The sequence below is a fragment of the Sciurus carolinensis genome, chromosome 6 (genome assembly GCF_902686445.1).
Source record: "Sciurus carolinensis chromosome 6, mSciCar1.2, whole genome shotgun sequence".
Classification (NCBI taxonomy): Eukaryota; Metazoa; Chordata; class Mammalia; order Rodentia; family Sciuridae; genus Sciurus; species Sciurus carolinensis.
In genome coordinates this window covers 148953668-149530383 of record NC_062218.1, presented here as the reverse complement: position 1 = coordinate 149530383, position 576716 = coordinate 148953668, and the positions used below count along the sequence as shown (strand labels likewise).

Here is a 576716-nt window from a genome sequence, read left to right as displayed (position 1 = left end):
TGTATCCCATTTGTATACAATAATAAGAAAAATAAATAAATAAATAAAATTTTAAAAATCAATAGCTAAATAAAAATAATTTTAAAATAATACATTTTTAAGTACATTTATGTAGAGGATCTGTGAGGTAGTTCAGGATACTCCCAATCATTTTATAAGTTGTTATTTATGATTTTTATGGTTGTTATTTAGAACTTGAACTCAGGATTTAAAGGCCCCTGTGTTCAGATTCCCAGGTCTGCTACTTTGTAGTCATGAACCTCACTACCGTCCACAATGAGGAAGACAAAGGCACCATCAAAGAGCTCTGCTGTATAAATCCCTGAAAACACACTTGAAGAAACACTTAATATGGATCCTGACCTGGATCAAAACTGCATGCAGGTGTATGTGTCCCCCCGCGATGTTCTGCTACACCCTCCTGCTTCTGTTGGTTTGTCTTTCTCTGCCTTCTGTGTGAACCCCGTTTTGTTACTGCCACATTCATCGATCGTCCTCTTATCAACTCACAAATGTCCTTTGAATGCCCAACACATGTACAAATTTTTGCACATGTGGAATTTTCTGGGAGCTGAGTCTTTCTTTTTTTTTTTTTTTTTTTTTTTTTTTGGTATCAGGCTTTGAATTCAGGGGTACTCGACCACAGAGCCACATCCCCAGTCCAGTATTTTATTTAGAGACGGGATCTCACTGAGTTGCTTAGCGCTTCGCTTTTACCGAGGCTGATTTTGAACTCACGATCCTCCTGCCTTATCCTCCTGAGCCACAGGGATTGCAGGCATGCACCACTGCACCCAGCCTGGAAGCTGAGTCTTGAAGTCTAAAATATTTGTTCTTAAGAGACAGACCTGAAATGGGAATCGGCTAAGCTTTGGGGGAAGATGACTTCACAAATGGATCGAAATTGAGATGAAAATTTCACTTCACCATCAGACAAACATTAGACTAAATGTAACTCAAATTGAGTTAATGTTCTTTGAGACCAACTTGGCACAAATTGTGTACCAGATAACAATACTTATATGCTTCTGAAGCTGGAATTGTGTAATTCTAGTTTATATATACTCAGAATTAAAGAAAGGAAGTAACAGTGAACCTGTAAAAGAACAGAGTAACTCAAAATTATGGCATTTGCAGGCAAATGGATGAAATTGGAGAATATCATGCTAAGTGAGATAAGCCAATCTCAAAAAACTAAAGGACGAATGATCTCGCTGATAAGCGGATGATGACACATAAGGGGGAGTGGGAGGGGGCAAGAATGGAGGAAGGAGGGACTGTATAGAGGGAAAAGAGTGGTGGGAGGGGTGGGGGGAAGAAAAAAATAACAGAATGAATCAAAAACTATTACCCTAGGTAAATGTATGATTACAAAAACGATATGCCTCTACTTCATGTACAGAGAAACAAGATGTATCCCATTTGTTTACAATAAAAATGAATTAAAAAAAAGCAACAGAGTAACTCTACCTCTCTCCAAGTAAATTCCAGACTTTTATATCATCAAAGTAATTTGAGTAATTTTGATATAATAAAAGTAAACAAGGGTCTTCCCATTGAACCTTATAATGTGCTTTGTAAATCTCCAACATTAGTGTAGAGTATGTGAGTGCTTTTCATATCCTGAGGAACTCTTTTAATTTCTTTGGAGCATATTTCAATGCTGGGGATGGTCTGCAGAGCCCTCTTTGGAAATTGTTGCAGTCACTCTTTCTTTCTTCCTAGCTGTAATATTTTGGAACAGAAATAATAGCAAGACTCTTAGCTTGCTACCCATGCCAGCAAAGGAGAAGGTACAGCAGTATGCTAATATCCATTAGCTTCTTTGCCTCATTATGCAGTGACTTCCAGGTTTTGATTAATGGAAGCATTATTAGAAGCAGCGGCACTTGGTTCTTTCTCACACCGACAGCACATTACTCCTAAAGGTGGATGCATTAATCTTTCTTACTTTGTTTACTTTTGTTCTCCTTCTTCTTTATAAATAGCTATCAATACCATTTCTGGAATGCTTTTCATTTGGACAAATTTGGCCACCAGAAAATATCCTCCAGTAGAAAGGGATCTAGGATAAGAAGTACATATGGCTCCTCCATCTCTGGTTTTCATGAACTTCTGCAATTGTAAGACCATATTTCAATATCACTATTCCAAGTCTGTTTTTTAAAGAGATAAACTTACTCAACTTGGAAAGCAAGGAAATAAGTATACATAACTGTTACTGGGAAGTTTCCTGGACAAAACAGGAAAAGGCAAAATAATTAAGTTAAAGGCGGGGAGGGCAACAGCAAACTCTGACTTTGGGAAAAAGGAACTTTCTTCTCATGAGCAAACAGAAACTTGTGACTGTTGGGCTGAGGAGAAGCAGGTGTTGCTGGAGATCAGGGAAGGTAAGATCTGAGGGAAACCTTAAAACAACCCAAACCAAGCTACTCAAAGAATGAACAATCTAAGATTCTTTGGCATGATAAGGAAGAATGCCTGGGATCACTCAAATGGTCAATGAAAGACCCAGGGGTAGAGTTTGTTCTCCTAATGCACAATGAGTTGCTCATTGTGACTGCTTTCCTTGCAGTCATTCAAAAGGATTTGCTGATCCTACTGCTCACCTTGAATTGTTTCCACCACATTCTTTCTCCGCATGTCGTCATCGCAGTCCATCCAACAATGCTTATCTCCAACCGAAGACTCACCCTCGACATACCAGTACTTTCCTTCAAGCCATCCTCAAGTCCTGTTGGCTCAGCCTGCAAGTAAGCCCATCAAAATACAGTTATCTGTGCTGGTGACACCAAGTCACATCTTCCTTGGACTGGTTTTCACTTATTTCCCTGATCCCATGCTCCATCCTGGGAATCTCTAATTCATATAAAATTGGAGTGATAGTTTTAAGATGGTCAACATTTTTAAAAACTCTCCCAGAAAAAAAAGCGGGGGAGGGGGAGTTTTACTGTTTTATTCTTTGCTGATTTCCCTGGCATAAATTCTCCCATTAGCCTGGTTTTAGACTACCACCACTGGAAGTATAGTTGGGAAGAAAGGAGCCAACGCCACTGTCATACGCTGGTATGAGCCAGCAATAGCACGCTGTCTGTGGACAGAGCTCTTCAGTTGTAAATTGCAAGAAATTGGATTCAGATATAAGTTAAAATGAGAAAGAGAGAGTTTGTTTTCTGGTTCATATAAGTGAAAAACTGGGGAGAGGGCTACTTCCTGGCATTTGCAAATTTAGGTGTGCAAATGTCATGTTAGAAATCTTGTTTCGTTCCTCCATTTATTCACAAATAATTGCTAAATACTCACTTGTGTTGGGTCCTATTCTGAGTGCTAAGTGCACAGAGGTAAGATGGGCACTTTATGAAGTTCCAATCCAGTGTTAATCAGTAAATGTAAAGGATGAGAAGTAGTGGTAAGGACTGGGAGGAAAATAAGACTAAGGAAAAAGGAGTTTGGGGGTAATTTTAGAGCAGACTCTAACAGCTAGGGAGGTCATGGAGGTGACAAAAAAAATAGGAGGTTCCCCATATAAATACCCTGGAAAGCATAGCCCTGTAGAGGGAGCAGCAAGGGTATAGGAGCTGAGACTGGAGCAAACTTGCATGTTGAGAAGTGTCAAGACATTCTCTGTGGTTGGGGCCACGTGGGTGAAAAGGAAAGTGGAAAGGAGAGGGAGAGGAGAGAAGGAACTTACGTATAGACCCTATAGCCAAGGTAAGTCATTCAGATTTTATTACAAAACTACTGAAGGATTTGAGCTGTAAAGTACCATGACTTCATTTTTATTTTCAAATCACTCGCCCATTAGATGAAGAGTGTTGTCTGCAGGAAGCAGGACACTCTGAGAAACAGGGACCTAGTTAGTGGGTGATGTCAATAATCTGAGTGAGAGATATGTGCAACGGTGGAGAGAGGTAGATGATCTGTGACCCACATAACTTAATGACAGGTGATGAAAGAGAAAAAGGAGAGTCACTATTGACTCTGATGTTCTGAGATCCAGACAGAAGAAAATATCCATGCATGTATGTTTTGAGATTCACAGACTTCTCAGGAGAGAAGTCTGGGCTGAAGATAAAAACATGGCAATTATTTGTGAGTGGAAAGATAGTTGTAAAGCCTTGGGTAATAAAGGGGATCCAGAAGAGAATATGGCCAGGAAAATAAGAAAGAAACGAGTGACCACCACTGAAAATCAGCTGTCCTCAGAGTCCACTGAAGTCTGTCTGTCAAGCACACGGGAGTAGTGAACAGTGCCCAATGCTCCTGAGGCACTGGGTCAGAGGAGACCCTGGCAGGAGCAATTTCAGTGGGAAGATGAAGTCAGAGTCCTGATGGGTGAGGGTTAAACAGGAAAGGAAGAGGGACAGGGAGCATAGAAAACACTTCTGAAGGGTCAGGCCCAGTAGTGCACACCTGTAATCCCAGCTACTCAGGAGATTGAGATAGGAGGATCACAAGTTCAAGGTCAGCCTGGGCAACCTAGTGAGACCCTTTCTCAAAATACATTAAAAAGGACAGGTGATCTCACACAGAGGGAGAGTGGTTGCCTAACATGCATGAGGCCCTGGGCAGGAATGTCTTTAAATCGAAAGAAATCAGAGAAAGTTTATAAAATAGTAGTAATAACACAGCGGACAGGAGAATACTGGTAGTGCAGGAGAACAAAGAGTATATGAAGGTGCAATCTCTCAATAGCAGGTGCCATGATTTGGAATCCGGTGTGCTCAGGCAGGGGTTGATATTACAAAGGAGCAGAGCAGATCACTCTTGTGATGCAGGGAAGAACACTATATGGCTACAGAAGCTAGGCTTTTGATAGGTTGGCTGGTAGAAACATGAGGAGTGCTCATCTGATTCCCTCTCTTTTCACAGTGAAATAAAAATCCCAGTCATCAGATGTGAATGAATGGGAAGGAAAATGTACTGGAAGCTTGAACAGAAAGGAGAGAGTTTTAAGCGGACTTAAAACTCAGAAATTAAGAGAGTAGGCTGAAAGGGAAAATATGCTAGAATTGCTAGGCACTGCCAAGCGCTCACTCAAGACCATAAGTCACGTTTCTGGAGCCTGGCTTCATTCTCTGGCACATGCAATCTTGCTTGTGCCAAGATGACTACCTGCTTCTCTTGGCTTCTATCCTACCACCTGAGCAAGACCAGTGGGAAAAAAGGCCTATCACCCAACAGGTCCAAAAGCAGTCTGAGTGAGCTTCACGTATTGGACTTCAGCCCTTGCTGAGGCTTGATCTCATTGCTGTGGTCAGGGGTTTACTGTGCTGTCATGCTTCCTTCCAAGGAGCCTGGAGTTGGGCTGAATTCAGCCCATTCATATGAGGGTAAAATGAGGAACAGGGGTTTACCCAAGAAACCCATAGTGTATGTTACCATATGAAGGAGAAATAGAAGGTGTTCAGGTAAAACAACTCATATCCACCACGGTGCAGTACCAGCATATTCACTTGCTAAAAAAAATTTGCAGGGGAGAGTTAGGCATCACAAATGTCTTCTGCACATCATTTCAATTCTAATAGTCTTTAATTTCCTAGCCTTGAAACTCCCAGACTGGAGTTTCACATATGGCTGAGGAAGGGAATGATCCCACAATGGTGGATAAATTCACTGATCCTGATTTTCAACAATCCTCACCAGCAATACCTACTCAGTGCATTTTCTGCCTGCTGCTGATATGCATGCTTTCTGTAGCACTGTCTTATGTTGCTTCAAAAGCATTCTTTTCTTGAAGATTTTTCTTTTTTTTAATTAATTATTTTTTTAAATTTTTGTAGACTGCATTTTGATTTGTTGTACACAAATGGGGTACATCATTTCATTTCGATGGCTGTACACATTGTAGATTCATACCATTCATGTAATCATACATGTATATAGGGTAGTGATGTCTGTCTCATTCCACCATTTTTCATACCCCACTCCCTCTCATTTCCTTCTACATAATCTAAAGTTCCTCAATTCTGCTCTCACGCCCCACTCCCCCACCCCCATTATATATCATCATCCACTTATCAGGGAAAACATTCGGTCTTTGGTTTTTCAGGATTGGCTTATTTCACTTAGCATGATATTCTCCAATTCCATCCATTTATTTGCAAATGCCATAATATTATTCTTTATTTTGGTTGAATAATATTCCATTGTGTATATATACCACAGTTTCTTTATCTATTCATCTGCTGAAGGGCATCTAGGTTGGTTCCACAATCTAGCTATTGTGACTTGAGCTGCTGTAGACATTGATAAAAGGGCCAAGGAACTGGCCAGACACATTATAGAAGAAGATATACAGGCAATTAATAAATATATGAAAAAGTGTTCAACATCTCTAGTAATCAGAGAAATGCAAATTAAAACAACTCTAAGATTACATCTTACTCCAAATTGAATGGCTATTATCAAGAACACAAAAAATAATAGATGTTGGTGTGGATGTGGGGAAAAAGGCACACTTTTACATTGCTGGTGGAGTTGCAAATTGGTCAACCATTCTGGAAAGTAGTGAGGAGATTTCTCAGAAAACTTGGAATGGACCCACCTTTTGACTCTGTTATCCCACTCCTCCGTTTATACCCAAAGGACTTAAAATTAGCATACTACAGTAACAGAGCCACATAAATGTTTGTAGCAGCTCTTGAAGATTTTTCTACACCTGTTATTTTTCACTGAAAAGAGTTTCTAGTATTTAAAAAAAAAAATCAGTTTTGTTGTTAGCACATTCTGTATCATCACCCCTCTAAAACTCTTTGGTTTTTATTTAATTGTAACTGTATATGTGTTATAAAATGTTTCCTTCTAACAGTTTTGTCGTGAATGGATAGCCTCAGTAGCCATGCATTCACGGAAGTTGCTATGGTAATAATACAAAATTATTTCAAATCACAAGGCTTCCCTGAAACTATGTGTACTGGGTTTGGAAATAACATGGCTAAAAATCCTGTATTTCAGTTAAGAAAGTCCCAGATAAGCGGAGACTTAATATGGTAAAACCAAACAAAAAAGCAAAAATACCGTCTACTGCCTTACAAAAATTTGAGATACCATCAGAAGTTCAAAGCAGTGCCTGTAAGGGTTTAATAAGTAAGTGATTATCATATGAGACTCAAATATATATATCCACTAACCTTCTCACACTTCTTGAGTTTGCACAGTGGTATTGTGCTTGCTTCTTACTCCTGCTCCCTAGATCAGCTCAGGATATATTTATTCAGTGAAACGAGAGCTCCCGGTTGCCCAGCTTCACTGCAGGACACAGGGGAGAGGAGCCTCCTTGACTCAAGCTCCTCTGTCAGCAAGCAGTTTTGAACTTGACCTCAATAGCCAGAGTAGACAGAGGCATTTTTGATCCCAAAGAGGCTTTGCTCCAGTGCTGCCTCAAACGCCCCCCATCTCTCTTTTCCTCTTAAACAATACAAGAGACCTCATCGGTCTCCTTGGAGAGTCCATGTGAGGAGGTCATTCTCCCTCCAAGGCACCTCACTTCAATCCCATCTCTGGTCTTTCACAGAAGAAGGAAAGTACTTTCAACTTGAGGATTTAAAAGAAAACTTGAACCTAAAAGTTTTCCCCACTGAGGCAACTAAGATGATTCCCTCCATCCCCATCTTAACTAAAATTTCAAGCCTTTCCTCCCATCCTAGACAGAAATTATAACAAAAAGGCTTTATGTGTGCATTGGGAGGTACCATTTGGATATTCAGTTGGACAAAATTTGAAAAATGAGTTTTGATTAGGGTGCTCTATGATGAAGAAATAAGGAAACATTTTCCTGACAAATAAAAATTAAGGATTGACATTATGAGTCTCTGTTAATCTGTGTCTTAATAAGTGACTCCCAGTCAACTGGTCCTTCTTTGTTTTTGGGACTAGTAGTAGGAAAATGTCCTCTGAATCATTATTCCTCCTCTACCTGTTGGTGATGAATTTTTAATGACTCTCATATACCAGGAGACTTTCTTAAGTTCTTGCTTTCCACTCTCCATGGGTGTGATGGTTGATTTCAGTATATCTGCTAGATGGATCACAGATATTTGATTGAACATTATCCAGTGTGTTTATGAGGATGATTTTGGACAACCTTAACATCTGAATCAGCAGACTGAGTACAGCTGATTTTCCTCTCCAACTTGGTGGGCCTCATTGATCCCTTGAAGGACTGAGTAAAACAAAAAGCAGAGAAAAGAGAATTGCCTCTCTCTGCCTGATGGGCTTTTAGCTGTGACTTTGTTCTTCTGTTTCCTTTGGACTCAGACTTGGACTGAAATTTACATCATCAGATCTGGTTCTCAAACCTTCATACTCAGCTGGGAGTTATCCCATTGGTGACCCTGGACTGCTCAATCTCTAAAACTGCATAACCCAATTATATACAAATAAGTAGGTAGATATCCCAATAGTTCTGTCTCTCTGGAGAACCCAATTACTACAATGATCGCTGCTCTAGTATTGAGCTTGCCTATGGAAACCTCATCGGAAGTAGAGCACTTACAGATTTATTGAGCACCTACTCTTTGTCAAGCTGTAAGGGAATATGGCCATAGAAAACGTAGCTTCATCCATAAGGAGCAGAGAGTCAATTTCAATACCATATTAAATAACAGAAAGAAGACACTTTGTGGGCACTGAGAAAGAGACTCTGAGCATCTTACCTAGGCTGGGTAGAGAGCAGGGATATGGGAAAAGTCTTTGTAATAGAAAGGAACTTGAGGTAGACCGTGAAGTTAGCTACAATTTCAATAAGTCAGGAGGGCTTTGGAGAGATTAAGAATCTAAGGAAGAGCCTTGGAGATGATAAAGAAAATATTGAAAACTGCAGAGAGAAACTCCTGATTTCATGATATAATATTGGGTACGAATTATTAAACACTTGGTAAGTACCAGGTGTTGGTATAGCTCTATGCACACATTATCTCACTTACTCGGTAGGCAAACTACAACATTTAGGAAGAACTAGGTGGCAAGTAGCAGAAAATTCAACTCTAGCAGATTTTATAATAAAATATTTATGGGTTTCTATAATTCCACTGTTCAGAGGTGTATCTTGGGGTTTGAGAAGATTGATTGACTTTGAAAGAGCATGGGGAAGGGAACCAGAAGTTCCCTTCCTCTATAATGATAACACATCCTATTCTGGTCAATTTTAAACACCCTGCCTGGTTTTATACCCTGACTCTTCCACTGATTAGTTTAAAAAAAAAAAAAAAAAAAAAAAAAAAAGAGCTAACTTTTTAACTTTTCACTCAAAATAAAAAGAAGAAAGATAAAACCTACCTGACAGGGTGGCTATGAGAAGTCAATTCACAAAAAGTACTTTTAAAGTTTTCTAGAACAAAATAAGCTAAAAAATAAATATTAGGAGCTACTTAGTCTACTTACTCAGAAGCCCTGGTTATATCTCAAACCAGAAGTATTTTTTTCCTGACCCAGAAAAATAAGTGAAATTTCCTATCATCTGAAATTCTAAAAAGCTAGAAACTTCTATGGACTGCCACATCTCTTCATGAGAATTATCATGCCTAAGAAGAACCCAGAAAAACATCAGAAAATTGCAGGATTGGTGAATTACTCTTGAGAAAAGATCCTATTATTTTCACCATGATTATGTTGTTAAATACAATCTCTTTAAGTTTTGGTGTAAATACATTCTTATAAAGTTCTGGTGCCTATGAACAGAAAACTAGCATTGTAGTCACTTTCTAGATGTGTGAGGCTTGTTCAAGATGGTTTATGGTACCTCAGTTTCCTCCTGTTCATAGGGAGCTCATCTAGAAAACCTGAGATATCCCCTCCAATGGTTATATACTATGGCCTTACTAATTGATTATGTGTACTATGTATAAGAATTAGAGACTTTGTGTAATTATATCTTTTCATAATTCAGCAAACATTCAGAACTACATATAGATGTAGAGACAACTGTTATAAGAGTCAGGTATGCATCATTGAATAAGAAAGTCTGAAGCAGGGTTTTGTAGGACTCACAGACTCTATGAAGAGTGGGGCCAACAAGTACTCCAGACTGTGAGCTGAGTGGAAAGTTCATAGAAAATTAGTAGAGTCAGAGAATGTCTAGTTCTACCACCAGAGTTTAGGAATAGGTAAAATTCAAGGAAAAGACTTTAGTGAGTTTAAATAATGAAAAGATAATAGTCTATTGAAAATGGGAGCCTGCAATGGGCTCCCTTTCTTAGTGGTGAAAAATCTATTCTGATAAAAATTCTCTTTTCTTTGTTCATTAGGACAAAGACATTTGTAAAGGGCTGCTTCAGTCACCTGCTTTTTTCTTCCCTATTAGACCTGTCTGGGCCACTTGGCAATAATTTGCACTCCATTAGTATTTAAGAATATTTTAATCCTACCCCTGGTTGATATGTAGATTCTATATAATTTTGATTTAGATGATATATTAAAACTGAAAATGAAGGATCCAAGTCATGATTTAGTTATCAAGCCCAATCCTTCAGTACTTACCAACCAGTGCTGAAGATCAGAAGATACCAAGGGTGAAATGGAAAACTAGGAAAAAGCACATAAAAATGAACATCTCTGAACTGATGGAAAAGATTTCTACCAGAATGCCATGGCAATCTTACTAAACTCAGGGTTTATAGGATATGGGTGGTTAGGGTGGTTATGGAGGTGTCTTAAAAGTGAACCAGACTATGTATGTCAGAAACATGTTACGACTTCATTCATTCATATATCCACAAGTAGCAACAGAGCACGCCAGCCGTGGGTCAAAGGATGAACTGTCAGGGGTCACAACACAGCACATGACAGACAAGGTTCCTACTCTCAGGGAATTTAAATTCAGTGAGAAAACAGAAAAAAGAAAGAAACAAGAAAGAAAATAGTTACATATTGTGATTCAAGATTTGGCAGAATATTTACAGGTCTTTGTCACAGAGAACAACAAAGATCTGCTTAGACTGTGTGGTACCCTGCCAAAGGGACATCCTATTGTCACTAATAGAGTTACTGTCCAGGACAGTTAATGGCAAAGGAAAGATGAGATTTCAGATCACTTTCCTCACAACTACTGGTGTAACAGTCAGGTGTCAGCCTTTGTGTTTGTACCCAAAACTTCACTAACTTTTGCTCCCTTGACAGAAGGGAATTTCTTTTAGAAGGGAATTTCACAGTTGTCCACTTTCTAAATAGGACCCTGCATCTCATGTATCATCATTCTGATGTTTTAAAGGATTAGTCTTGTTATGGTTTGGTTCTGGAATGTCCCTCAGAAGCTCATGTGTTGAAGGCTTGGTCTCCAATATAGCTGGTGTTTTGGGGAAGTTATTGGATCAAGAAGGCTCTGATCTTATCAGTGTATGAATCCATTGATGGGTTCATACTGGAATGGACTATTGGGAGGTAGTGGAAACTGCAGGAGGTAGAAACTAGTTAGAGAAACTAGTTAAAGGAACTAGGTCCCTAGGGTGTACCCTGCAAGGAACTATCTTGCCCCTACCCTCTTCTCACCCTTCCTCTTTCCTGGGTGCCATGAGATGAGCAAATTTGCTCCACTGCAGTACCCACCCCACCATAATGTCCTGCTTAGCTTCAGAATCAGAGCAATGGAGCCAGTCAACCACAGACTGAAGTCTGTGAAACTGTGAGCCCAAATAAATATTTTAAATTATTGATCTTGGGTATTTTGTCACAGCAAAGAAAAGTCAACTAACACAATCCCAATGAGCAAAAATCACCCTACATGCTTGACATTCTAAGAGACTTGGGTTTTGGTCCCTCAGTCTGAACGATCTTGCAATTGTTTTGTCACATTGACTTATCATAAGGGTGACAGAATAAAACGACTTTCCCAGGGGCGTCCAGCCTAACTCTAAGCTTATAAAAATTCAGAGAAAAGATTGTTCTCTGAGTACTAAGCAAAGAGCTTTCTGAGATTAGTCAGTGGGGAGGAAAAGAAGAATGATGAGGTCCAATATGAGGAAAAAGAGAAAGAAAAGCAGAAGAGGAGGGAGTTCAAAAAATAAGGAGTAAATGAGGAAGTCTTTGAAGAAAGGGTAAAAATCCTAATTTTTATCCTGGTTAGTCATTTCTCTAGACTTTCACCACCACCTGTTTCTAGCAGCCAGCTCCAGCTCCTATTGTTGGCCCTCCTCCTCACCCACCCAGGTGGTCTCACCATTGGACCAAGATACACTAATGAGGACCCAACAACTCTTGCAGCCACCACAGGCCCATTGCCCACGTTTTGTCACTGAGGATCAGTGTTCATTGTAGTGGAATCCAACTGAGCAATCAAACCTCCACATCCCTCAGACCCAGAGCTACTGCATGCCCCCAGAGCGTCATTAGATCTGGGACCACAGAATGCCCTCACATGTGGCCCTAGTTGGCACCCCTGTCTGACTCTCAAATGAAGATCTTTCCTTACCAAAGCCACTCTACAAAGTCTAAAGGAGGTAATTGCCTCTTCAAATGCACACACGCCAATGCAAAGAAAAAAAAATCAGGGAGCATAAGAATACCACAGGAATATACTAAATTTCCAGTTAACAATCTCAAAGAGATGGGCAAAGAATTCAACGACTGTTTCAAAGAAGCTCAGTGAGCTAGAAGAGACACAGATAAATAAGTTAACAAAGAATAAAGAAAGCAATACAAAAACAAAAACAAAAGATTGACAAAGAAGTCAAAAAAGGCAATATTAATTCCTTGTCTATCATGACTCACTTTAAATGTGAGTAGATTAAACTCTCCAAGCATAAGACTTATGAGTGAATGGTTAAAATATTCAAATTCAGAATGATGCTGTCTATGAGAAACTCACATTAACTAACAGAACACATTGAATGAAAGTAAAGGAATAGAAAAGATCTGTCTTGCAAATGGCAATCAGAAAACAGCAAGGGTGGTTATGCTTAATATCAGACTAAGCAGACTTTCAAATATTGTTACTAGAGACAACAAAGATCATTATATCATGACAAAAGAGTCAATTCAACAGGAAGATATAGGAGTTGTGAATACACAAGCCCCTGAGTTTGATCATCAGCACTGCTAAAATAAATACATAAATAAATAAACACTCCTAAACTCATGAAACTCATGTTGGTTTTTGTTCACTTCCTCAAACAAGGCATTTCTCTTCATACCTCCTTAAGTGTGTACACACTTACACACACCACCTAACTTCCTCCAGTTTAACTTCTCCTTAACCTTTACACCTTCACTCACCAGTTCTTCTTTGGGGAAACCTTCCTGGATTCCTAAATCAAGACCATTTCCTATCTAATCTGTCACAAAACTGCCTCTGATTTCTGTAATGTTTACCTCACTCATTAGACTTTATGTTCTGTGAGGGAAGAAACTTGTTTCCTTCACCCATCGTGTTTACTATATCTATCCCAGTTCCTGTTATTGAGTAGTTACTCCAAAATATCTGTTAGATACTAAAGGAACACAGCAGCACAGTGTTATGGTGCACGCCAATAATTCCAGTGACTTGGGGAGACTGAGGCAGGAGATGGCAGCCTGGGCAATTTAGCAAGGCCCCGTCTTAAAATTAAAAAAAAAAAAAAAAAAATAGAAGAAGAAAGGACTGGGTATGCAGTTCAGTGATAAGCACCCCTGACTTCAATTCCTTATACCATAGAATAAATAAATAGAGAGATAGGAGGAAGAAAAGGAGAGAGGAAGGAAGGGAGGAAGGAAGAAAGGGAGAAAGGAAGGAAGGAAGGAAGGAAGGATGGAGGGAGGGAGGGAAGGAGGAATGAAGGGAGGGAGGGAGAGAGGAAGAAAGGAAGGAAGGAAGAACAGGAGGGAGGGAGGAAGGAAGAACAGGAGGGAGGGAGGAAGGAAGAACAGGAGGGAGGGAGGAAGGAAGAGAGGGAGGGAGGGAGGGAGGAAGGGAGGGAGGAAGGAAGGAGGGAGAGAGGAAGGAAGGAAGGAAGGAGGGAGGGAGGGAAGGAGGAAGGAAGGGAGGGAGGGAGGGAAGGAGGAAGGAAGGAAGGAAGGAAGAACAGGAGGGAGGGAGGAAGGAAGAACAGGAGGGAGGGAGGAAGGAAGAGAGGGAGGGAGGGAGGGAGGGAGGGAGGAAGGAAGAACAGAAGGGAGGGAGGAAGGAAGAACAGGAGGGAGGGAGGAAGGAAGAGAGGGAGGGAGGGAGGGAGGAAGGGAGGGAGGAAGGAAGGAAGGAAGGAAGAACAGGAGGGAGGGAGGAAGGAAGAACAGGAGGGAGGGAGGAAGGAAGAGAGGGAGGGAGGGAGGGAGGAAGGGAGGGAGGAAGGAAGGAAGGAAGGAAGGAAGGAAGGAAGAACAGGAGGGAGGGAGGAAGGAAGGGAGGAAGCTTTCACAATAAGGGATTATTCCTGCTCTATACCATGCTAGTGAGTGCAACAGAACACACTCCTGATGTCAGGCCTTCCCCGAATTTCAGGCCCTGAAGAAGTATGTTCTGGGTGCAGTCAGATGCAACTTCACCTCGACTGTTTTTACGGAACTTGCTGGATTTAGAGCTGCTCTTCTAAATGCAAGTTCTGTCATGTGACCACATGAGAGAAAAGGAGATTTGTTTTTGCCTTCAGAGCATGGGTTATTAAGCTGAAACTGAAAAACAACTAGGCGCCTGTAGCTTAACTTCAGGGAATTTCTCAGAGACATTTGAAATTATGTGCAAAATTTTGTGAGCATATAGTTTTCTTGGCAGGGCTTTTATCAGATTCTCCATGGAATATATACACACACACACCCCACTACCAAGAAAAAAGAAAATCCCAAATTTACTCTTTCGCCAGCATTTAGGATTCTCAGGGCTGTTGAAGCCAGAATTAAGGACAGGTAGTTAGTGTAGAAATAGGGAATCAGGTCAATTCGAGGAAATGAAGCCATGAAGCCATTTGCCTTTGGAAGTTGGAGACTGCCCCTGGAAGAATGAAATGTCAAGGATCTCCGGAGCCCATTGATTACCAAATTTACCTGACTTTATCAAGGACTGCAAGCAAGGAGCTGCTAATTAATGCCCCCTGGGCCCTTACCTGCCTGAATCACCTTGGCCCTCCCCCTGCCCATGGTTTCTCAGTAATGCAAAACCAGGCCTAGTCAAGTAGGCAGGAAGGAGAGAGATAAGGGGGGAGAGAACTGGAAAACAAAAGAGACTTTAACCTATAAAAGATGTAGGGTGCACTCATTTCTGGGGACTTTTAGAACATCAGCCATGGCCCCCTTCTCCCTGCCAGGAGAAGTCTGTATTATTCCCTTTAAATAAACCTGCTTAATATGCTTGCCTTGGCGTGCTTCTCTAGTGCTTAATCTTCAACATTAGAAGAAGCAGAACTCGTCACCGGTAAACGGCGGTATCACTGTCATTCATCTATCTGAGAGTTGGGGAGGAAACACAGGCTTCTTTGGAAATCTTCACTGGTGATAAATAATAAACCAAAGATGTGTACAAAGAATGAGATTATTTCTTGACTTTTCACACATTTTTTCAGAATGTTCTTGATTCAGCCTAGGTGGCTATGTCCATGACATAATTTGAGCAAGAAAATACTGCTCAAACTCAAGATATAGACTCCTACCTCTCTTAATTTCCTACTACTGCTGTGACAAATGCCCACGTTCTTAGTGGTATTACATGACACTCATTATCTCAAGCCTCTAAAGAGGTCAAAAGTCCAAAGTCAGTCTTGCAGAAGTTTATCGGTATCGTTGGTTTCTTCTGGACCTCCCAGAAAGAAGCCGTTTCTTTGCCTTTCACAGCTTCTTGAGACACCTGGATTCCTTGCCTCAGGGCACATTTCTCTACCTAGAGTCAGCAGGTCGGGATCTCCAAGTTTCTCCCTGCTTCCAATATCACATCATCTTCTCTTTGACTCTAAAATTACTGTTTCTGGTGTACTTACTTTGGGCCTATTGAAAAAAAAAATCCAGGATTAATTTTCATTTAAAAATACTTAATGATTTCTGTAAAATCCCTTTTGCCATGTAAATTTACATAATCACTGGTTCCACACATGAGGACATGAACATTTTAAGGGGTTCATTATTCAAGCTACAACATACCCAGACTGCATTTGAAGTTCTCCAGTTTAAAATACCGAAGTATTATATTCACCTGGAGGACCTTGCTTAAATAGCATATCATGCCACTCTTTTTCTTAGGATTCAATTAACTTTCATAATATTACCCTGAGGAAATGGGCATTGAACACTTAAGATTTTATTTTTTTATTTTAATTTATTTATTTTATTTATTTATCTATATTATTTTTTAATTTTATTTATTTATTTATTTTTGCCATTCTGAGACCAAATCTGAGGCTTCCTGTGTGCTAGTGAAGTGCTCTACCCCGAACCTACACTTCCTGCCAGGTTATATTTTTCTTTTAAAGCTTTTATTTTTGTCTAATGATGAAGGTAGTTCTTTCGTATTTTTAAAAACACCAAATTAGAATACAAGATTTGAATAACTCTCCTACCCAGAGATGGCCGTCACTAACATTTTAGCATATTTTCCTTTTAGTTTCTCCTCTGTGGCTGAGTATACAAATACACACACACACATTTATATGTATACTTAAATAAACATGTTTATTTTCTCATTTGTTTGACATAAAATGATAAACAATTGTTAATATTCCTCTTTTCCCAGCTAACGTTGTGTCATAAGCATTTCCTAGATAATCAAGTTTTGGAACTTGAGTGTCATAATCTAATTTTAATTTTATTTTGGATTCATAAAGAATGATTGGTATTTAGACATATTTTTAAAAGACCATTACCAAGAATTTTTAACCATCCCCCCTATTTAAAAAAATTTTTTTTTAATGCTAGCAGAACTTTATGTAAGTATATTTAACTAGAGTAATTCAAACATCTTAGCTTATTTACCCAGGTGAACACTGAAGCCAACATATAGAACATGTCCATCATGCTAAAAGTTTCCTTTTGCCTTCTTTCTGACATTCTCTCTTCCCTACACAAGAATATTCTTACATCTATCACCATCGATTAGCTTTTCATGTTCTTTTTCTTTAAATGTTTTTTAAATGTTTTCTTTAGTTGTAGATGGATACAATACCTTTATTTTGTTTATTTTTATGTGGTGTGAAGGATGGAACCCAGTGCCTCACACATGCCAGGCAAGCGCTCTATCAATAAGCCACAATCCCAGTCCGAGTTTTTCATGTTCTTGATGTTCTTCATTTACACAAAAATTATTTTACAGTGAATACAAAATTCACTCATTTTTTGCCTATGTCTTTTATAGAATACAATAATTTTGACATTTATCCATATCGCTCCAAGAAATTTTTTTTTGTATTCCATTTTATAAATGTATCACAATTTCCATGATAGACATTGTTGATGGATATCAGGACATTTGGATTGCTTCTCATTTAGGGCTATGATAAATAATGCATTTGTGAACATTCTGATGAAAGTCATCTGTGGCTGCACGCTTATTTCTCTTGGATACACACTAAAAATGGAATTGCTAGGCCATTCAGTTGGTTTCACTGTATTAGAAACTTCCAACTGATTTCTAAGTAGTTATATTGTTTTTTACTCCCAACAATAACATATAAGATACCCCTTGCTTCCCATCTTCACCAGCACTTGGTGTGTCAGTTTTAGTTCTTTAAGCAGTAGTAGTGGTATGTAATTGTGCTTTTAAAGTGTGTTTCCCTAGTAGTAATGATTTTCATGTAGCTACAGATCATTCAAATATTTCCTTTTGTGCCATAATTTATGTTTATTATTGATTTGTAGAAGTTTCTTACATATTCTAGATGCCAATTCTTTGTGATATATATACATTTCAAACATTTCTTCTTTGTCTGTCATTTGCTTCTTCCCTTTATTCGTGTTGTATTTTGATGAGGAGATTTAAATGTTGGTGAAGTCTAACTTACCATTTTTGTTCTTTTATGGTTAGTTTCATTTCTATTCTCTTTAGGAAAACCTTTGCTTTTCTCAAGCACATAAATATATTATGTTTTCTTCTCAAAAACCATACAGTGTTAGTGTTCACTTTTAGTCTATGATCCATCTCATAATAAAGTTCATTTTATTTTGCAAGAATATCTAATTGTTCCAACACCTTCTATTAAGAAAACATTTCCTTTGCTATTTGCCTGTATGAGGGTCTGTGTCAAAAATCAATTACCCTTATTCAAAAAGCACAATTACTTCTAGTTTTTTGTTTTATAAATTATTTTGTAATCATTTATTCACAAGCATCTTATTGTGTCATTCAATTTTATTCCTAACACAGATGACCAAAATGGGATTGCTGAGTTGAAGAATGTGAATGTTTTAATGTTTTTAGTACATGTAGTCAAATTTGTTATAAGTTACTTGCTCTAGTTTATACTCAGGACAAAAGTAGATAAAATCATTCACATAATTACCCTATCAGTAACAATAATACTAACTGTAAAATATAACTAATATAAGCAAAAGAAAATATCACTGTTTTAGTTAAGCTTGTTAAGAGCAAAACTCAGTATTAGAATATTTTAATTTATACTGCTACTTACTAAACTTGTGAGATTGGTAAATTGACTAATATAATCCGTGCTTAGTATCTACCTTTATTTTATTTATTTATGTGGTGCTGAGGGTTGAACCCAGTGCCTCACACCTGTGAGGCAAGCACTCTACCACTGAGCTGCAATCTCAGCCCTGTACCTGACAAATTCTATAAAGAATTAGAAGTGTAAGAATTAAATAATTCAAATACGAATAAAGAAATTGTAATAGCAGGCATTTAGTAAGTGTTCAACAAGTACTGGCCATTTGTAATATTACATAACTATGTAACTACTAAGCCTTTGAATTTTTTTTTGAAAGTTTTTTCCATCTCCTGAAAAAGCAGTATTTCTTGGCAATTTAGAAATATTTGAGAAAGTTTCACCAAAATGGAGAGCAATTTCAAGCATCCACGAGAGACTAACTAAAGAAACAAATAGAAAGATGAAATGAATAAAAATTACACTTTAACTGCTTGGATAATGTGCCTAGAGATGGCCTTAGAAACATCTATAAATTTTATTTCAGATAAGGTTCCTTATCCTAAAAGTCTAGCAAAATCATCAAATGCCATACACACCCATTTGCACTTTTCTGAGAAGGAAGTGTAACACCCACCTTTAGACTTTCTAAAAGATTGGCATAGAGAAATCTTTATTTTAAAAAACCCTTGTGGCATGCAGTCTTCATTAATTGGAGAGTCATTCCTTTGGATTCTCTTAGGAAGTCCTTGGACAGAGAAGGGCTTTGGGTGTTTGTTGAAAGTTTCTCTACTCTCTACTCTCTACTCTCGTTTACACAAAGTAAAAGAAGATTTGAATAAGGATGTGCCACACCACAGATAAAGGTGATGGCTGAAGCTTATGCAGTCACTTAGTGGCACAGCTTGGCATTAAAACTAAACCATCACTTCCTGTCGAGTACCTTTGTTGCTACACCTTATAAATATGTCCCTCAGGCAAACCCTTTAGTTTCCTACATCAGCACAATTCTTAGGACACCACAGATAAAGGTGATGATTGGAAACGTTTTGATGAAAGTAGGAGAGTCATGGGATGAAGCAAAATGTGTTCTCTGAAAGAAGAACTTAGACATTGCACATAATGAGAACATCCACTTTATTGCATTGATAAATCATAATTAAGCAGTTAAAACCTACTGGGCACCATGCTAGGCATTGATGTGGCTATGATTCCCTGCTTATCAACTTAAGATACCCAGCATTCTTCCAGTTCACAAAACCTACAAACACTCCTTAGATCTCACGCATATTAAAAGATGATAACATCAAAGGAGAATGTCATTCATTCACTCATCCAACCAGATTATTTTTTAATCACTGCCATGATCCAAGCCTTATGCTGGTCCAGAGACATAGGCAATCACACAGTTGAAGCATTCAGATTTTAATCTGTCTGTAGTTCTTGGAACTATTTCAATATATCTAGGTTGCAGGAATTTTGAAGGAAAAAACAATGGTTTGTATATACATTAGCCGACTAATCATAAAGGCTGGTTTGCCTAGAAGGTCTTTATATCTCTGTTTTTCTCTTTTTGAGGTGTGCAGATGTTAAACTCAATAAAAAAAAATCTATTCGCAGAATGGAAAACAAGTATTCAAAGACCTAGTTCCAATTAAAACCAAGTTCAGGACAAAGAGGCTTGTATCTCTAGATGGATTCCCTACTGGCTAATTTACTGTGTGCCCTGTAAATCAAAGCACAATTTTTCTTGTCTAAGAAAAGCCATCCATCAAACTTATTCAAAGGTTATGTCGTTTTCCTTTTAGACATGGACGAGTTGAATAACTTGAAAATGTGAATAATGAATGTCTATCACATAAAAGTTGAATTATATCAAAAACCTACCTCAATAACTACTCACTGAGTATCTTCTCTATGCATATCAATGTGAATGTGAAGATATGGAATTTGGTATGTTTCTCTATATTGCAAAATCTTCTTACCTCTTCAGTAAAGGTAGGAACTATCTACAATAAGACACTGAGTGGTGAGAGCTTCCTTTCATAAATAGAAGGTGGTAGCTGCTTGATTCTCTGGGATAAAATGACATGGGAATGAACAATTCAAGTCCATCTCTGCATCTTAGTACTCATTTCTCACTGGAGAAGGAAGAATCATCCAGTGGGTAATCACTGATAAGCACATGGCCTAGGCACATAGGAAGGAAAAGACCACTGCCTTTAATAGGCAATGGCAGACCACAATGGGTTTACTGGATTCTTTTATCACAATATAGTTATTTAAGATATCAACAAAGGTGAAGATCAAATAAAGAGTTGCCAGGATCTTACTTTCCTTTCCTTTGAAACTTCTTGTGAATCTGTAGTTCCTTCAGAATAAACTTCTTTAAAAAGTCAAAGAGTACCCTCTATATTTCTCTAGGTTTATGCTAATAACATAGCTGCTGGACACTTGTATGAGATATAAACCAGATTGAGTATGACAAAAGAAGAATGCAATATTTCTTTAATTGTTTTAATATTGATTGCTGAATTTATAATGTCTTGAGTATTTGTATTAAATATATTTACAATTAATTTGTTCTTTTAAGTTTTTTTTTATATAGACAGTAGAAATTTTTAAATTATACAAGTGGCTCCCATTGCATTTCCATTAGATAGAGTGCTTTAAGTAATCTTCCTGAAGAGATTGTGAGGGAAGTTCTAATTTTGCAATTATCTGGTTATATAAACATCTTCCTAGTAGAATGAAGTTTTCCCGCATGCAATATAAACATGGGTAAGGATAGAGAAACAAGGGAGCCCTTAGGTCTAGTTATGCTTAACAATCCGGGAAAATATGTCATTTATGGGTTTTTAAGCTTCATTTATTAATTATTCCTTTTGGCTTCTTGTGTCTGTTTTGTGTCTAGAACTGGGACAAGAGATTTGGCTTCCTTATAACTCCAGCATAAAAGACAGATGAACTACCAAGAGAACATAGGGAGGAAGAGATACCTGTTAATCCAGGATACATAAAATACTGAATAATAAAATGGCATTAATGTTGAACTATACATGTAGAAACATTCCAGGAAAAGTGCACTAGAGACAAAGTCATGAACTCTCAAAACGTGGAGTAGGTTTGGGAGACAGCTAGTCACCTTATTAGGCTGTGTAGTGTACAGAGTCCCCAAGACTATTTGGGGCAGATTATGGAAGAACTTGAATGCAGGCTGTGAGTTTTAGGATTATTCCATAGACAATGAGAAAGGATGAAATAATTTTGAATAGAGGAATAAGATAATTGGGACTCGGGTTTGAAAGAACTTGTAGTAATGTTAAAAAAATGTTTGACATAAAGAGAAAATGAAGGCAGGTAGATCAAAGTACTCAAGATCTGCCCCATGCTCTATGAGACCTGAACATTGATGGGTTAGAACATTCAAATTGGTAACCATAATTTTTCCATATATGTATATACAAATCCCAGCACCATAAATCTCAATTTTGTGTTTAATATAAAGGGTGTTCCTCTTCATGCCAAAGAGCAGCTTTTACTCTTGGAAAAGAGAGGTTAAAAAAAATCTCAGCCATTTTTCCTGTGACAGAAGATGTAATTGAATATATCTGTGAGCTCAAAATGCAATCAATCTGCTCTATATAACAGCTTAAATTGATCTTAAGGATATAGATAACCAGTTGATCGCTTAGATGTTCCTGGCTTTGTAACTTATCCTTGACACCAATATAATTAATTCTAGACAGACATCTTATTCTCAATTATTTCTTAAAGGAAATAACATGTTCTCTACTCTCCAAGGCTGCTGTGGACACTCCCCAAATCCTTTGTTCTGCACAACAAGCCTTCAGGGTATCTAAGTGTTTTTCATAGAAACTAGATTGATTTGCATCAGATCCAACTTTGCAGACTTTCAGATGATTTTTTTGGTTCATTGTTAACCCTTTGGATGAAAGTAAGAAACTTTTACTATCTGTTTGTACAACCTAACACCCTGGTCAAATATATCTTACTTTTCTCTCCTCTTGTAAGTTTTGATTGGAAAACACTAACCCAGTCATTTTCTTCTAGTGCTTCCATCTTTTGCCTGATATTTGGCAGGACTTCTACCAGTTGTCAATCTGAGACCTTAGTTCCATGGCAAAGGAAGTTTTCCGAAGGCACAGCAAAGCCTTGTTTTTTCCCCAGAACACTGGACTCTGACTCTGCAAAGACTCTTGAAAAGAAAATGGGGGTAGGTGGGAGAAAACAAAAACAAAATGGGCTTACACAATAAGGACATTTTATTAACATGAAACTTAAAAGTTCAGGATGTGTTCTAACTAGGAGTAGGCTTGGTTCAGTGGTTTAAACCCACCATGGTCAGGTGTCTGTTCTCAGCAGCTAGTTTTCATGGCTCCTGTCTCCACATCTTCACCTTACCCCATCAGGAAGAGAAACAATCTCTTCTAGTTGTTTCCATGGCAGAGAGAAAAATCTAGTTTGCAGGAAATCCAATAACATCTTCATATGTTCAGTTGGCTGTGGTACACTCACCATTGAATCAGTCTTTGTGTCCAGGAAGTAGAATATGTTGACTGCCTTTATGCTAAGTCAGGACAGCCTTGGAGTCTGTGGATGGAGCCCAAAAGTCACCTCCTTATATGTACCCAAGAGGATATATGTACTAAAGAGGGTATATGTAGGAAAGAACACCTTGAAGTTTTGCCAAGAAGGGCAACAAACTAAAGATGTCCATTCGTTGAAAAAGTGAATGAGCAATTGAATTCACATTGACTTAAGAGAGCTTAAAACAGAACCAACATTTATTGTTGCTTGTATTCTTGATAATTGCTATTCTGACTGGAGTGAGATGAAATCTTAGTTTTGATTTGCATTTGTCTAATTGCTAGAGATGTTGAATATTTTTTCATGTATTTGTTGATCAATTACATATCTTCTGTGGAGTGTCTGTTCACAGTCCCTTAGCCCATTTATTGATTATTTATTATCTTCTAATTAGCTGCTGCTTCAGTGACAATTGCAACTACTGCAAATGTATTTTTGTATGGATATAAATTATTGAAATATCCATACATGAAGTTTCATATCTTCTTCTGTGAAGTATCTGTTCAGTTCCTTAGCCCATTTATTGATTGGGTTATTTATTTTTTTGATGTTAAGGTTTTTGAATTCTTTATGTATCCTAGAGATTAATGCTTTATCTGAGGTGCATGTAGTAAAGATTTTCTCCCACTCTGTAGGCTCTCTCTTCACATTATTGATTGTTTCTTTTGCTGAGAAGAAACTTTTTAGTTGAATCCATCCCATTTATTGATTCCTGATTTAACTTCTTGCATTTTTAACCAAAGGCCAAATGTCTTCTCTAATATGCGGATGCTAATTCACAATAAGGGCGGGTGTTAAGGAAGAATAGAGTTACTTTATATTAGGTAGAGGGGAGTGAAAGGAGGGGAGGGGATACGGGGTAGGAAGGATAGCAGAGTGAAACAGACATTATTACCTCATGTACATGTACGATCCTGCAATATGTGCAATCAGAAAAATTGGAAATTACACTCCATTTATGTATGATCTATCAAAATGTATAAATGCATTTTACTGTATAAGTAATTAGAACAAATTTAAAAAATTAAAAATAAAAAACAGAACCAAGACTTAAAACAGTTTAGGTAAGGTAATGATTACTCCTTAGATTCTTTCTAATGGGAAAGAGGAGCCAAAAGCTCCTGGTCATTCAAAAGAAAGCTACTATATTTTCTCAGATGGATTTACCTCCTCCTAGTCTCTATTCCTTTAGATGAATTTTTTTCATATCAATATTTAACTCCTTTTCTTCTGTTTTGAATACAATGTGACTGAATTCTGATCCTCACTCATTTTGCTGTTATGCTGAGATTTGGAGTATATTCAAACTCTCAGTTCCAAACTCATCTCGAAGGCCAGTAAGTATTAGTTTATCCCTTCTGCCAACTCAAAGATCGAAGGCTGAATGTCCCAAGGCACTGTACTTTGTTTACCATTTGCCTTCAACTCTATGTCCCATGGCTGAACCAGTGTCCATCTGTAGTTAACCTTGGACTTCCATTTCAGCTGTGTACCCCTTTGGTCTGGCGGTGCATCAATTCAACGTGGACTGAAGGAACCATCTATTAGAATCCTAGTATTAGTGTAAAAGGTTCCAGTCAATGAGTATAGATAGGAGAAGTGAGTTCTGGTATTCTGTTGCACAGCTTGATGACAATAGCTAACAATAATACATTGTATATTTCAGAATAGCTGCAACAGAGGATTTGAAATGTTCCTACCACACAGAAATGATAGCTATTTGAGGTGCTAGATATGCCAATTAGCCTGATTTGATCATTGTGCAAGGTATACATGTATCAAAGTATCACATTGAACCCCATGAATATACACAATTATTTTTTGTCATTTTAAAATATCAAATAAAGAAAAAAATATTGGTATGTCATCTTAGTTTTGAGGTCCTTCCTCTTTATTGCCATGTTTCTTTTAGTCAAATATGCTTAAAATACATTGTCATTGACAGTGTTCAAAAATAGTTCCTTATTGTCTAGTGGAAAATTATATCTTGTACATAATTCTAAGGAACTTTTGTATATGAAGTTGAGTCCTCTTAAATTATAAAGTAGAACTCTAGTTTGTTTTTGTTTTTATTATTTGTTTCTCTTCTAATTAGTTGCTGTCTCAGTGACAATTGTCAACTACTGTAAATATATTTTTAGTATGGATATAAATGATTTAAATATCCATATATGACGTTTCATGCTCGGTTTCATTCTTGGACTAATCCCAATGAGCTAACTATGAAAATCTAATTTTGAAAATTGCAATGGCATAATTAAGACTGTGTTCACCATGACAGAACCAACACATTTTAGATATTTTTAAAGTTGTAGAATTGGTCATTTACTAGAAAAACGTATTTCAATATTTTGACAGAGAATGGTAGGAAAATTTCCTTAAGACAACAAAGTAACTTTTTTTTCCCTCAACTGCTGGTGTAGCCGCCATATTTGAAATATAATTTGCTATTCTAGAAATGTGTCAGCTTTACATATATACTCCTGACCACCATGTGGTCCCAAGAGGGTATACTTGGGAGATGGACTTAGGTACAAACCTCACTTATGCCACTTATTTGCCTGAAGATGTAGGTAAGTTGCCTACCGCCTCTAACCTCAGTTTCCTTCAGAATTATATGAACTAATGCAGAAAAATACCTGTTCATATGAACCTGGGAGAGTGTCAATCTTCAGTGAATACCATCTCAACCCGTATGTTTTCAGACGTTCTTCTCCAGCCTGTCCTAGAGTCAGCATGGTTCCTCTGCATGGTGGGTGGAGAAAGGGTAGAGATATATAGGGACATATTCGGTTTTTGTAGAGTAAAGGTTTTGAGAAAAGCATTTCAGGGCAGAAAATTAGAATGTATAGCTTTAAATAGATTTTCCTGGAAATGTCTTAGTTTACAGCCAATTCCACACTGCAGACCAAAGCTAGCCATGTGACTTTACAAGTAGACGTAGTAACACCCATCCTTTTCATTTGTGTTCTTATCTTTGACTGCTTCCATGCTACAAATGGAGAGTTGAGCAGGTGCAACTGAGACCATCAGATCTACAAAGCCTAAAATATTTATCATCTGTCCCTTTAAGAAGTTTTGCCAACCCTTGGGTTAGAGTGTCAAGATCATTAAAGGGGGAATCTGGAGGCATTCAATGGATTGGTGTAAATTACCTTCCAGATTCATTTCAATGAATTTCTTTTACCCTAAAAATACCTCAAAAAATCATTCATAGGGGAATCAACCCTAAAGGAAAGAGATGATTTATTTCACTTAACCTTACATCCATCCAGATCTCAGCATTCCAAGATCTCTGAGAGCATCTTGAGGTAAGCACTTGAGTGCCAGTAGTTCATTTTGGGGAAATGATAACAGGAAACTGCCCTGGAAGATTGGAAAAATGGAAGAAGCATGAAGTGCAGGATATACCTCGAGCTGATCACGGCCGTGGGCATCGGAAGTCCAATCCTATATAAACTCCCTGAAGAGTAAAACGCAACTAGTGTCCCCTGGAGGGATGGAAGAAGGGAACATCCTCCCGCCAGTTTTGATCTCTCCTTGGGCAAACCTGCATGGAATGTTAGCTCTCATGTTCTCAGATCTGCACATGCACCAGTGCCAACAGGATTTCCACACAAATTCCTTAACCCCATCATGTAGAAGGTCCAGGTTTCGTGGGAGAAGAGGTATCTCCTAAGAATAGTCCCACGAGTGGCTGGAGAGAAAGGGGAGCTGGACTCAGCAGCAGCAGGGCTCTTGGCATATGTGATGGAAAAGAACTTCAGCACACACCAGTCAAGACATTAGACAGAGGCTTCTTCAGGAAAGCAGATGCATAATCTGGGAGAATGATGGCAATCTCAGGAGAGAGACACATTTGTTGTAAAGAAAGGGATACACATTCGAGGGAGAACTAAGGCCATCTCAAGAGTGAGAGAGATGTTTTGGGGGGGTTCCTGGCTCTTCTTTTCAAGGAAACTTAGTAAGGGCTGGGTACTCGGAGTATGTAGGAATATCAATCCAATGATCTGAAGACAGGTTCTGGTGATCTAATCAATCTTAGGACCCTCAGACTCATGTGGTCTTTGTTATCTGATCAGCAGATAGTACTGTAAAGTTCCCTAAATTTATAGGCTCCTCAGGATATTGTATCTCTTTTTGCTTAATCTAGTTATTAGGGACGGGGTAACAGTACAGAGGTGGACTTGCAGATTTCTCAGGAATTGGGGAGCAACAGGCCTGGAAGGGAGATTGACTTAGGGGGTGAAAAGCCTGAAAAACTATGCAGAGCTTCTGAGTTAAAATCCCATTTTCTTGTCATTCTTTTATGGGTTTTTTTTCTAACCTATATTTTACTTCTTTATCCAACATTATTCCACAACTTCCTGAGACTTCGATCCCTCAATCTTAAGGATTGGCAGGGGGTGAAGATCCATGTTCTGTGGCTGCTTCAGGCTGACAAAGGACCCTGCCTAGCTTGGGATCAAAAGTCTCCTCCTGACTGATCTGAACAACATAGACACTGATCTCAGTTGTGTGGATGGGTTGGATTCTTCTTTTGGCATCTTACCACATAATTGTTGTAATCTGAAAGATATAAATTTAACACAAGATTAAGAAGGCAAGGGTCAAATAAGAGGAGTTGGAGCATAATAGGTCCTGATAGCTGTGACAGGTGAAGATGGACTAGTAAGCTTTCATGTTGTTACTTTTGGCATATGCATGACTTTATAGTGGCTCTAAGGAACATATATAAGATGAGGAGTAAGAAGATCAGGGTTGCCAAGAGAAAGCAGATCCCGAGCCAAGGAACTGGTTCCTAATGCAGTCAGTTGATTCCCATAGCCAAAGGCCTATAAGATTGGAAAGGAAAAAGATTCCTGGCCTACAGTCCATGGGGGAACCTAGCTTGAACGGGTATTTATTTATTAATTTATTTATCTATTTATTTTTGAACAGGACTTGTAGATCCTCTGATGACTCATATATATAGAAATCTTTTTCTTCTTTTGATTCTGAATGGTCCTAGGCCTGTAAAACCTCAATAGGGACAGTTTTAATTTTATAATATCTTGTACAGACTCCATTGGAAAGAAGTTTTGGAAGTCAGTGCCATATCCTATCTCCTGTAAGCCCAAGGGTAGAAGTACCTCTATAAACTATAAAGTAGAATACATAAGAGGGAGTCCACATAAGAAGATATCTAATTTAAGACATTATGTGGGGTGGGGTTTAATGTCCCCATGAGTAAGTTTCCTTCTTTTTACCCACATAATTGTGAATTTGTCTCTGGTTATACTTCCCTTATGTGCATCCAAGACAAAATACGTGGTCCTCAGTTGGGAAACCCTCTTTTTTTACAACTTTTGCTAAGGTCAGTCAAGGATCCCCAGGGGTTGCTCTATGGGACTTGGTGAGGAGCCCCTTGGCTTCTTTAGTTTTCTGTTCTACTAGTTGTGCCATCTGTCAGGATGGGTCAGGGTACGGCTGACCACGTGGCTGCCCTCAGAAGCACTGGGGATATTTCCCTCTCCAATGACTCTTTGTCAGGCTATGCACTGGTAGTTCCTGGACTCTGGGAACTTTGCAATCCCCTGGGTCAGGAAGTTGGGTGGCTCACCAAAGTTGCAGGTCCCTTATAGAAGTTCTGCCTGTTCCTGACCTTGGAGGGCAAGGGCCAGAATATTGACTGCATTTTCCTTAGCTCTTTTATTTGCAGGTTTTTCTCCTAGTGTCAGTTGTTGAGCACCCTGAAGGTCAGTTTCACCAATCTTTTCTAATGAATAGGCGTCAGTATTAGAGTTTGTCTTTCAGTTGATGGCTATCTTTTCGAAAAACTGTTTAGGCTGATCTGTTAAAAGTAATACTTCTGTAAAATACTAATAGGCAACAGTTACATAGTTTTACAAGGAAAATACAAAATAAAATTATTAGGAGCAAAATAAATCCAGTTTATGTAATAGTTATGAAACCTTAGATGATAAATACATCTCCCTTTTCAATTTGAATATAATTATATTATTTATTATTATTATTATTATTATTATTATTACAGATTGTCAATGCCCAATCTTTTAACCAAAGAGCAACATGGTTTGGAATGCCAAGTGCTTAGGCATATGCAATTATTTTTACTTAAATTTGGTGATCATAACACAATTAGGAATACACTAACATAAACCTGAGAAAAGCTATCCTTATATATAATTTAAGTTTGGAGGACACCAGCTTGGAAAAAATGTTTTCTTAACCTTTTTCATTTTAGAAAGATTGTACATTTGGGAAACAACAACAAAGTTAACATACAAAAACTATTAATAATTAGTATCACAATTCCATGGCTATGTAAGTTGACTTTTGGAGTGAAATTTAGAATCCATGGTTCAGTAAGATAACTATAATTACAGGCCAATAAGGGTTAACACAATTGACAAAAATCAAAGAATAGCTTTAAACCTCTTAAAGGTATAAGAAATGATGTTAGTAATTGAAAAAGGACTTATTGCCTGATATAAAAGTAAAGTACATTTCATTTATGCAATAATAAGACACTTATTTAGTCAACACAGACAGATGTAAACCAGGTTTCCTTTGTCAGTATTTTTAAAATGTGTTCTTTTTTGATACACATGAGAGTAGAGTGTATTTGGACATATTATACATATATGGAGTATAACTTATTCTAATTATGATCCCATTCTTATGTTTGCACATGTTGTGAAGTTTCACTGGTTGTGCATTCATATAGGAGCATAGGAACGTTATCTCAGATTCATTCTACTGTCTTTCCTAATTTCATCTCCCCTTCCTTCCCTTCATTCCCCTTTGTCTAATCCACGGAATTTCTATTCTTCCTTATATTATAATAATTATTATATATATTATATTATAATAAAATAATATATTAATATACACTATATTACATTATATAATATATAATTATAATATATAATAAAAAAAATATATTATATCCTTAGTTTTTGTTGTCACTTTTTGATTGTGTGTGTTTTTGTCCTAGCCCTCTTTTCCCATCTTGGAACAATCCAATCATTCTACTTTAAAACAACAATCCTGCCAGATAAAATTGTTTCTCATCTGAAAGCTTTTCCTTTTTCTTTTTAACTTTCTTTGACAAAATATCTCCCTATGCCTATAACTTTTGAAAAATATCTCCTTTTATTCATAGCATTTTCTTTCTTTTTTTTTTCTAATATACTTTATTTTTTTTTTAATTTTTTTATTTTTTTACATTTACATAGGGTAATGAAGTTTATTTTATTTTTCCCCTCCCCCCACCCCTCCCACCCCTCTTTTCCCTCTGCACAGTCCTTCTTTCCTTCATTCTTACCGCTCTCCTTAGCCTAACTCTAAACCTAACCCTAAACCTAATGCTAGCCCCTCCCACCCCCCATTATATGTCCTCATCCGCTTATCAGCGAGATCATTCATCCTTTAGTTTTTTGAGATTGGCTTATCTCACTTAGCATGATATTCTCCAATTTCGACCATTTGCCTACAAATGCCATAATTTTATCATTCTTCATTGCGGAGTAATATTCCATTGTATAAATATGCCACAGTTTCTTTATCCATTCATCAACTGAAGGGCATCTAGGTTGATTCCACAATCTGGCTATGGTGAATTGAGCAGCAATGAACATTGATGTGGCTGTATCTCTGTAGTATGCTGATTTTAAGTCCTTTGGGTATAGGCCAAGGAGTGGGATAGCTGGGTCAAATGGTGTTTCCATTCCAAGCTTTCTGAGGAATCTCCACACTGCTTTCCAGAGTGGCTGCACTAATTTGCAACCCCACCAGCAATGTATGAGTGTTCCTTTTTCACCACATCCTCGCCAACACCTATTGTTGCTTGTATTCTTGATAATCGCCATTCTAATTGGGGTGAGATGAAATCTTAGGGTAGTTTTGATTTGCATTTCCCTTATTACTAGGGATGTTGAACATTTTTTCATATATCTGTTGATTACTTGTACATCTTCTTCTGTGAAGTGTCTGTTCATTTCCTTAGCCCATTTGTTGATTGGATTATTTGTATTCTTCGTGTAGAGTTTTTTGAGTTCTTTATAGATTCTGGAAATTAGCATTTTTCATTGTTTTAGTACTTTTAAGTGTTCTTTAATATTTTCTTAATCTGCCTTTTAAAATTCTTATAATTATTTCATGACCAAACACAAATCTGTCCTTTAAACACATTCTCTGATAGACTATTTTTGAGCATTTTAATAATTCCTATATAATGACTGGGTTATACACTCAATCTAGGCTAGTCAATAAAAAGATTTAAAACTCAAACATGTTTATCATTTCATCGGTTATTTTAATCACTTGCTATTGATTAGATGACTAGAGAATAGCGTATATCCAAAGTATATTGTAATCAATAAAGGTGTTGGAGTCCTCTCCAAGTCCTTGCAGGCTTTTAGACTTTCATTATTTAGCTTCTAGGTGGTAGAAAAATGGTTCGAGTTAGTAAATAGTATTGAAAATACATTAATACATTGTAACATGATTTTCATGGCACAGTGTACGGTGTGGCTTCACATGATTAAAAACAAAAGGCAGTTTGCCAGGATGAAAAGGTGAACAAAGTCTCACATTAGCCTGGAGACATGATAATAGTCCTGAAACTACAATCTGAAGTCATGAGTTGAAGATCCAGCCTTGCCACACCTGTGGCCCAAAGCAAGTCCTTCCAAACCTCATGTGAGACCACGTACTTGAGAACATTCACTACAATATAAATGTAAGGGTTGCTCTTCTGTACCCTTGAATACATCAATAGATTATTTCTCTCAAAAGTGATGCACCTACAATAATCAATCCCAAAGTCAGAAGGCACTGAAGTGTAAAAATTTCAGATAATCCATCAAGAGGGAATGATTGTAGTTACTAATTACATTTCAGTAGGACACCAGTCGATGAACTTGGTGCTTGAAAACATTAGCATATATTTCTTTTTATGGAGGCAAAAAACACCTAATATAAAACCTGCCATCTGAACCGTTTTAGTTTTTCGGCAATGTTAAGGACGAAAACTGGGGTCTTGAAATGCTAGGTTAGTGTTGTACTAATGATCTCTATCCTCAGCATCTATCTTATCTGTTTCCAAGAATACGATTCAGTGGTTTTATGTATATGCGTATTGTTGTCAAATCAATCTCCACAGCTTTATAGTCTTGGAAATCTGAAACTCTATACCCAATAACCATGTTTCTTCCCATCTCCCCAACCCCTGGTAACTAACCACTATTCTACCTTCTATTTTTATGAATTGCTCATCTTCATTGTAAATATCTTCTGGTTTAATGCTTACCAAGTACCAGACATTTATCTAGGCACTTTTTTGACCTTCCTCTATTATTGGAGAATCTATAAAAAGTTGAACATTCTACCAAAGGCCACAAAAGAAATGAACTGTTTTAGTGTTTCTCTGCACTTCCCTCATTCCGTCACGTGGCCTATGTCTTTCCTTCTCTTCTTGGGTAAAGCATTCTGCTACATGATTCTGGAACTTTAATCTTTTGCATTTGGATTTGGATTAATTAACGGCCAGTGTGAGTGGGAAAGTGAGTCCAAACGTGCTTACAGAACAGGAATGCCCAGGTGCTGCGGGAGGACCCACTGACAGGTGGGGTGGAGCTTGGGAGGAAGCTCTGCTGGGAAGCTGGGGCTTGCTTTATCCCTGCCTTGGTAGTTTCAAAGGAAAAGCTTCTTCCTGCTAAAGCTCCAGGACAAAGAAGAAACGACCTGCTCATTCTCCATCTCAGAGCAAGAGAGCCTGAAGGGAAATGGCAGTGGTTGAAATAAAATTTTTTGTGTGATGTTTCTGCAGAAAAGTACATGCTGACCCCGACATCGCTCCTGATTCCTTTGTCCAACTCTCCATGTATTTTCTCAGTGGGTGATTTAATTCTCCTTCCCTTTACAGGAACTTTTGCAATGCTTCTTTCCACCTTTATTCTTCATTCTACTAGATTTAAAATAGAGGCCTCAGGAGATATACTCCTCCAGTTCAATCACAAGGTCAAATGCTGGAATATTTCTGATTTCTCCATCTACACACACACACACACACACACACACACACACAGAGCAAGACACTTGTGACCATGGGGATAGACTCTGACAAATTTGGTTTTTATTATTATCATCATCATGGTAAGAGCAATTAATATGAGATCTATACAGTCAATAAAGTTTTAAATGTCCAATGTAATATTGGTAAGTATCAGTACATGTTACACAGCACATCTCTAGAAACGATTCATCTTGTATGATTGAGACTTTATGCCCACGGATTACCAACTCCCCATTTCCCTTCTCCACAGTCCCTGGAAACCAACCTTCTCCTCTCCAATTCTGCGAGTTTGGCCAGTTTAGATATTTATATAAGTGTGGTCACGCAGGAGTTGTCCTTCTGTGACTGGACATATTTACCCCACTTCGTATAATGTCCTCCAAGTTCAGCCATGTCATCACATAACGCACAACGTCACAGCATTTCCCTGTTCTAGAACTATCATATTTTCCAGAAATTCCACTTCTGGGTGTTCTTCCAAATGATTTGACATCAAGATCTCAAATAAATGTTAGCACTCTAGTATCCATTTTTGCCCTATTAGCAACAACTATGATGTGGTGACAACCTTAGTGTCCAACAACAAAGGAGTAAAGAAAAGATGGTATTAACCAATGGGATATTTATTATTCAGTCCTAAAATTGATGTGTGTGGCTTTTTAAAATTGGCACAGAGTTTTAAGTTTTATTTTTTTGTTTGTAGTTTGAGGTAATCTTTCATTAAAAAATTGAATATGTCACATACATGCAATAGGAGATTTCTGCCTTATCTTAAAATATTGGTAGCTTTACAACTCTGGGGCACATTCCAGTCTGGTGATGACACCTGGAAGCTTAGATGGATCTACCTTTGTGAACTCGATAAGTACTCTTAATACTCCACTGTCTCCTCTGGTATTCTATTATGTGTCCTGGCTAGACCCTGTACTATGTAAATATTTTCTGATTTAAAAACTTCATTTTTACTTCCAGCAACTACATATACCTTTGTCTGAGTCATCAGTCCCCAAGAAGAAAGCACAGTTACAAAGTGACACCTTTCCAGTAACAAAACCTTTTTTGTTTGTTTGGTTGGTTGGTTTTTACATCACTTTGGCTGATGTAGGTCCCTTTGATAAAATACAAGGAACTAGAATGCAGTAGAATCTAAGGTTCAAGAATATGAGGATTTTTGTGTATTATTCATGACAGTGTCCGCAGTCTCTAAAAAAGTACCTACTCATTGCATGCTCGATAATCTTTGTTGAGTGACTAAATGAACTGAATCTATGTGAGATCTGTTAGTCTCCCCCTTTCTTGAGGTAGAAGGGTACTCTACTAAGTTTTTGTTTGAAAATCATCCTCAATCCTTACATTCACTTGTAACTGAGATCCTATATGCAGACCCAAGAATAAAACCAAAGATCTAGACTGTGTGATTTCTATATAGAAGAGAGTTAGTAGTTAAAGCTGTGGAGAGTTAAACTTGGAATGCAGATTCCAGTTCACCACTGACAGCTATATGACCTTGGACAGCTTCCATATGCTCTGCCTATAAAACGGCATTAGCCTCATATAACCTGAGGTTCCTTTAGCAGACTATTTAGCACATAGTACAAACTTGATAAATGCTAGATGTTAATGCTGTACCTCGAAGCTCATTTTAGCGGAAAGGCTAGTAAATTATTTTATCTGGAACAGAGAACTCACAGAGAACAGATAGGGCTAGAATTAAATAGTCTAGGCAGAGAGAGTTACACAATGTTAAGCAGGGAAATGACCTAAACCCCTCCCCTTACACACAAGCTGTGCACACAGGGCACTAGAAAAATGAATCCAGCAAAGAATGAACTGACTTTAAGACAGGCACTGCCCGTGGTCCCTGTATGTATGGACACATGTAGATTCCGGGTCTTCTTTTGTTTGTTTTCTTGTAATGTTGGTAGAAGTCATTGTTTTCTTCCATTTGAGAGGCTTGATTTGGTTCTAAAAGGTGAATTGGTCCCCAGCTCTGGCCCTTTTCCTCTCTGTCAGCACAATCTTCATGAGCACTTCTCAACAATGCACCAATCAAGGAAGGAAACTTCCCTCTGTCTGTGGTACTTAAGCTTTTAGAAATAACAGTCCCTTGTGACCAAGAGGTCTCCTGGAAAGCTATCTTGGGAGCCCTTCAAAGTCACTACTCTCAGCACATTTCCTTGTAACTCCGCAAGGAAAGGAAGCAAAGAACACACTGTTTTGAGGCTTTTTTTCAAGCACTATTCCACTTGGACTATCTCCATCCATGGATGGAAAATTTAGTTAGATTCCAGGGGTTTTTTTTGGCTATTTCTTTAGAACTAATAAAAAGGATTTCCAGGAATGAAAAATGTTTAAACTGGAGGTTCCTTATAATTCTCCTATCAAATACCCCAAAGAAGGACACCACTTAAGAGTATCCTGAGAAGAGATATGGTTTTATGATTGAAAAAGAGTTAATTAAATTTTATATTCAGATCATTAACCTTTGATTCATGCAGGCATTCATCATTCATTCACTCATTCACTCATCAAATCCACATCAAGTACCTGGTCAATTCCTGGTCCTACTTATTTAGTGTTGAACAGCACAATCTCCCTAACAACAGGGGATCGTAAATACACACCCATATTCTGCACATAATATAATTAATACCTTTTAGAGGTTATATGGACTAACACTTAACAACTTGAATACTGGAGTCACACAGAACTGGATAAGAGTACCATATTATATGTATGGTTTGGGGCAACTTATTTAACTTTTCTGAGTAGTAGCTACCCTGACAGTAAGCTGGGAAAAGGAATAGCTACTTTGTAGACTGTAGAAAGAATCAAATGAGGGAATGCATGTTGAGTGAATATCATCAGGCCAGAGACATGTTCTGTAAATGTTAGCGAGGCCTAGCGAGGCCTATTATAAAGATATATTCCTCATTGATTTTCTCTCTCTTTTCTTTCCTTTTTTTTTTTTTTTTTTTTTTTTTTTTTCTGTACTGGGGATTGAACCACAAAGTTCTCTGCCACTGAGCAACATCCCCAGCTCTTTTTTATTTTTTATTTTGAGATGAAGTCTTGCTAAGTGGCCCAGGCTGGCCTTAATCTTGGGATCCTCCTGACTCAGCCTCCCAAGTTGCTGGGATCACACCAGTTGATTCTCACATTTGTTAAATACATCGTTCCAGTGGTAGAGTCCATCCTCACTCCACTTATCTGTTTCTGCACAACCATTGGTAGAGCTTTATTTGTTTGTTTTAACCTAATCTGGCCCTGAAAAAAGAAAAAAGGAAGAAAAAGGGAATAATGCTTATGGTTTTGGAATTGATAGACAAATAGCACATTGAATCTATAAACTTGGCTTCATCAATATTATCAAAGAGTCACCACAGTGTGAGATAAAATACTTAAGGGATTGATTACCTTAAGCATTTTCCATTTTACATTTGTGATGGGTAGTGATAATAAAATGATCAAATAAGATACATAATATCTAATTAATTAGGTACACTAATCATTAGAAAGATAGAAATTAATTTTTGGTGACAAATAATCTGCATTTCTCAAAATCTTGAGTCAATGAAAATGATTTTATTCTAAATCAAAAGCTGAACAGTCAAGAAGTGGTAAACTAAAAGAATAACCCTTAACTTACAGATTTCTAAGTTGTCTCTGTGGATCAAATCAGAATTAATGGCATATAAGATATTTACTTATGTACATAAATGCCTCTATTTTTCCTAAAGATTCAGCCTTTTAACACCAGTCCATTCCTAGGACAAAGACTAGCTTTAGAAATAGCAAATGAAGTGGCAATTTATACTATTTGTTTTTTGAGGAGGTGGGGATTTATTAGGGATTGAACTCAGGGACACTCCACTGAGTCACAACCCCAACCCTATTTTGTATTTTATTTAGTGACAGGGTCTCACTGAGTTGCTTAGGGCCTCACTTTTGTTAAGGCTGGCTTTGAACTCACCATCCTCCTCCCTAAGTCTCCAGAGACTCTGGGATTATAGACTTGTGCCACCACTCCCAGCTACTATTTGATTTTAAAGGTCAAAGAGATTTTACATATTTCTTCCCTACTTAACTGGAATTCCAGTCAATTCCTTTAATTACTATTAGTCATGGAAAAGGTAAACATTAAAGCTTTTATCAAGTCTTTGTATTTCTACATCAATAAATTTAATAACATATTTATTTGTGAATCTATGCTCATTGACCAAAATTTAAAAGGTTCTGAGATTTGCTAATAAGAACTGAAAAATAACTCACTGCTCTTTCCTATGAAGCATAACCAATTCTCAAAGTCTCATATAAGAACTTATATGTACACATATTTATTTTTTCTTTACATAAATGAGACCATATTATACATATTGCTCTTTGATGCATTTTTGTTTGCATACAATGGACTTGATGGTCTTCCTAGGTTTGCTTGTGTAGAGTCCCTCTGTTTTATGACTGCATAGTAATAATATTTTATTTAACCATTTTCCTTAATGGTGAACATCAAGTTATTTCCAAATATTTGCTATTTCAGAGAAAGTTAAAATGAATGTTTTTGTCTAAATGTCTTTCTGCATATGGGTGAATATTTCTTTAGGATAAATTCCTACATTCCAAACATAAAATTGCAACAATAATACTTAGTGCCTTTAAAATTTGATTGATTGTGTCAAATTGTCCCCCAAAAACATTTCATCAATTTAGAATTCCATTCTGTTTGTTAGGAATTTTGCAAGTAATAAAAAATTCTATTTAAAAGTAATCTAAATAGATGGAAATTTCTTTTTCTCAGGAAAGAATGGGTCTGGGGTAGACAGCTGCTGGTATTTGCTCGAAGACCTAAAGATGCCATAGATGTCTACTGTGAGTTGCTTAGCCTTTCTAACAATGTGACAAGATGATGGCGGTTCCTCCAGACATCTTGTTTGCATTCCAATCAAATGAATAGAGAAGGGAGGCACCCCCTGCAACACCTTCTTATCAAGAAACACTTTATCATATACCTTCACAGCATGTTTATTAAATTTTAAGCTTCCACAATGTATTTTATGATTAAAACTGTGTCGTGGGACCACCATAGCTGCTGCAAAGAAGGCTTGGAAAAATGAGTATTTATATTTCTAGTTTCTAAAGTTGAGGCGAACAAGAGAGGAAATAATAGTAAATGGGTGTGGGATAGTAAAACAACAGTGTTTTCTAAACCCACACAAGTGTCTGAAAATACCCACTTTATTGCATCCTTACCAACATTAAAAAACTGAAGCTATGTTACCAGTATTATGGGTTACAAAAAGTCACATCTAATTGCTAATATTTCATTTAGCTGATAATTTATGAGGTTGAGTGTAGTTTGAATTTTTAAATTTGTCACTTGTAATCGCCTTTTATGAATTTTCAACTCTGAGTCATTGATTTGTGAAGCAGATTTTCACAGAGGTACAGAATTCAAGTATTAAGTCTCTGCATTACGGGAAGAGGGTAGTCAACCAGAAAGACTGAATTGGAAGGCAGGCCACTGAATATAAACCTCAAAAGAATTTTATTTAAACTTTTGTTTTCTAGATCTGTCATTACTTGGAAGAAAATGTAACTTTCCCTAGCTCCCACACAATTTCAGAAGAAGTGCCTAGATAAAGCTGTATCCCAACATCCTTTGATAAAATGGAGATCAGATTTTCCAAACATGACTGGCCTTCAGAATCGCCTAAGGAACATGCTCAGCATTCCCGATTCCCAATTCTGAACTTTACGATTCAGCAGATCTCTATTGGGCCTTGGGATCTGTATTTTTTCCCCTAGCAAGAACCACAGTGGATCTAAAACCAGCATACTACAGTGATACAGCCACTTCCATGTTTATATCAGCTCAACTCACAATAGCTGAACTATGGGACTAACCTAGATGTCCTTCAACAGATGAATGGATAAAGAAAATGTGGTACATATACATAATGGAATATTACTCAGCCTTAAATAAGAATGAAATGATGGTATGTGCCAGTAAATGAGTGGAGCTGGAGAATATCGTGCTAAGTGAAACTAGCCAATTCCAAAAAACCAAAAACCTAAAGTTTTCTGTTATGCAAATGTTAATTCACAATAAGGGTGGGACCTAGGGAAGAATAGAGTTACTTTGGATTAAGTAAAGGGGAGTGGAGGGAGGGGTAGGGTTATGGGAGTAGGAAGGATAGTAGAATGAATCAGACATTATTACCTTATGTACATGTATTACTATATGACCAGTGTGATTCTATATCATGTACAACCAGAAGAATGAGAAATTATACTCCATTTGTGTCTGATGGGTCAAAGTGCATACTACTGTCATGTATAACTAATTAGAACAAAATTTTTAAGGGCCAAAGAAAAAAGAAAAAACACATGTCTAGGTAGAATGGGTTCTCTCCATGGTGCTGAAAGTAAATGTCTAAACAAATGTAGAAATGCTAATTCCAGCAAAACTACACTTAGACATGGGAATGACCATTTGTGTTCAAAAGACCCAACAAATTACAGTGTGGACAAATTAGTATATATTTCATACGTTGTGAAAGAATTCATGCTCAAAATAAATGCATTAGATAGTACTTTATACTTAGAACAAGTATCTATTTAATCCCTGGTATAACTGAATGTCCAGTGTAATTAACCTATTTTAAATAAATACAGATTCCACTGTATGTATGACCTTGAGAGAAAGTCTCAGTGCTGTTAAAAAAAAAAAAAAAAAAAAAAAAAAAAACCTTACAAATCTACATATACATTGTTGGGAAAATTCATTAGGGATATTAAAAAATTTACTGATCTAATTTACCCCAAATCTTATTTCATACTTCATAACAAAAACCCAACCTTCTCCAAATTGCCTTAGATATATTAGGTATATTAGTGGAAGAATTTCTATATGATTTCTTTATTCCTTCCTTTTTTTCTTTCTCTCTCTCTATCCTTTTTTTTTTTTTTTTTAACTCTGGATTAAATTGAGGGCCTCACACAGGCTAAGCACATGCTCTGCCACTTAGCTAAACCCCCATCCTCTATTCAACATCAATCGTTGTCTTAGTCCAAGAGTGGTCAGAAGTTAAGGGTATATAGTCAAGAGTCAAGAATACAAGCAACAACAGGTGTTGGCGAGGATGTGGGGAGAAAGGTACACTCATACATTGCTGGTGGGGCTGCAAATTAATGTAGCCACTCTGGAAAGCAGTGTGGAGATTCCTTAGAAAACTTGGAATGGAACCACCATTTGACCCAGCTATCCCACTCCTTGGCCTATACCCAAAAGACTTAAAATCAGCATCTTACAGTGATACAGTCACATCAATGTTCATAGCTGCTCAGTTCACAATAGCCAGATTGTGGAACCAGCCTAGATGCCCTTCAATTGATGAATGGATAATGAAACTGTGGTATATATATATATACAATGGAATATTACTCAGCCATAAAGAATGATAAAATTATGGCATTTGCAGGCAAATGGATGAAATTGGAGAATATGCTAAGTGAGATAAGCCAATCTCAGAAAACCAAAGGACGAATGATCTCGCTGATAAGCGGATGATGACACATAATGGGGCGTAGGAGGAGTTAGAGTTAGGGTTAGAGTTAGGGTTAGGGAGGGGGGCAAGAATGGAGGAAGGACTGTATAGAGGGAAAAGAGGGGTGGGAGGGGTGGGGGGAAGGGAAAAAATAACAGAATGAATCAAACAGCATTACCCTATGTAAATTTATGATTACACAAATGGTATGCCTTTACTCCATGTACAGAGAAACAACATGTATCCCATTTGTTTACAATAAAAAAAAAACTGAAAAATAAAAAAAAAAAGAGTCAGACTATTTGAGTTGGAATTCTAGCCCTACTGTGTGACTTAGATAGTTATTTTCCTATGTGTCAAGTTCCTTTTATGCAAAGAAAGCATAGTAATAGTAAATGCAACATAGAATTCTTGTGCATATTAAATGAGTTCATACGTGTACTGTATTAATGCCCTCATGTGTAGTAAATGTCCAAAAATTTCAGTCATTAACTATAACAAGTTTTCTACAAAATATCACAGATAACCACTGGCAAGTTATTAAGCTCATACTTTCACATAACATTCCTCCATGTAACATAAAGAAGAAAAAAATGTGTAAGGCATGAAGGCACGACTCAAATGTAGTACAATTTTATAATCTTTGAAACTAGAATATGGATTCATGAAAGAGATACATTTTCTATGGTTCACTGCTAATGCTTACCATGATAATTCTATCAGTTATCTATTGCTGCAGAATAAACTATCCTAAAGCTTTTAGGTTTAAAACAATACAAACTATTATTTCTTGAAATTCTGGATGTTGATCAGGCAGTTTTCTACTGTTCTCACTTGACTTCTCTCATGAAGCCAGTCTTCTGGAAAGTCAGCAGAGGGCTTGACTCAGCTGGGATAGCAGGGACAAGTGGTCCTTCTTCTCTACATGGACTTCTTCTCATGATGCTCTCGGGAAAGCAATCCTACAGGGGAGAACAGAAGCTGCAAGGCTTCCTAAAACCCGGTGCTGGAAGTCATCTGCACATTCTATTGATCAGAGCAAAGTCACAAGGTCAGCAATGCATAAAAGTCAGGAAAACGTGGCTCTGCCTCTTTCTGGGATTAGCATTAAGTCACATTGTAAAATGTGGGAGGAATTAATGCAGCTGAATTTGAAAACACTTTGCCTCAGGCTCCACTGCTATTTACAGCTGTCAATAGTTTCATCAAAAAAGAGTGAAACGGAGATGAGCATGTTTTGATTGAACTGCTTATTTTTGGATGGTGAGGTCTTATTTATTTTGATCCTATGGCTTTTCTGTGAAGAGATCTATTAGGTGTGAATTTATACACAAGGACACTGGAGCTACAGAGAAGTTAACCTATTACAGCTCCCTCCCACCTAGTAACTCCCTCTTATGGGTTCTATCCCAAATGTATGTACATCACAGTGAGAGATCCTGAGTTATTTAAAAGTGAGTGAACAGAAAATGTATTAGAGGTATCAGACAGGAGGAAAAGATGGCTAACTGAGAAAACAGTCTCCCCATTTCAAGATTTGCCAGAAATCTGCCCTATTTTTTTAAGCGTAAATATTATTGATTTGGAAGAAACTAGACATCGACTGTAACACAGAGAATAGGTCGTAAAGACCAAAATAAAAGCATGGATGCCGCACAGTCAAATTTACTAAGTAACTTTTTAACACAAGTGATCCAAAAACACTGATCTGCCAGTGTCCTGACTTTGAGAGTACATGCAAACAACAGATGGTATACATATGTGTGTATATTTAGGTATTATATGTGTACTATACATGTATATACACGTACTATATGTATGTGTGTGTGTGTGTGTGTGTGTGTGTGTGTGTGTGTGTATGAAATTTCTAGTCCTCAGGTGGGCAGGTTTTAAATTATAGGCCTCAGTATGGGGCAGTGTACATATTGGTTTGGTGTGTGCAGTTCTTCTACTTGTCCCGCACACCATCTCCATCAACCCAACACCCCTCCTGGATAGGTTAACTTTCTTACTTGTATATTCCCTTCCTAACCCAACACCTTTCCATGTTTCAGACTAAAACAAAAAATCTATATAACCAAAGAGTCTTCCCTCAGAGCCTAAAAACAAAACAAACACACAAACGAATGGAACTTTGAGTTATAGAACTACTCATATCGGTTTCTTTAATATTGGTCTGAGGATTATAAGGGAAGAAATACTATGTTTTTGTTAATAAAAATTTTATGTTCTGAATGAGGATTAGCTTCCCTCAGAACCGGCTGCTTCTGTCGGAATGAAATGTCAAAACAAGTCAATCTGGGAAGAGGGTCACAGAGATCTTAGCTGCATACAAAGGCTAGTGACATATTTTTACCAGAGGGTCTTTGTTCTGGAGACAACTGAATATGCTTCTGAGGGGGAAAAAAAAAAAAGTACGGTTTGGTTTCAATAATTGAAATGACTTGTTGGCCATAACTAAAGCCGTGACTGGGACATATCACACAGGCACGGTAAAACTGAGATGTTTCATGTGATAAGACCAAGAGGGGAATTAGTGATGGAAATCTGGGCTCTGTCAGAGGCCAGAGGGATGCTGCTGAAGGGGACTGTTCACTCTGCTGCTGTTGGGGACAATCGTGTGAAACACGCGGACACCTCAATACCACAGGGGCTGAGCTGTTCTAATTATTACGCAGTGGAAGCAAATTAATGGAAACCACATTGGAAAAAGAAAGATAATTTATTTTCAGTCATGGGAAATTTCTAGTGTCTCTTGGGAATGGGATTACTTAAGAAAATAAATGGAATGAATATGGTAGCTTTATAAGTTTAATTTATGCCTATAATTTAATTGAGCTGACGGTAGCCACACTTCTTTAGTCACTTAGGCACACAACGGCTGGCGTGGCCACTGGTAGATTTCCTTACATCACCCTTGTTCAAAACCAGATCCTATCTGGGTGGGGTCCCTGAGTCACCCTTTTCCAACTTGCCAAACTCATTTCATGCTATGTATTGTGGAAGTAATTAACTAGTATTAGAAAACTCTGATTAAAGCGTTATGATTAATTCAAGCATATTCATTTCCACTTCATCAGTTCTGTTCATGTGAATCTGTTCTCAGTGCCTCTGCTTCTTTATTTAAATTTTTTTTAAAAAAATCAAAATCTTCTCTATGGGGGAAATCTGGGGTACTGTAGGGTTATGTTTTGATCTATTTGCAGGTTCTTCCAGAGCTGAGAGCCTATAAATTTATTTATGCTAAGAACATTTTTAGACTGAGTTTTATATGCAATGTGGATTTCAAAGGAACTTTAAGCAGCACATTTCTCCCTCATTGAAGTATCAAGTACCAAAATGGTATTTGATGTCCAAGGAACTTATAAAGCCCTCGTTTTCCTTTGAGCAAAGAAGGTCATAATTTTCCACTATCAAAAAGAATTTAAAGTCCCAATATCTGTGTTTTCCTCACAAGGGTTCTCTTCTCTATTCTGACTGCTTCCCCCTCTAGCTTCTCCTCTTTCTTAGTGGATTTTTCTATTCCCAGACTCCTTAGATGGGTTCATTAAAGTCACCCGGTAGCTGCACATTGCCATCTAACCCCAGTGAAGAGGAAGAGTTTGTCTACTGGATCAAGCTCTGTGACTTTAACTGAAAATGGATTTGATGAACTGACCTGGAGGGAGAGACAGCATTCAAAGGAAGAGCTCTCCATCAACAGGTGCACAGGACAGGGACATTCCACCTACACTTTCTCAAGTGTATTATTCCCTCTAAGGTTTGCCTGCTCCAGTGTGCAAAGATCAGCCACGTGTAAGTTACCACTTGTTTACCCCATCCTTGGAACCTGTGCATTTTGAGAATTTGGTGATTGGTAAAGTCATAGAGATTATGCCTGAGGCATTTTCAACATTGAAAATTATTCATTCAGAATTTATTCCTCCTGATATTACCCCTAACTCCACTTCTACCAGAATGACCTAAAAGAATTAAAGGAGACAATTACACCAGAAAAGTGTTGCATGTGAAAACTGTTCCCTTCATGACCACACACCCCGATATGTGTCACTCACCATCTAGAAAAATCATATGGGTAAATAACACAACTATAGTATCATGCTGGCATGTGTAATTCCTGCTAGTCCCAGAAATTGAAAAAAACCATTAAAGGAAAGCAGGTTGACACTACCAAAAATCATAAAACTCAATAGAAGCAACTACATGAAAGTTATGTCATAGGAGGGAATTCATAGTTATGCTTCAATAAAAATCATAAGCTATCAATGTTTATGTGGTTGGGCATGGACATGGGGTCCTCAAAAGAGCCTAAGGTCAATGTGTATGGCTGAATAAAACTTATTGTCCATAATTTATGTGCCAATATTTTTTATACCACTGAATGCTCTCAGTTGGACATAATCCACATGTTGCTATTTAAAAGTGTTTAGATAGGCCTAATGGATTTCTCAGTATAAGGTTCTGCTGTCCCAAATCACCAGTTTAGGTCCATGAAGGAAAGAAAAAAATATTTATATATGAGTATGTGTGTATGTATGTATGTATATATGTATATATGTGTATATATATGTGTGTATGTGTGTATGTATGTATATATGTGTATATATATATGTATATATATGTGTGTGTGTGTATGTATGGATGTATATACACATATATATGTATGTATGTATGTATTTGTTTTAGTTAAGGAACCATTATCAAACAGGGAATGTTTTGATTGTTATGATATCATCGTATCTTGCTGTCTGTGATATATTTTTTTTCTCTTGCTCTCTGTGAACTAGCTTGAATATAATAATAAAATTAATCAATTATAATCAATTGTCACCCACTCTTTTTTATTTTCACGTGCAATTGAACCCAGGAACATTTTACCACTGACCCACATCCGCAGTCCTTTTTTGTCCCGACCCGCGGGACATCAACGCGGACGGCAAACCTAAGAGAGAAGGAATGAAGGGACAAGAGACGCAGGGAGAGACAGCAAGACAGGAATTCTGATCAAGCTGCAAATTTTTATTGTTCTCACGGGTATTTATGCTGAGGGAATGAGGGGTATGACGAGGTGCAGCCTGGTTGGTTGTATTCTTCTGCTGGGTTCCTGATAGGGTGCAAATTTGCGCTGGCGGGAAGGTGAAGTTCGCGCCGGGGGGAAAGTGTAGTCCCGGAAGAGAAGCCGTGGGCGCCATAGGCGCCATACTGTCAGAATTATCAGCCGGGGGGGGGGGAGGGGCGCTGCTGCTTATTGTAAAGGTCAGAATGTTCTCAGAATGAGAACTTCTTGGTCCCTGACATTTCCCCCTTTCTTATATAAAATTATTGACCATTTTTCGATAGCCATATTTTAAGGGGGTGATAGAGGTTATGTGGCGAGACGGGGGCACAGCTTGCCTGAACAGGTATAGGGCTGGAGTGACAATCCCTCGGGAACTGCGCCTGTCTTAGGTTGTCCGTGGCAGAGCAACATCCTTACCCGTCATTGGATAATGAGGCTCTGGCCCTCATTTCCGGTCTTAGGTTGGTATGAGCTCTCACGAATCTTACCCATCATTGGCTGTCCAGTTCAGCTCACAGGGGTGATGGTCTTTTAAGATCACCATCACGATCCATCATCTCCAGTCGATGGTAATGAACCTGAATAGGTTTCGCCTGTATAGCCTCAATTTGAGCTTTAAGAAAAGCCATGATCTTGTTGAATATCAAAGGACCTATAGATACAATAAGCAGCAAGCAAAGGAGGGGACCTTAGCAGGGTCCTCAAGTCCTGCATGGCTGTGGGAGAGCAGTGAACAGGCAGCCATTATCCAGAGAAGCAATGGTGTGCAGTCACAGGGTCTGTCATTCAGGGGATTTTTCGCATAGATTGTCGGCTGCATCTATAAGAGAGGAAGATTCATCCTCAGGGGGAAGGTTTCCGTCCCTGGGTTGTGGTAAATCATTGACCTGTTTGACCAGGCGTTCTGGTAACCATCTTGGGGCTGCTTGTTCTTGATCTAAAATACAAGCTGAGCCTCATCCCCAAATGAGGACGGGATCTGGGCCTTTCCATTTATTTGTTAAAGGATCGCGCCACATAACAGATGGGCGAGCAGAATTAGAAGAGGGATGCCAATGTCTGTCTGCGGTCGAATGTCCTTCATTGTCTAGGGTAAGAAAGTTAAGAGCAAATAATGCATGATTAAGGCGATCCCTGGGAGTGGTAAATGCAAGGGAAGAGGCCTTAAGGCGGGTAAGCCAGGTTTTTAAGGTGAGGTGTGCACGTTCCACAATGCCTTGACCTTGAGGGTTATATGGAATTCCAGTAGTATGAGAGATTTGAAGAGTGGCACAAAACTGTTTGAACTTGGTACTGGTATATGCAGGGCCATTATCTGTCTTAATATGTGCTGGCTTTCCCATTATGGAAAAGGCTGAGACAAGATGAGAAATGACATCCTTGGTAGCTTCTCTGCAATGCGGTGATGCAAAAATAAAGCCACTAAAGGTATCTATGGAAACATGTATGTACTTTGTTTTCCCAAATTCAGGAAAGTGAGTAACATCCATCTGCCAAATCTGATTGGGCAGTAATCCTCGAGGGTTAACACCCAGATGTTGAATAGGAAGGGAGACAACGCAAGCAGGACACGCTTTTACAATTTCCCTTGCTTGTTGCCTGGTAATTTTACAGAGTAACCGAAGGCTCTGAGAATTTAAGTGGTGAAGTTTGTGTAAATCTGTGGCCTCTTGGATGGATCCAATAAGAACTGGGAAAAGGGACCGAGTGGCTGCATCAGCCTGAGCATTACCCCGTGATAGGGGACCGGGAAGATCAGAATGTGCTCTAATGTGTCCTAAGAAAAATGGATGTTTTCTAGCCTGAATTAGTTGTTGAAGCTGGTTAAACAAAAAGGCTGCGTTGGAGGAAGCCTTAATGGCGGGTGAAATCTCCAATAGGGGCACAGAATGGGCAATGTAAGCACTGTCTGTATAAATATTAATAGGTTTATCAAAAAATGTCATAAAGACTTGTGTTATAGCAAACAATTCTACAAGCTGTGCTGATGGATAAGCAGTGTCAAAGGTGGTAGGCTGATTATCAACAACAAAGGCTGCACGGCCATTGCTGGAGCCATCTGTAAAAACAGTAAGGGCTTGTAGAATAGGAGCCTTCCGAGTAACCCGAGGAAAAATAAATGGATGTAACTGAGCAAAATGCAAAAGGGGGTCATTGGGAAGGTGGTTATCGATTATTCCCAAAAAGCCTGATAGAGCAATACCCCATTCATCCCTCGTCTGTAGCAAAAATTGGGTTTGATCCTTAGTGTATGGAATCAGAATGTTATCAGGGTCTTTGCCAAAATGTTGTTGAGAAAGCAAGCGACCTTTAATAATGATAGAAGCTACCTGAGCAGGATAGACAGCAATAACTTTAGAGGATGTGGCGGGCAAATGAACCCAGAGCAAGGGGCAACCCTTATTTTTAAAATGTGGATCCCGCTGCCAGAATAGTCCCGTGGGTGTATGAGGGGTGTGTAATATAACCAAAACCAAAGGAAGGTTATAAGATATTTGTGTAACAAATTGTTGAGCGATGGCTTCTGTGACTTGAATTAATGCTTGCCGTGCCTCGGGAGTAAGCTCTCGAGGAGAAGAAGGGTCAGAATCTCCCCTTAAAATATCATTAAGAGGCAAAAGCACATAGGTGGGTAGTTTTAAATATGGTCTTAGCCATTGGATATCCCCTAGTAGTTTTTGGAAATCGTTAAGAGTGTGGAGATGGTCCACACGCAATTGTATATTAGGGATTTGAATTTGATTAGTTTGAAGTTTGAGGCCCAAGTAGGTGTAGGGGTCCTGTGTTTGAACCTTATCAGGGGCTATCTGAAGTCCCAAGGCAGTAAGGGCTTTATAGAGATCCAAATAACAATTGTTAAGATCATAGGTATTAGGTGCAGCAATTAACAAATCATCCATATAATGTAATATATAAACTTGTGGCCACCGCTCTCTCACAGGGTCTACTGCTTGAGCAACATATTTTTGGCAAAGACTAGGGCTGTTAGCCATACCCTGGGGAAGGACCTTCCATTGAAATCTTTGCATAGGGCCCTGAAAATTGATGCGGGGGAGGCTGAAAGCAAAATAGGGTCTGTCCTCAGGATGTAAAGGAATAGTAAAAAAGCAATCTTTTAAGTCGATGACCATTTTATAATAGTCCCTAGGAATAGCTACCGGTGTAGGGATGCCTGGCTGTAATGCCCCCATCGGGCGCATAACCTTATTGATAGCGCGCAAATCCTGTAAAAGGCGCCATTTGCCTGATTTCTTCTTAATAACAAAAATAGGAGTATTCCAGGGTGAGGTTGAGGGTTCCACATGGCCGGCTGTCAACTGTTCCTGTACTAACATGGAGGCAGCCTCTAATTTTTCTTGGGTAAGGGGCCACTGATCCACCCACACAGGAGTTTGAGTTTCCCAAATAATTTTGTCTGCATGGGGTACAGGAGAGTCAGGGACCAATACTAAAAATTCAAATACCCAAGTCCAAATTTGTCTGTTTTTTGTATGGGCTGTACAGGCTCACCCTGTCCTTGTCCTAGCCTCCCAAGGCCTGTACCAGGGATAAAGCCCATACGAAGCATTTGATGAGTGACTAAAGAGTCGGGACTAGCAAGAATAATTTTCATTTGGCTTAGAATGTCTCGTCCCCAAAGGTTGACAGGGAGATCAGGAACAACGAAGGGGGTAACGGTTCCTTTATTCCCTGTGTTATCTTTTGTGTCAGTCCAATTAAGCACCCTGGAGCTAACTAAGGGGTTTCTTGACTGCCCTATTCCTTTAAGGTCAGTTAGTGATGAGGTGAGGGGCCATTCTGATGGCCAATATTTTTGAGAAATAACTGTGGCGTCCGCACCAGTATCTAGGATCCCTTGGAATTTCTTTCCTTCAATAAATAAGGTAAGAGTGGGTCTTTTGTGGGAGATAGGTTGGACCCAATACACATCAGAGGAACCTAAAGAGGCTGTGTTTCCTGGTGAATTTCCTGAATTGAGGGGAAGGAGTATTAATTGTGCAATTTTTGTTCCTGCAGGGATGGCAGCTACTCCGATAACAGCTGTGGCCAGTATTTTAATTTCTCCAGTGTAATCATCATCAATGATGCCAGGGAAGACCTGAACACCTTGTAAGGTGGTAGGAGCTCTCCCAAGAATAAGAGCACACATATGAGGTGGAGGGGGGCCTACAACCCCAGTGGGTATTATTTGAGGTCCTTGCATAGAGTCTAATATTGTATCGGTGGAGGCACAGAGGTCCAATCCTGCGCTGCCTGGGGTAGCACGTTGGAGGGAGGTGATTGTGGAGAAGGACAGGGAGCCTGGATTGGGTTGGGAGTCTGAGAGGGAACAAACCTTATTGCCCCTGGGTTTGCTCTGGGGGTGGTCGGGGCCAGGGGCTGGCCCCGAGAGGAGTTTCCCGAGAAGTTAGAGGGAATAGGCTGTCCAAGGGCATTGGTCTTGGATCTACACTCCTTGGCCCAGTGGCCACCTTTACCACATTTAGGGCAAAGGGTGAGCGGAGGTGATTTAGTCCTTGTTTGAGGAGATATGGGTCCTTGACCCAGTTTCCCTGTTGGGCAGTCTCGCGCAAAATGGCCAGGTTGTTTGCAAGTAAAGCAAGTACGTGGGCCAGGGTGGTGAAGGGCCTTGGTGAAGGCGGCACCAATGGCGAGACCCATGGCATGGGCTGTTCCTACCCCGGCACACAGCCTAATGAAGTCAGAAAGGTCCCCTTTATCTTTGTGGGGCCGAAGAACATCTTGACATATTGGGTTGGCATTTTCAAAGGCAAGATATTTTACAAAGGAGCTCTCGTTTTCACTTGGTCCAAGTAAGCGCTCCGCAGTTAGATTAAGCCGGGCAACAAAGTCACTGTAAGGCTCGTCAGGACCCTGACGAATTTTTGCTAGGGAGGTGGTGGCCGAGCCCTTTTGAGGGAGCCGTCTCCAAGCATGCAAACCAGCAGTTTGAACCTGTGCTAGGAGCCCAGTAGGAAAGCGTGCCTGTTTAGGGTTAGTATCAAATGGCGCATTACCCACTAGTTTAACATAGGTCCAGGATTTAGAGGAAGCCTTGGTTGAATTTTTTTGGGCAGTTTCCCGACAGTATTGCCTAAAGTCTGCGTTCCACAACAGGAAGTCACCCGCACTGAGGGTGGCTCCGGCCAAAAATTTCCAATCATTAGGGGTGAGCCACTGTGTACTATGGTTCTCTAGCAAGGCCAGTGTATAAGGTGCAGTGGGGCCATACTGTGTACAAGCCTTTTTAAGTCTTTCAAGAAAGCGGAGGCTCAGCCTTTTATAAGAACCAAGGGCTCCACTCTGTCCAGAGGTGGGCTCCTCCTCATCCCCTGATTCCTGGTCCTCCTCTTGTTCCCTCTCTGGTTCTACCTCTTGTTCCTCCCCTGATTCCTCTTCCTGACTTCCTTTTAAATTCTCTGCTTCAGTTTTTGCGGGCTGATCTGCTTGACTGCGAGTGACTGGAAAAGCAAGAACAGGCTGACCACGTGGCTTCACCTTACGAGTATTGAGGGGTCTTGGGCCAGTTTGTGTTAACTCCGTGCCCAAGGCCAGTGAGCGAAGCTCGGCATCAAGGGCTTTTAGTTCTTTTAAAAGTTGGATTTGTTCCCGCCTATGTTGGAGAGACTCGCGTAAAGGGGTTAGATTAGGCAAGGGAAGTGGGGAAAAAATGTCTGGGGGGGCAGTAGGTCCCTGAGGGGCCGGAGCACAAAAGGCAGGGGGTGTATAAGTGGGAAGTGGATTTTTAAGAGGTGGCAGGTCTGGAGAATGGTGTTGAGCCGCTGCCTACTCCAGGGTAGCCTCCTCCTCTGGGGTCACGTCATCATAGGGATTTAAAACCGGATAAATCTTAGGGGGACTTTTAGGGGACTTTTTTGGTAAGGTGGGGTCTGGGAGGTTCCCGGGGTCTGGGAGGGTCCCAGGGTCCTGAGAAGGCTGAGTAGGGGGCATTTGAATACTAACCGAAGGGCATGCCGATGGGGGGCGAGAGGTGGATTGCATTGCCTGCTCTCCAATCTTTACAAGTTTTAAAGTACCACTGTCAAAGGGTGAGCTTTTAAGAATCTCATTAATTAAATTCCAATAAGAAAAGGCAGTGACAGGCACCTTTTGAGGACCAAAAGTCTCATAATAATCTTTGAGGCAGTCTCCTACTCTGAGCCACCTTTTACCATCAATTGACCCCTCGAGGGGAAAGCAAGGACACAAATCCTCTATGTATGAAAAGAATGATCTTAAATCCTTTTTCTTAACACGCGCTCCCCGAGTCTTGAGGGCCTCCTCGAGACCCGTCAGAAACAAATCATGTGACGAAACTGCTTGTCCCATGGTGCGTCACTCACCTTGCGCTGGCCTCACTCTCCTCCTGGATCTGACTCCCGGTCGCGTCTACCGAGGCGATCCCGAATCCCGCTTGGCCAAGTCTTCCCCAGAGGGCAGCGTTCACTTCTCAAACAAAGGCTCGAGCCAACCACGTTGGGCGCCAACTGTCCCGACCCGCGGGACATCAACACGGACGGCAAACCTAAGAGAGAAGGAATGAAGGGACAAGAGACGCAGGGAGAGACAGCAAGACAGGAATTCTGATCAAGCTGCAATTTTTTATTGTTCTCACGGGTATTTATGCTGAGGGAATGAGGGGTATGACGAGGTGCAGCCTGGTTGGTTGTATTCTTCTGCTGGGTTCCTGATAGGGTGCAAATTCGCGCTGGCGGGAAGGTGAAGTTCGCGCCGGGGGGAAAGTGTAGTCCCGGAAGAGAAGCCGTGGGCGCCATAGGCGCCATACTGTCAGAATTATCAGCCAGGAGGGGGGGGGAGGGGCGCTGCTGCTTATTGTAAAGGTCAGAATGTTCTCAGAATGAGAACTTCTTGGTCCCTGACACTTTTTACTTTTTTTTATTTTGAGAAAAGTTCTCACTGAGATGCCCAGGCTGGCCTCAAATTTGTGAACCTCTTGCCTTAGCCTCCCAAGTTGCTTGGATTATAGGCATGCACCATTACACTCAGCTCACACATTCTACTGTAATATTAGAAGGGAGAACATTGGGCTAGCAGATAAGTGTTCAAATTCTGTCTTGAGACTCTTCAAATACCCTTGAATTAACATAAATATCTTTTCCCAATGTCAACACTGGCATTTGGAAAATGTAGGTGCATAAGATACTTTTTAATTTGTTCTAATTAGCTATACATGCAATAGAAGCATTTTGACAAATCATACATCAATGGAGTATAACTTGTCATTCTTTGGGTTGTGCATGAAGTAGAATTACACTGGTCATGTAATCATATATGCACATAGAGTAATAATGTCCAATTCATTCTACTATCCTACCTACCCCCACACTCCCTCCCCTTCTTCACTACCCTCTGTCTAATCCAAAGTACTTCTATTCTTCCCTAGTCCTCTTATTGTGAATTATCTTATGCATATCAGAGAAAATATTTGGCCTTTGGTTCCTTAGGATTGACTTATTTCACTTAGCATAATATTCTCCAGCTCCATCCATTTACCAGCAAATGCCATCATTTCATTCTTTAAGGCTGAGTAATAGTCCATTGTGTATATATACCACATACTACAGTAACTCAGTCACATCAATGATTATAGCAGCTCAATTCATAAAATACTTTGAGTCTTCATTAAGATTGATGTGTAGATGTAGTGAGGTAATGGCTGTGAGTGAATTTCATCAAAATTCAGAATGGTTGCTTTACACAAGAGGATTACAGTCTAAAATCTGCACACAAAATAAAAATCATTAAAGTCAAATTACCTGTGGGGTTAGAATCCTTTAGACACAGGATTTGTGGTCATGTTGCCAAATTTTGCAAACAAAAATATACTAAGAAAATATTCATCATTTATCTGCAATTCAAATTTAATGGTGTCTTAGTCCATTTGAGCTACTATAACAAAATGTCATATATTGGGTGACTTATAAAGTAGAAAAATCTGTTTCTCATTATTCTGGAGGTTGGAAAGTCCAAGATCAAGGTACAGAGTAGATGGGTTGTCTGGCAAGAGCTACCTTTGCAGTGTAACATCAGGTTCAAGGAAAGTGGCAAGACAGCTCTGTGGACCTCTTTCATGATGATGTGAATCTATTCATGAGTCTCCACCCTAATCACCTCTCAAAGGCCTCACCTAATGTCACACTGGTGGTGTCATCTGTGGGGAGGGGAGGACTCAAACCTCAGCACTGTACATTCTGCGTCTTATCGATTATGGCCACTTCACATGCCAAGAGGGTTGATGTGAGGGTCTCTCAATGAACTCATTTCAGCCTGCTATTTCTCCAGTTTAGGAACAAATCTGTGTTTCTTCCCTGAGAACCAGGTGCAAAAGATTGGCTTACAAGTCAAATTGTCTGAAAAATTTGCCCCTTTGGACCACAGACACACACCAAGGGAGGAGAGAGGGGGTTTGTACCCACAGGCCTACAGGTCCTGGGTGGAAGGAGAGCAGACGCACTTCTCTCATCTCTTGCTCATTCCAGGCCAAACTCTTAGTGAATGGAAACAAGGAAAGAACTGCAGATGGCTTGTGCTTTTGTTTTATCAAGTTATTATAAAATAATATATGTTAATATAGAACATGAAAATTTTCTGAAGTGTCATAAGATATGGTAAATTTTACTATGTGACAATTAATCAAAACACTTCCTTTAACCTCTGAATAGAAAGAGAAACTTTGCTTTCAAACCTAAGGCATAGCTTTGTGGTTTACGGTCTATCTTGAAAACCAAAACCACATCAATAGTAGTCACTCCAACAAAGTCACAATTATCAGTGGGAGACTTGTTGACTTTGCACTTCCTGGGGGAGTTTTAAAATGCAGAGAACAAGCCATGAAGATCTTCGTGTACCATCAGTACCATAAATCAGAAATTCGGAATATAAACATTGAGCACATACATCCATCACCCCAACAGCTGAAATAGAATTTTAATATGTTTACCCCAAGGCATCACAGAATCACTCCCCTTTACTACCCAAATGATAAGTTATTAGATTATCTATTATAAGCTACAAGCAAGACAGAATAAAATAACCTCATTTATTTTAATTAACACATAAAAATTACATAAATTTATGGATCACAAGATATATTTATGGATACATATGGATATGCATATAGGTGTGTACACAGATACACACACCCACACACATAGTTGAATGGCTAGACCTTGCTAAAAAATACCTTCTTAAGGATGTTCATTTCTATTATTAAATGTTTTTTTAAAATTTTTTCTATTTTTTTAAACCAAATCTTATGATTTAGATCTGGATGGCCCCCAAAAGCACATGGGTTGAAAGCATGATCTCAGCACAGGAAGGTTCAGTGGTAGAGTGTTAGGCAGGGATTAGGGCTCTGACCTGAGCAAATGGATGAATCCATGGACAGCTGAATGGACTACTGGGTGTTAGCAATAGGCAGGTGTAGCATGACTGGAAAAAGTATGTCACTGGCCCCTTTTTATTTCTCTCTGTCTCTGCTTCCGAGCTGCCATGAACTGAGCAACTTTCCACTGCCATGCCATTCTGCCATGATGTCCTGCCTCACTCTGACCCACAGCAGCGGAGACCACCAACAATGGACTGAACCACTGAAATGGTGAGCCCACAGGAAAACTCCCTTCCTCTGAATTGTTCTTGTGAGGTGTTCTGGTCACAGTGTCCAAAAGCTAACTTGCCAAATTAGGTCAATGAAGAACTCATCCATGACTGGATAGAATGCTATTAAAATTAAAAATGGCATAACTATATAAGAATATGAGATCCTTAATTTGTTAGATTTTTTTTAAAATCAGATCTATGCTAGGCATGGTGGTGCACGCCTATAATCCCAGCTCCTTGGAATGCTAAGGTCGGAGGATCAAGTTGGAGGCCAGTCTAGGAAATTTAGTAAACCCTGTGTCTAAACAAACAATGAAAAGCTTAGCAGTAGAACATCCCTGGGTTCAGTCTTTAGTAGTACAAAAAAATCAGTTATGTTTTATTTAAAATTCAGAATATGTTTTTTAAAACCTCATTCAGCAATTTTCTAAAATAGTTAATGAGTATCTATCTTAGATTTCTTTTTGACTTGATTCTATTTACTTTAACACCTCAGTCTATTGTTAAAATATCCACAATAGCTTGTAGTGGTTTTCTTGGGGGGTAATTCCCAACTGAGAAGCTGCCATGACCTGAAAAATGCCTTTTTATCATTTTCATTCTAAAGATAGGTTCCTGAGACTCCCCTGACCTGCGAGTAGGACAGTGAGGACTTGGAGCTATGCCCTGCATATTGTGAGTGAGGGGGTCACATCCAGGAGCTGTCAGGACCAGGCAGGTGGGGGCATATGTTTCTTGAACCTAGTGATTAGAATATTTTCAGGAAGTAAATATACCCAGCGAATTCCAAAATGCCCTTCAGAAGGATATTTTCTACAGCCAACTCAGAAGGGACACATGTAAGAAAAAGGTAATTAAAATGTGCACATCTTTTTTTCTTTCAAGAATATATGTAAACTATGGGACAGCATAGAAATGATTAATAATTTGGTAGATTTAGACAGAGCCACACCAGAGTGTCCGGTATAGACAAACTTCCTGTAGGCTGACATCAAGGTTGGAAGGGGAAGTGGGAGAGATGGAGAAGTAGTCTGCCGTCCGTCTGGTGCTCTCTCTTTACTTTCCCCCATTATTGTGTAATCAAGTACTGAGCTCTCAGAAAGCGCTCAAGTTTTGAGTTCTTTTGCTGTACTTTTGTCTATTTTAATGAAATCTTCCTCTCTGTGTGTCCCTCCTGTGTGTGTGTGTGTGTGTGTGTGTGTGTGTGCGAGTGAGAAACAGAGAGAGAGGATTAAGAGTTAGTTACAATGGAATATTATTCAGCCATAAAGAAGAAGAATATTATGGCATTTGCAGGTAAATGGATGGAATTGGAGAATATCACGCTAAGTGAAATAAGCCAATCCCCAAAAAACCAAATGCCAAATGTTTTCTCTGAAAAGCGGATGATGATACATAATGGGGGGGTCAGGAAAGAGAAGAATGGAGGAAGTTTAGATTTCGTAGTGGGAAATGAGAGGGTGGAGGGGGCAGGAGTATGAAAGATGGTGGAATGAGACAGACATCATGACCCTATGTACGTGTTTAATTACACGAATGGTGTGAATCTACATCAGGCACAACCATAGAAACAAAATGATGTACCCCATTATTGTACAATGAATCAAAATGCAGTCTGTAAAAATAAAAATAAAAAGTAAAAAAAAAAAAATTAAAAAAAAGAGTTAGTTACTAAAGATGTTTTTTGGCTAATTCATTTGCACCACATCTCCTTAAGTTTGCTTCTTCCACAGACTAAACCCTTTTACACTGCAGCAATCTTTTCAAGCCCAGGGTGTGGGGAGAGTATGACCTTTCACCTTGAAATAGTTTATTTAAAGTATAAAGCCTTGGAACTGGGACTGTAGCTCAGTGGTAGAGCGCTTGTCTCATACATGTAAGGATTTGGGTTCGATCCTCAGCACCACATAAAAGTAAATAAATAAAGAGACTGTGTTAATCTACAACTAAAAATTATTTTTAAAACAAATATAAAGTCTTGAAAAACTACATGAACCAGTTCTGTGTGGCTCTTGTGAACGATTATTTTACCCAATCCAGTTCCTTTCCCTTGGTATGATGATTCAATTCATTTCTCTCTTTATGAAGAAAAGTGAATTCAGTCTCTGAATTTGTTTACATTGACCAGCATCTTATGCTGGCTAAGGCAGCAAATGATAGAGGAGAAGGTGAGGTCTTTGATAAGGTTCTTTATTTTTAATTTTTAAAATTTGTTCTAATTAGTTATACATGAGAGTAGAATGCATTTATGCATTTTGATAAATCATATATAAAGGGAATGTAATTTCTCATTTTCTGATTGTACATATTGTAGGATCGTATCAGCCGTACAATCATACATGTACATGAGGTAGTGAGGTCTGTTTCACTATTATCCTTCCTTCCCTGATAACATGTTATCCTTCCTACCCTGATAACATGTTATTTCCTTGTAATTGTTTCCAAAGAGACTTGCATTCAAAATGCATTTTAAAACTATTGTTAATTTAGTTCACTGTACATACCAAAATAATCAAAAGAGAAACTCAAAGTCTACTGTTGACCTGAGGAAGTAGAGAAGCGATAAATTGCTTCCTATTTTTACTGTGAACCCTGTTTACATATGTATATGCAGCTTGCCCAGTCAATTAAGTGTGCACTAAAATGCTTATTGGTCTATAAAGCTATAGTAACAAAAACTGCATGGTATTGCCATTAATAAAAACACACATAGACCAATAAAACAGTATAGAAGACAAAGCAACAAACCCACTCAAATACAGTCATCTGATTCTTGACAAAGGTACCTAAATATTTTTTCTCATGTGGAAACTAGAGACAAAAGGGAAAAAACATTAGTGGTGTGGGGGAATCTCATGAAAATAGAGGGGACAATAGTAAAGTAGAGGAAGGAGAGCAGAGCAAGGGAAGAAGAGAGAAAAGGGGAATAATACTGACCAAAATGTATCACTATATTATGTGCATGTGCAAATATGTAACAACATAATCAGCTAGATTTAGAATTATAATGTACTAATAAAAGATATGGAAAATAATAAAATGCTTATTTGCCAAAAGTATGTTTAATAATTATTTCATCATAAATCACTTTGCAAATTAATATAATTTCAGATTCCTTAGTTTCTTCTAAGTTCTTTTGGACTGCTGTTAAAAAAAAAAAATGTCCTGGATCATGTGGCTTATGAAAAACAGAAATTTTTTTCATATAGTTCTGGAGACTAATGTCCAAAGTCAAACTGCTGGGAAATTTAATGTTTGGCAGGTGGTCACTTCCTTCATAGATGTTAAATTCTCACCCAGAACTTTACATGGCCAAACCTTATATTGGTATATGCTAAAACAACTCTCTGAATATTCCTCTGCCTACTGTATCAATTAGTTCTAATTTGCAGTTGGAATTTCTGACAACTTTTCCACTGTGAAGTGCATGTGGTATCAACACCAATATTTTTTAGCAAAAGCACTAGTGATTTGAAATTATTCCACATTTCCTTCATTTGGCATAGTTCCACTGGTTTCAAGCATATGCTTCAAATATTCTATCTTGTTTTACAATTTCTATTTCTTGGTGCAAATTAAATTATCATAATTTGAGATCAAAGAAAAAAAAAAAAGGAAAACCTCAATACCCAGAGATTTGAGATTCTTTTGTTAACATGGAAACTGAAATAGAATATAATCCCTTGTTTGTGAATAAAACATTTGAATGCATCTCGAGGAAGTCGAATTTCTTGGTGGAAGCCTAAAATTTTTTGTATTTGTAATTAGTGCTGGGGAGCACCCTAGTTTCTGAGGTGACAAATGAACTTTAAGAAAACAATAGTCTTTGTTCATCAACTACATCTGGCAAGTCATTAGTTCGCTGTTTTATGATTGGAATTATGAGTCCCCTCTCTTCGACTTCATGTGGCATGAACACCACAATGTTGGTGAACACTACGCAAGTATAAAATCCTCTTCTTGCTCATGCTTATTGGAGTGTTCTGTTTCTTGGACTCACACAGAATTTAAGGGTGAAACCATGAAATTGGTTTGTTCAGGAAAGAGAAATTTTACTGATTTGCTGGCCCATGTGTATGGCCAATCTCTTTAAGAGAGAGAATATTTCTTCCAAAAATCTTGCAGTAAAGCTTACATTGTAGGGTTTTCTTCTGCTTCCCCCATTACACAGTCTACCACCGAGTGCCATGCGTGAGATGATCCATTCAGTAGAGAGAAAGGAAGCTGCTAAACCTCATTAGGCACAGAACTTTTCTGGGTGACATAATTTATACCTCCACTTAAGTAGTAACTAAAATTCCTAATAAAATGCCAGAACAATTATCCAACTGCCCTTTCCTAAGGGAAGGGCAAAAACTCACTTTCTCTGTTTCCACTGCCTCAAAACCTCAGGGCAAATGGGCAGAGACAGGACAATGCCCTGCAATGTCAAGGACTCCCTCTTAATAATCTTTAATTGGACATTCATTTCTTCACATTATTTTCTCTGTGTCTCTATTAAGAGAGAAGTTTTTTAATTGGTTTTTCTCTTGGGTCTCTTCCTTTGAGTCTAACTAGATATAAGGATTTTTTACCTGTTTGTAATCAGTTTATCTGAGACAGGGAGACATCACATATAACTGGACAATTATAAGGCTTTCAAGGAAGGCCATCAATAGGCACAACACTAAAGATTTGGAAGTGCAAAATTGAAAAATGGCAGGTCATACAGAAGGAAAAGTGTAGATTTGTTTTATAATTTTTTGCATCATTTTTTCAACCCTTTCCATATTTAAATTGAAATGGAACACTCTAAAAGAGGGCTTAAATTTGTGAGAGCAAACATCAATTTTAAATCATTTAAATTATTCTGATAAGCTAAATAAATATTTAGTTTTTTAAAGCATATAATTTACCTGTTTAAATGCACATATTAATACACTAATTTGCTTATAGATTATAATTACTAACTAGCTCAATCAATATTTGGCAATATACACTTATTACAAAGAGAAGTTCCCCAATAAAATCCTGCATTAAATGTTTACTTATATTGAAGCTCCAGGTCTCACTTTTTAAATAATATATTGAAGTAGTATTTGATTTTTTACATTAGTATTTATTAGAAAATGTCATTTAGAGATTAAACTTTAGAAACAGAGTAAGTGCTTTTGTATGTACAAAAATCCAAATACCAAAGAATTAATGGAACTTCCTTTTTCAACACACTTCGCATAGAAAGAACCGTAGACCTTTAAAGTCACTAAATACAATTGGTATGTTTCCTTTCAAAAAAAAAAAATATGAACTCAGGTATTATTTGAAGCATAGGGAAAAGCCGATATACTGCTATGGTCTGAATATATTATCCAAATTCACAGGTTGGAAACTTGATGCCTAGAGCAGCAGTTTGGGGAGGTAGGTACTTTTGGAAGGTGCTGGGGTCATGAGGGATTAATGTCATTATACAGGGGGTTTAGAGAAGTGGGATCTCTCCTGATCTTCTGCCCTGTGAGGGCAGAACCTTCTTCTTCCCTGGAAAAGCCACCATCTTGGAAACGGAGACAGAACCTACTGGTACCTTGATCGTGAACTTCTCAGCCTCCAGAGCTAGGAGAAATAACGAAATAAATTCCTGGTTACAGCAAAACGGAACCGAGTAAGACATACGCAAAATGCCAAAGAACAGAAAAATAATTGACTATTCCTAGGTATCCTGCTTCAACAAAATATTTAAAGCTTTGGGATGAATCAGTATAAAAGTCTATGTAGATTGGAATATTAACAGAAAATATAGATGCTAAGGTATATTGTACCATCTTTCCTTTTCCCTTTCTTGCAAAAGGAAATAGAACAGTCCCATATGTTGGAAAGCTGTTGTTGCCGCTGCTGCTGTTGTTGCTCAGGTGACAGGAGAAAGGAGTTCCAGTGACCAACAGCAGGAGCCAATTAAACTGTGAATCACAGAGCTGTTTTCCTAGAGCAGACTTTTTTTTTTTCAGGGAAAGTTGGCATATTTGGGTTTAAATGTTATTCCTGGCACTAAATGCACATCTGAACATTTAAACCCAAATATGCTAACAGATGTTTCTAAAACAAGAGCATTATAAAACCAGATCTCACTTGAGTTAGGAATGCATTTCCATCATTTAAAAAATAATCTCTATATCTTACAACAGTTTTATGTGCACAAAAAAATTGGGAAGGTAGTAGAGAGTGTGTCCATTTATCCTACACACAGTTTCCACCGTTATTTAATATGTCAATTAGTTCAGTACATTTGTCACTGACAATGACACATGATTATTAACTAAAGTCCACACTTTGCTTCACTTTTTTCCATATTTTTTCCATTATTTATTCTAATATTTCATCAGACATACCACACAAGGTTGGTCACTGTGTCTTCTTAGGTCTTCTTCGCTGTGACAGTTTCCTTGTCTTCGATGACCTTGACAGCCTGGAGGAAGGCTGCTCTGGTGTTTTGTAGAATGTTTCCTGATTGAAACTTGTCTGATGTTTGTCTCATGATTAGAGAGGGATGGAGTGCTTTGAGCAGGAAGCCCGTGGGGGTGAAGTGCCGTTCTCAGCATGCCATATTGGGGACATATTCTGGTACTTTGGCTTATCACCGAGGATGCTGACCTTCACCATCTGACTGAGGTTGGGCTGTCAGATTTCTACATTGTAAAGACCGTCTTCTTTCTCCTGTCCACACTGCATTTTTTGGTGAAAGTGACTCTACAGCCCACGCCTGTGGAGTGGAAAGTCATGTCCACCCCCGGAGGATAGAACACCTACATGAATTATTTGGAGTTCTCTGCCTAGGAGTTTGGTCTCTTCTCCCTCATTTATTTATTCAAGCATGTATTCATGTCACTGTGGACTTGTGGATATTTATTTTACACTTTGAACTATAAACTAATGCCAATTTACTTATTTGTTGTTTAAACTATCTACAAGAGTGTGTATAGTGGGGTATCACGTCCTCAGCTTCTGCCACTGCAAAACGGTCTCGGCCTGTCTTGTTTATTTCTTGCCCCAATTCTGACATGGGTGATTTTCTAAGGAACGCTAGTTACTTTTAATGAAAAATATGAGAAACCACTTTCAGGATAGAAGGTATGCCAGTTTCTACTGGAAGGTCCTTGTAAACCTTCTCAGCTGACAGAACAAGAAAATAAACTAAATATACCAACTCATATTTAGACACATATCTATAAATATTTTCTATGTGTACCATCTGAACCTATATTGTGCGAAATATGAGTAAATACTGATGTCTCCAACTCTAATCCATTACCATGGGCTCCTTCTCAGCTTCTCATCTCAAGCCTCCCAAATGACAGTGAGAGCTGTCAATATCCACCACCAAGCCATTGTTCAATGCCAATGTGCATATATGGTGGCTTCCAAATTTTATGTGGGATAGGTATTTCTCCATGTAATTAGAAGCACAGCCTGACATCACAGGTCTCTCTCTTTCTCCCTGAAGAGTCAGAGCCTAGGTAGGATAAAGCCGAGGATGTTGGACAACTGGGACAGAAGGGAGAGCAAAAGCAATACATATCACTCATTTCATAATTTTTCTTGAGCAAGCTGCACAGTCTAATTGCTCCAATTTGTGAAAAGTCAAATTCCCTAATTCATTCAAAGAGTGTTATTTGAGCTCCAGCAAGGAGCCCAGAAACATAATAGGCATATGGAATATCACCATGTCCAATATATACCATTCATATCTTATGTGGACTCGTGGTTTCTCCATCTATAACATGAGATGAGAATATCCACCAGGTAGAATTGCTGGCAGGACTAGATGAGCTTGCAGAATGAAGAGTTCTTGGAACCTCTCGGCTCTTTGGTGTATGATATTATAATCCCCACTATTTTATGGTGGAATATGATTCATTCATGCTTCTTCCAAAAGAGGGAAGAATCCCCACTTCTTTTGTTTTCCTTTTTCTCCCTCTATCAGATGTGATCATAGAGTTGCCAAAAGAATGATAAGACTGGAAGCAAGCCTCTCTCTGAGCGATCATTTAGGTCACTTGTTAGAAATAGGCTCCTTGTCCCCACTTCAGATCTACTGGATCAGAATGTCCAGTGTGAATGGAGGCTGGACAGCCTGGTGGTCTCTATGAATAAAGAGAAGAAGGGAATCTCTCTTGTGTGTGCGTGTGTATGTGTATGTGGGTGTGTGAGAGAGAAAGAGAGAGAGAGAGAAAGACAATGACATTAAGACACTGAGGGTGGTGGCAGCTACTACCCACTGCCTCATGCCTGGCTCTGAACTGAGCATTTTAACAAGCACTGACTGGGTCCACACATCTCTATGAGGTAGATGCAGTTAGCTTCCCCTTTCTTAGAGGAGAGTTGACGAGCGTTTTGTGAAATTCATCCAAAGTCATCTGGTAAACAGTGAACTTCACCCCTGACTTCAGAAGCATGTCTCTCAACCATGGCCCAAGCATAACAATGGGTAATATTGGAGATTTGGGTGCCAGGCCAAGCTGTACTCTGGTTCAGATGCTCCACTACACTGTGGAATTCAATATTTGATTAAAGAGCAATTTTAGATCCATCACAGCCCACACCTACTTTCCCCGTGTGTAAAATGAGCGAGAGGACTGCATGTTCCCCGCTTCTGCCATTCTGTGTGCCCCTCTCTCTTCCTTTTTGTTCCAGTCTTCATTGGTATATTGGCTTTCTTCGTGAGGAAAAAATTCTGTAATCCTCACTTTGACTTGCATAGTACTTTTCTGATTATATCACTTAGATATTTCTTCAGTGGGAAAAAAATAATCCTATTTCTAAATGAACATGTTCTGAAATATACCAAGTTAGACTAAATAAGATCTAATGATTATTAACTATTTCATAATTTTTTTATTTGAATGTTTTGACAAGAAAAAAAAGTCAAGAGGGAATTGCCTTGTTTTGGGGTACTGAAAATGGAATCGATGGACCATTGCTAATCACATCTCAGGCAGGTCTACAGATGAACCTTTGAAGGGGCTGTGGACACGCCTCTGGATGGATCTGATCTCTGAAATGCTGATCTTTCCCCACGCTACCCAGAGACTGAGACTACATCCCATCTCGTTTCACAAAATAGCTTAACTTGTGCCAGAACCACTCACATTTCCTAACAAGTGACATAATTACAAACACCCCTGAGACTTAAAACTATAAATACAGACACCATTTTCTAAGAGCTTCAAGCACCCGATTTTAAGATTGCGTCAATCTGTTTTCCCTGGTTGCCATCCTCATTAGCCCCAGATAAAAGCAATGTTCTTTGTTCTCAATTACATTGATTTTAAGCCTAAGTGGATGTTTTCCGCCTAGTCAGCAGGATCCAGAGCAGCTATTCTGGGCACCCTGGGCTTCTTTAGACTGTGCTTGGTACCAGCAGCACCCAATGCCTCCCTGGGTCTCCTTGGGCCTGCTGTGATGCAGCTGGATTCAGCCTCCAGGTCTCACTTCAGTCAAGGTCTGCAACCTCTATTCAGGTGTATTGTGGTCAACATTCCTACTCTTGGCAAGGAAGTTCTATCTCTGCTCCTAGGCAAAGATTTGGGTTTTAGTTTACATTCTCTCTCTGCCACTAGAGAGTAGATTCAAGTCTCAGTTTAAGCTATGGTCTCCATCACTAGGCAAATATTTGGGTTCCAGTTTCTGGCTAAAATGTAACTGAGCTCTCAGTGAGATCTTGTGGCCATTTCAGATTTTATAATTGGATATTGTTTCAATGAAACAAGAAAATTCTATGAGAGTGCCCTCACTCTGAAGAAAAACAATCATTGCTCTTTCCAACACTTCGGGGGGCTTTAGGCAATTGAAAGTGTTATAGGGCATGAACCATTCTGCCCAGTGAGGCTGCCATGCAGCTCTTTCTCACCCCAACTCCTGCAATCACACCAGAAGAATTTTGTGAAACGAGATGGGATGTGGTCGCTTAAAGTAGCAGGCAAGAGTTTATTGAAGGGATGGGAAAAAGGAAAAGGGGCATACACAAGAGATAGGGGTCCTCTCAGAGGAGAACGATGGCAAAACCCCTTAGTGCCCTCCAGTTTTAGTGGAGGTCCCAGGGAAATTTCCAGTTTTTCCCAGGTCCACCTTTTGGCTTTTGACTGACAGCATAGGGGCTGCGGGAACTGCCTGGGGAGAGAATGATGTGGCGCTCAGAGGCCAAGATTTTAAGGAAATGGAGTCTCCTAGTTTTTGCATCAATTTCCTGTCCCCTTGATGGGTTTATTCCCCTTTGAAGGCAAGCTTTCTTAATGAGGGTTTTGATGATTGGGTTGCCAGGGTGATTGAGGGTTGTGACTAGCTTGGGCCATAAGGAAGGCTCTCGGCCACCTGGTAGGGTGGGACCTGACCTTGAAACAATGACTTTTCTTAAGCAGATGTAATTAATGATGGCTGGGAAGGTTTTCACTCACCAGCCCCCCTCTTCCAGGTGCTTGCCTGTCAGATGAGGCTCCCTGTGCTTTGCAATTGCCCCTAATTGTCCTTTTCCTACTTAACCAGTCATGAATGACTAGCTGCCTAAGAAAACCTTGAAGTGTCCAGACTCACGGTGTCATGCAGCAGCCTATAGGGATTTCCAAATAAACGTACCCAACCCTGGGTCAGAGGGAACCATGTTGGCTCATCTGGGAAGTTGCATATAAAAGACTGTCCATCTCCACACTCTGAACCTCTGTTGTTCTGGGGTGAGGTTCCATCCCAAGACACAGGAGATAGCAGCTGCCAACCCAGTCATTGGCGCCTTCGGGAGCAGCCCTAGGAACTGCCCACATCACAGACCAGAACACAATTTCTCTCTTCTTGGTCAACATACAGTCTTTCTAAAGTATAATGGGGATGTCATTAGAGATGGTCCTCGGAGTTCAGGGAAAAGGGAACCACAACTTGAGACCATGGGATCCTTGATAAGCACCATAGAAAATAATTCCTAGGAGCAGAGATTTATTTAAAAAGCATGGAATACATATTCAGGGATTTATGAGTGAGAGATACTTTGGGGGTTCTCAAACCCTTGGTTTTAAAGAGACTTGGTGAGTGGCATGCATATAAAGGTAAGTGAGATGACATGGGTCTGGTGATCACAAGGTGGATTAAGGGCATCTGGCTGTTCTCAGGATCCTTAGATACACATCTTCTCCATTATTTGATTAATAATGTTGGGGAAAATACCCTGTGTTATAGGTTTCATATCTGTCTTTGTTCAATCTATTCTAAAAAATACATGCATTAGTGGGCTAATTAACATTGGAATTATTATCAGTATGTGAATATCTGGTAACTTTAATATTGTGAGTGAAGATTTGTAAATTTTCAAGAAAATTGGGAATAACAGGCCTGGGAAAGAGATCTGGCTTGGGAAGGAAAGGTATGAGGAATTTGGGCACAAGGTTTTTAGGTTAAAGTTATAGTCTCCTTTTCCTTTCTTTTGTCTCCTTTCTAACTTAACGCTTATTTCTTTTTGGTCTTAACTCAGGTAGACCACTCTAAAACTAATGTTGGTTGACAACCCCTTTCAAAACTCTAGTTGAAATTTATGTATGACCATATGAGATAGTTCTCATGTAAATTCATTGGTAAATGGGCCCAAATAACCTGGGAAGATTTAAAAATTTCATTGGCCAAAAATGAGGCACTTTTGAAATCCCCCAATTAGTTTATCTGTGTGCACAATTATAAAAATCTCATTGGGGAGTGAAAGTGAATGGGAAACTTTTCAAAGTTACTTAGAAGTTTATAAATGCAGCTCAGAATATATCTACTCCCCCCCCAGCAAACAATAAAGCTGAAATAAACAAAGACTGTTTCTGAACTAAAATTCTTCAAAAGCTGTTTCCTGTTTTCTGTCTCTTCCTGACGTTGCAGACAAAGCAGCTTCCTGGTGGGTTAGGGCTTAGGATTTGGTCACCACCTCTCCTGGGTGTGATTTCCCGTCAGAGAACCAATGATAATTTTTGGTGTCCCTGAAGGGAAGCAGCAGCTTCCCCTTATAGATACCCTCACTCATTAAAAAAAAAAAAAAAAAGAAAGAAATCTCAGATCTTTCCTTTTCTCCTTACAAGCACCTGAGAAGAGACTGAAAGGTCTAACATTGGAAGACAAATCTGGGTCCCAACAGACACTGCCAACAGACACTCAGACACTCTTTTTCTTCCCAATTCCACCTCTTACCCCTTTCCTCAGAGGACTAAGCTACTCAGATGGAGGGGGTGTCTACTGACGTTCCTAAGTCCTAGTTCAGTGTTCCAAGCGGAGCCTTTTCTAGGTTCTCACTCCTTTCTGCTGATTCCATCTACAGCGACACATCTTCTTACAGGGATCTCTTAGAAACTCAGTGCAAATATCTCCTCCTCTCAGAAGTCTAGAGCAATTATGATAACTAAAACAACCAGCGCACCCAGACTCAGATTATGATGATCTACAGACTCTAAAACCCCTTCCCTGCATGATTCTCTTTCTAAAATTATTGAAATGTAATATTAAACAGGAAGGGAAAGCTTTAGAGAGTTCTAAGGAGACTTTCCCAGGCACTCTCTCAGAAAATGCTTGTTGTCCTATTCAGTGAAGGTCTGTGCCCTAAAGCCAGTGACCTGATTAGAAAGTGAGCTAGATTAGAAAAATTTACCAACGAGATAGGTCTCCAAAGTGTGATGTTCTGACAGTTGACTATTTTCAAACTCTTTACGGAAGACATTTAGACCTATAAAGGGTATTTTCATTTATAAGGGCATCTCCTTCTGCAGTCTCTTACAACAGGGAGAGATAATAAGTTAAATCTGCATAGCTTTGAGCTTTGAGCCTCTTGTTATCACTGGGTCTTTAGATACACCTTTCCTTGCCTCAGCTAATACTGGTGTTTAGATTAAGTTCTAGGTCCTCGAGATATACATTTTCTACCTTGTTTCACTTGAGAGTCATTTCCATGGAAGTGCAAATTTAGGGTCAATGTTTTTTTTGGAGTGATGGAGAATATCATCAGAAGATTGATAGTGTTAAGGGGGTGAAGAGCTTTTAGAAGGTAGTAAATAAAGAATATAAATCAAAGGCATAAGTCTTTGTTTTCTGTGTGTATTTTATGTATATTTGTATACATGTTTATTGTATGTTATGTCTACATATGTGCTTCTGTCTACATATATATTTGCACAGTATCTACGTAGTACCAAAGTGAGTCACAAATAAATCAGTGCTCAAAAATTAAATAGCATGAATCTAAATGTTTTGCAAAGTTCAGATTACCTGGGAATCTGAAAATAAGATTGTCACCAGAGGGGTTTTCAGGAGGTCCTGGAGAGAGGATGATCAACTCTGGACAATGGAATCCTTGAAAAACATCACAGAAAGGAATTTCAAGAACTTTCAGTGGGAGGCACCAACGGATTTATTAGAAAAACAAGGAGACCATGGAGGCTGTCTGGAGAGCGAGGTATGCTTTGGACTCTGGGGCTCTGCTCTCTAGAGGAAATCTTGTGAGTGTGGGTTTGGGAAGGTGTGAGCGGATGGCATTAGCCCGGAGGTCACAAGATGGTATCTGGGGCTCTGGCTGTTCTCAGGATCTGTAGGTTGGGTCTTCTCCATTATCTGACCAATAGATGCCATTGGGGAGGTCCCTACAATATAGGTTTCATATCTCCCTTTCTTAAATCTATTCTAAAAATACATGTGCACAGTGCAATTTTTATAAGTTGGTGAATTTCCTGTAACCTCAACATTGTGAGTGAAGATGTGTCGATTTCCTAGAAATTTGGGAGCAGACAGGCCTGGGTGTAAAAGGGTCCTGAGGAGTGAAGGTGTGAGGAGCATTACCACCACAGGCTTTCAGACTAAGTTACAGTCTCCATTTTCTTCCTTTTGTCTCCTTTCTATATATTGTTAATTTTCTTCTATCCTGCCTCCAGACAAGTTTGATATTGTTGGCCTGGTAACGTGCAGCTGTGTCTTCTGATGAATTAAATACCCATGTATCTAACTGACAGAGTTCTCGGTTGAAGGCTGCCTAACACTGCATGCTGGGAAGAGGGTTATCCAGGTTGCTTTCTAGATGACGACCAGCTACCTTTCTTTAGGACCTCATAAAATTTCCACAAGCAATTCAGGTCATTATTAAGAAAGAGTAAATTAGGTAAATGCAAATGGGATGCCCATTTATAAAGCAATTCTTCATAGTTTCGAGAATCTTTTTAAGGAACTTAAAGTCTTAAGATTTTGTTACACTAAAGTAATGTTTATTAGATGTCTAGGCCATGTCTAGGTTAAAATTTTATAACACTAAGCATAAGGTTAAAGTTGATATACTTGGTATTTTGCTTTTATATGAAGAAAAAGAAAAAAAAAGGCAAAACACATTTGGATCTATTTCCATACTTTAAAATTTTGCTATCAGAAAGCACATATTTATAAAAATCATAGTCTACATAATTGCTAAGAATTGGTAACCAAAACTAAAAAATAAGAAGGGAAACAACTCTCTATGTGAGGGAAATGAGACATGTTTATTTATAAAGCCAATTATGGAATAGAAGAATGTGTTGAAAAAGAAAAGTAAATTTTGTCTTAAAAATGACTGAGTGTTCCAAAATAGGAATGATAGATATTGTATAAAATTAACAGTTTAGACAAGCTAGAAAAGGTTTGAGAAAGTTATATTAAGGTTTTGGAAAGAAATGTACTTGATTTTATGTGTGTGATCAAGTTGGTGGGAAATTATATTTTTCTGGAGGTTGAGCATCAATATCAAAGGTACATTGGTACAAAATGAAGTTTAATCCCCTGTGTTTAAATAGCTGTGTTTTCTTGGAGCATTAATCTGCTCTTAACAGGAAATGGTGACAGATTTTTCTTCACTTTTAGGTAATTGGCCTGAAAAATAAAGATTCTATCATTGCTTGAACTTTGTGCCTTAAATAAAAAGTTGTCACCTGTTTTATTCTGTAATGCGCCTGTTAAACTAAATGTGTTAAACCTTTGTTATGCTTGATTAACTTCCCAAAATAAATTCTAAATTGTTTTACTTGATCTAACTTTGGAGTTTCCAGAGAACCCCAGGAAGTCAAAAAGACACTTGTAACATGTTTTTTTTTTTTTTTTCTAAATAGATTATTAATAATGTATTCTACTGTTATATGAGATTTATAGAAATCTGATCTATTTTGGTGTAAGTTGTCAATCACAATCCTAAAGCTAAATTATTGTGTTACAGAGAGAATCAAATTTCTCTTGTCAGTTGCAAATAGTCACCAGATCTTTAACCATGATTATTTAAATCTTGACCACAAAGTACTGTATTGTGATGCCTTCCTGGAAGCTTTTTTTTTTTACCAGCAACTGTCATCCAAAAGTGTTGTATCTTCTGGGAAGTTCCTAGGATGAAAAGAACTCTAATACAGATTTCCAAGGACTTTGGACTGGGTAAAAATTTCCCCAAACTAATGGAGAAACTGGTGGATATGATACCACTAACCAAAAATCAGAATTAATGTGAAATGGAATGAACAGATTAGAGGTTTCTTTGATCTTTTGTTTCAATCTGTATCCATTGACTCAAATTCGCAAAACCTTGGTGCTTTCAGCTCTGAGGAAACAAGAGACTGCTTCCTCACTCTGTAAAGCCTTAGGAGGCTCCTGATTGAACCTGACTTTTACCAGATCTTAACTGGGTCCTAACAGTTAATGGTGTTTCCCTTTCTGCCTTAAGCTCTTTATAGAGTACAGCTAGAACCCCTAGACTCATATAATATTTAGGTGTTTACCTTAACTAGGAGAAATACTCCTAGGAGCATAATTTCAAATTGTTCTTTGCTGGTTGTCATGGCAGGTTTTGCTTTTGCCTTGTTTAAATCGCTTGCCTTTGGTATATCTCAATATCTCAGTACTACTAAAGTGGCCTAGCACCTAGAAAATCAGAAATTCAAGCCTGAGTCCACTAGACTCTGCTGACTTCAGACTTTGATTCATTTTTGACCTGCCTGAGACTCTGGTTTGCCAATTGCCTCCTTGTTGTTCAAATGTGAACCAAAGCCCCAAACTAACTGCATTTCCATAAGTGCCAAGTACACCCAACCTATGAGGATTTGTCACAGGTGACAAATCCATCCCAGCAACCAGTAACATGACTCCTGGGACTGATCTATCGAGTGACATGGAATCTCTATTCTTAAGTACTTTCCTGTGCAAAGATTTTGATCAAATATCGAAAATCATAATGCAATCACATTGTTTCAGAGCACTTAAAATGAAGTCAGGAGACCACTATTAATCATATCTCAGGTCTGCGGCTGAAACTTTGAACAGGGTTACAAACACACCATTCCCAGTTGTGAATTGATCTTTGAAACATTTCTTCTGCTGACCTTCTGTACAACAGAGCCCTTCACTAAAACTACCCAGAGACTGAGACCACCCTCAATCCTTTCTTACAAGACAGTTTAACTTCTAGTAGCAGTAATCATGATGGCTGACTAACAAATGAGGTAATCACCAATCCCTTTGCAGTTTAAGCCGTAGAAATAGCTCTTTGCAGTTTAAAGCTACAAATTCAACCACCATTTTGTAAGACCTTGGAGCATATTTTAAAGACTACTTGAATCTGTTTTCCCAGATTGCAATCCTAATGAGCCCCCAAATAAATGTAGTTTGATTTCTCTACTAGGTTCATTCTGTTTTAGGTCAACAACCCTTAGAAATTGCTGGAGCCCCAGTCAGGAATTCTGTCTTTGAATTGAATTAACAAAAGAAACGGAGCTATTTCTCCCAGCAGTTACAGACATATTTTCCTGATTTCATGTGCTACAATTGGGGCCTATAAACAAACCCACCTCCTAGGATGAAATGCGTCTTCACTTGCTCCCTTTATGGTTCAGATCTTTAGCTACTGAAAAATCTTAGACAAGTCCCACTGCCTCTCTGAACAAGAAGTGCACAGCTAGAAAATGATAAAAAATAGTTATTGATTTTTTTTTCAAGATGAAGCTCAGCATAAAGGTTTAAGAATTTGAGAAACATAACATGAGGCATTTGGAAAGTTCTCTCTTGAGGCTTTTTAGCTAAAATTGGGATATTTTCATGATGAACTCTCCATTTCTGAAACTTGACTACACCCACAGCAATCTTAGTAGAGTATGAAGGACAATATAGTTCTTCTACATTAAAATGAAAATGAAAAAGAAACTTAATGAGTTTCAGGGACTTCCACAAGACCAAGAATCTGGTGGGTGAGCAAGCATTGGAACCCCCACAGTTTTGTACCTATTCTAGAACATAAGTTATTACTTTGTTTCCCTTCCTTCCCAAATTCTGTTGTAACTACATTTAGTAAATAGTTGATCGTGAAGGATGTGTGTCATAGAGCTCTTAAGTCAACCACTACCCTTGCTGAAGAGAGACAATTTGTCAGCAGAGGTCATAGAGACTTGTCGCCACCTTCAAATGGCTTCTGGGGAATCAAAAAAGTGGTCACATCACATGTGACAACAGAGACCGAAAATGCGCTGGGAGAAGTGGGGCTCAAGGTGTCTGGAAATTGTTCATGGAGCAGTTGGTGTTTTTGTTGACCTCGAAGAGTCAGAATTTTGATATGTGGCATATGTCGTATGGGCATACAGTCCAGAGATTAGCATGAACAAGAGAAGGGAGGGGGGATTAGAGTAGATCATTTACAGGACAGAGAACTCAGTGTGGCTGGACACCAATAACTGTGGGAATAATAGAGTGGAAGAGAAGCAGGAAAAAAAACTTGGAGTTAACTGGAATGTTCTGAACATGATGGGGAAATTATTTTGTTGGTGCTATTGTCTTAGCAAAGAAGTGACTCATTCCAAGCCTTGCCTCTGAAAATCTGGGTATATCAGAAGTTTACACAGAGGGTAAATCTAACTGGGGACTGACTTGCAACATGGGCATCAGTTAGGAGGTGGTTATTAAAGTCCCATGAGAGGAACTAAAGTTTTAGTAGTGAGAATGTCACAGGGATGGCAAGGGAGGATGAGGGAATGGGAAGCTCATAGGTGGACTAGTCCCCTACCCTCCCCAGCACCAGGGAGGACAAAGTGACCTTGCTGAGTACTCCTAAAGGAGACAGGCCAAGAGTCTCGCAGTCTGTCCACGTCCCTGCCCATCCCTCGATTTCTCTTCTGAGTAAAGACATGACCCGTTTCTTCTCTTTTTGTGAAAACTACTGAATAAACAAACCCTTCTTTAACAGAAAGAGGATAGAATTTCAATTCAGCAAGCTTGGATTTGTGTCTGGGTTCACCCATTTATAGCCACATGAACGCATATTCTCTCTGAGACTTGGTTTGTTATTTTAGAGGGTGGTTGAGAAGGAAAGATTGGTAGAGTGCAGCCTGTAGTAGTTACTTGATAAAGGGCAGTTGCTGTTTATATCACCTGCGCTCCCATGCAATGGGAAGGGGATAGAAGCTTCAGAGGGCATGATCAAGAAGCTTGCCTGAGGTGCGGCTCCTTCCTGTTCCCCCTTTACTTGCTACGAAAGCAGAACTTAAAACCAAATTTTCTCTTCTTGCTTATATATGTTTATACCACGTTTGCCAAATGTCCTGTTAGTGAGAAATCAATTTTTCATAGCTTACTGGTGTTCTTTTCCAAATGAGAGAAGACTCTCATAGACATTTGGATAAGAGTTAAAATGAAACATGTTCTGCTTACTCCAGGGCTTTATTTGCCATGACAACCAATACTTTCTGTTACACATTTAGCAGACCTCTTCTAACCTGCATTTGCCATTGTACATCTTGAAACCAACTTGACGGAGCAGCACTATGCATTTTTAACTGCTCCATTTTAAACAAAAATGCAGCTCCTAAACCATGGTAATTCTTCCTTCCAGAGCAATAACACAAACTCAGAAATAATAGCATTATATAGCTTTTATTGAATGCTCATTGTATGCTCTGGATTCTTTAAAGTCTTCCATGATGATCTCATTTAATTATCAAGAAAATCTTGATAAAATAAACCTGCAGTAAGCGTTAGTGGCTTCTGATATTGCTGCTACTCTCTGTGGTCTTCTACCTATTGTTAGTAGCCCATTTGTTAGGGTTCTTTGTTTCCCAGAGGTTTTTCCAAGAAGTGTACCTTCATTCTTCATCTTCACCTCCTATTTGTCCCCCATTCTAAATGATGTGGAGAAACCAGCCAAAAATCTTTCTCTCTTATGGACTGAATCATATCTCTCTATCATCCCTGTGTTGAGCTCCTGACCCCCAATACCTCAGAATGTGATCATGTTTGGAGACAAGACCTTCATAGAAATGATTCACATTAAATGTCATAGGGGAGGAACCTCAGCGTGACCAGTGTCCTTACAAGGAAACAAAGATACACCAAAGAAGCCCTAGCACAGGAAGGACCATTTGTGAACCTAGGAGGGACCTTGGAGGGAAGAAAACCTGCAGAGGCTTTGATCTGGGTTTCTAGCCTTCAGAACTGAGAGGAAACAAGCTTCTGTTGTTGGAACCAACCAGTACATGTTCCTTGTTAGACTCTCCCCACTGGATCTTGCCTTTTTAAAGATCATCCTCTATAACCTGGAGTCAGCAGACACAGTTATGGTGGGTTTGGTTGTTGGGCTGTTTTCTCAACCTAAGGATCTTTGTGTTTTGCTTGGAATGCCAAGTCCATCCACACACAGTGTAATTACTGCTTTCATTTGCTTTACTCACCAGGAGTTGTGGTGCATGCCTAGAATCCCAGGGACTTCGGAGGTTAATATGCAGGAGGATCATGAGTTCAAAGTCAGCCTCAGGAATTTATCGAGGTCCTAAGTAACTTAGTGAGACTGTGTCTCTAAATTAAAATATTAAAGGGCAGGGGATTTGGTTCTGTGGGTAAAGTGCCCCTGGGTTCAATCCCTTGTACCAAGAAAAGAAAAAAAAAAATTTGTTCTACCATGTTAGTATCCACTTTCTTTTTTGTTTCATTTATTCATATCTTTCTTCCTCCTATCCTGCATTCATTTTTATTAAACAAGTGTATTTTACTATTTCATTGTTAATGCTTCCATTAACTGTTTGGTTATACCTTTTGCCTTACTAGTTTAGTTATTATTCTAGAGATTAAAATATGTACCCTGAATTTTTATGGATTACCTTTAATTAGAAATACTTCCCAAATATTGCAAAAATTTGTAACCCATAACTATTTTACTCATTTTCACCCTCCAAGCTATTGCTTCTATGTGTGTAAACACCACAACAATTATGATTGCTTAAAGTCATCAATATTTATAGAAATTTATATTTTCTGACTCTTTTAATTCTTCCATAGAGTTTTATGCTTCCTTGAGATAATTTTCTTTCATCCTGAAGAATTTCTTCAATATTTCTTTTAATATCAGTGTGCTGGTCGCAGATTCTCTCTGCTCTTATTTTTTGGAAACATCTTTAATTTTCATTCATTTTCCCCATATTTTCATTGCATTATAATTATACATAAAGGGTGGGATTTGTTGTTATGTATTCTTGCATGCACATGGTACGATAATATAATTTGGTAAATATCATTCCCAGCATCTCCCCTTCCTCTCCTCCCTGGCCCAGATTCCTTCCTCTATTCTACTGGTCTCCCTTCTATTTTCCTGAAACCTGAACCCCATCCCTCCACCTGTCAACTTGCTTCCTATTTGCTCTCTAGACTCCACATATGAGAGACAACATATAATCCTTGACTTGCTGAGTTTGGTTTATTTTGCTTAACATAATGCTCTCAGTTTCCATCCATTTTCCTGAAAATGACCTAATTTCATTCTTTATGGTCAAATAAAACTCCATTGTGCATATATACCACTTTTCTTTATCCATTCATCTGCTGACCTACATCTAGATCATAATTTGGCTATTGTGAATTGTGCTGACTGACTTCCACAGTTCTTATTGGGAAGTCTTACTGTTGTTTTGTTTTTGTCTCTGGTTGCTTAAATACTTTCTTTTGTCCTTGGTTTTGTGTAGCTAGACTCTTTCTACCATGGTGCATCTTATTTTTATCTTGCTTGGGATTTGCTGCTGAAATGTGTTTGTTGACATTATTAATTCATTGTAGAAATATTTCAGTCATAATCTCTTCTATACCTTTGCTCCTTTCCCTGGGTCTCTGCATGAATATGACTTTATATCTGCTCCACATGTCCCTTTGCCTGTGTTCTTGAGGCTTTTATCCTTTTCTCTCTGCACTTCATACGTTTTCTACTGACCTGTTTTGAGTTACTAATCCTGTCTTCCGCTGCCTAATGTCTGCTGTTGAATCCATCTGTTGAGTTCTCAGCTTCAAATGTTGTTTTTTCATCCTAAGCTGTCCATTTCTTTATAGACTGACAATCTCTTGGGAGCTTCTCTTTTTCATCTGTATTGCCCATCTTCTAGTTTTAAAACCTGCATATAGTAGTTATTTTAAGTTATTATTCCACATCCTCCAACATGTGACTTTATCTGTGTCTCTGCTTCTTCTCTTGATTATCTGGCACATTTTTCTGACACTTCCTGAATTGAGTATTGCATACCAGCTATTGCATATAAAAGAATTGTAGGGACTGAGGTTTGTGTTATTTTCTCCAGTGTTTTCCCTTTCCTCTTTCAGGCACAGCCAAAAGATCAATCACCCCAATCCACTCAAGAGTTGGGCAGGGTCAGGACCGGTTGCAATTTTAGTTAGAGCAACCAGAGACATAGTGAATCTGTCTCAAGGGTGAGGGATGTTGTTGCTCATTCTAAACAGAGTCATGCATCACTTCATGATGGGGGTATGTTTTGAGAAACATGTCATTAGGTAATTTCATCATCATGCAAACAGAGTATACTTTACACAAACTGTGTACAATGACGCCAGGCAATATAATTTTATGGGACCACCATCATTCATTGAGTCTGTTGCTGACTGAAATGTCATCATGAAGCACAAGCCTACACCTCCTGTGAGTGGAAATTCTTCTCCTAAGTCCTCCAAGATTGAACATGATTGTGCTTTTCCTCTCCTGCTCAGTGTCCTCGCCTCTCGTGTCACATCAACCTGCCACAAATGTCCTGGTTGAAAAACCAACCATTCAATAAGAGAGATTCTACACTTCAGATTGCCATAGAAGCAGCCATGAAATGTTCCACTGGTTTCCATTCCTCCTTTCAGCGTCCCTCTGGCAATAGCAAGCCAGATTGACACACTCATTCCAGACTTGGCAAATGCCTCCAGGAAAAAATAAAGGGACATTAATCTTTGCTCACCTGGAAAGGGCTCTTTCCTCCCAGGAATTTTAGTTCATCTCTCGCTTTTTGCATCCATGCTTCTCCAATGTCTTTTTAAAAATATGTAAATATTAGTTTAGTTCCGTCTTTTGCATAGAGGCCATGGTTTCTTACTGCATATTTTATTTAATTTGGAAACAGAATTTCTGCCTTAAATTTGAGTTGTAAAATTTCTCCATAGCATCCCTGTTCAGTACCTCGCTGTCCTGAAAAATCAAAAATTCATTTGTGCATCTCTTCAACAAATGCTTATTATTGAGTGTTTATGAAATCCCAGGCACCACGTCAGGTTAGAATACAATCACGTACAGTACATATGTGGCTGTTGTCATCATAGAGGTCTCTACTGAGTGGGACAGTGAAAAGTTGAATGCTACGAAAGAAAAGTGTCAAGTACAAGAGTTCAAGTGACTGATGGCTTAGGGTGTAGGGTCAGGTAGGTCTTCTCCGAAGCAACAGTCAAGATGAGACCTGAAAAATGAGGAGAAATTATCTTAGTATAGAAAGAAAACAAGATCTCTTCAAGCAATAACCTGAAGTGGGAAAGTGATTGATTGCTTTGAGAACACGAGATCTCAAGTGAGAAGGTGCATGGTGGTTGAGGAGGTGAGCGGGGAATTCGGGGCCACTTCATGTTGAGGTTTTCTATTTTACCCACTATGGTTTTAAGCAGGGAAGTGCCAGTTTGCTCCGTGAAGACAGGATTGGAAAAGAGTCAGAGTGGATGTAAGGAGATAGACAAGGTGGCTATCGAATGTGCCCATGTGAAAAAATCATGGTGGCTTGGATCAGGATGACCACAGTGCAAGTGGATACCTAGTCGGATCTGAAATATATCTTAAAGGTAGAGTCATTGGATGTGGCAATGGAACAGAAAGGGTAAAGAGTGAAAAGGAGATATCAAAAGCTTGGTTTAAAAAAGATAAAAGCTTCCTCCAGGTCTTTTCATGTCTTAAAAACTTATTTTTTTTTTTAGTGCTGGATATTATTTCATTGTCTGGATACACTACAGTTTGTTTATCCACTGACCCACTGATGGAAGTCTTGGTTGCTTTCAAGTTTTAGTTATCAAAAGTAAACCTGCAATGAATGCTCACTTGTAATTTTTTTGTATGAAGATAAATTTTCAACTCCTTTATATATTTTTTATTTTATTACATATATGCACATGTATACATACTTTTTTTTTTTTTTTTGCTACCAGGGATTGAACCCAGAGGTGTTTAACCACTGAGCAACATACCCAGCCCTTTAAAAATTATTTTTTTTTCTCAATTTTGTGACAGGATCTCTCTAAGTTTCTTAGGTTCTTGCTAAGGTGCAGAGGCTGGCTTTGAACTTGTGACCCTGCCTCAGCCTCCCAAAACACTGGGATTACAGGCCTGCACCACAGTGCCCAGCTCAACTCTTGTAGATAGATACCAAGGAGCCTATTGTTGGATTGTATTGTGAAAATATGTTCCATTTAGACATCATGCATATTACTAGGTAAAAGAAGCTAATCTATAAAGGATGTGTACTATATGATTCCAACTAAGTGACACTCTGAAAAAGGCAAATCTATAGAGACTGTGAAATGATCAGTGGTTGCTGGGGGCTAGGGTTAAGGAGAAATGAATGGTCTGAGTACAGAGGATTTTAGGGCAGTGTATGATTTTATTGTGGTGGATACACATCTTATACATCTGTTCACACAATGTGCCACACCACGAATGAGTTCTAATGGCAACTTCGATGATGACAATGTGTCCATGTAGGTTTGCTGATTGTATCAAATGCAGCACTTTGGTGGGACATGCTGATATTGAGGGCTATGATGCTATGCACATTTGCAGTCGGAGGGCATAGGGAACTCTCTCAACATTCTGCTCAATTTTGCTGTGAACCTGAAACTTCCCAAAAAAGTCTATGTATGCACTTTTGTTTTTATAAATTTTACAAAATACTTCACCTGCACAATCTGACTTCAACCTCATAGTAATGCAACATGAGCAACATTATTATTCCTTTTACAGATGAGGAAAGGGAGTCTCAAAGGTGTCCAGTATACTGTCTACTATTAACCTGGTAATTAATTCACAGCTGAGACCTGAAGCAAATTCTATAACGCCCTTCTAGCATTCTTTTCCTCTCTACCTTTAGTACCTCAGTAGGTGTTTAGGAACGCAAGAGAGGGATTTTATGGCAATTGTTAGAGAATTGATGTCTCTATCATTTTCTCAGTCACTACCAAAATGCAGCCATGCCCATCACCAAGTAACTCAAAGCCAGTAATCTAGAACCTGTAAGAATCATGGTGATATTAGAGAATTTTTTTTCAACTCTCACAATATTTCAAAATTTGACATACATTATCTCATTTAACTGTCAGCATAATCCTTTGAAATAGATACTAATATTAATCCATTTTAGATGTGGTAATTGAGGCACAGATGAATTAAATAATGTGTCTTAGATACCAGAACTAGTATTTGGCCAAACTAAGATGTAACTAGAGTCCACACTATGTTGCCCACTAAGAATTCCAGAGGCAAATTTTAATAGTAAGAGCAAGGAATAGATCAGATAATTGCAAGAAATTGTGAACTTAATGGATCAGGATTTCAACCCTTGCTCTGTCACCAGGGAATTCTAGACTTCAACATATTCCTCGCCTCTCAACTCCTACAGTGTCCTAGATTCAGTCTCTTCTCCCGTAAAATGAAAGGATTTTCTTGTTTTATTTCTCAAGCCGGTTCTAATTCGGCGGTTTGAATTTTGCCTGTTTTTAGGTAAGCATCTTTTCAAGAGCAGGTTAATGTAACTTGTGTGGCTGTCTGTCAATCCCCTCACTGATCACCTCCATCACTTCTCTCTTTTGCAATCTTCCCTGTATGGCAGAGTCTCAGAGTTTCTTGGATGCTTCCGAGCTGGTTTACAGAGTGCTCAAAAAACAGAACTCCATTGATAGCTTGGCAATTAACTCATCCTGCTAGCTCACTTGCTGTGTTAAAGCGCTAAATTGCAGAGGGTGTTTATCATATGTCGGGCTGACAGACTCCTGCTGTCAGCTTAGATTTGCTAAATACCTGCAAAAAAAATTGGTGACTAGAACACCTGGTCTGCAGAGCAGGCTGCACACGAAGCTGTAGGCAGCATCTCAAGAGATCCCTGAATGCCCTCCTCTGCTGCATTTCATCCTCCCCTTTTCAAAGAGAAGGGAAGAAAAAGGAGGTAACACCCTGAAGGAGAGATCTGAGTCTGGACAGAAATGGTTGAGGAAAATAGGAAGCTCCACCCCATCCTCTCCACTGGATGATGCTGTATAATGCTAAACTAGTATGCTGTCAGAGAATGTTTCTTACTCTCCACCAGGATCTATGGCAAATATACCAACTGTACCAACTCATTTAATCTTTATAACACCCTAGGAGTTGAACTTGCTCTGACCATCTGCAGCAGGTGGGATACTTTAGCAGAGTCTACTGGGCTGGTCCAAATCTCTGCAAAGCTTAAAAATGTACTGCCAGGATTCCCACTCCTTTCCCTGTTCTCCACATCTACACATGGCTATCCTTTCTGAAAAGTAGATATGAGTTAGCAAGCAAAATAACTTTTTCGGCTTTACTTTTCATCTCAGTTGTAAAATTTTGCTGCTTAGGACAAGCACAATTGTCCTTAGTCAAGGTTTGAAGAAACAATGCTAGGTCAGCGATTTCCCATCCCCTTGGTTAGACAGAAGAAAGAGGTTAATGGGTGGCTGTCAGAGGATACATTAGAGCTCACTGGATCCTCTATCCATGTAGTAATACCGACTCTGGCTGGATGACATCCCAGTCTTTCACTTGAGAAGCAGCAGTTCAATGGTCAATTGGCTCAATTTGGCATAGTATTTTATTTAAAAATACTTAAATATCAAGGGAGCGGAAGAGATATGGGGGCAGGAAGGATAGTAGAGTGAAATAGATATTATTACGTCATGTACATATATGACTACATGACTGATGTGACCCTGTAATATGTATAATAGAAAATTGAGAAATTATACTCCATTTATGTATGATTTATCAAAATGCATAAATGCATCCTACTGCCATGTATAACTAATTAGAACAAATCAAAATATTTTTAAAAAATACTTGAATATCAGAAACAGGTTGGTTCTATTGCTAATACTGACAATTTTTTGGAGTCATACATATATTAATGAGAATTTGTGGATTTTTGCATATACTATCTATGCCATCTTGGGCAATTTATCTTTTTAAGGCTTATGGTTCTTATCTATAAATTGGAGATAATATTGCTTATCACAGAGATTAGTATGGGGATTAAAATGTAAATTGCATAGGATAAGGGAGTGTGGTACCATGAAAATGTATGTGACTCTGGTCTTTGGGACTTTGAGTCACAAGTAAGTCACCCATGGTCTCTGAGTCAGTATTTTTGCCTATAAATGGAGATAACAATATGCTTTAGGGTTGTGTCAAGAATTGCATCAAATAATTTATATCAAGCACCTAGAACAGCTCTTATCACAGAATACTACTAGGTCTGTGAGGAAAGCTCCTTCTGTTTATATGCATTCATATTTTAATTTCTTAATTTTTTAACTTATGTTATGGTTTGAATGTGAGGTGTCCCCCAAAAGCTCACATATGAGACAATGCAGGAAGGTTCAGAGGAGAAATGATTGGGTTGTAAGAGTCTTAACCCTATCAGATTAATTGAAGTGGGTAGAGTATGGCTGGAGGAGATTGGAATTTGGGCATGGCTTTTGGGTATATATTTTGTATGTGGAGAGTGGAGTCTCTGTCTCTGCTTCCTGATCACCATGATGTAAGCTGCTTCCCTCCATCATCCTCTCCTGCCATGATGTTCAGCCTCACCTTGAGCCACAAGGAATGGAGCCAGCTTTCTATGGACTAAGACCTCTGAAACTGTGAGCCCGCAAATAAACCTTTCTTCCTCTATAATTTTGCTGGTTCGATCATTTAGTCACAGCAACGAAAAAGCTGACTAAAACAACTTGCATACAAACTAACCGGACTCTTAGAAGTCAGTAGAGAAGGACATCTCAATTAGGTTAATGAACATGAATATCACTCAGGAACTCAGTGGGTTTAGCGTCTTTGTAGACCCATTAGTTTCTCCCAACATGTGTAGTTATAAATTAGGAACTCTAACCACAAAGGCATATTGGTCTTAGTCCACTCAGGCTGCTGTGCAAACTTCCCAGACTGGGTGGCTTTTGACCAACAGAAGTTGTTTCTCACAGTCCTGGAGGTAAGAAGTCCAAGCTTGAGGTGCTGGAGAGGTTACTGGAGAGGCTCCACATCTTACATCAAAGATGGCACCTCTTGCTCGACCTTCACATGGTGAGGAGCAAGGGAACTCTCCAGGGAGGGTCTCCTTTATAAGGGCACCACCAATCCTGCTCATGGCCTAATCCCCGCCCACCTCCTGTTACCATCACAATGGCCTTCAGCATATGAGTGAATATAAGGAAGTCAGAAATGGGACTGATCAATGATGTCTTCAAAGTTGTCAGAGTGACAAAGCAACTCAGGAATGCTGGTGAGCAGATGTCATGGCAGCATGTGGATTCTGTTAGTAGACCAGTGGATTTCCTCTTGAATATGTTCAGCCGAAGTGATTAACACAGTGAGCCAAGCCCATCCTAGGGAGACAGGGCGTCCTCTGGGGACAAGTAGTGCCTGCTTTCTTTGCCCTTCCCAAACTGACACTCTTGTACCAGGATGACAAATTCTTCCTACTATTTCTCAGTTCTTTGCTTCATGACATTTCCACTTCGTATAGTTATTTGATTTAATTCTTTGAATGGAAATAGGGAACTGTCTTTCTTTTTTTAAATTAATGTTTTTAAATTTGTTCTAATTTTTTGTACATGACAGTAGAATGCATTGATACATTTTGATCATACATAAATGGAGTGTAATCTTGTTTTTCTGATTATACATGTTGCTGGATCACATTGGTCATACAGTCATATATGTACATGAGGTAATAATGTCTGTTTTACTCTACACTCATTCCTTCCCCCATACCCCTTCCCCTCCCTTCACTCCCCTGTACCTAATACAAAGTAATTCTCTTCTTCCCTCCCCACCCCCCTGCACCTTATTGTGAATTAGCGTTCGCATATCAGAGAACACGTTTGAACTTTGATTTTTTGGGTTTGGCTTATTTCACTTAGCATGATATTCTCTAACTCCTTCTATTTACTAATGAATGCCATAATTTCATTCTTCTTTAAAGCTTCTTTAAAGTGTGTGTGTGTGTGTGTGTGTGTGTAAATAAGTATGTGTGTATGTATATATTATATATATATATATATACATATATATATATACATATGTATATATCTCACATTTTCTTTATTCATTCATCTGTTGAAGGGCACCTAGGTTGGTTCCATTTTTAGCTATGGTGAATTGAGCTGCTATAAACATTGATGTGGTTGCATCAGTATAGTATGTTGATTTTAAGCAAATCTAAACTACTCTAAGATTTCATCTTACTCCAGTCAGAATGGCAATTATCAAGAACACGAGCAACAATAAATGTTGGCAGGGATGTGATCAAAAAAGTACACTCATATGTTGCTGGTGGGAAGGCAAAATGGTGCAACCATTATGGAAAGCAGTTTGGAGATTCCTCAGAAAACTTGGAGGGGAAGGGGTATGGGGGAAGGAATGAGTGTAGAGTGAAACAGACATTATTACCTCATGTACATATATGACTGTATGACCAATGTGATCCTGCAACATGTATAATCAGAAAAACAAGAGATTACACTCCATTTATGTATGATCAAAATGTATCAATGCATTCTACTGTCATGTACAACAAATTAAAACAAATTTAAAAAAATTAATTTAAAAAAAGAAAGACAGATTCCTCAGAAAACTTTGAACCAGCTATCCTACTCCTTGGTTTATACCCAAAGGAACTTTCTTTCTTAGAGAGGATCAAGACATCTTTCCATTTGGACCTATATAACAACATGGCTGTAATCGTCCTTGTGAGAAGGTTGCTAGCATTTAAGTGACATATATGTAGGCTTCTGTAGTGCTTTCTAAGTAGCTTATCTGAAGAGATACATGGACTACTTGTTCCTCCAAGAGATATTTGCATATATGAAGGATCTAGAAGTGGGCAGATTCCTTGCGCTTAAAAGCTACTTTCTAGGCCATAAGAAATGTGAGAGCCTCAGATTTTTGATACAAGACCAGTAAGTCAGAGACCAATATCCAAAGTGCTGGTACAGTAACATTGTGGCAAATCAGAAAGATATATTGAAAAAGAGGAAATGTGGGAAGACTTTTGAAAAAAAGTACTGAGTTTGAAGTCAGAAAAACCTTAATTAAGCTCCTCGTTCTGTGATGGGGAATCAGTTATTCATCCTCTGTCCTCTTTCTCTCTAAAGGAGAAGATACCAATGTTCTCCTTACCAGGGTTTTGTGAGAATCAAATGAGATAATGTATACATAATCCCTACAGTGATTTCTGAAAATAAAATTAATACGTGCATGGCATCTTATTTCATTTTCAATTTCTTGTGAGAAAAAAAATAAACTTTTGAAAGTAATGCAGATTTTAAAACATGTCCTCTGACCTCCATGTCTTTAAAGAACACTCTGACTTGGAACTCAAATGATACTAAGGATCCTTTGTGGAACATTTGCTGCACAGGGCATGGAGCTAAGTGATGGATAGGTACTGTTACATGAAGAGTCACCTTTTTGTTATCACCTCCATTTCATAGATAAGGAAACTGAGACTCCAGCTTGACATAACTTCATCAGTGACCAAGTTATGAAGTAGTAGAATCAGGTTGGAACCCACCATGCCCAACAGAGTTCATTGGCAATGCATTCATCCACTGTGCTCTCTTGCCAAACTGAATTCTTTGCTGAATGACTTTATTTATCTACATATCTATATGAATATAGACACTGATATGTTGTGTGTGTGTGTGTGTGTGTGTGTGTGTGTGTGTGTGCATGTATTTTTCCCCTCTCCTGACCTCTTCTAAGTATCTTCTTTGCAGTAAACCCTTACCTTATTTGGGATTTGAGCATTCTTGTAAGGAGACTACTGCTACAATTTGTTCTGCAAACACTTCCTTTATATCCAGTATGAATTCATGGCACTGTTGAATTGAATTACTTAAAGAAGCAAACTATCTTCAAGTGTGCTCGAGGACAGCAGTAGTGCAGAGTCACGTACATAGGCTGATGAGCAGTTGTTTTTGTTTACTCATTAGATCAAACTGGGCAAACGTGTCATTCTAACTCAATTCCCATGGTCTAGAATACTGAGCTGGAAGTAGCTGCAGGGTTTATCTTGTCCATCTCCCTCATTTGAGAGCAAATGACATGCAGGCACTGGAGGTTAATAGTAGCAGCATGGTGGTAGAACAGCAGCAGTAGAAGTAGCAACAGCCATAAGCGTAATAGTCACAGCAGGTGCCTCCAGGGCTTCAGATGAGCTGTGTTCACTGCTATGCACTTTGTCTGCGTTATTCCATTTAGTTTTCACAAACATCTATGAAAATTTGGCATTATTTTTGTCCCTTTTCGTTGGTGCAGAAAGAGACAGACTACACAATTTGCTCAAGGTCAATTAACCAACAAGTACTAACATTTCTGCAGTGTGTACAGCTGAAATATACAGTATCCACACAATGGACAACGGAAATATAAAATATATCAAGTATATCTTAAAAGCTTGGTCACATTGCATTCCCTCATAGTCTACTCGCATGCATTTGGTGGGCAAATACCTACTAAAATGTGCAAGAACACAAAAGTAAGACAGATTTAAATTGTAAAGCAAAAAAAAAAAAAAAAAATGTGTATGGAAGATCTGTGAACTAACCTTCTATAAAGATTTAGAATAGGAATCAACTGACTATGACACGTTGGGCCAAATCCACACCACTGTTTGTGAATAAGTAAAGTTTTATTGAAACACAGTCACCATTCATTCATATATTGTCTGTGGTTGCTTTTATATGACAGTAGCACAGATGAATAGTTGCAATAGTGATTTTATAATTGCAAAAGCAAAATTATGTAAAATATATATTTGTATAAAAATATTAAAATGCAAAAATATAAAAACATATATTATGTTTTTGGAAAAAGAAGTATGTTGACCCCTAGACCAAAGCATTAACAGTTCTGAGAATAAACCTAAATTTCTCCCACTAGCTTTCCAGCCTCTCCTCTCTCACTCTGAGATAATCACTATTCCAAATTTTAGGTTTACCATTACTTTATGTATTCATCAAAATTTTTTATATCATTTTGCTTCCTTTTTTAAGGGAAACTTTTTACTGAAATGCACACATAAAAATGCACAAATATAAGCTTTCAGCATGTAAAAAGAGTACTAGCAGTAGTTGTGGTTGTAGCAGAGGTATTACCCCTACAAAACCAATACCCAGATCCATATGCAAAATATTATCAGGATTCTAACACCCACCCTTGGGCACCTCCCCAATCTCTAGTCCCTCCCCCAAAGCACCATTTTGACATCTATAGGCATGTATTAGTTTTGCCTCATTTTTTTGTTTTTAGGAAGGTGAAACCAGTGTATGTCTAAATTTCTACATCCCACTGATTTTTCATGTTTGAATTAAAATTGTGAATGTTGTATTGAAAATTTCCACTGCAATGTTGGGTCTATCAACTTGCCCATATAGTTCAATCATATATCTGTATCTCTCTATATTCATACTTACCTAGGTATATATAAGGATGTATGTATATGTGATATATACATGCATCTGTGTATGTGTATTTTATAAGATGTATACAATTAAATGATTATAGTATTTTTCTGGTAAATTGAAACTATCTACTTAATAATTTTTAACCAAACATGTTCTGTATCTTAAAGCACAATTTACCCCACAACTCAGCTCTCTTGATTAGTTCTTGCCTTTTGGTTGATACTTTTGGTTACTACTTGCCTGTTTCAATAATTTTTCTTCAATCCTCCTGTGGTCTTAAGTTTTAAACTTATGTATTTTAAATATTTTATTTTGAATTTTTATGTTTTATTCTGTCTTCAGACAACCATAATTCATTTTAATTATTACTAGTATATTTGAGCTGATTTCTTATTCCTTTTATTCCTGCTTTTCTTTGTTATTTATTCCCTTTCCTTACTATTCTTTTTTTTTTAATTGAATGGGAAATTTTGTTTCCTGCCTGATATTTTCCTTCTTTGTTTTTTTTGAACAGCACTACTCCTTAGCTACAAAATTCCACTCAATTTAAAAAGTCATTGCACAGGGCCAAGTCCTATATTCCCAGGGACAAGAGAGGCCAAGACAGGAGGATCACAAGTTTGAGGCCAGTTTGGGCAACTTTGTGAGACCCTGTCTCAAAGTAAAACATAAAAAGGGTTGAGAATGTAGCCCAGTGGTAGACTTCCCCTGAATTTAATAGAAAGGAAGAAAGGGAAAAAGCTAGCCATTGAGTTATAAATGATGATTTTTTTTTTTATAATATTGGAGTCCATTTCCAAAGCAAATCCCTCCTGTGTTCATTTTTTTTCCTTTTAGAATTCTCAACCATCTTTGCAGGCATTGGAGCTTAAAGGTATTGATAGGAACACTTTAATAATGTGGAAAACAACTACCTTGCAGTCAGACTGTGAGATTTCACTGAAGGATGTGAACAAGGCTCAGGAAAGACCAACTATGGGCATGCTTGGAACAATACAGAGGCAACAGGACAGCCACACTTTGCAGCCACAAAAGACTCAGCTCTGCCTCTTATTGACAGGAGTGATTTGTTTGCTTCTTTGCCAATGATACCTCTAGATTCCTGTAATTCTCCTTCTTCAAGATCAAATGCATTCAGATCCCCAGTCAACACGCTGCCCCTGCTTCTGAAGAGTTTTCAGTCCCTGGTTCCTTAAACCCTCCTGAGAATTATCCAGCACAAGCATAATAAATGCCCTGAGAAGCCCCTTGGGCCTCTAACCCTTTTTAAGACCATCAAGGTGGCTCAGGAACGTGTTCTCCCCTGCTTCAGAAAATTGAATCACACTTTTCTTTTTTTTGTGTTTTTTTTTTTGGCTGGGTGTTCACATTGGTTTTTGACCAATTGTTTCACCAGCTTTCTCTCTGAAGTAATGAAGAGATTATGTTTGCATTGCTTGTATTCCGACTTAACACTACTTCAAAAATAGCCTATATTTATCATCAGACAAATCAAATTGCTTTAATAAAACTGACTTTTGTCGATAGGTTTGAAAAATCATGTTTGCAGTAGATAAGTCTAAGTTATAAAAATAATCCTTAGTTCCTTGCTAATATAAGAGGCAAGAAACAATATAGACCATCAGAAGTACAATGTTGTAGTGAAGATGTCAACATAACTTTCCCTACTGTGTGATTTATCTTTGTTGACTTTTATTTTCTCAACTTATAAAATGGCCATATTAAACTCTACATGCTGATCAACATGTACGATCTCTTTTCTGAGAAAAGAACATAGGTACATGATTTATAGTTTATTTCTAGAGATCTGTTGATGTACCTATGGAAACATAGGGCATATATGTGATAGGAATAGTTATCAAACGTTGCTACACACTAAAATCACTCAAGAATTTTTTTTTAAAATTTCATTGCCCATACCAATTTCATCAGGATTCTGAGAGCAAAGATCTTACATCAATGTTTTTAAATACATGTAAGATGATTCCAGTGTGCAGCTAGGTTTGAGAACCAATGTATTTGAGTCATTCTTTTTAAAGCTTAATGCTCATACAAATCACTTTTGATTTTGAAATGCAGACTCTGATCCAATAGGTTGGGTTGGCAATGGGAGTGGGGAAGCTAAGCTTCTGTATTTCTCATGAGCTCCCAGGTGATGTTGATACTGCCCATCCATGAACCAGCTAGCAGGAGCAAATAAAGAGTCAGAGTAATACCTTAAGTAGACTACAGGGAAATCAAAATTATAAATACTTTCATAGCTCAAGTTGATAGCTGATGCTAACATGAAATCTTGTGCCAAAGACAATGACTTCCAAAGAAGCCAACAAGGAAAAAAAAAAAAACACATTGTCCATGTACAAAAGAATGTTTTGTGATTATAATCCTACTCTCCTTTTCCCTTCACCTTCCCAATGGATTAGGAGAAAGGCAAACTGAAAAGGTTAAGCACACTGTGGAAAAGAAAACAGGAAATGGCAAAAGAACAAACAAATTAATCAATTTAGTGTATAAGGAATTAAGAAAGGAATTTAAAGCTTATGGAAATTATGTTCAGTTTGTTCCTCAAATTGAAAAGAATTGTTCATGTGTGTACTTAAATTTTATTATTTGGTCAGTCCCTTTATAATTAATGGGACTGACCTTATTTTAAAAAGATAAGCCAACATTGATTAATGCACTAAAGAAATGTTCTGGGTATACCACAAACAGATGCTTCATTAGGTGGAGAACCAAGAAAGAAACTGAAAAGATTCTGAACGTTAGTGATCTTCAGTATCCTTCAAGGCTGTGTGTGTCTTGTAGGAACTGGCACAACTCTAACCAGCACTATCCAGAAAACAATTATGGTCTCCCAGAACAGATATTCTGCACGTTTCAACACTGAATACCTACTATGTACTCATACTCAAAGATACAAGATGAACAAGACCTGATTCCTGCCTTTAAGTGACTCACAAGTCTAGTCAGAACATTGCAATGTCACTTCCAGAAATTAGACCCTTTGCATTTCTCCTGTTGGCTGAAAATTTGGTTTTGAGCTTGCTATTTCCTTTTCTGCCTCCCAGGGTTTGGCCAACAGCAGGAGGACTTCTTTGAACCCTGCTAACATAATACCCTTTGAGGATAAGGGGCATAAGAAGATTAGAGGAGGAAATTCTTCAATTGTCTTGATCTACCCAGCTTATGACCTATTTCAGGCACAGCCAGACCCACTGTTGATGAGATATTGGTGGACAATCTAATAAGAGGCTTTGTACTTTCCCAGAGATTGTCATCTGGGCTTCCAATTCACAATGAAAAAGGATTTGTTGTCCCAAGAAATTAGGTAATGGTACAGAGAGTGGTTGGCACCAGAGTCGGAGTTGTGTGGTTCCTTCTTAACACTTCATGCTTTCATTTGGCTTTCACTTCTCAAGAGTGTTAGTAGTTCCTGCATGAAGAAGTCAGGCCTGACCTGGGACAGACACTGGCAGGAGGGAGAATGAGCAATTGCATGATTTCGGGAGAGAGAAACCGAGCACCAGCAGCCAGCCTCAGTGGGCTCTCACGAAAGTGATGTCGGTCTAACTATTAGTAGGCTTGTCAACGCCCTCCACAGGTGTGAACATTCCACCACCACATGCAGACGAGGTGGGAAGTCACCACCCTCTCCTCTGGGAATTGAACATGTCTGAAATGCTAACAAGCAACCAACACTTTCCTCTCAGCCAAAAGGTTCTTTCCAGATAGAAAAGGGCTAGAAAAGTGCTCCAAACATGCTCAAGTTGTGTAGATTTAATCATTAATTTTTTTTATTTCATTATTTATTTATTCATTCTAATTAGTTGTACATAACAGTAGAATGCATTGATACATTTTGATAGATCATGCATAAATGGCGTGTAAGCTCTCATTTTTCTGATTATACAAATTGTAGGATCATGTATGTACATGAGGTAATAATGTCTGTTTGAGTCCATTGTCAGTATTATGTTCCAGAGTCACAAAGACCATCAACAAGTGATCCACAAGGTGCCTGGTCAAGAGAGGCTAGGTTCCATGCATCCCCATGTCGCCATGGATACAGGACCTAATCAAGTGCCTGCCAAGGAGGCAGAGATCGTAGATGCTGTCTTTGTGCAGAGTCTGGCCAAAGACTGTGCCACCCCAGGGATTCCCAGCCTCACTGCTAATTGTCTCAGCTTCCATCAGCCTGGCTGTGATGGGTCTAAGTGAGTCTGCATTTATCTTACTTGGGGTTCATTTAGCATTCTGAATGTATAACTTAATGGTTCCCCTCAATTTGGGAAAATTACTACATATTTCTGCAAATGTTGTTTTTATTTTTTTTTCTGCATTCCCTTCTTCTAGGGCTCCTCTTGCATGTTTGTTAATACTCTTGATAGTGTCCTACAGGTCTCTGATTTTCTGTTTATTTCTCTTCACTTGATTTTTCTCCATCCTCTAGGTTGAACAATTTCTCCCGATCTTTTTACAACTTCAATGATTCTTCTGTCAGCTCAAATCTTCTCTCGGTCCCATTAGTGATTTTGCAAAGTTATGCTTTTAAATCCAGAATTTCCATTTTTTGTTTTTATTTAATTATTGAAAAAAAATCTTTTTATTTATTGCCACTTTTTCATTTCATTCTTTAAACATGGCTTCCTTTAGTTATTCAAATATATTTCTACTGGCTACATTGAAGTATTTTCTTGCTAACTCCAGTATTTGAAACACTTAAGAATATTTTTTTTTATTTGGTTTTGGTTAGTTTTCTATATTTTTGGGCAGGTTGGACTAGGGATTGAACCCGGAGTTGCTCTACCACCTGGCTACATCCCCCATCTCTTTAATTTAATTTAATTTTTTTTCCAGGGCTACAGAATGAACTCAGGATCTTGCATATGCCAGGCAAATCTTATGCCACTGAGCTATATCCCAATTCCTTTATTTTTATTTTGAGATAGGGTTTCACTAAGTTGCTGAGGCTGGCCTTGAACTTGTGAGCCTCCTGCCTCAGTCTCCCAAGTCACTGGGATTACAGGCCGTCATGTACACTGTGCCTGGCCTCTTTGGAACAGTTTTATTGCCTCTGTTAACTTGTTTCCCCCATGAAAGTGGTATATGCTTTCTTGTTTCTGCATGTCAGATAACTTTGTGTTTAAAACTAGAGTTTTAGATGATATTCTGTAACTAGTCTCTCTGATTCTCCACCCTTTCCCCAAAGGTCATTATTACATTATTTTCTTTGTATCTTGATTTAGTAACATGCCTAAAATCTGCCTTTCCCAGGATGCCTGATGTCTCTGCTCAAAGTGTCCCTAGGTTTTCTTGCAGCCTAGTTTCCAGGGGTTACCACCTAAGCTTGGTCACATTGCCTTACTTAGTTGCTAGCCAATGAATGGACAGAAGCTGAATTCAAATACCTTTTGCAACCAAAAGGTATTTGTTTAAATTGCAAGTTCTCATATCAGTGGGTCTGTATAGATTAGGAATGGCACAAAAGTTCAGGTCATTTTAAAACATGACCCACATTTTACTTTCTGCTGGCTGTTTTCCAGTGTCCAGGAGACATGGGCTGTCTTAGCCAGGAATACTTTTGCTGCAGTCATAATTATAAGCTGCAGTTTGATGAATCATGCGTCGCCTGACATCCCTTACTTTTACCAAAAATGTTGGTGAGCATTTGTTTTCCCTTCAACGGTGACAGCAACACCGCTGATCCTCATGGCTTGTCCCACCCTGGAAGAACTTCTCTGGTGATGGAGCTGGGTGTGCAAATGGGAACTTCCTCCAGCAACAACCACAGACTCCCACTGTTCGTACCTCAAGTTTAGCAGCTTCTCAAACAAGCATTCCTCAGACTGCTGCATAAGCTTTCCGTCAGTTTTCTGAGTGCTAGATAGTGGTTGCTTTTTTTTCTATTATGTCCATCCTTGCTTTCCCATACCAGGGTCTGTTGTTCTCATATAGCCATCTCCAAACGTCCTCCGCCTGTCCTCCTTTCTGAAGGTGACATGGATCCTGCTACCTGGATAGTGCTTCACTCTAATTTTTCTAGAATCTAAAGCAGGTGCACCGGATGTTGGTGAATGGTGGTCTTTTCATCCAGTGGCCCCTTGAGGATTGCTTCAACCTCCCAGAACCACTCCTGGTGGGAGGGCAAATTAGTGGGGGACCGTGTTCTATTTTGTCTCTGAGACTTACAACAAGGCAGGGTGGGAATTCATGATGAAATCAGCACCAAAAAAGAAAATCAGTGAAACAACAAATTTGAAATCAGCCAGATCTGGACTCCTGACTCTGGGACGCTGCAACTCTGGGTAGGGAATCTGGGGTCTGCAAGTTTTAGTAACTGCCTTTGAGATATACATGCACAGTAGCACCTGCTTCCTAGTGTCTGTGGATCAAGTGGTATAAGGAGCACAGTCACCTGGTGCTCTGTTGGTACCTGTTGTTTCATTAAGAGATGCTGTGGAAACCCAGTATAAATGAGCTCAATTGTGATCACAGTGGTGAGAGCCTAGGAACAGGGACAGGGGATTCCGGAGCGTCTGCTGCCCTCTGTCTGCCTGGGTGAATGTAGACAAGAACATTTACATCTCTAGGACACAGCATCTCTTCTTTCAAAGAGGAAATCACATCAGATCATCTCTGAGAATCCTGGCAGCTCTGATATTAACAAGTCTATGAATATTTCCCTGTGGCCCAATTCAGAACAACATTCATTTGAAATGTGCCATATGCTACTTGTCAATATCTATCCAGCCAAATGAAGTTACTCATGGGCAGAGGCTATTGTGACTACTTTTCTTATATCCCAAACACCCTAAGCTGGATTTGCTGATGGCCTTTAGGGAGCAAATGACTTACTGGAATGGAGGAAACCAGTCTCCCCAGTCTACCTCTTCCATCCCACGTTCTTATCCACTGAGACACTGGAAGAGTATTCCCTCTAACTAAGGGATTCCTGTCTTAGAGTCATCAATGTGGAAATAGCCCAGCAGGACACAGCATGGATATCCAAAATTCCAGTGGTGTTGTATGTCTCCTTAAAGAATAATGAAATCTAGAGTCCTGAGTTCCTATCTTGGCTTCATTTCTAATTGACAAGTTCTAAAACCTCATCATATTTTAATATTCTCATTTATATAAGAGGAACAAGAGAAAAACAATACCATTATCATCACTTAAAGTGAGATGACTTATAAGTGCTTGATGGTGGTGGTAATGATCATTGCTGTTCTTGACAACATAGAATGTCGACATTCAGTGTAAAACAATGGTTCTCAACCATGGATGATGTTGTGGGTGAACACTCTCCTCCTAGTATGTTGAAGTCCTAACCCTTAGTATCTGTGAATGAGATCTCACTGGGAAATAGGATCTCGGCAGATAAAATAAAGGTAAAATGAGGTCATATAACTTAGAGTATGCGCTAATCCAAAAACAGGTGTCCTTGGGAGAGGAGAATTTGTATAGACACCCAGGGAGAGCACCACAGGGTGAGATATCTACAGGCCAAGGAGTAGCCAGGCCTGCTGGTGACCATCAAGAAAGAAAGTAGGAAGAAGTAGTGGTATGTGAGGTCATGCTTTTGATCCTCCTGCTGAGGCAGGAGGATCACAAATTTGAGATCAACCTGAGCAACTTAGTGAGAACCTGTCTCAAAATAAAAAATATAAAAAAAAAAAAAAATAGAAAGGGCTGGGGACATAGCTCCGTGGTAAAGTGCCCCCTTGGTTCATCCCAGTATCAGGAGGAAAACAAACAAACAAAAGGTAAAAAGTAAGAATAAAAATCCTACCCTTGAGTATCCGGAGAGAGCAGGATCCTGAGGACAACTGGATTTCTGACTTTAAGCCTCCAAAACTGGAGAAGAAATTTCTGTTATTTTTAGTCTTCCAGCTTATGGTAATTTGTTATGACAGTTCTAGGAAACTAATAAATACAATCAAATATTAAAGTCACCAGGAGAGCATTTTGAAAGCATGCATGCTTGGACCTCATACAAGGAATTTTTTGTTCATGAGATCTTACAGGAATGGAAAAACCTGTATTTTTCTTCTCATGGCTCTTCAGATAGCTAGCTCTGCTGCACAAGCAGAGTTGATACCCATTTGTATATAATACCATTGGCAGTGACACAAAGGTATATAGATATTGACATTTATCTATAGTTACGTATATGCCTAAAATTGACAGTGAAATGAAACGAATCGGGAGAAACATTTTGTAGCTTTTTCTCACCTCCAGTGACCATAATTTATCATGTCATGATAGATACTAGTTCTTAGAAGTAAGGTCTGTTTTGCTTAGCCCTGAACTAAGTCTGCTAAATACTTCACATGGATTGTCTTATTTAATGCTAAAGACAATATCGTGAGATAGATTCTATTAATATTTCCCATTTTAGCACATCAGGATTCAAAGAGGTAAAGTGATTTTCCCAAAGTCACAGAAGCCTGTTAATTGGGCAGACTCAGGCAATCTAACTCAAAAAAGCAGTTCTCAATGGGACAGTCCTTCAAAATTTGGTTTAATTTAGGATCTTGAAGATGGAGAGCACTATTACTAATTATGAGGTACACAAGATGAAATTTTTTTTTTTTTTTTTTTTTTTTACTTAGAGATCCTGAGATGAGATGGGAGCACAAAGAGGGAGAGAGAGGCATCTGTAGACCATTGCTCCTCTTGGGATCCGACGTCTTATCCGAATGAGTTTTCTGCAGGGAGTTTTGTTTGGGGGCTTAAAGTGAACAGGCACAAGTTCCAGGAGCTCGTGCTGGGACTGAGAGGTGATTACTGTGCCGTATATTCACAGCCCCTGTGGGTTGTGGGGGTCAGCAAGGCCAGGCAAGTCAGTTGTTTGTAGTTGTCCCCTAGGGAGGTGGTATATAAGGTGTCCCCAGGAGAGAGCTATATAAGGCAGGCCTCTAGAACAACCACACTAAAGAGCTGAGGAGGTGAACACCTAGGATCTTTGTCAAAGAGGAAAAATCCCTGCACAAGTTAAACTTGTGCTCAAAATGGAGGCTATAGTGATCTAAGGATTTACTGCAGTTTCTTCAAAGAAAGAAGTGCATGTCAGACAAGCACATGACTATTTGTGCTCTATGAAGTTGAAATATTAAGTAACATAATGACGTGGGTATTCTCCTTTATATTCTCTTCAATGCTGTCCAACTAACTGAATGAGAAAGTCTGTTTGGTGATAGTGTTTAACTCCTCTATATTATTTAACAAAGGAATATCTCTCAGCCTGTGAGCCTCCAGCAGACAGTGGAATGCAGTAATAAATGGTATGAATTTCCACATTTTCCATGATTCATGGCGGTTAATACTGGTTTCCTACTTGTAACAGTAATAGTTACTGTGTGTGTGTGTGTGTGTGTGTGTGTGTGTGTTACTGGGGATTGAACCTAGGGCCGCCTTATATATGCCAAACAAAGCTCTACTACTGGGCTATATCTCCAGTCCCTTTTCTTTCTTTCTTGTTTTTCTTTCTTTCTTTCTTTTTTCTTTCTTTCTTTCTTTCTTTCTTTCTTCTTTTTTTTCTTGGAGACAGAGTCTCAACTAAGTTTCTCAGGCTGGCCTCAATTTGTGATCCTCCTACCTCAGCCTCCCAAGTATCTGGGATCATAGGTATGCACCACCATGCCCAGCTGCTTTTAAGATAAATTCATATATGTTCTAAATAAAGAAGTTTACTTAAAAAAACACAAATATTAACCTCAGTAGTAGACCATAATGGCCCCAAATCCATAACATGACAATGAATGAAGTCTGGAAAACATAGCATCACACAACATAACACTCCTTCCAACTCCTCCTTACCTTGTGTTACTCTGCCCCTGGACCAGCATCCCCAGTTACCACTCCTGGGGAGGATGTTTAACCAAAGGAAGGAGAGCAAAGAGGCTGACTGTTTGCCAGTAGCAATTTCCTGTGCTTCTTGAAGAACTCCTGGAAGACACTGAGTACTAGAGGCCCCTCAAGAGATCAATACTGTGCTAATGAGCATGTGAAACGCTCCAGGAGGCTGATATACTGCGCAGTCTGGAAGCAGAGAACGGAGTCATCTGAGGACTAGGAAATAAGGAGGCAGCCCCTTAAGCACAACTCAGTTCTTTTCTGAGACCTGACTTTCCCCCACCACACATACTGTGGTGGTTGATGGAGGACATTTCTATTATGTGACCTCTTCTCTTTGGCTGCTGCTTAGGAAAGCAGGCATTACAAACTGACTCAAACTGAGACTGATCCAAAATATCTCACGTGGAAATTCAGGATTGAAACAAGATGTACTATTCAATTTTCATTGTCTCTTGAACCAGAAGGATCTCTAAACTGAGATATGTAAATGGCACTAAAATCAATCCTTGCTGTATGCACAGGGAAATAGAGGTAGTCAGTCCAGGGAGAGAGAGTGACCTAGGCTTCTATCAAGAAAAGGAAATGGAAATTCCACAGGCTCATAGAGCTAAGTAGAGCAGGCTTCTGGTTATTAGTCCCTGGGTCTAGTAGGTTATCGTTCCCAGTTGCTGTGCAACAGATTAACCCAAAATTTAGTACCTTAAAGCACAACCATTTTATTAAACCTTGTGATTTTGTGGGTTAGGCAGAGTTGAGTTGAGTGGGTCTACTGATTCATATTCATCAAGTGAGGTTATTCAGTCAAGTTCAGCAGGCAGACAGGAGGGTGTAGAGGGATCATCAAGTTTTCACTCATGTATTCATCAGTTTTCCATTGCTATGACAAAAATACCCAGACTGTACAATGTATACAGAAATCAGGTTTGTTTAGCTCAAAGTTTTGGAGGCTGAAAATCCAAGATCAGACAGCCCCTCTTGTTGACCTTCTGGTTAAGACTTCATAGTGGACAGCATCATGGTGGGAAAATGTGAAAGAAGAAGAGGTCACATAGTGGAAAGGGCAGTCTTGTTCTTTTATTAACAACCTAGTCTCAGAGGAGCTAAGTGGAATCCTACAAAGACTATTTAATCTTTTTCAAGGTACCCCGAATGACCCAATCATTTCCCACAAGGCTCCACCTCTTTAAGGTTCTACCACCTCTTAACACTACCTACAGTGAGGACCAGGCTCGCAACACTTGAACCCTTGGGAATAAACCACATGGGAGCCAGTAACTCATCTGTGGGTGCCATGGTGAAGTCGACAGGAAGGTTAGCTAGGGCTATCAACCTGACCAGCTACAATGGCCTCTGTAGCATGGCTGTCAATCTTAGACTAGTTGGGCTTCTTTCACTGTTGCTCAGGATTTTCTTGGAAAGTATTCCAAAAGAGAATCAGAAGCTGCCAGTCCTATGAGGTCAAGGACTGGAAACTGGCAGTGCATTCTCATCTGCCACCTTATTAATTAAACAACTCATCAAGTCCAGTTCAGATTCCAGGGGAGGAGAATTAGACTTGACAGCTTCATAAAATGAGCTGAAAGGAATTTGCAACCCTCCTGAATGCACCACAGAGTCATTCCAACAATCAGGTCCCCTGGAATGTTCTGTGCCTCCACAGGAGATACCTCAGGTTAGGTAAGCTAGTTTGAGATGGCTTTGGTTATTTATAGTTAACAGAATGAATCCTTCACAGAGACAGTGCTCTGTTTTTGATTAGCACTGTTGTTAAGAGCTTCAGAAACCTTTTGAATGTAGTGAATATTCCAGTACATTGAGTGACAATGGGATTATCAGAACAGACTTATGAGTTAGACTCTGCTCCAAGAAAGACCAAGGTTCAAATGCTAGCTTTAAAATCTTCTAGTTTGGGGACCCCAGACTGGTTACTTGCCTTCTCTGAACTTTGATTTTCTTATATGTAAAGGGTAAACAGGATCTATACACATTCACTGGTGGTAAGGACAGAAGCAAGATTATACACATAAAACTTAGCACAGTGCCTGGCACATAGAAAGCACCCAATGAATGACACTATTATTATTTTCATTAGTTGTTATAAAAGAGTTTTGACCTACAGAAGAAAAATTATGTGCTCGTGAAATTAAAACCTAACTGAAAATAGAGACCATCCCTACAGTTGGAAAACAATATTACAGCTAGTATTATATTGAAGTGAGAAATAGCACAGAGAGGCTTTAAAAGACAGGATGATACTATAGATTATTTAATAAAAAAGGTTCCAAAGTCAAGGTCAGGTTTGGGACGAACTTTAAAGGAGACACAGGATCTGGAGAGTGTGGACAGAGAGAGGGGATTCCAGATCATTGTAACTGAAACAGCAAAGATATCCAGGAAATAAGGCTTTTGGATGGTCGGAAATCCTCAGGGGACCAACTGCAGTTGAGAACAGTAGGGAGCAAGGTAAAGAGAAGCCAGGGACCCAGTGGAGGGACAGTCCAGGACAGTCAGGGAATCTGAAAATTTATATTTTGGGATGTGAAATTCTTTGAAAAGTTTAAAAATAAGGCTTATTAATCCTATGTTCATCTTATAACAGTTTATAGGAGCAGGCAAAGGTAGAAAAGTGTTTCAAAAGAGACTGTTAACCTCTGGACATAATGTAGATATAAGAAGAGTAACAATGGAGACCGGATAGCAACCGTTATGAAATGAACGTCCTCAGGCTGATGGGACCAGTGACTGACCAGATGTGAGAAGGGAGGAGGAGGAGAAATGTCACCCGCATTTTATTTCTGAATGAGATGAACCATAATGGCCCCATTGACAGCAGCAGCAATGTCTCAGAAGGTGGCTAATTTGAAATGAGGAAAACTGAAGGGAAGGAGAGAGAAGAAGCCTTGAATGGAGGACAGAGAGAGAATGAGAGGACAGAGGAAATTAATAGGGTACAAGACACCGCTATTGCTTCAACCTTCAAAGGAGAAAATATATTGTAGAAGCCATGAATCACTCAGCATAGAAGCGCAGTCATTTACACACTTGAGTTAGAGCTTAGAAATAACGGGACATGTGGGAGGCCATTTGTAATCTCAAGCCCCAGAGACTGCCTCTTGTGACTTTCAGAAGCATTTAACTGCAAATTGAGAGATGAAATAAGGGGTTCTTCCTCTCTCAGCCCTCTCTCCACATTCATTCACTTACAGACTTTGAGATTGTAAGTGCTTCTCCTACATTTCTGTGTCACTAGGTCTCCTTGGCTCTGTGTGTGGCGGGGGGGGGAGCATGAATATGCTCTCAGGGAGCCATTTAACCCTTTATAGGCTAGTTCCATGAGATTCAGCGTGATGACCTTGACCAGGGGCAGTTCTTCCAGACCCTAGGAGAGTGTGGCTGTCTCCCTGCTTCCTAATGTAGCTCGCAGCTGAGGCAAGCAGAGAACCTGCCTCACCCAGTACCACACACACTCCAATCTGGTGGACAGAAGCCCACAGATGTGAAAAGGAATTACCTGGATTCCAAGCCCCATAAAGGCAATCTGAGGGTGATAGTCTTAGAGGGCCACTTGAGTCAGAGGTGACCACTAGTATTCATTTCAAGGTAGAGAGCGTTCCTGACTCATCTTGCCACCTCTGTTTTATACACTATTTCCAAATTAATCTTCTCAGAGAATAGCAGTGGCTGTATCCTCCTCTTGTACAGGGGGGTTATTTTACAGCTAATGGCCTTGCTTGTTTCCAGGTGAGTCCCCAGCCTCCTTTCTTCATAACAGTCTCCTTGTATCTATTTGGAGAATTTGTTTTGCACTGTGTATTACCTTGGCTGAAGAATTTCCAGTACCTGCTCCACCAACTACAGTAGCACTATACTTTGTTTACCAGACATCTGCTCCATCTAGGGGCTTTCTGGAGACCCAAGCATGACCAGTCAGGTGACCTCTCCCTGGACCTGGAATCTGGGCCTACTATCAGCAGCAGAGGCAGCAAGTGATAACAGCAGGTCCTTTCTAACCAGGTTCTTCTGGTGATCAGTCTTGGTTCCATGGCCCTATAGGACCATGACCTTTCTTGGCCCTATAGGACTTCTTTGTTCCTATTTTCAGTGTGGCCAAGGAGATGTGCCCATCTGAGGCCCACCTACCCATAGTGGATACCCAGAGTATTCCCTGTCCAACAGGTCTTGACTATATCCAGAATTTCCCCACATTTGCAGTCCTGAGGGTAGATTGTACTGCCCCTAGTGTGTGAATCCCTCAGACCTAAGGTTGACCAAAGACATTTTAATGTGTTGCAAGGAGATAGTACAGTATGAAGAAAACTTGGTCTGGGTTCGCTGTTTTGGCTCTGTGGAGGGCCATGAGTTAGAAGAGAAGAGTGGAAGGCAGAGATTTCTTTGAGGTATTGAAAGGTCAACACTGGGGGTAGTGCTTGGAGCACTCAGAGAACAAAGGTTGCTGAGTTTGGCAATGAAGGGAGAGGAGGAACTTCAAGATTATGAAATGAGTTCCCAGAATGAGAGATGAAGGCCAGCAGCTGAGCATAAGAATGGAGAGCCTCCAGGACGCATCAAAGGGGGAAAAAGTGGGAGCTTATCCTACAGTTTTCCTGAGCCATCAGGGGACTGCAGGAAGGATCCAGCAAGCTGGGAGGATTCTTCGTGCCCTCTCCTGAGTTATTTAGAAGTAACTGTTACTTTGCACGTGTATTTTTGTTGTCGTAATGAAGACATTTGGCAAGGGCAGAAGGCACGACATGTTCGATGTGATCATTTACTAGCTTGATTTATAACTTGGAAAGTTTTGAACATGTGGTATGTGGTTCACCAGTTATGCTCTTGCCTAGGCCCATAGATGTCTGGGTTGGCCTATGCAGGCTTCTCACCATTCTGTAGGCCCCAATGTCTTCTAATAAATATGTCAGAGTCAGCTTCTATAGTTTCAGTGGAATCTGACACTGAAGCTTTGCTTTGTTTGGTCTAATCAACCCGTAAACTTTATTTCTCCTTTTATCCAATGGCTACAGTTTGGAAGTGGGGTGTGTATGTATGTAATACAGAGAATATAAAGAAGAAGAAGAAAAAAAAAACCAGCCAAAGTACATTGAACATTTTTGTACAGTCTTTTTCAATGTCTCATTTTCAGCTGAGCTGGTATTATATTAGTTTGGTTTAATATCTATTCTTTCACTTATTATAATCATTTCGCCATCAAAAATTCTTCAGGAACAGTATTTTTAATGTAGAGTGCTATTGTGGGATATTCTAAAATATACCTAACAAATTCCTAAGTTTTTTCATTGGTAGAGATGACACTGAGATTTAGATTGATGTGCACAAATCCTGCAAAATGGCAACATTTGAAGTGTGGAATTTCCCCACACCTTCACTGTCCAGCTATTGCATCAAGTGCCCTCAGGGCTGTTGTTGGCTGCCCATTTTGACCTTAAGGGAGAGCCCTCAACACACACACTCCCCACCACACCTTACTTCACTACCAAGAAAGAGGAGATGCCCTGACAGGGTTTAAGAATGAAATGGAGGAGATAGAAGAGATTGAACTAAAGCAGAAGAGGATTCTCTCTTGGCCCTTCTCTTATGGCATTGCTTAATTATTTTGGTCCTTGAAGTTAAGAGACCTGTATCCTCCTCCTAGATGTCTACAGGACTTCTTCCTCTCAACTTGGAAAGCCAACTGGAAACAGGGTGATATAAAGGGACCAAAGATCAAATAGCAGATCACGGTTTTGTTAGGCCATTTCAGCAGATGTGTGAAATACAACAGAGTTGGAACTAAAACCTCGAGAGTATTTGATAAGGGGTGAGTGTTTGTTTGAATCAAACTTCTGATCATCCTCCTCTTCAGGTGAAGGAGATGAGAGAAAAGGGTTGTAGCAGGGATATTAGGCAGATAGGTGGTCATGGGCTTAGTGGCTTGGGATCTTGCCATCAGAGACCTAATGCTACTAACTTTTATTTCATTGTTATCTCTAATAGGCATCTGCCACAATGAAAGATAGAGAAAATTAGAGATGTGTTTATTTGGTGACTGGTAGGAAATGGAGTTAACTGACACTTCTCATAAAGACTCCAGCAAGGACAAAGGAACACCCCCTAAGGATGCTGATACAGATAGAAACATCCTGAACCTGGGGTCAGTGAACCAGGTGGCTTCCCAGAATGGCCTGGTGTAGGAACAGTTAGAGGTCAAGCACACAAAGTGGAAAGAAGAGCAACCTGAGAAAATCAAGTTGTCCAACTCAGATGACTAAAAATGGGAGAAAGCTCCTGTAAGAACTAAAACCAAGTGCAGAGCCATGGCGGGGGCGGGGGAGGGGGTAACAGGAATCCATAGCAAGTTTTCCTGATAACCATTGGAGCACCCGTTTTTCTGGAGTATGGACTCCAGGGGTTAATTCACTGGGCTTGCTTAAAGCACAGTTTCGTAGCAGAGCTAGTTGAGAATTTCCACGAGATGACTAATGTATCTTAAAGTAATGGATGCATCCTATGAAGACAGTAAAATGAGTTCTCTAGATGAAAAGTACTTTATAATGTTGTACCCCCACAATCCAGGGCTCATCTACCATTAGACATTTGATACTTAAATGTAGTTGGTTCAAAATCTGATCTGTGCATTTCAAGGAGATTCCTGTTCATCTCTTCTACTTTTTTTTTATCTCTAACATTTTTGACTGTGATGGGGACCCAGATTTATTTCTTTGTTTAAAAAAAAAATACACAACCTCATATCTTAAAAATGAACTGCCAGTTCCAGAATATTGAGCTACTTGGAAAAATTCCAAAGTGCTATTTACTGTGGAAAACAGAAAGATTATGTATCTATAAAGTATGTATGCATCACCCTCAAAAACACACTGTGGATGTGCCTCTGTGGTTCATGGAAACTGACCCTAGAAAAGGACTAGAGGTGACACTTTTTTTTTTTTTCTATCTGGAATCCCTTGTTTTTTGTTTGTTTGTTTGTTTGTTTTTTCCAAAGTTATACTGATGCTTTCAGAAAATGAAAACCACTAGGAGAGAATGTTCCAAACTATAACACAGACCAACTGGAGAAAACTGATTGTACTACTGCTTTAAAGTAAGTTTACCACCAGCTCTAATTTAAGTGTCAAAAGGTATCAGGGTTCATGTTTATTTGGTTTCTGTCCTAAAGGAGTTAGATGATGTCTGGTCTTAGAAAAAGCAGCAGCAGCAGATAAGTAGATCACAAAATGTGTGTCTTGTGATAGAGAAGCATGAAAAATATATGCATAATACCAAAATATGTGGATATCCCAGTTCTTCTTCTTCTTCTTCTTTTTTAATATCCCAGTTGTATGTTTCCAAGCTGGTGGGGAAAAGGACAATGGAGGTGGTAGAAAAAAGTCAGTTATTCCCCTTCAACGCGCATCAGATCTGGAAGCTAGTCTTTGAAACTGCATTTGCCTTTATTCTTCTTGACTTGAGTTAATGGGATGAAAATAGTTTCAGAATACATCATTTCTTTTCCAATTTCACATAGCTGAAAACCCTTTATTAAGGAGAGCTGACCTTCCACACTCTAGCGAGTGTGTTTTGTTCTCTTAATTTCTCCAGCAAGCAGATAACTGGTCCAATGTCACTTGCCAAACCTGACATAGCACAGTGAGCATTTAATTATCCCTGGGTAGGCATAATGTAGACAAAAATGTTACTAGAGAGAAAACATGATTCTTCCCCAATTGGCCACAAGTGTAGACTCGACAGAATTTGTAATTCTGTATCTCTTAATGAAATATTTCCAGTCTAGGGAGCAAAGCAAAGGATGTCTGTAGTGACTTGTTTTAAGTTACCTTGAAGGCTCACCAACAAAAATGATGAAAGAAGAAGAACATGAAATTTGAACTTGGACAAACCTAGGTTAAGTACCAGTCTTGACAACTAGCAGTATAATCTGGGTCGTTACCGAACAGAACATTAACCAAACATTCACACATCAGAATCACCCAGCGGCTGACTTTCACCCACAGAGGCATCTTCTAAAACAGAATCTTGAAGGCTTAAGTCAAGGATTCTATTCTTAAAAAATATGTTACCCCATATGACGCCAAAGTGTGAGTAGGTTTAAAAAACTGTCCTCTAATTTCTCTACCACGTGGTTTCCTCATCAGTTAACTCACCTAAGATGTAGTTTAATCCCTACCTCACATGTAAGTACAAAAGGAGACAGAGGACATGAAGCATCTATTTCATTGTCCTGCATTCATTAAGAATTATACTCTGAATTAATGTTTTCTCTAATTTGAACATGGGTGAGAACCTTCAAAGATCCACAATGAGGGTTTGGTCCTCAGGATATTAGCACTGGAAGTCACTGTGGACCTTAGGGTGGGAGGACTAAAAGGAGGTCCTCAGGAGACTGGTGGCATGCCTTCAAATGGCATTCCAGGACCTTACTGGTCCTTTCTTCTCTGCATCCTGACTCATGCTGTGAGAATTCACATTTATGCCCTGGTGAACTGCCTTCACCAGAGACCCAAATAAGGTACACCAAATATTGAACTTGAATCCCCCAGAACCAAGATCCAAAATAAACCTTCTTTTCCTAATGGGTATCCTCTCTTGGGTTTTTCATTTATAGCAATGCAAAGCTGACTAATAAATTGGTTTTGAGATGGATTCCTCCAGAAGATTTCAGCTGAGTTTTTGGAAGAAACCTCTAGATCATAACTGCCATGTATTTATTACTTTTTTAACCATACAATGTAGTTTTGACAATATTGCTGCTAGTGGAAACCAACCAAGGAACCAGTGAATCTCAAACAAAACATCTGTCAGAGAGGCATGAACATAAAGTCGGAGAAACATTTTCTTATTTTTAATTAGAGATTCAACTCTGCAAAAATCAGCAAAAATAAAGATCAGAATTTTGTGTCCTTCCCCCATTTTCTTTTCATCTGAAAGTAAATAAGGAAGGGAGAACCAGTTCATAGCAAATGATCATGCTAATTTTGTGGGTCATTTCCTCAAGGTGTCCTTAAAAGGAACAATCATCTCTCTTCAAAGCAATTTCCTCCTATTAGATATATCAGCTCCCCAATGTTTGACACCTTATAATAGATTCTTTCTGTTACCTCAAAAAGCTTGCTATGAGAATTAACTTTTCTACAGCCTTGTCCAATGTGAAAAGTGCAACACTATAAAAACAGTAATCACTGCCAAATTCGTATTTTTTTCAGATGTCCATGATGATTTCCATATATCTGTGTGGCATTTTTTAAAATTCAAACTCTTTTCATAGCACTTTATCAGCTCTCACAAAACTAGAGGTAGAAAAAGCAGGTATCTTTGCCGCCTTTCAATTGATGTAAAACTAAGGAACTGGAGCTAAAATGAGAGGATGGGTTGGTTGAGTGAATAAGATGAAGTCAGAAACAAGAATTCTTAGTCTGTAGTCTTCAGGATTCTGACCCAAAAGGACTCAAACAAAAGAGAAGTTTGTTGGTTCTTAGCACCAGGAATCCAAAGAACAGATACAGTTTTAGATACAGACAGTTCCAGGAAGTACAATGAAACATCAAGTATCAGTACCATTTAGTCTCCCTAACTCTTTCTCTATACCTGTGTGTGTGTGTGTGTGTGTGTGTGTGAAAGAGAGAGAGAGAGAGAGAGAGATTGTGAATGTTGTACTCTCCGTCTTTTGCTGTGTCTGTATTTGTACTGTGTGATCTGTATAAATATATGTCTAGGATATCTTCTTTTTTTGTTTGTGTCTGTCTTCCTATTGTCTCCTTCTGCCTTTTTCTATCAGTCTCTCTCTCTCTCTCTCTCTCCCCATTATCAGTTCTTAAATTTTATTTTCAGATAGCATTGTTTCATATTGTACATGATGGCCTTTCGGCATTCCAAGCTTCTATTTTTCAGTTCTTGTTTGTATACTGGAGATCTCTCTCTTTCAAAAGCCAGAAAAAAAAAAAAAAAAAAAACCCTCTAAACCTGACTCTCTTTTGTCTTGTGTGTGCTCATTGAGACCATTCTGGTGTTTTTATTAGCCAGTCTAGGTCACATGTTGGCCCTGTGAGGGCCCTTTTTAATTTAGTCCCATCAGAATTGCATGGAGTACAGAATGACAGTTCCCCCTTGAGGTAGGGGCCCTGATCCAACAAGGGATAGGCTGTTAAATAGGCAAAAACAATGCATTTCCCTACATCCTTCATTTTAGGGTCACAGTCTTCTGTGTATGGTATTAAGAATTCTTACTCCTTTAAAGTTAGGTCAGAACAATAACAGCTTTGTATATTACCTGAAATAATGCTTCATGGTAATAATCACAGCCAATCAAAGCCACATAAATAGGCTAGGGTATGTTTCCTGTAGATAAACTTCATCCATAGAGGATCTTTCTGAGAAAAAAAAAAATCTGTTCACCTATGCAGAATGAGATGACACAGGAAAGGAATATGTGGGCCAGTCACATTGTCTCTGAGTCTCAATTTCCCCATTTGTCAAATGTGGAAACAAAAGTCAAAGGGACTTTTGCTAACCACAGAATTCACTCTGGTTGGTTCACAGAAACTAATTTATCAAGAGCTTACATGATAATTTCTGATAACTATACTAGGCTGCTACTTAACCAAGAGCAATTGCACTTAGGAGACATGTCCAGTCACCCCATGGGCTGTTCTGCAAAAGCTCTTTGATGAACTTCACCCACCACTTAGACCAAAGATGACAGGAGCAGAGAGTAGCAGCTTCACCCCAGCTGCCTCCAAAGAGACAAAGACTTCCGTAGGGGTTCTTGCCAGATGACCTGATCTCAGTGGAAATAGCTACCACTTCTTTTGCACATTTCCCACATGCAAATATAGAAGCAACAGCATGAACCTGCTTCTGCATGTGAGAAGAAGGACTGAAAGTGTTTCCTTTTCTACGGTGCAGGTTCTCTGAGCCTTCTCAAAGAACAGCAATGTCAAGTTGGAAAGCATGAGCTTTGGATCCAGACCAACCTACACTTTTAAGAAATTTGACTTCAAAACTCTTTAAACTCTGCATCTCTATCTTCTGTGAAAACGGGTATCCCTCTGAATAGAAATGCACGTACACAGTCACTGCAAGTGTTTTTTTTTTTCTGCAAAACTCAAAAAATGTGAAAAGATATAATAGGCATGCTTTTGCTGTCACTCTAATGAGCATCTTCTTGGCCCACCTTTCCACACACAATGCACTGAATTCATCCCTCTGCAAATAATGTTAATAATTGGCAGACTTCATTTCTAATTTCTAATATAATCCCTGAGACCTTCCTCTAGAGCCCACACAACAGCAGAGCTACCTTGTGCCACACAGAGGCCAGGCTTACACAACAAAGGCGGCTTTGCCCCTGGCCCTGGAGAGGGAGTCATGGAGCACTTCAGAATGGATTGCTTAGATCTCTGCTTCCTGGACACCAGGGCCATCTCCACGGCATCATTCAGCTGAAAATAGACCAGAGGTTTATTTCAAGATCCATGGAGGGGAAGCAGATAGAAGGGCAGGCAATCAAAAAAAAAAAAGAAACTGACAAGCATTTCAGCAAATACAAGGACCAACCCCATTCCTCTAAGGTCCCAGGGACACCAGCTTTGTTGCCACCTCTGGTCCTTCCTAGCCCACAGCATTCAGCTAATAAGCTCATACCTTGAACCAGAATTTAATTCTCACTTATCTTTCTTTCTCTCTCTTCTCTCTCCTTTATAAGTGTGTAACATTCTAGAGGGGAGGAGTCAAGAACTATTCGCTTTTCAATATTGCTCAGTTCCTAAGTCCAAAGCGTAGCCCTGAAATAGACTTGTCTCAGTTACTTACTCTGTGATACTAGGCAAGTCACTTAAATTTCTTCAGTTTCCATTTCTTGGAGAGAGATATTTAAAGAAGGCAATTTTAAAGCATCCAACATAATACTTGGCATCAGGAGAGTTGTCACCATGAACAGTACCTAAACGCTCTGCCCCTGAACTCAGACTCTCTGTCTTTGAATTGACTCCAGCACTTCTTGGAACATTTATGTAACTTCATCATATATAATTGCCACATCTTCGAAAATGAGTCTTTCATATACAGTGGTGTTGTGAGTGCTGAGCAAGACAAGTCATGAAAAAAAAGTGCTTCCCAGAATGCCCGGCACCAGGCAAACTTCACCGAGACTTTTGTTGCCAAATACAGAGGCCAAATTCAGACCATAAGAAAGAAGTTGTGCCATAAGAATCTTCTCAGTCTTTTAGAAATATTTTGGGAGACTTTCTTTTTGATTGAGTCAACTCCATATTTCTCAATCATCCACCATCATTCTTGTATGGACATAGTTCTCCTTCATTCCTAGATTGCCATGTGCAGTTGATGTTTGTCATTGCTCCAGAACAACCTCGTGGAGGTACTTTCTGATAGGTTAGTTACTATGGAGCATCAGGACTCTTAATCACAGAGGAGAGCACACCATTGTCCAAAGACCCCTTGTATCCCTTTCCCTACTCCAGAGGCCAAAGAGCAGAACTGGTCTGTTAGGCAATATGGCTCCTCCTGTAGGATGAGGAAGATTTGGGACCTCTTGTGTCTCTGACAGTGCAGTATAAGATGGCTCCCACTTTCCCCCACTATAAATTCAACCAGGGCCTTCGGCAGCTGTTTTTTCCCAGACATGACTGACAGGAGAATTCTACTCCAACCCCAGCCTGAGGTCATCTCCCCCATTGCAGATGCCTTACATTTCTTGTCTAACTTCGAATTGCTTGGATCGTGTTTATAGTCTAACTTCATATCATTCTGTTTTGTTTTTTCTGCTTCCTCTGTTATCATCAGTCTTTTCCACATAGGATATTCTATTTTCAAATTACACGTGCATAAATATACTCCTAAAAGAGGACCTTGAACTTCACGTTTTTCCTTCCATTTAGAGAAAAGTTGGAGGACTTTGTCAGGATGAAAGCAATGAGTGAAGATACGTTCTAAAATTTTTTTTAGTAAAAAGAAAACATGTATTCAGTGCCTCTTCCAAGCCCTGAAGTCCTCACATTGGAGTGAGAAAGCAGATACATGAAGAACATATTTCATCAGGACATGAAAATGCACATCCATGTCTTTTGGCCCTGAAAGAAAGAAGGTCCTGTGCTTATGACTCAGAAAAGGCACAGCACCTGGGAATTTATCCCTCCTTTAGAATGAGCTGTAGTTGCAGGATTTTTTCCTTCAGGAACATTCCATCTCTTTAAACTATTGTACCTTTTATGTATCGTCTATACATATTAGCACGGGTGTTTTGTGTTAGTCACATTCTTGTTGATGATTTTATTGCTTAATTCAAAAACTTACAGGGTGTTATGGGGCTTTATTGTGCTTTGACAGTTTTTAATTGCTATTCCTGTTTGGTGGGTAGAAAAGACAAACCGAGGGTTATAGTGTTCTTTTCATTGATGTAAAGAGATATGGACTCCTCTTGGTCGTAGATTCTTGGGAGAACCAGACGGATGTGAGCAGGATCTCTTAAGTAATGGGCCTTTGGTGGCCTCTAAATAGTCTGGAAGCCAGAGACTGGAAGAACCCTGTGACTGTCAGCAAATCCCAGATTTACTGGATTGAGGCCACAGTGGGAGGAAAGGGAGATTCATGTTAAGGATTTCTTCCATTTTGAATGCTGAGTACAAAAAAAAAATGAAGCTGAATCTAATAAGTGATTGCATTTGGAACAGAAGAAAAAAAATCCCATATGAGAAAGTAACTTCTAATTAGGGAAAAAGCCAAATTCAAATCTCATTTTGGCTCTTGCTTCATCTACCAAGTGGCAGGTGGGCAAACAGATTCTAGAGAAGTATTTTCTCATGTCTTTGTGCATACAAGGAAGGGAACCATATTTAATAGATTGAAACAAATATAAAATCTGAAAGCAACTTTTGAGATCAGAATTATTACCTGCACTTGTTAGGGGATTAAGTCAAATCCCAGACAGGGTAATCAACATGCCAGTTACGACCAGCTATCAATGGCAGGACTCATTTGAACTCAGGACCTTTGACCACTATCCACTGCCCTTTGAAGTCTACAACACTTATGTCTTTGGAGGAATTCATTGTTGGTCCTCCTTATTAGAGAAATTTTAAATATTGTCAGTGGAAAAAAAAATGTGCCAGTCTTCTATAATCTGTTTTCTAGTTTGAGGGAATTGCCAATCACCCTGACATTTATTCTTCCAATAACACAGTTGGAGTCAAGGTTGCAAAGTTGCTAATTGTGATTAAAGTGTAGGATGCTTGATCATGCTAATGTCAGAGAAGCAAGGAAATTGGATACTGAATTTACATTGCAGAAATCAATATAGGAATGTCACATCTCAACGGGAGGTTGGGTTCTCAAGTCATCTTCTAAGGCAAACACAACAAAGAGTCAGAAATCACCCTTCAGCCTCCCTTGGAAGGTACTGCCTTAATCCTAATTCTCAACTCATCCAAGGCAGACTGCATTTTCTCCGATTGTTGAACAGATTGCTCTTTCTTCAGCGGAGGACCAGATGAAGTGGTGAGCTGGCTCACATTCAGGGGCAATGTTGTATGAAAATTATGTGTCTTTAAACACTAAACACGCAGCACAGTGAAACGCTCACTCCTTGGGAAGCACAGGAGGACTGGCTACCCATGGAGCAAGGCAGATCCACTGCTCCCCGCTCAGGCTGCCTCAGGACAGTGTGAGTAGACTTACTAGCGAAATCGCCTGTGTGATTTACACTCTTCCTGTCCTCCTTCCCCCTTCTTGTTTTTACCCAGAATTAAATGTGCCAAAATTAGATGTGTGTCAAGTCTTGACTTGACTGAACTTGATTGTGAAATTTAGCTGGGTGTGTCGCAGGTCACTGGTTCATGAAGCTACATAGAAACACACATGATTTAGGGAGACTTCCCTGCCAAAGAGTCTCTGTGTTTCCATCTCAACCACATTCTGATGGCCGCAATTTATAGGGTAGCGTGTTTTATAAGGTGGTGTCACTGGGAGTCAAAAGAACCACGTTCATGTCCTGGTTCTAGGGTTATAATTGAGAGACCTTGCAAGAGTTGTCCAACCTCTCAGTCCCAGTTTCTTCTCTTTAAAGACAGGGCTCAGACAAGATATCTGGCGGGTAGTACTGTTCACTCTAAATCTGTGTTAGGAGTTGATACAGATGGTTACTGCAAACATGGGAACCTCAATCAAAAACAGCACAGTGGGACTGGGGTGTGACTCAGTGGTACAGCATGTGTTTAGCATGCATGAGGCCCTGGATTCGACCCCCAGATCCAGATCCACACTGAAAAAAAAAAAAAAAAGACACAAGACTCTAAATTGGTGGTAGTTTCTTTCTCCCTTTCTCTGCCCTTTGTCTGTTCCTCTCTCCTTTTTCCTCATCTCCATCCTTTCCTAATCCTCTTGTCAATTTCTCTACCTCTCTCTCCCTCCCCTCCTCTTCCCTTCCACCGTTCCTCCTTTTTGGTCTTCCTTCCTTCCTTCCACCCTTCCAAGCCATCACTGACTGCCTGTTACGTGTGCAGGCCCTAAGGATACAAAGGCAAACTTGAGATCAGACCATACCATCTCTCCTATGCTGAAAAATCTTTGCCTTTCACTTATTTTAAATGCAACTGAACAAGTCTAGTCTGAGACTATTGTCAGAATAATTCAGTGTGAAGATCTTTGGAAAAATCACATCCTTTATCCAATTTAGATAAGCAAAAGTACTTTTTAGGCTCTGGTAGGGAGTCACACAAATCCTTCTAAATTATTGAAATGTTTCCTGAAGCCATTTATGCTCTATTTCTTGATTACAAAAAGAAGAAAGAAAAAAAAAAAAAGGAAACGAACAAAGGGACTAAAATTTCTAGCATAGTATCATTATTCATGGCCATGTGAAATCTTGCTCCCATTATATCCATTCAGTCCCAATTCCAGGACAGCAAGAGAGTATGGTTTATGAAAAAGGAGCCCAGGTAAAACCAGACAGGCGTGGTTCACATGGTAGCTCTACCACCTACCAATGCTTATATGGATGCATAACTTTACTTCTCAGAATCACTGATTCTGCATCAACAAAATCACACCTACCCAGCAGAACCAGGGAGCCAGGGAACATAGCACGGGCAAGTGTTGTTCCTCACCACAGCTCTTCTCAAATAATAGGCATACACATAATATATATTTGTGAGTGTTGCACACTTAGATATAGCAGAGAAGGCAACTGTGTGATCATGAGCACAATGCAAGAGAAAGGGACTCACATTCACATAGCACCTGCCTTGTATCAAGGATCGTGTTATTGAACTTGGTCAAACTTGGTAGTAATGAATTGATCTCAAAGTGTGTACCTAACACTTAACTAAACAGATACTCCTTTATCACCCATCTAAGTGCTTGTGGAAGTCCCCTGTGGACAGCTAGCCTTCCTGCATACAATGATTCTGACCCAGGCTCCTTTCCTCCTGCGTTCTGGCCACCCTCACTGTCACATGCATTCCGCTGACAGAGAATGAAGAAATCGTTCCTGTTTCCTCAAGTACTGGTCCCAAAGTGATACATTTCAGTTCTTCTCTCAGTCCAGCATTGAGAATTACCCAAAAGGCCACACCTGACTTCAGGGGAGCTAATGAGGTAGTTACAGCCAGGCTGTCACTTCTCAGAAATGGCTCTGGACCAAGGAAGGACAGCAAAATATTGGTGGGTAGCTAACTGGTCTTTGCTATGGTAACTTGGAGCATGTTTGACCACTTAAATCTTTGAAGTAGGTATTAAATCCCCCATCTTAGTAACAAGGATATTTTGACATGGTTTTTAGGTAACCAGCAGGCCACAGTCTCGCTCCAATGCAGACTCCAACATTCCCAGCCCTGTGAGACACCACAGTCCTGTGAGGCAGAAATCACAGACTTCTAAATAATGGGTTGGATTATACCCACATAGCTTGTCCCCAAATGTATTAACTTACATGTAAAATGTGCAGTTACTGGTTTCCATGGGCAAATAGAACATCTGGCAACTCTTGGGTCGCCATTTCAGCAGAGACACCATGACCTGAGGATGAGACCTTGTTCCTTGATTCCCATGGCTTTTGAGGTGGCATGTGCCTTTCTGACCACTCACCACCAGCCATCCCCACATTATCCCTTCACCTATCAAAGTCACTTACCTATTCTCTCTTGGCTTTTGAGCTAGCACTTGTGCTATAAAAGGTATCATTATTGTTCCATTTCTTAACAAGGGTCTTCAGCATTTAGCTTTAAAAATTCACAACAATCATGAGGAGATCAAACAAATTAAATATGTATTTCTTTTTGAACTGATAGGAAGATTCTATTTAATACTCTGCAGCATCTTTAAATTTTGGTCTTCTCACTCCTGTCTCTCACTTCAGATGATTATTCATTCCTGATTCACAAACTTATCTCAGTAAATTTCCCTGCAGTCTGGCCCCAGAGGTATAGAATGAGCTCTCAGAGGCTGCAAGATTCACTTGGTGTCTTTTTTCCTAGTTTTCTCCCTTCTGGCTTTATCTTCGTTCCTCATTCCACTCCCAACAATAGCTTTGTTTCTATCGGTTCCATTCATCTAATCAATGCATCAGCTATTTGTCAGTTGAGCCCAGTGAATTTTAACTCCATGTTCTCAGGATTAGAGTTCAGTAAAGAAATTGAAAAGCAGAAGACTAAGGGTGGAGAGGGAAGATTTACATTGACTGAAAAGCAAGAGAGCAGCGTGAGCTCATAGTCTAATCCCTCTGAGCCTGAAAATCAGTTCCAGCTTTGTAGTCTGAGGCATGACACCTCAGAGAATGACGATTGTCCACCCAAGTCAATCTCATCATATTTAATTTAGTGCAATGTTAATGAAAATCCAAACTTTCTTCAGCAACTATGTTCTGCACTGACATTATAGTAACTTACGACATGGAAGATGTTCATAGAATTCTCACTTTCTGAATTTATTTATTATTTGGTTCCCCAGAGTATGATTTTTTAAAAGTCACCTTACCTTGTATGTTTGCTATCATTAAATGGAATATTCATTCATATTTTTAATATTCTATCTCAGAATTGAGTCTTTGTTTTAGAACTGTTTTCGCCAACATCCCCAGAAACACTTAAAATTACATTTTTACTTTATTTTCTTAATTTGTTGTTGTGTTGTGAACATTTAACATGAGATCTATCCACTGACAAAGTTTTAAGTGCACAACCCTGTATTGTCAACTATAAGCACAATGTTTACAACAGATCACTGGAACATAATCATCTTGCTTACCTGCAACCTTACATCTATTAAACAGCAAAATCCATTTTACCCTGCCCTCAACTCTGGGCAACCATTGTTCTGCTCTCTGAGCCTTTGGGTTTGACTATTTTAGATTCCTCATGCAAGTGGGGTCACACAGTGTTTTTCTTTGCATGCCTGGCTTATTCTGTGAGTGTAAACTTCTCAAGGTTCATCCATGATGTCACATATGGAAGAATCTTTATCTTCCGAGACCGAATGATTTTCCATTTTGTGTACATACTACATTTTCTTTACCCAGTCATCTGTCAATGAAGATTTAGATTACTTCCATATCTTAGCTATTTTGTTGCAATGAACATAGTATTACTCATACATCTCTTTGAGATCCTGATTTCAGTTGTATACCCAGGGGTATAATTGCTAGATCATGTGGTAATCCTTTCTTATTACTGTTTTTTAAGAAACCGCCATACTGCTTTCCATGGTAGCTGTACCATTTTCCATTCTCACCAATGGTGTACAAGTACTCTAGTGTTTTTCCATAGCTTCATTAGCACTTCCCTTTTGAAAATAACCATTCTAGTAGGTGTGAGGGGATATCTTCTGTGGTTTTGATTTGCAGTTCCCTGATGATAAAAATCACTGGGCATGTTTTCATATACCTGTCAGCACTCGTATGTCTTCTTCAGAGAAATGTCCATTTAAGTCCTTTGCCCATTTTTTAATCAGGTTTTTTGATTCTTTGCTATTGCATTGTACAAGTTCCTAATGTAGTTTGAATATTAATCCCTTAATAGAAACATGGTTTCAAAATATTTCTCCCATTCTGTAGGTTGTCTTTTCACTCTGCTGGTTTTCCCATTGTTGAGCTGAATTTTTTTTAGTTTGTTTCCTACTTACCTCACTTTGCTATTTTGCTTGTGGTTCTGGTCATCATGTCATCGCCTGTCATGAAGATTTTCTCCTGAGTTTCCTCTAGGAGTTTTAAGTTTCCAGATCTTATATCTAAATGTTTTTGTTGTTGTTGTTTTCTTTATTTTCTTTTATCTACCTCTAAACATTCACTCCATTTTATCCAATGGTGAAACATGGAAAACCTTTCCTCTAAGAGGGGAAGCAGGATAAGGATGCCTACTCTTTTTTTTTTTTTTTTCGCAGTGCTGGGGGTCAAACACAGAACCTTGTGCTTGTAAGGCAAGCACTTTACCAACTGAGCTATCTCCCCAGCCTAGGATGCCACTCTTATCACTTCTATTCCACACAGTGCTGGAAGTCCTAGCCAGAGTAATTAGGTGAAGAAAAGAAATAAAAGTCATTCAGTTTGGACAAGAAGAAAGAAGATGGCATGATCTTTAATGTAGAAAAACTTAGACTTCATACACACACACAAATAACTTGAGAGCTAATAAACACAGTAACATATCATGATACAAAAGCAACATATAAAAACACAAAATTATCCCTATCTGTCCCAAGAGGCTAAACCCTAACTACTGTGTTCAACGTCAGAAAGTTAGTGTCATTTCAGGGCCTTAACAAATACCAATATGCAAATCCTGTCCAAAATAATTGTACTAGGACCTCAGTTAAGGGGGTCCCAGGTGTGTTTTTTTAGTGTGAGTGTTAATAACCGTGGTTAGAGCCAGGTTGGATAGAGTCAGGGGGAGGAGCTGGATCCAGAGCATTCACCCCCAAAGTGGGAAAAATCCTATCAGACAGAAGTCAGAGTAAAAATGGACTATGATTTTGTTCATAAGTTTATAAATCGATTAGGGGAACTTTGGAATTAACGCCCTGATAAGGAAGATGATGTCCTAAATGGAGAAATATTTTTTGAATAGCCAATTGGGTGTAATTGACCGATCTCATGGATGACCTAAATACCAATAGTAGTAGAGAGCACTTGGACTCTCCAGAGGAAGAGCAGGGGACAGCTAGGGCAGATTCTGTCATCTTTCCTGTCCTGATTCAAATTAAAATTCTGAAGTGATCTGGGTTAGGTTTAGGCATCTTTTCACCTCAGTTTCTTAATTTTCTCATATGGTTTTTCCCAGCTGCCTACGACCTGGGAAAGTGCATGTTTTCCTTAGCTCTGCACAACAAGGGACACACTCAGGTCCCTGTGGCAACTTGAGCTGTGGACTGTCTATCTCTAAATGACATCTTCTGTGAGCAACACTTGCCGTGTTGTAAAGGTCCTCAGTAAGGTTGGGCACCAGCTGAGAACCCTTCTCTATGTTAGGCAGACCTTGAAAAACCATCAGCACAGAGGCAGGGGTACAAATCATTCCACCACCCATGATCTGAGAGCCAAATCAGGTAACAACAGCCAGGCAGCGCAGGGGATCAACCTCAGAACCAGGTTAGAATGTGCAGCTGTTGGATGCAAATCAGTCTTCTGCCTCCTCCATTTTGTCAGTTACAAAATTTTCTTTTTCAGTTTCACTTGCCAAGCCTGACCTTGCATATTTTCTTGCCTAATACATTTAAATGAAGACTCCACTGACCACAGGTTCAGCAGCATGTGATAGAAGATGAAGCCCCTCAGATGTGTGCTGTGCTTTACAGAAGTCCACAGCCAAAAGCAAGGTCACTTTGCTCCTCTGCCATACTCCAGGAGTGATGCAGGGCCACTGAGATGACCTCTAATAGTCAAAACAATGAAGTTGGCATGGGTATTAGAACCTGAAAATCTTAGGGTGGAAGGGAAATTATCTCTATTCACAACACAGCTTACATCAGGATTGGAATCATCTCTTCAGTCAACAAACATTTTGCTAACCACCTACCTTGTGCTAGTAGCAGGCTCTGTCTAGGTCGAGACATAGATAAAACAGTTGATGTCTGCAAAGAGTCTAAACTCCGGAACAGTGATTGACACACTAGGGACTGTGAGCCGAATTTGGCACAGTGCCTGTTTCACTAAATCAGGCTTTATTGGAGCGCAGCCAGGCCCATTCATTTACACGTTGTCTGCAGTTACTGTTGTGCTATCGCAGCAGAGCTGCAGAGTTGTGACAAAATCTGTGGGGCTCACAAAGCCAAAAATATTTATTCAGTCTTTCCAGAAAATGTTTGCCGACCCCTGATCCAGGAAAAAGAGGGTTAAGTGGAATCAACTGTGGCAGGTGCTACTAAAGAATTCTGCATGAGGTACCATCATGTGGGCTCCAATGAAGCAGGGGGTGAATTCACAGGGAAAAAAATGTCTTGAATGATATCCAAGTAGAGAGGCAGGAGACAGGAATGCCAGGCATGTGAGACAATGTCAGCAAAATAATGGAGAAAGGAAACAGGCTCGTGAGAGAACTGCCAATACTTCAGCGTAACTGGCATTTATGATATCATGAGCGGGCGAAGGAACTGAAAAGGGAATGGAGGAGAGTCAGCAGTGTGGTGTCCAGAGACCACCTCGAAGGGCTTCATAGACAAAGCCAGAGCTTCTGACTATGGGCCCAGGGACCCAGGAGACTTTTGAGTGACAGATAGAGACTATACTAAGAATGAAATTCTACACTGCCATTCCATGCCAAGCAACCCTGGGAACGTTTGGGGTTCTGCAGTCAGTACGTCATTGTATCATAACATGAGTTTCAGTTTCAATGAAATAAACTAAACCTCTGTTAAGTGGATTTTAAGCTATAACTTGCCCTGATAATAGTTCATAGGAACTAGAATAATAGCTGAGAAGGAGAGTCATGGGGTATGGTGGGAGCAGATGACTTCAAAATCTGGTTTAATCTAGGGGAGTTGGAATGGTTGTCCCCAGGAAGGGGCAGAGACTCAAGAGCTGAATAGACACTATCCAGGGAGAGAGTCAATGAATCACAGGAGAACTATCTCAAGATTTCAAAATCTGCAAAACCAGTTCATTCCAAAGTAATACTCTGCTCCCTGGTTTGGTGCTAGAGTTCCTGTGGTATGCCCTAGAAAGGGTCATGTGTGGAGCTTGGTCCCCAGAGCAGCCATGTTGGAGGTGGTGGAACTTTGAGGAGATGGGGTCCACCAGGAGGTATTAGGACATTGGCATCAAAAAGGATGAGCCTTGCTGTGTAAATTAGTTCTCATGAGAGTAGGTTGTTATAAAAAGAGGAAGGCTGGTCCCTATGTGCTCTGACTTCCTTTCTCACCATGTGAGGTCTCTCTCTCTCTCATTCTCTCTCTCCTCATACACATTCCTGCCAATGAGATGCCATCTACTATGGAGCCTTCACCAGAGCCAAACAGAAACCAGGGTTGTACACTTGCACCTCCAGACCTGTGAGCTAAATAAACCCTTTTTCTTTACAAATTACCCAGCTTCAGGTATTCACTTATAGTAATGGAAAAAATGGGTCAATACAAAGGACCACTGGATTAAAATTTCATTGAAACTACCCATAAAATAGAAATAATAATGGTATCTAACTCAGAGTGTTGCTCTATGGACAAAAGAAAGTGATGTATGGAAAATGCCTCACAGGGGCTAGCACATACTAGGCATTCAGGAAAGGTTAGCCGTCAAGCTTGGTACCTAGTTTTTTACTCTGGTCTCTAAAAATGGTGAGTCTAAATCCCCTTATACCCCTCTAGAAACCTGGGTATAAAAAATTTGGGATCCATAAATTAAAATTCTGATTTTGGCATATGAGTTATACTTTTGGTGAATCAGTGAAGCTCATAGATAGAAAGAAGTCAGAATTGATGGAGCTCCACTTTCCACTGAGTATGGGACTCCCTTTTCAGACTCCTTAGCAGAAGGTCTTTCAGTATCCACTTGGATTGGTCCAGCGGTGGGGCCACTTGCTCTCTGAATGGGCAGCTCCGATGACAGGAAATTGCTTTTCTATATAGATCCTGAATTAAGTTTCCTGAGACATCCTTCAGGTGGCCTCAGTTCTCTTCTCTGGGTCACATGAAAGGTAACCTCTGTCCCTTCCACAGGACAATCCTTCAGATGCCCCGACGGCATCTTTCTCATGCAGAGTCCAAACCACAGCATGGGACCCCTCTGTGGCACTACACTACCTCCTCTCTGAACCTCAGTCACCTTAAAAGACAGAGGTTCTTAGCCACTAATTTATATCTTGTTCATCTCCTCCTTCAAGCATTCAGCCCAGGTTCAGTAGTAGGCACTCAATAAACGTCTGTTTATAATTCCAAGGTGGGTGATAAAGGGGGAAAAAACCTATTTCAAAGCAGAGCACTCCTTAAGAAGCAAAATAAAACTGAATAAACCTTTGGTCAATTCTATCCCAATCTCTGATGTGTGTCAGAAGGCAACATGAGGAAGGCAAGAAAGATGTGGACTTCCGGAGCACACCCTCAGATACGGATTTCTTCCAGCTGGATTTTTCCTGGGCACCTGCATTTTTATCAAGCACCTTCAGTAACTCTGAGTCAGGTGGTCTACTGGCCACTCCTGGAGAACCATACATGAAGCACTCTGCACATCAAGCCAGCAACTTTTGTTAGATGTGATATGTAGAAGTGGCAAACATAATCCAGTTATTTTCACCCAGAACGACTTTTCATTTGCTCCTTATTTCTTTCTCCTTGAAACATTTTTTTCCCCTGGGTTATCCAGCCGTAGCTCCCCTCCCATGCTGAGAGGTAAGTATGCTCCATCTATTACATTCTTCTCAGACCTCCTATGGAGATAATTAGGCATTGCAATTGATTGCAATTTATTAATCAGAGCAGGATGTTTTAGAGTTGGGGAGGAAGAGCACAGTGCTGAAGTCAAGTATAAATGCAAAGCAGGTGTTGCATAGTGACAAGGAAATAAGACACAAATAGTCAAATCAAGGATATTTTAAGATGACTTCTATTTTATACTGTGGCATTTTGGTCTAGTAAATGGGGATTTTAAAGTCATTTTGGTCTATTACCATAGCTGACTGTGAGGTTCACTTACTACATATTTATTGAGTATCTACTATATAATAGATACTGTCCTTATTGCTAAGAATACATTAGCAAATAAGACCAAACCCTGACCTTAAGGAGAGAGAGAGATATTAAATAGGCAAATACATATATTCATACCACATTGTATTGTATCGTACAGTCAATAAATGGTACTGAGTGATGGGATGGAGAGAGAGAAGAAGGGAAGGAAACTGGTGAAGTCCTGAATCACTTGGGAAGTTCAGAGAAGGACTCTCTAAGGAGGCAATATTTGAGCAGAAATCTAAGTGATGGAGACCCTAAAGTCTGCACTCATAGAGATCTTCTTGGTGGAAATACCCTCCAAGCAGAGGAAATGGTCGTGCACAAGGTCTGGGTGGGCATCAGAGGGTGAGGTATGCATGCCACAAATCAAAACAGCAGTGTGATGGAGCAGAGGGAGGAGGAGTAGAGGACTCCAGTGAGGTCACACGGAGGAAGCACTCTGAGAGGTGGTCTGTAAGGAGGCAGCCTGAGTCACAGGGTGCTAAACCAGCAAGATCGGAACAGTCACCTTGACCAGCCTATTCATCCCACTGTTGGGAAAACAAACCCCCAGAAGTTAACAGGTCTCTCGTAAGTGGGGAACTGGTTCCCAAGTCCTTAGATGTGCACCGGAGCTCTTGTTTTTATCTTCCTCGGGTTTCTTCTTGCTCTTCCATTGTTCTTGTACTTCCTCTAGTTTCTTCGTTTCCCATTCTTCGATCTCCTTTTCCAAGTTCCCTTCTGTCTCCTCCCCCTTTCTATTGTTTTTCTGTCCTCTCTCCATCCCTCTTCTCTCTCTCCCCCACCTCATGACATTAGTCTTTCCTTAATCCTCAGCTTGTGACGTTAGAGTAAGACATCAAGACATCCCTATAGGAAAATTGTTCTAACAGCAGGTGATTTCAAATATCTGCATCTGAGAACCTACAAACATCACCTCCTAGTCTCTCTGCTCTTTTCAAAATCCGACATAGCATTCTAACATAATGGGCAGGCATTAAGTACAAGTCAGCACCATTCGGGATGGAACAGGGTGAAAACTTCAGCCAACCCACAGAAAATTACTACCTCTTTTGTTTTTTAATTTTTAGTACCAGGGATTTAACTCAGGGATATTCAACTACTGAGCCACATCCCCAGCCCAGTTCCATATTTTATTTAGAGACAGGGCCTCACTGAATTGCTTAGCTCCACACTTTTGCTGAGGCTGGCTTTGAACTCGCGACCCTCCTGCCTCAGCCTCCCACGCCACGGGGTATTACTGGTGAGCACCGCTAAGCCCAGCTTACTACTCTTAAAGAGGACTATTGGCTCTTGTCCATTTCTGAGAGCACATAACTCCTTCAACCCAGAGTCTTGTAAAAGATGCTAAGGGAGGATGGGACTCTCTTTATATCAGTTACCCAAGTAGATGCTTCTTCCCTGAACTGTGCAGAAGCAACACAATGCAATGTGTGTTTGTCACGTTCTCTCCCAGCAAACATCCCCAAGTGAGTCTTAATACAAATCCCTAACCATTGTATTTCAATGTCGTATTTCTAACCATATAGCTAGAGAATGGGAAGTTGACATCTGTAGAAATTGATTTTTCTTTTCCTGTAGAAAGAGTTCTTTGCTGTCACAACAAAGCATATTCTTTTCCTTAGAAAAAGAGTAAAAAGAATTACTAGGAGTACTTTTATCCTGCCAAACAGCCAACATCAGTCTTCTACACTTCTTTTCAACTCTTCCAACTCAATTTGCCACAGCTAAAAAATAATAGCTACGTACACATAACTGAGCCTCTAAAAAGTAGCAATCTACAACTTACTCCCACAGTTAATCTCTCTGGGACTCAGTTTGCTCATCTGTAAAATAAGGGAATCAAATAAATGATGCTTAGATCTGTGTAACTGTACCATACAATTCCAATTGTTTGCATTAGGAATGATGTTACAGCTACACTAAAAATAGATAAGACAGATTGATTCTTCCTCTCCTTACCACTGAGCAAATAAAATATTTTCAGTTCCATTATGTATTTCAAGCTTGATATCATTATATATTTTGCATGCAATTTCAGGGTGGATGAGGAAGAAACTAAACTTTGTTTATGGATGCAGTGGGATGCTAAAAAGTACCTTATGACGGTTTGGGGATTCAACTTTGGACTGTGATTACCTTTACAGTTCTCCGCAAAATGTCAGAGAAGTGGTTTGTTAAATCATCTCCCAAAAATACAGTGATGAACCTGTACATGAGTTTAGCAACTATTTTAGGACTCTGGAAATTGAACAATGTCATATAATAAATGGCAAAATATTTACTCAAGAAAAACAATGAAACATCTAGAGGTAGAGGGAGACTGAATTTTTAGGTTCACAGAGGTCTGGATTCATTTGAAGTGTAGAAAAGCTACATGTCCAAAGGCATTGTTGAAAATAGCAGCAATCTCAGTGCTATTCTAGAAGGTCAAATGTCATAGCTGCCAGAAGCTGCAATACTGACTAAGCTAAGCAAAAGATTAGCCAGAAACATGGTAGGGAAATCCACCCAACAAGAAAGACCCAAAGTGTCTTGCTAGTACCTCGGATGTTTCTGGTGCTCTGTAAAGTTATATGCTTGCCCTAGAGAGATGAGAGAGGGCCTTAGCTATCTGCTTATCCATGGTGGAAAGTCAGCCCTTGTGGGAGCAGAAAACAAAAGCTGAGGCATAGTTAAAAACTGCCCCAACACCACGAAGGCATTCTGCAGTCTACGGAGTTGTCAGTTTAAAATGGAAGGTGTTTAAGCATAACTTCTGGTCAAACTTCCACATTAAGCTAAGATAACAGGAGATAGGCCTGAAAAGCCAAGCTTAAGTTTAAAAAAAAAATTGGGGAAAAAAGTACTCAAAATATGCAGGGGAGGTAGAAGTATTTGACAGAATCAGTCCAGCCAAGTCACTGAACAGATAATTAAAGCAACAACAACATTCCTTAGGCTGGGAAACTCGGCTTCCAGGGTAATACAATATATTATCCCAAATGTCCATTTTTAACAAAAACATTATGGAACAAAATATGAAAATTTGGCCAATTGACAGGGAAAAAGGCATCAATAGAAATGATCTCTGAGTGGATCCAGTTGTTGATTTGAGCAGAGACCTCAAAGCAACTCTTATAATATGTTTAAAAGAAGAAAGAAAACCATATTTAAAGAGTTACAGGAAGATAGAACAACAACGAATCATCAAATACAGAGTATCAATACAGTGATAGAAAATATAAAAGAAACAAAATTGAAAATTCTGGATTTGAAAGTAGAATAACTGAAATAAAAAATACATCAGAGAGGCTTAGTACAAGATGTGAGCTGGCAGAAGATTAAATCAGCCAACTTGAGAATAGATAGAATCCAAACAGCAAGTTAAAAATAAAGAAAATGAACAGTGCCCCAGAGACCTGGACCACCTTTAAGAGTACCAACAGGTATGGCTTGGAAGTTCCAGAAAAATAGAAGAGAGAAGGGGCAGAAAATATAAATAAATATTAAGGAAGTAAAGAAATAATGACTTCAAACTTCCCTGATTTATGAAAAACATTAATATGCACATTTTAAGATTATGATAAAGACAATAAGTTCAGCATCTAGATGCAGCAGACCCTAGTAAAACCAAAGAACATGGGAAAAATCTGAAACCACAATAGAGTAATACCTACTCCTCACCAGAAATAAGAGAAGCACTGGTTATGCAACCTGCTGGGAAAAAAATTCAAGAAGTAATTCTCAATCTTTAAAAACTATCTTCCAAAATTTTAGGTGAAGTAAAGACTTTCCCAGATGAACAAATGTGGAAAGTATCTGTTCCTAGCATATCAACCATAAACATCCCACAGGAAATCCTTCAGGTTAAAAGGAAATGAAACCATATGGTGATTCAAATTTATAAACACAAAAGTAAAGAGCATGATAACGGTAATCATAAAAGTATGTGTAAAAGAAAAGATGAACACAATTTCCCTTCTCTCAGCTCACCTGTTTTAAAGACAATTAACTAGGCTGGGGCTGGGGCTCAATGTTAGAGTGTTTGCTTAGCATGTGTGAGGCACCACATATACGTAAATAAAATAAAGGTCCATCAACAACTAAGAAAAATATTAAAAAAAAAAAAAGGCAACTAACTATACTGCAAACTTATTAAAATTGTATTACTGAGTTTGTGACATTTATATTTATAATAAAATAATGTCCAATGTGGGGAAAGGGAATGAAGCTAGATTGGAACAGTTTTTCTATATTTTTTTTTTTTATTGTACTGGGGATTGTTCCCAGGGCCTCGTAAGCACTCTACCACCTGAGCTATATCCCCAGTCCACTGAAGCTGGTTTTGACAAAGTAAGGCACGTTGTTTCATCCCTAGAGCAAGAACTAAGAAAACAACTTTTAAATATTTAATAAAAAATCAACAAAGGAATTAAAATAATTAAATACAAATCAAAACTATGCTAAGATTTCATCTCACTCCAATCAAATGGCAATTATCAAGAATACAAGCAAAAATAAATGTTGGCAAGGATGTGGGGAAAAAGGTACACTCATACATTGCTGGTGGGAATGAATGCAGCCATTATGGAAAGTAGTTTGGAGATTCATCAGAAAATTTGAAATGGAATCATCATTTGACCCAGTTATCCCACTCGCAGTTTATACTTAAAGGACTTAAAATCAGTACACTACAGTAATGCAGCCACATAAGTGTTTATAGCAGCTCAACTGACAGTAGCTAAATATGGAACTAACCTAGGTGCCCTTCAACAGATGAATGGATAAACAAATTATCCATATATATATTCATATATATTCATATATATATATATTCATATATATGAATATATATAATATATTCATATATATATATAAAAGTTAAAAAATAAAAAAGAAATCAATGAAATAGGAATCAAAACACAAAGATGTTTTGCATTGTTTTATGGTATTGGGAATGTATATATGTATATATACATATTTATATATATGATGGAATATTACTCAGATTTTTTTTTTTTTTTTTTGCAGTGCTGGGGATTGAACCCAGGGCCTTGTGCTTGTGAGGCAAGCACTCTACCAACTGAGCTATATCCCTAACCCTCTGATTTAAAGAATGAAATTATGGCATTTGCTGGTAAATGGATGGTGTTAGAGAATACCATGCTAAGCAAAATGAACCATACCCCAAAATCCAAGGGCCGAATGTTTTCTCTGATACGTGGATGCTAATTCACAATAAGGGGATAGGGAAGAATAGAGGTACTTTATACTAGGTAGAAGGGAGTTCAAGGAGGAGGGGTACGGGGGTAGGAATGATAGTAGTGTGAAACAAACATTATTACCTCATGTATATGTATGACTGTATGACCAATGTGATCCTACAATATGTACAATCACAAAAATAAGAAATTATACTGCATTTATGTATGATCTATCAAAATGCATAAATGCATACTACTGTCTTGTACAACAAATTAGAACCAATAAAAATGAAATTATGGTATTCTTTGGTAAATGGATGGAGTTAGACAATATCATACTAAGTGAAATAAGCAAAACCCAGAAAAACCAAAGGCTGAACGTTTTCTCTAATATGAGGATGGTAATTCACAATAAGGGTGGGGGGGAGGGAAAATTAGAGTTACTTAATACTAGGTAGAGGGGAGGGGGTATGGGGGTAGGAAGGACAGTAGAATGAATCAACAGTATTACCCTATGTTCATATATGACGTCACATCTAGTGGGATTCTACATCATGTACAACCAGAAAAATGAGAAATTATACTCCATTTATGTATGATGTATCACCATGCATATGTATCATACTATCACATAAAACTAACTGAAACTAATTTTTTAAAAATACAGAAAGATAAAACTGCACAGAAAATTTCAATAGTATATGACCTACACAAAATTGATCAACTGTCAACCAACATGAACCTAACTGATGTCCATGTGACAGAAAAGAGCACATTGTTTCCAAGCACACATGCAACTTTCTCTGGTATCGATAAGGCACTAATCCTTATAAGAGTATAAATACATTCTTGAGTATCGAAATCATAAATATTAGGCTTTCACAATGGAATTAAATTAGAAATCAACAGCAGAAGTAAATTTGGGAAATCTATAAATATCAAATCATAGCAGTGATTCTAAATAACTCATACGTCAAAGAGATAATATGGAAAATTAGAAAATATTTTGAATTGAATGAGAATGAAAGTATAACATATCAGATTTTATTATAAATCATTGAAGCAGTACTTGGATGGAATTTGATAGCTTTAAATGCCTATATTGGAAAAGAAGAAATATTGCAAATCAATAAGATAAACTTTAAACCCAATAATCTAGAAAAGGAAAAACAAACTGAACTCTAAAGCCAAAGCAAGAAAATGGAAGGTAATAATGAAAACATTGGAACAGAAATCAATGGTGAAATGAGACAGACATCATTATCCTAGGTACATGTATGATTACACAAATGGTGTGAATCTACACTGTACACAGCCATAGAAATGAAAAGATGTACCCCATTTGTGTACAATGAATCAAAATGCAGTCTGTAAAAACAAAAAAAAAAATTTAATTTTTTAAAAAAGTTAAAAAATGTAAAAGAAATCAATGAAATAGGAATCAAAACAGGAAGGGTGTTTTGCTTTGTTTTATGGTAGTAGGAATGGAACCCACAGCCTTGTGCATACCAGGAAAGTGCGATACCACTGAACTACATTCCCAGCACAGGAAGGGTGTTTTTATGTATTGGGATTCGTGGAGTTTTAGGGCCAGTCACAGCGACAACTAGACCATTAATAACATTGCTGGAGTTGCCAAGATATGCCGAGAAAGAAGAAAGACCACACGCAGTGGAGAGAGAGTAGGTAATAGGGAGAGGATGTGCCACACAAGACCTTTGGGGTTAAGGGACTATGGAGAAGTTACTAATGCAAAGGAAAGTTATCTGTCAACTCTGCTGAATTCTTATCACCAGCGTGGGGATGTTTGGTGCCCTGAATTAAGACTGATTATTTAGACTTAGAGGAGAATTGAGGAATTCAACAAGAACATGATACAGTGCTTGATTTTAGCAGTTTATCATCTTAATAATGAAGCTATCAGTACAGCAACTATTAAATGTCGGACAAACACAGGAAGATAAATCTGATGGATGGGTGAATGGATGAGTAGATAGATAAATGCTCATTAATTAATTTGAAGAATTATGGAAAAGTTAATAGGAATTTTGGTGAAAATCTAGAAAGTAGAAATTTAAAAAATTAGGAAACTCACAGAATAAAGAATTATAGGTATACAAGAAAAAGAAAAAAGATAAGGGAAATATTTTACTGAAAGTCAACCACTCTCAAGAGGTTGAATTACACTGAGAAGAAGTTCTTACCCACAGTCCAAATTCAAATAGGATTGAATATGCAGGTTTGAGTAAGGACTTGGGAGAACTGAAATCTCCTGCATTATAGGTGAAACTATGTTGTGGGTTCTGGGGATGGGGACCATGGGATGGGGCAAGATGGGGCAAGACGCTGGGAAGCTTGTAGGCATGCAGGGACCCAGATGAGACTTAACAACAAAATCCAGAGAGGGGCAGGCTTGATACTTGCTGTGGGTCCTAGAGGCAGCTCTCTCCCTCTTGAACATCTTTCAGTGTCTTTAAGATGTCTTTATGAGCTTCATAAGAGAAGCTCACTTATGTTTCTCTGTGGAATTGAGTTATTTTGGATCAAATTGAAGAGAGGATGGATTCTTTGTCTGGTGGATGCAAGGCAAGACCAGATTATGTGGGAGTGTTGGAATTGGAAACAAAGGAGATTCTGACAGTCCAGTCTCTCCGTGTGTGTGTGTGTGTGTGTGTGTGTGTGTGTGTGTGTGTGTGTGTAGGCAGGAACTTGCCAAGGAGGCTACTTTGAGACCTTTTCCTCTGCCCCACCTGGAAAGTGTTCATGGATTATGTAGCCTCCTTTTCTATCTCAGTTCCAGACAGGAGGCAAACAGCTCTGTGTGAGAGAACATGCCAGCACTGTACTTGGTGACCATGGACATGGTGGACGTAGATGGGGGAGGGGCACAGAGGAAATGCAGCAGTTTCCTTTCTCTGCTCTTCTTCCCCAGAATAGCAGATTATTAGAGGGAAGATGATGGACAGTTCAGAGAGAAGTTTCTGGCAAAACTGAGGAAACAAGAGAGGGAAGCTATCTTCAGACGTGGACAAAACATCACTTCACATTTTCAGGTCACGCTCAGGTCTCTCTCCAGCCAGAATGGAAACATATTCAGGTAGGAACATGAAAATCAATCCCAGGTTTAAGTCAGGATTCCCTACGTACCCGGTATAACAGGACTGCCCAGCTGCAATGGGGCCCAGGGATGGAATATTTTCATGAAAGTAGTGGCATCTAAATTTTAAAAAATAAAGCTAGTTCTAAAGATAGTGCTGAGTGGGCTTTGTGTCTGCAAGTGACAGAGTAGATGTTTTTGACATTGGGTTGGGTTTGGGAATGACTCAACTAAAACTAAGAGTCAAGTAGTTGTTGAGTATCTTGGCTGTTAATCTGTCTAGGGGCAGACTTTGAATATGACACTGACTTGGCCCTACTGGGTGAACTTCTGAAAAGGAAGGCTTTCCTCAGTGAATCTGCCTAGCACCTGCCTTGTGAATGTTTTTGTAGGCAGAGATGGTCCAGCCGTCAGGGGTGGGGTGTTCTCTGTTCAGTTACATGGTGCAAAAGGAAAAATGAGATAGAGTGAGAAAATTCTGGGTAAAGGGGAACGAGAGGAGAGAAATGGACCAGATGGTTGGAAGGAGTTGGAAGGTTCCCATTTCTTTGAGTCTCCACCTTCTGACCTTCACACCTTTGGTTAGCACCATGAGGTCCTCCAGGGATACCTTCAGGTCATACACCACAGGACCCCCACATCTGTTTCTCCCAGTGTGATGGTTTCTAGGGTCATCTCAGACTCCTGAAGACAAAGAGACCAGAGGCACGGAGTGTTTTTTTCATCTTGATCTACTCAACTAGTAGAAACACTGACTGGTCAAAGGTAAAGGCTACTGAAAAATAAGTTTTTAAAGGGGAGGGAGTCACCAAGAAAAGGGCAAAGGTTCGTGAAGTTCCCCAGGAAGAGTATGGTAAAAGAAGTCTACTGAGTTCCCTGATGAACCCCTGTTGGTTTCCATGCCTAGAGTGAATTAAAGGCAAATCCGGGGCTCATGGTAGCCACACACAGTAACTTCACTTGGCCCTTCACACTGAATCACATGCTAGAAAGAAATGGTTCTAATAGCTGAGTCATTACTTATTTCTTATGCCAAAGATGCTTTGGTAAAAAAATGCTTTGTACCTCAGAATAAGGAACTGGGATGTTGACTCCTGAGTTTGAGACTTTTTCTTGGTTCCCTCCCTGTCTTATTTTCCAGAACTTCCTATTCCCCTTGCCTGTGAGACAGTGAGCACCAAGAAGGCAAGGATCTCATCTCTATTCTCTGTTGTGTCTCCAGGTCTGGGAACAGAGCCTGGTGTGGCATACAATGTTCAAAGCTCAGAACTGATGACAGAGTTGGTCTTCCACCCACCCATCTGAGGGTCAAATGAGGACACCTGGGGTCTTCAAACCCTCCCAGGAGGCATGCCCATTATAATAAAAATGAAACCACTGGAGGACAGTGCCCTGCTAGGTTTTTTATGTGACATAGCGAGCTTTTCATGTTTCAGGTTCTTTTCATATAAACAGAACTTCTCTTTGGGAATTTAGGTCCTTGCCTCCTGAAGAAATCTCCTTGGAATTAAATTCCGTGACTAACTTTGTAGAAACGGATATAAGTCGTTTCAGGAACAGGATCCACCATTTTGAGAGGTTGTAGTACACTCTTTCTCCAGCTCTCTAAGGCTGAAAATCCTTTGACTTCCTGTGTCTCCTCCACCAGCTATACTCCATTAGGCAGTGGTTGCTGTCGTTTGTGGGGACAGGTGAGGGATCTGCGGTAGATGGGATCAGGGTTGCCTCTCATTTTACACACAGTCACTCAGAAGGATTCTTTTCTGTGGCTGTCACTTTTCATTTGGTCTCTTCAGGTCTAAAAGATGCAAATTAAGGACCTAAGAGAGGAACCTAAATATTAGAAAATGTTCGCTTCATTATTTCCTGTGACCTCTTCTGATGACAGCTTAGGGCCATGGAAAACAAATCCAGGCTACAGGATCTGCCTTGTCAAGACACCTAAGTGGGTTGGTATTTTCAGTATGACACTTGGCAAGTTAATGTTTTGCAGTCACATTTTCACTACCCATAAGGGGCCATATCAACTAACACGATGGGTAGCTTTAAATGAAAGGAAACCAAGCTCTCAGTCAGCCTTGTCCTGAAAGATCCTTTCTCTCAATCACCAGCATCCCCAGATGAAGCTCTCCTCATCTCAGGTTCCTATGAAGATGCTACTTATTACACGTATCCTCACAGGCAACGTCGGTCTTACTGAAGTTTTGATTAGATGCATAATTAGTTGTATGCTCTTTTTTTAAAAAATCGTTCATCACTTATTTTTGTTTTAAACATCTTGAGCTGAGCAGCCCTACTGTGATTGGGGTTAGGGTGCCTTCTGACTTTTTTCACAAAGGAGTCAGGCTCCCTGGCTCTGTCATCCCTTCCTGGGGAACTTGAAAGTCCTTAACCTGCAATTGTCATGCAAAATAGCTGTCTGCCCTCTGAAGCTTTTGGCCCTGCCCTTGAGGCCCTGAAAACCTAAGGAACTTGTAGAAGCAAATTTCAAAACATAGGAAGATATCCTCAATGGGCAAGTATTGTCCTTATTATGACATGCTTAAAAATCCCTAAGGTCAGACTGCCTAGATTAAAATTCTGGTTCTTCCATTTATTAACTTGTGACCTTGGGCAGGTTGCCTCCCTTTGTAAAATTTCAGTTTCCCTGTCTGTAAAAATAGTTATAAAGGAAGGTACATTGTGAGATTATTATAGTGATTAAGTGAGATCATCCAAGGAAATGCTAACTCCACAAACATTAAGAAATAGCTCTGTGAAATGCTAGGTATATTGTGGATTTTCAATAAGGTATTGCTACCTCAGGTGTTTATAAGTCAGATAATGTCATATATGTTGAAATGATAGAGATTTCAAGCACTGTTGGGGAAATATTTTTTATTAGATTTCATTATGAGGTGGGGAGCTTTTTAAAAAGGAACAGTCCTGGATGGGTTTTAGAAATGGAGGATTTTTCTATGAGTACAGTTATCTTCTCCATTTCGGGGGATGCTTTATCTGTCCCATATTACCCCCAGAACAAAGTATCATTTGTATTTTCTCTTACTGGGAAGAATCTGGGTTCCTGGTTAGTCTTTCAGCTTAACTAGAAGTCTAATGAATAGAATTCTGTTCCGTGAACACTTACCAAACTTTAATCTCACAAAGCTTTCCTTAGACGGTGCAATCAGTTTTATGGTGGATGAGAAGGCCTGCCACCTAGATTCTCCTTTAAAGGGAGGATGTGTTGATACTGTTGTCAGCAGGCAGCCTGGGCTGACAGGTTCCTCAGGCTTTGTCCCAGGGACAGGAAGTCACCCAAGGGCATGCCTTTCCTGGGAACCACCTACTGCAACTGACTAAGGAAGGGGCCAGACACCATAAAGGCCAGGTTTGTGCCCTTATGGAGTAACTGGGGTGGCCGAGATTTCCTCAAGCCTGCATCCCAACTCAGCTTCCCCCTCTGCCCAGTCCCTCTCCCACCGCTCTTCCATGTTCACCCATCTCTTAACAAATATCCTGCAAGTCAACTTCATCTCACTGTCTGCTTTTAAGAATCCAAGGTCAAGGGTGAAATCATAACGATTTAAAGATCTTAATTGGTTTTATTTGAGGTATTAGAATCGGGCAACACTTCATTCCAGAAAATGGAATAAGTGGCCCAGAACTGAGCAGAAGAGATTGGTCTTACACAGACATAAATGGGCTGAAAAAAGCAGAAACAAGTAAGAAGACGGAGATTGGTCATTTCGAAGTTACTTTCCTTGTAAGGTATGAACAGGGAGACAGAACAGTAGTAGAAAACTAACTGATGGGTCAATACCTTCTGCTTTGTTGTATATTTTTTGTGGAAGTGTTAAGGGAGAGGAAATTTTATTATGCCAATAGAAACTGGCATGTTTTGAGCTATTTGGCTGTTATCTATCTTCTGATTTTTTGACATGTCAGGTCATAAGTTGGTTTAGGTTTGGAGATACAGAACTATACCAGGGGCAACTGCAATTTGGTTTTTAGTCTTATTTGCTAGTGCTCAATGCAGGAGTTTTGTCCAAAATGAAGTCCCCCATAAGGTTAATTTAACACCAATGTGTGAAATATTACATGAGTCAACATGCTTAGCCTTTTAAGGAATACCTCAAGGTTTATGAGGAAAGCATTCTTATCCTCAAAGAACTTCTGAGGAAAGTACACACACACACGCACACACACACACACACACACACACACACACACACACATCCCTCAAATCAAACAATAATGCATTGAATTTAGGTAAAAATATTTTGTAACAGTGGTCCACTTTATGCTTTGAATACAGCCCTTGCTGCTCTGCTGCTGCGACTAATTTTTTAAACGGACATGTTTCTTTCTCTTTCTCTCTCCCTGCTCTTCCTCAATCTCTCCTGCTCCCTAATCTTAGGGGAAACAGGATCACCTTTCTTGCCCATCCTTGGCAGATTTACCTGTCTTTGAGTACACACCCACCATAGGAACAAAGTAATCCAAACTCTGGGGATGGAACCAGAAGATCTCAGAAATGACTATTTCCCAAATTAACAAGTGAAGTACAGCTCCAACAGAGAACAGGTGGAATGGAGCCTTTCAATCATCTCTTTAAAAGTCCCCTGTTCCTGCTGATGAGCAGAATCACAGACTTTGGGACAAGAGTCCTCTGTGTTTCTCCTTTGCTAGCAAAGCTATAAACCTTCTTTTTTTCCTTTTTCTCAAAACCATGTCCTTGTTATTGGATTGGCACTGAGGACAAGGACTGAACTTTCAGCAACAATTTGACAAAAATGAGAGATAGAGAGACGATACACAGAAAATTTACCAATAAGTGAGGCTAGTTCCGGAAGAGGCATGGGCTTGCACGGGTCCTGAGGCTGGAAGGATTGGAATAAGTGCTCTCACGTGCAATTTAAAAACACTTTCCTTTTCGGAAAGGAATAGCCAGACTGGTCTTCTCATTTGTGATAAACAAACAGATTAAATTCAGCTACTAATCCTACAAGTCCTTGCAGTTCTTCAGGAAATAACAAAACTGGAGCCTGGAAATCATGGTCACTGCAGGATGGAGAAGCCGTGCTGGCTTTAATACAACTGACCTGGCAGCTTAAAGGTCATCGTGATGTGTGGAGCGTGAACGTGTTGGGCACTTTAAGGAGATTCTGGAGGGTTGGAGATAAGAAGGCTTGGAAAAGACTCAATCTGTGCTTAGGTAATGCACTCTAAAACTGATCCCAGATAACTTCTGCTTGCTTGTGAATGTTGAAGGACAGGGTTCATATCGGATCAAATCCCGGGTCCCCTAAATGCACACAATAATAGGCATTTGTAGAATGGGCTGGTAAAGGAGCTGAGCACAGGCAGAAGCAGCACTCTGCTTGCTGTCTTGGGTGTTCATACATTCAAGCATTCATTGAACATTATCTGTTGAAAGTGCTCCATGTGCTAAGAACTATGCTAAGCACTACGTTTAGAACTCATTAAGGTCCACCAGGAGATAGAGACCATAAAAACAAGCAGTCCAACAAACAAGTCATACGATCTGCAATGGATGCTATAATGACAGTAAGTCAGGAAAAATGGGAAACAGGCTCCCCAACACAGGGTAGTGGTAAAGGGCTTTCCGAAGGAAGAGACAAATAAGTAGAAAACAGAACCAGAAAAAAATGACCAGGTAGGAAAGTTGCAGCTGAGGTGGTGGAGTTATACTTTAGGCAGGAAGAAGTACAAGCAGGAGGAATCTGAGACACAAGGTGACATGGTCTATTTGAAGAACTGCAAGGAGGTCATGTGACTGGAGCAGAGGAAAAGAGCAGGAAACTCAGAGACAAATCAAAATGGACAGGCAGATCACTCAGGACTTTGTTCAGGAGTCTGAATCGTAACACAAGAGCAAGGAGAAGCTACTCAAACTTTAATGGTGATCCAATTGAGATTAAAAGCACATTCCTGCTCCATGGTAGACTGCTCTTCTGAGATGGCTTGACCAAATCCTTGGAAGGCCAGTAATGGCGGCCTTTTCCTTGTCTCTGCCTCCTCTCCATCTTTCTCTTCGTTGTGGTCTTTGACTCCAGAACTGAAGTGTGTAGCTGGCCATGGTACATAAGTGTTGGTGAACTCAGGATCCTCTGAGTAGGTTTTAGGGGGTGCAAATCAGAGAGGTAGTGAAGGACATCAGAAGAGAATGTGACTGTTGGGGCCAGATATACAGCAAGTTGGGTTTTGACTAATTGTTTCACCTTCTTGGGGCTTCATTTTAGTCATCTTTGAGGAAATTAAGTAATATTCTCCCTAGTTCCCTATACAGAAGGGGAACAGATACCTTAGAGCCATAGCATTTTTAAGCGAACAATTTTCTTCATCAGGTATTGGTATTAAATAGCCAGGAAGAGAGAGAGTTGTACTCAGGAGAAGTTAGGAGTACAGAATTTGGAAGAACAGCTACAATTTTGCTATTTTCAACTCTATACTGTTATAACATGTGGAGAAAAATTTATTGCTGGCAGTCTGGAGAATTCCTCTTCAGAAGCACACCACATTTCTTGAGAGTTGCCTGAGCAGCTCTCTTGGGGTCATTGAGCTGCTATCACCTGGCTCCTTTGAGAAGGGCAGATCACCCCTTCAGGGCAGGAAGGGAAATTTGTTCCTAACAGGGAGGGAGAGGAGAGAGAGAAAGGGAGGGAACCAGGAGTTGGGGAGACCTCTGCAGGACACAAGGTGACCTTTCCACTTGGTCTCTCAGATCTCCATGAAGGTAATCTAATCCACACAGTATGAGTGCTTTTCTCCTCCTCCACACTGGAAAATAAGCCACAGCCTGACTGACTGCAGGAGCCAGAGACAGGAAGTCATCAGGAGGAAGCAAGTCCCTGGGATCTCCCAGAAACCTTGGGGAAACTTGGGTCTTCCCAGAGCTTCAGGACCAGTCATCCATTCCAAGATGGTTCTCTTGTTTTGTTCTGCAAAAGGCAGGGCTCACTAGTGAAACTGTGGTTATAGGGGAGAGCAAACAAAGGTGATCACAGAGTGTGCTCAGGTGAGTGGGCATCGCAGGAACAAGCACACTTTATAAAAGCTGCCCGTTACTTCAGAATGCACCAGGGATCTCATTCATGTAGCTTCCTTTGGCAAACTCATTCTTCCCAGGGCATGGAAGGTTGACTTTGGCCCTCTTCTTTCTCCAAGTCATGTAATTGATTAAACCAGAAGCATTTCTGTCATATTTGAAGAGTCCTCAACATATAAGTCAGCACAGGCTATTCTAAAGAACAATCAGCAATGAACTCAATGACCTACATGAATGGAAGAATGGGGACCTCATGCTTCCAGATGTTAAAGAAGCATTCAAGAGAGAAAGGCACTTCTAGCATAGCACTTTCAGATTTATGTGACATTTTCTTAGTATTAAAAAGCACATAAGAAGACCAGTTGCAGAAACTCACTTCTGGGTTCAAATTCTTATTCTACCATTTGCTACTGTGTGAACTTCTACAAGTCTTTTGACCTCTCTGAGCTTCAGCTTGATCTGAAAATGGGCAAGCCTACCTTATTGTGATGGTTAAGTGCATGTGAGTCCTCGGTTCAGTGGTGCTGCATAAACACTTAAAATATTATTACTCTTTTTTTCTATAATTATCATTATCCTTAATATTCTAATTCTTTGTCACTGCTACCCAGAGCTGGAATTACATACAAAATCTATCAATTGCACCATTTCTTACTAAACTAGTCTAAGTCAGTCTTTAAAGGAGATAAATTTATGTTCAAAGTTATGCATTTGACATTTTCTAATCTAATCTGTATTTTTAGTCTCTTCTTTGTTGCAATGATGTCATCAAACTTACCTGTTCCACTATTAAGTCCTCTGCTAAGGTAAAAGGAAGGATCTTGTTCAGCTTAATGGATATGGAGAATAAAAATTCCCAAAACAGTGAAAACTAGGAACAAGAAAAGGGAGGGAAAAATGAAGACCATGCATAGACAGCTTTCATCTCCCAAGACGAATGTTTCCACATGCTGGTTGCAGGCAAAGAGGATGTTTTATCATCCTCTAAAGAAAACAGTCTCTAGGAGGCATTATCTCCTCCAAAGCAAAATCCTTTTTAGACCCTCTTGACAGACTTTGACCAAAAGACTCACATTCCGGACTAAGCAAAACTGGCATATGTTCACTAGACCACCCCTCAAAATAACCTATGTGAACTCAGTCCTTTCTTTGTTCAGTGGCTCCGTTTCCACAGGGAAAGTGGGTCCACGGACACCATTTCATCCTGCTGAATAAAGAGCTGAGATGACGTGTGAGGTTTGCATCCTGCCCCGTGTTTTTGTGCTAACACAGCTGAACTCCTCTGTGGCTGGTAATGGTATACTATGCAAGATGACTTGAACGTTATCTTCATTCTTAACTCAATGCTATGGGGTAATGTGGAAAAGGCATTGCTGTACCTCGGATCCCTGAGCATATTTCATTCAAGAAAATCTACCCATCGCTAGTTCTGCTCTTCCTTGGCATGATCATGAAAAGCCATTTATCCTCTCTGCATCTTGCTTCACTCACGAGTAACACACCAAAATCAAACAACACCATGTAGGACCACCTTTGCTTCATGTTGTGTGCGGTCATGTGACATTTTGAAAAGTTATAGGGAATGTCCAGAGTCGGATCCACAATTAGGATGTATAGGAAAAGAATAGGATCAAAGACAGAAAACATTTCTGCACCGTTTTTAATCATGACTAAATTCTTGATTTTATTCTTGACTAAATTTTGTTTCATCCTTTTCTGTTAAAAAAAAAAAGCTACATTAAAGCTATATTTCCCAAAACATCACAGGGGTTCATCACCCATTGGGTTACACACTGGTTTGCAGGAGTTTCCTGAGCACCAAAATGCTAACGTGCACTGTGACAATTAGAGGGAGGATCTTCTTTGCAGATTTTCTAAAACATTTTTGGGGGAAAGAGCCCTTATTTTCCACATAGTGGCTCTTCCTTCATGAGACACTGATAAACATGGAGCCAGGCAGCCACCAAAGTCCTCTGTGACCTCAGCAGCTGTGGGTTCTGTGATTTGGGGATGGGAAATGCACTGGGAGGGGAGAAGAAGCCAGTTTCAAACCTCCATGGCAGAGGATAATGGTCTCGAGGAGTTTACACTGCCTCCCCTGAGCCTAGTGCCCAGGTCCAGGGCAGTGTGAGCCCTGAAGGGCCATCCTTCTGTCAAGTCTATCTATCTGTCACTAAATAGAAAGATGGGGAAAATTCTACAAAATCATAAAATATGATAAGCTTCTGTTCAGTGGGCTTTTATCATTCAGGCAAAAGCAATCTGGAAAATTGAAACGTTAAAGAGGTTTCTTTTGCAGAACTGGACAAAGGAGTTAGGTGCTCTTCACCTGGCTAATGCTGATAATTATCTGTGAAGACCTCTCCTGCTCTTTCAGATGAGTTTCTGTAGGTTTCAAAGAAACTCATTCCACAACGGCTTAAAAGGGTAGACAGGAGGTTGCCAGCTTCTGAAGTTGTTGAGTTTGAAATAAAAGATTCTGAAACTCAATATAAAAAGAAATGTCTCTAGCAGGTCCTCCTTAACTTTAAAAATTAGAATGGTTTAAAATCACAACAGTGTTTCAAGTTGTGTTAGCCAGTTTTTTGTTGCTGTAACAAAATACCTGAGAAAAACAACTTAATGGAGCAAAGATTTTCTTTGACCCACAATTTTAGAGGTTTCAGTTCCTAGTCATTTGGCTCTGTTGTTTCTTGCCCTGTGATGAGACAGAACATCATGGTGGAAATGTGAGATGTAGCAAAGCTGTTCCCCTGATAGCAGCCAGGAAGCTAAGAAAGAGAAAGGAAGGGACTGAGGAGAAAACAGTTCCCAAGGGCATGCTCCCAAGGACCTGCACCATTGAACTAGGTTCCACTTCCTACAGTTTCCACTGCATCCCGATCATTCATGCAACTATGAGTCCATCAATGGATTAATCCATGAGGAACCCTTCAGGTCCACTCCCTTCCCCAAAGCCCTGTTTCTGAATTTTGCCATAATGGGGACCAAGCCTTCAGCACATGAGTCTTGGGGGACAGTTTATATACATAACACATGTATTTCATAAACAAGGGTTTAATTTTTTCTGTATTTTAAGTTTGGTGGAGAGGGTATTAGTTTAAATGCAGTAACACATGACAGAGAATTAAATATTAAAAGGAAAAAGAGCTTGGAGACTCCAGTGTGTTCTTCCTTCTCATTTCAAAGAAAAGGAAATCCACCTAGAAACAGAAAGTGACCTGTGCAAGGTCACGTAAGTTAGAGTCACAGCCCAGATTAGAAATCTTTTCTCAAATCTCTGTGTTCTTTTAAGAATAAACTGGATTTAGGCAGGGCATGGGTCTGTACGTTCTATTTTTTTTAACACAAAAATATTCTATTTTCAAATCCCCACCATAGTTACCCATCGAGCTATAGGTGTTTAAATTTTCAAGGAGCTAATACTATCCCTTTAAGAATAACAGTCAGTGATGACTTCCAAGGGCCACAGTAGCAATACTGCTTTAACAAGATGCCACCTAGTGGAGCTTTGAAGAAAAACATGTTTTTTTCCCCCACGTCCCTCTCAAAGAGAAATACCTTCCTCAGGCTCACATTTTAATCAATATCATTATCTCCCTGAGTGCTGCATGATTAAAATAACACCGAAAATTGTCCTCTTTCCAGGACACAGCAGGGAAGATGACACTAAGCAAAAGTCAGTTGGTTCTGGAGAAAGAAGGCGTTTGAGGCCAAGTTGAAAATCATGGGGCAAAAAGGGCCTGATAGCCTCACTCCCAGTTCACTGTATCAGAAAACAAAAAAGAAGAATCAGAAGCGAGTTTGTTCTGCTGTCACCTTTCCTTGGTTTGGGGCATCCAAGTTGCCATGGAGACCAGGCAGTTAGGGACCACCATAGAGGCAAAGCACAAATGCTCTCCTGGGCCTTCACGGTGTCCTCATGGCCACTGAAACAGTCAAGCGCCTTTCCCAGCGCTCCCACCTTCGCTCACAGCCTGTTAGCGATTAAAAGCCTGGGATGTCTTGCCCACCCGCCTTCACCCATCAGCTTCAGGGGCCAGGGGCATCGTTAGGACCAGGATGTTCTTGCCAAGACTCTCCAAGTACACACAGCATCGAGGATAAAAACTGTGGAGAAGCCAACAGAACGGTAAATTCCCAGGACTGTAACTTGTTACCTGCCTGATTGGTGTTCTCCTCTGTTCCGACCTGTGTAACAGCCACAGCAGCCCACCCCTATCACAAGACAGATGTTGATGCAGAAGCAGCGTGGTCCGTGAAAAACTGCCATTTGACTGCAGGATGACCCAACAACCCTGCTCACGGTTAAAGTGCCCTCCTAGGAAAAGGAGAACACACCCTCAAAATGTACCTAAAGCCATTCACATTCCTAAACCTAACCCCCACCCCCTTGCAAACATCCCTTTCACCTGAATAAAACCAGCTCTGTCTCTTGGTTCTGGGAGTCAGCCTGACACTGTCCTGTCACTTCTGTGTCCCCTTTTCTTAGTAGAAACCCTGATAAAAGTTTTTTCTGTGGGTTCCTTGCCTGGCTTGTCTTCCTTTCCACCATCACCAAGTCGAAGTCCAGCATCTGAAGGTGGACAGTGTCCCCAGGTGGAGGGTATAAAGGGTGAACATTTACCATGAATGACATGCCCGAAAAGAAAACTTGCAGGAAAACCTCAGCATAGGCAGGACCTAGGCATGGTCAGGGTCCCACTCTCTGACTGTGATGAGATCTCCATGAATCTCATGGGGACAGACACCCAGATGGAATGCTGACAGCCCCCTGGAAGTATAGATGGCCAATCTGCCACAAGGTACACTAAGCCCAATAGATAAATACTAGACATGCTCATTTCAACTTGGAGGAGAAAGAACTCTCAAAGTCAGAAGTGTCCAACATGGAAGGAAAAGGTTGTCCCCGAAGTCTGGGTGAGTATAAGTCAGGACTGTGACACTGGCTATTGAGTTTAAAGAGGCTCACTGTTAACCTCACGGAAACCTAGTATTGAAAAGGAATTGGAGTGAACTGTGTTGAAGGGCAGAAGACCTCAGAAAAGGGGAACCTGCCTTTCCCTAAGACTGGGAAGCACTTGAGGATGAGAAAGTAAGGGCCAGCACCAGGATGGCCTTCAGGGAGTTGTCCTGCTTGAGGCAAAGGAGACAGGTTTATATGCCTGTTAACCAGTTTTGGCTTTGAGCTCCGGGGAAGAGGCGTGGCCTTGTTTTAAGTGCTTTTTTTAAAATTTGAATAACTCCCAGAGAGGAGCTCCATTGAGAGCAGTCAGTCATCAATACGGAGTGCCAAGCTCTGAAGGTGGACAGGTGGACAGCTAGTGACAGCATCCACTGTGGCCTCTCTCCCTGTCTCTTTAGGACCTAATGCAGAAGTTGCTCTTGTCATCTTCCAAGGCTAAATAAACCTTAACCTACAGTTTGGTTTGCAGAAACATGTTGGAGTCTTATTCCTTCTTTTCCTTCTTTTTTTACTTACTTGTTTTCTTTTTGCATTAGTGGGGATTGAACCTAGGGCCTGAGGCGTCCTAGGGAAAGTACTTTGCTACTGAACTATATATTCAGCACCGCCCCCCCTTTTTCTTTAATGAGACAAGTTCTCCCTAAGTTGCCCGGGCTGATCAAATTTGTGGTCCTTCTGCATCAGACTCCCAAATCACTGTGCCTGGCAATCTGTTTTCTATCTCCATGTCTTAAAATAACCAGATACAAATCAAACTAACAAAAGAGGTGAAAGGTGTCTACAATGAAAACTACAAAACACTAAAGAAAGAAATTGAAGACAACCTTGGAAGATGGAAAGATCTCCAATGTACTTGGATAGGCAGAATTAACATTGTCAAAGTGGGCATACTGCCAAAAGTGTTATACTAATTTAATGCAATTCCTATTAAAATCCCAATGACATTCTTCATAAAAATAGAAAAAGAAATCAGGAAATTCATTTGGAAAAATAAGAGACCCAGAATAGCCGTTGCAATCCTTAGCAAGAAAAGTGAAACAGGAGACATCACAATACCAGGCCATAAATTATACTACAGAGCCCTAGTAATAAAAATGGCATGGTACTGGCACCAAAGCAGATACATAGATCAATGATACAGAATAGAAGACACAGAGACAAACCCACATAACTACTAGTGGGTAGTATTTGTAATTATCTCATACTAGACAAAGGCACCAAAAACATTCATTGGAGAAAAGATAGCCTCTTCAACAAATGGTGCTGGGAAAACTGGAAATTCATGTATAGCAAAATGAAATTAAACCCCTATCTCTCACCCTGCACAAAAATTAACTCAAAGTGGATCAAAGACTTAGGCACTAGACAGAGACTCTATACCTAATAGAACAAAAGGTACAAAAGGTAGACCCAAATTTCCACATGTCAGCTTAGGACCTGATTTCCTTAACAAGACTCCTGAAGTGCAAGAAGTAAAAAAAAAAAAAAAAAAAAAAAAAAAAAAAAAAAAAAAATCAATAAATGGGATGGAATCAAACTAAAAAACTTCTTCATAGCCAAGAAAACAATCAATTACATAAAGAGAGAACCTACAGAATGGAATAAAACCTTTACCACATACACACCTCAGAGCACTAATCTCCAGGATATAAAAATAATTCAAAAAACTTACTGCCAAAAATAAATAAATAATAACCTAACAATAAATGGGTTAAGGAACTGAATAGACACTTCACAGAAGAAATGCAATTGATCAACAAATATATTTAGAAATGTTCAACACCTCTAGCAATTAGAGAAATGCAAATTTAAAGTTCATTGAGATTCCATCTCACTCCAATCAGAATGGCAATTATCAAGAATACAAGTAACAATAAATGAATATGAGGATGTGGGGAAAAAGGTACACTTATATATTGCTGGTGGGACTGCAAATTGGTACAACAACTATGGAAAGCAGTATGGAGTTTCCTTATAACACTAGGAATGGAACAACCATTTGACCCAGTTATCCCACTCTTTGGTTTATACTCAAAGGACTTAAAATCAGCATACATAGTGATATAACCACATCAATAACAGTTCAATTCACAAGAACTAAACTATGGAACCAACCTATATGCCCTTCAACAGATGAATGGATAAAGAAACTGTGGTATATATACACAATGAAATATTACTCAGCCTAAAAGAATGAAATTATGGCATTTGCTGGTAAATGGATGGAGCTGGAGAATATCATGCTAAGAGAAATAAGACAATTTCCCCCAAAAAACAAAGGTTGAATGTTTTCTCTGACATGTGGATGCTAATTCACAATAAGGTACGGGTAGTGGGCTAGGGAAGAATAGAGGTACTATGGAGTAGACAGAGGGGAGTGAAGGGAGGAGAGGGGGTATGGAATGATGGAATGAACTAGACATTATTGCCCTATGTGTATATATGACTACACAACCTGTGTAACTCTACATCATGTAAAACCAGAAGAATGAGAAGTTATATTCCATTTATATATGATGTGTCAAAATGCATTCTACTGTCATGTATAACTAATTAGAACAAATAAAAATTATTTTAAAAATAAAAATAAAATATCCTCCTACACACACAGTAAGTTGCCTTTCCCTTTTTCTATACCTTAGAAGCCTAAATTATGAGAAGGTAGAAAGCTAATTTTTCTTTTCCAAATATACGTTACATAATTTGTGCCTCATTTTCAGTCTGAAATGCACTGTGCCTCATTTCTTAATCTGTAAAATGATCATAATAGTAACTCCTTTCATAAGTTATTACAGAGATAATGTGAAATAATATCTGTGAAGCAGAATAGTATTGAATCCACAGTAAAAAATGTGCTATTATTATTAGAGAAAGAGATCCTTCCATATTATGCACATACACATACAGACATCCTTGTTTCCAGTGTCCTTGACCAGATCAATGGTTCTCAAAGGTTCTCAAGATTCATTTTAGAGATCCAAGAGGTCAAAATTATTTTGTAATACTATAACATTAATAGCCCTTTTTACTTTCCTTTTTTTTTCTTCTTGAGTATAAAATGAAGTTTTCCAGGAACTATATATTATGTATTGATGTTCTATATCTAATGTCAGTAGCTAGTGAGCTTTTTATTATTTTTAAATAAATTTGCAAAAGTTTAACTTCTTTTTCTAATTGCCTGTATGGTAAAAAAATATCAATCGATATAATCAACATCAACGAAATCTATGTAGGGGCCTTAATAATTCCCCTAAACCCTCATCAGTACGTAGTTGGAACACTTCCCTGAAACAAAAGCAGATAAACAAGAGAAAAACAAGCAAGTTTGCTGAGGCCTGCTGTGCCCAGCACACAGGAGAAAAGTCACTCTGCATGGAAAGCAGCGTGTTTACAGCAGTGCTGGGAACTCTGTCTTAGGGAGTGTGTCAAGAAGAAGTTGTAAATCTGCATCTCTGTCCTTGGATGTGAAGGGTGGAGTGGAGGGCAGAAGGACCTTGAGTCCCTGTGAATGTTGTCCCATTATCAGGAGAACAAAAGAAAAGACAGAACCAGCTCCTCCCTCCGCCCTGCAGTCCCACTGGCCTCTTAACTCCCTTTACCTGAACAATCCTTCATAGTTTATGGAGATGAGACCTGGGAAGGACCAGAGAATACACAGACTGCTTTGCCCCTGGAGACAGTAAGATGGAAGATTCTGGAATATCAAATAAGGTGTCAGAGAATCAGATACTGTTGTGAGAACTTGCATGGAAGATGTTGCGTACAGATCCGAGTGACACGTCCTGCTGCTCTGTTGTTGGCTGTCTTTCAGGAGAACAGGCGTGGACAGACAGCAGGGATTCTGTTGTTCAGTAAACTATCACGCGAGGCTTCCTCTAGTGATGACCACGGAGATGATTCCATGGCGCCAACTGGACTGTGGAGCAGAAAGTTACTGCAGTGCCATTTCAAACTGTCCAGATATGAGAAAGGAATCACTCCTACCATATCTGCACAGACTTTCATTTTTTATTTTCCCTCTGGCCCTGGGTTATTCTGAGCGCTCAATATGGAAGAAGGAGTTAGGAATAGGAGCAGAGATGTCAGGAATCCCCAGGGGAAGAATTTCATGTGAAAGGAATACAGAGACTGGTGAGAAGATCATCCTAACCCTGTGTAGTTCTGTGTCCTGCTGTCCCCGGGGAACTTCTCTCTGCTCTCCTCCCTGCAGACCTGTGTCGTAGAAATGGCCACCACCTTCCACAGACCAGACACTGGGGGCTGGAGAGGTTTGAAGGTGACAGAACTGGGCTTACTCACCCACGTCTTCCCACCACAAAAAATAATACTTTGCCTTTTGTGAACCCGAGAGACCCAGTTTTAAATTTAATTGCATGTGTATTAAAGTAGGCACTGAACCAGAATCGGGTCTTCAAATACATAAAGCTGTACCTACATAGACCCTGCCCTCAAAGGAGCCATAGGACAGGCTGAGAACAGGCAGCCTTGGTGACAATGGAGGAGAAGTGGAGAGAGCCCTGCAGAACCCAGGGTGGATAAAAGGAAAGGTTCGTGCAGCCCCACTGTGTGCTGTTGACGTGGCCTTTCATAAGCAGCCTCTTATTTCATCCCTCAGCTCTCTACAGAAGGTGTGACTATCGTTCCAATTTGTAGAGAGTACAGACTCCAAAGTGATGAAGTCGTTTTTCCAGAATGCACAACTGCTAAGTTTTAGAGTTTAGTAGTCTGGGATTCATAAACCCCCAGGGTGTGCTCTGCCCTTCTGCCTGAGGAGGGCGCTCTCTTGATCTTAGGGACCTGGGGAAGTCTGCATGCAGCTGTGGGGAGCATATGCATCAGGCCAGAGGTCCTTCTCCACCCTCCAGGTAGAACTCTACCCCTTCCTTCCAGGCAGTGTGGCCTAAAGGCCAGGATGTGGGGTAGAATGTCAGATAAGAGACCCAAAACTGGGCTGGGGTTGCGGCTCAGTGGTAGAGCACTTGCCTAGCATGTGTGAGGCACTGGGTTTACCACATAGACATAAATAAATAAAATAAAGGTATTGTGTCCATCTACAAGTAAAAATATTTAAAAAAAAAGGAGAACTAGAAGAAGAAGAGAGACTCCAAAAACTATTCATGACCATTTCCTTGGAGAAGGGCATTCTGGAAGGAGAGTTTGGATTGTAAAGTTTTGCTTCATCGTTTACATCAGAGCATTTTTGTGCTTTTGTCATGACATCACGTAAAAGTGCTACTTCTTCATTTAAAATGAAAGCTAGTTAGAGAGGGAAGGAGGGTGGATAAATGAAGGAAAGGTAGGAAAGAAGCTCTTGAGATGGGATTAAAGGGTGCATAAAATTTTGAAAGATAGAAGAAGGGAAGAAGACATTTCAGGAGGCAAAAATTTGAGCAGAGACTATCAGAAAGCAAAGGACAAAGCCCTTGTGAGGAAGAGCCTGAGGTAGGTAAGGGAAGACCAGTCAGGGGCACAGAGAGGAAGTAGAAAAGACAGAGCAGGTCGGTGGTGGAGAGTCTTGAGCGTTGTTAATGATCAGAACGTCAGAGCAGCTATGAAGAGCAAGGAAGAAGGAACAAGGAGGTTTCTCATTGAAGTTTTTCACACCCCAAAAATACTTTCATCAGAAAAGCTTGTACTGAGAATTCCTAGCAATTCCCTGGCCAATTGCCAGGTTATTTTGTTTCACCTAATTAAAGACGCTCCACACTTTCATCGGTGTCTTTCTTATTCAGTTCATTCTATTTCATTCACCATGCCATCCTCTGCCTTATTTTTGGCATTCTAATTTAATCTAAACCTTACCTTTCTATGGCAAAGCAATGGCAAAAACACACTGAGTTGCAGTTTTTTCTAAGCAGACTCTCAAAGAGATGAGGGCCTGCTGAGAATCCTAATGAGTTCCCTCAGTTCATATATCAACAACACACGGACTCGAGAGGGAGGGGACTCTCTCAAGGCCACCCAGGCAAATTCATAGTCCAGCGCCCTCCTCAGCGGTGCACCTGGCCTGGTCCCTCACCTGTGGTCTGCTCAGTTCATTTCAGGGGCCCAGTTTTTGCTGTAATGAGAGCAGCTCTTAAACCAGATCATCTTTCTCCTGCATGGAGAGGCATCCTCCCTTCTTCCGGGAGGCAGGAGAGCACACAGAGGTGTGGACTGGTGCCGGCCTCACATACAACTCTGACCAGCACTGGCTACCATACCACTCTCCTCATCTCTCCTCAGTCCCATGATGCTTCCATCTTCTTCATCAAGCAAGAGATTTTGGTATGAATTCCAGATGGGACACACCAACCTCAAAATGTCTAAGTGTCATGCAAGAGCCCAATATGAAGGGCCCTCCATTCTATCCCCAGAAGGTCTTTCCACTGCACAATGGATTAGAGACATCATCTGGTGAGAAATGGAGCGGCCCTTAGAAGTTAATCTGTAAATTCTCCCTGAGGTTCTGCTTGAATTTTGAAGGATATGATACTGACTTCTTTCTCAGGAAGTTTACCCTAGTTCTACCCAATTGTTTTTAAGTTGTATTTCCTTATTATAACTTTTATTATTGTTCAGTTTCAGAGGACTTCAGGTTCAAAAGTACAATAAATACCCAAGGATACTGAAAAACTCACTTTTCCACTCGATAGCACAAAAAGGACCTAATAAAGGGTTCACAGCAATGCATACTAAAATGCTCTTTCTCCCTTTTTCCCCCTCAAATGCAGTTGTTTTTCACTATATTTCACTCTCAAGATCTCCTCCTCTGTTCTCATAAGGCATCTTCCTTTTCTTCCATTGCCCTCTTTCTCCTGACCCTTTATTTTATAGATTGTCTTAGCATCTCTCTCAGCAAGAAAGTATCACTGTTTTTAGAAGAAAGAGAAATTGATCTGACAATTTTGGGATTCTCATTTTTGAACAAGGCAGTGTGAGTCTATGTCAAGTCTTCTAATTCCTACCTACTGGTCCTGTTGACATGATGTGAGTTGACCTCAGAGTCACCCTTTCACATTACTTTATATACTTGACAAAAGCCGTTAAGCCTGTACTCACTCACTGCCCTGTGCTTCACACTCACCAGGGCCACCGTGAAGTCATTTGGTCCCCAGGATTCCATGTGCAACCTGTACTGTGAGAGTCCTATGCAGAGGGGTGGAGAGAACAGACTTTTTCAGTGTTGTTAAAAACATTAATTAAGCACTCAAATATAAATTGAGCCAGGAATATTTCTAGGTGCTGGGAAGAAAATGCTAAATAAAGTTCTTAAAGAGTTTACCTTCTAGTTGGGAGGAACATATAAAAGATATCAAGGAGTGGAAATTTTATGAAGAAATAAAAATTCAAATTGAGGTGGGGAGTTGATGCGAAGAGAAGTAAGGTCACGTTAGCTGTGGTACTCAGGGAAGATCTTTGGCAGATAGAACATTGCACTTGAGATCTGATTCACCCAAAGGAAACAATCATGTGACCAAGTGGAAGTCTAATTCACAACCTTGAGATGGTAACAGCTCGGCTTGCTCAGTAGGAATGGTGAGCATCCCACGGAGGGGGATAGCATCCCATGCAGATATGGGATGCAGGGATTAAGGAAAACAGTGTGGTTTATCACTTCATAATGGAGACGTAGAGGGCATAAGGATGAGGAGAGGACATTTCACTCTAAGGAAGTGTCTGTGGTGTGGATGAGTGTCCCCAGCCTGTGGTGCTATTGGGAGGTGGTGGAACCTTTAAGAGGCGGGGCTAGTGGGAGGAAGTGAGGTTACTGGGTGCATGGGGATCAGCTCCTTCCTCTTCCTCTCTTTACTTCCTGGCCTCCATGTGCAGAGCAGCTTCCTCTACTATGTACTCACTCCCCACCATGATGTTCTGCCTCTCCACAAGCCTAAAAGAGGCAGTGTCAACTGAAACCTCAGGAAACAACAACAACAACAACAACAAAAAAAAAAACCTTCCTTTTTTTTTTTTTATTTTTACAGACTGCATTTTGATTCATTGTACACAAATGGGGACAACTTTTTGTTTCTATGGTTGTACGAGTAGAGCTGTCACAGGTATTTTTTATAGCAGCAGAAACCTGACACACAGAAGGTGAAAACCATGTGAGAATTTGGGGCAGGGAATGACAGGACTAATTTTATTTTTAAAACTCATTTGGCTGCTAGATGGAGACAGGAGGAAAGAGAGGGGAACAGGACACTTGAACAGGAGTAGGACAGGCAGGAAATGGGGGCGGGGCTTCAACTGAACTTGTGAGGGTGGAGATGATGAGCCTGGTTTGGTATTGTGATATGTCCTCCTGTTTTTTTGATCCAATTTGCATTGCATAGCTGACTAGCACCTTGCCCGTGCCCAGGCACCCCAGAATACCAGTTAGTGTGGCTGTTAGTGAATATTTATGGATGATTCCACCTATCCATTCCCCTCACGGTGATTAGTCTAAGCCAGGTCAGCTAATTTCATGTCCCTTGGTAATGACTGATCTGAGATGTGCATGTCACCCACCTCGCTAATAAAATGCTAGGAGACAGTCTTATGGAGACTTCTCCTTGTTAAAGGATTCAATTATCCCTGGAAAAGCAGCACAGGAAGAGGTCACCTATTGTTCCTCTGAGTGTTCTTATGTCTAGAGGGTGAGACAGGCAAATCCTGCAGTCATGACTGAGCGTGTGGCCTTCGTAAAATGAAACAGCCTCTGCTGAAGGTAACAGAATAAAGAAGAAGGATTCAGGCCCTTGGTGACACTAGTAAGGCACTGATCAAAAAACAGCTAGGACCTGCCACATTGCTAGACTTCTGGTTTGGTGAGATACATTTCCTTTTTGATTACGCCAGTTTGCACTGTAGTTTGGGGGCTGCATTCAGCCAGATTCATTCCACCAGCTGTACTGAAGTTCTTTTTATGAGAAATTGGCACATGTGCTTATTGAGCACCAGCTCTGGGTGCTGTACTTTTCCAGTGTATACAGATAAATAGAAATAGAGACGTATAGATACAAATGCACAAAGAGAGATGAGGACAGAGATATACTTCTGGATGAATATGTAAGAAATGTTATCAGTATTATTTACCTTTCATAAGAGATTGTAGGAGAGTTTCACAAAGAAGAGACTTTTAAAAATTTTTGTGCTTTTTTTTTTTTTGGTGCAGTTTTAGAATTTATTTTATCATATACACCAGGGGCAGTGATACACACCTCTAATCCCAGCATTCAGGAGGTTGAGGTAGGAGGAGCCCAAGTTTGAGGAAAGCCTGGGCAATTTTGCAAGACCCTGTCTCAAAATAAAAAGTAAAAAGACATGGGAGTGTAACTCAGGGGCAAAGCACCCCTAGGTTCAACTCTAGTACCAAAAAGAAAAAAATATATATTTTACCATATTTATTTTTAAATTCATAAAATAAATACATTTAAAATTTTAATTGCATGAAATTTTTTTTTTTGCAGTGCAAATCGGAGTCCAGAAATAATAATGTAAGTGAAGATTATTGCTCAGGAGGAGTGGCTTTTGACATATCTGATAGAAGAGCAACAGAACCTGACTGGAATTAGGAAAAAATGGGCCATCTGTTCTGCCTGTTGTCACCTGGCATTCACTACCTGCAGCACCAGGGGTAAAAGCTACAGGAGGAGATTCTACCACAAGAAGCCTGTGAGCACCAAGAGCAACGTCATGTGGGATCAGCTGCCAGGACTATCCACACAACCATCTCATAGCAGAGAAATCGTGTGGGGGGAGGGATAACAAAAGTGTACTTGCGAACACTGACCAAAAGCCCAGCAGATCACAGGGGTACCTGGAGATGATGCCCCACAGGGAGACCCTCCTTTCTGGCAAGGGAACTCTGAAGACCTGGAGTTTTCTGTGAGAATGTAAGGTTTTTATTACGTATATTTACATGACCTTCTGGAGAATCTACTTCCAGGTCATTTGGTCTGAGCCAGGCCAAGAACCTGTGTTGATTCCACTTAAGCTGAGGCCCCCTCTTCACTGAACATGTGTTTTGTAAAACCTTCATCTGCTACACATCAAACCCATATTTTTAACATGAGCAGCAGGTCTCCGGAGGGGACTGACTCAAAGCCAAGTTCAAGAGCAGAGCAAATTGGGCAATCCACTAGAATACTGAAGATCAAAGACGGGGTGCTTTTCTAGAAATCTGATCTTTTTTTCTTTCAGTTTTATCTTCTTATCAATAACTATCGTATGTTTGATGACTAGTGAGATAATTTTCTAAAGAATAGCCCATGTATTAAAAAATGATATATCAAGATGAGGAAAATAGGTTTTTATTCATCCATGAAAGATTCTATACACTCAAAATACGGCTCTGTGAGTGCCCATCCTTCAGTGGGTCATGATCAGTTGCTTAGTGACCTCCAGGGTTGCTGTAAACCTTGGGATTTTTAGCTGTTCCCTGCATTAGCTGTGCAGGTTCAAATGCATTCTTTAGCTCTGTTCTCCCTGCTTTGCCCATTCTAAAGTGGGATATTAGGCAGGGATAACAATCTGAAGAAAAGGAAAGAAAGCACTGTGACTTTTCTGTAGTTTGTTCTGCTAATCCTAATCTCTAAAAGTCAAGATGCTAACATGTAGCTTTCCAGGACCCAAGCCTAGCATTTCCAATTCCATAAAACAGTCCTCTGCCCAACTTCTTCTTGACCAAGCCTTAGAGTTTCAAGCAGCCACTTTAGAACTGAGAAGGAGGCTGGTCTGTTGCCACCCCTGTGGCCAGGTTTTTCTTTGAATCTCCTCTCTGCTTTGGACACCAAATTGACTGTGTCAGTTTCCCTTGCATTTACGCAGAGTGAGGTGTGGGTGTGTATTTTAGTAGATCATGTGATCACTAATGGATGACTGCTGGGGAGTTTGGCTTTGCATAGAAGTCAGAGTTACGCTGAAAAGGAAGCCAAGCTTTGTTCATGGATCATCATTTGTCATGGAGAGAAAGTCTGGAGATGGATGGGTCCCCTGTTAAATCTCTTTCTTGAGACTTTCTGACAGAGTCTTTAAAGCAACTCTATGGGGAGAAGAAATTTCAACTTTCTTCTCCATGGACCCCCTTGCCAGGACTCTTTCCAGAAAAGGGTGAGAATTGTTAATATAACTGATCAGTGATCAAGAACTAATTGTGCCATGAGCATTAATGGATAAGACCACCACATTATGAGGCCCTACCTATTAATGTCTGTTCCTCTCTGCCTGCCTTCCACTGTGCAGAGTGGGGTCAGTCAGTCCATCCAGGACTTGCCCTTGCAGGATTTGTCGGCTGCATCTCTTGCTGTCGACCTTCATGGGACTCTCACTCCACTGAGCCCGTCTCACTGGAGTCCAGCAGATGCTCTCTGCCTGCAGGCCAGATCGTGCTGAGTGTCACACCAGGTTAGCACCTCCTTCATTTTGGATTCCTTCCAATTAACAAAAATATTTTGAATACCCACTATGTGCAGATATCACTGTAGCTGGTGGGCATCTGGCAGTACACAAAGCAGAGAAAAATAAACACAACATTCTAGTAAATATGGAAGTAAAACATACAGCTCGTCAGATGGCCCACGTACTTTGGAAGAACATAAAACAGGCAAGTGGACCAGGGAATGGAGGGGTGAAAAGGGGTGTTCTGATTTCCAGTGGGATGCCAGGAAAAGCCCTCATTGGGAAGGTGACAATCCAATGCACTTGAGAAAGGGGGGATCTCTATCTGGGGAGAAGAACACTCCAGGCATGGAAGGGGAAAGGCAGAGCACAGGGGGCCCCTCCAATGGCTGTAGGAGCAACGAGACCTAAAGGTCTGGAACCTAATGAGCTAAGGGGAGAGTGGTAGGAGATGGGGTGCAAATTGCAAAGGGAATGGAGAGCACATTGCATGAAGACTTAGGGGTCATGTGATGACTTTGGAAGATACTCAGGTCAAAACTGAATGGGGGGGTGCTGTCTTAATTTCCTATTGCTGCTCCTACAAATTTGTAATAATTACTGAAAGTTTAGCAGCTTAAACCAACATAAACCTATTCTCTTACAGTTCTTGAAGTCCAAAGTCCAAAATTGACTTCCCTGTGCTGAAGGGTCAAGGTGTAAGCCCATCTGGCACCTTCTGGAAGATCTGAGAGGAGGACCTGCTTCCCTTCCTTTCTCAGGGTCTAGCGCTGCCTGCCTCTTCCTCCCTCTTCACCACACCTCTCTCCCATCTGGCTCCATCATTACTTCATCCTCTCTTCTGATTCCAACTCCTCTAGCATCCCTCTTAAAGGCCACTGTGATCACAACAGACTTCCCACATCAGCCAGGAGAGTCTCCTCATCTCAAGATTCTTCAATCAAACCTGCAGGTTTTCTTTTGTCACACAGGTAACATCCATGAATCTCTGGATTAGGATAAAGACATATTTGGGGTGTGTGTGGAGTCATTATTCAGCCTGCCACCGGTACCCTGATTTGACTTCAGTTTCCAAAACTTCCTCTGGCTGCAAATAGATTTTTGGCAAAATTAGGAAAACCAGGTACGTAGTTTGGTACCTGAGGTGAGAGATGGTGATGGTCCAGACCAGCACGGCAGCAGCAGGGATATTGAGTAGTTGTAACTTGAATATCTTTTGAAAACAAAACCAACATGCTTTGCTGATACAGGTTTGAGAAAAATAGTTTGAGCTGCTAGAAGGATGTTTTTCCCTCCATGGGAAAATTTATTGAGGGAGCAAATATGGAGCAAAGATAATGAATTTGGTTTTGCAAAAATTAAATTTGAAATGCGAATATCCAGATTGTGATGTCAGCATTTGAATTCAACTTTAGGTTGTAAACCTAAACAGGTACATCAAGCTAGGGTTTGCCACAATGTGCCCTGAGAATCATTGCTTATTTTACTCCAAATACCAGTAATCTTCCCTTCTCCATGGTCTCAGTTTTCATAGTTTCAGTTACCTACAGTCAACCATGATGCAAATGTAAAACAGAAAATTTCATAGATAAGCAACTCATAAGTTTTGAAGGACTTTTATTATAGCATATTGTTATCATTGGTCTATTTTACTCTTATTTATTACTGCCAATCTCTTACTACGCCTAATTTTTAAAAATTGAACTTTATCATAGGAATGTATATATAAGAAAAAGCATAGTAAATGCAGGGTTTAGTACTAGACACTGTTTCAGGCATCTTCTGGTGGTCTTAGAATATAAGCCCTGCAGATAAGGGGGCTACTGTGATTCACATGGGAATGTTGGAGCGTGGCGGAACATGGAAGATGGACAGTAGTAGATCAGGATTTATGTACTACTGAAACTCTAGCTGCAATACCATTAAGAAAGCATCCCAAAGACTCAAAATTCCATTTAATGTTAACACTGTATGTATTTACAAGTATAATCTCAATTTCCAAGGCTAACACTGTGATCTGCTCGTGTTTTTTTGATTTATGGTCTAGTTCAGTGACCTAAACTCCGATTTGCATCAGAATCAACAGAAGAGTGGGTTAGATGCCACTTCCTAAACCCCATCTTCAAAGTCTTATCCCAGAAGTCTAGATGGTGGTAGAAGGGTCTGTAACCCAGACAACAGTGGGAAAGAGGAGAGAAAGGACAAAGGACAAATGGGCCATGGTAAATGAGTACATGTGACGGAGGTTTGGATTGGTCTGGTCTCTAGTTAATTCATGGAGCGCTACCATAGGAAGGTATAATCTCACGCTATTCTCAAAACACTTTAGGAAGTAGAAGGAAAATATTAGTAGTAGTAGTCTCATTTTATAGATGAGAAAACTATAGATGAGAAGCCCTAGGGAATAGGTGACTTTCCCAGGTTACACAGAAGTCCGGGAAGTTGAAATATTTTAAACTGGGCTCATTTGACTCTGACTCCCGCCTCCTGGTACCTACCACTCCCTGCTAAGAATGGGAACATGGATTGGTGACTGGTTGGAGGGGCGGAAGGCCATGATTCCAGGGTGCTGTTGGTAATGTCTGGATTCATGTTTGAGTAGTAGACAATTACAGAACCAGGCTACCTGGTTCATATCTGGACCCTGGCCCTTGCCAGCAATGTGACCTTTATAATGATTTCAACCTAAGTCACCTGGAGATACAAATAACACGTATCGCATGTTATTGTGTCGAATAAGAATATGTATGGAAATCCTGCTTGCCACAACCTAAAACATCTCTATGTGATCTGCTACCCTCTTTCCTCTTCAGTTCCCTGTGTCTATTCCTCTTGCTAAGAGATACTAGTTTTTTTTCTCATTCCACAAACAAATATGGTTCATCTGGGATATTTATCTTGGAATGCTCATTTGCCTGGAAAACTCTCCCCCTTCCCTGACTTTACATGACAAATTATTTTGCCATTCTCACTTGTCGAGAGCTCAGTTTAAACACTTCTCCCATACAGAAAGTGGTCCTCCAAACTCCAGTCTCTATCATATTACTGTTCTATTTACCTCTTCATTATGTCACTATATGCATTTGTGTTTCTATTTGCTTCTTCAACACTGCTATTACACCTTCACCTAGAATTTAAGATGCATAATGTTACCTACTCCCTGCTGCAGCCTAAGCTCTTAGAACACTACCAGATACACAGAGAAAGCTCAGTGAACATTGAACCTGGGGTAGCACAGGAAGAAAGAATGAAACGAGGGGAGGGAGGGAGATAGAAGTTCTTAGCATATCACCTAATGTCTAGAAATATTAAGAAAGCTACTATTATTGAACAAATAGTCATTAAAACCCCACTCTGCACCAGGCACTGTGCTAAGCTAGATGTCTCAGGCTTGCAGCAAGGCATAGCCCTCTAAAGCACTGTTGTGTATGAACTAACAACTTAGGGAGGGGACCCACAGTGGAATCTCTTCCTTGCTATGGCTTACTGAATTGAGGACTCACAACCACATCTTTAATACCTTCAGAAATCCCATACTTTACTGGAACCTGTCCCAGGCACACCAGCTATTCTCCAAGCACATACCAGGCTGAGTGACCAAACAGATGGACTCCGCACTGCACCTGGGAGTTCAGCCAACTCTAGCTGTGCTGACTGCATTGGAGAATCTAACAGAAAAAGGGTAGAATTTATAAATTTCCAAAGGAGACTGAGGTCCTAAGTCCCACCTCCAATTTTGAATCACTCAGTTTTAGAGTTTCATTTTTTATATATATTTTTAATTTGTTCTAATTAGTTGTATATGACAGTAGAATGTATTTATACATTTTGATAAATCATATATAAATGAAGTGTTTTGAAATAATTTTTTTCATTGTTGTTCTTCACCTAATATTTGTATCTTCTCTGAGATGATGAGTTCAACTTTGGCCAACTTGATCACTACAGTTATCTGCTTGGTAGAGGATGGCTTCTCCAGAGAATCAAACACACACATCTCTTCTGCAGGGTTGTGGGCACTGGTGAGGGGTCAATAAAGCAGTTTCAGTGTTTTGAGAGAAATTTTAGGATTCTTTCTTCCTTTGCCAGCTTCAATTAGCAACCAGGAAAGTAGGTCCTTCAACTAATACTGAAACAGAGACAGTTCCCAAAGTAGAACCATGATCTCTGCTAGAAAGGACTGTCAGGTGCTTTCTGAGGCATCTGCAATGAGCTCTTCAAGATGGCAGCACCAGTGATTTGCCCTTCTGTCAGTCTAAATGTTAGGTCTTTTGCTATCTTCTTAGTTTCAGCAAAGGGAAGTGTTGCAATTCAGTTCATTTCAGCAAATATTTACATAAAATCTACTATGTGCCTACCTCCCATGTGCTGGTGTCACTGTGGTAAAATAGTTACTTCCCTCAGAGAATGCATAGTCCAATGGGATATGAGTCGTCACAACCCAACATGAAAACTAGGCTATTCATATCAGAGGACATACTACAGGGTATAATTTGGAGCCAAGAGATATATATCAATTGCAACCTTAGGTGTGCAAAAGAGCCTACCAGAGGAAGTGGTATCCTAAGTTGAAAACCAACTTATGAGATGTACCCGAAAGACTTCCAGACCAGAAGTCAATGGACCAGGACCCTGGTCCCATTCTTTCATTTGTTAGGCTTGTAACCATAAGTAAATTATTTGAAATGAAGGAAAATCTGTCTCTTCATGTTGGTATCAGGGATAATAATACCTGGTTCAGCCATTTCACATAAGCAGGTAAGAAAATATATATGTAAGTGATTGGTAAATTCTAAAACATTTTACCAAGCACAAGGCAAGGTATTGTGTGAGGTGCCATTTGCTATTGACATCTCCAGCATCCAGGTCTGATATGCTTGGATTGTTCTCACCTTGTCCCAGTATTATTCACCTCTGAAAGTCTTTGGAGTTATTTTTTGACCAAATTCCACAAATGTAAATCCAGATACAATGCTAGATTAACTCTGCTGAACATTCAATCTTATCCTCTACCACACCACAAAATCTGACCTACTAGGTTTTCTCTATCTTTATACTTCCTAAAAATCAAATAGCATAATCCATGGATACTTGTATTATTTGTATTTCTTTTTTCTGATTTGGGAGTAAAATGTCAATATTCCAAGTACAAGGTTGAAGAACTCTCAAATTAAAACAGAGTACTGTTCCTAAGCAAATATGAGGAACAGGCTCTTTCATGGCAATACAGTAAGATTTATTTTTATGTTTCATTATTAATAAAACATAACAGCACTTTTAACTCATAGGGTAGTCCCTTCACCCATCCTTCAAGACAAGTTAAGATCTCTTCCCCTAAATTGATTTATTTTTCACTAATGAATATAACAATGATCAATGTGTTCATCCCATTGATCTGGGATCATCTATGAGGTAGCAAACCACACTATAGAAACCTTGGTCCAAATGCCAGAAAAATCAATGTCACTTCCTTAAATAAAGTACCCCCAAATAAAGAGTGAGTCGAGATTGCAAAAGACAGCATGAAAGAAAACAAGGACATCCACTAAGTACTAATCGATGGAGACAATGCTCATATCCTGCCCTGCAGTGTTCTAATTTGAGATAAGCAACTTCTCTTTCTTAGGAGCAGACTTTTCCAGAGAAACTTTGATCAGTATGAGAGGCCTGTTCCAAATACCAGAGCTCGGAAAAGCTAGGAAACAGGATATCTCTCAACACAACCTCCAGATTTGCATCATTTGACAAAACACTCAAATTTTTAAAATAAAGCTAAGCATGGATTGAGATAGGAGTTGATAAAGAAAATTTTTTTCAGGCATTGTCATTCACTAAAATTCAGCTGAGGACTTCTGAGATTTGATGTTTCCATCTGGGACTCTTTTGGGAGAAAAGAGCAGGGAAGCAGTTAAAACCCTGACTTCTGCAATAATCCGGTTATCTTAACTGTAGTTGTACTGTTTGCATTTGGGTCTAATACAGAGAAACATCAGTTTCCTTTCCTATGAATAGATTGAAATCCAAGAGAAGAAACAGGAAGAGATGGAGAGAGCAAGAACTTCTTCCAGAGTATCAGAGGGAGTCAGCAGTCAGATAGCTCAGGGAAGGTGAGTACAGGATGCTCTCCACTTCTATCATGGTGGAGATGGAAACGCCTATTTGTGCCCAGCTCAGAATATGATTTCAGGGAAGTTAACCTCAGTTTACATTTTCTCTAAAAGAAGGCTATTCTTCTCCCAAAACATGAAGGCAGAGTTAGGTGACATTATTGACATTTACCATTTCTTCCACTTCCTGCCTGCCCTTTTCTATTAATATCCTCCTCTATTACAGACTACATGTAACTCTGCCCTATTTGACATTCCCTTAGTTGTGTATTTCTACATTATAAATACAAAGATTGATTTGACACCAAATATTTTACCTCTTTTTTCTTCCCTTGTCTCATCCACTAAGCCACAGTAGGTGTATTTGGTGAAAAAGAAAATAGATGAAAGATGTTGGGATTTTCTAGGAGTCACAGCTTTTTTCTTTTGTCCTACCAAGTTTTTCCCTGTGCAAAATAAGGAAGAAATGTAAGTTTAAGCAGGGGCTGTGGTGCATGCCTGTAATCCCAGTGGCTCGGAAACCTGAGACAGGAGGATCGCGAGTTCAAAGCCAGCCTCAGCAAAGCAAGGTGCTAAGCAACTTGGTGAGACCCTGTCTCTAAATAAAAAACAAAACAGGGCTGGAGATATGGCTCAGTGTTGAGTGCCCCTGAGTTCAATTCCCAGCACCAAAAAAACAAAACAAAACAAAAAGAAATACAAGTTTGAGTCAAGTATCCTCATGGCTATCCTTGTACTACTGATTCTTCCCCAAAGGGTGTCCTCATTCCCTGCTCCCTCCCATGTTTATGTTCCAAATTTCCACATACCAAAACTTAACCTCTTAGTTCCCACTTGTGGGAAGAATTATATTTTCAGATTTCCAAGGTAAAAACTGGCTTCCTGGGAAATTGACTCATGATTCCAGGATTCAGGTGCTCTAGGTGTGCTGAACTTCTTTCTAGGAGGTTCCTGGGGATGTAATGCCTTCCAAAAGGAGTTTTGTCTTTTTCTAGACTGTTTAATTGGCCAGAGGAACGATAATCCACAGTGCAGAAGCTTTCTGGTGCCCTCAGAATCTCAGTCTGCAACCTAAAAGTCTAGTTAGGAACAGGCATCCATGTAGTCAATAGGAACGATCAAGATCAAAGGGAGCATCAGTCATTCGGTTTTCAAAATGTCAAGCTAGGTGACTAGTGCCAATCACCTTGTAAATGAACAGCTGCTCAGGGTGAGCGCATATCTTACGTATTTTAATACATTCATCATAGAACCATGAACAAGAAGTCAGTAAAGGTGCATGTCTGTTTACTCTTCAAAAGCCTAGGTCTTCATGGTGCCTACTCTGCTTGGTGTCCCTGCCTCTGTCACTTGGCTTAAGTTGCCAGAATTCCAAAATGTGAGTGATCACCATAACATAAATACAAGTTCTCTACAGAGAAAATACAAAAAGGGGTGTAGTAGGGTTAAAAAGGGGGAAAAAATCAACTGTAGGCTGTACATAAGAAGAGGCAACTGTAGCCGGGCGTGGTGGCACACACCTGTAATCCCAGCACTCTGGAGGCTGAGGCAGGAGGACTGGAGTCCAAAGCCAGCCTCAGCAACTTAGCCAGGCCCTAAGCAACTCAGCAAGATCCTGTTTCTAAGTAAAATATGTTTTAAAAGGACTGGAGATGTTGCTCAGTGGTTAAGCACCCCTGGGTTCTATCCCTTGTACCAAAAAATAATAATAATAATAGATAACTACAGAGAACATGCTCCTAGGCTGAAGAAATTAAAAACAGCTGTTTTAGCCCATATTTTTTTTTTCAAGAAGAAAATTACTTAGCTGAACACAGAGCAAGGAAAAACAGTGAAGTAGGGAAGCATAGTGGAAAAATCATGTCTTTGAGCAGGGCACCTGCTCTGCCATTAATAAGATGTTTTAATGGAGAAAAGATACATTACATTTGGGGGCCTGAGCTAACCCGTATAAAAAATAAAGGTGCTGGGCTAAATGTTCTGCGATGTCCCTTAGGAGGGATGATCTGAGGCCCAAGGAGTTCAGAAAACCACCTGGGGGGCCTTGAACCTATCAGTTCTATGATTACAGTTTTCACTTGTACTTACTTTCCTCTGTGTCGCCTCTCGGGATGCTCAACTGTAGATTAAGCAGGGGATTCAGTTCCCAGGCCTTTTGATCTAAAAAAATGGGGTGTCATTTTCCCGTGATTGGTTCCAATGGTGTATTTTAGTTTGCGACATATAGAACAGATGGTGAACAATAAACTCTGAGCTGTACTGCTAACCATCAAACTTGCATCTCTTACCCACGCTCGAAGCTTTCCAGAGGAATTGGTCTGCAGACAGATCACGAAAACCAACCACAATGATGCGATACGCTTAGTGTCTTGCAGAGAGGGTCAGGTTCCAAGTTGAGAAGAGCTTTGCCAAGGGTGGGATGATGGGAAAACCCTGCAGCTGTGTGGTACTGTCTCTTTTGCAGTCGTTCATTCAACAAATACCTGTTGATTATCTCCTCTGTGCCAGGCACTGTGCTGGGCACTAGAAGGCAGTTAAAAAAAAAAAAAAAAAAAAAACTTGGTCCTAGCCCCAGTGACCCAGTGAAGCTCGGCCTTATGAGAGTACCAGGGAGAAAGTCTAGGGTTGAATGTCCTGGCAGTCCCCTCAATAATAACACCTGAACATTTAAAAGTGTCTCTCCTGTTCCTCCTAAAGAAAGAAGGGCAGTTGTTTTAGATATTCCTCAGACAGGATGTTTTGCATTTGTCGTTACTGAGTACCCTGCAGTTTTTCAGGGTAATTTCTAATAGGACTTTGAAATGTGAACTCCAGATGTATCCAGTCTGAGAAGAGAGGACTATATAATTTTCCCTTTCTTCAATGTCAGCACATAATTGCATTAATATTGCCTGAAATCCTGTGAGCTCAATTCATAATAAAAGACCGAAGACATGATGGTGATAGGAATAATGAAGAAGCCAAAGGTGATATTGCATCTCCATCTTTGTTTGATTCCCCTCAAAGTGAGGCTAGGCTGGGGCACAATTACCAGGCTGGGATCTCCCCAGACTCCCTATGGCATATTTCCTAAATGTTTATTTTTAAAAATCTGGGGTACTGGGGATCATAACCAGGGCCTCGCTCATGCTAGAAAAGTACTCTGACACTGAGTGACATCCTCAGCCTACATGTTGCTCCTTCTGCTGAGAAAAACCTACCCTCTTCCAACAGGTTTCTCCTTGCCCATTCCCCACCTGTTGGTGCCTCTGTAAGTCTTCAGGCTTTAGCTGAGCCACCACCTCCTCCAGAACCTTTGCTCAACCCCAGACCTCAGTAGATTGCCCTCCTGTATGTGTCCACCATGTCCTGCCTTTACTGAAGACACTCATCTTGCTCTATTCAAATTGTCTGTCAGTCGATTGGTTCATGTGACTGAATCCAAAACGGCCATAGAAGGTCAATGGGAGAATGAATGAACGAATGAATGAATGGATGGATGGATGGATGGATGCTGCTGCTGCATACTTTGTATGGAGCCAACTGAGCTTATTAAACTCCAGGGGAACTTTATTCAGAAGAAAGCACAGATCTGCCCTCAGCACAAGCATGCCCATATTCTCAATGACTCTCCTACTGAACTTAATTTGGTTTCCTCCAGTCCAGGAAATATGATTTATTCTGAAACATAATAAAGAAAACACATGGTTTTTTAGGAAGTATTTGGTACATGCAGAGAAGGGAGGACAATCCCACAATAATCAGGTTCCTCTCCATCTTTCTGAGTCCACCCAATTCAGTTATGGATAGTGTGTTCAGGGAACTGCTCAAATCTCAAGGTCCTATGGAGACTAAGGATGATGCTATTAGTGATGCAAAAAGAGATAGAGACCATGTTATTTCCCCCCTTAAAACTCTGAAAAGTCCTTATGAAGTCCAGTGAAACAAAAACTAGGATCTGGAGGAAAAGTAGTAGAATAAGGAAGAATGTGAGTTATCAATGTCCAAGGGATCTTGAATTAAATCCCAGATCTGCCTTTGCTGACAAAAGCGCATAACCTCACATGACTCATTTACATTCTATGAGCCTCACTCCCCTCAGCTATAAAATGGGAATAATGTTCCAGCTTGTTAAGTTAAATGAGATAATGCATGCAACGTGTCTGATAGGCTTCCAGATGTTTGCTTTTCTTGTCTGTGCCTGGGATTTAAAATAGTCTTATCTTAAAATATACATCAGAACTTATAGACTCAATAATATCTCACTTGAAGTGGGGAAGAAAAAGCAATGGGTTGCTACTGTTAATGAGTAAACAGTTCTGAATCACTGCCTCTGGACCTGGAGCATGAATCAGGTCATCTGCCTGATAAAGTAAAGCTTGATAGGCTGAGCCCAGAGTTACTCATCTAGTTGGAAGCTTGGGGAAACAGAGTTTGCAAGTCTAATAAGCCCCCAGGTAGTAGGGGATGCTTTTGGTCCTCAGACCACACACTGTGGGTATCATGAGCCATCCAGACCAAACACCCAGCATCTAGAATATTCCTTGGCACATAATAGATGCCTGGCATTAATGAATATTAGTTTGGTGTCCACTAAGAAGCACTCAAGAGAACAGTGAAATGGAGTTGACTTTTCTGGAAAGCAAACCCCAAATTCTCTTCAGTGGCAGTACCTCCATGCTAAATCGTTTAGAACCTCAGTATTGCCCATTAGTGCATGGTTCTCTGAAAATGCATTTTTCTCCTTTGAATTAAAAGTTGATTTTTCTTCTGTTTAATCTTGGTTCTGAGAATGTTCCAGCATGTTGTCTTTTAAGAGCAATCCTTCATTTCCAGAATCTGGGGCACTAAAGGGCATGAAAGAAGAATGGGTTAGAGGGCAGAAATGAAAACAGTCTGCTTGGTGACTTCTTTAGAAAAATTATGATTTTGCTCAAGAAGTAGGTCCTCTGCCTCTGCTTCCACTGAAGTCACAAAGAGAAGAGCTAGGATGCAGACCTGAAAGAGGAATCGGGGATCCAAACAGAGAAATGCCTTCACCTTGAAGCTGATTAGACATCAAAGCAGGGTCGAGAAAGACCACAGGACGAGCACCAGCTCAATCTTGAAACCCTCTTATTGCCAGCGTCAACAAAGGAAGAGACCAGGAATCAGGGGAACTGAAGATCTCACCTTACTTCTTTCTAACCAGGAAAAGTAGATGGTTGTTGTTTTGAAACTACTAACTTCTAGCAAAACAGTGGTTCACCACTACCATTGGATCCTTTTGAGACTAACGGAGGAACTCATCTGAGCAATGGCCAAATCTGCAGAGTCCCCATCTATCTTAGATGTTGGAAGGTCCCAAGTCCTTCTCCTTAAGGAACCATATCCTCTCACATTTTTGTCAGGACTCTTGGAGAACCAAATGGGTTTTTTTCTACCCACATTTTTTATCGGTGCATTATAGTTGTACGTAATGATGGGATTCCTTGTTACATATTTGTACATGCACCCACTATAACAATATAATTTGACTAATATCACTCCTCAGCACTTCCACACAGAACTGAATGTCGTGTTAACTTTATGATTCCTTTGGTTAAAGGAATCTCTTAGTTAAAGGGAACTACTTACTGCCGGGTGTGGTGACACATGCCTGTAATCCCAGTGACTCTGAAGGTTGAAGCAGGAGGATGATGAGTTCAAACCTAGTCTCAGCAACTTATGTAGACCCTAAGCAACTTAGCAAGACCCTGTCTCAAAATAAGAAATAAAAAGGACTGGGGTGTGCTTCAGTGGGTTCCATCCCTAGTGCCCCTGGGTTCCATCCCTAGTACTTAAAAAAGGAAAGAAAAGACTTACTGACAGCTTACCATATGATAAGCATCATGCTGAGCCCAGGGCTACTGGGGCAAACTCACTTGTCTCTTTCTCCACAGACCTAGCAATTCAGAGGTGGGGAAACTAGGTGCTGGCACACAGAGTTTTAAGTTAATGCCACATTCATACTCTCACTAGAGTATCCTGAAGCCCTGTATTGTACAAAGAAATTATTTGGGTCAGTTTTAAAACATACCTTCCAGTCTCCACCCTCAGAGAGTTCAGCAGGGCCAGGATAAAGCCAGGAATAATTTTTTTCAGATTTCCCCATCACCCTGTGTAGGTGGTCTTCCTACCACCACTCTGGAAACACTGTTCTATTAAAGGGCATAATTCCTTGTTGATGGATTTTTAATGCAGTCTCCTAAATTGAAGTAGGCCAGATTGTATTTCCTTCCATTTTAATAAAGAAGTTACTCAAAATTAAATCTCTGTGCTTTACTCTCTTCCTCTGGTATTTCCAAGGCCTTCTGAGAGCCGTTTTAATTAAGTAATTCATAGCGAGAACACCTGTTCAGGTGTGCCTTGCCTTCATTTGGAAAACAATGATTAAAAACCAAATCCCACTGTTCCTGGAAGGAAATGGGCACTTATTTGTTTGAAGGCATAGATAATATTTGCAAAACGGGGATAGCAGTTAGACTTCCTGTGGGTACCAGGGCCCTATGATAATCGGCGCAAGTTGGGAAGGCAACTAGGTGTCACCTCGTAACCATCCTAGTCACCGAAGGTGATGTGGGAAGCAATGATGAGACTGGTGCTGAAATTGTCCCTCTAATGAGTGTGGAGGCTTGAGGGGGTGGGACAAACGCTCCACGGGCTTTAGTCCTTGCTCCTTCCAGCCAAGGGTACAGTGAGTGATAGCACAGGTCATTCAAGGCCAGTTTTAGAACAAGGCCAAGAGGAAGGGAAATGGTCAGACCCCTGCCCCCCCGGAGGCCTTCCAGCACTTAACCCACTATCCCGGAAAGCAGGACCATGTCAACACGGGCTGCCTTTTCCCTGCCTTCCCAACGGATGCAGTCGCATGTCTGTTAATGGTCTTTTCGTGTTCTGAGGCTTTTGCCCCCTCTGCATAACACCAGGAAGGAAGAATTCAGGTACAATTTATATTGTTAGAATAGCTTGACAAGACAGTAGCACGGCCTCTAACTGGAGGGGAAACAACCCTCACATCCTTAATAAAAGTTCACTAGGAACCAGGCCACGTTTCAAAGGATAGAAGTTCTTTGGCTAGGTGGACAAAAGAAAATATCAGAGAAGGATAAAGTAATTGGGCTTCTTTCTAACCAGAAAGCCAGATATTGCTAAACTCGACCATGAAAATTGAGGATTGGTGTGTACAGTCTGAAAAAGAGATCCTGAGCGGCATTCACTGTGAGGTTTGCTCTACGATCTTTTATTAATACAGCCACATGCAAGCCTCGACAATCGGGTCCTCCATCAGCTCAGCAGTTTCCTTCCCATCCACTGGGCCTTGCTGCCTGTGCTTAGCATTCCCTCACCAATGTCCATGGAACAGAACACACGCAGAGCTCAAGGTGAGTGCCTTGTGGTGATGGGGGGTTCCTTTCCACACAGACAGACAAGGTGACACAAACCTTGTCATCATACCATCATGTGGTTCCTATTGTCTGCTTCCTCCTGGCTTCTTGCAGAAAGCAGAGGAAAATCTTGCAGTGAGTCATAAAGGATAAAGCAGTCACCCTTTGCTGAAGAGGAACCAGGAGTGAATTTTAAGCACCATGTTCAAAGGTCCAGATTTTGAATTGAGTCTTTTCATGGTACAAGGACAAAGAGTTAAAATATATATAACAAAATATTTTCCACTGATAAAATTGGCAATATAAAATAATTATTATCAGTGTTGAAAAATCAGGCTTTGAAGTTACGGGTCATTAGCTACAACTATTCTTGAGGGACAGCTGGCAGTGTGCATCAGGGACCCTTAAATATAACCACACCTTGGCTAAGAATTTGTGTGGATGTTGCAAAGTATAAAGAACTTTATTAAAGAATTTTTATAAAATGTGAAAAAAATTAGAAACCTAGATGTCCAAATAGTAGAGAATTAAATTATGGTGCATCCATACGATGACTAAATTATAATGGAGAGAATATTTAATCACCTGGAAAATATTCATAACCACTGACAAAAGAATGTGGTCCAATTTTAGTTTTAAAAACCCTGTATATTAAGAAGTATTTAAAAGTCCAGAAATACATTCACCAAAATATCAATCAGTGATGGTTCACTCTGAGTTGTAAAGTTAAGGGCAATTTGTGGTGGTGTTTTTTTTTTTTTTCCTCCCTTCCTTTTTATCTGTCATTTCTAAATTTTCTGTAATGAACAGAGATCATTTCAGAAACCTGAAAAATGTGAAAAGCATTCATTGAACCACTAAGAAGAGAGGTCAGATGGGTAAAGCTCAAGGCTTTCCCACCACCCACAGTAGAAAGGTCAGATTCCCACCCACCAACCCACTTCCTAATAGCTGTCTCAGCTCTAGATGTCCAAGTCTCTGATCTTTTGAAATTTGCTTTCACTGCAGACCCTTAACCCAGTAGATTTTATTATCTTTGCAATTATTTATCCCTGCTCTCTTCCCTGTGAGAAGACTGCATTGGTGCCCACTGCCATCTGGGTAGACATGTCCCCAGGGGGACCACCAAGCATCCCTGCATGCTCAATGGGTTCTGAGCAAAGGAATGAAAGTAGACATGAAGAGACTCTGTCCTGGCAGAAGCTCTAAGGGGCTTGACAGTACTCCCGATCTTTCTTGTTGCCATGAGCATGTCCCACTTAGAGTGTCCCGTCAGCTTGAGCTCCGGAATGAGAGACACAGCCAAGGTCCAAGCCAAGCCACAGTCAACCCACCGCCTACCTGTAGTAAACTTCTATGGTGGAACCACGAAGATTTGGAGATCATTTGTCATTGCAACAAAACTGACTACTTCACATGGCATGTGGTGCTTGTCTAGAATATTCCAGTGCCGCTCCCGCTGACTCACATGGTTCTAACTCCATCCCAGTTCTAACCTTGCCCTTCAGCCCTGTCAAATCCCTTTTCACATCTTCCACAGCACCAGGGATCTCTCCATCTTAGTATTCATTACAACTTTAATTCTACAACTTTTTTGGGTTTTTTTGGCTGTTCAATCAACATCTGCTGTACCACGGACTTGAGCCAGGGACAATGGTTGTGTTTGTGTACCTTTGTAACCCCTGCAGCTGGCACCGTTCTTGGCCCATGTCACATCCTCATCCAAAAATAGTTAAATGAATACATAAAGGGATGCATGGATAAACTAATATGGAACTTGAACATAGGGTTGAGAATCACACACCAAGTGATACGAAAACAGGGAGTCCTTTGGAGTGAAAATAAACACACGGTAACAATGTCCAGGATCTCTTCGACAATAATGTTTAAGCTCTTACACTTATCAGTTCATGTCCTGGTCACAGCTCTGTGATGGAAGTACTGCTATTCCCCAGAGAGGGTAAGCACATTGCCCAAAACCACTCAGCTGTGAGCTAAGAGAGCCAAGCAATAGAATCCAGGGAGTCTGGTGTCAAAGTCTGTGTTTGTAAAATCACTTGAGTACGCTGCCATTCATTTCATTTGATGAGTGTTGAAGCCAAAGAAATGTTGGGAAAATGTCATGGAACTCCGAGGAGGCAAGCAGATTTTTACTAGTTTCTTTATCGTATCACACAGAATCACCTGAGCTACGGATGCAGCGGGGATGGGCAACCACCAGAGTGTTTCCCCTGGGGTCCAGATGGCTTTAAGTGTGGGTTTTTTCCACACCAGTCTTCATCATTTAATTCCCCTCCTGTGCCTTCGCCCCTATCCACTGGTAAAACAATGCCAATAACAACAGCAGAAGACTCCTGGGTCCTTTTCACACCCTGCATGGTGCCTAGCAGATGCCCTGCACAGTGCTTACCAGGTGAGACTTGAATGAAATGGGTCCTGTATTTCTTGCCTTATGTGCAAATGATTGACATAGACAAAGAATCCTATGGGATCAAGTTGCCTGCATAATAACTCCATTTGGGAGAGCAGGTGGGGCATGATAATCTCATTTTAAAACTAAACCTGACTCAAGAAATAAAGAAACTGAACAAAAATAACCTCAGTCTGGAGCAAGAGGAAGAAATGATTGTGGGGCCAACACACCTGGGTTCTTCTCCAGACGTTCCTGAAGAGAGACTGGCATGGGGGAGGGGAACGGCTTTGGACAGGTAATTGTGAGGGTCTTGCAGATAACTGGGAAGTGGCAGTAGGTGCCATCTGAGCCTCAGGTGGAGAAAGAGAACCAGCATCTTTGCTTAATAATAATTATGGTCCAATGTCATCCCTCTAAAGCCTCCTAGTGAACAGAATCTCTATGAGGCTCAACTTTCTCCTCTGACAAATCTCATTTAAAGGGAGAAAGAAGACTCTGGAGTCAGCTGTAAAATTCCCAAAGGTGGGGGTAGAAGATTGAGTTGGAAATAATGAAGAACAGCTGGGCTCCAACTTGGCCTTAGAGACACCAAGAAATACCAAGCAGGGAATGGAGGATTTAGATCTATTCTCAGGCAGTATGTCAAGAGCACTCATCAGAATCTCCCAAGGAGATTGCTTTAAAATACAGGTTGCTGGACCCTCCTGGAAACTGAATTTCACTTAGAAATCTTCATTTTAGCAACCCCCCAAATTCCTATGAATCCTAATATCTGGCAATCTCTGATCAGGAAGGAGATATTATTTTGCCTGTGTAAGGAAATAAAATCTCAAACTCTCAAATTTGATAACTGAGTGATGATTTTCATTTCCCAAGAATAATTAACTCCTTATCTTTAAGACCACCTGCAGATTAAGTGCAACGGCCATTAATTGGGGAGATTTATGACATTAATAACAGACAGGAATTGCTTTGTCAGCCTCCCCTAGCTGAATTCCCCAACACTGAAAAGGGAAGACATGGAATCTCTTTGGGGCCTATTTGGGTAAATACCCTGTCCCCTTCAGATGTCTGGACTTCACATGCCTACAATTTTCTAATCAAGCACGAGAAAATAGGAAAGTAGGTAGTCTTCATTCCTTCATGGATCAGCCAAAGTTCCAAGTTCTGGTTCTAACTGACGTGCTCTCTCTAAATAATACGGGGGTCAAAAAAGGCTGGTAGGGACCAGGGGCCAACTGGGTACCAGCTGACAGCAGCACCTAAATTGCTTCTCTGGGGTGCCTGAACTGGTTAGTCCAGTCCTGCAGCAGCCAAGAAGGAAGAGGAGGACAGAGGACGGGGTGGAGATACAGGGCTTGGAAGGGTGCCTAGAATGGATGAGGAGGTGGGACTAAGCAAGTTTCTGCAGCAGGACAGGAGAGGAGGAAATCAGGGCGGAGAAACTGTGTTCAGGTGTGTGAAATTGAAGGCGGCATTTCTCGAAGTGGTTGGGCTGTTTGCATCAACGAGATATAAAAAGGAAGATCTGGTCGCTGCCCTTTGATGGGAGAGCTGGGGTTGGTAGTTTTCCGACTTTCCTCCCTCGCGCCTCATCAGCATAGGAATCTCAAGGCTTGCTGACTACCCTGCCACAGCTGTGTGACCTGCGCCAAGGAGAGTAGAGGTAAGCATCTTGCTGGACCCTTAGACATGGGGATGGTCTTCTTTCCCTAGCTATCCTCACTGCTTCCTGGCTGGGGGTAGCGATACTGCCTAAGAGGAGTCTTTGAGGCTGCCTCTGACCTCCTTCCCTGGGTCCTGGGGTTAAAGCTGTCTGTCCTCAGTCATCAGCAGCTCTAGGGACCCCCACTCCTCTTTATCTGAGAAGCCTTTTGCCCAAGCCAGCTGGCCCTGGGCATTCAGTTGACTGACTTCTGAAAGTCATTGAAGCCAGTGGTGATGCTCTGTGGTCCTGGCTTTGTCCTCACACTGATGAACAGGTAGCCTGTTGTAGGTGGCCTTGGCCTTTGCCACCTACTGCTCGTAAATGAATCGCCTGTATGGAGAGCCTATAACATGCAGGCATTGGTCATTACTTGTTTCTGGCCTCTTTCCAGATCTTTACTAAGCCATTATGTAGGATTTTGAAAGCAATAAATGTACAAATGCGTGTTAAGGAAGAGTTGGGATTTTTATGATGGTATGTAATAAAAATAGTAATGGTGAAAGTTTATTGAAATCTGATGATTTGCAAAGCATGCCTGTGAAGTACTTATATATTACAAGCCCATGATGCAGGTGGTGTTATTATCTATAATTTCTAATGAGGATGAAGAGACTCAGGGAGGCTGAGTCAAACCAGGTTCACTGATTCTGGAGTCTGGGCTCTGGATTTGCCCTGATGATGTGTTTTATCAAGGGTCTTCGGACTCAGTGCACAGAGCTGATGAGGAACACCTTGTGTTTGTAAAGAACATTTCTCTGGGCAGAACAGAGTGGACGGCCTCCATCTCCTACTGACATGCTCACAAACTAATTTAGAGCTTGGTCTCTATTGCCTCGGGCCTCCACTTGGAGACCATTAACAGCCTATTGTAGTCCACGTGGTCTGAGTCATTAAGAATTTAGAGATTGCTGCTGAGGCTGGAGCAAATCCTGGATGTTCTAGAACTGGCACAGGAAGAGGGAAAGAAATGTGCTTGAGAAAGGGAGAGGTGGACATGGAAGCAGCACCCTGGAGTCGCTTAGAATTAAATCCAGCCTCTGAAGCCTGTTTCTCCAGATTCCTTGAGGCTCCAAATCTGATCACCGCCCCAACCTCACCTAACACCAGGTCCCCCAGCTGGCCACCTGCAAGCTCTGTCTCCTCAGGACCTGTGCACACCATCTTCCCTCTGCCTGAGCACTTGCTCTCGATTATTCCATAATACTCTCTACCATCAGGTTCCAGCTCAAATTTTGCCTCTTCAGAGAGGGCTTCCTAGACCACAGCATCTAAAATGCTGCCCACTCCTTTCCTTCTCTGTGGTCATTACTTTTACAAAGCGTATAAGAGTCTGATAAGTTTTCTTATTTCTATCTCCCCTTCTACAATATAAGCTCCATGAGGGTATCGTCCTTCCACGCCATTCTGCCTGCTCAGCACTTCCGAGTCCTTGGGGCTTAGAGTCCTATCAGAAGCAGAGGCTCAGTTACTATCTGTGGAGTGAATGAATGATGTAGGGAATAGGGGATCTCATGAGCACCGCTTGCCTCCCTGACATTCAACACCTCCACTCAATCCTCATTGGGAAGAGGATTGGTCTAAAAGCTGAAGTAAAGGGCGCCTGGATTTTTAAGGGCCCGAGGGACAATTGATTTTACTCTTGGGTAACGTAAGGAAAAGGCCAAAAGGCACCAAGTGGACTTTGCTCCCTGAGAATTATTCGGCTCCGGTGAGACTGGCCCTGCTGACCAGTGTTGATAAGCAGCAACTCCAGTGACTCACCCCATTCACCCTTGGAGGCCAGAGACATGGTATTGATCCTAGTCATGCCTGGCTTCTCGTCATACCAACCCAATTTTGGATAACTAAGAGGGCGCCTGGTTTGTCCAGCCAGCTCTTGAATCCACCCCCAGGCCTTGCTCACATATCTGACTGGAGTGACACTCCACTTTAGGCTGGATGAGGCCCCTATTTGGGATCAGGGGATTTAGGTGTTTCCATGGACTCTACCTCTCTCTGCAGCTAGGGGCAACTCCCTGGGTTTCTCCATCTCCTGCTTCTCTGTAAAATGGAATGATAACCACCGCCCTCAGTGGAAAACCAGGTTGTGGTGACATGCCCACGTGACACAAGCCCTTTGTCAAGCTCCTAGTGTGACAGTGATGTAGGAGCGGCTGCAGTTTCACCCGCAAGTGCTCAGCCCTGCGTGCACTGGGTAGCAGAGGATGCACAGGGAGGAGCGCTTGCTTTAGCACATTGGGCTTGCAGGAAACCCACGATGCCAAACGGAGTCTATCGGTGGAAGAAACTTCTTGGCGGGATCCCTCTTCCCAGGCAGCTACCTCAAAAACTCGACTCACATGCTTTAATTAACACCCAGCACACTTTGCAGAGAGGAACATGAGAAGGCAGCCTGGTGACACTCTCTCCTTGGCAACCGCACGGGTCTGGCAGCGTTTCCCACGCAGGTGGTTTTTATGGGTCCCTCCGTACACCTCTGTGTTCTGCGTTGTAATGGGTGTTAAGTCTTCCTGGCATTGGCTCTCAGTCTATTTGATTTAAGAGGCATCAAATTTTATATCTGATCCTCAGGTTGGTTCTGTGATTCTGTTTTTAAGGCGCTCCTTATCTATTCCTTGTGCTGTTCTCGATTTGCACATTATAGAGAACGGATTTTTTTGTTGTTGTTGTTGTGATGGTGGTTTAAAGACAATGAATTTTTGCATCAGGAGCCAGTCCAGAGTCCTGGTGATTTTTCTGGGGAGGGAGGTGCCTGCAGGCAATGTCATACCATGGAAAGGGAATTGCAGTAAGCAGGTAGAGACTGGGGCTGGGATCTTGGTCACGCTTCTCAGTCATCCTCCTCCAGCTCTTTGTGCCACGAGGGGCCAGTATTGGCAGTAAGTTTTATTGAGATCTTACTAAGTTCTGAGGGCCCTTGTTGGACAATCTCTCTTAGTCTTCTTGCTATTGTCTCTTTTCCTGGAAATAGGGAATGTGGGATTTGGAGGTACAGGTCACCAGGTGGTAAGGTAGAATCCAGATTTGAGTGCTGGTTGATAGAGAAGCATGAGCTCCTACCCACTGGGGGGCACTGCCTTCTACTCCACTGGACTACCTTGAAATCCTGCTTTATGCAAACGTCGAAATCGCCAGGCGGGTCCCTCTCCACAGAATGCCATCCCATGAGATGAAGCCTAGGAAGATTCTTGGAAACTGCAGGAGTTTAGTTGTTGTTGTTTGTTTTATACTACTGCCCACCTGTTTGCCAAGATTTAGAAAAAATATTCTCAAGGAACTTGTTTTCTCCAGGGGTGATTTTTGTGGCCTTTATTTATTTATTTATTTATAAATAAATATTCTTTATGAAAACCTTTCTTTTTTCTTTTGGTGCAACTTGACAGTGGGGAACTTGAATCTGCCCTCAGCTAGAAACTACTGTATATTAAAGGCTAAAACCAAACTTCTCAAATTCTCAAAACGCTTAGGAGATTTTGTAGATATGATATGCTGTACTAAGGACTAATATCACAATAATGATGGTGATCTTTTATTAACTACCTTTTCATCCCCAGCATCAATAGAAACATTTTTCTCAGATTGTCTCAGGTGCAACAGAGTGGTGGTTAAGGGTGGAGTTCATGGTTTACAGTGCCTGGCACTATCAGTTGTCGGCTGTGTGACCTTAGACCAGCTTTTTAACTACTCTGTTTAGTTTTCCTGACTGTGAGGATGATAATGACCCTATCCCACAGGGTCATCATGGGGGGCTACATAAATAAATATATATAAAGCATTTCAACAGTGGCCAGTGTATAAGAGTTCTCAAATACTTGTTGCTTCTCCTACTTTGCCCTCAACGTTTCTGTAAAATAGGTCTGATCACCCTGATGATCTTGTATGTGTAAAAACTGATAGTTGGGTTCCATGGGTTGGTCAGGTCAGGATCTGAACCTCCCACTATCCTAATCCAGAGTCTGCTCTCTTCCAGTTCATATTTCAGTAAACTCTCAAGGAAAGGCAAATTTCTCTGGGAATCCGGTTTGTCGTGAGTTTATATTCCAAAACCCAACCAGCTTTCCCTCCACAGACACATCTATCAGTTCTCACTGGCTTCCTCTCACCCCCTGGCTGGGGAGGGAAGTGGCTGGTTGAAACAAATTCTGTCTCTAGGATTTCACCAAACTTTCTAGAACCTTCTCTGTTCAGAATTCTCTCGTGGGCAGGCAGCCAGGCCAGCCTTGGAGTGATGTCTGCTCATTAGAGGCCATCGGTGGAGCTCCCCTCACTCAGGGAAGAGCTCTGGACCTGAAGTTTCAGGGAACTTGTTTCAGCTCTAGAACATTGTCCTGTGTGAGACTAAATCTGTTGAAATAAAATCTAGAGTTAACCCATGGCGGTGGGGATAAGCAACAAGAAGTCGTTCCGAGAGCTGATCAAGTCAGTGTCCCTTCCTTTGTTCTGTTAGTCGCGCAGCCAGTTGGGTACCTGTTATTTCACTGGCCCACTCTGCAGGGCACTTGGTCCTGCCAGGATCCCAATACCCAGGAAGGCCACCGTGACCCAGAACATGGTGACTTCCCAGAGCACACACAGGGCTATAAGTTGCTTTTCCAGTACTAACAGGAATTAATAACAACTTCCTTTACCTAGTGTGGGCTATGTGCAGATTTATCTAGGTAGTTCATGTAACCCTGACACAACCACGCTGTGAAGGAAGTCCTGGTATTAGCCTATCCTAGTGGGGCAGAAGCTGAGGTCGAGGGAAGGCGGACTTAGCCAGGCCACCAGACTGAGAGAGGCGAGAGCAGGGTATAAACCCAGGCTCCTCACCTCTGCACTCAACTGCCAAATTCCTCCCTCCTGAATCACCCTCACCTCAGGAGATGGTTTGATAACACATTACAGATCAGCATTGGAAAAACCGGTCCTGTTGGTTCAGCCCCAGGCGGTGTGGACAAACCTGCCTGGCCTCTTTCCCTGGGTACTCCAGTCCTGCTCTGGTTGGTAGAACCTGTACATTTTTCTTTTGCTTCTTTTCTCCTGGGCATGGTTGAGCTTCTTTAACTACTTGCCTTGCCTTTCCTCCAACAGCACAGGAATCTAACAATCCGTGAGTGTGAAGGAGTTTTTCTCTGTAAGGCCCCTCCTCTCCATTTTTCCAATTTCTCTTTCCTTGTTCTCTTTTTCAGCCTGCTTTGGTGGCAAGTTGTATTTGATGACAGATCATAAAGTATGTTTGCAATGCTGTGAGATAGCTTGAGTAATTTGCATCTTAGATTAAGGACCAGCCTCTGAATTCCATCGTTGATCAAAGCAGACAAAACAGTGGTCTGCATTGCAGCTGGCCCTCGTCAGTGATGTCTCTGTAGCTGTGAGACCCATAGAGAGAAGGCGCGGATGGTAGTGAAGGCGGGGACAGCCCCCCTGTGATGCCTGTGTGATCATGCCACGACTCGTTTTCCACAGCAACACCATCCGGTGTTCCCTGGGCTCCTCGCACATTTACTACGGACACGTTCAGTGTCCAGCGCACTGTGCAGACCCCCGTATGTGCACCCTTGCAGTAAATTCTCCCCTCGATCGAGTGAGGTAATACTGCAGTCGTTATTTTACATCTTAGAAAACTAAGGTGGGTAAGGCTCAGCACCAGTCAAATGGTGGAGCCGGGATCTGAATGTGGTTCTTGTGACGTCCAAATCCATTGCCTGGGCTAGTGTCATGCACAGGGTAGCGATTTGATAGTAAATTCTTTTTTTCCTACCACACGATCACACTAAAAGATCATTCTCATGTGCACAGTCTTCCCGAGCTCCTGCTGAGGACATATTTCTAAGCCCCATCAGACTACCTGGCTGCCTCTCATTTGCCAACCTTCCAATCGATGATGGAGCGGTCTAGCCTGGTGCCCTGGTCATCCTATCCCTCTGTTCAATTTGCTCTCCCTGTCGCACAAAGACGCCTCATTGGTAACTGTTACTCTTCTTTCATTTCCTAATAATTAAAAGATCTTCCAAGCAAATACTTGTCCTTACCTCTGAAAGTAAAGCCATTTATGTTCTCTTCCTCTGAGTGGCAGGAGTCAACAGACACGCTGGCTTTCCAGGACACTAGGAAAGAAGCAGGGTTACATGGGGGTGAGTTGAATGGGCCATGGGGGCAGGGGCTTGGAGCAGCCTGTTAGGGTGCGAACCTCTGAACACAAGCATCTTGTCCCTTTTATTGTCTTGTCCCCTGGCATCCAGAGCAGTTCCAGGCACATGGGAGATGTTCAAATGTTGATTTATTAAATCTAAGAAAATGTGCGTCCATTACAAGTTATTTTTTCCAAATTTTGTTTGATTATTTAGTCTTAAGAGTACAAAATGTTGTGGGTCGTTGCCATTCTTACTTTTAGGGACACACTTTCTTCTATCAGCAACCTAGTGAAGTGTTTCTCTGTTGAAGTAGTCTGGGTAGTGACAGGCAGACACTAGTCTGGGCAGCCAGTGTCCCTGCACCCCACCTTCACCCACAGCCACCTCATTTCTTTAATTCTGTTACGGGCAAGAATGCAGGATACTTCCAATTCTTAAACACCAACACCCAGCACCAAACACCTCCCTAGACCACTACATTGAATCTTCAGCTCAACATTTTGCAGATGAAGAAAGCTGATGCTTGGTGGGGTAAAGATGACATGCTACAGGACACCTCTCTGCCAGGTCTATGGACTCTCAATCCCGAGCTGATCTCCTGGGCTACATAGAGAACCCACCTCTTGCCTTCGCTAAGGTCTGTTATAAAGCTTCCTATTAGAGTTGATGCTCTTCTGACCTTTCTGAAGTCAAATACCCGCATGCAAAGTTATCATTGTCTAGATGGGCAATACCTTCATGCCACCTATTGTAATGTGCCTGGGGTTGAATTCCCTGTCTCTATCAGGGGGAAAAAATTCCCTAAGAGGCCTGGGCCTTTGTTTTTGGTGACCCTTGTGCTAAGGATGAGCAAAGAGGGAACTCTAGACATTGAAAAGATTGCCCATCGTCCTAAGTCCTGCTGCCCAAAAAGGAAAGCCATTTCTGCTCCTCAGTGTTTGGAGATAAAGATGAGCTGGGTGCTCAGAAGAGGGAGGGAAAATTGCCAGAACATTGTGAAAGGATTCATTATTTGTAGATCTTACGAATAGGAAGATTACTAACCCAAGAATTTGGGTGTCATTCCTTCACTTGTGACTGTCACATCTTGCAACACCAACAAGTGCAGACTTCACTCTTACCAGACATTGCTATTTCAATGGAAGTTAGATTTCTTTAAAAGAAAACCATTTTAAGTGGAAAATTAGTATTTCTTACCACAGAGTAACTGTAAGATTCAATACAATGTGCACAGCAACGTGAGTCAACTCGAGCCAGACGCTGTCTGCCGAAAGCTCTGGTTTTGTTTAAAAAGAGTTAAACATGAACTGGCACCCCTCGGTGGGTACAGAACTAGATGAACTCATCCTGGAGACAGATGGTGGTGGCGGCGGCATGACAACCTGAATGCCCTTAACATTACTAAACTATATACTTAAAAATGGTTAAAAAGGTAAGTGTCATGTGATGTGTATTTTACCACAATAGAAAAGAATGAGGCAGCGCATTATGCACAGTAATGGCACCATCCTCAAGACGTATTGTTAAGTGGGGGAACAGCGAAGTGCGGTACAGAGGGCTGCCATTTGTGAATCTTTCAGAAGGATACATGCACGGACTTCTAAGGTTGCATATGCAAGGGTCCCTCAGAGAGTGAGATTGATTCTGTGGAAGGAAAGCAGATCGGGCACTTGGGAATAGAAAAGAGGCAATCTCCTTGTTCGTGACACACCATTTGATTTCTGTTCCTTGTGTTTGTAAGGCTTACTCTTGTTAAAATTTTTTAAAACTTAAAAGCAGGGCGTGGAGATTGGCCTCAAACTGAGACTTCTCCTTAAAGCAGTGGTTCTCACTGACTGCTCATGTCACCCGCTTCTTGAGGTGATGGTCCCCAACCAGCAGCTTGGGCATCTTGTAAGAAATGCAGACTCTTGAGCTCCACCCAGCTCCATTGCAATCAGAATCTGCACTGTACCAAGACCCCAAGTGACCTGAAGGACAATTATGTGTTAGAAGTGCTGTAGAGGACCAGATAAATCAGCATCTCTAAGGTAGGCTTGAGCCTTGGTTTACGAAACCTCCCAGATGACTCCACAGAGTGGTTGATATTATAAACTGTGACTTAATCTAATGGGGAACTTGAAAGGGGGTGAAATAGTCAGACCAATCTTGTTACAGTGATTCCTTTTTAGTCAATGTGGGTTCTAGATTCTGCTTAAAACATCACTATATGCCACACACTTGGGATCACTGACCAAAATGACTCTCTCGGACCCCATGAATGGATTCGCCTGAGCTTGGTGGGGAAGATGCTCTTATTTAGAAACTCGATGCACATTTCTCTCTTCACATAGGCCGGGAATATAGCTCAGTGGTAGAGCGCTTGCCTGGCATGTCCAAGGCTCTTCATTCAATAATAAGAAATTCAACTTCACAATTCTACACCAAACCAGGAACCATGAAGGGCTTTTGAAATTCAGTGATGGAGCATAAAGTCAGAATAATAGTAACAGCAGCATTGGAAGTTAGAAATTACAGATCTGAATGCTACTGAGTCCTGTGTCAAATGAGGTTAAGACCTGTCCCGTAGGGCTATCATATTCAAAGGAGGTGGCTAGGCAAAGCTGTCATATTATAAGTGCTTGGTCACAATTAGGTGGTAACCGTGGCATGGACACCTACTCTCCCTTCCCCTCCCACTGCATGGTGTTCTGGGCACCTACAGCTGCCACTGTCCCTTCACTTTTACTTACTCTGCCCTGAGCATCTCGTATACAGGTGACATTTCTCACATGGCAGCTAAAGCCAAAGCACCTGAGTTCCACCTCCCCCATTTCTTGACAAGCAGCAAAATTTTCTGCTATCTCTTGCCAAATTATCTGATACATTTCTAAAATACAACTGAAACCTCATTACATGGATGAACAGCTTTCCATCAACCCATCCCTAACTTGATATCACTCTAATTGTTGTGAAGACATCGCAGTTAGCCTCAGAGGCGGTCGGGAAGGCGTCATTGTTAGCAACCGGAGATGGCTGCAAGTGTACAGAGAGCTGGTGGAAGCTGCTGGTAGTTCTGCACGGCCAGGTGCTGCTGGAGAGTGGAGTCCCTGGATCCCTTCACTGACTTGACAGACCTCGGTTGCGGAAAGAAGGTAGAGCGTCTAATTCAGACAATAGATACCCTCCCTCCGCTGCCGCCAGAATCATCTTCTCAAAATGCAAGGCCAAATGTGTCTAAATCTCTGCTCAACCCAGACAGAACCTCTCGCTGGTTGGAGAATGAAAACTGACATTCTTTTTTCTTTTTCCTTTATTTTATTTTTTTTACACACTGCATTTTGATTCATTTTACACAAATGGAGTACAGACTTTTCATTTCTATGGTTGTACACGATGTAGATTCACACCATTTGTGTAATCATACATGTACACAGGGTAATGATGTCTCAGTCCACCATCTTTCATAACCCCACCCTCCTCCCTCTCATTTCCCTCTATGTAATCTAAAATTCCTCCATTCTTCTCTCACCCCCACCCCCACTCCCATTATTAAATCATCATTCACTTTTCAGGGAGAACATTCAGCCTTTGGTTTTTTGGGATTGGCTTATCTCACTTAGCATTCTCCAATTCTATCCATTTATCTGCAAATGCCATAATATTCTTCTTTATGGCTGAATATTATTCCACTGTGTATATATAACACGGTTTCTTTATCCATTCATCTGTTGAAGGGCATCTAGGTTGGTTCCACAATCTGGCTAATGTGAATTGAGCAGCTATAAATATTGATGTGGCTGCATTACTGTAGTATGCTAATTTTAAGACCTTTGGGTATAAACCAAGGAGTGGGATAACTGGGTCAAAAGGTGGGTCCCTTCCAAGTTTTCTGAGTAATTTCCCACTGCTTTTCAGAGTTCTGCACGGCCAGGTGCTGCTGGAGAGTGGCGTCCCTGGATCCCTTCACTGCTTTCCAGAGTGACTGCACCAATTTGCAACTCCACCAGCAATGTACAAGTGTGCCTTTTTCCCCATATCCACACCAACATTTATTATTGTTTGTGTTCTTGATAATAGTCATTCTAATTGGAGTAAGATGAAATCTTAGAGGTGTTTTAATTTGCATTTTCTAATTACTAGAGATGTTGAGCACTTTTTCACAAATTAATTGCCTGAATATCTTCTTTTGTAAAGTGTCTTTCCAGTTCCTGGGCCCATTTATTATTGAAAAACCCACATTCTTGATGAAGTCTGTGTAGTCCAGCTTCTTCCTGCTTCCCTAGTCTCCTTCCCAGATCCCACGTGTCTGCTGGGTTATCTTCCTCTCTCGACTGAGTACTTGCTTCATGTAAGCTGTGGTTCCAAGACCCTGGACCCAGTCTCATTTGGTGCAGTAACATAGTGAGATGCTCAATAAGTATTCACAGGGAGAATAAACGTGCACAAGGATGTCACGTGAGGTTTCCTGCCTTGTCTTCCTGCTTTGCAATGTATATCCTGATAACATGGATGTGGAGTTGGTTACCTATGCAGGTACTAGGTTGTTTGCTATCACTAAGCTTTTGCTCAAGTTGTGCTCTCTGCCTAAGATTATCATCTTTCCCCTCACTCAGTTTGCCTGGAAAAGTTTACTCTTGGTCAAAGGTTATCTCTTCCAATAAGCTCCCTTGATTGATTGACAGCTGAGGCTGTATGGCTCACACTTGTGTGACTCTTATGCTCCTTCTAACCTCTTGTTTCACTTAATTCTGTTCCACATTTATGTCTGCCTCTCCAACAACTTAAGAAAGAAAATCAAGAAATTGTAAGGTGTGTGTGGTTTGGGAGGTGATAAGGAAATAGTGTGTTTGTGAGTGGCTGATATTCCATGGTGAATATCATGAAGTGCTCCACCTGGTCTCGGCACTTGATGTCCCTCTACCCTGATGCTATTTCCACCTCTCCTCAATTTACCTACCGCTTAGACCATAAATTAACTATATTACCAATACACAGAAGCCTTCCCTGCCCCATCCCTAGACTCAGTCTAGCATCCTGTTTTTCTAGCTCCTGTGTTTCCTTTACATGGTTTACAGCCATTTCTAACCATAAACTATGTGCTTATTGGGTTTTAATTTGTCTCCCCCTTTAAACCAGAAACTTACAATAGCTGGTTTTCTCTTCATTCTCTTTAAGCACCTAACAGTGCTGAGCACCCAATAGTGCTGAGTTCATTGGAAAGAATATTGGTCTATCTGCAGCCCGATTAAGCCCCTGAGTGTGGAAAAAGAAAGCAGAGGAGGACACCAGCGTCCCTTCCTCCCTGTGGTCCTGCGGAGTGTTCCTCCAGGGCCTCGCATGGAAACTGCTCAGTCCTATAGTAGTGCAGGAACTTCCCAGGAAGCGCTGTGGTTTCTGGTCCCCACCCCGCCTTACAGTGCTCCCCTCCCTGCTGAAATCGGGCCACCGCTCCCCAAGAACTTGCTCCTCGGAACACTCAGCCAGGTCCAAAAGCCAATTGCCAAGACAGAAAAGGGATAGGACACAAACCAGGAGGGAAGGCAAGTGGCCGGGAGGCCACTTGTGAGTCGTAAGCGAGTCTGACATCCCCAGACGTGTTCTAGCTGGGAGAAGCGGTCGTCCCAGCGTCTGGGGACCCACAGGGGAGAGCTGCTCTCTCCCTCCTCCACCCCGACTGCTCCACGCGGAGCAGACTAACGGAGGAACTATCAGGATTGACGCCCTCCCTCCTGCCCCCATTCTACCACTTGCAGATGAACATCTTCAACAGGTCGTTGACATTCCCCACGTTGCCAAACCGTCCCGGAGACTTTGTCCACTTGTCCCTGCCCAGGACACCTTCTGGTGACTGACGGTAGCCAGGGTGTGGTTGGAGATGTTTATTCACCCAGCAGCCCAGGAGGAGGCTCGCATGGCGTGAAGGTGAGAGTGTGACTGGTGATGGTCCGTAGAGGAGGGTCGGATGGTGACCTGGTTTTAGCAAGGAGATTAGGCACAAAGAGCAGCGGCCTGGCTCAGCTCCTGACCCAGGTCACCTTCCTCTGTGCCCTCACCTAGCCGTACCTCCCATGTGCTGCATGTCTCTGCTACCTGTGCTCTCTGCCCCATCTGACACCCTACGAGACAAAAGGGCGGGAGTCGATCGGTGGTTCTCACGTCACGTTCTTAGAGATTGTGAGGGTCGGAAGAGATGATTGACAGCCATCAAGGGCAGGAGTCTGAGGCATCGGTCCCCCCAGCTCACCCCCATAGCCCATACGCACACTTGAGCCTGCGCGGGCACACGCACGCGGTCTTGCTCTGGTATGTCACATACTCTCTCATTCTCTCGGACAAGCTCTCATCTGTTTTATGTAGCAGCTTGCTGTGAAGGTCACATGGTCCTGTAGGGGATAAGTAAGTGTCCAGGGGAGTGGGAAAAGGTTCAGAAGCCATTGAACCAGATGACCTCCTCTGAACAGTACCAGTCCCTGATCTTTCAGCTATAACCTTGGGAGGCACAGTCCTTTTCTGGCTGTCTGTTAGAAAGGAAATAAGGTGGAATGGTCAAAAATAAGGGCTCTGGGCCTGACTGCCTGCGTTGAGAAATGACCTTTACCACTTACTCTCTTTGCGTCCTTAGTAAAGTACTGCCTGCGTTGAGAAAAGACCTTGACCACTTACTCTCTTTGTGTCCTTAGGAGAGTTTCTTTGTGCATTCTTTTTTGGATTGTTTTACTTCTTAACACTTAGTAGGATTAATGTCCTATTCATTTATTCTAATTAGTTATACATGACAGTAGAATGCACTTTGACACATCATACCGAAACGGAGTATAATTTCTCATTCTTCTGGTTGTACATGGTGCAGAAGCACACCAGGCATGTAGTCAAATATGAACATAGGGTCATAATGTCAGATTCATTCTTATAGCCTTCCTACCCCCATACCCCTCCTCTCTTCACTCCCCTCTACTAATCCAAAGTAACTCTATTCTTCCCTAGCCCCACCCACATTGTGAATTAGCATCCTGATGAGATGCAAGCATTTTTTTTTTTTTTCCTTTAAAATGGAAAGGGAGCTAAGGATGTAGTTCAGTGGTAGAGCACTTGCCTAGCATGCGTGAGGCACTGGGTTTAATTCTCAGCACTGCACAAAAATAAAATAAAGGTCTATTGACAACAATCTCTCTCTCTATTTGGAACTAAAGGAGCAGCTACCTCAGAATTGTGATAATTAAACAAACATGTATAATACTCAAATGATGCTGAAGACAGTAAGCATAAGCACCAGCAGTTGTTTTATTGCTCAGCATTGTTAAATTAGTGCTTAACATTTTGGAAGATCACGAATTCCACTGTGAATCTGTGAAAGCTATAAACCCTTTGCCTGATGAGCTATGTACCAAAACATCTTTTGCATTCAATTCAGGGAACATTTGGTGCAGCGTCTTCCATGGGAAAATTCAGGCCCACAACATGACAAGGAATTGCCTGGAATCATTTGATGAAGCAGCAGCAAAGCAAAGGTTAGAATCCAGGCAGCCCAGTTCCCGTCTGGTGCTCTTTTCAGTATGTACATCCTAATATGGACATAGCACAGTGGTCACAAAGACTTGGAGTTCATTGCTGCTCTTCTGCTCTTTACACTACTTAGGGCAAGTTCCTGAATATTTCCATTTTATTCTCTGTAGAAGAGGGATCCGTGACAGCACAGGCCAGGGGAGCTACCCCATCCAGCCTCCTGACCCCATGGTGGCAAATGGGCTGTTCTGGGAGGTGTGGTCTCCCTGCTGTTAGATGGCCGAGGTTTCAAAAATGCCTGATGGCAGTTGAAAGTAAGTGGGTCTATTTCAGAGACAAGCCTGGACCAAAGCATGGGGAGAACAAATGCCTCATTCCTCCTTCTTGTGATTCCCCTTCTCTGCCTAAGGAGATGGCACTCTGACACAACCTTCAGACGACCTTCTCTCCCTACCTTCAAATTTCATCATATCCTTTAAAACTTGTAAAGGTTATTATTTAATGTGATTTGACTCACTCAAGGAGGGAGTTACTTGCGAGAACCCTGGACTTGACTCTGAATTCAGGAGCGAAGGCTGGCTTTGCTACGGCAGACAATGTGGCCTTTCTAAAACCTGCCTGCAGGCCCTATACCCGTCTCCAGGTTGTGTCTGGGCACCAGACTCGACTGAATCTCTTCCAGGCTTTCTGAAACACCTGGCCCAGGTTCACAGTTGTGCAAGGTCTGAACCCTGAAAAAGATTTCCTCATGGTTTTTAAAGAGGAAGCAATCAGCAAATTCCCCAGCCTTTTATTAATATTGCAGAAGGCCTATTTCCCTCCATCCCTGGTTGGTAACTCCTCTCTGAACAGCTGCATGATTAATACCTGGGCATGTGATCTTAACTATATATTGCCTTGTGCTTCTCCTCTGTTGGTTCATGTTTATAAATGGCTAGCTCCCAATTCAATTTTTAAAGTTTCTTGAGATGTATGTCGGCATTATATAACCTCTTTGACATTACTTTTAGCACAGTTCTGAACACAGAATAAAGCTTAGTTTGGTACGCATTTCTTTATCTAACCAGGCAAAGTATAAAAGTCTGCTTTCTTTTCTTTTAGAAATACATAAACATATCAACATACAAATATACCAAAGTGGAAAATAGTTTGCATTTCTTGGAGAAGGATTTTTTAAATTTAAATTTATTAACCGATACATAAAAGCATAAGGATTGTATATGTTAACGAGGTACCGCATAACATTTGATATATGTATACAGTGCATTTTTAAATCAGGCTAAACATATCTATCTACTCAAACATTTATCATTTCAGACAAGTATTTTACTGATTCAGCCTGATCTGTCAAACAGTGAACAATCTGGCAATTAAGTTCTGATAAATGATTGCTAATTAAATTTTATAACACATAGAGCCAAGGCAATTTATTTTTGTATTAAGAGAAACCAATATTTCTACTGAATTGCTGTAGATCCTTCAAACAAGGTATACATTTATTTAAGCAGCTTCCAAAGGGACTTAGTTTCAGGAATTGCAATTTGCCAAGAGATTGGACTGGGTATTTCCATGGCAAATAATTTCATTTACATTACACCCAGGCCTGGTAAGACCACATGCGCTGAGTAACTCTTACTATCAAAGAGAGGCTTCCAACCCCGTAAAAGGTGCAAAAGCATAAAGAATCCATAAAGGAGACAGCACATTTAGGTTCCTTAAATTTCTTCAGCTTTATTGCCAGCACTCTCTCCTTAAGAGCTTTTAGCTAAAGGAAAATAAAATAAGTTGCAAAACCAAATTCAGATGGGAGAGTTGGGCCAAGGAGATGGAGATGATGGAAATAATGGATGGAATGGAATAATGAACTCCGGGAGGCCAGTTTGTGAATGCAAACACAGTTGGGTAATGCCTTCATTTCCCCAAAGTTGAGTTTATGAGACTTCAGTCTATGGATAATGCCTTCAGGGCCACCTTGCCTCCCTCCCACAAAATCCTGAGGGAGGCGAAGAGATAAAAGGAGTCAAAAGGGAACCCCTCTAGCATTCCATCGTGTCAAACAAAGCTTAGTTCCTGGGATTTTAGAATTTGAAGGGCGCCAAGGAGCAGCAGTCACACTGAGCTTCAGTGTGGTTTGGAGGCTTGCTGAAGCCTGCCAAAAGCACAGAGCTGACGCCCAAACGTGGATCCCCTAATCCTCATGCCAGTGGTTGTTCCCTAGAAGGACAAGGCACAACTCTTAACCCGTCAAGCTACCTGGAGATCTATCAGAAGGGATTCTCACACCCTTAACAGAGTTGTGTTTCAAACTGGGAACACTGTCACGATCTGAAAAATGGCTATTATGATGTACTCAGGATGCTATCCTATAATTGAATTAGGGGTCATCTTGTCCTGATGGCCTGCTGAGAAAGTGTCCTCCATGGCCATTCTCCCTCATTCATGGTATTGTCCTTTTAAACACCCATTCCTCAAAGAAGCAGAACACACCTGAATGATGCAAACACCATTCTTCAGGGTTGCAGAGAAAGAAAGCAAATGCGGTATTCCAGGGGAGGTCCATCCACACAACCATCCCACCCTGGAGTCCTCAGAGCCTCAAGTGGTAAGAAAAGCAGGATGATTTAATATCTTTCTTGATTCTTAAAAATTACAAATGATCATTCTGACCCTACAAAATCCCCTACTTCCTTGGAAATCTTACTCCTTTTTATTTTAACTGGGCCCTTTTGTCTTTACCGGGATCTACCTTGTGGGAACAGGAGTTGAGTTGGTATGCGGGGGACGTGGCTCTGCCTTACCTGTCCTGTCTTGAGCCACTTGTCACTCAGTCCTATTCAATGCCAATGTACCTAATGCACATAATATTCTCCCTAGTAGAACGCAAGCTCCTTGGCAGTGGTTGTCTTTACACGTAATAGTTTGTTTAAATATCCATCTGGAACAGATTAATACTTATCATTTAACTAATATTTTCATACTTGCTATGTGGCAGATGTGGGTCATAAGAGCCCCACGTGCATGTCATGTTTAACATGCAGGTCCCCAGTGCCTCCTAAGTCATGGGGGAATAATGCCATCATGCTCTTATGTCTAAAGAAACCGAGTTAGATCTGATTGTCCCTGGAGGTGGATGTCATCACTAAACATCTTTTTAAATTAGGGCTTTATAGTTATGCACAGTAGTTGGATTCATCCCAACAAACTCGTACATGCATGCATACTGGTTTCAGTTCATGATCCCCCCCTTTTCCCTCCAGTTCTCCCTCCCTTCCCCATCCTCCTTCCTCTACTAGACTACTTTCAATCATCTGTTACCTGTATGCATACAGGTGAAGTTCCCTGCTGTATACTTACCTATTCACATGAATTTTTAAGAATGCTTTCTGCATTGCCTCCCCCTACCCATTTCTTCTCTCTGCATATAGGTCTCCTTCCTCTGCATTACTGATCTATCCTATATCTTTCTGATATCTTATCCTTCCTTCCCCTTTCCTTCATTTTACTCTAGCTTCTGAGTATCAGAAAAGTCATTTGATCTTTGAGTTTCCGAGTTTAGTTTAAGAATATAACATTGTGGTACTCTCTCAGATCTCCTGAAAAGAGAACTTTCTTTATGTTCAATACCACTGGAGGAAGACTATCTCTAATAGATTGGTGCCTTTTTAAAATTTTACTGTATTTTATTTTTTACCAGGGATTGAACTGGGGGCACTTAACCACTGAGCCACAGCCCCCCTGCACATTTTTTTTTTTAAATTTTATTTAGATAGAGAGTCTCACTAAGTTGCTGAGGCTGGCTTTGAACTGCAGTCCTCCTGCCTCAGCCTCCCGAGTCACTGGGATTACAGGCCTCTGCCCCTGCAACTAGCCATAGATTGCTTTTTAAATAACGAGTTGTTTAAGTTCTCTGGCAATTCATCCTCTGGACTTGCATATGCTTATGATAAAGTCTGAATGTGCCTGAGTACGTTCACTCCTCTGTTCACCTAAATCCAAGCCCTAGGATTAGGATTGACCTTGAAAAGCATCTAGTCCAACTTCTTCCAGCCAACTAGCTCTGCTCTTCTGCACCCTGGCCACAGGAGGTGAAGGGAGGTCTCAGTCTTCCGGTAGTTCATTTCCTCTCACGAAATCCTTCCAGGACAATTGAAACTTATGTTCTTTCTTTCACGTCCTCAGTCATTTTCTTAAAACTGGGGTATGTGAGGTGACGATGAGGGATAATGTGCGTAGCATTCTAAGAGTCCAGGGTGCAACAGAAGAGTCAGGGTTGAGTTGTATCAGCTTTGTCCTCAGAACTATGGAAAAGCAGGTGTTGGAGATTGTGCTAGTCAGATCATCAAACCTGGGATGCAAAAGATATGAGACGAAAATGTAGTTTGAAAGCCAACCTCTGCCACTGGCCAGCATTAAGTCATTGGGGAAATTTTTCCTTCATTTTATAAATGGGTATAAATGAAATTTTCTTGATTCCAAGTCATATTCCTGTTTGTTTTTTTGTCAATGACATTTTAAAATCAGATTCAGCCTCATAAACTATAAGCATATCCAGTGTAGTGTTCTTTTCTGTTCCTCCCTAATCCCCCCATGATTATTGAATTTGATCGTCTTGCCACTAAAAGAAAAAAAAAAAGTCTTGTTACTGAAATACAATAATTTTTCCTTATAGGACAATGAAGCCTTAATGAGACTAAATTTGGTAGACTATTTTGAGAACTGTAGAGATTCACTTTTGTTATTCATTTGGTTAGTCCGTATTTTCTGAGTATCTACTAGAATGAGGCTTTGTTCTCAGTATTGGGGTTGGAGCATTGAATAAAATCTACAAAAGTTCCAGTTCTTGTGGAACTTTTTTTTTGGTGGAAAGAGACTGAGAATGTACAGGCAGGAGATTTTTAAGAAACAATACTTTCAATAAAATAAAGTAAGGTAATGGAGTCATACCTGGGGAAGACAGTTCTAGAAAGTTGGGGAACGCCATTCTGAGCTAAACCCAAATGTGGAGGAGCCCCCAGAATCATCTTGAAGGGAAAAGCAAGGGAGGGCATCTCAGGAAGTGCTGAGAGCAAATAGGAGGGCCAATTCAGGCTCTCACAGTGCAGAAGGAGGGAGTATCAGGAACATAGAGGAGAGGGAGAGGGAGAGGCCAGATCACACAGCACCTCAGACTGTGACAAGGAGTTTGGCTTTCAATTTGCCCAACCCCTGCATTTAACAGACTCGGGAACTAAAGCCCAAAGGTGAAGTGACTCGTGCAAGGTCGCTGAAACACTGTTTGGTTTTAGAAATTGGATCTCCTCGCTTCCTGACAGTTGCTGTTCTGCTTTACTGAGCAGCTTGCAGCCAGCAGCTTCCATGTCCGTCAGCTGAAGTCCTGGAGATGGGAACTGACACCCGCTCTACTCCCTGCAAAGGCAATTTTTTCCCCAAGTTCTTTCTTTAATATATTATGTCCCTCCTAATTAGAGATTCATATATTCCTATCACTTAGCTGTTTTATAAACAAAGGAAAAAACAGAAGTGATTCCAAGCCACTTAAGTCAACATTAGTTATTTAAATACTAAAATAGTCAACACAGAAGCACAATCTGGTGGGTAGCCCTTGCAAGCCAGCTCCTCTGGCTGTCTCCATCATGGCGTCCCGGGGAGCCGTATGATGACTCCAGCTACTGGGATGTAGTCATTCAGCATACTCACTGGCTCAAGAGGGGGTCTGTGAAGCCTTTCCTAGCCCTCCCACATTTTCCTCTGCCCCTGTGCATTCTCAGGGACCACCCCTTGGCATGCTTGCTGGAGATATTGGTGTGGTATAAGACCAGATTTGACTTTGAATCATTCTCCAAGGCCATATTTCATCTCGTCTATTAATTCAGAATAATAGTGCTTAACTCTGAGGGCTGTTATTAAAATTAAGTGGGGCCATGTATGCAGTGATTAGCAAAGGATCTGTACCATAGGACCCCTTCCCTTCCCATACCGTCTCAGAATAGGGGACCTCCACATCTCGGACCAGTATGCCTCTTTTTGCTCTATCTATGATAAGCTGGTTCAAAAACTAATGATCACCTGCTGAATACTTTGAACCATACCAGGCACACCTGACTATTTAGTATTTAGTTGGCCATTATACCAGGCATTAAGTACCATGAGACAGTTCTGTCCTAAATAGCTACAACTCTCATAAGGGCAATTTCCAGTTAGACCGTTTTTATGATTTCATATCTCCAATTTCCAGAATGTTTACTCTTGGGCAGAAGAGATAGAAGAGGGATGCAAACTGCAGAAACCAGAGAAGGCTTCATGGGAAAGGCTGAGGGTTGGGGAGATGGCTGGAGCTTGGCAAGATGAAAGCAAGAAGAGGCGGTGGCCTTTTGGGGTAGCAGGATGAGTAGGCTTGAGCAGAGCGAGGAAGAAGTTGGTGAGAAGATAACCCTGCCTCAGCCTGGATTGGGTTCCTTGTGACAGGAGTGACTTTGCAGGGAGTCGGAAGACAGACCATCTGGGGGATCAGTTTCAGGCCAACTTTGCCTTTAACCCTGTTACCAAGTTGAGTCATGGAGGACTGATTCTTTCGCTTGAACCTCAGAGTTCTCAGTTCTTTCAGAATGTTTATCAGCCCCTGATGGGTCAATCCTCTGCAGCCACAACATCTGTGCAGAGGAGTCACCAGCGGCTGCATGTCCTCTTGCCAAATCAGGAATTCCAGAAGAAAAACTGATTTGCTGCATCTTATCATCTATCATGTTTGAATTCTTGGCCAAACAAAGGGCTGCTTTCAAAGCTGGGGACGCGCTTCCTTCCTGGTAGTCTGGGCCTCTCCAAGGGTCCCCATCAGAGCTTTTAACAGTCTGTCCTGGCTCCCGTGAGATCACAGGCCATTCGAGGAGAGCAGTACCAGATCTATTATGTCACCCTTCATTCCTCAGAGCCTGGCACAGCACCTGGCATAGAATAGATATTTGATGAATATTTAATGCACAGAATATCTAATATGGCTGACTTATGATGGTTTAATAATTTAATGACTTTATAATTGTGTGAAAGTGAAGTGCTTTTGGTAAAAACTGCACTTTGAATTTTGATCTTTTCCTGAGCCAGTGACAAGTGGTACTGATTTTCTGTCTTGATGCTGGGCTATAGCAGGGAGCCCCAGTTGTCAGACAGCCCCATGAGTACAAAAGCAAATAACCAGTGTCCTACGGTGTGGTGTTGGTGAACTCTGACGTTTGGTATGATAGTGTAGTAAATGCATTTTCAACATAAGGTATTTTCAATCTATGGCAGGTCTGTTGGGACATAACCCTATCACAAGCTGGGGATCATCTGCACTGAATTAAATTGAAATCAACTTTTTTAGAGCAGAGAGTGGTGGTAGAAAATAAGGAAGTTGAGGTCAGAACTTAGAGGTCCTGAAGGCTGACAGAGGTTAGGTCTCATGAAAGGGCAGAAGGATTGACCAGCAGAATAAGGGAATAACCATCAAAACAACATCCTCCCTGCCCCACTCTCAGCAGAGTGACTGGTATGAATGGAATCAAATTAGCAAAGTCATTAGCATAATGATAAGCAGCACTTCCTCCTGCTGGGAGCCGGAGGTAACCTGGGGTATTCTCTGCTTCCAGACCCCAGGCTTTTCGGTTGCTGTTGCTTTCCTGCTGAGGACAGAGGAAGTGATCCTCAAACCAACCGGGTTGGCCCCAGGGTCCTCTTGAGATGAGCTCTCCCTGCGGGAGAGGAAGAGAGGAAGCAAGTACAAGTGAGCAGTGTCAGCAGATTCCAGTCCTTCCCAAGCCCTTAAGCAGCCTCACTGAAGACTCCTGGAGGCTGGAGACTGGGCACGAGCTTTGAAATCATGCCTTTCATGGTTTGAATCCAAGTTCTTCCACGTAATAGTTCAATAGCTGGGCACAAGTGAGCACTCATAACAACTGCTGGAGGTGACTCTTCCAATAATGTCAAGTGTTATACAATGATTTCATTATCCTGCTGTGGGATCTCCATAATCCTGCATCCAAAGCAAGAAAATCTTCAAGGAAGAACCAAGCTAGTTTCAGAGTCCACAAACAGCCATTATCTCTTGTTTGTCGTAGTTCAGTTTAAATTGGGAGGCCATCACCCAACCGGTAGCCAAGCTATCCTCCTGGGTCACAGGTAGAGCATGACAGAGAGAGGAGGCACACCACCTCTGAGCTGCCCTCGCTGCTAGTAGCATCTATCGCTATTCAAATTTGATGGACCAGCACCAATCACCAAGACCCAACCGAAATGCAAAGATGGCTTGGAAATGCAAAGTACCACAGGGAGATTTGCTGAGCGATAACTGTACGACATTGAGACGATTTAACCTCATTGGGTCTCAGTGTTCTCAACTTTGAAATGGACTTTGCAGTTCTACTCCTTGGCAACTGACGAGAATTACATGGGCTAATGCATGAAAAGAGTTTAACTTGTTGCCTGGCAGATAGAAACTATTCATCATCAATATCATGCAGATTAATAAATACCAAGTAGAGTTATTTAGCTGCAGGCCACAGAAACGAATTCTAATTCAAGAAAATAAGGAATTTATTGGAAGGATTTGGGGGTAACTCACAGAATCTAAGTGGAGACTGAACAACCAGATTATAAAGGATAGAACACTGGGGATCCGTAGTGTAAGCACAGACCTCGACAGATTCAGAGAAGGCTTTATTCCTTCTCGGACTCGGGCGCCATGGGGGCCCATTCTCCAAATGGGAAATTGGCCATAAGTTAGAGGGGATTTTGGTTTTATAGAGTACAATGATGTAATCATTGGGAGCTGTGTACGTGCAGTCTTGACAGTCAGGTGCTAGTTGAACATGTTAAAACTTTAATTTAGGAAGGTAGTTGTAAAAAGATTGAAAGTCATTGTTGTCTGGGGAGATAAGAGTCCAGATCCCAGGGATGAGGACTCAAATCTTGCCCCTTGATAACTGCTGTGATTCCCTTTAGGACTAATTTGCCATGGGGAAAGGTCATGCTGGGACCTAAAGTATCCACCCCTTCCCCCCAGGGCCCATTGTTCCTTGGCTAGTTTCCCTCCTTCCTCTTGAGCTGCACCTCTCTCCTTTTTTCTTTGGAGAGCTGTCTTTTAGGAATATTACTCTCCATTACCCTTCACTTAGCAAGAAGTACAGACAATCCTCCTTCCCAAAGGTTTCATATGGGAAAGTGTTTGTGATTTTTAAGAAAATCTTGGTGCTTCTGCTAGAATGAAGGGAGTAGAACCCAAGTGGCCATTAGTAGCAAATGTCCATTACTCTATTGATTAGGACAAGTCGTATATGAATCAAACAAGACCCACTTGCAGGGGTTTAAACAGGAAGTGCAGAGGGAAGTAATTTCCACGGCTGCAGATTGTGCTGCCCTCAGAGCCCAGTCATTTTACCTCTGCCCTTTGCCATCCTTTGCTCTGTGGCTTGTCACCCAGGTCCTTCCCGGTCACAACATTGCCACTCCATTTGCAGCAGGAGGAAGGAGAGCTGTTCCCAGCAGCTCCATTACATCTCACTGGAAAAACTAATAGAGGTTACTCCTAGATGCAAGGGATCATGGGAAATTTTTAGTTGTTAAAATGCCCTTTGGTAGATCTATGCAAAGAACAGGTGGTTGCACCTGAAAATATGGACTGGTTAATTTGAAGTGTCTGCCAAATGTCCACAGTTTAACATTAATGTTAATCAGTGTCCTGTTATAGGAAGGAGGTGAGAGGAAATACCCATTGGCCTAAAGAATTTTTCCACTGACTCTTCCCCTTATGGTGCTTATGAACAAAAGGAAGGATGTATTAAAGATTGCCCCTTGAGGTTTGCAGAACCCCTTCCTGGCCCAGGAGATCCTGTGTATCACTGGGTGTAGAGAGTGAACTGATTGAAGTGTTTTCCTGGAGGCTACTCTAGGATTGATGTATGCTCCAAAGCTCCCTCTGGGATGAAATGTCTCAAAGGTCTCAGCACAACCTACTTCCATAGTGACTACATGAACAAAAGAAGCGGGAGAATATTTTTCCATGTTCATGTGACTTGTACCATACCTGATCCATTCTAGGGGCTAATAAAAGGAAATTATTTTCTAATTTCCCCCAGAACTTAAGACTGTTCCCAGATTGTGATGTTCAAAATCTAAAATCAAAACCTAAAAGCCAGAATGAACATAGTTCCAGATACCCCTTGGGACAGATTTCCATGAGCAATCAGAAAAAGGGGAAAGGGGCAGAGAAACTAGGAGAAGAACATGAGCAAGTCTCCATGGAGAGATATAAGTCTTTGGGTAAATAAGATTCTGTCATCTCTCTTCTCATCCCACCTCTTACCCCAGATACGTCTTTACACTTCTGTGAAGCCAGATGGGCTTGAGGCAGAAGCTGAGGCATAAACAATTTTTAATATTTTACAAAAGAACTTAGTTTATCATCCATTTAATAGCCAGCATTTATTGGTTGTCTGCGACATGTTGCATGCTGTAGTTGGGGTTTTATAGGCATTGAAACAGCAATATTAGTTAACACTTAGGAAATACTCATTGAATCCCAGGATCTGAGCTGAGTGCTTTACTCTTCACAACAATCCCTCCCTGTAGAGGTCCTATTACTTGACCTATTTTAATTGAGTCTATTGAGGATGCAAGCAAGTTATAAAATATGTCAAATATCCTAGTTTCAAATGGTAGAGCTGGGAGTCAGATTTGCTCTCTTAATCACTTGGCTGCTATCTAACTTTCTCAAAAGCAGTCCTAGGGGACACAGATTTTTGACCTTATATCCAAGGAACCTAGGACTCAAGGAGGTAGCTGATTTGCCCAAGTCAACAGCAAAGCTATGGAACGGCAGCTGACTCTTAAATGCGGCACTGGGCTACTCCACAAGATTTCTTACCAGTGGCTGAAAGTATCTAATGTAAGTTGAGTATCCCTTATCCAGAATGCTTGGCACCAGAAGTGTGTTGGATTTTAGAATATTTCTAAGTACATAATGAGATATATTGGGGATGGGACCCAAGTTGAAATATGGACGTCATTTGTTTTATATATACCTGATTCTCATAGCTTGAAGGTAACTTTATACAATATTTTAGTGTGCCTGAATTTTAACCACAACCAGTCACATGAGGTCAGGTGTGTAATTTTCCACTTGTAATGTCATGTGCTTAAAATTTTTCAAATCTTGAATCATCTCACTTTGGATTATCAGATTGGGGACACTCAATCTACCTAAATCCTCACCTATAATCTCACTATCAAGAATTTCATACATAATATAATGCAGTAAAACAGACTCTGGAACCACACTAGCTCTCACATTAGGTAGGGTTTTAACTTCTTCAGTCCTCAGCTTACCTGTAAAATGGGTTTAGCATTAATATGTCAATAACAGGTTTCTTTTTTTTTTTTTTTTTTTTTTTAAACTTTTTTTTTTTATTATAAAATTGTAAACAAATGGGATACATGTTGTTTCTCTGTACATGGCGTAAAGGCATACCATTTGTGTAATCATAAATCTACATAGGGCAATGTTGTTTGATTCATTCTGCCATTTTTTCCCTTCCCCCCTCCCCTCCCACCCTTCCCCTCCATCTATACAGTCCTTCCTTCCTCCATTCCTGCCCCCCTCCCTAAACCCAACTCCAACCCCAACACTAACCCTTCCCACCCCCCATTATGTGTCATCATCCACTTATTAGCGATATCATTCTTCCTTTGGTTTTTTGAGATTGGCTTATCTCACTTAGCATGATATTCTCCAGTTTCATCCATTTGCCTGCAAATGCCATAATTTTATCATTCTTTATGGCTGAGTAATATTCCATTGTATATATATACCACATTTTCTTTATCCATTCATCAATTGAAGGACATCTAGGTTGGTTCCACAATCTGGCTATTGTGAACTGAGCAGCTATGAACATTGATGTGGCTGTATCTCTGTAATATGCTGATTTTAAGTCCTTTGGGTATAGGCCAAGGAGTGGGATAGCTGGGTCAAATGGTAGTTCCATTCCAAGTTTTCTAAGGAATCTCCACACTGCTTTCCAGAGTGGCTGCACTAATTTGCAGCCCCACCAGCAATGTAAGAGTGTACCTTTCTCCCCACATCCTCGCCAACACCTGTTGTTGCTTGTATTCTTGATAATCGCCATTCTAATTGGGGTGAGATGGAATCTTAGGGTGGTTTTGATTTGCATTTCTCTTATTACTAGAGATGTTGAACATTTTTCCATATGTTTGTTGATTGCTTGTATATCTTCTTCTGTGAAGTGTCTATTCATTTCCTTAGCCCATTTGTCGATTGGATTATTTACATTCTTGGTGTAGAGTTTTTTGAGTTCTTTATAGATTCTGGAGATTAGCGCTCTATCTGAAGTATGATTGGCAAAGATTTTCTCCCACTCTGTAGGCTCTTTCTTTGCATTGCTGATAGTTTCCTTTGCTGAGAGAAAGCTTTTTAGTTTGAATCTATCCCAGTTATTAATTCTTGCTTTTATTTCTTGTGCTATGGGAGTCCTGTTGAGGAAGTCTGGTCCTAAGCCGACATGTTGAAGCTCTGGACCTACTTTTTCTTCTATAAGATGCAAGGTCTCTGGTCTGATTCCGAGATCCTTAATCCATTTTGAGTTTAGTTTCATGAGAGATATGGGTTTAGTTTCATTCTGTTGCATATGGATTTCCAATTCTCCCAGCACCATTTGTTGAAGAGGCTATCTTTTCTCCATTGCATATTTTTGGCCCCTTTGTCTAGTATGAGAAAATTGTATTTATTTGGGTTTGTGTCCGTGTCCTCTATTCTGTACCATTGATCCACCTTTCTATTTTGGTACCAATACCATGCCGTTTTTGTTACTATTGCTTTGTAGTAGAGTTGAAGATCTGGTATTGCGATACCCCCTGCTTCACTCTTTCTGCCAAGGATTGCTTTAGCTATTCTGGGTTTTTTATTCTTCCAGATGAATTTCATAATTGCTTGCTCTATTTCTCTAAGGTACATCATTGGGATTTTAATTGGAATTGCATTGAATCTGTATAGCACTTTTGGTAGTATGGCCATTTTGACAATATTAATTCTTCCTATCCAAGAACATGGGAGATCTTTCCATCTTCTAAGGTTTTCTTTAATTTCTTTCTTTAGTGTTCTGTAGTTCTCATTGTAGAGGTCTTTCACCTCTTTTGTTAGATTGAGTCCCAAGTATTTTTTTCAAAGCTATTGTGAATGGGGTAGTTTTCCTAATTTCTCTTTCTGAAGATTCATCGCTTATATATAAAAATGCCTTAGATTTATGTGCATTGATCTTATATCCCGCTACTTTACTGAATTCACTTATGAGATCTAAAAGTTTTCTGGTGGAATTTCCTGGTTCCTCTAAGTATACCATCATATCATCAGCAAATAGGGATAGTTTGAGTTCTTCTCTTCCTATTCGTATCCCTTTAATTTCTTTGGTCTGTCTAATTGCTCTGGCTAGAGTTTCAAGGACGATATTGAATAGAAGTGGTGAAAGAGGGCATCCCTGCCTTGTTCCAGTTTTTAGAGGGAATACTTTCAGTTTTTCACCATTTAGAATGATATTAGCCATGGGTTTAGCGTAGATGGCCTTTACAATGTTAAGGAATGTTCCCACTATCCCTATTTTTTCTAGCGTTTTGAGCATGAAGGGGTGCTGTATTTTATCAAATGCTTTTTCTGCATCTATCGAAATAATCATATGATTCTTAACTTTAAGTCTATTGATATGGTGAATGACATTTATTGATTTTCTGATGTTGAACCAACCTTGCATCCCTGGGATGAAACCCACTTGATCATGGTGCACTATCTTTTTAATATGTTTTTGTATGCAATTTGCTAAAATTTTGTTTAGAATTTTTGCGTCGATGTTCATTAAGGATATTGGTCTGAAATTTTCTTTCCTCGATGTGTCTCTGTCTGGTTTAGGAATCAGGGTAATATTGGCTTCATAGAATGAGTTTGGGAGAGTTCCCTCCTCTTCTATTTTCTGGAATACTTTGAGAAGTACTGGAATGAGTTCTTGTTTAAAAGTTTTGTAGATCTCGGCTGAGAACCCATCTGGTCCTGGACTTTTCTTTGTTGGAAGGCTTTTGATGACTTCTTCTATTTCATTTACTTGAAATTGGTCTATTTAAATTGTGTATGTCCTCCTCATTCAGTTTAGGCAATTCATATGTCTCTAGAAACCTGTTGATGTCTTCGAAATTTTCTATTTTGTTGGAGTATAGATTTTCAAAATAGCTTCTAATTATGTTTTGTATTTCGGTCGTGTCTGTTGTGATATTTCCTTGTTCATTCCGAATTTTAGTGATTTGGGTTTTCTCTCGTCTTCTCTTTGTTAGTGTGGCTAAAGGTTTATCGATTTTTGTTTATTTTTTCGAAGAACCAACTATTTATTTTGTCAATTTTTTGTATTGTTTCTTTCGTTTCAATTTCGTTGATTTCAGCTCTCAGTTTAACTATTTCCTGTCTTCTACTACTTTTGGTGTTGGTCTGTTCTTCTTTTTCTAGGGCTTTGAGCTGTAGTGTTAGGTCATTTATTTTTTGAGTTTTACTTCTTTTATTAAATGCGCTCCATGAAATAAATCTTCCTCTAAGTACCGCTTTCATAGTGTCCCAGAGATTTTGATATGTTGTTTCTTTGTTCTCGTTTACCTCTAAGAATTTTTTAATTTCCTTCCTAATATCTTCTGTTATCCATTCATCATATAGTAGCATATTGTTTAATCTCCAGGTGTTGGAGTAGTTTGTTTTTTACTCTTTCATTAATTTGTAACTTCAATCCATTATGATCTGATAGAATACAAGGTAGTGTCTCTATCTTCTTGTATTTGCTGACATTAGCTTTGTGGCATAATATATGGTCTATTTTAGAGAAGGATCCATGTGCTGCTGAGAAGAAAGTGTATTCGCTCTTGGTTGGATGGTATATTCTATAAATGTCTGTTAAGTCTAAATTATTGATTGTGTTATTGAGATCTATGGTTTCTTTGTTCAATTTTTGTTTGGAAGATCTGTCCAGTGGTGAAAGAGGCGTGTTAAAATCACCTAGTATTATTGTGTTATGGTCTATTTGGTTTCTAAAATTGAGAAGGATTTGTTTCACATACATGGATGAGCCACTGTTTGGGGCATAGATGTTTATGATTGTTATATCTTGCTGATTTATGCTTCCCTTAAGCAGTATGAAATGTCCTTCTTTATCCCTTCTAACTAACATTGGCTTGAAGTCCACATTATCTGAAATGAGGATGGATACTCCAGCTTTTTTGCTGAGCCCATGTGCATGGTATGTTTTTCCCCATCCTTTCACCTTTAGTCTATGGGTATCTCTTTCTATGAGGTGAGTCTCTTGCAGGCAACATATTGTTGGATCTTTCTTTTTAATCCAATCTGCCAGTCTATGTCTTTTGATTGATGAATTCAGGCCATTAACATTCAGGGTTATTATTGAGATATGATTTGTATTCCCAGTCATTTGGTTCATATTTAAAATTTTTGACACATCTTGGTTCCTCCTTTATTTGACAGTTCCTTTAGGATAATTCCTCCCTTTGCTGATTTGCTTCTTTGTTTTTTATCTCTTCCTCATGAAATATTTTGCTGAGAATGTTCTGTAATGCTGGCTTTCTTTTTGTAAATTCTTTTAGCTTTTGTTTATCATGGAATGATCTTATTTCATCGTCAAATTTGAAGGTAAGTTTTGCTGGGTATAAGATTCTTGGTTGGCATCCATTTTCTTTCAGAGCTTGAAAAATGTTGTTCCAGGCCCTTCTAGCTTTTAGGGTCTGGATTGAAAAATCTGCTGATATCCGTATTGGCTTCCCCCTGAATGTAATTTGGTTCTTTTCTCTCACAGCCTTTAAAATTCTGTCTTTATTTTGTATGTTAGGTATTTTCATTATAATGTGCCTTGGTGTGGGTCTGTTGTAATTTTGTGTATTTGGAGTCCTATAAGCCTCTTGGACTTGATTTTCCATTTCATTCTTCAGATTTGGGAAATTTTCTGATATTATTTCTTCAAATAGATTGTTCATTCCTTTGGTTTGTTTCTCTAAGCCTTCCTCAGTCCCAATAATTCTCAAATTTGGCCTTTTCATGATATCCCATAGTTCTTGGAGATTCTGTTCATGATTTCTCACCATCTTCTCTGTCAATAACAGGTTTCTTTTAAGGGCTTGATAAAATATTCATCCCAGAGTTAGTTTAATAACTGATATATTGTTTGAGATTTTTCTTCCCACTTGTTTGAATTTCATGCATTTTCATATTCATTGTATAGCTTTAAGGAATCTCCTCCTCTTACTGGGTTTGTTTCCCATTTGCAACATAGGAGAAGGTTACTCTGAGTCCCCATCCTGCCTTCACTTTTCACAGTTCACAGGTGCCAGGTGAAGCTACAATGTCTAATGCTGGCACCTACAGGAAGTGTAAAGTGCTGGTTAACATTAGCAGCAGCCCCCATGTTCCCAAGATTATAACAGCTGTTTTTAGTGCTTGCTTCCTGCCAATCACTTTTCAGAACATTGTACATACATTATTATATGTAAATGCATAAATCTGCTCTTGCCTTTCCTTCTCTTTTGCTAACATTGGCAAAATATATTTCCTGCCTAAAATATATATTGAAATTGGGCAGACAGTCTTGAAGGTATCACATTAGCTAAAGTATACATTGTAGGTAACATGGCTGACACACAGATCTCTCTCTGCACAGATAGCTATCAGTGGATAAGGATACCTTAGGCCTTGTCAGGACTGTCTATGTCTAGATCATGAAGATGCAGAATCTACCCCTCGAAGTTGCCCTCTAACAGGTATTAGTAATCTCTCCATTTCTGTTACATAGATATGGATAGGAATCTCAAAGATTAAGTTGCTTACCCAGCTATGAAGTGGAAAGTCTACAAGTCTGACCCTGGAGACTATACATCAACCACTAGGCTACTCTTAGAACATGCTAAAATTTTCTGAATATAAGCCCCTTTTATTTTTGTGGTAGGAATCAAACCTAGGGTCTCATGCATGTACTCTACCATTGAACTATATACCCAGACTTTGAGTTCCCTTTAAAAAGGCAGGAAATCATGTTTAGCTTCATGAAAAGGAGCTAGGCTCCTGTCTGTTCTGTGGAGGTAGGAAGAGTATAGAGCGGTAACTCAACAGGAAGTCCCCATGTGGGGTGGCTGAAGTCTTTCTTGTTGATGCCTCTAGTACACAAACCTGTGGTGGCAGAAGCTGCCAGAAGAGGCTACCCTATGAATGTCCTGACCGCCAGTACATCCTGCCTCCTCAGTCACCTCCCTGGCTGATACCCTCCTAAAGCCCATTCCATTCCTCACTGACCTAGGGTACACAGAGCTGCAGGTGATAGCCATTCACTTTACACACGGACCCCTCCCCATACCAGGAAAATGTGAAGGGGGATGGGAGCCACGCTGTGTTCCTGTCCTACCTGTTATGAGTGATGCCAAAGATAACTGCCAAGCTGTAATCTTGTCAGGCACGTGACAGTTTCCCTAAATCATGTGCTCATAACTCAAATCATAACTCAAGTGAGGAAAAATATCTTAAAACCACACGAAGCTTCTGTAGCATTTCCTTTGCAGCAGACCATCAAATGGTTAGGTCTCTAGCATTTTGTGCCACAGGTAAGAACCGATTCATGTTATCACAAGTTTTCCACTTACCGAAAGAGGGACCCTGAACCCATGGTGACTCTGCGATACCCACTTCCTGCACCAACAGAACAGCGTTGGGACCTGTGAGTGCCTATAGATCGAGCCTGTTGGAAGTGCTCTTTCTTCAGCAGGCATGGTGAGCTGGGACTATGTAGGACACCTTCAAGCTCTAGTCCCCGCCACCTGCTCAGTCCCACTACAATGGGAACAGAGACAGGCTTCTTGGAGATCCAGCCTAGCCACTTGGAGACTGCAAGTCAGCAGACTAGGCTTTGGACTTGCGTCTGACACAAACAAGCTTTGTAGCCCTGGGCAAGCTGATCTTTGAGTCTCACCTTCTTTGTCTATGACGGGTTTGCCTCTGAGACTCATTCTGCTTTGGTCTGTTACATGGGTAATTATAAACCTCAGCCTTTCACCTCTGTGGCTAACAGTTCCTGTCATTAGTCTTGGAGGTACCCCGGTTAATCCCATTTCTCTTCTGAATGCCGCCATCCACAGACAGATACTCACATGTACCTATTCAAACAGACTCATCAGCTGTACACATGCCTGCACACCAAGCATGTCTGTGCTTACCACCAGTGACAAACTCCTGAAGCTGACCCAGTTGGTCCCTGTAGACCACTGACGATGTCTTTCCTCTGTGTCTTCCTTTACTTGTCAACATCAACACAACAACATTTAACAATGCCCTTTCCCATCTCTCAAATGTTCCAAGCTATGAAGCGAGAATGTAATGTATGTTCTCCCTCAGATAAGTCCCACAGGGGAAAAAATGAATTAGAAAAATTAGCAGGTTCTGTCCTCAAAGACTCTGTGGCTGACTGGCTACTTGGGAAGAAAAAAAATGGTCAAATTTTTTCCTGCGTCACCTTCAGTGCTTGCTTTGATATTCTTTATTCTTCCATCATGAGCTTCATTTCTTTTCCCCAGAACCAACATCAAAATCATTTTTAATTATGCCATTTATCTCCTCAAATGCCTGGTGTTTCTCCACTTTCAGAGTACCCCAGTTTAACCTCACTAGTTCTCACCCACGCATTTGCTAAAATCTCTTACAACACTGAGTGGCAACAAGGGCATCGTTGGGGACCCTGAGGGCAAGAGAGGTAAACTTGGTTCTATAAGGTCACACAGCAAATCGATGGCAAGGTCAGCCTGAGATGTTACCAAAACAATGAGACTGGCTTTTTTTTTTTTTTTTTTTTCTTTGTTTTTTATAAAAAATGGTCTAGATTTTCTAGAATTTTACCTCACATTTAAAAGAACAAAGGACTTCCATAAAATGGGCATTTGTCTTTGCATTCTCACACTATAAATGATGTGTTTATTTTAGTCAGTTCCCTCATTATGCCATCTTGTATTTTGTGTGTGATCTCACATACGCTCCACTCATTCAGGAATCAGTACAAGCAGGTGCGCTTTGAAGCCTGCTCAACAGAAGCGGACTTGGTTGCTCACCAGTCATGTGACCTTAGGTACATTAACTTCTCTGAACATTTTCTTCAACAGCAGAACGTGGGGAAATAAAGGATTAGCTCCTGTTGTTAGGGAGGTTACATGAAGTGGGGTCTATAAAACGTGGTGTTAAACAGATAATAAGAGCTCAGCAACCTCTTGTCTGAATCAAGCTCAACAATTTATAGGTTTCCTTCCACGTACAAGTTATTATTGGGGGATGAGGAAATAGCTAGTCCAATCACTGAAGCAAAAATGTGAGTACCTACCAGATACTTTCTATCCAATCTTAAGTTCAGATATCACCTTTGCCCAGAGACCTTCCCTAATATCATATGGAAAACCAGTCTCTCAGCCCCTCTCCTTCCCATCACCTTCTGTATTTCCACAGTAGTAGTTTTCAGTCCACCAGTGTCTGTGTGACTGCATGTTTATTGGATGTGGCTTCCACATAGTTGGGGAAGCCTAGACTTTCACTGCCTTTTTACTACGAAATCCCCAGATCTCAGGCCAGAGCATGGAGCAAAGTAGACCTTCTACTTTTAGTTAGGTGAATGAATGCTAGCTGCTGGGCACACCCGAGATGGTTGATAGAACTCTTAAACTGACTCACAATCAAGTGACGATGTGGAAGGACCTTTATGTTAAACTTTTAAAACCCCTCTACTCACACTTTATCAGGAGAAAATGATAGATTTTATAAGGTAGGTATAAATGGAAGTACCAAGCCCCAAGGAGAAAGGGAAGCGGCAGTAGGGCAAAGGAGACATAGAAGGTGTTAGGTAGAAGTTAGCATTTAGGTTGAAGCCCACATTTGCAAAGCATAAGCGCCTCTCCGTTTGGCTCACTGTGACTTGTAGCCCCTATTCTGAACTGAGAACTCAGTTTGGCTTTAGGTATTCTCTGATTTGCACCGCTGACATTTCCCTACCTTCTTAGAGCAAGCACGTTGTTACTCTCCTGGGAAAAGAAGAGATGACACTTTCTAGACAGAACCAAGATTTTTTTAAATAGAAAGAAAAATATACCTCTCCCTTCTAAAAAGATTTTCAATTTTTCAGTGACAATGTGTCCATCATAAATATTTAAGAAAATACATATATGCAAAAAAAACAAAGTAAATCTTATTCACCACCCCATGATATGGATGACCATTGATACAATTGATGCACATGCTTCTAGTTTGTTGCATACATCTACACTTATCTTAAGTACAGCATTATTGAATGTTTAACAGTAAGAACATGTGCTTAACAGCATTCAGAGATCATTTTTCATACATGTAGTATACATCTTCATTGTATTTTATGAAATACTTGACCAATAGCAATAGCACAAATTAACTCCTGTGTACAGGAAGGAAATTGGGGAAATCATGAAAGGATATATACCTGGAAGTTAGGAGCTCAGATGCTGGAGGCAGTCTGGGTTGCAATCTGAGCTCTGCACTTAAAGGAGAGATGTTAGTAAGCCCTGAACCTGTCACAATAGCGTTTTCCTTATCTACAAAATAAGGTGGCTACTGTTTCCCCTGGTGCTAGTTCAGATTAAATAAACACTGTAAAGTACTTGGCCACTCAGTGTTCAACAAACCTATATGTAAATGGGGAATAGAACTCGAAAAAAAGGAATTTGAGCAAAAGCAAAGGGAGGGAAGAAAGAGAAAAGATATAGGGGCAAATGAGAGGGAGTGACTTTTCCGTAGATTGGGAGACCATTCGGTGGTTTAAGGAGGCAGCCTCAGGAGAAGGGAGGATAGTCAGGAAATAATGCTCTGTAGGTCTGAACCCCACAGAGATCAAGCAAAACACAATCCGAACCACAACATCAGGACCTCTGCCCTGATGTCCTTGTCTGAGCTGGAAGGCTTTCTGCCGAGAGTGCTTACTGCCACCTGGACTCCTTTCTTCTGCTCCCCAGGGAAGGGTGCCCTCTAGAGGCTGGAGATGACAATTGTTTCCATCCCGTCTGCAAAACAGACCTTCTCTAGGGAGGTTTGGGAATGCCAGAATTACCAGAATAAGATGCGTTCTGTCTATCTACAGAAACTTAAGTTCTGAGCCCAGAGGCCAGAAAAAAACCATGACTGATTTTTTTTCTTGCTGTTTTTATCTGAGTTTTAGTTTTCAAGAGTTTTATGGAGATATAATCACCATACAATACACTGTGTGTTTTGAAAATCTACAGTTCGAGTTGTGACATGTATACATGAAATCACCAAACTGAGATCATGAGCACATCCATCATCCACCAAAGTACTTTTTACGTCTCCAAAGTCCCTCTTCCTACCACATTTTTCCCCAAAAGTTTCATATGTGACTGTACATTTCTTCCATTTTCTGTGTTTTATTTTTAATGGAGATTAGAGAATTCGATATGATCATGCCCCTTTGGTCTTCTGTTTCTTGGAGGACAGAAGAAAATAGTGTTTCGTCAATATTCCACTAAAACTTTGACACAGCCCCTCCCTTGTCTAAGCAGCTTGTGGGACTCTGATGTGTACTTAGGATTCACATTACCACAAACAGAAGTGTTTAACACACTTGTATTGAGACAAAATACTTGTATGTCTTCATGGGGCACATTATGGCAACTCAACACATGTACACAATGTGTAGTAATATAATTAGGGTAATAAGCATTCCATCTCCAAACATAGTTTTTATCTTCTGGAAATGTCATAGTTAAGTAATTTTGAACTATATCAAAGGTTATTTTAATAGTAACACTACCGTGCTTTAGAAAACAGAACTAATTCCTCCTGTGTTTTGGTGCCTCTTGTTGAGATTGTCTTCATTCACTCTCCCGCTTGCCCTTCCTAGTCGCTAGGGTCTCTGTCCCATTCCATTCTTCTATGAGATTGACTTGAATGAGTGAGAATTTGTGGGATTTGTCTTGCTGGGTCTGGCTTCTTTTACTTAACGCAGTGTCCTTCAGTCCCAACCACATTGCTGCAAATGACAGGATTTCATTCCTTACGACTGATTCATATTCCATTGTGCATGTATACCATATTCCCTTATCCATTCATCCACTGATGGGCTTTTAGGTCAATTCCATATTTTATCTCCCTCTGAATAGTACTACAGTAAACATGGAAGTCCAAATATCTTGATATAATGATTTCATCTTCTTTGGATAGGTACCCAGTAGTGGTGATACCATCGTTTAACGGTGACGAGTTCTGCTCCTTCTAATGTTGAAGTCTGAACACTAGAGAAGCACGCCAAGGCAAGTATATTAAGCAGGTTTTATTTAAAGGTTATAATACAGACTTCTCTGAGAAGGGAAAAGGGGACCGTGGCTGATGTTCTAAAGTCCCAAGAAGTGAGCGCACCCTACATCTTTTATAGGTTAAAGTCTCTTTTGTTCCTCAGTTCTCTCCCCTCTTATCTCTCCTTGTGACTAGGCCTGGTTTTGCATTAAGTGAGAAGCCATGGGCAGGGGGAGGGCCAAGGTGATTCAGGCAGACAGGGGCCCAGGGGACATTAATTAGCATCTCCATGCTTGCAGTTCTTGATAAAGGCAGGAAAATTTTGGTAATCAATGGGCTCTGGAGCTCCTTGACATTCCATTCTTCCAGGAACAATCTCCAACTTCCAGAGGCAGATGGCTTCATGGCTTCATTTCCTCGATTTGACCCGATCCCCTATTTCTACACTAACTACCTGTCCTTAATTCTGGCTTCATTCCCCCCTTTTGCTTTAGGAACCCCTAACTGCTGTAAGGAAAAGGGGGCACCAATCATTCTGGCTGCTTCGAAGCTGAAAGCGGGCAGCAAGGGGCAAGCAGTTTGGAGTTCCTTTTTAAAAATCGGGTCAATCGAGGGGTCCAAGGTAGAAGTCTGGTTGGGAAAGAGCAGGTTGTAAAGTCATCTGGGGGTGGGTGCTTCTATGAGAGAAGAACAAAAACATGAGTACTGAAATGAGATTAGTACAAAGTAAAAGTTGCAGCATCCGGAACATGTCAATGAATATCATAAAGATGACAGAAGTCAATAATTCCTCACCAGGGGTGGAAGAACTGAGAAATTGTTCCCATAACAAGGCCTAGCAAAGGCTGGAGAGAACAAGGCCTTTATTTGGGAATTTTAACATTGTCCAGGTTATCAGGAATGTAAACACAACATTTAGTAGAGATCTCTATACTTCTGTTACTTAGGGCTAGGTAATCATACTAGCAAACATAGATTAAGTCTACCTGTGTAGTTTAGGAAGGTCTGCAGGCTATAAACTGACTAAAACTTCTGACTCTGGCAGTTTCTCTTGATAGTTATCAGGCATATTTGCCTAAGAGTCTGCCACTTTGTAGCTTCCAGTCTTTATTCTAGTGGGCTAACACAAGTGTACATCTTAAGTTACATTTAACTATTATTTCTTTTAAATGCCCAAGAATGGCTATGGTTTTAACTGTTTTGCTGGGTGTCTAAGATCAAGCTGGTCAAATTGACCTATTCCTGTCTTGTTAAAGAGTGAGCTGAGTTCCCACAGGGGTCACTCGTAGAGAATATAAGAGCAGCTTCTCAGCTCCACCAGTGCCATTGGTTAGGCAGGGTCTCCTTGATGAGGTGACTTCCTTTGGAAGCATCAAGGGATGTCTCCCTTTTTCCATGACCCTCCTCTGCAGCAGATGCAATGATTGGCTTTTCATCCTCTAGTGGCCTCATCAATCTCCTTGATCAGGAGGTTGTGTGACCCAGAGTTGCAACGCTCCTTGGAGAAGTTCTCTTGTTCCCTGGGTTCAGACTGACTGAGGGCAAAAGATCCAAATACTGGTCTATCTTGCCCTCTGTATTTAATTCCAATCTCTAAGTTTGATCTTAATCATCCAGCAAGTCGGTCTCACCAGTCATAAAGTAAGAGTACTGGGCTTTAACTTCAATGTCTATAACTTTACGTTATTTACCCTTTTGTTTAACTGGAGTCTGTATTAGTACTGGAAGTTACCACTATCTGTTCTATAGTGATGGCTTATTATCACAAGTTACCTAGGTGGTGTGTTCTGGAAGCAGCTACTTCTGCAAAACATTAACAGATAACAGTTTTACAAAATGAGATTAGCAAGAGTAAAAATATATTCAGTTTATATAATAGCTATCTTGAAATTTGAGAGCCACATTATATCCCTATTTGAGATCACAGTACTTTTACAACAAGAACCAATCTTTTGACTATAACTTTAAATAAGTTGAAGTCTGACTTACTTTGGAGCCGTTCTAATATGTAGTAAGGTGGGAGGCAGAGCCTTATCTCAGGTAAGTCCTGGCTCTTTACAAATCTCAAGTGTTCTAATTCTGATATTGATCTTTGCTTCTTTCTTAAATGTCATTTTAAGAAGTTTACATATATTGATTCCTGAGTCTATATGAACACTAGTTAAAACAATTTAACATTATATCTAAAACATAAATTAAAGAAAGTCTGAGAGTTTTTAACTTTCCTTTTGTGTGGCAAAGTGGCAAAATGTTTTCATGTTTCACACTATTAACCTTTAAACAAATCAGGCTCTAACGTTTAGAAATACATTTACATTTAAAATTCTTTATCTCAGTGTAAAAAGTAACAAATTTTACATATACCCTATTGATAACAGGTCCTATAATAGAACATTAAGCGATAGAAATAAATACCCAATAAAATTCACTCTTTTTAAGTTTAAAATTACCTTTACAGACAAGTTTAGTTAGGAGAATAGCAGCTTGATAAATTTCCTGTTTTAAAAAACTTGTATACCTGGAAAATATGAACACATTTAATATACAAAGAGTGACCATTTCACAATTACCTTGACACTTTTATATTACCAAATTTAGTTTTTAAAGAAAAATTTATAGTCTAACGTAGTACAATACTGACAGTTGTTTAACCATAATTGTATACCCCAATTTTTAAGACTAATTGTTCTAAAGAATAAAACTTAATAGACACAAAGTTAAGAGTAAATTAGTGTTTCTAAGAAATCCTTGTCATTTTACCATATAGATTAAACTTTGGTTTATATCAGAACATTAGTATTTCACCTTAGGAAAAACTTTAAATAGCTTTAGCTGTCTCACATACATACAACCAACTTAGTTACACACAAACTTGTTGAAATTTGCCCTTTACTTACAGACTTTCTTAGCACTTACTTAGACCCTCATGTATTTCATCACACAAGCACTTTCTTACCCAGAAACATTTCCTTTTCCCTTTTATTAAATATATTCCCATACCCAGAACCTTTTATTTTCTCTTTCCTATCTATTGACCACTTTTTGTTCACATTCTGAAACAACTCTTAGGAAATTTCTGAATTTAGATAAATTACTCTATTTTAATAAGATTAAATATTTTGTTATTTATAGTACTCTAATTGAAACACAGTTGAAACTTTTGGGATCCTTTGTATATAGAATTGTACTTGTTAGGACATAACTCTTAGTAAACTTGTTTTTAGTTTAGTGATGACACAAAAGCAATTTTAAACCCTTTTCATTTACCAACCTATGAAAACACCAATAATGTTTAAGTATGTTACCCCATGTAATTTAAGGAGTTAAAAGTACTTGATGTTATTTAACAATTAGCATTTTAACTTTGTAAATTAATCAGATGTCTCTACAAACACATTTGAGTAATCCCACACATGTCAACTCTAACTCACTTATTTTGTAAAAACCAAGATATCAGACAAGTGTCCTGAACAGTATTTGCCGTCTCTTTCCTGTTGAAGAAAAGTACTAGAAACTATTGATATTAGACATTTTATTAACATCAATATTTTATTAGCTTGACCACCTAGAGACTTGCAAGTTATTTTCAAAGACATTTTACTTTTATTAGTTTACCCAATTTGAATTGAACCTTTTTCAATCACATGAATTAAGAGTATCTGGATCCATTTTTTTAAATTTTTGGAGTGCTCAATTTTGATACAGACAAAACATGACATCAGACAGCATGACATACAAATAACACAAAATCAAAGGCCTTGTAACTTTATAGGTGAATCTTCATTGCAATGTAACAGATATTCAAAAACTCTAGTTGAATAAAAAATAGAACTGATCAAATAGTCATGAGCTCAAAAAAAATGTAGAATTCAAAAAAAACAAGAGTCCTGGAAAAATGATACGGCCGTTAATTACTTTAGTAAAGCACCATAAAACTTACTTTTGCTGGAGTTTAGGTAAGACTCTTTTTACCTTTTTTTTTCCTCCAGGTTGAGACTGGTCTCCTACTGAGCCTTTAGGCTTCCTCTATTTACATTTCAATGTAAGCCTTGACTGAGATCTGGAAGGATCTAACAGGTTTTAACAGAAACCTTGTGCCTAGGGCATTTTAGTCATCTCTATCAGGACAGGCTTGGATGTCAAAGAAAATTATGAGACCTTATTTTCCATTACTTTTGAGAATGAAGCTACTATGCTAAGCTCCTCACTGAGATATGCCATTGATTATTGAGTTGCCTATAGCTGCGTATCCAGGATTTATTTTCCCCTCAGTGACAAACAGGTTAAATCTTGCTTCAAAGGTAAGTTGAGGACAGGAGCTTGAAGTAAGGCCCCTTTTTTATATTCCTGGGGCAGAATATTGTCCTATGGTGGCTATTTCCTGTAGTATTGAACCTGTTGATGGCATAATTAAGCTTTATTTTTTTGAGATCTTATAATTCCTATTAGCTAAGAAGTTTAGGAGTTCTGCAATGGTCTTTTGATATTCCTCCTGGGTGGAGGCACATAAAGGATGTAATTTACTTACTGGAGAACAACCACAGATGTTTTATCTCTGAATTTTGTTCAGTTCTTAGCTAAGGTTTGTCCGGAACAGGTGAGGGCCATCTAAATCCTGAGGCTACACTGTCTAGGTTAGTTGAGACACAGTATCTGGTTCCTCAAAGGCAAACAGAAATTGCTATTCAGAGTCTAGCATAAACAGGAAAAGCCATTTTTTAAATCTAACACAGTAAACCAAGCAGCAGTTGGAATCCAAGATAAAAGTGTATGGATTAAGAACTACAGGGTGGGGGAAATTACTGCTTCATTATTCTAAGGTTCTGAACTAGGCAGTTTGCTTTTTTAACTCCTAAAATGGGTGAATTGCATGGACTATTGCAAGGCATTAAAAGTTTGTCATTTTGAATGATCTTTAATAAGCCCTTTTTCTTGTCTTTATGTTCCCTTTTCTTTCTTTTTTGATGTCTATTAAAAATGGAAGATGCAAGCTGGAGAAGATCATCTCAGGATTGATCAGGGCCACATGCCAATTTTTATAATTTCCTCTAAATGTTTGGGGCTGACTGAATGATAAATTTATACTTTAAAAGTAGGTGGCCCTTTATGGATTCAGGATTCGGGGTGTTGTGTTTTCTTATTGCCTTCCTGAGTCTCTCCGTGAAAATAGCAGGATTTTCCTGAAGGTCTCATATAGTTTTTTTAGGCATCCTACTCATTATTCGAATCCCAGTTAGGATGGTTTCTGGGAACTGCCTGTGCTCTAGATGGTTAATAACATAATTTTCCAGGTGAAGTCAAATACCTGGCATAAGTTTTGAAACATCTCAATATTTATTAGGATCCTCCAAAAACCTCCCTAAATTTTTTGTCTGTCTTAAGTTGGGAGGGTTCCCTTGGTGTTCCTCCCTTAGTAGGTGATTCCTCAAGGCTTTCACCTCTCATGGTAGAGATTATCGATGTCAAGCATGGTAACATATGAAAGGCACTTTTCATTTGCAATTTAGCAGTATGCAGGCTAGTGGTGAACCTGGCAATACTGTTGAGAGAGAAGCTCCCTTCTGAGTTAGAAGTATTAGGGACGTCTCCCTAACTGAGCTTCCTTAGGGTCCAGAAAAACCCATCCCTCACTACCTGGCTTTGCCAAAGTTATTTCTGGCCCTCTTCAGCAAAGTGCTAGGGTCCTAGTTTGCCCTGTGCTAGAGACCCTGGGAGGATTCAGACTTAAGGGCATTACTGCTTTCCTCCTGCCACTATAAACTCCTAATTATGAAAAATGATGACAAAAGTAAAAAGTGTGCCTTTTGCCTATCTTCTTGCCCTGTAGGCTAAAGGAATCTCCGGAGGGTGAGGGGACATCTGTTGGTTGTTAGGCATATAACGCCCTTTGCTTGGAGGGTCTCACGGGAGGGGTTTTTAAATGCCTCCCTCTTGCAGCTTAGAGAACAGCATGAGCACATTTAAGCACAGGAACAGTAATGGGGAGACTCTAGATATCTAGACTAGTGAAGGCTAACTATGCGAACAAAGGGAACCTGGGCATTTTCATACTAATCATCCCAGGCCTTAATCCTACAGTTTGAATTCTTAATGTCTGACTGGCAAGAGAAGGGGAGCATCCAGGAGGGAGTGGATGTGCGGGAGTGTTGTGCACTGTACGGTCCGTATGGAGGCAAAGGTAATTGGCTGTATCTCTGTAATATGCTGATTTTAAGTCCTTTGGGTATAGGCCAAGGAGTGGGATAGCTGGGTCAAATGGTGGTTCCATTCCAAGTTTTCTAAGGAGTCTCCACACTGCTTTCCAGAGTGGCTGCACTAATTTGCAGCCCCACCAGCAATGTAAGAGTGTACCTTTCTCCCCACATCCTCGCCAACACCTGTTGTTGCTTGTATTCTTGATAATCGCCATTCTAATTGGGGTGAGATGGAATCTTAGGGTGGTTTTGATTTGCATTTCTCTTATTACTAGAGATGTTGAACATTTTTCCATATGTTTGTTGATTGCTTGTACATCTTCTTCTGTGAAGTGTCTATTCATTTCTTTAGCCCATTTGTCAATTGGATTATTTGCATTCTTGGTGTAGAGTTTTTGAGTTCTTTATAGATTCTGGAGATTAGCGCTCTATCTGAAGTATGATTGGCAAAGATTTTCTCCCACTCTGTAGGCTCTTTCTTCGCATTGCTGATAGTTTCCTTTGCTGAGAGAAAGCTTTTTAGTTTGAATCTATCCCAGTTATTAATTCTTGCTTTTATTTCTTGTGGTAATTGGCGCTTTCCCTCAGTGCCACTCGTCTACCGATCACTCTGGATACCCCTCAGGGCGTTCAGGAGGGGGAGTCCGGAGAAGGAACCTTTGGGGTCCACCCGAGAGTAGCCTGGGCCAGGGAACCCCGCAGTTGTTCCTACCTTTCTTCCGCCTCCACGCATCCTGGGCGGATCAGGACTAGGGACACTGTGTACTGGCGGCAATTGCGCTCCGGGCCTGGACAGAAAAGTAGGAAACGACTTCAGCAGAGTCCAACATGCCTACAGAGCAGGTGATTGGAAACTCACCTGGGCCAGGAACCTCTCACTGAGTCTTAAGAATGCCAACTGCACTAACTGTGTTTAAGTAGCCCACGGGTGCCCATTTTGCCCTCCAAAAGTAAAGAGACAGAAAGATGCACCTCAAACATGTGGGGTATGTGGAGAGAGAAGCTTACTTACCTCGGCTTAAATCTCGGTGGGACCTCCAAATCTGATATCGCTGTTTACCAGTGACGAGTTCTGCTCCCTCTAATGTTGAAGACTGAACACTAGAGAAGCACGCCAAGGCAAGCTTATTAAGCAGGTTTTATTTAAAGGTTATAATACAGACTTCTCCCGGCAGGAAGAAGGGGGCCGTGGCTGATGTTCTAAAGTCCCAAGAAGTGAGTGCACCCTACATCTTTTATAGGTTAAATTCTCTTTTGTTCTCCAGTTCTCTCCCCCTTATCTCTCTTTGTGACTAGGCCTGGTTTTGCATTAAGTGAGAAGCCATGGGCAGGGGGAGGGCCAAGGTGATTCAGGTAGATAAGGGCCCAGGAGGCATTAATTAGCAGCTCCATGCTTGCAGTCCTTGATAAAGGCAGGTAAATTTGGTAATCAATGGACTCTGGATCTCCTTGACATTCCATTCTTCCAGGAACAATCTCCAACTTCCAGAGGCAGATGGCTTCATGGCTTCATTTCCTCCATTTGACTGGACCCCCTATTTCTACACTAGCAACCTATTCTTAATTTTGGCTTCAGTAGTATTGCTGGATCATATGTTCTATTTTTAGTTTTTGGGAATCTCTATACTGTTTCCCATAATGGTTATATTAATTTGTATTCCCACCAACAATGTAAGATTTCTCCTTCCTCTGGATCCTTGACAGAATTAACTTTTTCCTTTTGATGATAACCTTATTATCTGAGGGGTGACTGTATCTCATTGTGGCTTTGGTTTACATTTCCCTGAATATTAGCAAGATTGAACATTATTTTCATATACTGGCTAGCTATGTGTATCTTTTTTGAAAAAATGTCTATTTAAATCTTCATCCCAATTATTGGTATTGTTTTTCAGTTCTTTATATATTCTGGATATTACTTTCTTGTTGGATGAATAATTTGCAAATATTTTCTGACATTGCACAGTTTTCTTTTAGCTCCCTCTATTATTTCCCTTGCTGTGCCAACACTTCTTGGTTTGATACAATTCCCTCTGGTCTTGCTGTGCTTGGGGAATTTTATGGTGGAATGAGACAGACATCATTACCCTACGTACATGTATGATTGCACGAAGGGTATGAATCTACATCGTGTACCATCATAAAAATGAAATGATGTACCCCATTTGTGTACAATGAATCAAATGCAGTCTGTAAAAAATTTTAAAAAATTTTTTTTTAAATCATTGCCTATCCTAATGTCTTGAAGTGTTTGTTTTCTTGTAACTTAATTTTATACCTTCAGGTTTAACATTTTGAGTTGGTTTTATGCTCAGTGAGAAGGGGTCTATTTAATTCTTCTGCATATTTATATGCATTTATTGAAGTGATCTTTCTCCAATGTATGTTCTTGTACCTTTGTCAAAAATCAGCTCAAAGAATATGAATGAATTTTGGGGTCTTATGTTTTGTTCCTTTGGTCTCTGTTTTGAGGCCAGTACCATGCTGGTTTGGTTACTACAACTTTGTATTATGTTTTAAAGTCAAATATTGTGATGCTTCCAGCTTATTCTTTTTCCCCCTCAAAACCTGCTTGGGTCTTTTGTGGTTCCATTCGAACTTCATATTTTTTTTCCCTCTTTCTGTGAAGTAATTTGGTATTTTAATGGGAATTATGTGAATCTGTACAACACTGTGGATAGTATGGTCCTGCTAACACTAGTAATTCATCTGATCCAAAAATGTGGTGTATCTTTCCTGTTTTGTATCCTCTCTAATTTCTTTCATTGGTATTTTATAATTTTATTAAAGGTATCTTTCATTTCCTTTGTTAAATTTACTCCTGAATATTTTTTGTAGCTATTGTGAACCAGATTGCTTTCATAATTTTTTCTCAAGTTTATTGTTTAAAAATGCTTGTTTTTTTGTATGTTGAGTTTATATCCTGTAACACAGGAATTTATTAGTTCTAACAGTTTTTTTGATGGAGTATCTGTTTCTCTAAATCATGTCTAAATCATTTTCTAAATCATTGAACAATTCATGTGTTCCTTAGATGAATCCAACTTAATCTTGGTGTATGATCTTTCTCATGTGCTGTTGAATTCAGTTCACCAGTTTTTTGTTTTGTTTTGTTTTGTTTTGTTTTTTGGTAACTATTTTCATCAGAGATTGGGTCTATGGTTTTCTTTAGTTGTGTTGTTTCTTTGTCTCTGTCTGGTTTTTGGTATTAGTGTAACTCTGGCCTCAAAAGAGTTTTGTAGAGTTCCTTATATTTCAATTTTTTGGAATAGCTCAAGAAGAATTAGAATTAGTTCTTATTTAAATGTTCTGTCAAATTCATCAGCAAAACCATCAGGTCCAGGACTTTTTAATATGGAAGACTTAATTACTGTTTTAATCTCATTACTCATTATTAGTCTGTTTACATTTTTTCCTTCTAAATTGACTTTTGGGAAGACTGAATACAGGAATTTATCAGTTTTCTAGATTTTCCAGGTTTTGTCATATAATTGTCAACAGTTGCTTCTCATGATTGTTTGGATTTCTTTGGCACCTACCATAACATCTCCTTTCTCATCTCTAATTTTAAGTAAGTCATCTTTTTCTTAGCTAGGCTAGCTAAAGTTTTGTCAATTTTGCTTATCCTTCCAAAAACTCAACTGTTTTTTTGATCTTTTGTATTTATATCTGCTTAATCTTTATTTTGCCTTCCTCATAATTTGGAGTTTAGTTTGTTCTCCCCCGACCCCAGCTTGAGATGTATTGTTAAGCTATTTATTGGCCATGTTTAAATTTTTCTGATGTGTGCATTTATTGCTATAAACTTCTCTTTTATTACTGCTTTAGCTGTATCCCACAGATTTTAATGTGTGTGGTCATTTTTGTATTTTCCTTTTAATGTTTTTCAATTACCATTGGTTGTTTAAGAACATGTTATTCCATGTGTTTGTTTGCTTTGCATTCTTCTTGCTGATTGGTAATTGTTTCTTGTAGTTTAAGAAGATACATGATATGACTTCAGATTTCTTAAATTTATTGACACTTGGCTTGTGGCCTGACATTGACCTCGCCAGGAGAATGTTCCCTGTGCCAATGATGAGAATGGGTACTCTGCTGCTGTTGGGTAGAATGTTCTGGAAATGTCTGTTAGCTCTGTTCTGTTATGCAATTTAACTCTGCTGCTGCTTTGTTGGTTTTCTGTCTGAATGGTCTGTTCATTGAGGAAGGTAGGGTATTGAAATACCCAACCATTTTAGTATTGGAGCCTCTTTCTTTAGAACTAATATGTGTTCAGTGGTCTCATGTTGTGTGCCCATATATTGTTAAATCTTCTTGATGAATTGATCCTTTTTTCAATACATAATGACCTTCTTTGTCTCTTTTTATAATTTATAATTTGAATTTTTGCTTTATTTGCCAATTTTGATTTCCATTTGTGTGATTTATCTTTTTACAGCCCTTCACTTTTGGTATATGCCATTAATAGTGACGTGAATTTCTTATAGGTAGAATATAGTTTGGGTTTTAATCCATTTGTCCAGAGTAGGTCTTTTGATTGATGAATATAATCCATGTTATTGATGGGTATGAACTTCCCATTAGTTTGATAGTTATTTGTTGTTTTTGTGTACTTTTTGTTCCTTATTGCCTCTTACTTTTTGTAATTTGTTGGTTTTCTGACAAGCAAAGATTTGGTTCTCTTCTGTTTCTTCCATGTTTCTATTCTGAGTTTTGTACATTTTTGTGTTTCATGATGGGGGTTATTGTCCTTTGGTTTTTAGTGTAGGACTCCCTTAAGTTTTTCTTATAGGGTTGTGTGTTGGTCAGCTTTTCATCACTATAACAAAATACCTGACAAAAACTACTTAAAGGAGAAGAGATTTGTTTTGGTCCACAAGGTATTTCAGTCCATGGCAAACTGGCTTGTTGCTGTGACCTGTGGTGAGGCAGAGCAACATGGTAGAGCCCTCATGGCAGCCAGGAGAGGGGGGCCAGGTTGGGGGATGCCAGGGACAAGATATGGTCCCCAAGGGCATATCCCCAAGGTTCCACTATCATCAACTAAGTCCTACCTCCTACAGTTTCTACCCCCTCAATATCCATGCAGCTATGAATCTGTCAATCCACTGATTTCAGAGCCCTAATGATCCAATCACTTCCCACCTCTGAACATGGCTGCCTAGGATGCCAGACCTTCAACACATGAGCCTTTGGGGAACATTCCAGATCAAAAGCATAATAGTCGGTCTGATGTTGAACTCCCTCAGTGGGATCATTTTTGTATTTACTCTTGTCATTTTTTCTTCCCCTGTGAAGTCAGAAACACAGCCACTGGAGACCCTTTGGTCACCAAACTACAAGAGAAGTCCTGACTTGCTTCACTCGATGAGGGAAGCCCCTCCGTGGAAGGTTCGGCTTGTAGGAAAAGTAACACAGACAACTTATTGCCTCAGAAAACTCAGTTTAGAAGAGGAAACAAACCACAACCAAGTAAAAAAATAATCCTTTACGAAGGGAAACTAAAGGCATATGGAGCAAAAAAGCGTTCTTTTCTTAAATTTCACTGTAAAGCATAGGGAAGGCCTGTCTAAATGGAAGCAGATTACTCAGGTGACAGCAGATTCCTTCACACTCTTACAAAATCCTGAGCCAGAGATTTTTTTTTTTTTTTTTTTTTGGTGGAGAGAGGTACCGAGGATTAAATTCAGGGGCACTTGACCACTGAGCCTCATCCCCAGTCCTATTTTGTATTTTATTTAGAGACAGGGTCTCACTGAGTTGCTTAGGGCCTCGTTTTTGCTGAGGCTGGTTTTGAACTTGAGATCCTCCTGCTTCAATCTCCCAAGCCTCTGGGTTTATAAGGCGTGTGCCACCATGCCTGGCTCCAAAGAGATTTTAACAATCCATAAAGACAATCTTCAGAATTTGTTAAATCTTATTAATCCCCTTTCTCTCTCTCTCTCTCTATATATATATATATTTATGTGTGTGTGTGTGCATGTGTATAGATAGATCTCTACACATATGTGTGCATGTGTATAGTTTTACATGTTATATATGTTTATATAAATATGTTTATATAAATATATACACATATATAATATATAAAAATATATAAACGCCTACTAGGTCTATATTCTCTGCCTTCATGGGGTTCACATTCTACTGGTAAGTGAAGGACAATCAAACAGCAAGAATGTCAATTACAGATGTGATAAATGCTCTGAAGGGGAAGCACCTGCCAGAAGGAGATCTAGAAGACTTCCCTGAGAAAGTGCCAACTGGTAAACCTTCTCAAGAACTTACCAGGGAGCAGAGGGCATTGAGGAGGAGGAACAGCATGTGCAGAGGCCCAGTGGCAGGAAGTGTCCCTGTAGAGAGGTCAGGGTCTGGCGGAGAGCTTACGGGTCTGGCTGGAAATGTGTAGACAGCATCTAGAGTAAGAGGAAGCTGGAGAGACAGCCGGGGCCAGATCAGGAAGAGCTCTGACTTCTGAGCTGCTTGCTTCTGCCTCCTCCCCTTTGCGTTCTGATTCTAGAAGGTGATAAACTCTAATACCCAATTCTCCCAGGAGGAAGGTCCTCCTGGACTCAGGAAGCAGATTGCCTTACTCCCTCGTCAGATGAAACATTCTCTCACCAGTGGGCAGCCCCTGGGGTGGCTCCTGGAACAGCTCACACATGGAGAAGGTGCCGGAAGCTGCCTGGCATCGAGGGAATTCTGTTGGCTGCTTTGTGAAGTTTAACAGGAACAAAACTTCTAGATCTTTAAAACAACGTGGCCCCAGGTCTGGAAACTGGTATTGCACCCTCTCTTGGCCTCCGCTGCATTTGTTTTTCTCAGAGGTTTCTTTTTCAGGGGTGATAATTTCCTTTTCCCCGAGCTCATTAGTGTCTCAACATTAATACGTTTCCCTTATCCTCTAATCAGGCACCACCGTTCACATACTTACGGTAGTGAAGGCCCATGGGCCAGGATTTCTCCTCCATCACACAGAGGCCAGTCCACACTTGAGATCAGTGCAATAACTGCACGCAGAGGCCTTTATCAAGTAGGGAGTCATTTATCAAGTGTTAAGTAAAAATCAGAAAAAGATGCTGCATCGACTGAGTTCCTACACTGGGTCCCAACAGACCAGACTGAAAATCACACTGAAGTCACCCCTGCTAGACTTCCACCTCGCCAAAGCAAAACTCAACTGTTACCCAGTCTCCCGAGAAATCAGGAGACGGAGGTCATGGCCAAATTTCCCAAACAGACCACTTACAGTCACATGATGATAAAATCATAAAATTCGCTCTGCTTTAATCCTCATCAAAAAACAAAGTGAGGCTGACCACTTTTTTTTGTTTGTTTTGTTTTGTTTTGTTTTGGCTCAGTTAACCTATTCCCATATTATAAGAAAAGTAACTTTGAAATGATCAATGCTCCGTGTTCTTTGTTCGGTCCTTTTCTGCTTATAAAACCAACCTTCTCTGCTGAGCTCTGAGTTCATGAACTGAAGCGTTGCCCAATTCTAGAATGGAAAATAACACCAATGAAGATCTGTACATGGTTGTACTCTCTGCCTTTTGGCAAAAGTGAAATTTACCAGACTGCTGGCAAACCTCATATTCAATACCTTGAGCACTTGATCAACGACTGCATTCCACACGTTAGTTATTCTAGATGACTTGGATTTTTGCAACGAACCAGAGACGAAAATCTCCACCTCCCAGCAAAAGCTAAAAAACATCACAGGTTAGAAGTGGGTAAGTGCCTGTAAAGGAAAAGCCTGGGAGTGCCCGAGGGTGGTGGTAAGGTGAAAGTTCTATCAGGGAAGAGCAGAGTCGTTGACCAGGGAAGAGCAAGTCAGACCTCAGAGTGAAAGACCCCAGCAGGAAACATGACCATGTGTTCAGTGAATAGTGAGGTGGCCAGCGTGACTGCGGTTACAAGAGTAAGGGGACCCAGAGAGGTTGAGGGGGTTGACTGTGAGGACCTGCGAGCCCAGTGCTATAGTTCAGATGAGTTCCCCCAAACGTCTATGCATTGCAGAGTTGGCACCCAGAGTGTGCTACTGGGAGGTGGTGGAATCTAGGTAGTGGGGCCCAGAGGGAGTCCTTAGGTTATCAAGAGTGTGTTCTTGAAAGGGATTGTGGGACTCTAATTTCTTCCTCATTTCCTGGGTTGTGACATAAGTGGTTTGTTCTGTCACACACTCCTGCCAAGATATGCCATCTTTGTCCGAGGCCCTATCAGGCCACCTGGTCTTGGACTAGAACCTGCAGAATAATGAGCCAAAATCCTTTTCTTCATAATTTGTTGCCTCAGGCATTTTGTTATAGCAACAGAAAACTAATTCACTCAAAGTGAAATGCATGCCACCAGTAGTGAGTTTTGACCAGAGGAGTGATGAGATCTCTCTTGGGTTTTATTCATTATAAGCTTACATTCCCATTTGCCTAATAGTTTTTAATACCAGATGAAAATTAGTGCCTGAATCAATTACATTAGAGTTTGCAAAATGCTTTTTCTAATTCTGCCACTCATTCTAGCTTATCAGTTGACATTCCTTTGTAAAGTAGAGCTTTTCTCATCAACTTGGGGTATTTGATTACCCAGGGATATATTTCCTGCAGGAAAGAAAAATAAATGCATTGGCTGTTACCTTTAATGGAGAATTTTCAAAGAAAGCTTTTTTTAAATAGTTACCTCACATAGAGACAAATGTACCTTAGAGGAACTCTCAATCTCTTACCTCATCTTCTCTCGTGATCTGCAGTGAATTTCCGTGTAAAGCTTTTCCTCTAAGTTAGCTGTCACTCTCTGGGGGCTCCTCCTGAATAGTGCCCATGGTACCTGGCAAGAAAAGGCTGAACCTTGAACTAATGCTTATAATTCTTTAATTCTGTGGCCATATGCACTGATTGTTATATACAGATCCTAAAGACTAGCTGTGCTACTGCCCTGCTCTTGCTACATACATAACTTTCATTATTTAAAATTCAATTCAAAGGGACTCACTGAGATTTTAAAGCTCTGGAGGTCTATACCAAGAGGGGTTTTGTATCATTGGTTCTTCCCTTGATAACTTCCTCCAAAACAATATGCACGCATGCGCACCCATGCATGTGTACACACACACACACCTACACACATCATACATTCTGGACATTATTTTAGCTCCTCTACTCTGTTCTATCTCCCCTTTCAATTCTGTTTACAGTTTAATTTCCCCCTGGGATAGCCTTCTTTAAAGTTATCCATACTTAATCGAATCTCACCCTTCAAGTCTTCCATCAGATGTCTTTCTCAGTCCCTATCCTAAGCAACTCCCAAGGCCAAATCTGATTCCACTCTCCCTAAGCACCTGAATCCTCTGTCCTTAACTCTCTCACTTTGCTTCTTATGTGCTTAGTTGTGTAAAATTTGTGTCCTGGCTACCTCAGCCATGAGTTGATTTGAGAACAGGAACGGCTGCAATGATGTTTTAGATTTCCTTCAATGACCATAATGAATGTCTGTCTAGTTCACCGTAGATGCTGAACCATTCATGGAAAAGAATTTGCATAGCAGCTGTATGGACTTTAAATGTCTACTTTCATTTACACATTGAGCCAAAATATATTGATCACCTGTTGCTTCTCAAATCATGGACTCTGTAAGAGAATACAAAAATGAATCAAGAAGTAGATCCTGCCTTCTGAGAGATTCCAATTTAAGGGGTGGAGTTCATATATGTAAATTTCAATAATACAAAGAACAAGAGGTTTGATTCACTCTGATGCTTCTCTTTGCTCTGCCATGGACATTTTCTTCAATAGTCCATTAGTCATCCCATCAACTAGAATGAAAACAACTTTCAAAAAGCCCAGCGGGTTTTTCTCCTGTCCCTGGAAGAGCTTTTCACTGTCATGCTGATGCTTTTCTTCAGCAGAGAACAAAGACTCCTATGGCATGTTTTCTCCTCTTACTAATTCAGGCTAAGTTCCCATTCCAAATGAGATTTAATCACTTTCCATCAACAACAAACACTCTTTTCATGATTCCTATAAGTCGGGCCTCAGTACATTTGTTTGATGCTGAGGGTTAGCCAAGGTGACTGTAAGGTCTCTGGCTTTCTCGAGTTGCCTGAAAAGTCATTTCTGTGTCCAATGTTGGTGCAGGGTTATCAGCCAGCCCTGCAAACACATCTGGGGAGAAGGCAAACACTCACCAAGGAATTGCCTTTTTTTTTTTTTTTTTTTTTTTTTTTATTTCCTGAGGGTTCAGGCTTTACATTTCCCCATCTGGACTACTCAGGGTGCCTTGTTCCAATCACAGTGTGCTCCCTGAATCACTCTCCTTATTAAAACAGGAGACTGAGAACAATCAAAGCTTTGTGATTCTGCCTCTCAGCTCATCTGTTTTCTGTTTACTTATTCATTCACTTATATATTCATTTATTCAACAGATACTGATTAATCACCTCCCTTTTGATACACTCTGCTTATTCCCAAAAGGATCAGAGGTGGTTGGTGGGATCAAATACAATGCAAAACAAGGTCACCAGGGACAAAAAGGGAAAGAAAGAAGAGTGGCCACCAACTCCAAAAGAGGTTGGAATTCAGCCCTGACTCCATTGCAGCAAATGAGAAATTTGTTGTATTTCAGGGGGGTTTGTTTTCTGTCAAAATAGGCAAAGTGGTGTGCAGAATATAACCTTTTCCTGCCACTAAACACATTCATTGAGCACCCTGTGGAATGCATTTTTATTTTATGGAAATATCTTTGGAATAAAAAAAAATGAATACCTTGGTTCCCAAATTCTAGGTATTTGCATGTAATTTTTAATATTTTTGCTTAAAAGCATGACAATTATTTTGTAGTTTTCTTTCATTTTCAACTTGAGTTGTTAAAAAAAAAAAAAAAAATTGTCCCTTCCATGAATGGAATGCTTAGATCAATTACCATAACTAGAAAACAATGATAACATTTTAAATAGAATGAAGAAAGAACATTATACTCCAAGTAGACACAGGCCCCTGAGCTAAGGCTTCTTCTGTTGTATTACAAGGGAGATCGGAGGGCGATAATGATTACGTTCACACTAGCACCAGGCTGAGTTAATTCTTTTGATTATATCAATTCAAAAGAAAACTAGAGGAGGAATCTCACCATAGACATAAATGTGTCAGAGCTTCCTAAATCAGCTCTTCCTGCCTAACATCATCTTATGTGCCAGACCTCACCTGGACAATACTGATTGATTAGCTAAAACTGAACTTCACGGGCTAGTTTCTTTCTTACCTGAAAGATATGAAAGCACTTTGACTCTTCTATACATGGTGTCAACAAGTACACCATGAAACTACCACACTTACCCTTTGTAAATAGCAGGGGGTTCTTGTGAGATGACTGTTTCCAGAATAGAGGATGTGCATCTCAGTGAGGAGTGGGTAATCCAGATGAGATTTTTGGAAGCTTTTCTAGAGTGGCAGAAGTGAATTATATTTATTTAATGGTACCAATTTGCTTATAAATAATATGTTGGACAGAAAAAAAGGAACCGTTTGTCAATTTGGAAAGTCTTGAAAATCAAGAATGTTTTCTTTCATAACTACATGTCCTGGGTTCATGATACTTACATGTAGATCTTAAGCACTTTTTTCATCCTCTGTTATACTCATCTGCCCTCTTGCAGATCAGTGATATATATATTAATTAGTAGAATGATGTACTAGGGGGAGTAGAAAATTCTTCAACAGGGGCCAGTAGTATTCAGCACATCCAAAATGATGGCACCTGATTTTATGTAATCCTCATTCTATCCAGTTTGGTTTCATTGTCTACTCTGGCAGCTTAGGTGTTCTATCAGTGCAACACTACCTGCTTCTCCTCACTCTTGCTGAGTCAAATTACATCCCCCGCAAAGTAATATGCAAGGTCCTAACACCCAGTCCCTCCCAGTGTAACTTCAGGAATAAGGTGCCTGAAGATAGAGTTAAAGATGGGTTCATCCTAACAAAGCCTAGGCCCCAACTTCTAGTATGATAAATATTATAAAAAGCAAAATATTGTGCAGAGCAACATTCACAGAAGGAGATCACATAAACATAACGGCAGAGATCAAGACCATGTATCTACTAGCCAGGTGTAGTGGCTCATGCCTATAATCCCAGCGACACAGGACAATCCCAGTTTGAGGCCAGTTGAAACATTTTGGCAAAACCCTAACTCAAAATAAAAGAAAAAATAATGAAGTTATGCATCTACAAGTCAAGGATGGCCAAGGAGTTAGGAGAGAGGTGAGGACCTGGTTCTCTCTCAGTCCTCAGAAAGGCCAACTGAGTACACTTGATCTTGGACTTCTATACTCCAGAACTCTAAGGAAATGCATGCTGTCGTTCACTCCACCCAGCTTGTCCTAGGTCACAGCATCCCTTCCACGGTAATGACATCTCCCTTCATGACCACTGCGGGAAATGGGCGGGACGGTTGATATCCCTCCACCATCTAGAAACTGCTTTCCTCTGCTCAAATAACAAATTTTAGCCTCTCGTCACTGATACTCACCATTCCTAAGAGCAGAGGTGCATTTCATTCAGACTTCTATCATTTTCAACAGAAACAAGCTACTTTTTGGTTAAAGAAGAGGCCATTGTTTGGGGCATATTTACCTGAAATGTTAATGAAAGAGCTCACCTGGGTTTAAGAAACAGTATAAAGCCTTGTCTATCATTTTTAATACGCAGAGAATTTTACATCCAGCCTCCAGGAAACAGCAGCATGAATTGCTCAATTGACATTTAGTTCACCAATTGTTAGATTATATAAAATTACCTAGGACTGTAGCCATAACCACTCAAACCTTGATTTGCTTAAGGTAAAAGGCATGGGTTTTTATTTTATTTTTTTATTTTTATTTATTTTTTTCCTGATGTTAGGACTGGATCCCAGGGCATTACTCAAACTGGTCAAGAGCTCTACCACTGAGCTACCACCCCAGCCCAGGGCAAAGGAAGGTTTTGTTAGCATTTTTTAAAATCCCTTAACATGTGGAGTGTGAGTGTATGTTGATCACTTGGAAGACTTACACTTAGGTTCCAGTGAATATTTTCAATACAAAGCTTAGTAATAACTCTGAATCCTCTAATTAAAAAGTATGTGTCAACTTTGTCACAAACAATGATAAACTAATGAATTTTCTTCCCCTTTGACTACCCAAATCTGTTTACAGTTAACCTTTGTAAATATTTACCTTTGTTCTCTTCTACCTCTGGTGCTCAATTCATCATTCTTGGCTTTAAAATGTGAGGAAACCACCATATTCAGACCACCTATCCTCATTCACCCCACCTTCCAATTTTGTCAAGGTTAATAAAGTTCGTATGCTGCTGTGGAGCCATTATCCTAGCAGGATGTTTAATCTCAGAACTAAGGTTAAAAGGACTCATTTCTCTCCACAAGTCTCTTCACTGTAATCTTTGCAATCCTGTATGGATGGTCTGAAGATTTTCTTTCCAGTCAATTCTTCAATAGAGACCTTTAGGAACAACATTCCTCACGTCCTTCACTTTCAAAATACTTTCTCTTTTGCCTTTATATGCCACTGGAAGTTAGATTGGATGTCACGTTTTAAGAGTAGCTGGTGATGTCTTTCAGCATTTCTTGAGGCTCTCTTCCCACTTTTTCCCAACAAAAATTGTTGTCCTTTGACAATACAATGAACTCACCCTTTCCCTTTGCCAGTCAGTGACTTCATTTACTAGAATTCACCTCCGTGTTGACCAGTCTGTGGCATTTCTTTCCTGGAATATACACTGTGCTTTCAAATCATATATTCAAGCCTTGCTCTGACATGTTTTCTTTAATTATAATCGTTAGTAGTGGCTTTAGTTGCCGGTTTCCATCTTTCACCAGGGTTTCCAAATACATATGTCTTGGACAACCAACTTTGAAATGAGCAATTTTTCTCCCTAATCCTTGCCTCTTCACACACTCTTCCCAACCTCTAATAACAACTATCCTACTTTCAGGTCAAATTTGTTTGCTTCCACCTGTGAGAGAGAACATTTGGTACTTGTCTTTCTGTGTCTGACTTATTTCAGTTAACATCCACCCGTTCTAAAAATTCTGCTGCAAATGATAGGATTTCATTATTCGTTACAGCTTCCATCATGCATATATGCCACATTTTCTTTGTCCAGTCCTTTGTTGATGGACACCTCTGCTGATCATCTTAGCTGTTGTGAATAGTGTCACAGTATGCTTGGATGGGCAGGTGTCTCTTTGCTATGCTGATTTCATTTCCACTGGATATAACCCCAGAAGTGGGATTGTTGGGTCGTATGGTTGATCTATTTTTAATCCTTCAAGGATCCCATACTGTTTTCCATAATGCCTGTACTAATTTACATTCCCATCAACAGGGTACAATAGTTGCTTTTGCTTTATGTCCACATCCTCCCTGGCATTTAATTTTCTTTTTTATATTAGTCATTCTAACTAGTGAGATGGTATCTCATTGTAGCTAATGACATTGAGCATTTTTTCATATTTTTTGGACATTGTGTTTCTTAGAAGTGTCTATTCAGGTCATTCGCCCATTTTTAAACTGTTACTGAATTTTGTGAAGTTTTCTGGGTTTTTTATGTAGTTTGGATATTACTCATCTGTCAGATGAATAGCTGGCAAAAATTTCTGTAGCTTATTTCCTTTGCTGTTGAGCATTTCCTTTGCTGTGAAGATTGTTAGTTTGATGTGATTCCATTTGTCAACTTATACTTTTATTCGCTATGCTTTTTGGATTCTATCTATAAAATCATGGCCTGTCCCAATAACTTGAAGTGTTTCCCCTGTGTCATCTTCTAGAAGTTTCCAGGTTTCAGGTCTTCAATTTAGTATTGGTGCATCTTGAGTTCACTTTTCTACTGGTCAAGAGAGATGGTCAAGTTTTTTCTTCTGTGTGTAGATATCCAGTTTTCCCATTAACACTGGTTGAAGAGGCTATCCTTTGTCCAAGAAATATTTATTGCATCTATGTTGAGAATTAGTTGGCTAGAGATATGCTAGCTCATTTGGGGTATCTTTTTTCTCTTCCATTAACCTATGTGTCTGTTTTTTATGTCAATATCACAGTGATTTGGTTGCTATAACTCTGCAATATGTCTTGAAATTGGGTATTATGTGTGAGGCTTCCAACTTTATTCTTTTGCTCAAAATTGCTTTGATTATTCACGCTCTTTTGTGTTTTCATATAAATTTTAGGATTGCTTTTTCTAGTTCTGTGAAGAACTTATTGATATATTGATAGCAATCACATTGAATCTGTTGATCACATTGGGTAATATGATACTTTAATAATATTCTTCCTATGCATAAACATGGGAGATCTCTTCATCTTTTTGTCTCCTTCATATCTTTTAACAGTGTTTCCTAATTTTTACTTTCTTGGTTAAGGTTTATTCCTAGATATGCTATTTTTTATATCTGTTGTGAATGGGATTGCTTTCCTAATTTCTTTTTCAGAAAATTTGTTACTGGTGCATAGCAAAGCTACAGAAGTTTTTATGTTGATTTTGTATCCTGATACTTAACTCTTATCAATTCTAATAAATTTGATGGAGTCTTTAGGTTTATCATGTTATCTTGAAACAATTTGTATACCTTTTATTTCTTTAATTGCTCTTGCTAAAACTTCTATGTTGAATAAGTATGGAGACCCTTGTCTTATTCCTCGTCTTTGTGGAAATGCTTTCATTTTTTTCTCCACATAGTATTATATTAGTATTAAGTAATATGACTGTGGGTTTTTTATATTTAGACTTTGTTGAGTTAAAATTCTTCTTACTTAATTTATTTAGAGACTTTATTATGAAGTGCTGTTGAATTTTATCAAATATTTTTTTTGCATCCGTTGAAATTTTCATATAATTTTCATCCATCATTCCATTTACATGATGTATTTTTTTGGCTTACCTATACTGAACCATCCATTTATACTTTCATCCCTGGATTGATCATGGTGAATGATCTCTTTGTACTATTGAATTCTGATGACTAGAATTTTGAGATTTTCATCTATGTTCATCAAGGCTATTAATTTACAGTTTTTTTTTTTTTTAATTTTTTGTTTTCCTGTCTGGTTTTGGCAACAGGCAATGCTGGCTTCCTAGAATGAGTTTGCATGGTTTCTCTCCTTTCCAACTCTTTGGAATAGTTTAAGAAGTGTTGGTGTTAGTTTCTTTTCAAAGATTAAAATTTTGCAATGAAGTCATCCAGTCCCAGACTTTTCTTTGTTCAGAGACGTTGTTACTAGTTCAATCCCCTTACTTATTATTGGTCTATGCAGGTTTTTTTATGTCCTTGTGTCTCAGTTTTGGTAATTCATATCTAACCAGAAATTTGACCATTTCTTCTAGGTTTCTTAATTTTGTGGCATATGATTATTCATAATAGTGCATAATGATTCTTTGCATTTCTATGTTGTTGGAGATATAACTTAAAATTAGAGGTGAATAAAGCATTCTTTTTAAAAATTTTTATTTGTTCTAATTAGTTATACATGACACTAGAATGCATTTATACATTTTGATAAATCATACATAAATGGAGTATAATTTCTCATTTTTCTGATTGTACATGTTGTAGGATCACATCGGTCATCATTGTTTGTTAATCTAAATAATGGTCTGTTATTTCACTTACCTTTTCATAGATCCAAATCTTGGTCTAATTCTTTTTATTTCTGCTCTGATTTTCTGTCCTAATTCTGAATTTGATTTGTTCTTGGTTTTCAAAATGCTTGAAATGCATTCTTGAGTTGTTTATTTGAGATCATTCCTTGTTTTTTAACATGTAAGTCTGTATTGCTATGAACTTCCCTCTTAGTAATGCTTTGGCTGCATCTCACAGGTTTTGATATGGTGTATTTTCATCTCTGTCTTCAGAATTTCTAATATTTTCCTTTTGATTTCTTTGGTCCATTAACAAGCAATGGTCTGAGGAATTACGGTGTTCCTCTGCCATCTGGAAGTGGAACTTTGACTAGAGCCATGCAAGGTTGTATCCATCCATGTCCATCCAAGGTTGGGGCAATAGCCAGAGTCAGAATTAAGACCCCTCAGCACACTCCTGAGCTCAGGGCAGCAGTACGGACTATAGTGGCATTAACAGGCACCTGAGTACAGCATAAGGGGATGAGTCTGTTAGTTCTGGTGCTGATATGAGTCCACATGTGACTGAGCATGCCCTTGATCTTATAGGGAAAGCCCCTTGATTTCCTGGTTCACAAAAATAGTGTCCTTCTTTCTCCTTCATTTTGCAATAATCCTACCCTATATTGCAGAACACCCTGTAGGTTTAGGGCACAGGCATTCTGCTGGACCAAGTTGGGTTTTCAAGGCAGCTGTCCCCCACAGTCAAAACAGTGGAGGGTCTGTGGATTCAAGAGATGGAAATAAGCTGGAGTTTCTAACCCCCACAGCAGTTCAAAGTCAGTTCCCAAGAAGCCTCGTGGCTACTGCTCCCTAGGGTTTTACTGGGAGGCGATGTGAAATTATTTTTCAGAGGTTATGGTACAAATTTCAGGTAGCTTATCTAAGCAGGCTGCAGGTCTGTAAGTACTATGAAATTTTCCAGTAACTGGGATTGCCAGCATCTGCAAGGATGGTTTTCTGGGGGCTCTTTCTTTCCCATTTACCCCTTCAAAGCAGAAAACCCTCCTCCCCAGCCGTGGAGCCAGGGTGGCAGATTCCAGGATATTTCATTGCCCTTATTATGCTATTGTCCCAGGTCTTTGAATCTCAGAAAGTTTTTCTACATTTTCTTATCTGTCCTGGGTCTTTTATCTCTCCATATAAACTTTGGAATCATACATATCTACAAAATTACTTGTTGGTATTTTGAGTACAAATGCATTAAATTCATAGATCAAGTCAAAAAAAGTGTCATCTTGACAATTTTGAGTTTTACTATTAACATGGATATCTTTTTATCTGATTTCTTTTAACAGGATTTTGTAATTTCCTCATAGATCTTGTACTTATTGTTTTATTTATAGGTATTTTATTAGGAGTGCTAATACAAATGGTATTCTTTTATTTTTTAAGACTGCATTTTGATTGTACACAAATGAGGCACAACTTTTCATTTCTATGGTTGTACATAATGTAAATTCACACTATTCATGTAATCATACATGTACATAGGGTCATGATGTCTGTCTCACAGTATTGTTTTAATTTCAGATTCCACTTGATCATTGCACACATATACAAAAGCAGTTGACTTTTCTATGTTAATCTTATATCTTACAACATTGTTATAATCAATCATTAATTCCAGGAGTTTCATTGTCAATTTGTGCAGATTTTTCCATAGACGACAATATTATCTGTGATAAAACGATTTTATTTCTTCCTTCACAATCCATGTAACTTTTAAAATTTTTTGTCTGATTAAATTAGGTAAGATTTCCAATATGATATGAAAAAGGATTAGTGAGAGAATACATTATTACTTGGTTTCTGAGCTTAGAAAAAAATTGTGTTTCTTATCAGGTATGATATTAGCAGTAGGGTTTTTGTAAATATTTGTTATATAGTTGAGAATGTTCCCTTGTCTTTATAGTTTCCTAACAGCTTTTTTATTTTTAATAAATGGGTATTGGATTTTGTCAAATGTGTTTTCTGTTTCTATTGACATGATCATGTGATGTTTCTTTAATAGCCTTTTGAGGAGATGAATCATATCGCCTGGTTTTCAAACACTGAGCAAGAACCAGTCTTATATACCAGGGATAAGTCCTACTTGGTTATAGTATATAGTTTTTTATTACTTTTTTTTATTTGTTCTACATATAATTCTTCTTATCCATTGTTAAATTCCCTTCGTTAATATTTTCTTGAGGATTTTTACGTTTTTGAGATATCAGTCCATAGTTTTTCATATGCCTTTTTCTGATACTGTTTAGGATAGTGCTAACCTCATGATTTGAATTTGGGCGACATATTCCCTTGGTTCTGCTCTTTCAAAGAGATAAAGAGGTCAGTATAATTTCCTCCTTAAGTGTTTGATAGACGTCATAGTGAACACTTCTAGGCTTAGTGCTTCGTTTTGGAAGGTTGAGTTATTGATTAAATTTCTTTAGTAGATTTTAGCCTATTTGTATTGTTGATTTCTTTTTGTGTGGGTTTTAGTAGATTGCATCTTTCAAGGAACTAGTCCATTTCATCTCAGTTACCAAATTTGGCATGAAAGTGTTCATAATAATTCTAGTAGGACCCATAGTAGTGTGTATTCATTTTTCTTTTTTTTAATTCTTTTTAGTTATACATGACAGTGGAGCATATTTTGACATATTATACTTACATAGAGAATAACTTACTCTAATTAGGATCCCATTCTATGTTCATATATTTTGCTGGTAATGTGTTCATATATAAACAGGGAAGTTATGGGTTTTTTTTTTTTTCCCTTAGCCTAGCTGGAAGTATATCAATTTTCTTTTTTGAAAGAACAAGCTCTTGGCTTCATTACTTTTCTTGATTTTATTTCCTATTTCCAATTCCATTGGTTTCTGCACTAATTCTTATTTCTTCTGCTTGCTTTGTATTGAATTTCTTACTTTTCTAGTTTCCTTATGGGAAAACTTAGGTTATTGATTTCTTCTTTTATAATATGTGCATTCAGTGCTATAAATTTCTCTCAGCATTGCTTTTCCTGTAGCCCACACAATTCAGTAAGTTTTCATTTTATTTAATTCAAAATATGTTTATATTTTTTCTTTTTAACCAGTTTTATTTTGTAGCATCTAGTTTAATCTTCATAGATGTGGGAGCTTTCTAAATATCCTTCTGTTACTAGCTTTTAGTTAAGTTCCATGGTGGCCTGAGAGAAGATACTGTATGCTTTATATTTTTTAAATATGTCAAAGTGTGTTCCATGATCCAGAATGTGGTGAGTATTCCAGGTGAGTTTGAGAAAAATGTGTGTTCTGCTGTTATTAAATAAAGTATTCTACAGATGTCAAGTATATGATATTGTTATTGAGTTCAACTGTGCCTGTACTGATTATATACCTAGAGATGTATCCATTTCTGATAGAAGGAATAAAATCACCTATATTACATTTGTATTTTTTTTTCTTGCATTTCTATTGGTTTTTGCCTCATAGGGTTTGATGCTCTGTGGTTAGGTACAGACACATTAAGAATGACGTCTTAGCTGGGCACAGTGGCACATGCCTGTAATCCCAGCGACTCAGGAGGCTGAGGCAGGAGGATGGCACGTTCAAAACCAGCCCCAGCAAAAGCAAGGGGCTAAGCAATAAATGAGATCCTGTCTCTAAATAAAATACAAAATAGGGCTGGGGATGTGGCTCAGCGGTCTAGTGCCCCCGAGTTCAATCCTGGTAAACCCCACTCCCCCCAAAAATAGAATGATGTCTTATTGGAGAAGACCACTTTGTATTGTGCAATGTCCTTCTTTAATCCTGATAACTGTTCTTGCTTTGAAGTAGTATGTTCTGAAATTAGTACAGCTATATCCGTTTCCTTTGGATTATTGATAGCATGTGTGTTTTTCTCTGTCCATTTACTTTTATTCCATTGTCTCTATATTTGAAGTGGGTTTCTTACAGACAACATATAGTGAGGTCTTATTTTTTGATCCACTCTAGAAATCTGTCTTAATTGCATCTGGATCATTGACGAAGTGATCATTGAGATGGTTGTAGCAATAAATTTTTTAACCTTCCATTTTTTGCCCACATTTTTGTTCCTTTTTACAAAACCAATGATTATAATTTTATTAGAATACAAATACAATTATTTACAATATAAATTAATATGAGTCTGTTTCCATTTTTGTCTTTCACTCTTTTTCTCTTTTGTGGTTTTACTGGAGCATTGGGTATGATTCCATGTTCTCTCCTTTCTTAGTGTGTCACTTACATTTCTGTGTTTACTTCTTTCAGTTGTTGCCCTAGAGTTTGTAGCATGCATCCACAACAGAGGCAATTCCGCTTTCACATAACATTCCTCTTCAAGAGTAATGTGAGAACCTATGGTAACAAAATTACTGACTCTTGAACCAAAATGTTTAATTATAATTCCTCCATTCTTTATATTACTGCTCTCCTTAATTTCACATAAATAGAAGCATACATATATAATGAATTCAAATACATTTTTGATATTTTGAACAAACATCTCTTAGATTTGCTAAGAAAGAGAAAAGTTTTCTATTTTATCTTTACCTATTCCTTCTTGAATGCATTTCCTTTCTTTATGGAGATTTGAGTTTCTGACCCGTTATTTTTCTTCTCTAAAGAGCTTCTTTTAACACTTCTTGCAAAGCAGGCCTAGTGGTAACAAACTTAATTTCTGCTTTCCTGAGAAACTCTTTATTCTCCTTAACTTTTGAAAGAACTTTGCAGGGTTTAGAATTCTAAATTGGTACTTTGCAGGGTTTAGAATTCTAAATTGGTGGGTTTTATCTGTAAATGCTTTAAATATTTTAGTCTGTTCTTTTTCTTGCTTGAAGTATTTCTAAGAAGTCAGGTATAACTCTTTGTTCCCTTGATGTGAAGTATTTTTTTTCCCTCTGAGCACTTTGAGGATATTTCCACTATCGTGGGTTTTCTGTAGTCGATATACCTAGTGGTAATTTTTGGTTTTGGTTTTTATTGTTACCATTCTCTGTGCATCCCACTTTGGTGTTTGACATTAATTTGGGGACACTCTCAGTCATTGTTATTTAAAATATTTGTTTCTCCCTCTGGTATTTCCATTATGTAGATGGTACACTTCTTTATATTTTCCCACAATCCTTGAGTACTCTCTTCTAGGTGGTGGTTGTTTCCCCTGCTTTTGTGTTTTGGATGTTTCTGTTGCTGTGTTCTCAAGCTGAGAGGCTTTACCCGTGTGGTTCTGATGCTTTGTATCTTCAAACTGTGTTTTGTGTTTCCTTGTTGGCCCTTTAATGTACCTTATACTTTGACAAATTTCTAATTGGGTATGATCTGCCAGGTTTAAAAAAAAAGGACCAGCAGGATCTTCAGTCGGGGGGAGGTAAGGTATGAAGGGTAAGGGAGGGTTCTATAACCTGTGATTCAGTCTTTTGACGAGTCTGTGCCCCTGGGCTCAGAACTTTAAGAACCTTTTTGTTATTTTCCTCCCCATTTGTCAGGGAAAGGGTGACTGGACTGAAGGAAGGTTGGGTCCTGCCTTCTCTCACACATGTGGAAGACTTGAGGGGGTTGGAACTACTCTTTCCCTACCCTCCCCAGGTCAGTTAGGCTCTGCTAAAACCCCAGCAGGTGAGTTTCAGATCTCCAGAGGACAGGTTTCATTGCTTCAATAAGCACAAGAAATAAAAGGAGTCAATAATTGGGAAAGATTCAAACTAAAAAGCTTTTTCTCAGCAAAGGCAAGTATCAGCAATGCGAAGAGAGAGCCTACAGGGTGGGAGAAAATCTTTGCCACTCATACATCAGATAGAGCACTAATTTCCAGAATCTATAAAGAACTCAAATTTTACACCAAGAATACAAATAATCCAATCAACAAATGGGCTAAGGAAATGAACAGACGCTTCACAGAAGATCTACAAGCAATCAACAGATACATGAAAAAATGTTCAACATCTCTAGTAATAAGAGAAATGCAAATCAAAACAACCCTAAGATTCCATCTCACCCCAATTAGAATGGCGATTATCAAGAATACAAGCAACAATATGTGTTGGCGAGGATGTGGGGAAAAAGGTACACTCATACATTGCTGGTGGGTTTGCAAATTACTGCAGCCGCTCTGGAAAGTAGTGTGGAGATTCCTCAGAAAACTTGGAATGGAACCACCAGTTATCCCACTCCTTGGCCTATACCCAAAAGACTTAAAATCAGCCTACTGCAGTGATGCAGCCACATCAATGTTCATAGCTGCTCAATTCACAATAGCCAGATTGTGGAACCAACCTAGATGCCCTTCAATTGACAAATGGATGAAGAAACTGTGGTGTATATATACACAATGGATTATTACTCAGTCATAAAGAAGAATAAATTCATGGCATTTGCAGATAAATGGATGCAGTTGGAGAATATCATGCTAAGTGAGATAAGCCAATCCCAAAAAACCAAAGGCCAAATGATCTCTCTGATAAGTGAATGATGATACATAATGGGGGGTGGGAGGGAAGCAAGAATGGAGGAAGGATGGATTGTAGAGAGGGAAATGAGAGGTGGGGAGGGGATGGGGGCAAGGAAAAATAACAGAATGAGACAAACATCATTACCCTATGTACATGTATGATTGCACAAATGGTGTGACTCTACTTTGTGTACAACCGGAGAAACAACAGTTATACCCCATTTGTGTACAATGAATCAAAATTAAAAACACATTTATGCCCAACAGAACTAATTCACTGAGTAATTGAAGTTGCCAAATACTGACTTATAGATTTTTTTTTCCCCTCAGTGTACACTTTCTATTTAAATGTTAATTGTCTTTTTCTTCATGTATTTCCTTGTAATTCATCTCAAGTCTTTATGGAAAGTTTGGAACAGAGTAATTATAAACAAATAAGTTAATTAATACAAAAAAAAAAAAAGCAAACTGTTCAGTTACATTTCAAAATGGTTCCTTTACTGCCCCACTCCCCCATGAAACATTAAAGTTTCTCCCTGACATTTACTGAGAAAACCTGATTGAGTTCCTGGAGACCATTGGTGGGGTCCTTCTATGCCTGGGACCTCGGTCTTGTCCTCTCTAAGATTCCAGCAACTCTTCAGTGACAGCTCAGGATTCCCACCCTGGTGCTGCCCCCAGGGCACTTTCTGCTTCTGAGCTGCTGCTGCAGTTAGCAGGACACTTGTGTGCCTGCCTGTTCGTCCTGCGGGTGATGGTGCGCGGTATCCTCGCTTCTTACAGATCCACGCAGAGTTGCTGGTTTTCCAGTCTGCTGTGGTTTTTAGATGCTGGGGTGGCGCATCAGCTTAAAAACACCATATGTATGGAAACTGGAAGCCAGAAAGGCAGGGGGCTGCTAAACGGAGGCCCTCATGGGGAACTCTGAAAATTTTCTTTCCTCAGATGACTGTAATAAATAGTCATTTCTTTCCCACAAGTACTGTTTCCTGGAAGTTAAACCTCTGTGTGGTTTTTATGTTTAACCCTAACTCTTCAACTACTGTTTACAAAAGGAGTGTTGTGGTACGTGACAGGAGCCTAGGAAGAATCCATTATCCAATTCTCATTGATTGGAGAAAATGAGAACTGTGCGGTGTGGTAATTCAGTTTATGGTTGGGATGAGTGGAGTGTAGTAATAACAGTAACTGCTACTTGAGTATTTATTATGCCATATCATATATATATATGTACGTGATGTTACATATGTATAATACAATCTAAATATATGCAAGTGCATATATATAAAATTTATGTCAACTATATAAAATAGTCATTTTGCAAATGAAACTGAGGCTAAGAAAGAGCTTTCAAAGATAAAAACTGGTAAGAGCAGAAGTGAAATTAGACTCAGGTCTGTCTCAATTTCAATGCATACTTTTCTTGGATTGATACAAAATGAACCATTATAGGAATTTCTTGGGTTTCTTATTTAATGAATGTGATTGTATGTTTAATAGTATTACCCCTGGCTTCATCCACTGTTAAAGACCCCAAATTATTTTTGCCTAATCTGTCTAGGTATCAGGATACAGATTCGAGAATCTTCCCTACCAAATCCTCATGGAAAGTCAAAGCCATGTCTAATGTGTAATACCAATAAATCCTAGTACTTACGAGGTTGTGAATTTGCCTTCCCAGAACTTAGGGCAATATCATGTAGTTGATTTGTTGACGAGAGAAAGACTTTGCTGTGTGAACTTACGATAACCTCACCTCTGACTTCCAGAGTGCTACAGTTACACCTCTTTCTCTTTTCATGAGTAAGAAAAAAAAAAAAAAAAAAAAAAACTAGTACAGTATATTTTGGTATTAGAATATAAATTTGTTTCTAATTATTTGTTCACATGCCCTGGAAATGAGATTCTTACTGGAAAATATGCAAGTGTCTCTTTTTCCTCATTAAGAAAATCAAACCTCACAGCAGTGATTTCAACAAATACAATGTTAAAATTCAGGTGGAGAGAACTGCCTAATACTTTGTTGTGAACCTTGTGGTCATGTTTACTTGTTAAATGAGAGAGGAAGGAAGGGTCAGAGGGATGAAATGAACTGTGGGTTTTCCCCACAATAATAACCAACTATTCAATGTCTTCAAATTGATCAGAAAACCAGAAGAGTTAATGGGTTAAGGAAAAGGTCAAGCATTGACCCTTTCATGCAGAACTAGCCACTACTCTACTTCATACATGACAGTAGTCTGAGGGCTTCTCTTGTTTTTCTGTGGGAGCTTTTTAGCCCAGAAAAAAAAAAAAAAAACCTGTGCAATCTGGGCTTAATGCTCCCCTTGACCAGGTGATGTCATAAATCTCAGGATATGACTGGTTTTTACAACTCTTGAGAATGTCACCCCTCAGTCCTATTAAATGGCATATATGCCACAAAATATGAAGCCAAGTCATAAACCATAGGTGAGAACTTCTGATATAAGTTGTGATATTACCATATATCTTGAGTTTAAGATAACATCAGTTGCACAGGGCATTGCGGATTTAATATTTGGGGATTAAAAGTATTTCATTAAAGATAGACATCAAGTGTAAATTGAACTACAATTCCAGAAGCATCAGTATATGAGAAAGTGAGAATATATGTAATCTTAACTTTGAATCTTAAACTAATTTAAATGCATCCCTTCTCACAAAATTTCTCCCCAGGGGTGGGAGGACAGGGAACTGCCGAAGATGAGAGAATCTTCATTCAGTACAGAAGTTGGTGGAGAATCGACAATGACAATGAGCTTGTCAACCCATAGTCTTGGGCCCAGTTCAATTTGTTACAGTGTGGAATTGGGGGGGGCACTTATAAGCATATAGTTGGGGAACCTGTGTCTGAAAATCATTGCTGCAACTGTAGACTTGGTTCTATATTCTGCACGGGCACCAGAAACCAAGGCCGACCTGGAAATCAGGACTATTGAATCAAACATTACCAAAATGGCAAAGTGAGGGAGACAACTGGGAGAGGCAATTCAGAGACGGCAAGAAAGGGAGCTGTTGTATACTGAGTGGTAGAAACGGGGCTGCTGTATATGGAAGGCAGAGTGGAGAGAAATTCTGAAGATAAAAACCAAGGTTTTAGAAGTCTTCCCAAGGCTATTTGGGTGTAAGAGTGTTCCTAAATAATTCATGGTGTGTGGGCTTGTCCTACTTTTGAGGGCATAATGTGATATTCCCTCCTATCTGGTATCTCAGTCTCCACCTGGCATCTGGGAAACATCTTACTAAAAGAATCAAATGCTGAAGTCTTTTGAAAATGTTGCACTGGTAGCCAGCGTCTGCTACTTTTGGATCAGAATCTCAATAGACACTTTACCACTGGTTATTGTTATATACTGAAATGACCCTCCTGTTCAGCCTCGATCCAAACCATGGTGTCAAAGATGGCAACTCTCCATGGGTAGCAGAGTTACAGAAAATTCTTCTCCCATTACCCATTTTTTCCTCTGTTTTGTATTGAAGAATATTAAGTGAATAGCAGCATGGCACTATGTGAGAGCGAATGGAGAAGAATATGGGATACACGGACCTGAGGTGTATCTTGACAAAGGAAACCTTGAGGAGTCTTACAACATGTAAGACAGGTTCTTAACCTGATTCATATACCTGGGGTTGACAGGTATATGGGTCTATTGCCAACTTATGTACAACAGTCTTGTTTGACTTATAGGGCTTACAGGAGAAAAGGAAGTCCCTTCCCCTGGTCAATCCATTGACAAGTATTTATTGATCACTGTAAGCTCAGGCTGATGCTATAAAGAATCATTAAAAAGCAAGGTGTAATTCCTGCAGAAAAAGTTACTTGAGTTCAAATTGGAGAGAATAGTAATGCAATAGCTTATGTTGTAAGTAATCTATAATTAGGAATTAAATCTGTTCAATTATACAGAGCCAAAGATGAATCAGTGGTGTGAATAAAGAAATTTAGAAAGGCTTCTTGAAAATATAAAAGATAGGCACTCGTATCAATGCAAGTTAGCATCAAATCTACAAATGTATGTGTGCTACCAACTATGTTCTAGGAACCACAGTAGGTGCTTTTCTCTTTTTACAGTATTTCATCACATATATATAAATTCTTCTTACTGCTGTCATAATGATGGCTAATCTTGGAGCTGACAGAGTACCAAGCACCCTGCGTACATTGTCTATGAATTATTCATAGCATTGTTCCCACATTACAAGTGAGGTATTGAAGCTTGAAAAGGTGTAGTAACTTGCCTAACGTCACACAGCTGGTAGAAGTTGAGGATTTCAACCCAGAACTGTTTAACTTAAAAGCCCTGGCTCCTCACCATAACTATACATGGCCTCATTGGCTTTGATAAGGGTTACTAAATCCACAAAATCACTGATGACTCTCCTTATAATTCTTCTGACAATGTCTTGAGAATTTGCGCTGCATTTAAACACTTGGTTTTCTTCAAAAGTGACATCATAGAACCCTGAATTTTCCAGATGACACAGTATATGTTATGGAATTATCAAAGCTCAGTCTTTCTTGGGACGTTCACCAAGTAAAAGTCATAAATACATTCTATTGAAACTTTTCCACCGAGTCTCTCTGTAGTCTGGAGTTTCCTAAGATCCATCTGGCTTTCCACATGGAGTGAGCCAGCCTGAAACCTGAAAGAGAACTGATCACACTACCTGTCAAGACATTTCAATTCTGTTAGCCAGTGAATCGTATTTTTGCTTAAGTCATTGGAAATGGATAGAAGTCAGTTGAATAGAAATAAAGAAATTGTGGTTACCTCGAGTTAATAGTGTATGGAGGAAGTATGTCAGATTAGGAATTGTAAGATAGTCATGCCATGACACCAATTTGAGACATCAAGCAGATGACTTAATCATTCTGAGTATCAGTCTCCATCAATGACATGCTGCTAATAATAGTGGCTCACATAGACTGAGTTTCTATTTCATCTTCTGTTTTTGGTCCAGGTCCATTGCTTGAACTATATTGATTCATGCTTATCTCGTGTAGAAATCTTGTAATCGTGAGCCACACACACTCCTTATTAGCACATCTAGTTTGTACAAAGCTTTTATTTGCAGATGAAGTTTGCATCTGTTTCTAGTTCCACTCTAATTCGATCCCAAATAACTACTTTACAAAAGTGTACAGCAAGGCAGGCACAGGGCCTGCACAAGAGTGCAGGTTTGACTTTGAGAAAGTCTAGCCCTTCTATCTAGGAAATAAAGTACCCGAAGTCAAAGATAGAAAATTATGCACAAAGGTCATTGTGTGATTTTTTTCTTACTGTCATCGTGTTCCTATAACATCTATTTCAATCGACAATTTCTCCAAAATACACAGGTATTACCTGTAATGCCTTTAAAAAGGGGGGTTCATATGTGTTATACTTAAACACAAATATATAACATGGTAATAGGCTCTGAATTTTTACTTTAAACTAGCAGCTATATCATAGGTCTGAGTGTACAATAGTATTTGATATTATTCCTCTCCCAAACTAATTTTAAAGTACTTGTAGAAATCTACTGTCCTTACACTTAAATATGTATAATTATTAAAACTGTACATTTTGGTGTAAAACCTAAGATTCATCCCATGAACACTATGCTGTAACAGTTTACTCAGGAATAGTCCCAGCAATGTGTTCTAAAAATGAAGTTTAAGACTTTCACTCAAGTAGAGAGCTTGCTTGAAACTTAAACTATGTGGTTATTTATAAACACACTCATAAATAAAACTAGTACTAAAGCCAGGCAGGTTTTCCTTGTTGGCTCTGATCACAATGACCTATCACCAACTGCATTGATCTCTACTGGATCCAGATATTAACAGATAGGTTACTGAGTGGTAAGAGTCACCATTTGCGAGCTCTGTAGTTACTTTCACGTAGATGTTTTCACATCCATACCTTATACAATTTATCGCAATAACTCTCTAGACATTCACAGATAGAAAAATCGAGGTCAAAAGAGATTGGTCATGTATCCAAGACGCCATAGCTCATCCATGAAGGTGCTGGGACCCAAACTCAGATCTGTCTCACCTATATTCATATTCAGCCATGGTACTATGCCCCCTCTTGCTTACAGTGAAATACAGGCAACTTGCCAGTCTTTCAAGAAATGAAAACCTTTCATTAGTTAGCACTGTTACTCTTTAACACACTCCTCCTTACCCAGTTCAATTTTTTTTTTATTGTCTTTACAAAGTTGCATTCCATCTCTCAATTTCTTGGTTTCTCCATTTCATCTAACTTTTCCACTTTTCCTCTTCCTCTTCACCTTTCTCTGTGGTACTCATTCTCTGCATCCCCAGAAGCCAACATGATTCATAAGCTCCTGTTGATGGGTCCTCATCCCTGTCGTCCATAAACTCACCGACTGGTGGGTGGAATTAGATATAGGGATCCCATAGTAAAAGTAGCTGAAATGGATGAAAGTGACCCTGTACCAGTGCCTAAGGTTCAAAGCAGTATTCACAAATTCCTAGTTGGTTTATCAAATCTCATATCTTCAGGAGTAAATAATTTTTCTCAGATAAATTATAAGCTGCTTGAGCATAAACAGTCTTATTTTCCTTTGTATCACTTTTCACTGATACCTTAGAAGTAGAGATATAATAAATGTATGATAAGTTCCTATTGATATACATATATAGCAATATTAATATGTATACCTATAGATATTAATATTTAAAGTGTGTATATCACACATATATATTATACATATATATTATATATTATACATATATAATTATACATATATATTATACATATATTATACATATATATAATATATATATCTATATGTATAATATATATGTATAATTATATATGTATAATATATAATATAGATACATTATATATAATATAGATATTATATATTATATATTATATATATTATCTATTATATATAATATATGTATATATAATATATCTATAGGTGTATATTATATATAATATAATATAAATAATATAATATATAATATAATAATACAATATATAATGTAATATATAATTATATTATATATAATATAATATATATAAAATAATAATATATATATAATATATATATATCTCCTCTATTTCCAAGGACCATTTTTGTGGCATGTGTATGTTAAGAAATGTGAATATTTATAACTTCAGTTATGCTTCCAAATATATTATAAGATCATTGTGGTAGAGGATAAGGATTGGTAAAGGACCAGAACAGGAACAAGGAATACAAGGTTCAAGATTAATAGCTGCCGACAGATGCACGTCATTTGAAAAATATACTGTCTTAGAAGGGAAAATTTGTCTTATTGGCTTCATATAATTGTCAATTAGGTAAATGACAAGAAAGACTTTGTAATACATGTTTTATGCCAATGACTTTCAAAGTGAGCTGTGAGGTCCCCAAGGGGTCCCCATATCCATGAGAGTTCAACCAGGAAAATAGGACCAGCGGGAGATATTAAGAGATGAGTTCTAAGGAGTTGTTCGCTTGACTGTGGGGGCTGGCTAGGCACGTGTGAAGTGCAGGGAGCAGGCCACCAGGAAGGCAGGCTGGGACTCCCAAGCATGAGCTGAAGATGCTCTCCACAGATGGAATTTCTTCTTCAGAGAAGGCTCAGATCTGCTTCTCTGGCCTTTGAACTGAATAAATCATGCCCTTTAGATATAGGATAACTTCTTCTATTTAAAGTCAACTAATATTAAACCCACCCTGAGGACTTTAATCATACCTACAAAATACCTTCATGGTAACACACAGATTAAAGTTCAGTTAATTAACTTGGGACTGTCACCTAGCCAAATTGAACACAAAACCGGCCATGACAGTCCCCTAAAACCCTTTCAAGGGGTCCATGAATCATCCCCTTTCCAACTATGGATGAAGCTGGACATTTTTTTCATCTTAAACCAGAATAACATAGCACAACAGATTCAATTCATAAACAGGTAGGAGAAACTAGCTATCCTTGTGGGGGGAGGGGTGCCAGGGCTTGAACCCAAGAGTACTTAACCTCTGAGCCACACCCCCAGCTCTTTTTAGTTTTTATTTTGAGACAGGATCTTGCTAAGTTATCTAGGGCCTCACTGTGTTGCTGATGCTGGTTTGAACTTGAGATCCTCCTGCCTCGGCCTCCCAAGTTGCTGGGATGGCACGTGTGTACCACCACACCTGGCAGTTATCATCTATTAATCCAAATGTTAAACAGATTTTTAAAGATTCTTACTATTTTCTTGTTTGAGAAAATATATTTATCATTAAAATGTTCTGTATGTTACTATATATTTTTTAAATGAAGAGAAATATCTTAAAAATTTCTAATTTTCTCTTCTACAGTAATTATAGATGGATTTAATCCACATAAACAAAAACCCATTAGAATCCTAAATCATTTTGAAAAGTGTAAAGGAGCCCTGATTCCAAAATACGTGAGAACCATTATCTTATACAAATGGAATGATTATATTTCAAACAGCTCATTAGTTCTCCATATATTTGAAATAAATCATTACAGATGTCTTCTATCACACAACATAGACAATGCAAAAACTTGCCCATATTTTATGAATATGAAAATGAATCCATTTCCCCTCATGCATTGATTTGAGCAAATTATTCAAATACAAACTTTTTGTGACCTCCTAATGATTTGATCTGATGCTATAAAACATCAGAATTTTGGCTATACATAGTTTGAACATCAGTATTTTTATTCTAAAACTTATTTTCTGCAGATTTCAGTAAGTTATTCCTCCTAATTTATTTACACAATGGTCAAAATATTATTGGGATGATTTTATGCATGTTTTATATCCTGAAAATAAGTAAGCTGATGAAGTGGATAGCAAAGGAGATTGCTGTCTACCCCAGCAGGTGAAAGAGGAACAGTCAGGAAACTTAATTAATTGAACAAAAGAAAGTCACAGAAAAGTCAGAATTGTAAATAAAGCAAAAGTGGCCAAAAGTTGCCTAAAATTGACTTGATGAAAATTAATGTAGGCAAAACTGCATATCACATTCTGAAATTTATTGGTGTTATCCTAATGAGTAAAGCAAAGGGAGCATTTATATAATCTTGAAGGACAGAAATTGTGAACAATTTCTGCAGAGACCAGGCAGGTAATGCAACCTCTTGAACTAGTCCAGCTGTGGAATGGGGGTACTTGTGCTCTGTGCCAAGTTGGTGGCCAATATTCAGCAATGGCTACCTACTAACTTACAGAATGTGTATCCATTATTGCCAGGTTGTGTTTGTTTTTGCTTGTTTCAACAACAACAACAAAAATCTGTATTTTCATGTGAAATCTTTTAATTAACACTAGGATCTAAATTGATCTAAAATTTAAGTTATGCATGTTAAAAAAAAAGTCTACAGGTCATTATCATTGTGCGACATCTGGTTTAGGAACATTAAATACCACATAAATTCATTAATGGCAAAGGACCAAGAAGGTAGTGTATACTGGGGGTACTCCGGCAGTTGCTGCTATTTTTTCAGTTGACTCTGTTCAGGCCCTTTCAATACTATGTAGTATGAAGGCTCATCACTGTTACTTCATCATTGCTTTCTAAAATTATTTTGGAAATCAAATTCATTGTTGGAGGCCTAGCATGAGATTTCTTACAGGTTTAAATTGCTTAAAGTTTGCTCAACATCAATCTGGAGAAAGAGCCAGACCTCATTGAGGGAGGGATATATAAGACCAACCAAACTTGCCTCATTTACTCAATAATTCTGCAGTTGTCCGAACCCATCAGCTTAAGAATTTAGGAAGCATTTTTGGACCAGGTGATTCCTTGTGGTGGGAGGCTGTCTTGTGCTCTGTAGCTGATTCAGCAGCATCCCTGGCCTTTGCTTACTAGGTGCTCATGGTACCCCTAAGTCAGTTGTGATCACCAAAAAATAATGTGAATACTGCCACATGTCCCCCAAAGGGCAAAATCACCTCTGACTGAGAACCACTAATGTAGGGGAATTAACCTTGGGGCTTGCTCACCTCTTCTCAGACTGCTTACACTGTCTTCTTCCTAATAGGAGCTGTGATAAATGAAATTTATTCATTCTTATTACACTTTCAGAGAAGTCTGATGCCCTGGGTAACAGCCTGCCATCCATCCCTTTTGGCCCTGAGGAACTAGTTTTATGGCTAATCTCTCAAATTATCAGCTTTCTTCATATTTTCATCATTTGTTCAATGCTGCTCCTAACCCTTGCCCATTAATCATATGCCACTGTTTGCATCTGCTTAAGCTAAAAGACTTTGTTACTTTGCATTCAAAGTATTAAAAATTATTTTACTTATTCAGCGATTAATCTAAGCCCTTGCCTTTCCAATGACTAAAAGTAATTAAGTCAAATCATCATTGGCTTATCAAAGTGAGCATGAAAAGATTTTTCCCCATAATTTTACTACACGTCAGTTTGTTTGAAGAATTTGGTGACCCTGCTTTTTAGGATTCTTTTTCTTTTTATTAGACATGAATCATTTGTTTTCTCATTCACTGCAGTCAAAATTTCTTTAAAAATGCTACCCACTTTCCTTTTCAAAAAATGTTTAACATTTTTTCTTTTGTTACTTATAACTTGTCACTTGGATTCCTACGTTTTAATTTGCTTTCCTTACTCATACATAAATGTTCATATTTTTCTGAAGAGTGACAGAAAGTCCAGACACAATAACAAAGGCAATGAACCATCTGCTTATTCTCATCCTAAAAACCAGATATCTTCTAATATGGAGTTGGTTTAACTCATGAAGATTTTCACTTTTTCACTCATTTCTGCTTTTGTTTAGCTTAGGTAAACAGAGCCCAGTGAAGTTGCTCCCAGTAATCAAAAGGGCATTTTCATATCTTGTGCCGAACCATCCTTAAATGTATAAGAGCCAAGGACCCTGAGCTGACACTTGAATGACCACAGAGAAACATCTCAGACCCAACACGTAATCTTGTCTCCAAATAAATGTCTTCATGAGGGAAATGAGATGGATTTTTAAAATAATTTTAATCTTTTAGAAAGGAAAAGAGCAGTTCACTTTTATTATAATGAGTAAATTGATTGAAACCTGTAGGAACAAACATTAAGAAGCTATTTCTACCTTTCTGCAATAACCAAAGGTGACATCAGAATGCAGCCGACAATCACTGGGATCATGCAAATATCTGGTCCTTCAAAAGTCATTATTTTTAAAATGAAAATGCTACACGTACAACTTACTTTCCTTACCTAGAATATGCCCCCCAAAGCCTCCAAGCTCATAAGCATACCTGATTTCTTTTTAAAGTTTGTACAACATTCCATTGTATGACCTTAGTTACCTGGTTTGATGTGCAAGCCATTTCCACTGGGTGTTTTTCAGGTCAGCCAGCAGGGCACATGGCCCATATATTAATAGAATCCAAGGCTCTATTACTCTGTGTGTGGTGGGAAGGGGCCAGAGGGAGGGAGAAAAGACAGAAATGTGTATGTTGCTAGAGAAACAAGGAGTAAGATAAAATACTAATTTTAGACATATAGAAGGTTGGGATCAAAACAGGCTTTCCCAGCATATAGAAGACCCTGAGGGAGACCTTGAATCTACAGATTTAAGAACCTAAACAAACCCCAAGCAGGATTAACTCAAAGAAATCTACACTAAGACATATCAAAATGAAAAATCAAAACACTGAAGATGGTAAATTCTTGAAAACTGACAAAAACAATGACAGCGTATCTGTAGAGCAAGAATAATTCAGAAAACCCCCTCCCCCATGAGAAGTCATGGAGGTCACAAGAAAACAGAATAATATTGAAGTGCTTAAACACAACAAGAACCTTCCAACCAAGAATACTGTCACCAGTAAAATAATGAAGAAGCCGCGATATTCTTGGAAGGAAAACTGAGAGAAGGAAAATGAGCAGAATTTCCCTAAAAGAATGGCTAAGGGAAGTTCTTTAAACATAAAAGATAAAAGAAGTAATCTTGAAACATCAAGAAGGAAGGAAGGAATAATACGATAAGGAAAAATATGGGCACATACAGTAGGTTTTCTTTTTAAACTAAGTTATGCTTCACTATCAAAGCAAAAACTGATATAGATCTAAATATATGTAAAGAAAATATTGAAGAAAATAATAAATTGGGAGAGTAAAGAGAGATCTGTTTTCTGCATTTCACTCAGACTGGTACAGTAAGGGAAACAATGGAGTGTAAAGAGTTATGGATATATAACTTAATACCTGAAGTAGCCACTAGAAAATCTACTCAAAACCAGAAAAGATAAAATCTAATTAAAAAATGTTGAAATAACCATAGGGAGGTGGGAGAAAAAAGAACAAAACAGAAACAATTCCTGACATGGCAATAATCACATTAGATATAAATGGTTAAATAAAATGCTTATTAAAAGACTTGGTGGCTAGAGCACCACCTTCTTCCCCTAAGTACAGGACCCCTGGCAAGTGGACACACATGACACCCTGGAGCAACTTGGAAACCAGTGACTTGAATAAAATTTTAAAATTTATTTAAAAAGAGGACATGGGATACCAGTGGAATTCAAGGAAAGAAAATGGATTTTTATTCTTGTTTATTTCCAGAGCAAAGAAAATTAGCAGAGACAGAACAATGCATGAAGCAATGTACTCTAATTGATATTTACAGGACATTCCTAAGATTAGCAGAGTATTCATTTTTTTTCTAGTGCTATGGAAAAAATGCCCAGTATAAAATATATTCTGGTCTACAAAACAAACCCCAAGAATTAAAATTGTACAAATTTTTTTTTCCTGATGACAATGAAATCAAACTAGAAATCAATAGCAGAAAGATAATGGAAAAGTTTTAAACTTTTGAAAAATACTATACACAGCAAAATAACCCATAGCCATAAAATAAATTTTAGAAATATATTAAAAGTGAAAATATAACACAACAAAATTTGTAGAAAATAGCTAACAAAGTACTGAGAGGGAAATTTATATCACTAGACATGTACATTAGAAAAGAGAAAAAGTCTCACATCAATATCCATTTCAGGAACATAGAAAAAGAAGAGCCAGATAATCTCAAAGCAATTATAAATAATAGAGAAAAACATGATTATATTAACTACTGCAGAAAAATCAGTTAATATAATTACCCATTTATAATTTTTTAAATCCCAGAAAATAATTTCAATATGACCAAGTAAAATTTTTTTGTTTACATATATCATATTTTCTTTATTCATTCATTTACAAGACACCTAAACTTGTTCCCATAACTTTATGATTGTGGATTGTGCATCTATAAATGTTGGTATGCATGTATCACTATAGTATGTTGTTTTTAGTTCTTTTGGATAAATACCAAGGAAAGAATAACTGGGTCAAAGGTGGGTCCATTCTAGTTTTTTGAAGAATTTCCATACTGCTTTCCAAAGTGGCTGTACTAATTTGTAGTTCAACAGTATATGAGCATACATTTTTCCCCATATTCTCATCAACATTTATTATTTATGTGTGTTTTGATGATTGTCATTTTAACTGGAGTGAGATGAAATCTCAGTGTAGTTTTGTATTTCCCTGATTTCCAAGGATATTGAACATTTTTTTCATATTTCTTGCCATTTGCATTTCTTTTGAGAAAAGTCTGTTTAGTTTATTTGCCCACTTATTGATTGAGTTTGTTAAGTTTTTTGAAATTTTTATTCTGGATATTAATTTCCTATAGGAAGAGTAGCTGGCAAAAATTTTTTCTCTACACTCTTCTTTCCTTTGCTGTGTGGAAGCTTTTTAATTTCAAGCCATCCCACTTACTGATTCTTGGTTTTATGTCTTGAACTTCAGGAGTTCTTATTTATGAAGTTGTTGCCTGTGCCAATATGATGGCATGTTGACTGTTTTCCTTTAGCAGTTTGAGTGTTTCTGGTTTAATTCCTAGGTCTTTTAAAAAAATTTTTAAATTTTTTTCTAATTAGTTACACATGACAATAGAATGAATTTTGACACATTGTACTTAAATGGAGTATAAATTTTCATTCTTCTGGTTGTACATTTTGTAGAATCACACCAGTCATATAATTATTCATGTACATAGGGAAATAATGTGTGATTATTTCTAGTATTTTTCCTACCCCCATATCCCCTCCCCTCCCTTCACTCCCCTCTGCCTAATCCAATGTACCTCTGTTTTTCCCTAGCACCCCCATTATTGTGAATTAGTATCTACATATCAGAGAAAACATTTGGCCTTTGGTTTTTGGGTTTGGCTTATTTTACCTAGCATGATACTCTCCAGCTCCATCCATTTACCCACAAATGCCATAATTTCATTCTTTAAGACTGAGTACTATTCCATTGTGTATATAAACCACATTTTCTTTATCCATTCACCTCTTGAAGAGCATCTAGTTTGATTCCATAGTTTAATTCCTAGGTTTTGGATCCCTTTGAATTGAGTTTTGTACTGGGTTAGAGACAGAGATCTAGTTCCATTCTTTCACATATGGATATCTAGGCTTCCCAGCACCATTTGTTTAAAAGGCTGTATTTTCTCCAATGTATATTTTTAGTCTTTTGTAAAGACTCAGATGACCATGTGCCTTTGTTTCTATCTTCTATTGTACTGTACTGATCTTCATGTGTTTTAATGCCAATACCATGCTGTTTGTGTTACTCTAGTCTGTAGTATAATTTGAGACCATGTGTTGTGATGCCACTAACAATACTCATTGTTCAGTGTAACTTTGGTTATTCTGGGTCTTTTAATATTCCACATGAATTTTAAGACCATTATTTCAGGTTCTGTGAAGAATGTCACTTGTATTTTCATGGTGATCACATTGAATCTGTGTATTGCTTTTGGTAATATGGTCATTTTAACAATAATTAATTTTGCCTACACAAAAACATGGAAAGTCTTTTTCTCTTCTGAGGTCTTCAATTGTCTTCTTCCAGGCTCTGTAATTTCCATTCTGAAGGTCTTTGCTTAGATTTAATCCCAAGTAAATTTTTTTATTGTGAATAGAATTGTTTTTTCTCAGCAGATTCATGATTGGAGTACAGGAAAGCTATTGGTTTTTGTATGCTGATCTTGTATCCTGCTACTTCGCTGAATTATATGCTCTGATCATCTTCTGTTTGAATCTTTTGGGTCTTTTAGGTACAGAAGTATGTCATCAGCAAACAGATCATTTGAATTCTTTTCCTATTTTTATCCCTTTAATTTTTTTCTCTTGCATGTTTTCTCTAGCTAAAAATTTCAGTACCATATTGAACAGGAGTGGTGAGAGAGCACATCCTTACCTTGATCCTGATTTTAGAGAAAATATTTTCAGTTTTTCTCCATTCTGGTAAATGGATGGAACTAGAGAAAATCATTTTAAGTGAAATAAGCCAGACCCAGAAAGTTTTCTGTCATCTGCAGATGGTAGAAACAAGGAATTTTCTTTTTGTTTTTTGAAAGGTACACTCATGAAAACATAAGGGAGAACAGGGGAGTAGAAGAAAGGGATTAGCAGAAGGAAGGAGGGAATGGAAAGTGGAGAAATCATAGAATGAGATTAACAAACTATGCTATATGTATATATCATACTGAATTCCACTTTTATGTATAACTATAATGCACCCACTTAAAAATAAATTAATAGAAGACTAATAGAGTAGAGGAAGTATATCAGGAAAGGAGGAGGGAAGAGGGGAATAGTAATGGAAATTGAAGTGGAGCAAATTATATGCATGTATGAGTATGTCAAAATGAACCATACAATAGTATATAACTATAATACACTAATTTATAAAATTCTGAAAATAGAAGTATGAGGGATTTTACTCAATTTTACAATAAGCATAAGACATGTGTATTGATTCTCACTCTAATATAATCTCGAAAGTTCTAATTGTATAACAAGGCAAGAAAATAGAATAAAAGGCATATATTTTAGAAAATAAGAAATAAAGTTATACTTATTGGGGGTGACCTGATTGTCTATGTAGAAAATATAAACAGCTTAAAATGTATATATGTGTATATGTACGTGTATGTGTGTGTATATTCCTAGAACTGATAAATTCATGAAAGTTGTGAAATACAGGAGCACAAAATCAAATCTGTTAACAAGAAACATATGCACACCAAATAAAATATATCTGTAGTTTTCATATGCTGAAAACTACATAATGCAGATAAAAGAAATTTAAAAAGAACCTAAATGATAAAAGGGTGTACCACGTTCATGGACTGGGAGATTCAACAAGAAAACATGTTATTTATTCTCACATCGATAAATATATTTAATACATTTACTATTAAAATAAAGGAAGATATTGTGTAGTTACAAGATTACTACAGAATGAAGACAAAAATATTGGAATAACTACAAAACAATTGTGATAAAGTGGAAGGAATCAATCTACTTCAAGACTTATATAACTACAGTAATCAGATATATTGGTATTGGTGGATAAGTAGACAATGGAAAAAAGAATCCAAAAGTATGATAAAATTATAAAAACAACTTAATGGCTTAATGGCTTAAGCATAGCTGTACATGTGGTACTAATGCAATTGGACATTGAAATAAACAGATGTGTAAACCACAAACTAAACTTGACACTGCTTAAAAAAACTAAAAATGAATCACAGACTTAAAATTTTAAGTACAAACATCTTAAAAAGAACATAGGAGGAATCATCAAGATTCTTAGTTCTTAGACTTAATACCAAAGCTACAGGTGTTAAGTAGAAAAATTGATTAAAACCTTTTTATGAAACTTGATTTACAAAACTTGATCTGTGAAATACCCTGTTAAGAGAATGAAAAGACAAGTTGATCGGAGAGAAAATTAGTTGAAAACCACATACAGCCAAGCTTGGTGACCCAGCAATTCATGAGGATCACAAGTTCAAAACCAGCCTCTACAACTTAGCAAGGCCCTAAATAACTTAGTGAAACCTGCCTCAGAATTAAAAATACAAGGGCTAGGGATATAGCTCAGTGGTAAAGTACCTCTGGGTTCAATGCCTGGTACAAAAAAATACTGAAAAGTTTAAAAAAAGAAAAAAAGGGCAAATAATTCAGTTACAACTTAGCTAAAGACATTCAGAAACATTTCACTAAATAAGGTATATTAATGGGAAATAAGCACATGAAAGTTCAAGCTCATTAGCCATTAGAATGATGCAATTTAAAACCTTAATGAGACATCACTACATACCCATTAGAACAACTAAAATAAAAAGTAGGACACTACCTGATACTGGTAATGATGTAAAAAGCTAGGTTCTTCAGTTACAGGCAGGAATGCAAAATGGTAGTCACTGTGGAAAGTAGTACAACAGTGTTTTAAAAACACTAAATATTATTTTGAAGAAACCCTAAACATCAAATACTATACAATCTAAGAATCAACTTCTGTCCATTTAGTCCAGAGTGGTGAAGATTTGTTTTGACACAAAACTCTACAGATGTTTATAGCAACTTTATTCTCTTTTTAAAAATGACTTTATTGAGCTATAATTCACATATAATTCACCAATTTAAATTAGAGGCACAAGGTGCTTTAATAATAATTACAGTAAGTATCACTAAAAATTTGCACATCTCATAGAAAATAGTCTTAAACTTAAGTTCATTCTTGGTGTATGGCTTCTAGTTTGTTCACAAGCAACTTTGTTCACAGTAAAAAGAGCTGGAAACAATCCAGATGTCTTCTAAAGGTGAGTTGTTAAACTGTTTTAAGTACCAACTACTTTCTATATATGTGAAAAGTCATAGTTACGTATATACTTCATTCTTTTGCCTCCATTTTCTCTGTTTAAAAAAAATAATTGTGTCAATTTGTTAAGGTTATTGGAATTAAATGAGTCATAGTATTTAGAGAGTTTAGCACAGTCTTGGCACAAAATGCTCAGTAAAATTGGCATAACTTATAGAAAATAATTAGTCTTAAGCTTATGAAGTTCATCCTGGCTGTATGGTATTGGTGATGGGCAACAGAGAAAAAAACCTGTCAAAAATTGGTTCTTTAATTAGCAAGTTTGAGCATCAAGAATATAAAAGCTTAAAAAACACACACTTTAAAAATCAAGAATGCCTGTTGTAGACAATGAGAAATGCAGACACAAAATGCTATATTTACTTAAGTGCACAAGAGTTGCTGAATGGAAACATGAAAACTGCAAAGTGTGATCTTTTAACATGATTTGTCGGGAAATTCCAGCAGCCCCAGACAAGACTACCCATCTAACAAAAGCCGAACATAGTATTCCTTAGCTATTATATGTTACTAGGATTCTAATTAGTGAGACACTCGCATCTCATTCCATCTTCGTGGTACAGATAGTTTGCCACATGCCCACTAATATTTAGAATTTCTAGGCAATGTGGAAAATGAGCAGTGGCAGGTCCCTGGACTTTGTTCCCGCTAGTCATCAAAGAGCCCAAGAGATGCTCTGGATGTACTTGTCCCAAAATTGCATGTGCTCAGCATGACAGGGAACAGCACTAAATGATCTTCAATTACCTCTTGGTACTAACAGTCAGCAATTAGCTGAATCTGTGATTCCAGGTCACATTTTTTTCTGAGAACTCAGAGGATTCTGAAAGAAGAAATAAAAGGAAAGAAGAAATAAAAGTAACAGGGGCTCAAGAACACTTCTTTTCAGCAGATAGAGATCTGTGAAAGGTCAAATTTCTTTTTAAAAAATTCTAACCTGTCCATTTGCCAGTAAATGGGTGGAGCTGGAGAATATCATGCTAAGCGAAATAAGCCAATCCCAAAGAATCAAAGGCCTTTCTCTGATATGTGGATGGTAATTCACAATAAGGGGTTCGGGAGAATAGAGGTATTTTGGACAAGACGGAGGTGAGCAAAGGGAGGGGAGGAGGCATGGGGGTAGGAATGATAGTGGAATGAATCAGACATTGTTACCCTGTGTGCATATATGATTACATGACCTGTGCAACTCTACATCATATACAACCAGAAGGGTGAGAAGTTATGTTCCACTTATGTATGATGTGTCAAAATGCATTCTACTGTCATGTATAAATAATTAGAACAAACAATAACAAATTCTAGCCTGTCCCAAATATTAGGTAAATTTCATGTTCTTAGAAACCCTAGCTTGTATTCTACAACTACAGTTATTCAGATTTTAGATGTTATAGGTGCTTCTTTTTAAAGTCTTTTCTTTGTCCGTGTTTCTTCTTAGTAGTCTGATCCAATCCACAAGTACATATAGAGTTCACAATCACTGTAGCAACCAATCAAGATTTTAAGTAAAAATTTTCATGAAGTTAGGTATTATGTTCATTTTTACTTTTTATTCCAAAGTTTGATCATTTTCCCCTTTTATTACCCTCAAAATAGGCTTGTTACTCATTCTGACTTTTATTTATGGATCCACCAATAACTATCCCTCAATAAAGTCACTCATTTATGACACTTACCCAATTAATTGTATTGGCAACTCGGTAAAAGGATTATATGAAAATCATAGCTATCAAAAAGCCCATAAATAATTCTGATTTTTTTTGTATCTTTGAAGCATTTGCATAACCTTTAAGGATAAAATATTGGTCCCACTTTCTTTATTTTGTGTAATCGGTAATCAGTAAGAACCAAGATTACTATAAAACTTGACTTCTGAAACGTTGAGAGTGAATTCATCACCAGCACACACTTAAAAGTCACTGCAGAGTCTTTTCTTAAGTGCCCTTAAAACCCAGCAGCAGAATTATATTCCAGACCCCCAAAGAGAGCGAGAAGGTCATAATTATCTCACACCTAATTACATGCATTGCAAAAGGTAAATGGACAAAGTCATTGTTGTATGGTGCATGGAAGAAAAAAAATTACTTTTGAATTTTGGTATTGCTGGCTCATTGATTCATAGAAAGTAGAAATTAATGCAAGAGCCCCACGTAACAGTGGTGCTGCTGTGTAAACGCGCAGCCGAGCCCAAGAACACTGCCTTCGCTGTTCTGGGACGGGGCCCCAAACTCACAGACTGGGTATTCTTCTCCTTCACTGCTGGGCCTAGTGAGGTCGCTTATTTTCTCCTTTTCTTTCATTGGTTACAGTTCTTTCTTTCTAGTGTCTCTTCTCTGCGTTTCCATGGGACTGTTAGCTTCACGCCTTGACTTGAAATAATCAGAGAAATGAAAAATGCCATAGGAAAGAGAATTTTTTTACCCGCACATTCCAAGAGAACACTGCCACTTTGAAACGCTGTTTACTGTGGCCTCTAATGGTGCCTGCTCCCTAGGAACGCTCGCCTCGTTGGGGTAAGTAAAAGCTCCCTGGAGAATAATCGCCTCTTAGGATCGGATTCTAAGCTCATCAGGCCCAGAATATGACTATTTTTCTTTATATTGCTTCCACATTTTCATTTGACTGGGTGCAAGAGCCACATTCTTTTTCTAACTGAATGTTGTATTTTTCTTCAATTGATTTCATTATGATAACCTGGTGGCAAATGCTACTTACTTCCTTACCCAAGAGAGCATGTAGCCTAAATGTGCTCGAACCTGCTTTAGGATAAATTATATGTCCTGTGTTCATCCAGGGCTGCCCATGGAAGCAGACGGAGTTGGCACCTTGTTCTTAAAGCAAAAAGGAACCACAGCTTTGAGGAAAAGATTGGGATTGCTATATGGCTTCCTGATTTCATCTGAATGAACCCTAAAACTGGCACATTTCTGTGGTTTGTGAAGAATAGGTGGTAACTTTGACTTTCCTTGGAGTTCAAGGGAGGAGACTGCTGCTTAGAGAAAAATGTGGTTTTGGTGGGTATTTGCTGCTTCCTTCAGAGAAAGCTTCATGCATGCTGGCAGATCTGTGATGGGTGTGTTTGCTACAGTTCTACTTCTGAGCACACCGATAAAGCTGGGGTAGCAACATCTCCAACTTCAAGGTGAAAAGGAAATTAAAAAAAAAAAAAAAAAATCTCTGAGTGCCAGTCTTTCCACCTATAGGAATGCATGCACGTGGTAGAATCCATTTCTCTGAATTTGCTGCATAACTGCGTGTCCTAAGTGAGCCAGAGGGGCATTGGAATGGCACGGAGAAGCTTGACTTCTAATAAGGACCCTGTCACCCTGTTCCCTTCTTCTCCCTGTGGCCCCTTCTCTGTTTCCAGATCTTGCAAACATACAGAGAGTGCTACAAGTGTTATTCCATTAACACATGCACTGTTACATTAAGTCATTAATCAGGCAGATCGCAGATGTTGTTTTCTTTCTAGATGTTACTATAATTACTCTTAATAACACCTACTGAGTTAGTCATTTCTTTGCCATTGATGACTTTAAAAAAAAAAAACATATCAAATAATTCATTTCTTCAACTTTACTTATGTGGACTTCAGTCTACCTTTGAGGGTCCAGGATCTGGCCTCAGGTTTTCTCCAGGCATTTCCTAAAGATTGTCACAGGGTAACCTGACATACAAGTGGGTTAATAGGCTCTTCAGGGAAGGTTGAAAGTCACATGCTGAGTTTGCAATCAAGTCCTTTTTCCCTTATGCTAAAAGAAGGGTGGGATCTTTTAAGGCATGTGGAGCTGATAAATCCATTCAAAGGATTCTGCTGTCCTCAAAGGAAGGGAAGGAAGCCCTCCAGCTACCTGGTTTATAGATGGCAAAGCCCAGACTTAGAGAAGTGACCTCTCAGTTACTGAGATAAAACAACACCAGAACCTGAAACTCATAATCAGTTCTTCCACCTGGTCATTCTCCAAACAAGCTCTGCCATATCAGGAGGGAATAAGAATCTCCTCCTGGACTTGAATAAACTAATCTGAGTTGGATTCTTCCCCCCTTCATCATTTTCCTAAGAGGAAAACTTATCCAGATGTTATTACATCCTGGTTTGAAACTAGGGATATCTATCTTGATTGATTAACTAGTACTGATGTCTCCTTTATCAGTAATATTTTAAATTTTTCTTCTAAAAGGTTGAAACTTCTAGAGCTGTTTGACCTTCTCACTGGTAGATCTCTATAAAAATGCACTTTTATTAAGAGTTTGAGTAAATGAGTAGTGATAACAACAGTGGTGTGGCTTAGCAGAGAGAACATAGGCGTGGAAATCACACCTGGATTGGAAACACAGTTCTACTTCTTAATCACTGTGTGCCTTGGGCAAGTTACTCAGCCTCTAGAAATCTCAGAAAACATGATCACCAACTACAATGCAACGACTGGCTCATCAGATGCCCTTAATAATGATTAACACTGTAAATCGGAACCAAAGAAGGGGAAACATTAACTGCTGTGGCATTTTTAAATGTTTTAGAATGTATCAATGTCTAGAGGAAAGAGGGCCCTGATTTTCTGCTTTTGCTATTGGGGTCTCTGGCTGCTGTGGCAATGCAGGAAGTTTTGCAAATAGAAGCCTGCAAACAACTTCAGTTATTTGAAGAAGGCACTTTCATCTCTTAGCCAAAGATTTTTCAGCCTGCTCTGGTAGTGTGGTATAGTATCACTTTGAATGCCCTAGGTTAAACAGTACTGGAACATAATAATACACTGACTCTTCCTTTGCTTCTCCTCCTAGTTCATTGAAAATTCCAGCTTCCTGCCCCATGGCTTGATGGTGAAATTGTCACACACATGCCCCCCTATCTACCTCTCTTTCCTCCCCCTCAAGGGCAACACAGAGCTGTGCTTTTCCAAATGTGTTTGAGAATAACAGCAGCTCATTGGAAACACAAGTCTCAAGCCAAACAGTGTTTTATCGCTCACATGTTTTTGTAAAACAATTATTTCCATACAAATATCATGGTCAAAGTCCCAACTGTTACCTTTTTCTTTTTTTTATTGTAAACAAACAGGGTATAACTTGTTTCTCTGCACATGAAGTAGAGGCATACCATTTGTGTAATCATACCTTTACATAGGGTAATGGTGTTTGATTCATTCTGTTATTTTTTCCCTTCCTCCCACCCCTCTTTTCCCTCTATACAGTCCCTCCTTCCTTCTTGCCTCCCTCCCATCCCCCATTATGTATCATCATCCACTTATCAGCGAGATCATTCCTCCTTTGGTTTTTTGAGATTGGCTTATCTCACTTAGCATGATGTTCTCCAATTTCATCCATTTGCCTGCAAATGCCATGATTTTATTATTCTTTATGGTTGAGTAATATTCCACTCTGTGTGTGTGTGTGTGTGTGTGTGTGTGTGTGTGTGTATAAATATATATGTGATATATATATATATATATATATATATATATCACAGTTTCTTTATCCATTCATCAATTGAAGGGCATCTAGGTTGGTTCCACAATCTGGCTATTGTGAATTAAGTTGCTATGAACATTGATGGGGCTGTATCACTGTACTATGCTGATTTTAAGTCCTTTGGATATAGGCCAAGGAGTAAGATAACTGGGTCAAATGGTGGGTCCATTCCAAGTTTTCTAAGGAATCTCCACACTGCTTTCCAGAGTGGCTGCACTAATTTCCAACCCCACCAGCAATGTATGAGTGTACCTTTCTCCCCACATCCTCGCCAACACCTGTTGTTGCTTATATTCTTGATGATTGCCATTCTAATTAGGGTGAGATGGAATCTTAGGGTTGTTTTGATTTGCATTTCTCTTATTACTAGAGATGTTGAACATTTTTTCATATATCTATTGACTGCTTGTAGATTTTCTGGTCTGTTCATTTCCTTAGCCCATTTGTTGATTGGGTTATTTGTATTCTAGGTGTAGAGTTTTTTGAGTTCTTTTTATATTCTGGAGATTAGTGCTCTATCTGAAGTGGCAAGATTTTCTCCCACTCTGCAGGCTCTCCCTTCACATTGCTGATAGTTTCCTTTGCTGGGAGAAAGCTTTTTAGTTTGAATCTATCCCAGTTATTGATTCTTTTATTTCTTGTGGTATGGGAGTCCTGTTAAGGAAGTCTGGTCCTAAGCCGACATGTTGAAGATTTGGACTTACTTTTTCTTCTATAAGATGCAGGGTCTCTGGTCTGATTCCAAGGTTCTTGATCCATTTTGAGTTGAGTTTTGTGCAGGGTGAGAGATAGGGGTTTAGTTTCATTCTGCTACATATGGATTTCCAGTTTTCCCAGCACCATTTGTTGAAGAGGCTATCTTTTTTCCATTGCATGTTTTTGGAACCTTTGTCTAGTATGAGAAAATTGTATTTATTTGGGTTTGTGTCCATGTCCTCTATTCTGTACCATTGATCTACCTGTCTGTCTATTTTGGTACCAATACCATGCCGTTTTTGTTACTATTGCTTTGTAGTATAGTTGAAGTTCTGGTATTGTGATACCCCCTGCTTCACTCTTCCTGCTAAGGATTGCTTTAGCTATTCTGGGTTTCTTATTCTTCCAGATGAATTTCATAATTGCTTGCTCTATTTCTGTAAGCTACATCATTCAGATTTTAATTGGGATTGCACTGAATTTTCATTGGGATAGCACTTTTGGTAGTATGGTCATTTTGACAATATTAATTCTGCCTATCCAAGAACATGGGAGATCTTTCCATCTTCTAAGGTTTTCTTTAATTCCTTTCTCTAGTGTTCTGTAGTTCTTATTGTAGAGGTCTTTCACCTCTTTTGTTAGATTGAGTCCCAAGTATTTTATTTTTTTTCGAGGCTATTGTGAATGGAGTAGTTTTCCTAATTTCTCTTTCTGAGGATTCATCACTTATGTATAAAAATGCATTGGATTTATGAGCATTGATCTTATATCCTGCTACTTTACTGAATTCACTAATGAGTTCTAAAAGTTTTTTGATGGAATTTCCAGGTTCCTCTAAATATATAATCTTGTTATCAGCAAATAGGGATAGTTTGAGTTCTTCTCTTCCTGTTCGTATCCCTTTAATTTCTTTGGTCTCTCTGATTGCTCTGGCTAGAGTTTCGAGGACAATGTTGAATAGAAGTGTGAAAGAGGGCATTCCTGCCTTGTTCCAGTTTTTAGGGGGAATGCTTTCAGTTTTTCACCATTTAGAATATTAGCCATGAACTTAGCATAGATGGCCTTTACAACTTTGAGGAATGTTCCCACTATCCCTATTTTTTCTAGTGTTTTGAGAATGAAGGGGTGCTATATTTTACCAAATGCTTTTTCTGCATCTATCGAAATAATCATGAGATTCTTGACTTTAAGTCTGTTGATATGGTGAATTACATTTATTGATTTCCGGATGTTGAACCAACCTTGCGTCCCTGGGATAAAACCCAGTTGATCGTGGTACACAATCTTTTTAATTAATTTTTGTATGTGATTTGCTAAAATTTTGTTGAGAATTTTTGCATCAATGTTCATTAAGGATATTGGTCTGAAATTTTCTTTCCTCGATGTGTCTCTGTCTGGTTTAGGTATCAGGGTGATAATTGGCTTCATAGAATGAGTTTGGGAGGGTTCCCTCCTCTTCTACTTTATGGAATACTTTGAGGAAGATTGGAATGAGCTCTTCTTTAAAAGTTTTATAGAACTCGGCTGAGAACACATCTGGTCCCGGATTTTTCTTTGTTGGTAGGCTTTTGATGACTTCTTCTATTTTATTACTTGAAATTGATCTATTTAAATTGTGTATGTCCTTCTGGTTCAGTTTAGGTAATTCATATGTCTCTAGAAACCTGTTGATGTCTTTGAGATTTTCTATTTTGTTGGACTATAAATTTTCAAAGTAGCTTCTAATTATGTTTTGTATTTCAATCGTGTCTGTTGTGATATTTCCTTGTTCATTCTGAATTTTAGTAATTTGAGTTTTCTCTCTCCTCTTTGTTAGTGTGGCTAAGGGTTTATCAATTTTGTTTATTTTTTCAAAGAACCAACTATTTTGTCAATTTTTTCTGTTTCTTTTGTTTCAATTTCATTGATTTCAGCTCTGATTTTAACTATTTCCTGTCTTCTACTTTTGGTGTTGCTCTGTTCTTTTTCTAGGGTTTTGAGCTGTAGTGTTAGGTCCTTTATTTGTTTTTTTTTTTTTTTTTTTTCTTCTTTTATCAAATGCACTCCATGAAATAAATTTTCCTCTAAGTACTGCTTTCATAGTGTCCCAGACACTTTGATATGATGTGTCTTTGTTCTTGTTTACCTCTAAGAATTTTTTTTTCCTCCCTGATGTCTTCTGTTATCCATTCATCATACAATAGTGTATTATTTAATCTCCAGGTATTGGAGTAGTTTGTTTTTTATTCTGTCATTTATTTCTAATTTCAATCCATTATGATCTGATAGAGTACAAGGTAGTATCTCTATCTTCTTGTATTTGATAACAGTAGCTTTGTGGCATAAAATATGGTCTATTTTAGAGAAGGATCCATGTGCTGCTGAGAAGAAAGTGTATTTGCTCTTTGTTGGATGCTATGTTCTACATATGTCCATTAAGTCTAATTTATTGATTGTTATTGAGATCTATGGTTTCTTTGTTCAATTTTTGTTGGGGAAGATCTGTCCAGTGGTGAGAGAGGTGTGTTAAAATTAGACAGTATTATTGTGTTGTGGTCTATTTGATTTCTGGAATTGAGAAGGATTTGTTTGACATACATGGTTGAGCCACTGTTCCGGCATAGATATTTATGATTGTTATATCTTGCTGACTTATGGTTCCCTTAAGCAGTATGAAATATCCTTCTCTATCCCTTCTGACTAACTTTGGCTTAAAGTCCACATTATCTGATATGAGGATGGATACTCCAGCTTTTTTGCTGAGTCCATGTGCATGGTATGTTTTTTCCCATCCTTTCACCTTTAGTCTATGGGCATCTCTATGAGATGAGTCTCTTACAGGCAGCATATTGTTGGATCTTTCATTTTAATCCAATCTGTCAGTCTATGTCTTTTGATTGATGAGTTCAGGCCATTAACATTCAGCATTATTACTGAGATATGATTTGTATTCCCAGTCATTTGGCTCATATTTGTTTTTTTGACATGACTTGGTTTCTCCTTTATTTGACTATTTCTTTAGGGTAGTTCCTCCCTTTGCTGATTTTACATCATTGTTTTTCATCTCTTCCTCAAGGAATATTTTGCTGAGAATGTTCTGTAGTGCCCGCTTTCTTTTTGTAAAGTCTTTTAGCTTTTGTTTATCATGGAAGGATTTTATTTCATCATCAAATCTGAAGTTAAGTTTTGCTGGGTATAAGATTCTTGGTTGGCATCTGTTTTCTTTCAGAGCTTGAAAAATGTCCCAGGTACTTCTAGCTTTCAGGGTCTGGGTTGAAAAATCTGATATCTGTATTGGTTTCACCCTGAATGTAATTTGATTTTTTTCTCTTGCAGCCTTTAAAATTCTGTCTTTACTTTGTATCTTAGGTATTTTCATTATAATGTGCCTTGGTGTGGGTCTATTGTAATTTTGTGTATTTGGAGTCCTATGAGCCTCTTGTATTTGATTTTCCATTTCATTCTTCAGATTTGGGAAATTTTCTGATATTATTTTGCTGAATAGGTTGTTCATTCCTTTGGTTTGTTTCTCTATGCCTTCTTCAATCCCAATAATTCTTAAATTTGGCCTTTTCATAATAATCCCATAATTCTTGTAGATTCTTTTCATGATTTCTTACCATCTTCTCTGTTTGTTCAACTTTGTTTCCAAGATTAAATATTTTTTCTTCAATGTCTGAGGTTCTGTCTTCCAGGTGTTCTATCCTATTGGTTATACTTTCTATGGACTTTTTAACTTGGTTTATTGTTTCCTTCATTTCAAGGGTTTCTGTTTGTTTGTTTGTTTGTTTTTTCAGTATCTCTAACTCTTTATTGAAATGATCTCTTGCTTCCCGCATTTTCTTTTAACTGTTGAGTGGTGCAATCATTCAAAACCTGCATTTGCTCTTTCATCTCATTGTTTGCTTCTCTGATCATTTTGATTATGCACATTCTGAACTCCCTTTCTGACATTTCTTCTGCCATGCTGTCATTGGATTTTATTGAAGTAGCATCTAGGTTTGTTTGGGACATTTTCTTCCCTTGTTTTATATTGTTCAGGTATCTACCCTTCTCATAGTGAAACTCTGAGATATTGCAGATTTCCTCTATTTACTAATAGTGTCCCTGCAGATTTCAAATAACTCACCTTCTAGCCTTCAGTAGCCTGAAGTCTTGGAGGAAGTTGATAATGCAGTACTCCATAAGGAAGCTGCCCCTCTAGGGGTGGTGGCCTTCAGGTGGGGTATATTCCCTGCTGGTGAGCAGAGGCACCTCCACTTGTTGACCGATGGTCAGTCAAAAGGGGGACTAGACTGTGGGCTGGGGCATGGCTGCTCTGGGCCTGAGTCTCTGGTTCTACTGCCCCAGTGAGAAAGCCTCATCCAGCAGGGAAGACACCTGGTGGGGAAGTTTTGCTGGGCAACTCTCCTCCAAGATGCTCCCTTCGGTCCTGAACTGTTGCCTGAGCTTGGCAGCCCTCCTCTGCTACATTCTCAGGGGTCCAGACCTACCTCCTGGGCCAGGGAGCCTCGCCCTGTGAGTGAGTCTCTCTCTGGGCTGTCCTCTTCGACGTTCTCTGGGGACCAGACCTACCACCCAGGCCTGGGTCCCTCGCTCTGCACCAAAGCCTCTCACTGGGTGGTCCTTCTCTACAATGCTCCCGGTTGTCCTGGTTCATGGCTCCAGCGGTGGAGTCTCGCTGGGCCACTCTACTCCATGAAGTTCCCCGCATTCCGGGAATACTGCCCCATCCAGGGAGCCCGCTCAGTGGGAGAGACTCACCCAGCGGCTCTGAGTTGGTCCTGAGTCTCTCAATACCTCCTCTTCTTGAATCCTGAGTCCTGTCAAAGGGCCTCCAGTCTCTTGTAGGTGTCTCAGGGAGGGAGCCGCCCTTCCGATGATGATGGACACACCCTCAGGAATAATTCAAAATGCTTGCACCAGCCTCCGAGGAAGCTGGGGAGCCCCCGGGGGGATGCACTGAGTCAGCACAGAGGCAAGTGCAATGTCCTTCCGCAGTAGCAGGGCAGGCAGGCTCAGCGATGGCTACTGACCTCAGTGTGGGGGTTGGGCAAGCTCCTGATCTCCTTTTACAACAGAGATTGGGAGGCAAATTCAGTGTCCTAATGGAGCAGTGAGACCTTACTAGAAATCAGTGATATTTTATTAGAATTCTTTTTATGGCACATTAAAGGGTGGATTGAATGCTTCCTTTGTAAGTGTTGACACATTTTTAAGTAAAAAGTTAAAATAATACAATTTGGCATGTGAGTATCATGGCAGTGAGTACTCTTAGGAAATACTGATATACTAGAGAGAACCTGGTTACATTAGCACATGATTTCCATTTGTGCCTCTGGTTAGCCACACTCTGGGGCCACTTTTCTTAGCCCCAATTTTCTCATATTTCAAACAGAGACAATGATGACACTGCAGAAATTGTGTGAGAGCTTACGTATGAAAAATTCCCACTGGTCCTCAGAATGCAGTTGGTACTTGCTACTTAGTCCCTCAATCCTTATTTTGAAATGACCTTGGTGTATTTCAAAATAGCATTTCTCCCTGGGCTTCAAGTTCCTTATTTGTAATGGTGCAGTAAAGGACGCTTGATGATCTGAAAGGCTCCTTCCAGCTCCTAACTAATATGAATTTATGCGTATATATTTTGTATGTGTGTTACATAGACAATAAATTCTGTAGTCCCTACCTTTATGTAAGTACAGCTCAGGCATACATAGCTCTAGTCCCCTGACATAAAACTTGAGTGCTTGAGAATAATATTGAAAGTAGATGGCTATGTTGGAAAAATAAAAAGTCAAGACATGAGGAATGTGGGAGCTGATATACATTTCAGAGCTCAAAGGTAATTTCATTGTATTTTATTATCATCTGTCAAATTTAAAGCAATACTGAGACTAGAAAATAGATTGTCACAGAGGTTTCTGAGGACAATGGTTTCCATGAGTTGGTGTAAATATATTCAGAGAGACTTGTTCCTACTTAATAACCCGCGTTTTCCTTCTGAATTGCTGATGCGTTTGCTTATAGCATTTGAAAGGCAGTTTGTCCTTTGCTGTCAAGTGAACTTGATGGAATAATAGAAAAATCTGAAAAATTCAATCAGATCTTGTTGCTTCTCAAGGGAATTTCTTGACTCCTTATTCCATTTAAGGAGAAAAAAGCGTGTCTTTGATCTTGAACACAACACTAACCAAGTTTAACAGCGTGGGGTCTAGTTAGCAGGTCCCATAGTGAGTTTTCCCTGTCGGCACCCCAAGGGATGACAATGACAAGGTTTTGGGGGTCCTTGAGAAGGTGAAGTAATACCTAAGAGGTCACCACAAGATGGCACTGTTTTGAAATCAGAGTTTGGAACCGTCTAATTTCTCATTTACAACACTGGTGTCAATCTGAAGACCTGAAAGTAAGAAAAAATGGTGAAGTTCACTTCTCTTAATCAGAAAACAAAATAGTCTTCATTGTCTCTTCCATAGCTGTTAAAGAGGTCCAGAAGCTAGATCCTTTCAAATCTTAGTAATTCTAATGAAACAGCCCAGTGGGGCTATTCGACTTGATTCAGCAGGCATCTAATTGAAAATCACTATGTAAGACACTCGGAATCATAGGACAGTGATTCAGATTTCTGTCTCCTTAGGTTCCAGTCTCCTTATCTATAAGCAGAAAATAAAGTATTCCTTCCTCACAAGATTTAACTGAGAACTAGAGGTTGTTAAAAATAACTAGAACTACTAATATTTACTGCATACTGATTACCTGCCAGGTACTGATTGGGGACTTTTATCTGTATAGGATCACTAAAGGCTCAATAAATCCCCGAGATATTAGTATAGGCTTGTTATAAGCATGGGAATGGAACCCAAGAGGACTCAACTAACTTGCCAGACATGTGGTAGAAACCCACTGGAACCCAGAAAGCCTGGTTCCTCATGCCTCCACTTTAAGACTTAAAAAAAACTTTGACATTGTTCTCATCCTTTCTTTAGTTAAACCATGTGAAACTGCAGATATTTGACTTACAAAAATAATTTTGTGTGATGCTGCCTAATAAGCACTAACTATGTGTAATAGGAGCAATATTTCCTATTACTAATAATAGTAACAATAGTTTATTCTTGAACCTCATTATTTAAAAGAATGCAGGTGGAATTATCATGTAAAGACCACTAGCTTGAGAATCAGGAACTGAGTGAAATCTAGATCTGTTTCCCTGTAAAATATTGGATAAGTCTTTTCCTGCTCTAATAGTCAGTGGTAGAGCAGGTTTCTTTTTGTTATTGTTGTTCAGTTCATCTTGGACCAATAGGTACATCTAGCAGGAATAAGGAGTTTATGGTTACGTCATACACGACTCACATGCAAATTTGACCATATGCAAATCTGTGCATAAGCTGCTCATTGAAGAGCATTTACTGACCAATGCAATATCACCAAAAGGTGTTTCTCTTTTTAAACACATTTTCAATTTCTGTACTTGTTATAAGCTAGTAATAAGTAGTTTAGGGACCAACACTGGTTCATGGACTGTATTTTAAGTGCTCTTGGAACTATCTACATAAATAGAATCCTAAAGAAAAGGGGTTGTGTACATATGTGTCTGTTCTCTTCCCTTTAAAACTGTATTATCTTGCCAGGTGCCATGGCACATACCTATAATCCCAGCAGCTCAGGGGGCCGAGGCAGGAGGATCGCAAGTTCAAAGCCAGCCTCAGCAAAAAGTGAGGTGCTAAGCAACTCAGACAAAATAGGGATGGAGATGTGGCTCATTGGTCCAGTGCCCCTGAGTTCAATTCCAGGTACCAAAAAAAAAAAAAAAAAAAAATAGTATTAACTTTGGAGATTACAAAAGAATACCAAAAATAAATAAATTAATTAATTCTTAAAAGGAAAACCATAGATATACAATGTAAATAACATTAGGGGTTTTAGATAAGGTAGAGAAAACAAAGCAGTGTTTACCAGAATCTGTTATTTAAAGTATTGCTTTTTATTTGAACAGTAATTAACCACTTTTCATGTTGTCATGTCAGAAGCAGAGGAATTGGAGATAAACAACATGATTCTTCTCCTCCCCAAGCTCAGTTCAGCCAGAGACAACAGAATGTAAGTGTGTGATTACAGAGTAGTGGATGACGTGCTGAGGAAGAGAAAGGAAGTACACTCGTCACCCCTTACCTGTGTTCTTTTTCTTGAAATTTTAGCTACCCCTGATCAACCATAGTCCAAAAATATTAAATGAAAAATTCCAGAAATAATTCACAAGTTTTAGATAACTATAATTGCAATATAATGTTGTTATTCTACTTTATTAGCTAATGTTACTTTATGTAGCTAATTTATAGGTTAATCTTTATCATAGGTATGTATACAGACCTATGCAGTGTAGCCAAGGTTCAGTGTTACCGGGGTTTCAGGTATCCACTGGAGTCTTGGAATGTATCTTCAGATAAATGGAGACGTGTTTAATTAGGCTTCAAGATCAGGGGCTCCACACGTGAGATATAATTTCTTGCATTTTCTTGTTTAAAATGGTTTTGCCTAATTAAAAACATTTTATTCATATAGTGCACACACATTCCATACAGACTAATCTTGAGTACAACTTCATTCATGACAGCAAAGTCAACGTGTCACCACCACTTGATCAGGACATAGAATGTTGACAGTCCCTGAGGTGCCCATTCCCAATGGTTGCTGAAGGGTAATGGAAAATAATATTCCTGCAAGATAGCCCCTGAAGAAAAATGGAGAGCGGTGCAGCTCAGGAGGAGGGAGGGGAAAGTAGCCAAGGATTAACCTCCCAGTAGCCCTGGGGGAAAGGGGCAGATAGTGAATGCTGGGCCCTAAAGCTTCACCTTCCCATTGGCAAATTAGTCCTAAGTGGAGGCACTGCAAATGCCAATGGGCAAGATTTGAGTACTCATCCCTCGAGGTCTGAACTCTTATCTCCCCAGACAACAGTGAGTTTCAAACTTTTTACTACTGCCCTCTTAAATTAAAGTTTTAATCTGTACAACTAGCCCCTGATGGTCAAAGCTGCACATACAAGGCTTCCAATGATTACTTCCTCCTCATTGTACCCTACAAAACCAAAATCCCCTCTGTAACTTATGGCCATTTTCCCATCCAGAAAATGGGTCTCCGTGGGTGCCCAAGTTGGCAAAGGAATAAAGGCTTCTCTGAATCTGTTGAGGTCTACATCCCGTCCTTTTGCTCTTACAGTTGCTTTCTCTTTTCCATAAATGTCACCACAGTCCTAACACCAAGGATTAAATTTGCCTGTCCTTAAAATCTGTGAACGGAGTGACCCTGATGTATGCTTTTGTGTCTGACTTTTTTCCTCAATGTCGTTTCTACCTTCAGGGATTCCTAACTGCCAGAGCATACCTGGCCATTGCGATATACAATCCCTGATGGGTATTTTAAATTTCAGAGATTATAGGACTATTCAGTAACTCTCAGACACTGAATGAAGTGAACAGCTCATGGTAGTTGAGAATTTTGACATTATATTCCTTCTGATGGGATCATATTTTTCAAACACCAAGCTCCTCAGAGTCATTGTAATTAAATCAAGCACATGTAAAAATCAATGGAAAATGAAAAACAAGAATCCAATCTGATGCCAAGATCTGAGATGCTGTATTGTGCGCAACAGGCACACATGTCCTATTAGTAAGGTTTTGTGGTTATTTATCAATTAAATCAAATAATAGGGTTTTTTTTTTCCTATTTATGTGTATTTTCCACATAACTGCTGAGTTGTTGAGACATGAATATTTATTACATTGCAGGGACTTTACTACTTGTTAATCAGAGCTATTAGTTCTTTTTTTTTTTTTTTTTTAAACCTTGGTGACCCTGTGAAAAAAAATTCCTGAGGCGCTGGGGCCCTGAGAAAGTTGTACCTTTTCCCCCTTATCTTTTTGAAAAAGGCACTTGGACAGCTGATCTTCAGCCTTTCTTTTTTTCTGTGATATGCATATGCATTTGGGGCACGATTATAATTATAGCTACATCCTAAAAGTTTTCGTATGACATTCTTTTGTTTTCCAGTTAAAATAATTTCTAAAGTATTTTCTACACCTTTGGGTTATTTAGTAGTCTTAAATACTCTAATTGGCAACCTTTCATGGTACTGTTTTTGCAGTACAGGGATTGAACCAGGGCCTGGGGCTAGGCAAGCGCTCTACCAATGAGCTACAGCCCCAGCCCTAACACTACCTGTGAACTGTTTTGTTATCAGTGTCTTTTGCTACAGTTTGATTAGCTCTTCCTCTTGCTTTCTGTTGACACCTTTATCAAGATAGCAGGTAGAAGGATACCTAGAAGCCATTTCTATCCTGAAAAAGCCAGCAATTAGCTGAACCTGGGGTTGAAAACAGCCACAGAAAATACCCCACTAGACCCAAATGAATGTATTTCTAGTTCACCTTACTATCAGCCAGACCCACACGTCAGAGCTGCTCTTCTTTTTCAGGAGAGCACATGGACTTCTCTTCTTCATACCTACGGTGCTTTATACCCAGGGGAGAAAGTATTTGCAACATAGCACAGAGGAAGTAAGAGCCGATATTCCTAATCTACCAAAATATGTTTTAACAATGTTTCACTCTTAGATTCCTGTAATATATGCCACCTGAACATGATCTGCTACTCTTTTTAGAAATCTTGGATTATGTTTGGAAGTAGTTAGCTTCAGAACATTATTTATTTCCATGTTCATAGAATATTGGCCCTTCCCTCCCCCCTTTCATTTCATGCAAGATATTCATCTGATTTGGGTACTGACACTCTGTGGACCTCATAAAATACATTGGGGAGTACAGCCTATTTTATTTTTTGGAACAATTTGTATAAGATCTGTCTCATGGACTCCTTAGATTTTAGAAGAAATCAATAGTGAAGCCACATAGCCCTTAAATTTTCCTGTGGGAAGATTTTAAATACTGAATTAAACTGCTTAAATAGACAAAGGACTATGCAGATTCTTTGGAAAATTATGTTTCTTTGGAAAATTGGGGGATTTTGTCTTGGAATGTATCCATTTCAACTGCGTGTTGAATTTTATTGATACAAAGTTGCTCCCAACATCTTCCAGTTATTTAAATGTCAGTTGAATCTTTAGTGATATTCCTCATATTCCCTTCACCTTATTAATGTGCCTTCTTTTTCTTCAGTTTTATCAGTTTAATGAGATTTTTACAAAATTCCAACTCCTAAATTTTATTTTATTCTACTTTTTTTAAATTTGGTGAGCCTTCTGTTTACATTCTTTAGATTTCATCTGCACCTTTTCCCTCTTTTTGAGAAAGATGCTTGGGCAGCTGACCTTCAACCTTTCTTCCTTTCTCATATATACATCCAAGTCATGATCATAACTATAGGTGCAGCCTATACATTTGGATACATCATCTTTTCATTATCTGGTTCAAAATATTTTCTAAACTTCCATTTGATTTCTTCTTTGGCCCTTGGGTTGTTTAGAAATATTGCTTAGTTTTGACATTTGAGGGCAAATATTTTCCCATTCTCTTCCTGTTGTTTCTAGCTTATACCCATTATGAATTGAGGACATTCATTCTGGGGTTTCCTTTGAAACTTGGTGAGAGCTGCTTCATGGTCAGCCTGTGGGCTACTTTGGCAAATGTTCTGTGTGCACGTGAAATCCCACATAAGGCTGAGTGTATAGTCAAATATTCTTCAAAATTTTCACTGGTTTAGTTTTTCCTACCCTCATGTTATTTATTTGAAATAGAGTTCTCATTTGTTTCCAATTTGCTTCTGTTTTTGTCTCCTACTTATACTTGTTAATTTTACTTTTTGAACATATTAACATCTAAAAACCAAGACTGTACAAAAAGTGACACTCAGAAAAATGTCATTGCTTCCTACTCCATATGGGTGGCCAAAAAGTTGTTCCTGCCTTCTTCCTATGTTACTTTTTGAAAAGAGAAGTAGATGTGCATATGTTCTCATACATTTCCCTTAAAAATTGACCCAAGTTTCTTTGTAGTTTGTCTCTTTCATTTAATATCTCCCAAAGAAGTTTCTGAACAGTTTGTAGAGATTGCCATTCTTTGGAATATTATGTGGCTATAAACATTCAGTGTATGGAACTGTAGTTTATTTAGTCAATCTCCTATGCTTAGCCTTTCCAGTCATTTATTACAGACATTACTGCAATGAGTAGCTTGGTACATATGTATTTTCATACAGAACAGGGATGTGTCTTCAGAATAAACTTACACAAGTGAGATTGCTAGGTTTAAGGATGCATACTTAGTTTTATTAGCTGGTGCCAAACTCTTCCCAACAGGGATTTTGTATTCTTTCCATTTTGCATCCCTCTCAGGGTTGTACAGCCCTGTGAGCAAACTGTGTTGTCCAGCTTTGAAGTCTTGCCAGTCTGATCAATGAGAAATAATATCCCACTGTTTTAACTTGCATTTATTTTAGTATAAATGAAGTTGAATATCTTTTCATATATTCAACCTCACTTTTATTTAATTTTATTAGTTGTCTTTTTGGTGCTTTTGCCCTTTCTTTATAAGGTTATTTTTACTTTGTTAAAACATACTTTGGTAGATTAGGAATATTGGTTCTTACTTCTGTGCTATGTTGCAAATACTTTCTCCCAGTTTGTTTATTTACTGGGGGTTGAATGTAGGGGTGCTCTACACTGAACTATAGCACAGTTCTTCTTATTTTTTAATGTTGAGACATGGTCTTGCTAGGTTGCCCAGGCTGGCCTCTTACATCAGCCTCCCAAATAGTGGGGATTATGGGTATATGCTGCCACGTCCAAATGTTATTTGTCTTTTGACTTTGATTATAGTGTGTATTTTTTACCATATGAAATTCTTTTTCATATATGGATTTTGAAATATTTTATACTAATATTTATGGTAAATAAATATTATATAAATGTTATACATTAATAATATGTAATAATAAAATTTTTAAAGTAGTCTATGTTTATATATCTGAAATATAAAATTAAGCAAAGTATATGTAAATTAAGTCTAGTAATAATGTTTTAGGATTCTCTGACTTTTGTAGATATCATACATAGTCACAAATTTTGTTAAAAACCTTTCTCTAAACCTGAATTACAGAGGTATGGGTTTTTTACATTTAGAAATGTGATTCATGTAGCATTTCTTTTTATAAGTGACCTGTGGAATAGATCTTTTTTAAAAAATTTGTTAAAAATAAAAAAGGTTATCTAATTTTCCTAACATTGCTTATTAAAAGACCATTCTTTCTCCAATGATTTTGAGACATCACCTTTTCAATAAACTAAGTTTCTAGGGTAGCCATGGATCTGTCTCCTCAGGATCTAGTACCACACTGTTTGAGTTTGCAGTATTAGTATCTATAGGCCTAGATACTTTCCTATAACGTTTCCTATTCACTGTTTTCCTGCTAATTGTATATTTTTTCATAAAAATTTTAGTCTCAATATATCTAGCTTGATAACAAAACTTATTAATATTTTTGTTGGTATTGCATTAAATCTATAAATTAACTTAAGTGAAAAATAAGCTATTGTTTGAGGTAGTCAAAACTAGAACAAAAGTCATCTTTCTTCACATAATTTTTAGCATTTTTTGTTATATGTTTTTCCTAAACAGTTTATCTTTTGTGTTGCCATGATAAATAGGATTTTATTAATCAGTGTATCTTCTAACTACTATCTGTGTGTATGAATGTTATTAGTATGATGTTTTCACTGTCACACATGAATTTTAGCATATAAAATGTCTTTTGCCTCATTTTATGCTTCTGGTTTCAATTCTACTATCTGGTATAAAGATTTTAACTCTGGATGTCTTATTGTTTTTTGTTGCCTGATAAACCTAAATTCATTCCTTTATTTTCAGAACACCACATTTTAGATAAGTCTTTTATCCAATATAGTGTTAAGTTTTAATTAATGGGGCAATTTAAGAGTCTTTGTATTTTAATAGGTGAGATAAATTCACTCATGTTTATTGATATGACTGTTGTGATTGGTATCAAGACTATTATTTTATGCTGTAATTGCTGTGTTTAGTCAGCTTTATTGCCACTGCGATTAAGCTCACATAATGATCAGAAAGGAGAGAAAGAGAGAGAGACACCACTTGACAGATGCAAATGTATACCCCAAAGCCTGGTCCCCGATGCACCACCTTCTCCAGTCACATCCCACCTGCCTTCAGTTTCCACTCAATCCCATCAGGTGATTAATTCACAGATTGGATTAAGGCTATCATAACTCAATCATCTCTTCTCTGAACCTTCTTCGATTGTCTGACAAATGAGTTGTGGGGGACACCACATCCAAACCACAGCATGCTATGAGCATTATATTATATTTTTTCTCTACCTGATGTGGCTGCTTTGCTTTTTCTTTGTGGCTATTTATGAAGTTTATTTTTGCTGGAGTATTTATCTTTGTACTTTCATAGAACCCTCAGTCTCTTTTTGCCTTCCTTAATCTTTTATTATCTCAAGGCATTCAGTGGCTCAACCTTCTCAGAATAAACCACTGTCCTTGCTGTGTGACTCTCAGGTCTCATTTCTCTAAAGTTTCTCCCTCTCTCCCCCCTCCCCCTCTCTCCCCCCCTCCCCTCTCTCCCCCCTCCCCTCTCTCCCCCCTCCCCTCTCCCCCCCCTCTCTCCCCCCCTCTCTCCCCTCCCCTCTCTCCCCCCTCCCCCCTCCCCTCTCTCCCCCCTCCCCTCTCTATCTCTCCCCTCTCTCTCTCCCCCCCCTCCCCTCTCTCTCTCTCCCCTCTCCCTCTCCCTCACCCTCTCTGCAGTATTCCACTGTACTCCAGCAGCATGACTTTTTTGGTTATCCCCAAACATCATTCTTTTCAAGTCTTTTGCCCCTAGATTTTCTCTCTTAATACCATTTACCTATTTTTTTTTTTTTCTTTTGGTACCGGGAATTGAACTCCAGGGGCACTCGACCACTAAGCCATGTCCCCAGCCCTATTTTATATTTTATTTAGAAACAAGGTCTCTCTGAGTTGTCATCCATTTTGCTGCCAATGACAGGATTTTTATTCCTCTTTGTGGGTTGACTATTCCATTGTTTGCTTGGAAAAGTTGGTGGGGGGGTGTATAAAGAGAAGTTGGATAATGGATTTCAAAACCCAGAGATTAGTTCTGGTGTTCTCCAGCGCAGTAGATGACTACAGTTTACAATGACCTATTATGTATCTTATGAAATTCTAAGAAAAGGAAATTATAGGCCCCAAACATAAATACCAAAGAGGAGGAAATGCTGATGGCCCTGATCTGGTCATAACTGCTGTAGGCATGTGTTGAAACATCGCTCTGCGCCCCGTTAGGACATACAACTGTTGCCTATCAATAAAAACATTTTTAAAAATTATGAGTGGATTCTGAAGCCAGAGAAATAGTTGAATTTTCTCTTCAACCACAGAATACATTTTTGCATGGTTCCTTGGCAGCATTAAAATGCTAGTTCAGCTATAATTCTAACACTTGAAAGCCTGAGTTGAGTATTTTGAGGCTCTCGCACAGACAGAAGTGGAGTGCTATTTAGTTTTGAAGATTTAAGTAGTTGGCTCTGCTTGACACCAGATGACAACTTCTGCCTATTTTTTTTAAGGCTGTTTCCAATGGCAGTTCAGAAAGTTGCACCCACAACTCATGATGTATGTTGGTCTGTTTGCTTACGTTACTGAACCCACTCTAACAGGATTCTATGATAAGCGCTCAGTGGGAATCCATGAGTAAATGTGTAGTGTTAGAGACCACCAGGAGGGAAGTCTGGCACCAGCTGCCCCATGCAGTTTTCCGACTGCATGCTACATAAAGCAGAGAAGAGAGGCAACATGAACGGATGAGGTATTGTTCAGTAACCGAGAGCATTCATGTTTGTACCAGATAAAAAAGCAAACGGAGTTGCTTTTACATATACACCTAATCTTGTAATTCTGGCAAAAGTCTGAGTGAGAGAGCCAATCTCAAATGACACCCACAATCTGTAGCTCCATTGTTGCATTCTGATGTAGAAGTTGTTGGTTCTAACAACCTTGATCAGGCCTCTGTGGGACATAAAATACCTTTATGAACACTAACTAATGGTCATTACATCCTGGTGAGCTAAAAAGAGACACAGGAATATCTCCAGGGTCAGAATGAGAAGGAGAATGGATCATGGGGAAATAACTCAAATGGTTCTCCAGGGCTAAGGAATAAACCAGATGGTTGTATATTTGAAAACTGGGAAAGAACAAATTATAGCTCTTTACATTTCTACTCTGAAGGCAGTGACTACATCTTCTATAGGACAGCTTCTTTGCTAAGGATTATTAACTTGAAAGGGGACATCTACCAACAAATGATATTTTAATGACTAGCATGAAAAATGTGTTACTTTTGCTGTGATTTTACTGAAAACCTATTTTGGTGGAGAGACCTTGACCATATTTTAGGAGTTCTGCTATGTTTTTCTCATAAGATGAATTAGTAATGCATTTTGAGAAGAAAAACACTAACATGGATGTACCCCTTTTAGAAATTATTCTCTTCAACTAATATTTAACAAGATCTACTGTAGTCATGACACAACACTATGCTAGATATTAAGGGAACATAAATAAGAATAAAATCTGTCTCTTGACCTCAAGGGATTTATGATCTTGGGAAGAATATACCAAAAGCTAAATCTGCTGTATTATATGATTAGAGAGAGTAATAATATATAAATACCCAACTCACCCACCTTTATAGAAGCTGGTCTTTTATATTGGCTTTGGGAAACTTTGTACTTAGAAAATCCCACAAAACTTTCTTCAATCAGCTAGATGACTTGTCGTATTCATTGGACAAATGTAATCAGCAGTGATGAAGAAACATGAAACTGATGAGTTCGAAATGCTTTTTGTTAGATATGTGATAAGACAATGAATTCACATAACTGGGACTCAAACATTGATTTTTGCAAAGGATTGTTATGGTATAAAAACCCTTAGCAGAATGACAGATGTGATCCTACAATATCTACAATCAGAAAAATGAGAAATTATACTCCATTTATGTATGCTTTATCAAAATACGTAAATGCATTCTATTGTCATGTATAACTAATTAGAACGAATAAAAAAATTAAAGAAGTCATTACCAAGAAAAATTAAACTCCCCCCCCCCAAAAAAAAACCCTTATCAGAAAGAAAAATGAGACCTCAAAGGAAGTTACTTTCAGCTTAAGCCAGGAAATTTGCAGCTTTGACCCCTCCAAGGGGGGAAACTCCACTAACAGTCTCATAGTTCAGGGGACAGTTGCCAGGAATGATGACGATATAGAATATAAGAAGAAAGAAATCAGCAGGTAGAGATCAGATCAGGAAGAAGGCTTCCTCAAGGAAGTGGCATTTAATGTCAATCTTGACGGATATGAATAGAGTGAGCAAATATATGAATTTCCTAGATGGCTAGGAATCCAGAGGAAAAATGATTCTCCTCCTGGGATGGTAAGATCTGAGAAAGCACAGATAGTTTGCTGTCCATTCACAGAGCGTGTAAGTCATGAAGAGAAGATGGGAGGTAGCAGATGACGCAGTGAGATCGGGGTGTTGGAAGGCTGTCTTGGAGCAGTGTAAAGGATGTGTAGAATAGGTTAGGTGGTGGTCCAGACCAGAGAGGAGCACAAGACTTCACCTCATTTCACCCTCTATGATAATTAGCATATTGATGGGCATATGGCACTCAATTCACAAATACTTCATTCACTTAACACTTGATTATAGCATGTCTACCATATTTAAGCACCTATGGAGGCTAGAAAAAGTGAATATTCCATTGTTTCCAAGGTACTTAAAATCTTTATTGATTAGTCATGAATGTAGGAGTTTTGGGGGGTCATCCGAAGTTCATTTGACCAAGTGTCTGTAAATGGTTTGCATTTCACTCCCAAGTGTCAATAGTCAGGACCAGGTATGAGGAATAAGCCACATGAATAATACAAGTTTCATGAAAATAGACAAATTTGGCTTTCTTTCATATCACTGCATTGATTTTATTGGCCTGTTTCTGCTGAGAATAAAACCTTCTCTAGGAAACTCAAAGGATTCAAATGTCATATCTCCTACTCAAAAGGGTAATGGAAACCCTGTAGAGGAATTGTTATTTTTGTACATTTCCAAATGTATGACGAAAAATCTCTACCTAATAGCCAAACCTCCTAAGCCCTGCCCAATTTGCTTTTTTTTTTTTAAATTATTTTTAAACTTTTTACAGACTGCATTTTGATTCATTGTACACAAATGGGTTACATCATTTCGTTTCTATGGTTGTGCACGATGTAGATTCACACCATTCTTGTAATCTACATGTACATAGGGTAATGATGTCTGTCTCATTCCACCATTTTTCATACCCGCCTCCCTCTCACTTCCTTCTACGTAATCTAAAGTTCCCCATTCTTCTCTCATTCCCCACCCCCTCCCTTTATATACCATTCTCCACTTATCAGGGAATTGTGGAACCAATCTAGATGCCCTTCAACAGAGGAATGGATAAAGAAACTGTGGTATATATACACAATGGAATATTATTCAGCCAAAAAGAAGAATAATATTATGGCATTTGCAAATAAATGGATGAAATTGGAGAATATCATGCTAAGTGAAATAAGCCAATCTCAAAAAACCAAAGGTCGAATGTTTTCCCAATTTGCTTTTGAGACATTATCCAAACATGTTCAATCTAGGTAAGAGCTTCCTGATAGACAGGGACTGGGATCAGGAAGAGAAAAGGACTTCAAGATGGCAAGTGGTGTGGAGAGTGCTATCCAGAGTCTGCCTTAAACCCTAACCCCTGAGGAGAAACTGAGTTCAGGTCACTGGGTCAATATCCAAATGGAGCCCCTAAGCTTATTCCTAGAGCAGGTGGGGGGTCCCAGAGAACAACATGCCCCCCAAATCCTTGGACAACAGGTAGGGAGCACCATATGTTGTTCTTCCATTTTCTTGTCATTTTCTACTCCCCTGTAGGTGACTGTCGAGCAAAAACTTAGCATTTTCTCCGGCAAAACCCAGCACGGGCTATCCATTTTGGCTAGTTCTTTAATAAGGGCTGTTCACCTCTGAGCCAGCATTTGGAATTTGAAGTCCTTTTTCCCCCAACTTTCTCACTCTCACTAATTATTTTCACCACATCCTCATTTTTATAAATAAATTTTATGAATTCCTGTTAACTGTATGTACTAATGGAGTTCAGCATTATTTCCATATATGCAGAATGTGCACTGTTTGAATCCAGTCTCCTTTATCCACCACGTGCCCCACACATACCCTTCCCAGTCTCTAATATTCTACTCCCAGGTTGAATTTTTTTTTAGTTCTCATGTAGATGAGAAAAATGTGGTAATTGTCTTTCTGTGTCTGACTTATTTTCACTTAAAACATGGTCCTCCAGTTGCATCCACTTGATGTAAATGACAGGATTTCATCCTTCTTTATGGCAGAATAATACTCCATTGTGTACGTGGATCACATTTTCTTTACCCATTCATCTCTTTTTGGGTACCTAGGCTGACTATGTCAGTTATTGTGAATAGCAGCAGATAAACATGGGTGTACAGGTATCCCTTTAGTGTGCTCATTTTACTTCCTTGGGATACTTACCCAGGAATGAGATAGCTAGATCATATTCTCGATCTTTATTTAGTTTTGGGGGGAAACTATGTATTATTCTCCATAATGACACAGTAATTTATAATCCCACCATCAGTCTCTTTTTTTTTTAGTTAAAATATTTTATGTTTTACAGACAAATTTTGATTCATTGTACACAAATGGGGTACAACTTTTCATTTCTATGGTTGTGCACAATGTAGACTCACACCATTCATGTAATAATAATACATATATAGGATAATACTGTCTGTTTCATTCTACTGTTTTTCCATTTCAACCCCCTCAAACCCCTTTTTCCTCTACACCATCCACAGTTACTTCATTCCTCTCTTCCCCCTGTCACCCTCCATCTTTATATATTGCCATGCACTTATCAGAGAAAACATTTGGCCTTTGATTTTTTGGGCTTGGCCTATTTTACTTAGCATGATATTTTCCAACTTCACCCATTTACCAGCAAATGCCATAATTTTACTCTTCTTTACAGCTGAGTAATATTCCATTGTGTATATATACCACAGTTTCTTTACCCATTCATCAATTGAAGGGCATCTAGGTTTGTTCCACAATCTAGTGATTCTGAATTGAGCTACTATGAACATTGATGTGGCTGCATCACTGTAGTGTGCTGATTTTAAGTCCTTTGGGTATAAACTGAGGAGTGGGATAGCTGGGTCAAATGGTAGGTCCATTCCAAGCTTTCTGAGGAATCTCCATACTGCTTTGCAGAGTGCCTGCACCAATTTGCAACTCCACCAGCAGTGTATGAGTGTGCCTTTTTCCCCACATCCATGCCAACAGTTATTATTGCTTGTGTTCTTGATAACAGTCATTCTAATTGGAGTAGATGAAATCTTAGGGTGGTTTTAATTTGTACTTCCCTAATTACTAAGGATGATGAGCACTTTTTCATGTTTGTTGATCACCTGTATACTTTTTTCTGTGACGTGTCTGCCCATTTCCTTAGCCCATTTATTGATTGGGTTCTTTGTATTTTGGATGTAAAGTTTTGTAAGTTCTTTATAAACTTTGGAGATGAGCGCTCTGAAGTGTGTGCAGAAAAGATTTTCTCCCTCTGTAGGCTCTCTTTTCACATTATTGATGGTTTCCTGTGCTGAGAAAAACTTTTTAGTTTGAATCCATCCCATTTATTGATTCTTGCTTTTATTTCTGTGCTATGGGGGTCTTGTTAAGGAAGTCTGGTCCTAAGCCAACATGATGGCGATTTGGGCCTACTTTTTCTTCTATTTGGTGAAGGGCCACCATTAGTTGCTTTTATAAGAGCTGCTTTTCTCCACATCTGTACCAGCATGTATTATGGTTTTCTTGATGGTAGCCTTTCTAACCCATGAGATGAGACCTCAGTGTGGTTTTGGTTTGCATCTCCCAGATGGTTAATAATAAGTACTTTTTTCATATATTTGTTAAACATGTGTGCCTCTTTAGAAGAGTCTGTCCAGATGACTTGTCCATTTTTTTAATTGGATTACTTTTGGGGGGGTTAAGTTATTTGAATTTCTTATCCCCTGGATATTAATCTTCTAACAGATGATAAGTAGTAAACGTTCCCTCCCATTCTGTAGGCTCTTTCTTCACTCTGTTGATTGTTCTCCTTTGCTTTGCAAAATTGTGTTAGTTTGATGTGATCATCCTTGCTGATTTTTTGTTTTCGTTGCTTGAGCTTTGGGATCTTAGACGGAAAGTCATTGCCTGAGCCGTTGGTCTTAAAGTGTTTCTCCTGTTTTCTTCTGGCAGTTTCAGCTCTTGCATTGAGGACTTTGATCCTCTTGTTCATTTCTGTACTGTGTGAGAGACAGTACTGGATTTACTCTTCTAGGTCTCCCATTTCCCCAGATTCATTGATTAAAGATTGTGTCCTCTCTTTAAGGTATGTGTTTGGCACTTCTGTGAGCATCAGTTGGCTCTAGGTATTTGGGGTTATTTCGGGGATCTTTCTTCTGCTCCATTGGTCTGCGTGTCTGCTTCTATACCAACGCCAGGCCGTGTTCATTACTAAGGCTCTGTAGCAAGTCTAGATACTGGGTATTGTGGTGATGCCAGCTCACTCCTTTTGCTCAAGGTTGCTTTGGCTATTTGGGGCCTTTTGTGCTCCCATAGAAATTTTAGGATTTTTTTTTTCTAGTTCCATGAAGACTTTCATTGGTATTTTGATGGGATTTAAATTTAATCTGTAGATTGCTTTGGGGAGTATGGACATTTTAATAATATGAATTCTTCCAATCTATGAGCCTGGGAGGTCTTTTATTGTTTTTTGAAAAAAATTGTTCTAATCATTATACATGACATTAGAATGCATTTTGACACATTGTACACAAATGGAACACAACTTCTCATTCCTCTGGCTGCACATGGTACAGAGTCACACTGGTAGTGTAATCATACAGGTGTATAGGGTAATAATGTCCATCTCATTCCACCGTCCTTCCCACCCTCGCACCTCCTCCTCTCCCTCATTCCCCTCTGCACAATCCAAAGTTCCTTCATTCTTCCCTACCCTCCTCCATCATGGACCTTCATGCACTTATCAGAAAACATTCAGCGTTTGGTTTTTTGGGTTTGACTTATTTCACTTAGCATGATTTTCTCTAGCTCCATCCATTTACCTGCAAATGCTACCATTTCATTCTTCTTTAAGTCTGAGTAATATTCTATTGTGTATATATAACACGATTTCTTTATCCATTCATCTGTTGAAGGGCATCTAGTTTGATTTCATAGTTTAGCTATTGTGAATCGAGCTGCTATAAACATTAATAAGGCCATATCACTGTAATATGCTAATCAGTCCTTTGGGAATAAACCAAGGAGTGGGATAAGTGGGTCAAATGGTGTTTCCATTCCAAGTGTTCTGAGGAATCTCCAGACCGCTTTCCATAGTGGTCGCACCAATTTGCAGTCCCACCAGCAATATATGAGTGAACCTTTTTCCCCACATCCTCACCAACAATTATTGTTGCTTGTATTCTTGATAATTGCCATTCTGACTGGAGTGAGCTGAAATCTTAGAGTAGTTTCAATTTGCATTTCGCTAATTGCTAGAGATGTTGAACATTTTTTCATATATTTGTTGATCAATCATATATCTTCTTCTGTGAAGTGTCCGTTCCATTCCATAGCCCATTTATTGATTGGGTTATTGGTTTTGGTGTTAAGTTTTTTGAGTTCTATATATACCCTGGAGATGAGTGAGCACTTATGTGAGGTGCATGTGGTAAAGCTTTTCTCCCATTCTGTAGGCAGTGTTTCGTAGTTTTTATTGTAGAGCTATTTCACTTCCTTGGTTAAGTTTTATTTCTAGGTTTGATTTTTGTTTTTGCTGCTTTTGTTTCTCCACTGTGAATAAGGTCCTTTTTATTTCTTAGCAAATTTGTTCTTGGTGCCCTGATGTTAACAGGTTGGCTTTATATCCTGCTAATTTACTGAACTCGTGTTTCAGTTCTAATAGTGTTTTGGTGGAGCCTTTGTGGTTTTCTATCATACTCTTCAAAGCGGAGTACTTTGAATTCTTCCCTTTTTACCTCTTTCTCTTGCTCTGGCTTAAACTTCTAGTTCTGACTTGAATAAGGACAGTGGAAGTGGACACTCTTGTCTTATTCCCGCTCTTAGAGAAAGTGCTTTCAGCTTTCCCTCTTTAGTATGTTCTTGGCTGTGGGTTTATGACTTACATTATAGTAAGGTCAGATCTTTATATACTGAATTTATTCATGGATTCATGAAAGTATGTTGACTTTTACCAAATGCCTTTTCTGCATCTACTGAGGTGACCACTTGATTTGATTCCTTCATTCTGTTGACACGATGAATTACGTGTATTGATTTGTGTATTTTGAACCTCACTTTCATCCCTGGGATAACACTGACTTGATAATGGTGTATGTTTTTGATGCACTGTTGAATTCAGTTGCCTGCTATTTTCTTGAATTTTTTGCATCTATGTTCAATAGGGATATTGGTTTATAGCATTATATTTTCTTGTGTCCTTGTCTAGTTTTGGTAACATGGTAGCACTGACTAGGCTTCAGAATAGTTTCAGATGAACTGTATGTCAACAGTTTGCTAAAACTCAGCTGAGAAGCAATTTGATCCTGTGTCTTTCTTATTGAGAACTTTGTTACTGATTGAATCTCATTGCTTGTTATTGGTCCATTTAGGTTTTTTTATGTCTTCATGGGTCAGTTTTGGTCAATCATGTGTGTCCCAAAATTTGTCCACTTCTTCTAGATCTTCCAGTTTATTAGCTCATAGTTTTATTAAGAATGGTAATAGAGTGAAACGGACATTGTTACCTCATGTACATGTCTAACCGCATGACCAATGTGATCCTGCAATATGAATAAGCAGAACAATGAGAGATTACACTCTATTTATGTATGATCTATCAAAATGTATAAATGCATTCTGTCATGTAGAACTAATCAGAAGAAATAAATTTTAAAAAATTAAAAAATAAAAGAATCTTAACTAATCCTTTGTGTTTCTGTGGTATGAGTTGTAATGTCTCCCTTAATTGTATTTATTTGGGTACTTTATTTTCATGGATGGTGTAACTGAAGATTTATCAAATGTTTCTTTTCAGGGAACCGACTCTTGGTTTCATTGATCTCTTGTATTGTTCTTAGTCTACATCATTTATTTCTGTGCTGATCTTGGGTATTTCATTCCTTCAGCTAATCTTGAATTTGATTTCCTTTCTAAATCCTTGAGATGCAATCCTAGGTGGTTTATCTAAAGCCCCTTTTCTGATATAGGTGTTCATTTCTATCAACTTTCCTGCTTAATGCTGCCTATACTGTATTTCACAGGGTTTGTGTCTTTTTTTTTTTGTTTTGAGAAATTCTTAATTTCCCTTTTGATTTCTGTGCTGATCCACTGCTCATTCAAAAGCATGCTCATTCTCAGCGTATTTGTATAATTCCTAAAATATTTCTTGTTGTTGACTTCTCGCTTTATTCCATGGTGATCAGAAAAGTACTTGACATGAAACTGTTTTTTTTCTTAATTTGTTAAGACTTGCTTTGTGGCCTGACATATGACCCCTTCCAGAGAGTCATGTACTGACACAAAGAATAAGCGTTTTCCATTTGTGGGATGGAATGTTCTGTGAATGTCTGTAAATCTACACATACGGTTTCACTCTGATGTTTCTCTGGAATTTTTACCTGGATGATCAGTCCATTGATGAAAGTGGGGTATTAAAATCTCCCACTGTTACTATACTGGAGCCTCTTTCCCCCTTTAAGACTAATTGTGTTTATTTTATAAAATTGTGTGCTCTGACATTAGGTGCATATACATTGAGAATCATTGTGTCTTGTTGATCATTTGATCATCATATAGTGAATTTTTTTTTTGCACCAGGGATTGAACCCAGGAGTGTCCAACCCCAGAGCTATATCCCTGACCCTTTTTATTTTTTTTATTTTGAGACAGGGCCTCACTAAGTTGTCTAGGCTGACTTTGAACTTGGGATCCTCCTGCCTCAACTCTCCGAGCTACTGGGATTACAGGTACACACCACCATGTCTGCCTTTAGTGACCTTTTTTTCTTTTTTTTTTTTTTAACTCTCCTCTTACAGTTTTTGTCATAGTCTATCTTTATAGAACTAAGTATATCTATTCCTGCTAGCTTGAGATTTTCATCTGGAATATCATTTTCCAGCATTTCCCTTTCGGTCTGTCTTTACTGGTAAAGTGAGTTTCTTGCAGGCAGCGTAGTGTTGAGTCTTGTTTTGGAATCCATTTAGCAAGTCTATCTGTTAGAGAAGGTGGTCCATTTACATTCAAGGTTACTATTGGTAGGGACTTAATCCCATCATTTTGTTAAAGTTTTATTCTCGTTGTTTTGAATATTCTTCATTTTCTTCTTCCTCTCATTCTTTGTTGTCTGCTTCCTGTACTGACGATGCTTAGTCCTTTTCTATTTCTCTTTTGTCTTTCTACTCTCTTAATGGGATTCATACTTCCATGGACTTTCATCATGGTGATTATCTTTCTTTCACTTCTGGATGTTGGAGTACCTTCTGAATCTTGGAGTTCCTTCTGAATCTTTTTGTTGGCTGGTCCTGTGCTGGTGGCCATGGATTCTCACTTTTGGCTTGTCCTGGCACTCACACCAAGTCCTGACAGCAGTGGGTGGTCCGAGAAGGTTCAGGGCAGGGCAGGGTGAGGGCCCCTTAGGTTCACAGTGTTCTGTCTGCTGCTTCAGTAGCAGCGCAAGCTGAGAGCTGTCTTCAGCTGAAGCAGGGCAGTGTTCCTCTTGACCTTCTTTGACTACACCTGTCTGGGGGTGGGGCAGTGGCTGGGGCCAGGGAGCTGCTCCAGACCTCTTCAACACTCCACTGTGGGCAAGTCACCCCTGGGGACTGAGTTTTTATTTTTGCTCAGTAACACATGGAGGGCACCTGTAGTTCAGGGCAGAGAGACAGCAGGAACCATGTGGGCATCTGCCTTCTGCCCTGGCACTGGTGAGGATCCACAGGAGGCTGGCCATGACCTTGATCTCAGAGGGCAAGTATCCTGACCTTAGTTCCTAAGGGCAGTGCCTTCTGTTCTTCATGTCATAACACCTGTCCCTGCAGCACAGGACACCTAACATGCTTCTGGACCAGTCATTCTGCTAGACCAAGTTGGGTTCATGAGGCAGCTACCCCCACACCAGTGCAGTGAATTGTGTCTGGGGTCCCAAAGATGGGAATATGCATGAATTTATGACCACTAGCTCAACCAAAATTCAGAGGATAGCTCATTTTGAAGCATGGCTCCTGGCTACAAAACCCTCAGGATTCACAGGCTTACAAAGAATGGTTGTTCATCTCAAAATGCAGTTACCCACCTGTGAGTTTTTTGTAACGGGAGAGGTGAGTGCTGGGTATCTCTGTTCCGCCATCCTGGGTCTTCTTGTGTTTTAATCCAGGATGTGAGAAAGACACCCTTCAGAATCATCCCACTGAGGAATCCCTCTTCCAGTTCTTTAATACCTGCTTGGGATACTCTTGCACTGAACATGTGTTCAGAAGAACTTCAACTTGAACCTTAATCTGTATCTTGGCTTTTTAAGTCTGTATCCTACTTTTTCAGGAAAACCTTAATTCTCAGTTTCTAGGAAACACACAAAATAAGTTTTTTTACACAGACTGTGATGATAGGGTAATGATAAATCGGTCACAAACTTTCATTCAAGGGATGTAACAGACGCATACTAAGATTGTTCTGGTCAGACTACTTACGGAGAAGAGTAGTCTACGGAGAAGAGTGAGTGTTGGTCTTCAAGTCTTCAGTTGTAAAGAGACCATCCCATCATGGTAACTAGTCCACACTTCAGCTGGAACCCTGTGTGGGAAATTTTGTAAATGTAAACCATAACGAATATATCCAAAAGAGTTCCTCCACCTGTTGAGAATTTATGTGTCTGAAAACAGTATGCAGTCACTTGAACCCTGGGCTGAGGTTTATTTCCTTAAATTTTAAGCATGGTTCACCCTCTTGGCCCAGCTTTACTTTTTTCGGTTTCCTCCATGTGTAATATTTCATGACGAATGTGACCCTGAAGAGAAACATTCTTTCACACAGATCCATCCACTGTATCTTCAAAATCCACAATTATTAGTTTCTGGCCCATCAATCCAAGACTGCACTGGGTCACCTTGGGCAGCATGCTCACTCTCTAGCAGTGTAAGAATTGGCCGTGGACACGAGAGAAGATCTTTTCTCAGAATGAGGACTTCTCGCTCTCTCCTGAGATAATCATTTTAGCTGCAATCGTATGGCTGAGATCAATCGCCTCCCTCCCACACATAGCTCTTAGCAGCCTTGCTGGTTTGACCACACTTTGTGTAAGAGATCCCACGAAAACCATGCCAGACACAGGAAATCACATAAGGGAGTTTATTAAGCAAACAGAGTGTCTCCCTGCAGGGTAAGAGAGAAAATGAGAGGAAAAGAGAAAGGAAAGAGAAAAGGCATGCACTAGAGAGAGTGGAAAGCGAGGAGGAGAAAGAAAGCAAGTCAGGGGGAGAGAAAGGCAAGAAAGAAAAGATGGCGATGAAGCTATCTTTAAGAATCCCGCTGGGCTAACAGGGGACCAATAATGGAGAAGGACACTTGCAAGCTGACTGATGAACCAGTAACTAGCTAGGATGTTCACAGACTGACAGTAGTTGGGAGGCGGGGAGAGCAGCTTTCAGACTGACAAGCTAGGTTGTGATGCAACAGAAAGGGCGGGGGAGCAGCTTTGTATTACACTTTGAATATCCAGGTGTCCATTTGGTGACTTTGGCTGTATGACTGACCCTAATGTGGCAGACCCATTGCCACGGTTTCCCATATACTGAGGTTTCCTTCTCAAGTATTCGCATTCTACCTTAACCGTTGTGCATGAAACAGTTAAAAATGTGGTTTTAAGGTCATTTTTTAAAAATTCAAAACATATTCTCACTGCTATATGTAATTGACACAGAAATCACACAAGGTTTTTTCAATGATAAATTTTATTTCTCAGCTAACATTCTCCATCTGAGCTTCAGTGATTACTCCTGATAGTCTCAAGATTTCGTCAATACCCTGAAACCCAGCTTCCAGCTCTCCAAAGTGGGGGAGATCTCTTTCCCTCTCTTCTCTGTATCACAGCCATTTGCTTTTGAGTAGCATACTCATCTCTTTGCTCTAAGTCAGTCCCACAGGTAACTTTCTGAGCCTTGTGAAGTTTCCCCACCGTGCTAGCCTGCTACCAGCCTTCAGCAGGTGGATGTTTTACACTGAGTGAAGACCCCATGCTCCTGGGAGAAAACCTCTCGGGTCTCTTGTGCTAACTCAGACCTTGTCACATTAACCCAGTGCATTTGATGAAGGTGCTGTGTGAATTAGTTGGAGGATAAGCTCAGACTTGCTGTAGGTTTCTTAGGATTTGAATTTTTCATGCCAGATCATGCCTGCTTATAAAAAATTGTTACAGATTAGTCTTGTTTCCTGTTACACCCATCTATGGAAGATTTGGTTCTTCACTGTGCTTCAAGGATGAAAGAAACTCTCATGTGTTTCTTTTTTTTTTTTTTTTTTTTTTCTTTAAGGTTCTCTGTGTCCTCAGTACTAGTACTGATAGTTTTTTTTTTTTTTTTAATATATGTCTGACTCTGTAGATGATCTAGCTTGATCTCATAGTGAGGGTGGGAGGAAAAGGTCTCACAGCATTCTACCTGTTAGAACAGATGTCACATGGTAAAAACTGAAAGCCACCATTAGTGTTTCCGTAATGCATCCATGAGTATACACAGTTACTTATGCTTGACTCTTGAAAATAAAATTTTGGTATTCATCTTCTAAACTTTGAATTTTTATTCTTAAAACTGCATTGAGTGATCATTTTCCTGTTGGTACATGTAGAACTGTCTCATTCTTTTGAATATTTGTACAGTATTCTGTCATGTTGACTGAACCATCATTTATCCAGGCAATTTGTATTTTGATACTATAAATAATGTAATGAACAGTCTTATAAAGGGACTTGAGTATTTCAAAGGATTAATTCCTAAAAGTTTTTGAAAGTGTTTGCTTCTTTAGAAAGGTGATTTAAACACAATCTGATATTTCTGTATTGCTCAGTGGCATCAGGATGACTATTGCTTTGATCACTTATTGGTAAATCTTGACCCTGTGAACAAAGGCCTGAGATGAGAGTAACCAAAAGTAGGTTTTGTGGAATACTGGTTCCATTGGTGTTCCATTAAAAGGATTCTGTAGTTAAGTTTATTTGGGAATCCCAGTACACTGTGTTCAACTACTCACCTTCGGTATAGATTAAACACCGATGTCTGGACAAAGAGCTCTCTACTTAACCAGTATTTTCCACACTTATTTTCAAGGAATTACTTTGTTACCTATTCTGTCTTGACATTCTGTAGGAATAATAGAATTTAGGAGATGCCACTTTAAATTTTTTTTTCTTTTGGAAATCAATTCAAATGTTTCTGAATCTTATCTCTCTTCCTTGGAGATTGGTCATTAACCATTTTCAAAATTTTCCTTTACATCTAGATCACCATGCCGTAGATTATTTGCTTAGAGATGGGGAATGTCTGTGCTTTGTAAAAGTGCTCATAAACTAGAAATAAGTAGACTTTTAAAGAGTCTGAGAAGTTATCACTTGAGTCAGTATTTGAATTTAGTGCTGAATTCTCTTGAACCTACTGCCTTCCCAAAGGTCTTCTTTTCCCTTTCAAGATTCTCATCTATATTTTCCCATAAGTGGAGGATGGTATACTTGGCTATGTCACAAACTCCTGACTTATGTAACTCACTTGTTTATTTAGGGCTTAGGTAAGGGGAGCATATTCTGCCAGAAGAAACATAGGAAGTTCAGTAACTGTATTAATTATAAGGTAGCAGAAAAGATCTTTGCAGTTAAATGAGAGAGAATGTATGCTAGGTAGAGTTACCATTAGCTGAGTTCTTACAAAATGTCAGTCATGGTGTAAATTTCTTAACGAAATTTACCAAAACCATCTCATTTACTTTACTCGACAACAGACTTAAGAAATGCTATTAGTATCTCCACTAGACCGAAATAGAACCCTGGACTCAGTAAAGCTAAAACATTACTCAGTAAAGTAACAGAGCAGGTGCAAAAAAATATGTCACAGATCTAAGAGTTAAACTAAGTCTGCCAAATCTCAAGATTTGTATTTAAAAAAAAAAAAAAGATTTGTATTTAATCACTGTACCATTCTGTCAATTGTGTGTGTTTGCAAGAGGGAGAGATGGATAACAAGAATGAAATTAATCAAAGCTCATGGTTAGATGTGTCAGTTGAAGTTCCTGCCAAGCTGGTATAATTTCTGGAGTCCCTTCTATGTTGTCTTCATGTCTTCTCTGGAGTATCCTTTGACATCACTTGTAAAATGTGCAATAGAAATCTACATTGCAGATAAAGGGACATAGAAATCTCTGACCTAAGAAGAAAAACCCAGTCCAGAAGTTCAGAGAGTTTCATACATTAAATCAAAACAGAACAAACAAACCCAACCTTGGCTCAATTCCTAATGAATTTGGATTAGGTGAAGAAGTCAGCAGCATTTTCTCTGTGGATGACTAATCAATACAAGTACAAAGACAGACTTAGATTAATTTGCAGTTAGATGCAATTGAGAAAGTAAAGCAAAATTTTTCCAAAGTTTAAAAAACCTTAGGCTTATTTGATCTGGTGTCATGAGTACTTTGTCACATGCAGAAAACACACATTTATTCAACAAACATGTATTGAACACTTCACTACTTTCAAGGCAACTTGTTGATTATTATAATGCCCACAAAAACAGAATTAAAAAAAAATGAATTGCTTGATTGCATCTGGGAAGATTACAAAAACATGAAAGATGAAAGAAAATATAAAAATTTGTGTTACTTACTATTGGCATGCAGAGAAACATTAGCAGGAAATATTAAATGGCATTGGTGAAATAAATTTTGTAATGGAAATCTCATATGCATTCAAGTCTTTACTGAGCAACAATTGCATACTCGATAGATTGGGGAACATGAGAGTTCATAGGAAAGTCTCTGACCTACAGCAGTTCACAGCTGAGTGGGAAGGAAGACATGAAAAGAATGACAACCATACACTTTATTAAGGGGTATAGTAATGGCATAAACAAAAAAGATGAATAAAAGTCCTAGGGAACTGGTTGACCTTTATACTAATGCATAAAACCAGCTGCATATAGTCTCTGAAGTGTTGGAGAGATTTGGGGTGATCACACACCAGCTCTTCCAAAAAGGAAAATACACAGACAGGGTGGCTTGCCCAAAGTTAGCAACTGGCAGACAGAGAAGATGATCCTTCTAACGTGCAGCTGGGAACCTTTGTGAGATATCCAAAGACCTATGAGCTTTTCTGCCAAACTTCTTTCCTGGGAAGCAGTTCTCCCAATTGACCCCTCTTCCACAGTTCAGGTCCAGATAAACATTTATGAGGATGCCCAAGCACTTGCCAGAAGCCGAGGGAAAATGCACACAGTTTCAAATAGACATTTTTCACTACAAAATGTGGTGCGGGTACTTTTGTGTGAACAATTTTATATTAGAACCACCTGCACCAAAGAGTTGCTGGTGTTCACTGAAAAGTCCCCCTTCCTGGCACAACAGAAATGCAAATAAACAGCTGCTGTATTTCTGTAATGTCACTGCATGGAGGATGTCACTGTCTGAAAGTACCTCCTCTTTGTGTTGGATATATTGCTAGGCTAGTAAGAACTACCATCCTTTTGGGGAATGAGTTTAACCCCCTTTATTATTCATAAAATAATGAAAACTAGAAAGCCAATATCCAGTCACTATTCAATCAGAATCCCCTTTCAGTTTTATTTATTAAATTACTGAGATATAGAGGCAAGACAGTTTTCTAGAAACTAGATAGGAATTTTAAACATGTTCACTTACTTCAACCTGAACATTCTGCCTCTTAGAAAGTATCTAAGAGCTTACTCCAAAGAAGAAAAAGATTTGTTGCTTTAAACATGCTTTTTGAGACCTGATTATAATAGCAAAAATCCTGCAAAACACTAAATGTCAAACAGTGAGCAAAGTCCTCTAAATTGGATCACTTTGAAAAATAGTTAAAACCATTAGCAAAATATCAATTAATAGATATATAGCTGCATGAAAATTGGTTGAGCTTGATGCTTATTTCTATTTCTGACATTAGTGGCTGATTAGATAAACTAAAAATCTTGTAAGACAATTCGACCACATACTCTGATAGTTATCTAAATAAAGATATAACAAGCATTCTTCTAATGAGTTTTTTAAATATATGTTTTAGTTGTTGATGGACCTTTATGATATGTGGTGCTGAGAATCAAACTCAGTGCCTCACACATGCTAAGCAAGGGCTCTACCACTGAGCCACAATCTCAGCCCCTAATGAGTAAGTTTTGATGATGGCATCTATAGAGATGATGGTTTTCATAAATTAAAAATTTGGTGTTTAAACACCTACTAGTGTGCAGGGAACTAAGATTTGGGACCTCAAATATTTGAAGAATTTTAAGTTGCCCTTATAAAACCAGGAATTGCAAATGACACTAGAAGCTTGCATACTGTGTCCTGAGCACAAAAGAAATTATAAAAAAAACTTTCCTGAAAGTTCATGATGAAGTGTCTTCACTTGTCTTAAAAAGGTTTCATTTTTATCACATCCTACATGTTTGTTTTTAATATTTTAATTCTTCAGCTGATATTTACAGGGTAACATGCAATGTTTTGATACATGTGTATGTTGCACAATGTTGATCTACATAGCTGTCAATACATCTGTTTCCTCAAGCATCTATCATTTCTTTATGAACTGATCTTATAAATCTTTAAAATCCTTCTAGCTTTTTGAAATTTGCAGTACATTATCATCTATGTTCATCCTACTATGCAATAGCAAACCAGAACTACTTGCTCCTAGCTTAATTTAGTACTCATTGATTAACCTTTCCTAATCTTGCCCACTCCCATCCTCTACTCTCTCCAGCCTTCTGTGACCAACTCTTCTGTGAGATCAAGTTTTAAAATCCACACAAGTTCTTGTCATTCTCTGCATGACTTCTTTCATTTAATATAATGTCCTCCAGTTCCATCCATTTTGCTGCAAATCACAAAACTTCATTCTTTTTATGACTAGAGTATTCCATTGTGTATATGTACCCCACTTTCTTTATCCATTCATCCATTGGAGGACGTCTGGATTATTTTCATTTCATGGCTATTTCAAACAGTGCTTCATTGAAATTGGAGTGCAGGTGTGTCTTCAATATACTGATTTCACCTCCTTCGGATATACACCCAGTAGTGGATTGCAGGATCATATGGTAGTTCAACTTTTAAATTTTTGAAGAACCTCCATGAAGTTTTCCATAATGGCTGTATTAATTTACATTTCTTCCAATAGTGTAGAAGAGCTCATTTATCTCCACATCCCCCCCACCACTCACTATCTTTAATCTTTCTGACAGTAGCCATTTTTACTGGGGTGAGCTAATATCTCCTTGTGGCTTTGATTTACATTTCTTTGGTGATTAGGAACATTAAGCAGTTTTTCATATACTCTTGGCCGTGTGTATGTCATCTTCTGAGAACTGTTGATTTAAGATGTTCTGGGAATTACTAAGGTGTAAACTATACATGCACAGATGGCCTTGGGATAGTCTGCTTCTGACCATGATAAAATACCTCCCTGAATGATTAGAAAAGTGGAAATAAAAATATATGTAGTAGTTATTTTCAAATGTTGAATAAAACATAGCATAGGACTATGATCTACAAGAGAAGGCCTACAGTTCTCTAGTCAAATAAGATGATGTATGCCCTGTGATTGCCCTAACATTCCGCTTGTAAGTAGTTTCTAGACAAAGGGGGAGGGGGGAAGGCATGGCACAGTAGACTCAGTGATTTGCAAAGACAGAAACACGTTTACAGAAAGGCTAAGGTGCATAAATGTTTGGGTCAGTGGTACCAAAGAAAATTATATAGAGAAAGAGCCCCAGAAAGCTGTATAAAGGTCTTAGATTCTGTTGCTGAATGTCCTTCTGCACGTATGCAGTATGAAACTCCATGAGGCCAGAAAAAACTTGGGATAATAAGATGCTCAATTCACAGAGCTCAGGCAGGGCTGGTGAGCACTAAGTTCTAACAAGTGACAATGAAGGGCAGTCATGGACACACTGGGGGTACTTGTTAGCCACCCCATCAGAACCACAACTTCACACCCAGGTAATTAAGTTAAATTAGCACTGAATTAAAAGTTACCCCAGAAAACTCTAAGAAAAATCCTAACCTGATTTCAAAGATCAGTCCGATTGCCAAATAATTGACCTGCCAGAATCAAGTCCAATGCTCTTTAAAAAAAAGACAAAAAAGAAAGAAAAAATCCAGACACCAACAATGTGTAAAATTCACAATGCTAGCACACAAATCCTATGAGACTTATAATGAGGAAAGAAAACATGACCCCCACCTAGTAGAAAAATCACTCAGCAGAAACAGATTGAGAAATGAGATGAAGGATTCAGCAATGACTTAAAAATAGCTATTATAAATATTCTCAAAGATTTAAAGGAAAACATGAACATAGAGAAACAAAAAAATTGAAAAGCCAAAAGGGTCTTTTAGAATTGAAAAATATATCACATTTAAACTAAAAAACATTATATATATACTGGAATTACTTTAGCAAACATTCAAATATTGCAGATAATGAGTTTAAGAAATAAGAGTAAAGTTATCCAAATGAGAGCAGAGATGCAAAATGATGGAGAAAGAAGGAGAAACAGACTCTGTGACCTTTGGGTGGGAAGTCACTGACTGTATATCCCTGGAGTCCAGAGGGGGTGAAGTCAAAATGTTCTGTAGTGATAATGGCTCAAAAGTTTTCACAGTTGATGAAAAATGAAATATTGTAAATCCAACAAGTTCAACAAGAATTCAGCTAGGATAAATATAAGGAAAACCACACTGATACACATCATAATTGCGGAAAAACAGCAATAAGAGAATTCAAAAGAAAAAATAGATATATGACCTAAGAAGGGAACAAAGGTATAATTATTATAATGATTCACAGAAAATATGGTCATGTATATGGAAAATTTTTCAGAAAAAGCTATTAGAATTTTAAGTTTAGGAAGACCATAAGGTAAATATAAAAATATTGGCTGTATTTTTATGAACTGGAAAAAATGATAGAAAATGAAATTTAAAATACAATTTACAAGTATAAAAAAAATCCATTAAACAGTTACCCACAGAACTCTGCCAAGAGAAAGCATGGCGGAGATCTCCCATAGTCCCAGCTACTGGGGAGGCTAAGGCAGGAAGAACACTTGGGTCCAGGCACTTGAGGTCATCCTACACTGCATAGTGAGACCAGCACAATAATGCCATTTCCTTTTAAAAAGCTAGCTAAATAGGAAGATATGCTGAATTCATGGATTGGAAAACTCAGTGTTGTTAAGATGTCAATTCCAATGAATTTTGTAGATTTTCTATAATGCTAATGAATATCATAGAAGAGTTTATTACAGAAATTAAAAAAGATGATTCTAAAGTTGACGTGGAAATGGAAAGATCTAATAGCCCCCCCCAAAAAATTTTTAAGATAAATAACAAAGCTGGACAACTTGTCTACCTCATATAGACTTACTATGAAATGCTGTTATCAAGATAATGTAGTCTGAACATGCATCTGGACATACATCAATAGAATAGACTCAAATAGATACACATACATGATCAATTTTTTTTTTTTTTTTTTTTTTTACACAGTAACCAACTAATTTCAACAGAGAAAATAGTCTTTTCAACAAATGATGCTAGAACAGCTGGATATCCATATGGGAAAAACAATAAACCATGGAAAATGAATCAAAGTAAATTTTAACCCATGTCAGACCTCAGTGTAAAGCCAAAGCCATTTGAAGAAAATATTCTGCGTTCAGAATATTAAGACTGAAAACCAAATGTGAAAACAGTGTTTCAAGAATGAGATGTAACACAACAAATATCAGAATTAAGCAAGAACTTCACAAAATAGAACTGAGACAGTTTATCAAATATCAATGATGGAAAGAAATAAGACAAGGAACTGAAAATGTCAGGGGGTGAATTAGTCTATTGAAAATGACTTGGCAAATTTAAAAATAACCAAATAAAGCTTTTGGAACCAAAAATTCTATCAATGATTTTTGAAAATGACAAATAGAACAACAGGATAGACATAGCATAGAAAGCCGGAAATGGAATAGAGTTATGAAGAAATTAAACTCCTCCAAACAAACAAACAAACGAAAAAAACACAGAATGGTAAGTAAATAGATTAAAACTACATTAAAGACTGAAAAAAAAAAACAAATGGAGAGAAGAAAAACAAGAATGAGACCAAAGACATGGTTGTGCTATTTCCAGAATGTAATTCAGAGACTTAAGTCCATGTCACACTTAGACACAGAGTACAACTCACAATAATGACAAAACTCTCAAACAGAAAATATAGATTATTTGCAAAGAAATCACAAAGAAACTGATAGACTTCTTAGTGTCCAATGGTGGATAGGAAAAATAATTCCAGAGAAAATACCTTACGGTCTGTATCTGGAGAAACTATTATTTAAGAGTGAAACCACAATAAAGACATTTTTAGAAAAAGACAAATAGAACTTAACTACTATGAAACCAGTAGTAAAACAATTAGTGACCAAATTAATCCAGCAGGGAAAACTAGGATGAAAGAAAATGCTGAGCAAAATATTCTAAAAATAATTGGGGAAAATCTAAACAAGTGTTAACTTTATGAGAGAACGATAATGCCATTTAATCTACAGGTGATGTAAATAAAAGTAGAATTAAACCCCAGATAACAACTCTCGAGACAGACGGGCTGGGGGTGGGGCTATGCAGTAATTTAAAGAATTCTAAGTTCCACAGGGAAGGGAGATATGAGCAGCTCTAATTTTGTTAAATATGTGGTAAATTTTAAGAACAATAAAAGGAGAAAATACATTGAATTGTATACAAACTAAGAGGACATAACAGAGAGAAAAGTAGAAAATATTTAACTAGAAAGTATGGAATAAGATGACAGAAACATCAAAATCTATCAAATCATAAAACCTTGAATAAACTAAGCTTGCTCAAAGATGAGATGGGCACTTGGATTAAAATCACTCAAACCAACTTGAAGCTATTTTCAAAATTAAGCACATAAAGTGGTTGAAAGTGAAAGATATGCAGAGATTAACCAGACAGGTTTTAACCAGAGAAAGTTGCCATTGAAAGATCAAAAAAAAATTGACATTAAAGCTATTAAAGCAAAATCCTCATTTGATGTTTTGTTGTTTTTTTTTTTTTTAAACTCACAACAATGATAAATTAGGAACCACCAGGAAACCTAAAATTTTCATCCATCTAAGTATCTAACCTCAAAATATACATAAACAAATTTAGAGACTTGGGAAACCACAGTCTCAATGGCAGATCAGCATCACTTTCTGGTGGTGAGGTCAAGCACATGAAAATTTAATAAGAACATAAAAAGATTTGAATTTAGCAAGTTTAATGATATGAACACAGAGAAAAACAACCAAATTAGAAAACTGGTATTCTCTTTAAGCATACACAGGTATTTACAAAATTGTTCATGTGGGCAACATAAAGAAATCTCAATACTAAAGAATCCATATCATACCACCTAATTTAATTAGAATACTTAGGTAATAATAAAACTAACAATTTCCATACAATCCAAAAAAAGTAGGTCAAAGAGAAAAAATCGAATAATAGAGAATAATAAAAATAATGTAAATGCTCATATCAAATTGTAAAGCATGGAATAAAAATTAATTCCTAAAGTCCCCATATTAGGAAAGAAGACATAATGAGCTAAAAAAAAGAACTAGTGCAGTGGTCAGAAAATAATAAAAATTTTATAAACAAGATGATGAACCAGAGGAAAAACACTACAATTAAAGGTCAAGAGTTGGCACTTTGCAAAGATTTACAAACTACAAACATTCAAAGTGGATCAAGGAACAACAGAGAAGACACTGTAGCAATTGAAAACAAGTACAGAATATTATGGACAACTTTAGTTCAATAATTTTAAAAGTTTCAGATTACCTGATCAATCCTGTAAAACACAACTTATCAAACATGATTCAAGGGGAAAAAAATAGGAAAATCAAATGATCATTAAAGAGTCAATAAGCTTAATATCCAACAAAAGATCCCACCCATTAAAGCCAATAGAATTAACGGTTTAAAATATATCTATTTCCTTCAGCCAGTCCTTTTTGCACATACCAAGACAGTTTTTCAGGTGAGTTATACTGTATGCTCAAGGAATAGCATAGACTGTGTTAGAACAGGAAAGAAAACTTCTAATTCAGATATAAAGCTAAATATAAATTTGAAGTCAAACCCAGACAGGAGAAAAAAAAAAAACTATTGGCTATCTCACTGAGCATATATGGGTATTAGCACATATGGATATTCTGAAATAGCAGTTTAAAACTGTCCAGTTAAGAACAGGGATCAGCAAACTATAGCCCACAGCCAAATTTGGCCACAAAATCTTGCTTTTGAATAGTCTACAAACTAAGAACTTTCTTCGTTTTTGAGGAGGAGCGAGAGGAGTTGCCATCACCAGAGAAACCAAATGATATCTAAAAGTCTAGAATATTTACTGTCTAGTCATTTACAGAAAAAGCTTATCAATCCCTGTTCTAGAGAAAAAATTATACAATTAGTGCAGTAGTTCTTCTGGTGTCCTTATGACAAGGGGAAGTTTGCAGGCAGAGACGTGCTCACAGTAAGAGCTCCATGTTGTGTTGAAGGTTGAGGTCTGGTGAGGCTGCACAAGCCAAAGGTTACCAGCAAACTGGCTGAGACCAGGGGAGAGGCAGGGGACAGAACCTTCCTCAGGGCACTCTGAAGGAATCCTTGCCTGTCATGCACAGGGCCCTGGGTTCAATCCCCAGTATCACCAGAAAATTTAATTAAATTTTTGAAAAGAAGGAATCAGCCCTTCCCCAACCACCTTAATCTCAGACTTTAGCTCTCGGAAATGACAGTAAATTTCTTTTCTTCACATGACTTCAGGTGAGTTCATGTTGTGGAACTAAGCAAACTAACATTACCTTGAAGATAACAAATTAGAGAACAAGGGGGGGGTCTGCTTTGGTGAAATGGTTGGGTGAGACCTTCCTGAGAACGTGTCACTTAGGGTGACACCAGAAGGATAGGAGGATCCAGACATGCCAAGGGTCTGGGCAGAGTACCCAGGGAGAGGGAGCCATAGCAATATAGCCAATCCTGCCGAGGTCGGGAAAGCTTATTAAAAGGGATTAAAGGATTGTAATAGGTATCGGGGAAGAGAATGGCAGGTTTTGCAAGTCTTTGAAAGATAGATTGCCAAAGTCAGAATAGACAAAGTGAAGTCCATCCTCATGGGTTTCAGTCACTAAGGCCAAGCCGATGGCATAGAATCCCTGGCAACCCAGAAAGAACCGCCTTTCTGTGCATGCTTATGTATTGTCCTGAGTGGGACTGTGGTTAAAGTACCATTTCCAGAGATGACAATCACAAAATCAGATTTACACGAGCTAGGCTCCAAGCCTAGAGTATTCCTTGCACCACTTTGATGTGCTAGCTTCACTGTCCACTCCAGTGAACCTCTACCCCCCACCTCAAAACACTGCTCATTCTAATCCTCAGCTCTAACTTATAAAGTACATCAAATAGGTAACGGAAAGCCCATGAACACACAATTCAAATGGCAAAACAAAGGTTTAGAATGAAAATTCAGTCTCCCTCCTTCCCTGTCCTTTTCCAAATAGTTTCTTTGCCAGAGACAGCCACTATATTCAGCAAAGTCCATGCATTTGTAAACATACATGTAAATTTTATTTTAGGAACACAAGCAACTATTCGCATACTTCTGTCCCTTTTTTTTGGACAAAATTTCCATATTGGTGTTAGAACTGCTCATTCTTCCTTAACAGCTGTCTGTATTGTTTTCTCTTGTGGTTCTAATTTGTTGCTAGATTCTCTATTTTACTGGGTTGGACTATGCATCTCTCTAATTTTTTTCTCGTTTGTTTTCTCTTGCCCTTGAAAATGGAGTTAATATTGCCCACTTGTACTGTCCTGAACTCTTCTCCCCAAATAAGCAAAATCTGCCTATACTACAGAAGGGTGGCAGAGTGTTCTGTTGCCATAAACATCTGCAAAAGGCATGGTAAATTCAAGGCAGTGTAGCTTATGGGTTAAGAATATAGATTGCCCCAGTTCCATTCTGACCTCTGCCACTCCAGCTGTATGAACTTGGATAAGTTATTCGAATTCTGTCTCCTCAATTTTCCTTAACTGTATAAAGGGAAGACCAACAGCACCCATGAGCGTAGGGTGGCTGAGTCGATGAGTGACACGTTAGTGAAACACCTTACATGTGGCGAGAGTGTCCACAGTGCTGTTGTTGCCACTATTCTGTCTTAAAGAATCCTCCCGGGATCTCTTGGGCAATGCAGCAAGACAATCACCAGCAAAGGGAAGCTTTCATCTTGCCTCCTGAATCCCATCTTATTCCCTCTGCTCTAAGGGATAATTGTGTGTCTGTTTTCCTATTAGGGAAAAAAGGCAGTGCCTCGTTGTCCCCCCAACCCCCTGCCTGGTGGCATCTCTTCAGATTCCATCCTGAGTGTTAGTGTTAGGGCACAAGCTGGGCAGTTGACCTTTGTCCCAGAGGCAACTCTTTGTATACCAGCTTGGATGGTTAATTTTATACATGAGTTCGACGGAGTCACAGGATTGCTCTGATACCTGCTTAAACATTGCTTCTGAGGTGTCTGCAAAGGTGTTTCCAGAAGAGGTTAATTGTTGGAATCAGCGGACTGAATAAAGCAGATTGCCCTGCCATTGTTAGTGGACCTCATCCAATCTTGTGAGGGACTGAACAGAATTAAAAAGCAGAGGAAGGCAGAATTCACTCTGCCAAATTGTGTGAGCTGGACACCAGATTTCCCCTGCCCCTGGACTAGGAACGACACCTTTGGACCTTCTGGTTCTCAGGCCTTTAATCTTGAACTGAAACTATACCACTGGCTCTCTGGGGTCTCCAGCTTACAGAGGGCAGATGATCATGGGCCCTCTGAGCCTCTGTAATCAAGTGAGCCAGTTTCTGGTAATGGTTTGCTCGTGCATGCCTGCGCGTGCGTGTACACACACACACACACACACCCCTCCATTATGGGTTCTCGTCCCTAGAGAACTCTAACACACTCCCTATCCCAAACCTGGGCCCATCTGCTTATGCACACACAGCTGCCAACCACAGACAGGATGGCAAGATCCTCTGGGGCCTCAGGACTGCCGTAAGCACCGTGTAAATGCTCTTAAGTGCCTTATATTTCACTGTACCTGGGGCCCTGGCAGGCAGTGAGACAGGTTTCTGGCTCTGGAGCTCTGGAGTTGGGTTAGTCCCAGCTGGCCCTCCTAGGCAGGAGTGACCCAGTTAATGTGGTCACCCAGAAATGTCCATGTGTGTGTGCCAAACCACAAATCAACAGCCTTGCAGGCAGCTCTGGTTCAACTTCTAAAGTGAGCAGACAGTTTAAAACCTCAGTGATGATCTAAATAGTTTAAGATATACATAATTCAGATTTAACAAGACAGTTAAATTTAACAAGATGCTGTTAAATACCAGTGATTGTTTAATATGGATAGGGTGAAAAACTGCCACATAGGAGATGCACATTAGCATTAATTACTGCCACATCGTTTTAATAATCAGCATTTAAATTTTAATATTTCACGTCAAATTGAGAGGTTCAATGTACAGAATCTAAATTTAGTATGTAAACATGGCTATAGGGTCTTTAAAGCCCCTCTTCCTCCAAAGGACTCATCTAACATACCAAGCACTCTTCTAAGCACTTTACAAACAAGTATCTCCCATGTTAACAACATGGGTACTTATGATTTTATTTCTATTTTATATATAAGGAAACTGAGTCATAGGGTGAGCACATCCCCCAGGGTCCAACAACTAGGAAGTAATGGAACCAGGATTTGAACTCAAGTGTATTAAATATAGAACCCAAACCTTAATTCCTGATCATATTTTCTACCAGAAAATTTGCAAATGTGTAGTTATCAAACTCTAATATGGAAGGGACTTGGGTCTTTGAGTCAAGATGAACCTGGCCTAGAACCCTGATTACAAACTGACTGTTGGTCAAACCTGCTTCTATGCAGTGTTGTATTAATGCATGTTCACAAGGCAAGATAGTGTGTATAGAGTGTCTCACTCAGGGACCAGCCCATAGTAGGAAGGCAAATTCATTCGCTGGACACGTATTTATAGAGCACTTTCTATTTACTACCCTTGGGGTAACACAAGACCAAATGAGAAAAAAATAAAGTACAATGTACTCATATTCTATCACACACTCACAAGTGGACATATGGTCAAGATTGACAGGTGTTAGAAAGCAGAGGCTCATGCTGTAAGAAACTGTATAAAGGGGACTTAGACCAAGATTTTTAAAAAAAAGTTCCATAAGGAGATGATGAACTCATATAACTCTCACTCATTATAGAATCAGTTGGCCTAACAGATCTTCCCATCTCCACACATTGATGAGGATCCAGAATACACAAGAGGGTTTTCTTGTCTTACTTTTTATTAGGAATTTGAGTCTTTGAACTTGAGAAACCACCAAGGCTTGGTAGACTGACTCAAGAATTAGTATTAGAAATTTGATCACTGCCTTCTTTTGAATCCCACAGGGACAGTGTTGAAGAAACCTCAGTGTTGATCTCCTCTAGTACAGTTTCAAGCACACATGAGGTACTTAGCAAATATTCAAATAAATGAAGAAACAATGAGGTACTATTCAGTCACTGTGAGTTAAATGAATGAAATACAAAACATGGGGAGAAATGTAGGGTTTCATTGTACCTCACATTACCTAGAACTTTTTCTCTATATGTTTTAAGTACAGTTCAATGGCTGGATTACCAAGTTTAAATTATTTCACCACTGAAAAGCTGTGAGATTTTGAACAAGTAATCGCTCTCTGTGCTTCAGTTTAGTCTGTGAAAAATGAATTATGCCAAAGACTAAACCAAATAATGTATAAAATACAGTCCCTGGCACATGCTGATCCTCATGACAGTGTCCACTGGGGAGTAGGCAATGGCAGGTCATTGCGTTTGTTTTTGTTTTTGTTTTTTTGTACCAGGGATTGAACTCAGGGGTACTCAACCACTGAGCCACATCCCCAGCCTGATCTTGTATTTTATTTAGAGACAGGGTCTCACTGAGTTGCTTAGTGCGTTGCTGATGCTGAGGCTGGCTTTGTACTCGCGATCCTCCTGTCTCAGCCTCCTGAGCCGCTGGGATTACAGGCCTGTGCCTCTGTGCCTGGCAATTGAGTGGTTTTTGGAGCCACGTGGCACAAGCTGGTTGGTCATAGCATCCTCCTTCTACAGGAAAGGAAAACAGGTTGGGAGGTCTCAGGTTACACCGCTATTCAAACAGGCCAGCTGGTGACAAACCCATCCTGCCAGGTGAACCTGCAGAAGCTCTTAGAGCAGCAGTGAGTCATGGAGAAGACATGAAGGGAAAAGCTGTTCAGGGACCGACTGTAGGAGTGTGAAGTCAGGTGGAAGTAAGTCCTTCCTTTGGAGCAAACAGCTGAATATACCATACATTGACCCCCGACTGTTTCCCCTCCTGCCTTTCTCTGGAATGGAGGTAGGGGGTGTAGAATCATGCAAACCAGTGCCTCTCCCTTAAGCTCTCAGCAAGAGAAAGATGAGAGGTCAGACCAAAGCAAGCCGCTTCCCCTCTCCCAGGGACTCTGGACTCTGCCACAAGAGTGACTGCAAGTTTGAGTCACTTAGCCCCCACTCTCAGCATTCAGGAGGCCACAGCTAGGGGGACAGCTGCTGCAGCCATTAGGAGACCAGCATTAAGCAGGAGGAAGGGGAAGGAAGAACCCAGGGGCCTCAAGCAGCAGGCACTGGACTCCTTGTGGGAACTCAGCAGCTTCCTTTGTTCCAGGTGTCGGACTTTTCCTGGCCAGGGCTTCTCAACCTCATTTCTACTGATTTTTGTTGCTGTGGGTATGCTGTGCAGGATGTTTAGCAAGGTCCAATTAGTTGTTAGTAGATCTCCCTTAGTAAGGACAATGAAAAATGTCCCTAGACATTTCCAAATGTCCTCTAGGGGACAATATTGGCTGCAGTTTAAAAAAAAAAAAAAAACCCACTGTTCAGGTTGATTCAAAAATAGGTTTTCTGGGCACAGTGGCACACACCTATAATCCCAGCAGCTTTGGAGACTGAGGCAGTAGGATCGTAGGTTCAAAGCCAGTCTCAACAACTTAACAAGGCCCTAAGCAACTTAGATCTGGTCTCAAAAAAAGTGGGGTGGGAGACAGTGCTGGGGATGTGACTCAGTGGTTAAGTTCTCCAGAGTTCAATCCCTGGAACCACCCCAAATACTCTTATTATGGATCAGGTGTATTCCCAGCTATTATCTAGAATTAGAGCCAGACATTACCTAAGGAAATGTCCCCAGACCATGAGGCTAGATGGTTTTGCTCTGTCTTTGCAAACTGGGGCAACTTAGGAAGCACTTGGCTCATCCCTTTGTCCAGGTGGAAGGAGGCAGCCATGAGGTGCTCATTTCACTAAACTTATTTTAGACTCTCTATGACCCATCTCTATTTTTAGCAAATAGTTTTTCAGCATGAAATGTGAGGTGGTATGAAACATGTCCAGGGAAGTGAGTTAAAGGAAAAAGGGGCTTCAGAAATCCCTTCCCCATCTCAACCACCCTCTCCACAGACATGGTGGAGAGCCTTCGGCAGGCAGATGGGGATTCTACCACACTGGTCAATATTCATCTTGACTGCCAGGTTTGCTATTATCCAGCAAATATCTCTTGGGTATAGCTTCACTACTAACCTTAATGGATCAAATCCCAGATCTACCATAGTTTAGTTGTATGGTGAAGATGTTTCTATGTTCTCATTTGTAAAACAGAAGTAATAACATGTGGATACAGAAGAATTTCTAGTATATAGTTAATGGTACCAAATTGTTAGTGTAATTATCATTGTAATTTTTTCATCATAATTATTATAGTTCATGCTTTAGTATATGGTTTTATTTAAATAAAAGATTGGGACTTTTATTTTTTCCATTTTATAGATGAGGGAACCAAGGTTTAAAGAGATTAGAAACTAACCAAAGTTACTTAGCTATGAAGTTGCTGAGCCAGGTTTTAAGCCCAGTGTTTGGGATCCCAGGGTCGTATGTGACCACCTTGAAACCATACAATTACATGAAATAAAGTACCAATCAAGAGTATGATAATGAATGATAGGAATTTTCATTTTCATAATTATCAGTACTGCCATGTTCCTTAAGAGAGATCATGAATCTATATCATTGGGTTGATTCAAAAGTCTGTTATAGTTGGTAAGCAGAGAGGTTCAAACTCCTTTTATTGTTATTTTGTTTTTCTTTGCTTTGTTTTTACCTTTGTTCCCATTTTTATTGGTGCATTATGGTTGTATATAACAATGGGATTTGTTGTTACATAGTCATACATGCACACAATACAGCAATATTATTTACCAGTATCACTCCCCAGGACTTCTCCCCTTCCTCCCCTTCTCCCAGCTCCTGTCCCTTTCCAAACTCATCTCCCTTTGCTTTTCATGAGATCCCCAAGCCCCCACCTTTCTTTTCCTTTTTCCTCTTTGTCCTCCACATGTAAAAGAAAACATATGACCCTTGACCTTCTGAATTTGGCTTACTTTGCTCAACATAATGGTCTCTCTTTCCATCCATTTTTCTACAAATGACAAAAAATCATTTTTCTTTATGGCTGAATGTGGTATATAAACCACATTTTCTTTATCCATTCATCCATTGATAGGCACCTAGGTGGTTCCACAGTTCGGCTATTGTGAATTGTGCTACTATAAATAGGAATATGCATGTATCGCTATAAAAGGATGACTTTAATTCTTTAGGATAAATTCTGAAGAGTGGTATAGCTGGGTCATATGGTGATCCCATCCCTAGTCTTCTGAAGATTCTCCATACTGATTCCCATAGCTGTACTAATTTACAATCCCACCAACAGTGTAAAATATTCCTTTTATTTTTCCACATCTCTCCCCATTTTTTTAATTGTGTTCTTGATGACTGCCATTCTGACTGGTGTGAGATGAAACCTCAGCATAGTTTTGATTTGCACTTTCCTAATTGCTAATGATGTTGAAAAATTTTTTATAGTTGTTGGTCATTTGTATTTCCTTTGAGAAGTGTCTGTTCATTTGCCCATTTATTAATTGGGTAATTTGGGTTTTGGGGTGTTAAGTTGTTTAGTTCTTTATGTATTCTAGATATTAAGCCTCTGTCAGAAGAGAAGCTAGCAAAGATTTTCTCCCATTCCGTAGGCTTTGTTTTTATATTCCTAATCATCTCCTCTGTTGTATAGAAACTTTTTAAATTTGATGTCATCCCACTTATAAACTCCTGGAATTATTTCCTGAGCATTAGGGGTGCTATGGAGAAAGTCATTACCTGTACCTATATGCTGCAGGGTTGATCCAGTGTTTTCTCTTAGGATTTGCATAGTTTCTGGTCTAATTCCTAGGTCTCTGTCTCATTTATTGAGTTGAAAATTGTGCAGGGTGAGAGAGAAGTGTCTAGTCTCATTCTTCAACATATGAATAACCAGTTTTCTCAGCACCATTTGTTAAAAAGGTTCTTTTTTCCAATGTATGTTTTTGGCACCTCTGTCAAGGATCAGATGTAGCTGTGTGGGTTTATCTCTGTGTCTTCTATTCTGTAATGAGGTTCAAACTTCTAATTAGGAAACTTAAGTGGGTGAGTATAATCTGAGTGAATCCCCCAGATGTAAGGAAGGAGGAAATTCCTTCTCCAAGAAGACAAGAACTCCAAATTCTCTCAGGATACATAAAACCATGTTCTGCAGAACCTTCTGACTTCTGCCCTATTTCCCCATGAATCCTTTCTTCCTGCTGAGTTACATATTTTCCCAAGCATTAGACAGCTGGCATTCATGAAAGGCTTGATTCGGACTGTAATTGTGCACCTGAATCCAGTCATCCATTGATTTTTAGGCTCATGCTGAAAATCATGTTGAGAAATGGAAGAATCATGCTCTCCATCCCAGAAATAAGCCCTTTTTACAGCAATGTCAGCAAAGCAAACATCAGCAATTAATTAATGTGACTTCAGAATGTGTGTTGTTTTCCATTAGGATCTGAAGGGAGCTCGAGGGGGAGAACCAGATGACATCCAGCATCACTAAGTCTCTAGGGAAAAAGGAGCTAAATTCAGAATGCAGGAGTAGACTCCTGTTGGCTTAAAGTGGAAGAAAAATGCTTCTGAGACTTCAAGTGGCTAATGGTGGAGACAGTTAAGCCAACCGCTCATCTTCAGTGTCTGTCTGGTGGACAGTTCCGTTGCAGAGGACGCTCTCAGTGGTGGCAACATCTTGGCCTTGAGGAAAGGTGTGGGAAATTGTTCTGAGCATGAGGACTTTTTCAAGTCATTTGATAAAATCATAAGTCTGAAAAAAAATCAGCTACAAGCCAACGTCCTTTGATGGATTTCCATTTCACTAACAATAAAAGAGATCCTTTTCCTTACCCCCTGCATTAGTTCCTAGGACTGACATAACAAGCGATCATTTATGGTGACTTTAAACAGCAAGAAATAATTCTCCATAGTTCTAGAGGCTAGAAGTAAGACATCAGAAAGTTAGGGCCATTCTCTCTGAAGGCTTCTGGTGCTGTCCAGCCATCCTGGACACATATAGATGGATAGCACTAGTCTCTCTCTGTCTCTATGTGGCATCTGCCCTGTGCATCTGTTTTCTAGGGAAATGAGTCTGGATTGGAGCCCATGCTAACTTGGTATAAACCTCATTTTAACAAATTATGTTTGCAAAATTCCTATTCCAAATAAGATCATATTCTCAGGTTCTGGATGGTCCTAGACTTTAGGGGACACCATTCACCCCAATTACTACCACTTTCAACTCCTTAGCCTCACCAGCCAAGCTTTAGCCATGGTGACACCCCTTTGGTTCTCTGAATATACTTTGGCTTTTCCTATCCTAGCTCATCTGAACTTCCAAGTCCTCTGTCTAGAAATGTGCCTCCGCTCTTCACTTAGCTCTTGGCCTAGCTGGCTCCTTTCCACCCTTCAAGGCACAATTTAAATGTCACCACCTCAAAGAAACCTGGGTCTATCCTTGTCTCCATGCTTGTTTACCTTCTAGCATTTAATACTGTCAATGCATTGTTCCCTTTTCTGTCCTGCACACGCACGCACGCACGCACGCACGCACGCACGCACACATGCACACAGTTTCTAGCCTTCCTCACGCAAATGTAATCTTGTCTGCTTTCTCCACTAGTTTGCTTGCCCAGAATTTCATAAAGTTCCTGTCACATATTATGTACTAGAGGAATTGTTTAGTGAAAAAAAAAAAAAAAAAAAAACTACTGAGTATGTGTTACCTGCAAAGTAAGTTCTGTGTACTTAGGGGATATGAGTGAGACAAAACATAATCTCTACTCTCCAAAAACTTAGTTTGGAGGCAAAACCAAAGGGGTACCCACAAATCATTTAAGAACTAGGTCCAAGCAGAAAGGGAATAAAAATTGCCCCAACAGCAACCCAAAGCAAATGACATAGCCACCCTGGCAGTTTCAGGGGAATGGACGGACACAGGTGGGGGATAAAGTTGGAAAGTTGCTTTCAGAGCAAAAGGGAACTGGAATTGATGCAAAAAAAATGTGAGCAATTCATTGTGCATAAAACCATGGGTAACCTCCAGGGCATTTGGCACATCTGTGAGCTTGACCTGGTGGATCCATGTGGAGTGGGTGCTAGGTCCAGCTGCTGTGGCAGGCAAGGCAGTCAGGGGGAAGATACACACATGATGCCTTTCCCAGCCAGGGGTCCCTGGCCCTGGTTCTTGTAGAGGCCTTGAAACCATGTGAGATCAATGAGTCCTGACACCCAGAGGTAACTCAGCACACACTTCCAGTTCCTACCCTTGGGTGCTCCAATATAGGACAGGTTCTACACAGCAGTTTTCATTATGTTAGTACCCCTCCCTCCAGCTCCCATCCTGAAAAGAGTTCCTGGTTAAACTAAATTCTGATTCTGGAACAAACCATATTCAACCTTTTGCTCTGAGAGACATCTGTTTGGAAGAGTCACCTTTTCTGTCTTTTCTCCTCCTCCTGAACCCCTTCTGGTCGTCCAGGTGCAGGTGGGTGGTACCTGGGTAAAATGCTCACTCTTGAGATGCTTGCTTCCCCTAAGAGTCTATAACAGATGATATGGCAGAGCAGAGGGGAATCGATTATATGCAACAAATAAAAACTATAAACTTTCCTCTGCAATTTGCTGGTTAAAAAAAAAGTCTTCCTAAATGAAGGAGATCCTTCAAGAAGACCCACGTGAATGTGTAACAAGACAGCACTACTTATAGGTCCTAAAGACGTAATGGGGGGCCTTGTGCACTGTTTTAGTTGGCTTGAAAGACAGGATATGTGAAAAACTGCTCAGCACAGTGGCTCCCACACATAGCCAGTTACTGTTAGCTGCTATTATTGCTACCACTGTTGTTACTATTAATGTTCTCGTGTCACTTGGGGAAGTAGGAATCTCCTAGCACTCAGGATACAAGACCGGGACCCCCTTACACTCTTGAGTGTAAGTAATGCTAAAGGGACTGGGAGAGGGCTAGAGAGGAAGATGCCTGGTGTGGGGGGGAATTTTTTCAGAGAAAAGAGTGTAAGAATGAGCTGTCATGGAGAGTGAAATACAAACACTGAAATTGTTTTAAAGTTTTGTGAAATATTTTAATAACTATCCTTCATATCTGTTTTTACTAGACTGTACATCAATTGTTGAAGCATCTAGGGTCAACCTAGTGTAGTCTCTTGACATGACATTAGATAATGACTTCACAGGGAGCTCTGGGACAAGGAGGTTGGGTGACCCCAATCATACCTGTAGTACACATGAATACGGTGTTATTTTCCTAGAGTTGCATAGTAAATTGCCCCCAAAAGTGGGGGCTAAGAACAACAGTACATTTGTACTTCCTCACAGGGCCACGTTTCTTCTGGGGGCACCAAGGAAGTATCCATCATTGGTCTGTCCTAGCTTCCGGTGACTCCCAGCTCTCTTTGATTTGTGGCCACATCACTTCAGTCTGTGCTCCTGAGGTGGAGTTGCTTTCTGTGTCTCAAGTCTCTCTCTGCCTTTCTCTTCCAGATAGCTTGTCACTCTACTTAAAGCCCATCTGAATAATCCAGGATGATCTCCTCATGCCTAGATCCTTGACTTAGTCACATCCCTTTTCCAAATAAGGCAACATCCACAGGGTCCAGGAACCAAGACATGGACCTGTCTTTTTTAGGAGCCACTCTTCAGCCCCCTGTGTGTGCCCTGGAGCCCAAGGGAATTAGGTGACTCATTGAGGTTCTCAGTTCTACCAAACAGAACGACCAGGGAGAGAAGTTGAGGAACAGAGGTGGGAAGTGGCTTATCCAAGACAGTATGGTAGGTCCCAACCTGAATCAAATTGTATACCACTCTCCAGTGGCTTTCCTTAATTGAATACATAAAGTAGAAATTTCTCATAGGGTTTAGAAGATGCTTTTGTCAGGTAATTGGGAACATTTAAGAAATAATTCTTGCTTTTGGGATATCCAATCTGAGATTCAACTCAAGAAATCCTTTTTTGAATAATTTTTTAAAAGATGGTTTATATAAAGATAAAGGAATGGGAAGGTTGATGAACTATGTCAATGTTGAGATGATAGGCCAAGATTTTTATACATCATGGCCCTCCATTCTTACAATCAGTAAGAAGCATTCATCTTCTATGTTTGTTCATTCATTCATTCAACAAATATTGAAGACACTATGCCAGATGGTGGGCTTAGTTCTGGGACAAGGTGAATATGTTTCTCGCATCTATGGAACATACTACAAATGGGAAGACAGCAGCAACAACAATAAAACTAATGCTGTACTGAAATTTGAAAATTTCTGTGAGTGAAATAAAAAGCATTCTATAGAGAGTACATAGATCATCATGCTACTTTAGGTAGAGGAAGTATAGAAGATTTCTGTGAAACTTAGACGAGATTAGAAGGAACCCACTCTGCAAAAAGGCTAGAGAAGTTATCATTTTTCAAACAAAATGCCTTAGGAGACAATAAGGTTGGTATGTTTTTGGCAGAGTCAGGAGGCTGGTGTGGCCAGAACTTCCACTTGGATAGGGAAGGTGAATAGTGTAAGCCTGGGAAGTTAGGCAGGCTCCACTTTTCATGTTCTAATCCAGGTGAAAGAGTGTGAATAAAATTCAAAGTGCAATTCAAGTATGGATATGTCCAGGAGTGATGTAATTTGCATTTCTCAAGATATTTTTATGAAGAACAGATTATGAGCAGGCAAGAATGAAGCAATGAAAACCTACCAGGAGTTAATAGCATAGATCCTGTAGCAGAGATGGAGTTGTGGATTTGGGTAGTCACTGTGAATATGGAAATGAGGGAAAGAATCTGAGATGTCCTTTGAAAGTGAATCCTACCAGACTTGGTCAATAGACTAGATGTAGGATGCGATGGGGAAGACTAAACCAGGAGTAAATGGATGAATGTTGATGTCCATTTGCAGAGTTTATGGAGAAAAATAAAGCAACAGTGCTGAGGACAGGTAGAAACCAATTATGAAGAGTTCTTGAAGAACCACATCAAGTTGTAGATGTCCACAAGACAACCAACTAGAGGGATCAAGGAAAACACTGAATACACAAGTTGAAATTTCAAGAGAATGATGTAAACTGGAGATAAAATTTAAAAATCATCAGACTGTAGCTGATATTTAAAGTTAGGAGAATGGAAATAGTCATCCAAAGAGAGAAGAATGTGCACTCTTGCAGGAAATAGGTTGATGTCTTGCTGTGCCCTGATTTAAGTCAGATCAGTTTTGAACTCTATCCTTTTCTATTTTACATATACTTTTTCCTCTGCTTCTCTAAGTCCTCTGGTCCCTCAAAGTCATGCAAATAAAACATAGCATTACCAATAAAGGACTTTGTATACAGAAATCGGGAAATGTCCAAGGACAACCCATATGTAAGGCACTTGGACATCACTTAAAGTGCAGTCCATCATAGGGAGGATTTGACCAGACACTCTGGGTTCTGATGGACATTACTGCCACTTGTCCTCCAAAACATCACATGAATTCATGGACAGGCAGATGGAGTTTGTACTTGAGGAGGTATATTAAATTCTCTGATTTCTCTCCTGTGGACAAACTTTCCCTTACCATTGAGATACCTCCTACTGCACTAGTGGAGAGAGCCTGGTCCACGACTTTTCCTGCCTCTGACCCAATTGCATTGGCAAAGATACGGCAGTAGGTTTGAGATATGGTCAAACCAAAGATACATAAAATGCAACTTACCTGAAACACCCCTTCACCAAACTTTGTGAGAGTAAGTAGACTGAGATTTTGGGGTAGTTTTTATCTTTTCATGTTTGAGTTTCTGGCTCTTAATATAGCCCTTGCCCCACAGAAGAAGTCAGTCTAAATGGCTACAGAACTTGGCCTCCTGCTGACCTCTCCTCCTATCATCCTCTCTGTCCTTCTCACCCCACCACACAGCCTTTTCTCTGTTTCTCAAATACACCGAGCTCTTTCCAACCTCAGGGCCTCTGTATCTGTGGTTCCCTCTGCCTGGAGTTCTGTTCCTTTGTCTTCCTATAATTGGGTCCTCCTGGGATTCAGAGTTTGAATTAAATGTTATTTTCCCTTATGGGCCTTCTCTGGACCCTCAGTCTAGAGGCCCCACTCACTTCTAGCCCTTCTTTATTATCTCAAACTACTGCTTGAGATTAGTTCTTCAAACTACTGTTCAATTATTCACTTTTACCTCCATTTACCTCCAGTAGAATAGAAGCTTCACACAAACAAAGCCCTTGTCTGTCTTGCCCTCCAGTATTCACAGGGTTGAAGCTGCTCAATTCACAATAGCCAGATTGTGGAACCAACCTAAATGTCCTTCAAAGAAACTGTGGTATATATATACAATGGAATATTACTCAGCCATTAAGAAGAATAAAATCATGGCATTTTCAGGCAAATGGATGAAGTTAAAGAATATCATACTAAGTGAGATAAGCCAATCTCAAAAAACCAAAGGACGAATGATCTTGCTGATAAGCGGATGATGATACATAATGGGGGGTGGGAGGGAGGCAAGAATGGAGGAAGGAGGAACTTTATAGAGGGAAAAGAGGGGTGGGGGGAAGGAAAAATAACAGAATGAACCAAACATTACCCTATGTAAATGTATGATTACACAAATGGTACGCCTCTACTTATGTACAACCGGAGAAACAAGTTGTACCCCATTTGTTTACAATTAAAAAAAAAAAGTGTCTGAAACAAAGAAGATACTCTACAGAACTTGGTTTAATTATTAAAGGTGGTACCAGAGCTTTTGCCTACATGTCAGTTGCACACTTACCTCATCATACCCACATCAGAACTCTTGCAGGGTAGTGTTGGTTATATTCTCAACATTGTGCAACTGGTTGCTTCTGTAGCAAGAAATTGGACAGGTCTACCTGATGCCTATACCTTTTCTCTTCACTACTTTTCTTGGCAGTACTTTGAGAAAGGGATGAAAAGCAATAAAATAAGATGATGGAGATTTTCCATCTTAAACCCCTTTGCCCCCAGCTGAAGACAGTCCCTACAGTGGCCTTCCTTCAGTAAGCATGAACCAGGTGATGGAGACCTCCCACTGAGGAGCTCAAAGTGGTGCTTAGTTCTCTTTTTATTTATCATTTCAACCCATACCAAGCATCAGTTGTGTGCCAGTCACTGTTCTAGTATCTGGTTCAACTTCTCTCTCCTCTCAAATCACTGTGACCGCCTGTCCCCTCCGTGTCTGCCTTTCCATCTCGTCACTACCTATTTTTCTTGGCTCCACTTCCCAGACACAAAAAGTGTCCTTCTGTGCAGCAAAACATACTGTCACAGTTGTTGTAGGATCACATCCTCTCAGCCCAGCAGTTGTGTATCCCAGAAACCACTGATTGGCTTCGATTCAGGTCAGGTGACTTCGCTTGATCCAATCACTGAATTGCCTTCCTTTCTCCTCCATGGTCAGCAGGGCCATCAGAATCTCAAGGTGGGAGCAACAGGGAAAAAGTTGCCCAGAGGACTTTGAGCAGATGGCCATCATCCTACTCAAAATGTGATGTCACATCAATTGCCCACCAGACCATCACAATCTGGGCTAGTGTCTCTTACTTATCACTGTGTTCCCCATGCTAAGGATAGGTCCTCATCTTTCAATCTATAAGATGATTTAAAGGAATGACCTAAAAGACTGTTCTCATACCACGTTTCCTAATGTACAGCTAAATACTGCTGCTATGCCAAACAATTGTTGAGAGCTGTTGATCTACGGACTGGGAATATTAATACTTAAGCTATATAGTTTCCCAAGCTTCTCTGATTAAATGCTATTAGATTGTGAAAGGGCTTTGAAAAGTATTAAGCAACATACAAATTCAAGGCATTTTGTTGTTAATAGTCAGCTAGGAAATGAATGCTCAGCAGAATTGCCTAAATAAGCTCCTAAAGGGGTATGACAAAAAAAAAAAAAATGGAACTTTGTGGAAAAAGTTTTAAATGGCAAGAAATACTTAGGCAGCAAAAGACAATTTTCTAAAATGATAGGTTTAAAAAGAATGAATCAGCAATGAATGTCGGTACAAAACATTATTTAAGAAGTCTGAACATACTCCTGATTAAAAATATTTTCAAGAGTGACTGCAATAGAAATAATAAAATTCTAGGCCCAACCATGTTTACTTAACCCTCCTGACTAACCAGCATGCGAGAGCCTGAAACCACATCTCCATCAAAAGCCTTCGGCTGCCTGTAGGTCATGGCACGTATATATTCAATTGTGTGCTTTAGGGCTCATCATTTTAGGTTAGATGTCACCTTTCTGGAAAAGGACATGTGAAAAAGAAAAAAAAAAAGCCTTATACCTGACCAAGAAGTACCACTTCCATCAATCATGTGAATGAGTTAAGGCACAGGTAAAGTGTTGCCATGGAGACCAAGCACGACATCTTAGAAGAGCAAGTTTGTATGTCTCTTAGTCCAAAGGTGGAGGAGGACAGTCTGAAGAAGTTAGGCTGATCTGTAAGATCGTCCCAACTCCTGAGCTGGCTGATGGTGCTGCCGTCCTCAACCTGCACCTACCCCAACCCAAAGGGCTGTGTGTCCTTCTAGCCAACAGGAAGAGGGTAGGAGAGAGTCCAGGCACGTAGATTTGTCTTCAAGGAGTTGAGCCAGAACTTGCTGACACCAGATAACACTTAAGGCCAGGCAGAGGGACTATTTCTACAAGGAAGGGGGACTGTGGATCCTCGGGGGCAAGATAGTGGCCCCTGCTGTCGTGCATCTATGGAGTCCCTGCTGTGATCAAGACACTGAAGTCTGGCTCTGACAAGATGCTTGTCTGAATTCCAGGAGCTGCAGGCGCCCCCAGAAATAACTTTCTCCTGAAGGGAGTGGGAAGAGGACAGGAAATAGAAAGCAAATAGAAAGCCAGTGCTATCAAAGCTTGGGGAAGGGAGGGCTATGTCTCTCAGTAAAATTTAGGGAAAAATCTAGAAGGAGGCAAGGTTTCAAAAGGAGCCTCAAGATTGGACAGTGAGAGGGTAGGCTAGAAATTAGAGTTAGGATGAAGGGCAGGGAAGATGGAGACAAAGATCTTGGGTCTTTGTGGAAGGAATAACTTGCATCCCAGCTGGAATAATTTTTGTAGCTGTAGCCCTTTGAGACCATTCAGTAAAGCTACAAAAATGACCAGAGGGAGGTTAATATTGTCAGTTGTCTTCCCAAATCCATTCTCTCCAATTTCCTTAGTGACAGAAGTCCCAACTTTTTGATATTTTGTAATTGTGCCTGTTGATTGGATGTGATTTGAAGTTTTGATGAGTGTATACATCATATATTGATCAAATCAGAGTAATTAGCATATTATCCCTTCATCCATTTATCACTTATTTGTGGTAAGCACATTCAAAAGCCTCCCTTCTGGCTGTTTGGAAGTAGAGGATATCTTCTTGTTAACCACAGTCACCCTGCTGCACAAAAGAACACCTGGACTTACTCCTCCCATCCTATTGTAGCTTCCTCTGTGCTGATTGCTCTTGTGACAGTCCTTCTGTCAATCCCCCTTCCCCATTCCCTCCCCAATTTGTAGTCCCCACTGTTGTTCTATTTTTATGAGATTAGCTTTTTCATTTTCCAGCTGTGAACAAGATCTTGCAGTGTTGCTCTGTGTCTGGCTTGTATCACTTAATACGATGCCCTCCAGGTTCATCCATGCTATCTCAAATGACAGGATTTTGATGTGTTTGTGTGTGTTTTTAATGTCTGAATAGTAGTCCATTGTGTATCTGTACCACATTTTCCTTTTCCATTCATCTATTGGTTGGGTTAAATCCAAGTCTTGGCTATTGTGAAAATTGCAGACATAAACACAAGTGCAGATATCTCTTTGTACTGATTTCATTTTCTCTGAATATATATGCAGTAGTGGGGCTGATGGATCACATCATTGCTATACTTTTAATTTTTGAGAAAGCACACTGTTTTCTATGACTATACTCTCGTAGAGAGTGTAAAGGTTCCCTTTTCTCCACATATCTGTCAATATTTGCTTTCTTGTCTTTTAGATAATAGCCATTTTAACTGGAGTAAGGTAATTTAGCAATGCAGTTTTAATTTGCATTTCCCTAATGATTACTGAAATTGAACATTTTTTAATTTACCTGTTGGATTTCTGTGTGTCTCTTTTAAGAGAAATCCATCAAGTCTTTTGTCCACTTTTTAACAAGGTTATTTTTGTTTTTTTGCTGTGGAGTTATGTAAGCTCCTTATATAGCCTATGCATTAACCCCTTCTCAGCTTGCAAATATTGGCTCCAGTTCTGGAATCTTTTCACTCTGTTGATTGTTTCCATTGCTCTGCAAAAGCTCCTCAGTTTGAAGTAATCCCATTTGTCTGTTTTTGCTTCTGTTAGCTGTGCTTTTATGGTCTCATTGAAAAATCTTTGCCCAGACCAGTCTTGTGAAGCATTTCCTTCATTTTTCCTTCTAGTTATGTAATAGTTCTGGGTTTTATATTTAGTCTGAGTTGGTTTTCAGATCTGGTAGGAGACGGGGGTCCAGTCTGAGAGAGTCCTAACCTTGCCTTGATACATGGTCCTCCTAAGCTTTATATAGAGCTGTGCATGTGGTCATGTGACCAACTTTTGGCCAATGAGGTGCAAGCAGAAGTATTGCATGTAACTACTAGGACATAAGTTTACATAAACAATATTCCTTCTCACTTCCTCATCTTATTGTCTGTAATGTATGTATATGTGATGGAAAGGCCTCTGGTAGCCATTTTGGATAAGAAGAATGAGAACTAAGTCTGTAAAGATGAGAGAGTTGAAATCAGCCTTTCCTAATAACTCATACAATCACAGTAATATCCAGTCTTTCTAGGAATCCCTATCTCCAGTCTTTTTTAAGAGCAAATAACAATATTAACAATAATGAGGTTTTTTAGGTACTTAAGACAGTTATTTGAGGTTTTATGCCACTTTTAGTCACACCAAATTCTACATAGCATGAGAATTTCTCAAACTCCACCAGCTTCCAAATCAAACCTAACAATGGATGAAAATTCATCCAACAGGCAATTTATTAGTTCCTATTTCTACTACAACAAATTACCACAAACATAGCAGCTGAAACAACACAACTTTATTATGGTTCCATAAAAAGTCCAACGTGGGTCTCATAAGATTAGAATCAAGATGTTGGCAGAGCTGTGTTCGTTTCTGAAGGTGCTAGGGACAATCCATTTCCTTTCTCTTTTAAATTATTGGCTGAATTTAGTTCCTCATCATTATAGGAGTGGGGGACCTCATTTCCTTTCTGGTTGTCAGTCTATTCTCAACTTTCAGGGGTTGGCCATATTGCATGGCTCATGGCCCCTTCCTCATCTTCAAACTAGCAACGGTGGATTACGTTCCCCCTCATGTGCCTAATCTCTCCTCCTCTTCCATCCTAGTTCATCTCTGAAAATCTTTCTGTCTTCCGCTTCCCCCTTTAAGAGTTCATATGATTATATAGGACCCTCCAGGATGATCTCTCTACCTTAAGGTCTGTAATCTTAATTCCATCTGCAAAGTTCCTTCATGTACCATCTTCACAGGTTCCAAGGGTTAGGGCATGGACATCTTTAGGAAGCTATTATTGTCCTTACCACATTGAGGAACATGAGGTTCCCTCAGCACCCTCATTCTCCTGTAATTTACAATCTTGTTTCAGCTGTTCTCCACATGTATAGGTACAGTAACCTAAGGAGCAACTTTCCCTGGATGTTTACATCTAGTCCAAACATGGTCAGGAGTCCTACCCTGGTCTAACTCTCAGGAGTAATGCAGTATCTTTTCCCATTTCTCCATGTACCATGGGAGTGAAGCACCCTCTCCAAAAAGACACTAATGGAACTTTCAGGAACCATGTTTCAGGCCAATTCACATAGGGAGCAGTTTTCTCAGGTAGGTCTGTAGTGTGCACCAGGTTTAAGATTAGAGTCTCTAGCTTTCCTCAAAGTCTAAACACTAAAAAAACCTGAGTAACTGAAAAATTACTCAAGTTTGTTGAGTGGATTACAAAGTGAAAGTTTCTTATAGATTCTTTCAAGTTAAAGTTGAGGATGAGATCAGAAATGGGTGTATCATATCCAAGGCATTAATTTCAAAAAGATGAGAACAGTGTAGAGATAACAAATTCCCCTTGAAAAAAATAAGAAGATGGGGTATCATTTGTTTTTGTCAGGTTTTTGTCACTGTGAACCAAAGTGCCCAAAAAGGACAACTTAGAGAAGGGAAAGTTTATTTTGGCTCACAGTATTGGAGGTATCAGTCTATAGATGGCCAACTCCATTGCTCTAGGCCCAAGGTGAGGCAGGACATCATGGTGGAAGAGCCCAGCAGAGGAAAGCTGTTCAACTCATGACAGAAAGGATGTAGGGAGAGGAGAGAGAAAGGGGGCCATAGGGGAGATATATCCTTCCAAGGCAGAGCCCCAGTGCACAACTTCCAGCCACACCCACTTGCCTACAGTTAAAACCAGTAAGTCCACTCAAATTAGGATGGACTGATTAGGTTACAGTTCTCATAATGATCACATTTTGCCTTTCAATACTTCCACATTAGCAGGACCTTGGGAGGGACACCTCATATCCAAACCATAAAACCATCCATATTAATCTGGATGGAACTAGGGGAAGGTCCCCTACTTGGTAGTCCTCTCCTTGGGGAAACAACTTGAAGACCAACTCTGACTTGGTCTTTGTACCAAAGAGGAAGATATTTCAATGTGATGTTCCTAGAACACAAGTTTCAAGAGGACCAGAACCTTGCCTCTTCTGTTTCCTTTATCCCTAGCTCTAGGGGTACTATTTTTCACAAATATGTATTTGCATAATAAATGAATATGTTGGTTAGTTGATGGGAACCCAAGTCTTCCTTTAGTAGCCCCACAACTAAGCAAAATTACCAAGTCGTTAAAGCTTTTGGTTTGAAATCAGACATGGATTCAGGTCTTACCCCTATCATCTATTCTGCCAGCATGCTCCCTGAGAACTTACTTGAGTCTGTTTTCTGTCTGTAACTTGTAGCCAATGATAACTACTTGGCTTTGTGAAGTTTCATTGAGATGATAGGTAGAAAGTGCTTAGCACAGTACTTCACAGGGCTCAAAATAGCTTTTTATGTGAGTGAAAATCCTCAGCTTCTGCTAACATGGTTTCCCCTCAATTTTCAAACTTAATTTCCACTACGTGCCTCTACTTATATTGGTTGGCTTCTCCCCTCCAGCCTTTCATGCAGAGCTATGAGTACATGCATGCTTGCAATAACAGGGGACAAAGGCAAGGTGTCATCTTCTCCACAAAACTAACCACTGTGGCCCTAGTCAGAGTCAGCTCTTTACTTTAGAATTCTTGGTTAAGTCACCTTTGTATTTACCACATGCCAGTGCCTCACAGCATCCGGCATGATACAGGAACATAACGCCTTTGGGATGGGTGGGTGAATGGTTGGATGGAAGATAGTTACTTATGTTCTCTGACCACTCCACAAGAGTTTCATATCTTTACACCCCTGGCTAGGCAGCATAGCCTAGACGCTATGTGTTGCATACAGTAGACGCTATGTGTTGGATGGGGATGAGGAGAAGAAAAATCAGAAAAAGAGAAAATGAAGACCAATCCCCACCTAGCATCGGTCTCCTTTGGGGGCATCCTATTGAAAGACGTTACTGAGTAGAGAAGCAGGGAGTTGACAGTCACTCTCTGGACTCTCTCCCAGGGCCTTTTTAGAATAGGAAAGTTAATTATGGAACCAGATTAACAGTTTCTTTTTTGATACAGTCAAAGTAAAACCAGCAGGATGCAATTTAGCTCTTCCCCACTTTCCAAATAGCAGCAAATTTTCATACAAAACAAAGAGACACTTGAATTGCAAATTACTCAGAGAATCAGCTAGCAACCCCAACGGAAGAATATTTCTGCTGCTTTCAAAGGCAGGCTATTGCCTTTTCAGGTTTAACCATGTAGTGGGCCTTCACAAAGGCCTGGGCACCTGCTGCTTCAACTCTTGGTCACGTGGGAAGGAGGAACAGTTCCTGAAGTTTCCCTGGCATGCTCCAGTGTAATCTTGTGGCTCAGAACTTTGGCCTGTTCTCTAGATCATCTCTGATGTTCACAGGACCATCCTGGACTCGGGGAATGAGACACTGTAGAGGTCATCGCATCCTGAGGTGGCAAGGGCAAATGACAGAATAAATGAAACCAGTGGTGGGTGAAGACTGGGAAGAGCCACAAACCCCGCCACTGTCATGCAGGAATTCTGGACCATTGCTGGTTGATGCTAGACAGTTCTGAGAAGTCTGTAATCTGGATTAACAAATACTATTTTTAGTTTTTGTATCTAATTAACAAAAGCAAAAAGTACCATCTATCGACTAGATCTGGCCTGTGGACCACCAGTTTATAACTTCCAATCTAACACAGCTTCCTTGTTGAAAACCAAAGTCAAGAGAAAGAATTCATGTATAAAAGATCGCATAGTAACCAAATTTCCTGGCATCTCATCTGTTGCCTGGTTAATACACCAGTCTCCCTTCTGTCCCTGCCTCTGGCAACAAAACAGGGCCACTTCATTTTCACGAGAGCATTTACAAACTTTTTCTGATTTAAATAAATTCTGTATTTTGCAGAGGGTTTGAAAGATAGAGCAAGGACGAAGGATAGTAGATTACAGTCACAGGGTGGTGCCTTTTTATTCATGAAGGATGGAATTGAACTGGAGGGGGGTGGGAGCCCAGCTGAACATGGGTTACTTCCAGACACAGCCCCTGGAGGGCACGGTGGCATCTCAGTTGGGTTAGCCCAAGGCAGGCCGTAGGAAATTAGGACAGGGGTTGAAATCACATACGCGAAGTTGCAGAAGCAAGGAAAGGAGAGAATATGGCAAGTGAAGCTTTGCTTACGGGAGGTAGACACCGCTCAGACTCGCCCTGCGTCATCACATGGAAATGCAGACAGTGCTGGCAGCCTTTCTGAGTTTTTTCTATGAAATATCAAGTATTTTATGTAAAAGTTTTTAATGTTTAAACATCCAGTTTTTAATAAGGAAGATCCAAACAGAACTAATATCAAGAGGCACGATTTGGACTCCGGACTTCCCTTTTGTGATCTGTGCCTAGCAACTCCCTAAGGGTGGACAGTGTCCTGCACAGGTGGGTCAGCTGGGTGGAGGGTTTACTCATGATCAGTGCAGTCACAGGTCAGCAGAGAGAGGTCTGTGTGGAGAGAGCAAGGCTGAGCACAGACTGAGGGCAGCAGGCCCCTGGGGGAGGGGACTTCAGCCAGAGCCAGCCTGCAACCAGACAGATCCTCCAGGGAGAAGATCTGCTCAAATCTAAAGCACCTACTGTGGCCTTTTAGTGTGTGTGTGTGTGTGTAAGCAATCTTCTCCTTGCTAAAATAATAGGTCGTCTCCATTGGTCTAAAAGACATCTTCATTTTCTTTGAAGCAGAACATTTGAAGTCAGTAAAGACAGCAATGAGTGTGGAAACTTTGCATTTCACTTTAATGAATCAAGGGATGAGTAGAAAGCAGAATGAAATGGAAGGAATTTTGAACGTGGGTCCTGGAACTCCCCATCCTGACCCCTCTCTGAGCTTCCATTTCTCTGCAAAAGTGAAAACTGATACCTGTCCTATTTCCCTCTGAAGGTGAGGATTTTTGACGGGAAGAGACAAAAGCTCGGTTGTATTAAGAAGAAAAAAGAAAAAAAAAAAAAAGCTAACTATTGGTTCATACTAGTGACAAGGTCAAACCTTCCAAACATAGCTGGATCCAGGACCTGAATGTCAGGCTTATCTACCTTTTGTTTTGAAACTGCCATCGCAACACTCCTGTTCCTCCCTCTGCTCCAGGAACTCATCCCCGCCAGGCCACCTGCAGTGGAAAGGGAAGGTCTCTCCCCCTGCATTGTCAATACAAGCCTCAGGACTGACTTTGATGGACCTGAATCAAGTCCCTTGCCCCATCCTGAACCAGTCAACATGCCAAAGAAGATGAAATGTGCTGGGTGACTGGACCAATACACATTCCACGGAGCAATGAGGCACTTAGCTTGGGGTCCCCAGGAACACGATTTGTCTTCTGGATGGTGGCAGATGAAATCGTAGACCTGATGTCCTGCTAGGAATAAACCATTCCTATTGAAAGAACTTCCTAGGAAAATGCTCAGCCTGCTCTACGAGGTTTATTTAAAACTAGAGTCATCCAGCTGGTGGGAACAGGGCAAAATACTTAATTACTGCCTGGTACCAAATGAGATGGTCTATTTTATGTGTATTTTCTCTCCTATGTCTTTCAGGCTGGCTTTGACAGAATCAAGAGTGACTGAGGACACTTGTTTCACTGAAAGCAAGAGCATGAATAGTGAGTAGTTTTTCTTATTATTCATAGGTTGTAGGTTATGGACTCTTTTCCAGTGCCAAGATGAGCTTCATTAAACTATAATTCCTTCCCCCAATCCATTTATACAGATATCACCTGGCCTCATTGGCACATCAGATATCATAGCGTACGTTTTCTTTAATTCATATGTGTATTCTCCAGAGCATTAATGGGACTATCATGGTACATGTCACATAAGATGTATTTGTTATTGCAAGTAACAGAAAATGCACATCTAAAGTGGTTTAGTAAATTTTAAAATGTTACTCATACAACAAAAAGTCTTAAGGTAGGACAGGTTTCTTGGTGTTAAATGGAGTAGATCAACGCTGTTGACAATACCTGGATTCAGACATCTTCAGAAGGAATATCTCTTTCACATCTCTCTTCATTTGCCTTTCTGAAAGTCTCCATGAGCTTCTCCTCACATTCATTTGCCAGAGTGGGTCACATCCCTTGCATCAAAGTGTATGGGGCCACCAGGATTGGCTTAGACCAAGCATTTAGTCTCTTGCTGGCATTAGGGATGGAGCTCAAATCCCCTAAAGCACATTGTTGCAGAGAGGAAAGTGGATATCTGAATAAATTTAAGTCTATAAAGGAAAAAAGAAAGATGAATATTGTGAAAACCAGTGATAGATTATGCTAGAAGGTGATGCTGGGTAAACCTTGGTGTTGCTCCCTCTGAGATGAAAGCTTGTCTGGGTACCCAAGTTCTAAGACCTCCTAGACTCCATCACTGATGAAAAAGTAGGCATTCAGCCTCGCTAACCTCCCCTCAAGCCATGGGTAAAATTAAAGGAATACTTAGAAATGCTTTTGACTCTGGAAATAAAACCCAAGGCATTATCATTATACCATATGCAGAGTGTTGCTCCAATTTGCATAATTATAAACTCTCCCTCAAAGAGTAAACATTGATTGCTGCCAACTTAAAAAAAAAAAAAAAAACAACTACAAAGGAGTATTAAATATGCATTGCTAATTTGACTTTCTAATTTGTCTGGGATCTTCACAAAGATGTGCACAACTCCACAGATATTGAGTGCTTAATAAAACCTTCCACCTGTCTGAAAGAAGTCAACAGGAAACGAAAAGCTAAACACCAGTTTCTAAGTTAAAGAATGAGTCGATGCTGCAAAATTACCTGTAGGACTTCATTCTATTAAATGACTCTGATTTATTCTTCTATGCATTGACTGCCACCATTCAAGCAATGGCTTTGTTCAGTCAAAGAAAGGCAATAGTTCCTCAGGATGTCTCCATTCAGTTTTAAAAGTCCCCCGTGAACTGGACATATATTTAGACAATTAAAGGAAGTGATTCAATTGATGCAGGAAGACTTTCCTGCCCCAGAAGTCCATCTCATTGATTTGCTTCAATAGACACAATAATTCTGAATCGGGCTTCAAAGTTCCTTGCTACAGTGTAAATATGCTACTTGGACAATATTCTCAATAAAATAGTTCACCAGTGAGTGCTAAAGACGTCTGAAACACAGGATATAGATGTATATGTATATAGAAGACTGGAGTTGTATTACAAATCACATTTAAAATACATGCATGCATCTCTATAATGAACACACATGATATGTGTGAACACAGATGCATCTATGTGCCATGGTATATAAAGGCATTCCTTTTATACAAGCTATTTTATAGTCTGCTTTTGAAGTTCAACAACACATTGTAGACACCCTTTCTCTGCAGTGCATGCATGCATGTGTATTATGTATTATGCATCTTTTTTATGGTTGATTAGTATTACTTCTTGGGAATTAATGGTCATTTATTTACTCAGTCACCTATTGAAGGTTTTCAGTCATTTCTACTTATATTTTTATTATTTTAAATTAAACCAAAGCATTCTTCTGACAGATTTTTTTTCCACACATATGGCTTTCTCCTGGAAGGGTAATCACTATCAGTGTGGGGTCACCCAGCTGGGTCTAGGGGAAAGCCATTAAGGACTGGAGCCAGGAAGTTGCCTGAGGACTACCAGAATGTGACCTCGGAGTGCTCTGGATATGAGAGCTCAGGTTCCTACAGAAAGAATGGCTCAATGTCAGGAGCAGGAAAATGGGGACAAAGTGCACTAATAACAGTAAGAGATTTACTAATTCAACAGGCAATGGGCATGTTTTCGTGTTCACTTAAATAATGACCTTCTTCCCTTTGTTTAGACTCTGCAAACTCACAGTGCACAGCAATGAGCTGTTGTTTCGTTTGTTTTTTTAATTTTGTTTTTAGTTGTAGAGGGACACAATGCCTTTATTTATGTGGTGCTGAGGATCGAACCCAGTGCCTCAAGCATGTGAGGCAAGCGCTCTACCACTGAGCCACCACCCCAGCCCCCAAGCTCTGCTTTTTGTGGTGGTTGTTGCTCACCAATATACAGTAAGTGTCTGTATATTGACATTACCATGTGTATGTATTTTTTGGCAGCCATGTGTATATGTGGAATCTTCCAGTGAAAGTTATGGCCATACAAACACATATGTGGATGTCCCCCTTCTTTGGTTATGCAAATGGTTGACCCACTGTCTGCACTTCGTTTTTTATTCACTTATTATTTCTTGGAGATGGTATTCCATTAGTATAATGATTATTATACTTATTCTTTTCAATGGCCACATGATACTCTATAGTATGAATGCATCAAGTTTATATAACGAGTACCCTATAGGTGGATATTTAGATTGATTCCAATTGTTTGCTCTTATAAATAATACTATAATAAATATATCCCATAAGGAATTTTGTTTTAGAAAGCATTGAACTTTCACTATTGGTGTCAATGGCTCTTTTCTTTTTTTTTTTTTTTTTGTCCTTCTTTTTTTTATTGTAAACAAATGGGATGCATGTTGTTTCTCTGTTTGTACATGGCATAAAGGCATACCATTTGTGTAATCATAAATTTCCATAGGGTAATGTTGTTTGATTCATTCTGTTATTTTTTCCCTTCCCCCCACCCCTCCCACCCCTCTTTTCCCTCTATACAGTCCTTCCTTCCTCCATTCTTGCCCCCCTCCCTAACCCTAACTCTAACCCTAACACTAACCCCTCCCACCCCCCATTATGTGTCATCATCCACTTATCAGCGAGATCATTCGTCCTTTGGCTTTTTGAGATTGACTTATCTCACTTAGCATGATATTCTCCAGTTTCATCCATTTGCCTGCAAATGCCATAATTTTATCATTCTTTATGACTGAGTAATATTCTCAATGGCTCTTTTCTGATCATGTAAGAACCACACAGTCATTGCTGGGGCCAGACTGGGGGAATGGCATTGCAGAGCAGGGACATATGATACCCCGCTGTGCTTCTCCAGTATAATTCTCTTACAGGGATTCCCTTGCTCCAGTCCTGGGTGTGTTTCCTGATCAAGTCCCAGAATGCAATGGAGAGAGCGAATACTGTGCCTTTTCTGGAAGACTAGAGAGATTAAGGTTTATCTCCCATCTTTAGATTTCCCAATACAATTGTGGGAAATATGTGTAAGAATGTGCCGTGGGCCAGCTGCCAGGCTTCATCCAGAGTGGCACAGATGTCCTTGAGCATTGGCAGCATGATGTGGCAGGAGAGCACCAGCTGCAGGTCAGCGCTCATGACTTGCGTGGGTAGTTCCCCAAATCAAGACTGTCACCAGGAGACTGGGGAGTGGACGCTAGACCAGCACAAACCACTCTTTTGATGTTGACGCTTAGTCACCATTGCTCACGTGGCTCTGAACTTTGTGGCCTCTCTGGTCTTCTTTCCTCATAGGCACTAGATACTTCTAAGACCCTATCCATTTTGAGCTTTCCCTAGCTTTGTGATTGGCCACTACATTGTTGGGTCATGAGGTCCTGGCTCAGGAACCCGCCTTTTTGTCTTTAATCCCCGTCTTGTGAGATCACGTAGAGTTCACCAGATGTGGAAATCCACCCTTCTTATTGCTTTCTGGCTGGCTGTATGTGGGAGTAATTAACAGCTGCCCAACTGGAATACCTTCTGAATACACGTAGTATTCCGGGCCAGGACCCGTACACGGAAACTTCAGCCTGAGTCCTGACTGAGTGAAGTTTTTCAAATGTGGATGTGTTGTTGTAAGCACACAGTTGACTAGGCAGACTGAATCTCCTCCTTGTATCCAGCATTGCAGGAAAAATAAAAATCTATATATAACAACAACATACGTAGCATGGGCTACCTTTGAGTCCTATTTTATCCCAGAGTCTGTAAGAGGCATAGAGCATGGTGACTAAGCACATGGAACCAGTCTAACAAGGTTGGAACTCCATCTTCAACCCTCAGTAGCTGTGTTGCGCTGCCCCATGTCCTGACCTCTCTGAATGTCAATTATCACATCTATAAAACCACGCTAACAGTACCGACCTGGGAGGGCTGTTGACAGGATCAAATGATGTAGCCCCCAAAAGTACTTAGCCAGTCCCTGGCACATAGCAAGCATACTGGGCCAGCAGACAAGTTTTTAGCCATCCCTGCAAGATCGTTCCTCCCTGTTTCATAAACGTGCAAGATCAGAATCAGTAGAAGATAAATAGCTTGCCCAAGATCAAATGTAGCAGGACTGGGATTTGAACTTAAGACCATCTACCTCATTAATTCTTCAGATATTTATTGTGTGTCTGGGAAGCACTGGGGATAGAGAAACAAATGAGCAAGGCACACTCCTGGCCTCCAGGGAACTCATCGCCTGAAGAGAGGCCATGAGACTCCTTGACATACCAACTACCCACCCATTCCCTTTGTAAAGCTTTCTAGGACCCCTGTTTGAAATACCTCTGGAGATTCTTGACAATAACTGTGGTAACTAGTATCTATTTGGTACTATTAAGTGCTCATTTACTGTCCTCAGGAGCCCTGCGAGGCAGCTACAGTTATTATCCCCACTTCACAGATTAAATAACCAAGGCTTAAAAAGGACAAAACAGCTTGTTGAACTCACAAATCGAAACTGGTGGAGCTGGGAAATGAACTTGGGGAGCAGACTGGCATGCTCCGTTATGCTATTTAAAGGAGTCGGGATGACCTGTCACTATCTCTGACGCAGTCTACATAGAGTCACATATAAGGTATGTCCCATATTTGTGTCCTGAACTCCTGTTGTTACCTGCAGAGATTTAAAAATACTTGAATCAGTCACTATCAATCTAGAACCAGGCAGCAGGACTTACACTAAGTGCTGCTTCATTGCATTTTTAAAGACCCCTGTATCATGTTCAGCTAGGCCTGCCAGTGCCCAGTGCCCACCCACTTGGGGTCCTGGTCATGGAGTTTGCCTGGGCCGGGTGCAGACAGGCATGGCCTGGGAAGACAGAACCAGGGAGTCGGCTGACAGACACAGCCAGGGCCTGGTGACTTCTGCAGAGTCATGGCAGATCACGGAGAGGGAGGTGTTCAAAGGAGTCCAACAGACTTTCAGTTCTGCCTCCCTGGTTCTAAAAGATTCATCTGAATCTCTAAGGGCGCCTGGTGGGTCCGGGGAGCCAGTGATGTCACAGTCGGTAACATGCGACCAGCATGATTTTTTTCCCCACTAGCTGGCTTTATTCATGGCTCACAGTCACCGCCAGTGAGGGAGGGGCTGCGCTGCCCCAAGACACTGAGAGACTGTTGACTCGAGTGAAAACAAGGCAGAGAAGAGAGGCTCCCTGCAGAAAACAAAGAGGCCTTGCCCTTCACAAACAGACAAAGGCAGACACCACAGGAGCCTGAGCTGAGGTCTGTATAACTTGTAAACCAGAACCCCCAGCAAAAAGCATGACGATGTCATCCTGCAATGTGTATAATCAGAAAAATGAGAGACTAAACTGTTTATGTATGATCTTCCAAAACGTATAATGCACTCTACTGTCACGTACAACTAATTAGAACAAATAAAACTAAAAATTTTTAAAAAGAAATTCTTCAAAATTTTAATAAGCTATTTTAATCATTAAAAAAAAAAAAAAAACAGAGGCTAGATTTGTATTCTGGTTCCTAATTCAGAATTAAGAAGTCTAATGCATTAAATTCTTCGTGGATCAATTCCCTGCCTGCCTCCCAGGCTAGACACCCACCTCAGGAAGACACACAGAATGTCCTGGAACTGTGCTAAAGAGGAGCAAGTTAATAGAACCACAGGAGTCTCCTTTACTCCCCACAGCACCAAGAGAGGGGACACAGGGCATGTTAAACTCATTTTACACGTGTATAAATTCTGAATGTCCAGACAGTTTATTAGATCTGCCTAAAGTTGTGCAGCAATCCGACAGGAGGAAGACCAAATCTCTGATACCAGTGCCCTAATGCACACTCAGACTTTGGGGAACTGGGATCATGCGTGGAGGGTGCTGGTCTGGCCAGAGCAACCTGAGAAGCACTCAGTCCTCAGTGGTTGTCATTCCATCGCTGAGTCCTTCCGCTGATCTTCCTGCATGCAGAGCTGGAAACCAACGTCACCTACTTGGTATGTGCACCTGCTGGGGTTATACTGGTGAAGTTTGTGCACAGTCACGTCCTCCTCAATTAGAGCCCTTAGGAAAGTCTGCTGCATTTTCTAACCTGTAGAAGCAAACAGCAAATCAGGAGCCTATACGTGAGTAAAAAGAGAAGAAAAAGCTCAGTCTTTTTTTTAAAAAACAAAAAAACATTTTTTAAAATATTTTCTTTTTTAGCACTAGGTGAACACAATACTTTTATTTCATGTGCTGAAGATCAAGCCCAGGGTCTCACGCATGCTAGGCAAGCACTCTACCACTGAGTCACACCCCCGGCCTCAAAAGCTCAGTCTTTATAATGGCAGATGGCCCAATCCCAATCGCCTTCAGAGTCACCATTCTGTTTGTTTTTGTAAAGTAGCTTTTGTTGTTGTTCATGAAAACACCAGGCTTTTACCTAGACAGATCCTGCAATTGTGCATCAAAGGAGCTTAGATTGCATGGAAAAAGAATGTTCTCCTGTCCTGTGACCACATGCTAAATCAGAGGGTACCCCAAACGACTCACCTGGAATCTGACACTGCACTGCTGAAGAGCAAACTGAACTGTCAAAGAGTGGTCAAGAGTCGGATGGAATGGGGTTTGAGATCTGCCACTTTGTGATGCCTGAAAAATAGTAACCACTTCCAAGTCTAATTCTTCAACGGTAAGATGGAAGCTGCTAACATACCTGATAAATAGCACTCCAAGCATTTCACTGACTAAAAGAGCACCTCTATTAGTATTAGGAGTATAGTAGTAGCAATTTAATATAGCCGAAAGGAAGCCTCACCCAGAGATTCCCACAACTGGCTGAACACCAGCATCATATGACGTACTTTCTAAAATTGTGACTGGGCTCCACATTGGTCACCTGAACAACCTGATTCCATGTCCTCGGCATGCTTGACTTCTTTTCCTTTGACATGCATTTACAAAAATCTATCTAGGGTTCAAGTCTGGTGCTTCCATCAGCCAAGACTCCCAAAATTCAAAATCTCTGAGTCTAGAGACCAAGCTTCAATACTTTTTAGAGCTTCTCAGACAATTCTTAAGCAGTCAGATTAATATCTGTACTTAGGATGATTTCAGAGAGCCACTCACCTGAGCTCTAGAGAGGCTAAGCAACTCACGGGTCATAGCACAATAACACTCACCAGCAGATGGTAATAAGAATGACAAATACAAACTCCCTCTTTCTAATTTCCAAGTTAACCTTCTCACCAAGTCACCATAACAAAAATTAACAGGGCAGTTTTTGTGGTTGCCTTAGGTGTGGTCCAGGTGGTCCTAGTCTTCTGAGTGTTGCAATAGTTTAAATCCATCAATAGATATCTGCCTGAGGCCTTACCCTGTGGATTTCAGTTAGATGGCAGACCCAGGGATATTTGGGGATCTTAGTGTTTCAAAGTATTGCTGACTTTCCCTAGGCAAGTCTGGCTTTTGGGGACCCAAGACTACAGCCCAGATATCACAACTCCATTCCATAGACACCACCTCTAGTTGGCTTCCTGGATAATAGTATTAGAGCCCAGAAGGGAATGAGCAGATAAGAAGAGCAAATCTGGCCCACAAACCCATAACAAATGGGACGCATTGCAGGCATCATCTGAGGATAGGATCTAGAAGAGCCTGTAAAGAGAAGGGAGCCCTTGTATACACTGTTGGTAAATTAGTACAGCCGTTATGGAAAACTGCAGGGAGGTTCCTCAAACTAAAAACAGAATTATTATAGGATCCAGCAACCATACTTCTGGGTATTCATCTCAGATTTGAAATTGGCCTGTCAAAGAGCTATGTGAACCTCATGCACTACTATCCACAGTACTGAACCCACGCAGGGCCTACCAACAGATGAGCAGATAAGCCAGATATGGTATGTGCATATGCAAAGGAATGCTAGCCAGCTTTCAGAAGAGAAAGTTTTGTCGGGTGACAACAGGAATGGACAGCGTGATGCCCTGTTAGGATTAGCCTGCATACTCATCAGGCACTTAGCAAAATGAGCACATCATGATTGTTCAGTGACTGTTAGATATTATACTAGTCACTATTAGGCTGGTTTTTATCAACAATGAAATTTACTCAAATTTAAGAGCAAAAAATCTAAGTGATTCAATTGAGTGAATTTATAGATAATAGAAATATTTATATAATTATTGCTATATTTAGGGCTTTGAATGTTGTATTAATTTTTTATAATTATATAACAAATTACCAGAAATAACTTAATACCCATTTATTATGTCACAGTTCCTATAGGTCAGAAGACCAGCTGGGGTATGGCTGGATTCTCTGCTTATAATACTTGCAGTTTTTAAATGTTTATGGTCCATTTTCAACAAGAGACTCATGAGGGTTCAGGTCAATCAGGTCCTCCTGAAGGAATCCCTTGTCCAAATTAATAAAAATGGGGGAAATGTTGGGAGAAATCCTAGTTCTTGGCTCGCAGCAGTTCATGTCTCCAGCGTGTAAACTTGCAGAGAGGAGTATTCTGCTCTGACCACCTAGGAATGTAAACAACTGCCCCAAGTTGACCTAGTGTTACCAAGGGAACCTGTATAGGGGCCTGGTGGTCTGATCCCCCATGGTACATTATGCTTGGGCAAGAAACTTATAAAACGTATACCTGTTCCTGCAATAAATGAGTTTGCAGGCTGCTTACCACAAGCCTACTTCTACCCAACTCCTGGAGTCTGGGTCTTGACTCCACAGTCCTTACCTGCACCTGAGCTAGCCTGGCACCCCTACAATGCCCTGTGAAATAAGTCAGGCTCAGAAAGACAAATCCTCCTGTTCTCACTAACTTGTGGAAGACAAAATAACCAAGGGGGGTAAGGAGATGATGGTCACAGGGTACCAGGTCTCAATTAGATAGGAGGAATAGGATTTTTTTTACTTTGAGATTATATTGCAAGGTGAATATAGTGACTAACATATTGTACCTTTTAAAATCACTAAAAGTAAATTTCAAATGTTCTCACCACAAAAATTACAGCATCTGAGGTGATGGAGATGTTCGTCGGATTTGATTATTCTGCATGTATTCAGAGATCATCACATCACTTTGTACCTCATAAATACAGACAAATATGATTTGTCAATTCACCTCTAGGACAAGAGGAGCTACTCTTCCCCGAGAGCCAACTATGTTCCAGGAACTGTGCTGCACTTTGAGATGAGTCTCTTCAGCAGCTTTAGAAGAACAGGGCCCTTGTTGATCCTTGCTTTTAATTAATATTTTTGCTCATCAACATTGGAAAGAGAAATAGACATAACCTTGAGGGGGAGAATGCCCGTCTGTAAGGAGCATAAAGGCATATTAAAAAGTCAGAGGGAAGAATCCTGCCTTTACTAAAGGGGAAAAGTTTGATTTTATTACGTGCCACACTATGAACAATGACTTTTCCCTTAAAGAATGGAATTTTTGTGGCCATAAACTTTCCTCTATATTCAGGTCCCCTCAGGATTTCATAGGTCCCCAGGTCCCCACTCTAAGTTCATGAGGATGAAATGATTTAATGTATATAAGACACTTAGCAAAATGAACACATCATGATTGTTCAGTGACTGTTAGATATTATGCTAGTCACTATTAGGCTGGTTTTTATCAACAGTGAAATTTACTCAAATTTAAGAGCAAAAAATCTAAGTGATTCAATTGAGTGAATTTATAAATAATAGAAATATTTATATAATTATTGCTATATTTAGGGCTTTGAATGTTGTATTAATTTTTTATAATTATATAACAAATTATCAGAAATAACTTAATACCCATTTATTATGTCACAGTTCCTATAGGTCAGAAGACCAGCTGGGGTATGGCTGGTTTCTCTGCTCAGTATCTTTCAAAGCCATAATCAAAGTATCCAGTGGAGTATGTTCCTTTCTGGTGACTCCAGGAAAGAATTCTCCTTAAAACCTACTCAGATTGTTGGTCAAGTGTGGTTCCTTGCATGTAGAGTGTGGATGGTCCCCAATCCTTGTTAATTGTCACAGCCGGGATTATTCTTAACTGCCAGAGTTCATGTGGTTCTGTTTATCCATTCATTGCAAAGCCAGCAATATACTATGTCTCTCAGGCTTCAAATTTCTCTTGCCAGGAAGAGCCCTTGAGGGGTCTCTCTGGATTAGCCAGGTTTATGCAGGTTAATCTCTCTGTCTTAAGGTTAACTCTGTTGGGACCTTAAATACATGATCCAAACCCCTTCCCAGAAATACTTAGAACAGTATTCTTTGAGTGAATGGGAGAAGGTATGTGTAAGACAGGGGCCAGGAAATCTTGGTGATCATTTCAGAATTCTTCTAGCACAGATTCATTCTCTCTTGTACTCTGGCTTAGATCAAAGCAAGATGGGACACAGAGCTAATGGACAGCATGTGACTGATAGTTAATAATATTATATACTGGAAATTTGCTGAGATGTATAACCACACACACACACACACACACACACAAGATGATGGATGTATTAATTTTCTGGGTTTTAGTAAGCTTTTCTCTGTATACACAGGAAAATCATATATATACCTTAACCATACATAATAAAAATAAAGATACCTGTATCTTCAAATTAACAAGATAGCACAGTAAAATAAGTGACTTTATGTGTGGATTGTAAAATAATTCCTTAAAGATTATCTTCATTGTTCTTTAATCATGCCCCATATGTGGGACACACAGACCCTGAGCCTCTGCTTAGGAATGAGGGTTAAAGATGCTAATGATAGTGTACTATCAAATAGTGTTTAGGAAAAATTCCAAACACTTCTCAACATTGGTTACAGGTCACTTAACTTTTAAATGCCTACTTCATCACCTGTAAAAAGAAGAGATGAACTCACAGGGACGATTTGAGAGATCAAGGAGGACATGGTTGTTTGTTTGTTTGTTTGGTTTTTTTGTTCTGGAAATTGAGCCCTGGGGTCCTTTACCACTAAGCTCATTCCCAGCCCTTTTTATTTTTTATGTTGAGACAGGGTCTTCCTAAATTGTTGAGGCTGGCCTTGAACGTGTGATCCTCCTGCCTCAGCCTCTGAAATCCCTGGGATTACAGGCATACACCACTATATCTGTGGAGGATGTTTTGCATAAATGCTAGCATGATGAACATTTGACATTTCATGCAAGCTTACCATGAGAGGCACTGTGGGCACTTCTAGGGCACTGTTGATAATTGAAGGTGTGTGACTCAGAAGTGAAGCCGGTGCCATGATTCCATCCCAGTTCTGTCCCCTTCAGTAAAGGTATTAACCACTCAGAGTCTCAGTAACTTCAGAGAGTGGTGACAGAAAAGACAGATGACGACCTAGTGTGGACCTTGTGTGTGGTGTCTGCAGAGTGTACATGTGTCAATCCCAGCTCTTTGTAAACTTAAGGCTTTCAAGTAACACCTTTGTGATATTTTTCCCAACTGCAAGCCACCTACTCTGCAGTTTGCTTCACATACTTTAAATCAACTTTTTTCTTATCCATGGCTGACTTTGAGGTGCTTTTTTCCTAAGATGATGTTGAAATAACTGTTTAGCTGTTTAAATAAAACCATCATAACCAAAATTACCATCGGTACACACACTGGGAAGAGCTTCAGTGAGAAGGCAGGAGGCCCCTTTAAATTGGTAAAGAATATGCTTTAGGGCCCCTGATGCAATAAATGGAGCTACCACATTTTAAATAATTTGGGGTTTTGAGAGAGTGCCTTGGAATTAAATTCATCTAATTTTTAAAATAAGTCTTAGGAATGGGGAAAAAAATGTGCTTAGTTTAAACAAAATGAAGATATGTCAGGGTCAGACCTCACATTCAGATAGTCCTAATTTCAAGGTCAATTTTTTTTTTAATATATATAACCCAGCAAAAAAATGGGTACAATGAAGAGGCAGGTGGGGAGGTTGGTATGGGATGAGAGAATGAAGGAAGACAGAAATGCAGAGGAAGAGTGATGTAAATGGGTATCCAGAGAAACAGAGAAAGCATCTACATTAGGAGGGAGGGTAGATATGGTGAATTCTTAAGTGATTATAAACTTTCATTATCACCCTGTTCTTGGGCTTCTATGGACTTTAAAATGCAGTTACCTCCCTTCACTCCTCATTGTATGTTACGTAGATGATTGACAACTCTTCAGCTGTCTGTTCTCTCAATTTTTTAGAACTCCTCTCAGAAACCAGGTGACATGGCTGCCCCCTCGGTTAAAATTATGAATTGCACAGCATGGTCGTAATCGGCACAGTCGACTCACCATCCGAAAGAGCAAGCTGGGATCCTTCACTCCAAGTCTCTGCCCTTGATCTAAAACATAGCAATCCTAATTGCATTATGGTACCAAACTGCAAATGATGTTGAACAAGAAAATGAGATGGGTACTTTTTGACTTTCCACTCCTTGCTAAGTGGTTCTCAGGAGGTGGATTTCTCGCAGCCATTTGCTTCTACAACTAGAATTAAATTTTCTAGCTTTGCCATTCCCTGTCCCAAGAAGCACGGCAGCACTGCCTGCTCAGTACCTAGGGAAGAGCACTTTCGTTCTATATTTTAATTAGGCCCTGACATCTGTGTGGACTGTGAGTGCTTATTTGCACACCTGCAGGCTATTGGTTGTAAAGGAGCCCAGCCTATGTGGAGATTACGTGCCCAGATGGGGAGACTGCAGTCGTTTAATTTAATAGAGCAATTGTGCGGGCCTTGTCGAATGTGCTGCGACTGTGAAATGTGGGCCTCCTCTCAATTCCAGGTACTCGGTGCTGTTCCTTATGTAATGCACATTTCACCTCCTCTGTCAATCTTCATAACAAATACAGCCAGGCAGAACAGGAACTCGGCAACAGAGCAGTCTTTGAAACCTCTCACAGGAAAGGGAAGACAGAGAGGGCCCCGGGAAGAGCTGGATTTATAAAGACAATGAAATTTGCCAAGGATTTGAGTGATCATCTTGCCTCCTCTGTTCAACAAATGTGCCGTGTGTGGCTCTAACCTCATCTAATGAGGCTGTGACTGCAGCAGGTACCAGGAGGTGCACATCTGGCCTAAGAGGGAAGCCAGAGAGAGGGGAGACAGGCAGAGTGACCCATGTGCCACTGTCACCAAGATATGTGCTTTCCCAAGCCTGGACTGCTGAGCAAGGCTCTTGTTTTTGAAGTCTCGCCTCTTACATCTGCTTATTGACCACTATGTCCCCAATACCTCTCATAGGATCTGACATAGACTCTGTGCTACGTAAGCATTTATGGAAAGAAAGAATAAATAGGGGGACAGAAGTGGTGGTATTGCCAGAACCACTGAGACCATTTGCTTCCTGAACGAGTTCTTCTGGATGGTCTCTTTGGGCCCACTCTGGGTAACTTGCTGGCAAATTCTACCTTGTCGATGTGTTCACTAGTTATAGAACTGGGTTTTTCTTAGTTGGCTTATCTTGCTTCCTAATCATCTCCTGCACACCTTTGGGATTGACAGCTGCCTACATTGCGTCAAAGAAGCCAAGGCACTTATAACAGCATGTGATTAAAAAACAGAATAATGCCTCAAGTTGTAGTATTAATGAAATGTTGGGAGGACAAGGAATTCTTTATGGCCCAGGAAAGTGAGAAAGAGTTTGCTTTAGAAGTTAGTGTGTGGTTAGTCAATAACTGTGGGAAATCTCCCAGAAAAGAGGAATGCAAACATAAAATAGTTAACGTGAATGTGGATGTGACCGGTCTACACTCCTATGACCCAACCATGTGGAATTGAGTGAAATAGCATCATCTGTCTAAACCTTAATTTTCTCCTTTAAAAAATGGGAATAATTATGACGAGGTCACATACCTTCCAGAAATAATTAGAAGAGACTATATATATATATAATTATATTAACATTATTATGATATGTGCATCTCCTGAAGCATACTGGAAGGCAATATGTAATAACAGAATCTAGAAGAGAGTGGTTCTACAAAAGGTTGGGCTCAGCCAATGTAAAACACAAGCATATGAGGTAACCAAGGGTACCAAGCTTGCTTTTGTCTGTTCATATTGGAAGAACAGCTTTCCTCTGATTACCATAATCATAAAGGTCAAGACATGTCCATAGACATCAGCATAGCAGGATCAAGATAAAATTGTTATGCTGGGGAGTCAAGGATTATGTGATGTTATCAAGGTTCTAATATTTTGAGGATGAGAATCAAGGTCACCTCTCGTTTTTGGGAGTTCTGAGGACATGTCCCCTATTCTTCTAGTGGAATCAAAGTGTCAGGTTTTGCTTCTACTGATGCAGTCATTATCATTCACCTCATTGCCTTGGATATTTAATTACAAATTGAGAACTTTGGAGTCAGGGAGATATGGGTTCAAATTCTAGAATTACCAGGAAGTGGTAATGTGAGGTCAGAGAAGTTGCTCTCTAAAAGTCTCTTCATTTACCAAGAGGGGGTAAAACTACCTTTCTTGTTTACCCTTATGGATTAACACATAGGTAAGGATTGAGGACAGTGAATGACATATCAGAATGGAGGCAGAGAGAGCTCATTTTATTGCAATGGGCAAAGCAGGACTTCTTCACACTGCCCAAGTGCCTCAGGGAAAATGAAAACTGAAAGGTGAGCATATTGCCCAGGTCACTCTGGGAGTCTGGATCTTCTCCACTAAGACTGGAAAATCCTCTGAGACTGAGCAGGGGCAGGTGTCAAACTCCAGCTGCCTTTTACCAAGACCTGGGTGGATATGCGTGGATGAAACAGCACCATAGTTACCCTCGAGGCAAACTGTAGGAAAATAAGAAAAATGAAGGCAGTGTAATACATGGTTCAGAGTTAAATTTAATTCACTCCAGGGCCTTCATTTATTCTAAGACCATGTGCTGCTTAATGTATTAGCTAACTAAAACCATGGTGAGAGTGAAAATAGCTTGTTGCTTTGGGTTATGCTTTTTTACATTACTTTCTGGGAAAAGCAGAAACTCAGCAGTCCCAGATCAGCATCCAAAATGTCTTTGGAAATTTTTACACCACCAGATAATGAAAATGCCTGGGGAATCTTGGTCCAGGAAGCAGAAATTCCTTGTTGTGCTGTTTGGGAATTAAAAGCAAGCAGAGTACCTTTTATCCCTGAATATTATGTATTTGAGCATTTCTTGGAAGCAAGGTCTTAGGGAAAAGGATTCTAGCCTGCTTGGTTACTGATATCGAGCAGCATGTACACAGTTTAAAACCAGTCACATCTCTTCCTTTCATTGAAATACCAAGGTGGCAATTGAAAGTGTTCATAGAGTGTCTTTTAATAATAAGTAGAGGTGTTGCCTATGTTCTGGGGGTAGCAAGGTACTCAGACTGCCTTATTTGCCTAGAATAAGAGTTGAAACTGATCACTCAGCTGATGATAGAATTTGGGAGTCATACTCTAAAACCATGGGCACTTTCCTCTGTTGCCTGAAGATACAACTCAGAACACAGTGACGTGCTATCTATGCAGGGCCTGGGCCCTCTGGGTATGGCTAAGAAGCTGCCTCTGTGGTCGAGGGAGTCATGGTGTCTGAAGGACTCTGGCATTCCTGTTCACAAGCTAATCCTGAGTGGAGCCAGATCAAGAATGAGAGATGAGTTACTACAGTCAAACAGAAACAAAATCTAAGGCAATAGGTATAGTATTCAGATTTCCTCTCTGGGGGAAGATGTTTCTGAAAATGTTAGTGTTGGGTGAAAATGCAGTGTAAAGAATGAGAATGTAGTGTTTGCACTGAGGAAGCATAAAGAGGTCATTGGAGGGAACACAGAAAAGAGCAGACATAAGAGTATTCCTTAGGGTCAGTAGACATATTGGCTATTGTTAAAAATTATTGTTTAAATTGTTTATAAAACATAAGCTCTGATATTTGGTGTATTAGTTAGTTTTCCATCACTGTGACAAAATACCTGAGATGATCAGTTTAAAAAAAGAAAAGGTTTATTTGGACTCATGGTTTCAGAGCATGAGTGCTGAGCCCTGTTTCTTTTGGGCCTGTGGCAAGACAGTACATTATGGTGGGAATGCATGGCAGAGGAAGCTGCTCACCTCATGGAAGCTGGGAAACAAAGAGAGGAAAAGGAAGAACCAGGGTCCCAATATCCCCTTCAAGGACACGCTGTCAATGACCAAATTTCCTTCCACTAGACCCCACCTCCTAAAGGTTACACCACCCCCCACAATAGCACCACAGGCTGGTGACCAAGCCTTTAACACAGACCTTTGGGGGACAATCGAGATCCAAACTATTGCATTTGGAAAGACCAGATTTATAAGACCTCAAATGTTCACCCTGCCTCACTAAGCTCAGTAAAACACATGGAGAAACTATGATCCTTTCTTAAGAAGGAAAAAAATGGCTGATTTTTTTTTTCTTTTTGTACATTCAGTGGAAGATAATTATGGATACATTCTTCATAGGTGGTGGAACAGTTCTCTTAGAGACTGAGTTAGAGCCTTAGCAAGTTTACCTGTGTTTCCTTCTCAATACAATGTAAGAACTGAGGTGTTGTTCAAATTGTGAGCTGTCATTCCAAAAATTAGAGTATAAGTTGATCCACTAGACAGCTAGCAGGTGAAATCGTCCTTATCATGAAGGGTACAAAATATTTAATGACGGCTGTGCCTAGAATTCTATTCAAAGTCAGCTAATAAGGCAAACTCAGAGAAAATAATTAGAGCTTACGAGGACTCTTTCAGGGATCCAAGCTTCTTTGAAAGATTGTTGAATTAAAATTATTTTATGCTCCAAAAGGAATTCTAATGATCATATGATAATTTATTATGGATTGGGTTGTTGCTTTGATAGTTATATAAGTGTTACAGAGGCTGGAACTCTCAGAGGTCCAAATCCAGCCAGTCATCCTACCCCTTTATGGTTTCCCAAGAAAATCATGTATAATAACTAACAGTAAGGGGAGATGGAAAGTGCCACAGTACAGACAGCTTTGAAAGTGCAAAGCTCTGATGTGAATTTTAGATTGTATCACAGCCCTTACTGAGACCTAAATTGGTCTTCTTACACACGTGTTCGTGTGCCATGTGAGCAGTCTCTGTCTCTCTGTCTTTGACACTTAAAACTTGACCCCAGTATTCCAACACGTGTCTGTGGCAAAAGGGAAGAGGGACCCCCAAGAGGGTCCAAAGTTCACTCACCTGCCCAGGGGCATTGCATCTGAAAAGGAAGATGCTAACCATCCACGGTGCATCTTCCCTTGTGGAAGAGCAAGGAGGACAAAGGACATGGGTGCAGTCCTGCAACATCTACTATGGATGAACCATAAACCACATGCTGCATGCTACTCAGGGGGTTTTATGTGCATTATCCCACTTGATCTCAGAACCGAGTGTTGTTGGGATTATTACATTCCTGTTACAGATAAGAAAACCGGCTTAGAAAGATCAGTTCGATCTACTTCAACTAACTCAGTGTTTAAATACCTACTGTGATGGGCAGCCACCTACTGTAGGCTTATAATAAAATAAGTTCACTTTCACACCCCCCACTCCAACTCTTGAGGTTACCCTTGGTAATTCTTACCATGATTCCTCCTGCTATTAAAAATGGTCTGCCTCTCCCCTTCCCTCTCCGCCCACCAACACCGAATACTATTTGCACCCTCTATAGCAGTGGTTCTCAAACATGGGAATTTTGACCCAAGTGGACTTTGGACAGTGTCTAGAGAAAGTTTGGGCTGCCTCATTTGGGACAGAGGAGCAACTGGAAGCTGATGGGTAGAGTTCAGGATGCTGCCAAACATACTCCAATGCACAGGACAGACTCACAGCAAAAAAAATATTCAGCCTAAAATATTAACAGTCCCGAGACTGAGAAATGCTTCTCTGCAGATACACAAAGCAAATTAAATTGCCTTATATCTTAGGCTTTATGTCTGGAGAGAGCCATGCCCTCATGTCTAATCCCCTGGTCTGCGTATGACTGCATTCATACCACATGGACTCTAGTGTCTTCTTTACCTACCCGTTTTAATATTCCCCTTTTCTTAAAAAACAAAGACAAAAAAAAAAAAAAAAAAGACTACAGATCCTATGGATCCAGGTTCAATCTAGTGAATATCAAAGCCAGGACAGGATCTGAGATTACCTAGTTCCTATTTCAGCTGTCTTTCAACTTTATTGTGTCTAGTCTTGCAGTCTATTCACTGGGAGTAAAGGTGAATAACACAGTGTCTCTACTCCCACAAAGTTTATACTGCAGTGAACATTAACCCAACATGTTCCCTGCCCACGTATGAATTATCCTCCCTCTTGTCATTTGATTTGGTCAGGTCTACTTTTAAAGCCAATAAAAAGATTCCCAGAATCAAGGCTCTCAAAGGAAAGCATGAATAATTTCATGTCAAATAAAAGTCTGTGTATACAGATCAATAGAACAGAATAGGGAATCCAAAAATGGACCTGCACAATTGATTTTTCTAAAGTGCCACAGCAATTCAATGGGAAAATGATAATCTTTTCAAAAAATGGATAGTCATTTAAAAAAAAAAAAAGTAATCTTGAACTTTACCTCACACCATAAAAAAAAATTAAATAAAAAAGGATCATAAACCTAAATGTAAGATCTAAAATTATAACTTTGCAAAAAAACTTTGTAACTTTGGACTTGGCAATGATTTCTTAAATACAACAGGAAAGCATGAGGTATAAGAGAAAAAAAATCAATAATTCAGATCTTACAAAATCAAAAACTTCATATTTCAGAAGATACTGTTATAAAAGTGAAAAAGCAAAGCAAATTTTAGACTAGGAGAAAATATTTGCACAACATAAATGTAACAAAGGACGTATATATGAAAAATTAATGTACTAAGAAAAACTATTTAAAGAGGGAAAAAAATTTTTAGACTTGTCATTCCCCCCAAAATTTACAGGTGGCAAATACACATGAAAAGATATGCAATGTTTTTATAAGGAAATGCAAATTAAAATCACAGTGAGATACTACTACTCCTTAAAATGAAAGACACTAACTCTACCGAGGATCATCACGGTAGAGTAACTGTAACTTCCTGACATTGCTGGAAGAAGCACAGAATGGCAAAGTCACTTCCTAAAAGTCTGACAGTTTCTTAAAAAGTTAAATACATACCCACTGTTCAATCAAACCATATACCCTTATTTATCCAAGAGAAAAAAGAAACATCCATCCACACAGACTTAGACAAATAAGAGTAGCTTTATAAAGAACCCAGTCTATCAACTGTTGAAAAGATAAGCAAGCTGTGTTAAACCCATACAATCAAAGGGAAAGAATTTCTGATATACCCAACAATATCAATCTCAAAATAAGTATGCTGATTGAAGGAAGCCAAACCTCCCCATAAATAGTATACAAATTGCAAATAATCAGTAGAAGAGAAAGTAACTCAGTGCTTGCCTAGAAAATAGGTAAGGGAAGGTTGAGGCCTTTTAGAGAGGCAAAAGGAAATTTCAGAGGTGATGAATGTTGCTGTGGTTTGGCTGTGAGGTTTCCCCCCAAAGGTCCTGTCAATGCAGAAATATTTAGTGGTGAGTTGATTAGCTTATGAGAGGTTTAACCTAAATAGTGCATCCTAGTTTAAATGGACTGACTGGGTGGTAACGGTAGATAGGTGAGGTGTGGCTGGAGAAGACAGGTCACTGTGGCCTGCCCGGGAAGGGTACATCTTCTCTGTGGCATCTCTCACTGCCCCCAACCCTGCTTTCTCCTGACCCTTCCTCCACTTGGCCCTACCCCCATGATGTGCTGTTTCACCTTGGGTCCATAGCAATAGAGTGGGCCATCTATGGATGGAGACCACTGAAACTGTGAGCTCCAAATAAACCTTTCTTCCTCTAAGTTGTTCTTTTCAGGCATTTTTGTCATAGCAACAAAAATCAAAACGAAAAACAAAACCTAAAACAGGTTTGCTCCTTGCTTTGTAATGATTGCACGAATTATACATAATACAAAATTTATCTACTTGAGTGCTTTTAGTATATGTTGTATGTACTTCAAATATATTTCAACAGAAGTGCACCAAAGAGAGAGAGCAAAATAAAAGTATCTGTGGCAAGGGTGATAAGTGTGTGACCTTTGACTCCCTTTCCCCATTTCAAGGACTGTGGCATCTTTTTCTATCCCTGTAGTGCTGAGTGTGGTGGCCGTGTTGGTACTTGCTCTCTCTAGTGTCGGTGGGTGAGATCTCCTGACCTCTGTCATCTCTAGGAAGAGGCAATTACTCAGTGGTCAGTCTGCCCATCCACAAAGAGCTAAAAAGGCAGCAATTTCTTGGAAATTTCACATTGGTGACATTGGTGGCCTCATCTCGGGGAATCTTTGTCACTAAGTATGAACCGAGTTACACTACTCATTTTAGAGTCAAAGTCACAGCTTGGAGGTCACCTGAGTCCCAACTTGCCAAAAGATGTCATCTGAACACATATTTCCTTTCCACAGAACCTTGCCACTTATCACTCTTAACTCTCATTTCACCTCTTTATCTGCATACCTGATTACATGTCTTCAAAAATTTGTTTTGACTTTTCAGTATCTCCTTCCTGAGCAAGAAACAGTGAAATCCTGAGCCATAGAAAGCCCACAATTTACCAGGACAGATTTGTTTTGCAGCAGCTATTTTCTTGGGTACAGTTTCAACATATGTTTGAGAGTTAGGAATTTACGTGGACAGTGTTTTAGACAACAACGATAATGCTCTTTGACAGATTTTATTAACTTCAGCTTTCTCCATGTCTGTATATAATAAATAGGAAGTGGCTAAATTTATAGTATACAGAAGAGGCTGCCAGTATAGTGGAAATTACCACAAACTTTGGATCCAAATCCTGTCTCAAAACTCATTTGAAAACCATATGCAACAGAATGAAATTAAACCCCTATCTCTCACCCTGCACAAAACTCAACTCAAAATGGATCAAGGACCTCAGAATCAGACCAGAGACCCTGCATCTTATAGAAGAAAAAGTAGGTCCAAATCTTCAACTTGTTGGCTTAGGATCAGACTTCCTTAACAGGACTCCCATAGCACAAGAAATAAAAGCAAGAATCAACAACTGGGATAGATTCAAACTAAAAGCTTTCTCTCAGCAAAGGAAACTATCAACAATGTGAAGAGAGAGCCTACAGAGTGGGAGAAAACCTTTGCCACTCATACTTCAGATAGAGCACTAATCTCCAGAATCTATAAAGAACTCAAAAAACTCTACACCAAGAATACAAATAATCCAATCAACAAATGGGCTAAGGAAATGAACAGACACTTCACAGAAGATGTACAAGCAATCAACAGATATATGAAAAAATGTTCAACATCTCTAGTAATAAGAGAAATGCAAATCAAAACTACCCTAAGCTTCCATCTCACCCCAATTAGAATGGCGATTATCAAGAACACAAGCAACAATAGGTGTTGGCGAGGATGTGGGGAAAAAGGTACACTCATACATTGCTGGTGGGGTTGCAAATTAGTGCAGCCACTTCAGAAAGAAGTGTGGAGGTTCCTCAGAAAGCTTAGAATGGAACCACCATTTGACCCAGCTATCCCACTCCTTGGCCTATACCCAAAGGACTTAAAATCAGCATACTACAGAGATACAGCCACATCAATGTTCATTGCTGCTCAATTCACCGTAGTCAGATTGTGGAACCAACCTAGATGTCCTTCAATTGATGAATGGATAAAGAAACTGTGGCATATATATATATATATATATACAATGGAATATTACTCAGCCATAAAGAATGATAAAATTATGGCATTTGCAGGCAAATGGATGAAATTGGAGAATATCATGCTCAGTGAGATAAGCCAATCTCAAAAAACCAAAGGACGAATGATCTCGCTGATAAGCGGATGATGACATATAATGGGGGGCGGAAGGGGTTAGAGTTAGGGTTAGGGTTAAGGAAGGTGGCAAGAATGGAGGAAGGAAGGACTGTATAGAGGGAAAAGAGGGATGGGAGGGGTGGGGGGAAGGGAAAAAATAACAGAATGAATCAAGCAACATCCTATGTAAACTTACGATTACACAAATGGTATGCCTTGACTCCATGTGCAAACAAACAACATGTATCCCATTTGTTTACAATAAAAAAAAACTCATTTGATAGATTTCGTAGATGAGTAAACTTTGGCAAGTTTCTTAACGTTGTTTTTTGTTTTTTTTGTTTTTTTTGTTTTTTACTTTATTTTTTTTTTATTGTGAACAAATGGGATACATGTTCTTTCTCTGTTTGTACATGGAGTCCAGGCATACCATTTGTGTAATCATACGTTTACATAGGGTAATGCTGTTTGATTCATTCTGTTATTTTTTCCCTTCCCCCCACCCCTCCCATCCCTCTTTTCCCTCTATACAGTCCTTCCTTCCTCCATTCTTGCCCCCCTCCCTAACCCTCACTCTAACCCTAAAACTAACCCCTCCCACGCCCCATTATGTATCATCATCCACTTATCAGCGAGATCATTCTTCCTTTGGTTTTTGAGATTGGCTTATCTCACTTAGCATGATATTCTCCAATTTCGTCCATTTGCTTGCAAATGCCATAATTTTATCATTCTTTATGGCTGAGTAATATTCCATTGTATATATATGCCACAGTTTCTTTATCCATTCATCAACTGAAGGGCATCTAGGTTGGTTCCACAATCTGGCTATGGCGAATTGAGCAGCAATGAACATTGATGTGGCTGTATCTCTGTAGTATGCTGATTTTAAGTCCTTTGGGTATAGGCCAAGGAGTGGGATAGCTGGGTCAAATGGTAGTTCCATTCCAAGTTTTCTAAGGAATCTCCATACTGCCTTCCAGAGTGGTTGCACTAATTTGCAGCCCCACCAGCAATGTATGAGTGTACCTTTTTCCCCACATCCTCGCCAACACCTGTTGTTGCTTGTGTTCTTGATAATCGCCATTCTGATTGGGGTGAGATGGAATCTTAGGGTGGTTTTGATTTGCATTTCTTTTATTACTAGAGATGTTGAACATTTTTCCATATGTTTGTTGATTGTTTGTAGGTCTTCTTCTGTGAAGTGTCTGTTCATTTCCTTAGACCATTTGTCGATTGGATTATTTGTAGTCTTGGTGTTGAGTTTTTTGAGTTCTTTATAGATTCTGGAGATTAGTGCTCTATCTGAAGTATGATTGACAAAGATTTTCTCCCACTCTGTAGGCTCTTTCTTCACATTGCTGATAGTTTCCTTTGCTGAGAGAAAGCTTTTTAGTTTGAATCTATCCCAGTTGTTGATTCTTGCTTTTATTTCTTGTGCTATGGGAGTCCTGTTGAGAAAGTCTGGTCCTAAGCCGACATGTTGAAGATCTGGACCTACTTTTTCTTCTATAAGATGCAGGGTCTCTGGTCTGATTCCCAGGTCCTTAATCCATTTTGAGTTTAGTTTTGTGCATGGTGAGAGATATGGGTTTATTTTCATTTTGTTGCATATGGATTTCCAATTTTCCCAGCACCATTTATTGAAGAGGCTATCTTTTCTCCATTGCATATTTTTGGCCCCTTTGTCTAGTATGAGGAAATTATATTTGTTTGGGTTTGTGTCCGTGTCCTCTATTCTGAGCCTTGTACATATGCTCCAAGCCCCAGTGACCCGTCACTCGTCTCTTCCTCCAGGCAGCCACCCGGTGTTCTGTGTGGGCGCTTGGAGACCAAGCCACTCACTGCGCACCTCCACCTCCTCAGGACAGCCCCCTCCCCATTGTTCAGGCAGCTGCTGAATCCAAATAGTTCGCCACCCAACTCTTTCTCTGGCAGCCCCCGGAGCCCTGGCAGATTGGTCCAAAAAACCAAAAAACCAAGTGGTGTGCCGCTCGGCCTCCTCTGCAAGGTTCCCCACTTTCCGAGCTCACTGTTCCAACGAGGGTAGGTGTGTCTTGCTGCCTGGGCAGGGCAGCCTTCCCAGGGGCCCAGACCTACCTCCTGGGCCTGGGAGCCTCACCCTTCGTAGACGAGTCTCCTTAGGTTGTCCCTTCTTATTAATGTTGTTTTAATTGGTTCTTTTTACTTATACCTGACGGTAGAATTCATTTTGATGTATTTATACAAGCATGGACTATATCTTTTTCTAATCAATACCCCATTCTTGTGGGTGTACACGACAGTGGTATTACTTCACTATTTTCATATAGGTACAGAGGAAAATTATGTTAGGTTTGTTCTACTGTCTTTCCTATTTCCATGCCCCGCCCTTCCCTTCATTCCCCTTTGACTAATATACTAAACTTCTTTTCTTCCCTTCCCTGCCCTTTCTTGTGGTTTAGCTTCCACATATCAGTGGAAACATTTGACCTTTGGTTTTGGGGAGAGTGGCTTTTTTCGCTTAGCATGATGGTCTCCTGAATCTCATTTTCTCTTCTGCAGTGTGGAACAATTGTCGTAAGGGTTTGGGTAGATATTCTCTTTCAAGATCCTTGTACAATAAGAAGTCATACTTCAGATCACAGGATATAAGACCAGAAGGTCTGATTTAATCCTGACCTTTACCAGCCAGTTTGTAGCCCTGCGCCTCAGTTTCCTCACTTATGGAGATAATAAGAACATCTAACCCTTAAGGTTAACATATGGGTAAAATTAGTTAGTACACGTAAAACATTTACATGCTCCTGGCACAAGATGGGGACTCCTTGTTAACCAACATTATCATTATTATTATTATAGTTATTTTTTATCATATCTGCCAAATAATAGATGTTGGATAAATGATTGGCATTTTTTTATTAAAACCTGTTTGGTCCCACTTCTGTCCCAAACAGTCACCCATAAATATTTCCAAGAAACTTCAAATGTTCTTTGAATCACAGTAAGCGTGATATATTTTTCCATGAATGAGTGTGTGTGTGTGTCTTTGTATGTGTCACTCAGCAAAGCAAATAGAATAATAAGTAATGTGAGGTTTTAATTATCATGTGAGTGATGCTGCTTTGTAAATCAAAGCTAATTGATTCTGAGTACTTGCTACTTCTTCAATCTTCCTACCAGCTCAGGAGCAAGCATGCTATTTTCTGTGTAAACAAGAAGGGTGCTTCTGGAAGGGGTGTTTTGAGACTGCAGAGTGCCATTTTTACAAGGGCATTCCAAGGCCAGGAATTCAGAATTGTCACAGAGGTCCATGCAGACATATCCTAGAGGGGCAAAGTGTTCCCTGCTGTCCTCCTAGGTAGAACGCAGCTTCCTCTGACATTTACCCTCTGGCTTATCCTTCACAAAATGGTCCCGACTTTTCAATCGACTGTTTTGGCCTTTGTCATGTAGAGCACTCTTTAATAAAATGGGTTTGGTAATCTAATTGGCTGTTCTGTAAAGCAAAACTTTTATGTACCTAAACACCTGGTTTTCAGATTTATGTTTGCTCACACTAAATCTTGCAGGGAAATGTAATTCATAAAGCAGAAAGTAAGAGAAGCTGAGAGGCGCAGGTTGAAATGTGAAGTCAAGTGAGCACAAATCACACACAGACACACACTCTTGGTCCATACAGCTGGGCCTAAAGTACTTCCAAGAAATGCCAAGTGCTCTTCAGATCACAAATTGAAAACTTTTCCCTTAAAGTAATGCTCTTCAGTGTTTCAAACCAGCCTCTTGATGGTTGTGTTTGCATATTTTATGAAAAGCCTAGATCCCCCTTGGTCTTACTGGCTGTGCTTTTGTACATTTTGAGCTTACTGACTTTAAGCTGCCCACTTTTCAAAGTGAAAAATCCAAGGACATGGAATTTAGTTCAGTGGAGAAACATCTGGTTAGCAGACTGAACGTCTGGGTTCAATATCAGCACCCTAACAAAATCAAAGTTTCCATCTTGTTTTAAAATTGGTTGCATTTTTGTGATGAGATTAAAAAAAAAAAAACTATTAAAAATATCAGAAACATGGAGATAGTTTAGCACCACCATTGATCCTGGGAATATTTTAGCACTCACACTGACTGTACTGCACTTAATGTCCTTTTCTCCAGTTTCTCTGCTGAGGGGGAGGGAAGAGGGGAAAAACCCAGAGGAAGGGCTCCTCCTGACCCCATGGAGCCCACTAAGAGCTGGGTGGGGGATGAGTGGATACCACAAGGAGTTCTTAGCATTTCTGGAACCCAGTGACATCCACCGTTTCACTTCCGACCATGCAGTCCACTGTTCAGGGATGGCCACTCACATCTGTCATGCTCAGAAGTCACCTTCCTACAGACCTGTCAGTACCTGGCAGGAACACCCATTCCCCATCTGGCATGCTGGCTTTAGAGAAAACCTGTTGCGGAGAACAACTGTAAATGCAAGAATGGTGGATGTTTACCCTTCCTTCAAATAAACTCTTAAGAACAGTGTGCTCTGGTTAGAAGTCACTTGTATTTTGTTTATGTTTACATGCATCTTGTAATTCCCTAAAAACTAAATAAAGTTTTTGGCCTTTTAAAAAAATAAAAAATAAATAAAATAAAATTGGTTGCATCCTGATAAACCCTCCATAAGTTGGAGCTATCATAGATCAGAAGAGCATTTGATACTCCTAATCGACTCTATATCATAGTTTAACAAGACAGCGCACTGTAAAGTACTGATTCTTTACCTCATGATAGCATGGCCAAATTTGCTGCCTCTGACCACCATCATGAGAGAGTATCACACCTCATCACTCCTCCAGGAAAAGACCGAAGACGAAAATTCAAATTACAGTCTCTAGCAAAGGGGTCTTGCTTTCACACTGCCATAATGCCACAAAGTTGTAAGTTGAACGATTGTAAGTGAGGGACTCGCTGTAATCCAAGAAGTCATCTTCCCCCCCAACCCCCACCACCATCTACTGCTGGAAACACTAAGGACTGGGGTTGGGGGAGACTGAGATTTTCAATATTCTTTTATATGGAAAAATATTAGAAAAAGTAGAATGATAGAAGTCCATGAGATCATGATGGAGTTGGGGAGAAGGTAGGTAAGTTTGTTCAGCCATTCTTCAGTAGTGGACCTAGGGAGGAGTGTTCCTCCTGATGGCTTGAAAGTAAAGATCTATGCAAAGTATGAGAATTTACTATTGCATCCAATGTAGATCAAAACTAGAAATCATTGTGCAAGAGACTGAACAAAGATGGTAAAACTACCAATACTTATTCATTCGGTCTTGGGTTGGGAGTCTATGACACTGGTCCTCCCATCCCCCCTTCCGGGTTCCATGATGAAGGACAGGTGCACCGTCAGCCCTGCACAGCACAGCCTTCCAAGAGGCACCACCAATTAATCAATCAGCAGTGGCACATCAATGAAGCCTTTCTGCCAATAGTCTAGCCACCATATCATCATCCATTCAGGGAGGGAAGATCTTAACAGCCTTCTTCTAGTGCTAAAGTTGTTGAATGAGTCTGTGCCCTGGTAGCCTTTCAAAATTGCCATCACTGATGGTAGAGTGACAGGAGGTGGCAGCCTACGAAGTTAAGAATGCAGGTTTTGACCAACCGGGCACAATCGGCTGCCGTTCCTACTTTTTGCTGCTTACTTGCTCTGTGATATTCAGAAGGCAATTTAATCTCTTTGAACCTCCATTTCCTCATGGATAGACTCCACACCCCACCTCACAGAGATGCTATGAGATTAAATCAAGCACTACATTTGATAATGTCTAGTGCAAGGTCCAGAACGTGGTTGATAGGATATTTAACTGTAAAAGTTTTCCTTGTCTCCCCTTCCTTCTTTCCTTTTCTGTTCCTGTTTGTTTCACAAGTTGTTAACTCCTCCACTTTAGGCAAGGGAGTTAGCTTATCTGTGCCTCTTTCTTTGTTTTTGAAACAGGAATTACATTAGTACTGACCACATTGTGCTGCAAAGAGGAAAAGAGGCTGTATCAGCAGCAATAGCAACAAACTCAACTCACACGTGGATACAGACTACATACAGAGCATCTTCCAGAAGACTATCTACTATCCTGTGCTTAAGTCCCTATATACTTTTGTCAGAAATATTATGTTACAGGCAGCAAAGGCAGAGTGCAAAAGAGTAGCTACTGTGAGAAGACCCAGCTCTTTCTTGAGGAGGGTTGGTATTATGAGTGGATTATTGTCTTAGTCTGTTGCTCTAACAAAATACCTGAGACCAGGTAATTTATAAAAACAGAAGCCTCCTGGTAGAAAGTGGAAGGGAAGCAGTGGCATGTGGAGGAGAGGTCACATGATCAGAGAGGACGCAAGAGAAGGTACTTTATTGGTTTGTTGTTGTTTGCTGAGTTTTGAATTTGAGATCCTCCTGCCTCAGCCTCCCAAGTACAGGTGTGCACTATTGTACCTGGTTTGCTTTGCTTTAGAACAACCTGCTTTTGTAACCAGTCCAGTCCTGGGAGAGTGAGAATTCACCCACTTCTGAAATCTGACTTTCATCCATTCACGAAGGCTTTGCCTCTGTCTCCCAAACACCTTCCACTGGCTCCATCTCCCAATGTTGCAGCATTGAAGAATTAAATTTCAACATATGTTTTTTTTGGGACAAACCATCTTTAGACATAGCAAATAGTCACTAGATTGCAAGTTGGAAGACCCAGATTCTCCTTCAGCCTGTCATAATTTTCCTCTGTGACCCTTGGCAGGTCACTTAACCTCTCTGAACATTAGGGTTACCCACCACGCCTGCATCATGGTGCTGGCGACACATATGAGGTGCTAGTCAGTGAAATCCATGGCTGTACAGATGAAAGACATCATATTTTGTTTTCCTTTTTCCTGGAACAAGTAATGGGAGACATGTACCCTGGAGTTTGGTTCAGTTGCAGCTTATCTTTATTTTCTTGCATGCACAAATGACTTACTATGTGTCAGTGCTTTTTTCTTTTAAGAATTGGACATGTGTCTTCCCTGCTCCAAGTCTAGAATGTCTGTGAGCAGCCGTTTTGAACTCCCACATATATAGCTAGCTAGAAGACTAATCCTGGGCCTCCAAAAACCTCTTCCTCCTTACAATAAGGACCTCATGTTCAGAGACCTGAGTTGGTGTAATTCATGACCTTGCTCAGCCAGGACAAAAGATGGGAGACCTATCTTCTCTCCTGTTCCTCACAAGTGGACACATGCATGGCTGCATGCACACACACACACTCCTCTCTCCAGGCCTCATGTCAAACATTTTACAATTCCTCCTGCCAAGTCTTTGTGCAGCAAACATTTTCCAGAATGGTACAGAAGCACTAGGTAATTGCGAATGAGTCCTTTGGGCTCTTAGGTATCTTGCAGATGGTAGGATAAATTCTCATGTCTCACTAGTTATGGGAAAAGAGATGTATTTTCCCTCTACAAGAGAAAGTGAAAAGAGTAGGCTCTATCAGTTACCATGGCAACTGAGATCCACTACAGGCTTGGTTCATCCTATCACTATGGAAGAGTAGAAGGGGGAAAAACACTGAGCTTCTGATTTTTGTCAACTGTTTTGAAGTGACATTTCATGGCATGAGTCTGAGACACCTTTAGAAGAGCAAAACGGAGGAGGCAGCGTGAGAGGGTGATGAAGGGTATTATAATGAGCACAGGCACACTGAGGATGTGTTTAAGAGGACCTGACTGTGGCTCATGTGGTCAGTGCCAAGGAAACTGAGAGGGGAGGAAGAGAAAACAATAAATATTTATTGAGTGTCTACCACATGCCTGGTGCAATGTTTAATGATGCACATCCTGTGGCCTCTCAGAGGCTCTGTGTCTGCAAGAGAAAGCAGTAAACAAGCAATTAAAATATGAGGGGCCCAACCCCGATCCCTCGGGGCAAAAGCACAGGGCAGATGGAGCAGGTGTCAGGTGATGCTGACAGGTGCTTGGGGTGGGGAGGGAGCTATCCCACTGGAATGGTCTATGCTGGTATCTGAAGAATGTGTAGGGGAGACCAGGTGGAAGCACCCTAGGGCTTTCCTGGTCTAGAGAAATGCACAGAGGCTTTGAAGAGAGCGAGCTGGGATTTGGAGGAGTTTTGAGTTCCTTGTGAGTGGAGTGGAGGGTGCAAGGTTGAGAAAAAGCTCAGCTGAGAAAGTTAGCAGAGGCTAATTGTGATGTCACTTGTAAGAAGTCATTAGGGGTTTGAAATCTGTCTAGAAGATAATGAGAAGCCATGTAAGTGTTCGAAGCAGGCTTGTGACAAAGTCATACCAGCCACAGAATGAAGAATGGCTCTGAACCAAGCAGTAATGGTGCAGGAAATGAAGGAGTTCCTCTAGAGCCAAGAGTGTGGATGACAGATTAGACAGGAGTAATGGCAGCGGATGGAGTGAGGAAATGGCTAGCAATGTTATGAATTTAGAACCAACCATCCTTATTGGGATGAAAGAGAAGTAAAAAATGCCATTCCCTAGCCAGGGGTCAGGATTGAAGGAGGAACCTGGAACCATTTTCTCGTTTACAAAGAAGCCAAGTTGTCTGGGTCATGTCAAGCCTTTGCAATGGCCCTAGTCAAGCTTTAATGTGAGATTGTGTTTGGGTGTGTTCAGGGTTTAACAGGTCTCACAGGATGCTGTGAGAAGGTGACACGTTTAGCTTAGGATGTGATTAAAGAGATTTTTGGAAGGAGATCATGTGGAGACCCACCATCCGGTATGTAAGAGCAACCGCAACAAAACGATCCAGTTCAGAACAGTTCAGAACCTACACACTTTCCACAGCTTTTCTGACTGCTCCCTACACATGAAAGATGGAGGTGGTTGGTGTTCCTTAGCCTTGGAAGAAGGAAAGTTAATTTCCCCGTTTTCTGTTTGAACTGATGTTCAGGAACTTAACTCTTGTAGAGTTCAAAAGTCTCATTCGGGTTTGGAGAAATTTATAGGGAGAATTCCCAAGAGGCACCTGATGGAATCAAGGGTGAGATGTGGCCTAGGACTTGCCTCTGACAGTGGCCAACCAGCTGACTGGCTGGAGGATTCCATCTGTGATCCTTACTTGTGATCACTTGCCTTCTATTCTCTTCCAGAACTCCAATGCTGAGCTCATCATCATCATCATCTTAGTGGTCCCTGGGCGTGCTCCAAAGGCTGAACTCACCCATACATACAGCCAGGTGAGATCTTGGTTTATGCCATTTCAAATGTCAGGGTTTGAGATGCAGCACCACAATTAGCCGACATATTGATCTTAAGCAAGGGGCTTAAATTCTCAGTTTCTTTCTCTGCGGTGGAGGGATAAGAGTACCGATAATAAGTCCCACCCCAGAAGGTGGTAATGAGGAATAAGACAAGACCTGAAATGGAGGAGGTGGAAACTGGAACAGATGCTGGGGCTTACTTTCATAGTATGGAAATGGCAAGAGGATTGCAGAAAGAGAAGAGGACCCCACCACGTTGTTGCTACTGCCCAGCCTTGTCTGTCTGGGAACCGTTCCTTCAGAGTAACCTTGTAAGTGGGCACTGAGGTTCAAGAGGATAGAATTCTATGGGTGTAATGACGTTTCTTCTTCCATCTGGATCAGACAATGAATGAATACTCCTTTACACCTTCACTGTTCATCAACCCTCTAAGGTAGCCTTGAACATAATCCCCAAATATGGTTACTAAAATTATGTTCCCTCCAGGAAAGTAATGGTTCACTCCTGGAAGAACATGGATTTGGATTTAGACTACCTGGATTGATCTCTGACATTTGCTAGATGTGTCATCTTGGATCAATTATGTAACTTCTGAGAGTATATGTTTTCTCATCTGTAAACCAGAGATAATCCTTCCCTAATGTTGTTATGACTGGAAATAATTTATGCAAGGGGTCACCTGTGGGGCCTAGCACAGAGCAGGCATTCACTAAGAGTAGCTACATAATTTTATTTCTTGTACTTTATGTGAAAAAACAATAAAAAGTCATTCTTCCCCAGAACCTTAGCCCTCCCTCCCTCAAATTCGCTATGAATTTCTATGTCTGTATAATAATTTCCCATGGTCCTGAGGGAAGCCTCTGAATTCAGTGATTATAAAATGGACATCAGAGACAGTTGGGAAAAGTCCCGTCTCTGACCCTAGTCCTGTGACTGTTCAGAAATCTCAGCCTGCATTGCTTGGGTTGGCATCTAGAAGTTGCTTCCGCTTCTCAGAGCAGCTCTGCAGAAGCCAGGTCCAGGGAGAGTGGGCGGCCATCTCTGCAGGCAGAGAGGGCGGGAGAGCTGGAGGGTGCCTGGCGGGGCCTGTGCTCCCCGCACTGTTTGTACCCAGTGTCTGTGTGAAGGGTGGATGAAGGGTATTTGGTTTTAATTGGGAAATGCCATCAATTGTCCTAGGCTCATTTAAAAATCCATTAGTATCAGGAAGTGGACAGATTAAGCAATGAGGAAGGAAAAAGAAAAAAGCTGTCAGGGCCCTGCTTTGTAGGGAGCGAACGGTCTGTCTAAGCTTCACCAGCGAGGGCTGTGCTGAATGCTAAGAAGCTGCTAAAGTCGATTTCAAGATGCTGGGGAGGGAGCGGAGGTGTCTCGGCCAATTCACATGAAATCCTGGGTGAGCTTGTTGTTCTCGCAGCTTCCAGAAATGAAATCGCTGAGATCTACACTGTGTATGTCAGGTTCTTGTAGCTGCTCCTGGCAGCCTGGAAATCGCCACCCACCCAGCTGTAAGCCACATCAACACCTGCAAACAGGTGCTCCCCTTTGCTCCCTCCCTATTGGCTGAACTCTTGACTGGGCCGGGCCACCCTTTCATCCTGGGAGCCATCAATCAGGCTGAAGGTCCATAGCAGGCTGGAAGGGACTGTAAGAAAGGTGGTGGAAAGGGCTGGAAGGGGGAAAGAGGGGAGGCCAGAGATACGGGCAAGCTGCGGGACAGAGACACCTGTGGTGGGGCCGTGTGTTCATTCGCCTGGGGTTTCTCTAACAAAGTACCCAAACCTAGAAAGCTTAAAATAACAAATGTATTTCCTCACAGTCCAGAAGCCAGGAATCTCATGTGGGCAGAATCAGGTTCCCTCCAAGCCTCTCACACCAGGTCCTTCCTTGCTGCTTCTGGTGGCTGAGGTGCTCCTTGGCTTGTGGTACTGTCACTCCAGTCTCCTCCTGTCTTCCCTGAACCATCTTTCCACTGTGTCTTTATTTTTGTTTTCAATATCACACTCTTCTGTGTTAGAGTCAACCCTAATCCAGTTTATCTTGGATTTTATCTTGATTTTATCTTTTATCTTGATTACATCTGCAAAGGTCCAACTTCCAAATAAGGTCACATTCACAGGTAGTGGGGATGAAGACTTCAACATCTGTTTTGCAGGGAAGCTGAGGGAGGCCAGGAATGCTGTTCAGCTATTTAGAGGACTGCTGTCTGGTTAATTCCATCAAGCAGTATAGAAGGTGCTGGGAAGGTTGGAAAAGTACTAGTCGGAAATCCAGGATCACAAATTGAAATGCCTGCAGAGGTCAGGCAGGTATCATAAGAGGCTCTGGAATAAGAAAATGTGCTTTTCCTTTAACCTATCATTGTGGGGAGAGCAGCGAGCTGGACCGCATGCCCTTAATAAGGGCAAAGACTAGTTCACTCCGATCACTGTTGCCTTGTAGGATGGAGCCCCCCACCCCCCGGATGCCAGATCTAATTTGTGGTCAAGAATCCAGATTTCTCTGTGAAATCTCCCAATTTTGTTTAAAACTTAGGCAGTCATTTTTCCCCCAACATGGTGGAAGTCAAACCAAGCCCATTGGCAAGTAATGTGGAACTGTGGGTAGCCAGTGTGACCACTGACCCAGAACCTCAGGTTAAAATCCAAAACTTGTCACTTGTGGGGTGACCTTGGGCACTTCACCCCCTATCTCTGGGTCACTGTTTCCTAGTGGGAGATGAAACAGTCTTATTCATCCCATAGAGTACAGTGGTGAATGTTCCAATGTACTGAATGCCAGGCCCACCTTGGAGGTGCTGGCAGACCAATGGGAGAAACAAGACTTATGTGCTTGGAAATTGAGCAGTATCACCTGGTGGTTCTGAGTGTTACATAAGTGGATCGATTTAAAGCTGCTGGAAAGTGCCTACCCCAGCCTGGGGCTGAGTAATTCCCTTCCATGTGTTTAACCCCTTGCAGGGGCTCCTCTCCATGTGAGGCTGTTTAACACGGGGAGTTAAAAGCATGAATTCTGAATGCAAAGATGTGAGGGAATGATAATCTCGAGGATGCAAAAAATGCAGTAAAGTGGAAACAGAAAGACTTGGGTCCTGGTTTTAACACAACCAATGAGGACAGCTAACCACTAAGGTGCCTTATGCATCTTCTATTCATGAGGCACAATACTGAGAGCTTTCGTGATTACTCACAATTGGTCCTCCTGCAAACCCTGTAGATAGACTTGATATCATAACTGCCCCTACTGCACTGATGAGGAAACAGAAGATGGATTTTAGGGTTTCAGATAAAATCGAATTCCTTTTAATTGTGGAAGTCCAATCAAGTATTTTTCAAAACATGGCACGGTCTGAATTTAAGTCCATCTGCAAATTGGGTCTAACCATGAGCAGTCACCTTGCAACCTTTGATCATGAGCCTTGGGTTCCAGACATAGATTTGGCATTTTCTGAGTGACCTTGGGTAAAAGTCATACCCGGACCATAAGTGGCATGTTCAAGAACAGGCCAAGGTTACAGAGCTTGTATGTGGCAAAGCCTGGAATTTGAACCTCAGCTGTTCAGCACCACTAACTTTAGTCATTTTGAAGTCTTTAGTGTTTCTGATACTTCTCGAAAAATCCTTCCACCAACTAAGCTACCCCGATCTAGATGGCACACAGCACACTGACTCTTGTGTTAGTTAATATTCTTAACAGACTCCAGTGAGTCAGTGAAAATGGAAGTGAGTACTTCAAGGATTGCATGGACTTCTGCAGATGAAAGGGTGAGGCAGAGAAGGCAGGTCCCTGCTCAGCCCTGGTTCAGTTGGCCCAAGATTACATCATGGAACTTTTTTTCACGTCCCTCATTCACGTGGCTATTTTAATTCATGCCTCCAAAGAAGAGAAATCTGGCTTTAATATTGGGTGTCATTTAGTCTTAAAAGCTCTTGATGTGAAAATGAAGCTGCCCAGTGGTTTTTCATATTTATTTTTAGCAGAAAACCTTTTTCAAAAAATAAATGAAATCTTACATAGAATACAAGCATATAAAATAGAATCAGCTGGTGTCCATTATGTGCTACTAAGCCATAATAATGATGATGATGGCAACAACAGAAGCCACTAATCCTTGCTAAGAACTTGCCAGGTGCCGCACACCATTTATTCTAAGACCTTCCCCAGAATAACTCTTGTGAGCCTTGTAATGACCCTAGAGGGAAACTGAGGCACAATAGGTTAAGTAATGAGCTCAAGGTCACAGAGCTCAGGGTAGGAGTCAGGCAGGTGCCTTGGGGCCTATCCCATGTGTCCCCATGCCACTGCTCTGCTGTTGACCACAGTGCACTGCAGTGCTGCCCACATGAGAAGTAGTGGGTCACAAAGGACAACCAGTAACAGTAGCTGTGTTTTGTGGCTTGTGATTTAGGGTCATTTTTTAAATACCTGGTTTGTTTTTTTGTTTTGTTTTTTTAATTTTGTTTTTTATCTACAGGGATCTAACACATGTGGAATGTCCCAGATGACAGTCACACAGGCCAGTCATTGAACCTCAGTCTTAGCAAATTGGTCATTGAAGTGCTTCACAGTGTCTTGCAAATAGAAATTCATGTCTGTTTCAAAGCCAAAATTGTGTTAGAATATTCCAGCTGTTACTCTCCAAATCTGATGAAAATCTGTCTGGTCTTTAGTGTGGTAAGGAAAACACTAGTCCAAACTTAACTGTAGGTATTAAGACAAAAGCAGGACAAGGGGAGCCAAGAGCCAGAGCCCAGTACCTACTGGCTACTGAAGAGGCATGTTTGAGAATTTGCAAAGCTGCGGTCTACCCAAGTAGAGATGGGCTTGTCTACAGACAGGAAGGGAGAGAGGTTTGTCATCCTGGGACTGAGGAGAAATGACAGAAGTGGAGTCAGCGTAAGAGAGATTAGGAATGGAAAGTCAGCAACCCTGGGAATCTGACCTTCTGGCAAGAGGGTATTTCCAGCACCTTCTGAGCTATGTGGTAAAGGCTCAGCTCCAGTCTGCAGAGGAACTGCTTTGCACCTGGTTTATCCGGGACTGAGCATACGAGATTTCAGTTGCATGCTTAGGCAGGGACCAATGATGCTAATCCTGAGGTTTATTTTTTCCACTTTAGCAGTACAATAGAACCTTTAAATAAAATATGGACCTTAAATTAAGTTCCAGAACTGAACTAAAACAGGTTTCTCAACCTTGCCATCTTGAGCTGGATAATGTTTTGTTGTGGAGGCTGCTCTGTGCATTGTAGGATGGTTAGAAATGTCCTTGGCCTCTACTCACTACAAGTCACTAGCATATCCCACCCCGCATCCGTGACATTCAAACATATCTCCAAATAGATCTCTGTTGAGAACTCTGAATTAGAGTATTTCAGAGGTGTTGGTTAGCTATAGTCCTGTGATTCCTCAGATAATTTTAGGTGACTTTTAAATAAAAATTTCAACTTTATTTTTTCTTCTGCTAAACATGTCCTTTGTCTGGAAGCCTGGTTCACAGGTTGAGGCCAGTATCATAGTGGTGTGCTGTCACTTCACTTACTCTTGACTACTTGTCCCAAGTAGGTTGATAAAAAATTAGCTTAATAATCCTGAGAGATTAACCTCTTCCACATTTTTTTTTTGGTTCCAGCTTCCTTCCCTTGACAGCCCTCCTCTTCCCAAAATTGTGAAACTAAAAAAAAAATGAAAATAAATATCTAGTGTCTTGACTAAATTGGTATAGCTCACCCAGACCAGTTTTCTCTTACCAAGAGGAATCGCTTATTTTTTACTTTGTACATTTAGATTTTCCTTTTCCCATTGGCTTTCTCCAGTAATGACCACTTCCTTAAGGTAACAGAGAATTCGGTGAGCCGAGGGGTAGGAGTTGAAACTCCACAACCAGACCAGAGCCTGGCTTTGAATCCTGACAAGTTCCTAGAACTCAGCTTTGGTTTTACCATCTAGAAACAGGGGCAATCACTGGGCCAGCCTGGGGAGAGTCATGATGAAGATTTAATAAAATATTGTAAGTCTGTAGCAAAGAACTGCTCATGCCGTAGGCATTTGGTACATGTGATCGCCCCAATCTCCATCCTGATTGTTTTTAATTATCACTTCTTTCCCCTTCCTCCTGTTTCAACTGGGACTATCTAGAGGCGAGGATTTCAGGCAGCCATGGGATTGTTTCAGGAACTTTTGTAGAAATCAATATGGTTAAAAGCAATTGAAACGTCTTTCACCATACCCTTCAACCACTCCAAGGTCACCAGCCAAGAGATCCACAGAATGTCCACAGTGAGTACAAGGAAAGCAGTCAGCACCAGAAGCCAGGGAGTCCCCAGAGATCTCCCCTGCCATATTTCCCTGGGCACCTGCATAGGGTCTCCTCCTGCTTCAGTCTTTCCCTTTCTTAGGGTAGCACTGCCACCACTTGAAGCTCAGAATGACAAGGAAGAAAAGATTTTATTTTCTTGGTGGTATTTATTTGCTCAACAGGTGCAAAGAAAACTCCCACAAGGGTGAATCTCAGGTGCAACTGAAATCGTTCTTCCCCCTTATCACCCACCAACGTCAACTCCTTATTGCTTCTATGTCCCATGTGGGGAAAAGAACCCTGTGAGATTTAAGAAGAGTTCAGAAGACCTGCCAGTCTTTTCTTTTTTTAAACTTTTGTGCAAGTGACTAATCATGAGAGGTCTGGGTAATGGCTTTTGGGGAGATGTCATTACTCTACGCTGAACATTGTGCTTACATCCTGTCTGGAAATGCACGGGCGTGGATTTTAAGCCCAGCTCTGCCACTGACGAGCTGTGAGACAGGGCTTATCCCTGCACACATCTCAAGATATTTTACTGCCAGTTAGCACAGGTGGTCCCCATACTGGCTCTCGAGAGACTAGGGGTAAATATCATTAGCCCCATTACACCAAGAGTCAGAGAGGTTGTCACTTGCTCAGGATCACACATTAGTCCATCATATCCTGAGAAGGACAACCCAGAAAGTCATCTGGCCTGCTGGAGCCTCAGCATTTATAGCTGTATTTCTTCTGTATATCATTGTTATAATGATTTGGTACATAAGCAGCATTTATAAAGTATTTCATTTAAAGTCTGGCACTTAATAAGTGCTTAATAAGTAGCTTAGAAAATAACAATTATTTGAATGATAATGATGTAGTAGACCATGATGACGGCCTAGTACATAACAGTTCATGAAGAGACCCCTGAGATGGCAAGTAGAAGCCAAATAGGTCTAGACACCAGATCTGTCTCTGACTGTTCTCTTGAGCTGCTGTCTCGACTTCAGTAGCATAACACCCTACCAAGATAAAATCAAATGAAAATCCTTGCCTGCGTGTGCTGAGTGTGAAAGGTTCAACTGAGTCACAGGGATAGAAAAAACCCTTGAATGGTGTAAAACACAGAACAGATTTAACTAATGAACGATTTTCTCATTCTTTGCATGCTCCGGCTATTATTATACGTGATTCTGGCGATGGTAGTTGACAAGCTGGTTCACCAGTAACCCCCCTCTTGTAACACATTCCTTGACAAGGAGTGACTTCTAAAACCCATCACTAAAGGCGACATAAGGCAGAGTCAGGATCAGGAACCAAGTCCCCGACCTCAGTAGCTTATTTCTCCCTCAGGAAATGGGAGGCCCACCCCATCCTCATCTTCCTGGGGGAGACGAGACGTAACCACAGTGGCATTAACAGATGAGAGGCGTCAGACCATTCCATGTGGCCATTCTGTTTGCTAAATGTAGAAAAGTGTTTCTTTAGAGCTAGCTGTCTCTCCTCCTCCAGCTCCTCAGCGAGTCCTGAGGCTGACAGCTGGTGATGTGCTGACTCTGTGAACAGTTCATAAAGCATGACTGCTTCCAGGAGAGCTGTTTGCACAGGCCTGCCAGAGGGCTCAGTCCACTATCGAAGGCAGCAGAGATTGCCTGCAGAATAAATACGCGGCTTCTTACAATCATTCCCATATACTGAACAGTTCCCTGAAGGAGGAAGGACTGGAGAGGCGCTCTATTTATTTATTTATTTTTGGTTCCAGGAATTGAACCCAGGTGCACTTAACCAACACTGAGTCGCATGCCTAACTTTTTTTGGAGACAGGTTCTTGCTAAGTTGCTTACTCCTCAAGCTTATCAGGTCCCACTGAGGTGGGAGCCTAGACAGTCCGGGCTGTCAAGGGATGGTGTTTCTCTCAAAGCAGATGGACAACAGGTTGGGAATGGACATCAATCAAAGGTCCAGAGACTCTTACCACTACTACTCCATCTCACAGAACTCAACAGTGGAAGGAGGAGCAATATATGACCTTTTTTTCTGATTATAAAAGGAATAATATATGTCCATTATAAATACATTGTGAAAATATAAGGATGAATGAAGAAGAAAATAACAGCCACATCCACAGAGTCAAAGATAATATTGGTAAAATTTCAACCTATTTCTTCCCAGATATTTATATATGTATAAATAGACAACTTTATATACCTAAACTTACATTAAAAAAAAAAAAAAAAAACTCTTCCAAGGTTATCTATGCCTTGCTAGCTGAAGTTAAGTGACCTGAGGACAGGTGGTACCAGTGTGCTCTTGCCTCATTTGATTTGGGTGGAGGTCACAGGCCATTGCTGGACCGACTTTACAAGAGGGAAGAGAATAATTTGTGTAGTACTAGGATTGTTTGTTTTTTAAGATAAAAGACCAGATGTGAACCTAAGAGCCCTTCAGGTTTTTAAAGAGAACTCTCAGGGAAAAGTTGACAACTTTCCAACAGGTCCCCATAGAGCAGAACCAGGACCAATAAGCAGAGGTCACAGGAAGATGAACTCACCTTTGGAAAACTGACAGTTCAGCAGTCGAAAATGGAATGAAATGCTTTGTGAAGTCACCAGTTCCTACTACAGGTGCCCAAGACACAGAATGGTTTACAAGCTGTGTTCTCTATAGACTTAAGCTGCTTTTCCTAAGGTTCAATAAAGTCACAATATATATGGGGATTAGCTTTGGCAGCTGGCCCTAAAAGCAAAAATTATTTTTGGTCACAATTGCCTTTGAAAACTCTTTAAGTTGTTCATATATTAGAACATATGCTTGATTTTATTTTTTCACAACTCTGAACAGTTAAGCCTAGCTAGCCTCTGGGGACAATGTTGTCAGATTGGCATCTATAAACCCCAGAATCACTTTCAGTGGGGTTAGATACTTGAGTATGGAAGAAATGAATGTGGCTATTTGCGTCTTTCACCTATGTTCTCTCCAGGACACAGGCTGGGCTAGTGACTGGAACCAAGGAGGAGACACCATATTGTTTAAATAGATGCGCATTTATAGGTACATCAGTGTGTAGCATATAAAATTTGAATGTACTGTTTTAGTCAGTTTTATGTCACTGTGACAAATATACACAACAAGAAAATCTTAGAGGGGAAAAGGTTTATTTGGGGACTCATAGTTTCAGAGGTCTCATGCTAGAGAGGGCCAAATCCTTTGCTCTGGGCCCAAAGTAATGCAGAACATCAAGGTGGAAGGGCATGGCAGGAGAGAGCAGTTCAAGACATGGAAATCAGGAAACTGCTCACCAGGGACAAAATATAAACCCCATAAGCACACCCCAGTGACCTTACTTCTTCCAGCCACACCCTACCTGCCTACAGTTACCATCTACAGTTAATCCATGTAAGTGACTTAACCCACTGATTAGGTTATACCTCTTATTTCATCTTTGAAATTTTTTGCACAGTCTCATACATGAGCTTTGGGGGAATAGCTCATATCTAAACCATAATATGTGCTAATTTAAAATAGATACACTTCTGGTTTATGGGATGAGGATGGGGTAAAACCTCAACATTCCCATCTTTGCTAAAATTTCAAATTCTTCTTTTCTTTTTCATACTCATTAGGGTTAAGTTTTATTGAGGATATAATTTTTTTAAAAATTTTTTAAGTTGTGGATGGACACAATACCTTTGTTTTCTTTAGTTATTTATTTTTATGTGGTGCCAAGTGTTAGGGTAGCTGGCACAAATATCCATGAGAGACATACCTCTGAGTTCAAGCAAAGGTTTATTGACAGACAAAGTCTCCCAGGCTCCCCTGCTGGGGGGAAAAAAAAATCCTAACTAGATAGTCGTGTGCAATGGAGTAGTTAAAAAATAACCTAAAAAAAAATAACCTGTCTGAGTCCTATAATTGTTATTTGGTGTCTTTACTATGGTTTGGGTAGTTAGGAAATCTTTACGGTGGGCCTACCAGGAAGGTCATGCCTGGGTAGGCAGATGCTGATTTTCAAAATGGAGTTACTTTGGCCCAAGGACCTAACAATGAGGATCAAACCCAGTGCTTCACACATGCTAGGCAAGCACTCTATGACTGAGCTACAACCCCAGCCCCAAAGATATAATTTTAATATAATAAAAATTCCCGTTGTTAGGTGTACCATCTGAGTTTTACTAACTGTATAGTTCTGTAACCATCACCATAAGCAAGATACAGAACATTTCCCTCACCACTTGTGTCTGACCCCTGTGCAGTTAATATTCTCCTCTTAACCTTAGCTTCTGGAAGCCACTGATCTGCTTTCTGTCACTAGAGATCTGCCATTATAGAACTGTCTCTAAACAGTCATAGAGTTCATAAGTTTTTTGTGTTTGACTTCTCTTACTCAGTATGATGTTGAGATGGATTCACCTTGCTAAATTTATCAAGTGCATTCCTTTACATTGCTGAGTAATAGTCCAGAGTACATGACCATTTTTTCTATTCTAATGTTCATCTAGTCAATGGACATTTCACTTTTCTCCAGTTTTTTTTTTTTTTTTACTATGATGAATGTTAATATAAAGATGTACATTCAAATCTTTGAACATATGTTTTCTTTCCTCTTTGATACATGCTAGAGGTGGGATGGTCAGGTTGTGTGTTCAGTGTATATTTAACTTTGTGAGAGACTAAGCTGTCTTTCAGGCCAGCTATCCTGTTTTGTATTAGCATCACACTATTTGAATTCACCAGTTATTTCAAATTCTTCTCCACACTGGATATTGTCACTCTTTTTCATCTTAACCAACTTAATCTGTGCACATAAGTGGCTCTAATTTGAATTCTATGATACCTAATGAATGGTGTCAACCAAGTTTTCAAGTACTTATTGGGCATTTTATCTTCTTTGGTGAAGTGCCCATTCAAAAATTTTGAAATTAGCAAATCAAATCTAATAAGATATTAAAAAGACAGCATATTATGAACAATTAGGAGTTACTCCAGGAAATCAAGGTTGGTGAATTATCTTACTATAGTTGAGTTTTCAGAGTGCTTTATCTGTTCTGGATAAAGCCCCTCTCTCAGATGTATGCTTAGCAGTAGTTCCTTTAAAAGTATGGCTCACCTTTTGTTTTCTTTAAACACAGAAGATTTTGATTTTGCTGTAATCCAGCTCATGGATTATTTTCTTTTATGGTTAGCGCTTCTGGTGTCCTTATCTGAGAAAACTGTGCTGACACATCATCACAGATTGTCTCCTGTGTTCTCTTACGGAATTGTGTTGTGGTTTCAGCCCTTACATGTTGGTCTATGATTCATTTCAAATTGATTTTTGGAGCGTAAGGGAAGAGTTCAGGTTCAGCTTTATTCCCCACACAGATATCCAGTTGTTTCACGTCTTTTGTTGAAAAGCTTATGCTTTCCCACTGAATGAACTTGGCACCTTTAATAAGAACAATTGACCATGAAGATCTGCTTTAGGATTTCTAGTCTACTCTGTTGATCTGTCTATATTTTAAACGTTAAACCAACCTTGATTTCCTGGAGTAACTCCTAATTGTTCATAATATGCTGTCTTTTTAATATCTTATTAGATTTGATTTGCTAATATCTTATAAAGGAATTTTAGCCTAAGTTCAGGAGGGACATTGATATATAGTTTCCTTTTGATGCACTGGTCTGCTAATATTGTGTTATAATTATAAAATTACTAGAGAAGGGTTCCCTTCTCTTCTAGTACCTAAAGAAGATGTTTATTGAACATCTTGAATCTGTAAATGTGTGCTTTTGTCATTACTAATGTTTTGTCTGGTTCTACCAATAGATGAAAGAAAGGTATTACATCTCCAATTATAATTGTGGAGTTTTCTTTTTTCCCCTTTAATTCTGTAATGGTTGGCTTCAAGTATTTTTTTTTTCAATATTTTTTTTCAGTTGTAGATGGACACAATACCTTTTTCTTATTTATTTATTTTTACTTGATGCTGAGAATCAAACCCAGTGCTAGGCAAGCTCTGTACCACTGAACCACAACCCCAGTCCTGGCCTCAAGTATTTTGAAGGTCTAATTTTAGGTAAATATGTACATGAGTATTCAATTGATATATAACATTATGAAACCCCTCTTCATCTTGCAATCTTTCCCCTGGTATTAATACAGGCACTTGAGGATTCTTATGCTTGGTATTCGATGCTATTTCTCCACTTATTTACTTTCATTCTATCTTTGTTCATCTTACCTTAAAATTTTACTTATTTTTAATTCATTGAAATTTATCCATTCTAACAATTTCTGCCTCTTAGTTGAAGAGTTTAGTCCTAATGTCATTTTTTATGATGATGTTTAGGCTGCTCTTGTGTTACTTATTTTCAATTTTCAGCCTCCGTTTTGGTGTTTGTTCTGTTTGGGATTTGGTTTGGTGGTGGCTCCTCTTTTTCTGAAATTTTTGACTTATGTTAACATTTTTTATTATTTAATTTTAATTTTTCTTTTACCTTTTTAGCTATACTTCATGTTAATTTTTAGTGGTTTATTAATCTTATAAGTTGATATAATTCCTTAACTTTTAATAATCTACTTAGAGTTCATATATAGCACTGCATGTGGAATATACAAGTTTTACAATCATGTAAATCCACTTATTCTACTTTCATCCTTTAGTCTATTGTTACATGAACTACATCTACTACACAAGGTTTTTCAGGAGGCCAGGACTTTTCTTTAAAGAGGCGCACGTATTTAAAACATTGATAAATGTTCTTTTTATATTTCAACAGATATTTACCACTTTTTGTGCTCTTTACTTCTTTCTGGAAGTCTGAGTTTCCATCTGGTATCGTTGTTCTCTTGCCTGAAGAAGATCCTTTGGTATTTTCTGTAGTGCAATCTGGTGGCAGAAAATTCTCAGTTTTCTTTTATCTGGAAATGTATATTGTACCTTCAATCTGGCAGAATTACCTTTGCTACTTATATAATTCTGAGTTGATATTTTTTTCTTTGACTCTTTAAAGACGTCATTCCAATCACTTTGAGGTTTTTATCAAATCATTGTTCCTTGGATGTCATATGCCATTTTTCTCTGGCTCCTATCCTTAGCTCTTTTCATGGACATTAATGTATCTGTGTGTCTATAGAACATTTTGTTTACTTAGCTGTGGTTTACTGAACATCTTGAATCTGTAAATGTGTGCTTTTGTCAAATAAGGGAAATTTGGGGCGTTTATTTCCTCACGTACTTTTTACACTCTATTTTTTCATCCCTCTCCTTCTGGAACTTCAAAAACATACACAGTTGTCCCTCCATCTCTGCAGGGGATTGGTTTTAGGACCCACATAGATACCAAATCCATTGATGTTCAAGTCTCTTATATAAAAGGGTGTAGTATTTGCATATCACCTACACACATCCTCTTATATACCTAAAAATCATCTATAGTCCTTATATTGTTTGGGAAATAATGACAAGGAATAAGAACTCCGCACACATTCAGTACAGGTGCAGGTATTTTGTACCTTTTAATCTTTGAATGGTTCAATCTGTGATATGGAACCAACAGATAGAGCAGATTGTTTTATATTATCTTACAGGTCCCTAACACTGCTCATTCTTTCTGTTCCATTACATAACCTCTATCTTCAGATCTACTAACTCTTTTCTGTCATTTCCATTAGTCTATTAAATCTATTTAAAAAATGGTGAATTTTTTTATTCCAGATATTTTGTTTGGAGTTCAAGTTTACAGATTTGGTTCTTTTTCACTATTTCCACATCTCTGCTCTGATTTTTTATCTCTTCGTTGCAAGCATGTTTTCCTTTATATCATTGGAGGTGTATATAAATAATGCCTTTAAATTTATTGGTTGCTAATGCCAACATCTGGGTCATTTTGAGGTTGGTCTTAGCTGAGGATCTTTTCCTTTGAGAGTTAGATTTCCTGGGTCTTATATTTTCAGTATCCAGTATAAAATATGTTAAGAATGGAGATTCTGGATCCTGACATTTTCCTACAAGGACTGTCATTGCTTTTATTTATTTTATTTTAATTTTTACAGTCTGTACGTTGATTCATTGTACACAAGTGAGGTACATCATTTCGTTTCTATGGTTGTGCATGATGTAGATTCACACCATTCGTGAAATCAAACATGTACATAGGGTCATGATGTCTGCCTCATTCCACCATTTTTCATACCCCCCTCTCATTTCCCTCTATGCATACTACAGTAACGCAGTCACATCAATGTTTATAGCAGCTCAATTCACAATAGCTAGATTGTGGAACCAACCTAGATGCCCTTCAACAGATGAATGGATAAAGAAACTGTGGTATATATACACAATGGAATACTATTCAGCCATAAAGAAGAATAATAATATGGCATTTGCAGATAAATGGATGGAACTGGAGAATATCATGCTAAGTGAAATAAGCCAATCCCAAAAAACCAAAAGCCAAATGTTTTCCCTGATAAGTGGTTGATGATATCTCTTTTATTTTAGCAGGAACTTAACTGGTTGGCATTGAACTCTGAATTCTTCAAGGGGGCAGTACTCACCTCAGTTCATATCTTTTTGTAGGTTTTCAGTTCATCATCTTCGAGTCTGTTCCATGTAAGCCAAAGATGAGCTGACAGAACTTAGGGATCTCCTTGCTGAATCCTTTCTGGAATTATTCCTCCTTTTTTCTATAGTGAATATGCCTGCCCTAGAATTAGACTCTTGTTATCTATGCCTCAAAGACAGAGATTTTTTTTTCCCTGAGCACCCCTACCAACCAGTTTTCACCAACCAAGTTGATTCAGGCCCAATCTTAAAAACAGAGAACACAGTCCATGCAACTCCCACCTCCACACAGCTCATCTCCTGACTGACACTGATTCTCCATTCAGACCCTGAGTATGGTGAGTTCAGAAAGTTACTGCATCTTGCACATGGAAGACCCCCATAGTGTAATCTTCCTCTGACTTGCAAAGGTATTAGGAGGTATCTGCTGACCTGCCAAACAGTGTCCCCTGTGCAAAAGGCAAACACCCACAGATTAGCCCAGGTATAACAGAAGGTTGGATCAGGACCACGTGGCTGCTCCGAACTTAAGCACTCATGAACATTTTGATTCTCCATCTTTTCTCACAAACTGTAACAAGGCAGATTGGTAGACATCCTGGGCTTAAGACTTTAATGTTGAAAGTGAACCAAAACTAATGAAAGTGTCTACTGTCAAATAAAAAAGCAGCTTCTACATTTCCTTTATTCTGTAGTCAAAACCATTTTCTTATTTCAATTTCTTTGGTTTGCTTACTTGAAACTTGAGAAAAAGGGGAAAAGGTATGTGAAGAATAGCAGGGTCTCAGCTAGAACCCCAAACGTGGCCAAAGGCAGGTCTCAGGGAGGTCAGGAGCCAGAGAGCCCCGGAGCCTCAGCAGCAGGGATTTAAGACTCTCACGCCACTGTTCTGCCATTGCAGCGACTCCCCATTAACTGGGAGTCTGGAGACAGTCCAATCTGCCTGTTTGATTGGAGGATGCATCCAAGTCCAACCTGCCACAGAGGGGAAGTCCTATAGCAGAAACACGGTTCTGGGATGGAAGGGTATAGGTTTCAAAGAGGGGCATCCACTGGTCCATACCCTGAGAAGTACCTAGAACACGTGGAAGCCATGGGAGGGACTTCGGAGAGCAGAGCGATTCCAGAGGCGCAGCTTTGTGGTCAATGTACAAATGCAAAAGGAAAAGGCTTTTCGTTCCTAGTCATCCAGTCCAAAACAAACACAAAATACTGAGTTTTTTTTTTTTCCCAGCATTCCAGCGTCTCATTCGGGTTTAAGCACCTGCAACAGCCGTGTCCTCTACGTTTAGTTTGCCTCATTAACAACTGCAGGGGCAGGCAGGGAGACCCCTCGGGATGCCAAAGGATTCATTTCCATCCTGGGCATGCGCTAATTACTAAATCTTCATTTGCCTCAGGTTCCTCAGCTATAGAATGGGAAGACTAATATTTTCCCCATGCAGGATGAAAAGAAAGTGAGGTAGCAAGTAGGCGAGAGCAGAAGTTAAGAGCACAGACTAGAGTCTTAGCGCCAGATCTGTGGTCCTCCGGTCTGTGACTCTGGGGCCCTTGACTTCTCTCATCTCTAGTCTCCACATCTACATCACAAGAATGGGCTTTGTCAGCATTGAATGATTTATATAAATCTCCATGCATAGTACCTAATAGTCACCTGACTTGAAATTGTGATTTAAAACTATTTTTTAAGTGAAGATACTTTGAAAAATGTAAAATAGCTATGGATACACATGGTGGGATTTTTTTTTTTTCCTTTTGAACTTTTTAAAATTAGTGCATGTGAATTTTACAAACTGAGGGGTTTCACAGTAACCTTTCCATACATGCATGTGGCATGCTCACCGAGGGTTTTAGGTGAATCTTGTCCCCAAGACGATTATGAGTGTCATAACTGATTCAAGGAACCACAGACGAGAAAAATGAAGGAATCATACCTTCAAGTCACAGTCTCATTCTTCCTTCCAGTGACCCCCTCATTCTTTCCAGTGGGGTTAAAATGCCTTGGTGGACAGGCGAGGCTACTGAGCTGGGGTCACTATCTTTCCAGCCTCATTCCTCTGCCCTTCCTCGGCCACACTCTACGCCCCAGATGCACAGCCCTGGGCATCCCCCAACTCTGCCTTCTTTCCTGCACCTGCTCTTGGAAAGAGCTTCACAGTCCAGTATAAACTCCTCCTAGATCCTTTCTGTTACCACCGCCATTACCACCACCTACGACTTATCCCCTCCTTTAAGCCTGGCCTGTACCTCTACTCCTACCCAGCCCTTATTTTATTTCAACATCCTATTGGGTTACTAGCATCACCTCCCTCCAGCTCCATTGAGGCAGAAGAATAGGACTGAGCCATAACCCTCTTTGTGATCCTGTTAGCTAGCACCGTGGCTGACCTGCAGGTGGATGCAATAGTCATTGGAAAAGAGAAGGAAGAATGACAGGAGGATGGAAAGATTTGTGCCATGAACTGTTCTCCGTGGAGCTCAGATCTGTGACCATGACAAGCATTAGCTCTTGTGTTCTCACCAACCAAGCTGCCAGCCCAGCAAGAAAAGCCAGAAATGGAAAAATAAACTTCTTTCGTTTGATTATAAGCTTCCAGAGGGTTTATAATCTTTCTCTGCTCTCGGATCAGGAAATCCCAGAAACTCTGAAGTCTTAAGGACCTAGTGATAATTTAATTTAGCATCTCCATATTACAGACTTAAAAACTGAGGCCCAGACCGATTTAACCTCTGTATCCAAAAGGCATTCAGTAAATAAGCAGCAGAAATGAGACTGGATCAGGGACCTCGATGCCTGCTGCAGCCCAGAGCGTTCCTCAGCTCCCACCCACTGTCCCTTGGCTTTTCCTGATTTTCTTTGCTCGAGCTTGACCCCTAGCCTCATGTCCCAGTTCTTTGCTGGACCAGCCAAGTGTGGCAGTGGCTGATCCCAGAGGCCTGTCACTCAGAGAAGGAGAGAGAAAAAAATAACACATCCCAAGAGAACAAAGCTGCCAGCAAGAGAGTGAGACAGCAGAGTTAGAGCACGTGCCAAGAGACCCTCTCACTTCCGACACTGAGTGCAAGTTTGGGGGTCCCGCGGGTTTGATAATTCACTAGCAGACTCGCTGAGAACTGAACTAACCTAACTCATGGTTAGTCTTTTGTCTATTTTTTTTTTTTTTTTTAATGTGGGCAGGTTATCAGTTAAAAAGAGCCAAGGGAAAAGATGCATGGGTCAGAGTCCAAAAATGTTCTAAATGCAGATTCACTGTCCTCTTCCTTGGAGTCATGAATAGCATTGCTTTCCCAGCATCCGTGTGTGAGGACATCACAGAGCATTACCAACCAGGGAAGCTCACCTGAGCCTTGTGGTCCTGAGTTGTATTGTTTTTGTTTCTGTTTCAGGGGGTCCATCACATAAGTGTGGTCATGCCACACAGCTGATCTCAGACTCCAGTCCCCCCGACCCAAAGTCTGAACCCTAAATCACATTGTTAGACTCTCTAGCATAACCTGACACTCCCAGGCAAACAGAAACACTCTCAGGTGTGGTGTTCCAAGGGCTTCGAGATCACTTCCCAGCATTACAGGACAAAGGCCCTGCCTCTGAGGGGAAAGGGCCTTTACTTTACTACACACAGCCCATTGCAGATATTTTTCCCGACCTCCTTGGGCCCCATTGGAGCAAAGCCTATGGAGAAGGCTGTGCTTTGGAGAAGACTCTCCCGCTAAACACCTGTGTGAGCTCTGCCATCCATCAGGATGCTGAATTTTTCCTTTGGAAAATGGAAATGGAGATGCAGTGCCTTGCAATTTTTGTGAGAATCAGAGTTCATGCTTTCAACGTCCTGAATATAATGCTAATGTACACTAGTTACCCAGTACATGAGAGCTCACGTTGTAGCCTTTTCCTATTCTTCAGTCCCTCTTCCTCCTCACTCTTTCTCTCTCCCTCTTACTCTGTTCCTTTTCCACCCTTCCATCTTCTCGAAGGAGGATGTAACTTCACCTGCTGTGACTAAGGAATTGCCAAACACAAGGGTTCCAAACTTTTGCCGCACTCTTGGGAAATGCCACCAGCTGGAGATAGCCCCTGACGGTGTCTGTTTGAAAGAGCTAGCTGTCCAGGGTTGAGATGAATGGAACTCACACTTTGTAATGACTTAGCTCCACTCCAGGTTTGGTGTAAATTGAAGATGAAAATGTGTTTTCCAAAAATACACAGGGTGCTGCTCATGTCTGGTCCTGTCTCACCTTTGGTTATGCAACGGTCTTATTGGCTTTTCTTCTGGGCGCACGTGACTGGGCTTGCATGTTAGGAAACTTTCAGAAAAAAAAAAAGTCCAACTCCTCTCTCTGGTTGGAGCAAACAATATGCTCACTACACAGAGAAAGAGTCAACAGTGCCCGAGAGAAGCCTTGGCGCATTATGAAGCAGTGTTAGTGAGACGACAGGAAGGCACCATCCCGAGTTAGGTTCAAACACCTCTCAGTGACTCTCCTGATGTTTTTCTGGAATTGCTCCGTGGCTCAAGGAAAGGCAGACCTTCCCCAGACCTATATCTGTGATGCAGATAAACCTTGCTGTGTGCTTTCTCCAAAATTACCTTCTCTTCCCATGCTTTTCCCCTGACTCCACATCCTCCTCTTTTACAGAATCATAATCACACAGAAAAGCAAAAGCAAAATTTCTGGTTCAGAGTCTGTTTTCAGATTATTAAAATCAAACATCCAAACCATAGATTCTGCCATTTTTTTCCCTTCCCCTTCTCACACAAACAGGGCATTGAGAACGCTAGCAACAGGCCCGGATGTTTTCCACTCGGGAAGCCCATAGTAAACCTGTGATGTGCTCCAGGAGGTCACACTGGGGAGGAGAGTTCAAGGTTCATGCACGGTCTGTTTTACTGGCAAGGTCTACAGAGAGAAAGGTATTTCTCCGAGGTCAAACATATTCCCGGTGAGCAAAGCAGAGTTATCTGTGAAGAATGAACCAAAGCAAATGCAACCCAACATTTTGCTTTCACTAGGGCATTGTTATACCTGGCCTCTAAATATACATTTAATAAGAATATACATTTCTTCTAAAAACATCCCCTCCTTCCTTCATCTACTGTCATTCTTCCTTTGTCTCCTCTGGATCAAAATACATCCTCTTTCTCAATCTTTAACCTTTTTAATTATCTTCTTCCTTAATTCGTTCACTTAATGGATATTCATTTAGTGTCTTCTGTTTGAAGGAGTTAGTCTGGGCATTCTGGAAAGAGAAACGAACAACAGATGAAAATCCCTGTCCTCATTTAGTTCATTTTAGTAGTAGGAGCAAGCAATAAACCAACAGAAGATAGTAAAAACATGTATTAGATGTCGATAAATGCTTTGAAGACAAAAATGTAAAGGACGTTCAAGAAGACTGGGCAGAGGAAGTTCATAGTTTTAAAGAGCATAATAAAGGAAGTCCTCATTGAAAAAAGAACTAGAGAAGGTGATTGGTGGAGACTTCGAGTATCAAAATGGCAAGCAGTAAGCACAGATTGGAGGGTTTTGAGTCAAATAATGTGACTGAAGACCAACTAGAGGGTGACTGCCTGGATCAGAACAGAAGAACTTAAGAAAATGGAGTAAATAGGAGGGGTCAGAACGTATTAGTCCCTCAGTAACTGCATAGTAACAAAGGAATGTGCACACAAAAGTATTGTAGTTACATTTATTCCAAACGTAGAGGAAGCCATTGGAGGGTTTTGAGCAAAGTCAAGAAATCACTTGACTGACCTTTTTGAGGAATAATTACAGCTATTCTTTTTAGAACAGACTCTAAGGAGGCAAGACCAAAGTGCAACAACCAGTTAGAAGTTATTACAAGAAACCAGTTGAGAAATGACAGTGGATTGGATGGAGATAGTACCAGCAGAGGAGATGAGAGATGGTCAGACTGTGTGTGTGTGTAGAGCATGTGGTAATTCTTTTTTATTTTTTTGATCGATTGTATGTAATTGGGTTTAAGATACAAGAGATAACAAGAGGGAAAGAATGATGTAAACGGTTTTTTAGCTAACAACTGGAAGGAAAACAGGGTTTCCATGGTCATTTGAGGAACAATTAGGCTCAACTTCTCCCTAGCCTCAGTTTTCTCATCTGCCAAATGGAGGAAATAACCAAAATGATAAGTGGGTATGAAAGTTAAATGAGTTAATCAAGCAAAATGCTTAGAATGGTTCCTGGTACATAAAAACCATGAGTTAGCTACCACTATCACATTTCTCATTTTCTTGCTTGCCTCCTTCAGAGAACAAAGCCCAGTCTGAGATGCTGTGGTTTGGTTTTCTTTATTTTCTTCATCGGCACAGGCATTCTGAGGGTGAGGACCTCACCCATCAAGTCCATGCTACATCACCAGCTTCTACAAGTGCTTTTAGCTTCAGTGCTGTGTGACGCATATGGAAGAGCAGAACAGGTCTGACACTCAGGCAACCTGGATTTCCCATGATAGCTATCTTGATGTAGGTACTGTTCATTTCATACACTTGTATTTTGCCATATGTGGCTTGAAAATTTGGTCAATGTCACTGGTCCATTTAAAAAAAAAGTGCATATATATATATATATATATATATATATATATATATATATGCTTTGATAAAGGAAAGTTCCAGGCACATGCAGGAATGAGCAGGAGCTCTGAGATTCCAGGACAGCCCTGTCACCTGCTCCTTCTGATGGTGAAATCAGCGCACCTGATTGTTCTCTAATTAGCAGAGCTGTTGTCCTGCCTATCCTCTGGTCCTGCTGTCAGGGTGCTGCCCATCTCCAGGCTGCCTTTCTGTCCCAAGATGACTTAGTTTGTTGTGCATGGCTGGAGGAGGTAGGGAAAGGGCAAGGAGCCAATTAAATCCAAATGGAATCTAGTCTGTGGAGGCACTTGTCAGGGTGAGGAGTATTGGATGTTCCCAAAGATGACAGATGCTTCTTTATTTGAGCTGATCTCGGGGGTTAAAGTTCATTTGTAAATAAGATTTGCTCCATTTGGTATGGCAAGTCCTGTTCTCTGTGCCTTATTGTTATTTTTTTTAATCCCTGAGTTTTTTTTCCCCGTGTTTTGACATGCTTGCTGCCAGCAGAGAGGCTATTTGGTCTGGAATGAATATTTCAAATCCTTTGGAGCAGCTGAAGTAGTGACTAACAGGTTCCTCAGGGCACTGATGATCCGTTCCCACGGTGCTGAATCACCCAATGGGACGGGCAGAGGGGAGGGATGCCCAACAAATGGTAGAATAAATGTATGAATGCAAGAATGGAGCCTTAGGGACTGTTTCCCCTGCTTCTGGCAGAGGGAAGGGGGAGTAAGCTAAATTCTATTATTTTATCTCTGTTGTTGATCTACGTTGCTCTATGCATGATGTTCCATAGAATGCAGTATTCAAGGAAACAATATGCTGAGCACAAAAAGGCAAATTTTAATCCAAATTAGGGTATTGTTAACCCACAATAATGAACTCAAAAGACTTCACTGATGGACTGAAATGTGTGTATTTAGATGTATTCAGATACATCTACTTATAACAACCACTTACAAAACACAGTGCCCACTCTGTACGGGGCAGTAATTGTTCCAGTGTTTTAGAAATGTTATTAGAGTTGTTCCCACACAAAGAAGGTCTCTGACATCCTGAGGGGTTAAGTAGATGTCACAGCTAGTAAGTGGGAGCGCTGGGAATTGAAGCCAGGTGGCCAGTATCCAACGGTATGAGGAAGGCACGATAGGTCCAAAAAGGATCTGGATTAGAAGTTTGTTTAGTTTTGTCTCAAGAAGAGTGCATGCTGAAAGGAGAATTCCACAAGTGCATGCATCTCGTGGAATTCAAGAGCAAAGGCAGCAGTCTGCTGTGTAAGGAGCTCTACTCGGGAGTGACTTTCTCCGGAGTCTTTGAAACCATCGATTCGGTCTCTTAGGCCTTTGTATTTTCTTCGCAAGACTGGCCATGAACCCACTCACCAGCTGGAGTGTGGTCCATGGTGCTGATGAGCAGACTAGCCCCAGCCTCCTGGCCTTTCCATCTGCTTCTCACGTCCACCTCTCATCTGCCTCCCAGTCAAATGCAACTTTAAAGATAATAAAGATGAACCTAAATGGGCAGAGATTGAAAAGCTTAGTTTCAGATGCTTCAGGGGAAATCCTGAGTGGCCCTGCAGCAGCCCGTTCAGAATTCCCCATCCCATGCTCCTTCCTTTATGCTGTGGCGCCCATGGCAAGGGACCTGGGCCTGCAGGTGCGTGCTTTATCCCAGTCACACCAGATCTAAGAGAACCCCTTGTGTACCCTGAAACCTTATTTTCCCCTTTGATTAAGATCAATATTTTCAATCAGGTCAATGTCACGGTGACTTCCTATGGATGTCCATTATTCAGAAACTGTTCACATCTCCTAAGGACAGAGTACCACAGTCCACAACTCTCTGGATGTTCTTTTTGTTTTGTTTGTGGTGCTGGGAATGGACCCCAAGGGGCTCTGTGACTTTGAGGCAAGTGGTCCACCACTCAACTATCTTCCCAGCCCTGCGCTGGGTGTCCTGAGACCCCTTGCCTCAAGATTCAAGCAGTGTGACATGTGTGCACAGTCTTCAACCTGTGAAAGCCCACCTGGCAACTCCACATTTCAACGGGCTTTTTTTTATTTTTATCATAAATATTACAAACACACACACACACACACACACACACACACACACACATACTCACACTCACACACACTCTCTGCAACCAGCTCTCATGCCTGTTCTCAGCTGAGTGAATGGGCAACAATAAAGCATAATCAACAATAAGGGAGCAACAGGCCCATTAAGGAGATGGCACAGATTTTGATTGCATGGCTTTGCATGTAGACAGGCAAATTGTCCTTTTCCCCCAAAGCTGCGATATTGACAGGAGCAATAATTCTCTGAAAAGCCAAGCACAGATGGGCAACACCAAGGAAAGCATTTTCAGCACAAGCAAAGGATGGTTTGAGCTCTTGAGAAAGAGAGGCCTGTGAAGCCAGAGAAAAGCTGCAAACAGAAAAGAAGCCAGGAAAGGATCTTCCAGAGAACTGAGCTGAGATTGTTAAAGTAAGGGGCTAGTAATTGCAAAGAGCATTTTATATCACAAAACAAGAACCAACATTTCTTGATCAAAACCTGACTGCAGAGGCTTTCGGGCATATCGACTCGTAAGAAAGGTTCTAAGAGAGTTGACTTTAATTTGAATTCCGTTCAGAGGGCCCTGGAGTGAGGAAGAGGGCTTAAGAAGCTTGTTACAGAGATCTTTTCCACGAAAGGAAGCCAGTGTTTTCATTTCAAACTTCATTGCACTCAGACTTTTAGAAAAGCCTCTTTAACAAGAAAGAACAAAATTACAATGCAGCTTTTCTATGCAGGGCTTGATTTTTGTTCCTTAAAAAATGTTTGCAAAAGCAGGTATTGGGGGGAGGTGGTATTTTTCCCTTCATTTATTTTCACGATTAGTGTTGGTATTTTTGTGACCTACAAAGAGTTTCCATAAGCCTAATATGAATTCATACCAATGGGAAATAACGGCTTATATTACAACCACTAGAATTGCCAGCAGAAAGCAATTAGGTTAGGAGTGGAAGTTCAGATATGCCCAGAGTAGCCATCAGGTCACCAATGCCTTGGGAAGAGTCACAGGACATTATAGAATCTTTCCTCCTGGATAAATGCATCTCTTAACTGCTCTTTGTTGACATTGCAACTCAGGATATGGAAAGAAAAGGGTCTAGACAGCAGAACAGCTCTGTCAGGGTTGCTTAGGATGGCAGAATATTTGGTACCCAGGAGAAATGCAATTAAATCCCAACTGGACCCTTTAGGATTTGATCTTTGGGAAATCACTTAACCTTGAAGGACTGGGTCCCTTCATTGTAAGGTGGCAAGAATTAAACTTACCATGCACTGGTTTTAGAGGGAAATCTTCTCAACAGTGGCAAGCACAGAGAATGGTCCAAATAAATGATGACTATCATCATTCTATTTCTGATAATAAGATAATGGTGACTTTTTTTCCCCTTGGGTACCAGGAATTGAATTCAGGGGCACTTGACCACTCAGTCACATCCCCAGCCCTATTTTATATTTTACTTAGAGACAGGGTCTCACTGAGTTGCTTAGTGCCTCACTTTTGCTGAGGCTGGCTTTGAACTCCTGATCCTCCTCCCTCAGCCTCCCAAGCAGCTGGGGTAGCAGGTATGTGCCACCATGCCTGGCTATTGATGATTTTTTAATTAGAAATTTGGAAGGGTTGTCTCCAAGGGTAGCTCTTTATATATGGATCTCTGGAACGCCCCAATACTATTCCAGTCCATTATTAGAAATCCTTGTTTTCATTTGATAATCCATCTCTGTTCAATTCAGCATTTTTTAGCAAGCCCTACCGTAGGCACAGTACTGGGCAAAGTATATAAGTACAAATAAGGCATTGGTCTTTGCCCTCCGGGAACTATAATTTTGTGTTTATTATACTGAACACAAGCCTCAGTCCACAGAACTCCACTGATCCTCAGTCCTGTGAGTTTACTTTCTTTCATTTATTTCTCTGTTTATTCAATAAACATTTAAGTTCCTATCATGTGTCACTGCTGTGGGAGATCATGAACTAGACAAGGTCCCTGTCCTCAAAGAGCTCTCCAGAGGGGACACAAAGGGAGCAGGCAGAGTGACAGGTGTCAGGCCCTGGCTTAGATTTTAGGAAAATGGCACGAGGAGCATCGGCAGATGTATACTATTCCTGACCACCGTTTCCTGCCCCAGCACCTCACTGCTTCCGGCCCTGCAGAGGGAAGACTGTGAATAACAGAAGATGTAGAATCCCTTCTACGTCTTCAGTTTCTGGAAAGGAGTAGTCGGCCCCTTCCCTGCTTTCTCCTTCGTCCCTGACCTATGTGGTCCTCCCAAACCAAGACCCCACTGAGCCCAGGGTAAATCCAACCCATTCTAACATGCTAGACCCTGCCATCCACCTTATCCCTGTGACTTGTCTTAGGGGCAGACCAGGAGCCCTTCCTAGAAAGTGGGTGTGTGACTCCGCATCAGGAGCTCCCGCAGTGTCTCAGTGCAGCATGTGGTTTGGAGTCAGCTTCTGGAGTCAGACAGGTGTGGATTCCACCCTGGACTCTGCCCCTGTGAGCTGCAGGGTCTGAGGGAAGACATGGAAGCTCTCTGAGCCCCAGTTTCTTCTTCTGTACTATGTAAATAACAAGTCCTGAGCTCGGTAATTAAAGAAGTTAATACTTGTGAAGGACTTAGTGTGTGACATTTGATAAATCCTCAACTGGTTCATTGCTGTTAAAGCAGGTGTTCTCCAAAAACAACTTTAGAACAAACTGTTCCAAGTTCAGTGAGGACTCGAACTTCCAACAGGGGAGGCAGTTCTCAGAGATGTAGACCCTGTTCCTCAGGAAGAGAGGAAGATGAGACAGAGTCATCAAAGTACTCTGAAGAAGAGAATTGGAGACACGCGTACATCCCCCAGGCCTTACTCTTCATCCAACTTAGCAAATTTAACATTGTCATTTACAATTAAATGCAATAATTTTTCCAAAATAAGAGACACAATAAATTGTGTCTCCCTTTTCTTCCTGCCTCTCCAAACATAACTGTTGTCCTAAATTTGGTATTAATTATTCCTGTGTTTTTATACTGCAGTAAGTATATACAAAGTACAAAACATATCACTTTGCATATTCAATATACAGTATTGTTTAAAACCTTATGTAAATGGTATTTTTGACAGAAATTCCTGGTCGCCTGCTCCATTTTTACTTTTCTCTCTTACAGAACACACAGTTTATTCTGTAAATAAATTTTCTTGAAGCTATAAGGGCAGCCAATGAACTTAAAGCAAGCAAGACTAAACCTTTGCTTAAATCTTAAAAAAAGAAAAAAGAAAAATTTAAATCAGTCAGTAGGTATACCTTTGCTTTTTCTTCCCTTTTCTTTCCTCTTCCTGCTTAAAACATCACTATTCTGGATGAAGTTCCAGTAGCCCTTTAGTTCACATGGCCTTGATGTTGGAAACCAATATTAAGGATAAGGGAACAGAAATATCTGGGTCCCTCATGGCCTTGGACATCTGCCTTAGACTACCTACTCTTACATGTTTTATGACATGAGTGATTATCACAGGTATACCACAAACTGTAGCTAAACCTAACCCTATAATTTGGAATCACACTATAAGGATCATCTTCCAAATTCAATGTTCTCTCCAACATTATCCTTGTGTTGCTCAGCATTCCGTTCAATGAGACAAGTGCAGGGTTTAAAGACCAGTCCTGTGGTTAGACTGGTTAGTTCATAGCCCAGCTCTGCCCCAACACCTATGAGACCTGTGAATAATTATTTAAACTGCTCTGTATCTTATTTTGTTCATTTATAAAAGGCAGAATCTAATAGTACCACTATCAAGGGTTTTCATGGGAACTACATGAGTTAATAACCACATGCAAAGTGCTTATTGTAGTACCTAAAGCAAAATAATAATTAGCCCTTAATGAGACTTATTATTTTGCTATTTTCATAATATAATTCAACTTTAACTGCCATATAACATTACCATTTTATGACTATGCTAAATTTATTTTTTTCATTCTACTGTTGGATCGGCACTATTTCCATTTTTAACTTTTACTAACTGATGTTGTACTTAAACACTGCTAAATATATCTGTTTGTGAGCATGTGTGCAAGTTTTGCCAGTGTGTCTACTAACAGTGGACTGCTGACTCCAGCATGTGCCCTTTCAATCTGGCTTGGTTTCCAGAAGTGGCTGTGACAATTTTCCTGCTGCATCTCCACTTTGCCAATTCTCAACTTAATTAGACTTCTAATGCCAATCTGATGGTGTAACAAGGCACCATTTCATTATTATTTTAATTTTATGTCCCTGATTACTAGCAAAGCTGGGAATAATTTTGCATGATTATTTTGTATAAGAAACCTGTTCCTCTCATTTCTTATTTTTCTCCTGGGTGGTTACCTCTTTTCTTTTTTGTTGTTTAAATTCATTTATGTAATAATGTTACCAACATCTCCTCCCAATCTGTGACTGGTCTTTTCTTGTTGAGGGCTCAGAAATTTTAATACGGTCAGATCTGTCAGTCTTCACTCAAATCCTTGATAGCTGTGCCTCTAGAATTCCTCCCTGCCTCAGGAGATAAGGACCATTCTCCTGTATTGGTTTTGAAAATTTCCCTTCCCCAGAAGGGAGGTCTTTAGTACACCTGGAATTTAATGTGTGTGATGTGAAGTGGAAACTATTTACTGTTGTCATTGTTGTTGTTACATCAGTTATTAGTGAGCTGAACACTCTATTGAGTGGCCCATCTGTCGGCACTGACTTGCAAGCCCATCTCCGTCATGTCTCAAGTCCCCACTTGTACGCAGATTCGCTGCCCCACTCTCCGGAGTGTATCATTTGTCTGTTTGCTATCCTGGTGCCAATACACACTGTCTGAGTTTCAGTCTCTTGGGGCCATTTAATCCATGCGATAATTCAAGAACTTTGTTTTGTTGGCATCTTGCAGATAAATCAAATCATAGTTAGGGTGAATATTTTCAGCACTACACAGTCTCAGTGCCATAGGAGAACAGCGGAAAGGAGATTTAACTCAAACTTGCTTTTACCTCTCTGCTCAATGTACACCCTGCGATGTTTCAGACTCTCAAATCTACGTCTTCCGCCTCCCTCAGAGGCACCCTCCTTGACTCTGCTCAGCAGTGCCCCATCCACATTGTTTTACTAATGTTCCAAAGAAAATAAAAGTTGCCTAGATGAAGTAAATATAGCCTGGATAATTACGAAGAATTAGTGACAAAGACTATTATATCGGAGATGTCAAACGTCACCAAATCCCCACATGCACAGCTCGAAAAAGATTGAGAAAAGTGGAAATAAATTATCCATTCGCCAGATGGGGTGTTAGCTCCTTGGCTCTTTGATGAAAGGACAGAATGAAATTGCTACGGGGTAGGAGCAGGGGTTTGAGTATAGCTACCTACATGTGTTAATTTACTTTTATCTCAGTGTCCTATAACAGAAAAAGAAGCCAAAGTACCCCAGAGATAATGCTAATTTTGTTCTATAAATCAGACAACAAAACTCCCACAAAATCCTAAAAATGTTTCAAAGGTTGCCAACCGCACCCCCACACACACACCCCAGCATCAGGAAATGCCGGCGGGTCTGCTTCAGCAGCCTCAATCAAAACACAGTCAGGAGGGAAGAGGGAAACAGTGCCCAGTGGGGTTTCCCTCCATCCAGGCCTCTTGCCAACACTTGGGGTTTAATGAGGAGGGGAGAATCAAGCCTGGGGTGCTGTCTTCAGCAGGCAGATGTTTTCAGAGTCTCCAGTTGTGTCTGACCTCCCCGCAGCCATCCAGCCAGGGACGTCACCTCCTCCTTCAAGCTCCTGGTGACGGACTGCTTTATCACTATTTTACTTCCTATGTCTCCAAGAGTCCTGGTCCAGGAAGCCAGAGGAGGATTCGAGTGTCGAAACTTGATTCTCAACTTCCTTCCCGTTTCCTCTCTGTGTCTTTCCTCTCCTGTCCCTGGGCTTGTGGTTTTTGTGGTCTCGTCACAAGAGATTCTAAGACACAGTCTCCTTAAGAGTCATGGACCCTTTTCCACAGGTTTCCTGGGATTAGGAGCATTTCAGATGAAGGAAGTCTGTATTATCTTTGCAGTTTTTCTTGAAACCAAAAACTGTTCTCAAATATGAAGGTTATTGTTAAACAAATCCACCAGGGCAATATCAGATGCCCCAGGCTCTAGTGGCGCACACGTGGAATTCTGAGCACACTGAGGCAGAAAAACCAAGGGCCATGGTTTTCAGGCTGTGAATAAAGGAACTGACTTGAACTCTGTTACTCACTCTTTGTGACCTTAAGAAAGCCCCTATTCATTGCTGTTTATTATCATCACAACATATATATACATACATACACACATATACATGTATATAAATATTATAAGTGTAATGTTAAAATATATTATTAATTATACGTCATTATAAATATTATTTCAAAAGAAAGAGCACATAGATTCATCATACAGAAAAATTCAGATTTACCCAGCTGTCTTAGTCAACTTTGTCACTGCTGTGACTAAATGATCTTACAGGCACAATTATAGAGGAGGAAAGGCTTATTTGAGGGCTCACGGTCTCAGAGGTCTTAGTCCATAGAAGGCCGACTCCATTCCTTAGGGTTTGAAGTGAGACTGAACATCATGGTGGAAGAGCGTGGCAGAGGGAAACTGCTCACATCATCAGGAAGCACAGAGAGAGCGACTCTCCAGATATAAAATATATCCCAATTCCCACCTCCTCCAACCACACCCTACCACTTCAATTAATCCCATCAGGGATTAATCACTGATTGGGTTAAAACTCATAAGCCAGTCAGTTCTCCTCTGAACCTTCCTGCATTGTCTCACACATGAACTTTTGGGGGACACCTCACATCCAAACCATAACATTCCAGCCCAGCCCCCAAAAGCTCACACTCATCTGACAATGCAAAATATATTTGGTCCATTCCCAAGAGTCCCCATGGTCTCAACAGCTCCAAGATTGCTCAAAGTTCAAGTCCACAGTCTTCTCTGAGGCTCAAGGCAATCTCTCCTTTGAGCTCCTATACAATTAAAAGCCATTTACAGATATCCAACATATAAAGGTACTGAGTAAACATTCCCATTTACAAAAATAGGGGCATAGAAAGAAGGGATAGGACCAAAGCAAGACCGAAAGCCAACTGGGCAAACAAGTCCCGTAGCTCCATGTCCGGAATCTGGGCACGTGACATCTTGATATTCTCTCCAAATGGCAGCTCTGGCCCTGCCCTTATTCCTCACAGCCCAAGTGACTTTTCTGTTGCTTGTCTCTGCTCGTTTCCTGCAGCTTTCCCTAGGACAATGTCCCACATTATTGGCATTTCTTAATCTCGGGGGTCTCCACTGCAGCTTCGGCTTCCTCCTCACATCTCCACACTTCTCAGGGGGTGGCTGCAGGGACTCTGACCCTGCAGCCCCTTGCCTGACCTCCCAGCCATGCTCTAAGTCACAATTTCATTATACATGAAAATTCAGCATAAGCAAATTTACTTCTGCAGATCATCTAGTTGATGTAGGCAATTTCAGTTCCAGTATATGCAAATATCTGTTCATTTCTAAGAAAAGAGGGAACCATAGGGTTTGAAATAAAGATGACATATGAGAAATAAAAGATGAGGAACATCCAAAGCACGTGAATGGGTATTGTAGAAATGTTCCCTGGGTCTCCTGCAGGAGGCTTTGCTGGGAGAGACCCACCTATTTCAAGTACTTTGGCCAGAAATCCTTCTTAGTGCGGGTGAGAATTTGCAGCCCTGGGTAATGGAAGGGTGGTTTCAGCAACACTTCCCCGATCACTCACTTGTCTCAAAAGTCTATTACTCATTCTCTCAGATCCAAGGAACTCAAAAGCCCTGAGTCATAGGATCAGAGCAATTTTGTTTTAATGCTTTATAACAGATGTTAGCTGCAAACAAAATTTATTGCAAGTTTGTCGTGCCAGGAGAGGCAAACATTAGATTCTAGGAAGCAGATCCAAAGAGAAGTCGCATTATATGTATTGTTATTAATTTAATTAAATGCCATTTATGTTGTTGCTATTTATTTAGTATGTTGTCTTGATTGATTCATTCCAATATTTTTCATTATACTCTCCAAACCTGGCCCAAGAAAAAGGAATTTCTATAAGCTCTCAATCCCTAACCACAGAGAGCCTCTCAGTGGGAATATTGAGGAACTTCACACCCATGCTGGGGAGAACCACTATGATACACACCCAACCTACCTCCCAGGATTGTTCAGGGGAGAAAAATGGGATAAGAAGAATGAAATTTTTTTTAATTTAAAAGTAATTATAAATTGCAGATTCTTCATTGCACAAATCTAGTTCATCTTTGTGCTAGTCATTGCGCCTGGGAAGATGTGAAGTGGTGACTGTTTTCCCAAGGTGCTAGGGTAGAGTGGGAACTGTCCCCAGGAGGCACAGGGATAGATGGGTAACTGCTCCCAGGAGGCGTTAGGGTAGACTGTGGCCTCAATTCAGTCTCAGCTCAATGCACAGAACTAAGAGCTAAAATGGAACAAGGACAGAGTACTACACAGCACATGTCCCCCTCAACTCTACTTCAGGGGCTCAGGAAGTCCTTCTGTGGGAGGTAACATCTGTGTCTTAAAAGAATTTAGTTATAACTAGAGGATTAAAGAGCGCCACATAAGATGGCACTGGGCAGAGGTAGGTGAGTTCATAAAAGACTTAGGCTCTGTCAGAATGTTGTTCCTTATCTGACTGAGGAACACAGGAAGTCAGCAAAAGGTGGTGAACAAGGCAAAAGATGGTGCCCATGGGTTTACAGTTTGACAACTTCTTTCTGGATTCCCCGTGGAAGACAGATTGGGAGAAATGTCGGAAGCCAGGGGACCCAATATGAAGTCATTCAAGTAACCAAGACATGAGAAGGTCCTGGATTGTGCTACCAACAGACCCAGAGAAGAAGGGACAGAGATCATTTATGGGTTCGAATCAACAGGACTTGATGAAACACCTGGGTGAGAAAGGAAAGGTTTGGGCAACTAAAAGAACAGTGCTGCCATTCCATGAGATGGGAACCAGGTGGCAATGCCACATGCGTGGGGATGAAATGAGTCTAGCTGGAGGCACCCTGAGATTGACATTCTTGAGGGATGTCCCAGTGGCAATGTTCAATGGACAGCTGGATCTTCCTTGGAATTCCTCCCGACTTTGGAGCTAGAGTTTGCAAGTCTTTTGGTTTGGTTATTCTATATCTAATATAAAAGGGGACAGAGATGAGAGGCTTTAGTTATTTCTTTGGAAGTATGGGACTGCCCATGCCAAATCACATGTGAGAGGCAACTCGATCAAAACAAATGTATGGGAGTCTCCGTTCCTGGAGTGAGAGGGAAGGGATCAGCCACTTGGCAATCATGCCCTGTGAGGTTGCTTACCTTTTATTGAAAGTCCAGGTTGCCATCTGGGGTGTTAATAATCTGGTCCCCTGGAAAGTTCCCTTATGCCTTGACTTCACATAAGTATGACTGAGAATGAAACCTCAGTGTTAGAGAATATGTAGGCACCTGTCCCAATTTCCTTATTTTATAGAGGAGGGAACTAAGGCCCAGAGAGAAGAATGACTTGCCCAGAGTCTCAGCTGATTAGTGGGGTGTATGAACCAGGTGTCTGGGCTCACCTTATTCTGCCCTTTAAGATCTACAAGAGATCAATGTGAACCCTAATCCTATATTCTAATGAAACCCCAATGCTGTTTCCCTCACAACTTCTGTAATTCTTCAGGATGTGTTTCTCTCTGATTCTAATTTACAGCATTCGCTATTTCTCATTATCCTTTCTTGTGACTTTTCTCTTCTTCCATGTCACTGAGCTAAACCTGGGAATAGCTCCTCCTTCTTGACTTAGAGGCCTTTATCCTCAGTCATGTAAAACTAACATAGCAACTCTGTTTTAAAGTTTTACTAACAATTTTAAAGTAACATGGAAGGACATTATATTGTATTTCTGTATCTCATATATGTATTTTTGAATGTCACATATATGGTTTATTGTGAGAAAAGTAAAAAGACTTGTACAGAACTTAGATAAGGAAATAGGTTTGCTTTTTTTGTAATTTTATTGTTCTTAATTTTTTAAAATTACTTTTATTTTTACAGACTGCATTTTGATTCATTATGCACAAATGGGGTACATCTTTTCATTTCTGTGGTTGTACATGATGTAGATTCATACCATTCATGTAATTATACATGTATATAGGGTAATGATGTCTGTTTCATTCCAACATTTTTTCACATATATTTTAAGTGAATATTTCACCTCTTTAAAAAAATTCCTCTTTCTTCCAACAGATAAATTGCTATGATCCAAATCACCATTTTTTTGTTTTTTTTCCAAATAATTCTCCTTCCTTTCCTCCTTCCCCTTCTGTCCCCTTGTCTTTCATCCCAATTGCTGATCAAAGTATATTCCTTCCTGAAAGAAACTCTGGAAGCAGCCACCCTTTGAGTTTTTCTCATTCCACTTTGCAAATCTACTCCCATCTCTTTGCACTAAACCAGGTGCCCAGTTACTTTGAATTCAACAAAGCTCCTCCTAAACTTCTCAGGTCCTGCACACTGTCTGCATCTACCTCTATCTTTCTTGGGCATTATGTCAGCAGGTGACTTGGTACCATGCATACGTTTGAGTGCAGTGAACCAAGTCAGTCAATATGTACTATTATCTGTTAATTGCTTTCAGCTCCATGCACTTTGAACGACTTTCTTCACCCTTCAACTCAACACTGATGTATTCAGCTTCTGCAAGCAATTTATTCACTTTTAATTAGACCCAGCTTAATTATTTTGTCTACAAACCAAAAGAATCTATAAAACAACTTTTAAGTGAAATCACATTTCTGCCTGGAGGGATATTAAAAATGAAATTATGCATCTCATTTTACTTGTCTCTTAGAAAAGATTGCCTGCATTGTCATTTTATTTCCAAGATCTTTTTCATTGGGAAGATACCTGGGAAAGCACACTTGAGGTGGAGGGAAGAAAATGGGAAAAGGTAGTTATGCTTTCAGTGGAGAAGATAGATAAAGCATGTAAGTGGTGTTGTTCAGGTTCGCTGTGTGGCCACACTACTGTGATGTAGGAGCTGTTCAACAATGCAAGCTCCCCATATTCATGCCCAGAGCTTCTGCAGGGAGACTGAGGTGGTAAGATATTGAGTTTCCCACTTACCCATTCTGGCACTTTCTGGGTTCATGCCTACTCTGGATACCTAACATTCCACCTCACTAAATGACTACTTCTGCTTCTTCAGGAAGCTTGCTTTTTTTAGCCATCCATGTTTCTTTCCATCTCTGACAACTTCTGGTGCTTGCCATTTCCTATTTATCCAATTCCCATTAAGATCCTATCCATTTACCTTTTCATGGGTGTATATCTCATCTCTGCAGTCTTTTTTATCAGGATAGGATCTCTGCATGACAGATCTTTTCCATGTCTCACTGATGACCCCACTCTTAGTTCTAGCCTCTTCAATCTCACCAGTGTCTCCAGAAACTTCAGAGCCCTAAGATTTCTTTTGTCACCAAAGAATTCAAAACCTTCACCTGAGAGTAGCTATTTTAGTATGCATGGACTAAGAAAATATAGAAATACAAATTTCTACCATGAAATCAGCAATCCTTTTAAGTTTGTAATATATTGCAACAGGATCTCCTACACATAAAAATACTGGCTCACCTAGCACATATTACCATACTGCCCTGGCAAGAACCTATGTGACCTAGGGGACATCTAGCAGAAGATGAGTGAAAGGGGAATTTACATTAGAAAAATGAAGCGGAGTTCAACTTGCTTTCCCTTTCAGCCTGGTGGCTCACATGGCCACCTCAAGTGGATCAGGAATCTGAACAGGCAAGTGTGGATATGCTCAGGTACTAAACCTGGGAAGGCCACGCACAGGGGAGCAAAGCGTGAGTAGGACTGGCTCCCCTGCCTGCCAGTAGAATTCTTGGGAGGCTCCTGAGATCCAGACTCCTGACAGAGATCAGCAACGGTCAAGCCCTAAAGGTGTGTTGACCTCATCTCTCCAAAGCAGACACCACCCAACCAATCCCCAAGTCCTAGTCTCTAGAATTCCCCTTATAGACTCTGCAGCAGTCCCACCCTCAGGGTGCACCCATCTAGTCTGTGCAGATGAAAGTCCCACTGACAGCACTTCCCATTCCATCCTACCTCATACTGGTCAGAGGGAAGCTAAGAGTCATTCCAACCAGCTCCAGTGTTAGGTCACTCGAAGTGGCAGCTCTGAGAGTGATACAAGAGGATGAGATGAACAACCCTCAGCACCTGTGCATGCTCATGCATGCTCTCTCTCAGGACATAGTCCAAGAAATGGAAAGAGGGACAGTTGGGCAAAGGCAGTCACCATTCATTTCTGTCAACGGTTGATTACCTCAGTGGAGATAATTCTTGTTTTTCATTTAGAATCTTTTCTTTTTTTTGGTATGTGTGCACTTACTGTGCTGATTGGTTCATGGGCATATATAGAGAGAGACATAATTGTTTTTCTCATTTTTAGCATTTATCAATATAATTACTCTTCTTCACCTTGTCTTTTGAGGATTAGGGTTTGGGGGTTGTTTATGTTGATTTTGGGTACTGTTTGCTTTGTTCTCTTTCTCTCCTTTATACTCCTCCTAATAGCCAAATTCTCTAGTTTCCATCTTTTCCTTTATTTTTCCTATTTTCCTCCTCCTCCTTTAATATCATCACTTGCTACATCTCTTCTTCATTCTCTGTTCATATTTTGACTCTTCTAAACTCTCTTCTACCTTCCTATACGTTTGCTTTTCTCTTAATGAACTGCATTTTTACCACTTTTAGAACTATTCTGTTTATATAATTCCTGCCCCTACCGTTCATATTGTTGCAATTATTACAGCCATAAATGACATAGTTGACACCTGCTGTTTGCTTTAATGCCAGGTGTAATTTAAGGTTATTTATTGTTTTTGCTGTTAGCAAAACCATTTCTGTTTTTGTAGTAAATAGTGTTGTACACGTCCTGATAGGCACCAGGTACCTATTTTAATGCTGTGCAGCAGTTATTCCTATTGTTTCCCCTTTTTAGTGAATTACTGGGAATCTACTGGGACACTACAGGTTCATAGGATACTCTAATGCTCCACTAAACCCAGCCAAAAGATATTGCACCTTGTTCCACTCACAAGATAACAACACTCAAATTTCAGCTATACTTCAAAAAATATGACACCAGAAAATCCAAATACACAACCAGACCCCAAGTAGAAATGACTAGAGGTGAACCGTCAGTTCCTACCCACATATACCCATTACTACAGCAAAAAGAGAATTAACACAAAGGCTGTGGAAGCCATATCTGTGAGGGGGGCTCAATCTAGATCACTCTAGGACACTTTAGAAAGAGAAGGTCGTGCCCTAAAAAAAAAAAAGTCCCACATATAAGAGTGGAAGAGAAATTCATCCCAGCAGATGCCTAAAATCCAACAAAGGAATACAAGAAATGTGAAAAAATAAGGTAACAAAACATCTTCTAAAGTTCATAATTGACCAGCAACTGACTCCAAAGATATTGATAAAATGTCTGATAAAGAATTCAAAAGAATAATTATAAAAATGACCAATGAATTTCAAAAGAATACAGAATTAATTAAGGAAATCAGTACAGGATATAAATAAAAAATTCAATAAGGAGACTGATGTTGAAAAAGAATCAGAAATCTTAGAAAAGAAAGAACAATAGATCAAATGTTCAGTTGAAAGTCTAATAGAGTAGAACTTGCTAAAGACAAATTCTCAAAGCTAGAATATAAAGTAGTCAACCTTGAACATTCAGACAGTATTAATAGAAAATAAATAACCATGATCTGAATACCTAAGAACTATGGAACACTGAGATCAAATTTAAGAAGCATTGGAATTGAAGAGAGTTGTTAGATGCAGGTTAATGGAATAGATAACCTCTTTGGGGAAATAATAACACAATTTTTTCCAACCTTGAGAATGAGCTAGACATCCAGATATAGGATTTATTCAGAACTCAAAATAGACAAGATCAAAATAGAACCTGTCCATGACCCATTATAATTTAAATGCCTAACATACAGAACAAGGATAGAATTTTAAAAACATCAGGTCACATTCAGAGGTAAGCCGATCAGAATTACTTCTGATTTCTCAGCACAAACGCTACAATCCTGGAGGGCTTAGAACAATGTGTTCCAAGTACTGAAAGATAATAACTGTCAATCAAGACTCCTATATCCAGCAAAGCTATCATTCAAAATTGAAAATGAAATAAAAACTTTCCAAGATAAGCAGAAAGTAAATAATTCATGACTACTAAACCAGCACTACACAACTTACTTAAAGAACTACTGCACACAGAAGAATTTAAAAAAACAACCCTAAAACTAACAAAGAATAAATCTTAGGAATAGCTTAGAAATGAAAAATAAGACCAAATTAAATGATAATGATAATGAATTAAATGATAAATAAATCAAAATGGCAAGAATTAATAAATATCTTTCTACAGTAACATTGAATGCAAATGGTCTCAACTCTCCAATTAAAATACATAGGCTAGCAAAATGGATCCACAAGCAAGGCCCCACTATGTGTTGTTTGCAAGACACTCAAAGGCAAAGATAGCCACAGAATGAGAATGAAAGGATGGAAATTAATACACCATGTGAATGGAGCCCCAAAACAAGCAGGAGTAGATACTCTCATACCTGGCAAAACAAATGTCAAACTAAAATTAATATGAAGAGATGAAGATCACTTCATACTAGAAAAGGGAACAGTCCAAGAAGAAGGTGTAGTGATAGCAAATATTTATGCCCCAACATTGGTGCACCTGATTACATAAAAAACACTATTGGATGATGATGATGATGATGGTGATGATGATACTGGGTGATTTTAACACACCGCTCTCATCAATATAGAGCATCCAGATATAGACTCGGTGAAGACTCCTTGAACCTAAAAAATATTATAAATTAAATGGAATTAACAGACATTTGTAGAATATTTCATCCAACAACAGCCAAATACATTTTTTTTTCAGAAGCTGGTAGAATCTTCTCCAAAATAGACCATATTTTGGGATACAAAGGAACTCTAAGTAAATACAAAAAATGATATTATTCCTTGTTTCTTATCATAATGAAATTAAATTAGAAATTAACATCAAAAAACCTACAAAAATTATATAAACACATGGAATCAAATAGTCCAATTATGAATGATGAATGGATAATAGGAATTAAAAGAAATTTTAAAAATTTTAGAATCAAATGAGAATAGTAATACAACATATCAGCATGTATGGGATACTCTGCAGGCAGTTATAACAGAAAGTTTATAACTGTGAGTGCCTACACAAGGTCAGAAAAGCCCAAATAAACAACCTAATGACACATTTCCTCTTGAAAAAGAACAACAAACAAATTCCACAACCACAACCAGTAGAAGGAAGGAAATAATTAAGATCAGAGCCAAAATCAATAAAATTGAGAATTAAAAAAACACACACACAAAGGATCAATGAAACAAAGAATTGGTTCCTTGTAAAGATAAAAAATACTGATAAGTCCTTAGTTAAGCTAACCCCCACCCCCCAAAAAAACAAGACCAAAATCAATAAACTCAAAAGTAAAAAATGAAAAATCACTGTGGACATCACAGAAATCCAGAGATCATTAGGGACTATTTTGAAAACTTATTTTCAATAAATTGGAAAACATAGAAGAAATAGGTACATTTCTGGACACATACAACATGCCAAAATTGAATCAAGAACTAGCAATGAAATAGAAGCAATTTAAAAAAAAAAATCTTCCAACAAAGACAAGGGCCAGATAGGTTCTAAGTTGAATTATACCAGGTCTTTAGAGAAAAACCAATGCCAATGCTCCTCAAATTATTCCATGACATAGAAATTGATGAAACACTTCCCAATTCATTTGTAAGTCAGAATCACACAGAAAGAAAAGTACAGACCAATATTCCTGATGAACTTACATGTAAAAATTCTTAATAAAATATTAGTAAATGAGGCCAGGAATGGTGGTGTACACCTGTAATCATAGCTGCTTGGGTTGCTGAGGCAGGAGGATCTCGAGTTCAAAGCCAGCGTCAGCAAAAGCAAGGCACTAAGCAATTCGGGTCTTGTCTCAAAGTGAAACACCAAATAGGGCTGGGGATTGACTCAGTGGTTTAATTGGCCCCTGAGTTCAATCTTCAGTACCCAAATAAATAAATAAATAAATAGCAAATCATATTTAATGACATATTAAGACTGTATATCAAGATATTAAGATTATACATCAAGTTGGCTTTGTCCTAGGCATAGCAAGGATGGCTTAATATATGAAAATCAATAAATGTAATTCATTATAGTAATAAAATTAGGACAAAAATTACTAGTTACCTCAATGGATACAGAGAAAGCCTTTAACAAAATTCAGTACCTATTCACGATTATAAAAACCTAAAGAAACTAGAGATAGAAGAACTCTACCTAAACATCATAAACACTGTATGCAAAAAACCCAAAGTCAACATCATAGCAAATAGTGAAAAAATGAAAGTGTTTCCTTTAAAATCAGGAACTAGACAAGGACATTCATTCTCCCCACTCCTATTTAATATAATACTAGAAATTCTAGCCAGAGCAATTAAGCAAGAAAAAGAAATAAAAGGCTTAAAATAAGAAAGAAAGAAGTCAAAGTATCACTGTTTGCAGATGATATGGACCTATAATATTTAGATGGTCCAAAACATTCAACCAACAGATTGCTAAAGCTAAAAACCCAATTCAGCAAAGTAGCAGGTTATAAAATCAACATACAAAAGAAAAATAGCTTTTCTACATATCAATAATGAATCTGCTGAGAAAGAGAATATAACTCAGCTTTAAAGAAGAATGAAATTATGACTTTTGTTGGTAAATGGATGGAGTTGGAGAATATCATGCTAAGGGAAATCTGTCAAACCAAAAGCCGAATGTTTTCTCTGATATGCAGATGCTAATTCACAATAAGGGAGGGTGTCTCTAGGGAGGAAGAGAGTTACCTTAGATTAGGTAGAGGGGAGTGAAGGGAGAGGAAAGGGTATGGGGGTAGGAAGGATAGTGGAGTGAAACAGACGTTATTACTTCATGTGCATATATGACTGCACGTGGATGTACAATCAGAAAAAAGAGAAATTATACTCCATTTATGTATGATCTATCAAAATGCATAAATGCATTCTACTATCATGTATAATTAGAACAAATTAAAAAATTTAAAAATCAAGAACACAATTCCATTCACAATAGTCTCAAAAAATAAAAAACCTAGGAATAGATTCAACCAAAGAGGTCGAAAGACCTCTATGATAAAAGCTCTAGAACACTGAAGAAAGAAATTGAAGAAGACACAAGAAGATGAAAAGACCTCCTGTGTTCACAGATAGGCAGAATTCATATTGTTAAAATGGCCATACGACTAATAATAATACACAGATTCAATGCAACCCCCTTCAAAATACCAATGGCATTCTTCACAGAACTAGAAAAAAAAATAGTCCTAAAATTCATTTGGAAAGGTAAAAGACCCAGAATAGCCAAAGCAATTCTAAGCCAAAAAAGCAACCCTGGAGGAATCATAATACCTGACTTCAATGAGAACTGGCTTGTCACATACTGAATGCTCTGTACGTGCTGCCTGTCATGGGCATTAGTACTGTAGAAGCAAAGGCTGTTCTTCTCACACTCAGAAGGATACAATTTGTTCCTCTCCTTCAGTAGAATCCATAAATAATGTGCACACAATGGGCAGTAAGAGAAACTCAGGAACCCTGTCGCCCTTCTTTCTAAGCTTAGCTCTGACACGCACTAGGCTTGTGAAGCTGGCTTAGGTTTCTTCATTTCCCTCATCTGTAAAACAAGGATATTTTCTGCCTTGCAAGGGCGTCGTGAGAGTGGGAGATGGAAGAGCATGTGGACAGGACTGGAGTGCTCAGAGCTTATTGAGGTGGGGTTAGTGACAGCTGTCGTTATCTGTGAACTGCATGTGCTTCTAAATTAGTCCACTAACAAACTTGTGAATTAACAAACAAGTAGACATTGGAGACTTGAAAAAAAAAATTTCACTATAGAACTATGACAACAAAAATCGTAGGGTGCTGGCATAAAAACAGACACATGGACCAGTGGTACAGAAGAGACAGAGCCAAACCCACACAGATACAGTCACCTGATCCTTGACAAAGGTGCCAAAAATATACACTGGAGGAAATGGCAGCCTTTTTAACAAAAGGTGCTGGGAAAACTGGTTACCCATATGTAGAAGAATGAGACTAGAGCTTATCTCTCACCTGCACAAAATTCAATTCAAGGGGCTGGGGTTGTGGCTCAGTGGTAGAGTGCTTGCCTAGCGAGTGTGAGGCACTGGGTTTGATTCTCAGCACCACATGTAAGTAAATAAATAAAATAAAGGTTCATCAATAACTTTAAAAAAATTCAGTTCAAAATGGATCAAAGATCTAGAAATTAGGCCAGAAACTATGAGACTCCTACAAACAAACAAACAAACCAGGATCAACACTCCAACATGTAGGCACCAGCAAAGACTTTTTCAATAGGAACCATAAAACTCAGAAAATAATGCCAAAAGTAAATAAATAGAATGGTATCAAAAAACAACTACTGCACAGCAAAGGAAACAATTAAGAAGGTGGAGAGCCTACCGAATAGGAGAAAATCTTTGCTAGTTATTCTTCTGACAGGATTTACATCTAGAATATGCAAAGAAGTCCAAAAAACACCAAAGAATCTAATTAATAAAAGGGAAAATGAACTAAACCCACTTCTCAAAAGAAGAAATACAGCCAACGAATATATGATAAAAATGTTCAACATCATTAGCAATTAGGGAGATGCAAATCAAAACTACACTGAGGTTTGATCTCACACTAGTCAGAAAGGCAATCATCAAGAATACAAATAATAATAATAAATGCTGAAAAAAAAGGAACACTTTTACACTCTTGTTGGGATTGTCAATTTGTACAACCACTATGGAAATCACCATGGAGATCCCTAAAAAACCTAGGAATGGAACCGTTATATGACCCAGCTATACCTCTCCTTGGTATTTATCCTGAAGAATTAATTACTATAATTAGTTATTGTAGTCATCCTACTATAGTTATACATGCATATCCATGTTTATAGCAGCATAATCCACAGTAGCTAAACTATAGAACCAGCCTAGGTATCTAAAAATGTGGTAATATACACAATATGGTTTTATTCAGCCACAAAGTAAAATGAAATTACGTCATTTGCAGAATAATAGAGGACATTGTGTTAAGAAAAATAAGTCAAACTCAGAAGTTTATATCAGGGACCCAGAAGTGAATTACCCCTTTGCTCATTGTCTAATGGCCAGAACCAGTTTCATGGCCTCCTCTTACCTGTAAGGGACATTGGACTCTGTGGGAAATACTTAAAATCTTAGGAGAGCATTGACTATCTCTTTTGGGACCCAGATTGAAAGACATTTTTGTAATAGGCCCTACTATCAGGAAGTACTTCTTATTAATGCCAAAAGTAAATAAAAACTACTTTTTCATTAATGAAAAGTACCACCTGTTAGTAATGCCTATTAAAAAAAAAAATCAAGCTCCTTAGTTTCAGATATCAAAGTTTTCAACGCAAAGCTAAAGTCAACATTTAAACTTTTAAGAAGCAAATTGATTTAAATAAAGTAGATTGCATTTAATTAAACACTTATTTATGTGTGGTAAAAATCGGGAATGCGATTCTAAAGTCATCACAATTTGAGAAACCCTGGTATAATTCACTGATTTGAGGACATGCCAACCCCAGGTCATTTCTTCCACAGTGATTGTTTATTAGGTGTCTAGAAGAAAAAATTTTGTAAGATTTACACATTTTGTCCTGAGGATAGAGCACTTTAAAAAAATTCCTGTGATTAGGGCTGGGTTGTAGCTCAGATGGTAAAGCACTTGCCTAGCATGTGTGAGGCATTGGGTTCGATTCTCAGCACCACATATTTACGAATAAAGTAAAGGTAAAAAAAAAAAAATCCCTGTGGTTAATGGATGGCCAAGCTTTATTAGGTTCTAATTAATTCTAATATCAGTGTAATATACTAGTTATCAATGGAAATGTCCAACAAGTTCTCAAGAGTGTGTTCAAGTCACTCAGTGTGTTTCTATCAAACAGAGATCAAATAGGGAAGATTGAACCCCACTGATTACTCACTGAAACTCAGAGCAAAGTGCTTCCCAAGTATTGATAGCCAAAATATCCACCCATCATACAAGCAAGCTTAGAAAAATCTCATCTTAAAATCCTGATAAAAGAGGTAAGTGGTTAAAATCCTGATAAAACTGGTTTTCCTAAACCAGTCAGCATCTAATAAAACCAGTGCAAACAGCAACAACAATTTTAAAAAAATTAAGTGTATATTCAACTTAATTTTAGAGCCCCACCCCCTACCATGGTCTTGACCAACTGACACACTTTTTGGAGAATTGTTCATGAATTAAAAATGATTCCCCGGCACTCATTCCTACTCAGGAGCCTTCTTTCCATTCAAAGTCAACAAGTTGACCCCAGTCACAGGCAGCTTGCAAATGTGGTTGCTGCTGCTTAGGATACACACACACACACACACACACACACACACACACACACACACACTCTCTGCCCCATCTAGCCTCCTCTTACTCATTTCCTGATCTCAGCTCAAGTCCCACCTTCCCAGGGACAAATTCAACCCCACTGAAATGTAGTATTATTGCACCCTGCTCTCCTTTGAGGTACTTATCCTGGTGGGTGAGTATCTATTTCTCTCCCTGAGTGTGCGTTTAAAATCTCTCAGTCACACCAAGGTAAGCTCCTAAGGAGAGAGAGCCATGTGTAGTGTTTACTGACCGTCATGCAACAGAAGGGTTCAATATGTATTTATTGATCCAGTGAATAACTGTTCAGTTGACCCCCTGCCCATAAAAATGGAATTTGCTAATGAGGGGGTTTATTTGGATTTATAAAAAGGAGAAAAAACTGAGGTTCACTGGAAATGTGGATGGAGCACGATTAAGAGAGTTTGGGAATGAGAGTGGGGTTCCTCTGAGAACTAGTTAATCCAGGATATTAGGCTACTGGTCCACCTCATAAAAACGCCCCCTCTGATCTGAAGGGCATCCTGCCCAGAGGAAGGTCACGCTGGGGCGTGTGAGGATTGCTGTTTCTAGCCGAGGTGATTGAGTGTGAACTTGCAAAGCTCCGTAATCCTGACATCCACGGATAGTGGGAGCTGTGGTTTCAGGAAAGCAGAATGAGACAGACGGCAACAGGAAGGACCTTGGGCGGCTCTTCCAGGTGCAGTAATAAAACACACCTCAGACAAAAGGGTTGTGCAGTGCCCTCTGTTCCCGTCCTAGTGTTGGCAGGAAGCACTTCATTTAGAGAACTGGCAGTGGGTGGGGAGCTACCTTCCCCCCACCAGTATCGGCCCCGCCGCCCATTCCTATGTGCTTTACCAGTGTAGTGTGCAGAGTCCACAGTTCACATCATGTCACTTTCTGCGTAAAACACTTTAGAACCTCCCCCACATGAGGTTCTCAGCATGAGAACCTTAACAGTTCCTCTGACCCTGCTCTGTCTCTCCTGCTTCACCTTTGCTAGTCTATGTCCCCTCGTTCCATGTCTTCCGTGGGACACCCCTGTGGACTTCTTGCTGTTTCTAGAACTGGTTCATCTACCTGGAACACCATTCTCCAAGCTCTCTCTTATGTGGTCTTTAGGTAACTGTTTAAGTATTCCTTTTCCCAGGAAGACTCCCTGATTCTTACACTCTGTGTGAGTGTGAGGGCATGCACGCAGACCCCATCCACACTCATATTCAAGCATACACTTTTTTCTGAATCTTTGAGACCTACATACTTCAGGATACATTCCCTAAGAACAAGACTTTAAAAAAAAAAAAAATTAGCATCCCTATTATTATCAGATTTGGAAAATGTGACATTATTAAAATACTTTACGTGAGACTGGGGATGCAGCTCAGTGATAGAGTGCTTTCCTCGCCTGCCTATGGCCCTGGGTTCAAACTTCAGCCCCACAAAATATGTATGTATGTATACACACACACACACACACACACACATACACAATGGCCTAAGTTTAAGTTCATATTCAGATTTCACCTACTGCATAATAATGCCTCTGTGCCTGTTTAATTCTGCCCTAGTCCAGGATGGAATCCGAATCACAGTTTATATTCCATTCTATGTCTTCTTAAGCTTCTTTCCATCAAACAATTCCTTGACCTTTTTGACTTGAAATGCACAGGTCAATTATTTTGTAGAGTAACCTGTAATTTGAGGTTTGTTATTGTTCCTGCTGCAGAAATGAGGTCACATTCTTCTCAGCACATCCTCTCAGGAGGCATGAGATGTCACCTTACCCCAGTATGGGTGATACTTGGCCCTCTTGATCTACCTGGTGTCCACCAGATTTCACCACCACTGAATGATTATTTTTATCATTGAAATTAATGATCAGGAAGGATTCTTTGAAATTATGAAAATATCCAGTTCCTCGTCAAACAACACGCAGGGATTTGACATCCATCTTACATTCGCTTCATTTTTACAGAAGTTTATTGTAGATTGTTAGAAAGAATGTGATTATGATAAATGGGCATTTAAACCACCCCTTCTAAAATACCTTCATCTCCCGTACCAATTTAATCTCTTCATTTAAAAAGATGTTACCAGCTAAAAATGAGAGAAGTCTGATGTGTACGGTGTTAGCCAAGGCAAGATTTCTCATTTGCATTTTCAACTCTATTCGTGAATTATCTTTTCATTTCCTCTTCCTTTGCAATAAAAAAAAAAAGAATGCATGAAGGGGGCATATTTTCTTATAATGGGAAAGAAGATGTATGATATTATTTCTATCTTGCCAAATGCCATAATATTGCTTTTGGGAACGTTATGATGGGCACCTGTAATTGCATTTATTTTTTTTCATGCTTGCTACAAGGGCTTACTTAGACTCCGAAGAGCTTCCAACAAACAGCCTTGGGGGTCATGGATCATTTAGGTTGATGAAATCATTTAGGTTGATTAAAGCTATGAAGAGAATTATGACGAGGGTCTGATCATATGGGCATCAAGAAGGTAAAATATTACCATTTATACTGGAAATGGAACTTTTTTTCCTAAGTGATAATATTTACAATGACAGGCTGGACCATTCCCAGTAAGATTAATAATACCTGACATGTACTCATCCACCTACTCAAGTGTTCCCTTGAGCCTACTAAGGGAGAAGAACAATTATACACAACTTCTAACTTTACAAACTGTATCTTTGAATAATGTATTTGAACCTTTTTTTCCTTTTCTTTTTCTTTTTGGACCACGAGTGAACCCAGGGGCACTTAACCACTGAGTCACATCCCTAGCCCTATTTGTATTTTATTTAGAGATAGGGTCTCACTGAGTTGCTTAGCACCTCGCTTCTGCTGAGGCTGGCTTTGAACTCGCGATTCTCCTGCCTCAGCCTCCCAAGGTGTGCACCATGGTACCCAGCCTGTATTTCTGAGTTTTAAAGCAAAATTTGGCCACAAGGAAGCTTGAGGCTTTACTCATAGGTTCCTTTAAGCTGCTGAGGGAGTGGAAGAGCCTAGGTGGACCACATTGCTCCACCATCTGGGAAGAGCATCCACTGGGCCAAGGGCTCAGATTCAGAAACCACCAGTTGGGGATGAGGAGGAAGAAGGGGATCCCCAGCCACCACCAGCCAGCCAGTGCATGTCCATGACGACAGCAGTAGTTGGCACAGCCATGCCACCTCCAGTCTGTGTCCTAGGAAAACCTCTCCCTGTGCCGTTCTTCACACCCATTTGAGGTTCTGAGCACGGATAAGTTTTTCTGAAATGTTATAAGTATCAGAAAATTTTAGAACCAAAAAAAATCCTAAAGAAAAAAATACCTTTCCCTTTGTTTTAAAATGTGACGACATCCTTTTCTGTCCTATACAATTTGTTCCTTTCAAAGTTCATGTGAAAAAGCACAGCAAGAGTAGTCTCTCTGGGTTTTCAGAAAGGAAAGTAAAGATGAGTGAGGTGGAGGAGGCAGCTCAGCATTAGCAATCAGTCAGGGCTAGGATTCTCCCCGGGCGAGCTCTCATGCTTCCCCTGAGGGCCACCACCTGTGTCATCAGCATCTCTCATCCCCCTTACCTGCTTCCAAGATGCTCATCACACGTCAGTTGTGTTGACCGACATCTATGGGCATCTGTTGAACGTCCCTCATCCTAGAACACATGGATTGCAGGGATCTCTCTACAGCGTTGGCCCCAGCATCTACCTTGTTGGACAAGGGAACGAGCTGGCATGCCTCCTGTTTCTCCTGACCATGGTGACCTCTCATGTCTTCCAGACCTCAGCTCATTGCTGGAAATGGCCCTCTCCGTGGACTCATCTTGGCCCCGGTGGCGGTGGCGGGTCCGAGACAGCTTTCCCCAGACTCCGTCAGAAACCACGGCACTGCTCTCTGCAGAGAAGGGGAGGCAGGACCACAACCTACCGCAGCAGCGGGTCGTGATCCCCAACAACAGCCTTTGCCACCAGGATTGGGACAAGGTCTCCAGGAGATACCCCGGCAATACCATCTGCACCACCAAGTACACCCTCTTCACCTTCCTGCCCCAGAATCTCTTTGAACAGTTTCACAGGTACGCAGCCCCTTGTCCAAACAGCACGCATTTTAACCAAGTATTGGCCACTTAGATGAGCTGAGATGCTGCTTCTGGGGCCAACTCTCCTTTAAAACCCCGATTTATGTGCCTATTGAAGTTTTTTTCATTCATTCACTCATTAAATATTTATTAGGTCACCTGTTGGGCACTTGAGGTACATCAGGAAAAAAGAGAAACCAGACTCAGGAGTGTATTAGCTAGTGAAGAGAGAGACACTGATTTTTAAGTTATGTAACAAAATAAAATTATGACTAGAACAAATACTTTCAAAGAGAGGTATATGGTGACATTTGAGGAAAATTTAGCCTAGTTCAGGATCAGAAGAAACTTCCTTGAGGAAGTAGCCATTGAAATGTAAGCTGAAAGATGAAACTGTATTAATGGAGAAAAAAGATGCAGCAAGAAATCGGGGAAGGGAGCAGTAGAGAGTTTCTGCACATAGACCTGCATGTGCAAAGGCACTATGGGAAAAGGACATAAGATGAGCTTGAAAAATTAGAAAACATAAACCACTCTTCTGAGATAAGGTATGGAAAATCATTGCTGATTATAAATCAAAAGGTAGTCTTGGAAATCATCCTAAATTTTGTAATTATTCTAAACTGCCATTTACTGAGCAACTACTAGGCTGTGGAGCACCATACTGTATATCCCCCCAAAATATTTTACTATGTAACATTTATAAGAGCTTTCTGAAGTAGACAGTACAGTTCCCACATTGCATAAGCACAAACAAGCTCAGGTGTGTTAATCAACCAGTAAACACTAGGAACAGTGCTAATATCAAGATCGGTTGACTTCAAACCCCTACCACCACATCTGAGATGAAACTGAAGGTAGACATTGTTTTAGTGGATCAGGGCCAAGAGTGGGAAGAAACAGGGAGGACAGCGTATTTGACTTCCGGCCTTCACTCACACCTGGCTCGCCCCTTCCAGGTGGGCCAACCTCTACTTCCTGTTCCTGGTGGTTCTGAACTGGGTCCCCTCCCTAGAAGTCTTCCACAGGGAGATCACCATGCTACCTCTGGTCATCGTGCTGTTCATCATCATGGTCAAGGACGGCATGGAGGACCTCAAGAGACACCGCTTTGATAGAGAGATAAACCGCTCCAGCGTCAGAATATATGAAAGGTAGGGGAAACTGGCTTCTCTTGTCTCCCTCGAGAATGGGTTAAACAAACTCCTCAGCACATTCCACTGGTCTCTTGCCCTACATCATATTTTCTTTCTTTCATTTAATTCAGTGATTCTCAAGAGGAGGCAGTTTGACCCCCCAGGAAGCATGTGGTATGGGGAGAGATTTGGGGGCTGTCACACTGGGAGGGAGGGTGCTATTGGCATTGACCGAATAGAAGCTGAGGGTGCTGGTGAATGGCCTATGACACCCAAGACCACCCCCCACACATACACACACACAATGAAAAATTATCATCCAGTCAAAAATGTCAATAGTGCTAATGTTGAGAAGCCTTGATTTAACTTAGAAAAATACTCATTATTAAGCACAAGTGGTTCCATTATTAAGAGAGAACTAGAGCTGGGCAGGGTGGTACACACCTGTGATCCCAGCGGCTCAGGAGGCTGAGGCAGGAGGATCGGGAGTTCAAAGGCAGCCTCAGCAAGAGCGAGGTACTCAGCAACTCAGTGAGACCCTGTCTCTAAATGACAGCTGAAATAGGGCTGGGGATGTGGCTCCGTGGTCGAGTGACTCTGAGTTCAATCCCTGGTATCAAAAAAAAAAAAAAAAAAAAAAAAAGAGTGGATTGGAAACTGAAAAATTAAACTCAATGAAGACAGGATCATCTCAGGAGACAGTTCAGGAGAAACTCTTTGGAAGGTGGTTAGATAATTTCTCCCAACCTGAAATAGTATACCATTTTTAAAGCCTCAGTTTCTTAGCTAAAAAAAAAAAAAAGCAATCCTTGCTTTTAGAATTGAACCAGGTAGGTTTTAGGACCCAGAGTTGGTGCACCTGTTCTTGGCTGCCCTGGATGAAATAGGAAGATACCTGGTGGTGACGTCTACATTCCAACAGGTGGAGTCTCCACCGTGTAGAAGGAAGTGTCCTGGTGGGTCCACACCCATTCCCTGCAGGCTCCTGGCTGGTCATAGTTCTCCCCTGGCTGTTTATTTGGAGTCTTCCTTTTGAAAGAAGGGGGAGAAGTTTTCAGTCAAGAAGGTCAGTGAAAAATGAGAGTTAAATTATGAGAACCAAAGAGGCAGGAGCGCGCAGAGATGAGGAAGGAAGGGAGGAAGAGGCGGAAAAGGAAAGAGGACAAGAGACGCGTGGTGGTCTCCAACCTGCCTTTCGAAGGATGGTCCCCCAGGGAGAACCCCAACTGGCATTATTGTGGGAATCAGATTAAGACCAGCAAGTACACCGTGTTGTCCTTCATCCCCAAGAACATCTTTGAGCAACTGCACCGGTTTGCCAACCTCTACTTTGTGGCCATTGTGATCCTGAATTTCATCCCTGTGGTCAGCGCTTTTCAGCCTGGGTTGAACGTGATTCCAGTATGTGTCATCCTGGTGGTCACTGCCATCAAAGACGCTTGGGAAGACCTCCGGAGGTACCAATCCGATAAAGTGATCAATAACCAAGAGTGCCTCGTCTACAGCAGGTAACGCAGACAACCCGGTGACCCTTGTGTGGCTTGTGCCCCTCCAGCTGTTGTCTGAGGCAGGGCTGGGGAGGGGGTTCTCATTTCAACTCAGTGTTCACTTCTCTGGGGTGAGGATGCTTATAGCCTCAAACTCCAACAGGAGGGCTGAGTCCGTCTTTTCAAACTGGGAAGTCTTCATTATGTAGCATTTTCTTACAGTTCCAAATTCATCCGACCTTCAAGAAGTTTCTGTAAATTCTCTCTTCTTTTTCGTTCCGTGTGGTCATGCCCGCATTTGAGTGTGTTTGGGGACCGTGCAGGGAGAAGCCCTTGCTTTTTCTCAGAGAGGCAGTCAAACATTGTGTTTGGAGAATGGGGGCAGAGAGGGGGACGTCATCTGGGTTAATCAGGAACTACATGACCTTAGGCAATTCCTGGGGTAGTCGTGGAAATTGCACAAGATAATCTCTAGAAAGTGATTAGCATTCTGCCTAACACATAATAAATGTTCGATAATGCAAGTTGCAGTTGTGGTTAGAATGTGCAATTTGTAGTTTTCCCTTCGCTCAGACTGTCCTTGAATGTCCCTCTGATGTTTCCTGACAGAGACAGTATGTCACCTTCTTGCCCCATAATTTCATGTCACTTTTTTTTTAGCAGTAATAACCTAAAATTTATTTGAATAATATATAATCATTGAACTCCATCCAAAACAAAGAGGAAAAATGATTAAACTAAGTCATAAACCAACACATTGGATCTAAAATAACCCAGAATTTGGTTAAGTGAGAATAGCCCAATGGTATTAACTAAATAATTTCCTTCCTTTTGTCTTCAGTGACCTTATTTTATAACTTTCCAATAAATAGAGCTAAATATTCTCCCAAGGTGGAGAAGATCCAATGAGCTCCAAAAAAGCCTAAGCGAATATTCCTGAACCTACACAATAGCAACCGGAATTTAAAATCCCATGTTGTACGACTGACCTTAACTGGTGTCCACATTTGCCTTTTTATATTTGGTTAGCTGCTAGCATATTTCAAAAAGACCAAAAAAGATTGGAACATCCCTCAGACTTCAAATGAGCTCATTTGATAGTTTAACAAGTACTATATTAAAAGTTTGGTTGAGAGGAAAAGAAAGAAATGGAGTATGATAATATAGAATGGTCTGCAGGGAATCCCCTATTCATGATATCTCTTTTCGTATTTAGCTTATTTGTTCTAATCAGTTATACATGACAGTGGAATGCATTCTGACACATCCTACAGAAATGGAGCATAGCTCCTTATTCTTCTGGTTGTTCGTGCTGCAGGTTCACACTGGTCTTGTAGTCATGTAGGCACATAGGGTAATAATGTCCTATTCATTCTACTGTCCTGGCTACCCCTATACCCCCTCCCTTCCCCTCACTCCCCTCTGCCTAATCCAGTGCACCTCTTTTCTTCCCTAGCCCCCTCCCCGCTTATTATAAATTAGCATCCGCACATCAGAGAAAACATTCGGTCTTTGGTGTTTGGGGATTGGCTTATTTCACCAGATCCGTGATTTTATGTCACTTGATACATATCACTGTTTTGCAAAGCTGCTATTGGGTCAATGACCACACTGGACTGTTAGGATAGGACACACTCTCACTGGGCAAGGGAAAGAAGATAGAGTTAGAGCATGTCGTGACTTTGTGACCACCTATGTGGCCCCCAAGGGAGCGAGGGGGTCGCACCTGGACTTGCCGAGAGACTCCGAGGAGAGGGGATGTGCGTTCCAGCAGCGCAGGTGATTGACTGGCCAGCAGAGGAGGGCTCAGCTCCCTGCAGACGGGAAAGTATTCACCTCTCCCAAGGAGCAGCTGGGTGGTCTGCCTCACTTCCTCCCACCTGATCGGGCCCCATTCAGCAGCAGGGGTTTTGCTGCTTGCTCCCTGCTGGGATGAGGGGTTTGCTCGGGTGGGGGGCAGGGGCGCTCCAGCCAGGGAAGAGCTGCTTACCTCCAAGGAGGTGCTCTCTTCCCTGGGAGGATGAAGTGACCAGCACAGAGCTGGCTGGCAAAAGGGTGCACGAGACAAACTCCACTTGAAAAGCTGTAGCCAGGGGAAGCCTCCGAGGAGACGCTCGCTCAGGGACTTGTTTGTCACCAAAGAACCCCTAAGTGAAAGTCCACTCTCATCCATCAGCCGCAAGTGAGCTGCTGCCTGTTGACTGGAAGGGCCACGATTCCACATGCAGAAAAACTAATCTGAGGGTTCCGTGCCTTTTTCCAGTCAGACCTAATTGTCCTGCATGTTGGGAGCACACTGGTCACCTAGAACTGAGATGCAGGTGCCCCTTGCCTTTCAGTGGACCTTGTAAAGAGAGCAAAAAGAACTGCCAGCCGTGAGGCCTTTTTTTGGAAGAGGCAGATTTTAAGGTCACATTATTTTTCTTCGGGTACAAATCCAATCCCCTGTGACTTTTTCTCTCCTCATTTTTTTTTTTTTTTTTTTTTTTTTTTTTTTGAAGCTGGCTGCTTAGGGAGGAATGTGAGTGGGCTGCAGTGAGCCTGGTCCTGTTCTCCTTGCTCTGCCAGAATGTTCCAGAATAATGAGCCTCTTCTTGGGGATAATCTCACGCTGATTAGATCACAGGCTCACCTGTGCGAAGAGCCGACCCACCTGGGCCAGCCTGCCATTCTGTTCTCAAAACAGCTTCCAGGGAGCATCAGAAGAAGCAAGATGATAAAAATCTAAGGGGAAAAAAGGATTAGTCTAACAGTTCCCTGTGCGGAGGGAACAGAAGGTCCTCATAGCAGTCCTTCCATGGAAGTATTCAGTATAATAATAGTGGGGAGATGGTCTCTGGAAAGACGTCCATGGCCAAAACATGGGTGCTGGCCCTCATGACCCATAGACAAAGACAGACATCATGACCCTATGTACATGTAAGATTACATGAATGGTGTGAATCTACATCGCGCACAACCATAGAAACGAAATGATGGCCCCATTTGTGTACAATGAATCAAAATGCAGTCTTTAAAAATTACAAAAAGACACACAAGTAAAGACACCTGTTTCTCTTTGCTTAACTCAGGGTTGCTCCAAACTTCCTGGACCTTGGACCTATTTCTTAATATCTAAGTTTGGACAATTTACCTTTCTCAGTTATAGCAAGATTATTGACTACAAGGGCAAATAGGGAACTAAATAAAATGGACTAGTCGTTGAAAGTAAAGCAATATCACTCCTGTCCTAGTACTGCAGATAGCATCCGTGTTGGGAGGCAGCAGGGAGTGGTGGGGACTGTGGACTGTGGGGAAGCCAGACATTCATCCCAGGAGGCAGAGCTGGCCATGCAGCCAGCACGGGACCTCACCAGGGGGAAAGAGAGGCTTAGTGTTGCCAGATTGCCTGAGATTTATTCAGGAAGCTAGAAACAGATATTTTTATCTGAAATACCTGATTTTTCAGTGTTGGCAACTGATAGAATTACTTCAGACACTTGATCTGTTTTATTTGACCTAAAGTTCTGTTGTGTCTGTGGACCCCCTACTTTGGAACCTATTCAAGGAATCTGGAGTTTCTGCAAAAGAATGATTCCTCTCCTGAGGTTCATCCTACTAAGGGAGCCTCTTTAGGCACAGCGAGGCTTCATGTTATGGTGAGAAGCAGACCTGGGAGTCAGAGGCTCGCACAGATGCAGCTAAGTACTCAGCCAGGAAGCTCACTACTCTCCGGATCTCAGTATCCACTTTTTTTCCTTATTTTTTATTTTTACAGACTGCATTTTGATTCACTGTACACAAATGGGGTACATCATTTCCATAGTTGTGCACGATCTAGATTCACACCATTCGTGTAATCATACATATACATAGGGTCATGATGTCTGTCTCATTCCACCATTTTTCATACCCCGCTCCCTCTCATTTCCCTCTATGTAATCTAAAGTTCCTTCATTCTTCTCTCACCCCCCCCACCCCCATCATATATCATCATATATAATCAGGGAAAACATTTAGCCTTTGGGTGTTTGGAATTGACTTATTTCACTTAGCATGATATTCTCCAAATCCATCCATTTATTTGCAAATGCCATAATATTCTTCTTCTTTTTGGCTGAATAATATTCCATTGTGTATATATACCACTGTTTCTTTATCCATTCATCAATTGAAGGGCATCTAGGTTGGTTCCACAATCTAGTTTTGTGAACTGAGCTGCTATAAACATTGATGTGACTGCATCACTTGTAGTATGCTAATCTTAATTCCTTTGGGTATAAAGCAAGGAGTGGGATAACTGGGTCAAAAGGTAAGCCCATTCCAAGTTTTCTGAGGAATCTCCACACTGCTTTCCAGAGTGGCTGCACCAATTTGCAAATCCACCAGCAATGTTAAAGTGTGCCTTTTTCCCCCACATCCACCCCAACTTCTATTATTGTTTGTGTTCTTGATAATAGCCATTCTAATTGGAGTAAGATGAAATCTTAGAGTCATTTTAATTTGCATTTCTCTCATTACTAGAGATGTTGAACACTTTTTCATATATTTATTAATTGCCTGTATGTCTTCTTCTGTAAAGTGTCTGTCCAGTTCCTTGGCCCATTTATTAATTGGGTTCTTTGTATTTTTGGTGTGAAGTTTTGTAAGTTCTTTATACATTTTGGAGATAAGTGCTCTATCTGAAGTGCATGTGGAAAAGATTTTCCCCCACTTCAGTCTCCACTTTTGTAAAACTTGGTAGTCACACTACATCTGGTCCTTTGAGATGCACTATGGCAGAACAGAACCCGTGGCCAGTGTAATTGGGGAAATAGGACCTGCCCAATGCTTGAGTCTTGATGCATGTTATTATGAAAAGGTTCTGATGACCCTCAGTAAGGATTCTGCCTGGTTTTGTCTAACTAAGCTGGATCGTGAGGTGTTCCCCCCTGCAAGGAGCAGAAACCTCAACTCAGATTCAAGCAGGAAAAGCATTTGTTGACTTAAGTTACCACAGAGGTCCTGAGGTCTGCAAGCCGTCAGGTCTGCATGGCTCAGTCAGCAGTCTAGAGCCAGTCTCTGCTGTCCTTGTTGTTCAGCCTCCTTCTCTGTCATCTTCACCCTCAGACTTGCCTCAAGGCAGTGAGATGGCTGCAGCAGAGCCAGCCATCACAACATGTGGTCACCAAGGAAGGAAGGAAGGAAGGAAAGAAAGAAACTTCTGATGACCCTCTTAGAAGGTCAAGGAAGCTTCCTCCATAAACCTTCCTCACCTCTCAGTGGCCCCCCATAGTCATGTGCCCACCTATGACCTAACCCTTAGGGAAAGGAGATGGGAGTATGGTAATGAGGTTATACCTGAGTCAGAGTGCTTACCACAGCACCCAGCACACGGGCAGGTTCCCTGAAAGCACATGGGCTACTCAGGAGAGAAGTAAAACCCAAATGAAGAGAGAAGAAATGATTTCTAAGAGAGGGGGGACAGATGTGGTGGCCACCTCCAAGTTCTCCTCACTATCACTGTAGAGTCGTTTTGAATGTAGATTCTCTGTACGTTGCTTTCTACCTGTTGACAGGAACATACACACTCTGGGACATTCTGTGCTTCTCTGTCTCTAAAGTTCTTCTAACTGAAATGAGTCTATGAAAGACCTGGAATAAGAAGCTAGAAACCAACCTACCCGTTAGACATCTTGACTGACAGGTGCTAAAAGGCAGATCCTCTTGCCAACTCTCTCTGATTCGTGATGGAATCTCAGGCAAAAAACGCAGGATCTGAGAGGATAATTTTTTTTCCTAAGAAGCAACAACAAAAACCCCTTATTATCTTGAGCACCGACTCTATCCATTTCATCTCGGATCTACATGTTTCCAAGTCTGACATCCTTTTTGTTCCTTTCTCATTTTCGTGCAATCAAACATCAGAATTTTGTGCCATCAAAAATCAAATTTTGCTCACTTCCTAATTCCAGGCATCAACCAGCCCAGGCTTGTTAATACCATGAGAAAATGTCTGTCTGCAAACAGCAGAAGCCTTGTTAACAGAATTACAATCCTGTTAGAGCGTTTTCTTTTAATACAGCAACTGTGCTTGTGGTCTAAAGGTGACCCATTAATCAGATTTATGGAATGTCTTGGAGGAGAGATTAGCTTCAGAATTGTATTAGCTTCGTTTCTCCCAGGGCTCAGTTTAATGAATCTGGAAACCAGACCCAGCAAGAGATTTGTATTTTTCCATCTAGCTTAGTAAATTTTTATTTGTATTCAGGACAAACATGGGACACGGAAGGAAGAAAGTGAACCGAGGAATTTGGGGTGGTTTTTGTCCCCAAATCAAAATGAAACTAAAGCCACCCAGAGTTTCGTGAGCCAGCCGCCCACTCACTCACCTGTTCTGCAAATCTGATTTCAGAATTTGGTGTGCGTGTGCCCCATGGCAGCCCTGTGTGCCCGCAAGGGCTTCACAGTGTGGGACTCGTGAGGAACTTACAAACAGCTACAACACTCAGGGTGCTTAGAAGCCTGCGTTCAAAAGGACACAGTAGTGCAGAGGATTTAGTGACTTGGCTGCCTGCAGGAAACATCAGGACCCAGGGACTCCTTCCCTGCAGAGGTGACATTTCAGGACAGCATTGAAGGAGGAGTAACATTTTTTTCCCCGGCAGAGCGGACACATTGCAGTTCACGGCCTGTTCAGACAGCAACTCAAAGATGCACGTGTGGCTTATGCTGTTAGCAGAAGGACCAGGACCTAGAAATGTCAGAAACTTAAGGGGAAAACAACACAGATGGGGCTTCTTTTTTCAATCTGACTTTTTAACCAAGACTTGGAGAGTGTCCCTTCTATAAATCAGGCGGCTGCCGGAACATCAAAATAATTGCATGTCCTCCAGGAGAACAGCCAGTCTTCTGCAAGCCTGGCGCTGGGGATCTGGCCTGCTCCCTAGTTTCGTCTGCCAGTTGCCGTTCATGCCCGTGTCCCCAGGCAGAAACCTGAGGGATGAGGTTCTGACCCTTGTTATAGTACTAATTAGCTGTGTGGCCCTGCAGCGGGGACCCACTTGGGCTCCTCTTTAAATTGTGACCATCTTCTCTCAAAGGTCTATTTTGTGAGAAGATATGCAGATGACATCCAAGAGGGTTTGAAAATAACAGATCTGTAGATGTAAACTGCAGGGCACAGAACCGGGAGGATGAAGCAGGCCCCTGGGCGGGGAGCTTACTGCCTGCTTCCAGCAGGGACTTTGGTGTGGGACCTGGGCTTGTCACCGAGCTGCCACTCAGCAAAGGAGTGGCCAGAAATAGTTATTCCATCACTTGAGCCTCCATTTCAGTGTCTGTAAAATGGGGACAAGAATGCCAGCTACTTCCCAGGGTCATGTGGATTAAATGAGATAATCCTATAAACCATTTAACTCGGTGCCTGCTGAAAGTAGCAACAAATAATTTGTTTTAATCCCACTCATCTCAACTCTAATTTTTTCAATAGCAGTCCCAGGCCAAGCTCTCTTCTCTCTTGCTGTGGTCCCCACTGATACAGGACATCACTCACTTTGTTGGTAAAATTCAAGGACATTCACTGAGTTGCATTAACCAGTGGGTGGAGATAACAACGTTTTAAAAGCAAACACCAAAGCTCTCCTCTCTCATATTTTCTCCCATTCTTGTTTTTTTTTCTTTTTTTAAATTTAATGTTTTTAGATATACATGACAGTAGGGTATATTTTGACATATCATACATGGAGTGCAATCCATTCCAGTTTGGATCCCATTCTTGTGGTCGTACATGATGTAGAGTTACATTGGTCGTGTATGCATATGTGAGCGCAGGAAAGTTATGTTGACTCATTCTACTATCTTTCTATTCCCGTTCCTCTCCCTTCCCTTCATTCCCTTTTGTCTAATCCAATGAATTTCTATCCTTCCCCTCCATACCCTTTCTTATTATGGGTTAGTATCCACATATCAGAGAGAACATTCAGCCTGTGGTTTTTTGGAACTGGCTTATTTCACTCAGCATGACAGTCTCCAGTTCCATCCATTTACCAGTAAATGCCACAATTGCATTCTCCTTTATGACTGAGTAATCTTCCATTGTGTATATGTAACACATTTTCTTTATCCATTCATTGTTGAAGGGTGCTAGGTTGGTTCCATAGCTTGGTAATTTTGAGTTGAAGTGCTGTAAACATTGATGTGGCTGCATCACTGTAGTATGCTGATTTTAAGTCCTTTGGGTATAAGCTGAGGACTGGGATAACTGGTTCGAGGTGGTTCCATTGCAAGTTATTTTCTCCTATTCTATGTAGCAAGATTTTAAAATCTAAATTCAGGAAACCCCTCTGGAGTCACCCTATCCACAGCACACCTGAGCACACCTATACCAAGATTTAGATTCAGGGAAGCCTCAGATAGTGGCCTCATCCAGTCTGGAGCATCAGCCACTTGTTCCAACCCAACTTCTAACACAGACAGTGCAGTGGGTCATCAGGTTTGTGCAGCTGTTAATAAAGCAGCTATTTGGTCCCCATTCTGCTATTATTCCCCCTGAATAGCAACTTCCTGGAAAACTCAAAATAAGGCGATTGACAAGGCAGAATGTAAGCTGTGTCAGGGCCATCCTGACTCCAACATACAATCATGAAACACCCCGGGGTTGCTTCTGGTATTAGCTGAGAGAATACATGTCAAATGCTTAGCCTAGTTCCAGGCATTCTGCAGCACTAAGAAACCATGATCTGAAATATTGCTACAGAAAGTTCTAGAAACTTGACAGCCGGGAGTCAAGTTCACCATGAACTTGAACCAAGGGGAGTAAGAAAGAAAGGCCACTGGCTGGAATTTAAAAAGATACAAGACCAAAATCTTCAACTGTAGAACTTAACTCCAAACTCTAATAACATAGCAAAATGGGCCTTGGGGGAGGATCTGGAAAAGACAGACAGTAGAGGAACGTCCAGCTCTGCTTGAAGCATGACTAGGGAAAGTTCCACTGGCTAGAGTTCAAGACCAGTAGACTGTGGCGGACAGCCCCCAGGTCTTGTTCCGCATTGACAACAGCAAGCTGGGCTTCCTCCAGAGGTGTCCGTCTCACAAGTGCCCCCAACGTGCGCGTGCACACACAGACTTGCTCTCTTGCACTTTCTGTCTCCCTCCTGCCTTCCCTCTCCCCTCTCCCCCTGCCCCTTTCCCACCACTGCCTTCCCCTGAGTCCACTGTGGGCTGTAATCCACTGGGGCAAATTCAGCTTGTCATTTCAGGAGAGAATGCTTTAGCTTCTCCCCAAAAGCATGGGCAGGAGAGCCATAAAGCAAGAACTGAGGTGTCCCTGAAGCGCTGCACTCTGGACACCAGACATGATTTGTGTCTCACGGGCAAGGATGCATAGCCACTGTCTTACCGGGAATGAAGCTCAGGTTCCCGAGGCGTGGCTCCTGTCCTCTCCCAGCCCCTGCTAGGTTCGTGCCACCACTTTCTGAGGCTCTGTCTGCTCTGCTTCTCATCCCCTAACGCTGCCCCAAGTCCAGTAGAATCGGGATGCTCCCACGGCGGCCACTCACCTCCTTGTGGACGCGCTTAGGTGACCTTACCCAAGTCAGGTAATCTTTCTGGGCCTCAGTTTCTCATCTGTGAAATAAAGATGATAATAAAAACCATTTCATTATCAGGCAGGTAAAGGTCATGTAAATCGGTGCTTTCATTATAGGCTCTCCACACCTGTCAGCCAATAATACAATCATATTGTTATCGGAGTCTCCACCCAGGAGTCCATAACAAAACAGGGATTGGATGCTACAACGGCTAAAGAGTAGGAAAAGCTTTCCTTCTATTGTCTTGTGTTCGTAAGAAATCACTTCATGTGTCCTGAGCACTCCCCATGCTGGCTACCATTCCCTACCCGACTGAGGGGATTCAATGAAAAGTCTGGGATCGCCCCAGCTCCCAGCAAGCTGTTTATTACACAGTGGAAAATAAAAGGTGCATGAAGCAATGAGGAAGGAGACCACGACACCCAGTGTGGCTGCAAGACGGGCACCATTGATGGTCAGGGCCCCCAGGTGAAGAGACAGAGGTAGGACAGAGGAGCAGCGCTCAGGGCAGCAGTGTACGTACCCCCAGGCTGCTTCCCCATCACCCAGGCCAGGCAAGCACCTGTGACTCCCCCATCTTCTGAAGCGTGGTGTTCCCATGACCCTCACTTCCTGGTGACATTCCGTGCTCAGTTCAGCTTTCCGTGGGTGGCCGCCACACGGTCAGTCAAATCAGGGCTGGACTACCCCTAGGCCTGGGGTTCCAAGATCCTGCTGTGCAAATGAGACCCAAATGTGTCCGGCCTCCCAGCCTCTGAGTAAGAATGAGGTCACATTCAAACAGATGCCCCACTGACAGTGAGGCTCACCCCAACCTGTTGATTTGGGGCTTCAGTCTTCCCACCTAATCCTCAAGGCTTCCCAAATAGAGCTGGGCAGCTCAGGAAGGGTGAACGTCACTCAGATTCCCCCAGAGTCTCCTGGTCTCAGCTCTTCCCTTCTAGGGATTCAAGTCCTCCTGTTCTAACCACCACCTCGCGCTGGGGTCTATGGCAGACAGGCAGGTTCAGGGAGCAGAGACTCAGCACTGAGGCAGAAGATTCAGCACTGCCGCCCCCTGCCCCAGGCCCACGCTGTCTTAACATTCATCCTCAGCCTCTGCGCCATTTCCTGGGGCCAGTTAGGGACTAAGGTCATGCTGCCCTTTCTCCCTTTTAAATCCTACTCCCTCTTACTAAGTTTCTCCTCCAGTTAACAAAGTCCCACACCACATCTGTATCAGCTAATGAATACAGACAGCTGCAACAGTTCCTAGTCTGTCTCCACAGCAATGACTGTCCCAATCTGGTAATAACGGCAGGGATGTGACGCTGTTGGCAGCTATAAACACCATTTGCTGGGAGGCAATCAGGCAAGGTTTGTATACTAGCATAACTTTCACCCACAACCTATAGGAGAGGTTTGACCCATTTGATAGATGAAAAAACTGAGGATCAGAAAGTTACGTCGCAGATTCAAGGTCACACTATATATAAAAGGTAGCTCCAGGTTGCAAATCCAGTTCACCTGACTCCAAAGTTCTCAACCGTTCTACAAGGCTGCCTCCGCCTCAGCACACTGACGTCCAAAAAATTGGGCCTTCTTAGTTTTCCTGAACTAGCCACCAGGCCTTTGGTTCTCCTCCTGGGAGCTATAAAAAGAGGGTCCAGCCTGAGCTGTTACTGTGCACCTTGGCCAGGATATCCCTTCTCTGCTGAGTCTGTTTCCTCCCCTGAAGAATTCGGGTGAATTAGAGATCTATCAAATCCCCTCCAGCCTGATTGTAAGGACATGCATTTCTGAAAACTCATCCCAGGAGTCATGCTCCAGAGTCAGAAATGCTTGATTTGCTGAAATCCAGTCCCTTTTTGCAGGGGTGGGGAAAAGGTTTGGATTCTGAGAGTTTCTCATTTGTGGTTGTTGTGCCCGGACCCCAGCCGTGAAATGTGATTGTCAGCAGCAAACGGCATGAAGAGGAAAGCACTGGAGGCCATAAAACAACAACGTGAACAGGAGTTTTCACCCTGTCCCCACAAAGAAGCTGCTATTTAAAAAGGACTTGCTAAGGGCCGAGCCCCGAGTCCAGTCCCATAAAGCGGTCGTATTGCCAGTTCTTTGTCATCACCTCTCTGAGGCAAGAGCACATGTTCTCTTCTACTGGAAGGTACAGAGGCTCTGAGAGGTTAAGTAACTTGCCCACGGTCACACAGGTCCTAAGCAGTGAAGCAGGGGTTCAAAGTGCTCTTAATTCCTCTACTGTGCTCATTCTCTCTGGGGTTCCCCATCCACCCTGGGGTAGCCACGCCGAACATTCTGGGCCTGGCATTCAAGCTTACTGAAAGACAGCCCAGATCAGCTCATCACTGTACTTTGAATGGCTGATCCTCCTGACAGGTCTCTCCTGGAGCTCCCTGACGTTCTTTTATAAAACCCAGTTCTTGGAGAAATGGAGCCTTGAGCATCCTCTCCTCCTCTTTTCTCCCCCTCTCACCTGTTCCCCCCTGGCATACAGTTGGTTACAAACCTCTCTTGCTGTTTATTTACCTTTTAATAAACCCCATCTCCTTTCGGAAAGCTGTTTAACACTGCACCACTTAATTTCTCCTCGAGGCGGAATCTGCCAGATGGAGTCTTTGTCCCAAGCCACGTTGATTTGTCTTATTTTTAAGCAGCCCTGAACATCGCAGGAAACTGAAATAGCAGTCGGTTCCCAGGTGCGGACTCGCTGAGCAGGGGGACCATCAAGAGTGTATCAGCGCGTCCACCTGAGGCAGCTGTTCCAAACGGGCTGGATTAATGAGGCAGCGGCTCCCACAGGCGGCTCCCAGCCAGCTGCCGGTCACATCTGGGAGTCACTCAGTGCAGAAGCACGCTGCTTTTACGCCTCAGCAAGATTCTGCCGCTCGTCACCTCCACTGGCTTGACCCCCTTGGGCTGTGCATGCCTGGCTTCTCCACAGACATGCTCCTGACAGCTCAGGGGGCAATAATGGCTCTGGAGAATAGGGTGACTAGCACGAAGTGACCAAATGCAAGGACATGTCCCTCCTGTCTCACTTTTTTCAATACCTAAAAGTCCTATAAAATTCGCCTGATTTTATAGCATAACTATAGTTATGATAAACGTAATTGTTCAGCTAAATCACTAAACTCTGTCTTCCCAAAGCTGTTTCTTACATGAACACCCTGAAGTCACATTGGCTCCCTAGTGTCACTACTCCTGACAGGGTATCCTGGAGGGTGTGCACAGGCACCTGTCCAAGAAGCTGACCCCAGAGATGGGCATTCTCTGTCTTGGGGAGGGTGTGGCTTCACTGCCAGGTACTCTCCTAAGGAAGGGAGGATTGTATCTAAAGGAACAACAGGGCATCCCGTCCAGGGGTGACCTCCCTGGGATCCAAGGAATTCTACCCAGAAGACAGACACGATCCTACTTATGACTTGTAGGTGGCTCCTTGATCTTGTGATGCCTACCACCATGGTGAAGATTGACAAGACATTTCATCCCAGTTCAAAGAACTGACTGACTGTGAACATGGACACGCCCTAAATTCATCTCCGAAGTCCTCCACCTTCCCTCATCTTAATAACCCATGTCCCATAATAAGCAATGAAGACTTTTATTGAAAAGCAAAGAGTGAAATTCAACATTCACAGATGGAGGTGCTTTGGCCTTGACTTTGCTATGCCTCTGAATTCAGCCGCCCAGCTTGCCGTTTGCCAAAACCTCAGAACCAGGGTGCTTGGGAAGCACTGGCCATCGGGACGTTGCTCAGTCAAAGGTGTTCTTCTAAATCCGAGCTCCAAGAATGTTGAGATTCCCACAGGCATTCTCTGGCAGAACACAGTCGCCAAAATGGGTAGGGAAGAGAGATGCTGATGTGTCATGGCCAATCCTCCGTTCCTTGGGGCAATTTTGCACAATATTTTAAAATCCTTTTATTAAGCTTTCTCTCTAAAAGAAAAAATATACAGTAGAGAACCAGTCCCCTCCTCACTTCGAGGTTCCTTTTCTCACTGAGCTTATGGGCCATTCCAGTGCCCTTAAAGAGCTTTATTCTTGAATATCGAACAGGGGATCCCAGAGCTGCTTTGAAGAAAAAAACGACTGTCCCCTGAGCCAGCAGAGGGACCTTGAAGTGTTTGACAGTCACAGTGGCACTCGTGGTGACCTAAATATATAGACAAGCGTATTTTTAAACAAACATATTTCTAAAGTGAAAAGGACAGCAAACCTATGCAACCACCCCTATTGTTCATTTTCTAAAAAGTGACGTTCCGCAGAGTGGTATTCAGTAGACTGAGATAATCAATTGAAAGGTGCTTGGAAACCCATTATATGCTTTTTGCATGGAAGGAAAATTTCTCACTAAAGTGCTACACTTTGTTCTCCTCTGCCACCAAATACACAAAAGTGGTCTCAGTAGTCATTTGGGTGACAAAGCCCATGCTTTGATTCAACTGAGCCTGCTGTATTGAGCCCCCAGGGCTCTGGGTCACTGCCACAGAACTCTGAGTGACAAGGCTATTCTCCAGTTCTGACGTCCCTGACTGTTTATATCAGGTCTTCTTCATGCTTCCAAATGGAAGCACCTTCACTTCAAGGGCTTGAGCGAGGCTCCTGGGAGGGCCTTTTATGACCAATAAGATGGGATCTTCGCAGGGTTTGTCTGGTTTCTCCAAAAAGCCCCAAGAAAAGGAGGAAGACACCAAACCTCTCAACCTCCCAAGTACCTTTCTCCGTGAAAGAGTGATCTTGTCTTGCCCAGGACGGCTCAGATTCCAGAAGAAAGAATAAAAGCCCAGAGGGATCAGCATCAGCGTAGAACCAGCCGGAGAGTCAGCCTCTCGAGGCCAGCTGCCCTTGGACACCCCCAGCCTCCTGGGCTCAGGTAGAAAGACCACACGTGGAAAACTGGTTGGGTTCCAAATCCCACAAGAGGAACATTCCAAATGCAGCCTTAGAAGATCCCACACCTCCAGGGCAGAGCTTGAAACTCACATGCAAGAAATAATTCAGGACTCCTGAAATGTTGAATTGGGTTTTGCATGTCCAAGGTGTCATAGGACCCCTCACGAGTACCATGGAATACTTTTTAAAAGGTAGAAGACGGGATAGCTCAGACTACCCAGGAGAACAGAACTCCTTAAATATTCAGCTAGGCAAAAGGAAGGCTTTCTGAAACAAGAGCTCTGTGGCCGTGGAATGTGTCACCTGGGGAAGCAGGGAGGACCTTGGGGGCAGCTGGAAAGCTGAGAACAGGATGCCACCTGAGGGTAGGTAGCACAGAACTGTGAGCTTCACTGTCACGTTGGATTCAAGCTCAGGGCTCAGCTCTGTTTTTGTGAGATTGGGGGAAAAATTTTCGTTTTGATTCTCAATTTCCTCATTTGTGAAATGGGTATGATAAAAATCTGTACCAATGGATTATTATGCAACTAAACAAAATATCCCCCATGCTCAGCAAATTAGAAATGCTAAATTTTCAATTGCCACTGTTAACTGCTGTTAACTCAGCTTGACAAATTGAATGGGAAGATAAAGTGTGTCTTCTCCTCAGCTTCCAGCAGCCTTCTGACTCTACCGTTAGGGGAGGTCCCACCCCACCCACGTGCCTGCTGCCCTCTTCCTAATGCCCTGACTGCCTAGGCTTTCATATTTCATCACTTGTTTCAAATATTCCTAGATAATGACCAATGGCCTCACCTCTCCAAATGCCACTCTCCTTCCCAAAAATCAAAGCCATCTTCTATGTCCCAGTTCTTTGCAACCTTGTTTTCATCAATGATTGCTGGTTATACTGGTAAATTATGCATATCAAGAGTTTCACTAAAATAGAAGTATAGTTCATTTCTTTTGGAATTTTTCTCCTGCTAAGAAGCCAGGGCTGAGCATAGTTACCTGGTCAATAGCTGGCAGTCAATCAAAATGCTAAATCATCACCAGGAGAAATCTTTCACTAGTGGGATCCTACAAAACATGTCTAGGTGTTCTAGAGAGATTGTAATGGTGGTCTTCTGGGGGCATGGTAGAATCCAGAGCAGTCTCATGACAGGCTAACTGGGGAGATATTTAAGTGCAGGTGGAACCTTCTTCCATTCATTTATTAATTTTTGAAGCATCTTAAAGCTCATCGAGACCCTTGTCTTTTTCCTACCCAAGGAAAGAGCAGCGCTACCTGCAGAAGTGCTGGAAGGACGTGCGCGTGGGTGACTTCATCCAGATGCAGTGCAATGAGATCGTCCCCGCAGACATACTCCTCCTCTTTTCTTCAGACCCCAGCGGGATCTGCCATCTGGAAACCGCCAACTTGGATGGAGAGACAAACCTCAAACAAAGATGTGTCGTCAGGGGCTTCTCCCAGCAGGTAGGACTTTTTCTAAGCTCTTCAGTGGGAAGGTCAGAGGGAAGAAGCAAGCTATTTAACTGGACAGTTAATCGGGTAGATAAAGCGAAAAGTAGCGGATGCCTCTGTCCCAAGCACCTCAGAAACACTTCATTCTCCCAGCACCCCTGTGAGATGGAATAGTCCCATATCGCAGATGAGGAAGTTGAGGCTTAGCTAAATGTCTTTCTGAAAGGCTTAAAGTTCCCCCATGCAGACTCACTCTGTTCACCCCAGGAAACTGCTCTGTGCTCCAAACCAAGCAGGCTCATGGCTGTTCAGTTACTCCTGGGGTCCGCCCCTCCCACTCATTCTGCTTAGCTCAGCTCTGGCTGCCACTCCCTCTATGAATCTTTAGTACTCCTTTGGCCACTTCTGAGCCACAGCAAGGGATTAGTAACAATTTTTCCACTTGTGCGTGTCTTTTCAACAGCGCTGAAGCCTCTCTGAGCTCAGGGAGCCATCACTGATGCTTCCATTTAGCCCTCTTGCTTATATCAGTGGTTCCTTGGATCAGTGGGTCATGGAGAAGCCATGTTGCTTGGTGGTTTCTAGCTCTGACTCTTGGATTCCACAGAGCTGAGTTTAAAGATTAAACCTTGACACTTACTACCTGTCTCACCCTAGGCAAGCAATTACCCTCCCTCACCTTAGTTCCCCACTCTGGACAATGAAGATAAAAATCATACCCTCTCCATAGGGCTATTCTGGAGATGCACTGAAACGCATGCAAATTACTTAGCATGAACATGGCGCCCAGGGAGAGGCTGGTAATTTCAATGACCTTCGTAGGCCATGTGTGTTGACTAATTGAAGCTGGGTGTCACCTTCAAATTTTCATTAAAATTCCCCTTGTGTGCATTGACTTCCAATCTGGCACCTTTTTCATGTTAAAAAAATAAATAAATAAAATTTCCTGGCTTCTTTTTACTCCACCAACCTTTGGCTTGGAGAAATTGAATGAGTCATGGGGTTTGGGAGAAAGAAGGTTCCATTCCTCAGGGATTCCCATGAACTGGGGTGCAGCTATCTAGACTGATTTCTCCAGAAAACAGTTCACCCTGCCTCACGCCACTTAACCAAGCGCCTGGTGAACAATCCTTACAGTCTTTTTGTGTGGTGATCAATTCAGTTCTCAGAAGTCTGTGGTCTCCTCCTTTTTTCTTTTTTGTGCTCAGCAGTTTTATGTTTTTTCACCCTTTCATTGGTGCATCATAGTTGTACACAGTGATAGGACTCATGGTTACTTACTCATGCGTGTGCACAATATACTTTGACCAGTATCATTCTGGAATATCTCCCCTTTCCCTCCTCCCTGGTCCTTTTCCTCCCTTGGATTTTCAAGAGATCTCTCTACCATGCACCTTTTCTTTTCCTTCTTCTTAAATTCCACATATGAGTCAAACTTCTGAGTTTGACTTTTTTTTTTTTTTTTTGCATAACAACGTCCACAGATTCTATTTTCCTGCCCATGACGTCATTTTTGTCTCCTCCTTTCAGTGGGAATGCTCCCAGCAATCCCGTGGTTTTGCTGTGAGAGTCAAATGGGACGGGGAGAGTAAAAGGACAAAAGAGGGGGCTTGGCACCTGCTGGATACACAGTAAATGGCAACACTGCTGCTGGACTAGAAACGGGCTCACCTCGCCCCTGGCTGTCCTCACCCTGCTGCTGTGCCACAGCTGTCTGCCCGGTGGGCAGTTCTGGAACTGGGCATTGGCCTCTGAGTCTGTCACTCCTTTGCTTGCCCCTCCCACAGTCACTGAATCATCCCAATGTTTACAAAAAGGCAGGGCAAGATCTGGTCCAAGTTCACCAAGTCGACCTAGACAAGCAGCAACCACCTGGGCCTGACTTCAAGGTCCTGTGGCCTGCTTTCTTGGACAGAGACTTTCAAACCTTTGTGCTCATTTTTACTTATAGTAAGAAGTATGTGTTACACGCACACACACGTGTGTAAGACTGCTACTCTGAGGCTTTCTCTCCCCTCCCCTTCCCCTCCTCCTCTTCTTCCCTCTCTCTCCCTCCTTCTCCCTCCTTCCTTCCTCCTCCTCCTCATAGTAAGTTTATGTTTGCTCACAAACCTCCCTCCTCAGCCTCCGTGACCTCATTCAGTTCTGAACCGTTCTTAACTCTCTCGGGCGATCATGTCAGTGCTTTGCTCTTCAACCAGTGACCTTGTCATTGGCAGCAACTCTCAAACTGTTCCATGCATATTCATTAGATGGTGGGGATTAGAATGAAATCAGGTGGAAGGGTCTTTCACACCCGAGTGCCGCAGACCAGTCAACTTAATGCGTCTCCCAAACTCTCACCCTGAGTTCTCATAGGGCACCTGGTTTGAAAAATAAATAAGGTAAATTCACATGTGGAAAGAAGATTTATATGAACTTGAAGTTTTCCAGGGTTCTCACTCTTGTCTTGATTCTCCTTCTCCTTTTGTTCAAGCGCATTTTTAATACAATACTGAACTTGCGCCCATACTTGCAGGATTATCTCATTTATCCCCATGACAAAACAAGAGATAGGAAATACCATTGTCCCTAAGTAAAATGGTACTCTCTCTGCAGCAGAGAGAGGTCATATAACTCACCCACCATCACTGAGCCAGGGAGAATTGGAACTAGGACTCAAAGCCAAGTTCATTCAGAACCTCGAGACTTCAAGTCTACACTAGTTCATCTCCCTGGATCTTTTACTGTTACCTGAGTTTACCCAGAGATGCCAACTTGAATACATGTATTTATTATTTTTGATATTATTTCACATAAAAGTAGCAGATGACAAGAATTAAAATAGTTATTAATATTAAAATAGAACTAAAGAATTAAAATCTCAGCCCACTGTCTGGGCAGTAGTGTTGGCTGCTCTTTTGCTACCTGGCTTCTCCCCTGTATCTTTAGTGCAAAAGACATATAAATAGAATATGGATAGAACTCCCTTTGGGCTGACTCTATCATGTGGGATTTCTCTAATGTGTTCAACAAAGATGCAAATAAAAGTTGCAAGAAAAATAAAAGTTGCAAAGTCAAAGAAAGCAAGGAGACACTCACTTTAAATATTGTGTCCCGCTAACCTTCTCTGATACTTGAATAATCCCCAAGGAGGATAAGAGGCAGGTGCCAATGTATAGCATTTCTTAACATTTAAGAGCATAAACTTTTTATTCCAAGAAACATGTCCCAGAACTACCATAGGAAGAGGAGGATCCCCACTTGAAGGTTTGCTGCAGATACATTACAGGAGCTTAGAGGGCACCCCACTCATTACTGGGGAAGCTTTTAAAAGCCACATGCATCCTGCCCTACTGCCACCCCTGAGTTACCATCCGCTGGGGCTGAGTAGGGGCCTGAGCATGATGATCTTGATATAAACCCACCACCACTTCTGCTTTAGTCAGCTTCTTTGCTGCTGTGACCAACAGACCCAACAAGAACAATTTTAGAGGACCACCAGTTCATTTGGAGGTTCAGTTTCAGAGTTCTCAGGCCATAGATAGCCAGCTCCATTCCTCAGGGCTCCAGGTGAGGCAGAACATCATGGTAGAAGAGTGTGGCAGAGGAAAGCAGGTCAGGACAGGGCCACCAAGAAGCAGAGAGAGAAAGAGACCATATTCACCAGATACAAAATATAGACCCCAAGGACACATGCCCAGTGCCCACCTCCTCCAGCCACACCCCACCGGCCTTCAGTTACCACTCAGTTCATCCCCATCAGGGGATTAATTCACTGATTGGGTGACGGCTCTCAGAACACAATCATTCTACCTCTGAAAGTTCTTGCGTTATCTCATGCATGAGCTTTGGGGGCACATCTCACATCTAAACCACAACAATCTTCTCGAAGACCCTTGAAACCCTTGTAAGGGAAGGTGCCACCTTGAGTCCTTCCAAAAGCCCACTTACCGCGATGAGGACACAACCAGTGTCTATGTGCTTTATCCCATGTGCCTGTGAGGCGTTGTCCCTTCTAGTCCTTACAGCCACTCTGAGAGGTGGCCATTGCTGTCCTCATTTTACACAGGAAAACTGTGGCACAGAAAAGGGGAACTTTACCAATGGTCTCAGAGAAGATTTTGAACACCAACAGATATGAATTGTTTGAGAACTTAATGTCTTAAATACTGAGTATCAAGGGCTCTTGTTGACTTGTTTTCCCTATAAATCTCTATAGTTATGTGACCTTCACCTTCCCCACAGGACTTTTACTAGCCACATAGATTTCTAGACATTTCCCACCTCTGACCCACACAAGATTTTCACTATGGATGATAAGAGATCACTGAATTCCATTAATCCAACGTTGGCTTCCCTAGATCAGCATTTCTCAAGGCCCAGTACATGAAACACTTATCCCAAGAGATGGTTCTTGAAAAATATGGTTTCTGTTCAGATCAAATTGGGAAGCTGATGTCTGGTGGACCCCTGTTAAAGACTCCAAAGTTTATTAACAAATGAAGTTCTCTTAAGTAGTACTGGAGTAACCAGGTGTGTTGAACTTGAATGCTGAGCTCTCCAAACTATTTGACTATCCTTTTTCAGCACAAGTACTTATTGACATTCCTATGGAGCTTTCTGAGAAATGGTAACCTGGATTGTGGTTCAGACATGATCACAACGGGTGAAGAATGACAGAGAAGTTACAGTCCTCATGACTCGGGAGATTCGTGCTTCCCTTTCCTATTTATGTTCAAATGGAATTACAAGGAGCCCTAAAAGGGTCTTCTTTCCATGTCGCCGTGGTTGTCAGAGTTGGTTTCAAAATCCTTTTCTCATAATTCAACCTTGGACCAAACCAACTGCTTGTTCAATTGAAACCTTTATCCTGATGAACCATCTTTAAATTCACAAGATTATTGAACTGCTTGTGAAATATTCATTCCCACATGATGTTGTTGGGAAAATGGTAACAGGGAAAGAATCCAAAATTAGGATTATAGTAAATTCTGCCCAGCAGGCAGGAGGACTTGATTAGAGAATTAAATTGTATGGCTTTCCTTTTGGTGACATTCTGATGCCTGAAGGGTTTTAGTCTGGAGATTTGACAAGTAACACAAATACCTGTGGCATTCATCTTTTATAAAAGGAAAAGTTACCAAAGCCAAAGAATCAGAAATAGATTCTTCTAATTAATACCTTAACTCAAACATGTACTTGGAATCTATTTTCCACATCATTAAAGCTCAAGTCTACTACAATGTATGTCAAATCATTTCCTGCTGTGGATTAGAAACTTGTCAAGTCAGAACAACAGACTAGCTTGTCAGAAATGTGAACTCTCAGGCCCCACCCCAGAGTAAACCAGATTCGGCAGTTTAGCAAGACCCCCAAGTGATTCACATACATATTAAATTATGGAATGCTTTGGCGAAGGGCATTGTTGATTAATGTAATAATTTGCTCATCTGTTGATCGTTGAAGTTCTTCATTGAGTCTCCCTTTTAACTAGCCTGCATTCCACACATAGTTTGTGCCTAACTGTTACTTGCTCAGCTGGAACAGTTGTTTTTACTTGAATCCTCCGCAGTGAAAATGTGAAATGATTTTAACATATTTAGATAGAGGAGGATTTTGTTAGCAAGAAGTGGAGGTCTGATAGGGACAAATTTATCACTATCCCAGTTCAGTGATGACAAATGTCAGATGGAGCTAAAGATGGTTGCCTATCTTCTTAACCTTGCCTGTACTTAAAAAAAAAAAAAAAAAAAGTACTCTTCACTGGTGGGTTTTGGGTTTTGTAATGGGTCCTGCCCCTGACAGGTTGTTCCAAATTTCCATTAAGAATGCTATTTGGTTTTTTCTAACTGTTGATTTCTTGCTTAAATGTTGAGCAGAGATCACATTTTTAGGATTATTTTAATATAGGATCTATGTAGCAATTCAGAACAATAAACAGCATCAATAGATAACTTGATTGAACACACTTGATTGGACAGCCATAGGTGATTCTTCTCAATGTTCTACACCTATTATCTCTTTCTATTCCTCACAAATAATCCTACAAGGTAGGCACTTTCATTCTCTCATATGACAAGTGAGATAAGAGCAGTTGATTAGCAATGGACTGAGTTCAACTTAAACTCAGGCAAAGTTCTATACCTCTTTTTATTGTGAAAATTTCCAAGTATGTACAAAACTAGAGAGAATTATATGATGAATTTTTAGTACCTATTGTCTAATTTCAATCAACTCATCACCAACCTTGGTTTATCAATTCCCCCTCCCTTTATATTCTGCAAATTATTTTGTAGCAGATTTTCAGTATCACAACAGTATCACAACAGTTCATCTGCAAATATTTCAGTATGCATTTCTAAAAGATAAGATTTTTAAATATACCATGATACCATTATCACACCTAAAAAAAAAATAGCAGTATCTCCTTGATATTAACTTTCAAGTCAGTGGTCAATATTTCCCCTTGTGTTTATTTGAATCAGGAACCAAGCAAAGGCAAATATTGATATCAGTTTCTTAAATTTATTTTACTCTATATGTTTCTCCTTTAGCTCTTTTGTCTGGTATATTTAGTTTCTGTTGTGTAATAAACCAGATCATTTGTTCTATAAAATTTCCAATAGTCTGGATTTTGCTGATTGCACAGTATTTTAACAAACTGATAGTTGGATCTAATGCCTGAATCAGATTCAGAGTAGATTTGGTGTTTGTGTGACATATTGCATGACCATCTTGAGGTACAAAATGTCTTTTTTCAATGTTGGTAGTCACTGATAACGATTCTTTATATCCATTAAGTCCATGAACTTTGCAAAATGATGATACTCTCATCTGTTTCTACAAATTCCTCTCATCATTGAGTTGTGCCAGACTGTCTTCTGGGTAAGTGTTTGGGGCTTTCCTTTCATTTACCAGTTTTTGAAATAATGATTCGGTTCTCCAGCATCCTCCAAGATGGTCAGAAAGTTCTTCTCTTTAAATATCAATAAGAATTCTTTGATTTAAACACAGTTGATGTATATCAAATCAATGCCATTGTTATCTTTATTGATTGTCCATCTTTAGCCAATAGGAATTTCAAAAATAGAAGTGGTTCCCGAGTTCTTCTGACCTGATCTCAGTAGTCGTTGACAGATCTGGTTCCTTCCCACAGAAACTTATAATTAGAAACCATGATAAGTACATGCTAGAGGTGGTCATAGCTATCTGGAGGATCATTATTTCTGTGTCATTTAAGTGACAGAACTAGGACTTTTTCTTAGAATTGAACACATCAGAATTTGTGCTGATAAGACAAGTCAAACTCAGGATTAGAAGTCTGTGCTCCACCTCGTCAATACTGACCACGTCAGTCCTCCTACCACATCAGAGTCCTTAACCACTGTGCTACTCCGCCCCTTTTACTATTTGCCCCTAACAGAAGTCCTTTGAGGTAGAAAAGATAGAAATTGAGAACATTTTAGGGTTAAGAAATCTTGATCTCAGAGAGACTGGATTTGTCAAATATTGCCAAGTTAATATAGTACATAGTTGAATTTAGAACTCAATTCTGATGATCCCGGTTGTTTTTGATAAAGTAATTCTTAAATTCTTTTATATGTAGTTTTTATTTCTCAATTGAGTATTATTTCATGTATATGAACGTACTGAAGCTATACAAGTTTTAGATTATAATTGTTTAGGATAGCTAATAATTTTATGATGACAAAACAACCCTGTGAAAAACCAGTATTATAATTTTTCTGAACTCTGTCCTCCTTTTAGTGAGTTTCTTCTCCACGCTCCCACTGGGGTGTGGGCACACACATCACACACATGTGCAACGTAGACAGGGAAGAGTCCCACTTCCCAGGGTTTAGCATTATTCATACATTTCCATTGAAAATCATATTCCACTTTTATCCCTCCAGGGCCTTATGAGGAAACTGTTAGGTGATTTGAAAGATGTAATCAAACTAAGGTATAAATGTATGATAACTAAAAAATTGCCTCCTTCCTGATACTTTCCTATCTCAAGATAACACATTCACATTTTCAGATTGACCATCACCACCTTAACCTTCTTCTTAATGAATAATGGTGGATATTTAAAGTCAGTATGGGAAATATTTGGTGTCCAAAATGATAATCATCCAATCTACTATACAGATTAGTCAAAACTGGGTTGCATGTGACAGAACACTGTTTCAAAGTAGCTTGGACCAAATGGGGACTCATTGGAAGAATACAGGGTTGAGCGGGGCCTTATGGTCACGTGCAACCAGGAAGTCAGAATCCCCCAGTACAATCCCCATCTCTCATCTGCATTTCTCTCAATGTTTGGCTCCAACCTCTCAGACCCAAAGTTCTTGTGCTTATAGCTTAACTCCAGAGAGGGACAAGGAACCTGCCCTGGAGTCTAGATTGGAAAAAGCATTGCAGAGAGAAAGACTGATCGATGTGACAGGCACCCTGTGCACAGCCTGGGCCTGTTAGCTCTGACCAGAGGAAAAGGATTCCGTGAGTGGCAGTCCACATCTTGAACTTCATAGTAGAATTAGGTCTATGGAGTGGGAGATTTCTGAGCAAGGCGGAAATAAATACCCATGACACCTATTACACACCAGGACTTTGTAATCCTAATTTATGTATGTCCAAGGTCATCCATCCTCAAGGAGAGGGGCTAAATAGCCTCTGTCTCTCCCCTGTAGTCACTAGAGCTCTTTTCTCTTCCCAACGGGCTCCTCCCTGCCTGGCCTTTCTCTGCCTGGGCACCATTCTGTACAGTACAGCAGTTACTCCTTCTTCTTGCTTGCATAGACTTTGCTCTTGTCTCTATTAGAGTCCATTCAACAAATTCACTTAACAGCATCTTAGGAGGTCCTCCTGTTGCAGGACGCTGTGCCAGGATTTTTGTTGTCATCAGCAGAGGTGACACATCATGATCACACCTTCCGTGAAAAAGTCATTATAATTTCTCAACACTGAAATTCATACTTTTCTTTTTGATGACCTCTTTTGACAAAAAAAAAACATTGGATTTCATATCATTTTCTTTTATCTCAGTTATGCAAAGGAAGAAAAATTGGCACAGAAAAGATTTGTCCGTGCACTATTCCCTTAAGGCACCAATGCCCATATTTTAGACATCCTGCCATGTGTCCACTCTCCATTCAAGCTGTGACTGAAGCCCTCTGCATAGTGGATGTAGTGGCCTCTATGTGGTGGGTCTGTGGCATGCTCTGGGGGTGCTAAAGTAAAGGAGAGACAGACGTGCTGTGGAATTACACAGATCATTGTTAGCAAACAACTCTACTGATAATTCCTTTTAGACCTAACAGAAAAAGATCAGGCACAGTGGCACATGCCTATAATTCCACCTATTCCAGAAGCTAGGACAGGAGGATTGCAAGTTCAAGGCCAGCCTCAACAACTTGAGAGACCCTATCTCCAAATAAATAGGTCTGGGGATGTGGCTCAGTGGTAGAGTACCTCCAGTTCAATCCCCATTACTGAGAGAGAGAAAAAAATGACAGGAACTAAAAAGCATCTTTTTTTCGTGTATTAATGTCGAATGACAAACTCGGGCCTTATATGTTAGGAAAATGTCCTAAAAAGATCTCAAGATTACTCAGTCCTGAGTATGAAGCAGAATATTTGTCCACTTGGAAAAAGGGAACTCCGACTGTAAGGAATCCTTAGATTAGTTCCACTCACCCTGCCCTCCAGTCAAATCTGTTTGCTTAGGGCAGCGATGTTGGGGCAGCCGTCCCCGTGGCTGATTCAATATCTAGATCATTTCCTCATCCAGAGCCAGAGGAAAGTAACTGTCAGTCACTCTGTTGTGTGTTATCTTGAAAAGATGCTCACCAACCAGGAAGCAGAGAGGTTATCTAGTGCCGGTAACTGTCATTAGTTTTCAGATAGGATTTTCAGAAATCATGGGGTTGTTTACTTTATATTCCAGGAAGAAAACTTCAGCAGCTAGGGTATGAAGAATATTTGTTTCAGACAAGCTGTTCATGAAAAAGCAATCCTGCAAGTAGTAGTCTTCTGAGTCTCCTGAGTACGAAACAGAATATCTGTGCACTTGGCAAAAAGGGAACACACCATGTCACTGCTGTATTGAGCTCACTTGCCTGTTCTGTAACTCCTACCTGGGGTGGTCCAGGTGAGCTGTCCACGGCTGAGGGTCACTGCACTGCCTGCCATCCGCATCCTGGGTACAGGTTCTTCTTGTAGTCCTCTCACCCAAGGATCGTGGAGAAAGAGACTCAGAGCTTCAGGAAAGCATGATCACTCACTGTTCCCTTCTTCATTCCCAAGCACGCTTAGTTCACAGGAAACATTCTGTGTCAGAGGAGTTTGCTGGCTTTCCTCTCTTCAATCAACCAATTATTTCTTCAATGATATTTCTCAGTATCCATTAAGGGGTGTCACTGTGATCTAAGGTGTTCTTCCCTATAAGAATTTCACCGTAAGACCCTTTTTCTTTGTCATGTAAGGAACCTCTATGACTATATATTTTTTTAAAAAGTAGTGCTTTCAGTGTTCATTATTTAAGAAATCATAGTTTTAGAAAAGCTAGTGGTGGCCTTTAAAAATATATTTGTAATTTGCTAATCTCAACAATTTCTGCTGCAATTTGAAAAGTAGCAGTAGATGTATGTATGAGATGTATTTTACTCGGATAGTATTTTAGTCCATACAGGAAATTTGTGGAGAAGTTAGTCTACCAATTGAAAAACACTGACTTATAGAAACATCTTAGTATTTGACAGTTTAAAATGTAAGATATTACAAGTTACAAGTGAGACCGGTTGGATATTAAGAATTGTTGAGGTTCAATGAAAAAGAGATTGCTAAGATCTGTGGTGAACAGAGATGGATCCTTAAGAAATAAACCCTTGATCTTGAAAATGGAAGTTTAAGAATAAGAGAATTCCAATAGAGAAAACATGGGAATAAAACATTAAAAAGACCCACATCATCTGTTCTCTAGGTAGAGCATTAGATGTACCAAGTGAAGAACATGGCAAACTTTAGAAAGAGACAAACCTGAGTTCTAATGAGACACTTGACCTTGGACAAGTTACTTAGTATAATCAGTGCTCAGTTTTCACTTCAATAAAATGGGACTAATCTGTTTCAAACACTTCATAAGAGTTGGGAAATAAATAAGGGGTTGCATTTTTTTTTTGAAATGCAGTTTTACCAAATAACACCAGAGGAAATTATTTAATATGTCCATGGGACTGAGTAGATGCTGTAATGAATGATTAGGAGTCTTTGTTTGCAAGAAACAAAAGCAATTATGGCTAACTGAAGCAAACTGGAATAATGGCCAGAAGCACACATGTGACTGATAGAATCAAAGACAGTTGAAGATCCAGGCTCAGAAACAAGGACCAGGAAACTCGAGGGAGGTAGAAGGCTATTGGGAGCAGGAATTATTTGATGGTCTCATTCTTTTTCTTTTTCTTCCTCGAATCATTACACTCAACCAAAAGTCTAATGGTGGAGAGTCTAATGGACTGGGCTTCTGCACTTCCAGTCCCCTCAAGATTATGAACCAGGGAGGGAAGTTAACTTCCCAAAAGGAAGTCAAAGTGTATTTATGCAGGAAGAGTGGAATGGGAGGTGGGTAGGCAGCAGACAATGACCCACTAAAAGCAACTTCAAAAGACCATGCATACACTTATTATTTAACCACATTTATTGATCAACTCAATATTCATTTGGGAAAAATAGGGGAAAGCAAGCCCAAAAAGTAAAATGACCTGTTCTAGTTACCTGAATGTGTCAACCTATGGTTTCGTCTGGGCCTCCCCAGGGGTCAGGCAGTGGCAGGCTCTATCTGGGGCACAGGTCAGCAAGGAGCACCTCAACCCCAAGGAGTTATTGTCTCTGGCCTTTGACCAACTTTCCCTGGCCTTCAGAGGTCCCGCCACTGACACACCTAAGCAAGACTGGGAACTGCAGTCATTTTATGACTCCGGGAATTCATTTGGCCTCTAATCTCTTCCTCCTTCCCTCATGGCTTGTATAACATGGGTATTCAGTAAACGTTTGAACTCATGAATGAATGAGTGGGATCTAGGATTTTGAAGGTGTTTATTTGTTGAACCAAATGCATTGCCATAAAAGAAGTGAACTTCTCCCTGCATATCAAAGTTAAGATCATACCTGGGACTTTACTTCATGTGTGGGTCAGTCTTTACAGTAAGGCCTGCTCTGTAGCTCCTCACCCATCATCTTTCAATCTGTGCATTCCTAAAATCATGCCTCCAAAACTAACTTTACTTCAGCAAATCTTCATGCTTTAACTGTTAAAATAAGGTGTCCCAGGAACCACCCCAGAGATCATCAGCAGTCTACTAACTTAGACACACATGTGTTAAACAGAGACACAGACATTGTGGAGCAGAAGCATCCAGAAAAGAGCAATCAATTCTGATGGGGTGGGGTAAAAGGGTCTATAGGGATTAGAATGGGCTTCATAGGGGAACTGGAACAAAATATCAACCTCTTCAATACTAAAATTTAAAATAATCCTTAAGGGAATGTTTTCTAGGCAATTTAGTGCCTTAACTTCTCTGTGTCCCATCACGGGTACCCTACTTTAAAAAGCAAATGTACAGTCAGGGATGGTGGCCCACATCTATAATCCCAGTGCCTTGGGAGGCTGAGACAAGAGAATCACAAGTTCAAAGTCAGCCTCAGTAAAAGCAAGACGCTAAGCAACTCAGTGAGACCCTGTCTCTAAATAAAATACAATATAGGGATGGGGATGTGGCTCAGTGGTGAGTGCTCCTGAGTTCAATCCTGGTACCCATCCCCCACCAAAAAAAGAAAAAGCAAATGTACTTAGAAAAGGCAACATTGCACTGAGTACTACTGTGATTTTTAGATCTTTTCTTTTTATTGGAGAATGAATGCATTTGTTACGTCAGGTACTTCATTCATAGGAAGTGGGAAATCAAACTAGAAATGGAAACGGAGCCAAGAAGGGAACGGAAATGCTAGCCTTCCCTCCATGCACCCAGTGACACTGTGGTTAGGAAAGAAGACATCGTGGTGTCACAATCCTGGGTAATCTCTCTTGCTATTCTGCTGGCCAAATGACACTGGGGAAAGCAGGGTTTCTCCCTAAGCCTCAGTTTCTTTGTCTGTAAAATAGGATAAAAATGGAACCTACCTGACAGAGCTAATCCTAAGAATTAAAGGAGCTAGCATATATAAAATACTTTGTTGTTTTTTGGTACCAAGGACTCAATAAATGCTGCAGCAGTAACAGCAATAGCAGGAAGAGAAGGAAGGAGGACAGAGGAGATGGTGGTGATGAGGGTGACGGTTAGCTTTGGATTTCATTGATGCGAGTTGCAATCCCAGCCTGCTACTCAGCAGCCATGAGATGATTGCTTGACTTCAGGCTCCACAGTACCTTTGTCCAACCTCTTAAAGTTACCGTGAGAACTTAATGACAGGTGTCTGGGACAAAGTGCTCACAATCGGTAAGTCTGCCTTAAAGAAGCACAGACATTCACTCTTCTCTGTAAGGATGCCTTTCCCTGTGCCTTCCTGGCAGTCAGTGACACTCACCAAAGGGCAGTGAATGGCAGATCACGTGTGGCTGTTCCTCCCATCCCTGGGCTGTGTCCCAGCAACTTCCCTGGAGGGACCTACAGCAAATCCTCAAAGGCAAGAGGGCGTGAGTACCCTTGTGCCCTTCTCTACTGTCTGTTGGAGAGGGAAGGAAGGAGCCCAGGGGCAGGTAGCTAGAGAGAACTAAGTCACCTTGATATGGAAAAAGAAAGGAGAGCAGGGAACCAGGAAGGATGCCTCTGGAGGGAGGCGCAGAGTCAACTTCACCTTGGCTGGGGACCCAGAGTGTGATGCAACAGATAGTGTGGACTCGGGCACCGCGGAAGGTTCCCACCGCCACTCATCTGGGAAATGGGTCTGGATGTTGAAACCCAGCGAGGAGCTGAGTGGTTTGGGCCAGAAGAGAGCACATGACTTAATCAGGGGTCTGAAAACAGCTGACAAATTACAGCATGATCTGTCTCAGAACTCGGCAAGTGTTTGTCCCTGAAAAAATCAATACCTGGCAGGAAAGGGGCTGTATTTTTAGAAACTCCTGGATGGGTAATTTATTTCAAGTGAGTAGAGAGCTTATTTGTATTGGCACCCTCACAGATGCAATGGACAGTATATTTACACAAAGGCAGAAAACGCTATCATTTCTTCAAATCAATCTGCCCTTTTGAACAGCTCTACCTTGAAGCTCTAGGGATAAACTCATTCCTAGTGCTATAAGCTCTGCCTAGGAAAGCATTTCCACTCTGACAGCCCTACTGCCTTCTATATGTCCCACATTTCCAAACTTTTCCACATAGATTCTATCTTCTGGGGCATGAGTCAGGCAAGGCAGGTGGTGTTAGCCAAAGAGGAAACTGAGGCTAAAGGGTTGACCACAGAACATGTCAACCAGGAACAGAGTTGGAAACAGGGCTCTTCAGTCCTAGCTGTGTCTTGCCCATTATATTATAAAAGCTTCTACAACTCAAATGCCTTTCACAAGCAGAGTTAAGACTACATTTAAATACTTAGCTACAGGTTTATTCCCTAAGAAGCACGGTGCGTGAAGAACAGAGGTTCTACAGTTGGACTTAAGATTCAAATCCCATTCATGGTATGACCTTAGGCAACCTCCCTTAACTTTCTGAGTCATGCATTTCCAAACTCTAAAGGGGGGGATGATGGAAGTTCTGGTTTCACAGGATAATTATAAGCTTGAAAATAAATAAAATTCATAAAGATCTCATCACAGTTTCAGGTAGAAATAAGAGTCTGGTAAATGCTATCTATTTTGCTTTATTAGCTACTATTTTCACAACATCTTTAAAATAGCAAATGAGTTGAAACAATGTTAACTATTCACTAGTGAAGTTCTTAGAGTCACACCACAGATTTCTGTTCTGGTCTTAATAGACAAAATTTTTAGCATGTAGAAATGTGCAAGATACAGGAGCACTAATTTTTGAAATGCATAAATGTATATATGTGTGTATGAGTATGTGTGAATATATCTTTGAACACCCTAGAAGGATTTTGGTCCTATTTTTGTGCTGCCTAATATATTCGCCACTGGCCACATGTAGCTATTTGACTTGAATTAAAATTAAATTAAATTTGAAAAACACTTCCTGTGTCAAAATGTCAAGCTTCAAGTGCTCAATAGCCACAGGTGCCTGGTGGCTCCATGCTGGACAGCACAGCCTTAGAACGTGTCCATGATGGGAGTAGGTTCTATTGGACAGTACCGGGCTGGGTACTGGAACCCAAACCTGCCTGAGAAACGTGGGCAGCACAGCAGCCTTCCTTTGTCCTGTACCTATCTTTCCATTCCCATCTACTTTCTCCTCCTTAATGAGCACTTAACTCTGCTTCCTACACGTTGCAATTGTCACGGTGTGACAAAGCAGGAATCACCTTATTCTCGATGGTTCTAGCAGTGATTAGCTCTCTGGATGATCCTATTAAGACGAAATCACTCGGACTTAATAACCTCACGATCCTGTCTCTCTCAGGAGCTGCGGTTTCAACCAGAGCACTTCTGCAATACCATCGTGTGTGAGAAACCCAACAACCACCTCAACAAGTTTAAGGGTTATCTGTAAGTATCTAATGCCTCTGCTCTGCTAGCAAATGTCTCCTCTGCAGCTAGAAGTGTTTTCTTGCAGTGATCAAACAGAAAAGCATCTGGATCCTGAGGAAGTTTATTTTTTTAATCATAAAGGAGGACAAGAGAGATGTAAGTTGGATTTTGTTTTTCCTGAGTGGCATTCATTAAATGTCAAGGTGAAATTCACTAGAAGTTTGTTTAGAACCTTAAAAAAATTGCATCACAATGAAGATCTTGCTTTGATTTTGAGGAGGAAAGGATGATTTAATTAAGATGGATTATAAGTAAGAATTGAGACTTTGGCGTTTGACAGACCTGGGCTTGATTTGGAGTTCTCCCATTATAAGCTGTGTGAGCTTGGGCAAATGAATTAACCTCCCTGAACCCTGGTTGACACATCTGTAAAATCAATATATATGCCAAAGGACTTTTCTTTTCCAAGAATTAAGTTATCATTTGCAAGGCCCCTCAGCATACCAACTGGCGAAGAGTAAATGCTCATTTACTTATATGCTGCAATTACAATTATTGTTACTCTTCAACTTGGGTTCAGCCTAAGAATTTTACTGTAATTCTGCTCCCACATCAGACTACTGTTCTTTCTGCAAAATAAGATCAGTGGTAACAAACGTGGTACCCACCCTTCTACAATGCTCTGACTGTTCTTAGAGAGCCTCACGACACCTAATCTTCCCAGCAAACCAAGGAAGCCAGTGTCATTCATGATCCCCATTTTTCAGACAGGAAATCTGATGAACTAAGACTTCCAGATGCACCCAAGGTTCAAGCAGGTCCAAGACAAAGCCAGGACTTTAATGTGGGTCTTCTGACTCCAACCCTGATGGGCACTGCCCTGTCATGCCAACCTCTTACCAACAGACCTGGAACGAGGCTTGAGAAGTCCGCTTGCAATGCAGGCTCTATGCTTGCCTCCATCTGTTTTTCCTCGGGCTGTCTGAGATGTCAAGAAGAGGAATATGAGAAGTGAAATATTCACAGTACAGGGGAAACAGCAGCTTTTAAGGCAAATTGCTTTCTAATTACACAGGAAGGGCTGGTGGGGACACAGGGAAAGGTATGAGCTTGGAACCAGGAGGACTTCAGTGCAGGCATCTGGCAGGGTAGAGCTTGTCACCTGCCCTGGCAAGGAATGTGCCAGAGATTTGTGGATCTGATTCATCCCAAGTCACCTGCACTCTGAGTTATTTTCATTCCCATGGAGAACAGCCTCAAGGAAGGGCTTCTATCTCCTTCAAATCCTTCTGTCCAGTTGGTCTTCTCAGCTTTCAACCTGGGCTCTGGCCCATCTTATTCAGAGAGATCTCAGGACAGAGTTGCCCCAGCTCCACTCAACCCCCAGAACCTCCTCTCCAGGGTTGCTGCTCCAAAACCCCTCCACCTGCCTGGGTTTCATGAATGAGCCTGGAAACCCAACGGGTCAGTCCCATGGCCAACCCGTGGGCAATGGAGGACCCCAGATGTGGTTCTGCATCCTGGCCACGCTAGGCAAGGAGAGCGCCCTCAGGCCTGGCTCCCACAGACGTTTGCACCTTCTTCTGAGCAAACCCACTGGTCTGAGGCCTCTGGGTTTCCCCAGAAGCTTCTGTGGGTCTCCTTCCACGTTCCCTGTGACTGCACAGGTCAGCTAGAAAATGAACAACTTTGATTGATCTAGAAGATGATGAGGAGCATGGAATTTGAAAATGCAATTTTTAAACAAAAGAATCATAGCAGTGGTTCTCAGTTGGGGGCAGTTTCCTCTTCCCCCAGCCAGGGGACACTCTGGAAGATCTAGAGACATTTTTAGTTGTCACAACTGGGGTGATATGTCGCTGGCATCTCGTGAGTTGGGGTCAGGGATGCTGCCCAACCTCTAAAGTTCACAAGACAGTTCCCACCACAATGAACCACTCCGCTCAAAATGTTAATGGTGCCAGTACTGAGAAATGCTTCCGAGTCCTTTAAATAGGGGGTCCTTGTAAACAAAGAGCACTCAATAAAGCCGCAGTCATGAGCTAGCTAATCCTTTCCTACTGTCCTCTGAAAAAAAAAGAACATTATTACTAGAAGCGGATGTGATGATATTTCCTCAGAGCATCATAAAAATGTTCTTTAAACCACAAGTTACTGACGGACACATTTAAGATTCATTAGCCCAAGATTCAAGCCACAACCAGTCTCTTCCTTGATAACAGAGAAGGAGCAATGGAGGATCCTAAAAGTCATTCTCAGACACCCTTTGTGATTTTTTTAGCATATTCATCAAAATCTATACTTTTTCCAACCAGATTTGTAATTGCTTTATTTTTAAAATTTATTTGAAAAGGAAAATGTGTATGATTAGACCTTTGAAAAACCAATATCACTTGCCATGCATAGAAGGCCATAGTAAAAATGCATATGGTAACATCAAAAACATTATTGTGATAGTTAATGAAAGACTATTGGCCATGAGCCTTCTCTGTGTTAAAAAAAAAAAATAGGATGGACAAGTGGTAGACCAGGGTTAATACTCCAACATGAAATGAGGACATCCTGCTTGACAGATTCACAGAATTGAAAGTAGAAACAATGACCTGATTCAGCATCAGATAAGGAGGAGGCACTTTGAGAACCCCAGAGTAGTGAAAATCACACTAGGATCGGTGTCTCAACCTGCATTCCCAAATCTTCAGATGTTCTCATGCACTAGGTGTGTGGCCTTGGAGAAACTCTCAGCCTGTCTGAGCTTCAGTTTTTTCATGAGCAAAGATAATTACCCTGTGAGCTTTCCAGAGCTATAAAGAGTCAAATAAAATCATGTAAGCGAATGTAGGTTATAAACACAGTGAGGAGTTTTTAGCATTAAAAGGCAAGTTGGGCAGCAATTGAGTACTTAGGGGCCAGACCTCCTGAGTGTGGCTCCCTCTCTGCCACTTACTAGCTCCACAAACTTGCCTCAGTTTTCCTGTCTATGAAATGGGTATGATAATATGTCCTCGCCTGTTATGAGGCTTAGTTAACACACAAAAAAGACTCACAAGCAGATGTAGAAAAATGAAATAATGAAGAACTATAAGGAGAGGCAGCATTAAGAATTTGAACTATTATTTTTCCCTTCTCCTCAATGCTTCTGTAGCATTATATTTAAAGTTGGTGAAAATCTCCAAGGAAAGGAATTGTGCTAGACTAAGGGCCAGAACCCAGGAAATAGGGTCATCAGTCCAACTCAGGAGTTCCTAGTGTGAGTTGGAAAATGCAATGCTCCCTTAGACTGCAGAAGGAAGAGATTTTATCCTCACTAAGAAGTTGCCCCCCATGAATTGGGCAAACAGAGATTATCCACTGCCTGTTAGTTCTGCTTATTTTATGGGAGACCAAGTGAGGGAAGGATAAGCTGGGAGAGAGGCCAAAGGCTGCTCAGAATAAGAGGAGGCCGGGGCTACTCTTCCTTTCCTGACCTGACCACCTTCCTGTCTCCTGGTAAAAGCGGGACCTACATCGTGTCCATGATGCACGTGGACGTCCAGCATGGCGGTTCTGGTCCCCGGCAGCAGCAAGCCCGAGCGTGTGAACGCTGCGTACGGGGCACCACAGCAGGCCTCGTAGGGGAGCGGAGGAGGGTTTCCTCAGCATGGACAACTCCATTCTGATGGTCCAGCCCCACCCAGGCCCCGGACAATGCTGGGTGCACTTGAATCCACAGGAGATTGGATCCCAGTTACTACCACGCTCTGAAAATGAGGGAGGAGAAGGGTTACGTTACCAGCTTTCTTCTGCAATACTAACCAGTGACCATGTGGAGAGGCCACCAAACCACCCCTGTCTCTCCTTCATCACCCCAGGGAGCATCCTGACCAGACCAGGACTGGTTTTGGCAGCGAGAGTCTTCTGCTTCGAGGCTGCACTGTCAGGAACACGGAGGTGGCCGTTGGCATTGTCGTTTATGCAGGTCATTGCCCTTGGGTCTTTCTCTCGTACAACTTTTTCTTTATTCTCCCTCCTCCATCCTTTCCCTCCAAATCCATGTTCACTCAGTAAGAATTCACAGCAGTGCAAAGAGCAGAGTCACATGATTTCCCATCTCTCGAGTAAGCAGACTGGATCACACCAGCTCAGTCAGTCTGCAGGAGACATAATGAGATTCCAAACTGCTGTCACTCATCTAAAGCCGACAGAGAGCGTCACTCACCCAGTGGGTTGGTGACCCTAACGGAAGGGAGGGTGGAGAGTAGCTGTCGTCTTGGGCCTGTAGAATAACTTCAACTTTTATGCCTAAATTTCCTCATTTGTACAGTGCGAAGAATACTTGTATCTGCTCTGGAGAATTTACGAGGATCAGATAATGCAACACGTGAAAGGCACCCAGCAGTCTCTCTAGTACAGTGTGGGCTTTAATTATGGGTTTTGTAGTTATGTTTTTACTGTTATCTTTATTCATTTTATGGCTTCAGATATAAGAACCTATTAGTTCGTTTTCACTACTGTAATGAAATACCTGATGCATGCTAACTTTATAATGAAAAGAGGTTTAATTTAATTCACAGTTTGGGAGGTTCAAAGGCATGGCTCTGGCATTGACTCAGCTCTAGGGATGACTCTCTAACATTTTGGAGAATAGTGACATCCAAACCATAGCAGGGAACTCTCTCCTTCCCACTTTGATTCTGCTTCCCAATGACAAAGGGGAAACAGCAGCACTTTTCCCAAAGTAATTGAAAGTTCCAAAGGGCAGTCTTGTGAGTCCCCATTGCCTAACAACTGGTGTATGATAGGTGCTCAGTAAATTTCTATCGTTACATGTACAACTAAAGACATCTCCCTCTGTAGAGGAAAGAGTCAGGAGAGTCTGTAATTCACGGAAAGTGTCCTCCACTCCCTGGGATACCTTGGAGTGTTTTGCTTTTTGGTTTGGTTCATTTTGGTCTGAGTAGAATTCCATGTTGATAGACATGAAAGCTAGACATAAATATCCATCTCCTCTAAGATTCACTTCTTAGGATTGTCAAAGAAAAATAGGTCGTTTTAAAAATAATGTCACTAGTTAGCTTTTCCTAATTTAGGGAAGAGGAGTGTATTTTGCAGTTCAGATGCCTTCTTTTAAGCTCTTTAGCAATGAAGTTCAGCATCATCTGGTAGACCTCCTACTCCCGAACTCTCCAGTAATCTCTGCCTGAGAAACAGAAAGACAAAGACCACACAGGTTTAGAGCTGTGGTTCTCCGCCCGAGTATAAAAAAGAACCCCTTAATGTGTGATAGGAGTGATATGTAACCTTTGAAAGGGAATTAAACTAGATAGCCAGGTAGCCTGGAGATAAAATTCACTGTGTCCTGCATGTTCCTGTGAGAGCTGGTTAAATTTTCTATTAAATGGGAACTAATAGTTCCTACCTTGGAGGGGTATAAGGATCAAAGGAAGTTATCTGTGAAAAGGCCCAAACAGTACCTAGAATGAATTAGACCAAAAAAAAAAAATGTGAGCAAAAATATCACTCATTGTTTTGAATATCATTATCTAGAGCAGGGCTGTCAACCTGGGTGCAACTGACGTTTAGTCCGTTGTCACCAGTTTTTGCAGTGAGGGGCTCTCTTGTAAAGTGCTGAGCAACACCCAGCACAGTCATTAGACCCACCCCAGGCCCAAGTCAAAAATTTCTCATACATTGCCAAAGGTCTCCTGGGGAATAAAGTCAACACTGATTGAAAATAACTGGTCCAGAGTTATCTTCTCTCTCGGGAAATTGTCAACAGACACACAGGAGGTCATCAGAGTCAAAAACTCAGGCTAAGTTGAGCTTTCCAGAAGGAAAAGACCCAATATGGAGGAGCGTGCTCATCACTGCAGACATGGTTTAACCCACAGTAGTGGGCTAGGAACAAGTTTAGGTACTCGATCTATGTTCATTCATTCGCCCACCACAAATGCACACGACCGTTATCTCCTATTTCACCAATAAGGAATTGAGGAACAAATGAATTCATTGGCCTGAAGTCACATGTCTTCTGAGATTAACTCCCTGTAACCCAAGGTCAAATATCTGCAGAGCTGAGCTCTGACTCTAGAGCCCTGATCTCAATACCACATTGCCTCCCTTTGTACCCAACTCTAGCCAAAACAACAGAGGGGGTCTCAGCAGGTAAGGAGCAGGTGGGCAAAGAGGATGGTCCCGGGACCCCCTGCATGTGTTGAGCCTGAGGCAGGTGAAGGTGCACCCCTAGCTGGCCATTGCTCATCATCTGCCAGAATCCTCCCAAGTATAGCCTCTTGAATCTAATTTAATAAACCTGGAGTTTGTTCACTCCTACTCTTCTGTTGCCACTTCAAATCCACAAGGCAACCAGCTAAACAGCATTGAAGTCATTTGCTTCTGGAACTGATGTTTTGGTTTTCTTTAATTTTTCACAGAAAATATGTGCCTGCCATTTTTAAATTTGACCACTGAGAGTGCAGCTTGGCAACTAAAATTCAGCCACCCCAGAGGAGACGCTCTGGCCCAGACAGTGTCTTGGGTTAACTCTTAGCTCTCTGCTGCTTGATCTTAGGCACCACGGTTGGTGGTAAGGGACACAGACTGGAACTCAGAATCATGGTGAAATTGATGTCAATTTGTTCTCTTACTTTGGGCAGGTTCATTCCACTCTCTAGTTGTCAGTTTGCTCATTTGGGAAAGGGAATGACTGGAAGATATGGAGAGTCTTCAAATTTTGTCATCCTTTGTTTGAATAAAATTTTATGCAGATTTCCAATATAGGTGAGGCCACTCAGGGTCAGTGCTGGGGTGATGACCTTTGGACTCTGCTCCTCTCACACAGGAAACACCAACACTTTAAGCACAACCCAAAAGGGAAAAATAGGAATTACTGGCCCCAAGGACTGTCCTACCACAGGGTCTTTGCACAGTACAGAGTCTCACAGCCTAGAACATTTTTTCCTTTCTCCCTTAAATATCGCCTCTTTGGAGAAGCTTTTGCTGAGCATGCTGTCTAATGGCATCCCTTATCTGCCTCAGCCCTTTGCTTACTGTTTTTATTTATTTCATGGTACTTGTTAATAACTGGGATCTCTTATTCGTGTCCTTGTCTAGCTTCAGCAGAATGTGAACACTCAGTCTTACCATAAGGGCTGGAACCCTGCCTCTGGGCAGCCCTTCCTAAAGACAGTCTACTTTAATCTGCCCGAAACTTACAAGTCTCTGACAACTACAAAATAAGGGGTCCGCAGAGAGCTGAGCATGGCAGCTCTGTCAGGGCCCAACACAGTGCCTGACAGGTAGGGGATACCTGCCGGCACATTTGTGAGGCTCCTGTCCCCATCCTCAGTGACCTCCCGGAGGCTACAGCCTCCGCCAGCAAACAAAACCTTTCATCCCAAACTCTTAGGAGGAGAGCCAGGCGCATAATCCAGGGCAGAGGCAGCCAGGGGCCAAGGGACTGATTTTCCCATTCTCTCTCAAAGGCCACGACACGAAAGCCATGCTGAACAACAGCGGCCCCCGGTACAAGCGCAGCAAGATTGAGCGGCGCATGAACACGGACATCTTCTTCTGCATCGGGCTCCTCTTCCTCATGTGTCTCATTGGAGCTGTAGGTATGGAGTGTCCTGGGGGAAAAAAAACACAGTCTTCTGTTTCTATGAGCAAGTTGCTTCAGTTCTCTGAGCCTTCGTTTCCTCATCTATAACATAGGGCTAAGAAAAAAACCAACACCTATCCTGTCTACTTGAATGGATGCCAAAGAAATGAAAATGAATGCAGAAGTCTCCTAAAAATAATAGGTGCTCATCAATATTGGGGATATCCTGTGTCATGTCTTAGTTCATGAAATACTTATGGAACCTGGGCACTCTCTGGACATGAGAGGCTCACCAGCTGCTCCAGCCTCAGGACCGGGCCTCCCGGGCTGGCATCCAGCAGGAAGGACCACTGGTTCAACCTGGCCCACGCGGGGAGGGCGGCACACGGGCACTGCCTTCCTTTCCTATGGCTGCTGTGAAAAATCAGCAGACCAGATGCATCAGGACAGCACAAACCTGTTCTACCATTCCAGAGGTTGGAAGTCCAGAATCGGTTTTGCTGGGTCAGGATCAGCAGGGCTGGTTCCTTCTAGAGGCTGAGGGAAGAATTCATTCCTTGTCTCTTTCCACTTCTAGTGGCTACCTGTATTCCTTGGTTGATGGTCATTTCCTCCATCTTCAAAGTCCATCTGTCCAATCTCTTCAGTCCCCCTCCATCAGTAGCAGTATCTCCCTCCTTTGTAAGGACACTTGTAATTACATCCCTGAACCCACCTGGATGACCTAGCATATTCTCTCAAATCCCATGACTTAAACCACATCTGCAAAGTTTTTCCATATAAGACAGTGTATTCACAGGGCCGGGGACCAGGCTGTATAATATGGAGGGAGGCGGGCGCTACTCAGCCTACAGCAGGTGGGACGGAACGCTAATGGGAGTTGCCTCACCTGAGCTAATGGGAGCTGCCTGAGTCGATTCCCAAATGCAGTAGGCACTCACTGGAGGATGGCAGAGGCAGGTTCAGGGGTAGGCTGGCGTGGTCCGTCTCTGGAAGGAGTGGGGGCTACCCTAGCTTCATGGAGAGCACCAGTGAAGGACAAGGAGAGTGAGAATCACCGCGGGCAGGAAAGCAGTTGGCTCTTTGGTGTGGTAAGAGCAAGGCCAAGATGGAGACTGAATCCGAACCACAGAATGGCCAAGTTCAGGAAGTATAGGTGGGAGTGACCTGGGGTCATTTAAGCGAATCCTCAGTGAAGCTTTTACCCCTTCTCCCCCTGTGCTTAAATCTATTAATGATACTTGGGACGCTAAGGAGACCCCAAAAAAACCAGGGATGATCATGATCCTGAGGAAGAACTTGAGGGCTGAGTGGAGACCCCACTGCTGACCCCCACCCCCAATGAAAGCAGTGGTGTTTGCTCTCTTGCCTTAGAAATTATAACCACTGACGTCGTTAAACATTTTGTGTCTGAAAGGTGAAGAACGTCCCTGCGTTCAGATCTGCTGAGCCACCTCAGTGAGACAAGAGGGTTTCGTCTTGGGGGTGGCCTGGAGTTTTCTGTAAATTTACTTCCCAAGTATGTCTGCTAACCCTCCACGCAAGGGCAGCTCATGGCTGCAAGGAGGGCACCGGGCACAGGCACCTGTCTACGTGGCCACTTCGCAGAGTCCTGTGAAAGGACATTTGAGATCATCTCACTGTATCTCCAGAGAAAGGAAATTAATGATTCAGAGGCCATACAGCAAGATAAGGCGCAGGCAACCAGATCAGCGTGGCAGATTGCCAGGATAATAAATGGAGAAAGATAAAGGGGGCGGGGCGGGATTCTGAGAATAACAGCTCACATACCGCAGGACAACACTGGTGCCCGCTGAAGCTCAGCCCTGCAGGAGCTGAGAGTCCCCGGGAGAAGGAGCCTCCTCGGAGGGTTCCTGCCCACAGACCTGCTTGGGCTTTCTAAGGGAGCTGTTTCTTCTTTCTTTGCTCAGGCTGCCCTTCTGGACTCCCCCACCCCCACACACACTCCTGCCCAGGACCCATCAAGTCCTCCTCCTCCTCCTGGCACTGTTTTCTGGCTTCTCCTGTGTTCTCCTCTTGCTCCTCCAGGGCTCCCTACTGTATGCCACTTCGTCTGCTCCGTAGCATCACCCTCAACCAGCACCATGTCCAGAAGTCTCCTTCCTTCTGCCGCATAGGGTGGCATCTGGTCCATCCTCCTGGGCAATGGAGCATCTTTGGGTGGAGCAGCATTCCCCAAAATTCCCTGCAGGTCTTACCCTGGAGCTGAGAGCTTTATACACATTGGTGGTAATGGCCTTATAGTTAGGCAGTGTCTCTGAGTATCACTGATTACTCCGATGTTCAGAACGCTGTAGCAGGAGGGTAGAAGCACTTCACCTTGCTAGGCCTCGGACATGGGTGTTGACTCCCCTTTGCAGATGAGGAAGCAGTTCAGCTGCTCCGGGCTCCCGTGGCATTCCAGATGCTGGAATGCTGGGTGCGATGTGTCCCTTTACATCAGGTTCTTGGTAGGGAGCTCCTCAAGAACCAAGTTGAATTGATAAGCATCGGCTAAAGGAGGGGTGAATGGGCAAACAGAAAGATGGGTAAATGGATGGATGGGTAGATGAGGAAAAGGGAGACTTTCCCCCACAACCAAAAGGAACAAGTGTCCTTCCCCCTGTGTCCAACCCTGCTCTAACAAGACTTCATAGCAACGCAAGTGACCCCACTGATGCCCTCTGGTAAAACAGACTCAACGGGCATCATGCCATCAGAGGAAGATCACGTTAGAAGAGCCACGGACACATGTACCTGTAGTGTGGATGAGGCTGGGCTTCTCCCAAGCCCACCCATTTCCAGGACTAGGTCAAGAGCTGATAGAATGGACCGACTTTGAGACTAAATGCAGACTCCGTCTCATCTCTAGCTTTGCTTCTTCTCAGGTCACGGCCTCTGGAATCGGAACTTTAAGGATCACCCTCCCTTCGATGTGCCAGACGCCGATGGCCACTTCCTTCCCCTTGCTCTTGGGGGCTTCTACATGTTCCTCACAATGATCATCCTGCTCCAGGTAGGGAGCAACTACAACTTTGCAAAATAAAGAGAGGTCAGTGCTGGCCCCAAGAGAGAAGTAACTGGATGGAGGTGAGGAGGTGGCGATCACTTTCTTGTGAGGCTTTGAAAGTATTGGCTTTGGAGGTCATTTCAGAGCAACCCTGGCTTGTGCAGGGGACGTGGTCCCTCAGATAACAGCAGTAGGAAAATCTTTATCAGGCTTTCCAGTTAAGAGTAGGATTGCAACAGCGACCCACATGTGCCTGTCTCTTTGGCGGATACAGACAAAACACGAATGACCTAGGAAGTAAAAGTTGCCCAGAGAGACTCAGAACTCCCCCGCCCCCAGCATGGAGAGAGAAGGAAAACAGGAGTTGGTGTTTTAGCATCTAATAGATGGAGAAGGCAAAGGGCAAAATGGGAAAAAGAAAACAGAGAACCAACTAAATATAAGGCATTGAGAGATAAGGAGATGAATTTTAAAAAGTCTTCATGCTCCATAAGAAAATCTGGTTAATGAAAAGATGAGAGAAGTTGTAGTTGTCCTTGGTGAAGTTCAGCAGGCTAGATTTCTTGTGCTATTTGAGGGTGATTCGTGGCCCTCTTATTGATGAACCACTTTAGGGGGGATATTGGGGATTGAACCCAGGGGCACTCAAGCACTGAGCCGTACCCCCAGCCCTATTTTGTATTATTTAAAGGCAGGGTCTCACTGAGTTCCTTAGCACCTCGATTTTGCTGAGGCTGGCTTTGAACTCGCAATCCTCCTGCCTCAGTCTCCCAAACAACTGGGATTACAGGTGTGCACCACCACACCCGGCTGATGAACCACTTTTAATCCTTTGCTTGTCTAGGAGAGTAATTCTTTTCAAAGGTGAACAGAGCACACCTGTCCTCTGCAGAGTCTGCCAGTAATTTCATATCTGCTCAAGGTGAAATCCAAAGTCCTTGGACATGGCCAACAGGGCTGAATGTTCTGGACTCCGACTCCCTCCCCATCCCTGGCTCCTGCCTCTCTCTTCTCTGCACGTCAGAGGCCAGCTTATTATTACCCATCAAACACCCAACCCAGCTCCCCCACCCAGACCTCTCACTGATCACCTTACAACTTCACACCCTCATCTCTTCAAAGGTCACGGTCTGTAAGAGTCCCTCCCACCCATCACTCCCTACCATCTGTTCTCTTCTATTCTCCGTCATAAGACTTACCGCCACTCAACATGTACTTATTGGTTTGTTTCCTATTCTTTAAGGAATTTTTTTTCAGATGACTCCCAGTTCTAAAACTTAGAGCAGCATCCAACACAGAGCAAGCACTGGATGAATATTAGGTATTGAACTAGTAGACAGTCATTGACAGTGACTCTAAGTACCTATAAACATGGATGGTGGCCCTACATGATCTAGAGATCTAAGATGGCTCGGGGAATACTGGACAGAGGCACTAAGACTTCCTCACTTGCTTCCAACTCAGTCACTAAAAACTATTTGGTGAAGGCCAACCTTGTCCCAGCCACCCCAGGTTGAAGAACAGACACCTTCTTCACAGATTCCCCTAAGAATTCTAGGGGACGCATGAAGTCACTGACCTTCAATTTCCCAGTCAAACAGCATCCTGTGGGCTGACCTCAGCTTCCTGTCAAATGCCTTTGCTACACACGAGTGTGGGTCTGGAGGTAGGGAACCCTCCTGGTTTCTGACACAGTGGGCCTCCATCTCGCCTCAGGTGCTGATTCCGATCTCACTGTACGTGTCCATTGAGCTGGTGAAGCTGGGGCAAGTATTCTTCCTGCACAATGACCTTGACCTATACGATGAGGAGACCGATTTGTCCATTCAGTGTCGCGCCCTCAACATCACCGAGGACCTGGGCCAGATCCAGTACATCTTCTCCGACAAGACGGGGACACTGACAGAGAACAAGATGGTGTTCCGGCGTTGCTCCATCATGGGCAGCGAGTATTGTCACCAAGAAAATGGTATGAGGGCGCCCCAGGGTCTCCATCCCCCTCTCCAACAGGAAACACCTTGCTCTCCTAGGTGAAGAGGACTAAAAGGACAAGAGCTGGCTGTCCGTGGAGGCTGTGTGGCCTTTGGGCAAGTTGCATCCTGTATCCTGTGGCCTTCCCTAGCACACTTCAGGACTCTTCTTATTTCCTGTAAACTTTCATTTATTCACAAAGGCTAAATATGATCCCACGTGTAGTAACCCTCCAGCTGATCTCTGTCTGGTGACGTTTGTTACAAAGCATGTTTATATCAGGAATGGACTGGGGACATGTCCCAATGGTTTTCCAGTCACACAGGAAAGCTTTGGGAATTTCTCAGGTCACTTTATGTGACAGGTCAGAACAGGTCTAGATCTAGGCACATGGTCATATTTGACCTACCTAGAAAATTCCTTACATACTAATCTATTTTGAAAAAAAATCTCTTAGACTTTGAGGCAATTTTTGGTTTAGGAGAGAAGGCTATAGGTACCAAGAGTATTATCTCATAAGGGCTGAAAGTAGCCCATAAAACACTCTCGGTCATTCTCACACCCAGCCACGCACACACTTTCTAAGAAAAGAAACTCTCAGGAGAGCAGCCTTCGTTCTTTTGGTTGGGAGGTGTGCAGAAAGAAAGGAGATACTATAGGCAGTCATATCCCCTTTTGATGGTCAGAGTTTACCATCTACATGGGAACTTCTGATCTCTTTTATACTACTATCCAGTATTTACGGTATGCTAATTACTTTCACACATCATGTCATTAAATCCTCTAAAAATCCTATGAGTTAGGGACTTTTTAAAAACCACTGAGGAAGTAGAAACACAGGTTAAGTCAAAGCTCAAAGTCACATGACTAGAAGGTAATAGAGACAAGATTTGAATCTGTGGGACTTAATTATACCCCTCTTTCACCAGTATCAGCAGCCCAGTTACCAATTTTCCACACCAGCCTAGACCCTTCCTGTGCTGCAACCCTTACCTGTAAAGTCTAGCATCTCCCCAGATGTGGCCCAGCCAAGGTACAACAAGACTCCTTTCTTGCAGCCAAGCGACTGGAAACCCCAAAGGAACTGGACTCAGATAGTGAAGAGTGGACCCAATACCAATGCCTGTCCTTCCCAGCCAGATGGACCCAGGGTCCTGCCACGATGAGACGCCAAGGAGGTGCCCAGCCTCTGAGGAGATGCCATAGTGCCCGTGTGCCCATCCAGGGCCACTCCCGACAACGGTCTGTTGGTCGCTGTGAAAGCTCACAGCCTCCTGTGGCCTTCAGCAGCTCCCTGGTAAGTCCCTGTCTTTCCTCTTTGAATTACAAGTGTCCCATGGTAGGAGGAGATGCATGAAAGAGAAGTGACTGTATAAACTCTAAAGAGTCCTAAAAATGGTGGCCCTGGTCTTGAATGCAGTCCACCCAACTGTCTTGTCAGCATATACAATTCTTGTTCATTTCAGATGTTTAATATTTAGAAATCAGGAGAATTCATCTAAACATGGAGATTCTCTCTTCAAAATGCAATTGGAAGAATTCTCCACAGCAGGCCAGCATTTGCTCATGGTGATCACTGGCTCGATTGTGGGCACACAATCTTCAGTTCATTACAACCCCTCGCTGTTCTGCTTATCCCCATCACCAAGCTGAGAGCCAGCAGCTTTCTTCTTGTGCATCTTTTTCAAATTACACAATTAAGGGAAAAAAGAAATATGTGTGGTTCCCATGTTTCCATAAAGTAGAAAAAACAAGAGACAAAACTGGAAGGTTTTGTGCATCTGAAGAAAAAAATGAGAGCGTATGTTTTTTGGTAGAATATGTTTGAACACTTACAGAACAAAGAATGTCTATGTCAAAATTGTCCACTTTACTCCCTTAGGTCACCTCTGGCCCCTGTGGGCATTCAAGTTTGTGACTTTGGTCTGGGGCTTTTTGCCTGTGGTCCCTTCACCTCTGATCCATTAGAAGAGCCATCAGTCAACCACCAGGTAGCGAACAGAGACATGGCTTCCTTCCCCACAAGTACACAGCATCTCTAGAAGTCAGGGCCAGAACCAGGACCTTCTGACTCCTGTCCTATTTCTCTTCGTATCTCCTCTTTCTCCGGGGAACATGAAAACATGTCTTCTGGAATCTTCTGCAGAAGCCCAGCTATCTTTAAGAAGACACAGACTAACAGATGGACCCTAGAGTGCTCTTATCCCATTATTAGAAAATTAGATTTTATATGCTTTTGGCCAATGTCCTTCCAGTCTCATTTTTCCCATGATACACACACACACACACACGCACGTATGCATATATATATATATATAAAACATTTTTGGCAAACATATACATACCAATTGGAAATGCCATTTTTTTGCCTAACGTATAAAAAGCAATTTCCCTATTGCTATCTAGTTTTCATAACCCGGGACTCTGTTTCCTAACTGTGACAAAGAAATACATAAGTCTGTATTCAGGGTCACTCCTCTAACTTTGGGTGAGTAAAGTTGAGTTAATGCTCTTGCATTATTGTCATGGACTGAAGAGCAATTTTGAAAGGTTGACAAGAACAGTGTGTTAAAACACATGGTCCTCTAAGCATGCAGGAGAAGCAAAGTAAGCAGAGAAGCCCTTGGGAAGGCTTGGGGTTCTGCTCGCTTCCTTTTTGATCTTCCCAAATGATGTGGCAACAGGACACATGCATCATCCAATTGTTCTCTTCTTGAATTCTGCCACCTCCGAATGGAATGCTCTTCCCCAACAATTCACCTAAATGGTTTTTTAAATGAACTTAGTGGATTCTCATTCGACATAGATTGTATGTGTCTTTGGGCACCTTCCTGGTATAGATACCCCAGGCATCTCATGCACCTGAGAATGAATGTCTCCTTCCCCCGAGGAACTCAGGAGAAAAAGGAAGTTTTTGTTTTTGTTTTATTCTTGGTGTGGGTGTACACACCAATTCACTTCTCCTTGTTCAGCCCACAAATCACAGCAGCCCAAACCAGGCAGAATGAATCTGATGCAGAGTCCATAGCTGATGGCCAACCGGAGGGACATACTGACCCACACACCACCTTTCCAGATCATGAAAGTCGCCATTCTACCTTGGCTAGCACATTTCAAGGTCAAGTCCTAAGTTCATTCAGGAGCAATGAGGAAGTTGTTGCATGAACTAAGGTGCAACTTGTTGCATGAGCAGGTGAGATGGTGACACGTTCTCTTTATGACCAGCTGAGAATACTGTTGCTAGTCAGGTTGCTTGGCTGTAGTCTGGAGCTGACAGTAGACTCACACCATGGGTAGCTGTCTGGGAGGGTCCAGACTAACCATCAGAAAAGGCAGGTTCTGCTTTTAGCTCTACTTCTGGTTTGTTGTATCACCTTAAACAACCTCTTAAACCTATTTATATCCCCTTTTTGTCACCTGAATATATTTACAACTCTTACCAGGCTTTTCTAAGAATCCATGTAATGTCCATGCTAACTTGCGGGATCCCTTCTAGTGAAGAATCAGGCACATTTGGAGTCCAACACCCCAGGTTTCCATCTCAGCTCCACCATGAGTTAGCTCTCTATCTCTGTCAACTTGCTAAACTGGAAGCTTCAATCTTCTCATCATTAAAATACAGGCACTTGTTCTGGTTCATGAGTTTATTTTGAGGATTATTTTTCCCCAACTACAGGGAATCGAGCCCAGGAGCACTTTACCACTGAGCTACATTCTCAGTCCATTTTTTAAATTTTGAGACAGGGTCCTGCTATGTTGCTTAGGGCCTCACTAGGTTACTGAGGTTGGCCTTGAACTTGCAATCCTCCCATTTCAGCCTCCTGAGTCCCTGAGATGACAGGCCTGTGCCACAACACCCAGGGAGATCCTATGTTTTAGACAGAATGATAACCAATAGATGTTTTGTTTTTTGGATAGTTTGTTGTTGTTGTTGTTGTTTTCATCTTCTAGTCGACATTTTAAATGGTCTTTCCACAGGGAAGCCGTCTGCCTTGGACAAATATTTGCATATCTGACCTCACAGAGGGAAATGTAGAATTTTCATAGAACACAATGATTGAGCTCTCTCCCCTGAGAGTCTGGTATATCTGGCCCAGAGTGGGACAGGAACATTCATAGTCTCATTTCTGATGATTCTAGTGGGCAGTCAAGAGTGTGGCCTCTCTAAGCAGACCATTGCCCTACCAGGAAATAAGTTTTCACGTGACTCCCTGTATAGGCCCCTCAAACAGCTTGGGAGACCTTGGGGGAAGTGGGTGATTCATGCCTTAAAGGGCTCTCATGCTGACATGTGAAATTTCTCTGGCTGCAGTCACATTGCTGCAGGAGTTCCTCGAGACTTCGGTAGCAGCCCCTGCTAGCTCTCTGGGTGCCAGGCTGCCCATTTGTGGCCGGGCTCCGAGCCTGCTCCTTTCCCACCTGCCTTTGGTCCCTTGCTCCACCTGCCATCTGGCGTCCTGTCTGTTCTGATAATCGCTCTGAACCACCTGTCCTTTACCTTCCTTCCGTGCGCTGAATCAGAACTTGCCTCTGAAGCCCCCAGCGTACCAGGTCTGGGCTGTGCTTTCTTCCACCTTCTCAAGAAGCCTGTCATTGGTTTCCCTGGTCCTTTGCTATAAACCAAAAATAAAATGAGAGTCAACAGTAAGGACAACAACTAGAGCTGGGGGGGTTTCTTTTACTACAAAAAAAAAAAAAAAAAAAAAAAGGAAGTATCAGTGATTATCTCCTAATTGCCTGCTATAAAATCTGTAAGGTGGGTAATATACCTAGGAAAATGGTGAGTGCTGAGCCAATGTTTAACAATCCTGGCAGATGGAAAAGGAAATGCCTTTTTTTTTCCCCCCTTGGTCTGTAAGCAGCCAAGATTTCAGCAGAGTCCTTGCTTACAAGGGCCACTTGCTGAATGTTTTCTAGACCAAAGAAAATCCTCCTGGCCAAGGCATTCGCAGGGGCTCAGCTAGGCCCCTCCAGACTCCAGCGCAGCTTCCTCCTGCGGCATGCCCCCTACCCTTCCAGGAGAATGCAGTAGACGGGGAAAAGGAGGCGTCCGTCCGTGGCTCTCTGCCTCTTTTCCTTAATCTTGGCCCTCTGTCCTTCTTTGGAAAAGATCCTGCAGCACCCCAGTCCGCTCCAGATCGGCGGGCGGCCCACCTGCCCACACTCCCTCTGTAAGGTTCAGCAGGGGTCCTGGACTGATGGGTCCACACAGGGCAGGAACGGGTCAGCCCGTCTCAGCGGTGCCTCCCTTGCCCCCAGGGCCCCAAATAGCCCCCGTAACACTGTTGGCAAGAGGTGGGGTCTGGCAAGATCTGGAGAACCTTCTTCTTGCTTGGCCGCCGCAGGCTTCCTTGGGCTTGTATCATTGGGAAAAGTTGACCCAGCAATCTGGTTGCCACTTGAATGCACGTTTACTGACATAGGACTTGCCCATTTCTTTATCCAAACTAAATGTCAGGCCAGGGCCAAAACATCACTTCCCCAGACGAGATTTTAGCCTCCAGCTCTCCAGCAACAACAAAGCAAGTCTGTCCATGACATTAACACAACCATATGGTTACGTATATTAAAAGGGAGTCAGGGCTGGTGGTGTAGCTCAGTGGTAGAGTACTTACCTACCATGCCTAAGGCCCTGGGTTTAATCTTCAGTCATCACAAAAAAAAACAACAAAAAAAGACAATCAAAGGTCAAATGGGGTAAGTCAGGGTGCCTCCTCCTCTGTCCCCACCACCCTGAGACAACCGTTATCAGTTTTCTGCATGTCCTTCCCAGAGAAGTCTCCTGTACAGAAGTGCGCAAGTATGACGTATATAAGCTCATCCTTAATCTGGGTTAGGAAGCATATCATAGCTAGTTCAGGACTTGGCCTTTTCTTTTTTTCTTTTTCTTTTTTTTGTTTTTCTGGTGCTAGGAATTGAACCCAGGGCCTTGTGCATGCAAGACAAGCACTCTACCCACTGAGCTATTTCCCCAGCCCCTTATTTTTTAAACTTAAGGAAACTTTAAGAATATTTACTATGGTAAGCAGACAGGTAGATAGTCATAGAGCGCTGCCTGATTCTTTTTTAATGACTGGTGGAATTTGTCCAATAGTTGAACCATTGTGTGTTGATACACATATATGAATTTTTCTACGGTATTCATTCCTAGAGCATGATTGCTGAATTGGAAAGCATGTGTGTTTTGTTTAAATTTTTCCCAAGTTGTACCAGTTGAGACACTTGCCAACCACACATAGAAGAAGGGTCTCCTGATTCCCACCTCCACCAAGTCTGTGCATGCTCAGCGACCACATTTCTTTAGAATAGACTTTCATTCACTAGATCAATCAGTCAATCAACAAACATTCAGTAAACATTCACTCTGTGGCAAATACTATGCTAAATACTGGGGATATAAAGACTACTGGGGATATGCCCCTGATTTCAGGAGCCTTTAAACCAATGAGGAAGCAAGAAGAATACCAGAGATGACAGAACGTGGATCCCTGTGGAGGGACAATGGGTGCAGATGTGCTGTGAGGACTCAGGCACAGCTTCCTTACACTGGGGACATCAGGGAAGCTTCTGGGAAGGCTTTCCACCTGAGTTGGATTTTGAGACAAAAATCAAAGCTAACTAGAGAAAGGAGGGCTTCTAATAAGGACGGCATAAGGAACGCGGGGTGTTACCAAGAGACGATCTGCGCAAGCTCTTTGGGGGCTCTTTGGAAGGAAAGGTCCAAGTCCAGCAGAAGAGACGGAGGAGGTGGGGACATAGGAGGAACCGTGCCGCAGAAGGTTTCCTTCCAGAGCTGGGTGCAGGTGTCCTGTGTATCTCCATCACTAGCTCAGTGGATTCCTATAGCCACAGGCTGCTGCACCCAGGCAGTGACAGTACCGATCTGAACTCGGGTGAGTTGTCATGAAAACTGAGAGGAGACTAGCAGAGCGGAGCTTGGCCTCCTCTTCTCAGCCTTCAACTTAGGAACACATCCCAGCCAGAAAGGATGCGAAACCAACAGCGTGGCTGCAGCACAGACCCCTCCTACTCCAACTGTGGTCCTTGGAGCAACAGCGTGAACGCAACGGGGAGTCTGTTAGAGATGTGGGTGCTCGGGCCCCGCTCCAGACCCGCTGAATTAGGATCTGTGTTTTACTAAGATCCCCAGTTGATGTGCGAGAAGAGCTGGCAAAGTGTGGAAGGGTCCCGGCTTGGGCATCAGGTGGAACTAGACTCAAGTTCCAGCAAATTATTGATGACTTTGCAACCTTGGACAGATTACTTGACTGCAGTGAACCCCATGTGCCTCCTAATCAAAAGAGAAGAATGATAGTAACCTTACCAGCACTGCTTTGATGATTAAATAATGCAAAAGAAAGCATTTAGCAAAGGGCCTGACTTCGCTCTTCATGCTCAATAAAGGCAATCTAATGATCATAGGACCCTGGAGTGTGAGCTCCGAGATCACCTCCTTCAAAGAGGGTTGGCATGAGTTTTAGGTGTCCTACAATAGAAAGGAATCCAACCAGTTGAGGACCTGGTGGCCATAAAGCTCTATCTTGAATATCTGGTGACCTCCCAGGAATTTATATTTCTTTTCCTTCAGAGAAGTGGACTGGCCAAATAGCCAGTGGTGGGCAGAGCCTCTGCTTCTATCTAAGTGCTCCAGATGACAAGTTCCTAAATGTTAATGGACCACAAGGAAACGACGGGACTGGGGTCAGAGGGACCATGAAGAGCCTGGCCTGCAGAGGCAGGTCTGTGGTAACTGGATAAGATTAACGGACGTCTGTTCCTGGCACCTCCAGGCGGGGCCTGCTGCCAAGACAGAGTGTAGCAGGCCCTTCAGAGGAACCTTTTTTAAAATGCATTTTTATGTGACTGGATGAAAAAAAAAAAAAGTATAGTTTTAACAAAGAGCTGTAAAGAGTTAATCAGTGGTGAGGTACCAGGGTGCTTAACCACTGAGCCCCATCCCCAGCCCTTTCTATATATTTTATTTAGAGACAGGGTCTTGCTAAGTTGCTCAGAGCCTCGCTAAGTTGCCAAGGCTGGCTTTGAACTTGCGATCCTCCTGCCACAGTCTCCCGAGCTGCTGGGATTACAGGTGTGTGCCACCACTCCAGGCTCAACAAACATTTTGAGTGCTTTCACTCTGCCAAGCACTGAGGACACATCCAGAGACAGTCTCTGCCCCCGTGACACTGAGGGTAAATGTGCATGGGATAAATGACTGGCAAGTCATTTTAAATGTGTCCCTTTGGAAATAGGAACCTGGGAGCAAAGTAGTGCATTGTAAGGGGCTAGAGTCCCGTGGAGCGGCACTGTCCTAGCTCTGACCCTAAGTCAACACATGATCTCAAGCAGTTCATTTCCCCCCTCTTTTGTACTCAGTTTCATCATTAAGGGTCTGGCTTTGAGGGTCCCCAAGCTTGTTCCCCACCTCTGGGTATCCATGGTCAGGCTTATTGGTGCCTGGTCTGGGGGTCGAGAAAAGGAATTCTGGAGTCAGGCCATCTGGAATCAGCTGAAGGAATCCCTCCCACTTACTGTGTGACCTTGGATAAGGGACTTAACTTCTCTGGGCATCATTTTCCTCATCTGAATTTTAGAGATTTGGGGAATACTGACCCTCAGCTGTGGCTGTAGGGATACAATGAGGTCATGGACATACTTGGAACATAAGAAACACAGTGGACAGGAGCTCATACTCTTATCGTGAGAAATGGGCTGAGAGTGTTTTGGGGGAGTTGGTGAACTGGTGAGTGGCATCGGAGGCATCCAGGACTCTGGCTAAAGGAATCTGGTTTGCTGAGGAGCAAACCCTGACAAGCTACGGACCACAGCAAGGGGAAGCCCTGTACTAGCTGAGATCCAGGGATCCCAGCTCTGATTGTGGATTTATACTGCCTCACTGGGTGACATTGGGGAAGTCAGCCCATCTCTTTGGATTTCAGTGAAGTTGAGGTTAGTTTGATCTCAGCCTGAAACTGCAACAGTCCCATGAGGTCAGGTGAATGGCATTGATTGGGAAGGTAGGGAGGGCTTCAGGAACATGAGCTCCTGTTATGAAGACTGTGCTCAAAGCCAGAGAGGGCGGATAATGCATGTGCCCTTTGCAAGCTTTTGGAAAATAGTGTGGATGGTTCACGCTGGCTTAGGGGGCGATGGAAGGAAACGCAGATCTGATGCAGTTTTACTAGTACTTGTCCTTTCAGTACGTTGGCATTTCCTGGATATTGTCTTCTGATATGAATAAATTGGGGTGCGAGGGTTGATTCTTAAGCATACCCCAAATGAGAGGAGGGGACGCTTGAAGAGTGTGCTGTACTCCTGTACAGTGTGCATGTCAGTTTCCACCCATGGCTGTCACCTGTGCCAACAGCCCCAGAAAGGACAGAATGAGATTCCTGGAATCGCTGCATTTGCAGTTAGAGAAGACATCTGAGAACTCTCTACCCATTGGGATATATATTTTTTGAATCTCAACTTTGGTTCTTACTTGTAAAGCTCATCAGTCAAGATTCCCTCAGTCTATTCTTTTTAAACACTGACCCTCTTCTAAACTGTGATTCAGCTGTAAACTCTGAACACACACAGAAATGGCTTTATGTGGAAACTCCTTTGTAGAGTGAATTTGTCATATTGAACTATTCAGAACAGGTGGTTTGTTGAGCTTCTGCTTCAAAGAAACCTGTAGTTAAAAGTTCTAGAAGATACAACCTCATGGAAAACTCAGTCTCTATCTTTGAGGCTGTCACCTAACTTCTAGAGAGATTAAATATGGACAGAAGAAGGTGAATTTAAAATAGGTCAGGTCAAGATGGCGGCCTGGAGGGAGGCAAAGCTGGATATTACTGCTGCTGCTGCTGTCCCAACGTCCCCTCTCCCTTCACCACCCAGTGATGCTGTTATGGCATCAAATCCTGAAGGTAAATAATGGAGCCAGGCAAGAAAGAGGGAGATGGATGAACTGTCAACAAAACAAGATATAGGTCAATATGTAATGAATGCCAAAGGGATGGTACTAAGCGGCAACTTCTATAAAGATGTTAAAAATTGGAAACCCATGAGTCAGATCCAGCCCAGAGACAAAAAGAAAAAGAAAAAAAAAGAGAGAGAGAGAAAAGAAAAAAAACAGGTCACTTATCATCTCTGCTTTATCCTAAAACATCAGACTATTTGGCAAAGTGGATCAGCATGGGAACATTCCACCAGGCAAAGCAGCCACCATACTTCAGATAGGGAGACAGGTTATGACTTGCCAGATCTGTACCTCCCACCGTCCTAAAATGTCCTCATCTGTACCTTGGTCCACTTCCCTCATTCATGTTATATGTGAACATTCCAACTTTAGGAACTCATTATTGCAGTTCAGAACACAGAGAACTCACTGGAAACTGGATAAAACCTCATGGGCAGGTGGGACTTTCTCCTGGTTATTGAAGTCTAGGTAGGATTTTGGTGGATAGGAGAGGATTTTTCAAAATGTTATCGGAAGCACAGAAGGAAGGTAGAATGCAGCAAACAGACCACCAGACTGAGCTGAGGGTCCACATTGAGAAGTAGTAGGAGTATAAAGGAGAAATCCAAACTTCAAAAGACTCTAGATGCCATATGAATTGATCATGCTAACAGTGGAGGTCTAAAGATTTTCTGAGTGTCATGAGGAAAATCAAGTTTTAGGGACTGCAAAAATCATACACAGGAAGGGTCAAAAGGAAGAGAAGCGAGAGACAACAACCCGGGCTTGGAGGATGGTACAGAAATCCAAGATGGCAGGCTGGAGAGTCTGGGCATGGTGGGAAACAGCAGGAATGGCGAATAAATGGTGAGACACTGGGAGGGAAGAACTTCCAGGACCTGGTAGCTGGTAGATATGGGGAGTTGATTGACAGGGAATGATCAAATAAAACTCAGCAATGATCAGGCCAGATGCAAGACTGCAGTGAAGATTGCATCATCCTTTTCTCCAGGCATGCCAAAAGTCTGCTAATGGGGGCCTTCCTTCCAAAGACTCACCCAAGCCTGTCTCTTCCAGGAGAAAGATGTGACTCCAGATAAAAACCTACTGACCAAAGTCCGAGATGCTGCCCTGTGGCTGGAGACCTTGTCGGATGCCAGACCTGCCAAGTCTTCCCACTCCACCACTTCCTCCATTGCTGACTTCTTCCTTGCCCTAACCATCTGCAACTCTGTCATGGTGTCCACAACCACTGAGCCCAGACAGAGGGTAAGGATTAAGGATGGTTGCGGTGGAGGGGTGGAAGGTGGGAAGGTAGGAAGGTAAGAAAGAATAGGGTGGGTGAAAGCAAGGAGAGAAGCCCTGATCAGAGAGACAGGACACTTAGGTCCTGGCCAAGAGTTACCATGTCATCACTGTCAGACTTTGAACTGGTCTCTTATCTTTTTTGAGTCTGTGTCCTCATTTTAAATGAAATGGAAAAAGTTACATATGAGCTCTTTCTGCAACTTTCAATTTTTTTTTATCTGCCTGTAAGATAAATATTAAGAGTCAGTGTTTACTGAACCCTTGGCTTTGTGCCAGCCCCATAGGAAACACTTGACCTGCATTATCATTTAATCCTTACAACCCCAAAGCCCTATGGATTTAACAAGTGAAGAAATGGTAAGTCTAAGAACTTCACTAACTTAATGAAAGGGTAGGGTTAATACATGGAAAAACTATTATGACTTCATAATGATTATTAATATCATGTTATACTGGTCTCTGCTTTTATATAGGGATTAAAACATAATTAACACTGAGTGGTGTTCTCCCCATGGAAATATGTAGATGATGGTCACTCATATAATGTTCTACTTTGAAACTTACTGAAGTGGGTTTGTCTTTAGTTATCCACAAACTCTTAAAGCTCCCTTGGGAGTTGCTGATGATAATAACTTGGTGATATAACTTGCAGTTATAAAATCAAGGAAAGGCAATTCACCCAGGCACCAAACCACAGCCTGCCTTTAGAAGCCCAGATTCCAACCTACCTGAGAAGTTACTTTGGCCACAAAAAAGTCAACAAATGATCAGAAGTTTACAGGGAGATTTGAGAGTCAAAAACCATTATCTGAGAAATTATTTTTGAGAAGGGAGGAAGTGCCATTTAGGAAGAGATAGGTCCAATTATCAGTTTCCAAGTTCATAAGGGAACTCAAGTTAGCAGAGCGCTCAAGAGCACAATTTCTGGAGTCAGGCAGACCTAGATCCTGGGTTCCAGCTCATTCATGCTGGGTGGTCATGGCCAATATATGGAACCCCCTCAGTGCCTCAGCTTCCTCATCCATAAACCAAGATATTGATAGTATCCCATAAAGTTGCCAGGAAGATGAAATGAGACACTGCATGCAAAGATAAAGCAGATACCATCAGGGTTAAGGTTTGGGGAATGTGAACTCATACACCAGTGCCTGACTTTCATCTCATTGTCCTTCCTGTGTCATGATCAGAGTGCAATGACAAAGGAAAATGGTCACTGTCATCCCCTAGAAACAAACATGTGAGCTCCCTCATTTCATGGGTGGGTAAGTTGAGGCCCACAGAAAAGAGACTTGCCCTTGATCTCAGAAGGTCCAGATAGTTCTCCTAATGCAAAATTGTGTTCCTGTTCTGCAGGAGATAACTTGGGAGTATTTCTAAAATGTAACATTCAACTTTCCTGCTGACCACAGGTCACCATCCCACCCTCCACCAAAGCTCTGGGGACGTCCCTGGAGAAGATTCAACAGCTCTTCCAGAGATTGAAGCTAATGAGCCTCAGCCAGTCGTTCTCATCCACTGCACCCTCTGACGCAGACCTGGGGGAGAGTTTAGGGGCTAACATGCCCCCCACAGACTTGGACGAAAAGGACGATGCATCCGTGTGCACTGGAGACTGCTCCACAGATGTTGGCTACAGGAGCAGCACATGGGACCAGGGTGACATCCTGGGGTCCGAGTCAGGGGCATCCTTGGAGGAGGCTCCAGGGGCCCCAACTCTCAGCCTGGCCAGCCCCGAGTTCTGTTACGAGGCGGAGAGTCCTGACGAGGCAGCCCTGGTGCATGCTGCTCATGCCTACAGCTTCACGCTGGTGTCCCGGACACCTGAGCAGGTGACTGTGCGTCTGCCCCAGGGCACCTGCCTCACCTTTGACCTCCTCTTCACCCTGGGCTTCGACTCGGTCAGGAAGAGAATGTCTGTGGTTGTGAGGCACCCACTGACCGGCGAGATCGTCGTCTACACCAAGGGTGCAGACTCGGTCATCATGGACCTGCTGGAAGACCCAGCCCATGGTGAGTCCCGCCTTCTAGGGCTCCAGGGACAGGGGGTGCTGAGGAGCAGTGTCAGATCATAATCAGCTCGAGTTATAGTGTCACCTCGTCCCGCAGACCCCAACTGGAACACAGGACCCCACGATCCTTGAAATACACTGCATTGACATCACTCCGATTTGGAGAACCATTGTTCATTAGTGTATGAAAGACTCTATACAGTCTTGGAATAGAGAAGACTCTTTAACTTGTCCAGTTTCCCAAACTCATTCCACATGGATTATCCACATGCAATTTTTTTTTTTTTTTTTTTTTTTACATCAGAAAATCCATTCAAACCTAGAATATAATGTGCTCCTCGCTCTTCACCTTGGAGAGCAGTCACCTCAACCCAGGGAGAAAAGTGACTTGGAGAGATGATACGGTTAGCTAGCGTTGAATCCGGGGTCCAGGTACCCTGAATCCCAGTGCATGCTCTTTTCGGGCTGCCAGAACTCTGCACTGGGCTCAGTTCACCGTGGGAAACCTCAAGCGTCCCTCTTTATCATCCTTTTCCCCCACCTCCCCCAGATGGATTTTCATAAACTTGCACTGAGCCAGAAAAATGTTCCAAAGTCCCTACATATCAGTGTCCAATTTTGGAGCAGCATGAATTAGTGTGCAGCCGCTTCCTGATTGCTAACAAGGAGAAGACAGTTATGGGCCATGATTCTCCCAGGATAGTAGATTCCAGCCAAGCTTTAGAATTGCCCAGGCAGCCCTGCGCCTACTGCATTATCAGCTGTGGATCACAGCCAAGAGGTTCATGGGGATTGATTAGTGTTTAGAATGGGAAGGGAGCTAATTAGTTCTCTTCATTCCCAGACTCTGGCAGACAAGCAAATTCAGTGCTCCTGAATTGAGGGAGCCAGCGCACTCTACCCCTGGGCGGCAGCCATCCAAGTTACCTAGGAAATGTTTGTCCCTCACCTGACTGCAAAATGAATTAGAGATGCTTCCAATGAAAGACAATGCTACTGTAAGAACTGAGAAGAAAAACTTTGAAAGGGGAAAAAAACAACTCTGGTTTTAATATATATATATATATACAGTGTTTGAACACTCAGTTTGACTATGAGTTTCCTGGCAGCCTCAGCAAAAAGGGAAACTCAAAGACTCATAAATGGAAGACAAAAGAGTTTAATCTTAAGCACTGGTGTCTTTGAAAATAAAACATTGTAAGACAATGCACAAATGAGATGGGTTTAAGGCACCTGAGCAATGAGAAAATAATACTGGAAAGGATTTTTATACCGTATAAGAAAAAGCCTTAGAGTAACGTGAGAAAACCAGAGCTTTGTTGGACTTCTTTATGTTTATGTCACTATAAAGAATATTTAGTTTTGCATGGTATGCAGGTTTAGGTGAGGTGCACCTGTTCTGTTTACTACTTAGGACCTCTAGAGATATCAATCCAGTACTGCTAAAGGCAGATTCTGGTGTCTTTTCCAAGCTCAGCTTCAGAGTGCTGCCATTGATGAGTGACATCTGTGATACTTAAAGGAAGTGGTGAGGATCTGGCTCCTGCTCCACACCAGCCAACCCAGTCTCCAAAGCCTTGCATTTCTTGATTAAAGTATTACAATTTCAAGAGAAAAAGACAAATGTCTTCTGAAAGAAACTTATTATGTAGAACTTCACAGAGGGGACTTTGAGTAGCGCACAAATATTTTTCACACTAGATTTATAGAAAATGCAAAAAAAAAAATTTTTTTTTCTAAGATCATCTCCTATATAGGAAGAAAACCAGACCGAGTAAGGCTAGTGCGGTAAAGATTTAGCTAACGAGATCCAGGTTTTCATTGCTTTGAGACCTGACTTGATAGAAGAAAGCAGCAGATGACTGGATCGTGGATAGTCAGAGAATCATCTCAAAGTCAGGTAGCCACCCAGGGCCACCTTAGGGAAAGATGGCTACAGAGAAAACACCTTAGGTATAAACAACGATTTAGACATTTGGTCCCAATTCAGCAGGGTTTCCATGGGACCTAGAAATCTGAGTTCCAGGTGATTTTTATGCCAATTGGTGTTTGAGAATGATACTGTAAAGGACCTGCCAGTCTTAAATAGCACTTTTTCCAACTAGGCTTTGATGAGATGTAGAGAGCAGACAATTTAGGGATTCCTGGAGTTAGCTGCCAGGCCAGGAGAGCTGTACCATGTTCCTAGAGCGCAATAGCTGGACCTCTTCTGGGAAGATCCCAGGGGGATTCTTAAGCATTTTTGTGCATGGTCTTATGGGAAATTTGATTATTTGACAGTGACTGACATTGATGTGGAAAAGAAGCTGAAGAAAATCCACGCCCGGACACAAAAACATCTAGATTTATACGCAAGAGATGGCCTACGCACCCTGTGCATCGCTAAGAAGGTGAGAGCAAATTCCTCCAGGTATGCTTTGAGTATCATCAGGTACCTGAACAGCCTTGACCTTGCTTTGATCTCTTTATAGAAGACCCTTAGGGCTGGTTGTTTTAGCATTTTCAAGATTAGCTGTTCTGATTTGCCACAAAAAATCCATGACTTTGACCATTTTGCTGGAGCAGAAATCTGAGCAGCAAGATCCCCTATCAGTGTGGTTTTCTCATTCTCTGCTTTGCAGTGTTATATGTAAAGGGCAACCTGTAACTCATTTTCATGTTACAATTTTGCATTATTTGCCTAGATTTAAATTTGGGGGGACTTGTTCACATAAAGTCTAAATTTTTGGCTTCTCAGAAATTTGGAGGTCTGGGTCTCTGATGAATGGCAGCCATCAGCTACAAACATGTAGCAATTGATTCCCTTGATGGGGGACATGGGGACACATTCAGCAGTGTTCCACTGTGGGCCACAATCCTTACGGCACCCTACTGAATTGCCCTGGCCCAGTAATTGTCATGTAGGTTAACTGCCTCATGCTCCACAGATCTTTGACTTTGCAGCCCATGTAGGAGCAGCAGGCAAGAGGGCTATGACTTGCAGAGTAAGGCACTTCTGACCAGGCACCTCGCGTCAGGTAGGAGTGCCGTGATGGGCATGCATTGCTAGATAGCTACTCTTCTGTAGGTCCCCAGGGCTCTTCATTTCTTGTATTATGCTTAGTGCAGCATAGGGACTGAGTGCTTGCTTCAAAGTCAGACCCCACTGTGTTCTAGTCCCACCCAGTCTCACCACTTTTGGATCCATAACCTTGCATGTGTTTCTTTGCCTGAGGTTTTTTTTTTTTCTTCTTCTGCAAAATGGTGCTAACACTCCCTACCTCGTTCACTTATCGTAGAGATTAACTAAGGTTAATGTATATACAGTGCTGGGGACAGTAACAAGTGCTTATTACTCTGAATTAGAATTATACCCTGACCACCTTCTGAAGTTATTTGTGCATATTTTTTCTCCCTAATAAACTATGCATTCCCCAAAGCAAAATGTCTGTGTCCTGTGGATTTGTGCTATCATGTCCCACACAGGGACTGGGAATATTTGGTGCTTGGACAAAAGAATCATTAATTTGTATAAGAGAATGCATGATAGCAACACAAGGGTCTACAAGTGCTAATGGACTCAGGGAAGAGATGGCACCTGTGTGCAGGACAGCAGGCTTAGCAGAGTGGTCCCTAGACTATGCAGAATAAGGCTGCCCTTTCCTCTCCAGCTTCTTGTTTTTTAATTTATTCTAATTAGTCATACATGGCAGTAGAATGCATTTTGACACATTGTGCACAAATGGAGCCCAACTCCTTCCTCTGGCTGAACATGGTACAGTCACACAAGTAGTGCAATCATACATGTATATAGGGTAATAATGTCTGTCTCGTTCTATCATCTTTCCCATCCCCACACCCCCTCTCCTCCCTACACTCATGTCTGCACAATTCAAAGTTCCTTCATTCTTCTCTACCCCCACCATTATGGATCAGCATTTGCTTATCAGAGAAAACATCCAGTCTTTGGTTTGGGGGGGTTAGCTTATTTCACTTAGCCTGATAATCTCTAGTTCCATCCATTTTCCTGCAAATGCCATAATTTCATTCTTCTTTGAGGCTGAGTAACATTCCATTATACACACACACATGTACACACATTTTCTTTATCCATTCATCTGTTGAAGAGTATCTAGGTTGGTTCCATAGTTTAGCTATTGTGAATTGAACTGCTATAAACATTGATGTTCCAGCCTCGTTTTTGGCCCCTTGCTTTTGAACTGATATATTCCATTACCAGGCTTTGAAATTCCCCAGGGCTGACACTTTCTCATCATTGGATCTTAGCTTGCCTGCCACCCGTAGAAGAAACCTGAACAGCCAAAAGAAAGCAACCCTCTTCCCCAGTTATCCTTACTCCATCGTACTCCACAGTATCATTCTTTCGAAGCACTCCTTAAAGTGATCTTTTAACATACTGAGCTAATGTCTCTCATCTTCCACTGGCTCGCCAGCCCAGGCTTCTTGGCCCTCATCTGTTTGATCATCTCCAGTGCCCTGAGCATGCTTGGTGGTATAAGAACATAAGGATCAATCTTTCATTGATAAAACATTGAGGAGAGAGCCCCATCTGATCATGTGGTGAAGCTCACACAGGCCTAAGCAGATGTAAGAGGAGGGATTCCACTTGCTGACCCACCCAAGGTTATTAACAAACCTCTTCCTGTCCTGAAGGTAGTAAGTGAAGAGGACTTCAGAAGATGGGCCAGTTTCCGGCGCGAGGCCGAGGCATCCCTTGACAACCGAGATGAGCTTCTACTGGAGACAGCACAGCATCTGGAGAATCAACTCACCTTACTCGGTAGCTAAAAATAAGTCATCATTATACCAAAAAAAAAAAAAAAAAAAAAAGGCATTCTCTAAGTCAGGAAGGAAGTTCTTGGCCCCGATTCTGATGCCACTACAGAGTTGTCTCAATTAGCAGCCCTCCCTGGGTGCCCTTCCAGGTATTTGGCATAAATGGGCCTTGTCATTACCCAACCCGTTTCCCCAGGATGCCTGGGAGCGTTCCTACACTGTGCTGGAAGCCGCCTGTGAGTTTGGCTCCTTCTCCAAGAGCATATTCCTCTGTCCATCCAAATGCTTGTTGAGCCCCTACTAGGGGTCAGGTAACATGCTGGGCTTGGGGGCTAGGACGGGAGCAAGAACTCAGTCTAGCCAAGGCATCAAATAAGTAAGCAAGTAATTTCATCCCCTCTGAACAAGTGATGGGCGCTGGGCTGGAAGAGGGACCAGAGGAGATAGAAGTACAAGTAGGAGGTGCCAGCCTGGGCCAAGGAGGGCCTAGGAAGACCATTAGCTGGAAGGGAAAAGAACAGCCCTGAGGCAGTGAGGGAGAATTTTCTAGGCAGAGGGAAGGACCCAGATGAAGACCCAGATCTGAGGTCCTCTGTGACTGAACCAAAGTGCGGGGGAAGAATTGAGAGGTAAGAGAGGCCAGTGGGACCTGGACTGTGAGGGATCATATGCTAAGTGTGTGACATGCTTACCCTGAGCCCTGCTCTACGGAAGGTAGAGCGATACACTGGGGGAAGATAAGAGGCACTGAGACTAGGAGACAGGTTGAATCCCTACTAAGAAAAGCACTGCAAAAGGGGAGACTTTGTTAATCAAAATTAATCTCCTCACACCTTGGGAGCAAGGTCTTCCCAAGAGTGTCTGACAGCATGCAGTGGCCCGGAAGTAACACTGCCCAGAGGATGAGGGCCAAGTTCAAGCCCTGTCAGGACCTTGCTGTATGCCCAGTGACACATCTCTTTACTTCTCTGGACAACTCACATCCCTTGAGTACCCAGCCAAGCAGAGCCCAAGGAAACAGACCCAAGCTGCTGTAAGATGGTGTGCCTTTTCATATAAAAGGAAGCAACAAGATTTAATAGTACGACTAACTGTTAAGCAGGGGGAGAGAATTGGGATCTGTAGTTTCCTGTGTCTTGGCTAGAGAAGCCTTTGCTTGCTGCCTCATATGGTCCCTTTAAGCTGATGATACCACCGTTTATCCGTGATGAGTTCTGCTTCCTCAGATGTTGAAGTATAACGTCAGAGAAGCACGCCAAGGCAAGCATATATTAAGCAGAGTTTATTTAAAAGTAGTAATACAGACTTCTCCCAGGAAGCAGAAGGGGACCTTGGCCGATGTTCTAGAATTCCCAGAAGTGAGTGCGCCCTGCATCTTTTATAGGTTAGGGTCTCCTTTGTTCTCCTACTCTCTCCTTCCTGTCTACCTAACTAAGGCCCAGAAGATGCCAGGGACATAGCAAAAAAGGTGAGCTGCAGATGGCAGGGGGAAGGGCCAGGGGAGGATTCAGGCAGGTAGGAGCCCAGGAGCCACTAATTAGCAATTCCCTGCCTGCTGCTTTTTGGGAGGGGCAGTTAGTGATCAAAAGGTCTCTGGAGACACTGACATTCAAATCTCCCAGGGGCGGTCTCCAACTTCCCAGACTCAGATGGCCTTCATTCCTCCATTCGAACAGATTTCTCATTCTACATTAACTGCCTATCCTCAATTTTGGCTTCACTGACACCAGAGTCACTTAGCAATGGCCAGAGAGTGAGCACACCAGGAACTATCTACTACACAAGGCTACTGAAGTTGCCCCACCCAGGGTGCCTGGCTACCTCCTGGCCTCCAGGAGGCTTCTCTGGTTTCTGGGTAGCACCGTGGTCCCAGGTGGCGAGAAGCATCCATCAGCTTGTTCTGGTGAATGAGAACTTGTCCGAACCCGTCGGCCTCCCCAGGCTGGGAAAGGTTTCACATCCTTCCTGTTTCATTTTCTCTTTCGCACAATTAAATGTGTTTTTCTTGCTCTCTCCTTCGCTCTGCCTCTCTGTAATATAAATCGTCTTCAGAATCTCACCTGCAGTCTCACCCTGGGCGGAAAGGATGAGACTCTAGCTGTCACTGTTCCTGGGGTTGTTTACCTGCACTTTTCAATCTGAAACACAAAACAGGCCGATCTGGGGACAGAGAGGTTCCTTTTCACCCCTCAAATAGCTGGGGAAGTAGAGGACTGGGCTGGGAAGAGATTTCCTCTCGCCACCAAGAAACTGGCATACCATTAAGAAGTTGCCTTGTCTGCACGCTAGGTCTCCTGATATGAAATGATCTCTTCAATATGCATCCGATGTAGCTGCTTTGCCAGCCTATTATCGCTCTGGATTATTAAAAGAAACAAAATGCCTTGCTCCTGCCCAGAGTGAAATGGGTAACCATTAGTCTGTGGCCTGAAATGAATCTCAATTTAAATGCAGATTTATTTTTGCTTCATCGCTTAGCAACTATTCAATATTTGGGTATATATTCATCAGGATTGATGCAAAGCTTGAGATCATTCAAAAATTATGAAATCTGCCTGTATATTATCAAAATGTGAGTCCCTGTTAATCAGTTACAGAGCAGAGTCCAGTGTCTTCATTTCTCTGTTGTTATTGTGACACTTGGAAACAAAAAACTCTCCCATGCACTCAGCTCAGCCTCCCGAGTAACTGCTAGTCCTGAATTTCTCTAGAATGATCTGAAAACACAAACTGATCCTGTTCCTCTCCAAGTTAACACCCTTTAATAACTCTGGTTGCTACCAAATAAATTGCAAATCCCTCAAGGCTCTGACAAGACTCTGCCTGCTCTGGAAGCCCTTCTCTTCCTCCCTGGCTACAACTCTCACTTCATCTTCGACAATTCCTCAGCAAGGCCTCCCCTGACCTTCCAGGTGAAGTTCAGGTCTCCTCCTGTGTATGCACATGGCCCACTGACTTTTCCCCATCACCTAACTCAGTTATAAATCCTTCTTCATTGACCTTTGAGCTCTGAGAGGGTAGAAACCAGCTCCACCTAGTTTATTATTGTACCCTGGGGGCCTAACCTAGCACATATTCATAACATTTAATACATAACATTTAATAAACATTGCCTTGCTTTATATGGCTTTGGGGAAATTAAGAAGCTACTATTTCACCATAAATATCAGCTGTCTTTGATCACTCCAGGAGCCACTGGGATCGAAGACCGGCTGCAGGAAGGAGTTCCAGATACAATTGCTGCTCTGCGGGAGGCTGGGATCCAGCTCTGGGTCTTGACAGGAGATAAGCAAGAGACAGCGGTCAACATTGCCTATGCCTGCAGACTGTTAGATCAGACCGACACCGTTTACTCCATTAATACTGAGAATCAGGTAAGACCAAAACGGGAATCACATATTCAAGTACAGAGCTTCACCCTGGCCAACAGCACACAGACTCATAGATTTGGGCACACAGGGAAAGCACATCTACCCCCAAAGTATCACTGGATCTTGGAGCTCCGAGGGTCCTGGAAGTCACACAGTCTAATATCTGCCCCCCACCCCCACCATTGTCTGATCTCTTCTGTTACTTCCAACACTTATTAGAAAGTTGTACCTCTCCCAAATTCCATCCCTGGTCCAGTCTCCCCATTTTACAGATGAGAAAACTGAAGACAACCCCCAAGGCTCAGTCACTTGCTAGTTTCTGATAAAACTAAGCCTAGGATTCCATTTTCCTGCTGGGCTAATGCTATTTACACCCCTAAAACACTATTTACTCAGAACCCCAATTTTCAGTTTCTTCTGACTTAACATTACTTCAGACATTGGAACAATCACAGTTAAACTGAAATTGTTCCAAGTTTTTAAGGATTCAGCACCAATTTGAATGTCATGGAGTATAAACTGGAAGGGAATAAGAATGCAAGTCCAGTATGTTTTAATAGGGGAGAGGGAGAAAGAAACCAAGTCCTAAAAAGGCAATTTTGAATCAGAGTAGGGTATGGGTGGCAGGGAGTGAGGTTTAAGAAAGTGCTGTGTGAAATCTGAAGTACATTCCAAGCTATTATACAATTTTGTATTTAGGAAGCAAAATCTATCTTCACAATGCAAATTACAGGAAGTGCCGCCATCTTCTTGGCAAGGAGGATGGGAGGTGAGCATGCAGACAGGCAACCCTGTCAAAAGGAGCAGAGATGGGATTGGGGAGGATATGGGCAAGGAAAGCACTGCGTGCAGGCTGGTGGGCTGAGGGCACTGGAGGCCCAGGGCATCCACTGGAAGAAAGATGGAGAACAGGCAGGAAGGTCAGGAATGAAAGCTCCAGGCAAAGGGGAAGTGAGGACACGGCCTCTCCCTCTTCTTCAGCTTTGCCTGAGGGTGAGATCTAGACCCAGAATGGAACTTTGGGAAAGTTTATAGTTGGTTTTTATTCCATGAAGAAACCATGCACAAGTATTTGGGGAAAAAAAAAATGCACACACACAGAATCTACTAAGAAGAATGCCTGAGGACCTTTAGATTAATTGGAAAAAAACCCTTTTCTGTAAGATGCACAGATTATGCTTGATTAAACTCCAATGAATGTTGAATGTGAAAATACTCTTATGTCAAACTATAGCTTTAGTATTATGCTTAGAAAAGAAAAGTAATTTTCAGCTTGTTCAAGTGCTTGATCTCTATAATAGTACTGTTGCCTGCCTGTCCTGCTTGCGAGAGGAAATTCAGTCTGCCATGATCCTTCCCCCTCCCGGTAATTGTGAAAGGAAGACACCTGTGAACCTGTGAGGTGGCCGGTGTGAAGGGGAGGAGTGGGATTCTATTAAATGCAAGGCATTCTTTTTGATGAACTATCTCAAGTTCCCAAGAAACAATAGGCCACACTCCAAGTACTCAATTCAGTCATGGAATCTTTAATTCCATACTGTCCATGCTTTTATCACTGTCCAGGACCCTCCACTGTGATGTCCAAGTCCTCATTCCTGCCTATATTCCTGGGCCACCAAACCTGCAATATTAGTCTTTCTCACCTTGGCCTCAGATTAAGTGGCAGGTGCATTACTATGTCAAGCCAGAAACTGGAAAAATATGTTTTAAATCTTGGATTTATTTAAACCCCAGTTTAATGTAATTACTTATTCAGTGGATATTTTCTCCAAGGGTTTTAATTTGCCTAATTCATTATAAATTGATTTAGGGCTACTGTCTCTTTCCTATGTATCTTAAATAATAAGCAAATTCTGGGACCTATCTAGACCTCAGGGTTCTCATCTATAAAATGAGGGAAATACTAAATCATCCCCGGAAGTGTTAATTTGTCAAGAAATTTTGAAAGGGACTAATAATAACAACTACTATTAACAGTCTGTAGTGGAGCTTAGCATGGTCTAAATACCATACTTCTTGAACTTCATTCTCCAAATCTGTATAAAAGGGATTTAAAATATTTTCTTAAGAGGCTATTGGAAGGATTAAATATAACCACAGAAAAGTACTTATTTATAGTGACCAACACTAGGTATCTATTGCTGCATAACAAATTACTCCAAAGTTTAGCAACCAAAACAGGGATTTATGATTCTGTGGTTTTTGTGGGTTAGACGTTCAGGAGCTTCTTAGCAGGATGCCTGTGGTTCAAGGTCTCTATTGAGGTTGTAGTCAAGCTGACAGGGCTCTGGACTCATCCAAAGGCTCAACTGGGTAGGTGGTTTTGGGAGTGGGAAGGGTTCACTCAAGTGATTGTTAGCAGGCCTCAGTTTCTAGCCATTTGGGTCTCTCCACAAGCTGCTGCACAACACAGCAACTGGTTTCTTCCTAGGCAAACCTTTTCTATAGAATGAGAAAGAGTAACAAAGTGGAAGCCACAGGCTTTTAATAACCTAATTTGGGGAGTAACACCTTGTCATTTTTGTGGAATTCTTCTTCATTAGAAAGGAATCAGTGGATCTAATGCACATGCAATGGAAGATGGTGCAAGGGTATGAATACCAGTAAATGGAGATCACGGGGAATCGACGTAGAGAGTGCCCTCTATCAGCACTTGACAGTGAATAGTCACTATTGTGATTAATATTTTAAAGAGTTGGAAATAAGTCAGTTGAGAGATTTGATTTTGAAGCTGACATTTCCAGTGCCTTGCTGAAGACACATTAGAGGAATTTATGCAATCAATACCAACCCTACTTCCAGCAAGGACCACCTTGCTTTCTTTCCCAGATAAGTGCCTCTGATACAACTTGCTCCTGGAACCACTTCCTGTGTCTATTCTGGGCTCTGTGCATACCCCATTGCCTCAAAGCATTTTAGTTTCTCCTAAAGGAAGACTCAGGAATAAAGAACAATGATTAGGGCTGTATTTGCTCTAGAATTTATTCTAGACATTCCCAGACAGAACTCTATCAGTATCCCACAAACCTGTCACTGCAGAACTACTTATCAGTTTTGCTGATATCTGCATAGGACTTGTATGGTTTTTAATTCATTCATTCATTTAAATTGACTCATTTGAAAAATATTTATTTTTGGAAGAATTATTTTGTGGGGGGTAGATCCTCTGGGGATTGTACCCAGGGATACTACCACTGAGCTACATCCCCAGCCCTTTTTTTTCTTTTTTAATTAAATTTCACTTTGAGACAGGGTCTCACTAAGTTGCTAAGGCTGTTCTCAAAGTTGCAATACTCCTGCCTATAGGCGTGTGCCACTGCACCCAGCTAGAATAAATTTTTAGCACTTCAATAAATGAAAAAAGTATTGTCCCTTGCCGCGGATAAAAGAACACTATAAAGTAATTACCATATGAATAAAGCAATGATGTTAAAATTAATACTGCTGTCTTTCACAGTCTGTTCAGATGTTACAGAGATATCAAGAATACAATGAGAACCAAAATCTGATTTTATCTTTGATATAGTCAAAAGTAATGGAAAACACTGATAAATAGAAATGACATCCTTACCATATTTCAAAGTAAACATCAGAAAAAAAAAAATCAAGGGGATTCCTTCAAACAATAAGACTTTCACAGGCATGTTCTGTTCAACCCATCGTGAGCAACATTTCATGCAATAGTTCCTAGGACTCTCTGTGGAGTAGACTAATAGATTAACCCAAGGTAGATGTGTTTTTAATTAGGAAGCCACAGTTCAGGTAGTAATGACCTTGGATGACGTTGAGCAAGTCTCTAGAGAGCTCACTGTTTCAATCTCCTCATCTCTAAATTAAGATCTGTAATACCCACAAGGATGCTCAGAGGAGCAAAAAGCACTGAAATGACCTATAAAAAACAAAGTACCATACCCACGTGAAATATTGTCATCATTTACCAACATATCAATATTATTTGTTATCTTATACCAACTTTGTATCTGTCCCCATCTCACTGAGCTATTTCTACTTCTCAATAGTGTCTCCTACTTTGGCCATTATTAATTGATTCCAAGTTCAAATTGCTTTAATGCTGTTTGAAATATTGCAGACAATGTAAACATCGGAGAACAATTCCTGAGTAATATCTATGGCAGTAAAATTGTATCTCTAAGATGAAAATTTTAACATATATTTGCAAGGTTGCTCACTGTTATAACCATATTATGTAACTCTGTATAGGAAACCTGCAAATCCATCCTCAGCTGTGCGTTGGAAGAGGTGAAGCAATTCCAGGAGCCACCAAAGCCAGACCGCAAGCTCTTTGGCTTCCGCCTACCTTCCAAGGCACCAGCCACCACCGCCAGACCTATGGCTCCAGAAGTTGGACTGGTCATTGATGGGAAGACACTGAATGCCATTTTCCAGGGAAAGCTGGAGAAGTTGTTTCTGGAGTTGACCCAGTATTGCCGGTCTGTCCTGTGTTGCCGCTGCACCCCGCTGCAGAAGAGTATGATTGTCAAGTTGGTGCGAGACAAACTGAGCGTCATGACCCTTTCCATAGGTACCCATCGTGCATAAGACACAGGTGGAAGCTTAGCTGGGATTATCTGACAAAAGGTTGGGACCAGAGGTGGGAGGTCAGGTATCAAAACCAAGAAGCTTAGAGTCATGGAGAGCCATTGTCTCAGAAAGTTCAAAACAGCAATCAAAACGTGGCGACTAGGAGATCCAGCAGAAGCTAGATCTAGAGTGGGAGAGCGAATCAAAACTCCTGGGACCTGCAAGTCAGCTAAAGAAAATTAAGGACTTAGACAGGGGGTCGAGGCCAATGAGCACCGTGAAATTCAGAAACTGCAGGTAGCTCAAAGTGTCACCAACACTACAAACTTAAGCCATCTCCATCCGAGATGCTGCCCGATTCTCCAGTTCTGGACAGGGAAACACCTCAGGCTTATAAGCAATGAAGTCTGGTAAGGAGATTTCAAAAACAGATCATCTCACTTTTATTTTTGTAAGTGTATTCCTAAATACAAGGCCAGCACAGAGCAGATCCTCCATCGATGCCAACTGGCTGATTGTTGAAGAATTGCTCTGAGAGATGTAAACTTTAATCATCTTGAAGCACAGGTATAAAAACCACTCGCTTAATACCCTCCACCAACAACCAGACTTGGTTTATGAGAGTCTTCAAAACCTGGTCTCCACTAACTGCAGCCACATCTCTTGCCAGGTCCATTGGCTCTCCATGTTCCAACCTAAGGAAACTGCTTACCATTCTCCATGAGCCTTGTCCTCTCTCTCACTTTTAGGCCTTTCTACAAGGAGATTCCTCTGTAAAAACACTCCATCCATTGCCATTGCTGCTTAACCTTCCTTCCCCTGGTATTCCCATGGCACCCACTGCCGTGGGACCAAGCTCTTCCTGGTGGCTTACTCAGTACCAATGTTTCCAGGGAGCATGGGGATCAGTCTGTTTTATTGATGTTTGATCCCATGCCAGTGCATGTCAAGCTTGTACAAATCACAGCAAACCTCCCTTACCCATGTTTTACTTTCCTCGGCTGTAGTCATCCATAGTCAACTGAGATCCAAAAACAGCAAAGAGAAAATTCTAGAAATAATTCCAAAATTTTGAATAATTTTTATTTTAGTATATTATTTAACTACAATCTATCAGTAGCTATTGTTAACATCTTATTGTGTCCAATTTTTAAATACCATAGGTATCTATACACAGGGAAAACCTAGTATGTAGGGTTTGATACTATCCACAGTTTCTGACTTCCACTGGGGTCTTGACACATCTCCCCCACAGAGGAGGGCAGACATTTTGCTTTCACTAAGGGACATTTCTACAGATGGTGCCTGCCTCTCTTCCTCCTACACAGGCGTGGAAAAAGAATTTTTTTTCCAGTGTTTCAAACAAGAGACTTATTATATATTATGGTGTTTTCATGGTCTTCAGGTAAAAGCAATCTGGAATTTAAAAGCTGGGGAAGGAGAAGTTACAGAGGGAGCAGAGCTTTGGCAACTGCATGCTACTTTTGTACCTGAGTCGTCATTTCTGTAATTGAGAGCACACAAGGCAACGGCCAGGACTGACCCTCTGAGGTCAGAGATTGGCTCCCCTCCTACAGCCACAGGAACAAAACCAGCAGGGCGGGAAATAGCACAGTTCCACGCCTCTGCCTCTCCTGGTGTGCCACCAAAGAGGTTAAAGATTAGCTTTGTTCTGCTGTGGGGAGGATCAAAATTATGAACTGCTGTGCTATCGAGAAAAAATCTACCTGTGATAAATTTTTAAAAATTTAATTGATACAATTATAAAAATTTATGGGGGGATATTATTAGGGACAAAATTTTTAAGACATTCTTGTTGCCAAATGGAATCATTTGCTCTGTTAATTCCATATCCTCTGTGATGAGTAATATCAACTTTACTGCCATTTATTCTAAGAAACTACTAGAAAAAGTGCGATCAGGAGAATACTAGTGACAGTCTACAAGAGGGTTGGCAGAGCATAGACTGCAGGCGGAATCCAGGCTGTAGCATGTATTTATGTGGCTACTGACAGTGGTTTTTATATATTTTTAAATACATTTGTTATAAAAGACTACTAGCCTTTAGTTAGTTAGAATACTTGTTTGATTTTGTGTCTTGGCTCACAAATCCTAAAATATTTACTGTCTGACCCTTTACAGAGTTTAGTTTGCTGAACTCTGGTTTAAAAGGTGAAGCACTAGGGTCAGCCATGCTTCAGGGGAAGACTCACTAGGTGGAGTCGAGTAGAGAGCTGGATGTGGCTACTCAGTTAAGATTAAATAGAATGTCAACAGCCATTCGTGGCCCATGATTCTGTGTTGGATGGGGTAGACACAGAACATTTCCACCATCACAGACGGTCCTGGTGCAGAGGAATGTCACATGTACATAACGTGGACTGACCTCCAGTATCCTAAAACAACTCAGTTCACCAAGTGGAAACTCAATGCAAGTAAATGTACTTCAACAAAAAAAAAAAAAAAAAATTAGACTCATTTTCTATATTCAAGAAACAAAACTGAATGTTATTCCTCTTTCCTTGGACCCCATCAACAATCTGATGATTTGGTTACCATATAATTCATGTCTTGACTTGGCCATTATTCCAAGTTAGACTGAGTTAGGAAAGTGTGTTGGTCCTGGAATCAGAAAGACCTAAGCTCCAATTCTCCCACATCTCTTTACCCTCTGGGTGGTGAGTGTCCAATGTGTTCAAATTCTCCATTTGTTCAACAGTAAAGCCCATTGTAACATTTGCAGAAGACTTTTTTGTCAACTGTAAAGGACTGCCATGGCTTTCTGGATCACAGTTGTATCCCCCAATACCTCACATTGTGTTCAGAAAAAAAGGACTTCATATTGTTGGATGATAAAGAAAAAAAGGAGGGCCTTTTGTCCATGGAACAATAGACATCTTTCAGACCAAACACTGTAACAATGACTTCCTATGGGAAATGTTAAAAGGAGTCAGTTGTGTTGGCCTGGGAATACTTTAGAGCAATTTTGCTGTCCCTGAGCACTTGGACCAGGAATAAAGCTGCATCCTGACCTCTCTTTCAGGTGATGGAGCAAATGACGTAAGCATGATTCAAGCTGCTGATATTGGAATTGGAATATCTGGACAGGAAGGCATGCAGGTATTGTGCCCTAAAGCTGCTCTTGCTTCTCCCCCACTCTCCTGTATCCACATTAAAGATTTAAGGAATACACTACAGCACTGGAGGGACTGTCCCCCAGAACCTCATGGAATTACCAGGAGTCTTTCATGTCACCACATTCCTATTGCCCAGCATTTCAAAATCAGAGGGTTAGAAAAGGAGATTGACTTTTTACAGTGAGTCCATGATATCTGTTCTCTAAAGTTGAATAGTACCCAAAATATAAGGCTTCCTCTGACTCTACACTTCTGCCCTATAATGCACATCCAAAGTTTCAGTGCCCTCCGTAAGCAGTAATAGGCATAAGGGCATTTGGAAACACTTTAAATTGTTGTTTTAGTCATGATGAGTAGATTGACCCATTAGTTGCTAGGTATACTTTCACGGCATACCTTATTCACTGAAAATTCAGCATGGACCAAGCATACTAACATGCACTGCTCTCCTTCCCCCTTCAAACAGACCCTCTTTTGTGGTTTTGAACCACAGTTGTATTTCCACCTCCAGTGCAGACATTTTGCATTGCCTAAATTTACAAGGATGAAAGAGCATTGACCAGGAAGCCACAGGGCAGTTCTGGTTACCCTTTGAGGGCCGCCCACCTGCCAACACTGTCAGGTATTTCCTCACTGAATTTGAGTGGTCACCACCATCTTGTGCTAGGGATTATTCCATTTTTTTCAGATAAGGAAACTGAGGCTCAGGGAACTGAAATAACCTGACCAAGATCCATACCAGGATTTATAACTACGAATACTCAAATCTCATTCTTAAAAGAGTACTCTAGACTACTTTATTATGAATAATCCCAGGGGCAAACAGACACATTTCAAGTCCACGTAAAGGAGGGACTAGCCAACCATCAGCTCCATCTGTGACCAGTTCCACTGCTGTCCATCAGGAGATGCTGAAGGTTTCTCAGAAACTGGTGAAACACCTGAATGGAAACCCGACTGTGATTAGCCATGATATCCCTGTGATGGCACTTGCCACATACTGACCCACAATAAATGGTCATTTGACAAATGAAAGATGACAGGAACAGACTACACCATTGGTCCCTTCCAGTTACCTTTCATGGAGTTTAGTGAGGGTTTGGATTTCCCAGAAGAGAAAGTAGGATGTCAGAATCCAAAAATCCACCCAAGAGTGACCACATCATGACAAGGGTTGATTCAGACCCTGCCAACTTCAGACCTGGAACAAAGCACTGCCCTCAGGGGAATTTCTTTGGGACTTTGGTAGCCACAGATGGAAGCTAATGTCTCTGCTCTTCCCCATCAGGCTGTCATGTCCAGTGACTTTGCCATCTCCCGCTTCCGGCACCTCAAGAAGCTGCTGCTTGTGCATGGTCACTGGTGTTACTCACGCCTAGCCAGGATGGTGGTGTACTTTTTCTATAAGAATGTGGTGAGTAGCTCTGTGGCAACCTCCCACCTCAGCCCTGGGGGTCCTTGCCAGGGCCAGAGCATCTCAGAATAAGGAAATGAGGAACGCTGACCTAGATTTTGGATCCTAAAACTATTCACTTCTCTGGGCCATAATTTCCTCTTTGACAAGAAAGGGCTAATACTTCTATAAAGTTAACAATAGGCAATATTGTGCATAGAGTACAGCATGAGTGGTTATGATCATGGATTCTGGAATCTGACACATTGGATTCAAATCCTGTTCCCATTTGGTCTACATCTGAGTCTTACGATCAGCAAAATGCATATGGTAATAGTACTATTCACATATATGTGCTGTGTTAGTCAGTTTTCTGTCACTATGACAAAATACCTGAGATAGTCAACTTATATGGAGGAAAGTTTTATTTCTGCTCATAGTTTTGAAGGTTTCAAGCCATGGATGTTCAGCCTACTGCTTTTGAGCCTGTGATAAGGCAGTATATCATGGCAGAAACACATGGCAGAGGATGCTGTTCAGCAAATAGCAACCAGGAAGCTAGAGGAGAGAAAGAGCTGGGGTCCTTACCTTTCCTTCAAGAGCATACCCCCATGACCTCACTTACTCACATCAGACCCCACCTGTTAAAGGTTCCATCACATCCTCACCAATCTTCTCATGCGTGACCTCTAAAGAACACATCCAAACCATAGTTTGTGCTGTGAGAGCAAATGAAATCTTGTATATAACGTGATTGGCAGTAGTAATAACTCTAAGGTTAGCCATTATTTTCTACCATGGCTATTATTACTCTGGGAGTTGAATATCATGAGATTTATTTTCTGATTACAAGGAAAAAGGAATTGAAGAACACCTAGTCTAACTCACACCTTAGATTTCTCTCTCCAAATAGGGACATCGCAATTCAAGATCTGCACACCATGCCTTGGGACAGCATAAGACCAGGGCCCACGGTTTCAACCTGCACATCCCTTGAGGAGCACCAGGCTTCCTCCCATGGGTTCCAAGAGGGCAGGACCCTCAATGAAATATATATCTGCAGAGATGTTTGGGGAAGGCAGATCATCTGGGTGTAATCTTGTCTAACTGTGACATGACAGGTGACCTTGAAAAAGTCACTTCACGAAGCCTCAGTTTCCCCACCACTAGTACAAGGTGACTATAGTGCTCTGTGGGTACAGGGTGCAGTCAGAAGGTTTTTGTACTAATGGAGGGAACACATTCTGAGTTTTTCATTACCAAGTTCAAGGACCTTTGAATAATCCCCCAAAGTCTCCAAATAGAATCAGATTCCTCTTCGCATAAGAAAGATGGAAGAGAAACATTAGACAAGCAGCAGCTGTGGAATTGTTTTTCCTTGTTGCTCCATTTTCCCAGTCCTCCTTTCAGGCTCTGACACCATCACCCCAGCTCAGGAACAAACCTTTCTGTGCAAAGTTCAATGCATATGTAAATAAACAGCATGACAAAAATATAATCATGTAAATTCGATCAACTGGATGGTAATATTATCTCAGCAAGTCTATTCAAACAAGTCACTCCATTTGACTCGAAACTCACTCCAAGTATGAAAGACTATTTACTTAGAATTCAAAATGCCTTTTTTTTTTTTTTTTTTTTGCATCCAAAGGAAACACTCTTTTGAATAAGCACAGCCTCTTCTCTGCATTAAATTTGTGAAACAGAAAAGGAAACGTTTCCAGCCAGCCGCGCTTTCAAAGCTTAAATGATATTTATTTCTAGCCCAATGCCATGCTTGAAATTGCGACACGGGTGCCACATTATCTCCCCGCTGCAATTAGAGGGTGGAGAACTATGACTTCCACATCCGAAACCAATTTCAGAGGGGATTAAAACACTGCCTGCTCTGAAATTTGAACAATGAATTAATTACTGCACTGTAGCTTCTTGGGAGGGAAAGCAGGCATCCGATATCAGCCATGCTGCTATTGAGATGCTCCCTGGGAGATGCAAGGATTCCAGCTAGACGCAGGAAGCGGCAAACAGGCAAGATCCTACCACGGTCTCAGGAGGAAGCAAGCACTCAGTGCTGTCAAAACTCCAGGATGAGTGTAAGAACAAGAAAACAAATATTTGCTTCACCCGTTCTATAAGTTCTGAATGTCTACGCTACGTCAGAACAGTGCTTGGCCATGGGGACAGGGCAGGATCAGGTCAGCCTTGGCCCCTGCCCACAGGAGGCCTGCTGTCTACATTCTGCAAGGGGTCAGATAATCCATCTTTCCTGCTTTGCAGACCATAGAGGTCCAGAAGAATCTCATTGTATAAACCAAAAATTGGACCAAAAAAGGTTGGGGGTAGGTAAAGAGAGGTTTGAAAATGCAGGTGCTCATTGTACCACTTTCTAGCTCTCACCTTGGTCAAAGGGCAACTGAGCATCTCAGCCTCATCTGCAGACTGGGGCCAATATTATTGCCACTGTGGCTATCCATGTTATATTAATTTAACATAGGTTATTGGCAATACTCTTATACATTTATCAGGATAAATTATAATGTACTCTGCTGATACAGTGCTATGTATAAGGCATATCACACAACACATGTAGAAGCTCAAATAGTTACAACTGGTTTTAGAACAAATGATAGTATTAACATATTAATAATGACAGCCTCTTTAAAATAACACCAGCCCAGCAGTTTTGAAATGAGGATTCTAGTTTGAATACAAATCTGCTGAATGACTTCTCAGAAGACCCTTCATGTCCACGTGCCTCAGGAATAGAACTTTTTGGTTCTGTGGAGCTAGCTCCAGGACCAGCTGCTATGTGACTTTGGTTCGGTCATCGAATCACTTCACAATGTAACCCACAATAATGGAGATCCACCCTATCTCCAGGTAGGGACATCTTGAGTGGAAAAGAGTTTTAGAAAAAATGAAGCTATATTCAGGCAGATATTTCTTAATCTCCTTCTGAGTTAAAGACCTTTAGGAGAGTCCCAAATGGTTAACCTTCTCATGAGATCACCTTCCACCAGGCTTCTGATTCAGTCTATCACCATTTCCTCTGAGACATTCATTTCTTTTAATTATTTTTTTAATTTTTACAGACTGCATTTGATTCTTTCGTTTCTATGGTTGTGCACGATGTAGATTCATACCATTCGTGTAATCATAAATGTACATAGGGTAACCATGTCTGTCTCATTCCACCATTTTTCATACCCCTCCTCCCTCTCATTTCTCTCTACATAATCTCAAGTTCCTCCATTTTCTCTCACCCCCCCATCCCCCCACTTATATATCATCATCCACTTATCAGGGAAAACATTCAGCCTTTGGTTTTTGGGGATTGGCTTATTTCACTTAGCATGATATTCTCCAATTCCATCCATTTCTCTGCAAATGCCATATTATTATTCTTTATGGTTGGATAACATTCTGCTGCTGCCATATATGTATCGCATGCATGGCCTTGACAGAGGACAAAATGATATTCGGAAAGGTTAAGCAGTTTGCACAAGGTCACACAGCTAGTGACAAACTGGGGGACTTAAAACCAGGCCTGCCTCCAAAACCTCTGCTCTTAACCACCATTGCATACTCGCCTTACCATACTGGGGAAGTTCCCCGAACATCCTGGAGAACATTAATAGCATCAGGGGTGTTGGCAGCAGCTACAAATGAGGGAATTGAAGCTCCATGAGCCCAGGTGACTTGGAGCTCTGAAGCAGCAGGTGATGACCAGCGCATGCAGGGACCTCTCTCACAAAGCCGTCCCCTCTGCCCACAGTGCTACGTCAACCTGCTCTTCTGGTACCAGTTCTTCTGTGGTTTCTCTGGCTCCACCATGATCGATTACTGGCAGATGATATTCTTCAACCTCTTCTTCACTTCCTTGCCGCCTATCATCTTTGGAGTCCTGGATAAAGACGTCTCTGCAGAAACACTGCTGGCGCTGCCCGAGCTCTACAAGAGTGGCCAGAACTCTGAGGTAAGGAGCTCAGGCATGCAGGAGGAGGGGACCTCGGCTTTTCCCTGGCCACTGACACAGCCCTTGAAGACAGTGCTAGCTGGGGTCACAAACCCTGCATTCTGTCCACTGTTCTGCCACTTAACTCCCATGTAACTAAGTAACTCCTGTTCCCATTCCTGAGTTGTACATCATATGCTGCCGAGGGTGTTGGAGCAGTGAGTGTTTTAATAACTTAATTATAAAAAGTGGCATATTAATGGGGCTGCCCTGGTTGAAGGGGAAGAGGACATATAAAAAGATCCCCCAACCCCAGTGTTTCCTGTTGCTATAACAAAATACCCGGGGCTGGGTGATGTACACACTCCTTTTGAGGAGCCTTATCTGTTTGGCCCTTGGCTGCAGCACAACATGGCGACGGCACCAGGGTGGGAACCTGGGAGGATGAGAGCTCGTGCGGTGAGCTGGGAAGCCGTGGTTCAACAGGGTGGTGTGATCTTTGATAACGGCCCACTCTCGGGGAACTCACTGAGAGCCCGGCATTAATGCTATCGCAGGCAGCCCCCACCGTGGCCTGACCACCTCCCCTGAGGCCCTGCCCCCACGTCACCACGCTGAGCACCGGGCTTCCAACGTCTGAACTCCTGAGCAACCTGCGCCCACCATAGTCCCCTGCTTGAGAAACCTGGGGACTCACAGCTAGTTTGGTTACCACTAAGATACTCAGAAACGATTACTTGTACTTCACCTTGTTCAGGGAAAAACATAGAACTCCAGATAACGTGGCCTAGAACTTTCTGGTATCAAATAGACTGAAGAAGTCCTGAAAAGCCACTGGTGGCTTTCTAGAGAGCCCAGAGAAGCCACAGTGCCACCCTGAGTGAATTGGAGAAGTCAGAGGACAGGCAGTCAAACTGGTGCAGGGAGGGGACCCTGGCAGCTTCAAAGGGGACCTCTGGGAAAGAGACTTTGAAACACCTATACATATGGTACCTGTGCACCTGGGACAGGCATAGTCAGATGTGGTGTTTGAGAGCCAATTTTTTTTTTTTTTTGTGGACAAACAACAATGAATCAAACCCAGTCCTAACCCAGAGAAAAGAGCAGAAAGTGACACAGTAGGCCGAGGAGCATGCGTGGGTCTGGGGGCAGCACAGTTATATCGTTCCCCATCTGGAGGCGTGTCAGCTGCAGAACTTTATGAGTATCTGCAATTCAAAGAAAATACAGTAAAAAAAAAAAAAAAAAAACACAAAAATTTCTACTGTCCCCAGAAAGAGCAAAGGCTCATCTCTGAAGCAGCGGAGCCGTCTCTGGGCTGCCCATGACCCCGGGCTGCACTCTGGCTCTTCATTTCAGAAGCCCCCGAGAAGCTTAAGACCCTCTGATGTACCAGGTGTATAACAATCAATAGAAACTGAACTCTAACTAGAGACCCAGGCACAGTGGCATTTAGTCCTCTTGAACCCCAAAGAAACGGTGTTACTTCTAACACATTTTATGGAAAAAGAAACGCGTGCTCAAGGTTCCGCTATTTGCACAAGGTCACATGTGTGTGAAAGAGCCGAGACTTGAACTGCAGTCTTGAGAGCCTGTGCCCTTTCCAATCTATTGTGGCTGAGAGCTGGTGCAAGTGGCAGATCGTCCCTAGCCTCCCCCAAGGCAGCTGCTTAGAAGGAAAAGGTCTGCGTTATGGTGTAACCACAGTGTCTTCTTCCCTGCCAGAACTATAACCTGTCGGCTTTCTGGATTTCCATGGCGGATGCGTTCTACCAGAGCCTTGTCTGCTTCTTCTTCCCCTACTTGGTAAGTCATTTTAGACACATAAATCCCAGCCTGCAATCGGTACTGGTTTTATGAAATTCCAGACTGCGGGTATCTTTTTGGATGTTTCAGACAGGTTCCAAGCTGGTGGTTGTAGACCATCTGCCACCCAGCTGTTTGAAAAAGTAGAACATTTTATCCCAACATTTTAGGATCTGGTAGGTCTCGAAAAACCAAAAGTTATCATCATTCCCTTGTGGCGAAAATTTAGACTCGCAGCTCTGCTTAGAGGGAAATGTGTTCTCCGATTTGCCAGAGCCCCCACCCTTCCCCTTTGCCTGATACCTGGACTTCTTTGCTCATTTGCTGCTTCCTACCTGATTATAGAAGGGATTTGAATTTAGCATCCTTGATATATATTGATTTGTGCTTCCAAAGTCAAGGCAGCAAGAAGAGATACTACATTATCTTAAGTAAACAGCAATTGCAAAGATAACAAGGGATACCAGTTCCAACTCAATTTGGTTTCTGATTTTAAATAGTGTGTTCTTCCTGAACGTGGCGGCGGGGGCCAGAATAGGGGTCACTGCCCCTAAGTAATCCGTGGTGCTTACTGTGAGCCTTTGAGCTCATATTTTTTCACAACTAGCAACTTCTGCTTTTTCCAAATTTCCAAGCTTGTGATACCCCCTGGTGAGGCCTCCACTGGCCTTTCCTGCCTTATCTTCTGTACCTGCCATATGTTCAACAGACCCACCACACAGGACTCGGGAGTGCTCCTAACCCACCCTGTTCACCCCACTCCTGATCTTTGCCTGGACTGCATTCCCCTCTTATCTCTGCTGTCATATCCTCTCTTCTGTGTTCCCAGGATCCGCTGTCATTCCCTCTATTATTGCACTCACGCCCTTAAACTGTACCACATCTACCCAGGCTAATGGCCTATAAACTCCTTGAAGGTGGATATGAAAAGTGTCCTCAGCCCGGAGCCTGGTGGATGCTCAATAAATCCTTTGTTCACTCAGTGGTTTTACAACCCTCATCCTGACTTCCTCTGGCAAACATGTTTCTAAGTAATTTAGTTCTATCACCTCATTGCTCATCTCTGTTCCTTGGGTCAGTTCCATGTGGACAGCAACTGGATATCTTCTCTCCCTGTTCATTCCCCACCTTGACACCTGCCTTCATTGATGTTTTATAATCACTGTATCGAAGGCAAAGCTTTATGTCCACAGGCACATCTGACAATGCCCATTTTTTCCTCCTCTGCAGACCTACAAAGGCTCCGATATCGATGTCTTTACCTTTGGGACGCCAATCAACACCATCTCCCTCATTACAATCCTCTTGCACCAGGCAATGGAAATGAAGACATGGGTGAGCATCCCAGAGCCTCTAGTTCAAAAGCATATCCCTGTCCATTGCCTACATTCAGATTCCCTAGTTGTTTCACTCTGTTGTTGATCCATTCCATCAACTGCACATTGAGCTCCTAGCTGTGTCCCGCCTGGAAGGGGCTGGAAATGGTGAAGAAGATACAGTTCCTGGCCCCCATTTTCTGGTCATCTAGCCAGGATGATAAAACTCACACACAAAAAACAGGATCAGCATTATTTGCAAGAATAGATAACATTAATACAAAGTTCAGGAGTGGTAGAGGGACAGGGACAAGTTAGGCTGAACACACCCGAGTTATGTTAGGGAGGACTTTCTCATTAAATTTCAGGGTACAAGATTTGGAAACTGCCTTCAGGTCAGGTCACCAATGCTCAAGCAAGTCCAAATATCACATTTTGATATCTAAAGAGGAATTCCAGCTTCTTCACTGAATTCAAGTCAATAATAACTTTACAAAAGGTACAACAGGGCCAAGAAATTGGCCCCAAACAGTTGAAGACAAGCAGGTTTGGAGCCCTGCAATCTGATTCCAGGCAATCTAACCTCTTTGTCAATAACGTGAACAGATAAAATTGAATGGTACATGGAGACCATAGGACAGAAAGATTTGTCCTTAATCACATGGAAATGGCTCTTTCTGAAAGCATTAATATTAAAAATTTGGAAATCTACCCCCCAAGTAGGCTCAACCTGTTCCTGGGTTCTGCAGTAGAACTTACCACCTCACCTCCTACTACGGGCCAAACCACAGGCACTGGCTGTTAAAACCACCAAGGGAGACGCTAGATCACAGGGTTCTCATTTTGAAAACCCCTTGTACCCCAATGCATGCCAATGACCAAATAAAGTGCGAAAACCTAAAAGACACAGCCAGGCTTATATTTCTTCTTGAACCACCTCACCAGAAGAGCCTGCAACATACTTGGGCAGAGGTTAGACTCCAGGCAGGCTCAAACTGCTAGGTTTCTAGGAGTCAGAATAAGACATGGATGATGGTAGTGGAGTCTGGCCCCCGTGACGTAGGGGAGACCGGAGTCCCATTTGCTACTGGGTCCCACCTCCCCAACTCAAGAAAGCAAAACTATAGAAGATATGACAATGAGCAGGCATGGTGGCACATACCTGTCATCTCAGTGACTGAGGCAGGAGGATCCCAAGTTTGAGGCCAGCCTGGGCAACTTAGCAAGACCCTGTCTCAAATTTGAAATAAAAAGGGGAGTGGGAATAGGGATGTTTCTCCATGGTAAAAGGCCCATGGGTTCGATCCCCACTACTACAAGGAAATATGGCAATAAAAAGCTATATCTAAATAAAATATAAAATAGGGCTGGGGATGTGGCTCAGTGGTCAAGTGCCCCCTGAGTTCAATCCCCAGTACCAAAGAAAAAAGGTACGTGGGGTTACAGTTTTGTCAGGATCGTGAGCATGGGATACTAGGAACTGAGTCAAGCTAAATATTTAGAACTCTTGGAAATGAAAAAATGCCACTAAAAGTACAATCTATGGGATCCTCTCTAGATCAGACACTGGCAAAAAGTAAACTACCAAACTGGCCAGTAGTAATGGGACCTCATCCAGAATGCCATACAAGTAAGAAAAAGGAGTTGAGCACAATGGTGACTGGAATGATTGCTCCAGCATGCACATGACAGGCATCGCAGCAGAAGATAAAGGAGAGAATGTGAAGAAGCAGTGTTTGAAGTGCCGATCGTCGCGAATGAAAATCGGAATAAATCTGGCTCGATCACCAGATGTATTAGAGGGGAACTGCACAATGTAAGACAGAGATGATCTTAAAGTCCATCAGAGACTATGGACAAGGTACATGGACAAAACCACCAGCAAACAATAGATTCAACCGCATACGAAGTGATTCAAGCACATCCATGTTTATAGCAGCACAATTCACAATAGCCAAGTCATGGAATTAGCTCACGTACCCATCAACATATGAATGGATTAAGAAAACATGGCGTGAATATATACCATGGAGTTTTACTGAGCCACAAAGGATGAAACTATGACATTCACCAATAAACGGACAGAACTACAGATCGTGAAGGTGAAATAAACCAGGCCCAGAAAAATCAAGGTCAGATATTTTCTCTCAGATGCAGACGCTAGAGCAAAATATGGAGAAAAGGAGATCAGTGAAGTAGAGGAATGGGACAGAGAGGAACCATGCCTATATGAATATACCACAGTGAGTTTCACCTTTATGAAGAAGCACTCACTTTTTAAAACCTAAAAATGAATAGAAGGAAAAACAGAGTAGAAGAAATACTGGGGACTGAAGTGGAACAAATTATATTTCTTTCATGTTTGTCAAAATAAACCCCAATATTATGCAAAACTAATTCTCTAATAAAAACATTTAATTTTTTAAAAAAGACTTGAAGGAAACTAAACAGCTATGCCATATGTATATATGGAAATATCACACTGAACCCCATTAGTATAATTAGTACATGTGGAAAAGAGTAAGGCAAAATAAATGACATTTTTAGATTGACTGAAGTTTATTACTCACAGATCCTCATTAAAAGAAAGAGCCCACTTTAGCAAGAACATCAAAAAGTATAAAAACTAGAACTTTAGGAAATACCATGTTGGTAAAGAAGGGCTGAGTAATTAATTTATGCTAAATCCATCATGCCTAGGAGATAGAAATAAACATTTAACTATAAATCTTTTCATAAAAGACCAAAAATGTAAGGTTAATAACTAAAGGAATGAAAAGGAAAAAAGAGCAGAGAAAATGATAGCAAATACAAAATGTGTTCCAAAAAATCCAAATGTATCAGTATTCTTAGTCAATGTTAATGGCTTCAATTTTCTTTCTCTCTCACACATTTTTTTTCCTGAGCAAATATAAGGCAAATGAACAAATTCACAATCATAGCATGACCTTTTTATGCAGCTGTATCAGAAACTGGCATGGATCAAATAAACAGAATATATAAGCTTTGAATAAATTATCATTTTATCTAATATGTAAAATCCTGTTCCAAATAGCAAATATACATTTTTTTTCCAAACAGATGATTTGAAAAAGACCAAATTTTGAATCACAAAAGAATCTGATAGATTACTAAGATCATGGTCTTGAACAAAACAGCATTTGAACTAAAAACAAGCAAGTAGCAGGTGACTAAAAACCAAAGATAGAAGTACATTTTGGAATTTCCAAGTATGCTAACTCATGAGGTAAAAAAAAAATCAAATGATACTGGAAATTATAATAGTCTTCTTACAAATGACTATAAAAATACAACATTGGCAGACTTCTGCAATGCAACTACAGTTTTTTATTATTAAAAACAAAATGGGAAACAAATAAGAATTCACATCCAGGAATATAAAATTACCATGTATACCAAAGAAAATAGAAGAAAAAATCTTTTAAGATCAAAGTGAGCTCTTCAAAAATGTAATGAAAACTAAACTCTGGTTTCAAGAGAAGACACTAAAACAAAACTTGGAATGAAAATGATAATACCTGTTTTTTAATTATTTTTTAAATCTATTTAAATGAAAAATGTACAATAACAGTCAAGGTTACTCAGAAAATAAAAATAATCCAAATCCTGTCGCCAGAAACATCAAATTTAAAGGATTACAGAAATGAATTTGAGTGTGAATTTATAAGAGACAGAATCTTTTATATCAAATTTTTCATGGAATAGAAGAAAATAGGGAAAGATGTTCTAGTCCATTTATGCCACTATAACAACATACCTGAAAGGAGGTAATTTCCAAGGAATAGAAATTTCTCACACCTCTGGAGGCTGGAAGTCTAAGATCCTGATCCTGGCAGTTTCAGTGTCTGGTGAGGGCTGCTCTCTGCTTTCAAGATGGCGCCTTCTTGCTACATCTCTAGAGAAGAGGAGGCAAAAGGGGCTGAACACTGTTCTCACATGGTAGAAGCTCTGTCTTTAACCTCTTTTACAAAAGCACTAATCCATCATTAAGACCAGACTACTCATGACAAAATCATTTCCCAAAAGATCCTACCTCTCGTGACCCACACTGGATATTAATTTCCTTCACATGAATTTTGTAGGGACACAAACTCTAGCAATTTGTTTTCAATGGCTAAAATAACACTGATACCAAAATGGGTATGGACAGTCCAAAGAAAGGAAATTGTGGGATGATCTTACTAATAAATATACTTGAAAAAATTCTAAATACAATGTTGACAGATTAGATCAGTAGTGTGTTAAAGATGAGAACACGCAACCAAGAAATTTTCTTATCTGTTAGACTTTAAACTGATATACCACTTTAAAGAGAAAGTTAGAAGAATTGAAAGTACTCATGCACAGTGACAGGATTCCATCTCTAAGTATGTATGAACCCTGAAAATTACTCTTACACGTTTATATAAGGAGACATATGCAAGCATGTTTGCTCCAGCATTGTTCTTAAGAGGAAAAAAAAAAGACCCTAAATGTTCATCAACAGGAAAATAAGTAATTGTGGTCTATTCATACAGTAAAATAGACAGTCCTGACTTATAGTAATTTGACATGCAGGTTTATAACTGTATTCTCACATCACTGAGCAAGAAAGATCATTTTTCTTGAGTCTCTTCTTATAAAGACACTAATGCCTCTCATGAGAGCACCTCTCCAATGACCTCCCAAAGGTCCCATCTCCACTGGGTATTGGGGCTTCAAAATACAAATTTTAAAGGGTACTTTCAGGACACAGCAAGAAGTACTACATCATGTAGCATAGTATTTATACATGATAAAGTAAAAAGTAACCATCAACATAGATACATAAACACACGTATGAAACATGCATAAAAGTAACAATGAATTTATATTCAATATTAAAGAGGTCATTTGCAAGGAATATATGGGTACTTTCATTGTATCTCTAAGACAATCTTTGTATGCTTGAAATTTTTCACAATTTTTTAAAAATTTTATTTGTTCTAATTAGTGATACATGACAATAGAATGCATTTATACACTTTGATAGATCATACGTAAATAGAGTGTAATCTCATTTTGTACACATTGTAGGATCACATTGGTCATGCAGTCTTATATGTACTTGAGGTAATAATGTCTGTTTCACTCTATCATTCCTTCCCTCCCTTCACTCCACTCTACCTAATATAAAGTAACTCTCTTCTTCCCTATCCCCTCCCCTTTATTGTGAATTATCATACGCATATCAGAGAAAACATATGACCTTTGGTTTTTTGGGTTTGGCTTATTTCAGTTAGCATGATATTCTCCAACTCCATTTACCAGCAGATGCCAGAATTTCACTCTTCTTTAAAGCTGAGAAATATTCCATTATATGTATTATATATCTCACATTTTCTTTAACCATTCATCTACTGAAGGACACCAAGGTTTGTTCCATATTTTAACTATTGTGAATTGAGTTGCTATAAACATTGATGTGGCTGTGTCACTGCAGTATGTTGATTTTAAGTCCTTTGGGCATAAACCAAGGAGTGGGATAACTGGGTCAAATGGTGGTTCCATTCCACGTTTTCTGAGGAATCTCCATACTTCTTTCTGCCAACCACCAATTTGCAGTCCCACCAGCAATGTATGAGTGTACCTTTTTCCCCACATCCTTGCCAACATTTATCATGGCTTGTTTTCTTGATAATTGCCATTCTGATTGCCAGTGAAGCTTTAATTTGTATTTCTCTAATTGCCAGTGATGTTGAACATTTTTACATATATTTGTTGCCAATCCAAGGTATTTTCCTAAAGAAACTCTATGACCCTCTTAACCATTATGTTTAAATTTTCAAAACTTTCAAAAGTATAATCAAGCCTCAACTGTATATTAAATGGGTGACAAGACTAAATCTTCTATATCCTCTGCAGTCACTTAGCCCTCTTTCTGAAAATACTGCATCCATCTGCTTTGAAAAGAGGGAAATACAAACTGGGCACAGTGGCACATGCCCATAATCCAGCTACTCTGGAGTCTGAGGCAGGCAGATTGCAAGTTCAAGGCCAGCATGAATAACTGAGCTAGACCCTGTTTCAAAATAGTTTAAAAAAAATGGGGAAATAACTGTCCATCTAATGCAGCTCTAGAACAGATGCCCCAAAAGTTACTGGTCCTTGTATGTAAAGGAGTCAGTTACCGAAATCATTTTCCTCCTTTTAATTTTTTTAGTATTTATTTTTAAGTTGTTGATGGGCCTTTATTCATTTATTTACTTATATGTGATGCTGAGAATAAAACCCAGTGTCTCTCACATGCCAGACAAGTGATGTACCACTGAGCCACAACCCCAGTCCATTTCTGAATCTCCTTTCTGAATCAGGGGGACATCTATTTCTTCCTGAGTTAGAAATAAAACAATTTTAGTAGCTGTGCCAGTTTTCACAGTCCTCTCCCAAGCTATCATAAAAGTTAGATAAATACCTCAGTTGAATAGGATGAATAGTTCAAGGGAACTATTGTACCACATGACTACTATATTCTTGAAAAATCCATAAGAGATTTTAAGTATTCTCAACCTCAAGCATGTAAGATAATGCATCTGTTAATTATCTCTACAGTCTTTCCACAATGTATACATTTCTCAAAACATAGTACATGACAAATTCAAAGCAATTGTAAAACTTAGCTAAATAATTTCAGTTAGAAGTTCAAAAGATCTATTGTATAACATGATAACTATAGTTAATAAGAATGTCTCATTGTTGAAAGTTTTTAAGAGTTTAAATATTCTCACCACACGCAAAAATATGATCAGTATGTGAGGTACTGCATATGTTAACTAGCTCAAATTAGCTGTTCCACAATGTATACATATTTCAAAACATGTACATTATAACTATGTACAATTTTGTGTAATTTAAAAAGAAAAAAAGGAAGTTAGCTTCCTTTCTCAGAAACGAGGCTATTTTTTGGATCACTGCCCATACTAAAAACATAAAATACTGGATAATTTTTTTAAGGAAAACTCTTTGAAAGAACAATAAGCTCACAGCTGACAGGATAGTCAAGACCAAAACCTCAGGGAAAGAGGGAGTCTGCAGAAGTAAGCTGAACCATCACCTGTTTCCTTGGGGATACTTGTGGCCCTGCCTAAAAATGAACTTTGAGTGAAAGACTCAAGAGATACAGCCACATCAATGTTCATTGCTGCTCAATTCACCATAGCCAGATTGTGGAACCAACCTAGATGCCCTTCAGTTGACGAATGGATAAAGAAACTGTGGCATATTTATACAATGGAATATTACTCCGCAATGAAGAATGATAAAATTATGGCATTTGTAGGCAAATGGTCAAAATTGGAGAATATCATGCTAAGTGAGATAAGCCAATCTCAAAAAACTAAAGGACGAATGATCTCGCTGATAAGCGGATGAGGACATATAATGGGGGGTGGGAGGGGCTAGCATTAGGTTTAGGGTTAGGTTTAGAGTTAGGCTAAGGAGAGCGGTAAGAATGAAGGAAAGAAGGACTGTGTAGAGGGAAAAGAGGGGTGGGAGGGGTGGGGGGAGGGGAAAAATAAAATAAACATCATTACCCTATGTAAACGTAAAAAAAAATTTTTAAAAAAATATTCTAAAAAAAAAAAAAAAAAAAAAAAAAAAAGACTCAAAAATTAAAACCCAGGCTCTTAAAGCAGGAGTCTAATAGCATATCACATTACATTGAGATCCTGGAGGCTACACTTTAAGGGGAAGAATAGGTATACCTGACTGTATACTTCTCCCCAGCTAAACAGTAGAGAGGATGAGCATAAAGAACCTGTCCTTGGAAAGTGTGACCAGGGGCTGTCCTCACATAGATTTGCAGCCCAGGTTCACAGCACCTGGGTGAGCCAAATATCAACCCATGAATTACACTTGAAGTGATTTGATGGCACTGAACCACACATGCCCTCTCTAGAGAAAGGTACCTTCCTCCTTCAAAGGCTGAAATAATCCTCACTAACGTTTATTCTAAAATGACCAATCTCACAAAGAAACCAGAACCAATTAGAATAAAGAAACAAATAGATACAAAATTATCAGATGTAAGTGACAAACACTATTTCCTTAAACACAGTAAAGAACAAGCTTTAAAATATCTGCAGAGATTGGGAAACTATTCCAAGAAACGCAGTAGATTTGAAAAGAGATCACATGGAGCGTTTACTTATAAAGACTGTAGTAACTATAATTGTAATGGTTAACTTCATGGCAGATGAGATACAGCTAAGAGGTATTTAGTGAATTGTTCAAAACAAAATATCCAGAATATAGAAGAAAAAATAATGAAAATTATAGAAGAGATATTAATGATATCTGAAAAAAACACTTAATATACATTTGATAATAATCCCAGGAAGAAAATGAAATAAGCAATATTTGGAAAGATAGTAACTTGAGAATTTTGCAGAAGTGATTGAAAGATATTAATCCACAGATGTAAGAAGATCAGCAAACAAGCAAAACCAAAAAAAATAACAATTCACACTTATTATAAGGAAATTATAGAATGCCAAAGACAAAAAAAAAATCATACAAGCAGACAGATTTTAAGAAACATTTCCATATAAGGAAAAACAGACAAAAGATTGCTAATTTCTCAATAGCATCAATGGAAACCAGAGGACAGTGGAATGCTAGCTATAAGATGCTGAAAATTCTGCCAAACAAGTATTCTATTTTCAAAAATCTTTCAAGAATGAGATTGAAATACAGTAGAGAGTATATCACCCTTAGACTCTGACACAAGTCCACGTTAAAGGATGTACAAAAGGAAAGAGATTTCAGATGGAAGGTTCAAGAAGAATGGATATTGGTCAATACGCAAGTAAATCTTAATGAATATTGATCACATTAAACACTGATTGCTATTAAAATAGACAGCTGTGATAGCACAAATGAGAGGAGTTAAAGTGCTCCAAAGCACTTCATAATCCAGAAGGGAAAAGCAGCTGTATACTCTAAACTCCAGTAAGATTGATTGTTACTTGTAATCACTGAAAAAAAAAATAAAAATAAAAATGGTATATGTGATTTTCAAACTAGTAAAGAGAGAAAATAAAATTATGCAAAATAGTCACTATGTTTGAAAGTCAAGAACAGAAAAGCAGCAGCACAAACAAGACAGTAAGACTGGACAACAGAGCACTGCACTATCAAAGTGAATAAATTACTGCCGCATGTGGAAGAAATGGACTCCTCGCACAAATGTAATATTGAGGGAGAAAAAGGGGAGAAATTAACACAAAGCATTCCTGTTTATTCAACATTTAAAAACTGGCCACAGAGGAAACAGGTAAGTGGTAAAGTTACCAGGGATGGTTGGGCAGTCATCACCAATGTCAGGAGAGACAGATTTAGAGGGCCCTGGGTTAATGACAACATGAATATTTGCTTAAAAAAAAAAAAAGACCAGTTGAGTGGATCATTACAGTTTTTCATTTGTGCAATACATTTCAAAGAAGTTAAAATGAAGTTAGCCAAGTAGTTCAACCACAGGGCCCGAAATCCAACCTATACCCTCAAAAGTGCTTTCTTCTTTCCCTCCACAGACCATTGTCCATGGGCTTGTCCTGCTGGGCAGCTTCCTGATGTACTTTGTGGTCTCCCTACTGTACAACGCCACCTGTGTTACCTGCAACAGTCCCACCAATCCCTACTGGGTGATGGAGAACCAGCTCTCGGACCCCACGTTCTACCTCATCTGCTTCCTCACACCAGTTGCAGCTCTTCTTCCAAGGTCTGAGCACTGGGGTTGCTCCCCATCTAGAACTGCCAGTTTCTCCTTAATAAGCAATATTCATAATTCACTGATTAAGACTCTTAAAACCCAATCATTTCTCCTCTGAGCCTTCCTGCATTATCTCACACGTGAGTTTTTGTGGGACACCTCACATCCAAACCATAATATTCCACCCCTGGCCCCCAAAAGCTCACAACCATCTCACAAGGCAAAATACTTTTTGTCCATTTCCAAGAATCCCTATAGTCCCAACAGTCCTGAGATTGCTCAAAGTTCAAGTCCAAAGTCTTTGAGGCTCAGCAATCTTGCATTTGAGCTCCTGTAAAATAAAAAGCAATTTACGAGCATCTAATATATAAAAAGGTACAGAAGAAACATTTCCATTCACAAAATTAGGGGCATAGAAAGCCATAGGACCAAAGCCAGATGGAAATCCAGCTGGGCCAACATCCTATAGTTCTCTGTCCAGCATCTGGAGCCTGTGGCATGATGTCCTCTCCAAAGGGCTTGTATAAGTTCTGCACCAACAAGCCACTTGTACCCCGCTACTGGTCCCAGGCTCCATCCACCCCTTGTCCTTTCTCTTGGAGTTCCTTCTATTTGGAATGGCCTTCCCATTACCAAACCCCTTCAGCCTTTGTTATCTTGTCAGACTTGACTATTTCCAGAAGCTCTGTGACATCATCCACCTTCTGCAGGATGAAATAAGTCTCTCTCTCACATAGTCCACCACAATCTGTTTCTCTAACCATCACCTAACACTTCATATCTGCACTCAGATAAATAAAGGAACAAACATGAATAAAGCAGGAACTTTAAGAAGTCCATAATCCAGTGGAGGATTTGAACACGAGTCTGACTATAGTACAAGTGGCTGGTATCCATAGTGAGCCCTGAGAGTAGAGTGGGGAGCAATTAAGAAGCAGTACGAGCCTCAGGGACATAGTTCCCACCCTACCCCTTCTTACCCATAATGGCTGAGGAAAGGAGCTGTGACAATCCTGCCCTGGTCAGAAAAGGGTATCAAATATGAGGGTTAAGTACTCTTGTCACTTTCTTTTGAGATTAAATACAATTATGATCACCATGGACCAAGCACTGAACGCTGTGGGGTGTGGAAAGCAAACTTTACAAGCCCTACATTCTTTATCTCTGTCTAACTAAAAAATATACTTGGAGCCAGAATATAAAAGACCGGTACATCAGTTTAATGAAGATCCTTAAAACGTGTACAGTGACTGCTGACGTGTATTTTGAAAAGAAAGGTACCCCTCCTGACAGCCTGTTGAACAGATGAAGGACAAGTGGGGGGAAATTCAGCAAATATTCACTTGCTAGTTACCCTGACACATATAGAATAAGCAAGGATTTAACCTATCAAAATAAAATTGAATTTCTTAGTATTTATTAAGAAAGGCAAAGAGATTTCCTCTAAAGTGAAAGGATGATTTTAATAGTTGGAAGGACTATTAAGTTGGAACAGTTATTATTCACCTGTAGAAAAACAATTTGTTCACTGAAAGTTGTAAGTTGCATTTATCATAATGGAGATTGATTTTCACTCTCCAAGCTTGTGCTAGTTAGTCCATTAACCATGACCTCTCCAACCTAGTTATTTCAACCAGCATAAAAGCGCAGGACAAATTCCCTTGAACTACAAACTATAGATGCAGGTAAGTTCAGATAAAAGAAAAGCAAATGACATATATACCTTAAATGTGCCTCTTACATTGAGCTACAATAGAAGGTAACAGTCCCTGGATCCTCTTTCCTTGGCTTCAGGGACTCCACACACTATTTGGATTTTTCCTTCTTTCTTTTGCTGACTCTTCTCTTTGGTTTTGTATGTCAATCCTATTCTAAGTTCCCTTCTCTTCTTGCCAAAAACAGTGATTGCCATTGTGGATTTAAAAATCACTTTTAGCAGATGAATCTCCACTCTAAATCACCAACAGAGACTTCTCTTCTGAATTCTGGATTCATCTTTCCAGATCCCTATGCTTCACCTCCCCTGGGCATACTAAGGACACCAGGCAACATCTCTAATTCATAATTCCACCCTCCATCACCAACCAACCTAGAAACCGTCCAGCAAAGGCCAACCACCTGGGACCAGAGCAGACCCATGAGAGTCACCCATGACCCACCGGGTCCTCACGTGCATATCTTGACTAGCACTGAGACCTGGTAGCTTCGCCTTGTGCACGTGTCTCAGCTCTTCCTGCTTTTTCATTTCCATAGCTGCCACCATGGGTGGACCATGCCCCTTCACTCCAAATTACTTCAAGGGTCTCCTGTTGGGTCTATTGTGCATTGTCACTGTATCCAAGTGTGCTCACGTCACCCATTCATCACTCTCCAAGGGTTTCAAGACCTTTACAATAAAGGCTGAAAACCGAAACATGGGCCATGGTTCTCACCGGCTCTGTGCCAACTTTCCACAACTTGGGCCAATATGCTTGGCTTCTGGCCCTCGCCCCTTTGCTGGCCTACCTTCTGTGCAGTCCTCTGCTTATGTGTGTCCTCCCTGAGGAAGGTCTTCAGACCAGATCAGGTGCTCCACATCCTCTTGCCTCCTTCTCACCCCCAAGTAGAGCCGGATTCATGTGTGACATGAGAGCAAGTCTCTGGCTTATGCAGAGCTTAGCCTAGTGGGACCTGGCCTATTGTGGGAACTTGAAGTGTGTGTTGATAAATGGATGAAAGAGAAAGGGGGCAGTTTGGGACAGGTTCAGACTGAAATTCTTATTTCCAGGTAAGCAGCTTACGCTTTCCTGATGTGCATATATGGCCCCCTGTGACCTCAGGTGAGGTGAGAAACAATGAGAAAAGAGTTATCTGGTTCCATGGGTTGTCTTCAGAAACCCCTTGCCCACTGTGGGGTCACCCTGCAGTTAGAAGACTAACTTAGACTAACTAGAAGACTGGGAGCCTGTCTCTGCTTCAAAGAATTTCAAAGAATTGAAAAATGAATTTTTTCAAGAAAGATTATCTTTGGAAAAGGCCTTAGCTGTCCTCTGGGCCAGATGGATTGTTTTTTAGAGAATCTGACACCCAGGAGGGGATGTGAATGGCCCGTGTCATGAGCTGGTGTCTGCTCCCACACACCACCTAGGTTTATTCCCCTCCTCACACCTTCCCTTGCCTAAATTTGGAACAGGGAGAAAATTCTAGCTACAGATGGAGACACCGAATTCCACAGTCCACCACAGGCTGCATGCAGCTCGGCAGGAAGAAAGAAACCCGGGGTTAGCCAATAGAGTTCTCAACTTCCCAGAACTTGGGAATCTCAACTCATCACTTGGGGCCTCAGTTTTTTCATTTTGGCAAATGGTGATACTACAGTAATGCTTTCAATTCAGCATGGTACACAGATTCTAGAAAATAAGATGTATTTTAAAATGACTTAAGTTCCACAAAGTGTTGGCATTACAAATCAATTACATTTGCCTGAATTAAAGTGGCCCCCAAACAGAATGTACTGCCTTGCACATGGCAGGCAGGACACACACACTCTGGATTCAGAGTGCTTGGTTCTGACCAGAGTTGACCACCGTATGGCTCCAGATAAAGCACTGAGTCTCTCAATACCAGCTTCCTCATCCATACACAAAAGGGGGAAAATGTATAGTCATGTGCTGCCTAAAGACAGGGCTACCTTCTAAGAAGTACATCCTTAGTTGGTTTCATTGTAGAGTAAACATTATATACATAAACCAAGCTGGCTATATTCCTAAGTGATAAAATCTTATAGGACCACAACAGTACCTGCTCCATCATTGATTGAATCATCATTATGTGGCACATGACCGTACCAACCACATGAATTGTAGGGAGAATGAGCTAATATTCAAACACTTAGAATAGTCCTGGTATATACAAAATGTCAGCTATTCCGTTGTGTTCCTCGATACCACGTGTCCAAGCTTAGATTTGATAACCATCAGTCAGAAGTGCAATTAAGACTTTGCTCTATGTGGGAAGTTAGGAGTCTAACACCCCTTTCAATGCTGAAAATCAAGAATTCAACAAAAATATATTTCTTCTTTTATTTCCTATCAGATACTTTTTCCTGTCCCTCCAAGGAACTTATGAGAAGTCTCCTATCTCAAAAGCTCAGAAAATCGACACACTGCCCATGGACAAAAGAAACCTGGAAATCCAGAACTGGAGAAGTAAACGGAGACCCGCCCCTGTTCCTGGAGTGGGTCAGCCCACCCACGGTCCAGTGCCACCTGTCCCAGAGCAGGACTTCAGAACCAGCACCCCAAAGAGCTCCATTCCTCCCAAGCGGAAACACACAGAGGACTGGGTGCTCCGTGGACAGAGAAGCAGCAGACAGTGTGGGAGGGATGGCGCGTGCTCAGGGGATTCCTCCACTCAGCTGTCATCTGGGGAGCATCTTCTGGGGCCAAATAAGGCATTGGCTCCTGAAACCTACTCCAGGGGACAGAATGATGTGTCCCGGCACTTGACTAGAGGCGGCCATCGTCGATCCCAGAGCTCACTGACCATATGAGGGGACTGCAGATATTCATACAGACTCAGAAGAGGCCACTTGATCACTGGCCCAAGTATCCCTTGACCCTTCCTCCTCATAGAGGGAAGAATGGGCCAACCTTATACTTTGCTACCTACCAGACTTGACTTCCTTAAAGGAACTGCTGGTTCCAAGGAGGTCGACAAAGAAGGACTGAAAAGCCAGCCCCCCTCTGATTTTCTTCTGCTGCTAGGCAGCATGTACTGCAAACGACAGAGTTTTTATAAGTAGGCTATGTTTCTATTGCACTGAATTCCTCAATTTTTTTAGCCCACATATTCCTTATGATCTTCTAGATAAGTGAAGCCTAGAACCAAATGCAACTGGGCCACAGATTTCCCAGATTCCAAGAAGTCTACTAATCCAGGCAAGAGCTCAGGAACATAGTGGGTTTGTCAAACCATCACCTCATGCCTCAGTGTCAAGAGTTGAAGTCTCAGATGAGACCTGTGCACACAAGGGCTTTATCTTGATGGCCAAGTCAAGGTGAACATCTCTGCATGGAAAGCTGGATCTGCTTTCTGTCTCTAAGCCAAAGAAAAGCCAATCTAAAGATGAAAACTCCATTTAAACTCAGTTCCACAGATGCTTCTGAAGACTGTAGGGTCACACCAAGTATAAGAGACAGGAAGACTGGTCATGCTAAAGTAACAGGTGTACCAGGGGCTCTTGTTCTAGCTAACAGACCACAGGTGCCACCATCTGAGAAATCGTCCAAGAGGACATGGACATAAACAGCACTCTTTTCTTAAAACTATTTATTTATTTAAAATAGAATTTCTCATCCTCATTCAGCTCTTAGAATAGGAAACTTCAAAAATCAGGAGATCCTAACCTATCTGCTCCCAGACCCATATGATAGAGCAGCTCTAAACAATGACATCTTAAAGGATAAGGTTAGTGTTAAAGCCACACTCATTCAGCTTCTCCCAAGAATATTACCACCTGAATGAATGACATTGCTTCAATTAAACTAAGGAGAGATGAAGGAAGTCTCACTTCATAGGAAAAAGAAGGTTTGCATATACTTTGTATCCCTAGAGGTCATAAATGCTAAAAGACATACAAGAAGAGCTCAAAACAGTGTTGAAATAAAAGAATGGATGACAAAATATAGAATTCTCACAGGCCGTCAAGAAAAAGTCCACTGTAGGTAGTGGTAGCCTATGCTGGGTCTTTTAAGATAAGCCAGGGTGGGTTATAGAGCCCCACCCCCACCTTAATCTAGAACCTGCAGGTTAGGTGATAAGTACACCAGGGGATGCAACGAGAGTGGCAAATCTGGCTAATCCTGGAGTTGGAGAGTCATAGCCACCAGTCATGAATTGACCTATCACTTAAGTAACTTCTAGCAAAGACACCCCAAAAAGAGCTCAACAATCAAGTTGCCATTGGCAGACTGAGCTGACCATCCTCTTGGAAAACCTGGACTTAAGGTGCCATTTGGGCATCATCCTAAAGCCAACATCACTGTCTCTACCATATCACATGCTGCATGGCCAGCAGGTTGGTGCTCAAGGGCATCTGACATGGAGATTGCTATGGAGAGATGGAAAAAACCCACCAGGCAGAGCAGTAAGGATTTCAGTTGTTCCAAGTGAGATCAGTCAAGGCCTGGCCCTCCGGGATCTCCCTTTCCCCATGATTCTACCTACTGCTAATAGCTGAAAGATTCAGGAAGGATGCTCTTAAAAAAAAAAAAAAAAAAAAAAAAAAAAAAAAAAAAAAAAAAAAAAAAAAATAGCACAGTGGCCTCCAGAGATCCAGGTTTGAGTCTTTGCTCTGCCTCTAGATTCTTTGGGATCCAGGAGCCTTGAAGGAAGATATCACACTTGCATATTGGGTTAGAACTGTCCTACAGCCCAGATCAGCATAAGAATCAAGCTGAAATTCACTGGGAGGTCCTTGGAAAGAAGTAATGCCCTCGGTAATAGCACAAGGGATTCTTACTTTGGAGATAAGGGGAAAAGGGGCGACAGCAAAGTTGAAAAACGTCCAATACCTCAACCTAAATGCCCAACTATACCAGGTACTCTGCCGCTGCCGTTTCCTTTGCATGACCAACCATCCAAGTTTACCCAGGCCTTTCCCATTTTCACAAAGTTCTACCTGGGAAATTGGATCAAGTGGTACTACTGGTCATCTCCTGTTGCCACTCTTTATAAACCAAACCAACTGTGACAAGCCAATGAACCATCTAACTCAGAGGGAACGTGTAACAAGTATTCCTCTGTAACATAATGCCAGTGATTGTACTTAGTACATTTTTCTACATGTGTGATCTTTCATTGATCAGCTGGAAATATATCATTTTTAGAAGAAAAAAAAATAAAAATGGTTTTCCATAATTGCCTGCCAGATGTTCTTGTTATTCTTTATATCATTATCACTGGTTCTAATTATGCTTATTCATCCTCCTTGACATTCACTCATTCATCCAAGACACTTAAGCCCCTATTTGATACCTCAGTTGTTATCTTACAGAAGTCCATAACCTTCCCAAGGCTGAAAGTATCACGAACACCTTTGACCCAAGGTGAAAGCGACACAAACCAGAAGACTCGTAAGAATTAGAAGCAGTACGTCCAGTCAAACTGTAACCTGACTACACTCCTGGAAGCCCACCCTCAGCCCCAGATTGACCTGAGGACCTCTTTTCATTCATTCATTCATTCAAGTATCAGTTGAGAGCCGATATACATAGCACTGCAATAGTCAGCAAGGATGAACTAGGGGACAAGGACAAGCCCAGCTCCTGCCTTCAAGGAACCTGCAGTCTGGAAGGAGAGATGACATTCAAGGAAGTCAGTACATAGGATATTACACCTGAGAGGATGGAAGTTTCACCTGAGACCTCAACTGTGGGGATGTGGGGGGTGAAGAGCAAAGGTCATTGCAGAGAATTAAGTGCAAAAGCCTAAAAGGCAAAGAATGTGGTGTATTTAAGGAAAAGTGGTCAGCGTAGCTAGAACCCAATCAGCAAGAGGAAGTGCCACAGACGGTTAGTACTAGCTGATGCAGGCCAGGCGCTGGTCTAAGCCCACCCCATCATGTTAATCCTCACATCAGCCCCACAAGTAAGGTCCATTTTTATCCCCTAATCCAGTTAGCTCCTGCTACGTAACAAATTACTCAAACCTCGGTAGACCGGTACAGCAGTTGTCTCTGCGCTCACCATGCAGAACGGGCAACTTGGGCTGGGTTCCTCCAGGACATGCCATCTCTGCTCCACTGGTGTGGACAGATCTCGCTTCTGTCTGGAGCCATAGCTGGGATCGCCTCCTCTCGGTCTCTCATCTTCAAGGAGGCCAGTCAGCCCTTGTCATATAACAGACATTCTGGGAGTGACAACAGAAGCTGCAGAGCCTCTTGAGACCTCAGCTCAGAGCTGGTACACCATCGCTGCCCGCCACGTTCTACACAGTCAGCCCAGTCTCAAGGGGGTGGGGAAATGCGTTCTGCCTTTTAATGGGAGGAGCTGTAAGGAAATTTGAGACCATTTGCAATCAACCACATTAACCCCCATTAACAAAGGAAGACAGACACAGAGGCAAAGAGAAAGTCACGGAAACACATCACAGTCACACACAGCAAGCGGTGAGAAGGCACTCTAACCCGGGCAGTCTGAAACCAGAGGCTGCACCCTTAACCACAGAGTCATACAACTCCGTGGTGAGACTGCAGGGCAGTATGGTCCAGATGACAAACTCCTGAGAGGCAAGGTGTGCCAATGGTTAGGACGTCTGAATCCCATCAACTTTGTCACTACTGGCAGGGTGACTTGGGGAAGACCACACCATGTCTGGCCAGGTTGTTGCTCAGACAAAAGTTTCAGTAAGTAAGGAAGATAGCAGCACCCAAGGAGAACTGAACTCAGACCTGCCCTGCCATAAAATGTCCCCACCCCCAAACTGGGTGCACACACCTTCCCACATGATTGACTGACTTAGCCCCCTAGGGATAAATCAATCACACGGGAATAAATCCTCCCAGGAATCCAAAGAACAGAACCCTGAGATCCAGGGGTCAATGGAAATGTGGGGCCCACGTGCCAAGGCCATGCCACAAGCAGGCAGGCCTTCTGAGGACCCAACCAGAAAAGTGCTGCCCAGCCAGTACTTCAGGATGCCTGTAAGGAGGACTTGGGCACATTCAGGTGGGGGCCGAGCCTGGGTGCCCTCTTCTCCAAAGGCCATCTGGTGCCACCTAGCATCATCAAAGGAGGTAGCGCCCCTGAGAGCGCTACCCGCAAATACAGTGGGGAAGGCGGGATTGTGGAAAAAGGGGTCAGAGGCCACATTTCAAGACTAGGTCCTCTGGCAGTTCATGGTCATTCTCGACAAATCCCTTCACGGGTTGTGACCTCAAAATAAAGTTTGCCCTGAAGTTCCCCAAGCTGGGGACACGTTCTAGCATTCTATGATTCTAGAAGCTATTTGGGGAGACTGGTTACCATTTAGGAAAGACGTCTGGTGCATTCAGGGCCTCAATTTTCCATCGGCGCAGCCACTTGAGCCTCTTTCTCATACACACACAGATATTCACAGAGTGGAAGCTCCGGGGGCAGCGCTCTGGGGTCCTGCTCCCTGCTGTGTGTGTTCCCAGGGCTCAGCATACGGCAGCACTCAAACGTACCGTGACTGCTGCCGTTGAAGAAAATCATACATGGGGCTGGTCTTAAGGGAGCCGAGGGAGGGGAAGACGACAGCAAACCTACCCTCAGTCTGTTAGGGAGACCCTAGGTGCCTTTTTCAGACGAGTCAATGTTAAGGATCGACAAAACACCATTCCCACCCGTCAGGAGCTGGAACCCGCCTTGCCCTCCCACAGGCCCCAAGGAGTGGGTGAAGAGCTTTAATCCCTGAGGATCTCCATCAACTCGTCCACCCTCCCCCACAAACACACTTGCTCACTACATCACTAAAGCACCAAGCTAAGTCCCCAGCAGGTCAACGCCTGAGTCCCTCCTCTGTGCCTATTCAGACCACCCCATCTCTCCCCTCTCAGTCAGTCTGTAAGAGAGGCCAACCCTTCACAGATCAGCCTGAGGAAGGGGAAGACCAGGAACCTCAGGGACAAACGCCACCTGGGATACAGTAGGATCCTGAACCTGTCCTCAGACTCCAGAACAGCAAAGGCGGGCTGGCCAGCCAGATACTCCACTGAAGTTTATGGAAAATGATTTTTGTTTTTATTTTCCCCAGGGTCAAGAGCTGTCCCAACTCCAGGTTACCTATGTTCCCACAAGATGAAGCAAAAGATAGTCCTGCATATAAAATGTCGCCATTTCATGCACATAATGAAACTCAAGTGAGAGATAAGTAGAGCTGACCAGGGTCACCTAGCAATTTGGAGGCAACGCTGAAACTGGAATTTGGGTCTCCTGACACACTCCATGAGGGCTCTTCAACCATCTCTCAGTCAGAGATAAACCAGCAATCATCCCCAGGGATGTGTGGATGTTAGCAGGTGAAAGATGGATTACCCCGGTAAAAAGGCACCTCTCAGAGTCCTCTTCTGCCTGCCTGCAGAGAGGCAGAAATTAATTGAGACTCCACCAACTGCTGCTACTAAGCCTCCAACTTGCCTTTAAAATGACCCACCTTTTCCCACAAAAATAAATACACATTTGTCCTTTAAATGGATGCAAGAGACAAAAACGTGACGAGAAGCACACATCTGCCATTCCATCTATGACAAGTTGGTAAATTAGATACTGAGAATTCCCCTTCAAGCAGGGAATACAAGCACTCTGGGCAATAGAACATTTGCTGAACCTCTAGATAAGACCTCCTCCTTTCAAAGAGGAAGGAACAGAGGCCCACAGAGAGGATGCAAACTTGACAGAAGTTGAGTCCCCTTTGCTGTTCACAAGTACCCCAGGAGCCTGCCCCCGGTGTCCAGTGGGGAAAGAACATCTCTGCCGTGTTGAAAGTGAAACATCCGGGCATGCTCAATAGGTGCTTCTACCAAAACGGGCCCCTTAGCTCCTTCCCAAGTGCTGATCCCAGATAGGATCTTTTGTCACCCACCAGGCCCTGCTATCCATCAATTGGCTCAAGACAATCAGAGGACATCACCCAGGCCATGGTCTTAAGTGGACATCATGACCCAATGTAAGACCCCCATCTTGGTAGCTCATCTTTGTCAATGGTGGTTTAGGGTACTTTGTCCCAAAGAAGTAGCCCGGGATTTCTCAAGGTAGTGTTTCAGGCCAAGTTGGCAACAAATACACCTTTAGTCAGAGGACCCCATGAAAGTGACTGCCTATTACCTCAGTTGCTCCTGATACAATAGGACGCGAAGAATATGCCCCCATTTTCCTTTCCCCTGCAAAAGTTAGTATGTTTTTCCATCTGGCTTATTTGCCCCCTGACTTCTTAGTATGAAACAATCACACAGTTTGGGGATGAGGTGCAGGGCTACTAATCAGGTTGCATGAAACAATCCGAAGGATAGTTAAGAAAATCTCCCAAAGTTAGTGAACAAAATATCACATGTTCTAATTATGCCAACTCCTGAGCCAAGTGTTCACTGAGCCCTCATCACCTTGAACTTGACTCCCTTGCCAGGCTCAGAGCCCACGTTCATGGGAACTCCTGTGAACTGTGGACCGTTCTCAACACATCTCATACTTTTCAACCTCTGTGCCTTTTCTCCAGCCACATCCTCTACCTAGAGTGCCTGCTGAAACCCGTATCTCAAATGCAGACCTCCAAAACTGTCCCTGAACTTCCAAAGCTCTTTGCACATGGCTTCTGGAAGCCAATATGGACTCACTGCTAGTTACTGAGGTCTGTGTTTGATTTTTAATCACTCCTGCTAGAATGTCAGAGCCTGACACGGCAGGCCATGAATGGTTCCACTTAGGTCCTCCAAGGGCCAGCTCCAGGCCTTGGCCAATGATGGCAGCAAACCAGCTAGTAAGAATGTCCTCTCATCGAGTCCCGATCCCATGTTCAGAAAGCAGAAGTGCAGGGAGACATTTTCCCCAACTTTCCCCATATCAGGGCCTCTGTCTTGGCCTCCCCACTTCCTTTTCCTCATAGACAATGATCATTCAGTGATTGGTCACAGACATGACCATTCAGTGGTCAAAACTCCAGGAAAATCAGTAGCTCTTGAGCGCCTACATCCTGAAAGAGTTCCAACCATAATCAGACAGGTTCTTTCTTCCTCTCAAAATCTCTCACTCTCTTGTGTATGTCTCCTCAACCCCCATGTTCCCCTTCCTCCTTCAGCCCAGCACAACCAGGTTGAGACCCACCCTGCAGAGGGAAGGCCCACCTCTCCTGCTCCCTTTTCTATCTTCCACTTTGGGCCACTGGACTGAGTTATAAATTTTTGGTCCCATTCTGCTAATGTTCCTACGGTGCTGGTCTGAGGACAGGGTAGCAAGGGTATTGGGTGGGGGCCACAGAAGGGAGATGTGATTGTCATTGGAGGAAGCAGAATGACTGAGGTTTCTGCATACCCAGATACAGTATTTTATCCCCATTTTGCAGTTAAGTCAAGTGAGGCTTTTTAAAAGTTATATAATTTATCCAAGGATGCACTATTAATAAGAGGCAGAACCAGTCTTCCAAACCCAGGTCAGACACCCAGCTCACCATAATGAGCAACCAAGTCAACGGGGTCTTCAGGAAGCAGCAGGGTATGGCACATGCATTTCCAGAACAGTCCTGGCCTCACAAACTCCCTGGGGGCCTCAGCATGTACCTCAGCTGCTTAAATCTTCCAGCCTCATTTCCCCCCAGCATCTCCATAGGCACCAAGCCCAAACACTGACACAGAGCCTGGGAGAAAGATTGGCACCCTAGAAGTCATGTTGACATTGGCCTGGCTCTAATGAGTGCCCCGGCAGCCTGAGCCATGCCTACTAGACAAACCAAACCAGAGGCACATTAATTTCTGCCCCAGCTGGCTCCTCTTATGGGTTTGCTCACAGGAACGTGCTCAAAGCAGCTCTGCCCAAACCCATAATGCAGGAGGAATGTACCCAGCCCTGACTCTCTCCTTATTTTTAATTAGAAGTTCCCATTAAAACCACTACAGCAATGAGGCTCCCACCAGGCAGCATACTTCAGGACAATTAGCACACTCCTCAGGTGGCTAAAATGGCCCAGCTCTGGCCTGGAGCTGACATAATTGCACCAAAACATTCAGCCTACCAGGAGGCTCCCATTTTAAGTGGAAAGAAACAATTAGTCACACAATCTATTGGGCAGTTAGATCTGTAGGAAATTATTTAGTATACATAATTTAAAAGTTTGCCAGCAGTTGAGATATATGGAAATCATCTCTGGTCTATGTCTCAGTACATTCATAAACAAATCTCTATACCTGCCCCTCCACGCTTCTAAAAGTTGGTGTATACACACAGACACCAACTGTGAGGGAGACTTATTGCAATTACAAGTCTAGCTCACTGGAGACATGAGCATTCCATTCCCAGAATGTGGAAATAATTAGTGGGGCAAAGAGGTTCTGGAACCCCCATCTACCTCCCTGCTACTGTCTGAATCCCCAAGCCACTAATTAAAACCTGCCCGTAAGATAGCTCCTGGCTGAGTCACCTTGGTGATTCTGAAGAGTAAATAAAAAGAGCAAATTAGAGAGACCAGAAAGACCTCTCGGAACACCAGGAGAGCTGCAGAAAGCCACCCCGAGGCTCCCTGGACTCTGCGTGAAGCCACATGCTTGGATTCCACACACAGAAGCACCTCATCTGCGCTTACTCTTCCCTCCCAGCTCACGGCTGAGCCCTCGCACCTTCTGCGGGCCAGCGGTGCCGCTATAATTAACATTCAGCTGGCATTGCCGCTGCGCACTCAAAGCCTGCTCTTTCAGCCTTTTCAAATCCAATTCAGACCAAAGTAATCTTTGCCCTTGCATTTGGGTTCAGGCACAGTGATTGTTAGGATTGCAGATTATGGTTTATTAGCATTTATTGAACAGCAAAGGAGCCCTGCTTGATAGTGGTTGTTACTAGGTCTCTGACTTCCAAACTAAAATTTAAAAAGCCAGCAGGACACAAATATTGAGGCAAGGAGGAGGCCCATTCGGGGGGGAAGTATTATTTATGATTTTTCTTTCGTGACTATAGATGTATCAGAGGGTTGAGAGACTTTGAAGAAAGGGGCAGTCTGGTTAAGAGGAAGCAGCCGCTGTTGGAACGCTCACTTCAAAGTCTCCATCACCCTTCCTTCTGTGGGAATCTGAGGAAGTGGTGAGGTTTAAGCTCAATTCAAATTCTGAACTAATCAAGTGTGTGACCTTGAGCGAATTACTCTCTCTCTGGGAGACAGCTCATCTTCAAAATGAGAGTTAACAAGACCAGTGATGTTCAGTGGTGTTTAAACCTCGTTTCTCAACACGGGTGGACAAGGTCAAGATCCCCGCTAGACGACTCAGAACAGCTCCCATCCCCCCTGCTTCATATTCCAGGTTTTCCCCCAAGAGTTTATGCAAACAAAATTGTTCATTTTTATCTGTAAGATGCAAGTTGGAAGCCACTAACTAATTTCTAAAATCCCCCATGGCTCTGAAGTTGATTTGGTAGTAAGAACTCAGAAGGTGAAGGGAAGCCACCATGTCAATAAAGCAGCAACTGTCAGAGTACATCTTGAGAGAGCCAAGTGATATGAAATCGAGGATGAACAAACAAAACAGATAAACTTGGAATCTCAGCAAAGCAGAGGAGACACCCAGAGATATTCCAATGGCCAAGGATAGACAGGGTGCAGAGAGGACCTGTGAAATAGGACTTGGTGGGGTGTAGGCTTTAGATAATAACAAATACAGTTCAGAAATAATATATGGGCAATGTTCTGGGCCTGATGGAAGGCCCTGGGTCTGGGTTGATTGATAGATCCATATTGGTAAGATCTCCTGGAGAAGTACAACCAAATTGGCTCAAGAGAGATGCCTGAGGCATGGTTCTGCCACAGGGAAGAACCAGGGCAACAGAAGAAAATCTATTTCAAGAAGAATGACAGAGGGAGAGCTTTGGAAATAAGCAAGGAAGTGATGGGAACCCAGCATGGAGAGTTGGGAAGACAACCTAGTGAAGAGAATGATTTGCAATTTCAACCCTGGCTCCCCAGCGTCTGTGAGGGGAATAAAACTCCCAGGAAAAGGTAATACACAAAGAGCCAGAAACTCCAATAAGAGCACAGACTGCTAGTCCTAACTGCAAGAGAATTCCACGGTTCTCAGAGGCCTTACATCCAGTTTGGGAAGCTAACTGGATTTATCTAAGCAGTTATCTAAGAACAACTGCTCTGCTCCAAAGAAGGAACTCACTTTGAGCCATACCCAACCCCCAAGTCCAAGCTACGACAATAGCCACTGCCAAATGCCATCTTGTCTTAGGAGCTGGCAGCTAACCCCCTGATGCCAGCAGAAGCCTTGGGCTTATGGGTCCTTCACTGGGCAGCATACAGCCCCCTCAGCTTCCTATAACTTCAGGCCAATACCTTCTGTAGCCACAAGCCTGGTCCCACCCACACTTGCCCTGGAAGGAACTAGGGAAGATCTCCTCCTCCCAGCCCACAACCTTAGGACTATGGCTATTATTTCAAACTTGTACCTGTCCATCAAGAGCTGGGAAAGCTCTGAGTTCCATAGCTCCAGGAACAAGGCTACCAGTGGCCCGGATTCCAGCCACCACTGGATTCACCTGCTAGGGACTAGGAAATGCCCCCTTCTCAGGTCACAGTCTTGAGACTGAACCTGCTGGTATAAAAAGCTTTAGCCTCATCTAAGCTTGTCCTAGAGACAAGGGGAAGGACTCACCCATGCCCTGCAACTCAAGGACTATAGCTACCAATGCCACCAGGTTGTCCCCACCAAAGCTGGTCTTGCATAACCACAGACAATAAGGCCACAAGTCTTAAAACTACTTGCATTCAACCTGCAGGTCCTAGGGATGTTCTCCCTTATACCTTGCACATTCAGGACCATGGACAGCAGTGCTACAAGCCCAACATTACCTGCACATACCCTCTGGGACCTAGGAAGTTCTCCCTAGCCCAGAGACTTCATGTCGCAGCTTCTAGTGACAAAGTCCTGGTGTCCTTTGTATTCTGAAGCTTCAAGCCCACAGTTTTTCAAGGCACAGATCCCAGGCATCACTTGCGTTCTCTCCTCAGGACCTTGTGAATGACCCATTTTCCCTCCTGTGCCTCCACAACTGTAACCGCTGGAGCCACAAGTCCAGGTATCTTCCATATTTATTTTGAGAGTTTGGGGGAGGGTCTCTCAGCACACGCAGGGCTGGCACTGAGGGATTTGACACAGTCCTCTCTCTCCACATCCTGAACCGCCAATACTGTAGAAGGTGCTGCCACCCAGGGTCATCAGAGCTTGTACTCTGTGGAGTGTAAGGACACACACCTTTGAAAGTGACATCCACTGCAGAGTCACAACAACTACCCTCATGAACTACTGCAGTCTGGACTACTGCAACACTTAGTGTTGACATCAATAAAAGATGAATAAACTACCTAGAAACTAAGTGCTTTTGAGTCCCCTGTAACCAAACCCGAAGTGCATTCTGAGATGACATCCTAAATTTCAACTACAGGAAAAAAATATTTTTCTACAAAAGCTACTTCATAAAACTGGAAGAGGTAAACATTATACCATAGAAGTGTGGACACCAATGTAGGGACACAGGAAATATGAAAAGAAACAAGATACCTCTAAATAGAATAATGATTCTCCAGCAATAGCTTTCAATTTGAAGGCAATCTATGAAATGCCTGGAAAAGAATTTAAAATAATGATCTGGGCTGGGGAGATAGCTCAGTTGGTAGAGTGCTTGCCTTGCAAGCACAAGGCCCTGGGTTCAATCCCCAGCACCTCAAAATAAATAAATAAAATAATGATCTTAAGGAAATTCAGTGACATGTAAGGGAATACACAACACATAATACAGAGAAATAAATGCAATTCATGACATTAATGAGAAATGTAGATTAAAATCATTAAAAACAACCCACTAGAAATCTTTGAGATAAAAATTTCAACCAATGAAATAAAAAAGAGCTTTCACAACAGACTAGAATGAACAAAAGAATTTCTGGGCTTCAGAAGAGTCTTTTGAATTAGCCCACTCAGAACAAAAGAAAATTTAAAGAGTGAAGGAAGTCTATGAGACTTATGGGAGAGATTATTATGATAACAAATATTTGCATTATGGGAATTCCAGAAAGCAAAGAAAAGGAAAAAGCATAGAATATCTATTTTATAGAATAGCCAAAATATTCTCAAATTTTCAGAAATATGAACATCCAAGTACAAGAATCTTTCAACTACATTCAACCAAAATAGACCTTAACCAAAACATTAAAATCAAGATGTCAAAAGTAAAAGACATTGTTAAAAATAGCAAGAAAAAATGACAAGCCCAATATAAAGGAATACCCATTAGACTTATAGCATATTTCTCAGAAAAAAAAAATCTTACAGGAAAGAGAGGATATATTCAAAGTCTAAAAGAAAAAGTGCTAACCCAAAAATAGTATACCCAGCAAAAATATCCTTTAAAAATAAAAGCAAAAGTCTTTCCCAAATGAGGAAACACTGAAGGAAGTCACCACCACAAGAACAGCCCTACAAGAAATACTTAACAGGGATGGGGAGATAGCTCAGTTGGTAGAATGCTTGCCTTGCAAGCACAAGGTCCTGGGTTCAATCCCCAGCACCGCAAAAAAAAAAAAAAAAAAAAAAAAAAAACTTAGCAGAGTCCTACATGATGATGAATGATAACTACATCCTAAAAACACGTAAAAATATGAAACTCATTAGAAGAACAGATACATGAAAGAGAAACAATTTCTAGTATGGCAGAATATTACCAAATCACAAAAATAAGATGTAGAAAGAATCAAAAATTATATACAAAACAACCAGAATACATTTAACAAAATGACTGGAGGAAGTTCATAACTATCAATAATAACCTTGAATATAAATGGATTAAATATACCAAGACATATACTGACTGGATTTTTAAAAATCCAACTGTATGATGCTTATAAAGAAAGATGTATCATACAAATCATACAAATATATCATACAAGAATGGCTATATTCAGAAGCACACTAAATCAAAACTGTAAAAAGAAAAAAGTTCATTTATAAATTAATAAAAGGATCAATGCAGCAAGAATATATAGCAATTTTAAATACACATACACACACACACACACACGCACACACGCACACACCCAATATTGGACCACTCAGATAAAGGAAATATTATTAGTGGTACAGCTTAGTGTTCAAAACCCTGGATTCAATCCCCAGCACTGCAACAACAACAGCAAAGTAAATAAAGAAAGGGAGATAATAATTCTAATACAATAATAATTGAGGACCTCGACATCCCACCTTCCTCAATGGATAGATCGAGACAGAAAATCAGAAAACAAACATCTGAGTTGAACCACAATAGCAAGCAAATGGACCTAACAGACATTTACAGAACCTTCCATTCAACAGCAACAGAACATGCTTCCTTCTCTTCAGCACATGAAACATTCTCCAGGGTAAATCATATGTTAAGCAATGAATCAAGTCTCAATAAAAAGAATTGAAATCATATTATGTATCTTCTCAGACCTCATTGGAATAAAACTATAAATCAGGAAGAATAATACAAAATAAATAAATACAAGGAAATTAAATAACATGGTCTTAAATGACCAACAGGCAATTAAATTAAAAAATAAATGCAAAAATTTCTAGAAAAATATAGTTAATACAATGTATCAAAATCTACGGAATACATCAAAAACAGTTCTAAAAAGGAAATTTATAAAAATAAATGCCTACATCAAAAAATTTAAAAGATCTTAAATAACCTTAAATAACTCAGACATAAAAAAGCAAGAACTAAATCCAAAATTAGCAGAAGAAAATAATGAAGAGGAGAAATAAAATTAGAACAATACAAAAGTTGAATGATCAGTTATCTTCAGAAACGATAAGCAAAATTGGCCAATCTTTAGCTAGCCTAACCAAGGAAAAAGATGACCCAAGTAAGTAAAATTACAGTCGAAAAAAATTAGAGATCAGACATTAAAATGGATACTACAGAAATACAAAGGATCATAAGAAACTACTATAAGCAATTATATGCTAGAAAACTGGAAAACCTAGAAGAAATTACCACATTTCTCAACACATACAACCTACCAATATTGGATCAAAACAGGTGAATAATAAGTAATGAGATTAAAGCAGTAATTAAAATTTTTCTTCTTAAAAAAAAAAAAATTCAGAACATTTAAAGAAATAAATTCCAATTCTTAAACTATTCCAAAAAATTAAAAAGGAAGAACTCTGTTAAACTTTTTTACGAAGACAACTTTACCCTATTACCAAATCCAAAGATACAACAACAACAACAACAAAAATAGGCCCATATTCCTAATGAACACAGATGAAAATTTCTAAGATACTAGCCAAAATAAATAAATATACATACATACACACATACACACTTGCAAACCAAATCAACAGCACATCAAAAAGGACCATACACCAAGATTTAGTTCAAGTGGGAGGGGCTGTGGTTGTAGCTAAGTGGTAGAGTGCTTGCCTAGATGTGTGAGTCACTGGTTTCGATCCTCAGCACCACAAAAATATAAATAAAAGGTATTGTGTCCATCTACAACTAAATTAAAAAGAAAAAAAAAGATCAAGCGAAGTCATTCCAGGGATGCCAGCATAGTTCAACATGCACCAATCAGTAAGCATCATAAAATACATTAACAGAACGAAGGACAAAAACCATGTGATCATTTCAACCAATGCAGAAAAATCATTCTATAAGATTCAAAATCACCTCATGATAAAAACACTCAAACTCTTCAGAGAATGAACACATCTCAAAATACTAAAGGTACATATGAAAAACCCAAAGCCAATATCATAGTGAATAGGAAAAATCATGAAGTGTTCCCTCTAAGATTGGGAACAAGACAAGAATGTCCACTTTCACCACTCTTATGTAATCTAGTACTGGAAGTCCTAGCAAAAGCAATTAGGCAAGAAGAAGAATTAAAGGGCATCCAAATTGGAAAGGAAGAAATTAACCGTTTTAAGATAGCATGATTTACATGTAGTAAAACCTAAATCCTCTACCACAAAACTATTGAAACTTATAAATGAATTCAGTAAAACTGCAGGATACAAAGCATAAAAATAATATTTTAACACTAATAATGATTTGGTGGAAAAAATTTTAAAGCAACCATATTCATGATAGCTACAAAAAAAAAGTTGGGGAGTAAATTGTACCAAAGAAGTGAGTGATAAAAATTATAAAACACCATTGAAAGAAATTAGAGAACACCAAAAAATGGAATAAAGTTCCACATTCATGGATCAGAAGAATCAATTTTACTAAAATAACCGCACTAGCCCAAAGTGATCTGCAGATTCTATTTTATTTCCATCAAAATAGCAATGACTTCCTTCAAAGAAATAGAAAAAAAATCTAAAATTGATATAGAACCACAAAAGACCTAGAATAGCTAATGTGATCCTGAGAACAATAAAAAAAATGCTGGAGGCATCATAATATCTGACTTCAAAACATACTATAAATTTACACAACCAAAAGAGCAGACACACAGACCAATGCAACAGAGTCAAGAACCCAGAAATTAATTCACATTCAAGAACCAACAGAACACAGAGTGGAGGAAAGACAGTCTCTTCCACAAATGGTGCTGGCAAAATTGGATATGCATATGCAGAAGAATGTAACTAGATCCCTCCCTCATTCTGCACACAAAATTCAGCTCAAAGAGGACCAAAGGCCATGTGTTAAGTCTGAAACTATGAACTTACTATAAGAAAACATGAGGCTATGATTTTTTAGTTAGGACCCCCCCCCCCCGCAAAGACATAGGCAACAACTGTAAAAATAGGCAAACAGGATTATATCAAGAAAATTCTGCCAATTCTTTCCTGTGCTATGCAGAAGCAAGAGAATCTATAGAATGTAATGAAAATATTTGCAAACCATTCATCTGACAAGGAGTTGATATCCAGAATGTATAAGGAATTTGAAAAGCTGAATACCAAAAAACCAAATAACCCAATTTAAAAATGGGTTAAATAACTAAATAGATACTTCTCAAAAGAAGGCATAGAAATGGCCAACAAATGTCTGAATATACTCACTAATCATCAGGGAAGTGCAAATGAAAACCACAATGAAATATCACTCCTGTGAGAACAGCTACCATCAAAAAGACAAAGTAATAAATACTGGTGAGGATTCAGAGAAGGTGGAACTCTGTATACACTGTTGCTGGAAATGTAAATTAGGACAACCATCATGGAAAACAAAATGGAGATTCCTCAATCTGAACTAAAAATGGAAAGATCACATGATCCAGCAATTCCACTACTGGGTATATATCTGAAGAAGACGAAATCATTATACCAAAAAGATACTTGCACACCCATGTTTATTACAGCTCTATTCACAGCAACTAAAATATGGAAAACCCCAGATGGCCATCAGTAGATGAATGGATAGACTGTAGAATATTCACGTAATGGAATATCATTTAGCCCTGAAAATGAAATCCTGTCATCTGCAACAACATAGATGAACTGGAGGTCATGATGTTAAGTAAAATAACCCAGGCACAGAGAGACAAATAGCACATGTCCCCCAATAGAATAGTGATGACTAGAAACTCATGGTGGGAAGGAATATGGGTATAGAAAGTTCACTAAGGCATACCAAAACACAGGAGGAATTAGTTCTGGCTCATTCTACAATACAGAAGGGTAACTATTGTTTTGAACAATCTACACTGTATTTCAAAATGACTAAAAGAGCATAAAATTTATAATCCAAAAAATGATTAGTATTTGATGAGATAGAAATGCATATTACCTTGAATTGGTTATATACCATTTGTACCCCATAAATATATATGAATATTATGTTTCAATTTTTAAGAAAATGTAGTTTGTTGATTTTAAGTCCTTTGGGTATAAACTGAGGAGTGAGATAACTGGATCAAATGGTGGTTCCATTCCAAGTTTTCTGAGGAATCTCCATACTGCTTTCCATAATGGTTATACCATTTTGTATTCCCATCAACAATGTATGGGAGTACCATTTTCTCCACATCCTCACCAACATTTATTGTTAAAATCAACATACTAAAGTGATGCAGCCACATCAATGTTTACGGCAGCTCAATTCACCATAACTGAAATATAGAACCAACCCAGATGCCCTTCAATTAATGAATGGATAAAGTAAATGTGGTGTATATATACACGATGGAATATTACTCAGCTTTAAAGAATGAAATTATGGCATTTGCTGGTAAATGGTTGGAGTTGGAGAATATCATACTAAGTGAAATAAGTCAAACCCCCAAAAAAACCAAAGGCCAAATGCTTTCTCTGATAGGCAGACGCTAATTCACAATAAGGGGTGGGGAAGGGAAGAATCGAGTTACTTTATATTAGGGAGAGGGGAGTGAAAGGAGGGAAAGGGGTATGGGGGTAGGAGGGATAGTACAGTGAAACAGACATTATTAGCTCATTTACATGTATGAGTGCATGAATGATGTGATCCTAAAATATGTATAATCAGACAAATGAGTGATCACACTCCATTTATGTATGATCAAAACGTATCAATACATTCTACTGTCATGTACAACTAATTAGAACAAATTTTAAATTTTTTTTGAAGTATAGGACGTTCTGCCCTTTCTTACATTGCTCACACATTTAAGCTTTGATAATAAGGAAAGTATCAACACCTTTGGTTAAAACCCTCTAAAGGCAAACTCTGAAACCCAGAGGAGATCTCCTTAGGTCTTCCAGAATGAAATGAAACGGCTGTGTTTAACGGACACGTACAAAATCAAAGAGCCAAAAATGATAGTTATCTTCTGAAATGAGAGAGAGAGAGAGAGAGAGAGAGAGAGAGAGAGAGAGAGAGAGAGAGAGAGAGAGATAGAGAGAGAGAGAGAAACATCAGCTCTACTTGCAGTTAAAATAGCAGATCGACACTGTATCCACATACACTTTCTCCTGAAATCCCACTAGAGTACAACTTAGGGGAGGATACAGGCAGAAACCCACTAAGATATGAACTCCACTCTGAGGGACGTATCTGCTTGGGAGATGGGTGGAATTCCAAGTCCTCCATCTAGGGGAGTACTGGGCAGAAGAAGCCGCCACGTTCGGATCACCCAGCCATTCATCTGCCTCATGCCGCTCCATCTTGGTTAAGAATTGCTCACTTTTAAAAATGACCACAAATACCTCACCCACCGAATGAAACCACCTGCCAATAAGCATCAGGAGCTGTCAAGGTCTTTGCACGCAATGCACTTTTGACCTTCTCCCTTGCACCCAAAAGCATAAATGGGCAGGAGATTTCTGCACTGACCCCCTCAATGAGACCTCAACCTGGGGGCCCTGCATCTCTGAGGGCGAGTAGCTTCCCAGAGAGGAGCACAGGAACTCCCCCAAGGCCTTCAGAGGAAGGAGAGGCGACGGAAGACGACGCTGAATCAGGACCACTAATCAGAGCCCGACGGGCCACTGCATCCCTTCTAACACTGCCTTAGCCCATTTTCTGCTACTGTTACAGGATGCCATGACTGAGTAAATTATAAACAATAGAGGCTTATTTGACTGTCAACTCTAGAAGCTGGGAACTCCACGTGCACAGCACCAGCAAATGCGAAATGAGAGCCCACAGAGTGGGAGAAAATCTTTTCCACGCACACTTCACACACAGCACTAATCTCCAAAACGTATAAAGAACTTAGAAAACTCTACACCCAAAATACAAAAAACCCAATCAATAAATGGGCTAAGGAAATGGGCAGACACTTCACAGAAGATCTACAGGTGATCAAGAAATATATGAAAAAGTGCTCATGGTCCCTAGTAATTAGAGAAATGCAAATTAAAACCACCCTAAAATTTCATCTAACTCCAATTAGAATGGCTATTATCAAGAACACAGACAATAATAGGTGTTGGTGTGGATGTGGGGAAAAAGGCACACTTTTTACATTGCTGGTGGAGTTGCAAATTGGTGCAGCCACTCTGGAAAGCACTGTGGAGATTCCTCAGAAAACTTGGAATGGACCCAACCTTTTGACCCAGTTATCCACTCCTCGCTTTATACCCAAAGGAGTTAAAAAATCAGCATACTGCAGTGGCATAGCCACATCAGTGTTCATAGCTGCTTAATTCACAATAGCTAGATTGTGGAACCAACCTAGATGCCCTTCAATAGATGAATGGATAAAGAAACTGTGGTATATATACACAATGGAATATTATTCAGCCATAAAGAAGAATAAAATTATGGCATTTGCTGGTAAATGGACAGAGTTGGAAAATATGCTAAGTGAAATAAATCAATCCCAAAACCCCAAAGGCTGAATGTTTTCTCTGATAAGTGCATGATGATATGTAATGAGGGGGAAAGGTTGCAGGGAGGGGGGTGCTAAGAGAAGAATGGAGGAACTTTGGATGGGGTAGAGGAAATTGGGGGGAGGGGTGGGGGAAGGAAAGATAGTAGACTGAGACAGACATTATTACCCTGTGTAGATGTATGATTTCATGAATGGTATGAAGCTACATTGCTTACAACCATAGAAATGAAAAGTTGTACCCCATTTGTGTACAATGGATCAAAATGCAGTCTATGAAAATTTTTTTAAAAAAGCCCACACTCCCATAGTACCAGCAAGTTCATTGGTAAGGTGGAGCCCCATGATCTAACCACCTCTTCAAGGTCCTCCCTCCTAAAACCTCATAATGGCAACTCAGTTTCAGCACAACTTAGAGCTGAGACAGAAACCATCAAGCACTAAGTTCCTGGAGTTGAGAAGGATGAGAGCAACCATAGCAACAATTACCATTTCTGGAATATTTACAGCATTTAGGTCCCACACTGATGTTCTTGCTCTGCACAAGGAATCAACACTTCCATTTTACCACCGTGTGAGGCTGTGAAATCAGGTTACCTGCAGATGGCTACCCAGATAGTGTGGGCAAAGCTGGGTGTTCACTTAAGTCCCTCCAACACCAGAGCCTTGTTCCTACTCCATAAACCGGTTTACTCTGGCTCATTCTTTATCTTTATGATAGCAGAGACATATCTTGCCTTCTGAGGTTTCAGTAGCCTCTTATTGCCTACAGCAGAGGTTCTTCCAACCTGACGCTACACGTCAGACAAATTCAACCACTCACTATTGCCCAGAAAGTCACATATGCTCCCTACCTTTGTGAATTTCTGTGTCTCACTCCCTGAGCTTGGGAAGTTTTCGACTATCGAAGTGCATATTACCTATCTTTAAGAAATTAACCAAGGTCAATCCTCTCAGGTCTTCTGTGAGCACCAGAGCCCCAAAAATATTCCACAGAGATTTTCTGTCCCTTGGGCTTTCAAAATCTTGATCAAAATCTTTCAAAATCATTCTATCTTGATAACATGACAACTTTAAGTTGGTCAAGATCCCAGCAAGCAGCACATTCACATTAGTGTAGTCTGAAATGCATTTAATAAAGGGATTATTTGCAAAGGTATTGGGGAGGCTATCAGGACACATCGGCAGCTGGTATAAAACCCCAGTCTGGCCATGGAGGGTCCTCTAACCACTCCTAGGGTGAGAACAGGGAGCAGTTGTGGTTCCTGAACCCAATACACAGAAGATGCCCCAGGATCTACATCATAGGAGCTGACACGTTCAGCTGAGGAATTAACCCTGAGGGTGGGAGACGGCTGATAAACACCTCAGCTTGCTCCCTCTCTCCTCCTCCTCTCCCTCGCGCCCCTGACTGACATCCTGCACGGGCGGAACTCCACCAGAAGTGAACGGGCAAGAGAGCTCATTGTCACGGACCAGTTCTCTAACAAGGATCGATCATCTGGAAGGCTATTAAAATGAGTCCTGTCCCCAGCACCAGCGTTTCTGATTCAGACAGTCTGGGGTGGGACTTCAGATGTTCCCAGAAGACCACAGCAATGTCGGAAGCAGAGCCCAAGAGCATACACTGAGAGACACTATCACGGACCCCACCAGGTAGGCCAGGCTTCTGGGTAGGAACAGGGTGGAAGGAGTGGGAAGGTGATCCGGAAGGACAGAGGGCACCTTACACACATGCACATGTTGAATCTGTGTCCTTAGACCAGACTTTGATCTCTTCCCAGGTTAGCAACATGCACTCCCACACTCTGGCAGGAAGCCACAGTCCCCAGTAAGTCACACGGTTACCAGGGCGACTGATACTGTACAGCGCGCTGTGTTGCTGAACCATGGTGTTCAGTGGGCTAGGCATATTCAAACCATTTTGATTTATATTTTCAAAATATTTGGGGTTTATCAGGATGTAACCCCATCATAAGTCAAGGTGAATCTGTACTTAACTCTTACGTTTCAAAAACGATGACAGACAATTCATAGTGAATGAGTACGACTGTGTTCCAATAAACTTTCTTGTTTTTTTTTTTTTTTTAAAGGAAGGTGTTTTTCCATTTTTATTGGTGAATATAATTGTATTCATTGTTAGATCTCCATACATACACACAAAATAACAAGATGATTTGACCAGTACCTTTCCCCTATATTTCCTCTTTCCTCTATTCTACTGATCTCCCTTCAATTTTCATGAGATCCCCACACATGCATCTGTCTTTTCCTTTTTCTTCTTCTAGCTTCCACATGAGAGATAACATACGACCCTTGACTTGCCGAGTTTGGCTCATTTCATTTAACGTAATGTTCTCAAGTTCCATTTCCTGCAAATGACAAAAATCATACCACAAGAATATATGCACTCCCATTTTATAGCAACATGATTCACAATATCCAAACAACTGAACCAGCCCTCCATCAAAGGATGGGTGGACAAAGAAAATGTAATTTACGTATATACATATATAAAATATATATACATGTACGTGTGTATATGTTATATACAATAGAGTTTATTCAGTCATATAGGAAAATGGGTTTTACTTTAAACTCATTTAACTCTCAACTACCTTTCAAAAACCATTAGAATCATTCACTAAGTGCCCACATATAAAAGCCAAGAACTTTATGCCCATTATCTCTTCGCCTTGAGGAAACCTTGATCTAATCTGTTCCACTTAGGATCAGTAATCAGGCAGCTCTCAATTCAGTTCTTAAGCAAATGTTTCACACCTACTCTGTTCCAGGAACTGTTATTTACTCAGGATCCAGAGGTGAATGGTACTTCCACAGTTTCCTAGCTTCTTGGAGTTAACATGCTAATGACAAGACATCAGTTAAGGTTTTCTGGCTGCCAGCAACAGACATGACCCCCAGTAACTTGAAAAGAAATGTAAACTAAAAGAAAAGTGTTGAGAAAAGATTGGAATGTCGATTAGGCCTGAAGGACAAACAGGTCATCCATTCCTTCAGAAGGATGGAAATTCAAATAAGCTCATACAAGAACAGCCGGGGCATAGGCCCTACCCCTGGATGCCCTCTCAACACACCCATGGATGGGGACCTGCTGCAATTAGTTTTCAAATCTCCCCAGATGGTTCCGACTTGGATCAAGTTGTAATACACTTTCCAAAATCACCCAATTCCCCCCGCCAAATAGAATAGAGGCAACAATGTACTATGTATTTGTAGTACTTATTTTTTTTAATTTTTAATAGACTTCATTTTGATTCATTGTACACAAATGGGGTACATCTTTTCATTTCTATGTTTGTACACGATGTAGATTCATACCATTCATGTAATCATACATGTACATAGGGTAATGACATGTGTCTCAGTCTACCATTTTTCATACCCCTCCTCCCTCTCATTTCCCTCTAATCTCAAGTTCCTCCATTCTTCTCTCACCCCCCACCCCCATACCCCCATTATATATCATCATCCACTTATCAGGGAAAGCATTCAGCCTTTGGTTTTTTGGGATTGGCTTATTTCACTTGGCATGATATTCTCCAGTTCCATCCATTTATCTGCAAATGCCATAATATTTTTTTCTTTATGGCTGAATAATATTCCATTGTGTATATATACCACAGTTTCTTTATCCATTCATCTGGTGAAGGGCATCTAGGTTGGTTCCACAATCTAGGTATTGTGAATTGAGCTGCTATAAACGTTGATGTGGCTGCGTTACTGTAGTATGCTAATCTTAAGTCCTTTGGATATAAAGCGAGGAGTGGTATAACCGGGTCAAAAGGTAGGTCTATTCCAAGTTTTCTGAGGAATCTCCACACTGCTTTCCAGAGTAGCTGCACCAATTTGCAGCCCCCACCAGCAGTACTTATTTCTTTTCAAAGCATTCACAGAAGGCTGTATCTCAAGTGAGCCTCTTGACCGCCCTGGAGGCGGGGGTAGACAGCTGGCACAGATGTTAGCTATTATTCCTCCTTAAAGTAGGAGAACTGGGACAGGTGAGCGAGGCCCCCAGTCCACACAGCAAGTGCATGGCAGAGCTGGCACTAGGACTCAAGTCTCCATAAAGTAGAGGTTCCTTAACTTCAGAGTGACTAGGATACTCTGATGCTTGTCCAGCAGTGACCTTGGCTCCGACTCAGAGCTTCCCATTCAGTACATCTCAAATGAGGCTCAAGTACCAACACTGTTGTCAAGGTGATTCTCACCTTTCCAGTGGTGAGACTACCACAGAGGAAATAATCTTTGGTCCATGACTTTGAATATTATTCTGTCCAGAAATAAGAGAAAGGATCAGCTGATCTAACTTGAGGCCCTTTCCAAATCCATGGTGTTTCATTTGCTTTTTTCCTTCTCTTATTACCTACCAATGTCATTTTCCAAAGAAATAATAGTCAAAGAAAACTGCTAGGCCAGTGACAGTCAATGAATTTATTGCCAACGTGGATGAACCAGTAGTGGTATCTTAGAGTCTTGGATTAAGCAATGAGGCTGCACCCCGACCTAGCAGGAGAGCAGACAGATGGGTTAATGACATCTGCAAGGGACACTGAGGATTTGGCAGACCCACACTCCATTATTCCAGGCAATACATTATTCCTAGTTCTGTACTTTTCCTTAAAGAACACTTCTACAAAGACTTAGTTTCCTGGCTACAGATAATGAGAAATGACTTTTTAAATTGCTTCCATATTGCCCATATACTGAGTTCTTGAGACTTTCTGGATGCCATGATTCAAATGTAAATATCCCCTGAAATCCATCAGTGTCTGGGGAGCTGATTAAGCACCATGGACTATAACTGTTCCCTTTTCTGATCTTCAGGCGATTTTTATTTTTGCCCGCTGACATATTACCATGGTGAGGGGACTTTCGCACACATTCTGCTCATGATAACGGATGAGGTGTGAAATTGATTCTGAACACCTAGGAGGGTTACGATTTATCTTCATACCTTAGGCCTTGTGGCGCTTTACTAGGTGAATCCCGACTGCACTCAGAATCCAACCAACACTTCTAAAAACCCTTGGTGACTCCATATGTATTAAATACAGATGTTCCACACCTGATATCCTTGAGGAACTCTTTTCATTTAATCAATAAATATTAACTGAACACCTCGAGTACGCCACAAACTTTTCCAGGAGCTGCAGATATCACACTGGACAAGAGACAAGGTCTCTTCTGACCCATTATCACTAGATAAACTGGTTCTCCTCCCTAAGAAGTTATACTCACCATTGGGTAAATGCACAACCATCAGTGGGGACTGATACCTGAGGTGGCCTCAATTGAACATTGTCCCACACTTTTCTGGACTGCACACACTCAGAAGGGCCAACCTGATGATGGCTAATACCTTTAATTTTAACACTGTCACCCTGGGTACAAAGGACAAGCCAATAGAAATCTCTAATAAGGGTAGACACCCTGCGAGTCTCTCAAGAAGTCACTAAGTCAAGAAGGAACTTCAGGCTAGCAACAGCCTTCCCAAACAGGAAGTGTGTAGACAGTGGGAAAATATCTCTCTTCTGCCAATCAGTGCCTAGCAGAGGGTGGGGCCGGTAAATGGAAGGCAGGACATTGGAATCATAGCAAAATCAGTGGGGTTTTTTGTTTTTAAATACACCGTCCTAGGTCTCTGTTCTTCCACCCCAAAGTTCTGCTTCTGAATTTCTGATTTGGCCTCAGGTGCATTTTGAAAAATTACTCACAGGTGATCCTGATGAATCAGAACAACCTTCAAGTTCCACTTGGATACAAGTTGGGCATCTGTCAAAATACAAGGTGCAAACTATAGCAGAATTAGAGGGTATAAACCCACGGGTGTGGGAAGCTGGAATCTGGTCCCGATTTTGTCCTTCATCAGCTGTGTGGCCTCAGATCAGCCTCGAGAGCTTTTGGGCCCCAGTTTCATGATACACACAATGAACAGGAAAGGCGTACGAGAAGCCTTATGAGCCAAGATTATGTGTTTATGTTTTTTCCCCATCTGCAGGCCAGTTTCAGACAAAAGATTCATCCCCAGTAGAAATGATCACAGTTAAACCATTCTTACAGGAAAGTGATGCTTACCTAAAACACATCACTGTGCCATCAGTGCACAGTGAATTTCAATGTCTTCAGCATCCGTACTTGAGCTTCCAGGGTATTCGGTGCAAATTTTCTACAAATTCCTCGGCCGCAGACCCGGCCTTGTGCGGACTCTCCTCCTGCGTTCTGCCTCCCCACCCCTTGCCCCACTTTGTTTCTGGACAGCTGGAGTAGCTAGTGACTGATTCAAAGTGGCAGCTACTGAATTTCTCTAATAGGTCTATAAATTTCTTCTTATTATTAAAGAATCTAGAGTTGTGGCCTTTTTTGTTTTAACGCAGACTTTAAGCAGACTGACATTTTGCTTTATCACTTCCACTTGATGAATATATTTGATCTTTTTGGTTCTGACTGCCTGCTTTTCTCTACTCCACTAACATACCCCTACCTGCAAATGCTCTGTGACCGTAATGACTGACCACTGGCCATAGGACAGAGGATGAACATCAAGACTTTTATATTTACTGTATTTTTTCCATAAAGATAAGCTCCTTTGAAATACTGCCAAATGACATTAAAATCTGGGCGTCTTCTTGCCCATTCAAACTCATTCCGTAGTTCCTATTCCTATCTCCAGCCAAGCCCTCGTCCAAAGTGGTAAGTCCCTGGGAATTCACCACTTGGCAGTGGACTTGGCCAGCGCTCATCTTTGGAATGGAGCTTACATGTACTACTCCCTGAGAGTTGGAGCACGGTAGAGCAATGGGTCTCATGCTTTTCTGTGATAAGAATCTCAGCGATGTGACAATTCTGTCCCCCTCTGTGCCCTGCTAGAGGCACATTGCCAGATCCGGAAGCCAAGGTGTTACACTTCCGATTCTGACGCTAGGGCTTTTTTTTTTTAAACTAGCAATCTAATTTTTTTTACCTTTATTTTATTTATTTATTGATATGTGGTGCTGAGAATCGAACCCAATGCCTCACACATGCTAGACAAGTGCTCTACCACTGAGCCACAACCCCAGTCCACGCTAGGGCTTTTGATTAGGTTCGACCAACATGCATCAAGCTGAAAACAGACAAGAAAGTTGTCCTGGTTCTGGCATGGACAGAGGTGGTGTCCCTCCAGCAATCCCGCAGCAGGGCACAGCCCCTGGAGGCCCCAGAGCCACCTAGGTGGGCTCCAGACCAACGGCTTCCTCATCAAGCAACACTAATCGACAGCATATTCCTTTTTCTTCCTATTCCTTTCCTCCACCTTTATAACCCTAATAGACAAAGCAGTGCCCCCTCTTCCTCGGGAGATGTGCTCCAAGACCCCCCGAGGATCCCAACAACCGTGGATAGTACCAAACTCTACCTCCCATTTTTCCTAGGTATACCTACCCATCATAAGGTTTAATAAAGTTTATAAACTAGGCACAGTAAGAGATAAATAATAACTAACCAAAAATTTATTTTTTTGAAGGTCAGATCTTACTTGTTACTCTTAAAAATTCTTATTTTTGACTGGACTCAGACTCAGAAGTAGAAGCTCTCAGAAAGGATGGCCTGTGTGTCTTGGCAATCTGTTCCTGGAGTTTTTCTTTGGCTTCTTTCATTCTCTTGGCCAAAAGTTTGGCATATTCTGCAGCCTCTTCTTTTTCTTAGTACGCCGTTTCTTCAGAGCCATACGCCGGCGCTTGTGTTGCAGGACACGTGGAGTAACAAAACGCTGGATCTTCGGTGCTTTGGTCCTAGGTTTTTTACCTTCCTTGTTTAAGGGTTTTCTGACAACATGTTGGCAGACATTGTCTTCCTTAGATAGATTGAAAAGTTTGCAGATTCTACTAGCTCTTTTGGGCCCCAGTCCACGAGGTACAGTAGAATCCATAAGTCCAGGAATATCCTTCTCTCCTTTTACAATAACCAAGTTAAGAACCCTCAGATCAGCATCCACAATGCGACCTGGAGCAGATTTGCACTCTCTCTCCAGTACACCTTGGTCTGTAACCAGAGTGCCCCTTACTCAGTAGCAGATGAACTCGGCGATGGGTCAAGACACCCTGCTTCATAGGGAAGCTTTGTTTGTCATTCCTGCCACTGATTCGGACCACATAACCCTTCCATTCTTCACCCTGAGCGTCAGCAGCAACTTCTGTGGCCCTACGCCTCTCATAAAAAGTACAAAGTTTGCATTCATCGTCCACTTCAATGAGTTTCTGACAGCCAGTGGCTGGGAGGGAAATATTCAGCTTCATTTTGGTGCAGCTGATCTCCCACCCAAAAACTTATTTTGAAAGGTATCCTTTCTCCTTCACCAACTTCAACTCTGCCAGCTATGTGGTAGCAGCTTCATCAACAGAGGTAGGCTCCCCATTTTTAGGTTTTTCAGTCCAAAAACCTGTTCCTGAATCCACGTGACCATGGCTTACTTGCAGCAAATGGCATGGTGTCATTTCAGTGGATCCCTTGCTGAAGTCTTCTGTGTGAATTAATGGCGCAACACGCAGCCTTCAATTAGAACATGCCCTCTGTTCACGTGCCCCACCAAACTTAATGCCTTTTCCATCCCGGTAGCCATCTGTCACGGGCTGTGGCTGTACCTCGCTTGGTTTAAAGTGCAACAGCACAAATTTCTTTTTCCTTCTTCACAATTTCACAGGTCAATGATGGTTTCTTCTTATTGTAGATCTTAGAAAACTTGGCATCAGATCTTGCATCTTCTTCTCTCATCAAGTTCAGAACTTTCACTTCTTCACATAAAGGGAAGCACTTTACTGCTGCCCTTGAGCATATCTGATCCACGGGCACGACTACTCTTGTGCTTTGGGGCCACTACTAAGACCAGTAAGGGTCACTTGAACAAAGCACTGCCACACCCAACAGTCACCCTGGCAACTGGGGTAAACTAAGTGGGGATGGAGTGAGATTTTGTCATGCTACTCAACAGTGCAGAAGTTTTAAGAGTTTATTAACTGTTGATTTTTAGAGTTTTCCATTTAACATTTTCAGACCAGGGTTGACTATGGGTAAAGGAAAAGCAAAATCAGGGATGAGGGGAAACTAGCACGTTGGCAGAAAATGATCTCCATTAATCCCATCCTTTCTGTGGTCTTTGCAATGTGACTTTAAAGCTTCTGCCATCAAAAAAATGGAACCCACTTTTCTACCTCGTGAGGGTAGCTGGGTCTTCCTACTTCCTTTAGCTGATCAACTGTAGCAAATGCAATACCGTGTCAGTTCTGATTCTAGCTCTGAAAAGACTGTGTACTGCTGCTAGTTTCCACGTGAATAAGCCCAGGCTCGCCTGCTGGAGAAAGAGCTGTCGTGGAGGATGACCTATTTCCCTAGAGTCACAGCCACCCAGCTGGCCTGACGTCCACCATAGGCATGTGAGAGCCCAGTCTTGAAAAGCAATTCAGTCAACCAAGAGATTCCTGAACAATAGCAAATGGTTGTTCTCGCCAGCTACTGGTCTGAGGATATTTTGTTACCCACCATAAACAACTGATAAAATAACTGACTGCATTAAATCTTTCTCCATTACTGGTTTTCTGACTGAACAGATTGATAAAAGGAAACCAGTTAAGAATTCAAATTCCCAATTCAAGCACTCTGGGCAATTTTGATACATGTGGTTTCAGACCATTCTTTGCCCAACACAGTTTTCAAGGGAAAGAGATTAACTTAAGGTAATTTATAGATAAGATTGTCTTTAAGCCAAAACTCACTCTGTTTAAATATTTGGCGACAAATTCCAATGTCAAGTGAAGGTCACGTCATTGTTTGGGGTCATTTTTCTCATAATTGCTAGCCTTGCTCCCTCAAGCTGCAGTTTTTAGTTACCCTTTTATTTCTTGCTCAGAAGAAAAAAATAGTAGCCGGTAGATATTTCCGCCCTACCCTCGTCCTTACCAAGATACAACTGCCAAAAATTGTACATGCTCCAGGTTTACGATGGTATGTCTCACTGTACATGTGGGCTGTGGCGACCACATTCAAGCCAGTGAACATACCACCCGTCTCCTCACATGGCTACGTTGGTGTGTCAGCATGACGAGGACCCAGACCTGCTGTCCTAGCAAACTTCAAGTAGACAGTCACTGTGGAGCTCATGCTGTACACAGGGTTCAAAACTTGTTCATCTCCTAAAAAGTTTCTGCCCTTTAAGCAAAATCCCCCTAATTCCCATATCCCAGCCCCTGGCAATCACTTTTCTACTGTTTCTGTGAATTAAACATCTCTCTTTAGATCCACACGTATGTGGGATGGTGTGGTACTTGTCCTTCTGTGTCTGACTTATTTCCTCAGCATCAGGTCCTCTGGATTCATTCCTGCTGCCAATGTGCCTTTCTAAGCCTGATTTTTATGCAAGTAAAACCCTCCCCACTCCCAACCCCAGGTTACCTCGCCCCAGAGCGTTTAAATTTTCACCTCTGGCCCTTTGGAATTTTTGATTCACTGCCATACTGATCTTGGATAACCCAGCTCTACTCTGCGACATTATGGAAGTCACGAAGCTCTCAAAACCCCAATTGTCTTAGCTGCAGAGTAAAGATATGTTGCAAAAAATAAGTGATAAAGTTCATAAACTATGTGTAGAATTATAGAATAAAAAACAAAATGCCATGCATTTAGTAGGGACCCAAATCCCCAGGTTCCAGACTTTTAGGAAAGAGTGGAAAGCACCTTTACAAAATGGTAGTCAGAAGGCACCCCTGCCCATAGCAACCAACATAGCCAGTCACCTGCGGCTGTGTGGGGAAGCCCTCAAGGAAGCCCCCACAAGGCTGATGGAATCTTCTGCCTTCACCCAAAGTTTTTCTAAAGGAAAGAAGTTAAATTCCTGGTGCCCCGGGAGAATCACTGTGGACGCTGCCCCGTGCTTGTCCAGCTGCCCCTCGACCTCCATCTCAAGGTCACTGGCACAAAAGCAGCGGAGAATAGAGGGGGGAAGAATCTTAGAGGACAGAGTGGGCTTAGAACACCACGTGCTCTGCAGAAGCCACTTCTCATCCCTCTTTACATGTCTCTCCTCTCCACGTCTGTGCTTGGGGACAGAGGGAGGAAGTCCAGGTGGCTGGAGGACAGGGGGATGCCAGGGAGGAGCACTTTCCCTCCCTTCCCAAACATGAAGTGCAGCCTTTCTGGATCCCAACTCCCTCCAAAACACTTCTGCTAGGGTTTGCACGAGCGTCCCTGCAAAAGCTCCTGTGCTAAAGGCTTGGCCACCACCCTGACGCATTCCCGGGAGGTATTGAAACCCTCCAGCGGAGGTCTTTCCAGTTTTCGTGCGTGTACACTTCAATTTCTTCGATCACTTTTAAACACCTATCTTTACAGTCTGTGCAAATATAGAAGCAGTATCCATTGTGTTTGAGATTTCAATTACAAGATAGCGTATCTACACCCATGCACATGCGCACACACATCAGTGGAGACAACTCCATTAGAGGGAGTGCATTTCATGTCTGTAATGACTTCATGTCATGGCGCCTGGGAAACAAAAGAGAGGAAGGAGTTCAGGTCCCAAAATCTCCTTCCAGAGCATGCCCCCATGCCCTGACTTCCTCCCCTCCACTCCCTTCCCACCATGAGGGGATCAGCCCGGCTGTACCAGGTGCTGCCCACCATGATACACTTCCTTGTCACAGGCCCAGAAGCAATGGACCCAGCGGGCTGTAGACCAAAACCTCTGAAACCAGGAGCCCAAATTAATCTTTCCTCTTCTTCAGTCGATTTATCTCCAAGTATTTGTTACGCTCAGGGAAAGGTGACTAACGTAGCTCCCTCACTACTTGGGGCAACAGTAGCAGCATTTTTTCTTATTTGGGATTCACCTCACGCCACTCCCATCCCAAATAAAGTAGCTCTTTTAAAGACAAGATGTGCACTCCCCAAGAGGGATCCCAAGAATGGAGTCATCTCCACTGATGTGCACAAATATACAATATTCTGTTGTTGAAATCTCAAATACAATGAATACTGTATATTCCTGTAGATGATAACTATAAGATTTAAAACTCCATTGAAAGAATTTGAAGTGAGCAGACACCAAAAAAAAAAAAAAAAATGCAAAGGCATCCCATGTTCATGGACTGGAACAATATTGTTAAAATATCCACACTACCCAAAGTGATTTATAGATTTATGCAATTCCCACCAAAATATCAATGACATTCTTCATGAAGCTTTAAAAAAAAAATTCTAAATTCTTGTGGAACCACAAAAGACTCCAAATAGACAAAGCAATTTGGGGCAATGAGAACAAAGCTAAAAGCATCACAATATCTAGTTTCAAAATATACCACAAAGTTATAGTAATCAAAACAACATGGTGTTGGCAAAAAAATAAAGACACATAAGACCAAGGGAACAGAATATTGATCCCAGACATAATTCCACACAATGACAGTCAAATGATTTTTGAAAGAAATGTGATTTTTAAAACAAATATATATTGGAAAAATGACAATCTCTTCAATAATTGATACTGGGAAAACTAGTCCTTTACATGAAAAAGACTGAAATTTGATCTCTTTCACTCTATACAAAAGTCAACTCAAAGTGGACCAAAGACCTAAATGTAAGATCTGAAACAACTAAAAAAAAAAAAATAATAATAATAATAATAATAATAATAAATAATACTAATAATGACACAGGGCAAACAATTCAAGATGTCAGTATAAATAAGTATGTGGGGGACAAGATCTTTAAAGCAAGAATAAGCAAATGAGATTACAAATTTTAAAACTTCTGCAGAGAAAAGTAAACCATGAACAGAGTAAAGAGACAACAAGAAAATATTCACCAACAATTCATCTGACAGGGTTAATATTCAGAATAATATGGAACTCAAGACAATAAGTTTGTCCAATTTTAAAATGGGCAAAGGATGTGAATAGTAGCTTCACAGAAGGTCAAATGCCCAGCAAATTTAATGGGAAAAAAATGTCCGTCATTAGTTTTCAGGGAAATGCAAATTTAGATTGTAGTAAGATGTCTTCTTACCCTAGTAAGGCTATTATCAAAAAAGACAAAATAAATATTGGCGAGGATGTGGGGAAAAGGGAAGTCTTAATACGTTATTGGTGTGAATATCAATTAGTGCAACCATTATGGAACACAATACAAAGTCCTTTCAGAAAACTAAAACTAGACCTACCATAGGATCCAGCAATGCTACTTCTAGGTAAATACCCAAAGGAAGTTGTAGCTGCGTATCAAAGAGATGCCTGCACTATTCACGACAGCCAAGTATGAAATTAACCTAAATGGACAAATAATGAGAATGTGGTTTTCACCTACAACAGAATATCATTCAATCCTTTGAATAAAAGGAAATTCTATCATTTGCAGAAAAATGATAGGATTTCTTAAGCAAAATAAGGCAGATACAGAAAGACAAATGCCATATACTCTCTCATATAAAGATGCTAAAAACTCTAAAAGTAAAATAAAAAAATAAAAAGTAATTTTTAAGAAGATGCTAAAAATTTAATCTGTCTATAGAAAGATCACTGGAGGTTGGACAGGGGTAGGAGGAGATGGAGAGAGGGCAACTGGTTAGGCACCAAAGTACAGTCAGAGGAGGAAAAAGCTCTAGGGCCCTCCAGCACAGTGAGGGGGCTTCATTCACAACAACCCACAATATATGGGATGGGCAACTGGAAGACAGGAGATTGAAGTCGCCACACACCAAGTAATGGTAAAAAAAATAGAAATATTAGATCCTGATTTGATCAGAAATGCTTAAAGATAGATATATTAACTACCCTGATTTGATTATTATACATTGTATGCTTGTAATGAATTATCACTGTACCTCAAATATGTATAATTAAAATGAAAGTAAAATACATGCTATTTAATCTCATTTTTACTTTTTAGTAAATATTCTACAATGTCATTTTAAGACTATATCTACAAATATTTACATATATACTATAAATGTACTACATACGCATTTGTACTGTCTCTGTGTGTGTGTGTGTGTGTGTGTGTGTGTGTGTGTGTGTGTATGTGATCAATTTGTAATTTTCTGTTGTTAGATTCCTAGGCCGTTTGCAGTTTAACAAACCAAGAGGATAAAAACCTTGTATGATCTTTTTCCCTTCCCCAGTCATATTTATAGAGTAGTAGCTGAGTTAAAAGATAATGTTCACATTTAATGCTGTAGTATATTTTGCCAGATTGCTCTCAGGGCTGAACCTATACACACCCCCAAGGGAAACAGGAAAGGGGCTTTGTGAGCTCCAACGGGAAAGAAAGAAGTATCCGTCAGAAGACCCGGAGGTCTCTCTCTACACACTGGAGCTTTGTTTTTCCTTCTAAATAAGCTGGTCTCCTTGTTGTCCTTTTGTGGGCTTGGAACAGCTCTGCCTCTTTCTTCACCTCCTCCTTGATGCTTCCTGAGGCATCAAAATAACAGCTATCACAAGAGATCATTCCACATTTTATGGACTCCCTCTCCTGCGATCCCAGGCCTAGGTTGCTCTGCTGTGCAAGTGCTGGAAGGTCTATAAAGAGAACACTGGATACCTTGAAAGCCAGAAAAAGGATTGGTGCTATACCCACTCTTTAAGAAGTACATAATGATGCTCTATTTGGAGTTTATCTGAAAAACTACATTGAAAAATTACTTATGAAAGATGGCAGAGCAGATCTAATCAGCAATCCTTGACCCCTCCAATCTTTTACAAGAAGGAATAAAAGAACAGCTGACCAGAAAGTGACAGAGTAAATACTCTAAAGCTCAATATTAGACAATCTGAGACTTGGAGGTACTTGGAGTTTGGTTACTAGAACAGAAAAAAGGAAGAATTCCTTGACCCTGAATCCTGACTGAGGTGGGAGCAGTAGGGAAGGGCAACAAAAAGAGGGAAAGAAAAAGTATCTGAATTTACTTCCTTAACAGCTGGAAAGAAAGGCATACTGAGTTAAAAATCCAACAAGAATAGCAAAGACCAAGAAAGAGATCAAGGAGTTTAACTCAGATTGGGTACTGTCAGCTGGGCCAGGAATGGCAGCCATTTTGTAGAGTCCACAGCTGGTCAGCCTCCCTAGAAGAAATTAAATCCGCACAGTTTCGCTCCACCTTCAGACAGCAACAAATTAAAGCAGAGGGAATACCTCAGAAGCAGATGGTCTCAGTCACCCATCTAGAAGGAATTTGTGAAGGAATTGCTGCTAGCTGAAGGTTACTGAAACTAACTCCCACACCTCAGGCTAGGGGAGTGGGGTGGAGCTGACCCAAAAGCCAACTCCTCCCAGGGCGAGCCAGCCCCAACCCAGCACTCCACACAGCCTCTGCCGCAGCTGCAGCAAAGACAGGCCAGCTGATGTCCTAACCCCATCACAGTGATGGGTAAAACCACGGAGAGCTGCTCCAAGCAGGAGAGGCTCCTGGGCCACAGAGGGTCCACAGAGAGACCCCACCTGCAGGCAGCTGCCAAGTGCTCAGACAGCACTTCCTCCAAAGGGAGCTCAGCAGCCGGCAGTGGGCACACCCCCTTCACAACCACAAGCAGCAGAAACTCAGACACAGGTGGGCCTACCAACTCCATATCCCTGTCGCAGGGATGGTACCCTAGTGATCTAAGTGAGCCAGTGGGGAGGCCACCTGCACACAGAGAGCCCACAGTCACAGGTCCCACACTTGCAGATGCCATTTTAAAGAAGGCCGTGTGAAGGACTGGTGCAGTCTCCTGCAGCACTCAGCATGACAGTCCTGAGCCCTGCACCCTGTGCTCCTCACCCAGTAGGAACAGGAGATCCGATACAGCACTCTCCAACCACGCAGGCTCCGGCCCCTGAGCTGATAAAATAGAACCAGCTAGTGAAAATTCATAGCCACCAGGGAAATAGCTCCTGTGGCCCAGCACCTCTAGGATGATCCACAACTGAAGAGTGAAGAGCATCTTCTAAAGGTCCCAAATCCTGATGAAATCCAAACAAGGAGGACCAAGACATTTCTGTACTCCGTCGTGGGTAATTATAAATACCTCTGATCTTAGATATATTATTCCTTTGTTTTGAGTCAATAGTTGTCTTCCTAGTGTTCAATAATGTGCTCACAACCCATTTGATTGTATTTCTTCTATTCTTTTAAAGCATGAGCTAGAATCCTTTTCTCATAGCTCAGGTTTACACTTGCTCCTCTTAGTCCCTATTTTCCCTCTTGCATTACCTAAAACTGCTGCAAATCCCACCCCCATCCATCTTTTTCACCTTGGTTTATATTATTCTTTTTTGATATTTCTTTCCTTTGCTTGTTTTTTCTCTTCTCCCCTTGTCAGCTCCTGTATAATGTAAGAGTAATTTTATTATCTTTAATAACTACTTTCTCCACCTATCCCAGAATATTACTATAATTTTATACCTAGATTGCAGGAACTGTAGAGAACATTTTCAAAAAGTTTGTTTTACCTAAGGTTGATTAGTACATAGCTTTGCTCTGAAGTAATTAGTAAATAGGGTGTAGCGTCTTCTCAAGGTGGTGCTTATACCGAGAACAGCAAAGGGCACAGGTTGTGTGAAAGTATCAATACCCGGATGTTCTCCCAGATCAAGGAATTTAAGAAAGAAGCTTACTAAATAATCCCTTGCATAAAAGTAGAAGCAATAATCATCCCAGCAGATTGGTAAACATAAAAAAGCAAGTGAACAAACCATCCTAAACAGCCCACCACACCTTAACACTAATCCCACTGACACCACAGTGAAGAAATGTCAGAGAAAGAATAAGGAAAGTTCAGCTACGATGTTCCCTGAACTAGAAGAAGATATAAGAAAGGAACTTAGAAAATATGGGAAGTGGAAGACCATTTCAATGGAGATTCTGAAAAAGAACTAAACAAATCCTGGAAATGAATGACTCAATAAATCAAATTACAAATTCAGTGAAAAGCATTAGCAATATATTAGACTATTTGAAGACATTCTTAGGCCTTGAAAACAAAAAGTTTATAATCTTCAAAACAAAGAAAAGATACTAAGAGACCATCACCAGAATATTCAAGAAATCTGGATAATATTTTGAGACCAAATCTAAGACTTATTGGTACAAAGGCAATAAAATATTAGCTAAAGGAATGCACAACCTTTTCAATTAAATACTATCAAAATTTTCTCCAAACCTGAAAAACAAGTAGAAATCCAAATATAAGAGGCATTTTTGTTCCCAGATAGGCAAGATAAAAATGATCCTCTCCAAAACACCTTATGATTAAAATGCCTAGCATACAGTGTAAGTATAGAATTTTCAAATCTGTAAGAAAAAAATGACGGTTCACATTTAGAGTTAATCCAATGACGATATCAACTAATTTCTCAACCGAGACCCTAAAAGCCAGTATAGCTTGGAATAACATTACCAAGCCTGAAAGAAAACAGGTGGCAATCAAGATTGCTATCTCCAGCAAAATTATCTTTAATAATTGCGGAATAAAAATCTTCCATAAGCAGAAACTAGAAGAATTCATAACCCTTAAGTCTGTACTATAAATCATACTCAATGAAATACATCATGCAAATGAAAAATAAAAATGAGGTCCAGTGTAGGGGAAAATCTCATTAGCAAGGCAGTAAATTAAAGATAATCATCTGAATTAAACATTAGAAATAACTCAAAATGGCAAGAAAAATCATCTCTGGAATACTGAATATAAAGGTCTAAATTTACTAATCAAAAGAGATTGACAAAATATATTAAAAAACAAGACCCAATCATGTGTTGTTTATAAAAAACTACTCACCCTACAGGCAAAGACATCCACAGGCTGAAGGGGAAAGATATATCATGCAAATGAAGACCGAAAGCAAGCAGAGGTAGCTACTATTATATCAAACAAAATAGACTTCAAGCCAAAATTAATCAGAAGAGACAAAAAAGCTCACTTCATATTGGTTAAGGGAATAATCCAAAAACAAGAGATAATGATTGTAAATATTTATGACCCAAATGTCAGTGCTCATATGTACATGAAACAAACCCTTCTCAATATAGAGAATCAAATAGACAAAATTGTAATACTGGGCTAGTTCAATTCACCTCTGAATTAGATAAATAATCCAGACAAAGACTCTTCAAAAGCAAAATACTATTCATCAAATGGACCTAACAGACATCGAGGGAATATTTCATTTATTCAGAAACTGAATTCACTTTTGTCAGAAGCACATAGAACTTTCTTGAAAATAGAGCATACTTTAGAGCATAAAGCAAGTCTTAGCTAATACAAAAAAAATAGAGATAATTTCCTTGCATCCTATTAGATTTTAATGGAATGAAATGAAAAAAATTGACAAGATAAAAAACATGTTAACACCATCAGGTTAAATACATTTTTAATAAGGAATGAATCATAGAAGAAATCAGGGGCAAAATTTAAAAATTCTTAGAAACACGAGAATAGCGATACAACACATAAAAATGTCTTAGACAGTATGAGGGCAGTTCTAAGAGGAAATTTTGCAGTACCAAGTTCCTACATTTAAAAAAAAAAAAAAAAAAAAAAAAAAAAAAAAAAGATTCCAAATAACCATTATACCCTAAAAAAGAGAATTCCAAAATCAATAGAAGATCAGAGTTAAAACAATGAAATTAGAATTAAAAAGTACAAAGGATCACTGCAATAAAGAGTTGATTCTTTGAAATGATAAACAAGATTGACAAACCTGAAGCCAAACCAAAAGAGAAAGATGTCAGGGGCGGGCTCTGAGGGCCCCAGAGCCACACCGTGGCCTGATCTCTAAGATGGCGCCTGGCAGCTTGCCAGACATAGCTGCACTCATAAACAAGTTTTAGGAAGTAACTCTGGTTGGCTGTTGTACATGAGGCGATCCTGGTATCTGCCTGGAGACTGTTCCTTGATAGGCTGACTTTCCTGGTAGTCTACTCTCTGATAGGCTGAGGTTCTCAATATAAGTCTGAGACTTGTGGAATAAACCCCCTTTTGGTTCCTGTGATCAAGAAAAGCGTGTGCGTTGTGATAGAAAGACCCAAATCAACAGATGAAAAAGGAAAAAAAAAAAGATTATCCACTGACATTTCTGAAATTCAGAGAATCATTGGAGTCTATTTTGAAATTTTCCAATAAACTATAAAATCTAGAAGACAGTGCCAAATTTCTAGACACATGTGACCTACTCAAATTGAACCCTAAGGATATAGAAAACTTAAACAGATCATTTAATCTCATTACAATGACATTAAAGAAATGAGATTAAAGCAGCAATAGAAAGAGCTTTCCAACAAAGAAAATCCTGAGAATCCTTCTGGTCCTGAGAAAGTTCTATCAGGCCTTCAAAGAATAATTAATGTCAATGCATGTCAAATTATTCCATGAAATAGAAAAGGAAGTAACACTGCCAAATTCATTCTTTGAAGCCAGTATCATCCTGCTACCAAAATCAGACAAACACATCAAGGAAAGAAAACTTCAGACCAATATCCCCGATGAACATATATGTGAAAATCCTTAATAAAATATTGGTAAATGACATTAGAAGACACGTGAAGAAGATAATACATCATGATCAAGTGGGTTCCATTTCAGGGATGCAAGTTTGGTCCAATATAACCAAATCAAAAAATGTAATTCATCACAATCAATAGATGCAGAAAAAGCACTCAAAAAGATCCAGTACCCATTCATGTTTTAAAAAAAAAAAAAAAAAAAAAAAAAACCCTGGAGAAACTACAGATAGAAGGAACTTACCTCAACAATGAAAGGCTATAGAGGACAAACTCAAGGCCAACATCATACTAAAGGGAGAAAAATAAAGCATTTTCTCAGAAACTCTCACTACTCCTATTCAACATAGTCCTTGAAACTCTAGCCACAGTAACCAGGTAAGAGAACAATAATAAAGGGACTGAAACAGGAAAATTGAAGTCAAATTAACTGTTCTCTGATGACAGGATCCATTTAGAAGATCCAAAAAACTCCACCAGAAGACTTCTAGAGCTGATCAACAAAATTAAGCAAAGTACCAGGATACAAGATCAACACACACAGATCAATCGCTTTCCCATACTCCAATAATAAACCAGCTGGGGAAAAAAAAAAAAAAAAAAAAAAAAATCAAGAAACCTATCCCATTCACAATAACCTCAAAAAAATAAATAAAAATACTTGGAAATAAATTTAACCAATTAAGTGAAAACCCTTTACAATGAAAACTCTAGAACACAGAACATTTTATTTTAATTTCAAGTTTTATTGCTGTAAATTGAAAGCACTCATTAAATCCAGGTGTCCACAGTTTCTTGTGTAATATACATAAGAAAACCCGTCAAACTCTGAGCGCACTTTAAAATTTACTTTTCAAAAGTAAGTCGTTTGGAAATAAGAAATTCAAATCTCTATGTACACTATCTAACAAAGATAATGAAGGATTAATAATAACTTCCATAAGCATGCCAAAGTTCTTCATTTTTCCTATTTCCTCAGAAGAAAAAAATTGAAACGACCTTAGAAGATAGAAAAATCTCCCACGTTCTTTAATATCGTCAAAATGACCATAGTACCAAAAGTGTAATACAGATTCAATGCAATACCCATCAAAATTCCAGTGACATTCTTCACAGAACTATAAAAAGGTTCTAAAATTTATTTGGAAGAATAAGAGATCCAGAATAGCCAAAGCAATCCTGAACAAGAGTGATGCTTTAGGCATCACAAGACCAGAACTCAAATTACACTACAGAACTATAGGGGGAGAAAAACAGCATGCTGTTTCCACCAAAGAGAGCCATGAAGACTAATAGACACAAAGACAAATCCACAGATACAGTCTAATTTGATATACAACAAAGGTACCAAAAACATTGGAGAAAAGACGGCCTTTTTAACAAGTGGTGCTGGAGAAACTGGATATTCACATGCAGAAGAATTTTAAAAATATATGATTTTATACACACACACACACACACACACACACACACACACAGAGAGAGAGAGAGAGAGAGAGAGAGAGACATACACACAGTGGAATATTACTCAGCCTTAAAAAAGAATAGAATTATAGCATTTGCCAATAAATGGATGGAACTGGAGAATATCATGCTACGTGAAATGTCAGTCCCAAAAAAACCAAAAGTCAAATGTTTTCTGATATGCAGATGCTAATTCACAATGGGGAGAGGGTGGTTAGGCAAGAACAGAGTTACTTTAGGTTAGGTAAAAGGGATTAAAGGGAGTGGAGAGGTATGGGAAAGGGAAGGATAGTAGAATGAGTCAGACACTGTTACCCTGTGTACGCATATAACTATACAACCACTGGGATTCTACATCATGTATAACCCAAAGAATGAGAAGTTATACTCCATTGCATATGAGGTATCAAAGTACATTCCACTGTCATGTATAACTAAAACAAATTTTAAAAATTAAAAAGAATAAAACTGGATCCCTATTTTTCACCCTGCACAAAAGTCAATGCAAAGTGAATCAAAGACCTAAGCATTAGAGAAACTTTGCACCTGCTAAAAGAAAACAGGCCCAACACTCCAACATATTGGCATAGGCTTCAACTTTCTTAACGAGACTCCTGAAGTGTAAGAAATAAGATCAAGAATCAAGAAGAGAAACAGCATCCAATTAAAAACTTCTGCACAGCAAAGAAAATAAGAGCACGGAGAGAGACCCTACAGAATGGAAGATCTTGGTCAGCTACTCTTCCAACATGAGATTAATATCCAAAATATATAAAGGATTCAAAAAGCTTAACACCAGAAAAGACCCAATTAACAAACAGGCCAAAGAACTAAATGGACATTTCACAAAATACAAATTATCAACAAATATATGAAAAAATGTTCAACATCTCTAGCAATCAGGAAGATGCCAGTCAAAAGCATAGTGATATTTCATCTTATTCCACTCAGAATAGCAATTATCAAATATACAAATAACAAATGCTGTCAAGGTTGTGAGGGAAAGGTGCATTCATGCATTGCTGGCAGGACTGCGGATGAGTATAACCCCTTTGGAAAGCAGTATGAATATTCCTCAAAAAACTAGGAATGGAACCACCATATGACCCAGCTATCCCATTCCCTGCTGTTCACCCAAAACAACTAAAGTCAGCATGCCACAGTCATACAAGAACATCAGTATTGACAGCAGTTCAGTTCACAATAGCCAAGCTCTGGGACCAACCCAAGTGCCTGTCAGCAGTAGAATGGATAAAGAACAGGGTATATATACACAATGGAGTTCTATTCAACCTTGAAGAATGAAATTGTAGCATTTGCTGGTAAATGGAGGAAATGGAGAACATCATGCTCAGTGAAATAAGCCAACTCAGAGAATCAAGGGTCAAATGCTTTACCTCACATGTGGAAGCTAGAGCAAAAGGTAAAAGCAGGAGCAGGGAATCCACAAAAATAGAAGGGAGCTCAGTGGAGCAGAGAAAGGGAATTCAGGAGGAGGAAGAAAGGATGGAGAAAAAGGAACAGCAGGACGAAATGACCAAATGATGCTCGGTACGTTTAGGAACAGACCGCAGTGAATTTCACCTCTATGTATATCTACAAAGCACTCACTTTAAAAATAACCCTAAATAAATAGAAAGAAGACCAGTAGAGGAAGGAGAAAAGGAGAAGGGGAGAGGGGAGAGAATGGTGAAGTACTGGGGGCTGAAGTGGAGCAAATTATATTCCATGTTTGTACAATTTTGTCAAAATGAACCCCAATCTTAGTACAATAATATACTAATAAAAAATACATCATGTGGCATTACTCTCAGTTCTTACTCATAGTGTACCAGGTCAACCCTGTAGGCAGCTACAGTTTTGCACAACAAAACATTACAAAACTTAGTTTATAGTAGAAAGCACTTATTTACTTGCTCCCAGGACTTTAGATCGCTGACTGGGCAGCTAATAACTTCAGGTCTCTTTCCTTCTGCTCCATTTCTCTCTCGAACTCGAACTCGAACTCAGACTGAAGGGGCAGTGGCAATATGGAACAGGTACTTCTCAGAAAGACCTAGGAAATTAATTCTTCCAATATCCCCCTAGCCAAAACAAGTCACATGACCAAGCCAACATCCATGGATCGGGTCCTTCCTTCCCATTGTAGGGACCCAGGGCCAAGAGAGGAAGTGAAGATCTGAGAACAGTTATTCGATCTATTACATCATGTCAATTGTTAAGACACTGAAATACTTCCAGGGTGGTTGGTACAAAGGCATCTCCTCTTATCAAGACTATAGGGACCCTAACAACCCTGCCCAGCTGTAGGCATCAAAGTCACAGGCCTCTGAGCAGAGTCTGCATGGACTTGGGCTGCTGCTTCTGGCTGAGTGTGATGAGCGAAGATGGTGGTGGCAAGGCCAACCGGCTAGCCTGGAGGGACTCACCACTGGTGAGAGACTGAGGCAAGCAGTGTGCTCGGTCTGCCCCTATGTCCCTAGCCACAGGGTCAAGGCCAAATGGGAACCATTGGCATCTAGATATACAACCACCCTCAGCTCAACAGACAGCATCCCTCATACATACACACACACACACACACAGACACACACACACAGTGTAAGAAAAATATGCAGGAGTTTAGGGCCCTAATTACCATCCATTGTCTTTGATGCCTCATGTCCTTTCACACCGAGATGGGACCACTCAGCCAAAGGCAGTTGCCCTGGGCAAGGACATGGACAAAATCCAAAACTCAACAAGTGACTTGGAATTATGATTCAATAAGTGATACACACCATAATTGACACTATTTTCCAAGAATTTTTCTTAAAAAAAAAAAAAAAAACTACAAAATGGATTTTTAAATTTAGTTATCTTCTATTTAAATGCCTATTCTGTTATTAACATTTTGATCACCATCCAGACCTACTGTCTACTGTATTGCCGGGAGCAAAATAATTTTATGTCCTTTTACTTTCTCTCCTGTGACCTCTTACCTTCCACAAAGGAATTCCTTTCTTCCTACCATAATACCTGCATGCCAGAAAATAGCAGGTTCTGGTAAAGATTTGAATCACCAACCGGTTTGGCTGGTATAGACTTTCAAGATTATATTCAGGTTTCGCTTCACACCTGAGAAAACTGGAAGCTGAATGTTATGGTTTAAATTTTAAGTGTTACCCTAAAGTTCATGTATGAACTTACAAGAAAGTTTAGAGGTGAAATTATTAGGTTATGTGTTTTACTGTAATTGGTACCTTAATCCCCATAGGGATTCGCTTGGTGGTAACTGTAGGCAGGTAGGGTGTGGCTAGAGGAGGTGGGTCAGTGGGGGTCACGCCTTTGGGGTATATATTTTGTCCTTGAGCAGAGCTCTCTCTGCTTCCTGGTGCCATGTCCTGAGGCATTTTTCCGTGCCGCACTCTTCCACCCTGGGCTGCAAAGAATGGGGTCTACCATCTGTGGACAAAGACCTCTGGAATCATGAGCTTCAAAAAATAAAAATAAAAAATAAAGTAAAATCAACTTTTCCTCCTTGAACTGTTCTTGCCAGGTCTTTTGGTCATAGAATCAAAAAAAAAAAGAGAAAAATCTGATTAAAATACTGGGTAGGGGACCTGACTTGCCCAGGAGCCAGGATTTGGACGGAGCCTTCCTGACCTCATTGAGGGCTGCACTGGAACAAGGGGTGTAAACAGGCAGCATGGAAACAAGTCCAAACCCCTGTGTGCCATGCACCCACTGTGCGGCCTGAGGTAGACGGTTCAATTTCTCTCAGTTCGTTTCCTCCCTTGAAAATTTAGACACTCTGACCTCCTAAGATAGATTGGAAGAGTCAATTAACTGTGTGCATATATGTGTATGTATGTGAAGCTGTCATTAGTATGCTTTTGACTACTATCCCAGAGAAGTCTCCAGTGTTTTCTCATCATAATCTCTCTCTTCTCAGATGCTATGATTGGACTATGTTCCCCAGAGTTCACGTATTGGAAACTTAATCCCCAGTGCAACAGTATTCAGAGGTGGGACCTTGCAGCATGTAGGTCATGTGGACTCTGCCCTTGTGGACAGAAGAATGCTACAGTTATCACAGGAGGGAGTGGCTCTGCCCTCATCCCCCTCTCTCCCCCTCCTGCCCTTTGGCTCTTTCTGACCTAGAAGATTCAGCAGAAAGACCCTCAACAGAGGCAGCCTCAGGATCTGGAACTTCCCAGCCTCCAGAACCATGATCCAAATAGATTTCTCATCGCTGTAAGTTACCCAGTGTCAGATACTCTTATAAGAACACCAAACAACTAGCACTCCCATGACCACAAAAAAGAAAGGGCAGGAAGTGGAAGACTTAATGCATTGAAAGTTGACTGAGTGATAAAGCTTGTCTGGATATGCCATGGAATGCAATGGTGAGGACGTGAATATCCGCTGCTTAAATTTGGGGGTGGCTCTGCATCATCATTTGTAAGTTACTTGAAAAATTATGTTAGGGAAGCTGGGCAACTTTCAGATAAGGCACACAAAGCACTGTGCACAGGGGCCAGAAAAAAGTCCTCTCTTGGATTGGACCTTAAACACTCACTGTTGGCAAAGGAAATGTGTTCCAGGAGACAGCCTGGTGGGTAGGCAGCAGAACTCACCACTAACAAAACACTACCCCAGCAAAATTAGGAAAAGCAAACATTGAGGGATTAGTAAATCCCCTACCCACTGAAAAAGGGTCAAAATCTAAAACATGCAAGATGAGGAGAACACCAGCATGACCCAACCAAAACTAGGACCCACATTAGGTCCCATTCAAAAATAAACACAAGTCCTACTCCATAAGCCCCCAAGAGTAACAAAGTCTTCAGGGTAGGTATCCTGTATCTTGAAGATGTGCAAGAGAATACAGCACACCTGGGGAGAAGTGCACACTGATTTTCACATGCATCCTCCAAAAGTTTGTGTTGGAGACTTTTTTTTTTTTTTTTTTTTTTTGCGGTGCTGGGGATTGAACCCAGGGCCTTGTGCTTGCAAGGCAAGCACTCTACCAGCTGAGTTATCTCCCCAGCCTGTGCTGGAGACTTGATCCTCAAATTTGTTTGTTGATGGCATTTAGAACTGGGGCCTTGGAAAGTCATTAGATGAGGTCATAAGGATGGGACCCTCATGATGACATTAGTGGCTTTATAAGAAGAGAAACTGAGACCCAGGTTTGTATGCTTGCTGCTTGCTCCATCTCACTGTGTTATGCCCTCTGCCATGTTGAGACACGGCAAAGAGGTCTTTACTAGAAGGAAGCAATAGAAACATGGGCCAACCCTGGACTCCCCAAAGACCCTGCCTGGCCACTCACACTTCCCTCTCCGCAAAGGTGTCCCGAGCACTTTTTCCATTCTTCACAGCCCCTCAGCTGCTTCCCACCGAGCTTTTTCTTCCCCAGAGCCTCAGCTCCATCCTCATGCAGTTACCACCTCCTCCAACTGTTCTGTCCTGACCATGAACCCAGTGAGCTCTACAGAGGCCAGCGGCTGGGCAACCAGCCTCGCCCCCTTAACATAAAGCAAGGAAGACTGAATATTTACTCTTCACTACTTATTCCTTAATGAACCATATTTAATGTCATTGAGTCTATTGAAAGGCAAAGTGAAGCTCTAAAGATTGAAGGTCAGTGACTGTCTCCTGCATCATCGTGGTTGATTGCTCAGAAAAGACTGGGACTCTAGAGGGGCAGATTCTCCTACAGGTTTTAAACTCACCAGCCTCTTCTGTTCTTCACTCTCAGGTTTGAAAAGAGACTACTTGATTTGAAATTTAATCCTTTTAGCTTTCAGTCTCCCTTGTTTTATCTTGACAAAGTCTCAACCAAATGCTTGGGAGACACATGACCTTTATTAAAACATCACCATTTTTAAAGGGCACATGCCTGAGCCTGTATTTCTGTAAACAATTGAGAGAAGATCTCTTAAACTGAGCCACAGATGGGCACATTTGTTCTTTTAGGTTTTCATTTTAAAGGATCTGAATTAAACTGTACTGTGTAAGAATACATGGATTTTTTATGTACAAATAAAAGACAATGTTATCTCCAAACCAGTGGCTCAGGATAATGACATTATTCAAAAGATACATTAATTACCCAAAATCCCAGTATGTCTAAGGGCAAACATGCCTGAGCGGAGTATGCTTTTGCAGCAAAGGTAGATACACTGTAGAAGTCATGACTTGCCTCATGACCAACTGCTAATAAAGATTTTATTTGGTCTCTTGAACTGTATACAGTTCCAAATTCTTTGCATACGCTGCCATCAAGAAGGGTAGTTTTGAAGCCAGACACAGGTGACATACTCAAGTTCAAAAGCCAGCCTCAGCAACTTGGCAAGACCCTGTCTCAAAATTAAAAAAAAAAAAAAAAAAAAAAAAAAAATTAAAATAGCTGGGAGATATAGTTTAGTGGTTAAGTACCCCTGTCCAATTCCCAATATGAATCTGGGCTGGTCTTATGACTTACATTGACTAGTAGAATATGACAAAAGGTACATCACCCAAGTTCTGGAGCCTTGCAGCTGTCTCCGTCATCTAGGAATGCTAGACCACCTCTAAGGAAACCAGTATAGCCTACTAGAGATGAGAAGCCACATGGGGAAGAAGGTACCACGACCCGCATCTAGCACCACCTGCTGTGTGCGCCAAAGATATTGTCTTCAACCACCCATCTCGATGGACCCTTCGGCACCCAGGAGTGATCCAAGGCAAAACCAGCAGAAGAGACACCCTGTTAACCGACAGAATTGTGTAGAATGAGCAATTGTTGGATTTACGTTAGTACACCTTTACAGTAAATGCTAATTGAACCTGTTTCCTCATTCAAAATAGATAATACCTATCCAACTATTCATTCATTTATTCAACCAAGAATTATTCAGGGACTGCTACCTTGTATCTATAGAATATGTATATGTATGTATGTATATATATAATTATATATTTATATATATAATTAAAGGAAATAATACTCGTTAATATTCTCAGGATTAGTTTTGTTCTTGTTAATAACACCCCTCTTTCATCCAGTTTCCACATTTTTTAAGCATTCAAATTCCCTTTGTACTTGAGCCAATCAAAGATCAAATGGCATCATTTCCAGTCCTCTCTGTGGGAGGTGATCCAATGACACATATCATTCCACTTTTCTGAGAAGTCACATCTATACTAAGTCAAAGGGCCTCTGAGCCTTTTTCCCTGCAGGGCCAGAAGCTCACTCATTACCAAGCATGCATAACCCTTGCCATAAAGCACCAAGGCAAAGGGCTTCCCCTTACCATTCAATAAAACCCTTCCTAGCTGCAGAAGAAAACTAACAGAAGTACCCAGTACTCACCATCTCTTCCACAAAGAGTCACCAAAATAAAAAGTATACTGATGCATGTGAGATGAAGGATTTTCTGAGAACACTGGACATCAGCTAGAGAGACTGGAACCTTGTAAGATCCAGGGAACTTGGATAACAGAATACACTGGCGTCTGCATCCCTAACTCTATCACTAACAGAAGTCTCCCCTCTGCAGGCAGAACAGCTAAATATCGGTGCAGATGCCGGGGATCCTAGCTATTGGAAAGTTTCACAATCCTCACAGGCTTGCAGCACGTTTGGATAGGTAACCTGAAATGTGCACAGGAGTCTTGTTTTGGAAAAGGATCTCACATCACCTCCCAGCAAACCCTCAGGATCCTGGAGCCAGGAGCCCACATGAGAAGTAAGCTGGTAAATGTCTGAGTTTTAACTGCTCTCAGGGCCAGGATCCCCTGCATAATCCCATCTGTGGGACCCCACAGAAAACTAGCTACACTAGTCCAGGGGAGTAGCTGCCTCATGAACCCAGCTGGCCCAGGAGAGTGACCTAAGCCCACTGGGTGACCTGCACTGTAAAGCTGGTATTATGAGAGAGAGGAATGGAAGGCACCACCCTCAAGAACCAGATCAGGAGACCTGCCCTCTGAGACCAGGGGTGTAACCAGCAGCCTGTGGACTCACACCAGTGCCGGCACTGAAGGCAGGTGTCCACACTGTTACCACCACCTTTCTATCCGCCCTGTGCTGCTGACAGCAGGGAGGAAATACCACAGTTCCCACTGCTGTCCTGCCCACAAAGACCTGCCGAGGAGCCTTGAACCACCATGCGGTTGTGGCTATTGCCCTGCCCCCAAGTGCACAATCCAAGAGAAACTGTCTGAGCCCGTTGTCTGTCCCACCTCCTGGACTGCCTGCCACCAAAACAGCACAGTTCCTGCTGCCATGCCACCTACTCGGTCCCCACCATACAACACCCCTTGAACTGTCCCACCATGCATTGCCGTGGAGACTGGGCACCAGTGCACGGGAGGGGGTCATGCAGCTCCACCACTGCCCCTTCCTGTGCAGGGGCTGGACCCGCACCACTGACGGACTGGAGGACCATGGCCTTAGTCCCCTCACCACTGCTGGGCCACCAGTGCAAAGTCCCTTGCGAGTAGCAAACCCAGCAACACTGTACCTGATTAAACTCCCATCACTTTATGGGACTGTCACTCTCACTGAAAGGACAGCCCCACAGTGACCTCCCACATCCACTGCTGTCTGTGCCACACCTGCCCAAACGGACAGAATGCTCCACCCTTGTGGGGCCCACGGACAGTGGTGCTCTCCCACTCCGGTGTACATTGTGCACATGCACTGTGACCAAATCATTAATCACAGCCAACGAAGCTCTAGGGACACTACACGGTGGTGCGCAGAATCAAGCCTAAGACTGCATAACAAACTGACTCCCCAAGACACATCATAGGAGAAAGGCTCTTACTAAGAATGTTAGGGTTGAGATATCAGTTGTCCCCAAAAAGCTCAGGTGTGAGATGATGTAAGAGGATTTAAAGGTGAAGTGATTGGGTTAGAAGAGCCTTAACCCAACCAGTGAATTAATCCCCTCGCAGGGATTAATTGAATGTCACTGCAGGCTGGTATGGTGTGGCTGGAGGCGGTGGGTCTCATTTGGGGGTGTGTATTTGGTGGGCTGAGCCTCTCTCGACTTCCTGGTGTGATGGCTTGACCTGCTTTCCTACCACGCCCTTCCTATGTGATGTTCAGTCTCTCCTGGAGCCCACATGCAGCCAGTTCTCTGTGGACTGGGGACTCTGGAACCATGAGCCCCAGAATAAACTCTTTAATTGCTCTTGTCAGGTCTTTCGGTTGCAACAGAGAAAAAAAAAGTCAGCTAAAACAGAAGGCCTCCCTATAAAAGTGATAGGGATATCTGATCCACCAGATACACAAATCTCAACAAAAAAATCCCAAGATATATGGAAAAACAAGGCAATATGATGCTCACCAAAAGAACATCATGACCCTGTAGCAATAGGTCCCAAGAAATCAATAGGGATTAAGTCCTGATAAATAATTTAAAAGAATGACTATAAAGACCTCAAAGAGATGCAGGAGAACATGAATAAAAAGCTTTGAAAATGTAATAGTAGGAAAATCAACACCCCACTTTCATCAACCAGTCATTCAGACAAAAAATAAAATGAGCAAAGATGGAGTTAAACTCTACTATAGAACAATGTGCTTTAAAAAAAGTTAAAAAAAAAAAAAGAAGAAGAAAGTCTGTTGTTTGGGGTTTTGTTTGACCATGCTAGGAACTGAACCCAGGGCCTTATGCAGGCTAGGCAAGCACTACCACTGAGCTATGTCCCCAGCCCATTAATAGATGTTTATAGAACAGCTCGCAAATACACATCCTTTTCATCAGTGCATGGAATTTTCCCTAGAATATATACAAAGTAGTCTTAAAAAATACAAACCATTTCTTGAAATCAAATCTAGTATCTTTTCTGATCAAAATGGAATAAAACTGTCAATACAAAAGAAAATTTAGAAATGACACAAATACAAGAGAACTGAATAGCATGCTTTATCAAGGAAATAGGGAGGGAAATTTTAAAATTTCTCAGTACAAATGAAAGTGGAAAAACAACATAGCGAAACCCATGGAACCCAGCAAAAACAGTAAGGGGGGTTTATTATATCAGTGATTACTTCAATAAACTATCTAATGATCTATCTCAAGGGGTTAGAAAAAGAACAAATAATACCCAAAATCAGAATAATATCATAACAGAAATAAATAAAATGCAAACTAAAAACAAAATTTAAAAATTACATAAATACTTGGTTCTTTGAAAAAACATAATCAACAAACTTTTAGGTAGACTAACCAAGAAAAAGTAAAGAGGAACCAAATAAAGTTAGAGATGAAAAAGGAGATATTACAACCAATATCACAGAAATACTAAGGATCATTAAGGATTACTTTGAAAAACCACATTACTTGGGAAAAACCTATAAGAAATATAAATTTGTAAACATATAACCTACAAAAACCAATCCATGAAAACATAAAAGTATGAATAAACCAACACCAAGCACTGAGATTGAATGAAAGTATCCCAACAACAACAAAAACAAACAAACAAAAAAGTGCGGGACTGAATGGTTTCCCTGCTAAATTTTACCAAATTTTTAAGGAACTAAAGCATTTTTTTTTCCCTTAAACTATTGTATAGAACTGAAAGGGATGGAACCCTTCCAACTTCATCCTATGAGGCCAGCAATATTCTATTACCAAAACCAGAAAAGTGTACAAAAAAAATAGAATATCCCTCATGAAAAACATGCAAAATTTCAATACTATAAAATACTAGCCAACCAAATTAAACACCACATCAAAAACAATATTCGCTATGATCAAGTTGATTTCATTCCAAGAATGATGAGTGCTTCTGCATGTGTAATTCAGTAAACATGATATATTGCATCAACAGAATGAAGGATACAAATCATCTGATCATCTCAATGGTTGCAGAAAAAGCATTTGATAAAGTTCAATATCCGTTCATGATAAAATCCCTAAACAAATTAGATATAGAAGGATCCTACCTCAATAATAAAGGATATAGATGGCAAATTCACAGTCAATATCATACTGGATGAGGAAAAGCAGAAAGCATTTCATCTAAGATCAGGACAAGACAAGGGTGTCCATTCTTACTGTCTTATTGAGTGTAAGACTAGAAGTTTTAGCTAAAGCAATTAGGCAAGAGAAAGAATTACAACTGAGGGGAAATAAAATTATCCCTGTTTGCAGATATTATCCTATAAAGAAAAACTAACGACTTAGCAAAAAGACTGTTCAAACTGATAAATTCAGTAAAGTAGCAGTAAAGTAAAATCAATATACACAAATCAAAAACTTTTCTATATACCAGTAACAAGTTTGCTAAGAATTCATGAAATCAATCCTATTTACAACAATTACAAAAAATAAAATACCTAGGAAAAACTTAACCAAGTAATTGCAAATTACAAAACAATGATGAAATATACTGAAGATAACACTAAAAGAAAGACCTCCCATGTTCATTGGTTGGAAGAATTGTTCAAATGTTCACTGCCCAAAGTGGTTTATAGATTTAAAGCAGTCTCTAGCAAAATATGACATCCTTCACAAAAAAAGTTTACATGGAAGCACAAAAGACCCCAAATGGCCAAAGCAATCTGAACAAAAACAAAGCTAAAGGCATCACAATTCCTGATTTCAAGATATATTGGAGAGTCATGCTAACCAAAACAGCATGGTTTTGGCATAAAAATAGACACAGACTAATGGAACAGAGGAGAAATATCAGAAATAAACCTACAATCTACAGCCACCTGATTCTCAACAAAAGCATAAAAAATATACACTAGAGAAAGAACAACCTCTTCAATTGGTACTGGGAAAATTGGACATGAATATTCAGAAGAGTGAAGCTAGACCCCTCTCTCACATAAAAAAAAAAAAAATCAAAGTGGAATATTCAGAAGAGTGAAGCTAGACCCCTCTCTCACATAAAAAAAAAAAAAATCAAATCAAAGTGGAATAAAGACCTAAATATAAGATCTGAAACTACTAGAGAAAGAACACTTAAAGATATTGGTACAGGTGGTGATTTTCTGAAACACAGGCAACAAAAACAAAATTGGCAAATGGGACTACATCAAACTAAAAAACTTTTTTTTTTTTTTTGCTCTATAGATCACAGAAAAATTCTAAGGGACTTTTTAAGATGTTTGCTCAACTACAGGATGCAAATTCAGACTACACAAGTAACTGGTAAATATTGCAGATGTCCAAAAGAAAAAATGTACTAAGACCCAAATCATAAAACCTGAAACAAGAGCTATGAAGTACAAGGCAATATCAGCTATGATTCTTTAGCAACTACCCTCACATACCTGCATAGTCTTTTAACTGCAACTTTAGTATTATGTTATTCTGCTGATTTTTTTTCCTTATGATCCTTAACACATCCGTATTTGCATGGTTTTTATTTTCCTTAACTGATAGCTGGACAACTTTTTCCCAATCAACATATAGAAATGTCTTGAAACCCAGGAGAATGTCAAAGTTAACATTAGCTTTAATGCTATGGAAACTATAATTGCCTTATTACCTACAAAGAACATCACAAGGATGTTAACCAAATTCCTTCGACCATAATTAGGAAAATACTTTATAGATTCGATCTAGATGTTAGTGACAACATCTAGGGATTACTTTTCTTAATCTGGGGCAAGAAAGGAATAAAGGTCATGAGGATAGAACTAGAGGAGGGGAGGGAAATATGGATGGTGTCCAAATCTGCGCCAGCCAACCAAGTTAATTGTGTTTGGAAAAACTTTGCTGTCTCATACATGTATGCTGAACATAAGTGCATTGCTGCAAGGGAAGATACCAAATACGTAGTATCATTTCCATGATGAATTACTACACAATTCTCCGAGATGGGCATTAGATCAACTATGACTAAGATATGGCATAAAGGATTATCAATTTGAAGAACTATCTGGGAAAAATACAAAAAAAAAAAAAAAAAAAAAAAAAAAAAAAAAAATCACTACACTCTCAATAGAACTTTATAATTTTGTAAATACCTATAACACTCTCTAATAAGGGGTTATCTTACATAAACATTTTAACTGGTAAATGTCTTGGAAAACCTAATACAATTGCTTAATTCATAACAAAACAACAGTTCTATCAAAACAGTGAAGGTTTTTTTTTTGTTTGTTTGTTTGTTTTTTCCTGTAGGAGAGAACCACAGTAATTTTTACCCTAAATTTATAACCTTGCAAACTTTATCACTGACTTATTCAGGTACCAGAAAAAGAATTCTAAGAAACTGAATAGAAGCTTGGACTTCCCTTTTGTGGTTTATAAACTTGTACATCTTTGAGATTATTCAAAGTGTTTTCAAAATTGTCAGCTCAGTATATTTAATATAACTGATAACCCAACTGATTCAGAGCAATATTTGTCTGCTTACACCTAGAAATTCAATGAATTTAGGCTTTCTGATTACTACCATTATCTGCTATTTTGGAATATTTCCATGATGTGAAACACAAAATAATCTACACAAATAAAGCAAAAAAGTTCTTTTACCTGACGTATACTGTGTTGAAAGTTCTCTTCGGTGGCATTTCATGAGTCTGTGTTTTCTGAACCCTGAAGCGGACATTACTCATCTCAGATATAATTATTTCTAATAGGAGGCCAAACTTTGAAAAGTTAAATCTATGTCTACAGTGTGCCAAAGTCCCATGACAGGATTATTTACTTAATTTTAATGATTTCCAAGTTAAACTCAGCAAAAAGCAAGTCATATTCCTTGCCAGTTTAACACAATATAGGATGCTTTAAAACCCTCTGAAAACAAGTACATAATTAGAAACAAATGTGAACTTCCTAAACTAACTCAGCTGAGGTAACAGGTTGAAAGGAGCAGACTTGGACGACTGAGGAATGACAAGCCCTTAGTGGACCGCAAGCCAAAAAGACGTAAGTGTCACGAGAGCGCTGCACCAGGGAGATAAGACACCATCTGGACCAGAATTGGAAACAAGCCAAGAAGAAGGACATATAAACTCACCCCTCAGACAGCTCCTCGGCTCAGCCCAGATCTGACGATTCACTTCAGCCAGGTTCGCGAGCCCCACCGATCACCTGTCGAGACTCCGCTGCTCTGACGGCTCCAGACCAGCGGGGCCTGCCTGACCTCCATCCTCGGACCATCGGCCGGAGGAAGTTCTGAGACCAGCCGTCATCTGCTCTCCGACTAAGATACATCGCATTCGAGGTCGTCGGAACCCGCAAGACAGAGAGGACTTTGGGCTGTTTGATTGAGGTGTGTTTATTTGCCATACGATTTGATTGGTGTGTGATATTAGGAATATTAAGGTTTGTGTTATCCCGAGTGTATCAAATAAAGCCAACTTGTTTGGAACCAAATTCTAGTCACTCACCTCTCTGCCGCTTGAGACACAGGAAACCCGTTAAATTGGCAGACTGGGATTTTTTTTTTTTTGGTACTGGGGATTGAACCTGGGAGTACTTTACCCCTGAGCCACATCTCCACCCTTTATCATTTTTCATTTTGAGATAAGGTCTAAGTTGTTGAGACTGGCATGGAACTTGTGATCCTCCTGCCTCAGCCTCCCAAGTCTCTGGAATTACAGGTGTGCACCACCACGGTTGGCTTATAAAAAACTTCTTAACAGCGAAGGAAACAATCAACAGAGTGAAAGCACAGCCTACAAAATGGGATAAAATATTTACCAACTGCTCCTCTGACAGAAGATTAATATCCAGAATATACAAGCAACTAAAAAAAAAAAAACCACTAATAATTCAACTAAAAATGGGCAAATGATCAGAATACTTCTCAAAGGAATAAATACACATAACTAATAAATGCATTAGTCATTAATGAAATGCAAATTAAAACTATGCCCTAACATCTCACCCATTAGAATAGCTATTATTTTTTTTTTAATTATTGCTGGAGAGATATAGAGAAAAAGAAACTTACATGTTATTGGTGGGAATGTAAATTAGTACATAAATATGGCCAAGAGAATAGAGATTCCTCAAAAAACTAAAAACAGATCTACCATATGACCCAACTATCCCACTCTTGGGTATATAGCTAAAGGAAATAAAATCAGCATTCCAAAGATACCAGCACACCCGTTTATGATCACACTATTCACAATAGCCAAGATGCCCACTAAGAGACAAAAAAAGAAAATGTGGTATATACACACACAGAGGAATATTCAGAAAGAATTAAACCTTGCCATTTTCAGCAAAATGAGTGGAATTAGAGATTATGTTAAGTGAGATATGCCAGGCCCCAAGGCAGTACATGTTCTCTCTCACATGTGAAAGCTTAAAAATATACAAATTAAATAAATAAATAGATAAATAAAAACTAATTACTAAGGATTAGGGATTGGGATGGGTGTGTTGGGGGGTGGGAAGTCAGAGAGTGGAAAAAATAGATTAGCTGATTGCATGCTGTGTGTATATATGGAAATATCATACAATCCTTCTGAAACGTAAGATCAATACATGCTAATTAAAAAGTTCTTAACAGCAATAATGTTAACCAAAATTTATTACATGCCAGGTGTTGCCAAGCTCTTTAGTGAACTGTATTTGAGACTCATAAAAACACTAAAAGGTAACTACTATTATTTTCCCCATTTGGAGGCAAGAATACTGAAGACCCAACAATTGTACAAAACTTGCCCAAGGCAGATAGAGTAGACCAAAATTCAATCACTGGTAGTTTGAACACAAAACAGCATCTTTAAACCTTGCCCTGGTTTGGTCTGCACTTGACCTTTTCCATGACACATTGTGATACAGCTCCCAAAACCTGTCCAAGTATGGAATGTGCCTTTTTCAAGCTAAGCTCTCTGGAAATGAAATCTCGGCCAAGCTGTCTCCTCTAGAATTCTGCCCACACCAAGTAACTTATGTAGACACACTAAAATGCAGGATACATGCAATTTGTTAGTGAATTTAGCTTCATTTATGGAAGGATAGGTTTTATCTGGGGCAATATGACAGAGGGATGTCAGACTCCAGGGAGCTGTTGGGAAGCTTTGGGGCAGAGACTTTCCCTGAGGTACAATCCCACACTGAGAGTCCCTGTCCAAGCAGCCTGGAGCTCACCTCCTCCAGTGCCTGCAGAAACTCAGCACCAAGCCCTGCTTACTCTCTCAGTGGTCCCACCAATGTGACGCTGAAGAGGACTTGAAACTAAATCTTCCGTGCAGGGAGTTCAGTACCTTGCAAAAGCCTCAAGCCCATCTTAATGGAATTACTTTATTCATTGTTCGGCTTAAAGGGTGCCCTCAGGGTCCTAACTCTAAATAAACACATTTTAAAAGGTGAGAGAAGAATGGAGGAACTTTAGGTTATGTAGAGGGAAATGAGAGGGAGCAGGGTATGAAAAATGGTGGAATGAGAAGACATGATGGCCCTATGTACATGTGTGATTACACGAATGGTGTGAATCCACATTGTGCACAACCAGAGACACGAAAAGATGTACCTCATTTGTGTACAATGAGTCAAAATGCAGTCTGTAAAAATTTAAAAATTTTAAAAATCCAATAGTATAGGTTGTAGCATAATCCATGAAGGAGATACAAATTCCCTGTATATTTTAAATTTCCCTACATTAGTTAATAAACATTTTTATGGCACCTGTTTTCACTTCTCCCCTGCTGCTTTTTCACTACCTTAAAGAATAAAACTGCAATGCCTGTAATCCCAGCGGCTCAGGAGGCTGAAGCAGGAGGATCACAAGTTCAAAGCCGGCCTCAGCAACTTAACAAGGACCCAAGCAACTTGGCAAGACCCTGTCTCAAAATAAAAAATAAAAAGGGCTGGGTTTGGGCTGGAGTTGTAGCTCAGTGGTAGAGCGCTTGCCTAGCACATGTGAGGCACTGGGTTTGATCCTCGGTACCACATAATAAATAAAATACAGGTATTGTCTTCATCTACAACTAAAAAAAAATTTTTTTTTTAGTTTTAATAAGGGCTGGGTATGTGACTTAGTGCTTGAGTGCCCCAGGGTTCAATCCCCAATACAAAAACTAACTCTATAACAAGGTTTTGGGAAAGAACTTCTCGGTGGGGGATTTTATCTTAATTTTCAGGGTTGAAAGGGATTTTAGACATTGCCTGGTCTAACCCTCTACATCACCAGTACCAACACCTACATTTTGGTTGGGGAACAGATGGATGCCTAAAAGGAGAAAAAAAAAAAAAGTATACAAAATTAAGTTAGCAAAAGAACAAGGAATCACAGCCCTAAATCTAACCATGAGGGCAGAGGTTAGGGGATGTGAGGTACCTACCAGATCCTGTGCATGAAACTCCAAAGGTTAAACAGCTGCTCCGACCAGTGATTTTAAAACTTGAGCAAACATTAGAGTCACCTGGCGAGCTTGTTAAAGCACAGTTTGCTGGTCCCCAACCACAAGAGTTTCTGATTCAGGAGATCAGGGAGGTTTTGCATTTCTAACTAGTTCCCAGGTGATACTAATGCTGCTGTCCAGAGCATTAGCACGCACTATCCTAACACCTCAGTGAGCTATAGAATTCTACCTTCATTGCACATTAGAATCACCTTGGTGATCTTATAAACCCCCACCAAGGCTGTGCCCCTGACCAATTAGATCAGACTCCCTGTGGGCAGGACCAAGACCTGCAAGTTTTTAAAAACTGAGACCAGGTGATCCCCACAGGCAATCAAATCACAAGGGAAATGACGTAAGAGCTACTTGCAGCTAATACACCATAAGTATCAGTGACTATTTCCGAGCACTTGTGACAGTCACTCTGCCAAGTCCATTTCTGTACACTAATGTACATCACATCATTTATCCATTTGATGACCATGACACAATTTAAACCATACAGGGATCTTCAAATTGAGACGATGATTCCCACTGTACTGATTAAGAGGGTCAGAAATTTTAAGTAATTTGTCATAGGGCATACACTGACAAGTGACAGCTTGAGAATCAAATTCAGGGACTGCTGACCACTAGGGTCTTTACCTCCCTTCCCCAAGCTACCGAGTGCCCAGTTTCTGCCCTACCTCTTCGGTATTAGGCTGGCTCAAGAGACCAAAGCAATCTGAAATAGAACTGGATCAACCTCGTATTGGACGTCACATAAACCAATACAGACACCTACACATAGGTATCGTAGATATGTACGTGAATAAACAAATGAAAATCACAGAGGGGTTGTTTTACCAAGTTCAATATATTTTTTTAAAGACCCAGTCACTGTCCTGCTTATCCTCCCTCAATGACTCACAATCACTCCAAGAAAAGTTCAGATTCCAAATGTGGCACATAAGGTCCTTCATAATGGGGCCACTGCCTGGGACTCCGCAGCCCTTCTCACGTCCTCTGGGGCCGATTCCCAAAGTCCAACCCTGCCACCACGTCCTTGTCCACATGCGTCTCTGCTTCTTCCCTGTCTGCCTGGAAAGCGTCCACCCCTCCTGTAAGATTCAGGGCAACTCTCCCCCTTTTCTGCAGTCCTGCACCTGTGTCCCTCTCTGGCAATCACAGCACTATGTGCGTCCACACCCCACTGTGTGTTTATCATTCTCTGGACACGTCACCTGTTCACCCCATGCACCAATGGGACTTTTTCAACAGAATCCTATGTCTCCCCCAGGAGGTGATTTTCCCTGAAGCCCTTAGACATTGCCTGGTCTAACTCTCTACATCACCAGTACCAACACCTACATTTTGTTGAGGGCTGTGCTGTCTCCTACCCCCTAGTTCTGAAGATGAAGTAGTCTCCTTCTTCCTCTTTTCCAGACCATTCTGTTCCCTTCCTCCATGAAACTCTTTGAGTCTCTTGTCATCAGACTACACTGCCCCATTACAGCCCTGCTCCCAGGGTCTTGCCCTTCCTTCCTCGACTATTTAGCTCTTGGATCCTTCTCAACCTCTCCAGTACCACTTTGTCTGGATGATTGGTGATTCCAAGACCTACATTGTTGACCCTTCCCATACCCTATTCACCCAGTTCCCTGATCTTCTCATACCCTATGAGCATGTCTTTGTTTCTCTTCTGCCACTCACTCTCCTCGTCTCCAGTCACTAAAGCCCTCTGAAATCTCATCTTCAAGCATCCCATGCTGCAAGGACCACCCAAGACTTCCAATGAGCTCCCTCTAGTGTCCAACTCCTACGATCCTTGGATCCCACCCTGGTTCACTGCACCTCACCTTCTCCCCCACGCCCTGCCCTCACTGGCTGTCCTGACACGGCTGGTCCACAGTCATGGCTGTAATACAAAGCTGCTCCCCTGCCCTCTGCATCACAACCTAGCTTGTCAGTCTGAAAGCTACTCTCCCCATGCTTTCCACTGCAGCCATTTTCCCCGCCTCCCAACTACTGTCAGTCTGTGAACATCCTAGCTAGCTATTGGTTCATCAGTCAGTTTGCAAGTGTCCTTCCCCATTATTGGTCCCCTGTTAGCCCGGTGTAATTCAACTGCTTCAGGGTAGCTTCCCCGCCATCTTTTCTCTTGCTTTTCTCTCCTACACACTTGCTTTCTTTCTCCTCCTCGCTTTCCACTCTTTCTAGCGCGGGCCCTTTCTCTTTCCTTTCTCTTTTCCTCTATTTTCTCTCTTACCCTGCAGGGAGACACTCTGTTTGTTTCATAAACTCCCTTATGTGATTTCCTGTGTCCGGCGTGCTTTTCCTGGGTTTTCTTACAATGGCTCCCTCACCCTCTTTGCCTTTTCTCAGGCTTATCTCGCTGAACCACACCTTTCTCAAATAAAACCAAGTCTCTGCCTGCTCCATGCCTGTACCCTGAACTGCAAGTGGCTGGAGAAAAGCAACCAAAGCAACTGGGTCATTGCAAAAGTCACCTTGACCAAAGTCCTCGTGAGGTGTCATAGACGTCACGTGGTTCCTACCATCAGTCCCTGCATACCCCACCCACCCCTGTAGCTCCTCATGCCTTTCCTCTCTTGCCAAACCTCAAGCCCCACTTTTAGGCATTGACTGCTCCTCTAAATCATTAAGAAAATCAGACAATCAGTGGGAACCCCCACGAGCCCCCGTCTTCCCTCTCCTCTCTGCGTCTGCACCCACCTCCCCAGCCACCCTCCCTGTTGTAAGAATGCAGAGCCATCCTCTCTGGCCATCCGGGAGTTCCAGTCCCTGCAGCCCCATTCTGCCCTCTTTGTGGCAAATTCTCTCGCTTTCCTGGTGACTGGATGATACCATTGAGACAGCAAATGCACAGTGTGGGGGCATGGGCCTCTCTTTTTTGGTTAAATCGGCAATTCCATTGTGTTTTGTTCCCAGTTAGGACAGAGCTCTAAATGTGCTCTTATTTCAACAAGGAAAGGGCAAAGCATCCCTGTCCTGGTCTTCCAGACGATTCATCTGCTTCTACTTATTGCAAATACAGTGACCCAGAAATGAAAAATAAGATAGGATGTGAAGTCCTGAATGTATTGTGTTTTCATTTGGATTTACAAAGAGCAATTGTTTGATTGAATCGGTAAAAAATAAAATTGTATTCAATCTTTTCCCCTCGGAATCATTGGAGGATATCAAAAGTGAATAGCGTCTGGGGGTGGAAAGCATGTGTGGAGGCGAGGCCGGTTGAGAATGAGGTGGAATGCCGGGTTTTGTCAACTTTTTAAAAAAATTCTTCACTTTTCCTACACAATTTTCGAAAAAAAAGAGTAGTATGTGTGACTTTTCTTTGCAGCCCCAAATGTCAACAACTCAAATTCCTGCTTTCTATATTATGTCAGTTAAATCCACATGAAAGAAACTTCTAGAGTATTTGCATTTTAAATTACAGTGAGTACTTACCATCTGCCCTGGAAATAGACCAGTGCCTTCTATCCGTTATCTCAATATTCATACCCATAGTAGTATTTTAGCATCATCTCCATATACATGTGATGGGTTCACATGGTTGACTCCATGGAAATGTTATAGGCCAGGTTATCTGGGCAATTACTAAACAGACTCCATTTTACCTGGAGACTCCGGATTATGTAAGAAATGCTTCTCCCATGGGAATGCCCGCCTCTGTACCTGTCAACAGTTGCTTAGCCGTGACTTGTATGGCAATACAAAATGACAAAATGGCAATTTTTGTATGATGAAAAATTGTTCTCTTTTTGATTTCTAGTCTCCTAAACAATGTACCAGGTTAACGGTAATGTCAACAGTGATTGTATGGATGTTAGTGATCATTCTTTAGTTTGTACCTCAGTAAGGTCATTTTGACCCACTTCCCCCTCTGCTAATGATTTCAGATCCCATGATGTTAGTTTGTAATTTTGAATCATAGCAACAGACACTTATGATTGATGTACTGATTTATGGTATAAAAACCCCTGCAACCCTGTGGTTGGGCTGTTCTCCCAATAGCCATTTTTGGGGCATCGTGTGAGACAGTCAGCTGACCAGCTTAATAAAGACTCAAATTTGGGCTTCTCAGTGGTGATCGGTCTGTTCTTACGTTGCGCCCCATAGCCTACAGATTTGGAAACTGAGGCTTGGGAAAATGGAGAAATCAGTCCAAGGATATTGGCTCCTCAGTGACAGAGTTGAGAATCAAACTTCTGCAGCCCGAGTCCTGAGCATGTCCTCCAGGGACTTCACGGCTCCTTCTATTCTCCTCTCCCAGATCCACTCCTTAATCTCTTATAGCCACTGGATTTTGAAGGGAAAGTGGGATGAATAGAACTTTTTCCGACGTGATAAAATACCAACTAAGTCTTCCCGAAGGGATTGACATCCTCAGGAAGAGAATCAGCAAGGGCACAGTGCAAATTTGGCTGGGAAAATGTTCCATTTCAAGTTCTTATCTGCTGACACATTGGCAGGACAGAACAATCCCAGTCTCCAAGGAGGGGGCAGCCAAAGGTAGTGATTATTCTAGAGTAAAACTGCCAAGATTTGAAGCTAGGCTCTTCTTGCTAACTGTGTGATCATGGACAATTTCTTAACCTCTCTGATCCTCAGATTCTTCATAGGTAAGTCAGGGATGATTATAAAAGTAACAACTTCACCATCAAGTTGAGGTTGTTAAAGGGATATCTTTAAACTTTGAATGCAGCAAGGAAGACTATACTATGACTAGACCATATATAAAAATAGAAATCTAACACACAATCTGGCCCAGAAAACCAACCCATTTACTTTAGTTACCAGTCTAGAAGCCAAACATATAGATCACTAGACCATGGTTTTCTAGAGAAGATGACTATCCAGGAAGCCAAATAATAATGCCCAACCATCAGCCCCAAATAGGCAGAGTGTGATCAATAAACTGTCAACTAAGCCTCGTTCTTGCCTCCAACCTAAAACTGACCCGGGAAAGCCCGTTTGTACCCTCAAGCAATCACCCGGGATGCCGGCTCGCGGCTGGTCTGCCTCCGGCTTCCCCTGCCAACAGCCCCTGATCAGGGGCGCCTGCAGCCTGGCTTTGTTCCCACCCAGAGCTTCCCCTCCCCTCTGCCTGCCTTTGGCTCCAAAGCGCCAGTGATGATGGTTAACGCCCTTGCCAGAGCAGGCTCTAAATAAATAGGCTCGTCTGTTCTCATTGGGTTGCTCTTTATCTCCCTTTGTTAACTGAATTCATCTAGGTGAGAAATGATGGAGTCAGTCAAGGTAACAGTAAAGGCGGCAAGAAGTGATCAGATTCAGGATGTGTTCTAAAGGTGGAACTTTCAAATAGAGGCGGCTAGCTAGCCAGGTGTGGTGGTGCACACCTGTGATCCCAGTGGCTGGGGAGGCTGAGGGAGGAGGATCTCAACTTGAAGGCCAACCTGGGTTGTAAATGCAGCTCAGTGGTAGATCACCCCTGGGTTCCACCCTCAGTACCGAAAAAATAAAAAATAAAAAAAGGGCAGTCAACGTAGCTGGGTTAACAGGTGGGCAGCAGTGCTGTTATGGGGCTGGAGTCTTCCATGATACTGAGAGAGCCCAAAGGCTTCAAGCCCTGATTCTTTTTTTTTTTTTTTTAATATTTTATTTGTAGAAGGACACAATACGTTTATTTATTTTTATGTGGTGCTGAGGATGGAACCCAATGCCTCACTTGTGCTAGGCAAGCGCTCAGCACTGAGCCACAACCCCAGCCCACTCAAGCCCTGATTCTTGTGATCAAGTCAGAATATTTCAGACATGTCACTCAGAGTAACAGGCATGAGGTTATTAGAAGAGATAGGAAAAGGGAAAAGGGGACACTCTCAAGGGAGAGAGTGGGTTGTCCCAGGGACAAGAACAACAGCGTGCCTCTCCTGCCCTACAGTTTTCTTGAAGGTTCCAGGAAGTTTCCAGAAGAGTCCTGCCCCAGGTCCACCTCTTACCTTTAGAGTGACAACAGGATGACATTAGACTTTCAAGTCCCCACTGCCACAATAACTCTAGGTCACTTTGGCCCATGCTGGCCGGTTCTAACTGGAACCTGTTCTTACAGATTTTATGGTTAGGGGGAATGATCCTTATCTCCTTCAGTTCTGGGATCTGGTCTGTGTAAGGGACGCAAAAGTCTGCCCCCTGCCCTCCAGGGTAACTTGAGTTCCTCCTATGGGCATTTCAGGGCCTGCATTTCTTCTGCAGATGACAGGTAGTTTGCTGAGGAATGTAACAAATCCTTTGGACTTAAACCAGGCAGGGCTGCAGGCATATTGCTTTCTTATAAGCTCAGTTTATAGAATTATTCCCCTAACCTCTTGTTCCCACCCCACCCCCGTCGATCTGTCCCTGGATGTGAGGTATCCCCCAAAAACTCAGGTGTGAGACAATGCGAGAATTTTCGGAGATGAAATGATTGGGTTATGAGAGTCTCGAACTAATCAGCACATTAATCCACTGATGTGGATTAACTGGGTGGTTGATCTAGGCAGGTAGGGTGTGGCTGGAGGAGGTAGGTCACTGGGAGCTTGGCTTCGGGGGGTTATATTTTGTCCCTGGTGAGCTCTCTGCTTCCTGGTTCCCATGTCCTGAGCTGCTCTCCTCCACCCTTCCACCATGATGTTCTGCCTCACTTCCGGCCCAGAGCTGCAGAGTCGACCATCTAGGGGCTGAGACCTCTAAAAACATGAGCACCAAATAAACTTTTCTTCCTCTACATTGCTCTTGGCAGGTCTTTGGGTCGCAGTGGCAAAGACGCTTAGTAAAATAGTCCCCTAACAGTGCATGGACAATCTGGGGACGGTGGCAGCACATCCATTCTCAAACTGGAAGGACAGGGTCTTAGGTTCACCTACGCCCGGCACACACAGAAATGTAACGAGGTCCAAAGAGCTCTGGGAGCCATGTCTGCTGCCCGACGCGTGACCAGGGACTGTGCCCTTGGTGGAGGGCCTTCCTGGCTTGCTTCTTAGCTCTCCATATGTCCCACTACCCACCCCAACCCCACTCACTTCCATTTGTCCCCCCCAAAAAAAGTATCTAATGATTCCCTGACTGCTCTGTGAAATTTTATCCTTGGAACTGGCTCCAACCACAATTAAAAAGTTAATAAAATAGTGTAATCTCAATTTTTTAAGTGGATCTGAAAGCAAATATAGCAAAATGTTAACAACATGTGCTATCTCTGGATAGTAGTATTTAAATTTCTTCTTAATATGTTTCTCTAGTTTCTAAGCCCTAAATAATGAACAAGAACTTTTCTCATCATAAAAACACATTTCTTAGAACTTAAATTTCTGGAAGGTTAAAATCTGTCAGTTGTTTTTCCTTGGCATGAATGAATGGTGTGTATATCACCTACTATGAGTCTTGATGGTTTAGAAATAAGACACCTAGAGTGGGGTGTCTAAACAGGGTCAAAGCCACAGGGAGGACCATGTTCCCCAAATACTACATGACAAGCAGGAAATCAACCTTGTCAGAAGCTTGGGGCAAATTTGTTGTTTTCTCCTCTCCACCCTCTCTGCAGGTATATGAGAGAGAGTAGAAAGTTCAGCTCAGGGGCAGCATGAGCCGTGGGAATTACAAATAAACCCCGGATTTCCAAACACTGCTTTGGTGGGGTCACTGCCAGCCCAAGAACAGGGTCAGCCTATTTCTTAAACAAATAACTAAAGTGTTTGAAATGCAAACAGAGGCAAATTCAGAACTAGGCGGTCCCAAGAGAGCCCAGGCTGTGGCTGACTCAGCCCCAACTGGACCTCTTGGCCAAGGCCTGAACTTGAAGAAACACCAAGGTGTGTGAGAAACAAAAGAAAGAGACACACACACACACCTAAAAAGGGGGGAGGGGACAGCTGCCAGCCCAATGCCACGGGCTCTCTGCTTCAAAAATTTTAAATCCTTGACTGATTCTCACACTTTCCTGGCTAAACTGACAAGGACCTGTTTACTTTGTCTTCAAGCAAAGAGTAGTTCCCTCCTGGGCCGGGATTTCCCATTCTCCGCAATTTGGCTGGTTGCTAAGTGGGGGACTGAGTGAGACTTTTTTCCCCAGGGACAACTCCCTCCTGTAGTGTGTGCACAGGACTTATGTACACGGATGGACTCTCAAAGAATAGAGGGCTCAGAAAAGTCCAGAAGTACGTTGTCCAACTCAATCAGTTAAATAACATTTGAGGACCCTTGAGACCAATTTTTTCATATATCTCCATACTAACACTTATTAGGAAAAACTATCCAAAAAGGAAAAAAGAAAAACTATCTAAAACAGGAATAAAATGGGTTGATCAGTGCACACCCTTTTAATGTCATTCTTGAGCAGATTCATAAGAGGATTGGTCAATTGTCTGGGACTTTGGTTTTGCCTTCAGTATTTGATCAGAAAACAGACTTTGTAAAAATAAGGTGAACTTATGAATTTCTGTCCCAGAAGTTATGATTCCATTGCACTGGGAATCATTAACCAATTTTGTACTCTTACCAAAATTATTTCCACATTCCTTGGACTAACTTTCGGTATTACTCTCTGGTCCTCAAAACCTTTCTGAACCAAATTTATCTTCTTATGGAATCATTCACTAATGAGTTCAGTGAAACCTTTGACACGTTCGTTGTCTTTTGTATGAACCATGTTTTGTTTTTGTTTGGTTTGGTTTCAATTTATTCCCAGTTTTGCAGATGAGGCAATCAAAGTCTCAAGGAGAACCAAAGAGCCTCACTTCATCAGGAACTCAGCCAGCCCTGAAAGTTAATCCTGACCCAAAATTTCTTCCCATGCTGTCACACTAAATATCTATGTGACCTTGGGCAAGTCACATTTCCTTTCTGAGTTCAGTTTTTTATATATAAATGGGGGCACATGGAATAGGTGGTCTGTACAGGAGATCTAGTACTTTCTGGTAAGTTATTTGAAAAAAAAAATTGACAAAAAATAGTCCAGACTGATCTTCAAATCCTCCTCCCATTTCACCCTCACCCCTAATGGTGAGGATACTTCATAGTTGAACCTTTTCTCCCCAATGGAAGTCCATATCCCTAAATTTTCTCTCTCACCATCAATACTGACCTGTCCTGTATTCCATTCCTCAGGGAAACTTTCAAATGAGGAATCTGCTTAAATTATGAACTAAGAAGTACTCAGTGCTATGGGGAAAAGCTATAAGCAATTAAGGTCTCATGCACACAAACACGCCCTCCTTGGGGGGGCTGCAGGGCATTGTATTACCTGCCAGGAAAAATAAAATCTCTTCTCAAGTGAGTTATGGACCCCAATCAATGTGACAGGGAAGCAGGGGGCTTTGTGGGAGTCAGGGAACTTTAACAGCCCTATGTCTAAAACATTTGTTGGAGTGACCCAGAGCTGCCTCCTGACCCCAGTCCCCAAGCCACACCAGCTGTAGATACTTTGAACATCACCCTTGTCTTTTTAAATTCACTCAGAGAGTCACATTCGGCCTCCAAGTACCTACAACTGGAATGAAAAAGAACCAAAGTAACGCCATTTTGTTCTGACCTGACTCCATCGTCTGCTTGCTTGTAATGTTTTTCCTTTTGGCCTCCTGAACCTGTATCTATGCTGACAGTACAGTAGGACCTTCCCACGTCCCTGACTATGGCCCTGACGTATAACAAAAATGACTCAGAGATGTATAATCAAAACTCTTCTCTCGTCTAATCAAAATGTCTGTCTCCACAAGGTCTTTTCTGACCTACATATGCCTCAATTGTTCTTGTGGTTTTACCTTTATAGACCCTGTACCCCATGCTCGGGTTGTTCTCCTGACAGCCACTTTGGGCATCGTGAGAAACAGTCAACCGGCCAGCTAATAAAGATTCTCAAATCTGGACTTCTCAGAGGTGATCAGTCTGTTCTTAAATTGTGCCCCACAACACAACAGTGACAACACCTCTACATCTGTCACTAGTCAATCATTTCCCAAACCCAAAGTGTATGTAACATTTACCCTCGAACACTGCTGTTGATTAAAACGATCAGACTTGGAGTCTCATTATTCTTCATTAAATAGGAAATAGATGTTTATGTATTTTTCTTTTCACTTATTAATCTGTCCTAATGTTTCAACGCTGACTGTTTCGTCAATGCCAGAATTTAGATAATGAAAACAACGAATGTAGACACCCTGCTAAGGATAAAGAAGGAGCCTCCCTCCTGGTTCCTTCAATGAAGCCTGTCTTTTTAATGTTCTGTTTCTTCCTTCCTAGCAATTAAAAGGCAAGCAACCTCACCAGGAAAGGGTGTGTGTGTGCATGTGCTTGTGCATGTGCGTGTGCGGGTGTGTGCGTGTACGTGTGTGCGTGTTAGAGAGGAGGGAATCTGTGGGGCACTTTCTTTTTTGTTGTTAAAAATATTTCTTTTAGATGTTGATAGACCTTTATTTTATTCATTTATTCATATGTTGTGCTGAGAATCAAACCCAGTGCCTCACACATGCTAGGTAAGCTCTCTACCACTGAGCCACAAGCCCAGCCCAGCCGTGGGGCACTTTCTGCCAGTGATCATGGAGAACAGTGGCGATCATCCCTGGCTGCACATTAGAGTCACCTGAGAGCCTTTAAAAACAGAAATACCCCTGCCTGGGCAGCTTTCGGACCAAAAAGAAAAACCCCAGGACCTTCCATTCCTGGTTAAGGGATGATGGAAAACGCTCCAGGTAATTCTAATGGGCAGCCTGAGTATGAGCTTCAGGTAGGGAGAGATGTTCCTGAAGTTTTGTTTACAGAAAGAAAGAAACCAAAACACATGACTTAGAGCTGATCAGTTGACTCTATTAATTAAATTATGGTACATCCATGCAGGAGGATCCTAGTCAGACTTTTTTTTTTTTTTTTTTTTAACTTAATGAAGCAAATCAATAGGAGTTGGTCAAGGCCATTTTTTCCACTACTACTTGTGATTAAGTTTAGGGTGGGGGATGCTATAAAAACATTAGAAACAAAAAAAAATTATTAATTACAAAAATGCAAAAATAAAATTGAACATGCATAACCAATTAATATTTGTGCATAAAACATAGCGTCCCATGAGATTCCACAATTGTTAGGTGTAGTATGCTTAAAATTTTTATTACATTTGATCATGCTAAGTGAAATAAGCCAATCTCAAAAAACCAAAGGAGGAATGATCTCGCTGATGAGCAGATGATGACACATAATGGGGGGTGGGAGGGGGGCAAGAATGGAGGAAGGAGGGACTGTATAGAGGGAAAAGAGGGGTGGGAGGGGTGGGGGGAAGGAAAAAAATAACAGAATGAATCAAACAACATTACCCTATGGAAATTTATGATTACACAAATGGTATGCCATTTCTCCATGTACAAACAGAAACATGTATCCCATTTATTTACAATAAAAATAAATTAAAATAAAAAAATAAAAATTAAAAAAATAAAATACAAAAAATAATTTATTACATTTGAAAACAAATGGTACGTTACATTCTTACCACAGGAACTCCCCCAAATACAAGGCTCTCAGTGTGGCCCCCAAAACAGTAACATCGACATCACTTGAGCACTCATTAGGAATGAAAACTTTGGGGCCCCACCTGAGTCCTACTGAATCTGAAGCTCTGGAGATGAACCCCCAAATACCTGCTAGAATAAGCCCTTCAGGGGGTTCAGATATATGCTTATTATGAGAATCACTGTGTCACATGCTTGCCAGAATAAAGTGACAATGACCATATAAAACTAATTAAAAATTAATCCTAATCTAAGCAGTAATAAGTAACTGAGTAATTTACAAAACCCAATATGAAAATCCCTTCAAAAATGTTTATTATAATTGATAGATAGAGATATGACACTTCAAATTTTCAAATATATGGCTAGTGACACAAGCCTGTAATCCAGCAGCCTGGGAGGCAGAGAAAGGAGGATCACAAGTTCAAGGCCAGCCTCAACCACTTAGCAAGATCCTGTCTTAAAAAGCCAAAGAACGGGGGGTGTGGCTCAGTAGGAGAGCACCCCTGGGTTCAATCTCCAGTACCAAAAACCAAAAAAAGACAAAATATAAAACTAGTGATAAAAATTAGTGATATTATTCAATAGCGGTACCAAGAAGATACAATGAAGAAAAGATAGTCTCTTCAAAGGGTGTTGGGGAAACTTGATATCTTCATCAAAAAGAATGAGACTGAGCCCTGACGTCATGCACAGAAATCGACTCAAAATGAACTTCAGATTTAAACACAAGACCCTACAAGACAGCAGGGGAAATGTCGGTGACACTGGTCTTGGCAGCGATTTCCTGCATGTGACACCATAACCACAGGCAACAAAAGTAGAAACAGACGAGTGAGACTACCAGCGGCTTCCACACAACCAAAGAAACGATGACAGAGAAAAAGGGCACCTGAGGAAAGCCACGGGGCACCTGCAAGCTCCAAGTCTAACAGGAGGTTAATTCCAGCATCCATGGAATTCCTACAACTTAGCAGAAAAGCAAATTACCTGGTTGAAACAAGGCAAAGGACTTGACTAGACATTTCTCCAAAAAAGACACTAAATGGTTACTAGGTATAAGACAAGATGCTTGACATCACCATCAGGAAAAGGCAAGTCAAGTTGGGCACACACCTGTCATCCCAGCCATTCAGGAGGCTGAGGCAAGAGGATCGCAAGTTCAAAGCCAGCCTCAGCAACTTAGGACTTAAGGACTTAACGAGATCCTGTCTCCCATAAGAAAGGGCTGGGAATGTGTCTCAGTGGTTAAGTGACCCTAGGTTCAATCTCTGGTACCAAAAAGAAAAAGAGACAGAAAGAGAGAGAAAAGAAAATAGCAAGGTGACTATATATAGCAATAATGTAGCGCATGCATCAAAAAGCTAGAATTTTGAATGTTCTCATCGTAATGAAATGATAAATGTTTGAGATAATAAATACATTTACCCCGATTTGAACATTACGAAATATCAAAACATCATGTATTAGTTATTAACTAACAATCATGTATTAGTGATTAATACAAACATCATGTATCAGTTAAAAACTAGATTAAATTTAAATAAAGAAATTGCAACCCTTTTTACTGCTGGTAAGAATGTATCTGAAATAGCATGTGGTTGCCAAGGGCTAGAGGCAGGGGGAAGGAGAAGCTGCTGTTCAGTGGATGTAACATTTCAATTTTGCAGGATGCATAAATTCTGGAGATCCACAGATCTGTCCTACAACACACCTATAATTAACAATGTTGTATTGTCACTTAGAAATTGTTAAGAGAATGAATCTCATGTGTTCTTACAACAAAAGGGAGGAGAAAAAACAACTATACGCTAAGATTTGGATGAGTGCTCCCCAGAGGTCCTCCTGTTCAAGGCTTGTTCCCCAGGGTCATGCGATCAGTAGGTGCTAGGAAACTTCAGGAGGAAGGGGCCTTATCGGAGGTCCTTGGATCATTGGGGGCATACCCTTGAAAAAGATCTGGAATCCATGTCTTCCTTTCTTTCTGCTTCCTCGCTCAAGGGGTGAGCAGTTTTCTTTGCCATGAACTCCCACCATAATCTTGGCTCATATTGTGAGCCAAAGAAATGGGGCCACTTAATCTTGCTCTGGAATCTCCAGGCCATGTGCCAAAACAAACTTTTCTCTTTAGAAGTTAATTGCCTCTGGAATTTTGTTACAGTAATGTGAACCTGACTAAGATACCATACAATCCTACAATTCTACTCCTAGATATATACCCTAAAGCATTGAAAACAGGGGTGCGAATGAATACTTATACACCAATGTTCGTAGCAGTATCATTCACAATAGCCAAAAGGAGAACCTAAGTACCCAAGAACAGAGGAACTGATAAACATAATGTGTATAAAAATGTAGTGGAGGGCTGGGGAGATAGCTCAGTCGGTAGAGTGCTTGCCTTTGCAAGCACAAGGCCCTGGGTTCGATCCCCAGCACCGCAAAAAAAAAAAAAAAAAAAAAGAAAAAGAAAAAGAAAAAAAAAATGTAGTGGAATATTTAGGCATAAGAAAGAAGTGAAATACTCATGCATGCTACAATATAGATGAACCTCATATATACTAACTTAAAGTAAGGCAAATACAAAAGATCAATAATGTAAGATTCCACTTACATGAGATACCTAGAACAGGCAAATTCATAGAAACAGAAAGTGGAATAGAGATTACCAGGGACTGGAAAGAGGGGAGACAAGTTTCAAGAGTATTGAGTTTCTATCTGGATGATGAAATAGAAATGGAGAGTGGTCCTGGTTGATGGTGGATGGGGATTGAACCCAAGGCCTCACACATGCCAGGCAAGTGCTTTACCACTGAGCTACATACCTCCCCAGCCCACAAGTATATTTAATGGATTGAACTGTACACTTAAAATAGCTGAAATGCTGAATTTTATGTCATATGCTTTATCCAAAAAATACAAAACATATATTGTCTATATTTAAATGTGTATGTTTATAAGTGTAAATGTGTGTGTACACATTTAAGTTCCTTCATATGCTTGATCTGATCGTGTTGGGTCCTCCAGGCATTAGCTTTCCTAGGACCTAAGGTCTTCAAACACCCCCAGTAATCTCTTAGAAATATGTCTAGACAGACCAGTCACAGGGCTGGGGTGCAGCTCAGTGATAGGGCACCTGTCACGTATGCACGAGGCCCTGGGTTCCATCCCCACAAATGAAAAGAGAAAGAAGGAAGGAAATTGAGTTGCTTGGTCAAAATTGTTGATGATGAGCTAGCTCAGGAGCCACGTGCTCCAAGACTGTCAGGACGTCCGTGCTCGCCCCGCGGAGCTCCCTAGGCACCCCCACCTCCGCGTACTAGCCTGGCCTGCTTACCCCAGGAGACTAGGGGTTCCTCCAAGGCGGGGACCGTTGCTCATCAGTCTGCAGTGCAGCGCCTGGACCTCAGCAGCTACCAAACACACAAGAACGTGGAGGAGCAAGTGAGTGGACATGAAAGGGCACCACCACAGGATTGCCGGGTGAGTCTGTGTGTGGCCCTGTACCCACTGAGACCGTGTGCAAGACTGGGGGACACATGAGTTTTCCAGAAAGAGAGAATGAGAGAGTCCACACCTTTCATCAGATTCTCAAAGGTACACGTGACCCCAACAGGCTTAAAACCACTGGCATAGACACAGGGACAGGATAGGAAGGGATTAGGTGATTTCTCACCCATGGCCTCTGGCAAGGATCTCAAGCACATCAGGTAAGAGTGAGCAGCAGGTGACACATGACACTGGACAAAGGCAAGAGGAAATCTAGAGTTCACTGCGTGGGACCCGCCTCACCAGCCAGTCAGCCATCCTTCCTTTATTCCTGGAGGCTCACAGCTGATTTTAAACAAATGAGTATGCTGCTCGGTGATTTTATTCTGGCAGACTCTGGCTACACTGAGCTGCTTCTAGTTTTAAAGATTTTTCAAGAGCGAGCTTGTTTCTGAAACACCTGTGTCCCCCGCTGAGGGAGAGCTTGGCATTGAACTCACATTCAGTTTATCAGACGTTGACCATGGTCCTACCGGGTAACAGAGGCCAGGGACGCGCGGAGGATTATAACATGGACACTGGGATGCTTATGGTCTCATGGAACAGAAGAATAACATGTTCAACCTCCCTAGTGGGTAGAAATGAAAATGAGAATAACCAGGAAACCTCTTTTGGGTGAAGGTACAGGGGAATGGGGCCTTCTGGGGCACGAAAACCCTAAGGTCATTCAGGAGGGCACTGTGTCACTGGTCACCATACCCCACACTGGATTTCCCTGGGGTCAGTGGTAACCTCCACCCAACTTCCTCTTGGCATATATGCCAAGAAATTATCACACTTCTTCACAAGAGAACCAAGGCAATGCTGTTTTCTGAGTCTCCTGCAAACCCCAGGTAACTCCTCCCACTGGCAGAGAACATGTCGGAAGCATAGGTTAAGTAACACTTTGCGCTGGGGGGAATTTTAGGTGCAATGCCCTCAAACTGGCCTCGCCACCTAGCTCCATAATTCCTATCACAAACCACCTAGGGACTACAGTTTACCTCTTATTTCCAGGAAGAGAGAGGTAGACAGTGAGGACAGAAATCAACTCAGAAACAAGGTCCTCGATGCCAAGAGACATCTTGGCCATCACCATATGGGAAAGGAGACTGAGAAACTTGGAAATTAACTTTGTGAAGTCATCTGCTTGCTGGTTGAGTGGTAAGAAGTTAGAACCCATAGACACTAAAAGGGAACAAACAAGTCAGAGGAAGACGTTGTATTACAAGTAAGTTGACAAAATCATAAACGCCACAGGAATTTAAAGCACAAAGAAATCACTGCTGTGAAGAGAGACCCTACAGAATGGGAGAAAATCTTGGCCACCTGCTCCTCCAATAGGGGATTAATATCCAAACTATACAAAGAACTCAAAAAAATAACACCAAAAAAAAGCCCAATCAATAAATGGGCAAAAGAACTAAACAGAAACTTCTCAAAAGAAGAAACACAAATAGGCCAACAAATATATGAAAAAATGTTCAACGTCTCTAGCAATCAGGGAAATGCAAATCAAAACTACACAGAAATTTCATCTTACCCCAGTCAGTGTGGCAATGATCAAGAATGTGAAAAACAATAAATACTGGCAAGGTTGTGGTTAAAAAGAAACACTTGTGCATTGGTGGTGGGACTGCAGACTAGTATGGTTACTCTGGAAAGCAATTTGGAGATTTCTCAAAAAACTAGGGATGAAACCACCATATGACCCAGTTATCTCACTCCTGAGTGTTTTCCCCATAGATGTAAAATCAGCATACTAGAGCAACACAGTCACATCAATACTTATAACAGCACAATTCACAATAGCTAAATTATGGAATCGACCCACATGCCCATCAGTAGATGAATGGATTCATAAATATACAATGGAGTTCTACTCAGCCATTAAAAAGAATGAAATTATGGCATTTGCCAGTAAATGGATGGAAATGAAGACTATCATGCTAAGTGAAATAATCCAGACTCAGAAACTCAAAGGTAGAATATTTTCTCCCATATGTGGAAGCTAGAGTAAAATAAAAGAAAGGGAAGGGAAGACTGAGATTACATAAAGAACCAATCAAAAACAAATTAATGGATAAGTAAAAGGATATGTAGTAGAGTAGAGGAAGCAAGAACAGGAGGGAAAAGGGGTGGGGGAAGTGGGGAGGGATCATGAACTGAAATCAATTTCCGTGCAGATAAGAATTTATCGGGACAAATCCAAATACTATGCATAACTATAAAGCTCTAATATAAAGAAAAAAATCATAATATAATATTTTTTAAAGACTTATCCTGAGATAGACCATGAGGTTAAGCCTTCAAGGATGGTGATAATTGGATGGGTGACAAGGGAAGGGTGTTCCAGGTGGGAGACA

General features: G+C 40.7%; 1 protein-coding gene and 1 pseudogene across 7 annotated transcripts; one reads left to right on the top strand and one right to left on the bottom strand.

Moving 5' to 3' along the window:
• The first annotated feature begins 170486 nt into the window (after window positions 1–170486).
• On the top strand, window positions 170487–503956 carry Atp10b (ATPase phospholipid transporting 10B (putative)). Of its 7 annotated transcripts, XM_047556626.1 has the most exons (25): window positions 170487–170666; window positions 323222–323286; window positions 354671–354757; window positions 402736–403030; window positions 403993–404187; window positions 421349–421553; window positions 437099–437184; window positions 441018–441124; window positions 444630–444761; window positions 447634–447761; window positions 449472–449724; window positions 450785–451023; window positions 460750–460941; window positions 462390–462990; window positions 465270–465379; window positions 467643–467769; window positions 470955–471139; window positions 475358–475679; window positions 478722–478798; window positions 480104–480229; window positions 483984–484184; window positions 485889–485969; window positions 487200–487304; window positions 496855–497042; window positions 501108–503956. In XM_047556626.1, exons 4-25 carry the CDS (start codon window positions 402756–402758, stop codon window positions 501562–501564), a joined length of 4392 nt encoding a protein of 1463 aa, XP_047412582.1. In that variant the 5' UTR covers window positions 170487–170666; window positions 323222–323286; window positions 354671–354757; window positions 402736–402755; the 3' UTR covers window positions 501565–503956. The 7 variants fall into 7 exon arrangements, with proteins under 7 accessions (XP_047412582.1, XP_047412581.1, XP_047412580.1 ...); XM_047556625.1 differs by lacking the exon at window positions 354671–354757; XM_047556624.1 differs by lacking the exons at window positions 170487–170666; window positions 354671–354757 and adding an exon at window positions 256157–256242.
• Window positions 503957–528592: 24636 nt separating this feature from the next.
• LOC124987410 (40S ribosomal protein S6-like) lies at window positions 528593–529333 on the bottom strand (annotated as a pseudogene).
• Window positions 529334–576716: the final 47383 nt, after the last annotated feature.

Excerpts from the sequence above, each read along its gene's own strand:
- Atp10b (XM_047556625.1), top strand. Across the intron at positions 475,680-478,721 it reads CGTCATGACCCTTTCCATAG|GTGATGGAGCAAATGACGTA; the intron begins GTACCCATCGTG and ends CCTCTCTTTCAG. Across the intron at positions 497,043-501,107 it reads GTTGCAGCTCTTCTTCCAAG|ATACTTTTTCCTGTCCCTCC; the intron begins GTCTGAGCACTG and ends ATTTCCTATCAG.